The following is a 576,716-nucleotide window of genomic DNA, read 5'->3' as shown; positions in this document are numbered from 1 at the left end:
CACTGGGTAGCAGTGTCGATGCGTGTAATTTCAGCTGGCTGTCTATGGTCTCCATAATTCTCTTTTAATCCTAATTCAGTGTGATGTAACTCCTCTCTGTTCTATTCAACCATGACCACTCCAAATGCCTCCTTGCAGCACCACACACTGCTGAGCTGTGAACACCAGCGTCGAAAAGTGGCAAATAACTGAAAAGGGTCACATGTTGAATTGTGGAGTACCAAGCAGTCTGCAAGTGGAGCCCACTAACCAATCAAATTCTAGACCTAACATAACCAAGTAGCCAACCAGCTACGAGGACTCATCCTCACACTGACCCTGACTGACCAGCCAACCAGCCACTAGTACGAGTCCTCCCACTATCGAATCCCCAAACCCTACCTCCAACACTTCCTAAGATGTCCTTTTAATTTTTAGTTCACTTTCGGGTTTGGTGTTCACAAAGTTCGCAGAGACTTGATGTAATTTTGCCAAAGTTGTGTGTTAATTCGATTATTTTAAAGATTGATGTTGAATTGGAGTGCTTTTGCCTGTGTTGTGGCCAGAGCCTTATATTAAACGAAGCCTTTTTTGTCTCAGAATTCGTGGAGTTTTTGTTTCTTCACTCCGCATCTCCCCACGAGTGTTTGTGTATCCTTGCGTTGGTGTGTTAACGTGCACGTGTGTTTGTGTGCACACGTGCGTGTGTGCGTTGGCGTTTGTGTGTGCACGTGTAGCCGTGTATTGGTGCAAAATCGTTGTTTCCAGTATTGTCGGAATGTGGGTAACGAAATACAAACAAGTTCAGATTTCATAATCGAGGTTTTTGGGTTAGATCGCGTAAATATATAAATGTGTCGTTAAAACCCGCCACCACCCGACACAGCCAACTAGTAAGGGTTGTCACGTAAACAGAACATGCCAATTCGTTGCTATTACAGCATACCGGTGTGTTGGCTCCCCAACACACCTGTATGTTGTTGGCTCTCCAACACACCGGTGTGCTGTACTAGTGACAAATTGGCATGTTCTGTTTACGTGACAGCCCTTACTAGTTGGCTGTGTCGGGTGGTGGCGGGTTTTAATGACACATTTATCTATTTACACGATCTAACCCAAAAACCACTATTATGGATGATATTGGTCACGAAAGCCGACGTGTTAAGTTCAGATTTGCTGCACTGAACAGCCTCCCCAACTGTGTCCGCAGACAACTCTGGCCTCTAATACCAGGCAATGCAACAGCATTGGACTAATCTAGATTTGAAGCTTTCGTGACTGCAGGAATCCATACTCTTTGGTTCTTTCCATGTAGATAACATGACAGTCTCCTCTGCTAATTCAATGTTGACCAAATGTAAAGTTAACTTGATCGCTAAATTCAACCTCCTGTCAAAAAAAGGCCAGAGCCACACGTTAAAAAGTTAGATGTTAACAAGATTGTCATCAATCAGAGTAACATCCCAATTTCCAACAGCTTAAAATCAGTACTAGCTAAAGGGTTGAATTTCGCAGTCACCCCTCAACATATCCCAGTGGATGATATAATCGCCCAGGTCGACGTAGCCCTCAAAAGCTTGGAACACATCCCGACAGACGTTGCGAGATCGGAAATTGCCACCATCCTTAAAAATGCTAAGAAACCCATTAGTAACATTAGCAAAGACGAGCGCTCTGAACTGGCCAAATAAAAAAAGAGAGATGCCATAGTCATCCTCTCGGCCGACAAGGGCAATGCTACTGTCATCATGGATAAAACCACATACAACAATAAAATGCGGGACCTTATTAATGATGGCAGTTACACCAAAATCAACAAAGATCCTACTAACTGCCTGGCTACAAAAAACAACAATATCATTACCAGTTGGACTTCTCTAATCGAACCATTCAAACGGCTCTCCCTAAAACCTTCTGCTACGAGACCACCCAGATTATATGGTCTTCCTAAAATCCATAAAGAAGGTACTCCACTTCGGCTCATCGTTTACACTATCAACTCACCTACCTACAAACTGGCCCGTTTTCTGTCAGATAACTTGCTTCCATTCACGGGAAAGATTGCAAGACTAGCTCAGCAGCACATAACTCAGCACACTTGGTCTCTCTACTCAAGGGTATTTCACTGTCCCCAGTTGATTTGCTCGTCAGCTTTGATGTAGTTTCTCTGCTCACCAAGGTTCCTGTACCTTTTTCTTCTTTGGTTCTTTCGGTAAAGTCACGTAGAATGAGAATAAAATAATAAATTGATAAAATAAAATAACACAATAAAATTCTCACGACGTTTCGGCCACAACACAAGCGGCCTTCATCAGGTGAAGGGACGAGACTGTCTGGAGGACAGCGCTGAGCGAACACAGCCAAGCTCAGACCGCGAGCTTTAAGCTGTGTGAGAAGAAACAGAGCGCCTTAACAAAGGAATTAGCATAGAATTTAGCATTGAAACAGCTGAGTTATTAGCTTGTGACTGGTCACAGAAATGGCTATGTTAAAGTCAAAGCCTACACATCCACAGAGGCACCTAGTACAAATCAAACAGGAGAATTTAGCATTGAAATAACTGAGGGATTAGCTTGTGACTGGTCATAGAAATAGTTATGTTAAAGTCAAAGCCTACATATCCACAGAGGCACCTAGTACAAATCAAACAGGAGAATTTAGCATTGAAATAGCTGAGTGATTAGCTTGTGACTGGTCACCGAAATGGCTATGTTAAAGTCAAAGCCTACACATCTACAGAGGTGCCTAGTACAAATCAAACAGGAGAATTTAGCATTGAAATACATGAGTGATTAGCTTGTGACTGGTCACAGAAATGGCTATGTTAAAGTCAAAGCCTACACATCTACAGAGGCACCTAGTACATGGACGCCAAAGGGGCTGCAACAACTCGACTATCATATAGTAAACCGATGTGAAAAAACCTAAGTCTAAATTACATCAATATAATAAATGTACTCAATATATTCTTCAATAAGCTGAGCTATTAACAGTAACTGAGTATACACTACACTATATAATGAATACTATATAGCAGTGGTTCTTAACCTGGGTTCGATCGAACCCCAGGGGTTCGGTGAGTCGATCTCAGGGGTTCGGCAGAGCCCCCGCCACGGAGGTCCGGACACACTTGAATTATTGTGTAAATTTGTGATGACACACACGGCCCGCTTGGCCATCACTGGCTGCAGATGATCATGCTACACTGCTTGGCCAATCAGCGCTGCGGGGAATTTAGTGTGTACTCAGTAGTCAACGTGTGACTGTTGTTGTCGTACGTCGTGTGATTTCTTTAATATTTTATCCATACTAACTATGTCGGGCAAAAGAAGAAAGTGGTCGGACGAATATGTACAACATGGATTCTCATGTATCACGGAACGTGATGGGAGTGAGCGTCCTATCTGCATGATTTGCAACGCCAAGTTGAGCAACTCTAGTCTTGCACCGGCAAAACTAAAGGAACACTTCTTGAAGCTGCATGGAGACGGGGAATACAAGAACACAACACTTGCTGAATTCAGGGTGAAGAGAGCCAGATTCGATGAAAGGGCCACTCTGCCTGCTCTTGGATTTGTACCTGTTAACAAACCGATCCTAACAGCATCGTACGAAGTTGCTTACCTGATCGCAAAGCAGGGCAAGCCACACACCATTGGTGAAACACTTGTGAAACCAGCTGCATTAAAGATGGCGAATCTGATACTCGGAACAGCGGCCGAAGGTAAATTATCCCAAATTCCCCTTTCAAATGACACCGTCAGTGACAGAATAGAAGACATGAGTAAAGACATCTTGGCTCATGTAGTCGCGGATCTGATTTCAAGCCCGGCAAAATTCAGCCTTCAACTCGACGAAACCACAGACGTTTCTGATCTAAGCCAACTTGCTGTTTTTGTATGCTATGTGAAAGACGACATGATAAAAGAAGAGTTTTTATTTTGTAAGCCTCTTACAACAACAACGAAGGCAGCCGATGTGAAGAAGCTTGTGGATGACTTCTTCAGAGACAACAATCTTTCATGGGATATGGTTTCTGCAGTTTGTACGGACGGAGCTCCAGTCATGCTGGGAAGAAAGTCTGGTTTTGGTGCGCTAGTAAAGGCCGATGCACCACACATCATTGTGACGCATTGTATTCTGCACAGGCATGCGTTGGCAACAAAAACCTTACCTCCAAAAATGACAGAAGTATTAAAAACTGTGGTGGAATGTGTGAACTATGTGCGAAAAAGTGCTCTGAGGCACCGCATCTTCAGTGAGCTGTGTAAAGAAATGGGCTCTGAATTTGAGGTACTTCTGCTCCATTCTAATATTCGGTGGTTATCCCGGGGACAGGTGCTGAATCGTGTTTTTGCCATGCGTGTGGAATTAGCCCTGTTTTTGCAAGAGCACCAACACTGCCATGCAGATTGCTTCAAAAATCCTGAGTTCATTCTCATTTTAGCGTACATGGCTGATATATTCGCAGCTCTCAATCATCTCAATCAGCAGATGCAGGGTGGTGGAGTCAATATCATGGAAGCGGAAGAACACCTCAAGGCTTTTCAAAAAAAGCTACCGTTATGGAAACGACGAACAGAGAACAATAACTTCGCAAACTTCCCGCTTCTGGACGACTGTGCAAGTAAGATCGAAGATGTGTCTGGAATCGGAGATATTTCTGTATCCACGGAACTGAAGCAAACAATTGCCACGCACTTAGATGAGCTTGCAAAGTCTCTCGACGGATATTTCCCTACAAGAGAGTCATATCCAGCATGGGTGAGACAGCCGTTCACGTTTGCTGTTGAAACAGCAGATGTCAATGATGAATTCCTCGACGAAATCATTGAAATTCAGCAGAGCCAGGTTCAACAGCAACTCTTCAGAACAACAACGCTCTCAACGTTTTGGTGTCGATAAATGAACAAGTATCCAGTTATTGCTAAGAAAGCCCTGGATTTTTTTATACCATTTGTTACAACATATCTTTGTGAGCAATCCTTTTCGAGGATGCTGGACATAAAAACGAAGAAAAGGAACAGATCTTCTTTGGTTCTTTCGGTAAAGTCACGTAGAATGAGAATAAAATAATAAATTGATAAAATAAAATAACACAATAATATTCTCACGACGTTTCGGCCACAACACAAGCGGCCTTCATCAGGTGAAGGGAGCGAGACTGTCTGGTAGGACAGCGCTGGAGTGAGAGAGCCACGTTCAGATCACGGCTTTTTAAGCTGTGTGAGAGGAACAAAGAGCCTTGACGAAGGAATTAGCATAAAATTTTGCATTGAAATGGCTGAATGATTAGCTTGTGACTGGTCACAGAAATAGCTATGTTAAAAGTTAAAGCATACACATCCGCAGAGGCACCCATTGTTAAAAGGAATTAGCATAGAATTTAGCATTGAAATAGCTAAATTAAGGCATACACATCCGCAGAGGCACAATTTAGCTATTTCAATGCTAAATTCTATGCTAATTCCTTTTAACAATGGGTGCCTCTGCGGATGTGTATGCTTTAACTTTTAACATAGCTATTTCTGTGACCAGTCACAAGCTAATCATTCAGCCATTTCAATGCAAAATTTTATGCTAATTCCTTCGTCAAGGCTCTTTGTTCCTCTCACACAGCTTAAAAAGCCGTGATCTGAACGTGGCTCTCTCACTCCAGCGCTGTCCTACCAGACAGTCTCGCTCCCTTCACCTGATGAAGGCCGCTTGTGTTGTGGCCGAAACGTCGTGAGAATATTATTGTGTTATTTTATTTTATCAATTTATTATTTTATTCTCATTCTACGTGACTTTACCGAAAGAACCAAAGAAGATGAATCATTGCAGTCACGAAAGCTTTAAATCGAAAAGGAACAGACTTTGCTGTGAAAATGACATGAGAGTGGCACTTGCCAAGGTGAAGCCACGCATATCTGAACTGATCTCTCAAAGGCAACAGCAGAAGTCACATTGGTTTCCAGGTATGTAATTTGTTGTGAGTTTATGCATTGTGTTGGTTTTATTCTTTGAACAAGGTAATGTTCATGCACGGCTCATTTTGTGTACCAGTAAAAAACATATCTATGTCTTGAATTTGAAAAAAATCACATTTTATTTTTCACTAAAGAGGGGTTCGGTGAATGCGCATATGAAACTGGTGGGGTTCGGTACCTCCAACAAGGTTAAGAACCACTGCTATATAGTAAACCAATAACAAACTAAAATATAAACTACCTCAATGTTATCAATAAACTCTATATATTCTCCAATCAGCTAAGCTACCAACAATAAGTCGTTATATATCACAATGCTATATGGCGAAAAAATGGGTGGATTCTGACCCCCAACTTTAGCACCATGGATAGCTACGAGCCCCGTTCAGAAGGACGAGTTTATCCATGGTCGGAACAGAGGAGGGGGAGAGAGACAGCTGCGAGGGGCTGTTATACTCCATGTTGTAAACCATACCATTAACCGTGGTGTGAGAGGTATTAAGAGTCAATGCCAGCGAAAGAGCTGCGGTCTGAAGGTCATCGTAAAATACAATTAATTAAGAACCAAAATGGTTTAAAACATCTTTAAAATGGTTACTCAGCCAGAATCCATCTTCTCGGTTGAAATTGTCTCTGTGCTTGTATATGTGAATGGCCTCATGAACGAATCTCTCATGGTAGCCGGTTGGTTTGCAAAGAACCTCCGTCTTGGAGAAGTCAATGTCATGTGAGCCCACTGAATTATAACAGTGATCTGCCACGGCAGAGGAGTTCGTTCTACCGTGTTTCAAGTCTGCTTTATGTTCGCGGATGCGGTCCGAGATATGTCGTTTGGTTTCTCCAATGTAGCTACTACCACAGAGGCACTTCAGTTTGTAAACGCCCGGGTACTCTATGTCTGGAACAGCATCTTTTACAGATGGAACCAGATCACGGATTTTATGTACTGTGTTGAATTGGACCTGGATCTTGTGTTTATTCAGGATTTTGGAGATCTTTTTAGTGACCCCTGCAATGTAGGGTAAGGTGATGATTTTGAGTGGCTCCACAAGAGGATCCTTCTTCATGACTGGAGTGATGGCTTTGCGGATTGTGTAGTCGGAGTAACCATTAGCCCTGAGAGCCTGGTGTACGTGCTTGAGTTCACTGGTAATGTGTTCCTGGTCGGAAATGCATTGGGCTCTATGGTATAGAGTCTTGATGAGGGAGTTCTTCTGGGATGGATGGTGGTGGGAATCCGGTTTCAAGTAAGCATCTGTATGGGTAGCTTTCCTGTAGACAGAGTGGCTCATTGAACCATCATGTCTCCTTTTAATTAAGACATCCAAAAAGGGTAGTTTGCCATATTTTTCGATGGCAAACTACCTTTTCTGATGTCTACAAACAAAATGAAGGTACCCCCATGGGTGCCCCCTTATCACCAGTGATAGCGAATATTTTCATGGAAAATTTGAAACAGATGCTATCCAGTCATCCACCCTACGTCCTTCCTTGTGGAAGAGATATGTAGATAACACTTTCGTCATTTGGCCACATGGCCTGCCAGCTTTGAAACAATTTCTCAACCACATCAATTCCATACACCCATCCATCAAATTCACCATGGAAGTGGAGAAGGATGGTTAGCTACTTTTCCTGGATGTTTTTTTTTTTAGAAGAGATCTGACGGCTCGTTGGGATGCTCTGTCTACAGGAAATCCACCCACCACCATCTGGCACAAAAGAATTACCTTAAAAAAACACTACACCATCGGGCCCACTGCATATCTGACCAACACCACCTAGCCAGTGAACTAGAACACGTACACTAGGCCCTCAAGATGAATGGGTATTCGGACCGCATTATTCGGAAAGCTGTTTCTCCAACCATGGAGAAACAACCCCCTGAGAAGCCAATCAAAACCATAATGTTACCATAAATAGCATGTGTTACCAAAAATATTTCCAAAATCTTAAACAAACACAAGATCCAGGTCCGATTCAATGCAGTGCGCAAAATCCGTGATCTAATCCCATCTGTGAAGGATGTCATCCCTGACATGCAGTACCATGGAGTTTACAAACTTAGTTGTATCTGTGGCAGCAGTTACATCGGGGAAATGAAACGACATGTCTCGGACCGTGTCCGCGAACACAAGGTAGATCTGAAACACGGCAGAACCAATACCTCGGCCATAGCTGACCATTGTTATAACGCTGTGGGCTCGCATGATATAGTTTTTTCCGAGACCAAGATACTCTGCAAACCTTCAGGCTACTATCAAAGGTTTGTTCATGAAGCCATGCAGATATATAAACATATACATAACTTCAACCGAGAAGATGGATACACATTGAGCAATCATTGGAAGAATGTTATTAACCAGGTAAAACCCTAACTGCTTTGTAGTGGTGGTCTTCTTTCATACCTGCCGGGTCTATTTTTCCGAGTTAACTTCCCCCCCGCATCCCCAGCTCTCTCGGCCTCCCACTTCCAGCCCCGCCCACTTCCCACCCTCCCTCCCAGCCTCACTTACCTCTCCTAGCGTCCACGCAGCGTGTGTCCTCCCCCTACCCCACACCCCCACCCCCTCCTCCCTCTCCCCCCTTGCCCCTCCCCCCTTTCTTACCTATATAACCTCTTACCATGGCATCTCTCTCTCCCACTTCAGCAAAACACCTTTTTTCTTGCTGTGGTTTTCCCACCTGATGATGATTGCTTGTGTTGCAATCGAAACGTCGTGATTTTTTTTATTTTATACCTACGTGACTTTACCGAAATAATCAAAGAGTAAGCATTGGACTAATAGGCTACAAATACTCCTGACTAAACTTCAGAATCAGAATGTTTATAGACACTGGAGACTTAGAATGTCTTAACCGGTCAAGGGCTTTCAAAGCTTAAATGCTGCTGGACACATTGGTGATGAAACAGACTCTATATCGCCATATACATAAAAGGCAAAGTTGTGATTATGTGTGTCTGTTCAAAATGTTTAGCGTACTTCCCATCATGAAACAAACTTGAAATTTGCCATGTGGGTACCTTCCAGACTGTACACCATGCAAAAAATATAAAAATACACTTTTATATTTTTTTGGGGGGGGGGAGCTCAATAATGCATATTTTTTTGCACGCCAAGTGGGCTGTGATGTCAAATATGTCATGTGACCTGCGCATGTGGAAGCGTAACGCATTGTAGTGTAGTGGTTAGCGCTACGCTGCGCTACGAACCCGGTGATCCGAGTTAGATTCCCGCTCACGGCCACCACCGGTGATTATTATTTTTACCGGTCCTGGGCCTCCCCTAGGTCGACTCAGCCTCAGCCTCAAATCCGTAACTGGTGTGGTGTGTGAACATCGCCATTGGAGAGACAAAGGCGGCCAGGCGTGGTGAATCCAAGTCCCGGACGAAGCCGGGTAGTTAAGCTAGTATTGTATATATGATCTGATTATTCGTATATGATTATGCATACTGTACACAGTTATTAGGATAAAGCAGTGGCGCTGTTGGTATCACACTGCTCTAAACCCAGCAACCTGAGTTTGAGTCCCAGCCATGGCTAAAATCAGTGGCGAGCGATATCTGGACCGGTTCTGGACCCACCATTTAATTAACCTGTACTGATAGACGGTATGTATTATGGATGGTATAGATATCATTACATAAGCCAGCGGACTTAATACAAACACCTTAATCAATCAAATTAATTAGAGAATTATACATATATTACGGTGATGCAATCGGAGGATTAACCTGCCCCCCATCTTCATTCCACACTTACTAGCGCGATGCATTCTGGTTAGACAACTCATGTGACCGACAAGGCGCCTTCATCCAGCAGTGGATTGACATAGGAGCTGTAAAGTATTGTAAGGGATGTCAGGGGAAGGATTCCCACTTAAAGGAGGGGGGGTGGGACAGTGACAGGGGAAGGGGAAGGAACAAGCGAGGAGATATAAGAGAGAGAACGGGCGGGAAGATGGGGATCTTGGCGGGAACGAGATTGAGACGGCTGGGGATAGGTGTGGCCTGGAGAAAGGAATAAAAGATGAGCCCCTTGCAACCTTGTGTCGACTCTCCTTTACATCTGGTGGCAGCGGTGGGATCGACAATGGCTACAAGGAAGAACCTCCATGGAAGAGAACCAACAGAAGAGAAGGCAGGAGCCGGGGATCCTCCACATCCAGGGCAACAAGGGGGCCTGCTACCAGGAGCAGCAGCAGGGGGCCGGACCCCATGGAGGACCCCATGGAGGACCCCATGGAGGACCCCATGGAGGACCGCATGGCCCGCGTGGAGAGGGCACTCCAGGAGCTACAGCGGCGGCTCTCTATGGGGGGTCCGCCGGCACTGGGACCCCCTCTCCCACCCATACTATGAGAGGAGGCGCCAAGGGACCCGGAGTCTGACCGGCCAGCCAGGCATGAGCCGCAACCAGCCTCGTCACGCCAGCCGCCGCCGTTCCTGCCAAAGCCGCCAGGGCTAAACACCCAATGGGGGGAGCAGGTGGCAGGATGGGTGCGCCGGCTGGGGCCCGTTGAGAAATTCGTGGCCGAGGGAGGTGATTGGGAGGCGTTTGTCCGCCGATTCGAGGCTGCCTTCCACGCTCTCGAGTGGTCGGACGAAGAGGCGCCACGAGCGTTGCCATCCTTTCTAGATGACGATGCACTCACCTCTTACACCTCCCTTCCCATGCACAGCAAGACCATGCTACGGGCAGCCTATGAGGCTTTGGGGGAGATCTACTGCCCAGCTGAGGGCGCCTTTAGACGGTTCCAGGACCGCCAGCGGGGGGCTAGAGAGTCCCCTTTAGCCTACAGGGGTGCGCTACTCATGTTGACGAAGAGGGCTTTCCCTCGCCTGGCTGACGAAGAGCTCGAGAATCTCGTGGTTGAGCACCTCATCGCCTACACTTGCCGAGCTGGTGTTATAATGCCGGTGGTGATGCCGGAGGAACGTACCTCGCTGTGGGCCGCCCGGATCCTCCAAGTCCATGAACAGGTCATGGTCTGGGCGCTACCCTTGGGCCAGGTGGCTGGCGCGGCGGGGGGGAGCAGCCGGGCCGTTACCGCGGTGCTACCGGGACCAGCGACGCCAACCGCCAAACCTGCACCGTCGCCGCAGGCTGCCTATGTGGCAGCTAAGAACAGACCTCCAGCATCTGAGCCGGAGCCATTGCTGCGGCAGGTCTACATGGCGATCCGGGGGCTGGCGGAGCAGAGAGACCAGGGGCGTGACCAGCCGCCGCGCCGTTAGCAGCTGCCTCTACAACACTGCGCCGAGCCACCCCGACGAAACGCCCCATGGGTCTGCCACCATTGTGGTCGAGAGGGGCATGTGGCGAGGGGGTGCCGCACAGAGCCGGAGGCAGCCAACTCCACCTGGAACCCGACGGGGCCGAACACCAACAGGAACTAGGCGAGTGACACAGTCCCGCCCGGCCTACCTGCCAGGCCGGAAATCCACACTCCCGATACCGATGGTGTCGGGCCCCAGGCTCCACCATCGGGAGAAAGGGAAGGAGATCGCGCCAGGGCCGGGGACCGCGCCGGGGCCGGGGATCGCGCAGGGCCGAGGACCATGCCGGGGCCGGGGACCCTGCCGGGGATCGCGCCGAGGCTGGGGACCCGGCCGGGGACCGCGTCGGGGCCGGGGATTGCGCCGGGGCTGGGGACCATGCCGGGGCCGGGGACCACGCCGGGGCCGGGGACCGTGCCGGGGCCAGGGATCGCGATGGGGCCTGCGATCGAGTCACGGCCGGGAGTGGCATCGCGGTCGGAAGTGGTGTCGCGGCCGGGAGTGACGTCGCGGCCGCGGGTGATGTCACTATTTACCTGCAACGCTGGCGAGTCGCCAGGGGCAATGGCCACGGGACTGAGGCAGCACACGAAATCGCCGGTGCGCCGTGGAACAGTTCCGCGCACCGCCTCACCCTCACAATGCGGCGGAGCGGGACAGGACTGGGGGGGGGGGGGGCACACCCCCGCGACAAAGGAAAGGGAGGGGAGAAGGGATGGGCTCACGGGAAGGGCCACCCCCCAATCCCCACCCCCCACTACAATGGGGGGGCTGCCCCACACCACAAGGGGGGCCCATCCCATGTCACAAAGGGGGGGCACTTCGCACCACATGGGGAGCACAGCCCGCACCCCAGGGGGAAGCCCACACCACGTAACAAGGGCGCATTCACCCGACTGCGACACACTCCAAAGGGGGGAACCCCATCTTCGGCCCGTTCACATCCAGTCCCCGTCATCTCGCCATGCACCGCAGGATAGTGAGCTGCCGCCTGGTCAGTGGCCGGACTCAGCCACACAATGGAGGAAGCTGGCAAGGCGGGTGGTAGCGGTCGCGTCGGGAACCTCGGTTCTGGTTGGGTGCAATCGCGGGAGTGTGGGCACGCATCTTGGTTGATACGGAGGCGTCGGCCACAATCATCTTGAGCACCATGCACGAGATCCTGCCGGATGAAAACCGGCCTTTAGTCCCTGTCAAGACGACATTCATTACAGCAAATGGAGGGAGCATGGGCTTCCTGGGCCAGGTGAAGCGCCGATACAGATTGGACAGCTTTCGGAAGCAGGACCCATCCTTGTCTCTGCAATGCTGCCTGTACCCTGCCTGTTGGGGACGGGCTTTCTGAGGTGAATGCCTATGAAAATCGATCTGGCCAGTGGGCGGGTGGAAGTCCAGGGAACTCATCTCCATTCCTAAAGGCGGAGGGGGCCGGCCGGGGGGTACACTACTTGCAGGCTCTGGTCAGTGAGTCTGACTCCATTCCCCCGGCAGTCCAGATGCTGATTCCGCTGCGATATCGGTCCTCCCTCGTGACAGCCCGGCCGGACTCAACCATCCTGGTGTCTCCGGCGTCAGCCACCACGGATCACCATGCACTGGTGGGGGCCGAAACTATTGTCCAGGGGAACCAGCATCTGTTCATTCAGGTGCTGAAGACCTTGAACAGAGCAGCGACGGTGCAGGCAGGAACGGTTCTAGCCCACATTAGTCCCTTGTCACTAGGAGCCCCCGGGACGGAGCCAGAGCTTGTGGGAAGCATCAGCCAGTCAGAGGACAGAGGGGCGACTCGTGGATGGACCAGCTGGCGGGGCCTGAGCCGGATTTGCCGCCCGACCAGAAGCGCCAGCTGCACTCATTAGTACAGGAGTTCTCGAACGTGTTCAGCCGGGGACCGTTCCACCTAGGATGCACACAAATGTTGCAGCACCACATCAACACGGGAGACGCTGCACCCCTGCGCCAAAACACATATAGAATGAGCCCAATGGAAAAAGGGCACATTCAACAGGCGGTGCAGGAGATGCTGCGGGCCGACATAATTTCCCCATCCTCGAGTCCCTGGGGGGCACCGGTGGTCCTAGTCAAGAAGTCAGACGGATCACTGAGATACTGCGTGGACTTCCGCCGCCTCAATTCCGTCACGTTTGCCAACGCATATTCCCTACCACGTATCGACGACTCACTTGATGCACTGGCAGGAGCAAAGATTTTCAGTACGCTGGATTTATTGTCCGGTTTCTGGCAGGTCCCACTAGACGCGGACTCCCGGCCTAAAACAGCGTTCCGGACACCACAGGCCTTGTTCGAGTTCAACTACGTGCCTATGGGCCTCCAGACTGCACCGGCGACGTTCCAACACTTAATGGAGTTGGCCTCAGCAGGCCTCCAATGGGAAACGTGCTTAATTTACCTGTACGACGTCATTGTCTTCAGCCGATCATTCGATGAACACATTGGCCGATTATGTCAGGTATTCCTGCGGTTCCGAAACGCGAGCTTGAAGCTCAAGCCGTTGAAGTGCCACCTTATGCAGTTGTCGGTACGCTACTTGGGCCACGTCGTCAGTGAGTCTGGAATGGCTACAGACCCGGAAAAGATGGCCTATGTGAGGACCTGGGCTGTCCCCATGACAGTTCCAGAGGTACGCAGGTTTGTGGGCTTCATGTCCTACTACCCACAGGTTCGTACCCAACTTCGCAACCATTGCGAAGCCCTTGCACGTGTTGACGGTGAAGAACTAGAGGTTTTATTGGGGCCCTCTGGAGGAGGAGAGATTCCAGCAGCTGCGCTCGCGTCTGACAGATGCACCACCATTGGCCTTTCCGGATTTTGGCCTCCCCTTTATCCTGGACACGGACGCCAGCGATATGGGCATCAGCAGCGTCTTGTCACAAATCCAGCAGGGTCGGGAGGTGGTTATTGCCTACAGTAGTCGTGTGCTTTCATCAGCGGAGCAGCGCTACTGCGTCACACGTAGGGAACTATTGGCATTGGTCCATTCGTGCAGAAATTTCGACCCTATCTGTATGGTCGCAAATTTACGGTCTGCACTGACCACGCGGCCTTGCAGTATTCGCTCCACATCGACCAGCCTTCAGGCCAGCTGGCCAGGTGGATAGAGCACCTGCAAAAGTACAGGTACCAAGTGGTGCATCGCAAGGGTACCAGACATGCCAACGCGGACGCATTGTCCCGGATGGTGCCCCAGGGCCCTTGTGCATGCACCACAGGCGCGGCACACTGCAAAGAGGCGAGGCCGGAGGGAACGGTCATCGCTCCCGTACACATGGCAGAGGGCACACAGGGTGAGGTCCAGCTGACCGACCACAACCTGGGCCTAACCTTGGACAATTGGAGACGTCTCCAGCTAGAGGAGGCCCCCATGCGAGCGCTACGTGCCTCAGCAGAGGCAGGGGGGAGGAGTACATCATATGGGAGGACCTCCTCATGCGATGGAACCCGGCAGGACGCCAGCGATGCCTGGTGGTTCCGGAGTCGCTGCATCGACAATTGGTCATGGACGTGCACTGCCACCAGCTGCTACACCTGGCGGGACGGAAGACACTGTCCACATTACAGGGTCAGTACTTCTGGGCATGACCGCTGACGTGCACCGATGGGTCGCTACCTGCGTCGAATGCGCGCGGCAAAAGCCACTACCCCGGGTAATCCGGGTGCCCCTGCAGCCCATCATGGTGACCAGGGTCAACGAATTGGTTGCGTTGGACATCCTGGGACCACTGCCAATCACGCCACGGGGAAATAAATAACTGTTGGTTGGAGTCGAGTGCTGCACAAGGTGGCCGATGGCGTGGGCCCTCCCGGACCAAACGGCACAGACCATTGCCGATGCCTTCGTGGGGGGCTATGTTCTTGATAGGGTGTACCGGAGCGGTTATTCACGGATCAAGGCAAGAATTTCTCTTCCCAGCTATTGAAGGACGTCTGCTCTATCCTGGGCACTAAAACGGTCCAAACATCTCCGTATCATCTACATTTAAGAGTGTGCTCCTAATCTCAGCTCGTTACCTGTATAAAAGACACCTGGGAGCCATAAATCTTTCTGATTGAGAGGGGGTGAAATACTTATTTCCCTCATTAAAATGCAAATCAATTTATAACATTTTTGACATGCGTTTTTATGGATTTTCTTGTTGTTATTATGTCTCTCACTGTTCAAATAAAACCTACCATTAAAATTATAGACTGATCATTATTTGTCAGTGGGCAAACGTACAAAATCAGCAGGGGATCAAATACTTTTTTCCCTCACTGTATGCACAATTAGTCGTTGCACTCTGCACGCGCTTGATGGTTGTTAAACACGTCCCACGTTGCAACACATAACGTGTTTGTGTAGGATTTTATTCTTTTTGCGTTGAACGTGGTCCAATAGTTTATATGAATGAATTTTGCCAATAACATCTAGTAATCAAGCAGCATTTGTTTAACATGACTGTCTGACTGATGATGAATTTCGGAAGGTCGAAAGTGGTCCAAAGTTTGCTTGCTTCAACAAATGTTACTTAAACATATTGGTTTGGAAAGCTAATGGGCTGATAGACTAACATATACATTTATACGTGGAGACAACGGAATTCTGTGTACTGTTTTATAATGAACTGCTCTACCATTTTTCTCAAACTCTCAGCATCTTCCTCACTCCCTCCCCCGTGCATATCCATTTCGCACAGAGCGGGTCCCATGTGGATTCACTATCGCTCACAAGATCTGTGGGTGATGTGTGTGGTCTGTGTTTGTGTGGAGATCAGTGGTGCAGTGATTACCGTAGTTAGTGCACTGCGCTACGAACACGGCTCCCCGAGTTCGATTCCCTCTCACGTCCAAAATGTATTACGAATGTGTAGCCTTTCTATAGGTCGACTCAATATCACCATTGGGGAGACAAAGTCAACCGGGTGTGGTTCTGGCCACCGACCCTCGTGTGCTGTATCGGTTTTCATAGGTGGTCACTAACGGAACTTGCCCTAACAGTGCTCTATGGGGGGTAATTGTGTGATTGTGTGTATATGCGCGTGGCATGTGTGACCGTGTGTGTATAAGCGTGTGTGCATTTGTAAGGATTCGTGTCAGTGTGCTCAACCTGGTAGTGGGGCCCTGTGGCTGTATCCGTGTGCGTGCAGTGCACCTGTGTTTACCGTTGCGTGTTGGCTCACCATGCTATCACCACAGACGCATCATGTATTCCTCTACATCTCAGATATCAGAGAGATCAACTTCCACCCTCGGCAGAGGGAGCGGTGCTGACCCCTCAACCTCTAGTGACCTTCATCATGAAGCCGTGTCCACATCTGAACCATGGGTTGCTCGACCAAATCACTCTCCCACAACTTAATCACCTGCAATGTATTTTTCCACATCTGAGAGAATAGTTGCGCACGAGTAAATAATAAAAGCGCATTCAGCATCGGAACAACCCATAACAGTAGAAATACGTCGCTACAAATCACGATGCCACCTGCTCTCCAAACCGGTTGCGCAATTGCACACAACTTGGTTGCAGAGGCGTCCACGCAATGAGCCAAGCGGATTCGTTGTAGGCAACCAAGATGCGACATTGATCGCTTGCGCGTGGACCCAGTTTAAGAGGCGCATGGTCGTTGCACTCACGCCAGCACTCCATATATAAACAAACCGTGCGTGCAAGTTGCAATCGCGGCGGGTAACCACTTAATTTGTATTTCAACCGCGACCATCAATAAACGGCATGGCAAGGGCGCCTCGCGCTATTGGTGATGGTGGAGAAGAGGGGGAGGGGCGAGGGACTGGGGTATGCGAAACCTTGACTCAAGGAATGTAATGCAAAAGGCCACTTGGACGCCCCCCACCCTAACGTGTTTGGCTGTAAAAGCATCCGGCCATAGAACTACTGGGCACTGAACAATAATTGTAATATATTGTTAAAAGGGCGCCGCGGAAGCACTGATAAGGGGCGGCCAGGAGTGCCTCGTGGTGTGGCTGTTCCTATACAATAGGCTACGTGCGCTTTGTGTACCCACTTTTGTCTCTCCCGTTTTATTTTGCTTTAATGCTTTTGCTTACACATGCTGCCCCCGTCGCAGTTATATTGTTATATTCCAATTGTATTGCCGTAAGGTTTTCATTGGCACGAGACGAAGGAGATTCCATTCTCAGTTCTGGCAGCGGGAGGAGTAACCTCACCCCCGTGCGTTCGAGAGCAACGACGTCACAGAGCTACTTGTGAGACACCTTTAATTGCCTCTTTTCCACACAGGCAAATAGCTGCACAATCCCACATTCCGTGCTGTAGCGTTGAGCATCCTAAGATAATCATATTGACTCGTTTTCGTCATCGGAGAGCGGATATGCTGAATCAAGTGAAAATGCCTTTTATTGTGCTGTCATTGGTGATGGCCTGGGGTCATTTTGCGTAGCGAGGTTGGCATGGGCCCCTGGAGTAATGTATGAAATGGGGCCTCCTGTCCAATGTCCTCCGAGTCTTCGTAGCTCGGCACCTGGGCCCTTCTGGCCCACAGGCCCGAGTACAGTTGCACCCACTGAAAACTCTATGGCGACGCCACTGTCGATACGCTTGAGAATCTGGGTTAATTTCGGGCGGCTGGAACTTGGCTTAAAACCCATTCTCATCGGTACCGGCTCAGTGACTCTAACACGATATTGGTCCCTAGAGCCATGCACCCGACCACAATATCAGTCGCATTTTATGAGCCGACATTGCCCACCTGGACACCATATATGTTCCTACTATACAATCTAGGCTCATACACCTTACGGCGAGATCAACGGCTGGTTTATCATGATTCCTACAATATCACGAACATCACGATTCCAGTAGGCTGCAGGCTATAACGTCATATCTACGGTCACAGAATAATGGTAAAGTTATTTTTAAGGTACGTGTCTGATGAGAATTCGCTATTTGTTTGTGTCTATTTGCGCACGTGCAAAAGAAAACACTTGAAGCCCGAATCCAATGTTGCACAGGCAATCCTGCAAGCAAAATCACAATTCATAGCCCTTCGTCAGTCTACTTCTGGATGAGCGGCTCTTCGTGCACTGTCAGTCAGAGGCATTTTTACCACACCACCACGCTGATCAATGCAGTTTGGTTTAAAGGGTGGTGGTGGAGGAAGGATAGTAGGATAGTTTCAGATATCGCTCACCGCTGATGTTAGCCGTGGACGGGTTCAGAGCTCAGTGTGTGAACCACTGTGCCACCACCGTGTCTCCTGCCCATTAGAACATTTACGAAATGCTCGTTCTACATTTGTAGCGTCGGAAATACATAGCACATACTGCCCGGTATATACTTACCTGTAGTTGCAGACAAGGGCCCATAGGGGGTGCCACCCTGAGCTGGGGAGAGACAGAGGGAGCCGGACCGTTGAGGAGCCAGGTTCTTCACCCCCAACCCCAGGTGAGGGGTTTGGGGGTTCTTCCAAAGCCCCCCTGGAAGGTTCCAGAAAGGGGGTAGTACCGGGGGCGGAGAGTCCCCGAGAGGTGTATAAAAGACGGACCTCAGGACGGCTCGGGGGAGTGCTCTGAAGACGAAGACCGAAGACCAGCTAGGCTAGGACCCTGGGTCCCTGGGACCCAACGTCCTTGTAAGGGCCGGGGCCGAGTAGTGGTCAGGACCTGCACCTTGGCTGGGTCGGGTCAGAGTAGCCTCCCTAGCTAGGACCCTGGGATCTCGAGCCCGACGTCCTTGTAAGGGCCGGGCCGAGCACGGACCAGTAGTCGGGACCGGTACATTGGCTGGGTCGGGTCAGTTGAGCCTCCCCTAGGGCACAGTTAGCCCGAGGGCTGAGAACCGGTAGTCCCAGTGTGAGGGCACATGAGCCCGGAGGCTATACCTCCCTAGATAGTGGGAGTTAAGGGAGTTCTTGTTTAGAATTATAATAAATGTCTCCAGTCTCCGTGGAACCCACTACATTTGGTGACAGAAGTAAAAATGGAGACAAGAAGAAGATTACGTACCCAGAGCCCTGACGGCCTCGACGATGCGGCCGCGGTTCCCGCGACCGTGGCTGCCGATGGCTAGACGCTGCCGGGTGAGCAGCTGCCTATTCCGCCGCACATCGCCTCACCGCCATCGCGCCGCTCACTGCAGGAGGCACACCTTCGCCTCGCCTAGCTGCTCAGCACCGCCGCCTCCATCCTCGGCGACATCCATTGCGGGGAGGTGGCACCAGACGTGGAGGGTGCGGCGCGGGATCCAACTGCCACCGCCACCATCGCACCTCCAACTCCCGCCAACATTTTTTTAAATCCCGCCGCCGCGGATGCCGCTTCTGTCGGCGCCGCGGTGCACCACGGGGCAAGCATCACATCCGGGCCGGACGGTGGCCAATCCGCTGTCGCCCCATCATCTTCGGAGCCACAGCCGTCCAAGGGCGCCATCTTGGCTGCCACATCATCAGCTGCGGGGCCCATGGAGCTGACGGGCGGCCGGCTGCAGCCTGTTCAACAGCACCTGCCCCGCTCCAAGTCTTCTCGGACGCCGGGGGCGACTGGGCGGCCTTCCAGCGCCGCTTCAACTCCCACCGAAAGATGACCGGCTGGTCGGAGGCGGAGGCATTCCGCACCCTCCCAGCCACGCTGGACGATGACGCCCTCGCCACATTCATCACCATCCCGCCGGCTGACCGCTCTTCGTTGCAGGGTTCCTTCCGACACATGCAAGCAATTTATGGACCGCCATCTGACTCCCGCCTCCGTTTCGACATCTGGAGGAGGGCCAACTCGGAGTCTGCATTGGCGTTTCGCAGCGCGCTGCTGGCTTTGGCGAGGGCTGCCGACCCCCGGATGGACCAGGAGGCCATCGATTCGCTGGTGCTGCAGAAGCTCCTGAGCTTGGCTCGGGAGCTTCGCATTGTTATGCCGGCGGCCGACGATGATGACTTCTCTTCCCTGCTCAGCAGCACGGTGCATCTACGCACACCTCTTGCTGCAGCGGGAGCCCTCCGTTGCCGCCTGCACTAGCCCGGCCGACACCTGAAGCTCCAAGGAAGAGCAACCTTCTGACCGGGCCTTCGCTTCATCCTCGGCAATGGGATGGAGGGCCAATGACTCCCGCCCTCGGCGGGACACACGCCAGCAGGAACGGACGGCTCCACACTCCGCTGGGTCGTCCGTCACCTGCTACAATCGCCACTTGGCTAATGAGTGACTGCGAGGCCTCCGTGTGTCCGGCCATAAATGGAGTGAGGGTGACAGGGCTTGGCTCCATTGCCCCCAAGTATCGTTGGCAACATCGCCAAAATTGCTCAAGCCCTGGAGGAGCCCGGTGGACATTGTGCGCGTCGTACGGCCTCAATGTGTGAAAGTGCAACATGGCAAGCAGTGCTGGTACGTGCACCCGTCGCGTCTCAAACCTTTCTTTCCTCCTCAAACTTCACTCACTCCACGCAGGGGCCGAGAGCGTGACGTGTCCGATGAGCCGAGTCGTACTGTCGCCGAGCCTAATCTTCAGTCCAGCCGTGCTGTTGCTCCTTCAGGTGCCTCGGGAGTAGCGCCTCGGTGGCGCACTGCACGGGACCCTACGGACTCGTCCCGCTCTTCTGCCACGCCGCTGCAGGACTGTTGTCCTCCGCCCCCCACTGCCCCGCGGCCTCATCTTTCCCCCACTGCTTATGATGGTCCATCGACCAGGACTCGCTCTAAATCTAAAACTTTTTCGTGAACAGCACCACTCTCGTCCGGTCTCCGCAGCTTGTTACCACTTTCGGCCGGTTCGGGGGGGGTGCGTCATTTGGTTGGGGGGGGGGGGTGCGCCGGGTTGTGGTTGTTTTTGTTGTTGTTGTTGCTCGTGTATATAGTGTAAATTTGTACAAGGGGTTGGGTTATTTATCCTGGGGTGCTGTTTTTTCCCTGTTGTTCTTGTTAGTATTTATCGGTGAGGCACACAGACTCATTTTCATCCTCGCCGGTTTTTATTGTTCTTTGGCAGCCAAAACGGCTGTATGCTACAAGGGGGGGGGGGGGGGGGTGATGTAGCGTCGGAAATACATAGCACATACTGCCCAGTGTATACTTACCTGTAGTTGCGGGCACGGGCCCATAGGGGGTGCCACCCTGAGCTGGGGAGAGACAGAGGGAGCCGGACCGTTGAGGGGCTGGGTTCTTCCCCCCCGACCCCAGGTGAGGGGTTTGGGGGTTCTTCCCAAGCCCCCCTGGAAGGTTCCAGAAAGGGGGCGGTACCGGGGGCGGAGAGTCCCCGAGAGGTGTATAAAAGACGGACCTCAGGACGGCTCGGGGGAGTGCTCTGAAAACGAAAACCAAAGACCAGCTAGGCTAGGACCCTGGGACCCAATGTCCTTGTAAGGGCCGGGGCCGAGTGTGGACCAGTGGTTAGGACCCGCACCTTGGCTGGGTCGGGTCAGAGTAGCCTCCCTAGCTAGGACCCTGGGATCTCGAGCCCAATGTCCTTGTAAGGGCCGAGCCGAGCACGGACCAGTGGTCGGGACCCATACCTTGGCTGGATCGGGTCAGTTGAGCCTCCCCTAGGGCACAGTTAGCCGGAGGGCTGAGAGCTGGTAGTCCCAGTGTGAGGGCACGGTAGCCCGGAGGCTATACCTCCCTAGATAGTGGGAGTTAAGGGAGTTCTTGTTTCGAATTATAATAAACCGTGTTGCCTCTAAAAGACAACGTCTCAGTCTCCGTGGAACCCACTACACAATTACCAGTCCTGCGTGGCAGGCATGTACACGGTAGGTAATTGAAGGGTGTGCGTTTGCCTGACGTGTTATTATACAACCTACACTTAGAAATGATCTGTTCTCGTCACGCACCTGCTGCTCAGAATTTGAAAGCCAGCTCTGAAGTAGTGCGCAGCTTCGGCCCAACCCACAATTTATCTTTGTTCTGATCCGTTCCCACACACACACATGCTTTTATAATGGTGCCTTTAGTTGGGTGTGTATATGTACACACGTACTCACTGCTTTGGTGTGGTAAGTCTGTTTTTCGTATAAATTTGACTAATTGTAGGATTACATGCGTATATCGACGATGCATGCCACCACTGTCCATCATTGCTCCAGTCCACTGCTGGATAAAAAAAGGGGGAAACCTATTCTCATGTTGGTACTGGCAAAGGAGGTCCCATGATGTAATTGGACATCTGTTTGGCATTTAGTACCTTGCATCGTGTGCGTCCCGAATTCAATTCCCGATCACAACTAACATCAGTTACGAGTGATGGCTGAACCGGTTTGTGCTTCCTCTAGCTTGACTCAGCCTTAAGGGATTACCTGGTTCGGTGTGTAAATGTCAGCTGAAGCCGGGAGCGATGCTGTCCACACCACCACCTCGTGCACCGTGAGGGCCTTTTTAGATGCTCGCAAACAGCACTTGCCCCAGTGGCCTGTGAAACGTTATAAGGGGGAATCTTGATTGTGTACGTGCCTGTGTGAATTTGTGTCTTAGTCACAAACATACGCGCTTTGAACCCGGCGCCAGAGTTGTATACCAGATCGCGGCCAACATCGGCGACGAAAGCGTATCTGGACCTCCCTTAGATTAACTCAGCCTTAAAGTACATCGTACTTTAAGTATCTTCAGTATTGGTGCGGTGTGTAAACATAAGCACTGGGGAAACAAAGGCGGCAGGGCGTGGTGTTGGCCCATCCACCCCCGCGTGTGCCGTGCCCATTCAGTCCATTTAAGGTTACAGGGGGAAGGATCTTTGCATTAGTAAATACTGTACATGTGAGAGCGTGACTGTGGGTACGTGTGTCGGTGTGTGTGTGTATATAAACTCGGCCACGTGAGTTTCATCTCGCATACTCGTCCGTCCACTCCTCCACGGCCCAGGCGTATTACTGTTACAACCCGGCGCGGATCTCTTCATCTTATTAACACGGGGCCCTTGCTACGTGTGTGTGTGTGGGTTTCTTTTCTAACAAGGTACCCGAACCCGTGCAAGACGTGCTGATATGTGCGACGGAGGGAGGGCTGTCAAGATGCAAGAGGAGCTCATGAGCGTGACGATCATTCTGAGAATGTGTGGCGTAGTCCCCGATGTCACTACACATGCGCTACATTGTTTACCGCGGTACATAATGCATATTAAACGAACTCACATTCCCTTGCGTGTGATATCTGTTTTCTATGTTTGCATACCCGCGATCTGTGGTCGTGGTGCGAGGCGCAGTCGGGAAAGCAGCCCGTTGCGGGGGAAGAGGAGGTGGTGGTGGGGGGAGAGGCGGTGATTGATTCATCTGTGAAGTCGCGGTCTTTTACGCGCGATCTGTGCAGCAGCGCTCTGAGCGCAATGCGATTCACGCGTTGTACCTGGGGGTCACACCTCGCCACCAACATTCCTGCAGCACGTGGAGGTTATTCTTCAATTGATCGTGCAGCACATATGTGTCGGGGGAGGGGGAGGGGGAGCCGAGGGGTCTGCGTGGCCTTGTTTTACTTTGCAGCGTACACGTTGATGCAAATTCGTATCGACGATAGCGTCTCAACTATATTTCTGGAGGGTTCTGCATTGAACACGTTTGGCAAACGGTGTATTGATTTGTGTTTATGTTTGCGTGCATGACGTGTGTGTGTGTGTGTGCGAGAACCCAACCACACCACCGCATTCACTATTAAAATTATAATGGCAGTGGTGTTCTTCTCATAATTAGAATCATGACCGCCGGCAGTGTATAGTAACAATGCAGTCAACAATGATAGTGATAATAACGAAAGGATAATTTGTGGAGCAGTAGCGCACCGAGTCATCACTGCGCTATGAAACAGGACCTGTCTTGGTCCATACATATCCTTCACAAACCCGTATTGACCAGTGCGTCAAACCTACCACCTTGACCGACACGGCTTGGGGAGGGAGGCCTCCATCAGTGAGTTCAAACGCGGATGACAAGGTGGTTATATTATTATAATAACGCAATGTATTTTAAGCCCATGGAAATCCTTAGTGAGTCAATAATTCAGCTTTCTCAGCAGGGTGCTACGTTGGGATGTTTATCCAAAACCCGATAATTAATGTTTTGTATGCAGCAACACGACTTACAATGCGTCTTTGTAATCCGACGTAAAGGATAGGCGAGGATTATTCAAATTTCAAACGAGGGTCGCGTGAAAGAAGATTAAACTCATGAGGCTATTTACCGCTAAATGGAGAATATGCACATTTGACCGAGATCGCACGTGAAAGGCAGCGAAGAGTATTGTTGAGACAACGAGATAGAGTGCTGTGTTTAGGGGTTGAATCAGGGAGGCTCATTGCGCGGACATCACAAAGGGCAGCACAAGCGTCCTCTGTGTTGTTGGGGAGAGCGGTGGCGCAGCGGTTGGCGCACTGCGCTACGAGCCCGTCCGCCTGAACTCGAATCGCGTCCACGGAACACGTCAGTGACAAGTAGGCAGTACAGCAATTTGCGTCGTTTCGCAAATACGTCGTCGCGTTATTAGTACCACGACCTGCTTTGCGTCGCCTCATCCCCACACTTGCGTCGCTGGCAGCGTCGTCCGTCCTCTCTCGTAAACCGTCGCCTCAAACGTCCCCTGTAAACTCCTTTACTTTACGTCGTTTCCATTTTCGTCGTCGCACCTTGCAGGAATGTATCCCCGACGTAAAACCGGTGGTAGTGATGTCTCTGCAATTGCCAACGGGCAGCCTTAAATACGATCACGACGAGGTTGTGGTAAGGTAAAGACGCGGCCAGGCGTGGTTCCGGGCCACACCACCCTTCTCGTGGCCCGTGCCGACCTTAATAGGCTCTCGCTAACAGCATTGTACTCCTCCTCACAACAGCCTCTCCGAGGGAGTGTTTGTGCGCGTTCGTGTATGTGCGTTGACGTTTGTAAGAGAGAAAAGTGAAAGATTACCCGATAATCGTGCAAACTATTGAGGGCTTCTTTCGAACCGTACGTAGCCAACCGTGACAAATCGGAGATGTTGGGGAAGGACAACAAAGTAAACACCTATTAAAGCCGACACGGCCGTCTTTGTTTCCTCACATTCTGGTAGTTACACGACGCACCGGGCACTCGTCTGAAGGGAGGCACATGTACGGTTTAGATTATAATAGACGCAATTGATGTTAGCCGATCGAAGTCGGGAGGCCGGGTACGTAGCGCAGTGCGCTAAACCACGACTCCGCCGCTTCCCGCACGTTGTCTTCGTAAGAGAGACAGGGGGTGGTTCCACTCAGTGTGAAGTCCCCCGCTGGCGGGCAGCTCTCTCTCTCTCTCACAAACACAAGGGGGAGATGAGATGGGTTAGGGTTCAGTGCTCGTGTCAGAGCTACCGAGCTGACCTCTCTGCGTGACGTCCTCAGCTCAAGGCCCCGGGGTGAACAAGCCAAGCGTGAGATCCTGGGTTCACGCTCTCTCTCCCCCAATACCCCCCGCGGGGGGAGACGTGGGCACAGGAGGAAAATATAAAGCTGGCAAAGCCAGGCGTCGAGAGGATCCCCCGCTGTTACGCTACTGCTTGTTGGTGCTTTTCCAGCTCTTGCTGCGCGCGCGCCTCTCACGAGTAATTAATCTTGTGTCCATACTCTTTGGTTCTATTGGGTAAAGTCACGTAGGTAAAAAAATAAAACAACAAAAATCACGACGTTTCGGTCACAACACAAGCGGCCTTCATCAGGTGAAGGGATCAGGTTGTCTCGAGGACAGCGCTGGAGTGAAACACAGCCACGCTCAGCGCTGTCCTCGAGACAGCCTGATCCCTTCACCTGATGGAGGCCGCTTGTGTTGTGGCCGAAACGTCGTGATTTTTGTTGTTTTATTTTTTTACCTACGTGACTTTACCGAATATAACCAAAGAGTATGGATCCTTGCAGTCACGAAAGCTTTAAATCTAGAATCATCTTGTGTCGCCATCTCCAGGATGTATCCCACATCAGTCTGCGTCTTTGGTCGTGCTGGCGGGGCATTTGATTGTCTTTACCCTCGCAGTACCTATAAGAGGTGGTCGGTCGGATTACGGGGGGGGTAATTAATGCTGTGTTCGGAGACACCGAGCCGGCAATTCTGTGTTCGACTCGGGGTTCTATCAACCTGTGATTACACCGGGTTCTCAACTGTAGTGAGTTGATTATCTCAAGCTGGTCACTAATAACTACTGTACGAGAATATCACTCTGAACATTGAGGAGATTGTTTCCACTTTATTCGTTCTTTTTTTTTTACCAATTCCGAGATTGAAAAATGTTCCATTTGGTTGATATGCGACGACTGAAATGTACGCTGAGTGTGGATGAAGAGGCCTGTTGTAGTTGCTTCGTAAGTTCTTGTGAGTCGTCATCTTCCGATACTCTTCTCTGGCAAACATCGTGGTGCACTGCTAGATGGAAGATTTTCCAAATGTAAATATCATCTTCCTATTCAATAACACCGGGAGGGCAATGGTAATGTAGTAGTGGGGGGGGGGGTGGTAAGTCAGACAAAATAAAAGTAAAAAATGGACAGGAATAGAAGTTTAATTTTCCACACGCGTCGCAGGGCTGCACATACAGCCAGCATCGTGCGAATGCGCGCACGTGTCCATAGCCATCGTCTTGGTTGAGGGCCACATCCACCAGGGCTCACAAATAACTGCTGTTGTAAAGAATTCCAGCTAGGGCGCGGGTTGAGAGGCTCTCAGTGCAATAGGCGACTCTTCATTGCAAAGTACACCCGCCCGCTCCCTGCTACGATTGACGTGGCCGCATTCTCGGCGGCGACCGCCACACACCACCTGCCGTGGAGACCCGTCACAGCAGAGCGTCTGACAATCTCAGTGCAGCACCACTCCGTGCCGTGCACGCGCTTCCTTCCGAGAGAGAGCGAGCGAGCTACCTCCCGCCCACATTGTCGCTGCGCAGAGACAAGAATGATCAATGCGGTCACTGATGCCCAGGGGTCACCCAGACCCTCCAGGAGGTGCCACGTCGCCTGCGGACCCAGGCGACGTGAGCTCCATTTAGGGCAAGGGTTCACAACCTTTTGGACCCCGAAAAACAAAGGCAGCTGGTGCTGGATTCTTATCAGTAAATAAAAAAACACGTAACACTTATTTTAAAGCAACATTTGCATTACCCCTCACCCCCACTCCTATAAACATTACATAATTAGGGTAAACGTTTTCAATTAATGCTTGCTCTACGTTATCTCCTACGGCATGCAGACTCCTCTCAAGCAGTGGTTCTTAACCTGGGGTGCACGCACCCCCTGGGGATGTGAGATGTCCTTTCTGCAAATCATCGAAGTACAAATTAAGCACGGGCACGTACGTAAAACTACTTTGTTTCATCAAAGTTATGTATTTAACAGTATACAGTGCATTATTTTACTATTGAGAACCAAACGTTTGCAAGGCATGAATTAAAGGTTGAGAAATACTGCTGTATAGTACTGTAATTGTTCAAAAGTCCCTTGATTGAAAAGCGTTGGTTTGGACGAGCTTCACGATGTTAATTTCTCGTTGATGAAAGGCACGGATCTACCAACTGTGGCAATTGGACGAGGGAATGCGAGGGTTTGAGAAGCATGGAGCACTGCATTGCTGCCTGCAAAACATTTGCCTTCAGCCCCGCCAATTGTGACGTGGGGACGGTCCTAGCGTCTCTCGTAAGCAGTGCTTAACTGGACGCGATATAATTTACACGGTAGGGGGTCGCACCTTCACCGACACATGCAGTACTCCCCTGTGAATGTTATGAATGTATTGTCAGAGATGAAATTTGGCCAAATTGCGTGCAAACCCACATGTAATGTGATGGGACTGTGTATGTTCGTGCGCAGTCAGTGATCAGGCTGAGACCATTCGTCCTCCGAAAAATATTTTTTATAAAAAAAGCAACAATGCGTTGTTGGGAAGCATCGCGACCAGAGTTTCCTGAATGCGTAATCCAGCCTGGAGTGATCGCTCACAACTTTATTGGTGTAGAGGACACTTGGCAACAGCTGTCGTCTCTGGCAGCCTGGATCGCAGACGTGGTTGTGAGAGTGATACATCAGCTGCGATGATGATGATCACACTCGCGGCGACGTCACCAGTAAGGGTTCCCGTGATTGTCATGTTCAATGTTTCCGCTTATCCGGTCAGCAGCAGTAGAACACTACTATAAATACGAGTTATGAACCATTCGTTGTTAAATGTCTCCTGCGCATATTTGTACACTTACAGCGCATTTGTCAACCCACTGCTGAGTGAGTCGTGGGAGTTATTTGACTATAAGCTCACTGCGCTGATCAATGCGGGTTATTGAAGACAGTGAGCATATCAATGAGAGGTATAGTACAACACTGTCCACTGCTGTTGGCTCTAGCGGGATCAACATAACGAGAAACAAGCCAATATATGCGCAGGACGAAGCGAATGCTTTTTAAACACTGAATTTGATAACGAAAAACAACGTGACTATGCACCCAAGGAAAGTTTTAAATTAGTGCATATTTCCAGCAGTGGACTACAGATAACAACCCAGGGACTCTGACAAAAAAAAACCCTGAAAAACGTACATTTTTTAAAATAAATTACAAACAAGTCTGGAAATATGCACGATTGAAATTACACTATAAGTGATAGAAAGAGAAACAACCCAGTTCAGGGGAAAAAAAATTGTAACTGGGATGGCCATGTTTGCTAACCATTGCACTACCGATTCCCCAACGTTCTCTCTCTGAATATAAATAATTTCGAAATATTACTGCCAAGACTCTAAATCGTAGATGGAGGAAGCGTGTGATTCATGTCTAAGATGCATTGAATTTCATTCAACCCATGAAGAATAATAATACTAATCATGACAAAAAGCAAACCACTCCGTAGATGTAGGATATCGCACGCGGCTTTGGTTACTGATTTATGTGCTCGCTAAAATATGTATTGAGCTTTTCCTGAAAAATGTGGCATAAAGGAAACGAGATGTAATGCAGCGCAATTCGATACTGACAATAAAAAGCCCTCCCACGCAGGTGTGATTTGAATTCTCAGCAGGCTTTGGCGTTTTTTAAAATGAAATAAGTCGTTCGATTTCAGGCACGCAAAGTCCACTGGACTCGTGTATGAGCCGTGCCATATAAAATATAAAGTGCTGTTCCAAAGCAGCATTAATGAGGGCCGGTATGGCACAGGAGGAGGTGTGTGGGTAGCACCAGGCCCGTCCGCCTTTGTCTCCCGAAGTCACAGGGAGCAGCACCCAGGACCCTGCGGACCGCCGTGGTCGTGGAGGAGTGACGCGTTGCTCATGCTCGTGTGAAGTGCACGGATAGTCTGTGGCGGAATGCTTGAGCAGACCGAGAGAGCCACGGCAGAAGGACTACGACGCCATGGCGGAGTTGACGGTGGTGAAGGAGGGCTTGGCTCTACAAGCGTGCTGCAAGCATGTGACTCGGGCGATGAGAAATCAGGCGCACAGGCCGACAAGACGGAACTGCAGGCCACGCTCCGCTCGCTGTCTCCCAAGCTCGAGGATATGAGCACGTGCAACGACCCGATCGGCAAGCACGGGGCCGCCCTCCAGCGCTCGCTCAACGACGACCTGGAAACCCTGAAGCTGCCGCCCGAGTGCAGCGAGAAGCTAAAGGCCGTCAATGAGCGCGCCACCCTCTTCTGCTTCACCTCCAATGCTATGATCAATAGTGATCTCTTGCTCTGATGTCACATTCAGGGCGGTGCTCATCTCCAAAAACTCAAGCACACGGGCGAGAAGCCGTGCATGTGTGACGAGTGCGGCGAGACGTTTCTCGCGCTCGGCCTACAAGTATTTTTTTTCGCTTCTGTGTTAAACGTGTGTGTACCCTTGATATTTTAAATATGGCAGTTCTCCTGCTGTGTATCCTACTGCTGTCCCTCCCGGCCATATCTAGTGCCACACTTAACTCTACCACCAGGAACCCTCGTTACTTGTCATCCATACTTGTTGCTCAATTTGCCACTAGACCTGCTAATGAAACAGCTTATAGACACTTCTACACTCCATAATTGCATCCTTTTATACCCTATCTCTGTCCCATTACTTCACCAGCACTCCTTCCAAACTTAATTCTGCTCTTAAAAATATTGCCATCTGCGATAATAACCTTAGGGATCACTCCTTCATATTTGGGGTGAGATCATTAGCCAGACCCAAAGCCCCCCTAAATTGGTTGATAAGCACTCCATGAGACACTTCAGCATACAGGCATTTACTAATGATGTGCTTCACTCAGATATTGACAAGGTCTGTGATATCCCCAACCTGACTACGGCTTGGAAAACCTTCAGGTACACGTTTCTCCAAATTCTTAACAAACATGCTCCATTGGTTATATTTAAAATTAAAGGCAACCGCCCGCCATGGTTTGATCCTTTGATTACATTTTCTTTCGCGTTAAAAATGCTATTTAAAAATACACTAAACGCTCAGGTAAATTCTTCACTGTGCGATGTCCCCCCCACCCCAATGCGTGCAGTTACTACTATACAGTCGAATAGGCCGTAGATATTACTGCAGAGCGGCCGGGGAGATCGTGGCTGGGGGGGGGGGGGGGGTCAGGGGTAGCAGCCCAGCCCCAGCCTGCCAAGGTGCCACCTCGGCCGGCTGGAGAATCTAGGCGAGGCCGGAGGCTCTGTACGGGTTTCCATCTAAAAATCTAAACGTCACAAAAGAAAGTTTATATAAATCTTAGAGGATGCTACGTTACGTGCTAGCTAGTTTTACTTCAGTTAGCTAACTGGCCCTCCAATTACGCCACGCAAAAATCCTAACGTAGGCGGCTAGGCCTACGTTAGGAGAATACGCCCAACATGTCAAACTCGAAATCTGATTGGTGAAAGAATATGACAATCAACAACATCGTCCCCATTTGCTCCAAAAGCAGAGGGGATTCATTCGACATTCTGAAGGCCTCAGGGTAGATTTTTCACCCGGAGAGGCGTAGACAGCACAGGTGGAAAATCTGATTGGATAAAAGCTCTAATTTATGAGCTGTACTGGAAGCAGCTCAACCGAGGGAGAGAGTAGCAATGAAATGACGTTAATAGACTGATGGGACGAACTTTGTAAAATACATATTTCATTAATGAAAATGTATATTAAATTATACAAATATAATTTTATGATTCTGACAATCTCTAGGCTAGCAGAGAAGACCTTGCTGGCCCTGACGGCCCACCTCTGAACAAACCACGTGTACTGATGAATTGCGTGTATACAGCCCGTGTATTCAACCCTCCAAGACCCCGGACATACTGTCTATCATGAGAGTTGCTTGATCATACTTCAGCACGCTGGTCAGCGCGGGTTTGTGAAAGCGATGAGGGAACTTGTACGGATATCGCTCGCCACCAACGATGCTCTCTCAGCAAAAAAAATGGCACGCACTCTGGCATGTGCTTCATTGCACACTCATTGTGCAAGTGGCATCAACATTCAATTCGTCACACAGGTCGAAGCGGGTGCAGAGCTATGAGTCTCACATGGGTGTAGAGAAGGTCAAGGCGCAGCCCTGCAATTGCTTGTTCATACCAGACTTATAATATGTATACTGGAGGAAACCGATAACAGAAGGGCCTCAGCGAGAGGAAGCACTGGACAATCCCAAAATATAATATTTTGGCCTACCCTACCATGCTAGCTACAGTAGATGTCTTGGAAGAGTTGGGGGGAAGGGGGAGCTACCCTACACTTTACCCCACTACACGCGACCTGCCAATTGAATAACTGGTGCACTAGCTCTATGTATTATTACCGCGGGAGATTTAATAAACGTGCCCATTGTTTTCACTGCCGTGCAGTGAGAGCGAATCGAACCGGCGGCCCTTCGAATTGCAAGTCCAGCGTGCTAACCATTGCACCCAACGGCTGCATCGTATTGAGAAGGGTGTTTCCGAATCACCGATGTGGGGGCAATCATGTCGGAGCGTGACATCACTAAAAGCTGGGCCAGCAGCCCAGCAAGCTCGGCATAGCTGACGACTGCAAAAATAAATTAGCCACTGTTGGCAGTTTCTGTTGTTTTTCTTCTCCAACTTCGCCGGTGAACAGTATACTCAAGTGCGGGAGTGGCTTCAGCCGTACCCAGGCTCATGTAAGGTCTGGCTGCAACCCTCCACCCGTCCCCTTCACTCTTATCCATTCTCCCGGCATGTCTTTGTCCCATTTGTATCAAATACTATTATAGCTCAATTCATTCATAGATGAACGACTTTTATATATATAAACGGATTTGGAGCCCATGTGTCTGGGTGAGGCAGCAGCGGAGTCGTCAGCGTACCACGCTACGAATCCCGGCAAACCTGAGTTTGATTCCCGACCAATTCTACCTAACATAAACGTGGAGTGCCGAAATGTTAACTATCTCGCCCGGTATGCAGGAGGGCGTGGGTTCGATCCCGATCCTGACACCTGCTGTATATTTGGAGTGTGCATGTTCTTCCCGTGGTCACGTGGATTTTTCTCTGGGTCCACCGGTTTTCCCCTCTACATTTAGAAACATGCATTTAGAGTATTTGTCTGCATCATTAGACCTCCTTTGCCAGTACCAAAATGTAATAATGTTTTTTTTACCCTATGTTTCAGGGTTTTTTACCCTAGGTATATATAGGTTTCAGTTTGGTTGCCATAAAAAAGGGTAAAAACCCTTATTATTATTATTATAGTATCTGTCTGCTTAATACATTTCCACACGATAAGCCATTTCGTTGAGCTATAATTTGTCATCGCCAGGTCGCTTCTGAAAAAGAGCTATATAGCTCGGTGCGCCTTACCTGGTAAAATAAAACAACATCATTTAGTTTAGAGTGATACCTGAAGTGCTCCAGGGCCTTGGCCAACCTTCACCAACTTGCACTGGGCCAGCGCGATGAAGCGTCGTCAAACAACCCCCGCAGTAGCGCGCTGCGTGGCGCTTTGGATTGACAAAGGGTATGTGGGGAACCGACTCTCTCCAATGTTGTGTTCGTACAAATTTACCAGAATGTAAACACAGGCGCCTCTGCAGACAATGGATGCAAATTGGTTAATCAGAATGGAATGTCTGAGTCGGCTCTTCGCACGCTGGTGTAACGCGAGATAGGAATCCCTGGGTACATCGCAAATGCCGCATGGATAAAGGCTGAGAAGATTGGTAAACATTAGGAACCGGCTAGGAGACAAAGGGCAATTTAAATGGATTAAACATGTGAAGGAGAGGTTTATGTTGTCAATAAAATAGTTAAATAATTATGTATTACCTGCCCTTTATGGAATTACACTCTCTCTTGAGCATGGCTCGATGAAAAGCAACCTATGCGTCTATGTCCAAATCAGTTTGCCAGGACATGACTTCAGTTAATGTGTGGTAGATTGATTCAGTACATCCGTTGAATTTCGAGATTTCGCAGTGGTTCACTGCTTTGTGGTCGATCGTCTGGTCTGTGTTTCCACAATTGCATGCTGGGCTTTTAATTTCTATTTTTTAAGGCAGTGGGCGGCTCCTCCTTGTAAAATGTGCGGATTCATCTTCACGTTCCGCGTTGTTTTCGAGGAAGAGTAATTCCAACGCGATCTCCAGTAAATTACCCATAGACAGAGGGGCACGTGGATTTGAGAGACCGAGGGGCATGTGGATCCGAGAGAGAAGACATGCACATGGATCCGAGAGACAGAGGTACACGTGGATCCGCAAAAGAAGACATGCACATGGATCCGAGAGACAGAGGGGCACGTGGATCCGAGAGAGAGACAGAAGTGCACGTGGATCCGAGAGGAAATGCAGGTTAGAGACATCATGTTGACTGTTAAGAAAAGTAAACACTTCGTTGGCTTTGTGTTCTGAAGTAGGGCCATTGCCCGAAACGTCCCTTACATAATATTTTAAGGCAGTGTTATTGACGAACGTGTTGAGTTATTCGTAAAGAAAAGTAAGCAGCCTTAGGTAGGATATATTGTTCGCAAGAATAATGGCCAATGGACGAGACTGGTGATGGAGTGGCACCCAAAGGAGGGAGCACGCCGAAAAGCTCATTCGAGGGCATGGAATGATGTGGTCAGCCCGTTTGCAGGAGCTGAATAGATTGTTGCATCGCGTGGCTACTACTACAATCCGCACCGTGCATCCCAATATGCGTGTGTCTTTCGGCTAGTTGCCTGCACTTCCCACTCGAGCGGTTCATAGTTCATAGTTCATTTATTTGGTATAGCCCTGTGAGCCATTCGGCTCTTGAATCGGGTGCAACCGCAACAAACAAAAAACATGAACAAGAAAACGTCTTTAAGTGATTATGTGACTGTGCAAACAGAAAATACAGGAAAAAAATATCAAAATATTCCTGAAATAGCACCGTACACCAACGCTGTGCGCAAAAATCCCAGTGGGATGCAAGTCAAAATAACAACAACAACAACAACAACCACAAGACAACTTAGATTAAGGCCATCAGTCAACTCCGTACTACAATAAACAAAAACATGTCCAAAACAAAAAAAACTTTTCGAAATCACCAAAATAAAAGCCTTAAATCCAATGTAACAGTGATCATAGGGACTGTGACCGAATTTTTTACAATAAACTACATAAATTAATTATAACACCAAAATCTAGAGCCATATTTTAGGCCACTGAATAGCAGTGGCAGCTAGGGTAAATGCAACGTTAAATAATAACAACAACACAGACGCATAACGAGCAGCACACGACGGCGTTCCGTGACATATCACGATGTCCACTGACGACCGGAGTCGAACGGTGTTTGCCCGCGTGCATTCCGTGGCCTAAGCGTAATCACGCAGTCTCGAATAATTGGGTTCGGTGTGAATGTGCGTCACGATACGGGCTGAGATACAGAAGCAGTTACGCTTGTCTTTATTAACTCGGAAGCATGGCTGAGTGTAGACACATTTTCACGAAGGTCCTCCTGACATCGGGATGTTAGGCCGATTTCATGAATACAATGAGTGCCATTGCCAAGAGGCTCTCGCAGTGTCAGAAGTTACAGAATGCACCTAAATACATATATACAGTATTCTTTCCAGCTGAAATATATTTATTATTCTCTCGTACTAAATGAGTGCCGGTTAACATTTTTACAGTGATTGTTAGATGTCGTTTTCATGCCGTTTTGAAGTGGAAGCCCTCGCCTGGCCGCGGCTGATTGAAATGTATTCGCGGGCTGTGTTTGTCCTACGGGACCTGTGTAGGTTACCCCCCCACACTCCACGGTTTTTTATACGTTTTACATTCGCCACCTACCCCCAGGAAATTCCGTTGCAGAGCGCACAAACAGCGCGGGCAGGAACTGCCCACTGCAGCAGCGTGGGGTAAATTGCCCCTTATTTATTTGCACAGTGTCCGGGGTCCTTATCGCACTAATTGTCGTGTTTTTGAGCAGCTCAAACATGCTCGGTATTGTGGTCTGGAGGAACGGAAGCACGCGGCTTATGCGCGCTGCCCCTGTCTACGGGAAGGGAAATTCTATTTATTGTTGGAGTGTTTTTTGTTCATTCTTTGTCAGCGAAGTTGAGCAGTTGGTGGCAGTGTTAGTGCCTTTAAAAAAATGTTTTATCACATGCGGCTCACGCACGCCACTAGTTGTTTTGCACGATATTCTTTGCGCGCTACGTAGCGAGCATGTGACGTTGGGTTACGGCAGTGGGCCGCTCCGAACCTGCCGAGCTCAGTCCAATCCTCTGGTTCAGCAGTGGTAACGAGGCAACTGGACCACGCCAGGGCCTTTTTTCCCATGCACAAATACTCTGTCAATCTACCCATCCCCCCCCTCCCCCCGCCAAAATTCATCCACACATCTCTCTATGCACTCTTATTGAGCCCTCTGCAACCCATTCAGGATCCTTCCTATCTTTTAGCACCCCCCCCCCCCCCGACAAAAAAATCCCAATCTCCGCCCTCTCCCTTTCCCTACTCTCCGCGGGACCCCACAATCCATACACGCACTCTCCCCCTTCTCCGAACTTTCCTCGCCCCCCCCCTCCCCCTTCAAAACCCCACTACCCACCCACACGCCCTCCTCACTCCAATCCAATCCAAAACCTATCCCAACAACACATTCATGCACCCTCCTCACCTCCCCCCCGATCACACTCCCCTCCTTTGGCCCCCCACAAAACACCAAAGCCCCCCCCCCCCGCCCCCCCCTTTTCTCCTTCCTCCCACCCCCCTCTAACCCCGCAGTCGCAAGACGCCGCAATTCTCCACCTGCCCAATAGGCGGAGGGCTCGTAACTGCGTGCCTCGCACACGGCGGCAGCAGCAGCAGCTGTTTGCCTTCTTTATTCAGCGTCATCCCGGCTGGCGAATCCGAGCCAGCGTGATGTTTAACACCCCAGTCGTCCTCCTTTCACTGTGTTGGCACGCTGTGTGTATACAATTCTTATATACATAAAAGTCATAAATTGTCTGTTTGTGGGTTTGTTTTGTGGGTTTGTCTGTGTTCGCGCGCTTGCAAACGATTTGCCTCTCCAACGGTGGGGTCTACGTAAAAATAAAATAGGCAGGTACCACGCCGTAAGTCCCGCGGTGAGCAAGCGCTATTCCTTTTTCACATCCGTCAACTTAAAATTAGTTTAATTAGCGATTTAGTGCCACTTTTGTGCGCTTCCCTTTTATTTGTTTATTTATGACACGTGCACGACCATACCAACTCACGCGCCTTTGGTGGGGGGGGGGGGGGGGGACGGCCCATGCCAAGTCGCACGCCTTCGGTGGGAGTGAGTTGGACATTTTATTTCGCGTTAAAAATGCTATAAAAATACACTAAACCTTTATAAACAGCCTTCCTCAGCAAATCTACCCCTCTCTTTTTCACCTGAAGACGATTGCTTGTGTTGCGATCGAAACGTCATAATTTTGATTTTATTATTTTTTTCTATCTACGTGGCTTTACCGAAAGACCCAAAGAATATGAATTCCTGCAGTCACGAAAGCTTTAATTCAGGACACATTTCTGTTTCGTTAAAGTGAGCAGAGATGCCTCGTACTTGTGTGAACAAAGCAGATAACTTCTGCTATGTTTGTGGTGAAGTGACTTTTGCATCACATAAGCGCAGTATAAACACAATATTGGAGTTCCAAACAAGATATGGGCCCCACACATATGCTGCAACACTTATACAACAAATCTTCGCCAGTGTTTGAACAGGAAAAGGAAATCTATGCCTTTTGCAGTGCCAGTGATTTAGGGTTAGGGTTTAGGGTTGGGTTAGAGTTAGGTTTAGGGTTAGGGTTAGTTGGGAAAAGTTTCTCAAAGAAGAAAAAGTGGACTGTGCATTATCCAAAATTCCATCAGCTATACACCCAGTACCCCACGGAGAAGGACTGCCGGTTCCTGATGCACCAGACTCATTCTCACCTGAGTCAGACGAGGAAGAGGAAGAAACTTCTGGTCCTGAACCATGAAGGTTACATGACCCAGATTTTATCACATCCTCCTCATCGGAACCACACCTCATAACACAAGGTGAACTGAAAGACCTTGTCAGGGATTTTGAAATTCCCAAGAGTAAGACAGAGCTGTTGGGCTCCAGACTGCAGCAGTGGAATCTCCTGGCAGGTGATGTTAGGGTTTCCATGTTCCGTGACCGTCAAAAGGATCTTGTTCCATTCTTTTTCATGGAAGGTGATCTTTTAACCTGTAACAGCATCGATGGTGTGATGGCAGTCCTCAACATTATTCACGATCCAGATGAGTGGAGGCTGTTCATTGATTCATCGAAGATGAGTCTTAAAGCTGTTTTGCTGCATAATGGAAATGTTTAGCCATCAATTCCAGTTGGTCATGCAGTCCATATGAAGGAAACCTATGACAACATGAAACAGCTTTTGAGGTGCATAAACTATGACCAACATCAGTGGCACCTTTGTGGCGATTTGAAGTTTGTTGCTCTCTTGCTTGGTCTGCAGACTGGATACACAAAGTACTGCTGCTGTTTTATCTGCGAATGGGATAGTCATGCGAGAGATTCCCACTACATCAAGATAGATTGGCCACTCCGACAATCATTGGAGCCTGTGAGGAAAAGTGTTCAGCATCTACCACTTGTTGAATCAAGGACGATTTTGTTACCACCCTTACACATCAAGCTGGATCTAATGAAGAACTTTGTCAAAGCCATGGACACAACACAAGCAGCTTTCAAGTACCTCCGTGCAAAACTTCGAAGGTTAAAATAAAATAAAAAAGGTGTCTTTGTTGGTCCTCAGATTCGTCAACTTCTTCGAGATTATGCATTTGACAGTGCACTGCATGGCAAGGAAAATACGGCATGGAAAGCCTTCCAGCTAGTGGCAACACATTTCTCGGAAACAACAAGGCAGACGACTACAGGGAGTTGGTGGAAAACCTCCTCAAGGCATACAAAAGCTTAACACGTAGGCTTTTGGAACCAATATTATTCATAATAAACGTTTTGGGTTAGATCACGTTATTTATAAATGTGTCGTAACCCTCCACCACCCGACACGGCCAATCAGTAAAAAAATGTGTCACGTTGACAAAAGACAAATAGTTCACTACTTTAGCCCACCGGTGTGTTGAAGAGTGAATCCACAACATTTACAATTTTTGAGTACGATGTTTCGCTGGTAATTACATCCAACATCATCGGGCAATGTTCCAGAATAGTGAAGCCCTCACTTGCTCCCGGTCTTAAATAGAGCAGCAGGGTGACATCATTTTACCCATTCTAATCCAAAAACATTTATTATGAAGCATACAAAGGCCTTGGTTGGGACATGTCACTAAAGATACATTTTTTGCACTATCCCTAGGTATTTTCCCACCGAACTGCGGAGCAGTGAGCGACGAGCTTGGCAAGCGATTTCACCAGGACATTGCAACAATGGAGAAACGCTATCAGGGCAAATGGAGCCCATCAATGCTTGCAGACTATTGCTGGACAGTGACAAGTGATGCTCCATTTAATACATATGTTGTGACATCGCGGGTGTCACTGTGTATGGTGCCGGCTCTAGCGATGCACGGCATGCGATGTAATTACATTGCGCACATCCTGTACATGTGGGTATAGTACTAGCCCTAGAGGGGTTCGGTGAGCGCTGATCGAGAACGATAAATGGCACCACGCTCGGCGTGCAGTGGGGGGGGGGGGGGGGGGGGTGTGATGGTGCCGGCCATGAATGGGGTTAATGTAGGCCATGGCACTCTGGTTGACTCTGGAAGGCACGTGTCAGGTAAGATCTACACAGGGGCAAAGGGTGGGGGGCTAGGGGTGGTCACGTGTCGGATGAGTTTCTACTCGAGGATTCGAGAAGGTGGTCGTAGCCAAGGGTTTGGCCAGCCACGTCCCGTGAGGATATAAACCGGATCCCTAGAGGGACCGGGGTTCAGCATTGCTGTTGCCATCCTGAAGATCTATGTTCTATGTCCGAGAAGAGTCACCAACACGTGGACCTGGACCCAAGCTGGGGTCCTGTCCATTGTAGCTACTCCCAGTGTGATTAGTGTAGTTAGCCTGGTGGTCCCCCACAATAGGTTGCTATCTGGTAAAGGGGCTGTTACTCCTTTTTGTTGGTGTTAAAAAATGTATGGCCTCCAAAGAGTACGTCTGCGACTCAGTTGAATCCACTACAACTGGTGTCGGAAGTAGCCAAACGCTATTTTACTGAGCTAGCCATTTATACTATGTCTACGCGCCGTGGACTACCTACCAGGATGTCGGACGAGGAAGATGAAAATCTCATCCCGCAAACAGCCCCGGGGATGGCAACCCCGGAGGATGCAGGCAAAGCGATGCCAGCGGAGCAGAGCACCGACCGGGCATGTGACAGCTCACTGCTGGCGGGGAGGGAGCTCCAGGCTGCACATGACCGCCTCGCAGAGCTCCTCCAAGCCGCGGCGTCCTTCCTCGCGGAGCTCCACCCCGTGGGGCCAGCGGTGGAAAAGGGAGCAACGGAGCCGCGCAGGGACGAAGTTCCCGCCGCCATTTCCTGCCAAGCGGGAACCTCTGTGGTGCAGCCCACGCTTGCAGCCATCATCTTCTCAGAAGAGCAGAGCGTGGGGCCCACCAAATCCGAAGCTGCGTCGAAATCGCCGGTGGATGTTCCATCTCTCTGACGACTTCCCTTTGTGAAATAATTTACAGCCGCCAGAGGCGACTGGGTGGCCTTTAACCGGCGGTTCTTGACGAACGCCGACTTGGCGGGATGGACAGAATCTGAGGCACTGAGAGCACTGCCTGCCGCCCTTGATGATGACGCCCTGGCGGCGTTTCTCATCATCCCGCCATCGGAGAGGGCCACGCTGACTCAAGCCTTCGACCAAATGGCGGCAATTTACGAGTAGCCGTCGAACGTGCGCCACAAGTTCGCTACGTGAAAAAGATAGGAAATCGAGATGTCCCTCGCCTTCCGTAGCGCACTTTTGGCGCTAGCGAAGGCTACCTTTCCAAGGATGGAACACGATGGAGTCGACTCGTTGGTCCTCGAGAGACTGCTGGCTTTGGCTAAGGACCTCAACATCGTTCTGCCAGCTGTAGACGACAATCTTTTCTCCATCAAGGTTTCCAGATGCATTCAGGCTCAAGAGCTCTTGCAACGGCACAAGGGGTTGGCGGCGTGTGCCGCACCCCATGAGGGGCCGGATACACCTGAAGACATGGAGCCCATCCCAGCCTGCGCATTGACCCAGAGTGGAGGCGGGCGAGGGGACGGCATGGTGTGACGGGCGGACGACGAGCAACAGTGGAAGAAATCTCTTTGCCCCAGGAGCAGCCCCGTCGTGTACTACAGCTGTGGCCTGCCGGGGCACGTCTCGTCGGGCTGCCGCGTACCACGATGATGCCTCTCCGGACCACCGTCATCATCCGTCCGACCGTCCTTCGCTCCACTGCACCCTACGGCGAGTCGTGACACATCCCACACTCGGCCCCTGAATCCACCTCACCCATCTAGTGCGTTCGGGTTCGAGCGTCGGTGTGGGAGGATTTTGATTTTGATCGGGCCAGCCGGCCGCTCTGACCGGGTCAGTGAACGGAGCTGGCCCATCGAGTGGTGGCTGCGACCGCAGGTTCGTCCCCTGTCATTGGATCAATAGAAGGGGTAGAAATTAGGATGCTCGTTGACCCTGGTGCATCAGCGACCATCATTTCATACTTGATTTATAATATCTTGCCCCATAAATGTCGTTCCTCATGCCCTGTCGAAGCTCGGTGCTTCACCGCAAATTGCGGCTCATTGGGCATTATTGGGAGAATAACAGCGGAGGTGTGCATTGCGGATGTTAAATTGATGGGACAGGTTCTTGTTTCAACGTCCCTTGCTATTCCTTGCTTGCTCGGGACTGATTTTCTGGGGAGGATGCCCCTGAAAATTTTGATTCACCGTCCAGCCATTGAATGACAGTCTTGCCTTCTCCCACCCACTTATGCATAGCTAACTCTACCGTCCAAGCGCTTGCGCGTAGGACGGTTAAGATTCCCCCTGGTGCGCAAATGTTGGTCTCGCTATGATTGCGAAAGCCGCAAGACCAGGAGGCGATGGCAGGAGGAATCCTCTTGGGGCCTTCTAATAAAGCCAGTCATGGATTGACATTAGTAGGGGCCCAGATGTTGGTATCAAATGATCAGGAACCCTTCATTCACATTCTTAATGCAGGGTTAGACAGGTCGGTCATCCAGGAAGGTACCGTGCTAGCTCATGGGTCGCTAGAGCTTCAGGAGGGAAGCATTGTTGGCAATGTGGGTGCCGTGTCGAATACGCGGCCGCACCAGAATCCTGATGAGGGGTGGATGGATAAGCTTTGTTCCGAGAATGCGGAATTGACCGAGGTCCAGAGGAGCAAGCTGCGGGCGCTTTCGCGTGAATTTTCGGATGTTCTTAGCAAAGGGAAATTTGATATCAGCCACACTACACTTTTGAGTCATCACATTGATACGGGTGACTCCACTCCCATCTGACAGAATCCCTACCGGCTGAGTCTTACAGGAAAAAGAACACGTTCAGCTGGCGGTTGACAAAATGTTAGCCGCGGACTTTATTTCACCATCCACCAGCCCATGGGGAGCCCCAATTGTACTTGTTAAAAAGCATGATGGTAGCTTGCGCTTTTGTGTTGACTTCCGTAAGCTTAATATGGTATCTGTCGCTGATGTGTACCCTCTACCTCGAATGGATGACTCACTGGATGCTCGAGCAGGAGCGTGGTTCTTTTCCACTCATGATCTCCTATCCGGGTTGTGGCAGTTGCCGCTAGACAAGGCCTCTAAGCCCAAAGCAGCCTTTCGTACAACACAAGGCTTGTTCGAATTCAATCCGCTTCTGCTACAGTACGCGCTGCGTGTTGATCAGCCATCTGGCCAACTTTCATGCTGGTTGGAGATCCTCCAGGACTACTCCCTTAAGGTTACTTATCGCAAAGATTCCCGTCACACGAACGCTGACACCCTGTCACGATTACCAACGAGCAGCGGGTGTGCTTGCTTTTTGGGCTCCGGGCACTGTAAGCCGCCAAACGAGCCCTCGCCCCCTCCCCTTGCGGCGTTGGCCGAGGTTGTAACATCTGAGGTGGCCAAGGGTCCGGTGGCGCGTGACGCCGTCGTTGGGTTGGACCACAAGGAATGGGGGCACCTCCAGGTTGAGGAAGCTTCCCTGCTTAAATTGCGACGCCATGTAGGATAGACTGATGGGGGCGAGGATCGACGGGGTGTCGCCTCTGTCATTCTTAGAGGTAGATTGTTCATGCACTGGGATGGAAAATTGCATCGTTATAACATTGTTGTGCCCACTGCCCTGTGGGGTAAGGTCATTTTGGTGGTACACGAGCGCCTGTTGCACCTGGGTGTGCATAAGACGCTGGCCACACTTAAGTTGGACTTGTTCTGGTCGGGCATGGCTGAGGATGTCGCTAATTTGATGAAGGGGTGTATGCAGTGCGCCGACGAAACCCTGTTGTCCACCATAGACAATCGATTCAGGTTTCCCGCGTAATTGAACTAGTTGTTCTGAACATCCTTGGTCCATTTTCCACTACCCCTCGTGGGAATAAGTACTTGCTAGTGGGAGTCTTGATTTCTTCACGATGGCCTATGGCCTGGCCGCTTCCCAACCAGTCAGCCGTGACTCTCACTGAGGTATTCCTCAATGGCTATGTAATGGACAAGGGTGCTCCCAAACGTCTTCAAACCGATCAGGGCAAACATTTTTGTTCAAAATTGTTGCGAGAGGTGTGCGATTTGTTGAGAACAAAGAAAGTACGCATGTCACCGTGCCACCTGCAGACGGAGGGCATGGTTGAGCGGCTGCACAGGACTCTGACCCCCATGTTAAGCCATCAGGTCAGCGAGTCCCAACTCGACTGGAATTTACATATTCCCGGAGTCCTAACTGCATATAGGATGGCCCCTCACGCATCCACTGGCTACTCAACGTTTTTATTAATGTAAGGAAGAGAACACGACCCCCTGATTGATGTTCAGTTACAAGCCGTGCCCAACAAGGCTGAATCAAAATTTCTGACTTCGTGTGCTTCACCCTTCAAAAGCTTTCCGAAGCGCGGGAAGCTTCCAGAGTAAATTCCGATTCGCGCCAATAGGTCAATGAGCGGCTGAGGGGTTTCCGTACTTCTGCATATGAGTGGGTGCCTGGGGACAGAGCCTGGTTCCACTGTCCACAGGTACCGATGGGTACGTCGCCCAAATTGTTCAAACCCTGGAGGGGGCCGGTTGATGTGATTCGGGTCGTTCGACCACAGTGTGTCCAGATCCACTTGGGACGGCGGAGTTGGTTTGTCCATCTCTCACACCTCAAGCCTTTCATCGCTCCGCGAACGATGAAAGACTTGAGGTTAATGTCTACATTAACCACATATACAGTGAGGGAAAATAGTATTTGATCCCCTGCTGATTTTGTACGTTTGCCCACTGACAAAGAAATGATCAGTCTATAATTTTAATGGTAGGTTTATTTGAACAGTGAGAGACAGAATAACAACGAGAAAATCCAGAAAAACGCATGTCAAAAATGTTATAAATTGATTTGCATTTTAATGAGGGAAATAAGTATTTGACCCCCTCTCAATCAGAAAGATTTCTGGCTCCCAGGTGTCTTTTATACAGGTAACGAGCTGAGATTAGGAGCACACTCTTAAAAAAGGAGTGCTCCTAATCTCAGCTTGTTACCTGTATAAAAGACACCTGTCCACAGAAGCATTCAATCAATCAGATTCCAATCTGTCCACCATGGCCAAGACCAAAGAGCTCTCCAAGGATGTCAGGGACAAGACTGTAGACCTACACAAGGCTGGAATGGGCTACAAGACCATTGCCAAGCAGCTTGGTGAGAAGGTGACAACAGTTGGTGCGATTATTCGCAAATGGAAGAAACACAAAAGAACTGTCAATCTCCCTCGGCCTGGGGCTCCATGCAAGATCTCACCTCGTGGAGTTGCAATGATCATGAGAACGGTGAGAAATTAGCCCAGAACTACACGGGAGGATCTTGTCAATGATCTCAAGGCAGCTGGGACCATAGTCACCAAGAAAACAATTGGTAACACACTACGCCGTGAAGGACTGAAATCCTGCAGCGCCCGCAAGGTCCCCCTGCTCAAGAAAGCACATATACATGCCCGTCTGAAGTTTGCCAATGAACATATGAATGATTCAGAGGACAAATGGGTGAACGTGTTGTGGTCAGATGAGACCAAAATGGAGCTCTTTGGCATCAACTCAACTCGGCGTGTTTGGAGGAGGAGGAATCCTGCCTATGACCCCACGAACACCATCCCCACCGTCAAACATGGAGGTGGAAACATTATGCTTTGGGGGTGTTTTTCTGCTAAGGGGACAGGACAACTTCACCGCATCAAAGGGATGATGGACGGGGCCATGTACCATCAAATCTTGAGTGAGAACCTCCTTTCCTCAGCCAGGGCATTGAAAATGGGTCGTGGATGGGTATTCCAGCATGACAATGACCCAAAACACACGGCCAAGGCAACAAAGGAGTGGCTCAAGAAGAAGCACATTAAGGTCCTGGAGTGGCCTAGCCAGTCTCCAGACCTTAATCCCATAGAAAATCTGTGGAGGGAGCTGAAGGTTCGAGTTGCCAAACGTCAGTCTCGAAACCTTCATGACTTGGAGAAGATCTGCAAAGAGGAGTTGAACAAAATCCCTCCTGAGATGTGTGCAAACCTGGTGGCCAACTTCAAGACACGTCTGACCTCTGTGATTGCCAACAAGGGTTTTGCCACCAAGTACTAACTCATGTTTTGCAGAGGGGTCAAATACTGATTTCCCTCATTAAAATGCAAATAAATTTATAACATTTTTGACATGCGTTTTTCTGGATTTTTTTGTTGTTATTCTGTCTCTCACTGTTCAAATAAACCTACCATTAAAATTATAGACTGATCATTTCTTTGTCAATGGGCAAACGTACAAAATCAGCAGGGGATCAAATGCTTTTTTTCCCTCACTGTACTTGTGCTGAAAATACAAACTTTCCTTGCAAAAGGTTTCAATTTGGTTTTTTAACATCATGTGCCAGTGAGACATTCAGCCCGTTGATTGTGTGTAGCCTAGAGGTAAGTGGGAGGGGCTAGAGATGGTATTTGCATGTAAATGTAAGATCGGAGGGCACCCTGAGGCTGTGGAGGTGGCCATTGTATTGTGGACATTTTTTTTATTCAATTGATTTTTAACTTAGAAATGGCTCAATAATTTATGTTTGGCTTGAGGGGCCAATTCCCATTAATTGCTCAACTACAGCAATGTTGTATTGCAAAGTCTTTTGAGGTGAGTTAAAGAGGCTGATGGTGCGCTTCACTATTTCCCCAAAAGCCTCTAGTGCTGAGGAAAAGTTAGTGAGCCCCTCCGGATTTTCACATTTTACATATTTGAAACCTAAATTGTTATTAGATCTCAATCTAAGTCGTAACAATAGCAAAAGATAACCTGATTAAACAAATTACACAAAAACATGATACTCTTTCAACATTTACAGTGCCGAGAAAAAGTTTGTGAACCCCAATGATAAGTATGGAAATTCCATAGTTTTACAATGATAGCCTTCTTGGATCAAAACAGGTATTTTCTTAAAAATCCAAGAGGGTTTATAGCAACCAATTCCATGTATTTTGAAACAAACTTACGTATTAATTAAACAGACAATGAGTAATTCAGGTTCAGGGTATGTGAAAAAGTAAATTAATCCCTGGTTCCCTTAGCTCAATTAAGGGAATCAGAATCAGGTTTTATAATAATTCGGTAGAACTTCAGGGGTGAGTTTGAGAGTCCCCATAAACTTTGTGAGTTTGGTCTTTGCCATACAGGTGCCTGGAAACAAGTCATGCCACAATCAAAAGAGATATCTGAGGACCTCAGAAAAATAGTTTTTGATGTTCTCTCCGGAAAGAATTACAAAACCATTTCTAAGGATTTGGGGCTCTTGGGTTTTTAAGAAAATACCTGTTTTGATTCAAGAAGGCTATCATTGTAAAACTATTAAATGTCCATAATTGTCATTGGGGTTCACAAACCTTTTCTCAGCACTTGATACGATATACACATGCTCAGCATTTCAATGTGCACTCTTTTGACAGAACACATTGTTGGAAACAGCCATGGAGAACAGAGGAGCAGGAGGACCAACGGAGCCGACGGGGACAGCAATAACGAAGACTGCCACAAAGCCCAGCATGGAGAGTGATCTGCAGGCGACTTTGGAAAAGATGGCAGCGGCCATCTGGGGGTTCAACGGTCCAAGGCACCAACTACAGCAGCAGTAGCGACCGCGGCAGAACCATGGAGGAAACTGGGACCACGTGGTGTTATACTGCTACCGCTGTGGGAGGCCAGGCCACATCATGAGAGGATGCCGAGGGGAAGTCGACCCGAGACAACGAAGCCAGCTTGGGACAACATTGCAGTACTTCCCATGAAAGACCCAGGCCAGTCGCGATGTCCCATACACCCAGCCAGATCACATATACACCTCATTTCCAAGACCTTCATCACCATCATCACCAGCACACAACTCGATCTCGGTGACCCGGAGTGACACAACAGGGGAAATTGGGCCAACATCTAGGGATAAGTGGAAAAAGATAGCGAGACGGGTTGTAGCAGCAGCCAAGGGAACATTGATTTTGGCGGGCGCGATAGAGTGAAATCCCATGAGGTTGTTGGTGGACACGGGAGCATCAGTAACCATCATTTCTGCACTCGTAGTTGATATGTTAACCGTGAAAAAACATCTACTTGGACTGGTTGACAATAGATTTGTGGTGTCATATGGTGGTAGTCTAGGTATTGTGGGAAAAGTTAACACAAAAATTCGTATAGGGGAAATGAGTTTTTCGGGTCCCGTTTTGATCTCCTCTTCCCTAGCAGTACCATGTCTACTGGGTGCTGATTATTTAAGTTGGCTACCCATTAAGATAATGATGGACCAGGGTTGTGTTGAGACGCCATCAGGGAAAAGAATATATTTTTTGCGGCCTGATGAGGAGACAGGAAAGGCCACCAGAGTACACACCCTGGTGGGAGAGTCGATGACGATTCCGCCGCTTGCACAGGTGTTAATTCCCTTGCGATATCGATCGCCATTAATTACCTCACGTGCGGACGCAGTTGCACCATTGGCACCAATAATCAGTGGACATTCGCGAGCAGTGGCGGACACTATTTTAAGATGGAACCAGCAGCTATCTCTGCAAGTTTTAAATACATCAGAGTGAGCAATTACATTGCGAGAAGGTACGGAAATTCCGCAGATTTCCCCAGCGAGTGAGATTCATGAAGATGCAGTAGCAGTGGGGATACAGGAAGAGAACAATGGGATAGGGTCTCACTGGGCAGAGGAAATCATTCAACGGAACCCTGAATTAACTCATGGTCAAAGAGACCACCTTAAAAGTCTCTTTCTAGAATTTGAAGACGTTTACAGTAAGGGCCCATATGATTTGGGTTGGACGGATATGATGCACCACCATATTGAAATGGGGAATGCTCAACCAGTTAGACAATTAATATAGAGTGGGACCAGCAGAAAAAGAGCAGATCCATAGAGCTACAGATGATATGTTGAGAGCAGACAATTTCTCCATCAACCAGCCCCTAGGGAGCACCAGTAGTACTAGTGTAGTGACGTATATTGGGTCACTATGGCGCACAGCGCCAGTTACTTATGGGGAGGATAAATGGAGTGTAAGTAGCCCTCTCTGCCAGCAGGGTGTGCTGTGCCAGGGTAAATGGTCCCTAAGGAGCATGGTTCTAGCGGGGGGCAGAGAGAGAGCATGTGAGGACGTAGCAGCCTGATTGGCTGGCAAGGGCACGTGACAGGAGACACCTGTACCCTTTGAGCAGGGCGATCAGGCCTGGTTACTCTGTCCCCAGGTCCAGGGTTTGCACATCAGCCAAACTACACCGTCCTTGGCAAGGCCCAGTGGAAATTATCAAAATCCTCTGCCCGCAAAGTGCTCGCATCTAAATTGGACGCCGGCGATGGGTGGTTTATCCGAGTCGCCTTAAACCATATAGAGAACCACTGACACAAGAGGTCGTTCAGGCTCAAAAAGGCCAGGTCCGTGGACGTCGTGATGAATGCCAGGGAGGGGAGCATCCTCCTCGTGGAAATGCTGCCTCCACACTCTCTTCCCCTCTTCTCAGGAACGACCGGAATGAAGATGGCCACAATGAGGGGTGCCAATGGAGTCATTGAAAGAGGCGCCGAGAAGGAGTGTCACCGGGTCGAATGTGCTGCTCGACCACACATACATATTGATGGATTTTTGTAAATGTATGGCGAATGATGTGGCTTGCTTGCATAAGAATGTGTGGTGCCACAGCCTCGAGGCCACTCTGCAGGCGCTGCGACTCCCCCTCCTGACCCCGACACTGAATACATACACCTCACGCGCACATAGTGTCCTGACGTTAGGTCACCTAAGTCGGGTTTTAATCCGAGGGTTCCTCTGAGGAATGTTCGATGGTCTCTCCGATGCCAGGAGATTGGCTCGACGCAGAAGGACAGTTTTACATCGCAGCACCCCTGAATTGGTTATTATCGTAACAATGTAAACCCTCCCAGGTTAGCTGCGATGAATTAACATTCGGTGGGGTAAAGAAAATGAGGGGCGACTTAAGCCCCTGGGGAGCTTGCGATTGTCCACGTGCAATCACGTGACCCGGGCTTCGGGGTAGGATATAGAGAGGGCTCTCGGGGTGGAAAGGTGGAACTCATCTTCGAGGGTGCCCGGGACAAGTTGTGAGCCTCGTCTCTCCTCAACTGACAGCATCCGTGAGACGCCGACGGTTGTAGTTACGATCTACGTAGAGAGCACTGAGTAGGTTGATTCGGTCAGCAGAGTTAGAGCATAGCCCCACCGCTTTACACTGCCGAGTGACACCAGTGAGATTGTTGGTTTTTATAGGCCTCTGTTTATCATTAAATAAAAGTATTACCACGGATTATATGTGGCATGGTGTTTGCAATTTCCCTGTGGAGCGACCGCATGTACGTGCTGAGTCCTTTGTGGCAGTGGGTGACCACGCAGAGAGGGTAAATGCATGGTGGTGATCACGAGGTAGCTACCACGTGTGCGCGAGTTAGTTAATTGTGTGGGTGGTTGAGCGCCGGGCGGAAATTTTGCATTGGCGGCCATTTTGCATCGGTTGCCGCGCAGACTTGCTAAGTCGCCGTACGAGTGACCACGTGCTCGGCCACCATTTTGCGCAGGTGGCAGCACGTTTCGCAGGCTTTTGCTAGCAGCAGCTGCTGTGTGTGCGCGTGTGTGTGTTTTTAACTCCGCGCCAGCAATACAGCATGTCCCTAAGGGACGGCGCTAACAAAATGGGCGCAGTTACTCAGTCGGCGGGTGCCAGGCAAGAGCACCCCAACGCAATGGAGGAGGGGAAAGAATGTGCCGACGTTGCACCCCACCTTTCCCGTGAGGGCGACAGGGTGAACGTCGGGCCCCACAAATGTACACCCTTAATAGGGTAGCCCACATAAGAGTTTAGTTATGATACGTTACCATTAAGTTGGATTTTAACGCCTTCCCCCCCCCCCCCCCCTTGAATTAAGGGCCTATGTTATGAGTTAAGCCAGAGGTTAAATGTTATGTACTCCATGCCCTCAGAGTTGAATCCCTTGTACAATCCCATTGTTGCCCACATACAGTCCCCTATTATAAAATATCAGTTGTAGCCGGGACGGCTATTTTTATTACGGGGTGGGGGGGGGGGTGTCGGGTACTGTACATGCGTGGAAACAGGTGCAGGGTACTCTACGAGGGAAGGTTCGAGAAGGGAAGTAGATGACAGTAGAGTCTGCTGGAAGAATGGACTGGGGGAAAGTACTGGAAGTTACCAGGGCGTGGCTGAGCGGGAATATAAGGGGGAGCGAGGCCCGCGATCAGGGTGCTGGCTCGGGGACTGAAGGACGACTGCAGGTGGACGATATCGGGGTCGACTGTTGGAGATCAACATCGTGGAAACCATTGGGCCAAATGTTCGAGATCTACATGGTGGAAACGATCAAGAAAGACTGTCCGAGATTTACATGGTGGAAACCATCAAGAAGGATTGTTCGAGATTAATCTAGTCGAAACCACCAGGGCTGCAGATAGTCATAGCCTTGTGAAACGTGTTAATCATACTCTCGCCTTGTAAATACATTATATAAATTATCTATAAAATGGAACCTGTGAAGGAGCTTCTTTACAGTTGTATGCGCTTCGTTATCGAATCTTTTCTCACTAATCCATTCATCTATTCCAAGGACACGTGTTTACCTCGGTATAAACATCGTGGTTCTTGTAACTTGTTGTCAAGACACGGGCAGAGGCCCCGTCCTTTGTGAACAATGATTTGCACTCATGCATGCAGTCACTCGTATTATCAAACATCGACCCATAGCAAATCGATTTCTTCTGCTGTAAGGAATTATTTAGAAGAAGTCGTTTGAATGTTTTCAAATTTTATTTTGTTGTTATAGTTGACGAACAAGCATGAAATGAAAAGTAGATAAAGTTGCTTTCCCATTTTATATTCTGAAAAAAACTGGTAAGCCAAACCTTTTAAGGAGTAAATTATATCATGATGCTGCGGCCCTCGTTCACAGGTGTGCTATTATCTAGACATAATCCTATCAGTGAGCTCCTCTGACAGGCGAGGCTGCGTTGGCTGGGTTAAGTAGCCCACGTGCCCAGCCACCGCATGCCCAAGCAGGTTCTTTTTGGCCAGATATTGGGAGCTAAACGGGCGTGGCATGGGCCAGAGAAGAAATGGACTGATGTAGTACGGAAGGATGTAGAGGTGATCGAACTAGCCGATGACTGGTACCAGCGGTGTAAAGATTGGTCTCTGTGGAGGAGGCTCGTAAAGGATGCTATTGGGCAGTTGGAGGCAGTCGCCCTACATCAACAACAGAGGGCAGAGGAGCGCTGGGCAGCAAAAATGCAGCAAGTTGGTACAGTCAACCCATGGCACCTGGGTTTTGTCGCGTGACCTCATTCCAACGAACCTTCGACGCTTCACGTCGCCTCAAGGTGCACCTAGCCTGGAACACTGATCTTTAAAGGTATCTTGAGATATTTTGATTCTGCTACTGATGCTCCTGCTGTTATGGAGTGACTCATGCAGCCAGCTATGGCTTCGGGGTTTGGTCGTACATGTTATGTATATCGTTTGTTGTTGGATTTGAATCACAGTTCCTATGATCACTGTTACATCGTTTTTGTGTCTTTATTTTGGTGATTTTGAGGACGGTTTGGTCTGGCCATGTTTGTTTGTTGTCGTACAGAGTTGGCCTGATAACTTTAATCTACATTGTCTTATGGTTGTTATTGTTTGACTTGCATACCACTGGGATTGTTGCACACAGCGTTGAAATGCGGTGTTTTTTCTGGAAGACGTTGCTGTTTTTCCCAGGATTTTTTTTATGTTGCGTATAGTCACTTTAATATGTTTCTTGTTCATGTTTTTGTTTTGTTGCGGTTGCACCCGAGTCAAGAGCCGCATGGTTCACAGGGTTATACCTAATAAATGAAAAGAAATGAAAACTGAAAAAAACACAGCGTGGTGACGTCACCACCACTTAGTGGTGAACAGCGGTGGTTATTGTGAAGAAAGGCTATTGCCCGAAACGTTGACAAATGTGTTTTTTTCTCTTTTAAAACAGTGTTGGTGACGAGTGTTGCATTTCAGGAAGAGCAACCTCCGTTGTTGTCAGTGGATTAGACTGCACAAAAACGCGTGGACGGTGGTGGCACGCAGTCCAGTGCACACTCTGCGCTTATCGCGCTGATATATATCAGCAGCAAAAGGGAACAATAATAAAAATGTATGGGGTTTCTTATTACTAAAGGGCCTTCTTGAAAGTGTAATTTGTGGTCAATCTCGGTCAAGAACTGCACCGACAAAATATTCAAAGACGTTGCATCGCTATTGGTGAACTGTGCGGTGAGTTGCATTGATGTTGGAGAGTGAGTTTGTAAACCCATGTTTGCGGACTCATGAGCGTTATACTTGTCCCCTAGCATTCGTGGTGAGTATTCTCCAGTTACTCCGGTTTCTTATGAATAAAATATGATAGACGACGTTTCGGACAATGGTCCTATGAATGGCATCGCCCGGAACTTCACCTATCATATACGTTGTTTCTTCCTTTCACGGAAGCGTTATTGACGAGTGTGAGTTTTGTTTGTTGTTATTCGTTTTGAATCTGTAACACAGTCGGGGCACCTGGATTTTCTGTTTGCACAGTCACGTAGTCTCTTTAAGATGTGTTTCTTGTTCATTTTGTTTGTTTGTTGCGGTTGCACCCGATTCAAGAGCCGAACGGCTCACAGGACTATACCAAAATAAATGTGACTATGAAATGGGGAGGTGGTTATGTTGCGTGGCATGGGTCCACGTTGCCCACGCGCGAACGGGCCATGGCAATCCACGACTCTGGTGCACAACGAGCGCCAACGATTAGAACACACATCGTCTCCTGCTATACTCTACTGTAGTGAACGTTTGCATCCTGGTTTTGTTGGGGGGGAGGGGGGGGGGTGAGGAAGCTGTGTATGTGTGTGTTTCTTTCTGTAGTGGCATCTAAAGTAGACATGTGCTTCCGGACGCTTCATTTTTCCGTTACAAAATAAAAAATATTAGAACGGAAATGCCAGCAGTTTTGGCGAGGCTGCGTGGCACTGACTTTTCGTGTGTGTGTGTGTTCATTCGCGCGTGTGTGTGTTGCGGGGGCGAAGCTGTTCATGCGTTGTTCCCCGAACCCGGCGACCCGAGTTCGATTCCCGATTATCTGAACCGTTCCTGGGCCTTCCCTAAGGTCGACTCAGCCTCAAATGACTACCTGGTGCTGTGTGTAAGCATCACCACTCGGGAGACAAAGGCGGCCGTGCGTGGTGTTGGCTAACCACCCCCTCGTGTACTGTTCTGGCCTTCATAGGTGCTCGCTAACAGGAATTTCCCCAACAGTCTGTTAAGGATATACGGGGATCTTTGAGGCAGACGGGCGTGGTGCTGACCACACCATCCTCCCAAGTGCGCCTGAATAGGTACTCGCAAAACAGCACTTGCCCTACAAAGTCTGAATGGCAATATGAGAGACACGTTGGCCTTTTCGTGGCTGTCTGTGTGTATCTGCGTGCGTATATTTGTCTCTGTTGGGTGTGTTTGTATGTACTCAATGTGTTTGGGTTGAGTGTTGGCATGTATATGAACCCACGTGTGTGTATCTGAAGTGTTGTGCGGTCTGTGTATCGTGATGTGTTTGTATGTGTAGTGACAGCGCGAACTGTTGTACAGCAGCTGCAACTGCAGGCAGACACGAGCAGCGGGTGTGGCGGCAGGGCAGAGGAACTGGAGCAAGGGCCACGGTAGACCTCGTGGGGGAGACCCCTGGAACCCTCTGGTAGGTTCGAGAAGGGAGGGAGGCGCGGCTGTCCAGGTCGACGCCGTCGGTGCAACGCGGACGGGGTCGTGTCTGGGCCGGGTCGTACGGCAGCGTGGTCGTAGGAGAGGGGGCCAGAGTTGGTGGCGTGAACTCAATAAAAGTGAAGGACGGTGCCTCCTGCGACTACCTCGTCTCCGGCTGAGTGTGTGCGCGACGCACTCCACCCACACACACACGCCTCGAGAGGAAGCAAAAAGAGACCTATGACACTACATTTGTATGAGAGTCAGGGACGTGTGCGGGCAGGGGAGGCACAGCCTCACCTGTCATACTCCATTGAAATAGCTGTTACGAAAAGTAACAAAAATAATAGACTAAAAATGAAGATTTTTCCACTGAGGGGTCGTCCATAAATGACGTCACGCGATTTTGGCCGATTTTTGACCCCCCCTCCCCCCTCGTCACACTGTGTCACAAAAAGTCAGACCCCCCTCAAATATGACATCACAAAGCTCTGCCCCCCCCTAAACCATATTTACATTTTGAAAATAAAACATGCTTCAAATCGCTTTAAACTATTGTCATTGTGTGTATTTAATGTGGCGCTGCACTCTGATGTTGTAGGAGAAAAGGTTTATTAAAAAGGAGGCGTTGGAAAGCTGAAATTTAGCATAAAATTCATTTGAAAATATTCAACGTCTAACTAAAACTGCAGATGTTCAGAATATATTGAAATTCTCTTATAATTATAAAATATTAAAAGTAATTATAACTATAACAAAATACTTGAAACTTTATAGTAGAACGAAGCAAAATGGAGAGTACAATTATAACAGTCACATATTCATTCCACATAATGAAAAGCCCTGGTAGAATCATTAGAATCAAAATGTTTAATAACAATCATTCAAAAAATGTTCAAAATGTATGCTTCTCCATTCTCTCATGAAGAAGCAAAATGCTCCTTCATAGAATAAATAAAAGGTGACCTTAGCAAATTTAAATAATCAAATAGTTAATAATGAAAATTTACCAAAATTAGTGTTATAACAATTATATTTAATTAAAATGTATTTAAAGTTGCATTTTGATGTGACGTCACATTTCTCAAACCCCCCCTCCCCCCCTCGTCACACATCGTCACAAATGTGTGACCCCCCTCCCCACCCTCGGTGCGTGACGTCATTTATGGACGGCCCCTGTTATAAATGTTATTTCTGTACGATTCCAATCATTTTTATAGTCAAAATCGCCAAATTTGCGGAGCTCCGCTGCAAATACAGGGAGAGACGAGAGGTGAGGCAGCGACGAGCTCAGCCTCCCCTCTGATTGCGCAACCCCTCAGTAACTGGATGGAGCGCGGGCAATAAGCGCGTGCCTGTTACTATCTCAGTGTGTGTCACCAATGTAATGTTTGTAGACCCCTTCATTTCATGTCCTCGCCTTCCATACTCCAGGTAACTTATTTCACGTATTATGTGTATAAAGATATTTAGGCTCGCTGGTCTCGTCATGAAACTGCAATGAAAAAGCACCAGGGGAGGCAGCTATCACATCTGTCTCCCTGAGAGGGGCGTGTCAGACGCCCCCTTCCGTATGGACACGCCCCCTTCCGTGAGGACACGCCCCCTCAGTGAGTAAATCTGGCTCTGACACTAGCCAGTGCCTCCCCAGCTATTCACCTCACCGCACGTGACTATAACACACATAGTACTTGTGTGTACTATATGTGTTCTAGTTTGGGTGAGTGTAGTTGTATACACGCGTTCACATGTCGGTCATCTCAAGTCAACCCTGCCAGCGAGCCTTCCGACACTTCACGTGGTTTCGATGTGCACATAGCCTGGCACACGCGCTATCGCGTTTTGATATTTATGTGTCTGTGCTTTGTATGCGTGTCTGTATATTTGTGTTTGTATCCGTGTATAGGAACCTCTCCTGTGCCTCCCCTAGGTCGACTCGGCCGTAATTGAGCACCTGGTGCGGTGTGTAAACATCAGCACTGGGGAGACAAAGGCGACCGGGCGTGATGCTTGCCACCAAACGCACTCGTGTGCCGTTGGCCTCCGTTAGGTGCTCGTTAACAACACTTGCACCAACAGTCCGTTACGGCTATATGGGGGAATATTTTTTTTATTTTCTTAACACTGAAGAGAGAGAGAGACCGCGAGGGTCTCGACAATACATTCGGCCGAACATCCAACATGAGAGTGCTGAGATCTCGGCGAAGCTCTGCTGGGTGTATGAATGACCTCGCAGTTGTGTGCGGGGCGGCTCTGGGTTTACGTTCGGTCGGGAGAACCGCATGGGTGGCCAGCGCCCTCTGTTGGATTCAAAGCGCGGAGCAGGTACAATGTGCGACGTATTCTTGGTTCTTTCGGTAAAGTCACGTAGAAGGGAAACAATAAAATAATAAAAATATAAAACAATAAAATTCTCACGACGTTTCGACTGCAACACAAGCAATCATCATCAGGTGTGAAAACCACAGCAAGAAAATTTGAAAAAAGTGGCGGTTATTTTTAACGTTAGCACCACGGAGAGCGATTTGACAGTTTGTTCAGATGGACAAGTCCATCTATGTTCGGAAAAGAGGAGGGGGGAGACAAAAAAATAATGGATGCGGTCTGAAAGCCACCGTAAGCGTGATCAATTAAGACCCGAAATGGTTTATCAAATCCTTCCAATGATTGCTAAGCCAGAATCCATCTTCTCGTGTTGAAATTGTCTCTGTGTTTGTATATGTGGATAGCCTCATGAACGAATCTCTCATGGTAGCCAGATGGCTTGCAAAGAACCTCTGTCTTGGAGAAGTCAATGTCATGTGAGCCTACTGAATTATAACAGTGATCTGCCACGGCCGAGGTGTTGGTCCTACCGTGTTTTAGGTCTGCTTTGTGTTCACGAATGCGGTCCGAGTGTGACGTCTTACGCTGGTATGGCAGCAAGTCAAGCGATGAGTTTTTCAGCGTTTCTTGTACGTATGTTGATCTGCGTATATTGATACACAGAGGGCGAGTTGAGAGCGCCAGCAGAATTCCTCAAAAAACAAAAGCAGATCATACCCTTCCTCATCCTGTTGAGCGTTTAAACTCTGATTAGACTTCCACAGACTCCATCTTCCCCCTTTAAACAATGCTACGCTACAATGCTGCATTGCAGCGCCTCTGTGCACTGTGACTTCGCAACGTGCACCTTAATTATCTTACTGGAGGATGGTGGTAGATGTCTCACCGATGCATCGATTCATCGTTTAGCACCAATTATCTTACAACTCATGAAACATGCACCAAATCACGTACTTCAAAATAAATCCTATTATATTATTGCCCTGTATTTCATGGGTTTGTGACCCTTGCAGCCACTTGAGGCATATCAACCACTGATTTAAAAAAATCTATAATTTTTTACTTGAATTGTGACAATCCCATACGAATCGCGCAGTAGGCAAATGACTACACATGCCTATTAAGACTGCTGCTTCATGAAAACACTTCGAGTCTAACAAATAAGCAGAATAATTGAAAAAAAAACATTTATTGATGGTTTTGAATGTACAGAACAGTTTTGCAATACATGAAAATAACTGAAGAGGGTGGACGCTTCAATAGCACTGGGTTTTGCGAGTGACAACGCACGAGACTGATTAGGAATCTCGATAACACATCGGCTCAGATATTTTAGCTCAACATTTCATCAAGGTATTCATATTCTTCATCAAGGGACCTCACATGTTCCAGTTGTCACCTGTGCTTTTTAAGAGGCCTCTTAAAAAAACATTTCCTGACCTTATGGCTGCACTGACGTGGTTACTTATGGCTGTCACCTTCCCATGAATATCACACCACAGGGGGTTGCTTGGAATTCTCCCGAGACGTTATTGATTCGCGACTGATACTGCTAAATCATGAATACCCCATTACCAACAACTTCACAGCCGTTTTTAATTTCGAAATCCAATCAATTACAGCTTCACAATTTTTTGTTGTTCAAACTCAAGTATCGTGCTCAGCAGCTATCTTTATGTAGATGTCACAATGACTCCCACTGCCAGGGCTTCATTTCTCACCCGACATTTCCCGGATCGCTGCCATAGACTGGCTTTGATATAGGGATTATTGGCGTAAGGCACTACCACGAGGGTACAAGGTACGCCTATCCATAATAATTCTATGTTACTGTTGTACCCTGTATTCCTATAAACAGGTTTATTACAAAAAAACGGAGGACAAAATAAGGCAAGATGGATGAGGCACGCCAAGATAATTCCTGGAACAGCGTTGTGGGCAGTTCCGGCTGAAATTGAGCAGGGCCTTACCACCAGCACACTCAGTGAATGCAATTGGACTAAAGACGACAATCGTTAGCGACTTATGGCTTATCTTCAGAGTTATTACAGTTTTACCCCCAATGTAAAGCCTAGGTTGCTAGTTCTCAATCTGCACGCCGATTACTACGGGATGGCTCAGCAAGACTTGTTTCAGGTTCGGACACTCGCGACAATCGTGAGCAGACACGTTGTCACATGTCTATCGGCGATACAATCCAAAGAGTGTAACGTGAATACAAATTTGTATCGGCTGCCAACATGGGAGTGTGTCTTGCTTTAAGCACTCATATTTATACAGACTGTGTGCATGTGTGCGTAGATATATACAGTACATGTGTGCATAATTTGTATATACATTTTTTTACACAAAGCGCGATTTAGGGGTGCGATACGTGTGATATAAAGGTACGTGCAGACCACGTACCCCAACAGTGCAAACAACAGAAACTATCGAACAAACGAGGTGCAGGTCTTTTTTAATGAATGGAATTGCATTTATATCGCGATCTATCGTGTAAGGAGAGGTTTCAGCTAAACGCATTTTTAGTGACATATCGCTCTGTGATGATGACTGAAAGCTGCTAAGCACTGAAATTAAGCGGCCTTACATATAAAATACAGATGAAAGTGATACTATGCTGCTGGAGCAAATAAAAGAAAACGATACGATTATGAAAATGGAATACAGTATTAAAGAAACAAACACAAAACGACATAACGTAGAACATTTACACAAAATCTTTGGATGGTGGAGATGGGCGCATTGTACCCTTCAACCTGCGAGCGTTGAGCTAGCTACACTACGCACACCTCTTGAATACGCAGGAACCATAACTGCACCAGGCCCTGAGACTGTACCTCGAAGCACCCTGGGTCTGAATGTATGAATGTATGTATGTGCACCTCCCACGTGTAACTGTTGCGCATGATCAGGAACTTGACATTAAATGTCATGGTAATTGTGATAATCACGATCATCATCATAAAATTAAATCGTAATTGCGATGATAATAATCGTCAATCATCACATCATTGCTATTTTGTAATACTTTTAAAATCGCACCTCTTTAAGATGGTGGCATCAACACGCATTGTTTCAATTAATCACTCGAGCGTTCACAAACAATGCATGAACCAACAGTAAGAGACAATGGCACTGGTGATTGCTGGCCGATGCAGTCAAAAGTGCTGAAAAAGTGTGTCGTTAATGTGTGAATTTCTCAATAAATTGAGCATTTCAAGAATTTCCCTACATGAGTTGCGATTAAGTTTCACGATACGGAGAGCCCAGTGCGTTTGGACATAGCCATCGGTGAAAAATAACTTCATAGTTCATCGGATTCCTCCAGTCTAGAGATGATGGTTCTGTATGTCAGCATGACACAAGGCGTTGTTCGCACAAGCTGTTCTCATTACTCTAAATCATCTCACATTGCTTGGTCTCACCGGTGAGCCATTCCTCAACCTTGATTAGGATCCATTTAAAGAACCGAGAATGCCAGATGCCTCCAAAAGGGACTAAGTGATAGTGGGGTGTAGCATATATTTTCCAGAAGTTGAGATTTTGTTTTTTACATCCAACTTAACACTTGCGTAACAACGTACGTTCATTAATACTGTGTTGGTAGCCGTGAATTGAAATATCCTATACGGTGCAGGGCCAGAAACAATCGTCTCAACATGTGGGAGGCTTTTGTCACGCAGTGAGCACAGGCAGAATTGCTGCTGCTGCTGCAGGTATAGTGGCTGTTTATGACAGGAGGTGTGGGTTGCCCCTGCAAGGAGGGAGGGAGAGGAGATGAGAGAGAGGGAGCGAGGGCGAGAGAAGGTCGTAGCAGAGTCCATCTCCTGCCTCCCCACCCATGCAGACCGCATTCACTGGATTCCGCCATACTTGGGGTTGACCACTGTGGTGACCGCGCTCTTGTAGATTGGGTTCTCTCCCTGTTGAGGGCACACGCGCGTGCACACACACACACGTGCACACACACACACGTGCACACACACACACACGCGCGCACAGGAATTTGTGTCAGGCGTATGTGTGCGATCACAAGGCATGTAACAATTCATCGATTAAGATCGACTCTTTTACTCATACGCACACACAATTGTGCATGTAAGAATGCGTTGGTGATTTATGCAGATGTTGCTTTTAGGATAATGTAATGAATGAGACAAAGAATAAATAATCATCCCATTGAATCACTTCCATGAATCGTAACCAATGAACAAGTCCCAATGCCATCAACATCTCTATCGGGATCACACTGGCACTTTTTCTTCCACTTGATTTTTTTTACTGTTTCCACACAGCATCTTGAGACGTGGTCACATTTGGACGCTATGTAAACCCTAATCGTGATTTTAAGGCTATGAAACAGTGTGAGAGCTGCTGCTGCTTTAACATGTATGTCATCGCGCATCATCATTCCAGACACTTCCTCCAGATTTCATCACCACATCCAGGATGTGGGGTGGCGGCAACCTCTCGCTATCCGCTTTGGCTACTCGTCCCGTGCAACCACTCTCATCTATCGACGGCCCGGGCAGTACTGAGTGAGGAATGAAGCGCTGGTACCGTGTCCCACTTGGCGGTGAGCTTCTCCTTCTCGAACTTGGCGAACTCGCGCCGGTCGTGGATGGATGTCAGCAGCTTCCAGATGAGCAGCAGCGCGAGGCCAATGAGAACAATTCCAGCCACAACGCCCGCGATGATCGCCAGCACATTGGGCTCCGCGGGGCACTCTGAACAGAGGCAGAGCGCGGGTAGAGGTCAAATGGTAAAACACTTTGACGCTCATCCGCGCTGTTGACATCGCTGCAGTCGAACCAATGTTAAATAGTTACTGCAGCACTTCTGAAAGTGACACCTGAAAGTTCGTTCTTCACTATAAAAGCTTAAAACGTATGTGGGACAAAACCGTGGCCGTATGGGCACGGAACGCATCAAGAGTGGTTTGATGTGGGTTCTATAATGTTATGCCACTCCTTAAAGAGCTGTAGGCAACACAGCCCTCCCGAGAGAATCATCCTGCGAGAAGGCCGAGGTGATTTACATGACTTCTCTCTGCTCTGGAATTAAACGAAAATGTTTGAACATTTACTGTACGGGAGAATTCCTTCAACTCCTAAAATCGCATTAAATCCATGCATGAGAGGGCGGTAATCTGCGTTCAATTTATATCATTGTCCCTTCTCGCTCGTGCCCATCCCAGCGGTGAGGAGCGTGCAACAGTCACGACCCCCTGCACCCCCCCCCAACTCACCTCTCTTCTCCTGCACCTCGACGGACGCGTTGCTGCCAGAGCCAGTGAACGTGAAGAAGAACCAACAGTCGTCATCATCCTTCTGCTTGCAGTGCACGATCTGCTGCACGGCGCCCGGTTGCGTCAGCTCGGGCACAACGCGCACCTGCAAACGTACGCACACGCACGCAACAAGGGCACGCACGCGCACACACGCACAAGCACAAGAGACAAATATTTACCATGCAGCTATAGACACCTGGGGCAAGTGCTGCGCTAGCGAGCACCGACTAAGGCCATACAAAAGGGGGTGGGGCGTGGAGAGACCCACGCTCGTCTGTGTTTGTCTTCCCCGTGATGGTGCTTAAACAGCGCAGGGACCAGTTGTGTTATTATTCGTCACTGATGTTAGCCGTGGATGAGTATAAAATCCCAGGTCAAATTGTGTATTTCTCCTTAACCCAGAGCAAAAGTTTTTTTGCCTCTGTCTATATAAAATAGGAACCCTTTTGAGAGCAAAAATACGGATTCCAGTGGATCACGTGAGGGTATGCATCCTGTGTTGGGAGTTGTTGAGAAAGCGCTTTTCCGAGCGTCACCTTCAGGCCGCACTCTTCGCACGTTTCCTTGCGAGGCCCATTAGCAAATGCGGCGCACTGCACGCAGTCTCTGCACACGCGGGGTTGCACAGGGGTAGGGGTGGGGGGGGGGGTACAATGGGGGGGGGGGCTGTCATTCACCAGCGGTAGTGGTGCTCACCTACTGGGGGGCACTCAGCAAAAAAATATTTTTGGGGACCCCAGTTTAAATTCATGTAATCCTCGTGATATGAGAGAAGAGATAAAGACAATGGATATACATGAAGTTAGATGGGTGAATAGATATGTTGACAAGATAGATATATATACATATATGTGTTTGTATATATAGCCTGGCACGAGCACCGTGGTGACGTCACCGCCACTTAGTGGCGAATGGCGGCTGCTGTTGTATAAATTAAAAAGCGAACTGGAACCTAAACATCTTGATTTGAAGCTTTCGTGACTGCAGGAATCCATACTCTTTGGTTCTTTCAGTAAAGTCACGGAGGTAGACAAAATAATGGATCACGATGTTTCGATCGCAACACATTATTTATTTATTTCCCCTACCTACGTAACTTTACCTAAAGGACAAAAGAGTGTGTAACATAACAGTGATACATCTACAACACCGTGATACATCAACTTCAACTGGGGCCAGGTGTGGGAGTAATGACGTGTTCGCCGCGCGTGTGACACGTCGGTCGGTACACAATTCAAGCGGTATGACCGCGTCACGTGCACGCGGCTCGACCCGTTCATCAAACGCAACATCAGCGGCTCTGCCCAACAACAACCTAGCACAGGGGTGAGCAAATTTTTTGACTCGCGGGCCACAATGGGTTCTTAAAATTTGACAGAGGGGCCGGGCCAGGAACAGATGGATGGAGTGTTTGTGTGAACTAATATAAATGACGTGTTAAAAATCATTACATGAAAGGATTTGGCCCTTAACAGGTAGCAAAGCATTTATTTGCAAGGCAATTTAACAAATTGCACGAACATGAACAATACAAAACATGTCGTAACTCCCGGTCAAAGTGCGCCATCTAATGGGAAAATGGGGGCATTACAGGAGAAAGGTAAAATTTAATTTAATAATAATCATAATATTTGGACAAGTTCGGCGGGCCGGATTAAAAAGCCCAACGGGCCGTGTACGGCCCCGGGGACCGTACTTTAGCCACGTCTGACCTAGCACCACCTGAGTCTTGGTTGTGCCAGTAGGGAATACAAAACGAGGTATCCTCACTTGTGCTCCTCGCACGCCTCCGGGCAGGTGGGGCACAGCTCACAGGTTGCGCCCTGGTAGCGTGGCTCTGAGCACCGGCACTTGCCGCACTCGCACGTGCCGCGCCCGTTGCAGATCTGACCTCCGCGGCCCTCGCAGCCGTGCGTGCCGAGCGCGCAGTCGCACGCGTTCCCCGTGAAGTTGGGGAAGCACACGCAGTGGCCGCAGTCACACACACCATTACCTGCCGCCCCACAATCACGCACAACCGCCGCACAACAATATTAAGTGCGTCACGCAATGGATTGGGGTTGATATAAAAAAATAAAAAAATATATCGTGGCCATCCGAACATTCACTCTGCCTCTCGTGGGGAGGCCTTTTTCTGGCAATCGTTTGACAAAATGGGGGGGATTTCTTTGATTTATTGTTAAATCGGTAAATAAGCAGGTGACCATCTGCTTCATCCCAAAAGTATTTAAAATATTTATATTTTTATTGCCCGATGATGCTGGAAGTATTTACCAGCGAAACGTCGTACTCAAACTGTAAATGTGGATTAACTCTTCAACACACCGGTGGGCTGAAGTAGTGAATTATTTGTCTTTGTCAACGTGACACTTTTTTTGCTGATTGGCCGTGTCGGGTGGTGGAGGGTTACGACACATTTATAAATAAACGCGATCTAACCCAAGAACCTTTATTATGAATCTTCTTGACCGATGTTCTCCAGCAGCATTTGCCTAAGTAAGCAAACATTGCTCCAGTTTAAAATGTTCGACCTGTCCCCAGTCCCATGCTCACTACCTTCCTTTATTCCACTGCCTATGACCGACCGCCTCTCAATACAAAATACATTTGCTCAGTTTCCCTACAGCCTTGAAATTACGTCGCATTTACACGAATTGTAACATCACAGCGAGACCAAATGCTGAGGCTCAAAAATTTGCATCCTTTGTACCGCTTCCTCCTATTCCGTGGAGCACGACAAAGCGGGTCACGGATGGCCACGCGCGCCGATACAAACGCACACGTCGTGAGCAAAGCACGCCTGCGTCGCGCGGGCCTCACCGCCGCAGATCTTCCCGGCGGCCCGGTCACAGGAGAAGTCGTCGCACTCGCACAGGGTGCCGAAGACGTGCTCGTTGGCGTTGTCGCGCTTGTGGCACACACACTCGCCGCACACGCAGTCACCGCGCCCGCTGCACACCACCGTCGACGAATTGTCGCGCTTGCACGTCGCCTGAATGTCCTCCGAGTTCACCTCGTCCTTGCTGCACTCGCACAGCCGCCCGATGCGACCCTCGTTGCACCTGCGGACCACGAGGGGTGGACGAGTTGTGAACTTGGTCGCGTCGAGTAGGCCATCGCGGTCAATGTCACTGATGCCACCGCAGCTGATCGCCATTGCTTCCTTCCTTTGGCTCGAAGCGGTTGTTGTAAGGTTACCACCCGAACTTCAAGGATTGCTCTAACGTTCTCGTCACCAACCACATCTGGAATGAAGTCTTCGCCTCATTGTGTAGTTGATACGTTCCTCAAGAAATACTCAAAAATATTATCGTCACAACCATCTAGATTTACTTATACCCCTTGGTCGTCACTCCAATGCCTGTCTTGGTAGTGTTCCCCCCTCCATCCTGAATACTTGCCTGCCTTCCACAACCTCATCTTCCTCATTACATCTACTACACTGTGATAACGTGTCTTGTATTATGAATCTGCAAGATTACATAAGGTTCAGAACACTGTCCACATATACCTGTATTGAAAGGCCCAATGCTTATTTTCTAGTGGCTTTGTTAAAGTCCAACTCTCTGTCTCTTATTTTAAGTCATTACTCCTGCAGTTGAGCTCTGCTTTTCCAAAATGGCATACGTACTAAACTCCCATTGGACAATAATAATTCATCACAATCACAATATTTAGGCAACGCAATACAACGACATTTGTCGTTATACATTATATAAAGGCTAAGAGGATAATTACTCGTCCCGCCCTTTAACTACGCAATCACTGCTGGTGGAAAACTCCTCCACTAGAGGGAGCACTAGAGAGTTCTAGAGAGTTCTTGGGCAGTGTTTCTCAAAACGTGGTCCCCGGAACCACCGGTGGTGCGTAACGGTCCTCCAGGTGGTCCGCCGGGCTGTGATGCAAATACAGGTTGATCCGGAAATAATGACAACGTTAACGTTCATACATTTTGTTTCAGACATTAATTAATATTTTATTTATGATATAATTTTTTTAAAAAAGTTTGGTAAACTACCCTCTGATCTCTAAATGCCCCCTCCTCCCCACCTCAAAAACTTTTTAGCTGCATTTAAGAATAATGTTTTTTTTATGTTCCGGTAATATGAATAATTTTGTATGACTGGTATTGAGAGAGAGAGAAGTGAATGTGTTTTGCCAGTAGCGGTTGGGGGGTTGTGTGGTCCTTGGAAATGTTTGCATCAACTGAGTGGTCTGCATGCCGAACAAGTTTTAGAAACACTGCTGGAGGGAACATTTCTAGGACAGTGCTCCCGGTCTTCGTGGACATGCGGCCTCACTGTCGATCCTCAACAAATTTTGCGGGACCGAGTCGTCAAAAAAAAACATTTCGTGAAAAACACTGGACATCTGAAACAGTGCCGTGGGCCACTTCCCACGTTGGACATGCAGTGTTCCATAGACGACAGGTTAGATACGTTCAATAGATTTTTTTTATTTTGGCAGGAAGGGCCCAATGAGCTGCTAGGCTCTATTTCGCGAGTGTCCTGCTAAGGTATAGATGTTATACAAGACAGATGCTCGTGACACAAGTGTAGTTACGTAGACTGCGATACACAACAGCGAGGATCGGTACATGCGCTGCACACATTACAGGAATAGGGAACTGGTGGAAAATGCGAAAAAAATATGACTACATTATTTTACGAACAAAAACGAAGGAACCAAAAACATTTCACGTAAATCACTGCTCTAGGGAGGGTGTTTTGGCCTCCCCTTCCACGCGAGCCAGAAGTCTTGGAAAAGAGTTGGGGGTGTGAGGCGCGCATTACCCCATCACCACGACCCCACCCATCGCGCAAACCTGCGCACTCGTGCATGCGCAGCCTCACCGGCAAGCGCCGCACTCAAGTCGCCCGTTGCCCTGGCTGCACTCGGGGCTGTCGGCCGTTCCGAGCGAGTGGCACGCGCACTCGCACACGAATTGCAGCGTCACCTCCACCTTCTCGTTAAAGCCGAGCGGGCGGATGGTGAGGCGCGCATCCTCGCCCTCGTTCGGGCACCGCGTCGCCATCACGCTGATGCTGAACGTCACCTGGTGGTCGGGAGGAGGGACACGGGGTCGGGAAGAAGGGCAAGGGATGGAGAGAGGTATGGAATCAGCAGGGGAGGGGTGGGAGGGAGGTGAAGGGAAGATAGAGACGTTATAAACAAGGCACGGAATGATGCGTCGATTCACTTATGGCAAATTATTCTTGATACAAGCATCGAACGATGCTAATTAAAAAAAAATCATTTAGAATCGTGTTGGGCTCATGGGGCTAGGAGCACTGAACAAAACCAGGAAGTAAACATGAGACGAGAATTATCTTTATATTCTTGGGTCTTTCGGTAAAGTCACGTAGATAGGTTCAAAGAAAATAACAAATAAAACTACGACGTTTCAATCACAACACGAGCGTTTAAAATGGGCGTAGCCCAAGGGTCATTAACGAAGTGGGCGGGGCTAGTGATGTTAATGTGAGAGATTAGCATGTAAATGTAAGATCATAGAGCAGCCTCCACGACGAGGGTACGGAAGTAGCTATGTTAATGTAAGAGATTAGCAGATTGTATGGATTACCAAAAATCCATAAAGAAGGGACACGTTTTCGTCCTATTTTCTCCACCATTGACTCACCCACCTACGAACTGGTCCGATTTCTGTCTGAGACCTTATAACCATTCACTGGTAAGACCACCTCAGCTGTACTTAACACAGCTCACTTGGTATTGTTAATTAAGGACATCTCACTAGCTCCAGGTGATATGCTCGTTAGTTTCGATGTGGTATCTTTGTTTACCAAAGTTCCTGTGCCTGATACCATTGCAATCATTGAAAATTTGGTCCAACAAGGACTGAATGCTGATGTACCTGGCCTGGTGAGACACTGCCTCACCAACACTTACTTCACCTGGAATGGAACATTCTACAAACAAGTTGGAGGTACCCCAATGGGTTCTTCCTTATCTCCAGTTGTAGTCAATGATTTCATGGAAAAATTTGGGATAGATGCCATCCAGGCATCCATTCTACGTCTGTCCTTGTGGAAGAGATACGTAGATGACACGTTTGTCATCTGGCCACATGGCCGACCAGCTCTGAACCAATTCCTCAACCACATCAATTCCATACACCCAGCCATCAGACTCACCATGGAGGTGGAAAAGGATGGCAAGCTACCATTCTTGGATGTTTTAATCAAAAGGAGACCAGATGGCTCAATGGGACACTGTCTACAGGAAAGTCACCCATACGGATGCATATGTAAAACCTGGCTCCCACCACCATCCTGCCCAGAAGAATGCCCTCATCAAAACACCATAGTACTCGATGTATTTCCGACCATCATCTAGCCAGTGAACTGAAACACGTACACCAAGCTCTCAAGATGAATGGATATTCAGATTACACAATCCGTAAAGCTATCACCCCAACCGTTGGGAAAGAACCATCTGAGGACCAATCAAAACCATCACCTTGCTATACATAGCAGGGGTCACCAAAAATATCTCCAAAATCATGAGCAAACACAAGATCCAGGTTCGATTTAAAACAGTACATAAAATTCGTGATCTGATCCCATTTGTGAAGGATATGATTCCTGACATGCAATACCCTGGTGTCTGTGGCAGTAGTTACATTGGGGAAACTAAGCGACATGTCTCGGACCATGTTCATGAACATAGGGCAGATCTGAAAAACGGCAGGACCATACCTCGGCCGTGGCTGATCATTGTTTTAATGCGGTAGGCTCACACTAATTGATTTCTCTAAGACGAAGGTACTTTGCAAACCCACTGGCTATCAACAAAGATTCGTTCATGATGCCATCCACATATACAGACACAGACACAACTTCAATCGAGAAGATGGGAATAAACTGAGCAATCATTGGAATGACCTTATCAACCCATTTAAGTCATAACTGGCTGTGATGTTCCCATCCTACCACTTTCCGATGTTAGTTATTTTTGGCTCTCTGATCTTACATTAACAGGTTAAATTTCCCACACTAACACAGCCACCTTGCTCTACGAGCTCGAGGTTGCTGCTCTGCGATTGTCCATTAACATTCTAATCTCTCACATTAACATGCTCATCTCTCACATTAACATGCTAATCTCTCACATTAACATGCTCATCTCTCACATTAACATGCTCATCTCTCACATTAACATGCTAATCTCTCACATTAACATGCTAATCTCTCACATTAACATGCTAATCTCTCACATTAACATGCTAATCTCTCACATTAACATGCTAATCTCTCACATTAACATGCTAATCTCTCACATTAACATGCTAATCTCTCACATTAACATGCTAATCTCTCACATTAACATGCTAATCTCTCACATTAACATGCTAATCTCTCACATTAACATGCTAATCTCTCACATTAACATGCTCATCTCTCACATTAACATGCTAATCTCTCACATTAACATGCTCATCTCTCACATTAACATGCTCATCTCTCACATTAACATGCTAATCTCTCACATTAACATGCTAATCTCTCACATTAACATGCTCATCTCTCACATTAACATGCTCATCTCTCACATTAACATGCTAATCTCTCACATTAACATGCTAATCTCTCACATTAACATGCTAATCTCTCACATTAACATGCTAATCTCTCACATTAACATGCTAATCTCTCACATTAACATGCTCATCTCTCACATTAACATGCTAATCTCTCACATTAACATGCTAATCTCTCACATTAACATGCTCATCTCTCACATTAACATGCTAATCTCTCACATTAACATGCTAATCTCTCACATTACCATGCTATTCTCTCACATTAACATGCTAATCTCTCACATTAACATGTTAATCTCTCACATTAACATGCTAATCTCTCACAGTAACATGCTAATCTCTCACATTAACATGCTAATCTCTCACATTAACATGCTAATCTCTCACATTAACATGCTAATCTCTCACAGTAACATGCTAATCTCTCACAGTAACATGCTAATCTCTCACAGTAACATAGCCACCTCCACGCACACGTGGAGGCCGCCCTCTAATCTTACATTAACATGCTAATCTCTCACATTAACATGCTAATCTCTCACATTAACATGCTAATCTCTCACATTAACATAGCCACATCCACGCACACGTGGAGGCCGCCCTCTAATCTTACATTAACATGCTCATCTCTCACAGTAACATGCTAATCTCTCACAGTAACATAGCCACCTCCGTGCCCTCGTCGTGGAGGTCGCCCTCCGATCTTACATTTACATGCTAATTTCTCATATTAACATCACTAGCCCCGCCCACTTCGTTTATGGGCTACACCCATTTAAACCTTTAAAACAGTCTGCCTCAGCAGCTGTCCCCCTCTTTATTCTTCCTGATGACGAACACTTGTGTTGCGATCGAAACGTCGTGAGTTTTTTGTTATTTTTTGTTATTTTCTTTGAACCGCTTTACGTGACTTTACCGAAAGACCCAAGAATATGAATTCCTGCAGTCACAAAAGCTTTAAATCAAGATTTAATCGATTCTTTAATGAACTAAAATAATACTCAAATTGTGCAATTGGTCCCGTATAATGAAATGAATACATTCTCTTTCGAAATCCTTGCAGAGCAGTGCATCACCTCATGTTAGGGAACGGCCTCTTAAAGATGATGTCACAGATCTACTTGAGGTCCCTGCAATTGAGTCTGACTCACACGAGGTGGTGCTGCACCTCTTGGTAGAGGCGCTCATATCACGTGGCAATCAGATTGCAACGAGTTTAGCTGTTAGAGCTGGAATAGGCCAAATTGGGACTGAGACCACCAAACTCGCTGGTGAGCAAGGTCACTCTAAAGAATGCGCCCGCTATCCTGGTCTCTTGAGTTCTCACCTGGTTTCACAAGTAATCTTGGCACTTGAACCCAGTTCAATCACAGGTTGCTGAAGCCCAAGGTTCAACGCTCTGACATTGCCAGCTATAACGGGCGCTCTCCAGTAGCACCCGCCTCCCCCCCCCCCGCCCGCCCCGACCGTTAGAATGAAGCGGTGAGCTCACTCTCGTTTCGTTCCGAGAATGAAAATGGAGCGACTCTGCAGCGAGACGCCCGCTGGCCCGCCCGCCCGCCCGCCCGCCCGCCCGCCCGCCCGCCCTGACCTCGTCGCCGATCTGGATGTTGGAGCAGGCGCGGCCACCGTCGCCCGTGCGTGTCTCGCCGTGCTTGCAGTGCGCCGTGTAGGCCACGTGCACTCCCTCCGGCACCTTCGTGTTCTCCAGGATCACCTCCGACGACAGCGCCTGTTCTCGCGCACGCGTCACCGCACGCGTCACCGCTGTCAGCCTGTGCACGTCTTTTTTTCGATTGTTCTCGTCATAGCCTTGGTTTCGTAGACGACGACGACCTGTGGAACTGCAGTCGAGTCTGAGTTGTTGAGATTCATATTAGTAATTCCCTTAGTCTAGCCGACTCAAGCATTAAAAAGATTGTCCACTTTCAGTTATTAAATGTTGGTGTGAGGTGCGTCCAATATTTTCCCAAGATATAAATGCTTTTTTGGTTGATTGACTCGCCCCATCATTCCTCTCGGGTTGATAAAATCACTACTATTTTGTGGGGAAATCGTCAACAGTGGTTTTCCTATGAAGAGACTCGCCCCAACCACAGGTATGTGGAATTAAAATTTCCACCACTGGCTCATGACTGTAAGCACAAGAACAGCATGGCTCCAATGCTCATTTGAGCAGGAAATTCATTAGGCTATTTTAAATATTATAAGGTTAGCCAATCAGCGCATTCAGTCATTGTTTTCAGTGTGCAGCTATCGCTATCAATGTTACCAAATGATCTTGGTCTGTATCTCCATTCACATTTTTTTATTTTCATCTCATTACAGTCAGTCAGGCTTGGGTAATTGGTGGATAGTCATCATCATCGTCAAACTTTATAATTTTGGAGCATTCATTGCCGTCGACTAATATAAAATATAAAAAAAAACATTGCTATTTTTACAACCAATTTCGCACATGCGCACACACAAGTGTGCATGTCCACTGACACATACATACATGCACAGATGCGCACATGTACACGCACACACACTCGCACAAGCATGCACACATGCGTACACGCCAATACACATGTATTTCCCACAGCTTAGCAAACAACGTGTTGGTTCTTACATTAACACGAACGTGTGTGTGTGTTTGAGTGAGTGACCACACACGGATGGTGCGGCAGTTCGTACATTGTAGGCGTCGATGATGAGCTGGATCACATTGGACGAGTTGGAAGAGAGCACGCCTACCGCTGACTTGGGGATCAACTCACTCAGGCTCTGCTCAGTGACACAGACAAAAGATCACATGACTCATGGAGCCAAACGTCGTGTGACTCAGCGCAAATGTCACAGACTCACAGTCTCCACATACCCGAACACTGCCTTAAAAGTATACATGGTACCAGTGATGTGTTGCATAATAACAAAAACCTGAAGTGTAGGGTAAGGGAAATATGTATTCTATACTTTGTTCAAACAAAATGGTGTTTTTTTCTAAATGGTATTTTAATCTTTCCTCCAAATGTTTCCTCATTTTTTTGCTCCTGGGATAATGAGGTGAAGATGGCATTCATATATCTCAGAACTGTGCAACCCTCTATGTAAAACAACATTCCATAGCTGGAATGTATTCAAATTAAGTGTAATACCCAATATATATTGTAACCGGGCTGTGGGTACCAACTCATGAAACTTGGTCTAATAGCAGGCGGCTATATGGATACAACCTAGAATATTTGGAGTGCCAGTTCAACCCTTTGACCTCTGAGCCACCTCGCCTAAGTGTGTGGATGTCTGAGCATAATGTGGGTTGTTGTGGAGGAGTAAGCTGTGTGTGTGTGTATGCGCGCGGAGATGCGGTGTGTGCGATCGCTTGCCCTGTAGACGTCGTGGAACTCATTGTTGACGGCAAAGATCGGTTGGATGTTTTTGTCCCCCAGCTTCTGCACCAGCTGCGCAACGGATGGGTAATCCTAAACGGAAAGGGAGGGAATGCAGACAGGGGTAGCCGAGGAGGCAAGGAGAAAAATGATTCGATTTACCGATAAAAATCGATTATTGTGTTCAAAATACACGAGTCAAATCGTGCTCGTGAGATTAGATTGATAAATCATTGTCCTTGTTGCGAATGTTGTTAATGATTTTGTAAAGCACATTGAGATGCTCGAAAGCAACAAGTGGTTAATATCCTATCATATAGGATTTATTGATCCATCTTTACCAGACCTGGGGTCAATTATTATTCCCAAACAGAGCAGCATGTGAGCTCAAATATCAATAACGTTGTGGTTAAATTTTGATTGAAAGCTTTCGTGACTGCAGGGATTCATATTCTTGGTTCTTTCGGTAAAGTCACGTAGAAGGAAAACTATATTTTTTATTATTTGATTGTTTCCCTTCTACGTGACTTTACTGAAAGAACCAAGAATAACGTTGTGGTTGTAATTAATTATAATTGATACGATTACATTTGTATTTGACCGTAGGTGAGGTTAGCCCACCATGATCGGGTATTAGTATTGGAGATTGTGGGGCTGATGAAAGCACGTGACTTGCATTTATATTATGGACAATGCTTGGTCTACAGAGCGCGTAACTTTGGGGAGTCATGTGACCTCTGCGTGTGGTAACCTGTTTAGAAGTTGACAAAATTCCTCGCTACGGGGTGCAGTGACCAAATCCAGCTTGAGAAACTTCTCTCTGTTATAACAGGAAATTGTGCACAAACTAAAGTCGGACATGATTACCTGCAGCAATATATCCATGATTGCCCAAATCGATCTTAGCCTGAAATGGTTTCAGGCAGTGGGAAGCATAATGGCAGGGCTTAGCTTCTCAATTATATTTTCCAGGTCTCTGGTAAAATGCAGCAGGCACGTAACTAGCGGCCATACTGGATGCGGTGTGCCAGGTGCTGGAATCAAACCGTGGATAATAGTGTCCGAGTGCAAACGACTTACGTAGACATCGCTCTTCGTGTAGCCGCCCTCCCTGTCCAGGTGGCAGTGCCCGTCATTGGGTATGACGATGCCACCCAGTTTCCCGTCGCCCGCAAAGTGGAACCCGGCATCCGTGGAGAACACGAGCAGGCGCGTCACGTTGCGCCAGCGGATGTTGTCCTGCCAGGTGAGCAGAGATGTAACGTGGCAAAACGATAAGGGGTGCAAAGCGAGTGACAGATTGCGACGCAATGGGTAGATTCGCGCAACGCACAATGCAAGATGTCGTGCACAACGCAGAATGGGACCCCATAGTGTGGAACTCTCTGCCCCTCTTCAACTTCTGTTACCTTGCTGATCTCGTCAAGGAGCATAAACAATCATGCAAACTCTGGTCATCTTCGCAGCGAACAAAGATGGTCACTGCAACGCGCTTTAAGATGTACTTCTGCAGCCACCTGGAATGCTCTTCCTTTATATATTAGGAAGCCACTGGAGCTATGCACTTTCCAATCAATATTAACAACTAATTTCTTTAGAACTGCTTTTTGTGTTTAATTTGTCATCCTTTCCCCCACCCCTCCGATTAGCACGGTTGGCTACGTACGATGCAAAATAAGTTTATATACGTGAAGACTCAAGGCCCTTCTTTTTTCTCCTGCCCATGACCGGCTGCTGTCCCCCTCCGTATATCTTATGAATAACCGTGGAAACGTACCTCGCACGCGGCGACCTGCATCATGGCGTCCAGACCACCCTCGGGAGAGTCGAGGTTCCCCGAGATCTTCTGGAGGCTCACGAGCTCGTTGAACAGGCTGCCATTGCTCGTGAGCGGCAGCACGTTGCGGTAGCTGAAGGGGCTGGTGCAAACCTCCTCGCGGGTGCCGCACGGATTGCGCAGCTTGGCGGGCGTTGTGCTGATGAAGGGCATCACCGTCTTGTCCACGAAGGAACCGAACCCTGGGGAGACAGTGACGAGCGCCAGCGGCGATTGGCCGTGCGTGCAGAAGCTCGGATGTTTCGTGAATGGTGCCGGGCTCGAGGCGGCCCTGTGGCTCAGGGGGCCGGACCACTTAAGCTGACACGACTGACAAACCCTGGTGATCGAATCTGGGGGTTTCAGGTGCCTGTCATTAGACGGGGGTTCAAATGTGTGGCAGGTTGTGATGGTCTAAGTAAAAAATAACCATTGTATTAAACTCTGCCCTTTTTCACTTATTCCAGTTTTGAGAATTAAATGTTGCTTTAACTGACAAAGAGCAATCATCCATAATAGAGGGTTTTGGGTTAGATTAATAGAGGGTTTTGGGTTTCGGTTAAGATGGCGATCTTACCCAAACCCTCTATTGTGGATAATATTGGTAGCAAAAGCCTACATGTGAAAAAGCAATCACTTATTGACAGAAATATTTTAAAAATGTGTAAAGGCCCAGTTTAAAGAGGAATATTGAAGTTATTTAAAAAATTGTTGTGACATCGTTATCCAGGGCCACTGTTTCAAACAGGGCGGTGCACTGCTTGTTGCAAGACAAATGTCTTCATCGTGAAGATATTTTAATGTTGATGAGTGTTGTACCAAATATATTTCCATTTGATATTAATGACGGTCGTATATTGAAGTGCATGTCATTGTGTCTTAGTGACACTTTGGAGCCTCCAATGTGAAATTAATCCTATATCCCGATGATTACTTAAATAAATTATTAACATTACACAATATAAAAAAATTACTGCAACAGCACGAATCACAACAATTGGTATGCAACAGGGGTTGAACAATTCACCACCGTGATTTGATAAATTGTCACAATTTAGGGTCACGATTCAACTCAAGGCTTGATACATTTTCATGCACATTGCGGTGAACGGTTGTGCCTGTACAGGAGTGATGTGAACTAAAAACATAAAATATGTACATCTGGGAAAGGAATAAAAACATTGATTCCTTGTCATGCGAGTCAATGCAAGTATTGCGAGCTTAAATATTTGATATTAATGAATGGGTCGATGCATTCGTTAATCCCCAATATGCAAAGGCTACTTGCTTGGTGTGGTATGCACGTTCATGATACATTTTTGGTAGCGTTTCAGGAATTTATTGCATTTATTACATCATTTAATTAAAAAAATGTATCTCTAAATTTTTGCGTAATTTTGATTTAAAGCTTTCGTGACTGCAGTAATTCATATTCTTAGTTCTTTCGGTAAAGTCACGTTGAAGGGAAACAACAAAACAATAAAATATATATTGTTTTGTTGTTTCCCTTCAACGTGACTTTACCGAAAGAACTAAGAAAATGTTGCGTAATTGTTTGTCTTTCTCTTCTGATTGAAACAAATGACAGGCTTCATCTCACAGTTATTTTAGCTTGAAGGCATTTCATGAATTAAATAACCTGCAGCTGTGCGATTCGAAGCGGAAAAGAGAAACCTGACACCTCTTATTAAGAAATACACAACAATTACCGCTGCTGACAGACGATTAGGGGAGGAGGAACGTGAGATTCTGGCAACTGCTCAATCGTGTACCTTATGGCTTTTGGAAGACGCCCTTTGCTCCTGATCCCGTGCATGTCTGACGAGCTTGCAACTCACTTCTTGTTATTGGACCAGTGGAGGTGATAAAATTTGATTTTTTTTATTGCAGTCGCTGACCACAGGTCCAAAAAAGCCACAATTCATTGGGGCAAGCAGCTACATTAAAAAAAGAGTATTTTTCAACAACATCAAAGTCAATGGCCCCAGCGTATGCAATGTCCCTACGGAGATCTCATGCTCCGAACGGCCAGATCTTGAGCAGATATCGCTGGTCAGAGTATTTTCTGACAATCTCAACTGGCCCTCCAGATAGGGAGTGGTCCCTTCGGGACGTCTATAGCAGGAGGCAATGGTACGTCTAGCTGTAGGCAACAATAGCTCGGTCGAGTGTAGAGAGCACTCTCTGGGAACGTCAAGCAGACATCCACACACAGGGCTTAGCCCCATACAGGACGTCTGTTATACCAGAAGGGCGATCGCGCTCTCCCTGGCTGGTATCAAAGACAAGACACCTTGTGCTTCACACCCTCCCCCTCTATACGTGGTTGTGTGAAACATCCTACTCGTGCCATTGTGCTGCGGAGATTTGAAAAGCGCATGCCATGAACGTGGACGCAAGGACCGGTGGTTACATTCGCCCCGTCCTGCCTGGCCTCCTCCCTAATTACAGGAAGCCATCATAATTTGATTTATTTACGGCTCGTTTTGTCCACAGAGGCATTGCTGTTATGTGAGATGCGACATGACCGTTGTTGCGGGGGGGTGGCGGCCTTGATTTCGCATCACTTCAGTGGGAAACCGTAACCTGCTGCAGACTAACGGTCTTGAAACTAAAACATCGTTCATGTTGTTCCCAGCACGCTTATTAATCGTGGCGTGGCTGCGTGCGTAACAGGCACTGTTTACAGTCCCTCCCCTCTAGGATATCGCCTGCGGGGAGATGGGGGGGGGGTGATTAATTTAAACTCTTAATACATCAAATTCAGATACATTCACGAATAGTAATGTGCAAGTGTGGCACTGCTCAATGTTTCATATATATTTTTCGGTGCTACAAATCCGGCAACCCGAGTTCGATTTCCCCCTCACGACCAATAACAGCGCCGAAGAACTGAACTGGTCCTGCGCCTCCCCTAGGTCGACTCAGCCTTAAACGTTGAGTACCCGCTGCTGTGTGTAACATCAGCAACGGGGAGACAAAGGCGGCCAGATGGGATTCTGGCCACCCACTGCCTCCTAGGCTGTACCATCTATGTACCATCTTTAAGAAGCTTACTAACGGCACAAGTCTATAAGGGGGAGTGGGGAATCTTTGTAAGGGAGGTCGGAGGGTGGGCTCCGTGCTCACCGATGCGGAAGTCGCTGGTCACGTCCTTCATCCTGCGCTGCAGCTCCGTGCCGAGCTTCTTCACGTTCTCTAGGTCGTCCTTCATGGAGTAGGACAGGTCCATCAGGTAGTAGAGGTCTATGGGGTAGTCCTCTGCGCGACGGAACGTCACGTTGAACACCTGCGGCTCACCTGCACGCGGTTAGGCAACGTCATTCGTCAAGAGAAAGTCGACGCATGTTCGCGTGCGTCTTAGACCACCCACCGGACTTGAGAATGTTTTGGAACAGCAGCTTATGAAGAAGGCTACAATGCGATATACTGTGATGTTTCATTTATAAAGCAATAGAGCCGTGTTTGGTTCAGTGCACTATGAACCCTGCGGAAGCGGACCTGAGATCAATTCCCATCTACGGCTAACATTAGTGGGAAGTCATGTACCTGAACCTGTAGTGCCTCCCAACCCACCTAAACCAACCAACACCATCTGGATTGTTGATTATGCTGCCTCTGCCCGCCCCCTCTTCGCACAGCTTCACAAGGCTGCATTGATAACGGTGGTGAAGTATGGTCAAACAATCTCCAATCCAGCATTGGATTGTCAAATGTGTGTTATTATTAGTCATAGCTATTAAAGTATCTCAATACAATGTGAGAAAATAAAAAAAAACATTTGGAGCATGAGGTCATGGGGAACGAAACAGGTTTGTTTTATGGTGGAGGGGGCAGTTAGGGGGAACGGTGGACTGGGTGGAGGATGAATTTACTGCAGAGACACTTGTGTACCTGGATGCTCTGTATCGATGCGGTCAATCATTGGCAAGCAGAGCAATGCTGCAATTATTTTAGAAGCGCGCATTAACGAGAGGAAGTACCTCAGTCTGATTATACTTGATTGTATTATTGTTTCATTAATAAAAACATCCTTTTGATAGCAAATTATACAATAGCATTGATGGCAATGGCCCCAATTCAAAGCATGGAGATGATGTACGTGGAAAATACAAGTTTAGTTTAGTATTTTGCATTCCCTATCTCCTTTCATTCTCCTTGGAAATTCCCTCCTTGAAACGTTCTTTGTTCTGAAGTGCCGATGTTCGTATCGTGAGAATTAAAAAAATATTGCTTTAATCGATTAATCAAAGAATGCATTTTTATTTAAAGCTGTCGTGACTGCATGGATTCCTATTCTTGGTTCTACGTGACTTTACCGAAAGAACCAAGAATATAAATAATGCATTGTTACATGCTTAGTAAGCATGGGGAGCCCAGTGAGGATGGGGAGGACAACTAGCCCGATCTTGTACTTGACTGGAGACTGGATTGGGAGCCAGTGAAGGGATCTGAAGGCTGCTGTGTTGAGGTCTAATTTACTGGTGCGGATAGCGGTCCAGGTAATGTATTTTGCTCTGAGTAATTTACCCTCCGACTTTGTCAACGTGCATGTGAAAATTTCCTTCAGGGGGCAAAATGCAACATGAGCATAAAATCACGAGTAGTAAATTCAAACACTGCACAATCTGTGACGTTAAATTGAGCCTTGAATTTAACTACAGTACACTTAACTCCCGTACAAACGCTTAAAAACCCCGAGAAAGCTTCTCGATGAGAATATTACAAAACTTTATATGTTCACATTAATTTTTTCGAAAATAATTCCAAAAGAAGCAAACTCTGCTCCGCACCGTGGTTTGGTGTGCGCGTTCACGACCGCCCCCTCCTGGGCCCTGAGCGTCACGTGACCGCTGCTGCACCAAGCTCGCAGAAGTCACTCATCGGTTTTGTCGTGTGGCCTCGAGCCATGCAGCGGTGTTGATGCACTAATTCATCGCCATTGCAGCACGTTGACATGCATAATGACAATAGATCCTGCATGCGGTGATGACAGGGAGGTCAAACGACAGTACGAATGCACTAATACCCCTCCCACCGCATGCAGGCTTTATTTTCATCACACATGTTTTGGCACGCAGCGTCATTTATGTGCCGTGAAGACGAGCCGTCGCCCGAAACTTCGCCTATCATATAAGTGTATTTTTCCTTTCATGGAAGTGCAATTGACGAATTCGTTTTCGTTAATTGTGCTTGTGAGCCACTGTAACGCTTCCTCGCTAAATTATCTGCACCTAGGCTGGCAGCACTTTCAACAGACCAAACCCTGACAGGCTTCTTCTCAGTCAGCCGAGGTCATGGGTCGGCAACCTGCGGCTCCAGAGCCGCATGGGTCTCTAAGGACTGCTTTGTGACATTAAGTATTAAGGACCGTCTTGTTTTCACACACATTAACGGCTCTTGAAACATTTGTTTTACCGAATTCGAAAAAAATGTTTCTTCCTATTAGTTTGGTTTACCGTCCCCTGGCCTAGTTCTACCAAAACTGTGAAGTGCATAGAGCGATGACGAGGCCGAGTAGTGTGGCTAGGTGGGTGTGGTGTGTGGGAGGGAGGGGGTCAGACGTCTCACCCACACCGAGAGCGCGTGCGAGGGCGTGGGTGGCGGCGAGTGTGGCTGCAGTGCGCAGGGATACGCACCCGACCGCAGGCGCAGCGTGAGTCTCTGCGGGGCGACCTGCGTGATGTGGTCGGGCGATAGCTTTTGCCCACGCTCGCTGAGCGGGCGGTCGAGCAGCAGGGCCTGGCTGCCCCGGGGATTCTCCGTGCGCTCCGCGCCACAGCCCCGCTCGCGCAGGTTCTCCACGTAGTCGCAGCGTGCAGAGTTGGGCTCCCCGACCTCGGTGAAGTTCTGAGCGGTGGGTGGTGGGATGGGAGGTGGGCATGACGTGTGAGGACATGGCTTGTGAGTTCGTGGGGTTGCTCGGTCAGCAGGGTTTTGGGTCGGAATGTTAACTACCTCGCCTGGTATGCAGGAGGTCATGGGTTCGATCGCAACCCTGTTGATGCCTATATATTTGAAGTTTGCATGTTGTCTCCTTGGATTTCTCGCCGGGTCCTCTGGTGTTTCCCTCCACATTGAGAATCAATATGCGTTTAAGAGCATTTGGCTGCTTTAAATTTCCACATGATAAGCCACTTATTTGAGCGATCATTTATGGCCCTGTCTCTTCTGAAAAAGAGCTATATAGCTCAGTGGGCCTTATCTGGTAATATAAAAAATTGTTTCGTTTCATAGTTTAGCGAATGCCAGTGGTATAGCATGGTTAATGGCCCCGAGTGCAAGGAGTGAAATTGGGAGGCCCCCTGCCCAATTGCCCTCCTTTGTAGCCTGGTGCCTGGGCCCCTTTGACCCATGGACCCCGGGTAGAGTTGCACCGCCTGTACACTCGATGCCTACGCCACTACTTAAGGTGCAGGAGGAACAAATGTAGGTGGGTCGGTATGCGTATTTCGAGTATTTCTATGTGTATCTGTGCATGTAGGTATATATGTCTGTGTATGTACGTCTGCGTGTGTTTATGTGTCTTATGTGTGTATGTGCGTGCGTGTGTATGTATGCACGTAGGTGTGTGTGGTAGTACAGTGGTAAGCGCTCTCTGCGACCAATCTGGTGACACGAGTTCGATTCCTGCTCACGGCCAACATGAGTGACAATTATCTGAACCGGTCCTGGGCCTCCCTTAGGTCGACTCAGCCTCAAATGAGTACCTGGTGCAGTGTGTAAACATCAGCAAATGGGGAGACAAAGGCGGCCAGACAGGATTCTGGCCACCCACTCCATCGTGTGCTGTGCCGGCGTTCATAGGCGTTCGTGACCAGCACTTGCCCCTACAGTATGTTAAGGCTATACGGGGGATCTTTGTCCTTGTCTGTAAGTCTTCTATGTCTAGACGAGAATGTATTTATGCGTCTGTGTGCGTGATGAGCCTCTACTTAACAGATTTTGTGCACCAGCTGCAGCGGCTCCCTGTCTGGATGCATTCACCGCATGACTTCGCGTTGGCCAAAAGACACTCATTTCGCAATTCTGAAACAACATATGCATACATACATACATGAACGCACACACACACACATAAGCACAGGATACAGAGCGACATTCTTAAATTACCCTTAGAATCTATAATGGAATGTGCCGTTCCGAGCACCTATTTCATGTGCGACACTGCACATCAGGGGTGATGGGGCCAACGTAACACCTGGCCACCTTCGCCTCCCCAGTGCTATGTGTTACCCACAACCAGCACACAGGGTACTAGTTTTAGGCTGAGTACACCGAGCGTGATGGCCAGTTGGGGAGAAGTTGGGTAAAAAAAAAACACTGAAGGCAGACATGGCGTGGCCTTCATCCAGCAGTGTATTGACAAAGGGCTATGAGTTTAACATTGCTTTAATAGTCTGAGCCTAGACTAAATATTTCACTTGTCGGCACCACCTAGGGTGGTTTAAATGTCGTGGTTCCGATTTCTTTGTGGTCAATAACAGTTATTAATGTGATAACATATGCATTGTGTGGGCTATCAAGTAATTCACTCTTATTAACCACGTAAATACGCTTTGCTACCTTAGGTGGTACCAATCTTTGATTTGGCCCATAGACTATAACCCCAAGTGAGCCCCACCAAGCTTCAGGTAACAATTTCCAACATTGTGCATAGCCCAGAACCTAGGTGGTGCGTTTAGTTTGCGATGTAGACATTTGAACACTACAACCAGTGTGTGCCTGTATTGCAACACACACACACATAGCACAAGCAGCACACGTGTGCCCATGTGCACAGGCTATAGAGGAGCTGCTATGTGCGCTATAATGGTGCGAGTTATTGCACGACAGCCCTATGTCAATCCACTGCTGATTGAATGCCACCTCATGCTTGTTGGTCATGGGGTTCGTTTGACCATTCTTCACCACGCCGGTCAGTGTTGCAGATTGGTGAAACGGGGCGAGAGGCCAGGTCCGGTTCAGATATCGCTCACAACTTGTGGCAGACAACCGTGTGAGATGAGCTTGTGTACGCTCTTGCTAACTCGATGGTATAATCCTTATATAAGCTGATGGGAGAGAAAAACAATGCAGACACGAAGGTAGAAACTCAATGTGTTAATCATCGCACTGCCTCATCGAATCTCTACTCCGTAATCTTGACAATTCATTAAATCGCCAGGACAAGGTTTCATACAAACCTTACCCACTTCTCACTTGAAGGCCAGGTGGCTGGTAGGATGCGTAATAATAAATAATAATAATAAGACAAAAGGTGTATTGTATTTCATGTAGAGGTACAGATATGTATTACGATGCAATGCCCGGTCCAGAAATACGAAAGGAGACATCACAGCGGCGAGACACTCCGCTGCTCCTCAAGCGGTGACCTCACTTGACCACCTGAACGTGACACTGTAGTCGTCGCTCTGCCATCTACATCAGCCGTACGACAAGATGAAGAGAGATGTGAAGGATGCGCAATACGTCTCATTTATTTGGGCACTTCTTCCGCACTTGGCGCCTTAACTCAATCTTCAGGGGCCCTTTGGGATTCTATTTGAATGGCAGCGCGTGCCTTGCAAAATTAACGTTGGATGGGGGCAACGCAAGTCACGGGCTTCGTGACCTCTCTCTCGCCCAAGCCGCCCCAGCAAACTCCCTCTGGGAAAGAGGGGGTGAGGGAGAACCAGCCCAGAATGTTGTAACGCACTCCTCGTGAAAAACGCTTGTGAAACGCAGGAAGTCATCGGCTCTCTCCAAATCTCCCTATGCCCCCCACCACCACCACCGCTTAACCCAACAACAGCGCACCCTTCATTACGAGTCCCCCCCCCCAAACTCCCTCGGGTTAAATCGTAGTCCATGGGCCCAGAGCACAAATTGGTACCACCTAAGGTAGCGTAACACTCCAACATTAAATATGTATATGGCTGATAATAGAGATGTTTACAGATGGTATATACGACGTAAATGCCGAGCTACGATTCGGCTTGTAACTTGTAATTAAACATCAGCCGTGATCGATCCACCGGCTCCTCAAGTCGCCTTCCCCTCTCCCATTCTCCTGACGGGCACGTGACCACATTGCGCATCAGAAGCACTGTTGCTCGATGAATCGATCATTGAGTTCAGCACACTTGCATTGACTCACACAGGCGTGTGCCGGTGCTGCGTCAGCGTTTTTCGATTCATAAACTGTTGATAAGTAACTAACTTAATGCCGATTATCAATCCACTGCTGGATAAAGGCTTTCCCATGCTGCGTTGGGAAGGAGGAGGGGGAGGGGTGGTATTGGTGGTGGGCCATACTTCACCACGTTGGTCAAGGCAGGTTGGTGAAGGCGGGAAATCAACGGTTGTCCCGTGACATTCTTCATTGCAAGGCCCGCGGGCCACTGGCAGCCCCTGATAGCCTTTAATGCGGCCCCTAACAATGCACAAATGTGATTAACACCCCCCAATTGTGCTGTCACAAACCCAATGGTTTCAAATGTGTGGGGGTCCTCAACACTGACGTCTTACCGGGGAAAGCGGCTTCCCTCTGAAAACGAGTGAAGAACACGTGCATTGCCTGAACTGCTGCGTCAATCCTGCTTGTTAAATACTTAATGTGATATCCTTTGGGTCTTTCGGTAAAGTCACGTAGATAGGGTCAAAGAAAATAACAACAAAAAACGCCGACGTTTCGATCGCAACACAAGCGTTCGTCTTCCTGATGACGAACGGAAATCAACGGTTGTCCGAGATCACGGTGACATGTTGATGACGAACGCTTGTGTTGCGATCGAAACGTCGTAGCTTTTTGTTATTTTTTTGTTATTTCCTTTGAACCTATCTACGTGACTTTACCGAAAGACCCAAAGAATATTAATTCCTGCAGTCGCGAAAGCTTTAAGTCAAGATTTAATTGATGTGATGTAATTGACGTCGTGTATTTGCGTGTGCCCATTCCTGCCACTAGAGGCCGCTACATTCACCACTGTTATAAAATATATAAATGCTTGAATCGAAACGAAGCCCTTAATCGCAAAGGACGGGGCTTTGTGGGGTTATTTTCTATTTCCAAGACGTGCAACTTGCCGAGTTTATTTTTTCACAGATGACCACAAGGCTGGCGCATGACGGCCGAGTCTTGCGAAAGTGTCATAGGATCCGTTATATTCGCAGCATTTACATTGATTGCCACATAACTACAAGGGAGGTTAGATTGTGTTCAGTCTGGTGAATCCACCATTTGCGGTGGCAAATACATGGCAGCATAGCAATGGTTTCTTGAATACGCCTTTGCTGGGCTTTGGGTACTATCCTCTTGTATGCTTGTGTTTTTTTATCCACGTACCCCCGTTTCCTCCCAACACAAAGTAAAACGTGTATAATGTCATTGGCCAAACATTGCAACGTGAGCATTTCCTCTAGAAACAGCCTTGAGTTTCAGAATTTTCTCCAAAAAAATAAATGAAGTACATCATCATCATCATTCGAAATCTATGAAGAGCTGACGGGTGGAGTGGTGGCACTGCGATTTGCACAATGCTGTATTAACCCGGCCACGTCAATTCGATTCTTGGCCACAAGTAGCACCGTAGACTTAGGCTTATCTGGGCAGATAACGGGCCTTGTTTATCATTACTGTTCAATCGGACACCCATAAAAAACGCATCGTCATGCTGATTAATTCTGAGAGGGCACAGGATGGGTGCACGTGGAAGCCTCGTGAAATTCCTGTGAAACGTCTGCCCACGCTCATGAACGAGATATCTCAAACACCACCGCCGCTCGTTTGTAAACACAGCGCCAATGGCCAGAAACCATTTATAGTGAGCACAGCAGCATGGCTTTTATCTGGTAATGAAATCAGGATATCTTTTAATCATTACAATGACAACATGGAATGTTTGTACAATTCATGAAAATAAGGAAAAGCAATCATTTGAAACCTTTTGCCTTCCTCTCCCCTCTCACTCTACTCCCCTCCAAGCACTCTCTGCTCCTGCAACTGTGGTTGTTTGTTGAAACCCCCAGTCAACTGCTGCTCCATTGCCTCAAACTCCCACCAGCTCTCCATGCTGTCGACTCCCATGCCATGTTCAAGTGCAGGCTCAAGACCTTCCGTTTTACCTCTGCCTTTGGCTCACGACCTTTATCTTTCTATAAAATAATCATGCCCACTGTTCCGCCCAGTGTCCTCATATTATGGAATGGTAGGCTTAAATAATTTAACAGCAGAAGTTAATGCCAATTCTCATGTTTTTATGTGATCATTTTGCCAAACAGTCTTGTTATTGTTTCGGTGAGTTCATCTACAGGGCGGTAAGTCCCTATACTCCTATCTCGCACCGATTTAATTGTAATCGCATAGGCATTACTACTATAATGAACCAAGGATGTCTGTGTGTAACGCGCGTGACGTCACTCCACATGCCCCACCCCCCATCATGAATATTCATGAGCGGGTGAATTTTTACACTCACGCAGGTCGAGCGGAAATAATTTTTTTCGTAAATTCGCTTGAACTTTGACGTTTATTTATTGAAAGTGAATCTAATAAATAATTATACGCAGCAACAAAGTGGATTTGGTGTCTTTATTTATTTCTTCAGCACTTGAGACAAAAGGTAAGTCTAATTTATGTTTCTACATTATGGTAAAAGAGACATTTCTCGGTCATTTTCCAGATATTGTATCGAATTCCAATTTATTTCAACCCCAGCGACCGAAAGCAGAAGAGAATAAAGTATCAGAACAGTCAATTTGAACAAATTGAAGGTCAGTTATATACAGTGCAACCCCAGCGACCGAAAGCAGAAGAGAATAAAGTATCAGAACAGTCAATTTGAACAAATTGAAGGTCAGTTATATACAGTGCTACAGTGACATTAAGTGAGGTGTTTTATGACGTAGTTTTGTGCAAGAATCACTGCCATTAAATTGACACAAGATACAATTACACTCTGCTCAATCTTTTCGTTAATATTACAGCTTCCGTCCTAGGACGGGCAAACAAGCTAGAATAGGTACAGTATAAGGACTTCCACCCCACCATATACGCGTGTGTGTGTGTGGAACTCGTACCTGGCTGACCCAGAGACAGCGTCAGAGTCAATGTCACCAGCAGCGCCACGCAGACACACCGACTCCACGCCATGCCTGCCACAAACACAAAGATTCCCAGTGTAACCTTGAACGCACTATATTCTTGGTTCTTTCGGTAAAGTCACGTAGAAGGGAAACAAAAAAATAATTAAAAAATATAAAACAATATTTTAATGAATCCCCGCAGTCACGAAAGCTTTAAAATGAAAACTTGAAACACACTGTTGGGGCCATTGCTGTTAGCGAGCACCTATTGCGGCCGCCACGTCCAACCAAGGTGGTCAAAGTGGCAGGACCCACGCCCGGCTGACACCCCGTCTCCCCAGTGCTGATGTTTGCGCATCCACCGCACCAGGTGCTCGTTTTAGGCTGAGTCAACCTAGAGGTATCTCAGACCAGGTTTTGTTGGCCATGACCTGGAGTCGAACGCTGACATCGCGTATACAAACACACGCAGAATAGACAGCACAGCGACGATGGATGGGCTCGTACACCGCATTTATTTGTACTGTGCATCCAGGCCAACGGCTGACAGCAAACAATAATTTTGCAAATAAGCATCGTCTGCAAGCACCGCACGTCCCAGACTCTGAGGAATCATTGACTGTGCATCAAATTTATTTGCAGCTGGCATTGGGTCAAGGGTAGACGGAGGCAGAGAACATTCCATTTTAAACATTTGTGCTGCATGCCTGTCTCGGCCTCATCTCTGGTTGTGTTCTTTCGGACTGTTTGCATCACCCTCATCCGCTTCCATTCTCTCCGTTGCTCTATAAATCATCCATGTCCTTAATGACGGCGTTGTGCGTACCGTATGTTAAAATATATTGCTTCTCACCCTAAGTATGTGTCAGTAGTGGTACAGTCCACAATCTGTGTTTGGTACAGCCCAGGGTGACGGTTGCTTCCTGGAGCAGTCCCCCAACCCTTGCCCCCCCCCCACGCACCCCCCCAAGGCTCTCTGGAGATGCATTCCACGGGGCTGCTGCTGCTGTTGCAGCTGGGAAGTTGACTAGACTCATCACCAAATACAAAGGGTGGTAAGAAGCATAATTATACTCTTTGGTTTTTTTCGGTAAAGTCACGTAGGTAAAATAAAATAAATGATAACTTTTTTATTTTATTTATTGTTTACCTACGTAACTTTACCGAAAAAACCAAAGAGTATGAATCCTTGCAGTCACGAAAGCTTCAAATCAAGCATAATTATATTTATTTTTTTGTATAAAGTCATTCCTGTTAGCCAGGAAAAGCCAATGAAGTGGAACTCGCATTAGGGTTACCCTATTGCAGATTTTAAGAATTAACATCAACCAGAAGGGAGTGCTCCTACCAATAACATCTGGTAAACCAGTAGAAACTGTTTATTAGCGCGTCTTACTCTGCCCAGAAGGGCAAAACTGGTCCAGGATTTGCGTGTGTGAACAAAGAGTGCTAGTTAATACAATTCTAGAACATCAGGAGGCCCGAATAACTAAAATATGCATTTTATGTTTATATGGAGGTAGAGAATAGAAGGTTATTAATTTACTATAAATACTAAATAAATAAATATTTCGTTGCTGTTGTAGGCCTGGGTTGTAAGGTTACCAGGAGATTACAGGGCAGCAATGGATTGTTGAATTCAGTGCAGCCACGAGTGTCACTCCGTCGTGCAAGTTTTCCCCAAGTACTGCAGCTACACCAACTTGTACACAATCTGTACTGTATTTATGTTTTGTGTCGTGCAATACTACTGCTGTAAAGAGAGAATGCCTGGGAAATATAACGGTAATTCCCTCTGTACAAGAAAACCTCAATGACTCTAGACTCTCTTCATCAGGGTCCTGTATTGGGATGTTTGGCCAATTCCATTAATGAGTGTTGGCATCACGTGATAGGAAACCAGTAAAGCTAAAAAAAACCCTCGCATATGAGGGGATGATACTCAAAACTCCAGACGGATGGATTCAACAATCCATTGCTATGATGCCATCTCGTAGTGTCCTCGCAGCCAAAGCCTATAACAGCAAGTGACATTGTGACCCAGCATAATTTGACCACATAAGCTCTGTGCTTATTTTCATGTCCGTCACCTGATGTGTTGAAAGCAAACTGTGGGTCTTGTCTAATGAATCTGCCTCTATTTTGTCAATATACTTATTTGGTTATGTTACATTATATTGCAGCTAACAAAACGTATTCACAAAATTCACTACACATTGCAACTGCCTAGAAACAAACGTCTATCCAATGCGTGCATTGAAGTTAAGCAGATGGGTGACTTACCATGGCATACCAGATATTGTAAGCCTATGGCTCATGACTGTGAGGTGTCATCTTCTTTGGTTCTTTCGGTAAAGTCATGTAGAATGAGAATAAAATAATAAATTGATAAAATAAAATAACACAATAATATTCTCACGACGTTTCGGCCACAACACAAGTGGCCTTCATCAGGTGAAGGGACAAGACTGTCTGGAGGACAGACTGTCTGGAGACAGTCTCGTCCCTTCACCTGATGAAGGCCGCTTGTGTTGTGGCCGAAACGTCGTGAGAATATTATTGTGTTATTTTATTTTATCAATTTATTATTTTATTCTCATTCTACGTGACTTTACCGAAAGAACCAAATAAGATTAATCCTTGCAGTCACGAAAGCTTTAAATGTGAGGTGTCAGTTGATGGCAGTTCAGTAGAGGGTGTGATCCGAAGATGGATTTAGTCCACTCACTGGATTAAGTCTGCGGATTGAATCTATCTGTGTGAAGTTATGAGTGTCATCTCTTGGTATGCTTTGGGTTTCCTCTGGGCCTTCCGATTTTCTCCCACATTAAGTCAAACACTCAATGCACGGTAATGGACAAACATCCCAATGCAGAACCCTCCAGATAAAGGGTCTTAAGAGTCAGGGAAGCTTTCCTGAGTAAGTCATTGCCATTCTTATTATTAGGATTGACGAGGTCGCAGAGGAGCGAAACATGCTAATGCAAGACAGGAAAAACCCTTTACACCAGTAAATGTCTTGCATACATTTTCTGAACTATAAAAAAATGTTGGCTATTCTGTTGCATCTAGAGCAGGGCTGTGTGATATGCCATCCCACAAAGGGTATTCGTGAGGCATGCCATGCTTCATACCTTCAGCAATTTAACAAAATCAGACAACACTTTTTGCAATATCACTCTGCCTTAAACAAGAAAAAAGTATATTATAAGCAATAATAGGCACTGTTTTTGGGCAATGGCCCTTCTTCACAGCACATAGGCCAGAGAGGTGGAGTGATTTGATGAGTTGTCACAATTCGTGATCGTGATTCATTTTAGTAATATTTATTTGTATCCCTCATTTGCATTTCATATTTATGTCTTGTGTGTATAAGTGCTGTTCTCCCCTTTAGTCTACATCTAACATTTACATATCAACAACACATAATTTGCATACATTTTCTCATTTTATACAGCATTTATGAGCATAAGAATATATTTAACCGCATAATTGATATATCGTTACGTGTCTGGTATCAATCCTATCCTGCTCTCGAATATCACAAATCATAGCAAACAAATGTAATTATCTCCGACCATCCATAAGTACGGGGAGGTTTTAAGTTTGTTTTCTCTCTCTCTCTCTGTGTCCTTGTGTTGTAGTATTTCCTGCAGTCACGAAAGCTCCAAATCTCTCATTGATATGCTAATTTCTCTACCCCCCCCCCCCCTCTCTATTTAAGGCATCGACACAGAGTCGTTGTTTCTCTGTGTGCCTATGTGTGTATCTCTCTGTGTCTCTGTGTTATCTATCTCTGCTTATGTGTCTCTCTATGTGTCTCCGGGTCTGTATTTTGTCTCTCTCTCAAATTTAGCAATCTTTGGAAGAACGTAATCAACCAGGTAGGGTGTTGACTGTTATGTTAGCCGACTCTGTGTTGTATTGTATTATATTTCTAAGTTTACTAGGTTTGTTTTCTCTTTCATTCGTACCTGATGATGAATGTTTGTGTTGCAATCGAAACGTCGTATGCTATTATTTAATTTGTTTTCTTTCTACGTGACTTTACCAAAAGAACCAAAGAGTATTATGTCAAATTGGGATTTTCACTAAAGGTGGCTGAATCCCAACTCTAAGACTGCAACATTTCAAATGATGAGGCAATGCCACTAAATGAGCCATCAATTCCAAACAGATGAGCAAGAGATCACTTCTGTCAGGGGTCAAGATGTCATATGACCCTAACCGTGCACAACATGGATTGTGAGTCAATTTAGCAGCTCCCATGAGCAGGAATGTTTATGGACCTCTTATCTGCAATAGGGGCTGTTCTGTCGCTTGCCTGCATTCACCACCGCCATCCCTACTACCGTCCACTCTACAGAAATTACTAACGGGGCATGGGACGCTTTGGCTGGGAGCTTTGACGCATGCCTGTAATATCACGATATCATCACACGACATTTACAAACTAAGTTATCCCTTTATCGAGGTACTTGTACAATTGAGCGTTACTGTGTGGATGCTTGGGGGAACTTGAGTTTTCAGTCATGTTCTTCGAGTACTAAAAAAAATGGTTCAGATTTTTTCTTCCTGTGTTTAACCAGCGGTGAAGACATCTCGTGTGCAGGTGAGAGGTAAACGGTCACATCACTGTACCTTGAGAAGCAGTGATGAATTTGTGAGGCCTTTATTCAGCAGTTGATTGATCACAGCTCGTGACAATAACGCCTCAAACGTGTCAATATCCACAAAAGAAAGTGTGTTGAAGGCACTTGCAGTGTAGAAGTCAGTCTACCCACCCGTGCTATTTATACAAAAATAACCTGTGTTCGAAGGAGCTGCACCTTACAAAATATAATCTTTATCCTTTGAGCCGGGAGATGAAATTCGAGAAGGTATAATCTTCTCAAAATAAACGCGGTGCGTTCAAAACCCTCTGCGATTTTAACGGGTAGTAATTGCACGCAGAGGTCCATCCAGACAAAGGAATGTTTGTTTTGAGTTATAACTGCACGACACATGGTCACATGACGCGCACATGGTATTGCATATTCCTTCAACATGTGTTTTTCCATCATGGATTAAAGGAGGTGGACCAGAGTGAGGAGGCTTTGGCTCAATCGGCGGTGGGGATGGAGAGTGAGAAGATGGGAGGGGAGGTTTGGCAACCGTTTGAGAAAGGGCAGTCAGCTCAAAGCAACAGAAAGCAGATGGGGCCTGTTTCTTCCAACAATAGTAATAAAATATATATTGAAAGAGGCAGCATGTGACCTGCGGGAGCATAGTGCTCCTTCACTGTCGCTTAAAGCAACTTGAGCTATTTCCAGTAGAATTCCAGGAAATTTTACAGATTAATCTCACGTACTGTATGTGTCTGTGATGTTCAACATAAACTTTATTGTGGACTGACAAAGGGCGGATTTACAAAACACCCTAACTGTTGGGGTGATAATTCTAAGAAAATTGTAGAAACTGTTGAGCTGCAGAAATGGTGCAGTGGTTAGCATACTGCGCTGTGATCCCAGCGCCATGAGGTTGAATCCTGGCCACGGCTAGCATCAGTGGCGAGTAATATCTGAACCAGTCCTGGGCTCGCACTTCGCTTTACCAAACCACACTGACTATCGTGGTGAAATATGGTCAAACAACGGACACGACCAACGTGGCATCATCGGGAGGTCTTTATATAGCAAATAATGAATTGACAAAGGGCTGAAAATGATAACCATACGAGAAACTAGCTTACGTTGTGTTCCTCACCCCAGATAAAAGATTAAACATTTTAGCCCATTAGCTGATTGGACATCCGGACTTCGACAATAGGTAAATATCTGACGAGTTTCCGTTCACTGCAAGGGCGGAATAATCAAGAGATTATCATGGCTGATGCCGTTCATGCCACCACACCTCACCTTCCTTCCTCTCTTCCAATATTAGTACATCTATTTAAAACATCCTTTGTGCAGTGATGAGGGCAGTGCTGGCACAGTGGTTAGCATATAGTTTGATTCCTAGCACGGTTAACATCAGTGGCGAGTGATATCTGAACAGGTCCCGGACTCCCCACTTTACCAACCGCAGCAGCCAGTGTGGTAAAGTATAGTCAAGCAATCTTCATAACTGGCACTTGTGTTATCTAGCTGCCGATTAACAAAGGGCTTTATATTGCTATTATTTAATCAGGCAATTTACCATTGACATTCAAATGCATTTTTTAAAACGAGAGACAAAATGATGTATTAACTTCATGACTCAGATATTGTCATGGCACTTATAACTCTGAGTGTTCCTGCAAATAGTATCTGGGTTTGGCTTCCTGATGACTATTCTTAGGGTTGCAAAATGTCTTGTGTCCTCCATGTGGCTGACTAGCTATTGAAATAAATAAATCCCAAAATTGCATGCTAATTGTGCTATCGACGCCAAGTTATGAGACGAAGAATCCAATTGGAATTCTCGCAGAGCTGCACAACCTTAATTGTTAAGAGAATGGCTCGAAGAAGCGGATATCACAGTGCCACCTCTTGAGTTTATTTCAAGTGACCTCTGGTATACACAGTAGGAGGCAGCACTTTCCCACGCACTCTGCCACAGAGTGTAATCGTCACGTGACAGTCAAACTGATACTTTTCATGCTTAGAGCTGACATGTACCCAAATGAAAGACAAAAGCAGATTTACTCTAATTAATTTTTCACGACACCTGCGAATCCAGTTCAATCACAGGCGTCTTCTTGGATTTGTACCCAGCATCTCAGCGGCACTAACTCAGGTCCTTTGAGCCACCCAGCCACCTCTTACTTAATTACTTTCTTGAAGGCATATTGGCCAAAAAGAAATTAACCTTACATACGAATACAGTATGACAATTGTAAACTCTATAGAAACAGCATTAATGTAATCAGTCATTATAGTAAAATAATTTTTACAAATCGGTCATGGGTAATTGAGGAAATTGGCCATCTGGTCTATCATACTGGTGCCACGATGGAACACAGTTGGTCTACTCTCGTGAACGATGATTTCACAGGCTGACTTTGGGATTGCGTAGCTGCTTTCGCTTCCAATGGGTAAATCGACTGAACGACTCCATCTCAGCTGAGACACGTAAATAGTATATGCACTATAGTCTAGTCAGTGGCATATAAAGCATATAAAGCGTGCCTGGCATGGCCTCCAGCGCAAGGAATTAATTAGGACCCTCCGTCTAATTTTCCCCTCCTCTCGGTAGCCCGGAATCTGGGCTTTTCTGGCCCGTGTGTCCCAGCGCAATTGCACCGCCTGCATACTCCACAGCTGGCCAACAACACAGCTGTACAACCCAACACAGATTGGTGAAGCGTTGCCATGGTTTTGATTCCAGTAAAGTCCCGGTGGGGATGGTGAACAAAGGGATGGCTAACTAAATAAAGCAGGAACAGACAATGCTCACATAAAGACAAAGATCCTCCGCACAGCCTTGAACATACTGTTGGCACAATTACTGTTAGCGACCACCTATGAAGGCCGGAAGAGCACACATAGGGGTGGGTGACCAACATCGCCCGATCACCGTTGTCTCTCCCAGTGCTGATGTTTACACACCGCTACAGGTACTCACTTTTAAGTCGACCTAGGTCCAGATATTCGGAAATGATGTTAGCTGTGAGCGGGAATTGAACTCAAGAAACCGGGTTCGTAGCGCAGTGTGCTAACCACTGCACCACGGATACCACAGACACATGCTCACACGCACAAGAGCTTACACAACTACACAAAACAATCATAACATAGGCACGAATGTGAATAATACCATAAAAATGTATGAGTCGTAGTCCAGGATTGTTCAAACTGACAAAATGTTAAAAAAAACCACTTTTGTTAAATAGGTTCCACACATGTTATGTTGATCCTTCGCATTAACACATTCTGCTGATGACAGGTCCAGAACAATAGAAATTGACTACAGCACAAAGTGAAAGATGTTATCAACATTGAGACGATGGGGTGGAGGGATATCACTATTGGTGGATGATTTCCATCTTTGTAAGTAACTCTGAACACTCCACGTAGTTATCTGTGAGTGGACGCGAATAGGAGGAATTTAGCACTTCTGGAAATAATAACAGGAAGTGGCATTATAGGAAGAGTTTGCAGCTACTACTCAGTCACTCCTTTTATCCGCGAAGGGCTTTGGATAAAAGGGAGCATTTATTAGCAGGAGTTTCTCGGCAAGACAATCGCAAGAGGAGCGGATGAGAGGAGTTTCACTGTAAAGTAGAAAATATTTCATACCCGACCGTCACACATTCACCATGACCAATAAGCCACCCGCCGGGCAATACATGGTGAAAGCGTGATTTTCTATTGAAGTGAACCGATCGGACTCTTTTCTCTTACAGGAAAATATTGCTCATACATTCATGTAAACTGCTTCTAAAGTACAGCAGAGCCCCCCAATCGCCCGTCTGTGTTTTTGTGTTTTGTCCAGGGACCTATTTTGTAGTCGTCTATAGATGTTTACATTTTCGACCTTTTCCAATCTTCTCACACAGCCTTGTGGCTCAGTCCCCGACGAGTCGGTATACTGGAGATCGGTGAATAAGAGCTCCATCGCTCATCGAGTTCCTCCAGTCTTAATAGAGATTATGATAAACAGTATATACATACATACAGACACGTGATCTTGTACTGTGCACAACGTCGTGCTAAAATGAAGTGTACGAACTAAAAGCTTCATTCGCAGCGCGTCAGAGGCGCGTGCGCGCGCGTGAGTTTCGGCGTTTGGTACGGAGGGGCGCCACTGCGAACCGGACCAGATGGCTTGCATCAGCGAGGAATGCCGACTGGGGGGGGGCGCTGGGGTAAAGATGGGGGCGTGAGTGTTGTATGTTGATTCTAACAGACCCCCCCTCACCGCCCCTCCTTGTGCCCCCACACTCCCACACTCATCCCCACCCCCATGCTGCGGCACCAGTCTCGCATGCATTGCACACCCCCACCCCCCAACAAAATCCCTCCAGGGCTAAACTCGTCAGCTTTCTCAAAACCCTCACACCACAAAGGCACCGATATTCTTTTAAACTCTGCACATTCGTTATTTAGGACTGCTTTATGGTCCTTCTTCACAGCAGAGAGACTGACTGACTTTATGAGTTTGAAATCACACTTCATGCCGTGGGGCTCTGAGAAAACTCGAATGCGTGTCTTTGGTCTTCTGCTCCCACCAATACGAGCTTATTTTCAGAAAGGGGTCAACGATCTGAGCAGCGCATATGGGGCATGCAGAGGCATTTTCCCACAGGAAAGTATCATAGCTCAGGTCCCCAACGCCAATGGCACTTGTTATCTTCGTGGGTTCTCACTCGGTGGAACAAAAATATGTCATTATGGTTGGTATTAAAAACGTGATGCATTAGGGTATTTAATAGGCATGCAGAGATTCACTCCCATTTGCTATAAATTATTTCTTAATATTCGGCTTCATTATTTCATTTACGAAACTATGATTTTTCGCCTTGCTTGAAGTGTTTTAGTTTTTACTGCCTTTCGTTTACTTTTGAAGATTTAAGCTAATAGTTGTGTCCATTCCATTATCACATATGAGATATACTCATGCTTATTGCAGAGCTAATCGATGTATAGTTACGTTCCAATTTTCAGACTCATGCAAAAACCCATTCTTTCCGAGCTTTTTCCGATCTTACATTTACATGCAGTCCTCGATGTGAAGGCGCGCTACAAGCTTACATTGACATGCTAATCACATTTACACAGTACATTTACATGCAAATTTATCCGATATTACATTTACATGCAGTCCTCGATGTGAAGGCGCGTTACGAGCTTACATTGACATTCTAATCACATTTACACAGTACATTTACATGCAAATTTATCCGATCTTACATTTACATGAAGTCCTCGATGTGAAGGCGCGTTACGAGCTTACATTGACATGCTAATCACATTTACACAGTACATTTACATGCAAATTTATCCGATCTTACATTTACATGCAGTCCTCGATGTGAATGCGTGTTACAGGTTTACATTGACATGCTAATCACATTTACACAGTACATTTACATGCAAGTTTATCCGATCTTACATTTACATGCAGTCCTCGATGTGAAGGCGCGCTACAAGCTTACATTGACATTCTAATCACATTTACACAGTACATTTACATGCAAATTTATCCGATCTTACATTTACATGCAGTCCTCGATGTGAATGCGTGTTACAGGCTTACATTGACATGCTAATCACGTTTACACAGTACATTTACATGCAAGTTTATCCGATCTTACATTTACATGCAGTCCTCGATGTGAAGGCGCGCTACAAGCTTACATTGACATGCTAATCACGTTTACACAGTACATTTACATGCAAATTTATCCGATCTGGCATTTACATGCAGTCCTCGATGTGAAGGCGCGCTGCGAGCTAACATTGACATTCTAATCACGTTTACACAGTACATTTACATGCACATTTCTACATTTACATGCAGTCCTCGATGTGACGGCATGCTGCGAGCCAATCTCACTTTAACATCACTAGCCCCCCCCCCCGCTTCGTTTATGACTCTGGGGCTACGCCCATCTCTAACCTTTTAAAGCAGCCTGCAGCATCAGCAGCTTCCCTCCTCTTTCTTCCGCCTGATGACGATTGCTTGCGTTGCGATCGAAACGTTGTGATCTATTATTTTTTCTATTGACGTGACTTTACCGAAAGAACCAAACAGTATGGATTCCTGCAGTCACGAAAGCTTCAAATCAAGATTAAAAACCCATTCGTTGATAACACTGCCTTAAGTATATAAATAATTTGGGACGTTTCGGTCGATGGACCTTCGTCATAGCACATGCATGGGGAATAGTGCAAGTGGTCGAAATGCTAAACTTTTCTTTGCAACTGGAGGGGAAAAAACTCACTGTTGCTACTTTTAATAAAGGTGGCATTCATTGTATAAATGTACTTAAGCAGCAACACAAAACAACTATATATTACGCTGTAATATTGGAACAGTATTAGAGCTTTTGTCATATTTTTTTTATCAATTCCATTCCATTTGTCCTCTAGGTGTCATGCCATGACAAAAATAAATGGTCATTCAGAATTTTCAGCTCGAAGTGCTGTGTCAAAGAACAGTCCGAGAAGTGGTCATATTCTACTGAAGTGACATCAACAAGCATCTATACCTATTCAGTGACTGTAATTGTCACTGTATGGTGCCGGGCTTGCGAAGTCACGGCCGGTAACGATGTCATTAGGGGCAGCCCGGGTTATGGGCTGCAGTACCAACCCTAGCGGTGGTTGGGTGAGCGCTGGTTAGCGCGGAGGCACCGCGAGCAGCGTGCGGTGCCGGCTCCCAGTGAAGGAGCGAGAGCGAGCGTCAGCCAGCCAGGGTTACCCTGGGGCATGACCTGTTGTCACGTGACCGGACGATGCTGGACGGTCACGTGGTTCCGAGGGGCTCTCGGGAACATTTGAGAAGGAGCTCGAGAAGCCTGGAAGGTGGGCGGGCTGAGGACGGAGCCAGCCCCAGCCTGGGAGCATATAACGAGAGCTCTGTGAGGAGCTCGGGGTTTTTCAAGTGTTGGTGTTCGAAGATCCACGTCGGAGAGAAGAAGCCTCTAGCCACGCGGTCTGGGACCCAGCTTGTGGTTCGGACCGGGGTAGCGAACCATGTCTAGCTCTGCCGTAGCGTGGTTAGATCGGCATTCGAGACCCGAGCATAGGTTGTGTTATGTCACGTACTGTTATGTGGATAAATAGTGTTGCTCCCAAGATAACGTCTGCGACTCAGTTGGACTCACTAAACCTACACTAAGGCCCCCATTTTAATCCCTGCACACATTGTCACTTGTCAAAGGGAATGTTTTAGCTCTCGGAGCTGTAATTATCCGAATTAGGCGATTCACCCGTTATTGGTGGTCTGGCTGAAACCATCATCTTGCTACACTTGAGAAACCGGTTAAATCACGGAGGTCTGCCCAGATTTGAATTCAGAATCTCAGCGGTGCTGGATCAGTGCTCTGGCCCCTCAGCCACCTGACAACCTCTCAATGTATGTACGTTGAACGTCTTTCGCACCAACCGTAGCTAACCGTAATAATCGGAGGTGTGGGGAAGGGCAACAGACTGAACACAAAAGAGCAGTTGAATCAATGAAACAACGCGTTGTTAGATACGCTAGACCAGGGGGCCCAGCCACACGTTGGAATTTGGGGATATCCGATGAGTGAAGGTTCCTGGTGGTTATTGGCTACTTTATAAGATACAGGTAGGATCCGCATAGATCTCCCCTAATTTCATCACGGATAACAATCGTTATATTACATCCACGCAACACCTGGCTGAGGACTATGTACGAGAACTAGATCATCCACACATTTGTCAATTACACTGCCTTAATGGGAAACATATAATTGGCGACGCTTCAGATAATGACCCTTCTTCATCACACATATACACTACTGAACATACTGTTTGTGCACGACTGCGCATTTTAAGGTTGCATTATCAGCATAATCGGCATTGTATGTCACCTCTGGCGAAAAGAGAAAAACGCGGACTAAAAAAAAAAATACCACGATTTTTGTCCAATATTCTGTTGTGGATGTCTCTCAGCCATACCCAGACACCCACAACACCCACGGAACCCTCCGCGGCTGTGGTCCTGCTCTGGACGCTAACGGCGTTCGCCTCGTGCGGAGCTTAGCGAGGGATACATTGAGGCTTTTGTGTCACTCTAACGGCCGCGACGTTCACGCCCGGCGTTCTAATGTCGTGGCTTGGATTAAGAGGCTCCTTGTGCTCCACGTTTGCTCGTGCGGGCTGCGCTCGTTTCAATTCCGTTTAGGCGTCGATCATTTCCAAACAACATTATTAGCAATCTTCCTTGCCAGTACAACACAAACACATTTTTTAAAAACTGACCATTTGTCAATTATGGTCCAATCACCGTCAGACCTCACAAGGAAACTAAGCAGGTTTGAGCGTCGACAGAGATTGGATGGGTGACTGTCACACATCATAACAAGTAGTTTGCCTATGTCGAGGGAAGCAGAGGGTAGTGCAGCAAAAATATTTTTTGCATTGTACTTCTACATTCACCACATTCACCAAACGTGCAATGACCAGTGTGAAGTATGGTCAATTGACACACACAGCCTGCATGGTAAGGAGAGGCCTTCATCAATGAAAGGGGTGTACATGTGTATATCAATTATAATCTCTAAACACTCAACAATGGGCCGAAATGTCTTAATATATCGAAGACTGCAGAGTCTGGACAATTGAATCATTTGGCGGGACCCCGGGGTCCCGCAAAAATCAGGGTAATTATTATTATTGTTGTTCAGTCCGCCCACTCGTGATCCCGACAGCAACGCGCCGCCCGCCCAGACTCGCGCCAACAAGCGCCAGCAGCAGCAGGCGGCGATCGACTCGATGGGCGCCACCCCACCGGCCAAACGCGAGCCCCGGGGGGCGTCCGCCGCAGTTGCCCTCCGGTCAGCCGTCGATCCTCAGCTTCTTTGCCAAGGCGAGCCCGCCCCCCCAGGCAGTGAATTTAACGTGTTTATGTAATTTTTCAACTTTTTACGAAACTTAGTGCCCCGAGTAGCTATCGACAAGGGCAATCGATTGACACTAGTTTTGTTGTCGGTAAGGCAAGACTCGTGTCGCTACGCGGTTTTTCCCACCCCGGGGCAGTGATGGGACCCCGGGGTCCCGCCAATTGCTTCAATTGTTGGTGTTAACTCACCGTCTGGCTACCTTCCAGTTTGTCTCGTCGTTCTTCCGCAATTGTGAGATGCAGTTTGAATGAACAACACGATATAAAACTATTCATATTTTTATTATTATTGAAATGTATACATAACGTACAAATATTTTGGGCGCTGGTCCTTTATCCTGACAATAATCCTAACTACAGCCGAGAACTGACACAAGAAAGGGCACGGCTAAAACCAGTGACGATTATCTGAACCGGTCCTGGGCCTTCCCTAGGTCGACTCAGCCTCAAATGAGTACCTGGTGCAGTGTGTAAAAAAATCGGCACTGAGGAGACAAAGACGGTCGGGCGTGGTGTTGGCCAACCACCCCCTCATTATACCATGCCGGCCTTCATAGGTGCTCGCTAACAGCACTTGCCCCAACAGTCTGTCAAGGCTATAGGGGGATCTTTATATGTCTCTTTTTATTGATTTAGCACAAACTGCTGTCTAAAAAATGAAGCATAATGGATGTCACCTTGATGCAGTCCCTCTATATTCTTCTGTTAGAGGATAAAGGTGCAGCCCTGCAATTACTTGCTCACACCACTGCTGGTGGAAGGGCCACCACTGGAGGGTGCTCTAGAGAGCCCCTCTCAGGGGTATTTAGCTTACGCGTCTAGGTTTCTGTTGGAGGAGGTGGGACTTCCCACACTTTACCCTTCCACGCGCCTAAAGGTAGTGCACCCATGCATACTGCTAGATGGACAGGGACGGGGGGTTAATAAACTTGCCGACCATTTCAACTGCCACGCTGGGAGATTAAATCTAACCGGTGAGCTATGATGCCATTACACCGTGGCAGCTTACTATCCTGTTAGAAGGCAGGGTAAACGATGAAATCGGTGGATTTTTTTAAATCTAAAATAAAGTGAGGCTTTCATTTCTCGTCCACAGTCATGCCTGACACTCACGCAATGTCTGGCATCTCTACACGGATCTTTATGACGGCCCTAGCCATAACCGCAACATCAATAAACCACTAATCCCAAACACGACCCTAATATGAAGATAATCTTTAGCGCTCATTTGACCCAAACCCGATTATAACACTAATTCTAACAATGATCCGAACCACAGACCTAGCACTTGAATGAAATCTATGAATACATTCTGAATATCAGAAAGTAAGAGAGGTCAGAAACTGAAAAAGCCACACGTTGCAATGGGGATGAGGGGCAAAGAGTGTTTGGCTATGTACCTTGCGAAATAAGTTCAACATAGAGTACATACATATGAAGCACACTCGCCACTAACCTTCATCCAAACCTAAACATCACCCTAATCAACCAGCCACTCGTACGAGCCCTCCAACTGACCCTAACGCTAACCAACCAGCCACTCGTACGAGCCCTCCCACTGAACCTAACCCTAACCAACTTTCCACTCGTACGAGCCCTCCCACTGACCCTAAAGCTAACCAACTATCCACTCGTACGAGCCCTCCCACTGACCCTAACCAACCACCCACTCGTACGATCCCTCCTACTGACCCTACCACTAACCAACCATTCACTCGTACGAGCCCTCCCACTGAACCTAACCCTAACCAACCAGTCACTCGTACGAGCCCTCTCACTGACCCTAACGATAACTAACCAGTCACTAATACGAGTCCTCTCACTAACCCTAACGGTAACCAACTATCCACTTGTACTAGTCCTCCGACTGACCCTAACAGTAACCAACCATTCACGCGTAGGAGCCCTCCCACTGACCGTAACGCTAACCAACTATCCACTCGTACGAGCTCTCCCACTCACCCTAAACAACCATCCACTTGTACGAGCGCTCCAATTGACCCTAATGCTAACCAGTCACTCGTACGAGCCCTCCCACTGAGCCTAACGCTAACCAACCATATACTTGTACAAGCCATCCTACTGACCCTAACGCTAACCAACCAGTCACTCGTACTAGTCCTCCCACTAACCCTAACCAACCATCCACTCGTACGATCCCTCCAACTGACCCTAATACTAACCAACCATCCACTTGTACGATCCCTCCCACTGACCCTAACCCTAACCAACCAGTCAGTCATACGAGCCCTCCCACTGATACGAACCAACTATCCACTCGTACGAGCGCTCCCACTCTTCCTAGAACAGTTCGCTCAGCCTCCTTTTCACTTTGTTTTTTTTTTAGTTTTCATCCATGTAGATGTTTACAACATCTGACACTTCCAAATGTCACCGGCTCATCCTGCTCCTAACTGGTGATGATGATAATGATGGTGAAGATGATGATGTCGCAAATCTCCATTTTAGCATGGTAAAGGATGAAAATACATCCAAAGTAAATCTAATACATTGTTGAGGTTGTCTGTCAGTGGTTCATGTTTCACTGGGGCAACAGATGGTAATTCATGTTTCATAAATAATCCTTTGTTTCTAATGCCTCGTGGCAAACACACACGGAGAAGAAGGAGAAGAAAACACGGAGATAACAGAAGACCGGTAACCCCAAGAGATGTTGTGTTTGGTGGCTGCGAGGCTTATGTAAGGTCGTGTGATCAGAGCTCATGCTGTGGTTGAAAGGACAAAGCGTGGAAGGGGGGGGGGGTATGGAGGATGGTGAGCCTGGTGTTGTTTGTAAGGGGTAGAAGGGGGGGGGTGGTTTGAATGAAGGGGGTGGGTGGGGGGAGAGGCAAGGTGTGTGCCTGCACCTGTCATACAAAGTGGCCATGCCGACTCGCGTAGACGTGCTGCCTTTTATCTGCATGTGCGACGCACGTGTATTCCCGTGTGAACATGTAGGAACTCATCATTATCTCATCGGTCGTCTGTTTTGAATTCATTCTTGGTTGCGTAAATACTTATCCTTCTCCTGCTCACGGCCCTGTACAAAGACTACGGCTATATTGAGTCTCACAATCACATCTGCTTGATATGTGTGTACCCCAGTTTAATATCGACAGTCAAGGAAGTGGTTGCAGCCACGTTAGACTGCAGTGACACGACCCACGACCGTGGCTCTAAACACAGCACCGACCTTGTGGCCAAATCTGGGGAATTTCCACAGTTCTAAATGCAAAAGAGACGCTATTCCTATGTCACTGATCATAACTTGAGACCTATTAATGTTGCAACTCGATCTTGTTGCGATGAAAAAAAGTCTGGTCAAGGTTTTTCCCAGTTGTGCTTTCTTTAGCAGTGACATTTACATTATATACATAGCTCGCCATTTTATATAACTTGCCAATTGTAGATACCACATCTTGTAGAGGGTGATCTCTTTTCTCACTTCGCTGATTTTAAACATTCCTCATACCATGTTGTCCATACAATTCTAAGAGTAATTCTATACCGTCCAGGCAAACAACTGCAGCATTAATAAATTAATATCTTTTGTCAATCCACTGCTGGATAAAAGCCTTGCTCCATGTTTGTATATATGTTGAACTTCATTCGCACCGTACGTATCCAACTGTGCTCATCGGAGGTGCGACTTTGCTCATCTGGGTTGTTTCGCCACACTGCGCCACGCTGGTTCACTCGCAGTGGTGATACAAGGGGGGCCAGGACGGTTCAGATATCACTCGCCACTGACGTTCCCTATGGCCTGAAATCAAACTCAGGCGGCCAGACTCTTAGCTCAGTACGCAAACTAATGCGCCACCATTCCACCGCTGGCAACTTTAGCAGGCTAAGTGCATCCATTGAGATTGGCGTGTGGCAGCAAACGCGTTTATTTCTTGTGTCGGGTTCCTGTGCCTTATTGTTAGTCGATCTGGGTGGTGACGGTTTCGACAGGAGCGGGGACACTAGTGCCAAGGCACATACAGTGAAGTCATTTGGTGCGTCGAGCACCAAAACTGAAAAGCACTCAGAGAGTAGAGGCTTGGCGAAGCAACAGAACTAGGGTTACGGTCACTAGGGGCTGGTTGGCTACGTTGTTAGTGTCCGAGTCGGTACTAGTGGCTAGTTAGTTAGATTTATGGTCAATGGGAGGGCGAGTACTCATCTACGGTTGGTTACTGAGATAGGGTCAATGGGAGGAACAGAAATACCGTATTTTCCTGTATATAACCCGCGGGGTATACCACTTTTTACAAACAAAACAAGACGTTGCGGGGTATATGGAGGTGCGGGCTATCCAAAAAATATTTTACACGTGTGACATGTCATAACTCGTTTATTTTTTTTAATGGTAGGACTATCCACTATGCCACACTTACCTTTGACTAAAGCACTGTTGAATAAAACACTCACACTAAAATTGCACATGTAATCACATTTTAAATTATTCGAATTGTTTGTACAATGAAACGACAATGTTTGAAGTGGGCGCACTTTGTTTACCGGCGGCGGGAGAGCTGGGGGGAGGGAGAGGTGGGGGGGGGCGACGGCGTTACCGTAGTGTCGCTATTATCTGCGCAGTGCGCACTCTACCAGTGCTAAAACTGTACTTATCTACCAGTTATGTGTTACTTATTTATTGGATATTTACTTTTGTAGTTTTTTACTGTTTTAAGTTCACTCGTTTCCGGTTAGTTTGTTTTCTTTGTGCACGTTATGATTTTAATGTTAACAATTGATTGTGGAATGTATTACAAATGTAAACTTCGTATTCATATGATGGAAATAAGCTGCTGTAACGACGTTAAAGATATGAATGCATGCGGGGTATATGGAGGTGCGGGCTATCTGAAATTTGTTTTACACAAAACGCTATTTTTGCGGGGTATATGCGTCTGCGGGTTATATGCGTATGCGGGCTATATGCGGGGAAATACGGTAGTAGTTATTTGGCAAGTTGGTTAAGGATGAAGGTATTTGTCTCTCCTCTTCATTGAAAGGTAGGGCTTTGTCAGTTTTTTGGTTGTTTTTTGTTTGCTATTTACATCGGGTTCATTGCTGTCTGCTTCACAATGATCTGATCAATCGTTTATAATGCCTGATCATAAACTGGCTCATGCACAGATCCGACCCTGCCTGTAGTTGACATAATGGAATATAACAGCCGTCAAGAACGACCATCATAAAAGCAAATCCCGTTACACAGCACAACTCCCAGCTGTTGGAGCTATTAACGCGCCCTTCAATACGCCAAAATCACAATAATTCCACTTCCGTTGCATTTTAGTTTAATAACGTTTTAATAATGTTCAGGCAATTGTCTTTATACTGCTGGATTAAGGACTCCGTAAAACTGTGTCGATAATGTTTTGTTTTACCATACTTCACCAGGCTGGTCAGTGCCGGATAGTAAAGCAAGCGGTTTGAATATCACTCGCCATTGACGTCAAGTCGTAGCCGGGACCCACGTCGAAGCTGCGTTCATCGCGCAGTGCGAGAGCAATGGCTCCCTCGCTCTCCCCCGCTCTTCCCCAACCATTATTTAACTATTTGCTGAGAAGGATAATTACCGTGGTGCTCATGGCTGATGATAAGCATCGTTACACCACTAGTCCTTACACCCCGCTCATTGTCGTTATCATCATCGTCGCTTCCAAACGTATTCAATAAATGAGTATCTTTTCTTTGCACGTTTAGGAAGAGACGAGTTTGAGCTTAGACATCTGGATTTCGGTTATGGAATAGCGGTGAGCGGTGGGGCATTGTTCACACATTGCGTTATATACCCAGTTGGCCTGGAATCGATTTCTGGCCTCGGCCAACAACAATGGAGAGTGATATATTGAACCGGTCCTGTTGCTCCACGACCCAATCAAACCTGAACCATCTCCCATTGACCAGTGTGGTGAAGTATGGTCAAACAACCCCAAAGACCGGCACGGATAAGGTATGCCTTCATCCACCAGTAGATTGACAAAGGGCTCTAAATTGAGTGAATTATGGTTATAGAGTATCAAACTTTTGCGAATGAAAACGAAACTGGGTCTTCAACAACTGTTAATATATTTGACAGCTGACAGTTGCCGCTCGGAAATTACCTAACTGATGAAGACGTCAAGCCTCTAACTAACTCCGTGACAGTGGATGGAACTTTGCTTCCTGCCATGCTATACTCCCAAGCCTTTATCATAAAAAAGCCTTGAACAATCCACTGCTGGCTTAAAACCTCTCCACGCCGTGTCGGTCACAAAGGTTGTCTGACCATACTTCACCGCGTTGGTGAAGATGGAACCCATGACGGTCTCATATATCACTCGCATCTGATGCGAGCCAGCCTCGAGTCGCCAGGTTCACGGAGAAGTACGTGAATCACTGCGTCACCGCTTCGCCTATCGCCCGAGCAGATCGTCGATGATAACGATGATCGCGCCAATTATATATGTATTAATGAAAGTCGCATTGGTGTGTTTAATCAAATCCCCTTTTAACGAGAGTTCAGCGTGTAAGAGGAAACTGGAGTACCCGGAGAAGACCCACCAGAAAGTGGGTTCGTGAACCCACTTGCTGTACTGCAATCTCTCCCGGCCACCGCCTCGCAGGCCGGGGATGCGGAGGGCTTGGAAGGCTCACGCATCTCAACGTGATCCACCAACCCTCGCCTCAAAAGCGCTGGCAAATACGTGCGCATCAAATTCAATGGTCATCCGCGTAGCCTTCCAGGCCATTGGGTCAAGTGCTATAATGTATCGGACACCACGCTCACAGGCATCGCGCTCACGCCAGCCTGAATAATGCGCAAGGCGCGCAAATTCATCTTTCGACTCGCGCACAAACAACCTCGGCGGCCCGTCGAGCACATTGCGCTGACCGATCGGGCCCGTCGACTCACTCACCGGTCGCCTCGCGAATCTCTCATCCACCGCTGCGCGTCGTCGCTTCTCCTCTTTACGTCTCCACGGCTCGGTCGCAGCACCCGCAAAGTTATGCCTTCATTTCTTCTCGGCTTCGCGCAAAAAAAAAAAAACCCCGCTAGCTCGCTCGCTCGCTCGCTCTCTCTCGATCTGAGCGCCGATCTCGCTGCGAAAGCGGAGGGGGGTGGTTGGGGGGGTGTCTGCGGTGTGACGTCACTATGGGTGTGAATCTGTGTGGTGGGGTTTTCAGGGTTGTGTTTTTTTTTTAATGGGGAGCGGTACTGCTGTGCTGAGCGCGTGCGCTCACGACCAATAACAGTGACGGCCAATATTTGCACCGGTTCTGGGCATCCCCTAGGTCGGCTCGGTCTCGTGTAAACAGCACTGGGGAGACAAAGGCGGTCGCTAACAGCTCCTGCACCAACAGTCTGTGAAAGGCTATGAGGGGGGCCTTTTAGTTTTTGTTTGTGTGGCGTGGGTTTCATGGGGGTTTTATGGGCAGTAGTAGTTTAGTGGTTTGTGAGCCCGGCGGGTCGAGCTTGATTTCCACTCACGGATAACATCAGTGGCCAATATCGGAACCGGTTCCAGGTCTCCCCGAGGTCGACTCTGCCTTAAATGAGTATCCGGTGCGGTGTGTAAGCACCGGTACTGGGAAGACAAAAGTGGCGAGGCACTGTGCTGGCCACGCCATCCCCTGGTGCGTCGCAACGTTTTCATAATTCGTCGCAATCGGCACTTTCCCCAAAAGCCTGTATTTCTATATTGAGGATCTTTGGTTTTGTCTTGAGATGGGGGTTGGGAGGGAGGTAGGCGGTAGGGAGAATGTGCCCCCCTCCATCCGCATCCCTTTCATCCCTGGAGAGGCGATGGATTGGCACGATTTGAAGACACGGTTCGAGTCAAGAGTGGACTGGACCAAATCACACTGCAAGCGTCCGGGCTCGACTGATCTTGGAATGACCTAAACAGGGGTGAGGTTGGTTGGTGCTTGGATCGGTGATCACCAGGGAGTGCCAGGGTGTTGTAGGCGTGCGACTGCGAGGTGTGGCCAGGTGATGGCAGCACAGCGACCCGCTCATTCCACGTGCTCCGATGGACACAATTTATTTGTGCTTTGTATTAAATCTATCTGTGCAAAGCTGTGAGCTTTGCCCTCTCGTATGCGTGATCGGTGTTTTTTTCCCTGAGCACTGTATGTACTCCGGTTTCCTTCCACGCGAAACCAAAAGCGCATTAACTCAACCGGCTTAACATCCCCATGTAGCAGGACCCTTCTTAAAAAATAATATTAAAATTCAGTGAGGCTTTCCTAGGTAAAAATACATCTTTACTGCACTAGGTATATCATTATTATTATTATTATTGATTTCGTCTCGTTTGTATCGCCTGTCTCTTCTATTCCGTCTTACTCCGTTACATCAGAAAGTTCGCAGGATAGGGGGCGTACATAAATGACGTCACGCGATTTTGGACGATTTTTGACCCCCCCCCCTCGTCACACGGCGTCACAAAAAGTCAGACCCCCCCCCCTCAAATATGACGTCACAAAGCTCTGCACCCCCCCCCCCCCCAAATAAAATCAAATATGCTTCAAATCTATATTTGAAGCTTTCGTGACTGCAGGGATCCATACTCTTTGGTTCTTTCGGTAAAGTCACGTGGGTAGAAAATAAATTGAATCACGACGTGTCGGGCGCAACACAAGCGTCCGTCATCAGGTGGGACAACCACAGCAAAAAAAATTGCTGAGGTGGGCAAAAGGGGTGCTTGTATCAAGAGGCTATATAGGTAAGAGAGGGGGGGGCGGAGCCAGGGAGGAGAGATAGAGAGGGTGGGGGTGTGGGGTAGGGGGAATGGGGTGGTGCAAGCACGACAATGCCGGGGCTGGGAAGTAAGCGGGGCTGGGAGTAGGAGGCTGATTTAATTTATTTTACTTTATACCTACGTGACTTTACCGAAAGAACCAAAGAAAATGAAGGTACCCCCATGGGTTCCCCCTTATCACCAGTGATAGCTAATGTTTTCAAGGAGAAATTTGAAACAGATGCCATTCAGACATCCACCCTACGTTCTTCCTTGTGGAAGAGATGTAGATTACACTTTCGTCATTTGGCCACATGGCCTGCTAGCATTGAACCAATTTCTCAACCACATTTATTCCATACACCCATCCATCAAATTCACCATGGAAGTGGAGAAGGATGGTAAGCTACTATTCCTGGATGTTTTGTTTGAGAAGAGACATGATGGCTCGTTGGGATACTCTGTCTACAGGAAAGCCACCCACACAGATTCCTATCTGAAACCTGATTCCCACCACCATCCGGCACAGAAGAATTCCCTCATCAAAACACTACACCATAGGGCCCACTGCATTTCTGACCAACACCACCTAGCCAGTGAACTGGAACACGTACACCAGGCCCTTAAGATAAATGGATATTCGGACCGCATTATCCGCAAAGCTGTTTCTCCAACCATGGAGAAACAACGCCCTGAGACGCCGATCTAAACCATCACGTTACCATACATAGCAGGCGTTACCAAAAAGATTTCCAAAATCTTAAACCAGACATGGGCAAAGTATGGCCCCCGGGCCATGTACGGCCCGTTGGGCTTTTTAATCCGGCCCGCCGAACTTGTCCAAATATTATTAAATAAAATTTTACCTTTCTCCTGTAATGCCCCCATTTCCCCATTAGATGGCGCACTTTGACCGGGAGTTACGACATGTTTTTGTATTGTTCATGTTCGTGCAATTTGTTAAATTGCCTTGCAAATAAATGCTTTGCTACCTGTTAAGGGCCAAATCCTTTCATGTAATGATTTTTACATGTCATTTATATTAGTTCACACAAACACTCCATCCATCTGTTCCTGGCCCGGCCTGTCTGTCAAATTTTAGAACCCATTCTGGCCCGCGAGTCAAAAAATTTGCCCACCCCTGTCTTAAACAAACACAAGATCCAAATCAGATTCAGTACAATACACAAAATCCATGATCTAATCCCATCTGTGAAGGATGTCATTCCTGACATGTAATATCCTGGAGTCTACAAACTAAGTTGTACCTGTGGTGATTGTTACATTGGGGAAACGAAACGACACGTCTCGGACCGTGTTCGCGAGCACAAGTCAGATCTGAAACACTGCAGGACTAATACCTCTGCCGTGGCTGACCATTGCTATAACGCTGTGGGCTCTCATGATATTGTTTTTTTCTGAGACCAAGGTACTCTGCAAACCTTCGGGCTACTATCAAAGGTTTGTTCATGAAGCCATCCAGATATATGAACATCGACATAACTTCAACCGAGAAGATGGATACAAATTGAGCAATCATTGGAAGGATTTTTCGATTTAAAGCTTTCGTGACTGCAGGGATTCATCTTCTTGGTTCTTTCGGTAAAGTCACGTAGAATGGAAATAAAATAATACAAATAAAACATGATAAAATAAAATTCTCACGACGTTCCTTCAGGTGAAGGAACAGTGCTTCAAATATTTGAAGCGCTGTCGTTTCCATTCTACGTGACTTTACCGAAAGAACCAAGAACATTGGAAGGATGTTATTAACCAGGTAAAACCTGAAATGCTTTATGATGTTGCCTTCATATCCACATCTCCAGTTTATCTTCAACCTCCCACTCCCAGCCCCGTCCACGTCCACCCCCCCCCCCCCGACATTTTGTCGTTGCTCGCCCTTTAACCCCTTCTAGCTGCTCTTCACTCGGCAGCGCTCCACTCCCCCTACCCCCCCCCCCTCTCTGTCTCTCCTCCCTGGCTCCTCCCCCCTCTCTTACCTATATAGCCTCTTGATACAAGCACCCCTTTTGCCCACTTCAGCAATTGTTTCTTGCTGTGGTTGTCCCACCTGATGACAGACGCTTGTGTTGCGCCCGAAACGTCGTGATTTAATTGATTTTGTTTTATTTAATACCTAACGTGACTTTACCTAAATAACCAAAGAGTATACTTCAAATCGCTTTAAACTATTGTCATTGTAGTGCGTATTTAATGTGCCGCTGCACTCTGATGTTGTAGGAGAAAACATTGATTAAAAAGTACATTTAACTAAGTAGAACGTGTTGTCTATATTTATTTAAAGTTGCGCATTTTGATGTGACGTCACATTTCTCAACCCCCCCCCTCGTCACACATCGTCACAAATGTCTGACCCCCCCCCGCGCCCCTAGGTGCGTGACGTCATTTATGGACGGCCCCATATTTGCGTCAATTGTTAATGTCGGCATCTCCGATTAGCACAGTTGGCTACATATGGTGCGAAAGACGTTCAACATACATATAATATCTGATATCTTATAGACGCACAATTCGATGTATCCATCGTGAAGTGATGAATCGATTAATCACTGCATGCCTCGTACACAAATTTTGCGGAGTGTCTTCATCATCAGGCATGTTCAATCCATTGCTGGATAAATGACTCTTCACAACATCACTATCCCTCACAGTCCTGCAATGACACAATCCATTTATCCTGCACGTGAACTGGTCTCAGAGGTTGTCTTCTCGGGCGTTGCCCTCCTTTGACTGCCGTTCTGTAGCCAGTCTCGTTCCTCTATTATCATCCCATCCAGCGATGTTCTATCCCTTACTTTAATATGATGTATAGTATCTGATTCGCATTCATGAATTGATACATGTATTCAAATGTACATAGTCGACCCTATGCATATACTGTATCTGTAAAATAACATTTTAAAACCAACATTTTTCTAATGTGGGCCTCAAAAATATAACGGTCCCGAGGTTGATTGGTTTCACTCACAGGGCAGGCTGAGCGTAACGCTCTCCACTGCTTCATGCCTCGTGCTAAACACATGCACGCATGCAGGCCCCATCACGGATTAACAAAGCAAGTCGTCGTCCGCAGAGAGAAGGCTGGCAAAGCCCTCTCCCAGTTATTTGTACACACTGTATATAAAGCGCGTGTTGTGATGGAAGAGGAGGGGTGTGTAGGAATGCGCTGGATGTTGACAGGGGGTGAGATGTATGTGGGTGTGGGGGGAGAATTGGGTCGGTAAGGGGGATTTCGTTTAGGGGAGGGAATCAATGGGGTAGGTGGTAGGGAGGGGGATGGATGGGGTTGCTTGAGTGGGGGTGGGGGGTTAGGATGAATGCCTTGAGGATGGAGAGGGAAAGGCTGCACGTGGCACATGGAAGCAATCACCCCGGCGCTAGCCAGGGAGAATAATCACCCTCCCCCCTGCACACTCCGCTGGCTGTGCGTTATAAACCTGGCGCTGTGTTCGCCACAGCCTCTTAGCTTAATGAAGTGAGTGAGGTCACTCGCCCTGCGACCTGCGCTGACATCAACGATGTTTAATCAAATGGTCGAACAGACCGACTCCCAATAGCGGGCATTGCAAGAGGAATAGCCGCATATGTTACAGTGCTATGTTTTGCTTGTGTTATGGTTATATATACAGTGGTTGAATTCAGCCGGAACAGTTTGGAACTCTGTTCTGGGATTTATTTTGGCACCTAGCCACATCCTTCTCCACTCATGTTGTCATGATAGTATTATTGGCATACGAGGTATTACGCATCCGTATATCTTGCAATTTAGTGGCAGTGCCTCATGCCGATAATTCATCCATGCTTCCAAGCCAGCCCGAGCAGTGTTCTGGAAATGATCGAGTAAGAAATCAAGCTCCGGTTGTATCGAACATATAGTTATGGTTGTGGATATGAGTTGTACGTGCGCATTCCTTTTTGTCTCTCCACTTCTGAGTGAACGCTTTCCAATGCCGTGCGGATCCCTGAGCAGAGTTGAGTGTGTTTCGGTACTGGGATGGAAGACGACCATTGACTTGCCATGCTTTGTACGTTTGGAGCTGCGAGGTGTGGCCAGGAGATGGCAGTGCTGAGTTTCATTCCCTCGTGTTGTGTGGTTGGTGTTCTCCAGATACTCCAGTTTCCTCCACCACGAATTGGCCAAGCATGCCATTGCTTGACCCTCTTGAGATTCAGGCTAGCCTGAATATTTGCCATCATTATTTAATATTACCCAATGCGGTAATAGAATGATCCAATTCAGGACCCTCCTAAAAGTGGGTCTTGAGGCTCAATGAGACTTTCCTGGGTAAATCATTGGGATTATTCTGAAAGGATGACGGTTCGGGTTATTATCATGGTTTAAGAGAGGAAACACGTCTGAGAGAACAACTAGCGAGGAGATGGACTGACGAGATCAATTCATGCACTTGGAGATGGACTCGTTAGGGTGAATGAGGTGGCAAGGTGGCGCAGTGATAAGTCTCGTACCGTACCTCAGATGCACCTCCAAATAGCACGGTTGGCTGCGTACGATGCGAAAGAAGTTCAACAAACATACAACATACAAGAAGCACCTGGCTTCGATTCCCGATTCGGGTGCCTTTCTGTGTGATTTGTTTTATATCTATGGGGGTTTTTTTCTCATAGCAAAAAAAACACGTACAATGTGACTAATGTTGGCCAAACATTCCAATGCTGAAAATGTTCCTGGAAATTATTTATTTGGGATTACACATCAAGTGTATTTTATTTGTTGCACGGATGATCCCGTATAGCCGGTTTCCTGCCTATTTTACAAGGGAGATCCGTGGTTCGCGAGCACAGCGACAACAAAACAAAGACAACGTAAATATTGCAGAGAAGGAATGTTGCACAACTAACAAACTTGGGTTGACCCTCATGAAAAGAGAATGAGAGCGCTAAGTTACTCACTGCTTTTCGTTTACGGGGGTTCACAGTGCCCCCTTGCCGCGGGCCTTGGGAACGCAACAGCGACAGGACATTGAACAATTACATAAAAAACATTTTTTAAAATTAAAATCTGGCTTTGCAATTGCTGACACTAAGCGAGTATAATATTCATATAGCTACTTATTCGAATATCTATCGTTACACAGTGGAGACATGTTTTTCTAATCGGCCAGGTGGCGCATTGGCAGAGTGATCGCTTAGTAATTTGAAGGTTGCGAGTTCTAAATGATCAGAATGAGAATTATAATATTTATTCATCCTGGAAGAATCCGATGAGCTAGTTGGGGGTTGACTCATAGAGAATTTGTGAAGTCAACGTCGATTGTCCTATGGATGAACCCCCTTTCATAGAAATGTATAATTCCAACCCCGTGAGGCTCAAAACCATAAATAAATAGGTTGTTGAGCCTCGCATGATCATTCGAGCGAAACATCATTTTGACCTATGCAGAAAAACCGGACTTTTGAAGGAGAGCCTTTGCGTTAATGGGAGGGTGGTGTCTGAAATTCTGTATATAATAAACATTACGTGAGTATTAAAGTGGAATCCCATTTACACGTAATCAATTATATTGAAGACAGATAATAACAATGATAATAACAATATGATAACAGTGTCACGAACGTACATTTTTGAACGGTGCCAGATCGGAGGTTATTTGCCTTCAGATTCAGGAGTGGTTTTGCAGGCAGCGCCAGAGAATATTTTCGCTTCAATATGCCAGATATTAGGTCGATGCCAGATTAGGGTTTTTTTTTGCCTCCAGATTCGGTGGGGTTAGTGGGGCAATGCCGAATGAGGTTTTTAGTCCCGTGTTGCCTGAGCGAGCGGTACTGGCGGTTTTCCTGTGACTCACCTCCGAGTCCTCTTTGGTTTGTTTAATGAAGGAATAGTAATGATAATCAATGTAATGTGGTTGTCATCGTCATCACACCCATCACCACCACCCCCATCATCAATACAGTACCATTACTATAATAATCACCATCGTTATTACCACACCACCGTTACAACCAGCATCGTAATAATCATCAGTGTTTGTCGGGAACGTGTTGATTTGTATTATTTGCGTTTGCTTACCGCTGCCGATGCAGTTTCAATAGATTAGTTATGTTTTGAAACTCATGGGTATCATTATGACAGCTAACATCACTCCCCAACGCCCCCACTTCCCACATGGACACCATCACCCACCCGGCACCCCTCTAAATGGACATCACCCCCTGACCCCCCCCCCCCTCCACATGGGCATCACCCCCCGACCCCCCCCCTACATGGGCATCACCCCCCCCAACATGAGCATCACCCCCCCCCCTCCCACATGAGCATCACCCCCCGACCCCCCCCCTACATGGGCATCACCCCCCCCCAACATGAGCATCACCCCCCCCCCTCCCACATGAGCATCACCCCCCGACACACCCCCCCTACATGGGCATCACCCCCCGACCCCCCCCCCCCTACATGGGCATCACCCCCCCCCCACATGAGCATCACCCCCCCCTCCCACATGAGCATCACCCCCCGACACACCCCCCCCCCCCACATGGGCATCACCCCCCCCCCCACATGGGCATCACCCCCCCACATGGGCACCACCCCCCCCCCCCCCCCCACATGGGCATCACCCCCCCACATGGGCATCACCCTCCCCCCACATGGGCATCACCCCCCCACATGGGCACCACCCCCCCCCCCCCCACATGGGCATCACCCCCCCACATGGGCATCACCCTCCCCCCACATGGGCATCACCCCCCCCCCACATGGGCATCACCCCCCCCCCACATGGGCATCACCCCCCCCCACATGGGCACCACCCCCCCCCCCACATGGGCACCACCCCCCCCCCCCACATGGGCACCACCCCCCCCCCCCTCCCACATGAGCATCACCCCCCGACACACCCCCCCACATGGGCATCACCCCCCCCCCACATGAGCATCACCCCCCCCCCCCACATGGGCATCACCCCCCCCCCACATGGGCACCACCCCCCGCCCCCCCACATGGGCATCACCCCCCCCCCACATGGGCACCACCCCCCCCGCCCCCCCACATGGGCATCACCCCCCCCCCACATGGGCATCACCCCCCCCCCCCCACATGGGCATCACCCCCTGACCCCCCCACATGGGCATCACCCCCACCCACATGGGCACCACCCCCCCCGCCCCCCCACATGGGCATCACCCCCCCCCACATGGGCATCACCCCCCCCCCCACATGGGCATCACCCCCTGACCCCCCCACATGGGCATCACCCCCCACCCACATGGGCACCCCCCCCCCCACGCCTATTTCTGGTGACGTGCCTCCCATGATGCTACGCGCGGCTTTGTGTCTCTGAGAGCCGAGGTCCGCACCGTGAGTCTCGCGTCCGCGGCCTACGCTGCCCCCTCTCCTCGGTCAATTCAAGGGCTCCCCAGCGCCGGGTGTCTCACCAGAGCGCGAAGGGCGATAGATCTCGGAGAGAAGGAGCAAGGGGATCGAGGCAGGGAGGCGAAGGGAATGATCGACGGTTTCGGCCGCTACATGCGGCCCGGCCGAGGCGAGGCCTGGTCGCGGAGGCTTCTGCGTTGGGTCGTGGTTTGGAAACTTTGTCGAATTTGCGGTTTTTTTTTCCCCCGCGGTAATTGTTTACGGTTGCTCTAATTTTACCGCCGGCGTCGCCTCGCGAGTGGTGGTCATTGCCTCCGTACTATTTGTCGAGATCTCGGGGTTGTTGAGAGGATTTGTCAGTGCGTGAGATGTTGCGTATATGCGACGCGAGGTTGGCGAGGCGTGGCGTAAAACTCGGGATGGGAAATGTGCGAGGAAGACGATCTGACAGAGCTTGTGGTCCGTCATTATTGCAGTTATAGCAGGCAATACCGTTGTCTGAGATTCAAATTACATTGGTATCGCAATTCAATCGTACGGTTACAGTTGCAATTATCTATTGAAACTGCGTCGTATAAATTGTGCTGATTCAGTGGGTTTTTTTTAAGGTTACATTCGGGAAAGTTGGCAGTGGCATTCGGCGGACATTTTCCACAGATGGATATCGCAAATGCGTGAGATTTTTGTCGGCTTAAGCGTGAGATGGCGTGAAATTGGTCTCCGCTTGTATAACGCGTGGGTGGTGGTGGTTGGTAGTGCCGCTGCGCTGGTGCCACGCCTTGCGTAGAAAGCCGCGTTCACGTGGTGGCTATTGAAGCCTTCCTGGAGTAACTTTATACATAAACGTTTCTGTTATATAAATGAATATTACGCATCCTTAAATAGAATACACTAAAAACCCTAGCGGACATTATTTTGGTAGTACTGCGTTGGTACTGGTGCCATAAGCACAAATTCAACTTTTTCAATAACATAGCCCTAAAGTAACAATTGGCGAGATTTCGGGAAATGGCCCTTCATCGCACCGCCGTAGGAATGTGGAATTTTCACCATCCGATTGTTAACAGGAAAATTGCAATTAACAATGATATTGCAGTTTTATTTACGCATGCACGTATGATTCCACTGACCAAATCAACCGGATTACATCCTATTTCAGAACCTAGTAGTATTATTTGTTGGATAGTACTTACAGGCTGCTGTTGACAACAGAGGGCAGTGTAGCAAATTGTGTTCTGTGATTCAGTAAACCGATGCTGATGTTTAACTACCTTCAACCCACTTCCAGCATGGTTTTAAAATGACCCCTCATGACTAACTGGATATGCAGGCCCTCTACCAGCAGTGAACTGAGAAAAAGGGCTGCATATGTAAACATAGAGTAATTACACGAATGTATTCCAAAATCCATGTTAATATGCAATAAGCATTAACAAATTCAAATTTCTTGGAATTGGCTGAGCGGAATATCTATTCCCAGAGTGGAGTCAACATTACAATGCTGTATTGTTGAGCTACTATAGTGTGATAAGTATATGTAGCTTTGCAGACAGTGTGTTACAGAATTGCATGACAAATGTTACGCAACATTTAATAACGTGCCTCTGCTGGTGGTAACATGCACATGTATACCCTGTTTGTCAATCTGCCGCTGTATGATAGTATTCCCAAGCCATAGTAGTGGGGGTTATTTAACCATATTTCATCCTGCCATCACTATCCCTCGGTGCATGGATGTAAATTACAACAATGGGATTTGCTGCACTGACCTGCAGCGCACAACATCGTAAGCTCAGCATCCTATAAAATCTGATGATATCGGGCAAATTTTTTCGCGATTGGGTAATAGGCTAAAGCAACATGCACGTTACGTTATGAATATGCATTTGGTGTGCATTTTCTCCATGTTGAACCGCAGCTGAATGCTGTTATGACCTCGCTATGTCCTGCAATTGTGTGCACGTGAGGGCTGGGAATATGAATACCCATGAAAAGTTGGTTTGAGCACACCACTTTTTTTTAACAAGTGATGTATAACTGTCTAATGCATATACCCTCTCACCTCTGGCTTCCGTGCCTAGATACATGTATCACGAAGCTGGGGACAATTTAAGACCAGCTACCATTTCCTTGATGTGGACATTTCTTGTAAAATATTGTGCTACAGGTTGTCTCATGAGTTTTATATAGAGTTAGGACCAGTAAAGTAATCCATTCTTCATTTACAAATGTTCTGAAAGTGTTGTGTTTGTCTCTTGCAGAAAAGTTTTATGAATAATTCAAAGCAGCAGAAGCCGACGCTTACAGGCCAGCGGTTTAAGACCCGCAAGCGGGGTATGCACATTTGCTTATTTTTATTTGAAAAGCTCCACCACATCCATCGCATCTCACCAGTGGCAACGTGTAACAACTTTTAATAGTGTTAAGAACCTGTATTCAGAAAAAATACAGTAATCTATGATGCACTTGTAATGCTATGCAATGAACATGCAGCATCCAATCGTAAGAACACGTTTACAAGTTAATTTTAAATGGTAAAGTAAAAAAAATTGAAGATTCTGGTATTGCCTCCACACACACATCCATACACCTACATAATCACACTTAGACAGCATACTCGTTTATGCATCCGCACACGCACATAGAAAACGCACCCCTATCCACACGCACACAATACACCAATATACAAATCGATAAAAAGAAAAGTATTGTATTACACAAGCTAGTTGCTTGGATTAAAATTAGAGCACTTGGCCATTGGGGTTGTTTGACTATACTTCACGATGGATAATGCAGATTTATAAACGTTGACTCAAGACTGGTTTCGATTTCGCTTTCCATTAACGTTCGGAGTTGTTTGACCATACTTCACATTGCTTCGTGCGGGTTGAAGGGAGAGCACCCAGGAAATCACTTGCCACTGATGTTATACTTGACTGCGAATCGAAATTAAATTGCTGGATTCATAGCACAGTTCTGTGGCTTGTGCGCCATTGCTCTACAAAAGGGCCCCCCTACATGATGTTGCATTTTGGCCGCAGATGAAAAGGAGAAGTTTGAGCCATCTGTATTCCGTGATGCCATCGTGGTTGGTCTGGAGGAGACCGCGGGTGACCTGGAGGCCGTGTCCCGCTTCCTTGACGTGCAGGGCTCTAAGCTCGACTACCGTCGCTATGCCGACACCCTGTTTGACGTGATGGTGGCCGGTGGCATGCTGGGTGAGACGTTCCACCACACACACATCTTGAAAAATAATCTTTAAGGACCTCTCTCTAACTTGGATAGAAATGAAAAAAAAAACAATTGCTTGAGTGGTTTCTCTTATTCTGGGTCTTTCGGTAAAGTCACGTAGAAGGGAAACAATAAAATAATAAAATTGTTTCCCTTCTACGTGACTTTACCGAAAGAACCAAGAATATGAATCCCTGCAGTCATGAAAGCTTTAAATCAAAAAATTGTTTATCTCTCTTATAAATGCCCGGCATTCCGTTTGTCCTTCAACTAAAGTATAAGAGCCTTTCAGAAGGCCTGAATTAAAAAGCTAGAGAAAGTGGACCCCCCACCACCCCAAATGTGGGGGTAAAAATTTGATCCAACAAGTTTCCAAAAATTGTCGACCCCCCTCAAAAAAATGTTTCATCCCACCCCCCCCCCCCCAAATATAATTCAATTTTATAGACATATATGCCTACATAAAGTGGAAGTCCGTAGTATCTGCACACATTGGCGGGGAGGGAATGAGAGGACATCAGTGGAGGCGACGTACGAAGTGCCGAGAAGCCCTTCGCAGGAGTGGGAATAAGGCAGCCATAGGCCGCCGAAAATCTCGTGTATTAAATACAATTTGTCCTCAAATTCAGTGGATGGGCACACCGCGACCTCCATATAACGGTGGCTTTTGAGGATTCCAAAACATTGTGGGAAATAGAAAATGTTTAAAAATTTATTTTTCAAAACCTCAATGACCTAACAGCATAAAAAATTATGAATTGTGGTCGGCTGCATCTCCACACTGCAAGACGTAATTTGTCAGCAAGTCCCAGTTTACTTCTGTACAATAACTACTGAGGCATTGGATTGAGCATTTCAGAAATGGGTTGTAATATTGTAATATTTCTACCTTTTTAACATTTTTCCAAAATAAAGAGCAATCTAAAATATATCAACTGTTAATGGTCTAAATTGGTCTTTAGGGAAATAAAGGGGTTTTGTTAGGAAAACATATACCAGGCCACCTGACCCATTAATTAGCCCGGTATGTTAACACAGTGCAGCATTTTCCAACCCACTCTGCCATATAAGTAATATTGTGCGACAATAAAACCGATATTTTTAAAGCAAGTATTCAGCCAGAGTAGGTGCTAACCAAATTTAACTGAATGCTTTTATTTGTGCACTTATTAATTGGTGATTGGACTAATACCATCACCTTACTACATGTGGAAACTCAGTTTAGCACAACTAAAATTCAAACCCAGGCTCTCAGCTTTGATAGCTCGGCACTGATTTGAGCCACCGCAGTCTTGATAGACATCCTTTAACGTCGTACCATAGCATGGTGTGCTATCTCCACCATGTGCAGCACCGGGAGGAACTTTGGTGGACGATGGTGACAAGACCAAGGTGACCCGGACGACCGTTTGTGTGTTTGGTGCCAAGGAGGACATGGAGGCCATGCGCAACTTTGCTCAGGTGCCGGTCTCATCATCGCCGCTAGCGCCATATGGGACGGGTCTGCGACACAAAGATGGGGTCTGAAACGTCTTAGGTTCCAGGCGCATTTAGACATGCTTGTACACCTTCGGTCTTTTGTAAATTTTCTGCTACTGGATGAGGACCTGCCCACTCCATTGGTTATTTTACAACAGTATATTTACATTTAATGTGGTGGTGCTATTTGACCAATCCATTCAGTGAATGTGTATTTTATTTGCAATATAATCGTTATCACCCATAATCTACTGCTGAATGAGGCCCTACACTAATCCTTAATCTCCATCTAACAATGCAACAGTCTGTATAGCTTCTGGAAACGAGTTGATTTCATCTGCATGATGGATGACCTCTCGGCCATGTTTCCTTATCTGGCTGCCACTCCATCTTTAGGCTTCACCTACCATCAGTCATAACTTCTTGTGATGTGCCCTGCCCAAGCCCATGTTACTTTTCCCAGCAGTCAATGTGAACAATTTGGAGGGATAGGTCGTCTAAAATATAACCACATCTCAAGATGCTAAAGAACATTGGGGGACGTCAAATGCTAGGAAATGTGTTGAGTGCCTGAAAGTTTCCATAAATATTCCCCATATATCTGTAACAGAAGTAATTTTAGTGAGCACCTGTGAAGACCCTGAATAACACGCGATTGCAGAAGTAGCCAGCACAACAGTGGGTCGCCATTGAAAAAGAGCTTCTTGGTTCACTGACTTATGCGATTAGTGTTGTGACTTCATACTCGGAACTATACCTTCTGAGAATGTGTTGATAAACTATTTTGCAGGTCTTTGGGAAGCTCGTGAGAAGATACAAATACTTGGAGAAGTATTTGGAGGAGGAGTTTAAGAAGGTATTCTCTTCCTATTCTCCATAATGAACTATACAGTATCTTGCATAACTTTGTTCAACATATATAGAGTTTGAATACTGTGTTTTTTACCTTTCATGTTCCAGCCCAGCTTTTATAAACGTTGTAGGAATTTGAAGTGTTGTGCATTGTATGTGTAGCACAATTAATTGTTCGCAACACAAGCGGATTTTATCTCTCCGCCTGATGAAGACCACTTGTATTGCGATCGAAACGTCGTGGGTTTTTTGCTTTTATTTTAGATTTTTTTGTTTTCTATTTATGTGACTTTACCGAAAGAACCAAGAATATGAATTCCTGTAGTCATGAAAGTTTCAAGTCTAAAGCTTCTGTACTTATTTTTGGTAAACAAAACAAATGTCCACAAATATACTGTGATCATTAATTACTAGCACGAACTGCTTCACCAATAGGACATTTTGGACATAAAAGCACAAGCTGCTATTTCCACTAACATGTTTTCACACACCCTGTTAACACAAACACTTAAGCTCACGAATTAACAACAGCTAGGGGTGACTTATAATCTCGCTGCGTCAGCCTTGAGCCGAAATATAAATGCCGCATGCGTCACCAATCCGGGGGCTTGTGATCTGCCTTGCACAGCTGCTGATGTTCCTGAAAGGCTACTCTGAGTCGGAGCAGAACAAGCTTGCCATGTTCACAGGCATCTTGCTGGCCAGCAGCATGCTGCCTGCCACCGTACTCTCTAGCCTCTTCAATGACACCATCGTCAAGGAAGGTACGACCGCTCGCTCAAAATGTTCACACGTGAATGCCGGTCATCGTCTCAAACCAAAGCGTCGTCATGCCCATTCTCTTCTTCATACTTTTACAGGGATGATTTTTTTTTCTTTTGTTAAAATAATCTGCCATTCTCTGGACTCATGCCTGTCATGTTTTTGATCCAAGGGTCATAGCCATTGCTTCATCTCCATGGTGGTCGTCCTCCAATATTTTTTCCTTTGGGTTCCATTGCATAATTAGAAATAAAATACTTCATGCATTTGGACACGTACGTCCCTGTTGTCAGTCTACTGCTGGATAAGAGCCATCTCCACACCGTTTGATGCATGAGGGTTATTGACATTGGTCACTGCGAGTTGGTAAAGGTAGGGAGCATATACTCAGGTGCATAGTGCAACATTATTATTTTTATTGCCGGCAATGTAGCCCCACAGTAACTTATAACACCTGTGTTTATGCATTGTGGTCATCTATTTAAGCACACAAGGTGCAACCCTGTTTTATTCGAGATTGAGCTTGTTCTAAGTGATGATTTTCATAGGCAATACCTGTCACTCATCTGGAAATGGGCAGCCGGGGCTGGTGTCTCACAGAGTAATGGTGTGCAATGCCTTGGTGTCTCGCAGGCCTCTCGGCCGCATTTGCTGTGAAGCTCTTCAAGGCATGGCTGTCGGAGAAGGACATCAGCTTCGTGACATTTGCACTCAAGAAAGCCAGTATGGACAAGAGGCTGCTGGTAAGGGCTGAGCAGAGTCAAGGTCGCCTCAAACATAATACTACACATTGTAAAGAACACACCCATTCTGCAGTGCAGTTCTATCATCGTCTGAAAGGGTTGCTTATATTACATTGTTTCATGCATTTATGGTGTCTGCTAAACTCAGCATCCACATATACATTACATATCCCTTTTGTCATGCTTCCACTGGGTGAGGGGTCCCAATGGTTATTTGACTATACCTCCCATACTGGTCATTGTGTGTTGGTAAAGGTGGGGAGTGTAAAGGTACAACTGGGTTTTTCTGCACTGCCTTCTGCTGGCCCACCACGTTGCCCTACAGCCTATACCAACCTGTCATGCGTGGTGGTCACCCATTGAGCATGATTCAGGCTCAACTTTGCTTGGCTTCTGAGATCTGAGGATTGGGTGTATTTAAATTATTTGTAAAGAATACAACCTTGATTATGTTTTGTTTTAAAAAGAAAAAACCTCTGCATTGTTTTGTCAGTAACTCAAAGGGTGCTCTTTCATTGTCTCAGATTACAAGTAGCTCCCATCCAAACCTCAAGGCAATGTTTGCCTTTTGTAACTTTTTTAATGTACGTTTAATGTAATTGTGATTTCATGGTGATGGCTCAACATGTCCCTGTGAGGACAGTCACACATACCAGGCTGATATCCCCCCTCTTCTACTGCTGCCCTTGACGATTCGCTGAAATCTCACAATTTTGAAGTCATGACTTGATATACAAATTTATGTTTTGTCTTTTTACCTTCTTGTTTGTATTGTTACTTGTTTTTCTTATCTCGTTTGTATGGTTGTATTTGCTCCTTGAGCCTGATTTTACCTTTTGTTTTTCGTATATGATTTACATAACTGGTAACTAATTGGTTGGTGGGGTGTATCTTGAGCATAGGAATTTAGTTAATCCTTAATTGATGCGTTGTTACTTCGTCAACGGATTTGGTTGCCAACCTCTTGGCATTGTGTTTTTGTCACCATTTCTCCAACCCTACTCTAGCAGCTTTCATATTAAAACTACCCCCCACCCCCAAAATAAATTAATTTAACTAAAGATCAATCGGTTGTGTAAGAATATTTTGGGCACCCCCTCGCAGAGCCATGATATGTCTGAATCTGGTCTGGTGTTTAAATGTTTATTCCCCTCAAACGTAAGTGTCCCCAAAGGCTACTGAGTGCTCACTCATGAAACTCCATTTTTTATACCCCCTCACTTTAACAGTTATGCAGAGTTGGTATTGGGGCCACTTCTTCCCTCACTCCATGTTTCCCTTTCCCCGTTCATGTGGTTTTTTCTTCATTTGGTAATATTTTTTTTATTAAATACACATTGTCAGAATTAAGACAGTGCAAGTCTGTTCTCTACAGCTATGCAGCACAACCATTGTTGTATGGAAGTCGTTTGTCGGAAAATGCTTCCAGTGCGCTGTATTCTTTACTCTAAATAGCCGTATTGTATTTGATGTAAATAAATGCCATTTTCAAAATAAATCTCCCTCGTTTTGCGCTTCCCTTGGCCGGCTTCGCCGCTCTCTCTCGCACACACAGGAGCTCTTCCCGCCAAACAAGCAGAGCGTGGAGCACTTTTCATCGTATTTCACTGCCAACGACCTCAAGGAGGTGGCCGGCTTTCTGCGAGCGCAGCAGTCGCTGGGCACGCGCAAGGAGCTGCAGAAGGAGCTGCAGGAGAAACTGGAGCTCGGGGAGCCCGTTAAGGAGGTGAGACGGAAATGAAGCGGCAAAAGTTGGGGCGCATTTTCTTCCATAACGTACACCACCTTCATAAAGTCTCGATAAACACAAGGTACCGCACCTCCGATTAGCACGCTGGCTACTTAAAGTGCGAAATAAGTTCAACATGCAGGTACAATAAATTAAATAACTTTACAAATTTACTGCTTCTGTAATTCGATACTCCCCACTGCGTGAGGGTCAGTTCTTCAGTACCCACCTTCCCACAAACATTTTGACAAGTGTCCAATTACTTTAAGAAGGAATGACAACAGATGACACATTCAAGTCTGTTTAGCCTCAGTTATATATAACTGAGATATTTTATGTGTTTTGTCTTATCCGGGCTAGAACCCCTCATGCCACTCCTCACTGTATCCTGTAAAATAAAATAAAAGTTGCAATGTAGTTCAGTCTAGGTGCATAACCAATAGTAATAGATACCAACTTATTTTGTATGACTGGGTTCCTTGTTTTGTAAGTTTGTGAATTAGCATTACCTGCGTTGCACAGTGAGGGGTCCCTGGCTCTTTTAACATCTGTTTCCATTTTGGATTTTGCAGAGCTGAACATGACTAAATTATTTTCACTTATTCCAGGGCAGTTCAGAGCCACATGCATTGGTGCAGAGACTTTTTGGCAGTTATCAAAGCTTGCCGCACTTTGATCTTCAATCGGTGGGGTGGTTATATGCAGCTGCCTTTTACCAAATAACCCTTAACTTCTTTCCATGTCACCACTTCACAGAATATAAGCAGGGTTGAGCGTGGGTGGGTGGGTGACTGCCATGCGTAAAACACGTTATTATAGGCTACATGGTTTCATTGTGGGCAGCAATATTCAGTGTGGAGTGAGTCCAACTGAGTCATAGACGTTGACTTGGGAGCAACACGTTTTTATTGAACTCTTAGCACAACATACTCCAGGCTATTAACACAACATACTCCAGGCTATTAACACAACATACTCCAGGCTATTAACACAACACACTCCAGGCTATTAACACAACATACTCCAGGCTATTAACACAACATACTCCAGGCGATTAACACAACACACTCTCGGGTGGTGACCACCCAACTAACCACGCTACGGTGGAACTAGACACGGTTACACGATCCCGGTCCGGACCACAAGCTGGGTCCCTGACCGCATGGCTGGAGGATTCTTTAAGCTTGACGTGGATCACCTGCCTCTCCAACAGTAAGAACCCCGAGCCCCTAACAGGGGGCCCCCCTTATATCGGGCCGGGCTGGGGCTGGCTCCGCCTCTCGCCCCGCCCACCTCCTCGATCTCTCTCGCCCTTGCCCGAAGGCTCTCGAGAGTTCTTCTCGGACCATGTGACTACCCATTGGCCCCCTCCACCGGTGGCCCCCCCCTCCAGTATCATCCAGTCACATTTCCCCAGGTCAGCCAGAGTATCATGCCCCCAACGTAACCCCAGCTGGCTGACACTCTCTCGCTCTCTCAACGGGAGCCCGCACTGCACACTGTGCATGGCCACCGCGCTTAACCAGCGCTCACCCAAGCCCCCACTAGGGCTGGTACTACACCCCGTGTCCCCGGGGTGTACACACAACAGTATACATCCCGCCGTGGCCTCACAAGCCCGGCACCACACAGTGACATTCCCACTCACTACAAGTGCAGTAAAATAAGTTATACTGTATACAGTGAGGGAAAAAAGTATTTGATCCCCTGCTGATTTTGTACGTTTGCCCACTGACAAAGAAATGATCAGTCTATAATTTTAATGGTAGGTTTATTTGAACAGCGAGAGACAGAATAACAATAAAAAAAATCCAGAAAAACGCATGTCAAAAATGTTATAAATAGGTTTATTTGAACAGAGACAGAATAACAATAAAAAATCCAGAAAAACGCATGTCAAAAATGTTATAAATTGATTTGCATTTTAATGAGGGAAATAAGTATTTGACCTCTCAATCAGAAAGATTTCTGGCTCCCAGGTGTCTTTTATACAGGTAACGAGCAGAGATTAGGAGCACACTCTTAAAGGGAGTGCTCCTAATCTCAGCTTGTTACCTGTATAAAAGACACCTGTCCACAGACGCAATCAATCAGATTCCAAACTCTCCACCATGGCCAAGACTAAAGAGCTCTCCAAGGATGTCAGGGACAAAATTGTAGACCTACACAAGGCTGGAATGGGCTACAAGACCGTTGCCAAACAGCTTGGTGAGAAGGTGACAACAGTTGGTGCGATTATTCGCAAATGGAAGAAACACAAAAGAACTGTCAATTTCCCTCGGCCTGGGGCTCCATGCAAGATCTCACCTCGTGGAGTTGCAATGATCATGAGAACAGTGAGGAATCAACCCAGAACTACACGGGAGGATCTTGTCAATGATCTCAAGGCAGCTGGGACCATAGTCACCAAGAAAACAATTGGTAACACACTAAGCCGTGAAGGACTGAAATCCTGCAGCGCCCGCAAGGTCCCCCTGCTCAAGAAAGCACATATACATGCCCGTCTGAAGTTTGCCAATGAACATCTGAATGATTCAGAGGACAACTGGGTGAAAGTGTTGTGGTCAGATGAGACCAAAATGGAGCTCTTTGGCATCAACTCAACTCGCCGTGTTTGGAGAAGGAATGCTGCCTATGACCCCAAGAACACTATCCCCACCGTCAAACATGGAGGTGGAAACATGCTTTGGGGGTGTTTTTCTGTTAAGGGGACAGGACAACTTCACCGCATCAAAGGGATGATGGACGGGGCCATGTACCGTCAAATCTCGAGTGAGAACCTCCTTCCCTCAGCCAGGGCATTGAAAATGGGTCGTGGATGGGTATTCCAGCATGACAATGACCCCAAAACACACGGCCAAGGCAACAAAGGAGCGGCTCACGAAGAAGCACATTAAGGTCCTGGAGTGGCCTAGCCAGTCTCCAGACCTTAATCCCATAGAAAATCTGTGGAGGGAGCTGAAGGTTCGAGTTGCCAAACATCAGCCTCGAAACCTTAATGACTTGGAGAAGATCTGCAAAGAGGAGTGGGACACAATCCCTCCTGAGATTTGTGCAAACCTGGTGGCCAACTTCAAGAAATGTCTAACGTCTGTGATTGCCAACAAGGGTTTTGCCACCAAGTACTAAGTCATGTTTTGCAGAAGGGTCAGATACTTATTTCCCTCATCAAAATGCAAATCAATTCATAACATTTTTGACATGCGTTTTTCTGGATTGTTTTGTTGTTATTCTGTGTCTCACTGTTCAAATAAACCTACCGTTAAAATTATAGACTGATAATTTCTTTGTCAGTGGGCAAACGTACAAAATCAACAGGGGATCAAATACTTTTTTCCCTCACTATCTCTACGCTTGCGTTTATGCACCCCGCCTTTTCCAATCCACACTGACCAGCGTGGTGAGGTGTAATATGGTCAAAACACTCTCGACTTGAACGGCGTAGATGGGCCCTCATCCAGCAGTGGATTTTAAAGGGCTATACTTGTGTAGTGAGTTCAACTGAGTCGCAGACGTACTCCTTGGAGGCAACACATTTATTGATACCAACACAAAGGGGGGTAACTGCCCCTTCACCAGATAACAATCTATGGTGGTGGACCACCAGGCTAACTACACTAATTACACTGGGAGTAGCTACAACGGACAGGACCCCGGCTTGGGTCCAGGTCTATGTGTTGGTGACTCTTCTCGGATGTAGAACGTAGATCTTCAGGCTAACACAGCAACGCTGAACCCCGGTCCCTCTGGGGACCCGGTTTATATGCTCCCTGGTAGTGGCTGGCTTTGCCCTTGGCCACGACCACCTTCTCGAATCCTCTAGCAGGATCTCGCCCCGACACTTGGGGCCCCTGTGTAGATCTTACGCATCCACCACTGCCACAAGATGAAGAGGGGTCGGAGAATGGTTAAAGCACTTTATTTCTCCAACGCACAGCAACACTCGTTCCAAAACCAACCCCGAACACACGTCCCCCAGCCCCTTTTAACCCCTCCATCTCCGCCCTCGCTCCCAATACACATTCACATCGAGCACGCCTGGTCCGGGTGACGTCACTGCCCTTTAACCCCGACCCCTGTCCAGCGAATCCCCGCACGTGTGATTGGTGCGTGTTATAGTGAGAGCGGAGATGTCGTGTCTGCGTGGTGCGTGTGCGTGAGGGTGGCTCGCAGATCCCTTACATCACCCCCCCCCCCCCCCCCTTGAGACCAAGCCGTCCTCGACGCAACAAATGTATGCCTCGGCCGTTTAAAGCCAACTCCGGCTAGGCGCATGTAATTTAAATGACAACAAAAAAAGTGCAATAGGCAAAAGTAACACCACACAATTCCCCCTCCGTCTCCTTGTTAACGAGCGCCGCCTCTGTCGCCGACTTCCCCCACGATCTGATCCCTCGACCGAACACAACAGAGTTGCAGGGATGTCCGTGTACACAGCTGCGACGAGGCGGCGTGAGCGGGTAAAGGGGCCCCGTCCTGTGGCCAAGTCCTCTGCTGCGGCTGTATCTGCAGCCACGGACGGCGACGGGTCCGGTGCTGGCGTTCGGGTCACCTGTAGTCCTGCAGGATGGACAGTGTCTGCATTGTCAGTCGATCACGTAGTAGGCCGTGAGTGTGACAATCTCTTCCCACCCGGCCGAACTGACGACGAAGGTGGTGAAGGTGACGATGCTCGTAGGGGCAGCTCGGCCGCGACAGCGTTTTAGCCTCAAGGGTGAACGTACCACCTACGCTTTCCCATCTGAATGCGAACACACTGAGGTCGCAATACCTCAGTGTGACTGGGCCCCGCCAGGGCCGGTGCAGCTTCGCTGACGTCCGCAACGGTACCTGCGGGCAGTGCAGCCAAGCCAGGTCACCCACTGCAAAGGGATCCGCGACCGGCGGCTTAGCCCGCAAGCGCTCGTTCGTAGCTTGCGCCGACGCGGATGCTGCCGAAGGCCGCCTTGCGAGCCTCGCGCAAATGCTTGAGCGAGTGGTGGAATGCTTTAACCAAAATCTACAGCGCGCGGATCCGTCGCCGCAAGCGCGCTTAACGGGGGCTGCCAGTCTAGACAAAGCATCGGCGTTCGTATGCCTGACTCCTTTCCGTTGCACCGCTCGATATGTGTACTCTTGCAGCCGCTTCAACCATCGGGCCATCTGACCGGTCGCTTGGTCAATGCGGAGCGCGTACTGCAATGCCGCATGATCCGTCCGAACAGTGAATTCGCGGCCGTACAGGTAGGGCCGAAACTGCTGCACAAAGTGGACAGCGGCAAGCAGATCGCGGAGCGTGACGCAATACCGCTGCTTGGCCTGCGACAAGACGCTACTTCCGTAGGCAATGACAACCTCTCTCCCCTCCTGAATCTGGGAGAGAACGGCTCCGATGCCCACGTCGCTCGCATCCGTGTCCAGCAGGAAGGGGCGGCGCTTCTGTCAACTGCTGGCGCAGTGTCAAGAACGCGTCGGTCTCTAGCTGGCCCCAATGAAACGACGGTCCCTTCGCCGTGAGCGCATGCAAGGGCTTAGCGATGGTTGCAAAGTTCTCGACGAAACGGCGGTAATAGGAAACAAACCCCACGAATCTGCGGACTTCAGGCACGGACATGGGTGTTGGCCAATGACGGACGCACGCCGTTTTGTCAGGATCTGTCCTGACCCCCGACGCATTTACGACATGCCCCAGGTATTTAACGGAGGAGCGAACCAAATCGCATTTGGAGGGTTTTAATTTGAGCTTTCGTCACGGACTTTCGAAAACACCTGTCGCAACCGGGTGAAGTGCTCCTCGAATGTGCGAGCGAACACGATCACATCATCGAGATAGATGAGGCACAACTCCTACTGCAATCTCGCAAGCACCAGCTCCATCAATCGCTGGAAAGTGGCGGGAGCCGTCTGTAAACCCATCGGCAAACATTTGAATTGAAAGAGATCTTGAGGCCTTCTGAAAGCCATTTTCGGTCTGGATTCGGCATCTAGTGGTAGCTGCCAGAATCCTGCCAAAAGGTCTAGTGTGGAGAAATTTTTGCTCCTGCGAGGGCATCTAATAAGTCGTCTAAGCGCGGGAGCGGGTCGGCGTCCGCCAAGATAACTTTATTCAGCCGCCTAAAGTCTACGCAAAAACGCAAGGATCCATCCGATTTCTTCACCAACACAACCGGCGTCCCCCACGGACTCGTCGATGGGGATATGATGTCTGACTCCATCATCTCCTGCACTGCCTGCCGCACATGCTCATTCTCCCTAGGACCCATCCTATAGGAGTTCTGCCGAATGGGTGGCGCATCGCCTGTATCCATGTGGTGCTCCATCGGCGTCGTGCGACCAACATTGTAGGGACCCTGACTGAACACGTCTGCAAAGTCACTCAACAAAGTCCTGAGCTCCCCTGCTTTCCTTGCCGACAGATCTGTGTTCTGTGCCAGGAGCGCGTCTATCCATGGTGTATCCTCTGCGCCGACCGACGGGCCGTCCAATTGCACATTGTTGACGGTGTGCGAGTCAAGGTTCGAATGCATGGAACTGACATTTGCGAACAAGGTCCCTTCCTGAATTGTAACGGGGGTGTCGGCCGTGTTGAGGGCCTGCATGAACAGAGGCTGATTCCTGCGCACGAGCGTGTCCGCTGCTGCTGAGCAATGGCGACCCACCACCGACGATACTGCGGAGACGATGAGCGGTGCATCCGACCGGGAAGTGACGAGCAGGGTGCGATATCGGAGCGGCACCAAGGCCTGCGCACCAGGCGGGATCGAGACCGTAGTCCTGACCAGCGCCTGAACTTGCGGAAGCTGCTTCGGTTCCCCGTCTGGATGCAAGAAATACAAGCGCTGAGTGGCACCACGCTCAGCGTGGTGCCACTCAGCTGAGCGTGGTGCCACTCAGCTGAGCGTGGTGCCACTCAGCGCTCTCTAACATCACTCGCCGAGCCCCTCAAGGACTGGTACTACACCCACATATACGGGGTGTCCGCGATGTAATTACATCGCACGCCGTGCCTCGCTAGAGCCGGCATTACTCAGTGACATTTGCGGTGTCACTCCACTTGTACAGTTAAACCATGTTGCCTGTGTTTTAATAAGTCATGACATGCAATGTATGGTATAAAATATTCATGTTAAACTTCCTTCACACCGTACATAGCCAACCGCGCTGATCGAATGATGGTGTTGCTTGTCGAGGATGAGATCGGTTCGTCTGCACGTGCTGTGAATGGTGCATTGTTGCATTGCGGGAGGGTGAGGAGGGATGGATGATGGCTTGAAGTTCTGCATGGCTCGTGATGATGATTCCGGTGGTGCTGATGTGCAATGTTGGCGTGCGCATCTCCACAGATCGCCTTGTACGTCAAGGAGGAGATGCGCAAGAATGACATCCCGGAGCAAACGGCCATCAGCCTGGTGTGGACCTGCGTGATGAACTCTGTGGAGTGGAACAAGAAGGAGGAGCTGGTGGCTGAGCAGGCTGTGAAACACCTCAAGGTAGAACCGCATCCTCATAGAGTACCATAATAGTAACAATACAAATTTGGTGCATTCATTATTTGCGCCAATATTAAACCGCAAGGATATCACAAAGGCGCTATGTTTCACAGACATGTATAGGCTGCCAGTAGGGGGGGCAATGTTGCTTTGTGGTTTAAACCTATCAAGTATTTGATATAATTTTTTTAAATTCTGACCATGATGCCTACACATGTCGAGCTAATGCTTTTCAAATAACGTGACGTGATTTGTTTCAACCACTGTCGAGCAGATGGCACGTATGTATGGTTAATTCACCTGTAGTATATATCAACCAGATTGGCTACTGGGCTCTCACCGTGAACGTCTGCTACAAACGACAGGAACTACCGCCCGGCCATGTTATGTGAAAATTGATTTCTCTTTGCTGCAGTCACAAGTAGGGGAGACTCCTTAATTCAGCATCTGTGGAGGAGATGGGCGCACCTCCCATGCGTTGTTGTTCTTATGGTCTTACGTGCAGTCTCCTGTCATCCAGATAAGAAGCCAGGTAATTCCTTTGTTGGATAATACTCTCAGGTCTCGGACCCACAACGCCGACCCATGCTTTTGTATTTTTTGCTGGTCCCGCTTGCAGCAATTCACACCGCTGTTTGCAGCCTTCACCAGCCAGGGCCAGTCCGAGATCACTCTGCTCCTGAAGGTGCAAGAGTACTGCTACGACAACATCCACTTCATGAAGACTTTCCAGAAGATCGTCATCCTTTTTTACAAATGTGAATGGCGATGACGCTTGCTGCCACACATGCACATGTACAGCCCTTTTGGCAATTTACTGCTAGATGAGGGGCTCCCCCATGTCAAGTGCTTTGTGGGTGTTATGATCATTCTTCACCATGCTGCTCATTGGGGGGGTTGGTGAAGCTGTGGTGCATAGATACAGGCGCACAGTAAAATGTAACAATGAATGTACTGCCCTCTGCTGCCCATATCTCTTGGCATGCTTTTAACATGATTTGAATGAAGAGGGCATAATTTAATTGCTTTCACAGTTTCCTTTTTCACGACTCATTACATTGTATTTTCTACCTTATGATATGACGGACAGGTTGAAAATGAACGTTCTTTGGTAACAAATGGGATCTGCATCATTTTCCTAACTTATTTTTTTTATCATCCATTGTACTCTATGGTCTTTCTTTGCCACTGATGCTTTAACTCACTGCTGCCATGACCCTCCTCTACCGCAGCGGACGTGCTGAGTGAGGATGCTGTGCTCAAGTGGTATCGGGATGCACATCTGGCCAAGGGGAAGAGCGTCTTCCTGGACCAGATGAAGAAGTTTGTGGAGTGGCTGCAGCATGCTGAGGAAGGTGAGGCAGGAGAAAATAAAAACAAGTCTTTATTTAACCAGGAATAATTAAAGCCTCCCGAGGGTACATATTTGTTGTTCATGGTAAACATGGGTGGGAATATAGAAAAAAAAACAGGTTTCCCTCGCTTTATACCGTAGATTCGTCCCAAAAAAAACGGCGCACAAAACAAATCTGCACTAGGCAGCTGCCTGCCGAGTAGCGGATACAGGACAATATTGTCCCACATCCGACCACATAGCTGCATATGGGGGAATTAAAACCCCACATTGCGAATTTTGGATAAAAATTGTGTATCCTCCATATATATGAAATTGCAAAACCGAACCCACTTAAAGTGAGAGAAACCTGTACAAGCAGCAAGGCAAAAAGTTAATTTAACAAATTCTGCACCTGTACGGCCCTTTGTCAATTTACTGCTGGTTGAGGGCCTTCCTAAGCCATGGAGGTTGAAGACAGCATAGACGTAACGTAGATTTACAGTTGAATAATGAATTTTGCTGTCTGCTGCCAGATGTGTATCCCTGACAGCCTGTCATACCTGTTGTGCATGGTGGACACCCATCCAAGAGTTATGCAGCCGCAACTCTGTATAACTTCCGAGATCTGATGCGATTGGATGCATTGCGGATTATTCTGTAGTAGGAGTCTGAAATTCGTTGTGACGATAAAAATGGAAAAATAATCCAAAAACTACCAAAGATGTAAATCAACTCAAATAAACGGACTTCACATCAACACAAACAGGCAAACTTTCTTATTTTACTACATTGCAAAATACAATGTGGTTTCTACGAATGTCGCAGCAAATTAGCGTGTCGAGCGTGCCAAGACTCGTGCAACCGAATCGACAGTGATATATCCTGGTTACCATTGGGCTCTGGTGTAGGAAATGAAAGGGGGGGGGAACCCCCTGTTCATTTCCCTATTGTAACCTAGCCCCTGTGTCCCTCTGATCTGTGGGCCCCGGTACAGTTGTACCGCATACGCACTAGACAGCTACATCAATCCCACATCCCAAGCAATGTATTACGCTTACCTTCGCCACTTCTTATGAACGTGTTCTGTTTATGCAATCGATCATCTCCACAGCGCATATGCAGAATTCTATCGCAAACATTTCCCCCCTTGCCTTTGGATTTGTGTTTACTGTGTGTAATCTTGCTGTACATTTTTTTTATCTTTTATTTCCAGAATCTGACTCTGGTGAGGAGGAGGACTGATGTCAAAAGGCTATGGCTTGCCAGCCCAACTGCTCATGCCGTATGGATGTTTTGTGCGCATGTTTTGTCTTAATGTTTGCGTGTCCTCTGCGTCTGTGTCTGCGTGTACGAACGTGCACCGCCCCACTGGTGACCGGTTCTCATTGCTGTGCACTCGCATCAGGTTGTAGCCGGGTGCAAGATGAAAGCGAAGTGGGTGGGGGGTGAGGGCACGACAAAACAGAGTGGCGACACCCGCAACCACCCCCACCCCTCCCCATGAGCCGCAAAGCGCAGCGTGTCGCTAGCTCGCGCTCGCTGTCCCCTCTCGGCCCCGCGCACACGACACAGATTTCCACCTACGTCTCGAGCTGACCTCTATCCACAGCTGAGCACGTGAAACGAGTTGCACACCCGTTCAAAATGTACTGTAGTGCCGTTTATATGTTTAACAAAATGAGGCAGGTGTTTTTAAAGTTTGCAAATAAAGATGCCTGAAAAAAAATCCTGTGTCAGGTTCTGTTTGTCGAATCTTGCCAAATATAATTATTTTACAAATAAGTTTTGTAGCTTGGTGCTGCAATACACCTTGTGCCTCAAGATAAGCTACCACTCACGGTGGGAGGGGTATAGTACCTTTCATTGAACTGCTGCAGGGCATTAGAATGGTTTATATAAGATGTTATTCAAGTTATTGAGGCAATTTAGCAAGCACCGAAATGCAAATCCTTATACTCTACATTTAATAACTGCACAGTGGCGTAAACTTCTGAAGGAATTGGGAGGAACAAATGTGTAGTGGGTCCAACTGAGTCGCAGACGTTCCTTTTAGAGGGAACACTTTTATTTGTAACACCGTAACACAAAGGGGCAACCTCACTTTTACCAGACTACAGCGAGTTACTGCTACGAAGAGTCAATCCCTCACTCGGGTCTCCGACTACGTGGTTGCCTCGTAAGACGGGGAGCTTCAGCTTGAGCGTAGAGCTTCCCGCTTGTAGGTGTTGAGATTCCAGCTTGTAGAATGCAGCGACCCCGGTCCCTCTCAGGGACCCGCCTTGTATCCCTCTCCGGTCGGGCACGCTCCGCCCTCGGCCCCGCCCGCCTTCTTGAACATTCTCATTCCCTCTCGATCCTCAAGAGCTCGCTCTGAACATCCAATCACCCACTAATCCCACCTGGGGCCCCCTGTGTGGACATTCAGGATCACGTGTCTACGGGGTCAACCAGAGTGCCACGGCCTGGGGCAACCCTGCACCTGGGCTGATGCCCACTCCCCCTCGGGGAAGCCCCCACCACACGTTGTGCGTGTTACATCTCATGATGTGAGAGCATCAAATTACAACTTTCTATGAAGATGGCGTATGATCTTGTTACTTCTTGACAAACGAACTACCGTCGAGTAAAGCCGATTTAAGGGAAAAATGTATCTCCTGAAAGTGCACAACTTTAGACATGGATCAAATAAATGTTCTGAACTTGTTAGCTGTGAAGGCTTCTCACATAGACCTTGTATAGGTCTGGCAGTTATACAGTATGTGGCCTGTGTTTTTTGTTGTCTGTGTATCTGGTTGAGCCAGTGGTTGGCTAATCCATGCATGAAAAGTCTCGTATCTAGATTATGGACCTGTTGACTACAATCTCCCAAGTGTAATTTTCAGTGCTTTGGCAATTGACTGTTGTTGCCATATCGGCCTTGGGGATTATTTAATCATACTGCACCCACCACCCTGGTCAATTTTGGTTAGTGAATGCAGATTGAGGTCGGGTTCGGTTGAGATATTCCTCCCCACGTATTAGTCATGGTCTGGAATTCTTGGATTATATTTGACTGGTACACATTGCAGTCACGCTAGTACTGTATAAATGCGCGCTGGTTGCAGATAATTTTGTGATGAACGCCCGTAACAGCATATAGTGCCTTTACCAAGGCGCGATATAAATATACCAAGGTGCTTGGCAGGAATTATAAAATTGTACATAGCATGGCCATTTGAAATGAAGAATTTGGTTATTGCAAGTGGTGGTGATGATGCAGTAGAACAAGAGGAACTGGTGAGGGGTTGGTATAGACCTGGTCTGGCCATTTGAAATGAAGAATTGGGTTATTGCAAGTGGTGGTGATGATGCAGTAGAACAAGAGGAACTGGTGAGGGGTTGGGATAGACCTGGTCGTAGCTTGGGGGGCGAGACGAAGCTGGGTGACTGAAAAGTAATCAGTTATTGTATTGGGAAGACAAAGGGGCTGGAGCCGGGAGGGAGACTGTGCCACCGCCATCGTAGTACCCCGCCCCGCGCACGACGTCCGCAACATCTGTGCAGTGCCAAGAGTGGAGTCGCGGCCGGGTCCGCAATGAGGAGGAAAGCGCAGCCTCGACCCGGTTTTGCTTGCCACGGACGCGAAGCTTCCCTCCGAGTGAATGGGACGGCAAAACCTGTGTGATGTTCATGAATAGGAAGTTTTAACGAGATTCGTTCATATGAAGGCCAAACGATGCATGCATTGCATCGTTTTGTCAATTGATGTTTTCATTTAGGCAAGTGACATGGTCATGTCACATTTTGACTATTGGTGCACGCAAAGCTGAACGACCAAAATTTTGAAAGAAAGCGAGATTATTAAAATGCTGCTAATAATGGAATTGTAAATAAAGCCTGAATGCAGACATTGCTTGGGTCTTTAATTCAGAAGACGCCTCACTATTCCTGGCATCAGTAAACAAATTATGTCCCTGTGCTCCAAAACTTTCTGCATTTTCAGATTGTAATGTGATTGAGGATGATTGAGAGAATTTCCTTTGCAGTGTAGTTGGCTATTTTTTGTGTAGTAGCGACTAGCATGCTTAGAGTGTAGTTTTGCAAGTTAAACACTTATTTTGCACCGTCTGTAGCCAACCATGCTAATCGGAGGGGTGGAAATCTCGTGAAAGGTGGGTGCTCATTGTTGCTTGCACTCCTGAGCCAATAGTGGGAATTCCAGTTCTGTGGCAGGGGCCAGTGCAGCACAACCATTGCTAACAAAGTGATACACATTTTTTTTCAAGCTTTGGGAAATGACGGAGTTCGGCTTCAGCTGCGAATGCCCAACATGATTGCAAGGTTGAGACGAATAACTGATGCCTGGCCAGTTTAAATGCGGATACCGACACTCTTTGGTTTTTATTCGGTAAAGCCACGTCGGTAAAAAATAAAATAAAAATGACTAAATTAAATCGCGACGTTTCGGGCGCAACACAAGCGTCCGTCATCAGGTGGGGACAAACACAGCGAAGACACAGCGAAGACAGTTGCTGAGATATCTCACGCTGTGTTTGTCCCCACCTGATGACGGACGCTTGTGTTGCACCCGAAACGTCGCGATTTCATTAGGTCATATTTATTTTATTTTTTTACCTACGTGACTTTACCGAATAAAACCAAAGAGTATGGATTCTTGCAGTCACGAAAACCTCCAATCTAGAATGCGGATACCTGTTGAATCCTCTTGCGTAAGGTTGAACAGATCAGTTTATAAGTCTTAACGCCAGCGCATCATTTACATTACGATTATTACCAATTTTTCAGCATTGGTTATTTAGCCAGGACATGGTTTCAATGTATAAGTGGTGGATTGATTCAATGCTTTCATTGAATATTCGGAGTTAACAGTGGTTCACTGCTGTGTGATCGATGGTCTGGTAAGGTGTTAATGAAATCACATGTCGGACTCTGAATTTCTCTGGTGGAGAAAGTGAGTGGATCTGCCATGAGACATAAGTGGCTAGAGCTTTCACCCGGTTCACATTGTAAGTCATCCGATGTGGTTTTGGGTTGCACCGCTTGTTCGACATTATATCCGACGTTTGTTCAGGAACGCATCGGAGAGCGGTCCAGCACAACCGTGAAAACCTCCACCGTGTTTTATACACCAACACGAACTGATGTCATTGGATCGGCCGAATAGCAATGGCTGTTGAATAATGCCAAAAGGAGTCGACGTTTGAACAAGGTTTATTGTGTGTGTAAACGCAAACACCAATATGGCATGAACTTGCTTATGGCGGCACTTATACAGCGAATGTAGTCCACGGCTTCACGAGTGATGGGCAGAACTGAGCAAACAACAGCAGTTTGATAATTCATAAAACCGAGGGAATGTGCATCCACGTGAGGCCGTGTTGGGAGTTTTGCAGGGATGGGGAACCCGTTTCTTATGGAGGGTTGAACAGCACTTTCAAATACCTTTGTCAATCCACACATTTAATACACAACGCGGCAACGTCTGAATTGACTTAAGTGATACAACAATTAAATACGCAGTGTCGTCGGTTGGAAAATAGGTTTTTCTCTTTGATTAATGCGGTTTACTAGCCAGTGTGAAGCGGTAGGCTATGTGTGGCCGCGTGCCCGATGAAATGTTGCGGGTCGTATCCGGCCCAACCCCTGGAAGAGTGTGGGGCTCGATTCTGAAGATGACATTTTCTGATGCCATGGCAGTCACAGTGGATGGATGCGTGCACATTGGATGGATGTGTGCGCAGCTGCCGTCTTCAAAACTCCGTGTGCAGCAAAACCTTTGCCTTCTTCATGTTGGCCACCACTGCCGCAAACACAAGAATTAAAGTCGTTAGTTGTGCCGAACGGTGTGACAAGGATGAACAGGCTGGTCTGGATATGTATGCTGAATGGAGATTAATCTCTATAAACATACAGCTGTCGCGTGTAGAAAACTTATTCAGGCTCAGCTTAATTTCAGCCAACCTATTTGGTGATATTGACGAATGTGTCCAGTTTGTTTGTTAATATTAGCCAGGTGTCTCCAGGTCTGTGACCCAGAACATTTCCACCCCCGGCACACTACATCTAATATACTTTTTGCTATGGCTCTGGCAATTATTCACGTGTCTATTTCAGTCTACCAGTGACCACGGATATATTCGGTGAGAAATGCAACTGTGGGAGCCTGACACAGTTGCACTAAGCAGCACACTCCATTGCTATGCCACTGACCCAACCTTAACACGAGCCCTAACCCAGGCACTCACGTAAGTTCAGGTCTTCTGGCTGGTACGTGTACAGCTTGTCCGAGTACTTTCCGGCGATGTCAGCTCTCACAGTCAGGGAAGGATCTGTAAAGTTATTTTTTTTAAATAAGCAACGACAATAATTACAAGACGAAAAAAACCCCTGCCCAGTATAGCCTAAGACCCTACGTAGGCTGTTGAGGGCAAATGCTGTTAAAGAGCACCTCTTTAGGTCGTGAAGAAACCGGTCTCTACTCACAGAAAACCCACGTGTACAGATGGAAAATAATCCACTTGCTGTACTGCCTTTTATAGATATATATATACCCTGGCAAGCCAGGAGCTAGCGACCTCGACGCTCACGGGTGAGACTTTTCACGAATTCGTGATCCACCAAACCTCCAAAGGGCTATATTGCAGACGCACATCGCCACCAGCGCCCCACAGCTGACAGCACGAGACTCTGCGTCTTAAAACAAGAGTGAAACGAGAGTGTGAATGGGGAATGGCGTGGTGTTTGCTAACTCTGTGTACGCTCCCGTTATGTCTATGACGGTGGTTCACTTACCCACGAACATGATCCTTGGGACGTAGTAGCCATCAGGAGCCAGATGTTTGTCGTGGGTCTCGAACTGAGAGACGATTGTGGGAACAAACATCATTAGGTACACAGCTATTCACGGCCACGCAACGTGTGCAATGCATTTCTATATATTATTGTTTAACAATTATTATAGGCTTTACCCTTTCTTTGCGTTCTCTCGGCCTAAAGGCATTTTGGCGTTCTCTGGTCTAACACTGGTGAGACAAGGCGATAAAGAAGGCTGCCTCTTGTGTAGGCCAATCATTTTCAAAGACTACATATATTATCAGAGCATGTTTGTTTGCATGTTTTGTCACAAGTATGTGTGGTTAATGCATACTTCATGCGTTGATGAGACCCAAAAGGTAGACGTGAATCCAAATACCTATACTGACGTCGCTCGCCACTGATGTTAGCTGTGACTCAGAATCGAACTCAATCACAATATGTGATTAGAACAACGTTCGTCATGCAGTGTGCTTACAACTGTGCCACCGCTCCTTCAAACACATAAAGTACACACGTGCACATGCATGTACTCTATACACACACGTGCACATGCACGTACTCTATACACACACGTGCACATGCATGTATACACACACGTGCACATGCATGTATACACACACGTGCACATGCATGTATACACACACGTGCACATGCATGTATACACACGTGCACATGCATGTATACACACGTGCACATGCATGTATACACACACGTGCACATGCATGTATACACACACGTGCAGATATACTTGCGTACCACCAGGTTAAGAATGATGAAATCTTGATCTGCCATCTTTTGAGCCTCGGCATTCTCAGCAAAAGCTTTCTTGAGTCCTTTCGTGACAAGCATAAAATAGTACAAATATTATCTATATATTATACATATATCACCTATATATAATGCATATGTCATCTGTATCTCATACATATATCATCTATATATCATCTATATATAATACATATATCATATGTCGCAAGATAAATTACACTCTCCGTGGGATATGTGAGCTAGGGCGCAATATAATTTAGCGTCGACTTACGACCCATAGCTTAAAGAGAGGATCCATGCCTGTTACACCTGGCAGTTCACCAGCATTGATTCAGACAAGCCTGACTCTCCTGATGAGAAACGGTGTGTCAAAATCGGCGCAAATTTGGCTTGTACTTGAATTAGTGCTGCTGAAATGATGCACTCCCAAAGGGCCATGGGGCCTATTCTTTGCGTGTATTTTTTTTTTAGATAAAAAAGAAGACATTTGCCTGCTGGTTTATTTTGTTGTTTTAGCAATGGAGGGCTTGTTTTAATTACGCCAATGAAGCCAACGTCAATTGAGCTAAACAAAACAAGCACTTGCAGTGCAACTGGTACTGCCCAAATATCCAAATGCTGTAAAAAAAGATTACCTGCAAAAAGCTTAGTTCGGATTACACACAGCAGCAACATAGTTTGCTACTGCGAAAACTTGGCAGGGTCTTCCTGAAAAAAATATTCTTGAGACTCGGTGAGGATTTCATATATAAATAAGCATCATACGATTATGAACTTAACTCCCAAGCCTCTTTTGGTGTTTGTGAGATTGCCCGAAGGATGGAAAACACGTAGAGGTTGTGCCTCGCTTCCTCACCTTGGCTGTAGGGACACTCTTCCAGGTGGTGAATGACCATCAGTGGCTTCCCCCTGCACAAACACACGCGTTATAGACACACTCTCTCCGCTACCGCACACACACACACACACAATGATACACACCACCATCAATGGGGATATAGAGGCGGCCGGGTATTTCCCTTGGTACACGGACTTGTGCCCTGTGGCACACTTAATAGGTGCTCGCTAACAGCACGTGTCCCAACAGCCTATGTAGGCTATACACGAGACCTTCAGTCTTGTGTGTATATGCGGTTTGGGGAAGCGGTGGCATAATGCAACCCAGTCAGCTGAGCTCGAGCCCGGCAACGGGGATTATCTGAAGTCGTGCTGGACCCCCTCTCGGTTGACTCAGCTTTAAATTAGTACCTGGTGCGATGTGTAAACATCAGGACCGATGAGAGAGATGATGGGTCACACCACTCCCAGGTGTACCATGCTAGCTTTAATAACAGGTGCACGCTAACAGCACTTGTCCGAAAAGTCTATGCGGACATACGGATATATTTGTCTCTGAATGCATCAAAGTGTATGTGTGTGTGTATGCGGGTGGAAGTAGTGCAGGATCTCAGTGCTGTGTGACCCATTGCTTCTTACTCTTTCTTGGCTCTGTAGAGCCCTTCGCTGTAGGTCTGCACCCATTCCGCCTCATCCGCCCAGCCTGCACACAGCACGCGCACAGCACAGCGTGAGAACGCGGCGAGGTCAGCTCCAGGCTCCGCGTTGAGGGTACAAACTCCACCCCATGCTTTCCATTCTCGGGTGATAACGCGTGCAGGTGGATTCGTCGAGTCACTGGAATGCACTGGCAGTGGTTTCATTGCCAGCGCTTTTTCACCTCGAGACCTCGAGACCCACGCAGTGATGCATAGACTCGCATATTGACCCATACACTCACAAAGAGCCCGATAGACGCACATTGAGAGACCTGTAGATTCACACAGAGACCGATAGACTTACATAGAGACCCAATGAACATGATAATTAGGTGCAAGGGTGAACCACTTGCAAGGACTTGCCAGGTGTCGAAGGAGGAACGTTGCGAGGTGTGGCCAGAAGATGGCAGTGCTGATGGTCACCCCGTCGTATGAGTCAAAAAGTAATGGAAAATAGATGTGGCATGATATAAGTGAGGCACTTTCACGGTGGCTTGGAAAGATGCCTCATGTGACGCAATGTATTCGCCCTGAAGGGTCAGGGTAAGTTGGTTATTAAAATGTAATCGATGTGTGGCACGCCAGTACTTAATTATTCTCTATTGATTCGTACCCGGCACGCCCATGTAGCCGCAAATTCACGGTCAGGGAAAAGTCTCGTGTAACAATAAGCAATTACAATTCGGGGTTTACTCCTTTAATAATGAAATACATTATTAAGTACATGTGGGATTTCATGACATTCAGATCACGTCGCTGTGTATGTGTGACATCTGAAGAGCAAAGCCAGTCAATGGGATGGCAGTCAAGGGAGGGTTGCATACGGAGGGACGACCCAAGCGGACGTGGATTGGTTTTGTGTGGGACACGCGTGAGATGGACTGCTTACATTCGTGTGCGCATTGAAATAGCATCACGAGGAGATCGTAAGGATGATGTTGGTGATGATGACGGTTGTTGGTGGTGGTCGTAATGGTTGTGATGTTATGGTGATGAAAAAGTGATTATAGTGATCACCGTGATGCTGGTAATGATGACAATAGAGGTGGTGGTGGTGCCTAATAATTTAGGCAACAGAATTTCGATTGGCATCATCACGACCATCATCAACAGTAAAAATAATTGCAGCAGGTATTGGTGTAGCTATCAAGTGTGCAGGCGGTGCAACTGCACCGGGGCACACGGGACGGAGGGGCATTTCATTCCGTGTACCAGGGAGCACGTCGACCACGCTATACGCCACTGCCAGCAGATGTTCACAGTGGGCTTTGCATAATAAAAATCGCGATCAATTAAAAGTCACAGCTTGCTTAGGGAACAAGCAAGAACACGCGCGAGCTGGAGCGATCGAGACCAAGAACAACGCGAGAAGCAATAAAGGCGAGGCGAAACAACGCGAGAAATGTTACAAATGAGGCACTCTTTCGCGACAATGCATAGAATCTGATGGGATGTAATCGTTACAACGCCCGCGAGCGACGCTCGTATGAATCAACTCTCCCGCAACGCGCCTCGTCATATCTCAGAAGCTAAGCAGGTTTAGCCTGCCAAGTCCCTGGATATGCGACTTGCCATACATAGCACACTTCATATCCTGCGAGGGTACGTAGTGTGCAGTCGAGGGCAGTGCAACTAAATACATCGCCGTTTCGGACTTATATGTTTCCACGTTAATGGTGAAGCACAGTCAAATAAACCACACGTCCCCACGTGGCGTGGCCCTCGTCCAGCAGTGGATTGACAAAACGGCTGTACAAGTATCCGTAACTGCGTCATGTGACCCCCGTCCGCCCGTCCGTCAGGTGTCCATCCCGAACCCCCCCTCCCCCCGCTCCTCCCCAGGTACCTCTGGACAGGGTCTGGGGCATCTTCTTCGACTTCCTGCGCGACTGAGTTGTCGCGTCCTTGTTGGCCACGACGGCGGCCACGCAGACGCAGACGATGATGAGAACCGAGAGCTTCATCACGACGGAGGATGGACGAGGTCTCGCCAGAGGAAGACGGTGGCGTTGTTGGAATGCGGAGATGTGCAGTGCTCACATCGTGGCCCCGCTTTTAAGGACGTCTTGGCTCGGGCACGCCCGGCTGTCGCACCCTTTTTTTGCGCGTGAGTGTTGCCGCCCATAACCCGAAGGTGTTTGGTGAAATGTTGCTGGCAAACCGCGCAGCGTTGAGAGCGTGAGGGCCCGTGGGGAATGTTCTCAGCGACAGTCGACCAACGTGTCTAGTCGTCGTCATCACTACTATCAGTCATCCACCCACCCATCATGATGATGATCACGATCGCCATCATCACCAGCACCACTACCACCACGCTCATTACAATCTACATCAATTAATCTACCCATCTTCATGATCATCCCTGATCGATCGTCACGATCACCATCATCGCCAACACCGACGCCATCACTATCTCCATCCATATAATCATGTTGAGGATAATAATTTAACATTTATCGTACATTCGTCATCATCATCATCACGGCCGTTAACGTGCAATGCATAATTTAATGTAGAATCATCAAGAGCGCGTTTTCAGATTAGTGTGCAGGCGGCGCAGCGGCATCGGGGCCCACGTGCTGGAGAGGTCCACGTGCTGGAGGGGCCCACGTGCCGGAGGGGCCCAGGCGCCGGGCGATGAAGAGGGAGGGAGGAAGGCAAACGGGGTCCCATTTCATTGCTGGCACCAGGTCCCGTGCCAACCACGCTGCGCCACCATTGGTGACCGTGATTGAATCAGCGATGCGTGTTAGAAGTGAAACTAGCATTGCATTTTAATTCAATAATAGCAATTACTGTACAACAGAGACAGAGAGATCATGTGCCCCGCCACCACCACCACGGCCGGTGGTGGCACACGCTTATAATCCAGCACCGTGGAGGCGAGAGTCAGTGGATCACACAAATAACGTGAGAACTCCCCCTTCCCATAAGCGTCGCGGAGGTGCCATACACTGTGCTCGCCAGGAGGAGTCAGTACAGCTAGATGTGGACTCCGACCTGTTCCGTTTGTGTGAGATCGAATGTTTCCCTCTCGCACGCGTGCGTTTTTCCGAGTGCTCCGGTTTTCTCCCACATGTAAATACTCATGAATTGGCCGATAACACCTTGATATATAGAGCACTTCAGAGCGTGGGCAATGGCTGGTGCCAGCTCACCACGTGGCTGCCTGCTTTCTTACATGTGGCTTCACGTATCTCTTTAATAGTGCATACTGTGCGCGTTATAAATAAAGAAGTTGAGTGTATTATATATAATGTAGCCAATAAAGTCAGGTCCTACGCGTGAAAACCATCATCATCATCATGAAAGTCCGTGCCCAAGGATGATGACCGTTCTTGCATCGGGAGTCGGTAATCCTTCGGTATGTTATAAAGGTGGTGGAGAGATATAACACACATCGTGTACGTGCAAGGGATGCATGTGCAAGGTATTTATTCAAGGGGTTGGGGACTTGCGCAGGGTCCTCACCCACACACTCTCTCGGCTCGCTCACCAGAGTCCAGCGACATGGAATGAACCCAGGACCGCTGGTGGTGGGCTCGTTGCAGGTGATTTTGTCTTCTCCTGGACGGGTTGTTTTCCGTGGCGAGAAAAAACAAACAAACAGCGCTTGTACTCTCCCATCACCATGAAAACCACAATGGTATTAGATTTATAATAAAATCGTAAATTTTGATTTAAAGCTTTCGTGACTGCAGTGATTCGTATTCTTGGTTCTTTCGGTGTGTGAAAACACCTGATGATGACTGTTTGTGTTACAGTCGAAACGTCGTGAGAATTTAATTGTTTTATATATTTTATTATTTTACTGTTTCCCTTCAACGTGACTTTACCGAAAGAACCAATAATAAGAAAATCGTCGTTTATTCTCAAAGGATTGACCACAACACACAATTGTGTTGTTCCAGCTTAGTCAATTCGTGACGCACACGGTCACCCTGACTTCAAATACCGCTCTTGTGTTGTCTTTTCCACATTTGTATCCCGATTTGTGCTATCCGTGTCACGTTATTGGATGAAACCGCATTCAGAACTCTCGCAGAGCAGTGTTAAAGAACCGCCCGCGTGAGCGGATATCACGGAGCGGCCTCTGAGGCCCCCACCTCAAGTGACATCTGGTCAACAGCATAGTGAGGGCATCACTTTCGCAACCCAAACCATGCTAAAGAGAGCAATGTTGTGCAGTAATTGATGACCGTCCTGATACCATCAACTCAATTCTTTCACACACAAAACAATACGCTTGAGAAGCCACTGTCCAGACTCAACCTCTGCATAGTTTGCGAAATCTGATGAGATCGGACGTGTTCTGGGGTAATTTGGCCATCGGCTGTATAATGTGAAGCTGTTTTACTGACGACGCGAGTGCGAGATCGCAAACGAGGAATGCGGGCGCCAGACCGCGCGCTCCTGTCACGAAGCGCTAAGGAGACTCGTCGCTCCGCGATTGGAAGAGGCAGCTTCTGAAACCGGTTCTCACGAGCCCTCGGGGACAGAAGCTCGCTAACTGGTGAGCCCACGTGGAGCTTGCTCACTGGTTCATGCTCCACGACCGCTCGCATCACGAATCGCCTGCGGTGTTTTGGGGCTTTTTATTAAAAATTTTCTATTGTTATTGGTCTTATTCGCTTGACGTGTACAATGCGCGTGTGCTTGTGTGTAATTTGTGGGTGAGCAGTGGTGAAGTGGTTTGCGCACTTGCACAACGAACCCGGCGATCCGAGTTCAATAGTACAATTCCCGCTCACGACCAGTTACAGTGGCGGATATTTGAAGCGGTAATAGGGCCTCTCATAGGTCGACTCAGATTTTAAACGAGAACCTGGTGTGGTGTATAAACATAAGCACTCTGGAGACAAACGCGACCGTGCCGGCCTTCAACAGGTGCTCGACAGCAGCACTTGCCCCAACAGTCTGTTAAATGCTATACGGGAGATATTTGTATTTTTTCTTTATACGTCCGCATGTGTGTACATTATTTATGCAATACATGTGCGCGTACGTATATGTAGAGTATGTGTGTGCGCAATGCATGTGAGCACGAATGCGTGCGTGTGTCTGCCGACACGTGTACGTAGCGTGTTCAATGGAGCATGCGTGTTACTATAATAAAAACACATTTAGATATCAATAATTCACATATCTTTGCTAATCTGCCGTGTGATGAAGGCCTCCTCGTGCCTTATCTTGTCATGGCGTGTGCTTGACCGTACTTCACCACGCTGGTCAGTGCGGGTTGGTGAAGGCGGTGCCCGCAACCGATTCAGACATCACTCGCGAGAGGGGGGGGGGACTGCCTCGGAAGGCGAGGGCGTCACTCCATCAGGCGTCTCCCTCCACATCAGGGGCGCGCCTTGCACATTCCCAGCTCAAAGCGTTCACCGCGTGTCAATCGAGCTGCGGTTTAGATCAACATCAGAATATTTATTTAGACAAGTCAGAATGTTACAACTACAAACAGTATAAAACACGATAAGAGTGCAAAGTAGGTTAAGCTAAGCAAATGATCACTTCAAAAATAGACTTTTGTCGTACCAGGTATTAGCTTCTACTTCAGAAGCGACCTGGCCATAAATGATAGCTCAACGTAGTGGGTTATATGGAAATTTATAGGAGCAAAATAATCCAAGCGCATGGATAAATCGACACACTGAATTTCCCAGATGTATAGATTTCTTCCCTTTCCTGCTCATCTCGCTGATTCCAACTGCGTTGCGTACAAAGGAACGCCTTTCAAATCCATCGACAGTGGCGACGTCATGTTAAGTATGTGGTTACCCGGCAATGATCACACGATCGCCACATGTAAGAACCCAGTTTAATCAGAGCCGCCTGAAACCTGGTCTCAAACCCATGGTCACAACGTTTCCGGCACACCATCGGCCGTCGAGGTATAGCGTGTAGAGTGGTCGGCATGTGCCCTGGTGTCAATAATTTAATGGGGCCCTCCATACTCTTCGTAGCCTGACGCCTGGGCTTCTCCGGCCCATGGTGCAGTTCAGGGGCGGAGCCAGGATTTCAGGCCGCGGTGACATTCAACAAATTTTAATTTCAAGAATGATTAGAGAGTCAGGCTGTTGAACTAGACGCCATCGGTTGGCGACACACTCTGACAATGCAGTTGCACGGAGTCCGCCAGACCGAGTGTCGTACACTTATACGCAGAATGTCACCCCTGTCACCCCCTCCTGGCTCCGCCCCTGGTGCAATTGCACCGCCTGTACACTCGGTAGGCACGTCATTGGTGTTGGCGCGCCTTGAGCCACTAGACAACATCGGCCTTTTCCTCCTTTGTTTTGTTGCTGTAACTTCGCAACTCTCGCCGCAACGAGGTGTGGTCCAGCACCACAATGCGCTGTGCAAAACAACGCATCAAAGTGTTACGTGGCACACTGCGATGAGTTCTTAGCAATTACCTTTGCCATACCTGCAGGCGACGTCTCTTTGCTCAGTGTGGGAAAGGACAACATCCACTGCATTACTGAGCCTTCCATTGTAGTACCAGCACCGTATGTCAACATTGGGCTAGAAAATGCAATACCTGGGGGTTGGGCGGTGGCGCAGAGGCGCAGAGGCGAGCGCACTGGACTACTAAAATCGGACAACTGAGTTCGATTCCCGGCTACAGTCTAACATCAGTGGACGAGTGATATCGAAATCTGGTACAGGATGCCCAAGCAACCCCCGTGGCCAACAACGGAGTGGGGAGGTACTCATCTGGCAGAGAATTGACAAAGGTCTGCGAATTATTATATTTATTACTTACAAATTGTTGTCATTGTGTGAATAGCTAATATACATGATAGTGATGTTTTGGAAGGGCTACCAAGTTCTCGTTTGGCACAGCTACTCTTTAGTCCTTGCTAATGCAGGTGGATTCATTCAGAGACTCGGATGCGTTGACAGTTGCTTCTCACAGTCCCAGAGACTCACAAAGAGACGTACAGGCGTACAGAGGCTTACAGACTCACATCGAGACCCACACGCTCAAATACAGGCTCATAGACTGACATCGAGTTCCACTGGGAAACTCGAGCGCTCTGGGAGTGGCTTCATCATCAGCGCTTTCTCTGACAGTCGGGCGCACGCATCCCGACGCAGTAGCCCAGGAGAACCGGTCTGGAGGGAGCCCAGAACTGGCGCAGCAGCAACGTCATCACCACCCCATGATCGCTTTGTGTTCAAATGATCATTGAGTCCACCTGCGCGCGGGATCACCTACTGGTGAGGCCTGCGCGCGGGATCACCTACTGGTGAGGCGCGCAGGTGGACTGGCTATTGTTATCGGCAAAGTTCCAGCTCTTAAACACCGTGGCGCGGAGGTTACTTCTTCAACGTTTTGTCCGCTAATGGTAAATACATAATGCCGCTAGGTGGCAGCACTGCAATATCCACACCAGCAGCGCAGGACTCCGGCGAGGCCCTCTCGAGTTCCTGTGTGGATGAGCACGGGCTCAGCCATATCATCGGCATCACCACCATCACCGTCTCACCCATCAATCCCAATCATCACCATTACCGCCGCCTCATCTATTCATCCCAATCAGCACCACCGTCAGCAGCACTATCATTACACTGTCTAACAAAAACAATTGTCCCTGGGTAGTGTTATTTCCTAATTGCTTATGCCTCAAAAGTAGAGAAAATCGCTATTATTCCCCACAAACTTTGTGGGGAAATTTTTTTTAATTTGGTCAATTTGGACCCTGACGCCAGCACACAATGGCCTACTGTAACGAATGACGTCAGCGCATCTTAAGACGCCCACTGGGAAGCAGACGGCGTGTATTGTTATGGTAATTATACGGCGCAGTAAAAATCAGGGCGGCCGCTGAAGTCATACCGCGTTACCGCTGGGCCACGTCACCGCCCTCAGCGATCTAACGATTCGCAATTCAACGAATTGTCACGATTCTGGGTGGCGATTCCACTGAGGAATCCATCTGTAGTGGCATCGGTGGAAGCCACTGCGTGAGGCATAAGCCGTCCTGCGTGAGGCACGATGCGCGCCGCTCACACCGGCCACGTGCAGCGCCAGCCTCTGGCGGATAGGGGGCGAGATCGCCAGGGATGACGCAGGGGTTTACCGGGGGCCATGGCACTCCAGGTGAACCCGGAAGCCTGGTTTTCAGTTTCATTTATTTGGTATAGCCCTGTGAGCCATTCGGCTCTTGAATCAGGTGCAACCGCAACAAACAAAAAACACGAACAAGAAAACATCTTAAAGTGACTATGACTGTGCAAACAGAAAATCCAGGAAAAAACAGCAAAATATTCCTGAAAAGCACCGTACACCAACGCTGTGTGCAAAAATCCCAGTGGGATGCAAGTCAAACAACAACAACAACCACAAGACAACTTAGATTAAGGCCATCAGTCTAACTCCGTACTACAACAAACAGACTTGGCCAGTCAGACAGCCTACCAACTGATCTGAGTAGCGTCGCCGATAACACTATACTATATACCACTATACTATATAACACAATGTTTGTTCCTGGGTACGAAGTGCTATTTATTAATTGCTTATGCCTCAAAAGTACAGAAAATGGCTACCAATCCCCACAAACTTTGCTTTTGTGACCAGGACTTTATGTGGACAAAAGACACAAATGCACACCACGTTTTCTCATTGAAAATAGGTAAATTTCAAAATATCACTGTCCTGGTTACAAAATCAAAGTTTGTGGGGAACAACAGCCACCCTCCGTACCTTTGAGGCATAAGCAATCACGAAATAACACTCACTACCCAGGAACAAATTATTATGTTTTGCTACACAGTGCAATGAACGGACTAAATATTAAATGTGTTAACCCCGATGGTGCTCGTTAATAAAGAAGTGCCTCCAACTCTCCAAGTCTTAATTTCTCCGAGTTAGTCACTACACATACCTAAACGAGTGTTTCTAAAACGTGGAGGGAAAATCCCGGAGAAAAATAAACGCGACCACAAAAAAGGAGAGAGCGAGAGACCACGCCAACTGTAAATATATAACAGCAGGCATTGTCAGAGTTTTCAGTTTTTAGTTTCAGTTTATTTATTTTGGTATAGCCCTGTGAGCCGTTCGGCTCTTGAATCGGGTGCAACCACAACAAACAAAAAAACCAAAAACATGAACAAGAAAACATCTTAAAGTGACTGTGTGACTGTGCAAACAGAAAATCCATGAAAAAAAAACCGGCAAAATATTCCTGAAAAATGCACCGCACACCAACGCTGCCGGCCAAAGGGCCCCAAGGAGGGGGCTGGGGGGACCACGGGACAAGGTCCCTCTCGATGGCTCGAGAAGGGAGGCGTGGCCAGGGGCAGAGGAAGCCCCGGGACTGGCAATATGAGCCGGACCCCTGAACGTGTGCGGCAGCTGTTATAAGGCTGAAGACAGAAGCCGTCACCCGGAGAAGACCTGCCCGACTACAGGACCCGGACCCGAGCCAGGGTCCGGTCCGAAATAGCCACCCCGTGTGAGCTCGGGTGAGCTAGCCCGGAGGAGATACCTCCCTAGGGTAGCTGGTGAAGGGGCAGTTATACCCCTTCGTGTTTTAGGGCTTATTGTAATAAACGTGTTGCCTCCAAGAAGTCTGTCTCCCTCGTGTGAACCACTACACATATATTATGTGTGTAGTGTTTTACCGTTTCGTTTTGCTACACGTGTCGTGAGCGACTTCCGAGACGCGACGTGTAGAGGGCTCCTTGTTTATTTCTCACACTTTACAGGCGCAATCACTGAGCGACATATATATTGGGATACGCATGGCTGACCCACTCATACAGCCCCATCGCCAGCGTCTAACTATGTAGCTGGCTGACTAATACAGCGACGACGACGATGGGAGCCGTACAGCGGATCGGCCATGCGGCCGGGCGATGGAGAAGAGATGACAGTGAAGACAGCGACGGCAGCCAAGACCCGGACCCCCACGACAGCCCCGAACCTCCGGTCACGTCCCCCTTATATACTCCTAGGCGTGGCCAAGCCCAGCCTCCGGCCACGCCCCCTTCTAGAACCTTCGAGCAGGTTCCTGGAGCTTCCCAAGTGATCCCCGCCTCTGACCTTTAACCCAGTTACGCCCCCCCCCCCTTATGGTTGGCTATTATATACGCACCCATACCCGTAATTACCATCTTGGTCAACAGATGGCACCCTATTCTTGGTTCTTTCGGTAAAGTCACGTAGAAGGGAAACAATAAAATAATAAAAATATAAAATTTTCTTGCTGTGGTTTTCACACCTGATGATGATGATTGCTTGTGTTTCAGTCAAAACGTCAAGAATATGAATCCCTGCAGTCACAAAAGCTTTAAATCGAAATGGCACCCTGTCACTACACATGTAAAAAAAAACCCTCTTTGCTATCTCTATAATCAAGCTCCTCGTCAGCCTTCACTCATTGTGAGGTCGCTCGCTCTCCTCTGCTGCCCGAATTGTCTGGAACTAATGTCCCCCTCAGTCATCCGTGCTGTTGACTCCCCGCTCACGTTCAAGACGAGACTCAAGACGTTCCTTTTATTCCTTTGCCAATGACTGACTGCTTTTTTTACGCTGTGGATATACCCCCTGTCTTTGTACAGCGTCTCGAAATGCAGCCGCATTTAGATGCTATACGCGGTGGCAAGATGTTAACTACCTGGTATACAGGTCGTGGGTTCGAACCCGACTCTGATGCTTGTATTTTTGAAGTTTGCATGTCTCTCTCCCCATGGTCGCGTGGATTTTTCTCCGGATCCTCTGGGTTTTATCCCTTCACATTTAGAAACATGCGCTTCGAGTATTTGGCTGCTATAGATTTCCATATGGTAAGCCACATCGTTGAGCTATCATTTGTGGCCAGATCGCTTCTGAAAAAGAGCTATATAGCTCAGTGGGCCTTACCTGGTCAAATAATTTTTTTATACTTTTAATTTAGTTTCAATACAGATGAGAGCCGTGTGCCACCAAGCCCACATTTATCGTGCACGTGTACCGCCCTTTAAACAATGCACTGCTGGACCGGAGCACCCCCACGCCGTACAGGGCGTTATTTGACCATACTTCACGACGAGGCTCAGGAAATAGAGACGTGGGAGCACAATACAGTTCAACAATGTGTTTTGTTTTATGCGATGCTTCTCACAGCGTAGCTAAGTATCCACCGTTAATAACAACGCCAGTTTTATCCATGGTGGTCAACCATGCAAGCACTATCCAGGCTCAGACCTGCTTAGCTTCTGAGATCTAATGAGATCGGGCGAATTCCGGGTGATGTGGCCAAATGCTGTACAGTATAGGTAACGGCGCAGCCCTGCAATGACTTGCCCACGCCATTTCCAGTTGAAGAGGCCTACTCTAGTAGAAGATCTAGAAATAACATTTTACCTACTCTCCCACGCCGACCAGACGTATTGCCATGCTTTTACCCCACCACCACGAGACCTGCCGATGGGCTAACTGTGGCGTATTACCTACTAAAATCACCCAGAAATGTCTGTCCGTCCCGCGCGTGACGTCACTCCACATGAGGCCCACCCCCCGCGTGACGCCACCCTAGATGAGGCCCACCCCCCCCCCCCCAGCATTAATATTCATGAGTAGGTGGATTTTTACACGAACGCTGAGGAAGGTCGAGCTGAATTTAATAATTTATTCCGCAAATTCGCTTCAAATATGACGTTTCTTTACAGAAAGTGACGGTAAAAAAAATAATCTACGCATCCGTGCGTGACGTCACTGCAAAAGACCCCCCCCCCCTTAATTCATATTCATGACTACGTATACATTTACACTGACGCACAAGAAGGTCGCGCACTCCACATGCCGCACCCCTCCACAATAACCACGAGGGGGTGACGTCACTCCATATGGGGCAACCCCCCCTCATTAATAATCATGAGCTGAACAATTTTCTATTGAATATTTCAGATTTACTGCAATATACACCCGTCCTTGGACGGGCAAAAAAAGCTAGTCCCTTAATACTACTGAATAGTCTCTGTAGTCATTATCATGAACCATGACCAATCCACTGAAGAGTGAATCCACAACACACCGGTGGGCTAAAGTAGTGAACTATTTGTCTTTTGTCAACGTGACACTTTTTTGCTGATTGGCCGTGTCGGGTGGTGGAGGGTGACGACACATTTATCAATAACGCGATCTAACCCAAAAACCTTTATTGTGAATATTGGTCGCGAAAGCCCACGTGTTAAACCAGCAGTGTGATGGCTGAACACAGCAGTGTGGACGAGACCCAACAGTCTGGTAAAGTTCCAGGGTAAGAGTAAACCACGGTTAGTAGGGAACGATAGAAGAGTGATAAGGAGGCGACTGACCGCCGATGAGTACGTGACTGGAAAGTGAATTAGCGAATGGGTGCCTTCAAAAAACGTTCCTCGAGCGGCACTCATCTGAGGGGTCAATTGGGTTGGTGGACTTACACACCCGTCATTGTCGTTGTTAATACGTGAAGACACGTACCGGAAGCCTGCTTATATTGTATTGATTGATTGACGCCTCCGCGGGGATAAGGACAAATTGGCCTCGAAGAACGGGGCAAGTGGAGGTCTGACTCGCCCCAACCCCCCCACCTTAGTTTGAGGCCCAGACTTCGGGGGAGAATCACGGGTGAGGGAGAGGAAGGTGGGAGGTGAGTTGGTGGGTTGAGGAGGTTGATGGCAGGAGCGCCTGATTATATCTCTGCCTCGTCGTTCCTGCCAGCCCTGCCAGGGTAAACAATGGGATTCGGTCGCTCCTTGTCTCACACGGCTGCCAAAGGCAATAGAAGCTGTCAGACAGCGAGAGGGGTGGGGGGGGCTCTCTCGCACATCGGGCCGCGTCTGCTCGCTCTGCCACTCGGCGCTTTGAAGGCGGCACTTCACGTGGTTGGTTGATGAAGGGCGGCAGGAAGTTTTGGACATTTCTTCCGTCGGCTAAAAAGCTTTCGCGCGTGGCTTATCGTTTCCTTAAATTAAATAAAAAAAAATCTGTCCCCCGATAGTCTGTGGTACGCTATTAAAACTCTATTAATAAAGGCCGTTTTGAGATATATAGGCGAGACTCAATGGAACGGAACGCACTGTTTACTTGCGAGGGATAACATCTGCAACGATTCATACAGAGTGACGGCGGTGGCCTCGAGTATTTGCACGTGGTGGGGCGCTCTGCGTAACAACAATAAGGTAAAGGTGCAACCCTGCAATGTTCTGTTCGCGACACTGCTGGCGAAGGGAGCTCCACGAGAAGAATCTTCGAGAGAAGCCCACCGGTGGGGATGTTGGCCTGCGCTTCCAGCGTGCCCAAAACGTCTTGGACGAAAGAGGTGATAAAAGCCCACACGTTTATCCCATTCCCACGTGACCTACCGACCGGAGAACTGTGGCGTTCCCGATGAGGCTGTTGCCGAACAACTACCATAGCCGCGTGGTGGCGTTAATTAAGCAGTGAATTGCTCAGAACCAGGGTGGGGGTGGGGGGATACATTGGGCTCAGAGCGGATGTTTACGCCAGGGCTGGGTTGTAAATTTAGGGCCCTTTACAAACCCACTGCTGGATGCATTTCTGCCCACCGAGAGCAAGGCGAGATCAGACCCGTTCAACTTTCACTCGCGACTGAAGATTATCCTTGGCCGGGAAGCGAACTCAATGTCGCCGGTTTCTGAGTGCAGTACACGAGCTACTATAATTTAGAACACGAATGGTACGTACATTTAGTTCGTGACACGTTAAAATAAAGGCAAACAATGCATGTATGTATGCTGAACTTCTTTAGCACCGTATGTAGCCAACCGTGCTAATCGTAGGTGTGGGGGAAGGACATAAGAGCGCAAAATTATCACACAAAAGACAAAAACCCAACACACATGAAACAAAGCACAGACATTCCAAATTCTTAACAGCACACGAACATGTACGCAGTTTGAACCGGATTGTGGAATGAAATAGCATTTACCCCAAAACGTTAAATAAACAATTGCGTTGTTAACGATAAATAATGCAGCTCGGCAATGTCTCTCTCACGCCACAGCTGGGAGAAGTAACTCGAGGGAGCTCCCGAGGGGCCCTCGAGAGAGCGGCATTACAACGCGGGGCAGCAGAACGTGACAATGAACACACAACACGACACGCGACTCACAACCCACCCCACTCCCGTGCACACAGCCACCCCCCACCACCACCACCACGCGCATTAAAGCCACAAAACATGACAATAAATATCCTGACTTAAAGCTTTCGTGACTGCAGGAATTCATATTATTTCGGTCTTGCGGTAAAGCCACGTAGATAGAAAAATGATAAGAAATAATAACCATATCACGACGTTTCGATCGCAACACAAGCAATCGTCATCAGGTGACAAATATAGCATGGAGAGCGGCTGAGGCAGGAAAAAATATCTATTTGTAAATTGTATGTGATATTTTTCCTGCTTGTGTTGCGATCGAAACGTGATATTGTTATTATTTTGTATTATTTTTCTTCTATCTACTGTATGTGGCTTTACCGAAAAACCCAAAGAAAATAAATATCCTGCCGTGCAATGACCCTCAACTGTAGAAGAAGCGAGCAGCTCACAATCGGAGAGGTGTGAGTTCAAATGCTGGTTGGGGGTTTACTCGGCGACATAATTCCTCCTGTGGTCGATACAATTAAGTACCACTTCGTGAGGAAGTCAAGAGTGGTTGTCCTATGGCTAGACTCCCCTCCCCCCCCCTCCAGCCATCGGAATATGCATTTCCAACACCGGCTCATGGCCGTAATCGGAACAAAAGCAGGGCCCCCGATGCTCAATGAGCAGGAAATCACACTGACTCTTGCCTGTATTATGTTGAACTTCTTTCGCACCGTACGTAGCCAACCGTGCAAATCCCACGAGAACGTGAAGTAACCCGACTTCTATCGGCAGAAAGTGACAAAAAAAACACCTCTCTCAAACGGGCAATTCACAAAAAATAACACCCCCCACGCCCCGATGAATGTGTAAACACGAACTTTTAAACATTCATGAATTGCAATGGCATCGAATTGCATTACCCTTAGAACGTTAAATAATCGCTTTATAACGCAATTTGTCTGGACGCGCACTCGTGTAAACAGCGCGGTTCTGCCGTGGCCGAGTGCCAACAGAACGCGCCGATAAGGGGCATTCCGAGGATAAGTATGGGCGATGATGGTTTCCTGTGTGCGTGCATGGCGCGCGTGCATGGCGCGCGTGTACGGCGTTGTGTGTGAGAGTGTGAGCGAGTGAGCCAGCGGTGGCTCAGTGGTTAGCGGATTGTGCTTACGAACCCGGCTGCTCGAGTTCGATTTCCGGCCTAGAGGCTAACATGTGTGATGATTATCTTGATCGGGCTTTGTGTGCTTCCCCTTAGGTCTACTTAGCTTTAAATTAGTAACCTGTTGCGGTGGTTGCCACATCACCCCCCTCCTGATGCACCGTTCAAGGCTCGCGAACAGGACTTGCCTTAACATCCCCGTGTAGGCTACACAGGTAATGCGTGTACGAGAGCTGAGCTCTCTAAAGATATTTTTCCCCAATTACATTTCCTTAAATAATTATCAAATAGAGCAAGTCAAGATCTATAAGTATCTTGGGGTCATCCTGGATTCAAAACTGAATTTTGAAGATTACATTGATTATATTGGTAAAAAGACAAAAATAAAAATTGGTTTTCTGTATCGACACAAGCACTGCTTCCCCCCTATGTTCCGTTTGGAATTGATATAAGCTACCATACTGCCTCTACTTGATAACTGTGACATCGTGTATAAATCAGCCCCAAGTACTGTACTGAAGAAGCTTGATTCCATCTATCACTCGGCCTTAAAATTTGCATTGAACTGCCCATATAGGACTCACCACTGTGATCTCTACATTGGGTCAAACTTAACATCTCTTAATGTTCGACGGCTTGTGCACCAGATCTTATTTATTCACGATGTACTTACAAAAAATTCCGCAGACTACCTACTGGATCTCCTCTCTGTTTTAAAGAACAAATTTGACCTCAGGTCTTCGCTCATTTACCAGCTTCACATTCCCTATTGCCGTACAAAAACTGGAGGAAGAGCTTTTGCTATTGATGCCCCCAGGGTCTGGAATGCTATTGCCAATAAACTGCAACTTGAATCACTACCTATGAGATCTTCACTCAAAACTGCTCTAGAGGAGTTGTACAACCCTAGCTGCCACTGCTATTCAGTGGCCTAAATTATGGCCCTAGATTTTGGTGTTATAATTTATTTATGTAGTTTATTGTTAAAAATTCGGTCACAGTCCCTATGATCACTGTTACATTGCATTTATGGCTTTTATTTTGGTGATTTCGAAAAGTTTTTTTGTTTTGGCCATGTTTTTGTTTATTGTAGTACGGAGTTAGACTGATGGCCTTAATCTTAGTTGTCTTGTGGTTGTTGTTGTTGTTGTTTGACTTGCATCCCACTGGGATTTTTGCACACAGCGTTGGTGTACGGTGCTTTTTCAGGAAAATTTTGATGTTTTTTCCTGGATTTTCTGTTTGCACAGTCACATAGTCACTTTAAGATGTTTTCTTGTTCATGTTTTTTATTGTTGCGGTTGCACCCGATTCAAGAGCCGAATGGCTGACAGGGCTATACCAAATAAATGGAACTGAACTGAACTGTATCGGACTCTACACCACGATGGTGAGGACGACGAGAATGGTGAGGTTTGTGAGATGCGGTTCATGAGGGCGACGTAGATACTAAAATAAGCGACCTGGCCATCACAAACGATAGCGGAGGAATCGGAGAAAAAAAATACGGGGGTAGAGACCTGCAAATTTCAAATATACAGGCGTCAGGGTCGGGATCGAACCCACGACCTATATACACTAGGCGAGGTAGTTAACATCTCGCCACCGCGGCGCCCAAGATAATACGGGTGACGAGGCCGATGAGAATGGTGAGAATGCCCAGCCGTGGTAGCAGCAGCCTACACAACACCTGTCACACACGGCACGGCGAGAAGGGACGACGGCCGACGGTCAATAATAGTTACGGAGTGTCAGCCAAGGAATGGAACGTGTAAAATAGGACGTGCACCGGGGAGATGGAGCGATGAAATCAGCTCGTGTGCAGGTGCTAGGGTAGATTACTGCTTCGCTGCGAACGTGAGAGGTCGCTGGAAACTTTGTGAAGGCCGTCATCCAGCAGTGGATTAATCATGTCCGATGATGAAGATGATAGTGGTGATGAAAACAATATAGGCATTATATAAGCCAGCTCAAGCAAAGTTCAACTTCGGCATTAACGCTCTCTCTGCGCGATGATGAACGTGGAAGGTAAATGTCAGCCTTGCACGGACACTTGAGTAACACCAGCGTTTGCTGTATACTATTATATGTCGCCTTTTCTCTGCTAGAAACGGCTATTTGTCTTCATAATGCCCTTTTTGGCCTAACCTCACTGCAATAAATCATTAAAATCAATGGCAGCTGCTGTTTGGAGTTTTCCTGTGTGATTTTGTATGTGTGTAAAGTCTGACATGGGTCCAAAATATTGCCAGTCGCGTGGTCTACGAATCATAAACACCACCACCACAAAGAGATAACAAACACGTGGCTACTCGCACCGTTCCAGCTGCGCGGGCCGACCAGGGTGGCATTGTGGAACGATTAATCGATACATTTATACAATACAATTAAAATATGAAATTTCGTCGCGTCTAAACTAAAAACGCAGCTCAATACTCTACACTGAAACTTGGCGTTTGTTTCTATGAACGTTGAGATAATCAGTCACAGGCAGAGGAACATAGGAACAGGGGCAGGCGGTTGATCGTACGAATAGCTAGGTAAAGGGAGTCCCGGGCCATGTCATCAACAGAAGAGAATGAGCGCCTTCCCACTGAATGAGTAGCTTCGAGCGAAAGCGTTGTTGGCGGATAAAGTGGAAATCGCGTGGAGGAGAGTGGATTTGAGACAAGAGGATGATGGAGGTAGGAGAGCAGGTGGCGGAGACTAGAGTCAGTTGAGAGGTAGGAGAGTGCGTGGAGGGGAGTAGAGTGATGGGAGAGGTAGGAGAGTGATTGGAGGGGAGTAGAGTGAGGGGAGAGGTAGGAGAGTGATTGGAGGGGAGTAGAGTGAGATGAGAGCGGAGAGGTAGGAGAGTGCGTGGAGGGGGGTAGAGTGAGATGAGAGGGGAGAGGTATGAGAGTGCGTGGAGGGGGTAGAGTGAGATGAGAAGATGGGAGAGGCAGGCAGGGGCGAGTTAGCCGAGCATGTTCACGATGGTGTTGAGTTCCATCGTCAAAGTTGATCCGGGATCGGGTCTGGAGCCAGTGGAGGAATTAAAGCAGTGGGGCGACGTGGTTTCACTTACGGATGTGGGTGAGGAGGACTGGCAGAATATAAATCGATTATTTCACTGACCTCACGTGAATCTCATCGTCCGCCCGTAAGACGTGAGTAGACTACTCAAGCCCACGATTCGTGCGCCGGAGTACGCACGTGAGAGTAGACGATGTTCATGACAAGTACAGTATATGCACAATAGTACATTAAGGCTAATGGGACGAAGGCAAGTTTACAAACCCGACAGTTTAAACCGGGAGCCAATACAAACCAAAAGACTAAAGCGTCACATGAAAGATCGAATTGCGACCCAGAATAATGGAAATAGATCGAATCGCTTGGAGTTTTGAATGATCGTATGCCTAGTTAAGTTACGTAACAATAAATCGATGTCTTTTAATTAACTGATTTAAATCGTTGATTTTGCTCGTGTTGCGTACATACAGGAATGGAGTTGTGCATCCAATTATAAATTGATTTTTTACGCAGATTTACATTTTGACGAACATATCAATAAATAACGTGCCAAAACACTTTTATGTAATTAAATTACCTTTCAGAAGTATAATTTCAATGTTCACGATTATTTTGAACTGGCCTTTTGGCCGTCCAAGGACGGGTGTATTGCAGTAAATCTGAAACTTGCAAGCGAAAATCAGACCGCGACGTGATATATTCATTGCATCAATTCGTGTGCAATTTGTAAGGGCGCGGTGACACAGACTTATTTAATTTAAAGGTTATAATCCCTTGTTCACCATGACGTCCTATTTGCTTTGATGTCCCAACAGCGTCACGGAGATCACGTGACGTGAGGGTTCTGCCTTTGTAGTGAGGGTTGTGAGTTGACGCCGAGGAGGGGGGAGGAGGCGCCTCGCCCCCCCATGTGGAGTGACGTCACCCGCTGATTATTATGAATGGTGGGGGGGGGGGTGAAAATTTGGAAGACGTCACCTCGTTATGATTATTAATAAGGGGGGCTGTTCGATGTGCAGTGACGTCACCTGCTCATGATTATTAATGGGGGGGGGGGTGCTACATGTGGAGTGACGTCACCTGCTCATGATTATTAATGAGGGGGGGGTTCTCCATGCGGAGTGATTTATTAATGAGGGGCGGGTCCATGTGGAGGACGTAACCTGTTCATGATTATTAATGAGGGGGGCTGGTCCACGTGGAGTAACATCACGCGCGTTACACAATGACATTATTGGGTAAATATAGTAGTAAATATATGTTAGTGTGATACCGTCATAGTTTTGAATGGCACGCGGAACGGTTACCACACTGGACATGTCATGCAGAGGTCGCTGGTTCGTCTCCCGGCCTCTGTCCGCCCAACAGTATAAATGGTTAAAGGGCCGTCCATAAATGACGTCACGCGATTTTGGCGTCACAAAAAGTCAGACCCCCCTCAAATATGACGTCACAAAGCTCTGCCCCCCCCCCAAAAAAAACATTTCCATTTTGAAAATAAAACATGCTTCAAATCGCTTTAAACTATTGTCATTGTAGTGTGTATTTAATGTGGCGCTGCACTTTGATGTTGTAGGAGAAAACGTTTATTAAAAAGGAGGCGTTGGAAAGCTGAAATTTAGCATAAAATTCACTTGAAAATATTCAACGTCTAACTAAAACTGCAGATGTTCAGAATATTATATTGAAATTCTCTTGTAATTATAACATATTAAAAGTTATTATATAGTAGAACGAAGCAAAATGGAGAGTACAATTATAACAATCACATATTCATTTCACTGATTGAAAAGCCCTGGTAGAATCATTAGAATAAAAATGTTTAATAACAATCATTAAAAAAATTCTAAATTTATGTTTCTACATTCTCCCATGGAGAAGCAAAATGCTCCTTCATGGAATAAAAAAAGGTGACCCAAGTAAATTTAAATAATCAAATAGTTAATAATGAAATTAATCAAAATGGTGTTGTTATAACAATTATATTTAATTAATATTTATTTAAAGTTGCGCATTTTTACGTGACGTCACATTTCTCAAACCCCCCCCCCTCCCCCCCTCGTCACACATCGTCACAATGTCTGACCCCCCCCCCCTCGGTGCGTGACGTCATTTATGGACGACCCCTAACACCAGAGGCGATCGGCGGGTGGAGCGCGGTTGGGTAAAGTGTGGGTACCTCTAATGGAGTGGAAGACCAGGCAAAAATAACTTTCATCGGGTCTCCCCTTAGAGCTCTTTCTAGCGGAGGACCTTCCGCCAGGATTGGCGTCAGAAAGAAATTGGAAGGCTGCACTTTACTGATGCCTTTTATACTAAATCTGTTTTTTGTTGAGTTTCTTGTCTCTCCCCGCACTTCCGATTAGCACGGTTGGCTACGTACAGTGGGAAATAAGTTCAAAATACAAACATAAGTTTAATGGTGTCTTTATTCACATCCCAGCGTTCCCTATGTCGAGATCATCTCGTATCAAATAAGGGCACGATCTCACCTCATTAGAAATAACGTTTATTTGGACATCGATGAAAAGTTACAGCCGCTCAGGAAAAAGGGGCAATTGATAAAATTAAAGGGGCATACAGTCAACGTGAATGCATTCCGTTCAGTCAGAAAAAAAACACATTATCTCACGTAGCCTTTTATAGGTGTGCGCGTTTTACGAAACATAAACTCAAGGCTGGGTAAGGGCCACTGGTGATTATTTTTTGGCCGCATAAAAACGCGTTGAAAGGGCTGACTGTGCGAGGCACACGAGGCACACAAATAGAAAACACTAATTGCCGTGAAACTTTCCGAGCATGCGGTGGGGCATGGCACGACGATCGGTGTTCTGGCGCGTGCCCGCGGGCATTACATCAGTCTGCCTGACCATTGCCATGCCCTTTCCCCGTGTGCCGCAAGAAAAAATATAAAGGCATAACGCCTTGGCATGCTCGCGAGGCCTATTGAAAGCCTGATTTCTGCACTGACCAAGCGCTCAACGTCACCAGGACCCGCACATACTGAGCCCTCTACCCATTTCACAGCACTGTGATGTAATGTCAGAGCCGGCGGCACTTTTACATTCCACGCAGCGTGCGTGTGTTTGCAGTTTTCTCAACAATTCTAGGTAAAGGGGCCCACCTGCTGTGCAGGCACGATGTGTGTGTGAGAGAGAGACTGGAGTAAATAAAGTGCACGTGTCGTGTGTGTGTGTGGGTGTGTTTTTAAGTTGGTACGGGGGCTCCGGATAAATGAGTTGAGAACAACTCGTTCTACGGGATGATGCTTCTCAGATGGACGGATTGATGGAGCGATTAGACGTCATTTACCCAATGCAGGTGAGAACACATCGTGAACAAATTTTAGGATTTCAATGAAGCACCTACGTCACACGATGTAGCATCTACGTCATACAAAATCAATTACACAAAACAGCGTCTAAAAAAAACAGTATATACGCGAATGCAGGAACAGAAGAAATGAGATGGAACAACAACAGGCAAATAAATCACATTAAAAATGCATTTAGAAATATAATGGTTGTACGGCAATGTACACATATGTGAACTGGGGCTCACGCCTCGACCTGAGGTGGTCGGATTAGGAGCGCAGCGCGCTCGCCACTGCGTCACATGCAGATCGCACGAAGCACGCGCAGTGCTGCCCCATGGCTAACGGTGACGCCTGTAGAAGTTGAATAATGAACACTGCCCTGGCCATCGTGAACTCATCCAAACATCCTACATCTAGAACTGAGAGATAGGAGTGTCAGTAATATCCGTGTTGCTCGATGCGTCACAGTCAGACCTTAAGAGAGAGACTCGATGAGAAGCATCTGGCCTTTGAATGCAGCTGCATGAACTCGTCTTGTTCAGAACACATGGGTCTGAAAATGTCAGTTCTGAAACGTCTGATTCCACGCGTGTACCGTGAACTTAAGTGTTGAGTGCCATCCCCTCGTGTTGCGCGGTAGGTTTTTTTTCCAGATACTCAAGTTTCCTCCCACACGATGCCAAACACTCAGTATTAATCGAATTGACCAAACATCCCATTGCACGATTCTCTCTCATCCGAGCACTTATCCAGCCTCAGTGTTAATTAGCTTCCGAGCTGTGAGGAGATCGGGTGCGTTCCTCGTAATTTGGACATAGGCCCAAAAAGCTATCACGCCCTCTAAAATAAGGACGTGCATTTACATTTTATCGATATATCATTCTCAGCCATGGTCCTCCCACAGCTGGATGAAGGCCTCCCCAACTCGTCGCCATATCTCACGATCCTGCGATGTAACAATTCACCTCACACCTGCAAACGAGCCGACTTAATTTGCCCCCTTTCATCGCTAGACGGCCTCTGGGTGGCGTTTCCTCCCTCGACTGTCACTCTCATTATTCTCGATCCCTGATAACGACGCGTCTTCCCCAAGCCCCCTTTGCGCTTCTTAACAGTCAGGGTGATTCCAGATTTGAAGTTTTCGTGACTGCAAGGATCCATACTCTTTGGTTCTTTCGGTAAAGTCACGTAGGAATAAAAAATAAAATAAAATTTAACATAAATGAAAACAACTAAATTAAATCACGACGTTTCGGCGCAACACAAGCGTCTATCTTCATTCAGGTGGAGACAAAACAGCGAAAAAAACAATAGCTGACGTTTTGTCCCCACCTGAATACGGACGCTTGTGTTGCGCCTGAAACGTCGTGATTTAATTTTATTGTTTTCATTTTTTGTTTTATTTAATTTAATTTTTTATTTGCTTTTTTTTACCTACGTGACTTTACCGAAGAACCATAGAGTATAGTCAGGGTGATGTCTTTGACCTAAACTTGCTTTCTCATGCACGCGTTCCTCTTTCTCTATCAAAGCAAATCCAAGTACCCATCTCTCCGTGCTTCTTTGTGCATATTCTTGGTTATTTCGGTAAAGTCACGTAGATAGAAAAAGAGTATTAAAAAAAATTTGTATTCATAAAATAATAAAATGAATTAATTTTAATTTATTTGCTATTTTTATTTTCTATCTACGTGACTTCACCGAAAGGACCAAGAATATGAATTCCTGCAGTCACGAAAGTTTTAAGTACAAATTTAACTTCTTTGCGCACTTTTCAGATTAAAAAACAAAAACAAATATTTGTCATTGTCCACGTTTTCCATTCATGTGCCATAGCAGATAGCCACGCATTCCCCTCTCGTTTGTCTTCAGACACACGTTGTTGAGGTGTTGCTCTTGATGATCCAATCTACTCACGCTCACCTCTTTATTTCATCCTATAGATCCAGGTTCGTTTTCAAAAGCGGCTTTCGGTATTCATATCCTGCTGCACTTTCCCGCTGTGTCTCCCCAGCCAGATAGCTACAATGGTTTAACGAACTTGTCGCACCTGACCTCTATTTTGCTTATACTTATCCTGATCCGGACTTTGCGGTCTTCTTTAATGAAGTGATTTTTTTTGCAGTGAACTCCATAAACGCATGTTTTCCGATAGGGTTAGGCTTTGATCATGAAAATATAAATTTTGATAATGTAAGGCCCTTTTGGAGGAGACCACGTGTGTGATAACATTTCTAAGTTCATAGCTCATGAACATTACTTGTGATTTGTATTTTAATATGTTGCCAAGAACACAACTCAGTTTTGCTCTCCCTGGTGCTACCAGTGAGTGACGGTTTATCGATTCATCGAGTAATATCGATTCTCAACCTCGCGATGCAAGCGTAGCATGAGGCGTTTCAGAACTGAGCTTTTTTGGCCTTATGTGCGCTGAACAAGACTCGTCCATGCAGCTGCAATTCAAAGGCCAGATGCTTATCATCGAGTCGCTCTGTTGAAGACCGGCTCTCGCTGTGTGACGCATAGAGAAACACGGATATTACCAACACTCACAGTCCTAGATTTGGGATGTGTGAGTGAGTTCGCAATGACCAGGGCCTTGTTTATTATCTTACAACCACGGTGTCACCGTCAGACATGGGACAGCAGTGCTCGTGATTTGTGCGGCGGTCTGTAGCGCAGCAGTGAGTGCATTGCGCCACAAAATCCAGCGGACTTTAGATCGATTGCCGGGTTACCGCTTACATCAGTGGCGAGCAATAAATAATGTACGGGTTCTGGCCGTCCCGGATGTCGACTGAGCCTTGACTTGGCAGGACGTGTAAAACGGCGCTGGAGAGACAACGTGGTTGGCCGTAATTCTGACCCCCCCCCCCCAACCCTCCTCTTGGCGTCCTCGTGCGTTGTACGGGTTTTAATAGGTGCTCGCTAACAGCACTTGGACCCCAATGGCCAGTTAAAAGCTGTACGGGATCGCTGAATTTGTCTTGCCTGTGTGTGTGTGTGTGTCCGTAGGCCGGCAGGGTCTCACAGCTGTATTTGCTGGCACGCGACACAGGAAATTCCATTAGCATGGCAATTACGCGTATTTTTAGGAGCGCGTCGTACGTCTTGTGTGTAATGTTTGCGCGGATTTATTTTCTGTTGTTTAGAACTTCGCATTGAACTGAATTTATTTATATCGTATTGGGATGCTGCCCTGGTGTAGTTCTGAGCACAGTTGGCATGTAACCTAGACGCCGCCGGTTCGATCTCCTGGCACGGCAGTTTTAGCAAAGGGGGTAAGTCTATTAAGGTCCTGCTGCCTCTGTCCACCCGGCAGTCTAAATGGGTTACGCCACCGTTAGTCGATTGGCAAGATGCGGTAAGCGGTTTTAAAGTTTTAGGCACTTCCGCCTCTTCCGAGACGTTGGACCAGCGTGGAAGAGTAGGCATAAGCATAAATAACTCCCAGAGCGGCTCTCTAGAACTGCCTCTCGTGGGGGCCTTTCCACTCGCACTGGCGTGAGCGAGAAATTGCAAGGCGGCGCCCTTACCTTATTTAAATTGTGGGGAAGGGAAATGTGTTAATCAGCTGGCGTACCACTCATGCTGTGATCGCCTGTAGGTTACTGAGACCCCTGCTGAGTGAGAGAGGTGACCGGATGGGTCAGAGGTCAGAGCACTGATGGATGATGCTGGGTTCGAATTCAGGATTTCAACTGACCATCATCATTTTTGCCAAGACTGATAAAATTAATATGGCGTTGTGGGAAGTGAATATTGGTTGTCCTATATGATTGGACTAACCTCGCCATGGGAGTGTTATTCCCACCAGAAGCTCAGGATTGCAAATGCTCTTTCCAGTAGCTGTCATCTCCTTTCGTATGGCGTTCGAAAAAGCAGCAGGCCCAAATGACATTCCATGACATCCAGGCTATACTAGTGGGGGTCCGCCTGTTCCACCAGAACGCGCGTGTGTTGTATTGGGGCAGTCGTCAGATACACTGAGGGCGGTTTGCACCTCGATGCATTCGCACGTTGGCGAGTCCTTGATCTTCCATTTATGGAGGTGTCCACACCTTCTTCCAAGGGTCATTGTGCGGACACGATTGAGAGCGATCCCCACTGTCGTTGAGGGCAGGGAGAATCTTGGACGGCTGCTTTGTCGGGTCTTCAGTCAGGTTCCTGTTTGGGATGCCGCTGTGTCCCCCACACCTCCTGCCATTTGATGGCGGGGTCCGTTTCGACCGACAGAAGAGGCACGTGCTTTGAGCAATCAGACAGTTTCACCTTTTAATTGAGTCGCCTGAAAAACTTCTCGTAATTTTTTAGTGCATCATCATCGTTGTAATCCTCATAATCCTTAAGGCTCAGTGATAAAAAAAATTCTGATAAATAGAGTGCGTCATTTTTTTTATTGGAGTGGAGCGGTGGCGTGCCGTGGTTGGCGGATTGTGCTATGGACATGCCGATCTGAGTGTGTACCTGTGAATCTCTTTGCGGAATTGTATATTTGTGTGGATTCGTAAGTCTGCAAATGCGTGTGTGAATATGCATGTATGTGTATGCCTATGTACGTTTTAGGGGAGCGATAGTGTAGCGGTTAGCGCGCTGCGCTATGAACCTAGCAACCCGGGTTCGATGCCCGCTCACGGCCAACACCAGTGACGATTATCTGAACCGGTCCCGGGCCTCCCCTAGGTCGACTCAGCCTCAAATGAGTACCTGGTGCGGTGTGTAAACATTGCCACTAGGGAGACAAAGGCGGTCGGGCGTGGTGCTGGCCACCCACCCCCTCGTGTACCGTTCCGGCCTTCATAGGTGCTCGCTAACAGCACTTGCCCCTACAGTCTGTTAAGGCTATATGGGGGATCTTTATGTACGTTTTAATGTGTATGTTAAAATATATACAAGTCAGTGTGCATATCTGTGTAAGTATATACAAATAATTACGACCACTGCGTTAAAAACGTCCATACTTCACCACGCAGGTCATTGTGGGTTCGTGAAGGGATGAGGAAGGGTTCACAAATCACTGATGTTATGATGTGGTTGTAAATGGAACTCATGCCACCAAGTTCACAGAGTGTGGTACACCAACCACTGTGCCACAGCTCCTTCAGCGCTAAGTACACAGCTATCAAACTTCCCTCACAATACAAAACAACAAAGATCTCCCGTATAATCAATATATTTTCTAAATAAAATGTTATATATATTTTACATATACATTTTTTATTATCTTTTATTTTATTTTTATTTCTTGTTTTATTTATTTAAATTTATGAATGATGTACTGACTGGTGAGCACTTAAAATGTCGTTGTACTGGTGACAATGACAATAAAGGATATATCTATCTATGTATAGCCTGTAACAGACTGTTGGGGCAAGTGCTGTTAGCCAAGTACCTATTTAAGCCGGAACGGCACAGGAGGGGTGGCGTGGGAAACACCACGTCTGGCCGCCTTTGTTTACCCAGAATGCTGATGTTTACACAGCACACTAGGCACTCATTTGAAGTTGTCAACCTCGGGGAGGCCCAGGACCGGTTCAGATAATCGATACTGATGCACAGCTGTCAACCCATACGGTGTAGCCCGTATTCTTGTACAGGGAAATTGAGTTTTCAGGTCCATACGGGCGTAGAGCCGTTTGCGATGGGACTTTGTAGGACGAACGATGAGATCTATAAGGGACACGGGGTGACCAATAAAGGTCTGAATTGGTGTGTGTAATAAGGTAGCAACTGATAAGGGGTTGGCAGATATGCAGATCAATTCAACACGTAGGCTTTCGCGACCAATATCGATAATATAGGGTTTTTTTTTACATTAAGGTATGCTGATGTCGGTTACCAGGGGGAATGGCACCTATTCTGCCCCGCGGCAGATATGGGGGTTTGTTTACACAGAAACTTCCTGATATGATGGTGCTGAGTTTAGTCACGTGACCAGGAAGTGACGAGTTAACGGTCTCTAATTTCACGAGGCCAGGCAGGGGTGTGAGCCATTACACAGAGTACGAAATGGAGGCACAATTAGCGTCTCAGCGTCTCAGTGAAGACAGGTGCATCTGTTCATTGCAGAACTTTAATAAGCATTGTCTGTAAGTTCGTATATGGTCTTACAATACTGGGGATGCTGTTATAATGTTGGCATTTCTGTTGTTATGCTGTAAATGCCTTTATAATGCCGTTAAATTGTTATCATGAATATGGGGACGAGTTAACAGTGAAGCCTACCACTTGCATTATTGTGAATGTTATTTGTAGTTGGATAAGTCGAGCCAGACTTGTGCCCATGAAACTTAAATGCATTCTTGAGAGCAAGAATGAAGAAGTATCTCATCCACAGATCGTTGTTATATGCAGCACTGTACATTTAGGCTGCAGTATGCTGATTACATAAAGTGACCTTATTTAGCACAGTAGCTTATTCTCTTGTATAGCTGTTCAGTGCTAATGTAGGTGCCTGGTCCATCCAGGATCTATTGTTGAGATTCATGTTATCTAAGACAATGTTATGATGCTGTAGTGTTCATTCATTGTATCAATATTGCAAGTATTAACAGATGCCGTATTTTGTGCTGTGTTTTTCCATCAGTTTCACCTCGTTTCATTCATTAAATACGTTGGAGTCGGATGTTCACCCTGGCTCTGAAGGTTTATTGAATGCGAGGTTAACTACTCGGATAGTGGTGCAACGCAGCGCACAGCGAGGCGGAGACAGAACTCCAGTCTCTGGATGTGTAGCGCAGTGCGCTATAACCACTGCAACACCACACACACACACAGAGGATCCCTCGGGATCCGCTAATCGTAAAACTCACAGCTGCTCCTCAACTTGTTGTCCACATTCCATGTAACCCATTCCAGAAGCTGTCATCTGTTAAGGATGTAAGAAAACCAAAAACATCGTAAGAAATTCTCGTTGAGGCGCATTCAAAAAAAACATTCTATGAACTTTGCAGCTCGTGTACGTTTATGCTGTTCAGGCGTACGTTTGTCCTTCGTGAGAAGTGCAGACCGATATATTTATAATAACCCTCTTGTGTTTTCATTTAAGGTAACTTAAATAGTGTAATCTGAAAGCGATTGCTCCGCAGATTCCGGAGGGGCGAGTGTTAGAAGATTTACTTGGCGAGCGACACGTAAAGGCTTCGACATTAAACGTCGCTTTCTCTAGGACATCTCCCTATCATGTCAATGGAGTATCTGTAAATGGATCACATTGCATATTTTTTTTGGGAGGGAAAACAAATAAGTTTACAGTCTACTGTATTGAGCTTTACAAATTAAGAGAGGCCAGTATGGGCCATGCCGTGTACAGATTTGACAGATTGTACAACTCTAGCCCCGTCATCGTAAACAGGAGTTTACGTATAACAGTGTAATGCCCTTTGTCCATCCAATGCTGCATGGATTAAAGGCCGATCGAGGGTCGTCTGACCATAACCTTCTCTCGCGCTGGTCGGTGCGGGTTTGTGAAAGTGGGCACAGGTTCAGAGGTCAACTCGCCACTGATGATAGCCGTGGCCGGAGAATGAAACTCGGCCAAGCGGGGCTCGCAGTGACCGAGCGCTCCTGCACGCACGCGCTCCCTCCACCACACTCTCACTGCAGAACAACGTGCGCTCACACACACACACGACAAGATGAAGATAACTCGTATTATACCCCCGTAACAGACTGTTGGGGCAAAGTGCTTGTTGGTGAGCACCAATGAAGGCCCGTCCAGGCTGGCCAACTCCGCGCCCGGCCGCCTTTGTCTCCCCAGCCGCTAGCCGTCCACACAGCCACGCACCGAACGACACAGGCTGTCTGTTTAACCTTTCGCACCGTGCGTGGCCAAAGCGCGCCTGTCGTGCATGTCGGAGCAGAGGAGATGGGAGGGGGTCGTGAGAGGCCCCACTCATTGCAGAACGATCGTCGTCAGCCATGATCAATCTACTGCTGGATGAAGCCTCCCCAACGCGGTCAAGTTGTCGACGACACCTGCAACGGTGCTGAGAGATTTTAACCCAGCGCCACCTGCACACGAGCTGATTTTATCTGCTCCGTCTCCCTCGTTGTACGGTCGTCTCGGACGCAGTTACATTCCTTGGCTGCCACTCCCGTTATTGTTCTTGACCATAGTCCATAATCCCCCAAAAGTCACAACCTGTACTACTTGTCTTAATCGTTTGGACGATGTTGTTGTCGGATAACATCTGGTAACTCAGCAGCTAGGATTTATCACGCCTGACTCTGCTGATGAGACCCATCGTGTTGAAACTGCCCGAGACGTTGCTTGCTTAAAGACACGCTGCTTGGTAATGTTGGTCTGGAAATGAATGTTGGTGGCTTTTAAAACATATTTCTTATTTATACGTGCAGAGACAGAACGAAGTGCAGCTTGCGTGTCTCCCCAGTGCTGATGCCCTGTCCTTGAACTGAGTGACAGTTCTCTCCCCTGTTTGGTCCTCCCGTCTATCGTTGCTTTAGTCTCTTGCCTTTCAGTCAGACTCAACAAAGTGCTGAGTGGAAGGGTTTTGTTTTTGACGCTTTTCCAACCAATGTTGAAAGTGTTTATGCATTAGCTCTGTTCGTCCGTCCGTCCGATAACTCTAATAAACATTCAATAACTGTACCAGTCAAACGATAGCTTTACGTTGTGTTGCCATTAGGGGGGTTTTCCCTCGTGACAATCGGCTCAATTTATCAAAGGTCTGCCAAAAACATTGAAGCACAAAGCGACGCTAAAAAGCCCACCCCCCCCCCCCCCCCCCCGCCTTGGTTCCAGTCCTGCCGACCAAGTCTCGCCCTCTCGGGCAGAGGCGCAATCTGAGCCCCGTCGTCTCATCGCGGCCTCCGGTTGGTTGAGGGAGCGGACACCTTGACCACAACGGTCACCAATTCGCATTGACCATGCACAAGAGACAGATATTGTTGCCTGCTTCGGGGTTACGTTGTCAGCAGTAGAAACAAATCCATTTTGATACTCTGCTCTGTCCAAACGTCTATACTCCCCGTATCTTTCTTTGACCAGCGTGGTGAAGTATGTTCAAACAACCCCCATGATGTGGGATGGCCTCCCTCATCCGGTAGTTAATTTACACTGGGGGGAGGGGGGGTTGTACAAGTGCATGTACACTTGCTTGTAAATGTCACTGCGGTAGTTATGACGGAGTAACAATTTGCCAGAGTTTACATATACCCGTGCCTGTGGGAGGCAGTGCCTTGTGGTGGTGGTGGTGGTTGGAGCTTTATTGGGAACAACAGATGTGGATTTTTTGACGTCCTGTGGGAGAGGGGCGGGAGGGTGGGAGCGTGGTGGGAGTGGGAGAGAGTTGAAGGAAAATGAGCGGATACAATCCCCTGATCAATTCATCCTGATCAACTCACTAGGGTACACTTGGGATTCGTGCAATTCTTATAGCACGAGGCTGTCATGGAGATGCTGTTTTATTATTGCATATGATGTCAATATGTTCTAGAGCTAAATGCCAATGTCGAGGTCTGGATAGCCACGAGAGGGCTTCGGAATAGAGTTTGTGTAGTTTTGCTATTCCTGCTCCTTTGAAGATGTACAGATAACAATGGTTTACTGTATTGTCCATAGTTTGGTTTGTATGGCACAGTTGCACTTTGGATTGTCTTTAAATTTCCACTCATGAAGGAGATGTGGGCGATGGCCTGTTAATGTTCAGATGCGTTTATTGGTTCCATCAGTATCTCCGAGGAATATCAAAGCCAGGAGGTGTGATATTTGTGTCTTGAATTAGGTGTTTATTTTGGACGTCCAACGAAGGAGCTATGGTCTACAGACGATTATAGTCTGGGTAGTTTCATAGTAGGGGTACAAGGTTTTTTTTACCAACTCAAGTCATTTTTTTTATTTTGAAATTTGGGACGTGACGCCGACACAAATGGCCTTCTCGTTTTTTGAGGAACGTCGCGGGATATTTTTTTGCTTTTATTGTATTGAAAGAATGCGCGAGCCCGTTACAGCCCGTTGCATATCTTGTTCAATCCGGCGACACCCTTCGCATGAAACAATCCCAACGCGGCTGAGCCATCTGATAATGTAGAAGGGGGGGGGGGGGCGGCATCATGTGGGGACATCACGACGGGGAAAGGATGAACACGTCGCGGGATCTTTTAACGTCCACTGTGAAGTAGTCTGCGCACGTCTATGGTTAATACTCCCACAACATTAACCAGGGCGTCCACCGGGTTCGAACAGTGAACCTCCACAACGAGCTGCAAGCGCGCTACCATATAACCCCCTCCTGATTATGATGATTAGGGTGTGAAGCGATGCATTGATTTGTCGAATTGCATCGATTATTCTGGATCGTAGTAGATCGCATGCGATTGTGTGTGTGTAATGATAAATGCCATTCTGTTTATGCAATTTTAATTTATATTTTGGCACACTGCTTAGCACACTCCTCTATGATCGCGGCGACTCGAGTTTGATTACCAGCCACCACTCACAGAAGTGGTGAGTGACATTTCAATCGGTTCTTAGCCTCCCAACCTTCAACCTGCATTGATCAGCATGGTAAAGTATAGTTCAACAACCTCCATAAACGAGACGGCGTGGCGTTCATTCAGCAGTAGATTGACAGAGGGCTTTAAATTATTGTTTATACGCAGTGACCAGGTTGTGCAAGAACATTTTTCATCATTGATGGGTTTTAAAATGTAACATGTTTATTTTTTTTATTTTTTTTATTGTATCCCGATCATACAGATGAAGTACCCTTTCATATCTCTGACAGCGCCGTGCAACCCCTTGGTGGTAGGAAACGGCCTACGGAAGTGCATTTCACAGAGATACGTCTGAGATCTCTTCAAGTGATCTCTGGTCCACAGAGTAGAGAGCGGTACTTTCCCACCCACTGCCATTGAGAGTAATATTCGTCGCACGACAGTCAATCCGATATTTATTTCTCAGAGCTGCAATGTAGCCAAATGAAGTGCAAAATCTAATTTAATGCCATGATATTTTGTTGTGTGTGCAAATATTTGTGACCAGGCTGAGACCATCAAAACATTACACTTCAGAACAAGTTTTAGTGAATACATTATTTGCTACCTATGTGTTATAAAGAAGGGCCATTGCCCATAACATCGCAAATTCTATAATTTTTAAGGCCACAATGTTATTGACAACTGTGTTGCCTTTTAGTGAATAGAATATAACGTTAAGTTACTTTGAGTTATACGAGTCACCAATTATAATTTCGCCTAACCATCCCGAAAAATGTGAAACGTAAACACTTTATTTCTTTGCGAGGTTTAATTCGGTCAATATTAAACATTACATATTGATACGCACATTTATGTTAAAGTAATGTTTTGGGTTTTCGGCAACAATATATATTTGTTATAGACTTATTTTTTTAAACCTGGAGTAATTGTAGATTTGCTTTTTCCACAACGAGTTTCCGAGACGACCTAATCAAGTTGTTCCGCACCCTGTGCGATGAATTCAGCCGTTGACCAGACTTGGATTTAAATTGGGCATCTAGACCCAAGGGGAGTGCAATGCCTCGCTTTGATGTTTACCCTCGCAACAGTGGAGTTACCCACATTCGCCTTATATATAAAAGAAAATCTAAAACATGAAAAAGATGGTATCGTGTCGACTTGGATTCAACGCTGAAAAGTCTCGGCTCTTTTGATCGTAATTTAATTAGGGCGGATTGCTCGGAAGGTTGGCCTGCGGTGGTGGTGGTTTTGGTGGATGCGGCAAAGGAATTCCTTCCAAAATGTCAGGCTCTGAATTTTTCGAAAAATATTGTTCTTGGAAGTGAAGCGTGGAATTCCTGAAAATATTATTGCAGGGCTTCGGAGTGTGACTGACCTAAACCGCGTTCGTCGGGGAATCAAGGAGTGGGGGCTGAACCGTGCGGCCCTGCTTTGTTAGGCGAGGAAGTGATAAATATAGATGGCATTTGAACAAGCCGACTTGGGTTTTTTTCATATTACAGATGAATCGTTATTACAATGTAACGCTACACACTGTACCTCTGGACCGTGCCCTACCCGAGTGTAGCTGTACAATAGCAACAGTTCCGTGTGTGTGTTAGTTTGGGGAGCTTTCGTGCAGTAGTTAATGCACGGCACTACGTTCCAGGCGACCCGAGTTCGATTTTTGCTCATAGCACACATTGGTGACGAACATTTTAACCGATTCAGGCACCCCCCACTCCCGAGATCTATCCAGCCTTTAATGAATACATGGTGCGGTGTGTAAACATCACCATTGGGGTGACAAAGGTGGTCGGCTGTGGTATTGGCCACTCATCCCCTTGTGTGCCGTGCCGTAGTTCATGGGCGCTCGCGAACAGCACATGCCTCAACTGTTTGTTAAGGCTAATCGGGGGGTCTTTCTCTTTGTTTGAGACCCACTATAGTCTGAGGAGTGTACCGTAAGCAGCTATTGCACTGGTTTTCTCCCACATAATGGATGTTGCCAAACATCCAAATGCAGGATCCTATTGCAAAAAAAGTATTGAGACTCAGCAGAACTTTCCTGGGAAAATAATTTGCATTGTTTTTCTTACAAACGGTACATTTGTGCATCGACAAGAATATGTTCCACATCGCTCAGTGAAGTGGTAATTATAAACCTTGCTGCTACCAAGAGACAATCGACATTAATGTTTTCCATTCGACAACTGTGCAATGGAAGAGACTCGTACTGGCTATGTACATGATTAATAACAGACTATAGGCTATAATTTAACGTATCATGATGTAGTGACTGTGATTGCGACTGTGTGATGCCGGGCTTACGAAGCCACGGCGGATAATGTGTTGTCATTATGGGCAGCCCGGGTTACGGGGCGGAGTACCACCAGCCCTAGGGGGGCTTGGGTGAGCGCTGGTCAGCGCGGAGGCACTGCGAGCAGTGTGCGGTGCGGGCTCCTGGTGAGGGAGCGAGATGGAGCGTCAGCCAGCCAGGGTTACGTTGGTGCATGATAGGCTGGTTGACCTGCTGACACGTGACCGGATGATATTGGAGGGGGGCCACCGGTGGATGGGGGCCGCTGGGCGGTCACGTGGTCTAAAAGAGCTCTCGGGGAGCCTTCGGGAAAGAGCTCGAGAGTTCTGGAAGGTGGGCGGGGCGAGGGGCGGAGCCAGCCCCAGCCCAGGGAGATATAACGGGGGGCCCGTGAGGAGCTCGGGGTTATTCAAGTGTTGGTGCGAAGAAGGTCCACGTCGGGTTGAAGAAGCCTCTAGCCACGCGGTCCGGGACCCAGCTTGTGGTCCGGGCCGGGATAGCGAACCGTGTCTAGTTCTGCCGTAGCGTGGTTAGATGGGCATTCGAGACCCGAGTGTAAATGGTGTGATGTTATGTTAAAGTTGCGTAATAGTGTTGCTCCCAAGACAACGTCTGCGACTCAGTTGGACTCACTACAATATTAACGATTATATGCCGCTCACTAACTGCACCTGAGGACGATTGCTTGTGTCGGATCGAAACGACTTGATCTATTATTATTTTTCTACGTAACTTGACCGAAAGAACCAAAGAGTATGATTATATGAGACGCACACCCTGTCGTAAAATGACGCTTAATACTGTATAATTGTTTCATTAGCAATGAATAATTCATATACAGCAAAAGGACAATGATATGCAAGAGCCCAAACATTGTGCAGTTGTTCCCCGTGTAATCGGCCCAGCACTGTTGCAAAAACGTGTAGGCTATTTTCTGCGCAGTTTCAATTAACAATTGCAATTTAGCATTAATAAATAATGTACACATTTAAAGCCCCTTTATGTCAATCCAACCGTAGAATAAAGACCTCCCAACGCCGTCTCGGTCATGGGGTTTGTGTGACCATACAGTACTTGGCCATGCCTGTCAGCGAGGGTTGTTGAACGGGAGGCCCAGGACCGGTTCAGATTTCACATGTCACTCACCACTGATGTTAACCATGGCCCAGAATGAAATTCAGGTCGCTGGGTTTATATATTTAGCGCAGTAAGCTAACCACTGCACCACCACTCCACTAGCCTTTTAATAAAACTAGGGTTTTATAATTGTGAGAATGTATTTTATGTGGCCTGGAAAAGTCTCGTTATAGTCTCAGTTGAGTTGTAAAACTGAACCGGAAACAAGTGATGTGGAGAAGAGAGCAATTATACTGGTGTGAGCGTGGATCGACTCACCCTTAGAGGAGTACCTGATTCACTGTATAAAATAAAAGACCATTGGGGCTACAAAGGCGGTCAGGTGTAGTTCTGGCGAGGGAGCACCACCCTCTCGTGCGCCGCCCCAGCCTTAATATGCCGCTCATTAACGGTACTCGCCATAGCCGCCTGTGTTGTTAGATTTGCTTTGTCATCATCATTATCATCAGCCATGGTGAATCCACTGCTGGATGAAAGCCTCACCAAGCCGTTGCTATCTCTCAGAAAACCCGCGATGTAACAATCCACCCAGAACCTGCACGCGAGCTGATTTAATCGCTCCATCTTCTCGGTGGAAGTACCTCTCGGACACTTTACATTTCTTGGCTGCCACTCCGTCAACGTTTCTACTGCATAGGGAAAAAAAAGAATCGTCTTTAATTTCTCCCATGCACTGATATCTATGTTGATGTAGCCACGCAAGGAAACATTGGCTTGTTCTTGTTTCACCCTTCCACATCCCAACAAAAACACTCCCTCGTCCAGAAAGCCGTCATCGTATCAGTCTCTCTAGCTTGATAATTGTCTGGCATCGCCAACCCCCCGCGGAGACTTGAACCCGTCACTGCTGCTGGTCCCCGCTGGTTTGTCATCTTATCTGCTTAAGGCCGTGGGCGTTATCATTCAGACGAGACATCTGCTGGCTCGCATGTCTGAGCAGATGCAGATGTTAAACATGTTTTTTGTGTAATATAGTTCCAATTGAATCGACAGCCCCTTTGTCAATCCACTGCTGGATGGAGGCCCTTCCCCACGGTGTGTCGGTCGCGGTTCAGGTTGAAGGCAGGGAGCATAGACGTGGGGGTATAGAAGTACAGAGCTACAATGTAATTTCTAAACTGTCTTGACTTAATGTTCGTGACTGCAGTAATTATTTGGGTCTTTCGGTAAAGTCACGTAGATTAGTTCAAATTAATACAGATAATCAATATAAAATAAACAAAAAAACTACGACGTTTCGATCACAACACAAGCGATCGATGACGATCGCTTGTGTTGTGATCGAAACGTCGTGGGGTTTTTTGTGTTTATTATTTTTATTAATTTGTAACTATCTACGTGACTTTACCGAAAGACCCAAAGAATATTCTTAACTGTCCTCCGATTCCCACCATCTAGCTTCAGCCTGCGATACCAGTTACGCATGGTGGGTCGCCCATCCAAGCACTATCCAGGCTCACCCCTGCTTAGTTTCCGAGATCTGATGAGAATGGACGCATTCCGGATTATTTGGTCAAGGGCTTTTCAACGTGATTATCTCTAAAGTGCAGAAACTTGCGTTACGCTGAGACTTACATTTTAAAATAAGCATAACCCGTCGGCTGTGACGACGCACACCCATAATCCGGCCACTGACAATTGTGGTTGGTAGATCATACAGGGACGATATTTCAGCACCTGCATACAATGTTCACTCCTAGGCACGTGATCATACTGAAATATCAGGCAGTGAATATGTGTGAGTGTGCATAAAACTACGGCGTATCTTTTTCACGGTTTTTATGCTCGATCTGTTTTGCTCGTTCACACAGGAATGCCTTACTGTGGCTCTAGACTCTTTTTCAGGAGGGTCCTGTGCCAGTTTTTGTCGAAGGCGACAAAGTTGCTGTCATGACAATTGTGTAATTTGCAGGTTACCTGTCAGCATCGGGATGTTTGGCCAATACCAGTTACATTGGGGTTTTCTTTAGCTATGGGAGGAAGCCGGAGGAACCACATGCAGAATCAGATGGGAACATACGAACTCCACACAGAAAGGCGTCCGAGTCTGGGATCAAACCCAGGTGTGTTTTGATGTGAGGCGCAGGTCTTTCCACTGCACCACCCTGTTGCACGTATTGCTCTCGGGATGTGTTTTCGGATTGTACCGCGTGCTGTTCGGCACAATGACCGCCTATTCAGTGTTCTGAAAGAAGCTCGCAGGCACGTGGAGCGGAACGTCGAACATCCATAACGACCGGTGCAAACCGACACACTGCGGAGAGAGTGAGACACTTTTCTCAAAACGTTTGTTGAGCAACTATCAGAGCTGCAGGCACAGCTGTGTGTGTGTGGTCCCGTGCCTTCCTAGATCGACTAAGCCTTAAATACAGTATCTGGTGCGGTGTGTAAACATTAGCACTGGAGAGACAAAGGCAGCCGGGCGTGATGTTGGCCACATTACCACTTGGCGCGCCGTCCCAGCCTTCATAAGTGCTCGCTAACAGCACTTACCCCCAACAGTCTGATAAAGGCTACAGGGGAGATATTTGCCTTTGTATTTGTTCCCACGGTTAATGTTGATAATAGGATGTTCTCTCTTTCATGCATTTAGAGGGGGGGGGGGGGAGTACTACACACGTCATGATTATACTCCCACGTCTTGCGGACTGTTTAACAGTTAGACTGAACATGCTTAAACTCAGATATAATAAAGGCAATGTTTTTCCTCCTTCTCGCGACATCGATAAAAGTCTGGACGTTTATTATTTTTTTAACTTTCTGTTGACCACCCGCCCCCCAATCTCATGTTTTAAAAAGCCCCCAAAATGACAAAACAGTCTGCCTTTGAATGGGAAAGCTGTTCGGGATATGGGAGGTTGGGGGGGGGGGTTGGAGGTTGCGGCTTGAAATGTGATTTGGAAGTTTTGTTCCCATAAGATCACGAATCCAGGCGATACAGCCTTTCTTCCACTCGGCTCGCAGCTGGCTCCACTCTTCGCAGCTTGTTTACTTCTTCTTTGCTCATATCGTGAATGGCAGACAGAAATGACATGAAAACTCACATGCGCTCTCTCTCACACACACACACCCATAAAGACGCAGTTCCACAATTGCTCACGCACGCCACTGCTGGCGGGAGGGCCTCCACTGACTGCAGTGGAGTTTAGCGAAGGCCCTCTAGATGGTGTTTGGCCTACTCTTCCACGTTGGTCAGACCTCTTCGAGGTATGAGTACTCACGATAACCCACCATACGCGACCTGCCGATCGATTTAACGCGTGGTTGTGCCCATTTATACTGTTACGTGGACAGAAGGGAGGGAGGAGTGCATAGGTGACTTTTAGGGCAATGGCCCTTCTGCATAGCACATGACAGGTAACACGCACTGCCAGAATCTGGACAAAAGTACTGTAATAGAATAGCATGTGCACCTTCCTTACTCTAGACTGTAGGTGGCACAGTTGTCTGTCATTCCACGAGTCCAGATATTTCGCTTGGCAGTACTGTAAAGGAGAGCCGACACAAGGTTGCATGGGGGTTCGTCTTTTATTCCTTTTCTCCCATCCACACCTGTCCCCAGCCGTCTCAATCTCGTTCTCGCCAAGCTTTTCCCTTCCCGCCCGTTCGCTTCCCTTATATCTCCTCGCTTGCTCCTCCCCCTTCTTCTGTCACCCCCCCCCCCCCCCTCCTATTGGTGGGAATCCTTCTCCTGACACCCCTACAGTACCTTAACTTTAGCGTTTCCTACTTCCTATGTGGCCAGTAACGGTGAATTATGGGATAATCGTTTAAAATGAATTACCGTTATCCAGTCATTCGTATGAGCCATATAAGTACACCGGCACTACCACACTGACAGTTTTGCTACCCGAGTCGGTACCAATCTCTGCTGTGGCCCAGGGGCTATAGAACCTAGCCATGACCAGTGTTCACACGTTCTCTTCCTATAGAAAACGTATTCCTGCCCGAGCCCCGCCGTCTCGGGCAGTTAAGCTCACGGCGAGAAACGGTCGCCCCTATATCCCACGCGGTGCGTTGTAGGTCGTGCTACACGGGCAGGCATCCGGCTCCAACCCTCTCTCTGCAGGGAATTCTTCTCGACTCCGGAACCATAACCACAACGCCTGCACGTGGGCTCGACGTGATAGACTTGGACGCACGGCCCCGCCACCCCTTCCCCCCCTCCTGTGCTTCATGCGTTCACACCCGTGGGAGAATTGCGGACTCATTCCAATTAGCCCCGTACTCGAAAACGTCAATGAACAAGACCCAGAGAAGCAAGCGAGCACTTACTGCGGCATTGACATTTCCTAGACCCTCATCAGTCACCTCTGGATAGTGGTGGCGTTCGGCATAAGCAGCAAACTAAGCAACAGCTTCGAGCCCCTAGCAGTACAAGAGGTCCCCCCGGATTCAGAAAAATGCAGGGATGCTCCAAATTTCAACTCGAATTCAGATCGTAGGTAAAGGTGCAGCCCTGCAATGTCTTGCCCACGCCACTACTGGCGGAAGGGCCTCCATTAGAGGGAGCTCTGGAGAGCGCCTACTCTTCCACGTTGGCCAGATGCCTTAGAATGTGGGAGGACCTACACTTTACCCCACCGTACGAGCTTCCCCCTCCCACTTTCCCGCTCCACAGGCCAGGCAGTTTACAAGACACACATAAAGGCCCCCTTGTAGAGGTATCCAGAGGGAATGTTGATTTTATAGCCCGTACGCCTGTGCTGAAATACTTTAGTTTTTATTTTATTATTATAGAGAATTATATAGCGCGTGGGCTGAAATCCGGTCAATGCACCGTGACTAAAGATGGTTTTTCAAACGCATTAAACTCAATTCATAAAATTAAACTTTGAGAAACGAAGTCCTCCTAACAAATCACAATACACTGCTAACGGCTTTTAGAGGAGCTCACCTCGTTTTGCAGAGTTTATTGCTTTTCCTGAGATAAAAAGACAAACATCTCTCTTGCAGCCCAATAGACTGTTGTGCCCACTATTATTTACACACCACACTTGATACTCATTTGAAATTGAGTCGACCTAGGGAAGGCCCAGGACTGGTTCAGATCATCGCAACTGGTGTTGGCCGTGCGCGGGAATCGAACTCGGGTCACCAGGCTCGTAGCGCAGCATGCTAACTATACTACCAATCCCCAACTACACACCGACCTACACAATGGCATGCTATTAATAAATATAAGTAACTCACCCTAGTGGACTCAAAATTGTCCATACATTTATTTAAATATGTTGACTGTGTAGTGGATTTTCTTCCACACTTGTTTGTGGAATTGGCCAAATAATCCATTGCAAGAAAATTCTGAAATAGGATTGCGACTCAATGAGGCTTCTCTGGGTACATCTGCAATAAACGACTTCCACGACAGATTGAGACTTGCGTCCTTTCTTTATTTAGTGATGACTGCTCGGCTCCGCACTCCCTTCTGTATGGTCACCCTCTCTCTCTCATCGCATGCACGCGCTCACTGCTCCTCCGTTCCTGCGCGGCTTCCCTCGCTCTCGCTTTCCCGTGCACCGCTGGTTGACGGCGCGCCGGGAGTCGGGAGAGCTTCGGCCCTCGAGGCTGCCACGTGGCCGGTGGCGTGACGAGATGGTGGAGATGCAGTCCGGACCCAGGCTTCCACACCGACCCCGAGACCTCCCCTTGCCTCTCCTTATATCTCCCTCGGCGGAGCGAAGCCCCGCCTCTAACCACGCCCCCCTCAGAACCTTCCCGATGGTTCCCGCATGTACCCATGAGCTCCGCCCATGAACTTTGGCCCAGATGGAACCCGTAGCCTTGATTGGCTATGACCGTCGGTGTGCTCTCTCATTACATCACCTCCCCCCCCCCCCCCCCGGGATAAAAAAAACTAGCCATCCCGGCTAGGAAGAGGATTAACCCAGATAATCGGAGAGCAGTACCGCAGAACCTGACGAGAATAAGAACAACAATAACAGAATCATAAAATTGAACGCAACGAGCACAACACGAAATAACCAGCGTGAACAGGAAGGATTAACGGAATCGGCTGGACTTGGAATGGGTCCGCGATGCCGGACCGTCTCCAGCATCGACGTGTGGCCTCGCTGGCTCCGACGCAGCGAGAGGTGAAAGTGCCAATGGTGCATCGGCGGATGCAGCCGACATAGGGCTGGCTCGAGCGGAGTCGTCAGCAGCAGCCTGGGCGGCTGTGAGTGGCAAAACAGAGTCCTTCGGGGGATCAACTAGCAACTGGGTTGGCGCGTCAGACGCATCAGACCCCGGCAAGCCAATCTTTGGAGATGACGAACCGACGCGCATAGGAAAGAATGGTTTCAAGCGGGACATGTGGACGAACCAACGACGGGATCCCGCCCGGATGCGCACACACTGAGGATGCCGAATTTCAACCAACTCCACAGGCCCCTGCCACGGCCTATGCAATTTGGGAGAGGTGCCCACAGGCACCTGAGGGCAATGAAGCTAGGCCCGATCACCCACAGACCATGGCATACCGCGGCCACACCTTCATGCACAACGCTCTTTACGAGCTTGAGTTTTGGCCATGCTAATTCGCGCCGCCTCCCACGCCTCAGTAATGCGGCGTATAGAGTCCCAGACGTGGTCGGCAAGGGACAGTTTGGGGCCCTTCATGAGTGCCCCCAACTGCGCACCAATAGGCGGCACATTCTCCCGTCCATACATGAGAAAAAACGGCGAGTATCCGGTGGAAGCGTGTGGGGCCATCCAATAGGCGGCGAGCACGCCGGGCATATGCAAGTCCCAATCGTTTCTCACTGACAGTGTGGCAGAGCATGGCGGTAAAGGTACGATTTAGTCGCTCAACCATCCCATCAGTCTGCGGATGGTAGGGTGACATCCTGATCTTTTTAGTGCCCAACGCGTAACAAACATCGCGCATTAATTTTGACGAGAAATTCCGACCTTGATCTGTGAGCAATTGTTCCGGGGCACCTTTGTCCATAACATAACCATTCAAAAACGCCTCGGTGATGGAGGACACCGATTGATCCGGCAATAGCCACGCCATTGGCCGTCGGGAAAAAATATTCAACCCCCACAAAAGGATTTTATTGCCCCGGGGGGTGGGTGGAAATAGGCCCAGGATATCAAGGGCCACAAGCTCGTTAATTTGTGTAACCGAAATAGACCACAAGGGCGGAATATATTTTTGCCGCGGCGGTTTCCGTCGAGCGCAATCGGGGCAGCCACGGGTGGCGTTAGCGATTTCGGCCATCATGCCAGACCAAAAGTAATCCGTTTGCATTGCGAGCAAGGTTTTCTGCACGCCCAGGTGCAACAACTTCTCGGCGTGCAACACCCGAACCAATTCATGCCAGAGTGCAACGGGGACCACAACACGCCATCGGCTAACCAAATCCTCCCTCCACATCAAAAGGCCGTCCTGGAACGCCACTCGTCCTGCGTCGTCCGACGCAGCGGAGTCGGGCGAGCGATCATGACGCCGCCGCAAGGAAACCAAGGAGTCATCCAGGAGTTGCTCGCGCACCCATACCAAGCGCGGAAGGTGCAAGACGCCGTCAGCCGTCCCCGGACTGGCATGCGCCACGGGATCAACCACCGCGGACATGACAGGTGAGGAAGCGGCGGGACCAGTGTGCATCGATTGGTGCCCAACGAACATGAGCAAGGGGACCTGTGTGACAATCTGGAGAATGCGTCTGCATTACTGTGCATTACTGTGCCGAGAGCCCTTATGGTAAAAGACGTCAAAGGAGTACTCCTGTAAGGTCTCAAGCCAGCGAGACAGCTGGCCAGATGATTGCTCAGGGTCCACGGAACCCGGAGTCGGCAGGTCCTGGGCAACTGAGTCGTTGTCGTCAGAAGACGCCACAGGTGAGTTCTTCTTCTTGAGATGTTTGGACATCTTCGCACTCTGTAGTGTTGTCTTGTCTCAAAAAGAACATCTTCTGACTCCAGTTGTAATAAACAACTTCCACGACAGATTGAGACTTCTTCTTTGGTTCTTTCGGTAAAGTCACGTAGAATGAGAATAATAATAAAGTTGAGGGCGCTTTGTTCCTCTCACACAGCTTAAAGGCCGTGATCTGAACGTGGCTCTTTCACTCCAGCGCTGTCCTACCAGACAGTCTCGTCCCTTCACCTGATGAAGGCCGCTTGTGTTGTGGCCGAAACGTCGTGAGAATATTATTGTGTTATTTGATTTTATCAATTTATTATTTTATTTTCATTCTACGTGACTTTACCGAAAGAACCAAAGAAGATGAATCATTGCAGTCACGAAAGCTTTAAATCGAAAGATTGAGACTTGCGTCTTTTCTTTATTTAGTGATGACTGTTCGGCTCCGCACACCCTTCTGTATGGTCACCCTCTCTCTCTTGTCGCATGCACGCGCTCACTGCTCCTCCGTTCCTGCGCGGCTTCCCTCGCTCTCGCTTTCCTGCGCGCCGCTGGTTGACAGCGCGCCAGGAGTCGGGAGAGCTTTGGCCCTCGAGGCTGCCACGTGACTGGTGGCGTGATGAGATGGAGATGCAGTCCGGATCCAGGCTCTCACACCGACCCCGAGACCTCCCCTTGCCTCTCCTTATATCCCCCTCGGCGGAGCGAAGCCCCGCCTCTAACCACACCCCCCTCAGAACCTTCCCGATGGTTCCCGCATGTACCCATGAGCTCCGCCCATGAACTTTGGCCCAGATGGAACCCGTAGCCTTGATTGGCTATGACCGATGCGGCAGTGCCTATGCAGCCCTCCGTCGCCCATCGGTGTGCTCTCTCATTACACATCTATATTGCTGTGCACTGCACTCTGAACCTGGCGACCTGAATTTGATTCCCAGTCACGGCTAATAGCAGTGGAGAGTGATTTCTGAACCGGTCCTTTGCATTCCCGCTTGACCAACCCATACCGGCCAGGGTGGTGAAGTATGGTAAAACATTCATGAGTGACTTAGCAAGGGGAAGGGCTTCATCAAGCGGGGGATTCACAATGGGACGTAAATATATATTTTTCAAATGTGGCATATTTTTTTATAATCCGCAGTATTATTGCTTATACCGCCAACAGTTAATTCTGCTATAAACTGCACTTGACAGTGGCAGTTGAAACGGCTACGTTATTTAAACTTCCACCACCACCTGTGACATTTTGCAATAACAATGAGTGAGCTCCCCCAAAAGCCGTTAGCAGTGTCTTGTGATTGTTCGGAGGACTTGGTTTCTCAAAGTAAAATTTTGTCCACTCAGCCCAATCCCGATTTTGTGCCGTCTTCATCCCAGTCTCCAGCGCTTCGGCATCCCTAAGTCTCCTTCCCACCCCGTGCTCCAGAACTTTTCAAGCAGCACTCTTCTCGAGACCTCTTATATTTGTTTTGGCACAAACCGAGCACATCTGCAGAACTCGTGCCAAGTCAAACGCTGCGAGGAAATACGACATTCACACGCATGCACGGTGCACACATGTGCACGAGTGATTGCATGTTGGCACATATGCCAACATCGCTGGCACACATGTCCCATTATCACTGGCTATGATGCTTGGCCACAGAGCTTGCACAAGTGTGCCCACATCCCTGGCACACGCGTTACACTATTGCCATGCATGTGCCAACAGCACTCGTACAGGTGTGCCAAGATTGCTGGCAAATGTGTGCCCACATAGCTGGCACGTTCCTGGAACAAGTGTGGCCACAGCGCTGGCACACAAAATACATGCTCAGCCACATATTTTGTGCCAGTTATGAGCACACTTACTGGCACGTGTGATGCACGCTTTGAGGTGAGGGTTGGTGGATCACATGGTTCACAGCCCTGTGAAACTCCCCAACCCGATGCGTTGCAAAGTGGCCGAATATGGCGGAACAGCAAGTGGATTAAATCAATGTGTGGAGTTTTGTTTTTCCCCTACTATGCATGGTAGATTCTATCCTCCCACGATAAGCCACTTATTAATGCACAAAACTCTGCAAATATGGACTCAATACACCTGCTGTACTAAAACCTCGGACCCCAGGTTTCGGAATTTAATGGATCTATGTAATCCACCAGCTTCCACACGCCTGAATCCTTCAATTCTCAAATCTTCATTGCTTATGTTGTCTATCCTAATTATGTACAACATCCCGTACCAGTATTGTCTTTGTTAGCCCCCATTGTCATTAATATTGCCCATCTCTCATTCGACGCCCTATGCCTAGCTTGATGACCTGCCCAAGTCTATTTCAGTTTCTTTCCCATTGTAAATGGCACGTGTTATCTCCGTTTTAACTCTCCAATCTTCATTTCTAATTAAAAATTCCGCTGGAGCCCACGTGGAGAAAACGCAGTGGACACAAGCACATGCCAGAGTTGCTCATCGCACCGTTATGAACGAATCAAAATCTGCTGACGGGGGAATCGGATAATTTGCGTGTTCCGAGCCATTCATTCACCAGGGATTTTACTACACCCAGAAAAAACATCACAGCACAGATTGTTTTTGCAGCCCTTTGTCAATACCACCGCTGAAGGACTCCGCACGCCATCGCACTCGAGAGTTGTTTGACTAGTGTGGGTTGGTGAAATTGGGGGTGCTCAAGAGCAGTTCACAAGTTACTCGCCACCGACGTCAGTTGTGAATGGGAATCGGATTCAGGACGTCAGATTCATATCTCAGTGTGTGAACCACCGCTGACGCACCCACCCAAGCCTTGAGAGTATAACTGATGATATACAGGCTGTTCAAATCTCTCTTACTCAAGGTCGTTAGTGCGAGAAGTTGTAGAGATGTTTGACAGTGTTATTGCACTTCGACGTGTGTGTCAGTGTTTTGTGGGGGGTGGTTGGGTGTGTGCAACAATTGAAAAACAAAATGCATTAATTTCACACCTCAAGAGAGACTTGGTGCATTCATCGTGGGCTAGAAGAATCGCTATTAATCAACAAAACTCATGCATCGGCAACACGATAACAACTATGCCCACATCAAGAGCGAGTCGTGCATTTTAAGTGACCGGACGTGACCACAACTTGATACATGTCAGGTCACCTTTACCATGCAAACCGTTCGTAAAAGTATCATTAAAGGAGACGTGTTTTAAAAATCTTTTTTACAGAGCACGTTGTTGATGTCTGCGGAGCATCTGGGTGGTCTCAGATCCTCCTGGGGTCCTGCAGGCAACGCAAACGTGGGGCTTTTTTCTCCCTTCTCCAATATTCGCACAGAGCCATTCGGTGCGAAGAGAAGTCCTTAGACATTCATTGGCTTTGGCAAAGAAAAACAATTGGCGGACGATACCAGACAGTTCACATACCAGGATTCGGAGAAAACAAATGTATGAAGAGATTCTGTAAAAATGGTATCTAGACTCTGTGGCAGACTTCAATCTTGGAAGTAAAGCAGGATTTGAGCCTGGTAAGCACTTGGGACTTGAGATGTCTTCAAACATTCATTCGCTTGAGCAAAGAAGACAACTGCCGATGATGCCAGACAGTTCAACATACCAGGGGTTGTTGTAAAATTATAAGATTGTATAAAATGGTTATCCGTAAAGTGTCATTTAAATTATGTGAACTTGTCCCATCTTGGAAGCTAGACAGTTTGAGCCTGGATTGTGTTTGGATGGGTGACCACCACCCAGGTTCTGTAGCCATGGGGCTGCGAGGTGTAACCTGGAGATGGCAGTGCTGAGTGTCATTTCCCACTGTGTGTGGTGCTGGGGCTTATCTGGATTCTCCAGTTTCCTTCCAAATGAAATCAAACACTCATTAATAACTCGCCAATAATCCCAATGAAAGACCCTCCTGAAAACAATTATTGAGACTCGATGAGGATGTCCGGGATGAATGGCATCATGATGTCCTAATTCTGAAGTCCCCACCTTCGTGTATGGATATTGAAACTACATAATTAGAGCTATGATATTTGGATTTCCATATTTGGGTTTCCGAATTGAAGGACAAACATGCTCATCTGCATTAACTTTTTAAAAATGACTGTCAAATTGTTTGACCACCCTAAAGAAAAAATATTCCTGCAGTCACGAAAGCACCTAATCAAGTTCGAACCACCTTTATGGGAAGGTATGAAGTCTGTGTCTTTGTGTTTTTCTGCTGGTGTATCTGCCTTTGTGTCTTGACTTGGTGTTTGTATCGCTGTGTTGTCTGCCTGTGTTTGTGCCTTGTGTCTCCGAGTGGGCGCTGCGACAGCCTCCACAGCCCCCTGTGTGACAACTCTTGTCCTCTACCCGCACCGTCCTTTGATATGTGCTCTCTTCATGCTAATTTTTTGTCCCATTGTCTCTGAGCCCCAGCCCCACCGTCTCTGTCGTCACAGAGATGCCGCTTTACTTCTTCACTGTGTGCCTGTCTCTCCCCATATGTCTCTTTACGGTCTGTGTTCCATCACTCTCTTAAATTTCACACTTAACTTACAATTTAGCAATCTTTGAAATAGCGTAATCTACCAGACCATGCGCTGTGTTTTAACTGACCGTCTGTGTTGCTTTATATAGTTTCCAAATTTTACTAAACCCTGTTTGATTTAGTGTGCTCCGTCTCTCTCTGTGTCCCCTGGTGTGTGTGTTAATTCCCTCTACTTAAGGTCTGTATATATATCTGCGGTTATGTGTTTCCTCTCTCTCTTAAATTTAGCTCTTCTGTACCTGATGATGATTGCTTGTGTTGCAATCGAAACGTCGTATGCTATTATATAATTTTATTTTTTATTATTTCTACGTGACTTTACCGAAAAAACCAAAGAGAAAAATTATTTGTTGCAACTTTAAATGATATATCACGATCAATGTAATAAAAGGTAAAATTTGTTACATGTGATGTACATCAAAACAACACTATAAAGTGCACAGAAATTATTCAAGCTGCAATCGGTTTACACTTTTAAATATTATATTTCAAGTTCATCATGATATAATGGACCAGTGCTGTTATTATGGTGCAGAGATGTGGGCACCGAGGATGGAATAAGAAAGATGAGGGCTTGAAAGGGCAGAGGTGAAGATGCTGAGATTGAAGTTGGGAATACCTCAAGAAAAATGAGGAATGAAGACGTTAGAGTCTTAGCAGGGGTTATAAATATTCTGAAGGTGAAGTAGGCAAGATGTAAATGGTTTGGAAATGTGTTGAGAAGAGACAGAGAAGATACAAAGAAGATGCAATTAGTTACGATCGGTGCAGGGCAGAAGGAGCAGAGGGAGACCTAGGGTGATGTGGAAGGATGCGGGCAGAAAGAGATGTGAAAATAGTGGATGTGACTAGGATGTACAGAAGCATACGAAGAACGAAAATCAGAGCAGTAGAGCCCCTCTCATGACAAAATGCTGTAAATAATACCTCCTGCATATGTCTGTTTCTTCACATCAAACATTTAATTATTTGTTTACACAAACTATTGGCCACATGGCCTTCTGGAAGTATATCTTATGCGTAGCATTGCTTCAATGTAAGAAAACTTTGGACAAATGTTTACGTTCACTTTCTCATCATCAGCAGTCAGCCTGCCTTGAAATAATACATGTCATATCGGTGGTAGAAAAGTGTACGATGTGATTGCCAAAGGCCAACAGGCTTGCATGCTAATTACGCTTGAGGGCCTTCCCGCTCCCAGAAGCGATGCCCACGGCAAGCGGCACGGCCAGCATCGCGATGATAGGCGCCAGCGTGCCCTTCGCAAAGCACAGCAGGTAGAAGATGGCCGGCGAGGCGCTCGGTAGCCGGACCCACTCGGCCGCGTGCAAGACGCCCAGCGAGGCCGCGGCGCAGGCGAGACGGCTGCGGTGCGAGCCGGGGGCGGGGGCGGCGCCGGGCCACGCCGCCAGGCCCAGGCCCAGGCACGTGCCCGAGTCACGCATGAGAGAGGCGAGCGGCGTGGTGTCGAGCCGCACCCACTCGCGCCGCATGCACCACCGCTCCGCCAGCTGCACCGACCTGCGCAGGCGTGCCACACGTGTTGGATTAACGGCTACCGCATGCGTCACCGTTGTCACGGTCTCCAAGTGCTTGTAACATCAGTGATTAGCCGCGTACTGAGTTTCTCTCCCATTCCTCCAACTCTACCTATATTGAGTGCACTAGCAGTTGGTGTAAAAACTAAGGTCATGCTTAAAATATTTGCATTTCTTTTCATTCGTGTGCTAAGCTTCTAAAGTTTTAATACAAAAAAAATACCAAAAATCACATTTTGCTATTTGAAATTAAGCTCCAAATTTGTTATAAAATGTCTTGCAAATTAGTCATAAGAGTTTGGGGTTAAAAATTTATTTGACTTTCCATTGCATCATATAATAAGGTTTTAAGAGCATTTTACATGGTAGCATGCTACGCTTCCACAACGATTATAAATGAGACCCAAGCTAATGCTTCAGGAGTCATGTGGGATTGTGTGGAAGCATGGTGCCTGTACGGGGGATATGTGCAATGTGAATAGTGAATCTGCGAGTATTCACCAGTTGATGTTGAATCCCAGGAACTGCATTCCGTAGAACATGGCGAAGGCGATGCCTAAAAGGCTGAGAGACCAAGCTACGTAGGGAAGTAGCCGCTGTGTTTTGGGCAAATATCTACCGAGGACCTGACCCAGAAATAGTCCTGCATACACACAAAGACAAAGATCATCTGTGTAGCCTGAACGCCTGTTGGGGAAAGGACTGTTAGCAAACACCAACCAAGGCCAGAACAGCGTACTACTGGGTGGTGTGGTGTCGCCAGCTCAAAGAAGACACACACAAACTACCAATACCTGTACATTGGCCAGGCTTAACTTAATGGCAGTATGCCAAGTATTATTTTATTTAAACATAAATCAACTTTGATGTGCTGCATAAAAATATATATTATTAATGCAACTTCAGCATTTGATTATTCACATCGGTAAAAAACAATTCAGCTTTAGAAAAACACTGCATCGAACATGTGTGGTCGATAACCTTAACGTGAACCACGTGGACATCTATCCATCACTAATTTATCTGGAGTCAACATGTCTTACGTCGACTGCCCACAAAACTTGGACTATGTTGCCGTGCATCAAATGTTTGGCACCAACTTTCGATGCTGACATTTTCTTATAATCTACTCTATGCAGAAAGCTCTTTTTAAACCTTTAGCATGTAAACTGGCCACCCCTTCTCTATATCTCTCCGTCGTGTATTACCTGCGAGCGTTCCGCCCAGCACCTGGTGCGGGAAGTGAGCGAGGATGTAGATGCGGGACACCCCAACAGCGGACAGCAATGCCAGCAGTGTCCCGTATGACACGGCCCAGGCCACCCACCTGGCGAACAACACGCGGCACCAATCGCTAAGCTTGGTACGTAGCGACGATGTAACGGCTCGTCGATTCAAATACTTACGCACATGAGATACATGCATTTAATTGAGTGAGAATATTTTTTTTATTCCTATATGCGAGTCACATGACCCCTGCAGCCAAGAAAGGTGGGGCATTCATTGAAACGTTAAAAAATGAATCAATTCTGGAATTGAATCGTGATCCCAAATTGTGACAATTGGGATAGTTACGTTAATCTACTTAATCCCCTATGGAGCATAAGGCCGCAATGAGTTCCCTCCACTTCTTCCTGTCCTTGGCAACATGTTGAGCAGTCGATAGCTGCCAGCTCGTCCTTCACAGTCTTGTGTCAGGTGGTCTTGGGTCTAGATTGAATCTCTTCATTTCACGGAGGACTTGGGCTGTCTTTGATGTCTCATACATAGTGCGGACGTTCCATGTACCAAGTCTTATCTTGGCTTTAGCACCCAGTAGACTCTCCTTCACACTCCTGACTTCCAACAGGCTTTCATCAGGAGTGGTCATACTGCCTGTCGGTAGGCTTGAGCCTACTTTGGCCCGAGTGTTATCTCTCTTGATTATTTTGGTTTCCACAACAAACCTTTTTTTCCAGGGTAGTTATATGGGTGCTACACCCAACCCCTAACCTGGAGGGCCGGTATGCTGTCGAGACCGGTCCGGTATGGTTAAACCTGCCAGGAGCCAGAAATCCCCACTGGCATAGCTCTCAGGGTCTTTGAATCACACAAGCCTCACCGCTACAACAAGGTCACATCAAGACGGCGAGGGACAATTTGGGATGGTTACTTGCTACTGCTGGTGCGGTGACTGAACATCTACATATTTTAATGTGCCACACAAAGTGGTTGTCTTGTGGAGAGATTGGCCCACATCATATAACTTTGGTATTCCTGAATGCCTCTGGCAAAGATGAGCACAGCTCAAGGTTCATCTGAGCAGTGGGACACTTGACTATGGTGTAGGGCCTTGATATGGATGTGCTATAGAATGGATGCGCAGTCCGATGGTTGACGTTTGACAGCACTCGCTTGCAACTCATTGAACACTTCCCCTTAGTGTATGAGTGCGCTCGTAGATGGTGCAGCTTCATTGTGCAATGCACATCAGAATTTAGTCATCACCATTAACAACATTTATTTCATAAATCAATGGCCTTATCCTGTCATTGTCATCCATCACGGTGATGTCACAATCCATCCCATCCTCCACATTAACTGATCTCATCGTTCCATCTCTTGGGGAGGTGGGTCATCTACTTGTCCATGTTCCTACCCTCGGCTGACAATCCGTCACCAGTCCCATCTATCGGCCACCATCCCGACTATGTGTGTGTGTTGGCCGTGTGTGTGTTGACCAAGGGTGCAAAATATTGTGCGTGTCTCTTGGCCATATATATAAAAAAAAAATGTGGGTCTCCAGACACCCAAGACACTCACAATGGCTACATCCCTGCCATGGCATCTTCGATTAGTAAGGTTTACTACGTACGGTGCGAAAGAAGTTTAACATACATACATATGACACCCCAAGAGCCTTCATATTCATTACCTCCTTCGCACGACCGTCAGACCTGGCTTCCTTACTTGTTGGCAATGGAGCGAAGGCGGGCAGACGTCCACGAAGCCAGCACCACCCACGCTGCGGCCGACACCATGGCATGGCCTGACGGGCTGCCTGTAATAAGCAGCACCACACACCGCAGCAGCACAAACAACACAAATGCGTTCACGCAACACGTTAACCCCCTACGTCTTGGGTGGGGAACCATTTCTTTGCTGAGGGTTGATGAAGACTTTCAAATACCTTTGACAGCAGTTACACTTTGAAACACGTTTCAGTCTGTCACTGCAGTGACAAAAGTGACTGATTGCATTAGAATTAGAAACAGTGTTGCCAGATTATGCTTCATCACACTAGTCATAGAGCAGTACACTAATCAATGCACCATAGCTTGGTTTTACTTCATCAATTCAGCGAGGTGTGTTGAGTCGGTCAAAAAAGTCAAGTTTTGTCTGTGAGCCCCTGACCAGGAAGTGGTGCCCATGGCAAGTTTAGGGAAAGTCTGACCGATTGCAGACCAAGCTCTGGCTCCAATGGTGGAACAAGGGGGCTTTTAAAAAAATTCTCAAAAATTTTATTTAATGGTTTCTGTGCAGCATCATGAGTTTCAGTTGCATTAAAAATGCTACTTAAATATGCATTGCTGTTGTTGTTGCCGACTTGTGTGGTACTCATGTTATTGATTCCTGACCAGAATTTAAACTCAACATTCCAACTGTAAGTTTACTGTTTTTCCAATAGAATCACCGACTGGATGAATGTTAGTCTGTACATGAATATTAATTCATAAGCTCAAAATTTGTACATCTAATTGGTGTATCTACGAATGTTTTCGATGCTTTTATGTTGGAGACAATGGGTTCACGTCACACCTATATAAAAATATATATACATTCTTGAATGAACTGTGATCCTGAATGGCAACGATTATCAAATCCTTGGGAGGGCAGGAGGGGGGAAGACCCGGGTGCAGGGGTTCGTGAGATCAGTGCATGCGCAGGAGCAAGATGGATTGTTGCATCAGTAGACCGTGGGAGATGGTGATGGCTTGGGAAGGCCTTCATCCAGCTTTGGAGTAATCATGACTGTTGATACATATTTTTAAGAAAGTTTCATTGACCAGCAAACAATTACTACGCAAATTGATGAACCATCGGGCAAGTAGGATCACCTGGTCCAGTTTCACAGGTGTTGGGGAACTGTTCCAGCTGCAAGATGCCGGTGGAGTTAAAACCAGACTCGAGCACCCACCAGTAGGGCCGCTCACCAAACAGCAGCCTGCAGATGAACACAGCCACAGGAAAATACATTGCATTTGTACTTCATAATTTATAATTTCTCCTAGCCAGGTCAAATTAAACGTATCGAGATGAATCGCTGACTTGAAGATGTATTTTTTTTAAGTTAACAGTTAAGTTAACATGACATAATTATGATACGAGCAGGTATGAAGTGTTTGGAATGGCAATTAGTCTCATTGAAAGTGGAAAGCACCTCAATAAAAGTGAAAAGGCCACACTAAGCAATGAAGGTAAAGTGCACATTGTTTGGGTAAATATTACATTAGCCAACCAGACCGTCGCCAATGGTGGCTGGTTGCTCAAATATTTGGGAGGTCAGTGCGGGTGGGGAGGGGGCTAGAGGATACTACTCCTGCTAAATCGGTTGTGCAGTTGTGTGCCAACAAGTAGTCAGGGGAAGTATTGTGCATCACTACTTCACGATCAAAAACATCACCACTATTATCATAACCAGCCCAGAGTCCTTCAACTGAACAAACTAGCCAACCAGATCATAGGACTAGCCATAATTATTTTAGTTTTCATTGAAGTTTCTTTGCAAAATTGAGATATGTTTTTAATATACCTAGGGGTTTTTCTGTTCAAATCAATACGAACATGTGTAAAACTTTGTATCTTCACATTTTAGATTCCTTTGAAAACTATTAAAATTAAAAAAAATAAAATTATATTTTACCAGGTAAGGCCCACTGAGCTATATAGCTCTTTTTCAGAAGCGACCTGGCCACAAATGATTGCTCAAAAAAGTGGCTTATCATGTGGAACAACTTATAGCAGCCAAATACTCTAAATGCATGTTTATAAATGTGGAGTGAAAAACCGAAGGACCCAGAGAAAAATCCACACGACCACAGGGAGAACATGCAAACTAAAAAAATACAGGCGTTGGGGTCGGGATTGAGCCTACAACCTCCAATATACCAGGCGAGGTAGTTAACGTCTAGCCACCATGGTGCCAAAAACAATGGTGCCCATTTAAATCATAAATGGGCCACATTTGTTTAAATGAGGTTTTATTTTGGCCCTCTAATAAATTTTCCCAAAATATGCTTAACTTATTCCACCATATTCTTAGTTTTTTTCGGTAAAGTCACGTTGAAGAGAAACAACAAAATAACAAAATATATATAAAACAATTAAAAATTCTCACGACGTTTCTCTTCAACGTGACTTTACCGAAAAAACTAAGAATATGAATTACTGCAGTCACGAAAGCTTTAAATCAAAATTTATTCCACCATATTTATTTTTTTGTTGTAAACCCAAGACATCAGTTCAGAGCAAATAGTTTGTCAAAATATTTTTTTAAAAAAACCCAGGACTGTCGTCCTCATGAGCCAGGGAAGGGGGTGGGGGCCTAATTATGCACCAGCCTTGACCAAGTTGGGGGGGAATTTGTTTGGGGAAGGGGGGCCTTGTCAAATATCACAATATTCACTACACGCTTCTTAGCCTTGAACAGTCTGAGCGGAAGCCTTGCGGATTTTCAGTGGTCCTACGTTTTAGAAAATCTATTAAACAGATGACGTGATGCTGTTGTTCAATCATTGGCACAAGCCCCATAATGACAATGATCCCTATGGGGTCACGCCTTCAAGGTTTGTCCATTTGTGAAACATTGTGAAATGGTCTTGACGTATTCTCCAGGCCAGACACGAATCTGGAGTTTAACTATCTGGCTCCGTGCAGAGCTCTAAACTCCACTAAGCCATTGCGAGCGGTGACTCGAGATGTACTGACGGACAGCGTGAGCACAGACGGAGAGCGATTACAGGTTAGTGCTGCTGCTGCTGCCACTGCGGTCTGCTTTTCAGAATCAATGTGAGCTCTCTGGGTTCGATGCACCTGACCAAGCCCAGACACCTGAATGATGCAAGTCAGTGCGCGCTTGGCGCGAGCCTCGCTTGAGTCTCACTCATTGAGCGTGAGATTGGCGAGGAGGCTCTCCGTGAGTTTCAACGCATCGAGCGTCGCGAGTTTCCTGCGAGGCCCTCACGCATTAGGGGCGTGAGAGGCTTGCCAGGATTTGAGCTCCGGTACACTTGGGGCAATATTCCCCCACCCCTCCTCCTCACCATTTGAGCACCAGGTTGAGCCACTCTGCCATCAGAGCCACCCAGAGCACGGCGCGGCCCAGGCCTGGGCAGAGGCCGTGGGCAAGCGGCATCAGCAGCAGGTGCGCAGTTCGCGGGTCCCCGAGGTCGCTCGCAAGCAGCAGGAGGCGCGCCAGGGGCCCGGCCTCCCCAGCGGCTCCCGTCGGGCCCCGCACGGCCGCCTGGAGCCTCGCCGCCACCTCCACGCCGTGCGCGTATACTGCCGCCTCCATGGGTGCACTCTGGGGGTGAGTGATGGGAGGTGGCGGGGGTTTCAAGAGGGGTTCGATGATTTGGGTTAATCGGTAAGGTGGGTGGGTGGGTAGGTGAGCGAGTTCTGCTGTAAGCAATGTCAGTCGAGCGAGTCGGTCGGTGAGCGAGTCAAGCTGATGTCCACCGCATGGCGGGCATTAAAAGGCCCTGGTACTGCCGCTGATGGCGGTGAAGTCGGGGCCGCCGCGGGCGTTCATTGAGTTGGCACCGGCACATGATGGCCTTCACGAGGGGCCCGACGTGGTGCACGCGAGTGGCGGGGTGGGTGCCGGGTGGGTGCCCGCCCGGCCCGCCCGCCACCTTCCGTCGGGAGCTTTTGGCGTCGCTCTCCGCGGTCGCCGTGCGATTGGGTGGTGGGTTGCCGACGCCACGTTGGGTAGGGAAGTGAAGCTCCTCCCCCCCCACCTCCCCCAACCCCCCCACCTCCCCCAACCCCCCCACCTCCCCCAACCCCCCCACCTCCCCCAACCCCCCCACCTCCCCCAACCCCCCCACCTCCCCCCCAACCTCCTCCCCCACCTCCCCCACCTCCCCCAACCTCCCCCCACCTCCCCCCCCACCTCCCCCAACCCCCCCCACCTCCCCCAACCCCCCCCCCACCTCCCCCAACCCCCCCCACCTCCCCCAACCCCCCCCCACCTCCCCCCCCCCACCTTCCCCCAACCCCCCCCACCTCCCCCAACCCCCCCCCCCCACCTCCCCCAACCCCCCCCCACCTCCCCCCAACCTCCCCCCCACCTCCCCCAACCCCCCCCACCTCCCCCAACCCCCCCCACCTCCCCCAACCCCCCCACCTCCCCCACCTCCCCCAACTCCCCCCCACCTCCCCCAACCCCCCACCTCCCCCCAACCCCCCCCCCCCCCACCTCCCCCCACCTCCCCCACCCCCCCAACCTCCCCCAACCCCCCCACCTCCCCCAACCCCCCCACCTCCCCACCCTCCCCCACCTCCCCCCCCCACCTCCCCCCCAACCTCCCCCACCTCCCCCCCCCACCTCCCCCAACCCCCCCCCCCCCACCTCCCCCAACCCCCCCCCCCCACCTCCCCCAACCCCCCCCCCCACCTCCCCCCCCACCTCCCCCACCTTCCCCCACCTCCCCCAACCCCCCCCACCTCCCCCAACCCCCCCCCACCTCCCCCAACCCCCCCCACCTCCCCCCAACCTCCCCCAACCCCCCCCACCTCCCCCAACCCCCCCACCTCCCCCAACCTCCCCACCTCCCCCAACTCCCCCCCACCTCCCCCAACCCCCCCAACCCCCCACCTCCCCCCCCACCTCCCCCCACCTCCCCCACCCCCCCCCAACCTCCCCCAACCCCCCACCTCCCACCCCACCTCCCCCCACCCAACCCCAACCTCCCCCAACCCCCCACCCCCCCAACCTCCCCCAACCCCCCACCTCCCACCCCACCTCCCCCACCCAACCCCAACCTCCCCCAACCCCCCACCCCCCCAACCTCCCCCAACCCCCCACCTCCCCCAACCCCCCACCTCCCCCCAACCTCCCCCACCTCCCCCAACCCCCCCCCCCACCTCCCCCAACCTTTGTCGGGTGTTTTTGTTGTGCAGTGTGGTCCAGATGTCTCGTGACCTCCATTAAATTCTCTGAAACTTTTTTTTTAAAGTAACGTCGTTTATTTATAGCTGAAATAAATTCGCAAAGGGACAAAAAGTTTAGGGGTTAGGGGCCGTCCATAAATGACGTCACGCACCTGGGGGGGGGTGGGGGGGGGGTCAGACATTTGTGACGATGTGTGACGAGGGGGGGGGTTGAGAAATGTGACGTCACATCAAAATGCGCAACTTTAAATAAATATAGACAACACGTTCTACGTAATTAAATAGACTTTTTAATAAATGTTTTTATTCCTACAACATCATAGTGCAGCGCCACATTACAATGACAATAGTTTAAAGCGATTTGAAGCATGTTTTATTTGGGGGGGGGGGGGGCAGAGCTTTGTGACGTCATATTTAAGGGGGGGGGGTCTGACTTTTTGCGACGCCGTGTGACAAGGGGGGGGGGGTCAAAAATCGTCAAAAATCACGTGACGTCATTTATGGACGGCCCCTTGATTAAAACGAAATTTGGGCGGGGGCCACAAGACATCTGGAGCACCCAGTACACGGACGCCATGTTGGGCAAGGAGGTTGCGTGCGAGTTCAATTGAGCGACTTGAGCTCCATCTTTCGTAGGTAAAGTGTGGACACCTTTGCGTTGGGGAGGGTTGAAGCGTTGCATGTGGAGGCCGGTGACGAGTGGGGCGCCCGCTTGAACCGGATTCTGGGCCTCCCCTAGGTCGACTCAGCCTCAAATGACTACCTGGTGTGGTGTTTAATCATCTCCACTGGGGGAGACAAAGGCGGTCGGGCGTGGTTGTTGACCGTCCACACCCCCTCGTCTGCCGTGCCGGCCTTCATAGGTGCTCGCTAACAGCACCAACAGTCTGTTAAGGCCACGTTTCGTTGTCTTTGCCGCGGTGGGGAGATGTTATTTCTCTCGCCTGGTATGCAGGAGGTAGGTCGTGGTGGGTTCGATCCTGACCCCAGCGCCTGCTCTATATTTGGAGTTTGCGTGTTTCTCTCCGTCATCGCGTGGATTTTTGACCGGGTTCCTCTGGTTTTTTTTTTCCCCACCACATCTAGAAACGCGCGGTTATAGAGCATCTGGCTGCTGGACATTTGCACATTGGAAGCCGCTTCGTTGAGCTATCATTTGTGACCAGGTCTGTATAGCTCAGTGGGCCTGACTTGGTCAAATTGAAAGTTGTAAGCTTTAATCTTGGTTGGGGTGGACGTCATGGATGTAGGGAGGCGCGGTTTGTCCATTAGGGGCGCTGGGGCATTGCCCCACCAAACAACTGGAGATGAGAAATATTTTTCTAATACATTTTTTTTTAAAAATAAGTAGCTTTGTTGTGTTTACATTTTTTTATATATACACAGTGATTCTTTCAATGTGACTTGCCGAATGAAGATCATAATTGAAGTTCATATTAGAAACCGCTGCAACTAATTTGCGTCGTGGGGACGTCTCGGGGCGGCTGTGAAGGCGTCCGAGTGAGAGATATCCCTCCTTCATTCATTGCGATCAGCTTCGTAATTTAGCCACGCTGTTTGAGACCCATTCAGGACGGTGAAAAAGGCGCCCGTGGCTGTAATGAGACGATGTCACAACGCGAGGTTGCGCTGTGCAATTACAGCAGCTCACGGCTTTTGGCAGTGTCAAGAGGGGTTGTGTTTCGTGGACTTGAGGGTCATGGGGACAGCATTTGAGTGCTCAGTTGTATCGTTTCGTATTGTTTATAAATGCCTGCTGTTGGTAGATAAGATATCACTTTCACGCGAAGTCCAATAACACGACGAGGCTTTTCTCAATTAGTACACCGTGTTTTCAGAGGTCACTCAGAACAGCCCCACGTAGTGAAAATGTCACGAGCCGCCACTGCATGTGGATGTCACTCTGGGCGGTGTGTTGAGTAGTAAACTTAGTCTAGAGTCTAGATTCCAGGGGTTGGTAACCTGCGGATCCAGAGCCGCACGTGGCTCGCAAGGGCCGCTTCGTGGCTCCAGAGCCGATAATTGCAAAGTAACACGAGGAAAACCCCTCCGAATTATTTTCGATAAACGGTGAACGTCTAAAAGCCCAACAGTGATTCGTCATGCAGCATTACAAACTATTGTGCGTGTGCTGTTCCTAAAATAGTGATTACAAAAAAAATATGGTTTGACATAGCCGTCTTGTATTCACATGCACTGTGGCTCTCGAAATATTTAGGGGTGTTTTTTTTACCAATTCAAAGAAAATAGCCCTTCTTGTTATTTTGGTTGCTGGCTCTTGCACTCTAGAGCATCGATACAGTCGCACAAACTCACAAATACAAAATTTATTCCACCACAGCCTAGGATACAACATTTGCACATTCTTATACCGACTATACTTTTGTAATGCGTTTACAACGTAGTGAGTAAAGATAAACTTCTGATTCAAATGGAGCAATTAATGTGAGGTGTCACGTTGATTATTAAATTCCAGAACATTTCGTAAAAAATAACATGAAGCCAATTCAGGCATTTTCGAAACGCAACTTTTTTCAATTAAAACTTGAGGGGTTGGTGGATCATGCTGAGCAGGGACGTGCGGTCAGGAGAGGCAAAGCCTCACCTGTCATACTCCAATGAAAATAGCTGTTACGAAAAAAAAGGAATGAAATAAATATTTAGATTTTTCCACTGATCTGTGTTATAAATGTCATTTCTGTACGATTCCAATCATTTTTATAGTCAAAATCGCCAAATTTGCGGAGCTCCGCTGCAAATACAGGAAGAGACAAGAGGTGAGGCAGCGACGCGCTCAGCCTCCCCTCTGATTGCGCAACCCCTCAGTAACTGGATGGAGCGCGGGCAATAAGCGCGTGCCTGTTGCTATCTCAGTATGTCACCAATGTAATGTTTGTAGACCCCTTCATTTCATGTCCTCGCCTTCCATAGTCCAGGTAACTTATTTCACGTCTGTGTATAAAGATATTTAGGCTCGCTGGTCTCGTCATGAAACTGCAATGAAAAAGCACCAGGGGAGGCAGCGATCACATCTGCCTCAGTGATGCCACGCCCCCTCAGTAAGGCCACGCCCCCTCCGTGAGGCCACGCCCCCCCTCTCCTCAGTGTGTGACTGGCTCGACCACTAGCCAGTACCTCCCCAGCCATTGACCTCACCGCACGTCACTGATGTCGAGATGGATCCATGCTTTGCGTGGGACACTCACATTTAAGATCAGCAACGTGCCTGTGGTACAACAAGGAGGTTGCTGACTTCTATGTGTGGAGTTTTAGTGATCTTCCCTAAAAAATTGTCATACTCGCAGCCTGTATGTCCTTTGGACATGACCGTCCGTCCGTCCCTCCCTCGAGCTAGCCGGCTAGCCAGCGAGCAAAACTTTTTTTCTGATATACTGTAGTATGACATAAACAATCAAATGAACCAGTTATGTAAAGTAAGACCCACTTGAAAACCAGGCTTGAGGTTCCACTGGGTAAATGTAGCAGTGGATTGTGTCAATTCAATGTTGGACGAGGGCCTCATCATGCCGTCCGGGTCTTCGGTTACTTTGACATACTTCACCACGTTGGTCAGGGCGGGTTTGGTGAAAGCAGGGAGCGTGTAGATATTGGCGCAAGGGTACAATATAACCATTGTAGCCGTGAGGAAACGTATTATATAGTATTATCATCATCACTAGAGGGCAGCCCGTCTTACGAACGAGGTGGATCTTCATGCAATTCTAACCACCCTAACCACCTTCACGTGCAAACGTCCACAGCAAACCATCAATGTAGCACAGTACTTTATACTGGAGCAGCGAGTGTTTTTTTTTTAAACGGCCCATATAAGGGAATGTATTTACGTTAAGCGAAATGCAAACACGAAAAAAAATGTAGAAGGGGCAAACCTTTGACGCAGTAACGCCATCCATCGCTCACGAGCTGACCGAAGAAATGAATTTATTCCTCAATGTTTTCTTTACAGCACGGAGCACACACACACAGCCATAACATACTTTCGTGGTAAGTGCTGTTTGCGAGCGACTATGAGGCTTTAGTGTGGCCAACACCAATGCCCGGCCGCCTTTGTTTCCCCATTTGTTGATGTTTACACTCCACACCAGGCAGTCGTCTAGGAACTGAATCGTCACATGTGTTGGTCGTGAAACGGGAAACGAACTCGGGTTACCGAGTTCAGAGCGCGGCGTACTACCCGCTGCACTCTAGATTTGAAGTGTTTCGTGACTGCAGGGATCCATACTCTTTGGTTCTTTCGGTAAAGTCACGTAGGTAGAAATTTATTTTATACCTACGTGACTTTTCTTTCGGTAAAGAGTATCCGCTGTACTATCACTCTCCACCTACACATGCATATACAGATATCTGGGCGAGCATACACGCGAGTGCACACAATTCACAAATACATAAACGTGCACACACACACTAGCGCACACGCATTCATACGCGTGCACACACACGCATATACATGTTTATAAAGCGTACGACAAAAATCACCCGCGAAGCCTCTGTCGTTTGACCATACTTCACGCTGAGCAGTGAGGTGTGGCGAAGGTGATGCGTAGGGCCGATCCGGACGTCATTCGCGACTGATATCAACCGTGACTGGGAATGGAACGGAGATCTCCTGGTTCACAGTGCAGTGCGCTAAGCGCTGGACTATTCTTCTGGGTTATTTCGGTAAAGTCACGTAGAATGGGAATAAAATAATACAAATAATCATTATTTCGGTAAAGTCACGTAGAATGGGAATAAAATAATACAAATAATGATTATTATTACTAAAAATGATAATAAATATTATTTGTATTATTTTATTCCCATTCTACGTGACTTTACCGAAAGAACCCAGAAGATGAATCCCTGCAGTCACGAAATCTTTAAATCGCTGGGCTATTAATTCAGAAAACTGGGTTCATAGCGCAGTGTGCTAACCGCTGCGCCGCCTCTCCCCCTCGTTTCTCAATTCCGTCATAAATGAATAGTTGGCACACAAAAAAACACGGGCTTATAAATTACTCTTAAGTAACTGGGGTCTCAACGGCCAAGAGCCCAATGCATTGGCGAAATGAATGCAAGCGCATTGTAATGTGTTCCATGTCTGGCCTGTTGGACAGCATACATGCTTATTTAGACCCACCCATACGCACGACGTACTCAGCCATGATCAATCCACTGCTGAATGAAGGCCTCCCCAAGCCGTGACCATCTGTCACAGTCCGCTATGTAAAAAAACATCCACCCGCCACCCGGACACCTCGACAGCAAGCGCTGCATTGTGACGCATTTCCTGGGGTGTCGCGACCGATATACCATCGTGATTGATTTAATAAGCAAGCGAGCCTCTGCTTATGAGACGCTGGACGTCGAAATCGGTCCAGATTAAACCAACGCTGCTGGAAAAAAGACGCATTCCCAAAAGATCGCGTGATTATGTAAACACGCAGTACTGTACTTGCGTATTTGTACGTGGAGAGACAATTCGGGAAGGATGCGTTACCGCATTTGTTTTGCGGCATCGCGAGTTAGCGTGTCACTGAAATAATTGCACTGACATTTGTGGCAATTAACCCGCGCGGAAATGTTTAATTAGAATGTGTTCCTTCGCTCCCCCCCCCCTCGTCTTTCCGCCCAACTACCCTAACCCTTTTCACCCTCTCACAGCCCTCTCTCTCTCCTTACTTATATCGAGACGTTGACAAAAGCCGTCTTTGTGTAGACTGTTTAAAGTAGTATTATTTCGGAGCGGTCGTACATTTGTACGTTTGTGTTATGAATGAACCCGAGTCTGTCTCGACCCAGGCCCGTACAGTTAATATTTGTGTTAGCGCTGAGAAAGAAAAAAACATAATGCGTACATTTGCAAGCCGCGGCCGTTCTGATTTTGGAAACCAGACTGTGGCACTTGCGAGTGTGTGTACTCAGTAACGCGCTGGCCTTGTGTGCACACGTGTGTGTGTGTTTATGTGGGAATTCGGTAGTGTCCTGGTTAGCGCGCTGCGCTACAAACCCTTGCGACTCGAGCTAGATTCCTGCTCACATCCACCAACAGCGGTGACGATTAATCCGAAGCGGTCCTGGGTCTCCCCTAGGTCGACTCGGCCTCAAACGAGTACCCGGTGCGGTGGGTAAATATCACCACTTAGGAGACAAAGGCGGCCGTGCGTGGTGCTGACCACCCAACCCCTCATGTACCGTGCGAGCCTGAAAAGTCCGTAGAGGCTATACGGGGGATCATTGTCTTTGTGGGTATGTATGTTGAGAAGCAGTGGCGTATTAAAATAGAGCACTGCACTACGAACCCTGCCTCCCTAGTTCGATTCCCAGCCACACCGAAGATCAGTGGCGCGTGATATTTGAACAGCTATAAAATTAGTTACATAAGTACGGTTTGTAAACGGCAGTTGGGAGAAAAAAGGCGACCAGGCATGATGCAGAATGTGTGATGTGTGACATATACCATCTTTATTGATTCCTTTACCAAACACATGCACTTTTAACATTTTGGGTCTACCGAGCCATTTTTTTGTTACCTGAAATGCCGTACTGAACCTACTGACCCTGTGAAATACAAGGCCCTGGTGCTTTTCGGTCTTCTCCCGCTATACATCTCTTTTAGCGTCGTACTGTTCCAAAAATGACAACAAAATTAGTTATCGAGAATATGATGTCATCTTTAAAGAAAATTCTGATACAAATGTTCGAAGGCCTGAATTAAAACAAGTACAAATTCCAAACCTCTTACCCTCAAATTCTCGGGTGCCCCAACATATACATTTTTAAATGCCCTTTTATATCGTTTTAGATAAACACTCGGCTATATTGTATTTGTGACATAATTCAGCTTTCTTACCCTTCTAGAAGATCATTAGAACTTGGATCACTCACCGCATCATCACTCACCCACTTAGGACCGTCGTACATACAGCACTTGCGGCAACAACCTGTAAACCGGTGTACAAATGAGCGGCGTTCTCCATGCACCTGTGCATTGTACACAGCACGAGAGGCAATGAACGGGACGCATTGTGCTAATGAAGGCACTGGGGTTTTTTTTCCCCCCACCTTAAAAAGGGACCTTTGCATTAAATCTTGCAGGACCTGTATTTTGGTTTATAATTGCGGCACTGGTTTGTGTTCCTGAGTAAATATCGCGCGCGTGGGACCGCGTGAATGGTGAGGCGTGCAGCGTGGAGGTCCGCACGCACACGGCAATTTCTAGTAATTGCTTCGGTTCATTGCACGCTACTCGTAACTGTTTACCCGTGGCAGCACACCGCGGGAGTGGGAATAGAGTCACGAATATGATGGATGTGAAAATAAAAAAAGGGAAGAGGAAAAAGAAGAGAAACGGGATGGAAGAGGAATGCACGCACGAGCAGCATCTGTTTCCAGATGGGGCGGGTAAAGGGGATGGATTCAGAGTGTGGGAGAGCCCAAGACAATACGGTTCCAGATATCACCCGCCACTCATGTTAGCCGTGACCGGCATCCTGGGAATTGAACTCGGGTCGTCGAATTTGTAGTGCAGTGTACTAACGACTGCGGCACTACTCGCAAATACGGTGTACGAATGTTAAAACGTCGATGTTTGCACGCATTATTTGATGCATGGATCATGAGCCTTAAAAATCGGCATTAGTCGATTAAAAATAGATGCATTGTCACATCCCTAATAGCAGGGTCGCAGCTACACTGTGGGGCTTTGGAGTGCCCTCCTATGGCGAATGGTTCATATTAGATTCGCGAAGTTCTCCCGACACTTCGTTATGGATAAAAATCAGTTCTACTGCTGCACTATAGTAATAGGAAATCCTCGCAACTACCCGGTACTGACTCAGTACTGAGCCGACTAGTCGCGCGGTGTACTGTGTATTTATATGAGACTTATCTAGTCTCTTGAATTCTTACCTGGTTAAACAAAATACATGTTGACTTCACCTTAAATATTCCAAACATCATCATTATAATCAACATCACTTCGTTGGAAGGGAGAAACCGCGCACTCAAATATGCCATTATATTCGTAGCAAATATTGTGGATGTCTCTTAGCCGCGTCGAAACATGTTGGGAGTGTTTGCACACCCACCACCCCATTAGTGGCTGCTGCTCCTCTGCCCACGACGGCGCTCACGATATTCGTGCAGCTAGGGGTCGTGGGCGCATATGGGGCTGGGGTGGGGATGTGTGCAGGGTTGGGTTGGTGGATGAGGAGGAGGAAACATTTCTCCACTCGTCAGCCAATAGAATCGCGGAGCTAATAAACGCGGGCGTGGCGTGCGCACATGGCAAAGAGTCGCCGAGCGCAAAGTTGCTCAAAGTTCGGAGAGGTAGGAGGGAGGGAGCCATCGAATTCGTTTTTCCAAGGAGACTTTCTGCAGCAGGGTGGAACATTATTGGCACGTCTGGGACAGCAGTGGAACCGAATCCAAGGCGTACAAAGAGACACGCAGGAACACAAGTAGAGAGGCGCATAGAACAAGGGCAGAGAAAGGCGCAAAGAAAGAGAACACCTCTTATGAAGACACTTATAAAATACATATATACGTAGAACATATCGATTATAAAAAAAATTACGCTTAACAATTCGCGCTCAAGCACGCATAAAGACAGAAACATTTAATAAAATACACATAGAAAGACATAGAACAACATAAAAGGGAAAACCCGTATAAATACACAAATATAATCACTTAGACACAGAGAGAAACAGAAACAAATATTAGCACAAAGACGCTTATAAAGACAATATCACTGACAAAGACAATAGAAACAACTCTTAGAAAGGCACAGAAAAATCTCACGTTAAGCCTCAGAAAGTCGCACATAGAAAATACACGCGGATTAGAAACTCGCGTAGCAAGAAGAGGCGGAAAAAAAAACGGAAGCGGGCCGCTCTAACGGGACTCGATTTTCCAAACTCTGCCACTCGCGTCTAGCTCGCCTCGCTCCATCGTCATCCTCGCTCCAAGTCCAGAGTGGGTTCGCTCTCCTTCAGCCAGAGTCACCGGGATCCGGTCAAGCGAGGTCGAGGCCGCAACGGGGAGGTGGGGGGTCATTGATATCGAAGTCGGCAGGGGGTGAAGGATTGAACTCGGCGGGTGGAGAGTCGGGGGACTCTTGGAACCATGGAGTCTCCCGTGAACGGCTCTCCGCTCACTCCCTTCTCATGCAGTGAAGATGACTCCCCTGGGCGTCCCGCGCCCAAGAGAAGCTCCCGCAAGAAACGCCCTGCGCAGGGCGGAGGAAGAGCAGCGACATCGTCAGTATCAGCGACATCGTCAGCAGAGGCAGCAGCAAGAGGACTGGCAACATCTCCTGTGTGCAGAGGAGACGGCAGCGGCAAGCGGAGGCAACGATGCGGGGACGCGGTGGTGCCGGGGGATTGTGGGGCAGCGGACGGCAGCGCGGGCAGCGCGGGCAGTGTTTGCTCCTTGTCGGGGGAAGAGGTCCAGCAGCAGCGCTTCGTGGCGAACGTGCGCGAGCGGCAGCGCACGCAGTCTCTGAACGAGGCGTTCGCGTCCCTGCGCCAAATCATCCCGACACTGCCCTCGGACAAACTGAGCAAAATCCAGACGCTCAAACTCGCCACGCGCTACATCGACTTCCTCTACCAGGTTCTGCAGAGCGACGGCGATGGTGGTGGCGGTGGCGATGTCGGAGTCCTTGGTGGTGGGGGAGGCGAGGGGGACTGCGGCGAGGGCCCCCATGCAGGGGTTCAGTGCGGCAGCAGCTACGCGGCACAGGAGCGGCTCAGCTACGCGTTCTCGGTGTGGCGCATGGAGGGGGCCTGGTCAATGTCGGCCTCGCACTGAGGTGAGAGTTGAGGGTGCAGGCTGTGCAACTGCACAGTGGCCCATGGGTGGCCAGAAGGGTCCAGGCGCCAAGCTCTGAGGAGATGACACCGGGGAATTGGGTAGGATGCGCCATTTAATTCCCTTGCACCAGGGCCCATAGCAACCATGCTACGATCACTGGAGGTGAGAGTGCAGGCGTGGGGGGTTGTGGGTGAAGAGGGGAGAAAGAGGAGGAGGGGGTGGGGACGAGGTGGGGGGAGGGTGGTGGTGGTGATGATGAAGTGGTGGATGTGGAGGAGTTGATGGAAATGACGAAGGGTAACTGGTGTTGCCTAAGGAGGGATGAATGGAGATGATGGAAGTGACGAGGGGTGAGTGGAGATGAGAAAGGGTGGACGAAAGTTATGGTGATGACCAGGGGGTGACATTGACTGATGGTAAGGACAAATGGTGGATGGAGGTGATGGAGATTATGTAAGCGACGATGTAGTGGATGGTGATGAGAAGGTGGATGAAGATTATAGAGATGATGATGATGGATATAGCTGAGGGGATGGAGAGTGATGTGACAGAAAGATAGCGGTGATTTATCTCAATCGGTACTTGTCTCAATAATCTACCCATTCTCTTTGTCAAGACACTGTCTCTGGTGTGGACCAATCAGTTTCAAAGACAATGCATATACTGTCAGAGCATGTTTTTTGTTTGTATTTTCACCACAAGTATCTGTGGTTAATGCAGACATGATTCCTCGCAAAAGGTTCTAGTTTGGTGTTTTAACATCTTAATACCTGTTTTGTTGCCAGAAACACCTATTCTTTTATTTTGACACTGGCAAAGGACGTCCCGCAATGACACTGTATAACTTGTAGTTACCGTGGCAAGTAACATTCTGCCGTAGCGATACCTCTTTGGTCTCTCCTATATATATAGTGTGCGATAATTTTATACGCACCAATAGATCACTTACCGACCCGCACAAAAGAGCTCCGGATTAAATGTGTGTTCAGGAAATGTGTTGAATAATATAAGTTGTTGTATATGGTTCCCAGGGGTGTTGTGGTGGTGCAGTGGTTAGCACACTGCGATATGCATTCTGCCAACTGCGAGTCGGTTTCGCAGCCACGGCTGACAGCAGTGGCGAGTTATCGGTGTGAAGCGGTCCCCCCACCCTCCTCTTCATCAACCCGCACTGACCAGCGCGGTGAAGTATGGCGAAACAACCCCATTATCGATCGACATGGCGTGTATAAGTAATCAATCATTCACGAGTTGATTGTCTAACGTGTTGGTCACTGGGGTTTCTGTGACCATACTTCACCACATTGGTCAATGCGTTTTAGCAAAAGAAGGCCCACGAATAGTGCAGATAGCACTCTGTACTGGCGTTAAATGTGGCCGGGAATTGAACACAGGTCGCTAGGTTCAGGGCGCAGCGTGCCCACTAATCACTGCCGTTTACATACGCGTCTAAATGCGACCACATTTAAATAGGCTGCGACACTTATTCCGGCGTTTGTAGTCTGCAACAGGGCTCTGTGTGTACAGGACTGCAGGTACAGGAGTAGCAACCATCAGTAGGCCGATTACTTGATTGTGGATATGGTAAATGCGTAAGCGTTAAACACGAGTTGATGCGATTTCAAATTCAAGGCTGGCCCTGCCCAAAGAGTAAAATTTATCTGGGACATGATTTTTGAAGGCCCCACTTTAAACATTTCAGTTTTCGAATTATGGACTCGACTCTAATTATACCAAATATAAATATAATTGCCCTGCGAAAACATATTTAACATTTACATCTCGAACTTAGCTACAGTCGTGAAGTACATATTACCAAAAATCACATTTATTGTTATTCCAATCAAATCAGACGAGCAATTCCGATCTAAATAGGTGCTCGCTAAAAGTGGCATAACTACATTTTTAGCTCAGGCGGTGCGGCAATCGGTCAGGTGAGGCCCCAATATTTGATTTGACTCGCAAGGTCACACAGAGGCTATATATCGCGGCTCCTCTTGCCTAATAAGATCATTACGTTCACGGTCTAGAATATTTCACGCTGGTGGGGAGCTCCGTATTTTGCAAAATACTTTTTTTTTATTCTTTTAACTATTGAAAACATATCTCATGGTGGTTGTCAAGGGGGCCCCAACTCGTAGCTTTGGCCACCAGATCAGGGGGACAAGGCACCCCCTGTCCCCACGCTAGTTACGCTACTTTCCCACAGTCTCTGAAGGCTACACGTGGGGATCTCGTTGTGTATGCATAGTTTAATGGTTCCACGAGGAGCGCCATTGGCTCGAGATGTGTTTGTAGAGCTGTGCTGTGAACTCCACAATTACAACGCAAGAAGTGAAACGAGGTCTTGCTGGTGGAGCGCGAGAGGTGGGATTAGAGGTAGGGGTGGGGGTTAAGATTTGTGATTGTGGCTAGTTTGATCATTGGTGAGGTTTAGGGTCGGCGTCAGGGCCGGTACTCGATACAGATTGGCTGCTTTGTTAGGCATAGGGTTTTCGTCAATAGTCATGGTGTCTGGTTGGCTAGTTGGTTACGGTTGTGGCTGCGTTTGCTCAGTTAGTTGGTTATGCCAAGGGTCAGTAGGCATGTCTAGCAATAGTGGCGGTTTGGTTCGGGTTAGGATCACTGGCAGAGCTACTACTAGTCCCTGGTTGGCTAGTTGTTTAGGGATAGGGCTGGGGTCAGTAGTAGATTTAGTACAAGTAACTAGTTGGCTCGTTGGTTATGGTCAATGTGGGAGATTAACTCTAGTGTTTGGCTAGCTAGTTAAGGGTTAGGGTCAGTGTGATACGTAACATTCGCGTCTGATTTGGTAATTTGTTAGGGTTAAGGTCGTGTCTTTTGGGGTAATACTCGTTGCGTATTGGCTCTTTGGTTATGCTTATGCCGGTCAATGGCACGGCTAGTGCTAGAGGGTTATTGTCTCGTAGGTAGTTATGCCTCGGGCTTAGCGAGAGTGTTATATAGGACTGGTAACCGACTGACTCCTGGTCGGGGGTTGGGGTCGTGTGTATGTCACGGGCGTCCGGCTGGCCGGCGCGCTCCGTGCCGCTAACCGCCGTGACCACTGCTCCACTCCACTCCGCATCGCGTTTCCAGTTTGGTTTGGCCGCATTCGCGCTGTTGACTGCCACGAGACGAGCGCGTCGCACGACCTGGCCACGCCGAGCGACGATGATGTTACGCGACCCCGCCAAACACTCACTCGCTCGCTGCTTTCGCAACTCAGCCGGCAACATTCGTGGCGTGCCACGGCCAATTACCCCAGCCAAACACGCGTATGCACAATCCGCCTCCTCGCCTGTAGGGTTTACAAGCTTAAATTGAATTAAATATTAATAATGAAAGTCCCATTAGCACGCCGAGGATATCGTGGCCAATATTATTTCAGACACGCCGGGTGTCGCGTTACGATGGTAGTGGTCGTGGTGGTGGTCGTGGTTGTGTCACGTGGTGGTGTCGTGTGTTGGTGGTGGTGGCGCGTGGTTCTGGTAGTGGCGTCTCGTGATGGTGTCGCATGGTTCTGATCTGGTTGTCGCGTGTTGGTTTCGCGTGGTTCTCGTGGTGGTGTCACGTGGTTCTGATCTGGATATTGCTTGGTGGTGTCGCGTGGTTCTGGTATTGGTGTCGCTTGGTGGTGTCGCGTGGTGGTGTCGCGTGGTTTCTGGTCTTGGTGTCGCTGGGTCGTGTCGCGTGGTGGTGTCACGTGGTTCTGGTATTGGTGTCACTTGGTGGTGTCGCGTGGTTTCTGGTCTTGGTGTCGCTGGGTCGTGTCGCATGGTTCTAGTGGTGATATCGCGTGGTGGTGGTGGTGTCGCGTAGTTCTGGTGATGGTGGTGGTGTCGCGTGCTGTTGTTGGGTGCGGGTGTCGCCACTGCTTTGAGTTATGGCCAGTCCCCTAGTAACCCATTCCCCCGCCCCCCTGCCTCTCTGGATTTGTTCAAAGGTCACGTAGACAAATTTTAATTTCCATCAGATGTTATTAACAAAAAACATCCCGATGTCTCGCCTTCATCACCAACGACGATATACGTCGCCAGATTCTCTGGGATACGTTTCGGCCGTGGATCTCACATGATAGGATCTTATATGTTGACGACCCTAGTGGCAATTCCACATGATGATAGATACGGAGTGATTGAGTATTTTAATAGAACCACGGTTGATGTTTTTGGGACTTTGCGCAAAGTAACGCCGTTCATGTTGTGGACCATAGCGGCATGATGATGATAATGATGATGAATGGGATGGATGTTTGAATTGATATATTGTACGATATAAAATAGGCTTCAGATGTTGCTATTAAATTAATACTGAAAGCTGCTGCGCAGGTTTCCGCCCTGGACATCAAAGGTATTTCCCATAATGATTGGAATGCAGGTGCTGCAGTAGATACACGCACGAGATCACCGAATACGTCTAACTCAATACAAGAAACCCTCTCTCCACGAGGGTTGCGTTCTTGAAAACGCTCGCGAATACAAAAAACCTTAATTCCAATGGAAAAAATTGGGTGACGTTCCTGGTACAAGTGAACATGAAAGGGGGGGGGGGGTAAATGTTTAATAACAATTTAAGACAATAATAATACATTATTCAGAACAATGTATTTGGTTAAATTACGTTTGATAATGATGATTTTACGACGACGGGGGTGGTGGTGATCGTGAAGAATTCGGGAGGATGACTCCTTGGGAGATGTAGCTGTTTGATAACCACGCTGCACAGTTATCATTTTAGCACTCTGGGGAGCGCTAGCCACAACACTTTCCCTGATTGCATTCGCGTTCTTTTTAATTGACCTCGCAATCGACTCATTTATACATTTTGGTATTCACGAGTTGACTGTAAGTACGTATAACGTAAAATTGCACAATAGCGAGTTCAGAGTCGGATTACTGTCAGACTGAGGACTATGCGGGCAGCCTAGTTACAAATATACAATTCTGCGCTCACGTCGCCAGTGTCGGTGTTCTGGCACGTATACTCGCGAATTCTGGAATCCAGCGGGTCGCGAACATGCGAAACTCGCGAATCCAGAACTGTACTATCTACATCAAGCGGAACGAGTTTACAAAATCATCAGACCCGTGAAGTGTCTTAATTAGCATCTGAACGAAGACTGGTGGACGTGGAAGGTAGCGCGAAGAACGGAATGTTAGGAAACCCTGGTGGGAAGTGTTCTCGTGAACCCCACCGGAGTTGATTCCTCCACCCGTGTTGCAGACTCGCTGCTGCGCTCAACCACCAACCACCCTGCAGGGCAAACACTGCACTTGCTGCTTCTTCCCTCGCACTGCTCGTCTTTGAAATGCACCCCCATCGCCTCTCTCTTTTCCCAAACTCGTATAACCGTGTTAAGTAACAAAAAAATACGCGTTCACTCGTAATGATTACAACTGTGACAGTGCTTTGCGTTACTGGCCGCTTCAACGTTTTGACGCACGGTCTGACACTAATCCGCGTGTCGCCGTCCTCCCTTGCAGATGACCCCGAGTCCCAGTTTGGCTGTCTACCCCGCGCCGGGCAGCAGTGGGTTCATGCCCTGGACCTAGCGCCGAGAGGAGGAACCGCTCACGACATCCACGCTGCAGGCCACGGGGTCTTGACTTAGAGTGAACGAATCGTGCTGCCCGGAGCGTTTCAACTATACCACGTTGTCAACGGATGGACGTCCTCTGTGCTTATTATTACACGAACGTCCTCTGAAAGTTGACACACAGCTGCCAGAGGCTGTCACAAGGTGCAAAGATTGTCATACAATCAGGATTCCCACAAGACTGCAATGTATCATCAAATGCGTACATACAACCACACGCTCATCCATTGTATGTACATCGAGTCGTAGATTAATATCGATTCTTAATCTCACGGTTCGCTCGTGGATTTTTTTTCCTCTCACTTGTACTGTACGTAATGACTCTTTGGTTCTTTCGGCAAAGTCTTTACCGAAAGAACCAAAGAGTAATTCCTGCAGTCACGATGGCTTCAACTCAAGTTTGTACGCAATGAGTTCACGCGACTAACCCAGCCACTAGGGGTCGCCATATTAGCCACGATTTTTAAAAAAATCTACATTTTTATTCTTGAATTGGCTCCATTCTTGATTCGAGTCGTGAACCGGATTTTCGCAAATTGCTGCAATCTCGTTTCACACCGCATATATTGTGCCAGATATATACCCAGCCAGGTACAGTGGCAGAGCGAGTGACTCACGATCAGAAGGTTGAGAGTTCAAGTTCTGCTTTGGGAACGACTCAACCAATCATCCCTTCAATGTTGCTAAAAGAGGCACCGCTTTGTGGGGATTGTGCTATGGAGAGAATCGCACTCCGCCATAGGAACGTGGAATTTCCACCACTCGCTCAGGGTTGTAAGCAGGAGATGAGCACTGCCTCGATGCTCATTTGAGCAGGAAATCAGTTTGATGAGATGTATCACGATTCATCTGCGATGTTATGAAATTGGTAATTCAAGTCAGTCGATTCACATTTACATCGTTTATATTGTTGCTCATCCGTAATGTCTCATTTGTAATTGTTTGTCCTGCTTCGTTGGTACTGCGTGTCGACCTAGATTCTACCGTCTCCTTTGTGTTTCGTTGTCTGTTGTCTTTTGTCTTTTTCATTGTGTGGTTTTTCTGTGCTGTCTTTCTGTGCTGTCTTACTTGTACTCTCCAACTATTGTACTTACCCGTTCGGGTTTTAGTGCATTCCGTGAGCATCCACGTTACATTCACGGGGACTCGATGCACGAAATCGTGAGTTTAATCATCGAAGAATCGTTACTCATTGCGCGTTTATATTTGTTGGTTTTCCAATTGCTCGCACATTGATCGTGTAAGAAGCATTGACAGTGTTAACGTATTTATATGCAGAATAATACACGCCGCTGCTCCCAAATTAATTTATTGTAGGTAACCCGTAAAGGCTTGTTATAAATTGCACCACTCTACAGTATTATATATATGTGTGCGCTGTAATGCTAATTGCGTATCTACTGCAATTGAATTTCGTTTAAGACGTCTACAGGTCCGGTCTTGTAACTAGCGGTGGCCAAAGCTCAGGGCCCTAAGTAGGCGCAGGGCCCCACGGATTCATGAACCAATAGGGGTGGAACAAATATCAGCTCGAATCTCAAATCCGATTAAAAAATATATGAAAAGCTCATTAACATCAAAAAGACAATTAATCTCTCTCATCTTGCATCTCACAACAGCGATTACTTTTTTATTGAATTTTTCTTATCTCACTACATCTCTGTTTTGTCTATATATATTTCTCCTGTCATCTCACTAGGAATGTATACTGTACCGTACATTAAAACTAAACTAAAAACGAAACTATTTTTATATTACAAGGTAAGGCCCACTGAGCGATGTGAAGCTCTTTATCTGAAGCCACCTGGCCACAACTGATAGTTCAACGAAGTGGCGTATCATCATGTGGAAATGTATAGCAGCCAGATACCCTAAAAGCATGTTTCTAAATGTGGAGGGAAAACCCGGAGGACCTGGAGAAAAATCGACGCGATCGCGTGGAGAGAGAGCGACGTGCAAACTCTAAATATACAGGCGTCAGGGTCGGGATCAAACCCACAACCTCCAGCATACCAGGCGAAGAAGATATCATTTCGCCACCGCGACGCCCATTAAAAGGAGGGTAAGGTAATCAGTGGGCTAGCACCACCACTGCTGTTGACATCCAACACCAGCAGCGAATAGGGGTGCAAACAGTTTGGGGGCAGAACACACTTAACCCTCACCCACTCCGCCAACCGGCAACGGGTATCGTACGAGACATTGCAGAGATCTTGAGCAACTGGCCAAGCTGCCCCTTGCACTGCATACACCCCCTACCGTTGATCAACTAACCCACCAAGCTCTCTCACGAATTCTAACCAGTGGTGGTGACCAGTGGTGGTGACAGTGGCGAGCAGGTGTCCCTTTCCGAGGCGGGCGCTGCCAAATATCGGCAGCCAAATTAATTAGGAAGGAAGCGAGCAGTGGCGGCTGGTGGATCACATCTTTCTCGGTGGGCCCGTGCCGGCGGCGCAGCTGCGGGGGGTGGGGCTGAAGGGGACACCTCGTTGCCCCCTCACACCAACATGCCTCGCTGCGGCTCTGATCCTAACCCGCTGACCCGACCTTCGCCCCCCAACCGGGATCGGTTCTCAACTTTTGTTCTGTTTTCAGTGTTGCTGATCACAGCGCGCAGGGCGAATGAGGAATGTTTGCGGCCCCTAGGGTTCGCCAGCAGGGGGAGACGTGGCTGGTGATTACACTATGTGACACGATTTTTGTCCCTGGGTAGTTATTTTTTTAATTGCTTATGCCTGAAAAGTTTTTTTTTTTTAAATGGCTATTATTCCCCACAACATTTGCTTTTGTGACCAGGGCTTTATGTGAAGGAATGACACAAATGCACACCACGTTTTCTCATTGAAACTAGGTAAATTTCAAAATATCACTGTCCTGGTCACAAAAGCAAAGTTTGTGGGGAATAATAGCCATTTGATGTACTTTTGAGGCATAAGCAATTAGGAAATAAACACTTACTACCCAGGGACAAAAATCATGTTTTTTGTTACACTGCGTTATCGTTGAGTCTCTTTGCTCCTTTTCTCTCGCTGGGTTTCTGTCGTCTCTGGTGCCTTCGTGTCCGTCTCTCTGGTCGCGCTCTCTCTAAAACGGTCTGCACCCCTCACACTCATTTCTTTAGAACTGCCTTATGTGTGTCGTTTTGTTGTCCTTCCCCCGCACTTCCGATTTGCACGGTTGGCTACGTACGGTGCGAAAGAAATTCAACATACATACAGCACGGTTGGCTACGTACGGTGCGAAAGAAGTTCAACATACATACAGCACGGTTGGCTACGTACGGTGCGAAAGAAGTTCAACATACATAGAGCACGGTTGGCTACGTACGGTGCGAAAGAAGTTCAACACACAGCACGGTTGGCTACGTACGGTGCGAAAGAAGTTCAACATGCGTGGCCGGCACCCTTCACAGCTTTGCGTCCTGGGCGGCCGTCCCGGTCGTCTACGTCACACTAAGGCCGAGCCTGGACGTACAGTTACTGTCAATGCAATATTGTTCGATTATTAATAATTACTATACAAATATATAATTGCTCTGTTATGGACGAAACTCTGTGTCCGTGTTTGTGTGTGTGTTCAATTATTATGCGCGTTGATGTGTGCAAATATAATTCAAGCAAACTGTGAAATTAAGTGATGACGAGACCCTTGGGGTCAGGTGGGCGGGTTGTGCAACAATTGCGGGATCTGGCAGAAGGAAGGATGCGATGGCGGGTGTAGCGTTATCTTCGGCATTTGCCTTAATGACCTCTTTGATTTATGGTCATCAACTACGTTTGCTTTTCTGAGCCCACTGCGTGAACTTCGTGGCCAGGGATAAAATGAGAGATGTCCTGAAAGAACTTGAGAATCCTCATATATATATTCGGATAGCCCTGCGATAATTTCTGAGGAACAATTTTCAAATACACATTTAAAAGTGAATAACGTATGACCTCCCCACAGGTGACCACAAAATGAGTACAGAGTAAAGCTTTATTTACTTTTTCATGCACTTGGTAACAGCAAGAGCACTGAGCTGGCACCGCTGAGTTGCCGGGTTCGAATCCTCGTGTGGGCATGAGGCCATTTGAACGAATCCGAGCAGAGGTAGATCTCTAATGCCCATTGTCCGTGGGCCGTTCTCTAACGCGGGTGCTTGCATTGCTCTGAGACAGATCGGGGTGGTTATTTGTCTCGCGGCACAGGACACCGACATCAATTTCTGCATTTATGAAAAAAAAAACATTTGGGGGAAATATGAGAGAAGATGATCGTAACTGGACGGGTTGAGTTCGCTACTTGTCTCTGGTGGCGAGATGTTAACTACCTCGCCTGGTATACACGAGGCCGTGGGTTCGATCCCGACCTGGCGCCTGCTGTGTATTTTGAGTTTGCGTGTCTCTCTCCCCGTCGCCGCGTGGATTTTTTTCCGGGTCTTTCCGGGTTTTTTTTCCCTCCAAATTTAGAAACACGCTTTGAAGTATTTGGCTGCTATACATTTCCACATGATAAGCCACTTAATTGGGCTATAATTGGTGGTCAGGACGCTTCTGAAAAATATCTATGTAGCTCAGTGGGTCTCAGCTGGTAAAATAAAAATAGTTTTGAGTTTAAATTTAGATTTAAAGCTTTCGTGACTGCAATAATTCATATTCTTAGTTCTTTCGGTAAAGTCACGTTGAAGGGAAACAACAAAATAATAAAATATATATATAAAACAATAAAAATTCTCACGACGTTTCGACCATAACACAAACGGGCGTCTTCAGGTGTGTTGGTTTCCCTTCAACGTGACTTTACCGAAAGAACTAAGAATATAGTTTTGAGTTTAGTTTAGTCGTGCTATGTGTTCACGAACAGAAATTCGGCCTAAACGCGTTATTAGTGCAGTGCAACAGTGCTTTCTGGTGATGGCTTTTTTACTTGGCTTAATTAATGATTACCACTATTTGCAAAACAAATCCTTATTAGGTATTTACCTTTAACGCACAACAGCAAATGTAGTCACGCCCACAAAATAACAAAGACCCTCCCCCCCATGTAGCCAGAATATGTGACGCGTTGCAAGCGAGCTGACGGTCACACACTGCATCAGGTAACCTGTTAAAAGGCTGAACTGAACCAGGGGATGCCCACATCATGTTCCGATAACTCACGAAAGGTAAGTAGCGTACTGTGTCCACCCCCCCCCGCCCCACCCCCACCACAACACACACGTACAAAATCATTTTCCGGTCCTCAGCCCCAGACAGCTCCGGTTGAAATGAAGCCCCGTGTACACGCAGGAGTGACTTTGTTCAAGCAGCGGCCGACGGCGGCGCCCTGTTCGCGCAGTGTGCTTTGATTTGGTTTAATTGGCGGCTCGGGGTTTCCTGTCTCGGCCCCGTAATGAGCGAGGCTGTTTGACCTTAAGAGGGGTAATTTGAGAGTTCCCCGCGTGTGGATTTGCGTGTAATGACTCTCAGGGCTCTGCCGAACGCGGCGTTTGACTCCTTCAAAGCGAGACCAGGCGAGGCGGGCAGAGAACACACTAACCTCAGCCTTGCATACATTGGTGGTTCACGAGAGCGAGAAGGGTGCTGCCACAGTGGTGTAACGGTCAGCGCACTGGACTTGCAGTCAAGAGGTCGCTGGTTTGATTCCATCTTCTGGCGCGGCAAGTGAAAAACAATGGGCAACTTTCTTAAATCCTCTTTCCACCGAGAAGCAGAATTGGGAACACCGCGGTTAGTCGATTGGCAGATCGCCGTGTGGTGGAATCAGGTGTCGGTGGGTACCCCCACCTCTTTCAAGACGTATTGGCCAGCGAAGAAGGGTAAGTCAAAACAAATACCATAGAGAGGGGCTGGCTAGAGTTATCTATGGAGATGGCTCTTCTGCCAGCAGTGGCGTGAGCAATACATTGCAAAAATGCGACGTTACCTTTTCACAAGAACATGAAGTTTTTATTTTTACGCAGACGAATACTTCATAGAACTTTGTCAAGACACTGATATTAATAAGTGAGTCTCGAAGCAATTTTGGTCAGAGTGGTTGTTTGATCATACTTCACCACGCGGGATGGCCAGTGCGGGTTGGTGGAGGAGTTGAGGGGGAGGACTGGTTCGAATATCACTCGTCCCTGATGATAGCCGTGGTCGGGAAGGCCGGGTTCGTAGTGCAGGGCGCTACGAACGATCGACGCACAAAGAGCCGATGACTGGCTTTCACGTTATTCGTTTTGGTCGAATATAACACTGAATATATAAATCGCGTGTGTCTGTGTGTGCGCACGTGCGTTAGTGGGGAATGGCGGTACAGTGGGTAGCTGCCCTACAAATTTGGCGACCCGAGTTCGATTCTAGCTGACGGTGAACACAGAGTGACGAATCACGCGTAGCCGATACAACATCCGCAGTTTCCACGTAACGAGACGCACGTGCAATTACAAGCAACGAGCTCCTTACCCAGACGATTAATTCATCCGCCTTGCATTTGTTCCTTAATCACCCATCACTGTTCTCCGTGCAGCTGTGGATAGCAGACGTCTTATGGAGAAGGGATATTAATTATACGGAGTACTACAAACCATTAGGCTAAATAAGTATAAGGTTCCCAGCGGCAGACTGTGCAGATGTGAGCATTGGTTGCCATACAATACTGATGAGTCCTAATAGGACGAAACCGCTCAAAAGTTGTCTATATCTGTCTTACTGCTGCCTCTCATTGGGTCAAATTTGCTTAAATTATTTTCTTTGGTGACCTAAGACGACAAGAGGACCGCATATGCAGCTCTTCGGGATCTGCCGATGGGTTTTGCATAATGCACAAATGCTGAGTGCATTTTCTACACATTTCTCTGTGTTGTTTCAAACGTAAAATAAGTGGGCGTAGGCCGGACACGTCGCTAGAAGGAATGAACGCCACGTTATACGTTGATCAAATCGTAAACATTTCAGCGGAGCGGGTGAAGGGCATTATGAGTGCAGATCAAAGTGCAGTGTTGGCATTATGAAGCATGTAGCTCTCCGATGTAATTCCTGGTTGTACTGCGTGTTGTTCGGCATGATATCCGACGTTTCGCTCCACATGCTGGGGACTTGTTAAGGAACTGAATTACCAGCACGAGATGCGAAACGTTGGACATCACGCCGATCAAGACGAGCTAAAATAAAAAAATAAAACGCACCGTCGGAGAGCTACATAGCAAAACTGCGAAAACGTACGCAGGAGTATTATCAATCATACTCACTCATTACGATCCGAAACCCCTTCACCCCACTTCACTCTATTAGCTCGCGCGCTCTCCTGGCCTTCACCCCCCCCCCCCCCCATGTCTGAGTCAAACCCCTCCACTTGTACCCACGCACCCCCTTCCCACACGCCTTCTTTTGGCAATTGTTTGTACAACGCAATTCACACAGCGCTAATGCAGCTGTGAGAGATTTAAACTAAATAGACAAGGTCCATTCCAACATGAATACAAAAAAATACAACGGAACGTCTTAGTTCATCGGCCAATGCAATTTCAAGACCAATGTTTTCACCATTAGCAGAAGTTAAGCCGCTTAAAGAAATCATTATGAAAACGTTCCGTATAGAAGGTTCCTAGGGTGACGGAAACATTAACAGCTATATTAATCACGATATATCTGCTGCTAACGGACCAACACGTGTTAATATTTATGCGGGGAAACAAACTTGAGCAAGATGGAACAAGAGCTCAAACGCACGGAAAGACGCGTGCTTTGAGTAAACTCGAGCAAGATGGAACAAGAGCTCAAACGCACGGAAAGATGCGTGCTTTGAGTCAAACTGAGACACAGAAAGAGCAACACATGGGTTCGAGAACAAACACAGCTTAAAGACATAATTTCCACTGCTCAGATAAGTTGGCTTGGGCAGGACACATTCCAATAAAGCTCCACTATCGGTGGACTACACAGGCAGTGGCGACAGAACGTAAACTTGAGATATATTTATACGTTATACCTTGCACCAGGGTTAGTGCCACGCTACGCGCCGCTCCACCAGGGTGAAGGCGGTGCGGTTGCCCTGCGGCCCAACACGTGGAAAGGAGGAAGAGGGGAGAAAGAGACCAGGGGGGCCCATTTAATTGTTTTGCATCACGGTCCATGCCAACCACGCTATGGCACTGACCTGAGTAATGCCCCCCCCAAACCCCCTCGATCCCCAACCCCGCCTTTCCCGAATGGACACCGTTTGATGTATTCGCAGATCAAAAGGTTAAAGAGCCAGATTGTCAGCTTGACGAATTCTCATTTTCGTCAGATGTTTTGGCGAAAGCGTCCCGATGTTTCTCCCATCATGAAAATTCGCCAGAGTTCAGAGGGATATCTGACCCAATCGTGGGCGCCTCCTCCTTCACCAAACCGCACAAACTAGCGTGCTCAAACAACCACCACGCCGTCGGGCGGCCTTTATCCAGCAGTGGATTATCAAAACATTGTGCATTATTACGACGACGACTACTACACGCAGAGGCAGAGAGGGGCTGTGCACGTGGGGCGATGCCGTGGACACGGGTTCGCTGGAGTAGGCGCTTGCGGCGCGCGCTCTGCGTCTGCGCCGGGGAATGCCTCCCGTACATCAAACGGCCGCGCTGATTACGGGGAGATTGAAACCAGATTTCTCCGACGGGAAAAGCCACCCCGCGCCTTCTGTTCCTCATTAGAGCCAAGCCTGCCGTGCCAGAGGACCAAGGCAGCGGAACAACAGCACCTCCAAGACTCCTCCATCTTCCCTCCATCTCTACCGCCCAACAACCACTTAAGCTCACCCAACCGACGTCGTCTCCTATCCACAACCACCACCCTCTCGTCCGCCCAACTTGAGACCCCATAACAACCAATGCTCTCGCCCAACCAACAACGGCACCTCCAAGACTCCTCCATCCTCTTTTGAAACTAACCCCCTCACTCAAGCGACCCCCCCTCCCCACGCCACACAACGACCATCCGTACCCAACTAACGTCACACCACCAACCTACAACCACCATCCTCTCACACAACCTCGCACCACCTCCACCACCACCCCTGCCCCTACCAATCTCACACCCCTCTCAACCACCGCCCTCACACGACTTCCTGTCGTTCCCGCAGCCCACGCAAGCGCTGCGCGACGTGCCCATAACTCTCCCCCCGGGGCTCTCATCGCCGGCTCGGGCTCTCGTTCAGACGGAGCCAAAGGAGCGTAAGTTACGTTCGCGAGGCAGCATCTTCGCACGTGATCGCATCAAAGCACCATGTCGGGAACGCCAGCCTGCCTCGTATGCGCCCAATAGCTGATGTAGTTAAAGCGACTGGCCTATCGCTCTTCGCGTTTTGGTTTACGTGATTTTGCGTTGACAGTGGTGCATAAAGCACAACGTACAGACGCTCAAAACATGCGTCATGCCATTGCGATGCAAAAGGGCCATTGCCCAAAACTTTGTGCATGATATGAAGTTCTGCTCAAATGATAATTTCCGGTTTACAGCACCGAGCCAGTAGGGGTAAACTCCACGTTCATATGGTGGGGGTGGGTCTATCCATAGGACACCCACTGTTGGCTTCCACACAAAGTGGTACGTAGTTTAATGACCCCAGAAGAACGACGGGCTGAGTCGTCCCCCAACCACGATTTGAATTTTAAACCTTCCAATTGCGAGCCGCACTCACTCTACCCCTGGATCACCTCGTGGCCGCTCTCTTAACGGCAGTGTAATTATTGACGCATGTGTTGCATTCCACCTTTCCATGAGCTTTTTCGTGGCATTCATAATCCCTCGCCACTAGGAGGTGAGGACACTTCTTGGTTCATTGCCTTGAAATACTTCGCAGATTTCCCCCTGGTGGATATTTGGGTAGAGGTCTGTGGCTGCACGTGTAAAACATTAACATTCAACACTGAACCAAACCAGGCGTGGCAGGTGTCTTAAAACACCGTCTTAACACATCTCCCGGGGAAGTACCACCGCCACGTACTGCGTTCTGAAGGGGATCCGTCCAATTTTTATACCTCGATGGGATTTTCGGTCAGCTTTAATCCAGTTGTTTTTCTGCTCCGGCTGTAGTCAGTGTGTGTCCTCTGGTGGTAGCTCTACCTGTCTTGAGGGTACTCCAGGATAATGAATTCCGCTGGCTAGCCGCCTGATAGTACAGACGCCCAAACCCGTTGATGGAGGCTACCTTGTTAGCAGGGGTTATTATTTGGGGTCATCTGTGGTGCCGGTTCTTGCAATTCCTCCCCCCCCCCATCTTCTTTTCCCCTAAGTTCTTAGAGCCTTGCTCATTTCAAGAAACATGTCAAATATTGTCTACTGCAACTTTATTCGTGCTGTTTATTACTGACGGCTTGGCGTGTCAAGCCTTTGGGCCTGTGCCTCTGAAACTGTGATATAGACCAAAGAAACAGACACAGTTTATCAAGATTCCCCGTATCGCCTTTACGATTGTAGAGACAAGCGCAGTTGGCGAGCGCCGGAGAGTCCGTTCACTGATGAGATGGAGCGATTTAGTTTATGTGCAAGGTGCTAGGTGGATTACCACATGGTAAGACGGTAGGAGGTGGCAGCAGCGGCAGCTTGGGATGCCTTCGTCTAGCAGTGGATTGACCATGGCTGCTGCTACTCATGATGATTTAATTAAACCTGCGGCTGTCCTGTGCATCACTCTATGTGTGTGCCTTTCAGAGCAACGTCAACGGTAGAAATGGTCCTCATAATGTGCTCATAATGAAGCTCCTAACTTACCCAAACACGAAGCAGCTGGGCGGTGATTAATAACTTTATAAATTCAACACCGTAATCACTTCCAGAGTGGGGACGGACAAAAAAAAAAGTGTGCGTACATTTGTCTAATGTTTGGCGCCTAATAGTTTTACCCTGACGACGCTGCCAAATTTAATAACCATTTTACAAGGAGCACATGGATGTAATGACATTTTCAACTACCCCTTTTTTTTGCTTCCAACTTTCGTCCCGAAAGTTATTCCAAGTGACGCGAATTTTGGGTGGAAAAAAAACACGCGCAAAATAGTAGTAATAATAATGATGATGCTGCTGCTGCTGCTGGGTGTTCTCTCGCAGCGAACGGGCACGCAGCAAGCATGGGGCGCGCGACACTCGCACGGCGCGTTAGGCAATGAGCGACTGTAAATGGATGCACGTGTACCGAGAGGGCGATTAAGTGAGTTTGGCTCGAGGTGAGAGGCGGGTTTTGTTGGCGAGCAAAGGATCCTGACATTTCGCTTCAACTGCAAAATGCAATAGATTTATTTATATTGAGCAGCATTCATGACGCGTGTTTTAATACAGAAGGCGAAGAAAGTCCACCCACCTCCACCGCCAGCTTGTAGACCGTAGGGACAAGAGGTCTTAGCGAGCGCCTATTGAGACCGGCGGATTGACGAGATCTAACAGATGAGTAAATAATGTTGACTTAAAGCTGTCGTGACTGCAGGAATTCATATTCTTTGGGTCTTTCGGTAAAGTCACGTAGATAGGTTCAAAGACAATAACAGAATCTACGAGTTTTTTTGTTATTTTCTTTACCGAAAGATCCAAAGAATATGAATTCCTGCAGTCACGAAAGCTTTAAGTCAACAAAAAGGACACATAGGGATCATATCACGATTTTGAATCATACGATTCACAGATGGTGAATCGTGATATAGCAAGTCAACGTTATTTTTAGCCCTGATCCAGTGATGGAAATTCCACTTTCCTACGGCGGGGGAGAATCTTTTCATAGTAAAACCACTGTTGACCCCGAAGGGATCATGGACTAAGTCAACCCCCAACCAAGGTTTGAATTCACAAACCTTGTGATTACGAGCCACTCGCTATACCGCCGAGTCTCCTGGCAGGGACGCTCCAGTAACTATATGTGCAGGTAGTCAACAGAATCATCGGTTTGTCCGGTGACCGACTCCTCCTGCATACGAATCTTGGCCACTGCACCTGACCTCAAGCTTTTTTTAGCTCGGTAACGGGCGAGTGGTCACGTCACATTCATACGATTGGTAGCAGATACAAGGACGAATTAGGATGTTAGCCCTTGTAGCAATAGAGTAATCCTACCGCTAGATGAGGGCATCATCACGCCGTACGGGACGTGGGGGTTAGTTAACTATTTCACCACGCCGGTCAATTCGGGTTGGTGAAAGCAGGAAGTATACACACGGGGACATAGAAGTAGGATACAACAATATATTTTGATGCAGCGCCCCTTAGCTGCCCACCATGTGGCACCGTCCCGCAGCTGCTGGACAACTGTGAAAAAGAGCTTTATAGCGCATCGGATTAATCCAGTTTAAATAAAGATTACAATTCTGCTGCCTATGACAGCGTAGCATGCATTGTGGTTACCCATCGAAAGCGTTTTCCAGGCTCAAATCTGCTTAGTTTCAGAGATCTGGCGAAATCGGGCGAATAGTTTGGTGACTTGCTATCACCACCATACTGCTGTTGATTTATATAAACGCACTTCTAATTTCACGTCTAACTCGAGAACCAGAAGAGGTGGCAGGATGAGCAAGGCGACAAACATCGCCAAAGGTAAAACTCGTTGCAGGCTGTCTCTCTTTCGTTTCGCGTTCACCGCTGCTCACCGACAAACGCACTACGATCACTGCGAGTTGAACACTGCGTTCCAAGTCACCTCGAAAGCGATTTAACGCGAGGAGTGAAGAAGGGAAGGCGCGGGAGGAGACGGGTAACCACACACGCACACAAAATACAAAGATCTTAACAGACTGTTGGGGAAATTGTTGTTAGCGAGCACCTATGAAGACTGGCATGGCAAAAGAGGGGGTGGGTGGCCAGCACCACGCCCGGTCGCCTTTGTCTCCCCAGTGGCGATGTTAACACACCACACCATATTCTTAGCTCTTTCGGTAAAGTCACGTTGAAGGGAAACAATAAAATAATAAAATATATATAAAACAATAAAAAATTCTCACGACGTTTCGACCATAACACAAACGGTCGTCATCAGGTGTGCCGGTTTGCATAAATTTATTTATTTTGAAACGGTGTATTTATTTATTTTAAAAAACGTTAGCGCCACGCGCAGCGATTTGGCAGTTTATTTAGAAGGACTAGTCCATCTATGTTCTGAAAAGAGGAGGGGGGAGACGAAAAATTAATGTATGTTCAGAACATAGATGGACTAGTCCTAAATAAACTGCCAAATCGCTGCGCGTGGCGCTGACGTTTTTTTTAAATAAATACACCGTTTAAAAATAAATAAATGTATGCAAACCGACACACCTGATGACGACCGTTTGTGTTATGGTCGAAACGTCGTGAGACTTTTAATTGTTTTATATATATTTTATTATTGTATTGTTTCCCTTCAACGTGACTTTACCGAAAGAGCTAAGAATATGAATTACTGCAGTCACGAAAGCTTTAAATCAAAACACCACACCATGTACTCGTTTGAGGCTGAGTCGACCTAGGGGAGGACAGGGACCGGTTCAGATAATCGTCACTGGTGTTGGTCGTGAGCGGGAATCGAACCCGAATACCGGATTCATAGCGCAGCACGCTCACCCCCACACTACCGCTCCCCCATTAGTGAGCAGACACACACACACTCTCGCCCGGGCCCCTTGTCGGCTTAACCAAACTCTGCGTCAGCACCCACGCATTCATCGGCATCGCTTCCCCGTATAGCTTTACAGGCTGTCGAGGCAAGTGCTGTTCGCGAGCACCCATTCTTGTCTGCAGGGCACATACTCCGTGTGTATAGACAAGTGCCACGCCAGACCGCAGCTTTCTCCCCAGTGTTAGTTTTATACGCTAATTTATGGCTAAATGCACTTAGATGGACGGAGCGGGCGACCAGAACCAGTTCAGAGATATCACCGCGCAACGATCGACGTATCAAAGGACACATCGGCTAACAAACAAAACCTCAACATCCATATTTCTGGCCAAATTATTTCCGCCAAACGCCAGCAGAAATATAAATACCTCTCCACCGAAAGCTAACGTATTTTTTTAGACCTGATTGTCTCAATGGGGCTTCTTATCTGGTTTAATAAAGGCGACTGACCGCGTGCTCGGATAATTGCGAGCAGAACGCGGGCTGGTAATGCAATCTCACCGACTGAGCTGCGAGAGACCCGTGGGTGGGGGCTGGGGGGGGGGAACACAAGCGACCCCTTGACGCTCGCAATGAACTTAACGTCCGGCGGGTGCCAATGCCCCAATACGTGAATTCGGAGGTGCACGCGCGCGCGGTCGAATCGGAACAAAGCGCAGCTGTTCTTGCGCCAAGTGGAGAACGGGGAGAAAGGGGGGAGGGGAGGGGGTAGCCGGGGAAGGGGGAGGGGGTCTATAAGGCTGGTCGCGGTAGTGACCACCCCCGTGTCAGCTTTAGTTTTCGCGCGCTAATTGTGGATGAATTGTAAGCGCCTGGAACAGCGACAGCGAATAACGCGTCGAGGGTACACGAGCTGCGAGGCGGAGTTGCGCATTGCATAGGCGACTTTTGAGTGGCCCGGTAGTCTAGTAGCCTATACATACAACCGCATTTGCCTCTCCACATGATAAATGGCTTTGTGGGAGTGCGTCTTTTCAGTCAGCATTTTTGTTCACAAGCAAACTCGGGACCGAGTTCGGCATTCAGCGTATCGTCGGCAGTCAGGTTTACGCCAACAACTGCTTGCGAACTGCCCAGCAAGGACCCTTTTCCGTTAAATGTGGGTTCTAGTTGTACGGAAACCTATATACGTAATACGTTTCTCAATAGTATCCCCTCTGATTACGATTACAGTGGCGCATTGGAGGTGTTCGATTCCCGCTGCAGGCGCGCGATTTAATAATCTCGTGGGAAATTACGCAAAGCGCGGCGCCTGCTGTAAAGTAAACACCACGGATTGCTGGAATCACTTTCTTCCCTGCGCCCAAATGCAGTAACTGTGCTTTCGCCCGATTTCGTCGGATCTCGCAAAGCTAAGCGGGATTTGAGCCCGAGTGGTACTGGAATGGGAGACTCCCTGAGAATTATTGTGTACGATTGAATTGCGAGATGCCAAATTTAAGGAAGTACAGCAATAGATAATTGCATATGTATGTGCGTATGGGCATTTCTCCAAGTACCACAGTTTTCTCTCATATGCCAATACATTCATTGGCAGCATGGGCCAAACACCCCAATACAGGACCCGCCTGAAAAAAAGTATTGAGAGTCGTTTAGGGTAAACAACAATGTTATAGGTTACTCTAGAGGGTAATTCTTAAATGCGTCGTAAGTTAAAATATCGATTTAAAAAATGTGGTCATAATTAGATTTTGAACAATGGTTTTGCCGATGTAGGCGAACCAGTCTTCTTGTATATTAGATAATGAATCTCAGTCGATTCTCATGTGGTTAAAATTACGACACATTAATCTATATTGAGGCATTATGAAGCCATGAATGCACGCGCTGTGTTGTCTTAACGCGTGCTGTGGCATCAGCCACCATGCACGGCTGTGATTTTAAGTATATACCTATATTAATTAAAGGGACCTCCTATTATTAGGGCCCCCCTATTATTATTATTATTTGGGGATCCCTTGATTTAAAATTCCCCTGTAAACCTGTTGGGTTCATGGGGACCTTCGTGAACCAATGTGCTGCCTCTGTGGTTCATCAACCCCCCCCCCCACCCCATACACATTTTAATCATGATAATAATAGTTTTTGGATAGATGTTGACCATACTTCACCAGCCGTGACTCCGAATCGAATTCAAGGCGCGAGGTACAATAGCCTTAACAGACTGTTGGGGCCAGTGCTGTTAGCGAGCACCTATGGAGGCTGGAACGGCACACGAGGGGGTGGGTGGCCAGCAACCACGCCCGGCCGCCTTTGTCTCCCTTGTGGCGATGTTTACGCACCGCACCAGGTACGCATTTGAAGATATGCACGACCTTGGGGAGTCCCAGGACTGATTCAGATAATTGTCACTAGTATTGGCCGTGAGCGGAAATCGAACTCGGGTCGCCAGGTTCAGAATTTGCTTGCTTAAGCGAACGCCTTCTTGAAAATATCGGTCTGATAAACCAATAGGCTGGAGGGCTAAACAAAATAAAACACATTTGTGTTCATGCGTAGAGGGACAGAACGCTGTGCTGCTGCTTATGCGTATATGCCTTTACCCACGACGATCCACATCCAGGCATAATGCGTTGGTTTTTGTGTACGGTGCACATACACGCGGATGGTACAGGCGGGAAGACGTGAGGCCTCGTGTGTGGGAGGAGACGCGTACTCTGGGCCATGTGCCTGGCAGGGCGGCGCTCGCTTCGTGGCCGTGTCACGCGTTATCTTCACGCTCCTCTGCGTGGAAGCGCTTTAATGTTTAAGTCTCCTCCAGATGGCCCGCGTCCTCTGGGCAACATCGCTCGACTCAGAGGAGAAGGAAAAACACCCCTGGAAAGTTTACGTCGGGGTCAAAAGTGCCCCCATCAATCCGAGGCGAGGTTCTTATCGCACGAGGAGGCCGCGTTCACCGCTCTCGGTGTTTTCCTTGGTGATTTAAAAGGGGGGGGGGGGTGGGTGAACCATACAGTCAGTCGCCTTGTATTCACAAAACGGGCTGACGCAGCAGCCCTGTGGAACCGCTCTCTGGGGAGCTGTTGCTCCTTCACCGCTGCTGACATTTGCAAAACGCTCGCTCGGGTCGTCGTCTCGTTGTGTGGGCGCTGCGTTATTAATCACGACCGGACATCGCCTGGGCCCCAAATCTAATTATCACAAAATAATTCTTTCATTTACGCTTCGCCTATAGCGTCACGAGACGTCTCACGGCGCAGGACGACTGGTTTATGAAGCCTAAGGGGCCGTAATTGGCTGTGCCGCACAAGGTGAACGCATCACCGGCCTGCCAGTAGGGGAGCGGAAAGGTCCTTCATGGTTCGGCCAATTAAGAATGTTTATCGTATTTATTTTGGCAAATTGAGGCTATGACGCCGGCACACAATCAGGGAGACAGAGAGAGAGAAAGCACGTGGCGCGACCAGGGATTGGTCGCTCTGTATTGGCATTGTATTCTACTCACTCGTACTCCCCACGTGTAACGCTTGCGAGTGAGTCAATGATTACATCGCCTCGCCACGGAAATTTCAGTGTTCGGTCCGTTGCTGGATAGAGGTATCCTCACCATGGACGGAGTTTACGGGGGGCACGGGAAGCTACACCCCCCTCTCCCACCCCGCAAACTTGACACCTTTATTAATTAACTTTCAGTATTTTACAAATAACATTTAAAATAAAAATATATATGCACCGGAGATTCCTAACGTGAGAGACAAGGCGAACTCCCCCCCCCCCCTCCCAAATGTAGAAATCAAACTCCGCCTATGATCCTCACGCTTTTTTAGTCAGGGGAGTCGTTTGACCATACTTCACCACGCTGGTGTGTGCTGGTTTATTGATGGGGGGGTGGGCCCAAGACCGGTGAAGATATCACTCGCAATTGCTCTGAGCCGTGGCCTGGGAATAGATATCTAAAGGAGGCCGGGTTCGTAGCGAAATGTGCGAACCACATCGCCACCTGCTGAACATTACCGACAACTACAAAAAAAAAATTTTTGTTTAAACCACGACTGCGATCTCTCGTCCACGCGCCTCTCACCCACCACCCCCAAACGTTGAAGACTGGCACCCGCCCCCTTATCCCCCCCACACGACCCAAGCTCACCGGTCCCTGCACCAGCTGTACGAGATACCACTGGACACTGTCGTCCTTAGGGTTTAATGTGCGAAATGAGAGAATGTCTGACCAAGACGAATTGTGTCTCAGTGGGAAGAGGCTCTGCTGCACGTCGCTTCCAGTTTAATTTATGAGGTATAGCCCTGTGAGCCATGCGGCTCTTGACTCGGGTGCAACCGCAACAAACAAAAACATGAACAAAGAAACATCTTCAAGCGAAGTAGCTCTTTGGTTGCTCGTACAAGTTTGTGTGTCTGTGCATTTTCGTTTCGTTATCTGTTCGGGCAGAATTATCATTTAATCTGCTGCGTAACGATTTGTGGAAGCTAAACCAAACTAAATATCTTCTTTGGTTCTTTCGGTAAAGTCACGTAGAATGAGAATAAAATTAAAAAAGAAATCTCACGACGTTTCGGCCACAACACAAGCGGCCTTGTGTTGTGGCCGAAACGTCGTGTTGTGGCCGAAACGTCGTGAGAATTTTATTTTTTATTTTATTATTTTATTCTCATTCTACGTGACTTTACCGAAAGATCCAAAGAAGATTAATCCTTGCAGTCACGAAAGCTTTAACTCGAAATTAAACTAAATCTTTTTAATTAGCTTTTGATTTTACCAGATAAGGCCCATTGAGCTATATAACTCTTTTTCTGAAACGAACTGCCTGCAAATGATAGCTGAACGAAGTGGCTTATCACGTGGAAATTTATAGCAGCCAAACACTCGACTTGGTCTGTCGCTCCACACGAAGCTTCGGGTATTCTCGGTCACAAACATGCTCTTCCTTCTATTTGCTTGCGTAACGTGGATCCCTCTAATTTGAACATTTGCCCGGTTAGCCTACGATCCATCCTGGGTTTAACCAGGCTGGATTGTGTGAGGAGCTCACAAATTATATTAAGATCTGGGCACATTCCCATCAGTGAGCTCGTCCGGCGGGCAATGCTGCGTTGACTGGATCAGGTAACCCGCAAGCCCAGTGAGCTTTTGTTTGGCCGAAGAGGGGGAAAAACGGGCGCGGCACAGGCTGGAAAAGAGATGGACTGATGCGATACAGAAGGATGTGGAGCTAAGTGGACCTGCCGAAGAATGGTACGAGCGGTGTCAAGATCGGCCTCTATGGAGGAGGCTCTTGAAGGACGTTGCTATTGGGCAGTTGAAGGCAGTCGCCCTCCAACAACACTAGAGGGCAGCGGAGCAATGCTCACAACAACGAGCGTAGCGCCGGGCGGATAAAATACAGCAAGTTGCCAGTCCTCTCAGTCAGTCAAACCATAGCACCTGGGTCTGTTCCGGACCTCCTGTCAGCGAACCTTCGACACTTCACGTGGCATCGCAGTGCACCTAGCCTGGCACAAACGTCATTGTGACCACACGGTGGTCACAGCTCTATCGTCAATCCACTGCTGACCACACACCGCACGCGCATGTAGTTCACCGGGCTGTTTCTCTCTAGTGATCCCCTCTCACCCATCACTCTGTCGCTGTCTATCGGCTGTTTACGAGTGCAGTGGATTCCACGGAGAGACACACTTGGAACTTGGAGGCAACACGTTTATTGCCACACCCCGACAGGGTAACTGCATAAACGTACGGGATAACATAGGTGGTGACAACCACATGTAACTAAGACCACAATGGGGTAACTACACTACAACGAGGTAACTACATAACCGGGTCAGTCAGTAACGTACTGCCTGACCCACGAGCCGAGCGTAACAATCGAAGAGCGACGACCGTAGAGACATAGCACGGCTGGTTGATTCCAGACAACAGCCCGGATCGGCTCTCGAGACCTCCTTTATATGCGCCTGAGCATGGCCTGGCTCCGCCCACGGCCACGCCCCCTTATGGATCCTACCGGAAAGTTCGAGGCTGCATGTCACGTGTCCTGCTCGCCCCCCTTGGGCCCCCCCTCGCTACCCTGTCCTGGTCACGTGCCCTCTCGGGTTCACCCAGAGTATCATGTTTTGGCGTGCCCCCTCTCTCTGCCCGTTACCAGAAGCATGTCCCCTAGGGGCCCCTTTCATGGCATATACACCCTGGTGACAGAGAGAGGCTCTAACACACCTAGTTCCTCTCTATTCTCAATAGCTGGCGCTAAGCACCATAGTGACTCAATCTACGTCACTACACGAGTACTAGTTCGTTTGGTTGATTACTGCACACGAATCAAATCTGTAAATGACGAAATTATATTCTAGATTTGAAGCTTTCGTGACTGCAAGGATCCATACTCTTTGGTTCTATTCGGTAAAGTCACGTAAAGTCACGTAGGTAAAAAATAAAACAACGAAATTATAATAACAGAAAAGTAGTGCACGCCGGCAAAGGAGTGCAGGCCGATACAACTCATGGATTACCTGTTCCCTGTTCATATTTTCTCGCTCCCCACGTTCCCACAGCCATTGTGTGCTATGATTCGTTTACAAAGGTAATCCCTTGCGTCTCGTCGTCTCGCCTCGCTTGTCATCTTCAGCACCGACAAGTCGCGCCTCCCAATGCTTTCCAATCAAAACAATCAACAACACGTGGTAATCCAGAAGGACCCGTTTAACAAGCTTGATCCGTCTGGTGAGACCCAAAAGTTGGAAACCAGTCCAGAATTTGCTTTTTAAAACAAATGCTGCTTGATAATATCAGTTTGGAAAGCTGAATAGGCTGATCTCCTTTAAATGCATTTTATCCCCTGCTGATTTTGTACGTTTGCCCACTGACAAAGAAATGATCAGTCTATAATTTTAAATGGTAGGTTTATTTGAACAGTGAGAGACAGAATAACAACAACAAAAATCCAGAACAACGCATGTCAAAAATGTTATAAATTGATTTGCATTTTAATGAGGGAAATAAGTATTTGACCCCCTCTCAAACAGAAAGATTTCTGGCTCCCAGGTGTCTTTTATACAGGTAACGAGCTGAGATTAGGAGCATACTCTTAAAGGGAGTGCTCCTAATCTCAGCTTGTTACCTGTATAAAAGACAGGTTGGAATGGGCTACAAGACCATTGCCAAGCAGCTTGGTGAGAAGGTGACAACAGTTGGTGCGATTATTCGCAAATGGAAGAAACACAAAACAACTGTCAATCTCCTCGGCCTGGGGCTCCATGCAAGATCTCACCTCGTGGAGTTGCAATGATCATGAGAACGGTGAGGAATCAGCCCAGAACTACACGGGAGGATCTTGTCAATGATCTCAAGGCAGCTGGGACCATAGTCACCAAGAAAACAATTGGTAACACACAACGCCGTGAAGAACTGAAATCCTGCAGCGCCCGCAAGGTCTTCCTGCTCAAGAAAGCACATACATGCCCGTCTGAAGTTTGCCAATGAACATCTGAATGATTCAAAGGACAAATTGGTGAAAGTGTTGTGGTCAGATGATACCAAAATGGAGCTCTTTGGCATCAACTTAACTCGCCGTGTTTGGAGGAGGAGGAATGCTGCCTATGACCCCAAGAACACCATCCTCACCGTCAAACATGGAGGTGGATACATTATGCTTTGGGGGTGTTTTTCTTCTAAGAGGACAGGACAACTTCACCGCATCAAAGGGACGATGGACGGGGCCATGTACCGTCAAATCTTGGGTGAGAACCTCCTTCCCTCGGCCAGGGCATTGAAAATGGGTCGTGGATGGGTATTTCAGCATGACAATGACCCAAAACACACGGCCAAGGCAACAAAGGAGTGGCTCAAGAAGAAGCACATTAAGGTCCTGGAGTGGCCTAGCCAATCTCCAGACCTTAATCCCATAGAAAATCTGTGGAGGGAGCTGAAGGTTCGAGTTGCCAAACGTCAGCCTTGAAACCTTAATGACTTGGAGAAGACCTGCAAAGAGGAGTGGGACAAAATCCCTCCTGAGATGTGTGCAAACCTGGTGGCCAACTACAAGAAACGTCTGACCTCTGTGATTGCGAACTAGGGTTTTGGCACGAAGTACTAAGTCATGTTTTGCAGAGGGGTCAAATACTTATTTCCCTCATTAAAATGCAAATCAATTTATAACATTTTTGACATGCGTTTTTCTGGATTTTGTTGTTGTTTTTCTGTCTCTCACTGTTCAATAAACCTACCATTAAAATTATAGACTGATCATTTCTTTATCAGTGGGCAAACGTACAAAATAAGCAGGGGATCAAATACTTTTTTCCCTCACTGCATACAGGATGTGGACAGACAGAATGGAGTTCTGCTTATGCAGTGTTTACATTTGCCACCATGATTAGTCATTTGTCAATCCACTGCTTGATGAATACTTCAACGTGCCGTGTCGGATCGTGTGGGTTTGTTGTGCCCATACGTCACTACACCGGCCAATGCGGGTCAGTGAGTGATCTAAAACAACAATACCGTAGAATACATGGAACATTAATTGTTTGCCATATCAGCTGCTGGATGAATGCCTAATCAAATCGCTGCCATCTTTTATAAACCATCCAGCGATATATCGATAACTTAATACAAAAAAATGCCATCATTACCAAACCTCTGTAAGACCTTTGATGAAGGGGATTTTCACCAAGCATCACCACGCTGGTCTGTGCCAGTTAGTGGAGCCAGATATCACTCACCACTCATGTCATGAGTGATATCTGTGGTCGCGTTGATTTTTTTTCCTGGTCCTCTGGCTTTTCCCTCCACATTTAGAAACATGCGTTTTGGCGGTTTGGCTGCTTTAAAATTCCACGTGATAAGCCACTTCGTTGAGCTGTCATTTGTGGCCAGGTCGCTTCTGAAAAAGAGCTATATAGCTCAGTGGGCCTTACCTTGTAAAATAAAATAAAAAGTTTATTTTATCCGTTGCGACCTTAGAAAAAATATATGAAATCCATAGTTGGCATATGCATCGTTCGTTCGTTTCTCAGTCCGCTTTTCCTGGTGAAGGTCGCGGCATTGGCATGTTGAATAGGGTGGTCCAGATCTCCCTTTCCCTGGCGACAGACTCGAGCTCTTCCTGGTGAATTCCCAGGCGTTCCCAGGCCAGCCGGGCGACGTAGTCCCGCCAGCGCGTCCTGGGCTGGCCCAGGGGTCTGCGCCCAGTGGGAGGTGCCCGGTAGAGTTCCAGGGGGAGTCTCTCGGGGGGCATCCTTACCAGGTGCCCGAGCCACCTCAACTGGCTCCTCTCGATCTGGAGGAGCAGCGGCTCAACTCCGAGGCTCTCCCGGATTACCGAGCCCCTCACTCAATCACGGAGAGTGAGCCTGACAACCCTGCGGTGAAACCTCATTTTAGCCCCTTGTACCCACAAAGCGCATGGACCATAGGTGAGAGTAGGAATGTAGATCGACCTGTAAACCGAGAGCTTTGTTCGAGAACTCAGCTCCCGCTTCACTACCACGGAACAATACAGTGCCCGCAACACTGCGGACGCCGCACAGATCCGCCGCCCGATCTCCCGCTCCCACTTACCATCACTCGCGAAAGAGGCCTCAAGGTACTTAAACTCCTCCACTATGGGCAGCTGTTCCCCCCTCACCTGGAGAGAACAATCCACAGTCTCCCAGAAGTGAACCATGACCTCAGATTTGGAGGTGCTGATCCTCATCCCAGCCGCTTCACACTTGGCATCAAACCCATTCAAGTGCATGCTGGAGATCACAGATTGACGAGGGAAAGAGGACAACGTCATCTGCAAAATGCAGCGACGCCACCTCCATGCCCCTGTACTGGATACTCTCCATACCTCGGCTGCGCCTTGATATCCTGTCCATGAAAATCACAAACAGGAGTGGAGACAAGACACACCCTTAGCGGGGTCCAACACCCCCAATCAACGACTTTGATTTAACCCCAAAATACGGACACAGCTTTCACTCCGGGAATAGGGGGACTGGATAGCACACAAAAGCAGCACCGGTACATCGTACTCCCGCAGGACCTCCGACAATACATTGCGGGGAACATGGTCATATTCTTTCTCGAAGTCGACAGAGCAGAGGTATACTGGAAAAAAACATACTCCCATGACCCCTCAAATATTTGTGAGACGGCCATGACGCAATCCACAGTGTTCCTCCTGAATCATAATAGCGACCACCCAACACCCCTCTCACTACTCCAAAGACAAAGATACCGCGTATAGCCTTCACAGACTGTAGGGGCAAGTGCTGTTAGACTCCACAACCACCAAGACCCCCACCTCCCTGAACGCGCCCTGCGTCTGCAGCACCCACTCAAAAGTTTTCGTTTCGCTTTCTGCTGGTTGCAATGCGGGCGAGGTGACGTCGGCGATGTGATTTGTATTCGTTTGTGTGACTTCCCCACGTGGTACGCACACATTATCCCAGCATACATGACAAACCCTCGTCACAAACAAAAAGACAAATCCCGTTCGGGACCTACCCTCCAGCCGCCCCTCCCCACAGACAGCCGCATGGACCATACAACGCTGAGTCGGGTGGTGGTGGGTTTCACGACACATTTATATTTACGCGATCTAACCCAAAAACCTCTATTATGGACCAGACTACGTTGTTAGTTAGTTCCCTCTGCTGATCGTGGATGCCAATTCATAACTCTTCAGAAAACAATTGCATAGCTTCTGTCGCATTTGTGCTTATAATGTATTATCATGCCAACGCAGAATCACAGACTTGTTCTGTTTCAATATGCAAATATTGCGATTGGGAAATGACGGCCAACCCAACAGATCGCACGGCTGAAGCCGTGGCGCTATGAGTTAGAAGCTCTGAACTGTGAACCCGGGCCACCCGAGTTCGATTTCAGGCCACAGCTAACGTTAGTGGCGAGTAATATCTGCAGAGATGATGGTGCTCCCCTGCTCATTAACCCTCTTAACGACCAGCGTGAAGCATGCTTAAACAACCCCCCCTTCCTCCATCTGCATGGGTCGATCGACGCGGCATGGAGTCAGACTTCATTAATCACTGTTTTAATTTAAAAAGGTAAATACTGTACCCTAGCTTTGCTCTGTCGAATTACAATGATGTTGAGAATTATCCACGTAAACTCAGGAGCTGTTAGCGTTCTGCAACACGGAATTACTTCTCTGTCGCAGCCTCGACTGGTGTCTTGTTATTTGATCCAAGCATTGCATTGACAGAAACGTCTTGATTTTACATTATGCGCTATGCATGCACCGTACGTATGGCAATTTCCAGAAACGTCACACGTATTATATATTTTCCTAGACCATAGTGTTGAAAGCCACTGAGTGATTGTGCAAAAGGCGCCGCGTCTCGGTCGAGGGCGATGTTTCGTTTCTTCACGCGGGTCTGCGCGCTGGGAGGTGCAGGACAGGACCGGTTCTGACATCACTCGCCACCGATTCACGACGTGTATTTGTTACAATAGCTCTTCTTTTCAAAACAAAGTATTTGTTGAGCGACTCTGTTGACAGTGGTGGATATAATCACAAGCACACTTTTTTTCCTTTCCTGAAAGCTATTTTTGAACGAATCAGTAACTTTTCTGTAAGTACAGTACCAACATAGTGCATAATTTCAGATATATTCATTCAACACAAGCAAAACTTTTGATCGTTTCGACATAGAGTTTCTCATCAGCACCAGACTTTATTGAATCGACGCGATGTAAAATGTGGGTTTTATGTGGCTAGACGGGGAAGTGAAGGAGACATATCGCCCCGTATGTAAGTTACTTATATTCTCGACAACGACGGTATATCATGAGAGCCCACAGCATTGTAGCAGTGATCAGCAACTGCGGAAGAGCCAGTTCTACCATGTTTCAAATCCGCCTTGTGCTCGTGAATGCGGTCCGATATTGTTTTTTTCCGTGCCCAAGATACTCTGCAAACCATGAGGCTCCTATCAAAGGTGTGTTCATGAAGCCAGCCAGATATAAAAACACAGACATAACTTCACCCGAGAGGATGGATTCCAATTGAGCAATCATTGGAAGGATGTTATTAACCAGGTAAACTCTTAATTGCTTTTAAGGCTTGCTTCTGTGGTGGAGTACGAAGGTGCGTTGTGGAAACGGCGTGATTACATGATCACACAGACGGTACGGGTTATCTTGGGTCAGCCTGTAGTGAAGGCAAATACAGTGCAGGTTATGTTGGGGCAATTAGGCTGGGGTAGCCGTGGACGGCTGTGATTGGTTGGTGCTGTTGCCGGGGCTGGAGAGGCGTCTGGAAGTCTGGCGAGAAACAGGTGCGCCGGTCATGCGGAGCGCCATTGGGACGCGGGTTAATTAATTGGGGGTGTAATGAGAGCGAGTATAAGAGCGGGAGTCGGAGTCAACAGAGGGGAGTTGAGTTAAAACAGTTGAGCTTGGAGATGGGTTGAAGTTGGAGAGCTTAGGGGAGCTGGAGTGAAGAGTTGGAGTTGGGAGCTGGACGAGGCAAGACGTGGAGTTTGGAGGAGAGTTTGGAGACAGAGTGGGCGACAGAGTTTGGAGACAGAATTGGAAACAGAATGTGGAGACAGAGTTGGAGACGGAGTTTGGAAACAGAGCGTAGAGTGAAGCTGAAGAAGAGAAATAGCCAGTAGTGGAGAGAGCATAGCGATGGCGGAGCTGAAGACGCTGTGTGTGAAGTCGCTGTGTGCGAAGACGCTGTATGCGGAGTTGCTGAGTGCAGAGTTGCTGAGTGCAGAGTTGCTGAGTGCAGAGTTGCTGAGTGCGGAGTCGCTGAGTGCGGTGCAAGCGAAGTAATCGTGGGGAGTGGAGAGACAAAGGTGGCGAGCGAGTCGAGTGAAGCACGGCGAGCGAGCCGTGGCGACCTGGATATTGTGGAATGTGGAGGACATGCTGAGAGTTGTAAATAAAGCGGTGTTCGAAGAAAGACAGAAGTTGTCTGAGTGAAATCGAACGCTACATTTGGTGTCAGAGTGACTATGAACCACGCCGACATGTGGAAGACATCGGCCAAGAGAAGGGATGTGCTGACGGACTCGTCCGACGACGGCAACGAGGTGAACATGATTGCCGCATCGGGGCAAGTGGGTGCCACTCCCCCGGCGGGCTGAACGGGCTAAGCCAGCCCGCTGCCATTCCCGCGCCGCCGGGAAACGCCGACGAAGGAGCCGCACATCCCGCGGCGCTGCAGACGGGGCAGCAGGACGCACGTCACGCCGCTGCTGCGACGCCATCGAGAGGGAGAGCGCCGGAGCTGGAGGAGAAAGAATGCCGCCGCCGCTAATGCGGGTGCCAGGGCGGGAAAATTGTGCGCATTGTGCGCGCGTGACCGCCATCGTGGCGGCCGGTCGGCACGCGGTTCCCGCCGAAACGCCGTTCCCGCCATTCTCAACGCCTGTGGAGGAAGATGTTCAGCCGTCTAGGTGGCATCCTGTCGCAAGAGGATGCCTGGCTCACCACCCAAGCTTCGAGTTCCTCACAGCCTCTCAGGCGAGTCATGACACAACGCACCTGGCCCTAAACACACACCTCACCCATCTTGCGTGCGCCGGGTTGTTGTTTTTGCGTGTGGGTTTTTGTTGACCGCTGGGCTGCTGAACGGGGTTTCTGACTGTGTGAATGTAGGATGAACGCAATGTCTGTGCTCGTGTGTGTGGTTACGGCATCGGGAGTGTTATCTCATGGGGCTGTTAATGGTTAATTCGTGTGTGTGTCGCGTGTTCCCTTTAAATATCCCGTGGGTTGCCGTGTTAATGATTCGCGATTGTTATTGTATATGAAGTATGGAGCTTCGCTTGCGATTAGTTACGTGTGACCGTGAGAAACTTTGATCGTTATTGTTGCCAAGGTATAGACTGTATATGCTGAGTGTACTGTATTACCTCATTGGGCGATTCGTGGGATTGTGTATAGTTGTTTTGCTCTCCACTCAGTTGGTACAGCTGTGTGCTGCAATGCGAGTATCTGACATAATGGGTACTGATGCGGGATGTGAAGTGTATTGTGGTGACCGTTGGGTATTTGAGACCGTCGCAAATTGTGAGTGCTTTTTCGACATTTGAGATGGTGACATGCTGCCATTGATTTGGTATGGTGATGTAGTGGAGTAGGAAGGTGCGTAGTACAAACAGCATGATTACATGATCACACAGACAGTACGGGTTATCTTGGGTCAGCCTGTAGTGAAGGCAAATACAGTGCAGGTTATGTTGGGGCAATTAAGCTGGGGTAGCCGTGAACGGCTGTGATTGGTTGGTGCTGTTGCCGGGGCTGGAGAGGCGTCTGGAAGTCTGGCGAGAAACAGGTGCACCGGTCACGCGGAGCGCCATTGGGACGCGGGTTAATTAATTGGGGGTGTAATGAGAGCGGGTATAAGAGCGGGAGTCGGAATCAACAGAGGGGAGTTGAGTTAAAACAGTTGAGCTTGGAGATGGGTTGAAGTTGGAGAGCTTAGGGGAGCTGGAGTGAAGAGTTGGAGTTGGGAGCTGGACGAGGCAAGACGTGGAGTTTGGAGGAGAGTTTGGAGACAGAGTGGGCGACAGAGTTTGGAGACAGAATTGGAAACAGAGTGTGGAGACAGAGTTGGAGACGGAGTTTGGAAACAGAGCGTAGAGTGAAGCTGAAGAAGAGAAATAGCCAGTAGTGGAGAGAGCATAGCGATGGCGGAGCTGAAGACGCTGTGTGCGGCGAAGTCGCTGTGTGCGAAGACGCTGTATGCGGAGTTGCTGAGTGTGGAGTTGCTGAGTGCGGAGTCGCTGAGTGCGGAGCAAGCAAAGTAATCGTGGGGGAGTGGAGAGACAAAGGTGGCGAGCGAGTCGAGTGAAGCACGGCGAGCGAGCCGTGGCGACCTGGATATTGTGGTATGTGGAGGACATGCTGAGAGTTGTAAATAAAGCGATGTTCGAAGAAAGACAGAAGTTGTCCGAGTGAAATCGAACACTACACTTCCATACCCACATTCCCAGTTTCTGCAGCACGCTACTCCCCCCCCCCCCAGGTCCGCTCATTGCCCAACTTGAGCATTGTGTTCTCACCAGCCATGTCTCAACAGGAGCTTCACCCCCCCCCCTACTCCACACCCCCCGCCCCCTGCATTTCTCCTCCCTGGCTCCTCCCCCCCTCTTACCTTATATAATCGCGTGTCACAAACAGCTCTCTTTGCCCACTACAGTAATTTTGTTTGCTGTTTTTGCCCCACCTGATGACGGAAGCTTGTGTTACTTCCGAATCGTCGTGATTTAATTTGATTATTTCTATTTTTTTATTTTATTTTATTTTTTAACCTACGTGACTCTACCGAAAGAGCCAAAGAGTATGACTCCTTACAATCACGAAAACTTCAAATCTAGAATGATCGACAGTAATGATTGTGTTAATTGAAAAGGCGTGAGGAGCCTTCAAATTTACAAAGGGCTGTAAGTCGCAGTGCATATTATAATAATGATAATTTGTATCCCTTTTTAAATCTATTGCTGGATGAAGGCCTCCCTGAGCCGTGTCAATAGTGGTGTGTTGCTTGACCCTACTTCACCACGCTGGTCAGCGCGGGTTGGTGAAGAGTGCGCCCAACACCTGTTAAAATATCACCTACTACTGATGTTAGCCGTGTTCGGGAATCGAACTCAAGTTGCCTGTTTTATTGAAAAGTGCGCCGGCCATAACGTCACCGCACCACACCCACAGTCATTTTATATATCTCTATATATGAAGAAATAAAACTTGGAAAGAACATTTTCCATATTAAAAGTTCATTACTAGAAAAAAAAGTCCATCTGCAGCCCTAATTTAAATCTTGGCGATAGCTTTCAATGAATGCAGACGCCAAAATTGGATGTGGAAACTCTGATCCGGCATTATTCATGGGCAGTGGCCACGCGAACTGAGTCACTCATGAAAAATGTAAAACAAAAACTGAAACGTGTGCGACGTAGCACGGAGAGAGAAGTGAATACTTTAAAATCACACCGTAAGGCCGAAAGAGAGGCGCGTGAATGAGAAAACACACGCAGGTTTGAAATACTGTAATAATTACTTATCTATCTATTGAGAAAAGCCACCCTGAGTTGTAAGACTTTTTGTCAGGGGGGTGCTGCATTGGATTTATATTTTAATGTTTTCAGCTACTTGCTGATACAAGTGGGAGGAAACCGGAGCACCCGGAGAAAACTGATGCGCGCGACATGCCCATGAGTCAACTTGCCTTTTATTATTCTCCTGGCGAGCCATGGCAAGGTACCTTGACACTCGCGGGAAGGAAGTGTCACAACATTTGTGCAATCTACCAACCTCCGCTGCCTCCACAGGGCTCGATTATATTCGTGCGTAGACCCCACCGCCCGGATTAATTTCCTGCGAACTGTTTGAGAAAAGTAAGTGAACTTAGGCAAAACCACGTCGCAAAAAGGAATTGATGGCAGAGCGTCAAGAATAATAACGACTGAGTGGCAGCCAATGAATAGAACGCGTTCAAGTTGTGTGTACACAGGAATTTCCTGTTTGGATGTTGAGTTTGGTCACGTGATCAGGAAGTTACAATTTGACATTCTCTGAGCCATGCGGCAGGGTATCAGCCATTACACAGAGTACAAGATGGTGGCACAAATAGCATCCCAGTGAAGACAGGTGCAACTGTTCATTGTGGGACTTTAAGAAGCATTGTCTGTTAGTTCGTTTATGTCCTTATAATACTGGGAATGCTGTTATCAGTTTAAAATGGCCGTTATAATGCTGTAAATGTCTTTATAATGCTGTTAAATTGTTATGATAAATATGAGGCCTAATTAACAACGAAGCCTGCCACTTGCCTTATTGTGAATGTTACTTGTTATTGAATAAGTCGAGTCAGACTTGTACCCATGTAACTTTATTGCAATCTTGAGAGCAAGGATGACGAAATATTTCATCCACAGTTCAGTGTTGTGTAGTGCTGTACATTAGGCTCTAGTATGGTGATTACAGGATGTGCCCTTACTTAACACAGTAGCTTATTCTCTTGTATAGCTATTCAGTGCTAATGTAGGTGCCTGGTCCATCCAGGATCTATTGTTGAGTTTCATGTTATCTAAGACAATGTTATGATGCTGTAGTGTTAATTCATTATATTGATATTTCCATGTATTAACAGATGCTGTATTTGTGCTGTGTTTTTCCATCAGTTTTACCTCGTTTCATTAATTAAATACGTTGGAGTCGGATGTTCACCCTGGCTCTGAAGGTTTGCTGAATGCGAGGTTATCTACTCAGTGGTGCAACGCAGCGCACAGCGTGGCCGAGAAAAAAGTTGGACGTCAACCGAGGAGGTGGAGCGATGAAATACGCTTATGTACAAGATTGTTACATGTTGTGTGGAATGGTTTTGTCGTGGTTATCGCGCTGCGCTATGAACCCGGTAACCCAAGTTCGATTCCCGTTCACGGCCAACACCAGTGACGATTATCTGAACCGGTGCTGGGCCTCCCCTAGGTCGACGCAGCCTCAAATGAGTCCCTCGTGCGGTGTGAAAGCATCGCCACTGGCCGCTCACCCCCTCATGTGACGTGCCGGCATTCATAGGTGCTCGCTAACATCACTTTTCCCAACAATCTGTTAAGGCTACACGGGGAATCTTTGTCTTCGGGGTGTTTTTTTAACCGCAAGGTTGTGAGAGGGAGGCGGCCACTTGGGGAGGCCTTCATCCAACAGTGGAATGATCACGACTGTTATTTACGTAGTTTACTGTAAAAATTCGGTCACAGTCCTTGTGATCACTGTTACGTTGCAATTATGGCTTTATTTTTTGGTGATTTAGAAAACGTTTTTTGGTTTGGACATGTTTGCTTTGTTGTAGTACGGAGTTAGACTGACGGCCTTAATCTAAGTTTTTGTGGTTGTTGTTGTTGTTTGACTTGCATACCACTGGGATTTTTTGCACACAGCGTTGGTGTACGGTGCTTTTTTCAGGAATATTTTGCTGTTTTTTTTTCCCCCATGGATTTTCTGTTTGCACAGTCACATTGTCACTTTAAGATGTTTTTCTTGTTCGTGTTTTTGTTTTTTTGTTTGTTGTGGTTGCACCCGATTCAAGAGCCGAATGGCTCACAGGGCTATACCAAAATAAACTGAACTGATGGACGATTAGGAGTGGCCACGCGAAAGAGCCCAGACCTCGAATCAGTGACGGACAGGGGAGGGGGGCACGCAGAGCCGCCCTGCGAGCGACTACCCCCGCGACTGCCCCGCCCGAGCTACCCCGCAGCTCAGACTCGTCATGACCATCGCGCCGCGCACGCTCGCTCAAGCCTTCGCGGCTCTGCTCGTGATTTGCGTTGTCACCAGCGTCTTCTACCTGGCGCTGCCAAGGTCAGTCCACGCGCCTCCGAGTCGACCGTCATGCTAAAGCCCTCCGTGCAAATCTGCGTCGCACGGTTATATTTATCGGTCAAGGTGTGCAGAGTTTCACGGCCGTCTGCTGACACTTTAACGCGCCGGTTAATCGCAGACTGGAACGTTGCGGGGATGCAACAAGCGACCCAGTCGGCAGCGTCGCACTCGGCTCGTCCTATAACTGCATTCAGGGGCCGATAGGTTAAAATAGTAGCTGGCCGATGGATGGACTGGCTCCAGCCACAGAAATGTGGAATTTCCACCACCCGCTGTAAACAGGGGGAGAGCATCGCCCGACACTAATTTGAGTGTGAAGCACGGTTTTTTTCCTTTATAAACATAACATAATTAAATCGCGTATATTTAGCCACATGTATTAATGTGTATGCAATAGGAGAAATATGCATTGGCGTAGTAACAAAACATTGGATTCAATGATCCACTCTGACGATGTGGCCTCTTGACATGCACCAGCGATATTCATGTAACTAAGAACAGTAATAACTCGGCTTAGTCGAATACATATTGTCTTGTTATTATTCGTACACGTGTAAGAATGAACTGTCGTCTATAACAAACAAACACAAAGTTTCTCTGCAGGGGCCGACTACAGGGGGTTGTGGTTACAGGAGCGCGCCCCTGAATGTAACAGGCGTGAGATATTGATAGGATCCGTCGCTTATTTTGCCTAAGCACTCTTACGCCGCGTCCTCTAGATGCGTCGAGTCGACCACGTAAAAGAGGACGCGTTCAACGCTGCTATTATTATTCTGTTATTTTTGGAAGGCCGATCGATTATGCCAAAGAACGTTTCAACAAGCATACATCGCTTATTGGAATAGAACAGAAACGTGATCGTGACACTTTAATGAATTATTGACACAATTTGCCGTTGTTTGGCGGTGTGATGCTACATAACAGCGTGGCGTGAATGCGCGCCTTTTAGAGCAAGTACGGTAGACAAGAATGAAGTGCAAAAATATTTGACCCGCACAAGCCTTTTGAGTGAACGCGCCAAATATGCAGAATTCTCAACAACAAGGCGGCCTGTGTCAGCATCCCCACCTGCAGCCCATCCCTGCTCAGGCTTGCAAGGGGGCAAGCACATCGATCAGAAATGAATTGGGACATTATTTGTGTTCATTCGGCGATGTCGCGTTTGGCAGTGGTGCATCGGCACAAATATATGACACGAAAGAAGAAAAAACTTACGTTTGCCAATGACGCTGCCCCAATGAGCAAAAATATATTCATACATAGTAGGCGATGTTTCGGGCAATCGCCCTTAGTTGTGGAGAGAAGGAGCCATTGAGAAACGACCATTGCCATAAATGTCGCCCATATATGTGTACTGTATATATATACTGTATATCCATAAGAGGTTTTTTTGGGGGGTTAGATCGCGTAAATATAAATGTGTCGTTAACCCCGCCACCACCCGACACAGCCAATTAGTAAAGTTGGTCACGTAAACAAAACATTCCAATTCGTTCCTAGTACAGCACACCGGTGTGTTGGAGAGTAAACCCACACCATTTACAATTCGAGTACGACGTTTCGCCAGTAATTACAACTAGCGTCATCAGGCGACAGCCATATTTGGCTGTTTATCCGTTTAGATCAGCCTTATTGACGAGAGCATTGGGATTTTAGTCAGTATTTTCTGATCATCAATCATCATCTTAATTATTACCGCTATGTTGCTATTTGGGGTTTGCGTGATGATTGTGTGCGCATGTGTTTTTTACACTGATAACTGCAAATATGGGCTACCGGAATCATGCCATGACATGTGTAATCACTAACAATTGCGTTAAACTGCCCCCCCCCCCCCCCCCAAGGCACTCGTGCGTTATTAAACCGGATTTTCAAGTGTAGGCAAGTTAAGTTTCAGCCCCAACCGCCACTGGCTGAGTTGCCACGTATTTTGAAGAAGTGACACATTTTTTTCAATATTTTTTTGTTTGTCTCCGTGAAAGAAAGTGCTTTATTTAATTATATATTACGAACGTTTGAAGAGGGTCAGGGTTAGATCGCGTAACATATATAAATGTCGTTAAACCCGCCACCACCGGACACAGCCAATTAGCAAGATTTGTCACGTAAATGTGGCACATTAGGAATGGACCACTATTTTAATAAGTCCTTATGTGCTGTGCAGTACGTCAATGCACGTGTGTACACCAGCATGTGATGACTGAGTTGGGCCTGTGGGGGGCTGGGAGGGTTCATGATTAACCGGACGTGTACACCAGTCACGTGGTTAATGGCGACTCGGTGAAGATTGCTGAGACACCACGTGCTGTTGCATTTTACAGATTAACCACAATAAAAGTGTTTGCCCTCGATTTGGAGCACCTGCCCAACGTCCTTCATTTCGAGTGTGCAACATAAACAAAACGTGCCAATTTGTTACTCGTTCAGCACACTGGTGTGTTGGAGAGTAAACCCACAACATTCTCCAGCGCATGGGTGTGCTGCACTAGTAACGAATTGGCATGTTTTGTTTAGGTGACAACCCTTGGCTGTGTCCGAAGGTGGCGGGTTTAATGACATTTATGTTTACGTGCTCTAACCCCCTCCAACCGCCCCCCCCCCCTCTATTTCACTTCTATATTTACATCTTGACTTAAAGATTTCGTGACTGCAGGAATTCATATTCTTTGGGTCTTTCGGTAAAGTCACAGAGATGAACCATCTACGTGACTTCACCGAAAGAATACTATATTTACCCAAGAATGTCAGTGTGTAACGTGCGTGACGTCACTCCACGTCGACCATTCCCCCTCAATAATCATGAACAGATTACGTCCTCCACATGGACCCCCCCCCCCAAGAATAATAATTAGCAGCTGACGTCACTCCACATGGGGGGGGGGGGGGGCGAGGCGCCTCCTCTCCCCTCCTCGGCATCAACTTACAACCCTCGCTACAAAAGCAGAACCCTCACGTCACGCGATCTCCGTAACGCTATTGAGACATAGAAGTAAATAGGACGTCATGATGAACAAGGGATTAAAACTTTCAAATGAAATAGGTCTGTGTCACCGCACCCTTACAAATTGCACACGAATGGATGCAATGAATATCACGTCGCAGTCTGATTTTCGCTTGCAAGTTTCAGATTTACTGCAATACACCCATCCTTTGATGGGCAAAAGGCTAGTTATGGATATTGATCGTGAAAACCAACCTTTGAAGAGCGATCCCATCTCATCGAGCAGTTGAACAGTACCAGCCTCAAAGGATTCCAATCGACGCTGTCTCCGGTCCTCATCCCACGGTGATCCTGTTGCTGCTGCTGGATCGGTCAGCGCGGTTTCACGTGGGACGCTCCAGCCCTAAGCATGTCAAACCGGTTTTCAGTGGCAGATATTCGGGATCCAACCTTGAGTCCGAGTAAGTTTTGTAACATACTTAAAACTGCGGTTTTTTTGTCTTTCAAAAAACTTACTCTGTCGTGACCAGTGCACATTCCTGATGGACTGAACTCTTAAGAGTACGCAATAACAAGTGTTCTGACTAGCTATAGGTGTAACATTGATAGGTGAGGCCCATCTTCATTCGGAGCAGTTCTACAAGGCAGGGTCCTGTACTGTCAGTTCACTCACCGTTCTACAATGCAGGGTCCTGTACTGTCAGCTCACTCAGTTCTACAATGCAGGGTCCTGTACTGTCAGCTCACTCACAGTTCTACAATGCAGGGTTCTGTACTGTCAGCTCACTCACGGCATCACATCAAGCGTCATTTTTAATTGTCTTGTCCCGTTAGCAGAAAAACACCCCCAAAGCATAATGTTTCCACCTCCATGTTTGACGGTGGGGGTAGTGTTCTTGGGGTCATAGGCAGCATTCCTCCTCCAAACACGGCGAGTTGAGTTGATGCCAAAGAGCTCCATTTTGGTCTCATCTGACCACAACACTTTCACCCAGTTGTCCTCTGAATCATTCAGATGTTCATTGGCAAACTTCAGATGGGCAAGTGTATGTGCTTTCTTGAGCAGGGGGATCTTGCAGGCGCTGCAGGATTTCAGTCCACGGCGTAGCGTGTTACCAATTGTTTTCTTGGTGACTATGGTCCCAGCTGCCTTGAGATCATTGACAAGATCCTCCCGTGTAGTTCTGGGCTGATTCCTCACAGTTCTCATGATCACTGCAATTCCACGAGGTGAGATGGCAATGGTCTTGTAGCCTATTCCAGCCTTGTGTAGGTCTACAATCTTGTCCCTGACATCCTTGGAGAGCTCTTTGGTCTTGGCCATGGTGGAGAGTTTGGAATCTGATTGATTGATTGCTTCTATGGACAGGTGTCTTTTATACAGGTAACAAGCTGAGATTAGGAGCACTCCCTTTAAGAGTGTGCTTCTACTATCAGCTCGTTACCTGTATAAAAGACACCTGGGAGCCAGAAATCTTTCTGATTGAGAGGGGGTCAAATACTTATTTCCCTCATTTAAATGCAAATCAATTTATAGCATTTTTGACATGCGTTTTCTGGATTTTCTTGTTATTCTGTCTCACTGTTCAAATAAACCTACCATTGGGCAAATGTACAAGATCAGCAGGGGATCAAATACTTTTTTCCCTCACTGTATGCCTCCACACCCTCCCTACGGACAAGAGAGTGCATAGTATCTGCACACAATTGGTGGTGGGGCGAGGAGAGGATATCAGTGGGGGCGACGGGCGAGGTGCGAATCGGCGGCCATAGGCCTCAACAATTCTAGTCTGAACAATAAGCTCACAGCTAGGTGGACTTTACCTGGTTAAATAATAAATAGTTCATATTTATGTAACATTTTTATTTCGTGATTATTTTGCTTACCTTTCCTATACTTTGCACTACTGTCGTGTTTTTGTATTGTTTGTTGTTGTTACGTTCTGACCTGCCCCGACTGGACATCTGTGAAAAATGTCTTTATAGCTCATCAGATTCCTCCGGTATAAATAAAATAAATATTCTGAAAATATTCTGAATATTTTGGACACTAAGGGTGGGTCGGGAATCACGCAGTTGGGTCAAGGAAGAGAATGAAAATACGTCCGTTAGTCATGAGGTATCTGCATGCGCGTCATGTTTACAAGATTTCAGGGGGCCATAACGCATTTACCAGTAACTTAAGAACATATTACCAGATGCTTCAATTAATGTGACGTGCGTTCCACCCACCAAGCCCACATCTTGTAAAAATAACAACCCTACAAAAAGCGTGTACTCTCAGGGTGCAGCGATACATTGCGATACACTCAGAAAACCAACACTCTCAGATGTACTAATTACTGGGTGCATGCAGCACGCTCATATCGCACATGTTACCCAAGAGCAAAATGAACACGTGGCAATGGCTCAGCCAAGTTAGAAATGCACGAACACTGCACTGGCTCTGCTCAGCTCTGTGACTCTACACGCGATCCCGAACTTTTGGCCAAATCTGGAGAATTTCCACAGCTGTTCTGCGTGCTGTAAAGCCACTGTTCTTATGTGTCTTGTAACTTCCCTCTGGCTCGAAAAAATCCGACTCCGTTCTCTACCACTTCCCTTTGGTTCGACGTTCTAATCCAGGAGTGGCCTCCGAGCGCGATGATTACATCTCGTCATCGCTCCTGCTGTCGTTCTGGCATCGCATACAAAATAGCCGTTTCCTTTATCTGTTATAGACCGAGACAAAACGGGCACAAAAGTGTAAAGAAACACTTAAAAGGCTAAAACATTCCGGTAATAAACTTATAATGTTTACGACACCTCCGATGACCACGGTTGGCTACGTACGATGCAAAAGAAGTTCAATATACATACTATGTGGGTGCTTTAAAAATAAGTAAAGCTATACTTTAATTGTAGTTTGTTACGTGATTTTTCGTTAAGCATCATACACGTGAAGACAAGTGATGTGTGGTGAGTTCAATGGCTGGGGAGGCACTGCCTAGTGTCAGAGCCAGATTCACACACTGAGGGGGGGCGTGGCCTTACTGAGGGGGGCGTGGCCTCAATGATGGGGGCGTGTTAGACACGTCCCCCTCGGTGAGGCGGATGTGATAGCTGCCTCCCCTGGTGCTTTTTCATTGCAGTTTCATGACGAGACCAGCGAGCCTAAATATCTTTATACACATACGTGAAATAAGTTACCTGGAGTATGGAAGGCGAAGACATGAAATGGAGGGGTCTACAAACATTACATTTGTGACATACTGAGATAGTAACAGGCACGCGCTTATTTCCCGCGCTCCATCCAGTTACTGAGGGGTTGCGCAATCAGAGGGGAGGCTGAGCTCGTCGCTGCCTCACCTCTCGTCTCTTCCTGTATTTGCAGCGGAGTTCCGCAAATTTGGCGATTTTTACTATAAAAAGTATTGGAATCGTACAGAAATGACATTTATAACACAGATCAGTGAAAAATCTTAATATTAATTCTATTTGATTTTTCTTTTTTTTTTACTTTTCATAACAGCTATTTTCATTGAAGTATGACAGGTGAGGCTCTGCCTCCCCTGCCTCCCCTGACCGCACGTCCCTAGTGAAGACAGCACACATGTTACGATGGTGTTCAAGGTTAAAAGATACGTGCATTGTTCCATAGCTCATGTTACAGGGTGAGCTTGAAGCCATGGCTGTCAAGAGCCAAATAACGAAAAACAAACTCAAGCAGACCCGCTTCCATGTTCTATATAGAGTCACTTGTTAGTGAATAGTTATGTAACCTTCTCATCCTCTGGGTCCATGTTCTATTTTATTTGAATCTGTTGATCGGGGTTTACGTAACTTTTAATTTCAACAAGTACGTGACTGATTGTACCGAATGCTATTTTAAATGTCTTCTATGATACAATGTTTAGATTTGAGACATTACCTGGCTGTCTGGTTTTGGGGCCCATGTTGCTTAATTCTGAGTCCTGTTTGAAAATCTACAAATTTGGAAAAGTGAGGTCTTTGATAAAATCCATAGACAACGATCTTTGTTAATTATGTATTTTATTAATTAACCAGACGTTAAACGTTATGGAGCTTTTCATTCTATATAACCTGGCTCTATTCACAGATATCAAATCTTTCGGCTGACAAGGTAAACAACTTGGAATGTCAGAATCGAAAGTGCAAATGAAGTGTTGTGGATGTAATCAGGATGCCATGATGAGATGGTGGTTGAGATGGGTGAGACCCGTGTGCAGGATAACAAAGGGCCGCTTACTGAGAGGCATTGGAGTGAAGTGGTGCACTGGCAGTGATGGCAGTAGTGATGATGATGACCATGATGATGCGACTGTGAGGACCTTGCAGGTCGAATGTCAAATTTACCACAGAGGCAGAATCCAGCAGAAGGAATCAATGTTGAGGTGTGGTGGCACCAATGGCATTGTCCATGTTGACCTCTTGACTCGAACTGGCTCTACAAAACCATGTCCTTGTTTACGTTTCAATATTTTACCCAAAGCAGAGCCATGCATAATCTGTTTTCCTTTCTCTTCCTTGTTGTGTTTGTGAAAACACTAGTGCACAGCTGAGTGTTCCAGGCCTCCCGGTGCCATGGTTCACAGACATCGAAGCCAAAAGGAGCCAGTGGAGAGATGCGAGGAACTGGGTGTTTAAAGTCCCGGACGCAGCACCAAGCCCACAGCAGGCAGCTCGGCCGATGCGCACTGATGTCGTCTTCCTGAAGACTCACAAAACGGCGAGCAGCACCTTCCAGAACATACTGTTCCGCTTCGGCGAGAAGCACAACCTGACGTTCGCCTTCCCCATCAGGACGTACCAATTCGTCTACCCGGGCCCGTTCATGGCCTCATACGTGGCTCCTCTGCCACCGATCGTCGCTGCCGCCGGCGGGCACTTCCACATCCTGTGTAGCCACATGCGCTTCAACATGGCCGAGGTGGCACGCGTGATGAGTCCCAACGCCACTTACCTGTCCATCGTGCGCCGTCCCGAGAGCGCCTTCGAGTCCGTGTTCCAATACTACCAGAGCGTCGTGCCTGCTTTCATCGCAGCGAAAAAAGAAAGTAAAGGCAATGACCCATTGAGGACTTTCCTAGAGAAGCCTGAAAAGTTTTACAATTCGCCAAAGAAGCCCCCCGCTTTTGTCAAGAACCCAATGGCATTTGACTTCGGGTTGGATTCCAACGCTGCCGTTTCAAGTGATAGTTTCCGTGCTGGCTTAGCACGGCTGAACACCAAGTTCGACCTGGTCATGATCACCGAGCGTTTTGACGAGTCCGTGATCTTGGCCAAGGAGTTGCTGGGCTGGGAGATGGAGGATGTGGTCTCCCTGTCTTTAAACAGGCGCGCCAAGACCCACGGCAATAACTCGGTCGAGCAATACGAACCGCACCTGTACGAGATGATCCGGCGCTGGAACGCGCTGGACGTGGCTTTGTACGAACACTTCTCGCATCGCTTCCAGCGCCAGGTGGAGGCGTTTGGAGTGGAGCGAATGCGACGCGAGGTGGACGCCCTGCGCAGGGAGGTGAGCGCCCGCAGAGAGGAGTGCGTGGCGAGCGAGATGGGCGCGCGAAAGATTAAGCAAAGGGAGATCAGGCCATTTGTGTTCGGCGCAGTGGATATCCTGGGCTACAACATGAGGAGCGGCCTGGACCCACGAACACGCGAGCGGTGTCTCCGGATGCTGCTGCCGGAGCTCAAGTACCACTCGCGGCTCTTCCAGCGGCAGTACGGCACCACAGTGGAGAAATACCAAAAGAAGATAATTCGCGTTAGAGGGAAGCACAGGAACGCTTTGAAAATCTAAGTTTACAACGATTGACATCAATCCATGTGCATTGTATATTTCATGGCTCTTCGTTGCTGCACTGCCCATTGTAATGTGCACAGGTTGATTACTTTCAAATATCAGAATCCAAGCACCTGAGCACAACGAAGGAATCAAAAACATTTTGACAGAAGGGGTCCGAGATGTGGTGTCGATGATCTTTACCTCTCGAGAGTGATTCAAATCTCACCAGCAGGTGCGTCTGTGGCCATTTTTTCTTGGGGGGGTGGGTGTGGGTGAACTCTCACACAAAATTACATCATTAAAATCTGGCCAGTTATTACCAGCCAATGCTATCAACAGGGGCAATTCTGAGAAATGTGCTGTTTGTAGGTTTATTCGGGAGCGAGAAAATCGAGGTCGGCACCACCAATAGATGAATCGGTTGGCGGTGACCCAGGTCACCATCGTGACCCGGGGGTGCCAAAACCTCCATAACTCCGAAACCAGAAGGCCTATGAAGACGGGAGATGTCACTGAGCCCGATACGCACGCCAAATATGGAAATAAAAAACACACGCAACACCCATAAAAAAGGGGGGCTGCTGGGGATTTGTGCGTAGCAACAGCTGTTTATTGCTTGTTTTGAAAGTACATCAGGATGCTGGTCTGGTCATTCCCCGGCACGTTCTGCTTCTTACGGGGGCGGCCACCCTCCTTGTCTTTGTGAGCGAGACCACTTGGAGGCAATGGCGCACCAGGCGCTCGCTTGATACGGCCGGCGGTCACGGTCGTGCTGGCGGGATCGGCATCGTCGTCATCATCGCTCCCAGCGTCGCCCTCCGGCAGGACAGGGTGGCAGTACCAGCGATGCTCCCAGAAAAAAACCTTAAACTATGCCTGGCCCACCAATATTTTGCGGTGACCCGGGCTACCGCCAATCGATTCAGATGCACACGCGCCCTGACAATTGCTCTATGCTTGTGGTACAAAGCTCTGCTAGTTTGAGCTGTCGGGAAGTCGCACCAGGATGACATGCTTCATGGGAGATGCGTGTGTGTGCCCAGTGCACACAGTCACCCTGATCAGAGCAACCTGATTCCTGCTCACCCTGCGTCCTGCCATGTAGCTCCAGGAACACTGTTGCAGCACAATCCTATTTCAGCTACACCATCTCCACAACAAATCACGTGCAGTTTTGTCTCTGACATGATCACGGCGCTGGGAAATGTATTGGGTCTGCCCCCCCCGTTTACGATTGGCTGGCGAAATTAAAGGACCTACGGCAAACTGATACGTTTTTCTGTGCTACGAGGATGAGAATCGCGTGGTTGACAGCAGGTGAAAATCACAGCCGTAACATCTTGTGTCACTTTGGGAGATGACATGCGGCCACCCTGATTATTACTGTGGTGTAATAACCATCGCACAATGGACATTCAAGACCCCCTGCTGTAATTTGCAAGAGTAGGTCATTGTGTGCCAGCATCAGGATCACAAATTTGCCAAAATTCAAAAGTTACCCGCAAAATTACTGAATTGGGATTGCACACAGTAACCATTGCCCCCCCCTACTGACATACTAATGCCCCACTTATCTCTTGCAAATTATACTATGATGGTCTCTTAACGTCTCACCTGGTTGAACAAAATAAACGTATTTTAGATGTCTGAGCAATTATGTGAATGGTGCTTGTAGGGCAGTGGTTCTTAACCTGGGATGCATGCACCCCCTGGGGGTGCAAGATATCCTTTGTGGGGGTGCTAAACATGTCAGATTTTTTTAGAAAGTAAATAATCGAAACAAATTAAGCACGGGCCCGTAAGTAGAACTACTTTGTAGCTGTATTTATGAACATATTTTTTTTACGATTGAGAACCAAAGGGGTGGAAGGCTGCAGTAAAGGTTAAGAACCCACTGTCCTAGAGTAAGTTTTGTATCAAGCTGCCTTTTTTGCATGGCTAAAATTTTTCACGGCACTTTAGTTGCAATGATAGAAGTTAATTTGACGTGTTCTGATTGCTATTATTAAAATAATAATATGCCCTTTTTCAATACACTGCCTCCCCATGCTCAGTTGCTCTGTTGGTCATTGTTTGACCATACTTCGCCATGCTAGTCGTAATTTGTGCACAAGTTATATGCAAGAGAATTCGTTTATAGTAATGTAATCTCATCAATGCAGCTTCACATTCGTGTCAGACAGCTCACTGGCCTCAATATGGAAAATACTCCAAAAATCCATCGGCAGAGATTGTAGCAATTTCCAAATGTTATGTAAATTATCTCATTGCCTAATTAGTTCTGTACATAGGCCCCAGGATAAGACAAATATGACATATTTGAAAAAAAATTCCTTTAATCTGACGCTGATACCATGCCGTCGGCATGCACTGAGTCTATATATGCTAAGGCAAAGGAGGCCCAGGTGAAGTTCAGAGGGAAAATTGTGATTTAATGAGGTGCCATGGGAAAAAACGCGATCACACACAGTGCATTATTGGGAGAAGACGAATGAGGTGAATGATTCGAGTGAATTATGAAGGTCATTACGCCGCAAACAGTATGATTTTAAAAGATCAAAAGTGGTGTGTAAAGTGTTGCAATAAAAGCGGAATGGGTAATGTTAAACCATTTGAGCAAACGGTTTTGTAGAACATGTACAGCCCTTTTTGTTGTCAATTCATTGCTGGTCATAGGGGTTATTTGACCATACCTCACCACGCTAGTCCATGCGGATTATCGACGTTTGCGGGGAGCATACACGTGGGAACAGTATAACAAAAATATTGCGCTAAAAACGTTTGTGGGACACCCATCAATCGATAGTAAACAGCCACTGGTGTGCGCGTCTGTGCAATGGAAACCTCTCCGAAGGCAAACACGGCGACACAATCTGCTCGCGATACGGCCTCGGGTACGCGGTGCCCGGAGCCACGTCGTCCGCGCGAGCGATTGCCCCCATCGTGAGGGCCTCTTCCAGCTGGCACTCGCTTCCAGCCCCCCCCCCCCCCCCAATGTGAGCTGTTAACAAGAGCTCGCCAGTGTCCGCCAGGGTAAACAACGTGGCGCGACACTGAGGGCGGGCACTGTTTGCTCGACTTGGGCGACCTTCACCGTGTGCACCGTCTATAGTCAAGGGCAGTTCGGCAAACGTCGATGCTAGCGCACACGCGCGCGTGATATATATACCGAGCCGTCATGTGTGTAACACCGCATCAATTCATTGTATAGAATTGGTTCTTACCAGTGTTTAATTCCAGCGGAATGTCGTTCTATCTGAAGGAGAGTGTGGTACTAGGAGAGTGTGGTTATTACATGGAGACTAAACCCAAAAAAGAGACACTGTATACAGCTCTTGCATCGAAATCTACCTATGCCGTGCGTTTCTGGCTGTCTTCACGTTGCAGGTTTCACTTTGTATTTTGAAAAGGTTACGGGAGCGACGCCGCAGTAACCTCACTCGATTACTGCTGACCATAAATATATATTTTATTTTGAGTGGGGACAGTCACAGAGGCGGAATTTGCTCTGCAGAAAACTGCTTTTCCAGATCTCTGTAATCTGCAGGGGCCACAGAACCATGATGGCCGCATGACGGTCCACCAGCTCACCAAGTCAAATCAAGTTTGTTTTCTTTGACCATAAGGTGAGAACTCAAGAGACCATGGATAGTCTAATTTCCATGCAAGAGCGACAAATGGAAGGGGGGGGGGGGGTGTTTACCAAAATCACAGCGATGAAGCAAATACACGCTCACGCGAATACAAATGCGTCGTCTCATGAGAGATAGAAAACGTTGCACAACCATAAAGCAGCGTTGAATATCGAATTTCCCGTAGGGCGAGTCGGCTGACGGAGCGACGGACATTACAAGCCACGTGGTTTTTCCCCCACGAGCGCACCCCCCCCCCCAACACCGCACACGCCTGCCAGGTTACATTTTGCGCACCAAGACCCAACAAATGTACTGCACTCCGGTGCGCAAATAATTAAAGCATATTGACGGTACCGTAATGTGTACATTAAAGACGTTTTTTTTTGCATTTGCTTGGCTTTAAATATGCCTTTGTTTATTTAAACGCAGAACGTATTTAAATAATATGACATTCTTGCGTATGGTGCCAATGTATTCAGGAGCTTATTGTCAATGTCTACTATAGCCGCGACGAGACGGCTTCAGGAGAGACTTCGTGTAGTTTTGCTATTCCTCTTCTGTTTAAGGAGCGCACACTACAGCGGTTTTACTATATGGTTCATACCTTAGGTTGCATGGCCCCAATCGTAGTGGCTTGTCTTTAATTGTCCAGTTGTCCATGTTGATTGCGCACGGCGTATTGTCACAACAGTGGAAATGAATAATAAAATAATAGGGGTTTTCCCCTTTTTTTCTGGCGACAAAACTGAAACCTTTTGCAAGGAAGCATATTTACATTAACCACAATACATGCAGTCAGAGTGCAAACAAAAAAACAACACTCTGATACTCTTTGGTTCTTTCGGTAAAGTCACGTAGGTAGAAAAATAATATATAACGACGTTTTGATCCTGCAGTCACGAAAGCTTCAAATCAACACTGATAATGTATGCATTGTCCTTGAAACTGATTGGTCCACACCAGAGACAGCTTTCCTTAGAGCCGGTGTTCGACCAGATGACGCCAAAAGGCGCACAGTTCAAAGACAACGCTCTATCAGAGTAATGAGGGCTCGGGGTAAGCATCTACATCATGAGGCCTCCTTTGCCAGTACCAAAATATAAGAATAGGGTTTTCCCCCTTTTTTTCTGGCGACAAAACTGAAACCTTTTGCAAGGAAGCATGTTTACATTAACCACAATACTTGCAATCAGAATGCAAACAAAAAACAACACTGATAATTTAGGGGTAAAACTAAAGAAAAACGTATTACATTTTGGTACTGGCAAAGGAGGCCTCATGAAGTGAATAATAAAATTGTTGCTACGTGAACGCTTTTATTTTAATGTTATATAATTTTGCACAATTAAATTAGGATTAATGTAGCCATGCAAGTCCGAGATGTAATTTTATGTAGCTGTCACCATCGTCGTCAGCATCAGCCATGGTCAATTAAAAATATGCATTGTCTTTGAAACAGATTGGTCCACACCAGAGACAGCTTTCTTTCGAGCCAAAGACAATGCCACAGATATCAGTGTTTTTTGTTTGCGTTCTGACCACAAGTATTGTGGTTAAAGCAGACATGATTCCTTGTAAAAGGTTTCAGTTTGGTGTTTTAACATCTTAACACCTGTTTTGTTGCCAGAAAAAAGGGGAAAACCTATTCTCATATTTTGGTACTGGCAAATGAGGTCCCATGATGTAGTTATGCGATTGGTTGTTGATATATGTTGATTCCTGCTCGCTTGTTGCAAGTTCAAAAGCAAAAGTTTAAACACGAGCAATATCGGCTTCCATCACGAAGATGCTGACATTCCTATTGCAGCCATTTCACCCATTTGTAAATTTTACCATAAATCGTAAAGTTTCCATGATATTGCAGTGACATCGGTTGATACATTCGTGCCATTACGTAATGTGACCACTTGCTTACTTTTCTAAGCCTGCCATCTAGCGGCAACATTCTGAGAAGAATAGCACACGAGACGATCAGAAGATCTGTAACATTCCATTGGTTCGGTCATTCGAATACATTCTTCCAATAATTATGCTAAACACTCGGTCTACCTCAAACGCTATGAAGAAGGGCTATTGCCCGAAAGGACTTTTATATATTTATGTTAAGGCAGTGTTAGATCATGTATGTACGCATGTCGAACTTCTTCGCACCGTACCATGACGGCCTCTAGACTCCCAACACACGCAAAGCTTTCACCCAGTTACTAGCGCGGAACATTCAACTCATCCACCGCGTCCACTGCATAATGTAATGTACCTTCGCAAGAACAGATTCATACAGCTTGTCAATCATCTAGGAGTCGTAAGCATATATCAATCAACCATGTTGGACCAGTTTTACATGACAAACACGTGAGCCTCTCCAGGCATTAGACTTGTTTCGAGGTTTGCAGCAACTAAATTTCCAATACAGTCCGGGTATTCCTCGATTGACAAACGGTTTTAACGAACTTTAGCATTAACGCAATTGGCAAATTGCGGACAGTTTTCGATGAACGAAATCGAATTTCCGCGTGAATAAAATTGAACGCGGCAAACGCCATGAGATCAAACAAGAAGCACCGGGGAGGCTACGTCATCCATCCAACCCGCAACAGCGTCACGGTGTCCCTGCAGTGTCACAGGCACGCATCCACATCGCCTTTCCAGTCATTCACACATCCAGATCGTTTGGTGAGTTCCCTGAAAAGGTTAATTAATTTAGTTTTGAATTCATTATTCAATAGCTTTAATGTTTATATTCATTATATTTGTTGTGTTGTGAACAGTGATCGAGGTGTATATTTTTAAGTTAGGATTTGAGTTGGAATGACTGTCCGAAACACATCCATAATTTTTCGTATTAAATTGATGGGAAAAGTCATTCCGATTCAGAACTTTTGTTATGCGCGTGTTTTAAAAGAAATTGAGGGATACATGTGCTGTTGTCATCACCAACAGATATCCTGATTGCAGCCAATTTACAAACGTTTAATAATTTGTACAATTTCAACCAAATTAAATCCATACAGTGCCATTCATTGTTACACGACGATACGACAATAAACACGAATAACTATTGGCTCATTTTCTTAGTCTGCCTGCCATCTCGTGGCAAAATCCGGAGAAGACGTGCACGAGACTACATGAGGGCATTAAACATGGGAAGACGTCATGTCCTTGGTTGGATTCAACAACATTTCGCCACTAAGTGGCGGTGACGTTACCATGACGGCGCTTATGCCATGCTAGGTGGACTTTGAGGCCACGTAAAGTGTCGACTGCCTGCTGGCAGGAAGCCACGGGACAGACCCAGTCACCATGGGTTGACTGAGATGACTGGGCAGATGTACCATCGATGCTCCTCACTGTGGCAACTTTCTGTGTTTAGCCGCCCGACGCTCTGCTCATTGTTGATGGGGGACGACTGCATCTAACTCCTCAGTAGGGTAATTCACGAACCTCTTCCACAGAGGCCGATCTTGTCACCGCTAGTACCTGTAAGTCCAATCAGCTCCACATCCTTCCGTACCACATCAGTCCATATCTTCTCTCGCCTGTGCCAGGCCCGTTTCGCCCGCTCTATCCAGCCAAATACAAGCTGCTTGAGCACGCTGTGACTGGGCATGCGGGCTCCATGAAATCAATACCCAACGCGACATGCATAGTATCATGAGTTTACAATCTACGATGTACGGTATGAAATGTTTCTACTCTTACACTGTGGCCAGCAGAGCCAACGAGCTTGTGCAAACGAGAGAGCACAAAGAGACACGAATTCCAAAGTAAAATGTAGGACATGCAAATAAGCAATTCTTAAGCAGAACAAATAATTTGGTGATACAGCGGTGGCAATGGAACTCATTACAAATAACAAACAAAACACAGTTCGTCAATAAAAGTGTCTTAAAAGGAGAACAGTAAAGAATCATTGACGTTTCAGGCAATGGCTCTTCGTCATAGCACATGAGAAGAAAAAAATGCGCATGAATGTAAGATGTAATATATTATCAATACTTGACGCTCAACAAATCTTACCCCTAAAATAGAATCACGCCCAGCAGGTAATATTTACGACAAGGGGTGTGGCTCAGCCGATCATTTTTCCGACTCTAGGGGCCTTGACCCCAAACGCGAGATGGACACTGGACGTTCGATCGCGTTTGCCTTCGTGGCGCTGGTGGTGGTTTCTGCAATTGGCTGCTTGTTGCTCATCACGTTCTCAAGGTCAGTTCGCCATTGTTGTGCGGGGGGGGGGGGGTATCAACAGTGGTGCTTATATCTTTACTCTTTGGTTCTTTCGCTAAAGTGACGTAGGTAAAAATAAAATTAAACAAAAATGAAAACAACTAAATTAAATCACGACGTTTCGGGCACAACACAAGCGTCCGTCAAAGAGTACGGATCTTTGCAGTCACGAAAACTTCAAATCTGCTTATATCTTGTTGAAGTTAACATCGTCGTCATTCGTCTGGGTTGAGAGTCTGGATGTTGGTGATTTACATTTAGACGTTAAATTATATTAAGCTTCGTGTAGCCTGTCTCAGAGGTACCCCTAGTTGCTCGCTAAATCGGAAGGCAGTGGGGGATCAACAGTGATTGTGCTATGTAGAGATTTGTCCCCGGGATAGGAATGTGGATTTTGCGCCACGTGGCTCAGAGTTAAAAGCCGGAGCTGAGCACAAGTGCCTCAATGCGAATTCAATGATGTGATCAGTTTGAATTGTTCAAGTTCTGCTGTCACAGCAGGATAAATAAATGTTGAACACATCTTATTTGACACTAGCGAACGAATTTGGGGCCTCAAGCAGCACTTACCTTGGCACCTTATCGATGCATTCACAAAGTATGAGATATATAAGTTATAAGAGATAGCGTAGAGATGACGGAATTTAAATGTATTCGGTTGAGACAGGCAAAATTCTGCGTACCAAGAAATAATTTGAATGTACCAGACGTTTAAATGCGTGTTTTTTATGAAAATGAGGCTTTAGAAGGGGGAGGTTAGGTTCGGGAAACATGGGAGAGAGCTCAAGAGAGGGACGAAGAACCACGTCTAAAAAACGAATCTCGAGGTGGGAGGGGGGGTTAGGGGAGGTCGGGTTGGGGGGGACATCCACCGGCATCCATGAGGGACGAGGGGCCATTTAATAACGAGTGCCAGGGCATTGATAAGAGGTTGGGTTCTGTATAGGGGGCCCTCTCGTGGCTGGCGGAACTCGACGCGGGCATTTGGCTGCTGGGCATATATCCGCACGCGCGACGGTAATGACAGTAATTACAATTCATATGGCGTCTACACGCATCCACTTTTCAAGACCAGACAGGTCCTGGGAGTGCCGCCGTGTGTCCGAAGGTACCGTTATCTGGATAAATGTATTCATAGGCAGATAGGAGATACAGAGTGATGAGAGATAAATATGTGTTGATGCCAGATAGAAGATATATCACAGAAATGCAATGCATATATACATTGGAACGGACTGGGAATCATGTATTTAAGTTAGAAGAGAATGCTACGTTGTTCGTCCAAAAGGTAGAGAAAATGTAGGTGTTTTTAGAAGGGAAATATATATTTAAAAAACGAGAAGTATAGTGTTTTCAGAATAGATAATAATATATATTTTTTACATATAGAACATATAGAATAGGATAGATATTCAAATGAGATGAGTGATGAATATTTTATGACAGGTAAAATATAGTTGGAGCTCCCTTTCACTGCTTGGGGCCATACATAATTGCACCATCTGCGAATTATAATTATTGCGACCGCTTACAATAAGCCAACATTTTTTGGCAGTTGGCCTTCTTCTCTCCTCAAATAGTCAAACTGTTCTATTCCCCGTGTCTCCAACTTTCATCAGCGAAAATCAATCCTTCTTGGACGTATCCATGCTGGTGAAGATCTTCCGGAAGGAGAAATACATTCATCCCGAGGTGCTTCACACGGACATTGTCTTCCTGAAGACTCACAAAACGGCGAGCAGCACCTTCCAGAACATCCTGTTTCGCTTCGGCGAGAAGCACAACCTGACGTTCGCCTTCCCCTACATGACGTACCAATTCATCTACCCGCACGATTTCATGGCCTCGTTCGTGGCTCCTCTGCCACTGCGTGCTGCCGGTGGTCGCTTCCACATCCTGTCCAGCCATATGCGCTTTCAGAAGGATGAGGTGGCGCGTGTGATGAGTCCCATGGCCATGTACCTGTCCATTGTGCGCCGCCCAGAAAATAATTTTGAGTCCGTGTTCTATTACTATGAGAGCGTAGTATCTGCTTTTGATGCGGCAGGAAAACATAGTTATGGCAGGGACCACCTAAAGACTTTTCTTGAAAACGCTGAGACATTTTATAAATTGGAAAAGATGCCCACGGCTTTCGTCAGAAACCCCATGGCATTTGATTTTGGGCTGACTCCCAACATAAGTGTGTCGAGTGATGAATTTGCCACTGGCTTAGCAGAACTAGATGCCAAATTCGACCTGGTCATGATCACCGAGCGCTTTGACGAGTCCATGATCTTGGCCAAGGAGATGCTGGGCTGGGAGATGGAGGATGTGGTCTATCTATCCACCAACAAGCGTGCCAAGACTCATACAAATAAGTCGTTCAAGCGAAAAAACCAACATCTGACCGAGATGATCCGGCGCTGGAACGCGCTGGACGTGGCTTTGTATGAACACTTCGCACGTCGCTTTCAGCGCCAGGTGGAGGCGTTCGGAGTGGGGCGAATGCAACGCGAGGTGGACGCCCTGCGCAGGAAGGTGAGCGCCCGCAGAGAGGAGTGCGTGGCAAACGAGGTGGAGGCAGGAATGGTCAACCAGAGCGAGATTATGCCATTTATTCCGGGGTCTGTGGTTGTCCTTGGCTACAACATGAGGAGCGGCCTGAACCTTCGCACACGCGAGCGGTGTCTGCGGATGCTGCTGCCGGAGCTCAAGTACCACACGCGGCTCTTTCAGCGGCAGTACGGCTCCACGGTGGAGGAATACAACGTGGGAGCAAAATTATCCACAACAAATGAAACACGTTGACTTGGCGATTTGCTCTATTTTTTGGTGATGGAGATATGGTGTGTTGTTTAGCAAAAAAATGTCATGTATACACTCACTGATATGAAAATGAGTATACTGTAAATAAAGTACTGTATAGGGTAAAAAATATTCCACACCTATAAATATAAACCCATGGGTAACACAGCTTAGGTCGATTTTATGAACACTTTCTCATTAAGGTTGAAAGCATCAAAGCACTAGCTCTGTCAGTCTGCCTATATTTTTGGGGGTGGGGGGTCACAACTCTCATAAAGATGACCTTATGTCAATAAGGTATTTTAAAATATATATCAACTAAGGATTTACCCTTAAGACAACTGGGAAGATATATCAAAGGGTTGTCCAAAACAAAGCGAAATAAACCATTATTTGGTGGTGGTGGCACACACCTGTGATCCAGCACTGTGGAGGCAGCTAGAGTCATAATGACTTGGTGTGCCTGGATATTAAAACAAGTATCACGTATGATGCCATCTCATTACGTGTGACGTAATCTCATTCGTAATTTACTTTCCAAAACTCTTTAAACCTCGCTCAGATCATGGAAGGTTGTTGTGTGTTCACTTTCCAACACACCGGTGTGCTGAACTGGTAATGAATTGGCACGTTTTGTTTCCGTGACAGACCTTACTCATTGCTGTGTCGCGTGGTGGCGGATTTAATGACGCATTTATATTTACGCGATCTAACACAAAGAAAAACTCTATCACGGATCATGGAAGGTGTTAACGCTTATCTATTACATTGCTGGTGCTGTTTGTTGCTGGCTATCTTGATGTTTTGGGCCTTTCTTAGGCCGCCACATACCTGCAAATCCCACTCCTTTGGGCTAAACAGCAGGGCAGCGAGCCCACAGCACCGCTTATGGGGAGTGTTGAACAATGCCCCCCCCCCCGCCACCAGCAGAGGCTTGAGGTGGATCTCCGTCACTGACTGCCACCAGCTGTCGCCAGCACGCCGACTCTCCCGCCGGAACGGGAAGATGTGGGAGCCCCGCACATGGCCAGCATGACCCTCCACAGCCCGTTGTGGGACACGGGGTCCTCGTGGAAAGCCGGGCAACACTCACAAATAGCACAGCACGGTTAGCGGATCGGCAAGTCGCACGTGGCGGAATAACGACGACTGGGTACTCTCACCCCTTCCAACACGTCTGGTCAGTGTGGAAGAGTAGACCGGACACCCTCTAGAGATGCCTTTATTGGAGCCCATTCTGCCAGCAGTGGTGTGGGAAAGCAATTTAATGGGTGTATACCTTGACCCTTCATAGCGATACACGATGTCCATTTTATGAAGGATGTTGCCGATTAATGCAAACGGTCGGAGATATGGGCAAAGATGGCGAACCCTACACTTGAAGTTGAACACGGAGGCTTTCGCGAACTCGTCACCACCCGACACAGCAAATTAGTAAGGTTTGCCAGGGGTAAAAAACGTGCCAATTAGTTACTACTTCAGCACACCGGTGTGTTGGAGAGTAAACCCACAACACTTAGTTTAGATCGATATCATTTTCTCACATTTTTCTCACCGAGTTTTTGTACGGTGATTTAATTTTAATACAAAACAAGATAAGTTCAAACTATTAATGGTATTCAATTGCAGTTAATTCCTCAAGATAAACCTGCCATTAGTCTTTTAATCATTGTAACTATGCGTACTATAGTTATCATGATGCACCTGCTGTCAGTTAAACATTAATTGCATTTTACGATGACCTTCAGACCGCAGCTCTTTCGCCAGCATTGACTCTTAATACCTCTCACACCACGGTTAATGGTATGGTTTACAACATGGAGTATAACAGCGCCTCGCAGCTGTCTCTCTCCCCCTCCTCTGTTCCGACCATGGACGAACTCGTCCGTCTGAACGGGGCCCGTAGCTATCCGTGGTGCTAAAGTTGAGGGTAAGAATCCACCCATTTTTTCGCCATATAGCATTGTGATATATAACGACTTATTGTTGGTAGCTTAGCTGATTGGAGAATATATAGAGTTTATTGATAACGTTGAGGTAATTCATATTTTATTTTTTTATTGGTTCACTATATAGTATTCATTAAATATTGTAGTGTATACCCGGTTACTGTGAATAGCTCAGATGTGTAGGCTTTGACTTCAACATAGCCAATTCTGTGACCAGTCACAAGCTAATCACTCAGTTATTTCAATGCTAAATTCTCCTAGTTATTTCAATGCTAAATTCTCCTGTTTGATTTGTACTAGGTGCCTCTGTGAATGTGTATGCTCTGACTTTAACATAGCTATTTCTGTGACCAGTCACAAGCTAATCACTCAGCTATTTCAATGCTAAATTCTATGCTAATTCCTTTGTCAAGGGGTGCCTCTGCAGATGTGTATGTTTTAACTTTAACATAGCCATTTCTGTGACCAGTCACAAGCTAATCACTCAGCTATTTCAATGCTAAATTCTATGCTAATTCCTTTGTCGAGGCGCTTTGTTTCTTCTCACACAGCTTAAAGGTCGCGATCTGAGCGTGGCTTTTTCGCTCCAGCGCTGTCCTCCAGACAGTCTCGTCCCTTCACCTGATGAAGGCCGCTTGTGTTGTGGCCGAAACGTCGTGAGAATTTTATTGTGTTATTTTATTTTATCAATTTATTATTTTATTCTCATTCTACGTGACTTTACCGAAAGAACCAAAGAAGATGAATCCTTGCAGTCACGAAAGCTTTAAATCGAAAGTTAAACATTGATTAATCAATTAAGTAATACAATTAATAAAGACAATGATGACATCCTACCACCAATCATGCTGTCAGTTACCCTGAAAAATATGTACAAAGTACACATTTCATGGGGATAAAAGCTTTCTTGTAACTTCCATTGTGAATTGTAAATATTATTATTTTGTCTTGAAAATGTTATATTTCGGGGAAAAAAGCTAGCAACGATGTGGCGTTCTATTTTTTTTCTTTTTAAACGGACGAAATAATTATTGTAGATCTTATATCGCAAGCCAACTTGAACCCAGGCAGGTGTCTCGAGGGTTGTCAAGCCCCAGCCTGCTTGCGAGTTGTTGGATCAAACAGTTTGAAACGCAACGCCCACCGCACACTCTCCGGATCTCCCCCATCACAAGACAGCTTCTCTAAAAAGGTTGTATCGCAACTGCCTCTGGCTACGGTAGAAAATAGCCTCTTTAACAAACTCTTAAAGTTCAGCTTTTATCGCTTTTATCAGTCCAGTTGAATCTCTCGTTCGTGCGTTTGTTCCAGATATGTTGCACTGTTTAAAGTGTATGTTGATGAAAATAAAACAATGGCTTTCTAAAATAAGTTTATCATTTATGTTTTTTGGATCTCTCATCGCCGATATCTGGCCTCAGGTTTTCTTGTCAGCTTCCATTTCCTGCCTCTCACATAGGGAATGGAAAAATAAAATACAAAGTAAAACTTGAATACACCGGTTGGTCCGTCCGATAGCATTAGGGGCTAGGAAATGTTAACTACCTCGCCTAGTATACAAGGAGGTCGTGGATTCGATCCCGACCATGACTCCTGTATATTTGGACTTAGAATTTTATCCTCGTCGTCACGTGGATTTTTCTCCTGGTCCTTCGGTTTTGCCCTCCTTATTTAGAAACGTGCCTTTAGAGTATTTGGCTGCGATACATTTCCACATGATAAGCCACTTGTACGGTGATTTAATTTTAATACAAAAAAGGTAAGTTCAAACTATTAATGGTATTCAATTGCAGTTAATTCCTCAAGATAAACCTGCCATTAGTCTTCTAATCATTGTAACTATGCGTACTATAGTTATCATGATGCACCTGCTGTCAGTTAAACATTGATTAATCCATTAAATAATACAATTAATGAAGACAATGATGACATCCTACCACCAATCATGCTGCCAGTTACCCTGAAAAATATGTACAAAGTACACATTTCATGGGGATAAAAGTTTTGTTGTAACTTCAATTGTGAATTGTGAATATTGTTATTTTGTCTTGAAAATTTTATATTTCGGGGAAAAAAAAGCTAGCAACGATGTGGCGTTGTATTTTTTTCTTTTTAAACGGACGAAATAATTATTGTAGATCTTATATCGCAAGCCAACTTGAACCCAGGCAGGTGTCTCGAGGGTTGTCAAGCCCCAGCCTGCTTGCGAGTTGTTGGATCAAACAGTTTGAAACGCAACGCCCACCGCGCACTCTCCGGATCTCCCCCATCACAAGACAGCTTCTCTAAAAAGGTTGTATCGCAACTGCCTCTGGCTACGGTAGAAAATAGCCTCTATTAACAAACTCTTAAAGTTCAGCTTTTATCGCTTTTATCAGTCCAGTTGAATCTCTCGTTCGTGCGTTTGTTCCAGATATGTTGCACTGTTTAAAGTGTATGTTGATGAAAATAAAACAATGACTTTCTAAAATAAGTTTTTCATTTATGTTTTTTGGATCTCTCATCGCCGATATCTGGCCTCAGGTTTTCTTGTCAGCTTCCATTTCCTGCCTCTCACATAGGGAATGGAAAAATAAAATACAAAGTAAAATCTGAATACACCGGTTGGTCCGTCCGATAGCATTAGGGGCTAGGAAATGTTAACTACCTCGCCTAGTATACAAGGAGGGTCGTGGATTCGATCCCGACCATGACGCCTGTATATTTGGACTTAGAATTGTATCCTCGTCGTCACGTGGATTTTTCTCCTGGTCCTTCGGGTTTGCCCTCCTCATTTAGAAACGTGCCTTTAGAGTATTTGGGTGCGATACATTTCCACATGATAAGCCACTTGTACGGTGATTTAATTTTAATACAAAACAAGGTAAGTTCAAACTATTAATGGTATTCAATTGCAGTTAATTCCTCAAGATAAACCTGCCATTAGTCTTCTAATCATTGTAACTATGCGTACTATAGTTATCATGATGCACCTGCTGTCAGTTAAACATTGATTAATCAATTAAGTAATACAATTAATGAAGACAATGATGACATCCTACCACCAATCATGCTGCCAGTTACCCTGAAAAATATGTACAAAGTACACATTTCATGGGGATAAAAGTTTTCTTGTAACTTCCATTGTGAATTGTGAATATTGTTATTTTGTCTTGAAAATTTTATATTTCAGGGAAAAAAAAGCTAGCAACGATGTGGCATTGTATTTTTTTCTTTTTAAACGGATGAAATAATTATTGTAGATCTTATATCGCAAGCCAACTTGAACCCAGGCAGGTGTCTCGAGGGTTGTCAAGCCCCAGCCTGCTTGCGAGTTGTTGGATCAAACAGTTTGAAACGCAACGCCCACCGCGCACTCTCCGGATCTCCCCCATCACAAGACAGCTTCTCTAAAAAGGTTGTATCGCAACTGCCTCTGGCTACGGTAGAAAATAGCCTCTATTAACAAACTGTTAAAGTTCAGCTTTTATCGCTTTTATCAGTCCAGTTGAATATCTCGTTCGTGCGTTTGTTCCAGATATGTTACACTGTTTAAAGTGTATGTTGATGAAAATAAAACAATGGCTTTCTAAAATAAGTTTATCATTTATGTTTTTTGGATATCTCATTGCCGATATCTGGCCTCAGGTTTTCTTGTCAGCTTCCATTTCCTGCCTCTCACATAGGGAATGGAAAAATAAAATACAAAGTAAAACTTGAATACACTGGTTGGTCCCTCCGATAGCATTAGGGGCTAGGAAATGTTAACTACCTCGCCTAGTATACAAGGAGGTGGTGGATTCGATCCCGACCATGACGCCTGTATATTTGGACTTAGAATTTTATCCTCGTCGTCACGTGGATTTTTCTCCTGGTCCTTCGGGTTTCCCCTCCTCATTTAGAAACGTGCCTTTAGAGTATTTGGCTGCGATACATTTCCACATGATAAGCCACTTTATTGTGGTATCATTTGTGGACAGGTCACGTCTGACAAAGAGCTATACAACTCAGTGGGCCTTACCTGCTAAAATAAAAAAATTAAATAGTTTAGTTTAGAACAGCTGGTGTGTTCCTCTTGACGTTTTCTTTTTCGATATTGTGTATTTACAAAAAATAGAGATGAAATATCGGAAGTATCTTAGCTTTTTTGCTGTGGAAAAGAACCGCTTTCTTCAGCCCTTTCCAAACGGCGTTGACAGAACGGTTGGCTACGTACGGTGCGAAATAATTTCAACATACATACAGTTGCATTTACTGTCGGTATGCTTAAAGGTAATTTTCTGTAAATTACACGTAGGTTTGATGTTGGATAAGTGTTGACCCTAAAACAGAAACCTTGTGCCTGAGTATTTTTTCGATTATATTTTTGAATTATATCCTTGAAATCGGAATCAGAAGTTTATGTCCCGAGTAAAGCCCATTGAGCTAAAAAGTTATTTTTGGAGGGCGACTCGACTTGCAGACAACCTGTCTGGGGTACAGCGGTGGTGTGGTGATTAGCGTGCTGTGCCATGAATCCATCTACCCGAGTTTGATTTCCGACCACAGCTAAAATCAGGGGGCAAACTCTATCGAACTGGTCAATACTCACCCCAATCATCAACTAGCATTGACCAGCGTGGTGTAGTATGATCATAAACCCACCATGAACGACATGGCATGGGGAGGCCTTAATCCATTGCTGGATTGAGAAGGGTGGCATGGGATAGATCAAAGGCCAAGTCTAAAATTCCTGTGTTTGATCCTTTGTTTTGTGTCCAGCAGTTCATTACAAATGTGCATCGAGCAAAATACGATGTGCAATGTAACTATCAATAGTCATGCTGTCCCTGCTAAATACGTATTGGGATGGTGTTAACCGTCATCATTGGTGGCTCAAAACACGGTAGGACCAACACCTCGGCCGTGGCAGATCATTGTTATAATTCAGTAGGCTCACATGACATTGACTTTTCCAAGACAGAGGTTCTTTGTAAGCCATCTGGCTACCATGAGAGATTCGTTCATGAGGCTATCCACATATACAAGCACAGAGACAATTTCAACCGAGAAGATGGATTCTGGCTTAGCAATCATTGGAAAGATTTGATAAACCATTTCAGGTCTTAATTGATTGTTCACGCTTACAGTGGCTTTCAGACAGCATACATTAATTTTTCGTCTCCCCCCTCCTCTTTTCAGAACATAGATGGACTAGTCCTTCTAAATAAACTGACAAATCGCTGCGCGTGGCGCTGACGGTTTTTATAAATAAATAAATACACCGTTTTAAAATAAATACATTTATGCAAACCGACACACCTGATGACGACCGTTTGTGTTATGGTCGAAACGTCGTGAGATTTTTTTTATTGTTTTATATATATTTTATTATTTTATTGTTTCCCTTCAACGTGACTTTACCGAAAGAGCTAAGTATATGAATTACTGCAGTCACAAAAGCTTTAAATCAAAATTTACAATGCCATATAGTATAAGAGCATGTTTTGTTTGCAAGTTCACCACAAGTACATGTGGTTAATGCAAACATGATTCCTTTGGTGTTTGAACATTTTAACACTTGTTTTATTGCCAAAAAGGGTAAAGCCTATTCTCAGTTTTCATATGTATGTTGTATTAATGTACCTGTGTGTTGAACTTCTTTCGCACCGTACATAACCAACCGTGCTAATCCAAGGTGCGGGGGAAGGACAACAAACTAAACACAAAAAGCACTTCTAAATAAATACGTTTCCAACTGAACGTGTGTACTTTCTCATAACAACTTCTATGTTTTTATCCATATATTGACCGCCAGCTAATTTGAATGAAATGTTCCCCCCCCCCCCCCACCAATCTACATTTTTGAGGAGATTAATGAAATGCAATTTATATGTTGAGCATTCGAGTGTTTGTTAAGTTTTTCAACTGCAACACGAACTTTGCTCACTGTATAGTAATCCGAAGATGCGGCCTTCACTGGCCTTGACACTGGCCTCAACTTTAAAGGCTCCAAACCTTGGCCTCAGCTTGGCTTTGCGGGTCACGGCCTTGAATCCAAGACTGCATAATTTCTAAGTGTTTTAATTTTGTACCGTGCATTCAATTTTGTTTATATTAACTGAAATTTCAATCACCGGATTTCTGAATGCTGATTTTTTTGTTTTTTAATGTAATTTAGTACAAATTCTCTAGGGGGTTATGTAATATATTGTATGATGTTATATCCCATTACACTTATTTAAAATGTGATGAGTGAATGAGCAACGTTTGGGAAATGCTATATTGGAGTAAAAATTATTCGCATGTAAGCATATGAACGGGCCTTACAATTTCTGCCTTAATATGGCACGAAGCGGTGTATCCAAAGGACGCCTGCTGACCATCGACTTTCCACAAAGTGCGCTAATTTTATCGACCATAGTGGCATGATGGGTTGAAGCGACTCCCAATAGGGATATCAACTCACGAATTTTTCACTGGAAGTCCAGTGTTCTTCCCACGGTGTCACTCAGTCGGATGGCACATTACGTACGCCCACATGAACATTTCAAAGACAATGTGAATGTTATTGCCATTGACATTTCTTTTATTAAAAACAGGTTTGTCTGCAGTGACGTATTTTTATTTTTGAGGAAATAATTGAATAAATGTCACAGAGGTCAGGGTTTTATTCTTACTCTAAATGTGCAACAGGTCACAACACATATTTCACAACAAATATTTGAGGTGTGTGCATTTCCTTCTGCTGTATTCGATAAAAATTGAACACAAATAATACTTATCTTACCTGCAACGTGGCCAGTCAATAACTAGTAACACGTGTAGTGACGTGAAGGGTGTCACTATGGTGTTAGCGCCAGGTACTGTCATAAGAGTGCTACTGTGCGTCTGGAACCTCTCTCTGGGGCCAGAGTGAGCGCGGCATGCTCCTGGTGACGGCCTGAGAAGAGGGCAAGTCAGGACATGGTAGTTTGAGTAAACCCGAGAGTGCACGTGACCGGGACAGGGTAGTGAGGGGGGCCCGAGGGGGGCTTGAGGAACACGTGATGCTCGGTCGAGGTCCTTCGGGAAAGGTCTCGAAGGGGGCGTGGCTGAAGGCGGAGCAAGGCCACGCCCAGGAGCATGAAGGGGGCAGTCCCGTGAGCGTTCTTGGCTCGTCTGTGGAATCAAGCCTGGGTCCCGCATCTCGTCGGTCTTCGGTTGTCGTCATGCTCGGCGTCGTGGGTCAGGCAGGCGTCGCTGGCCTGACTCGGTTATCTAGTTACCCCGTTAAAGTGGATGAAGTGTACGTTCATGTAGTTAGTCTGTTGAGTCGTTAAATAAATGTGGTGCCTCCAACTTCCAGTGTATGCCTCCATAGAACAACACTACAAAAGTATAGCGTAGTTTAGCAAGTTTATCCATAGCTGAAGTGGTCACAGTGTTGCTATATGTGTATTTTTTTATTTGCATTCATCCATGCTCTCACAACCAAAAACGTTAACAAATTGCATGTATACACTAGTATCGAGATATAATGGCTACACTGAGGTTATATTATTGTAGTGTTGTATAAGGACGAATAAACTTCTTTATGAGGCACACTGTTTATTGTCTTTCTCCTCTGACACGGCCCCTAACACTCAAGGTGGTATACGGTCCCCTTACCCGTTACCCTCAGGAGGTACAGCCTCCTGTCTTGGCGGGACTTACTCTCAGGTCTTCCGCTATCCTAGAGTCCTCCGGCTGGAACCTAGGGGAGGCTATCTGGCCCACCGCTGGCCCGGCGGGTCTTAACCACTGGTGACGCCGAGCCTTAGCTCTCAGAAGGGCTGGGAGGCCGGGTCCAGAGTCCTGTCTATCTTCAGCCCGGGCTTCGGTCTTCGTGTAGGGAGAGAACTCCCCGCGCTCTCCGCGCTCACCCTTCTTATACCCGTTTGTGGCCAGGTCTAACCAATCCCACACTCCCGCGTGGAACTGTCTGATTGGTTCTTACCAAACTGTGGCTACGATCCACTTCACCTCGTCTGACCCCAACCGTTATTCACACAAGAGGTAACGCTGCACTGCCCCTTTGATACCTAGTGGCAATGCAGGTTACCGAACAGCGAGTAGTCATCACCTCTACATCATCATAGTTCATAGCCTCTTGTCATTCCACAGCTAGATGTAGACCTTCCCACTTTTTTTCGGTCTAAGAGTTATTTGGACACAATACATTTAATTAGAAAAACATATAATCGATGTATGTCGTGAATAGTTGATTTCCACACACAGTTGGTGCATGTAGTTAAAATAAACTATTCGAATCCATGACTCGATGCATCATTATACGTGCCCTAAAAAAAAATCTAGTTTTGACATCACATTAAAAAAGACACTGAAGAGGCACCGAAAAATTAAAAAGTTTATTTTTTTATCACACATTCAAACTCGAGTCTGGCAGCCCTTGGCGTGTGCCTCAGACCATGTGTGTGCACAATATGACCGATGTGTGGTTTTGGATTTTGCATCCCCCGTTTATAAAATTGCATTTGTGTGGCCTCGCTCGCTGTGCGAGACAATGTAAGACGGCACGTACTGTAGTCCATCCGCCTGGACCACGTACACGATTTCACTTGGCGGTACCACCTCAAGGTGGCATAACTTTAGTGGTTCCAATTTGTTAATGTGGCCAACAACTGCGAATTATGTGATAATAATTTGAAATTAGTGGGTTATCATGTTATTCACTTTTATTGGCCCGTAGAAATAAATCGATACTACTAAGCTTAGGTGGTACCACTTTCTGCTCTGGTCCATGGAAAAATGGTGAAGCCCCGTGATTCGGGTACAAACGTCTAAATGGACAAGTCATATTCACTTAACCCGAGCATCCACAATGATCACGCAGGGATTATCACCAGAACTCGTAAATAACTACCGTGCCATCCTTTGGAGTTAGGGGTTAAAATGTGGCATGGGGATAGACAGATGAAAATGTTTTGAACAGAGGCAGGGAGTCGATTGCACAGATGGCTGGCGGAACGGGGCGTCCCAAGTTGTAGGGACAGCAGAGGCGAATGAGCGACCTCACCCACTCAGCGAAAGTTGAACGGGGGCTTCACGATGCCAGCACGTGCTGTTGCACACCCACTGCTATAGCTGCGAAGATTGGGCTCCCGGTCAGGCGCATGTATTCGGATTCGTAGAAGACTTGAACAAGAGGCCCGAATCTGAATCTGCGTTCCAAAAATGTAGGTGATGCTGCTGCTGCTTTTGGCAATGGTGACGCACAAGCACAATTAACAACAAACAATTCAACATATTTGTCAATAACATTCCCTTAAAAAAGGAAATGCATATGTAATGGACGAAGTTTCTGGCAATAACCCTTATTCATAGCACGTAAATGGAATATGGATTAATATTCATCCCATTCCCAACATAATGAATGCTGTGCATTGACTATTGTATTAATGTATTCACACTGCGTTATAAGAAAAGACCGGACACGACATGACGATTATGTGTGCGTGCGCACTCTTGTCAGATGGCCACTTGCGTCGACAAGACTGTTCTCCGTCTTTCATTATTGAACTTTAATTTGTATTGCAGTATTATTCCTTCCGGGCAAAATGCACAGTACCCACTTGCCCAGCGCCAACCCCGTCATTGAACAATGATCAAAAATGATGAGCATGCCCAAAAAGTACGTTGACATAATCATCCGATTACCCGTGTGAAATATGCGCACGGAAAGAGGACAGGACTTGAAGGGCGAATATTTGCTGCTGTTGCACTTACTCCATTAGAATGTTTCTCGAGAAACGTCCTCAGAAGGCAATGCGATTCAGTGTTTCGTTTTTACAATAGCGTCATCAATTCATGCAAATGTTCACTTCGCAATCGCCGAGGAACCTTCTATTAGCGCGATTGGCTACGTACGGTGCGAAAGAAGTTCAACGTCCGTGCGCGTGAACGAGAAGGCGGCCCAGGCGGTGAGCCGGCGTCTACGTGCGCAAGCTCTTCCGTCACTACAATTTTACGTGAATACACCAAATTTATCAGGGTTAGTGATGGATTAACCATTAGCAACGTTCCTTCCGGACATATCCTGTCACGATTTTGTAAGCTCAACGCTTCGGCTTGGCTCTTTTAGTAATCCGCTCGGGCTGCCGGTTCGCCGTGTCCAGGAAAGATTTACGTGCACCCGTCCGAAGACACCTCTTTCGTTTTCTGTAAAATTACAAAAAGATAAACCCTGAACAAATCGAATAAGAAACTCAACAGACAGCTTACGGACAACACAATGCCAAGATCTGTACGTATTTTTTTGTGAGGGGGGGGGTAAATATTACCAACGACAGGCTTGTTTAATACCAATTAAGTAAAAAACACGCTGTGGACCAGCGCGATGAGCGTGCATGTTTGAGAACGCGCTGGTACTGAGAGTTTACCACACCTGAGCGACCAGTTGAGGTACAATTTATCGTCCACACGTGGGCATCTCTGCAATCAGTTGAGAAGAAACCAGTTGATTTCGGTGGAGACGGAACCTTTATATAAATTGATCTGCATCAGAGCTTCGTAGTCGCGTGTTCATCACATGCTGACCGTTTGATAACTATGGTTGTCACAATCCTGAATTCGCCAATGTACTTAAATTCCTGCTGTAAACAGACGGATAATTCACAATAATTGTATTCATTACACTGTGTAAAAATATTTTTTGTTCCTGGGTAGTACGTGATATTTCCTAATTGCTTATGCCTGACAAGTACAGGAAATTGCTATTCTTCTCCACAAACTTTGCTTTTGTGACCAGGACATTGATATTTTAAAATGTACCTATTTTCCAAAACATTCCAGATAGATTCAGTGTTGAGTAAACTTGGAGTAACATCTAGAATTTTCTAGAACTTTCCAGTAATATAAATAGTGGTATAAATACAGGGGCCTGAATCCCACCAGTTCAGTTTAGTTCCAGCTGTCTAAGTGGATACATATCTGCATTTTTATGAGATGGCATCAAGAGGCTGCAAGCATCCGGCAGACGCATTTTGCTATGTCGGCGGCCAATTTATCTAGAGAAGAGCGAAAAAGTACTCTGTGGAAGCATCTGCTAAGATGTGTGAGGCCTACAACAAGGTATATTTCGGCATGCCTGTCGGGGATCAAGACAAACCCTGGGCACCTCATTTCACCTGTGAGCAATGCAAAACAACTCTGAATGGTAAGATGGACAATTGTTACTTGGAATTTTATGTTATAAAATTTGTTGACATTTAATTTAAAAAAAGCTTTTAATTTTCAAACGTTTTACAATTTTCAATGTTATTGAAAAATTATATCATAAATGAAAAATGTTGCAAGAATCTCTTACACATTAGTCATGGGTGAAATAAATGTATTTTTGTAGGATGGTACAGAGGAGAAAAGAGAGCCATGAAGTTCGCTATCCCAAGAATTTGGCGGGAACCCACTGACCACTGAAGCAACTGCTACTTCTGCATGGTGGACCCCTCCAAACGTCGGACTGGCAAGAACGCACCCGCTATCACGTATCCGGACCTTCCTTCATCCATCGCCCCGGTGCCACACTGCCATGAGCTCCCCATACCCACTCCTCCGGAAAGGGGATCCGTCTTTAGAAGAGAGCAGCAAGTCAGAGAGCGAGGAAGCTGTAGATTCCACCAGTATATACTGGACTTTGAACGCCGCTACCAAGGACAGTATAATGAGAACATGATGGGAGACTACATTTGGGGGCTGATTGGTGAAAGTGATTTACAGTATAATCGTAAATCTCGAAAAACTACTGACTTCTAAATCTTTTGTAGTAATTTTTGCATTACTTTAGTATAAATACATGTTCATTTTGATTCATATGTTGTTGTTTTCTGACTTTACGTGAACGAAAATACACAAATTTGCCCTTTTCTCTTTGAAAATAAGTAAATTTCAAAATATAACTGTCCTGGCTACAAAAGCAAAGTTTGTGGGGATTAATAGCCTATTTCTATACTTTTTAGGCATAAGCAATTACGAAATAACACTTACTACCCAGGAACAAAAATTGCGTTACATAGTGTTATCAGAGAATGCGTTCCGAACGCTTGTCAAGACCATCGGTCATATATACATCAAGATGGATTCTGGCTTAGCAATCATTGGAAGGATTTGATAACCATTTCAGGTATTAATTGATTGATCACGCTTAAGGTGGTTTTCAGACCGCATCCATTATTTTTCGTCTCCCCCCTCCTCTTTTCCGAACATAGATGGACTCGTCCATCTGAACAAACTGTCAAATCGCTATCCGTGATGCTAACGTTAAAAAACCGCCACTTTTTCAAAATTTTCTTGTTGTGGTTTTCACACCTGATGATGATTGCTTGTGTTGCAGTCGAAACGTCGTGAGAATTTTCTTGTTTTAAATTTTTATTTTTAATTTTTTTATTGTTTCCCTTCTATGTGACTTTTACCGAAAGAACCAAGAATATGTATACATCAGTTTATTAAAACAACTGATAGCATCGAGAGAGCCAGTCACTAAAATGATCAGAAAGCGACACCCACCTTGCACAACATTCTTATCCGAGACGTCATGGGACAGCTGTGTCACCGATCTAGCACCGAGGCATCGAATAAACTGCGGTGTCTTTTCCTTGCCAAGGCCTTCGTTTTCAACTCTGAACGAATACTCATGTGTACATCGCTATTTTGGCTGACGTTTGGATACTACCTCACTGTAGTAGACGTCGCGAGAGCTGAAATAGCTACCATTCTTAAGAATGCTAAGAAACCCGTTAGCAACATCAGCAAAGATGAACGCTTTGAACTCGCGAAATTAAAAGAGAGACATGATATAGTCATCCTCTCAGCCGACAAGGGCAATGCTACTGTAATTATGGATAAAAACTCATGCAACAATAAAATTCAGGACGTACTCAATGATGGTAGTTACTCAAAAATAAAAAAATACCCTACTAATAGCCTAACTATAAAAACCAACAAGATCATCACAAGTTCGACCTCCCTAATCGAACCAACTAAACGTCCCTCCCTAAAACCTTCTGCTGCAAGACCACCTAGATTCTATGGTCTTCCAAAGATTCATAAGGAAGCCACTCCACTACGACCCATCGTATCCATGATCAACTCCCCTATCTATAAGCTGGCACGTTTTCTGTCGGATACCTTGCTACCTTTCACTGGAAAGACCTCCTCAGCAGTACTTAACTCGGCCCAATTGGTTTCTATGGTCAAGGACATTGTACTGTCCCCTGACGATATCCTTGTCAGCTTCGATGTGGTCTCCTTGTTCACCAAGGTCCCGGTACCTGATACCATTGATATAATTGAAAATTTGGTACAACATGGACTAAACCCCGAGGTACCTACTCTGGTCAGGCACTGCCTCACCAACACCTACTTTACTTGGAATTGTTCCTTCTACAAGCAAAATGAGGGCACTCCCATGGGTTCCCCTTTGTCACCAGTGATAGCCAATGTTTTCATGGAGAAATTTGAATCGGGCGCCATCCAGACTTCCACCCTCAAACCTTCCCTGTGGAAGAGATATGTGGATGACACTTTCGTCATTTGGCCACATGGCCTCCCAGCTCTGAACCTTTTCCTACACCACATCAATTCCAGACATCCCGCCATCGAATTCACCATGGAAGTGGAGAAGGATGGCAGGCTACCATTCTTGGATGTTCTGTTTGAGAGGAGACCTGATGGCTCGTTGGGGCATTCTGTCCGGTTCAATACAGTACACAAAATTCGTGATCTGATCCCATCCGTGAAGGATTTCATTCCTAACTTACAGCACCCCGGGGTTTACAAATTGAGTTGTACCTGCGGTGATTGCTATATCGGGGAGACGAAGCGACATGTCTCTGACCGAATTCGAGAGCACAAATCAGATTTGAAACACGGCAGAACGAATTCTTCTGCCGTAGCTGATCACTGTTACAACGCTGTGGGTGATCACGATATACTTTTCTCCGATACCAAGGTTCTTTGCAAACCCACGGGTTTTTATCAGAGATTTGTTCACGAGGCAATTCAGATCTACAAACACAGACACAATTTCAACCGAGAAGATGGTTTCAAATTCAGAAACCATTGGAAAGATGTTCTAAATCGAACCAAACATTAAACTAATTTTTCAATGGTACAGTATATTTTTCAAGTAGTGGTACCCCAAACTTTCGCAGCTTAAAATCCCCTTTTCACACCACCAGCATGTGGACGCTGCCGTGCACCCTCGCCAGCCTGCACAGGTCGACCCCCTCCCTACCTTTCATCATGCTAAGTCCGCCTATTTAAATGCAAATTGTTATGCTAATTTCTTTGTCAAGGTACCTTAATTACTCTCACACAGCTTAAAGGACGCGGTCTGAGCTTGGCTGTGTTTCACTCTAGCGCTGTCCTCGAGACAGTCTGGTCCCTTCACCTGATGAAGGCCGCTTGTGTTGTGGCCGAAACGTGATTTTTGTTGTTTTATTTTTTTACCTACGTGACTTTACCGAATAGAACCAAAGAGTATGGATCCTTGCAGTCACGAAAGCTTCAAATCTAGAATGTGCTTGATGTAGTTCATCGTAAAGCAGTCAGGGTGGTTGATGGACCAGCACGCACTGATTCTCTTCAGTCACTGGCTCAAGGCCTCTACTTATCCCTCTTCTACCGCTACTACCATGGCTACTGTTGCCGTGAACCTTACATTGATTCCTTCAACCATGTTGAGGACTAAAACCAGTAACCGTTTCGTCTCATCCACACTGCTGTGTTGAACCGCCACATTGAAGTTAAGTGATGACGTCACCCTGCTGCTCTATATAAAACCGGGAGCAAGCGAGGGCTTTACCATTCTGGCGAATTGCCCGATGATGCTGGAAGTATTTACCAGCGAAACGTCGTACTCAAACTGTAAATGTGGATTCACTCTTCAACACACCGGTGGGCTAAAGTAGTGAATTATTTGTCTTTTGTCAACGTGACACTTTTTTTTTTGCTGATTGGCCGTGTCGGGTGGTGGAGGGTTACGACACATTTATAAATAAACGCGATCTAACCCAAAAACCGTTATTATGAACCTTAACTTACTTCCCTCGACTTTGTAATTCCCTACCATTGTCTTTGTATCCCGATTTTTAAAAAAAAGTGTAATTCTTAGCTATTGTAAAACATTGACAGGGCTTTTTATTACCGGCCGCTTGACATGTGTTTGCCATTGTGACCGGGGTTGGCAACTGTGTTTAAACGAAATCGCGCGAGTCTTGTTGCGTAACTGGTCGTCTTTATGCGGTGTCACGGAAATGGTGCTCCCTTTAAAGATAATTTGCCCAGGTGGCACTCCCCTGTGAATGGAGGCTCCCTTACATAGACTGGCGAGCCAGCTTATATATATATGTTTTTTTTTAGAATTCTGTCCGACAGCCCCGTTGACCACTGAGACTTTACTCTCCCGCACGAGACGCTTCCATTCAGACAGGCAGGGAGGGTTGGGGGATAACTGGGTTTAAGGTAGGGGTGATAATCTTTAGAGACACTGCCCCTCCGTAGTCGTTCCCCACGCGCGGCGGCTCGGACCCCCCACCCCCATAGCCACTGTTCACGCCCGGCAGACTCGGCTCGTCATGGCCATGCTGCGTGGAGTCGCGTCCGCCTTCCTGTGGCTCGTGCTGCTGGCGAGCGCAGTGAGCATCCTCTGCTACCTCGTCTGCACAAGGTCAGTTAGCCACCACAGTAGTTTTTATTTTATTTTTACGCTAACAGGTTATATCTAGGTAAAGTTGAAGGTTGCGGTACGTTCTCGTTGAGCGGGACATTGATGTACGGCGTCGGGGTGACACAGATAGGTGCGCTCAAAGTTTGAGAGAATTATGCTCCGGTTTGTTTTGCCCTTGCTAGATTATTGAAGGTAGCCAGAGTATAGCATCGAATGCTTTATTGGTGCTTATACAAAACATATCACGTTTAACAACAACGTTTACGTTCAAATAAAAAAAATATACACTAATGTAAGGGATCGCGTTGGTATTAGTAAAGAGGGAAACAAGATCATTAGTTAATAACACCAATGTATCACAACATACAATAATGGAATGGGAATATAATAGACCAACGTTGTAGCATATGGCACTCGCCATCCACACTAATTGTCACCTTGTTGTTAACTTACTTCCTGTGTCTTTAAATTTAATAGCGAAATTCAACTCGACGTGGGCCACTCAACGCAGGTGAATATCTTCCATAAGGAGTACGAGGAGCAACACACCCGTTCCAAGGTGCTTCACGGGGACGTTGTCTTCCTGAAGACTCACAAGACGGCGAGCAGCACCTTCCAGAACATCCTGTTCCGCTTCGGCGAGAAGAACAACTTGACGTTCGCCTTCCCGATACAGGGACATCAGTTTTACTATCCGCAGGATTTCATGGCCTCATACGTGGCTATGCCACCGCGCGCCGTCGGTGGCCGCTTTCACATGCTGTGCAGCCACATGCGCTTCCACATGGCCGAAGTTGCGCGCGTGATGAGTGACAACGCCACTTTCCTATCCATCGTGCGCAGCCCAGACACACACTTCGAGTCCGTGTTCCATTACTATGAGAACAATGACCCTGCGTTTATAGCAGCAAAAAACCACAGCGACCGCGTTAATAAAGGCCCCTTCAGGACTTTTCTCGAAAGCGCCGAGACGTTTTATAAACGGAACAGAAAGCGCGGTCCCTTCGGCAGAAACCCCATGGCGTTTGATTTTGGGCTCAACCCCAACGCTGACGTGTCGAGTCGTGAATTCCGCTCCGGCTTAGCGCAACTGGATGTCGCGTTCGACCTGGTCATGATCACCGAGCGCTTTGACGAGTCCGTGATCTTGGCCAAAGAGATTCTGGGCTGGGCGATGGAGGATGTGGTCTACCTATCCAACAACAAGCGTGCCAAGATTCACAACGATAAGCCACTCGAGCGAGAGGACACGCGTCTGACCGAGATGATCCGGCGCTGGAACGCGCTGGACGTGGCTTTGTACGAACACTTCTCGCGTCGCTTTCAGCGCCAGGTGGAGGCGTTCGGAGTGGGGCGAATGCGACGCGAGGTGGACGCCCTGCGCAGGGAGGTGAGCGCCCGCAGAGAGGAGTGCGTGGCGAGCGAGGTGGGGGTGCACGAGATCAAGGAGATGGAGATGATGCCGTACGCGCCGGAGTCGGTGGACATCCTGGGCTTCAACATGAAGAGCGGCCTAGAGCCGCGGACGCGAGAACGGTGTCTCCGGCTGCTGCTGCCAGAGCCTCATTACCATGCGCGGCTCTTCCGGACTCAGCGCCGCTCCTGGATGGAGAAACTACGTTATGGGCGCATTATAAATGCAGGCAGTGTTGCTATGTTATCCAGGTCGCCTACTTTCGCTCTCTCGAGTATTCATGATTGAAATGCTAATCGGCATTTTACTACATTGCACATTCATGTTGATGGATGAGCGTTAATGGGACAAATAAGATTAAATTTTACTTTGGCCAATTCCATTAATCCATGTCTTTCATATGGGAGAAATAAAATAAAAAGTATTGTGCCTCGTTAGCTTAATGGAAAGTTTGTATCAACATCGTTGCAATACATCAATGAAATTCACAAATGAAATTGCTTGAAGAACATGTGGGCTTCAGCAGGGACGCAACGCTCGAAAGGACGATATTCGGCGGCCAAAAGTTGTTACGAAGTGGCAGCTAAGGGGAGGAACGCGTGCGGGAGGAAGTCCACCGAGATGGAGCTTTGCAATCGGCTCGTGTGCAAGTGCTCGGCGGATTGACACATTGCGTGCGTGCGGGAGTTGTCAGCGGCCTGGGAAGACCCTCGTCCAGTAGTGGATTGAACCTTGGATTATGATGATTACGAATTAACAGCGGTCTCTTGGTTGTCTTAAGGTCGTTAGCAACGATCTTAGCGTTGTTTGATGATGCAGCGTGGGTGTCTCAGCGTGAGGTCGGAGTCACCAATTTGGCCCCTAACTTGTTCATCCCATGCAGATCGCGATTCGATCATTTGTCACGATTCCGAGTCGCGACTTTCTTCACGATTCATATGTTTCTGTAGCGCATCTGTAACCAGCCGCCTGAGTCACATGAACCATGTATGTATGTTGAACTTCTTTCGCACCGTACGTAGGCAACCGTGCTCATACGAAGTTCGGGGGAAGGACAACGAACTAACGATGTGCTGTGTGTAAATCGAAAACACACACACGGTGCAACGCGCCGCGAAATAATTGTAAAATTCTATTCGCTCACCGACATCGTTCACGTGAATGGTCGTGAGCCGAAGGTCACTTCCACGCCGCGTCGGTTATTGGAGTAGTTTTGACCATACTTCACCACGCTGGTTAGTGCAGGTTGTAGTCAAGGTTACGGTAGGGGACAGGACCGCTATTGATGTTGTTAGCCGTGGCCAGCAAACTCACCTCAATTGGGCGGATTCGGGGTGCAGCGCGCCGATATTGACACTATACAGCAATACACGTGTGTATGAGTTGTACGTCGTGAATACACAGCTCTATACAATTAGGGATATTTGTCCGCACGTAACATAACATTGCTGAATACCCAACACATAGGGGCATTCTATTTTTGTGAACTCTTTCACTATGTTCTTGAAAAAAAAACGTGACTCAAAAGCCAAACGTTCATGTACTGGCATTGGTATGCTTGCAGAGTGCGTGCAGGTATTCTATTGTATTCAAGCGAGTGTGAGGAACAAGGTATCCATAATAGAGATTTTTTGGGTTAGATCGCGTAAATATAAATGTGCCGTTAAACCCGCCACCACCAACCTTACTAATGAACACAGTTAACACAAGTTCATTAGTAAGGTTGGTCACGTAAACAAAACACGCCAATTCGTTACGAGTACAGCACACCGGTGTGTTGGAGAATAAACCAATAACATTTACAATTCGAGTACGACGTATCGCCAGTAATTACAACAAACATCATCAGGCGACAGCCAGATTTGTGGAGAAATCCTCCTGTTTCGTTCTTAAAAAGAAGGAACAAGGTATACCAAAGCAAGGAATGCGAAACGAACTTTGAGAACACAGGCGACTTGCAAGTATGCGGCCAGTCTCGATCAACTCGTGTCGATCGAGACTGCGATAACCTGACACGTGCTCAGTGTGGAGGTGTCGCCTAAACGCCACCTACCCTGGGTCAGTGCCACTTGGGGAGGAAGTGGTCGTGGGCGCAGTTGGGGAGAGTGGAGGGGTGGGGTGGCCAGGACCGGCTCGAATATCACTCGCCACTGATGTCAGCAGTTGCTCTTCGTATCTTATTGTTATTTATATAGCACCTTAAGCGTGGCGCTGATGCAAAGAATTCACGATTTGTACAGCAGAATAGTGTGATGGGATGAGTTGATGATAAGGATGGTAGTAATGTACACAAATATGATGATGCGCGGAATAATGAGTGGTTAATGTTATTCGGAATCATAATGAGATGTTCATTTCTCGAGAAAATCTCACTGAGGTGAGAAGCTCTTTTTCAAGGGGGACTCGGCCTAAAGACAACATTAAGCATTCCGCAATCACAGAATAGAATGAAATGACATTCTCCACTTAAACTTTTGTGATTTCAAGAGGGTCAGATTAAACGAGAACAGAGGTGTGGCAGAATGGAGATGGCCAAGAGACGAATCGTTCATTCCCGAACATGACGACGGGGGTCGATGTCCGGTAGCCAGGCTGACGACTCTCGTTGTGTCGCCTGACTGCGCATTGCTCAGAACGAGCGAGACGCACCTAACATTGAACACCTCGTAAAGGTGGCGCACATTACATACGCATATAATTTTGAAATAGTTCACGTTGCCATGCGAAAGAAGAAGGCTGATGTAAGCGGTTGCAAATAATTCAAACTATGGGCACTAGTAAGACTGTTGTTGTTGTCGTTTTTTCCTTTTAAGGCAGTTATTGACGAATGTGTTGAAATGTGTATGATTATTCCCGTATTATTCCAGTATTATTATAAACTATAAACTATTTTTATTTTACCAGGTAAGGCCCACTGAGCTATTTCTTTTTCATAAGCGACCTGGAAACAAATGATAGCTCAACGAAGTGGAATATCATGTGGACATTTATAGCAGCCAAATACTCTGCACGCATGTTTCTAAATGTGGAGGGAAACCCGAAAGACCTGGGGAGAACATGTAAACTCCAAATATACAGGCGTCAGGGTCGGGATTGAACCCACGACCTCCTGTATACCAGGCGAAGGAGTTAACATCTCGCCACCGTGTGCTTGTGCACACCACTATCAACGGCAAAAGCATAACCAAGTCATTTGTTGAAGGTCATTTGGTTCATCGGACAATGCGCTATCCACTGCGCCACCACTTCCCTCCATGGCAGGTTAAAGACATGATGACAATATTCAATATCATGAGCAATTGTAATCAATCAAAAACCGTGTATTAACTTAGTAATAATTGCGAACAGCAATGTACATGTTTGTTTGAAAAACAAACGCACGTGTAAAATATATATAATCGTCAGGCAGCACGATTATGCATCGATTAATCTACGAATATAGAGTCTTAACATCACATTGAATGCATCGAATCCCGCTTGCTGGAACGCACACACGTGTATATAATTAGAATTTGACAATTCATTGCAGCATGACGGCCTCCCCATTGCCGTGTCGCTCATGGAGGTTTGTTTGACCATACGTCACCACGCTGGTCGGTGCAGGTTGAAGATTGGTGAACAGGAAAGTTGTTGTGGTCAGAAAGCGAACTCAGTTGGCCGGATTTATGGCGCAGTGTGCGAACAGCCCCAAGTACCCCTGATCGATACACGCCAGCGACGGCTCCTTCAGATCTGCTGTATCAGTCACGCTCCGAGAGTGGAAGGGAAATAGCTGTCAATGTTTAATGTTTGGCTGCACAGAATGCATCAAATGGAAACTTCTGGGCACACGCGAACATATGAACATGGACAAACGCAATGCCCTTTCTCGAAGCCGAGGTTCATGGAATGTAATACCTTGATCTATCTCTGATGTTGGGTATGTGCCCTGTGCTGGAGTATTGGGTAAATGTTTACTTGAATATGCAACTTGTAGGCGCGACAGCAGGGTTTATTATAAACTACTAATAATACATTATTTACAACTCTGTCAATCCACTGCGGGATAAAGCCCTCCCCATACCGTATCGATCTTTGGGTTATGATAATCTATAATTCACCAAGCTGATCAGTGCAGATTGACGGAGGGTGGCGACGCTCAGCACTGCCATCTCCTGGTTCAAACATCGCAGCCCCACGCCTACAAGCCCTGGTGGTGGTCGCCCAAGCAAGTACTGTACGAACCATGCTCAATGTTGTTTATCTGCTGAGATCTGACAGGATTGGGTTCATTTTGGGTTGTTTCCTTAGAGGCAAACATACATCAGAGAGAAATAAAATTATCTAAGAGGAGATGTCCACCCTCTGAACTTTTGAGAAGTTCAACATTCCGAGCGTTTGAAAATGCATCCCAAAGATGACAGACAATTCATTAATGTGCTTGGTTACCTGACAAAACATCTTCTTGGAGATTGGTCTCATCATCGTCATTATGATACTGTACAACATATTTGGTGATACTGCGTTGACATACTCACAAGCTAAAGTCAGAACCTCAAAACGTTCGTCAATAACACTGTCGCCTTAAAAGGAAAAATATAATAGATGACGTTTCGGGCAATGGTCCTTCTTCATAGCACATAATAGTAGCCAGTTAAACCTTTTTTGTCGAACTAGGACCCATGAGAACGGGTATTTGTCTAAAAACATCGAGCAGTTCACCAGCATGGGTTCAAACGAGCCTGACTCTGCAGATTGAGACACTGAAGATCGAACCAGGGTCCAGAGTTTGTACACTTGTCATGGATCAACACAACACCTTTAACAGCACAGTGTGCGAACAACTACGCCACTGCTGCCCACTTACATAGACCACCACTGATTGATGAACAGGAACGTCCGTCTGCTCCTCGACAGAACTATTTGCGACGACGTTACGCGAATGCGTCTCGCTCTCAAAGTAAACAAAAAAATCAATGTTATACCGGGAAAGGCCCAGTGAGCTATGTAGTTTTTTTCAGAAGCGACCTGGCCACAAATGATTGCTCAACGAAGTGGCTTATCATGTATAAATGTACAGCAGCGAAATACTCTCAGTCAGTGTTCTTTACTGATTTTCAGAGGGGGGCCACTTTCGCCAATAAGGCATCAGTGTGAGGGCCGCTACACATTTCAAACCATTGGGGTTGACTTCTTTCGCACCGTACGTAGCCAATCATGATAGTGCCAATCGAAGGAGCATGATGTGGTCTTTCCACATGTGTTCGTTGTGGAGGGCCGCACTAAAGGCCACCAGGGCCCGCCAGTGGCCCGCGGGCCTTACAATGAAGAACACTGCTCGAAATCGTCCATAGACTTCGCTTCGCAGTACGTAAACGACGGTTCGGTTGCCTTCTTGCGAAGAGTTGCAGTGCGGAAGCCCCGCGTTTCACACGGACGAGGTGTTTCTTTGTCCGAGGGTGCGCACCTCCTTGTCCGCATGTGCAGCAGCAGGTGCAACGCAGAACATGCTGCATGCGTTATCCGGATTACAAGACGCCCCAGGGAGTAGAAGACGTACCCCAAGTCTGTGTGTGTGCCCTGCGTCGATGTTGTATTGTTGGAACACGTACGGTCGCGCAAATACATCTACCGGATTATAAGACGCACCCCCCCCCACCTCCAACCTTTGCTTATACTTTACAGTATAACAGGGTGGGTCAGGGCGGGAAGTGCGTCTTATAATCTGGAGAATAATGAACACGCAGGGCATGTGATGGTTGTGCCCTTTCTCCCGCACGATGTGATGGACCACGACGATTCGGGGTCGCGATCAGACTCAATGATCGATAAATTATGTGTTGTCTCGTTTTGTAATCATCTGTGGTTTTCATCGTTTCCACGTGTGTTCATTCCGTGAGCCTGTAAGCGTGTCGTGTGCATGTCATCTGCATACGCCGAAAAACACTGTAATCGAGTCCCCAGGAGCATATTCAGTCGTGAACACGAGAAACGATTGTGATCGACGCATCGTTCCGTACCCAGTCGTAGTAGCAGTGTCCTGTATCACAAGGGTGTGGGGGGGGGTCACAGCAGTGTGACTTTTTGATTTAAAGCTTTCGTGACTGCAGTGATTCATATTCTTGGTTCTATCGGTAAAGTCACGTTGAAGGGAAACAATAAAATAATAAAATATACGTAAAAAATAAAATTCTCACGACGTTTCGACTGCAACACAAGCAGTCATCATCAGGTGTGAAAACCAACGGCAAGAACATTTGAAAGAAGTGGCGGTTTGCATTTATTTATTTTTAAACGTTAGCACCACGAATAGCGATTTGACAATTTGTTTAGATGGACGAGTCCATCTATGTTCGGAAAAGAGGAGGGGGGAGACGAAAAATTAATGTATGCTGTCTGAAAGCCACCGTAAGCGTGAACAATCAATTAAGACCCGAAATGGTTTATCAAATCCTTCCAATGATTGCTAAGCCAGAATCCTTCTTCTCGGTTTAAATTGTCTCTGTGTTTGTATATGTGGATAGCCTCATGAACGAATCTCTCATGGTAGCCAGATGGCTTGCAAAGAACCTCTGTCTTGGAGAAGTCAATGTCATGTGAGCCTACTGAATTATAACAGTGATCTGTTGGTCCTACCGTGTTTAAGGTCTGCTTTGTGTTCACGAATGCGGTCCGAGACATGGCGTTTGGTTTCTCCAATGTAACTACTACCACAGAGGCAACTTAGTTTGTAGACGCCAGGGTACTGTATGTCCGGAATCACATCTTTTACAGACGGAACCAGATCACGGATTTTATGTAATGTGTTGAAACGGACCTGGATCTTGTGTTTATTCAAGATTTTGGAGATCTTTTTTTTGTGATCCCCGCAATGTAGGGTAAAGTGATGGTTTTGAAAGGCTCCTCAAGAGGGTCCTTCTTCATGGTTTGAGTGATAGCTTTGCGGATTGTATAGTCGGAGTAACCATTAGCCTTAAGAGCTTGGTGTACGTGCTTGAGTTCACTGCCTATGTGTTCCTGGTCGGATATGCATTGGGCTCTATGGTGCAGAGTCTTGATGAGAGAATTATTCTGTGATGGATGGTGGTGGGAATCCGGTTTCAGATAAGCATCCGCATGGGTAGCTTTCCTGTAGACAGAGTGGTTCATTGAACCATCAGGTCTCTTTTTTATTAGGACATCCAAAAAAGGTAGCTTGCCATATTTTTCGACTTCCATGGTAAATCTGATGGCTGGGTGTATGGAATTGATGTGGTCGAAGAATTGGTCTAGAGCAGGCCGGCCATGTGGCCAGATGACAAAAGTGTCATCCCCGTACCTCTTCCATAAGGTTGGGCGCAGAGTGGCAGTCTGGATGGCGTCAGTCTCAAATTTCTCCATGAAAATGTTGGCTATAACCGGAGATAGGGGGGAGCCCATTGGGGTGCCCTCACTTTGTTTGTAGAAAGTTCCATTCCAAGTAAAGTATGTATTGGTTAAGCAGTGTAACTCTTTGTTTAACGCTTCAAATATTAATTGGTCTATATTGATTCCTGCAGTTCGCAACGCAGTACCGGAATCACGTGTGTAAGAATCGACGTTGTTTCATTGACATTGGTTCAAGTGTACGTGTTGGACATCGTGGGGAGCGGTAGTGTAGCGGTTAGCGCGCTGCGCTACGAACCTGGCGACCCGAGTTCGATTCCACCTCACGGCCAAAACCAGCGACGATTATCTAAACCGGTCCTGGGCTTCCCCTAGGTCGACTCAACCTCAAATGTGTACCTGCGTTAAAAAACATCGTCACTAGGGAGACAAAGGCGGCCGAGCGTGGTGTTGGCCACCCACCCCCTCGTGTGCCGTGCCGGCCTTCATAGGTGCTCGTGAACAGCACTTGTCCCAACAGTATGTGGAGGAGCTTTGTCTTTATGAGCAGTATGGAGCCTGGATAGCGCTGCGTGCAAAATGCATCATTGTACTGCACTATGATACCATGTCTATGTTCCCTGCCAGTTATTATTCCCCACGACTGCACGGATTGACGAAAGGGGCACATACGTTGTGCGTGGGTTTCTAGCCACTAGATGCCGCTGTACGCACCACAATTTAAGGTATCTTTTATTTAACCGAATCGTGAGGGTAAGTGTTGTGTCACTGATGATGACACTGCACCTCGCCAATAAAACGACCAACATCACTGGCTGCTTTGTGTAAACGGGCGTCTCGTGCGCGCTGCCTCCGCTCCACGTGGCTCCGGGGAGCCTTGGGGTCATTTAATGTGCTGCGATTGAAGACGCACGTACGCAAAGGGCACGATGATCTTCAGGTGTCACACGAACGTATAAAAAAACACATTCGGAGCAACGCCGATCCAGAATTAGAAGCGTCCACTTCATGAATGTGGCGAGTTTGCGACGTTAGCTAACTCAAGTCGTAAAATACTAGACAGGCAATCTGTCTCATTAGTACATTTGTCTCTCCGCAAAACAAAACAAACTAAATGTGCTTTACATAAACTATTACATTCTTTAAAATGTTTACCAGTTAAGGTCCACTGAGCTATATAGCTCTTTCTCAGAGGCGACCTAAGCGCATATTTCTAAATGTGGAGGGAAAACCCAGAGGACCCGGAGAAAAATCCACGCGACCACGGAGAGAAATGCGAACTCCAAATATGAAGGCGTCAGGATCGGGATCGAACTCACGATCTCCTGTATACTAGGCGAGGTATAACTACCCACCGGCCTCACGGCCTTCTGGGAGTGGACTAATTACAGCTTACCGTACATCGCATACTTAACTAGCGCCATGGATGGGCCGCACTTGCAGGCAACGACAGGCAGCTCTGAAGCAGTTGGGGGGGCTGTGAGGGATTCCACGATCCCTCGCAAACACTCCCAAAGGCTGGGGGGGCTGCGGCTGCACTGACCTGCAACGGCAGACATGCGGACCTCAGTGGGGGACTCTGGGGTCACCCACGTCCCTCGCTGAGGTCCGCACCTCGGCTGAGAAACGGATATAAGGCGAACCTCTGGAGAGGTCCAGGGAGTCTGTTGAATGATAGAGGTCCAGGGAGTTTAGAAACCGAAGCAGTTGGAGACGAAAGCAGTTGGAAACGGGAGCAGTTGGAAACGGGAGCAGTTGAAGATAACCAGTTGAAGAAAGAAGACGCTGCTAGAGTAGGACTCTGAACCCCTAGCTTCGCCGTCTTTTTAAGGGCCGAAGCTCTGTGAGGTCAGTGTTGGACCTGTACCTTGGCTGGGTCAGGTCAGGTAGTCTCACATAGTTATATTATAGCCGGAGGACCTGGAGCGTAGTCGGGTTAGGCACGCTACACAGGAGGCGTAGAGTATACCAAGTGGAAAAGGTCCTCAAGATCAACTGTATGAAGAATTGATGTATCGTAGTTAGGGTACGTGTGGATAATAAAGACGTGCCCCCCCCCCTACGAAGTGTCTCCGGAGCGACACTACACTGACAAGCGAAACTCCGGACCCGGTTCGACAGTGTCTAATCAGGGACCAGGCTTGCTTGAATCAATGCTGGTGAACTACCAGATGTAATCGGCAAGGGTTATTTCTCTCTCTTCGATATGGATCCTATTTGGACGCAAAAGTGTGCAATACATAACACAAAATAATACATTACAAAAAAATAAAATACCAAGGTTGATTCACTACACGTACAATATAGTGCATGCCTGGGTGGAGTGGTGGCACAGTGGTTACGCACTGCGCTGTGAACATGTGCATCGGAGTTCAAATGCAGATTGATATCTGAACCTGTTCTTGGGCTCCCCCTCCCTTGACCATGCCGCACTGACCAGCGTGGTGACTTATGGTTAAACAGCTTACTAATCATAACAATGAACTGATTACTAATATATTAAAGAAAGACAATACCTCCCTCCGCCTCTGATCTCTGCACCTGATTGGGTTAAATGATGACGTTACCCTGCTGCTCTATTGAAGACCGGGAGCAGGTGGAGGGCTTCACTATTCTGGAAAATCGCCCGATGATACTGGATGTAATTACCAGCGAAACGTCGTACTCAAAAATTGTAAATGTTGTGGATTCATTCTTCAACACACCGGTGCGCTAAAGTAGTGAACTATTTGTCTTTTGTCATCGTGACACATTTTTTACTGATTGACCGTGTCGGGTGGTGGAGGGTTGCAACATTTATAATTAATGCGATCTAACCCAAAAACCTTTATTATAAACAGCTCCTATTGCCGCCACGGCATAAGGTCTTCATCCAGCAGTATATCAAGAGGTCTGTAGGTTAATACGCTTAAGTAGCTACTGTGTGCAAGTAAAAATGGCAGTGGAGTTACCAGACCTTTGAAATGTGTTGTCTGTTGAAGGACAACACTTGGTCGTTGATAGGTGCACATTTTCATGTCATTCATTTCCTCACGAATGCATTAAAAATGAACTCTGGCAGCGTTCAGTGCACCATGTTGGATCAGAGAACTGCCAATAAAGATGTTTAAGAAATTCTTAAATAGCCCACGTCTTGCGTACTTTGGGCACCATTTACATGCCCCGCAAAGATTATCTTGCATACCAATCACAGCTTCGGATGCGTTCCGTTCCTTGGCTGCCACTCCGTAAATATTCTTGAACATCAGCTTGCAATTGTTACTCTTGGTGATGCCGATTAATCGAAGTGTTGTTTCAAACTTGGCGTGATGTCGCTAACCTTCGTGTGCCTGATGACCGCCACCTACACCACATGGCATGCACGCGTACGCGCTTGTGTTTTCGGCGCTGCAAGGTTGGGGTGGGGATGGGGCACAGAGGGTCCGATAATGCACTTCAGAGGTTACGCCAGGACTATGTTCCGATCGGCCGGGGCTAATCCACTTTTATCCCCTTCTTCTTAAGGGATCCTTGATCCGTGCCTCAACAGATGCGGTCGCGTCCTGGTAATGTTCCAGGTAAACCCATGTTGTTGTATCATGTTTTGTTTTTAATGTCCACTCTGTTGGCATCGTCCCCGTATATCGTTTGCAATTCGTCTCGTTTTGTCTTGCGTGTTTGTCAAGGGACATGTTCGTGTAATGTCCTGTGCGAGCAAAATCTATTGTGGTGTCGCTAAAATCACGCATCATTAAACAGATTATAGGGCAAAAACTTATTATACCCCTGTAAGTAAATAAGTTGATTGGCTGTCACGGTATTTTTCGTTGCAGCACCACCACGCCCATAATCGTGAGACAGAAGCCTCTTCTTAAAACTTCAAAACCCCTGCGGTTTTAATTTTGTTCAAAGATCACCCCCTCACCCCACTAAAAATGTCGAAACAAAAACGTTGATGCTTTTTTCGATGTTCAATGTTCTCCACGGCTTTTTATTGATTAAATTAACTAAAGGAAAGAATAATGTAATTATTCAATACACCTGATGATGATTGCTTGTGTTGCAGTCGAAACGTCGTGACAATTGTATTGTTTTATGTTTTTATTATTTTATTGTTTCCCTTCTACGTGACGTTACCGAAAAAAACCAAGAATATGAATCCCTGCAGTCACGAAAGCTTTAAATCAAAATATTATTCAACACAATGTTAATCCGAGGATAATGAATAAAAGAGCTATCAAATAAAAAGCACAACACTAGATTCGAAGCTTTCGTGACTGCAGGAATTACTCTTTGGTTCTTTCGGTAAAGTCACGTAGCAATTAAATTAAATAATAATAGAATACGACGTTTCGATTGCAACACAAGCAACCATCATCAGGTACAAATTAATGAGAAAACATAGTAAACATGGAAATATAATGCAAAACAACACAGAGTCGGCCAACACAGTCAATACCCCACTTGGTTGATTACATTCTTCCAAAGATTGCTAAATTTGAGAGACAGAACATAGACACGGAGACACACAGACAGACACACAAGCAGAGAGACTCACACAGAGACAGACACACACATAGACACACAGAAAGACCTCGTCTCTGTGTCGAGGCCTTAACTAGAGGGGAAGTTGTGGAATTCCTGCCCATGGCGGATGGACGAGCTGGACAGCTGTTGCATTGCATTACACTTCCTAATTTTACTAAATTTGCTTTCTCGTTTGTTTCACACTTATCTTCTAATTTAGCAATCTTTGGAAGAACGTAATCAACCAGGCTATGCGTTAACTGTGTGCTAACCGACTGTGTTGCATTGCATTACACTTCCTAATTTTACTAAATTTGCTTTCTACCGTGCTTGTTTATAAGTAGAAGTCCAGTGTCCAGCACGTCCGTCCGATATGGGCAGCAATTCTACAACTTCTCCATCTGCTCTCTACAGTGAGGGAAACAAGTATTTGATCCCCTGCTGATTTTGTACGCTTGCCCACTGACAAAGAAATGATACGTCTATAATTTTAATGGTAGGTTTATTTGAACAGAGACAGAATAACAACAAAAAATCCAGAAAAACATGTCAAAAATGTTATAAATTGATTTGCATTTTAATGAGGGAAATAAGTATTTGACCCCCTCTCAATCAGAAAGATTTCTGGCTCCCAGGTGTCTTTAATACAGGTAACGAGCTGAGATTAGCACACTCTTAAAGGGAGTGCTCCTAATCTCTGCTTGTTACCTGTTTAAAAACACCTGTCCACAGAAGCAATCAATCAATCAGATTCCAAACTCTCCACCATGGCCAAGACCAAAGAGCTCTCCAAAGATGTCAGGGACAAGATTGTAGACCTACACAAGGCTGGAATAGGCTACAAGACCATTGCCAAGCAGCTTGGTGAGAAGGTGACAACAGTTGGTGCGATTATTCGCAAATGGAAGAAACACAAAAGAACTGTCAATCTCCCTCGGCCTGGGGCTCCATGCAAGATCTCACCTCGTGGATTTGCAATGATCATGAGAACGGTGAGGAATCACCCCAGAACTACACGGGAGGATCTTGTCAATGATCTCAAGGTAGCTGGGACCATAGTCACCAAGAAAACAATTGGTAACACACTACGCCGTGAAGGACTGAAATCCTGCAGCGCCCGCAAGGTCCCCCTGCTCAAGAAAGCACATATACATGCCCGTCTGAAGTTTGCCAATGAACATCTGAATGATTCAGAGGACAACTGGGTGAAAGTGTTGTGGTCAGATGAGACCAAAATGGAGCTATTTGGCATCAATTCAACTTGCCGTGTTTGGAGAAAGAGGCATGCTGCCTATGACCCCAAGAACACCATCCCCACCGTCAAACATGGAGGTGGAAACATTATGCTTTGGGGGTGTTTTTCTGCTAAGGGGACAGGACAACTTCACTGCATCAAAGGGACGATGGACGGGGCCATGTACCGTCAAATCTTGGGTGCGAACCTCCTTCCCTCAGCCAGGGCATTGAAAATGGGCTGTGGATGGGTATTCCAGCATGACAATGACCCAAAACACACGGCCAAGGCAACAAAGGAGTGGCTCAAGAAGAAGCACATTAAGGTCCTGGAGTGGCCTAGCCAGTCTCCAGACCTTAATCCCATAGAAAATCTGTGGAGAGAGCTGAAGGTTCGAGTTGCCAAACGTCAGCCTCGAAACCTTAATGACTTGGAGAAGATCTGCAAAGAGGAGTGGGACAAAATCCCTCCTGAGAAGTGTGCAAACCTGGTGGCCAACTACAAGAAACGTCTGACCTCTGTGATTGCCAACACGGGTTTTGCCACCAAGTACTAAGTCATGTTTTGCAGAGGGGCCAAATACTTATTTCCCTCATTAAAATGCAAATCAATTTATAACATTTTTGACATGCGGTTTTCTGGATTTTGTTGTTATTCTGTCTCTCACTGTTCAAATAAACCTACCGTTAAAATTATAGACTGATAATTTCTTTGTCAGTGGGCAAACGTACAAAATCATCAGGGGATCAAATACTTTTTTCCCTATTTAAGGCCTCGACACAGAGACGTTGTCTTTCTGTGTGCCTGTCTCTGTTTGTCTGCGAGTCTCTCTCTGCTTGTCCGTCTGTGTGTCTCCGTGTCTATGATTCGTCTCTCTCTCAAATTTAGCAATCTTTGGAAGAATGTAATCAACCAGGTTGGGTGTTGACTGTTGTGTTGGCCGACTCTGTGTTCTATTGCATTATATTTCCAAGTTTACTGTTTGTTTTCTCATTAATTTGTACCTGATGATGGTTGCTTGTGTTGCAATCGAAACGTCGTATTCTATTACTTAATTTTTACGTGACTTTACCGAAAGAACCAGGGAGTAAGCACAACACTGTTGAAGCCGGGTCAACTCAACCACATTGTCTAAATACAGCATCTTAACATGCCTACTGGTTTATCCAACATGAATGCTATGCTGCAGAACCCCGATTATGGTTATTTAAATTTTTCTTTATAAATCATGACCCATGCATCTTCAGTGGTCATATTGAGACTAGCCTCTACCTCAGTACCACTTTGTAGGGTTAACATCGGTTGGCCTATGGAGAGATTCGTACTCGCTATAGTAATGGTCACTGCGACAGTGCCATAAAGGGATGACAACTGCCCCATGCTCCTAGGAGACCGTTTGAAATCAACATCTGTTTGGACAAGTAAATATTTCTGATGAGAAAATATGAACTTCGAGTCACAAGACGATTATTCTTGAACATTTATTACACGTTTGCAATGTGTTTCATAAAAAAAAAGTTCAAATAACAGTACTATCCCCCTGATGCAAAGTACACATTAAGGTAAAGCCAATAGAAACCTGCTCGTGCAACACCCCGTAAACAAAGCAACTTCTCATCCGATATTCTCTTATCCAGTTGGCTGGTTTTATGTGAAACTTATGTTTCAAAACTACATTTTGACATTTCGACTGGCTCTGCCTAATATATACAGGCATGAAAAATGCATTCACGTGATCAACAGCGAACCGGGGGAAGCACACATTACAAACATCTCTACCGGACCGACCGATTATGTATTTATTCTGGGCAAAGGACTACCAGGTGAAAAACCACCAAGGGGATGTGTAACAGCGATGCCTGCCTAGGCGATCGAAGCCAGGTAATCCTTCACTTCTGGGGGGGTCAGGCGACGGAAGCCGTTTTCATTGCAGATGCCGATCTCGATGTTATCTTCCGTCATCTGTCCCTCGAAGCTCTCCTAAATGCACAAGCAGACAAGTATTAACACAGTATCTGCTGTACTGCCCTATCACCAAATCACTCGGAATGGACCAGATCTCATCAGAGCTCAGCACATCAGCAGGGTTGAGCATGGAGAGTGCTTCCATGAGCAACCACCATGTATAAAGCAGGTGTTATAGGCTGTGGGGCTAAGTTGTGGGCAGTGCAGTGAAATCTATTGTTTGTACAGTACGTCCATGCATCCCGCTTTTACAATTTTGACAAACACTACCTTACAACTGAAAAATCTCGAGAAAGTCTGGCAACAGTCTTTCAATTTCAGCAACGTGACGAACATTCTAACTTCATATTACAACAATAGTTATGAGGCAGTGACGATTAACGTGCATTTCTTAAGGGAAGTTTAGAAATGAATGTTTCAGACCTTCAGTGTCAGGATGGCAGTGTGGACAGCATCTTCCAGCTCAAGGTCTTCATTGTACCTGCAGAGGTCAGTGTTCGAGTTCATGAGGGCATTTCTGTGCATCAGTGTGTGTGATTTATCACATATAAGCTCTGAATCTCAATTACAACTAATATTTGACAATTATGACGTACAAATTCCTTGCACAAGCCAAAGAGTGAATAACTCAACCACTGCTTACCTTTTCTCTAGGAATGTCTTTCCATTGACGTAGTTCTTTCCCATTGCAGTTGCTTTCCATGCAAAATATGCTCCCTATGCAAAGAAAAGGAACACACCACCAGTCATATTCTTTAGACAAACTCATCCTCAATGTATCCAATGGTTCGATTTTGGGATGCTCACGCAACCAAAAGGTATGCAAATGTTGTCTTAGGGCGCCCCCCATCGCTTCAATGGAAACATTGACCTTAATGGCTGCAATCAGATCACCCGGAATGCACTCACCTAATTATGTCTGATCTAGAAAACTAAGCAGGTTCGAGTATGGCTTGTACTTGGATAGTAAACCCTATTCAAATACCAAATAGGTGGTACAAAAATATACTTTTTACTCTTTCGGGAATATTGAATGTCACCTCCGAATGTTGAATGTATGTTCTCTGGGTATTATTTACTCCCACGTGCGAAATATTCCTAAATTAAATTGACAAAACATTTCAATGTTTGAGATTATATGAAAATCTTACTCAGCATTATTGCCCACAGGATGTTTTATTGTGCAAAATAAAGTAACTCACGGAAGGGTCAGCTTGGAAGAGATAGGGTTTGCCCTCGTCCCAGCCAGCGATCAGCAGGGACACCCCAAATGGACGGACACCACTGAAAAAAAACCCCACAATTCTCATTTTATTGCAAAGATACAACAGATGCAACGATTGAGTATTTTTACAGGCATTTGTCAATCTGCTGGTGAAGGTGGTTGTCTGACTCTACTTTGCCATGCTAGTCAGTGCAAGTTGGTAAAGGGAGGGCCCAAGGCCAGTTCTGATATCACTTGCGACTAAATGTTATCCATGGTTGGGAATTGAACTCAAGACAACCGGGTTCATATTGCAGTGCATGAACTACTACGCCACCGCTCCATCCTAGCAATGAAGTTTAACGCGAATTAATATAAACATAACTGTCCATACTCTGGTTCTTTCGGCAAAGTCACGTAGGTATAAACTGTCCAGTGTATAGAAACATTACATGCAAAATAATAAAACGTAAAAATCTAATACAATTATGTCTAATTTGTCATCAATTATACGTCCTCATGAACCGCACCTAGCTTCTAGAACCCCTGGCAACAGGGACCTCACCCAGACTGCGTGTACTCCTGCATCAGGGAGGCGACTCGCTGCACCAGCTGGGCGGTGGGAATCTGCTCCTGGTACGTCAGGTAATAATTCTGCGCCTGTTTTCGTGCCTTCCGGATCAGCACCCTAACAGCACGCAGAGAAGCCTTGAGTACTTTGCACTCACACAAAATCTCAGACATAAGCCTCAAACAGGTAACATTGTTAGCATTGAAACGGTTGTATATAAAAAAACATGCACAACATTAAATGCATGTTTTGTTAAGAACTTCCCACAGCAAGAAAATTACAATTCATCAATGTGTCACTGAACAATGGACATCTTTAAAATAGCTTAAAGAAAACTGTAAATGCTTGGCAGGTAACAGAGCTTTAAATAATTGAATACAATTTTATGTTATTTTAATGATACATCGATAACATTGTACATGAAAATCTATCTGTATATTTTATAATAATTTCACATTAACATTTTGGACACTTAATTCTACAAGCACAACGAATAGAAAAAAATTTTGACTCAAACAGCATCCCTGTCATGCGTTTAAGAATAGATGTATCTATTAGCAAAAATACACTAGTTATTGCATTTACGTTCATAAAATGAACAATGTAAAATGAAAAAATGTAGAAAAACTACAAACCAGATCATAAAAAATTCAATCGAATCGCGACCCCAAATTCTGAAAATCAAAAATAACTGGCAGGGTGAAATGTTGCATGTCCAGTTAGTACACAACCAGGCTCAGTTGTCACATCTCCTAACCAATAGGGTGTCCCACCTGCAGTCGGGCCCCATGCCGCTGTACACCATGCCAATGTTCTTGGTGATAGGCTCCACCTTGTGAACGCTCTGCTCATCATACAGGATGGACTTTTGTTTTTTCTCCGTGGCCAGAACCACGCCATTTAATGCTGCAAAAATATAACCAGAGGGAAATTAAAATAGCAGTCTTCTTAAATGCAAACACACATAATACAAACATGCTGTATATTTAAGACATGCAAAAAAATTGAGCCTTTAGAAAATTCACTGTTGGACTAAGGCCTCCCGATGCTGCCCTGGTCATGGGGGATATTTGGCCATACTTTTTACGATGCTAGTGTGGATTGGCAAAGAGGATGCCCAGGACTGGTTTAGACGTTACTCATCAGTGGCGGACAGGCATGGCTAGAAATACAACAGCCCTTATGCTAATCACTGTGCCGCCGAATTAATTAAATTTCGACTTAAAGCTTTCATTACTGCAGGGATTCATATTCTTGGTTCTTTCGGTAAAGTGACGTGACGTTACCGAAAGAACCAAGAATATAATTCAATAAAGTTATATTTATTCGGGGTGAATACTGTGGTAACAATATCTCTATATATATAAAAAAGGGAAATTTGTGATTATGTGTCTGTTCAAAATGTTTAGCGTACTTCCCGACATGCAACAAACTTGAAATTTGCCATGTGGGTAGTTTCCAGAATGTACACCATGCAAAAAGTATAAAATATACTTTTGTATTTTTTTGGGGGGGGGGCGCAATAATGGATATATTTTGCACGGCAAGTGAGCTGTGACGTCACATCTGTGATGTCACCCGCATGCTGAAGTGTTACACTGTGCCTGCTCATGTCGCGCATCCCCACTCCCCAACCTCGGCGAGTAAAGTGCCATACAAATGTGTTGCAGGTCTAAGGCGTTCTTCGCGCACCATTGCTTTATTATTTCAGTCGTTTACTGCCGTACGCACCCTGAACGTTGTGTGTCTGCAGTAAGCGCGTGTATGTGTACCTATGGACGCGCGCACGCGTGTGTGTGTGGGGGGAACGGTAGTGTCGTGGTTAGCGCGCTGTCTGTGTGTGTGTGGGGGGAACAGTAGCGTTGTGGTTAGCGCGCTGCGCTACGAACCCAGCGACCCGAGTTCGATTCCCGCTCACGGCCACCACGGTGGCGATTATTTGGACTGGTGCTGGGCCTCCCCTAGGTCGACTTAGCCTCAAACGCGTAATTGGTGTGGTGTGTGAACATCGCCACTGGGGAGACAAAGGCGGCCGGGCGTGGTGAATCCAAGTCCCGGGCGAAGCCGGGTAAGTAGTTTGTAATATAATAGCTAGTTCTAATGCTAGCTCTCAGGCACACTAAGATTGCAAGTTTCAAGTATATGTCTAGAGGCGCACACACAACACTTTTCAATGATAAACCCTGCACAGTTTAACAAAATACGCTGCAACAAATCTGTCCAACAACCGACTGAGGCAACTGCAAATCATACAGCTTAATAACCACGCATTCCACACTGCCTTGACACGCGGGTTTGTTTTGAGTGCAGCAACATAATTTTGTATACCTTTGATTCCAACAGACGGAGCTCCAGCTGCGACAGCAGCGAGGGCATACTCGATCTGTACGAGTTTGCCCGATGGGCTGTGGGGGACATGGAGAGAACAGGTTGGAACGTATACAGTATTTCTGTAACCAAGCAGGATCATTAGCTTTTTTTATATATAAGCCATGAGATTCCCACTGCTGCAAGAGAACATTCCCCGATGTCTTGCCACCTCCATCCAGTGTACACGTAAAGCACATACATGCATGCATATCCCTTTTGTCAAATCCACGTCTGAATGAGGGCCTCTCCACGCCGTGCGGACAGCTGGACTTATTGGAACATTTTTCTACATGCTCTCAAGTGTGGTTTAAGGCAGCGAGCATAGATGCCGGAGCATATTATTGTACGATGGATTGTGTTGTACTGCCCTCTGCCGACTATATGTTTCCGTAGCCCTGTTGGTGACCCATTCAAATCCTCTCCTCTCCACGCTCAACCCCCAGCTTCGCTTTCGAGATGTGGCATTGAGTGCAGGCCAATCCAGTGTGCTCCTCTAAATCCTGTCCCATATCATTTCCTACCTCTCGATTTCCCTCAATCAGCCTCCATTCCGTAGTATTTTGTTCACTTTATGTAATGTCCTGACTAGATGTCCTGCCCAACACCATTTAATCACTACTTACTCCAAGCTGAAAACCATAGGCGAGCAGTCTTAACCCTTCACGTCAATGCTATAAAAGGGGTTAACGCTGCTGTCAAACAATGGTCCGGAAGGCTGATAGACCGATGGCCTACAATTTTAGTTTAAGTGGCGATAGATTCACGTCCATATACAACGCCATTAACCTTTGACCGTATCGTCTTAAGAGTCAAATGTGCTTTGAAACGTCACGTAATTGCTAGCAGGGTGCGTAAGACCGCCTTGTAGGAGACGGGATGCATCGATGTTTAAAAATCAGCCATCAGTGTACATTAACATCGCAGGCCCCCACAAGAGATAGCGCCGGCCTCGGCGAAGCCTTCACCCGGCAGTGGATAGATCGTAGCGGACGACGACGAGACCACGGCCTGGCTCCACGAGCCTCAAAGCTCTCCCCCATCTAACAGGGGCGCCCACACACGGGGGGTTGAACCCTAAGAATCCTATCCGACGTGAGTCGGCAAAACGATTTGCCTAGGCCGCAGCGATAAAAACACAATCGCCGCCGAAGCGGAGGCCCATGGCTAGCTGCTCCGCAACTGTACAAGAGGTGGTCGTGGTCGCCTCCTCCTCCTTCTGCCTTCTCGCCTCTTTCTCTCCACACCCGCGTCCACCTCCTCACCTGAACGTGGTGAGGGAGAAACTGTACGTCGTCATCTTAACCCCTTGCTGCCGCCGACGACGCGCGTCGTGCCTTTTTTTTGTTGCGCTCGCAAAAGCGGAGGAGCGCGCTGATTGGACGGGGGTGCTGCACGAGGCGGGGTTCCTTGTCGCTGGCCCGCGGCGCGATTGGTCGGATGCTTGTAGTTAACGCGCCCACCCCCCACCCGTGTCGACCAACGGGCGAACGTTTTAGAACTGTTGCGACCCGCGGCGGCCATCTTACGTAGGGGGGGGGGAAATCATTTTCAATGTTAACCGTTTGCAGGGTTTTTCACGTTGTACGGGGTATTTTCAAACGTCAACCCAACATATAGAGGGAAGTATAAACACGAAAGCAAATCGACGAAATGTTTATATAATGTAAACAGTCAATAATACTGGTTAAAACTTGATTTGAAGCTTTCGAGACTGCAGGAATTACTCTTTGGTTCTTTGACTTTACCGAAAGAACCAAAGAGTAATATTGATTAAGTTATACATTAATAAACCTGCTGCACTCAACGTTATCCCCGTCAGAAGCGACGCAAGGGCCTCCCTAGGAAAGATGGCCGCCTTCAAGTGCTGCAACGGTGGCGTCACGCGCCGCCGCATCACGTGCCCAGGGTAGACCAATCAGGAGCGTGCGGCGTGCAGGAGCTCGCACGTGGAGGAGGTGGGAGAAGTCGCTGCGATCTCCCAGCTCCTGGGTTGGCGATGGCGGGGTTCCTGCAGCGGGTCGCCTCGTCCCTCCTCTGCGTGGAAGCAAGGCTCCTGCAGATGCTCGGGCTTCACCACCCACCCGGTGCGGCGAGCTCGCCTGCTGTCCTCTCACTCTTGTTGTTTGCAGGAGTGCTTCAGCGGGCGCGTGTTTGATCGGTACCGCTGTCGTTATCGATCATCATCGTTGTTGTCAGTCGTGGTCAGAAGTCCAAGTGATGTCTCGCTCAAATTAATATCGAGGCGGTGTTCATCCTGTTTTCAGCCCAGTGCCAGTGGTGGATATTCCAGGTTCACTGTGGAGGAGGCAAGTTTTATCGATAGGACAACCACTATTGACTTCCCCTCAAAGTGGTACTGCACTGTTTTGCCCGAGTCAACCCCCAACCAGGATTCGAAGTTTTGAACTCGCGTAACACGATTTTAGAGCCACTCGCTCTACCGCTGAGCCACCAGGCCAGGAATATTCGACTAATATTAAAGCGCGCTGCAATGCTTAACTCGAGATCAATATGCAGCTGTCACCCACCAGCGCTACTACCAATATCACCGCCATAATCATCACCACTTATGCGATTACTACCACCATTATTACAACCAGTCAATATCAGTCAGCACACACGAGAGTGATCGGAATCATCATCTAACATTAACCCTGATACCGGCTTGTCCTTATTGGCTCTGCCGGGCGGCAGCCTCCTCGCTCGGTAGGGCTTCTATCACCACGGCTAAGGCCTGCGTGACCTTGGCTCGAGTATTAGCTACTTCTCTGCACAGGGACCTTTATTTAAAAGCAGGTTAATTGCCTTTTTGGGGAAGGAGACCACTGTAAAACACTCATTGACATCTCTGTATATTGGGAGTGGTATTGTTTGCACACATTGTGAGTGCAGTATATATTGCTCACGAGTTCGGAGCGAATGCATGTACATTGTATGGTGTTGGCGACGTTATTGGTGGTGCACATGTACAGCCCTTGTCAATCCATTGCTGGATCAGAGTATCCTCACGCCTTGCGGGTCGTGGGAGTTATTTGAACGTACTTTTATCACGTTGTTCAGTGCAGGATGGTGAAAACAGGAATCTAGACGTGACAGCGTAAAATCACAGTACAGTACAATAATTGATGTTGCAAGAATGCCCTCTGCTGCCCACAACGTAGCCTCGCAGTAGCCTGCAATGAATGTATTGTGCGTGGTGGTCACAAAACTAGCTAAAACTTCAACATACTGTGTGGGTGTGTATTGAAATAATAACTTTTGTTCATCTCTCCAGGTACGGATAAAATATGGTACAAATTCATCAACCTATGTCTTCCGAGCAAACATCGAACAGCATTTGTTTAAACAAACTCTGGACCCGTTTCAACATTCTAGATTTCATAATAGTACACACACTGGACAGGAAGTACAAGATCAATTGGCTCGGATAATGGGCATGCATAATGTACGTTGACTCATTAATCTCCCCCCCCCCCCCCACTTTTCGCAAGAAGAGCGTACAAATATTGTCATCACATCTACGCCTCAATAAGAGGAACGAAACAGTTAGACTTCTCCACAAATCTGGCTGTCGCCTGATGAAGCTAGTTGTAATTACTGGCGAAACGTCGTACTCAGATTGTAAATGTTGTGGCTTGGCTCTCCAACACACCGGTGTGCTGTACAAGTGACGAATTGGTATGTTCTGTTTACGTGACAACCCTTATTCATTGGCTGTGTTGGATGGTGGTGGGTTTAACGACATTTACGGGATCTAACACAAAAAAACTGTATTATGGATGATATTGGTCCGCGAAAGCCTACGTGTTAAACATTCTAGATTTCATTACCATTCAGCCTTGATAAACACTGCTGGGTTGTCAGATGTTATTGGTAATGGCACGCCACCTTCAGGATGAGGCCCTGTTCATCAAAAAAGTCGTACTGTATTGTATTACGCATTATATAAACTCTTAAGACATATGGATCGTCAGCCATAGCCCATCATCAACTTGATGCATGTCATCGTAATTCCTTTAGGTCTTGGACAGCAACAATCCATCTTGCTCTTCCACCCAAATCGATTTAATTACTCCATGTCCACGGTGTCACTACAATAGGCACTTGCAGTGACTGAATTGGGCTAAAATTAGAAGCAGTTGTCTGGTTGAAAATAATCCCCTTGAGTACCTTGTTAGTAGACCTAAGATGTTTTCAGCGATTAATAAGTATAATTTGTGGGCCATTTTTATAAAGTGGTAGACCGAATGTGGCTGCGAGCCACGTGATGTGAAGCTGCAGGCCACGTCCAGCCTGTGGGATATATATTCGCCACCCCTGGTATATTCAAACACAACAAAGGTCATTATGTTTGTATGAACATTAAGGATTAATTGGTTGATGGTGCCGACCATTGTGTAACCTCACCCTGTGGGCCCTCAGCTCCGGTGCTCGTGTTTCCCGCGCTGTCCGGCCTGGAGCAAGACTCGGAACCAGCGATCTCGTTCCTCGATGACCCCTTCCTGTGGATGGCAGCGCCCAAGAACCGCCGCACCATCGAGCGCAACCGCGATCGGCGCCGCAACCCTCAGAAGATGATCAAGTTCAGGGTGAGCTTGCGTGATGTGCAGATAAGCCCAAAGTACCGCAGTTGTGACACGAATGTGAAAAGTTAAATTCTAATGTGAAATTGAAGGGCTGTGTGTTGTCTTGCTGTGGTCTGGGACCGTTGTTGCCTTCCCCAAGTTTGCATTTATTATTGAAAAATCAGTAGGAATTGATATTTTATAAATTTGTACTTGTATACTCTATTTTACGTATTTATTTTAGTGATTTGCTTCCTTTTCCTATACTTTGCACTCCAATCGTGTTTTGTATTGTTTGTTATTTATCTTTCTGACCTGCCCCTACTGAACATCTGTGAAAAAGAGCTTCATAGATCATCGGATTTCTCCAGGTTAAATAAAAATTCTGAAATAAGCGTATTTTAATACTCATTTCCGAATTTGGGGCGTGATCGCAATATATTTTTCATATATTGGCGTTTCCTCTCAGTCATTTCTTTCCACAGAAACCACTTTCCGGTGACATCCATGACCATCCGTGTGTCTGTGTCCCATCCCACAGACCAACGTGGACATGTGCCCCGAGTGCGGGAATCTGAAGCTGAAGCACGTGCTCTGCGGATTCTGCTACGATCGCGTGATGGATGAGACACGTAAAATCCGTGCGCTCATGGCAGCACAGGAGGGTGGGCCACTCCGTGCACCTGCCATGGAGACGGTGGTGGTGTACGAGGGCGAGAACACCTCGGAGACTGACGCTGGGAAGCGAATCCTGGAAACCAAGCGCAAGCGTCCTAATTGGTTTACAATGCACTGAGCGGGCAACACAAGGGTGGATAGATGGTCATAGCTCAAGGCAGGCGTTTTGAATTTTTTTAAAAATTCTTTATTCTGCAATGGGCGGCAGGAGTGTTGGGTCGGATGGGAATCAGTGGAGGAGTGTGGTTGGCGTGGGCCCTAGTGCAATTATGTCCCTGTCCAAGTTTCACCGTCAAAGCCCATCACCCCTTGAGCAGTTGTACCACCTCCATACTTGACTGCTATGCCAGTTGTGGTAACTACTGCCCTTTAAAGAAACCATCTCACCAGTTGGGACTTGTATCTGCCACAAAATAACAGCTGGTGATTTGCAGTTTGGGTGTGATAGATGCCGGGACATAAATTCATGCCAAATCTGCAATTGTCTTGTGTGAGACTGTAAGAGGATGTGATGTTTTTTATACCGATGCTTTAAAGTTGGTGATATGTATAAATATTATACAGTAAACTAAACAAATATCCACACAGTTTTGTTGACAAATTACTTGGATTATTTTATTACACTGTCAAAATACTTTTCATTCCATCGTATACATTACATAGACAACTGTTGTTACAAACATTAATTTGGTTACTATTCTAAAGCTTCTTGGTAGATCATTTTTACAGCATTGTCAAAGCCTGTCAGCTATGATCATGATGAGCTTCCCCAAAAATGCCATATCTGGAAATGTAATTATACCACCCCAAATTGATACAGATTTAATATGCCAAGTGACTGGTGTGGTAAGTTGGCCATAAAACCTCCATAATTGAATAAAACTAAAGTGCTTATACAACTCAAAGCCATTGATAAAATGATAATTACCTGAGGTAGTATTATATTACTGCACACTAAATGATCAACATAAAGAAACAGCCACGGACGTTAAGTTTGTATCCCAAAAATCTGCGCTTAATGGAGTATAATCACTAATGCCCTGATTTTGCAGTGTCTATGTTGTCGAACACCAATGGTTTGCATCTATACTCGGAGTCTAAAGTGGGTTTCTCAAACATGATTCTTGACACCACAGCATGTATGTTCAATTTTACCAATTTATCATTGGTACAAATTAACTGGTTACAAGCTGCACACCTAATGATTGTGAAAAACATCCGTTTATATTAAGAGATTACATTCATTCCAACTAATGGCATGATTGAAAATAATTATAAATATGCACAAATTAACCAATTCTTCCACGTGCGATTGAATGCATTTGTCATGGAATTAAATTGAGGGTGAATAATTAAATGCTGAATGGAATTTGCAGTTTAGTGGGTCAAAGTGTGAACATGGTTAGATAGACAAATGGAGGTTTGCTCTAATCTGAGCTGGTAGTGGTCAGGTTGGTGCAGCATGCACCACAACAGCATTGAGCTGAACTTGAGTTTGAGATCATCGCTTGAACAGCAGGAGCAGACAAGTTTGTGAGCAGAGCCTCCAAGGAAGGAAGTCTTTATTGTTGGCATTGGTGACTGCTCAAAATTCAAGTGTGACACTTGTACCATATTCAGCTGTGTTCAGTCAGAAAGTGCTCCGTAGAGGCAATGTGGGAAACCTAAAACGGCTCAAAGCATCACATGGAGTTTCCATGGGCATAAATACATCGTAGACAATTCATACACACCCTCCTTGCTCCCCCTCCCCCAGAGAGTTTATCGACACAATTTGGGGTCGTGGTCACCTTTACATTTTTATGCCTCGTGTTGATCAAAATGAAGCATTAGTTGAAATGTGACTGACAGCTTATAAAAAATTATCACGCACAATTCTATGTGTGCATCTTGAGGGTAACCATCGATTTCACCGTCACATGCTGGACCAATAGTGTACTAATGCCAATTCGCATGCCAGTGCTGGGGTGGCACAATCGCACGACGGCAAACGGCAAAGTATGGTTAAACGAGGCGAGAGTGGTCAGAGTTCGACGCAAAGGACACCCAGGAGGTGCGGGATGGTGTTGAGCAGCAGCATCCACAGAGTGGCGGTCAAGCCCGGTGAAAAGCTGGGACACGCATCTGTGGCAAAGGAGAGCAACGCAATGGTGTGATCAGCAACAACCTCTTACTAATGGAACGCATACATCCTGTTGTCAAATCCACTTTTGAATGATTACCTCACGCCAAGTGGTTTGCGGGAAGCATAGACGTAGAGTAAAGCAATAGATTTTGCAGCACTGCCCCCTTTGCTGCCCACCAAGTAAATGAAAATTTAAGTGCTGCAATTTGCCACAGTGCTCCGTAACAGACTTCCATCATGCACCTGTCTCCAGCTGGCGTGTGGTGCCGGGCCTTGGCTCCATGTCAGGCGGGCAGGCTGGGCACACCTCGGAGCATGGCGGGCACCGCAGGCTGCCCACATGCAGCCACTGCCCAGCACGAACTGCCACGCGGATGGCCTGGCCAGCGTGGCTGCACGGAAAGTCCATGCCACCAATCCATACGGTGACGCCCCCCTTCGGTGAGCATGTCACCTGCGGGAGATCCGAATGGATTGCTCGACAGTGCGTTTCTTGGGTTGCATGTTCAGATACTGGATATGCAGTTCCTGAAGAAGCTCCCAGCATATGGAGCGAAATGTCGGACATCTCGCCGAATAACTCGGGGTATAACCCAACAACACATCGGAGAGCTAGACAGCACAATTACGAAAACCTACGCGGTATATTAATCCATTCGAGGTCTTCTGACACGAGGCCCAAAGCACAATTGAGATCAAATCGGGGAAAAAATGTTTAAGTAGTGTGAAGCAATTGGAGGATCAGTGGTGATGGCATGTATCGGAAGTATAGGAGAGCAGGCTGCGTGCTACACAAGGCTGCGTGCTAGCCGTGTCGTACGCGGTAGCAGCCACTGCCCCAGTCCGGGATCGCGCGCTTGTGACCACAGCGTTGCATGTGGAACGTGGAGCCCTGCTCGATGCACGCAGATTCCTGGCCGTACGTCTCCAGGCCGTAGTTCACCCTTTCGTCTGTGGGAACACAAATGCGAGAACGAGCGCGATGATGCAAACGGTGACTGCTGGCAAGACTTTGGTTGCACGAGTTGCAGCTGTATGCACATATTCCATTCCTAATATTCTCTCCAGCAGTGACTCGATGCCTTAATTAAATAGTGCTCGGTAAAGTCACGTAGGTAAAATAAAAATAAAAGAAAACAATTAAATCACGACGTTTCGGAGGCAACACAAGCTTCCGTCTTCAGGTGGAACAGTCACAGCAAGATCGCTGCATCAAGTGGGGAGGCTCTGAGAGCCTCGAACTTAAATACAGGTTGGGGGGGGGGGGGGAGGAGCCAAGTAAGGGACATTGATGGGGTGCGGGGCTAAGTTAATCCGTCTTTTGTTATGTTGAGGGTGCGGTGGATCCGGTGGGCCACTGCACGGGGGCTCTCAGAGCCTCCCCACTTGATGCAGCGATCTTGCTGTGACTGTTCCATCTGAAGACGGAAGCTTTTGTTGCCTCCGAAACGTCGTGATTTAATTGTTTTCTTTTATTTTTATTTTACCTACGTGACTTTACCGAATAAAAAACAAAGAGTATGAATCCTTGCAGTCACGAAAACTTCAAATCTAGATTTAAATAGTGCCCATTTGTTTTTATATCAAACTAGTCCACAGCCAGTCCTACGTACGAGGTGACTTGACACTCATGCGGTGACTCATCTGACCCACGCCAGAGGGTCACCACCTGCCTGATGCTCACCACTGACTAGCCATCAACAAGCCTAACCCTCTCCAGTTTTATACATAATAACAGGCCGACAACACGTAGTAGAGCTACACAAGAGGGGATTGGTTGCGGCTGTGCCGTGCTCACCGGGCTGGTTGCGCGGGTTTTGGCACGCTGAACCCCGGCTGAAGGCGCCGCCTTCGTGCCAGCTGAACTCCTGGCTGAAGGGGCAGTAATCGGCGATCTCCACGAGGCCCCCGTACAGCTGCATGTCCGCGGAGCTCACCCCCGGCAGAAAGTCCAAATACTGGCACGGGATGTCCAATGTAACAACATATTTGCGAATTAAAACTAGGATATCATTTACCACGTGAAAACGGAGTTGCGCAGGACATCTAAGAGATTGGATGACCGATAGGCAACAACTGTAAGAGTGTGTTTACAATTATCTTCATATCAAATTGAAAAGATAATTAATAGCGTAATCAAATCCTTCAATAATCAGATAACCCCTCTTCTAGTTGTGCCAGCTCAGCATTCTGACTTATGAGCCAGCTGGCTCACAAGTCAGACTCGTATAGCAAGCAGTTGCTTATCTCTTACTTTACCAGGGAAAGCCACACCGAATCCGAAGACACCTTTTCATGGGGGTCCTGCATTCTAATGTTTGGCCAACACCAATGAAAATGTGAGTTTTTAGCTATGGGAGGAAACTGGAGATGTCAGAGCAAACCCATTCAGAACATCGGGATAACATACAAACTTCACGCGGAAAAGCGCCCCGGTCACGAATCAAACCCATATTTTTTATTGCTGCGAGGCACACGTATTACTGCTGAACCACCCTGCCACCCACATCTTTACTCTCTCTGGAGTGAAGCCACTTACCGGACACAAAACAAACGACAGGGAGCGTTGTAAGCGAGACCACCTGGTAGTGTGTGGGCAGCGGGTTGGTGTAGCGCTGCAGGTTGCATAACACGAGGGCTGAGCGTCCGGCCCCGCAGCCCAGGCGCAGCGGGTGGCCGCGCACCTCCTTACAGAACGGAGCCACGTTCAAGCCACTACAAAACAAAAAGTTAAGCATCCGCAGTTTATTTGATGAAAAACCGAGCAGCTGGAATACATTTGCATTCTGATTGCTCCTTGAAGCCATTCCCTGCGAATTAAATTATTAACCATGAAAATGCCACTGCTTTTAACCTTTCTACCTCCCCTGTTTTTTATATTTATGACTGATATTTGGTTTAGTTGTGCGATTTAATTTACAATTAGTACACATATTGTCCAATTCTACCCTGGTTCTTGTGGGGTTTTTTTCAGAGTTACGTTGCTTATGTTTTCGCTCTACCTGTATGATCTTTTAAATTAAGCTTGCAATTTAACCCAGGGCATCCTTGCAAATATAACCCACATCTTACGTTGTCTTAATTGTTTTTCTTTCATTTCCTGGTGAAATAATTTTTTTTTATAATTCCTCCAATTCCAGCCAATGCCCTTTTCTGAGTTTCGATTTTGTTGCCTTTTATCTCCATTATAATCATACTGCGCTATCGGCATCATGACACAAGGCGAAGACACTGTGATTTGGAACTCTCACAAAAAGCACATCACCCCTATGTTAGAGAATGGCCTCTAGAAGATGACGTCAGAGAAGTAGTTCTGAGACCCGTACGGTTACCTCATCCACTTAGTTGTCTGCTCGTGAGGTAGGTGCTCACTACGAACCAATTCACTCTTTTAGTCCTCAGTTGGAATATATCCTGTGAAGACTAAATTAACGTTTGTGTGCAGTCATTGGCAAACGGGCTCATTACACTTGAGAATACTGTTTAAATCACAGATGGCGAAAATCAAAATACCAGAATCTCAGGGGTTGCCTGCTTCAACACTGCATTGTCCCTCCGAGTCTTCCAACTACCTCCCAGTTTTGATTTCTCATGCATATATATACACACACACCCCCGTAACTCAAAACTGCAAAACGAGGTGGCGGCAACATTTGATACGACGAGCACCTCGTTGGAGGGGCGATGGCTCATGACACCTGCCTTCTGCTTACAATTCCAAACCATAGTTTCAATGGAGGTGTCGGCAGTTATGTGAAACTAAGTCGCACCTGTCACTGCGATGGTCCATCCAGGCCTTGCAGCTCTGCATGGCAAACACGCAGCCCAGGCCCCTCCCCCAGCCCAGGGCTTCCGCGTGGCTGTAGTTGGCGTGATACCACCTGCTCACGCCAGCAGGAGCAGCAGAATGAGGAGACCGATGCATCGCATAAAACCAAGCAGTCAACCATCAACACTGTAGCGCTGGCCCAGGTGATGAGTCTACATTCCCTTACGTTGCTGTGTTCGACACAACAGCAGGCGGAGGAGCAGCACAACATTGAGCAGAGCACTCGGTGGCTTAAACACCACAATATGGCAGTGGCGCATCTGTCAGTCGTCTCAGTCTGGTAACCCATAACACCGGGGCCCATCCCCGAACCTCATTTCAGCGGAGTCATTGTCATTTTACATGGCCTCAAAGTGCACCTAGCCTGGCAAAAGCATCGTGGCATTGCCACCGCCACTGAGGGATGACTGTTGGCCGTTGTTGTTATTTGACGGTCGAGGTGGGGGAAGTTGGGCAGGACCTCACCCAGTGTCCTCCATGAGCGCCAGCGTGAAGCGCGAGAATATGCGGCGCTGTGTGTGCGAGCCCGTCATTGCTTCATTCTGCAGACACGGCGCACACATGCACACAAAGATCCCTCATATAGCCTTAACAGACTGTTGGGGCAAGTGCTGTTAGTGAGCACCTATGAAGGCCAGAACGGTACACGAGGGGGTGGGTGGCCAGCAACCACCCCCGGTCGCCTTTGTCTCCCTAGTGGTGACTCATTTGAGGCTGAGTCGACCTAAGGGAGGTCCCGGACCAGTTCAGATAATCATCACTGGTGTTGGCCGTGAGCGGGAATCAAACTCGGGTTGCCGGGTTTGTAGCGCAGCGCTAACCGCGACAATACCTCTCCCCACATTCTGCAGATACAACAACAACAACAACAACCGCCATTCGCCACTAAGTGGCGGTGACGTCACCACGACGCTTGTGCCAGGCTATGTGCACCCTGAGGCCACGTGAAGTGTCGAACGCCCGCTGGCAGGAGGTCACGGGGCAGACCCAGGTGCCACGGGTCGACTGACTGAGATGACTGGCTGATGCACCACCTGTGCCCCCTACTGTGCCAACCTGCTGTGCTTTAGCCACCCGGCGCTCCGCTCGCTGTTGTGAGCGTCGCTCCTCCGCCCTCCGTTGTTGTTGGAGGGCGACTGCCTCCAACTGCCCAGTAGCATCCTTCACGAGCCTCCTCCACAGAGGCCGATCTTGACACCGCTGGTACCAGTCATCGGCAAGTCCACTCAGCTCCACGTCCTCCTGTACCACATCACTCCATCTCTTCTCTAGCCCGTGCCGCGCCCGCTTAGCCCCCTCAATCCGGCCAAACAAAAGCTGTTTCGGCATGCGGTGGCTGGGCATGCGGGCTACATGACCCAGCCATCGCAGCCTTGCCTGCCGGAGGAGCTCACCGATGGGACCCTGCCCAGATCTTTCAAGGATTTGTGAGCTCCTCACACAATCCAGTCTGGTTAAACCCAGGATGGATCGTAGGCAGGCCAGCCTAAATGTTTCTAACCGGCGAAGATGTTCCATTAGGGGGGTCCACGTTTCGCAAGCGTAGAGAAGGGAGGGAATGACCGTGGCCGAGAAGACCTGAAGCTTAGTGCGGAGCGACAGACCAGGTAGCTTCCACACAGCGTTACGCAACCGATGAAAAGATATTGCCGCTCGACTGATTCGGAGTGAGACCTCTGCTGTTAAACTGGTGCCAGTCATAAGCACACTGCCCAGGTATGGGAAACTCTCCACTCTCTCCACAACTGCCCCATCACCGATTGGGAGTTGTGGGGGTGGAGTGTCCGATGGTACAAAATACCCAGGCAGGTGCTTGGTTTTGGTGGGACTGATGGTAAGGCCCCACCTCTTAGTGGCACGCTCCAGTCTCAGCAGCAGCGTCTCCAACTCCTCCTCTGACTGAGCAGCTATTACCAAGTCATCAGCATACATAACGTGGTTGAGCAATAGGGAGCCATCCCTTGACCGCACCCGGGCATCGATTAGCCTCCCATTATATCTGTACCATATGGAGATTCCCCCGGTACAGCTATTGAAGGCTTCACGAACTACGTGGTCAAAATAGATGTTAAATAATGTAGGAGCCAGAGGACATCCCTGTCGCACCCCAAGGTGTACAGGGAATGGCTCTGACTCCCGGCCACGTAGTTTTACCCGGGCCCGCTCACCATCATGAAGGTCCTTAATGATCGTGAGCAGAGGGTCAGGTACTCCAAAAGCACGAAGAACGACCCAGAGCCCAGGCCTACTGATGGTATCATAGGCCTTGACCAGGTCAATAAAGCAGAGATGTAGGTCTTGTTGGAATTCCCTACACCTCTGCTGTAGCAGACGGACAGAAAATATGGCATCTGTGCAGGACCGCCCTTTCCTGAAACCGCATTGGGGCTCCGCAAGCCTCTCCTCAGCGTGCCTGGCAAGGCGATGCTGAATAATCCTTGCCAGGACCTTTCCCGGCACACTGAGGAGTGAGATGCCCCTGTAGTTGTTACAGTCTGTGCGGTCCCCCTTCTTAAAAAGGGGGACCACCAGGGCATCCTTCCAATCCTGCGGAACCCGTCCAGTGGTCCAGACTGTTGTTATGATGTCATATAAGGCAGTCTGTGCACAAACGCCACCCTCCCTCAGCATTTCGCTTGGAAGATCATCTCTGCCCGCAAGATACAGCACACGTATGCACACACACACAAACACACGAGCAGACACACGTGTGCACACGAGCAGACAAACGTGCACATACGCACACAGATCAAATTCTGACCAATAACGTTCACCGGTGGCTTAAGGATTTTCATAACCGAATCAGTACGCTCAAACTGCATTGAGCTCTTCATCATTGTAAATGTGACAGTCTTGTCGGGTGGTGGAGGGTTTATGACAATTTTGGCATCACACTAGCGCGTGGCCTGACCCAAAAACAAATCATCATTATATTGCCTTTGAAAATACACTGCATTTCATCATACCCAAGCTCAGTCGCAAAAAAAGAATTTCCCTCAAAGGGCAAATAAAGTAAGCACGAATATAAGAATGTGTTGTGCTTTGATATTTAATACAAATGTGGGATGCTGCCATGGAGTAATGGTTAGCACCCAAAGGTCACTGGGCAGGTTTCCCAGCATGGCAGTTGAACCAGTGGTGCACGTTTCTTAACCCCCCCCCCCCCCGAAACTGTCCACCCAGCAGTATTAATGGGTATGTTGCATCTTAGAACTAACCACACGGAGACGTCTGCTGGAGGCAACGCGTTTATTGTAACAACTCTTAACACTCTGTTAAACACTACTCTGACACGAAGGGGTATGGCCCCTTCCACCCGCTAGCCTAAGGGAGAGGACAGTCTCCCTTCTAGCGTGTCATACACACGCAGGGCTACGCGACACGCTGGTCCCTTGCGACGGCGGCTAGGGGAAGACTGGACCGACCGACCCACCCCGAGGTACGGGACTCGCCCTGGTCCGCTGCAACCCCGGCTCTAGCGAGAGCCTCGGGGAGGGTCCCAGGGTGTCCGAGCTACCTCGGCTCCGCTACAACCCGGCTCTAACGAGAGCCTCGGTTGAGGGTCCCCGGGTGCTGGTCCAGTCTTCAGGTCTTCAGATGTCTTCAAGCTTCGGTTGGCGAACACTGCCCGGCCCGTTTAGAGGGCCGGCCTTTTATCTCCAGGTAGGGGTCACTCCTCCCCTCATGACCCCCCGCTCCAGAACCTTTTGGAAGGTCTTAAGAGGGTTTTGATTCTTAAGGGGTCTTAGGAAGTGGTGGGGGCACCCATCCCCCTCAGTCCCCAGCCCCTGGGGGGTCTGGGGTGTCAACCTCCGGTCACGGAGGGGCGGGGGTTTGACCTTAGGTCAACCCCTACCCACCTTGCTCTCTCTCGGCTGCCCCCTGTCGGCCCGTGAGCGGGGTGGCAAGTCAGCTTCCTACAGCGCCTTATTATGGCACAACAGATTCACTACAGGTAGTCGATTGGCAGGTCGCATATGGTGGGATAAAGTGTGGGTAATCCAACCTCTTCCAAGAAGTCTGACCAGCATGGAAGAGTAGGTCAAATACCCTCCTAGAGGGGGCTCTCCAGAGCTCTCCAGAGCCCCCTCTAATGGAGGCCGTTCCGCCAGCAGTGACATGAGCAAGCCATTGCAGGGCTGCACCTTTAATTGAACTTTTTTTTTTTTATCCTGTTGTGGAGGGTTTAAAGTAGAAATCCTTCAGTGAGTCTGCATGAACGTGCGCCACTCACCTCCAGGAGCCGCTTCTCCCAGTGGTTGAGCTCAGTGCCAGATCCCCCCTGGTTCTCCAGCTCCAGACCCTCGAGACGCGAGCAGCCAAAGTGCTCGCGTGCCTCCTCCTGCACCGCCAGGGACAGCGACAATTATCCTCCTCATTTACTCATGAAAGAGTTCCCGGCCACAGCTAACATTGGTGGAGAGTGATATCTGGACCGGATCGAGGCCTCTCCACCCGGACCGACCCGCACCAACCTGCGTGACGGCGTGGGTAGGCCCTTCCTCTAGCAGAGGATTGATAAAGGGCTGAAAAATATTTATCCAGGATACAATCTACGATTATTGAAACTACCGGTGCAGTCCGCACCGGTAATCGCAGGCAGTCTCAAACTATTCACAGGCTAGATCCTGCTTAGCTTTGGAGATCTGATAAGATTAGGCGCATTTAGGGTGATTTGGTTGTAGGCAGTTTCTAAGCGCCATCTTCTGTGTACCGATGTGTACCAATGACTCCCAAGGCCCTAAACCACAGCAAACCCCACTCACTTCCGTATAGGTGTACAATTTATTTTAGCCGCATTCACATCCTGTTGACTTAGATTTGCACACAAATAACTCAACACTAATTACATTTTCTATTTGCCATGCTTAAAATGTCAGTGGTACGAGTGGATTTTTCCATGTCGGAAAAAACAGGTGTAATGAGACAGTGGAGCGACTCCTCACCACCACGCGAGGAGTCACGAGGAGGGTGACGAGGTGGGAGAGCTCCCCTCCTCGCACGGCCCAGCGGCGAGAGACACGCCGTGCCACGCGCTCGCTCCACTGGTACAACCCCGTCCTGCGCCAGCAGTACATGGCACACACAACCACCTACCTACCCGCCCTGAGTCACGCCGCACTGCGCACCGCCATCATCATCTCCAACATCAGCCACGATGAATCCCCTGCCGGACCCTAATGGTTAATGCCAGGCAATGCAGATAATCATCATTATCCAACAAGATCAATACACTGCTGAACACGAAATACTTCATTATCATCATCAGCAGAAGCCATGATCAATTACTGATGGATGAAGGCACCCCTAAGCTATTGCCATCTCTTACAGTCCGGCGAGGTGATGTGGCAATCCACCTGGTCCTTGCACAAGAGACAATTGATCGATTTCACTGCTCCGTCTCTGTGGTGGACACGTTATCGGGGGCGTTCTCTCCCTGGGCTGTGCTGTTAACTAGCCTTTTATGAAGGACATCTGCCTGGCCGCTTTTGTCTTCCCAGTACGAATGGTGAACACAGCACACCAATTATTCCTGTTAGGGCCGATTTGAACGATGGCAGACACAGCCAAGGTAATTCAGATGCCACTTAAGACACTGGTGTTGCATGCAACGGTCAGGAATAAACAGGATCGTAGCACACTGCGCAAAGCACGACACCACCGTTACCCAGCCACAGTCTAAACACGAAAATAAAAACAAAATTTACAAAATAATCTACAACCGTTTTGTTCTCCTTTCGCTCGCCAACCAATCTCCAAGCAATTTAGTGCTAACTACAGCAGCACTTTTAAAGAATGCAGTATTTCCTTATTTAAAGCTTTGCATATTGTAGCCAAGTCATTTTAAAAACACAATTTGTTTATGATCCTTTCCAAAATAGCCATGCTGACAAAGAGCTGTAAAGTATTACTATCTAATGAATACACATCGCAGATCCGTTGTAAAACCACCTCCATGACTGTTGCGTAAGGAAAGTAGCGAGTGCTAAGAAGTTCTGATCGTGATTCAACAGCCATCATGATTGTTAAGAATTGGACACCGATCCCCTCACAGATCTGTGCCCTGTTTACTTGCGGAGTGAAATTTCCATGATGCGGGATTGGTCGTGGTGTCCCGTGGCACTCACGTATCGTTGAACGGCGGGAGGCCATTTCCGTAACGCGGGGTCAAGGGTTGGCCGTCATCGTCCCGGTAAAACGCGAACAGCCCAGCTGAAAAGCCCTGCTCACCACACCAGCAGAAGCAAGAGATTTTTCTTAAACAAAAACACAATACATTTACGTACAGCCCTTTGCCAATCCACTGGTGGATGAAGGCCTCCTCACGCCTTGTCGGTCGTGGGGGTTGTTTGACCATGCTTCACCACATGGATAGTGCACGAACTACATCAATAAAATAAATATATATTTACTATTAAGAGTAGGCCATTTTGTCAAATTTTAAAACGTAAATTCCTTGTTCGAAGTTACATGTTCCTTGCAAGAGAGATCCGTATAAAACAGTACAAATGTAAATAATAAATCACCATAATTTCAATGTAAGGATTTATTTCCTTTCCTCTGAAAATAAGTGGCATCTACTACAGAACACAGTAACAAAAAAACTGTTAAACTGAACAACACTGATGAAAAACATAATCCTGTTGACTCCTTAAAAACGTACACTAGCAATTAAGGGTGGAATAAAATAAATGCTTTTTAATCAAACTCTTTAATAAGCCACCAGGCGGTATGGCCAGCATGCAAGAATAAAGATGTTCTGCTCAGCGGGAAAGGAATTACTGTTTGAGTGAAAAATTTAATTCGCAGCATGAACAGTAAGATTTGGTTAAAACTTTCGCACAGACTGCTTACAGGGCAGTTGCTATAACTGCTGATCCCTTCAGACCAGAAATGTGCTCCCCATAGAATCATGCAAAGAATGTGTCATGCGGCGAGTTGTGTCACCAAATGTGTGGTGCCCTATTCGCCGGATTATAATTGTAATCTTCATCATGAAGAAAATTCCAGACGTTTGGAAATTGAGGTACTGTTAGCCTCTTCGAGAAGTAGGTCTCACACCACAAGAAACCTGGAATGAACACATCATGCGCTGATGTATGTTGCTGTTGTATGTTCCTTAAACCACCGAATTTTAGGACTACGACAGTTTTTTGCCACCTATACTTAAATGCTATTTAAAAAGGACCATTGGCTTATTATACTTCCATTTGCTCGTTACAACAAGTCAGGTGTGAGAGTGTATGCGAAGGTAGTGCATGGTAGTCATTTATCGACGGGTGCCATCTCCTAAGGCTCCTCCCTATTAAAGCCCCCAAGAGAGCCCCCTTTCTAAATCTTGACAGTAACGGTTGATCCGATGCAACCAGGAAGCTTGCAACTAAACCCCCGGCTTCCTCCTCCACACACGAGCCCAGAGAATCTGGTGGGGCAGGGTCGACCACAGCCAAGTGAGAAGACGTATACCCCCAAAGTTCCATAGGCAATGGAGGCAGATTTATCTTCACCCTGGGTCGCACAAAGTTTTTGTTTTATTGAGATTGAGCCCAAGTGAGCTCGGTAAGTGTGGGCTCACCCAGGTGAACATTGAAGACGCGCGCGCTTTGAGGGCGCGTATCATGTCTCACCAGGGCATGGATGACCTCGTGCTTGACAGTGGATAGCATGTCAGGCTGCTCACCCGCGTCCAAAGACACCTTGTCCGGACAAAGGTTAGCATAGCCGGCAATCGGCCTGCAAGGTGGAGACAATGACATACTTCTCATGAATCACGTAGTGGCCAAGAACGCCAAGGGATCAACACAGTCCAGCTATTTCCTACACTGCTCCTGAACAGGGTGGAGTGGCGGCGCAGAGATTCGTACACTGCGCGATGAACCCAGTTCTCAGAGCTTGATTCCTGGTCACGGTTAACATCAGTGGCGAGTTACATCTGAATCGCTCAGGGACCGAGTGTGCAGGTTTCCCCTGTGTGGTATCCCACAGTGCAGGTCCATCGAGATAAATTTGGTGATCAAGGAGATAGATAATGTTGGCTGGTGGTCTCCATCCATTTCCATGTGTAATTTATGGGGCACCCCCCCCCCCTTAGCTTGGAGCTCCGATACAGATGTACCCCTTTCCCCACCTCTCGTCAGGCCTGCCCATGGGTGCGAAACCTGTCGAGCTGAGCCTCCAACTGGCAGTATGCCGCGTAGGCCACGACACCCTCCTGCTGGCATCGGTCCGTGCCTAGTGCCGATACGTACAGCACGTAGTCAGCGTCGGGCTCGCCCGGCCCGCCCGCGGGGCCTATGGACCCACAGTTCCGGCCCCCCTCATCGCACACGCGGCATTGCTGGGGGGGGGACATCACAAACACAGTACGCACAGTGTGCACGGAGCACGCACACACACGTGTGTGCGAGTGAGTCAAGTTGATCTAGGGAAGGCCCAAAATAAATCTTACAATTAGATTGTATCTAGTGTCGTTGCTGAGGAACCACAGAAAAGCTGGAAGGCTGGCAGGTGGTGAGCCGGCACGAGCAATTGCGAGTGCCAGCACCAGGAGAAAATCCACGCAAGCAAGAAGCCAACACTATCCCATACAGAAACGACAGATATTTGTCCACACTTTGCTGTACGACATTCTCCTTGAGAGCCAGGGTACGGATATCCATAGAAAGAGAGTTTCACATAGTGTGTGTGATCCACCAACCCTCGTCTCCACAGTGCTGGATTACAGCCGTGCGCCTTGACTGCCCGGCTAGGTTCATATTCCAACGTTACAAATAGATTCTGTAGAATGGATGCAAATTGCATGCAATTTATATATTAATGCTGGCGATGGATTGGAAACGGGGAGCGATATCCCTCGCCACTGACGTTAGTTGTGGCCAGCTACCAAACTCAGATCGCTACGTCCAACGCTCAAGCACATTAACCGCATAGAATTATTCACACACTCCTTCAGCGCGCGGGGAATTTCAGCACGGCTCAAGGCTGGCGCTAGCAGGGGGTGCGACAGAGAGGCTGGGTGAGTGGAGGGAGGTACCTGCAGGTGCTCATCGGGCACCGTGACGGGGCCGCACCGTGTCGTCTCAGCGCACGCGCTCTGGCAGTAGCGGTGGGGGTCCCGGTGCTTCATGAAGTAGTGATTGGTGGCGCAGTATCTGCATGGCGGACAGAGGCGTGGTCCATTACAAGAATGCCCGCTCGATACGGTGCAGCGCTGCACGAGCAGTGGCCGTGCGTTCACAAGTGAAGTCAAGTCTATAGTTATGAATGATTAAAAAAACGCAACATTTTTAGAATTTGCGCCCCAAAAATGATGGCCGGAAAATGAATTCGTTTTACCTCATATGGCAGGATCAGCCTAAAGATAAAATCTGCTCTAAGTCTCATGCCAAGCTCTCAAATATATACAATCCTCATCATCAGTGATCATTTGCCTCCCTCAGAGTATGATGCTCCAGCCGACATAAAGTAGGCGAATCGCACTCCTGATTACTCATACACTGTTACGGTACCTGTTAAGGAGGATTTTGGCTCCTGGGCTCCGAACAAACAAGGCACTTTGGATGTAATCCACTGCCTCAGGGAAAAGCCGCATCTGTCGACAGAGAAGTGTGTTCATTGTGCACGGAGTTTCGAGTTTTAAAAAAACTATTCTGTCAATGCTGCGATAAAAACACAGAATCAGTACGTACCTTTATGAAGTCTCGTTTTTCATTTGGAAGACTGGACAATCGGGGAAATAAAGTAAGGTTATTCACAGCCTTTAGCCCAGTTCACACAATCAGCAAATTAGCAGCATTTATGACCGTTACTCAAGAAGCAAACACAGCTCACACTGCACGCTACCAAGTTTACGATTCAAACAGATTTTCATCTGCAGTTGTCCAAAAACAAGAAAAACATGTCAAACACAACAGTGGGTGACCAAGCATGTGGATGAGGATTTGCAGATGTAGTGTAATAGCACCGGCTGGTGTCCAGCAGCGGCAACTGTGGTGGACAGAGTACACACGCCGGCGAGAGTGTGCACGGTGTGTTGGCAGGGCAGAGGAACTGGGGCAAGGGTCACGGAGGACCCCGCCTGGAAGCCCATGGAACCTGCTAGTGGGTGCGAGAATGGACGCGCGGCCGGGACGGAGTCAGGCCGCGCTGGTAGCATAAAAGGAGCTGAGAGCGGGAGCTCGAGGCTACCGGTTCTGGGATTGGATTCGTCTCGTCGCCGTCATCATCGCTGCCGTCTTTGCTCGATATTGCGCTACCTGATAGTTGTTGGCAGTCTTAGTCAGCGCCGTCAGTATTAGACGGCTAGTGTTGTGTATAGGCTAGGCTAAGCGACTGTAGAGAGTGTGCAGGCGAGACCCTGAATGTTATAAATAAAAGGTGCGCCTGCTACAAACCTCGTCTCCGAATCACTGACACTACACGTATTAATTCACTTAAATCACACGGCATCTCAAAGCAACTTAAGGAACATGTAGGAAATATTAAAATAAATATCAGGGCAAAACTTGGGAAAGAGATGGAGGGGAAGAAAAAGGTCACGTTCGTCTTGGCCACCAGCCATCATCCCTTTTAGTGATGTGTCCCAACCAAGCCCACTTAAATGTTCTTAACAGTCAATAGGATGTCTCTAACTTACATAAACGAGCCGATCCCATTGGCAGAATAGCTGCTGGGGCAATACCTGTGATACCCATAGCTATATTGCATTAGTGATTACAAGCCAATGCGTGTTTTGGCATCTACAGCATGGTACTTTTAATCTATAGCATGAACAGACACTCAAATCTCATCGGTGTATGTCTTACTACTGTACATAAACTGTAAATATCCGACACGGCAACTATTCCCGGTGAAGACCGACAGCGACGAGTGCTCTAAAACGAACTTTCGGAATCGTGCCACAGGTCTCATTTGACGGGGCTAACGTCTGCTCGGCTGGCAGTGCTTGCCTGTCCACGCTAGAGTCGTAGATGAGACGGACTCGCAGACGCTGGGGCCCGGTCGGCTCGGGGCTGCGACGAGACAGCTCGCGCTGCCGCCCAGGCAGGGTCACCCCCCACAGCAGCTACCGCATGGGACCAGGAGATGACCGCACGCACGCACACATACATACACAAAAATCCGTCTTACAAAGAGGCAGACTTTCTAACTCTTCATTCATTTGTTTTTGCATTTCCAAAATTTGCTCCACGACAGCGCATAATGTACATATGAACGTATTGGCAGTACACCGGTTCACGGTATAAAAAAAAGGAAATTTTCCCCCCAAATTTTTTTATTTTCCCGTGATTCGCAACCCCGGTCAGAAAATCTTGCGGGGTGCCTCAAAATCAGTTCTCGTGATATCAAAGCAGTCTGAAGACGAATGTTATGAGCAGCTGAACACGAAGCTTCACAGTCTGTTACCATGTAACATCCAGGCCTGATGGCAATTGGCTCCGTGTTCCAAAGGAAGATTTGACTCGTGCCCTAGATTTGGTCGGACAGTTCCTCGATTCATTTCCGGAATCATTTCTTGGTGGACCGTGGCGTCAACAGATTATGACTCGGGTCACGTGTTTGAATGAGAAAGCAGCTGCTGAATCTAAGGAAGCTTCTGATGGAGAGTCTGCAGCTCACTCAAGGGCAAAAGCGACATCGTTAGACTGTTTGATGAGGACCGGTGTGTTATGCTGCACCGGCGCATCGCCAACACGTCCATCTACAACCCTTCAGTCATTCCGCTGCTCAGTGCTGGTTGGTGATGGAGCGGAGAATGTTTGAGCATATTAGAGGATATAGCAATGGAGTTTTCTGCATTGCCTAACATGTAGAACAGCAAGTCCAATGACAACCTGTTTGCGCATCATGGCTGCGCTGCTCAGTGCTGGTTGGTGATGGAGCGGAGAATGTTTGAGCATATTAGAGGATATAGCAATGGAGTTGTCTGCATTGCCTAACATGTAGAACAGCAAGTCCAATGACAACCTGTTTGCGCATCATGGCTGCGCATCCAAGCACTGTTCAGGCTCAATCGTTTTTGGATTAATGGAGGCTCCCTGGGCACGACAGGAAGATATGCCTTGGGTTGGAGTGACATGACAAGCATGCACACATCTTCAATTAGCAAAATGCTCCAATGAGTGCTTTTTATCAAGGTAAAAAAAAGTATGTTTATATATACACGCTCTAAATGTAAAAAAAAAATGTCATTGAAGATACATTTAATGACCATTATTACGGTTATTATTAGGAAATAATAACAATACAGTAATGTACAGCTCTTTGTCAAGCCACTGCTGAATGAAGGCTTCACCATGCCGCCGTTGGTAACGGTGGTTGTTTGACCATACTTCCCCACGTTGGTCAGTCGGGTTGGTTCACGCATAAATCGCCACCGATTGCGCCTGTAAAAATGTCAGTTTGTCCCTTACAACGACGTAGCTGTCAACCCATGCGGTTAACTCGTATTTAACTCGTATTCTTGTACAGGGAAATTGGGTTCTCGGGTCCATGCGGCGCACAGCCGTTTCAATACGGGCAAACTTTTTTTTGTCTGTTTGTTTGTGTTTCTCCCTTGTGATGGGACTTTGTAGGATGAACGTTGATATTTAGAAGGGCACGGGGTGACCAATAATGTCTGAATTGGTCTGTAATAAGGTAGGCGCTGATAAAGGGTTGACAGGCTGCAACGAATTTTGATTTAAAGCTTTCGTGACTGCAGTAATTCATATTCTTATTATTTTGTTGTTTCCCTTCAACGTGACTTTACCGAAAGAACTAAGAATAGGCTGCAACGACTTCATTCGTTCCCCACAATTGCACATAGATTTAAATTCGTCTTGCAAAACGACTCAACTCTCGACTCAACAACAGCAGAGGAATGAGAATATCGTTTAGAGTTCTAGGGCACCCCGTTTGATTACGATGGTGATTGTTTCGTCACGTTTTTTTTAAAATTACCAAGTTGTATTTTGACTCATCATCATCATCAGCACCATAGAGAGGTCCTCTGCTTCCATCCGGTCAGAAAATGAGGCAACTCGACTGCGTCAAGAGGCAAATGAACGAATCAAGGTCTGTCACGGACTCACAGACGGCCAAATTAGATGTATTACCATTTTGATTAATTTGTTTTATTATCGCGTAGCACAATCTTACTGACTTCCCCAGGCGGTGGGATGGGTTACTTGGCCATACTTCACCACGTTGTTTTCAGTGCGGTCACTTCTAAATGCGTACACAAAACGATGACCGTCCATCACATACGGTAGACACGTACACCTATTATATTATTAATCCGCACCACCTTAATAGGTGCTCGCTAACAACTTGCCCCAGGCAGTACGCGGTCCTGTACACGCATCCTAGGCGATGCTGCCCCCTCGTCCTGCACGTGCCGCAATGAAACTGCACTCGCCAACCGGCACTGCAGACCGGCGTGGTGAAGTATAGTCAAATAACCCCCCCCCAAACACACACACACCACTGCCTGCAACGGCGTAAAAGGTTGGGGATGCTCTCATCCAGCAGCGGCTGTAACACACACACACAAAGATCCCTCCCTCCGTTATAGCCGTGACAGACTGCAGGGGGCAAGTGCTGTTAGCGAGCACCACCTATGAAGGCCGGCACGGCGCACGAACGAGGGGGTTGGGGTGGCCAGCACCACGCCCGGCCGCCTTTGTCTCCCGAGTGGCGATGTTTACACAGCGCGCCACGTACCGATTTTGAGGCCGTGTCGACCTAGGCCGTTGCCCAGGACCGGTTGTAACACGTACGCATCGCGGGCACTGCTGTTATCACGGACTGCATTGTGTACGTAAAGAGTCAACCGGGCTGGCTGGCTGGCGGCGGGGTGGCAAGCCCTACCTGGTCCCGGCCCGGCACGGCGTGCCTGCACACGTGGCAGCTGCCCGGGCGGATGAAGACGATGGGCAGCAGGTGCAGGACGAGGTAGAGGAGGTGCGTGGGGATGACAGCCATAGGAGGAGGTGGTGGAGGTGCCGTGGAGGTGGGGGGGGGAGCGAGCCAGCGAGCAGCAAGGCTCTGGCGGGGGGGGAAACTCCTTCCTCGAGCATTTAAAGCAGCAAATTAAATAAATTACATCCGTTCCGCCCGCCAGCGCTTGACGCGTTACGGCGGCTCGGAGGCGCCGGAGTTGCTTACAATTGTAGCAAACGAAACGCCGCAGTTGAGCCGTCGGCACGTGAAGGTTGGTCGCCGCGGTGGCTTGGCGCCCTGCGCTCCGAATCTCATGTCGGGCACCTGGAGCGACGACTCCAGCGCCATGGGTGACATCAAAAGTGGGCGAGCGATATGCGAACCGGTCCTGAGCCACCCTCGCCTGCAGGTTGGCTCAGCCTCAAATGAGTATCTGGTGCGGTGTGTAAAGCACCCGCGCGCCGGAGAGGCAAAGGCGACCGGGCGTGGCGTTGTCGGCTCTAATAGGAGCTCGCTAACAGCGTGGGGAGGGCATCGATTGCGTGTGAAGAATTGGTGTCGTTTCGTTTATGTAGGTGGACAAAGCGATTTCCCGTCCACCTCTCAGCGTGGAATACAGTGACGGCTCTGGGAATCCTAAGTCCAGCAGTGGATAAATCGCAGCTGACAACGTGCACCGAAGAGCGAGCATATCCCACGCTCTGACATTCGCAAATCCCACGCCACCTGCTGGCTACTTAGTACGCATTACCCAGTCAACCAGCGCTGTCCTCGAGACAGCCTGATGCCTTCACCTGACGAAGGCCGCTTGTGTTGTGGCCGAAACGTCGTGATTTTTTGTTGTTTTATTTTTTTACCTACGTGACTTTACCGAATAGAACCAAAGAGTACGGGCTGATATAATTGAATTATAAACGTTGTGCAAGTCTCAATCCGCTGCTCGTTGGATTTCTAAACAAACAAAAAATATATGTATCATTGCAAATGAAACCAACGCGTGTGCTCATTGAATGTTTCATCTAGGATTGGGTGGAGGATGGAATAGGACAGAGGTGTTGCCTCCGGGAGACGACACAACGCGTGAATGCAATGCCAGTTGGATTTGTATGCAATGTGAATTTATGTGGCGTAGAAAATGCGACCACATCTCCAGCTGTACAGAAACGTCGCGTGTGTGTGTGTTATAGAACGTAGTCAGATGCAGGCAGCCTTAGAGGAAGGAGGGGAAGGTCTTAAGCATGAAATTGGACAGAGGCACGGATGAACAGCACGGGGAGCTGGGGGAAGGGAAGTTACATATCCCACCGATTCTAAGGACAGCTATCAATTAAAACGAAACTATGAACATAGGAATTTAAGTTGTCACAGCCGATTATATCGTTGATTGTTTTAACCCACGGGCCCTTCTGTTGGAAATATTTAACGCATGATGACAAACGCGGTGCAGTGGTTAACAAACGTTATTATTAACCTGGCCTCCGGATTCCGATTTCTGGTCACGGCTAACGTCAGTGGAATCTGAACCCGGGTTGGCCCCCAATCCCCCCTTCAACCCGCATTGACCAGTGTGGTAAAGTATGGTCAAACGACCCCCACAACCGACATCGGGGGGGGGAGGGTAAGCCTCATCCAGCTGCCAGGAGTGTACAGTGTTTACGGAGGCGTGTAAATTATACTCATACTAGCTTTACTACCCGGCTTCGCCCGGGACTGTCTTGGATTAATGCACGGGCGACACGGAGGGGTTTGGGGGGGGGGTGCGTGACGTCAGCAGGCACACTGCGTGACGCATCACCATGCGCGGGTCACATGACAGCTGTGACGTCACAGCTCACTTGCCGTGCAAAATATATACAAAAGTGTATTTTTATAATTTTTGCATGGCGTACAGTCTGGAAAGTACCCACGTGGCAAATTTCAGATGAGCGCACAACTTTATCTGTGATGAACGCTGCACTTTTCGTCGTTTTCATGCAGGGGGCGCTGCGCCTCCATCGCATGAACGACGGAGTGGCATGGACAGACGTTCCATCACGTTGGCGTCGATCTGCAGACGGCGGTCTTCTCGCACGGCCAGCAGCCCCGTGTCGCCTGATCTCGATCACGCAATCACAAACAGGTGAAAGTCCGCATCGAACCGAACCCGCCCCCCCCCTCCCCAAGCAAGGCCATCTTACTTAACGACGAGAGAACATTCACACGAAGTGTCCTTTTCAATGAAGTCTTCCAGATGTAAAATGATGTAAGCTTTTAATGAAGAAATAAAATGATCTAACCCAAAACACAATACAATTCGAAGATGTTTCATTTTAAATCTTAAAAACGGAGCATCGGGTGCTTGCGTGAATGCGTCGTCCGTGTGCAATTTGTTTTCGTGACATTCCTGGCCGAAGGGCGTAAATGGTTGTGACGGACGCCACTTGATATGAGTGGTCCCACCTGATGACGGTTGCTTGTGTTGCGATCGAAACGTCGTGACCTATTATGTTTCTACCTACGTGACTTTACCCTGCAGTAAAACGAAAGATTCAAATCAAGATCCATCGTGTAGTTTTTTTCTCGTCATTTTTTTTGTAAATCGTCTTGGGACACGATTGCGTTTCGAGGTTTCGAAATTATATACAGAGTATTTGTTGTTCTAAGGGGCCGTCCATAAATGACGTCACGCACCTAGAGGGGGGGGGAGGGGGGTCAGACATTTGTGACGATGTGTGACGAGGGGGGGGGAGGCGGGGTTTGAGAAATGTTACGTCACATCAAAATGCGCAACTTTAAATAAATACTCTTTGGTTCTTTCGGTAAAGTCACGTAGGTATAAAATAAATCACGATGTTTCGGGAGCAACACAAGCGTCCATCATCAGGTGGGAAAGCATGGTCTGCTGCAGCCTCAGCATTAGACCATTATTTTTTTAGTATAGATTTTAGTATAGATAATATGTTAAAATTAAGAACCGGAAATCAAACTACGTCACACTTTTAAAGAGAATAATACTTCGTCAGGAAGTGCAAATCAAATTGTAATGCAGTCGTTATATTAAAAACGCTTGATAGTTTCGAATAAGAATTTTTAAAACGTAAGTACAATTATTCCTGTCATATCAATCAACTGAATTTTAAATCACACATTTCCTTATTAAATATTAATTTTTAATATCAGTATAAAATTTGTATACTATTGTTACGATAACATTTATGATAATATATAGAGAAAAGTTTTTGGGTACAAAGATATCAAACAGCCATTTTTTGAGCATGGAGGGATAATGAATCATGGAGTATCTACTAATTATAAAGTAATTCGGCAAGCGTTCAATAGCCAACGCGTTCTTCATTGTTCATTATTCCTCCATGAAATTGTAGTTCTTTGTCCCTAGACAATGACGTCATGCTTTTCGCCATTGTCCTACTATGAACCATGAGTGACTGAATTTAACCATTTAGGATCTTTAATTTAACTACGGAGTTGCCTTGTGGAAATGAAAACAAATTTAAACTGCTCACGATTCAGCATATCGTGTGCACGATTTAGTATTTTATGCGCAAAAAAGTAGTTTTTTATTCCATGAAGGAGCATTTTGCTTCTCCATGGGAGGATGGAGAAGCATACATTTTGTATTTTTTTAATGATTGTTATTAAACATTTTGATTCTAATGATTCTACCAGGGCTTGTCATTATGTGGAATGAATGTGATTGTTGTAATTGTACTCTCCATTTTGCTTCGTTCTACTACAAAGTTTCAAGTATTTTTTATAGTTATAATTACTTTTAACATTTTATAAGAGAATTTTAGTATATTCTGAACATCTGCAGTTTTAGTTAGACGATTAATATTTTCAAGTTATTTTCATGCTAAATTCCAGCTTTCCGGCGCCTTTTTAATACATGTTTTCTCCTACAACATCAGAGTGCAGCGCCACATTAAATACGCACTACAATGACAATAGTTTAAAGTGATTTGAAGCATATTCTTGGTTCTTTCGGTAAAGTTATGTAGAAGGGAAACAATAAAATAATAAAAATATAAAGCAATAAAATTCTCACGACGTTTCGACTGCAACACAAGAAATAAAAAAAGTGTCGGTTATTTAAAAATAACTGCCACAACAAGAAAATTTCTAATTTTCTTTCTAATTTCTTGTTGTGGTTTTCACACCTGATGATTGCTTGTGTTGCAGTCGAAAGGTCATGATAATTTTATTGTTTTATATTTTTATTATTTTATTGTTTCCCTTCTACGTGACTTTACCGAAAGAACCAAGAATATGAATCCCTGCAGTCACGAAAGCTTTAAATCAAAATTTGATTTGAAGCATTTTTATTTTCAAAATGGAAATATGGTTTTAGGTGGGGGGAGAGCTTTGTGACGTCATATTTGAGGGGGGGTTTGACTTGTTGTGACGCCGTGTGACGAGGGGGGGAGGGGTCAAAAATAGGCCAAAATCGCGTGACGTTATTTATGGAAAGCCCCTAAATACTGTACAAGATCTGGCACATTCGGAGCGATTCGGCCTCAAAACATTGAGGTCGGTATTTCCATTGGAAGGTAGGGGGCGTCCGAAGACAGCATTCGCGTCCTCGCCTGATTAGTGTCGCACGTGTGGACGGGGGCGGGGGACGCTCCTTCAATAAACATCTCACACGACGCGGTGCCACGCTGCTGCTGCATTCCTGGCACCAGCTATCCACCTCGCGAATTGAACAATCAACACATTTCCCACCCGCCCCCCACACACACACACATACGTGTTCGCTAATTTGTAAACACGCAACAAGGGACCGTTTTGTTGTCTTGTGTTTTTTTATTATTTTATGCCCTGGTTGATGTACTGTAATTCTCTTTTCTGTTGTAATCTTTGAAAAGTCTTACTCAAATGTCAATACGGTTTTCAGACTTGCTGTGATTATCTTTGAGAGGGCTGTGTACACTTGCCTGGCACCTTCATTGGATGCCACTTTTGTATAGCTTTGTTTAAATCGGACAAACATGATATGCCTCGAGTTCCCTGGCTGGGTGCTGGCTGGGCTCCTCTCCACCCAACAATAGCTCTTATTGGCTGCGGGCCGTTGCCACTGAAACTAACTGGGTAACTGGCTACACGAGATATTTCCGTGTAACAAACGCACATTGTATGAGATTGAAACGGCGGAAGAAGTTCGGAAGACATCTAATAGATACCGACACTGAAGAAGTGAGAATAACGAATACAGAAGACTTACGGTACTTGGTTAATTAAACAATTCTCAAACTCTTCAACTAGTGCTCCAATGAAAGTTATTATTTCACTAGTATATTCTTTAAATCTCTGATAAAAAAATTTTAAAAAAAGATCACAATAATTTTATGACATTAAATAATAGATTACTTTTGGTGTTCCGAGTACAACTGTCTCATTTTCCATTGCAGAGCAACGGGTGATCTACTCAGTTTTTAAAATGTACGCTTAGAGCAACTCAGGACTTGGGCTGACCCTGCCCTATCGGTACAACACAATCAACTTCTGGTCCATGTTTTTGTGGGGGGAAATTGTTGTTAATTGTTGTGTTTCTAAGCACAGACTCGACAAACTGTGTGCTAAATTTCAGGTTTCTATCCCTTTTAGAGCATCATTAGAATGGACATCAGTCAGTGCCTAAACATTTTGCATTGAGGGCCAGGCACATATACGATAAAAGTTATCAACAGGTGTGTTACGGATTAATTGCTTATGTGGCAGATGCTATATTGGACAGACGGTACGTAACAGCGTAAGATTAAAATAACACCAAGAAACATTAAATCCTCTCAAACACAACTGTCGGCAGTTGCAGAACATGCTTGCCAACAAGGACACTAAATTGATTTTGATAACGTTGAAGTGTTGTGTAAAAATAAATATTACAGGCATACCTTACACTTTTGTCTGGTTAGGGACCAGAACATGGACGAATGTCAAAAATGAACGAATGTCAAAGCAGAGCCTTTATTTAGCCTTGCTCATTAAGTTTGATTATGTAAAGCTTTTATTGCAAATTGAGAATCTTATGGGTTATTTTAGCTTTACTATCACCACACTTAGGACCCATTATGAATGTGCAATGAGATAGTGACATCTACTGGTTGGAAAAGGGAAGCACAGGTACAGGCACCACTATAAACATCCAATCCCCAAAGGGGCCAAAGGTGAAGGGCGGGGCCGGCCGAGAAACTCCAAGAACCGGCTAGAAAGTTCCACGAGAGGGTGTGGCCGGAGGCAGAGCCTAGCTGTGCCTGCGGCTATATAAGCGGAGGCAGAGAAGGACTCGGGGTCGGGGTGTGGAGTCTTGGGTCCGGACTGCGTCGCTGCTCGCCGTCATCTCTCTCCGTCGTTCGGCCACGTGGAGGATCTCCTGCGGAGCTCCACCGCCCTCCCCGGCGTGCCGTCTGCCAGCGGCAAGACCGGGAGCGGACGGGCGGAACCCGCCGTGTGATCAACCATGTGTGTAGTCTTTAGAACGTAATATCTAAGTGTGTACTTGGAGATGAAGCCGATAACGTTGGCCTGTGCTGTGCCTGTACGTGGAATAAAGAAGAGTACCCTCTACACGGCGTTTCGTGGAAGTCGCTCAATACAAATGTATTAAAGCACAAAAATAAGTATTTGACAGTAATCACAAAAATAAGCACAGTATGAATACTGTTCACATCATTAGACCTCCTTTGCCAGTACCAAAATGTAATAATAGGGTTTTCCCCCTTTTTTCTGGCAACAAAACTGAAACCTTTTTACAAGGATTCATGTCTGCATTAACCACAATACCTGCAGTCAAGATGCAAACAAAAAAACATACTATGATAATATATGATGCATTGTCCTTGAAACTGATTGGTCCACACCAAGGGACGGATTTCTTTTGAGCCTCGACCCAATTGGTGCTCGACCAGATGACGCCAAAAGGCGTCCCAATTGGTCGAGCACCAATTGGGTCGAGGCTCAAAAGAAAGCCGTCCTTTGGTGTGGACCAATCAGTTTCAAGGAGACTGCATAGCTTATCAAAGTATTTTTTTGTTTGCATTTTGACTGCAGGTATTGTGGTTAATGCAGACATGAATCATTGTAAAAAGGTTTCAGTTTTGTTGCCAGAAAAAAGGGGAAAACCCCTATTATTACTGTTCACGTGTTTTATAATCACGAAAATTAACAAAGAGCACTGTAGTATCCTGATTTAAAGCTTTCGTGACTGCAGGAATTCATATTCTTGGTTCTTTTGGTAAAGTCACGTAGAAGGGAATCAATAAAATAATAAAAATATAAAACAATAAAATTATCACGATGTTTCGACTGCAAAACAAGCAATCATCATCAGGTGTGAAAACCACAACAAGAAAATTTGAAAAAAGTGGCGAATTTTATTGTTTTATATTTTTATTTTATTGTTTCCCTTCTACGTGACTTTACCGAAAGAACCAAGAATATACTGTAGTATCTGCTATCACAAAAATAACTATGACTTGTTTAAAGTATAATCACAGAAATAAGTACAGTAGTAATAATATATGAATAAACACAAATATAAGAGATGCTCACTGAACGACTTATATTTAAAGACTGAACGAAAAAGATGGCACGTGGCACGAACGTCGTGGAAGGTTGGATGAAATTTATGAAAGAAAGCATGCGGACGAAATTTTAAATGTGGTTATAATTGGAAACGGCCGAAAGAGTGAAGCGACGAAATTCAAATGGACAAAAGTCAAGGTATCGCTGTACTGGCCAAGACTTATTCTAGAATCCATTGAAATTAATAAATACAAATCATTTTAACCACTCTGACAGCTACAGGCTGTGCAGCCTGGAAGCGTATTATTAAGTAATACACATTACAATTATAATTCGTTATAGAGAAAACACATACTAATTAACTAATTGATAACCTATTATATAATTAAAATAACCCCCTCCTCCGCCTCTTAACTCTGCACCTGATTGGGTTCAGTGATGACGTTGTCTTACTCTATTTAAGACTGGAAACAGGTGGATGGCTTCACTATTTTGGCAAATCGCCAGATGATCCTGGATGTAATTACCAGCGAAACGTCGTACTCAAATTGTAAATGTTGTGGATTTACTCTCCAACACACCGGTGGGCTGAAGCAGTAACTATTTGGCGTTTTGTTTATCTGACAAATTCATTACTAATTGGCTGTGTCGGGTGGTGGAGGGTTTTGACACATTTATACTTACACCATCTAACCCAAAACCTTTATTGTGAATAATATTGGTCGCAAAAGCCTACGTGTTAAACTGATGATATGAAGACACATATAGAGGTAGGAGCTAGATATAGATATGCAGGAACGACATATGGGAGACAGATTATTCAAAAGAAGCATGAGAGAAATTAGATTTACTTCGCAGAGATATGTAAGACAGAAGAACGAGCAAGATTTAATAAGAATACATAGCTAGATATACGGATCAAACCGCCGTGCTGCCGTCTTCACTCTTTAACATTCAGACAATGATAGGCAAGGAACGATCTCACCAAGATGTAAGTAATTCATGTTTTTTTTTTACTCCAAGGGCGCACCACACAGACGGCCACCCACCGTATCATGTCACTATAGCACCTACAAGACGGCTCGTCTAATGCATGATTTCACACGGTCATGTAACTGTGTAACAATTTTTTTTGTTCCTGGGTAGTGTTATTTCCTAACTAGGTTGTTGGGGGGCACCTGCGGCTGTGGTTGTTCAGGGGTGCCTATGGCCTGCGGCGGCCCCCAACAGACTGGTCAAGTAAATCCTTACGATCCACTCGCACAGCGTGCGGTGGGCCTTCATCCAGCAGTGGATTTAAGCACCAAAAAAAACTACGGTTCTAATGTAATGAGAACCGTGTGTATATGTCCGTACGTAATAGATGTGTGTGCAGTGCACGTGTGTTTTACCGTCAAAAATATTATTGAAAAGTATTATTGTAGAGTACTGTAAACAGAACGCGAATGGCTTTGCTGTACTTGAGGACTTTCAATATGTCGAATGAGAGCGGCTTTACGCGGCTTTCACTTAACACATTCCTGCGGAGGGAGCTGGTAGGAACGTTGGGTTGCTCGGTCAATGGCCAGGGTCAACGACGTCACCACGTGGTGGATTCCGCAAATATGCCTGACTGTGAGGGCGGGCACAAGCCGGCGTGAAAGCGCCGTTGGCTTCCCCACAAAGCGGTAGCTATTTTATCGACCCAGGAGGAATGGTGTGGTTTTTTTTTTCAAAACAGGAACCGCACCTTGTATAGCAGCAGCTCCCAAGGTCGGTAGTTGATACAGCACACGTGTGTGTACAGTGCCCTGTGCGGAAATGTGTACAGTGTTCAACTAAATGTTTCATTTCGATTTAAAGCTTTCGTGACTGCAAGGATTCATCTTCTTTGGTTCTTTCGGTAAAGTCACGTAGAATGAGAATAAAATAATAAATTAATAAAATTAAATAACACAATTAAATTCTCACGACGTTTCGGCCACAACACAAGTGGCCTTCATCAGGTGAAGGGACGAGACTGTCTGGAGGACAGCGCTGGAGCGAACACAGCCAAGCTTAAATTCTCACGACGTTTCGGCCACAACACAAGTGGCCTTCATCAGGTGAAGGGACGAGACTGTCTGGAGGACAGCGCTGGAGCGAACACAGCCAAGCTCAGACCGCGACCTTTAAGCTGTGTGAGAAAAAACAGAGCGCCTTGACAAAGGAATTAGCATAAAAATTAGCTTTTAATTGGCGGACTTAGCATGATGAACGGTGTAGAGGGGGTGAACATGTGCAGACCGGCGAGGGGGGGAGGGGGAGTTTACATATTGATGGTGTGAAAAGGGAATTTAAACTGCTGCGAAAGTTTGGGATACCACGACTTGAAAAAATATACTGTACCATTGAAAATTAGTTTAATGTTTGGTTCGGATAATTTAGCATTGAAATAGCTGGGTGATTAGCTTGTGACTGGTCACAGAAATGGCTATGTTAAAGTCAAAGCCTACACATCCACAGAGGCACCTAGTACAAATCAAGCAGGAGAATTTTGCATTGAAATAACTGAGTGATTAGCTTGTAACTGGTCATAGAAATAGCTATGTTAAAGTCAAAGCCTACACGTCCACAGAGGCACATAGTACAAATCAAACAGGAGAATTTAGCATTGAAATAGCTGAGTGATTAGCTTGTGACTGGTCACAGAAATGGCTATGTTAAAGTCAAAGCCTACACATCCACAGAGGCACCTAGTACAAATCAAACATGATAATTTAGCATTGAAATAACTGAGGGATTAGCTTGTGACTGGTCATAGAAATAGCTATGTTAAAGTCAAAGCCTACACATCCACAGAGGCACATAGTACAAATCAAACAGGAGAATTTAGCATTGAAATAGCTGAGTGATTAGCTTGTGACTGGTCACAGAAATGGCTATGTTAAAGTCAAAGCCTACACATCCACAGAGGCACCTAGTACAAATCAAACAGGAGAATTTAGCATTGAAATAACTGAGGGATTAGTTTGTGACTGGTCATTTTTTAATTGTGTTATTTTATTTATTATTTTATTATTTTATTCCCATTCTACGTGACTTTACCGAAAGAACCAAAGAAGATAAATGTTTTATTTTGACCGGGCAGGGCCCACTGAGCTGTATACGATTCCAAAGTGACCATGCCTCGAATGATCGCTCGTTTCACAAGAACATGATTGGAGACTACATTTGGGGGCTGATTCGTGAAAGTGATTTACAGTATAGTCGTAAATCTCGAAAAACTACTCACTTCTAAATCTTTTGTAGTCATTTTTATATTACTTTAGTATAAATACATGTTACATTTGTATTCATATGTTGTTTTTTTCTAACTTTATATGAACGAAAAGACACAAATTGGCCTGTTTTCTCATTGAAAATAGGTTCATTTCAAAATATCACTGTCCTGGTCACAGAAGCAAAGTTTGTGGGGAATAATAGCCATTTTCTATACTTTTTAGGCATAAGCAATTATGAAATTACACTTTCTTCCCAGGAACAAAAATTGTGTTACATCGTGTTTTCAAAGTCGCAACGGGCCTCTTCAATTCCACGTTTGAGTGACGCCACCGGTAAGCTGAAATTAGTTGACGGGCCAGAGTTCGCCCGCGGGCTATCGTTTGGACAGCTCTGGGCTCTATGCATCTGCTGTTGGAACAAGCGCATTTTACAAACCCTATTATATATCATTATAAACAACCACCAGTTGTCACGCCTACCCTTTCCCTCGGGTTAGTTGACTTTTGAAAAATGTTAACGAAGCACCAGCTGCATGCAATTGAGTCGATTTTGAACACATGAAGGGTGCCAGCGATGATCATCCGTTCTGGGGATGGGTGGTCAAGATAGGTTAAGTAAAATGTACCTGTTTAACGAGGTAGTGAGATCTCAAGGATAAAGTCTCATTTGCAAAAGCGACCTGGGTTACCAAAAATAACTAAATCAAAACAAATAAAAGTACAGCACTGCAGCGAATAGAAAACAGCAAAAAATAGCCGTGTCACGTAAATTAAAACTATTGTACAAACATATTGTTCATGGCCAGAAACCGAACTCAGATATCATAAGTGCTGATAATCTTACCTGCATGTGGGTGTAAGTGTTGTTAGCAAGTACATAGACCCTCATAAGGCCGGAACGGCTCACGAAATGCTGGTGTGCCCGAATCATGCCCGACCACCTTTGTCTTACCAATGATAATGTTTACACCACCGCGTTAGTTACTCGTTTTTGAATGAGTCGACCTAGAGGTGGCCCCGAATGACGTCATATTTTCCTCGTCACTGATGTTGACCATGGCCGAGTGTTTAGTACACCTCTGTAAATCCATTGCTTGATGGTTTCCCACTGCCGTGTCGATCACGGGTATTGTTTGGACAAAGTTCAGCACCTTGGTCAGTGTGGGTTGGTGGGATCAGGCACTCTTCAAATATCACTCGCCACTGATGTTAGTCATGACCGGAAATACAACTCTGATCGCTGCATGGGTTCATAACGCAATGTGCTCACAAATGTGTCACCAGTCGACCCACACAAGTACACAAATACAGAGATTCCCGGGAGAGGAGCCAAAAATCCATAATAGAGTTTTTTTTGGGGTTAGATCGCGTAAATATTTAAATGTGTCATTATAACCCACCACCACCCGACACTGCCGACTAGTAAGGGTTGTCACGTAAACAGAACATGCCAATTCGTCACTAGTACAGCACACTGGTGTGTTGGAGAGCCAAGCCACAACATTTACAATCTGCGTACGACGTTTCGCCAGTAATTACAACTAGCTTCATCAGGCGACAGCCAGATTTGTGGAGAAGTCCACCTGTTTCGTTCCTCATATAGAGGTGGGGGGGGGGGGGGGATTAATGAGTCAATGTACATTATGCATGCGTATTATGCGGGCCCTTTGATCTTGTCCTATTCTTATCAAGACGCTCATTCATTGAGCTAAGAAAGTGTCAGATGATGACAGTCTGAGAAGTGAAATTCAACATTTTAAAGCGCTGCAAATGAACGATTACAATGATGCACAAATCAACAGGGCATTGAATTCCGAAACCAAATCAAATAACACGAGCGTTGAAACTGCCCAAGTAATTAAAACGATCAAAATACCGTACATTGCGGGAGTAACTGATATTCTAGCCAGATGTTTGGAAAAACAAAACATCTGAGTCAGATTTGGCACGGTACATAAAATACAGAAATTAATATTTGGTACAAAAGATGTATTACCAAAGCTATCAACAGAAGGTGTGTACAGGATTAACTGCATGTGTGGCAAATGTTATGTTGGGCAAATAGGACGAATGATCAGCACGAGACTAAAAGAACATCAGAGAAATATGAAATTATCACAAATACAGCTGTCAGCAATAGCAGTCCACGCGTGCCAACAAGGACACTCAATTGATTTTGATAATGTTGAAATTCTGTGCAAAACTAGCTACTACTGGCCAAGACTAATTAGAGAATCTATCGAAATTGAAAGAAATAAATATAATTTTAACCGTTCAGATAGCTACCGCCTTAGTGCTGCGTGGAAGCGAATCATCAAATAATAAATTGCTTAAATGCATGCCTATGAAGGGTACGGCTATTTTAATACATACAATGGACAGGAAGGACAAGATCAAAGGGCTCGCATAATGCGCATGCATAATGAACGTTGACTCATTATCCTCCCCCCCCCCCCCCACTTTGCGCAAGAGCGCAGAAGTGTGGTCACCACATCTACGCCTCTATATAATTAGCATCTTTGCCCGTCCTAGGACGGAAGATGTAATATTTGCGAAAAAAATTAGCAGAGTAATATTGTATATTGTGTAAATGTAATAGCAGTGAATCTTGCACGTAAGTATGTCATCAAACACCTAACTGCATTTCACTGTAGCACTTATTGTTGGCAGTGATTCTTGCACAAAACTATGTTATGAAACGCCTCACTTCATGTCACTGTAGCACTGTATATAACTGACCTTCAATTTGTTCAAATTCACGGCTCTGATGCTTTATTCTCTTCTGCTTTCAGTCGCTGTGTTTGAAAAAAAATGGAAATCGATACAATTTCTGCAAAATCACCGAGAAATGTCTCCATAAAGAAGGAGCAACTTACATTATAAAATGTCCTTTGCGCCTAAACAAATTCAATTACTTTATGTGCAGTGCTCTGAGATTTACTTATGGTGTGCTGTAGCTCAGCGGAGTAACAAACAATTTAAATAGGAGGCAATGGTGGAAAAACAGCAGAGAAATGTTTGCTTTAGCATAATTTACAAGCGTAAAGTTGACCTTGCTTTTGTTTGACGGGACGAAGAAAGAAATGACGGCAGAAAATGCAGTGTGATGTGGCGTGGAATTAAATGTCTGGTTAGCTCCTTGCGGAATGACGCCAGTCGTTAACGACTATTAATTAGCTTAATGTAATGGGGGGGGGGGGATATGCATGTAACTGTAGCATTGTATTAATGTGAGTTAATGTAGCGCAAAAGGAAGCCATAAAACACTTTGCCAGCATTAGACTGCAGCACTGCAGTGATTGGCAGTGATTGTTGCACGCAACAATGTGATAAAACACAGCTGACGCAATGCCGCTGTGCCACGATTAAAGGGACACTCAAAAACTTTAGGTGCAGTGCTCTGAGACGTAGTCGTGTTCCGTTTTAGCTCGCCGGAGTTGCAAACAATTATAATTCGAGTCAATGGCCGCAAAGCAGCTGAAAAATGTAGATTTTAGCATAATTTTTTACTTAAGCATAATTTGGAAGCGTAAAGTTGACCTACTTTTTGTTAGACGTGGCGAAGAAGGAAATTAAGCCAGGAAATGCAGTGCGATGTGACGTTACATTAATGTGATATAAAGATGGGTGAATTGGCGTTACAAAAGCAGCAATAGTCGCTACAACTTCCTCAGCTTGAGTAATGAAGCGCAGCGACGCGTGAATATTGATGAGTGGAGGGGCCGCGTGTGGAGTGACGTGACCCGCGGGAGACCACACACACGGACGTGGTTTGGCACGTCACTAAAGGTGACGCGAAGATTACTTTATAACGGTGGCAAAGCGCAAAGCAATCTAAGTTTCCTCTCCACCTTTTCTGCTCGTGGAGTGACGTCGGCCGTTCATGAATATTAATGAGGAGGGGTGGGGGTGACGGCACCTGCTAATGAATATTAATGAGGAGGGCTGCTCTACGTGAGAGTGACGTAACGAGCGTTAAGGACATTCCTGGGTGATTGTAGTAGATTTGAACGAAACAGGTGGACTTCTACACAAATCTGGCTGCCGCCTGATGGAGCTAGTTGTAATTACTGGCGAAACGTCGTACTCAAATTGTAAATGTTGTGGCTTGGGGGACCGTCCATAAATGACGTCACGCACCTAGGGGGGGTCAGACATTTGTGACGATGTGTGACGAGGGGGGGGGGGGTTGAGAAATATGACGTTACATCAAAATGCGCAACTTTAAATAGATATAGACAACACGTTCTACTTAATTAGATATACTTTTTAATAAATGTTTTCTCCTACAACATCAGAATGCAGCGCCACATTAAATACGCACTACAATGACAATAGTTTAAAGCGATTTGAAGAATGTTTTTCAAAATGGAAATATGGTTTGGGGGGGGGGCAGAGCTTTGTGACGTCATATTTGAGGGGGGGGTCTGACTTTTTGTGACGCCGCGTGACGAAGGGGTGGGGGTCAAAAATCGTCCAAAATCGTGTGACGTCATTTATGGACGGCCCCTTGGCTCTCCAACACACCGGTGTGCTGTACTAGTGACGAATTGGCCACGTTCTGTTCAAGTGACAACCCTTACTAGTTGGCTGCGTCGGGTGGTGACGGGTTTTAACGACACATTTATATATTTACGCGATTTAACCTAAAAAAAAACCTCTTACGGATGATATTGGTCGCGAAAGCTCACATGTTAAAAGGAGCCAAACAGACTGCTTGAGTGATCACCAATGAAGGCCTGCACGGCACACGAGGGGTGGTGTGCCCAGGATCGCGCCCGCTCGGCCGCTGTTGTCTCCTCGAGGTTGCCTGTTTTGAACCCAGCAAGCTAAAGCGTAAAAACCCGAGTTCGATTCCCGCTCATGCTAAAATCCAGTTGCGAATATCTTTAACCGGTTCCGATTCTACCCGAGGTTGACTGACCCGCCCATACTGCACATCTGTGAAAAAAGAGCACCATAGCTCATCGGATTCCTCCAGTCTCAATAAAGATTCTGAAGCGAGCACCTGCATCAGTATTGAGGAAACAAAGGCGGCCGGGCGTCCACGCCCTTGCTCCTACAGTGTGTATGGCTACAGGACAAGGAGGGGGTGGGCTTATTCATTCTAGATTTGAAGCGTTCGTGACTGCAAGGATTCATACTCTTTGGTTTTATTCGGTAAAGTCACGTAGATAAAATAAAACAAAATAAAAGAAAACAATTAACGTCGTGATTTAATTATTTTATTTTGTTTTATTTTATCTACGTGACTTTACCGAATAAAACCAAAGAGTAGGAGGGGGTGGGGGTCTTTGGCATGGTCTCGTACACAAATACAAACACGCACGCACGCGTGCACTCGCGCGCACCCAAGTCACGCACGGCGAGGCGAGATGATGTAACGCGTGGGGCGTTCACGGCCCCCACGCCAGGTGTTGTCCAGTTGACTCAGGGAGGTGAAGAACACGAGGGGTTCGTACGGCGTCTTAAATTACCTCCTGATTGTTCGCTCGCCAGGTGTGCGCGCGGCGGGGAAGCCCTCGCATTGTTACATTGCTCGGCCGGCTTATAAAATAAATAATAAAATTTCAGCAGATATCAGCCCCCCCCCCATCCCCCTGTGTATTTAACGCGGTATCAATTACACACAGGACCGCGTGTCAAACACACCAGACGTGCGACCGGTTCAAATTTAGTTGTTTTAAATCAATTATTCATTTTAGCTGTTATTATTGAATTTTAGTGTGGTGTATATCTCGTCTGAATGTGTTGTTCATTATGGGGGGGGGGGGCGGGTGTGACGATATATCAAGAAAAGTAAGTGGGCTTTGTCAGGGCACGCCGCGAGAAAGAAGGGTCGAGACTAACGACGGACTGGCAGCCAATCAAGGCAGTGAACTTGCCTGAGTGCACGCCAGCCACCACAGAGGTTAAGCCATGAAACGACGTGGATTGTTGTGACATCGCAGTACCTTGACAGACGGCGACTGTTTGTCGAATCCTTCATCCACCAGTGGAATTATCATGAAGTTAGTCTGCTAAATTCGCGCACTGTAACAAAAAAATGATTATTAGGGATAATGCGTTGAATATGGAGTGTGTGGGTAAATTGTTGCCCCCTTCCTGGTTATAATTACACGCGTTCCATCAACAGCACCTAGACCACTTATGGTACTGAAATGCCATCGTTATCAACATCAGCCATGACCAGTCCGCTGCTAGATGAAGGGCCCTCCTCCGTTCCGTCGCCATCCCACATGCAGATACAATAATCCATCTCGCACCCGCACGCGAGCCGACTTCAACCCGCCATCCACGCTCGATACATTTTCATAATGATCGTTACGTGTATTTATTTCCAGAATCGCGCAAAAGCGCCCGCGTTCGACGCTTTTGGTGGACACGCGCTGCCGCTGGCAATTGAAACGTAAACGGCGCTGAGAACTGGCGTGGTGACTTTCACCGCTGCCTTTGTTTCCAGAAAAGCCTCCTCGTCTCTATTTGCCTCACAGTCAATACAAGAGGAGGTAAGGGCGCCGCCCTGCAATTTCATTCTCACGCCGCCACTGCCGTCGGAAGGACCGCCACTCGAGGGGGTTCTAAAGAACCCTCTGGAAGTTATTCCGGCCTATTGCACCACGCTGGCGAGACGTCTCGGAAGAGGTGGGAGTACCCACGCTTGACCCCACCACACGCGACCTGTTGTCGATCGATTGTGGTGTGCCAATATAAGACTGGTGAGGGGACCGAAGCAGCAATGTTAGATGAAACTAATTCGGTGTGCGGGCTTGAGCAACACATGTCGCAAGAAGGGACGATGGCCGATGGTCAAAAATCACAACTGAGTAGACGCCACAAAATGAAACGCGTCCGAGAGGATCGTGAGAGACGACTTTAGTCGGAGAGCCTGTCCTCCAACAGGGCACTGACCATGGCGGATAATGGCGATGGTAATTTGCAGCTTGCTGGCTATTTACGCACGCGTGCAACGCGTTCAGATTCGTGTTTTGTGCGGTTTCGTTAGTTCTTTGCCCTCGTATTTCAATTGCACCGATGTACAGAATCTTCACTGGGGGAATAGATTATCGACGGGGATTCGCGTTACGGTGATGGAAATGCCGTATCGCTAGAGCTTTCTCTCTCTCTGCATCTATTCGGGGGGGGGGGGGTGTCCCTGCGCTAATTTGCACCCTCGCATCACTGCCGACGAATTGAAGAGCATCGCGTAAATCCTGGACGGTGGGGGGAGTAGAGGATGTGCAGGTGGAGGTGATGACATCTCCATACCCCTCTGCTTCCACCCATCCAATCGTTTCCCCCTCCCCCTTCCTACGAGCTTGAAACTATACCACCCGTCCGACCACCAATGGTGTGGGGAGGCGAGGGGAAGAGATAAAGGAGGAGCAGGCGAGTAAGAACGGGTGAAAGGGAGGGAGAGAAAACTACTACGAGTACAGCAGCTGGCCGACAAGCACACAGACAAACCAACCCACCTCATGCACGCACCACGGCGAAAACGCGAGACCGCGCTTACCACCATCGACAAAGCAACAATAGCAAACAAAGATAACACAGTGCCACAGTACAGACCGGAGAACACAGTCCAACGGGAACGTTGTTTACTGTCCATATCATCTCCTGCAAGTGGGCGCGTTCCGCGAAGTTGTACACGGGCGGTCTATTCCACTGCAGCTGCAGACGCGTTTTGGCCGCTCGCGCGTGCACGCGAACGCCCGCCCGCGCGCGCGCGCGCGCCCCGATGTCCGTCCGCAACGGAGTCCGCGCGCGCGATCCGCGGGCCCCGCGCGCGTGCCCGTAGGAGCGACGGCCGCGCGGTGGCCCCGAGCGAAACAGAGCCATGCGGCGTGGCTCCGTGAGCGCAGCGCCCGGACCTCTCCACACCGGGTCCCCACTATTTGATGGACGCAGCCGTAACAGCGGAGCAAAATGCCTGTGATGAAGGGACTGCTCGCTCCGCAGAACACCTTTCTGGATACCATCGCCACCCGCTTTGATGGGACACGTAAGTTTTGTTTTCGCGACAGTCTTGTGCAACGTGCCCCCCCACCCCACCTCTCTGCCGGGCCACGCCGGAGACGCTCGCGTGCGTGTGTGCATGCGTGTGCCAGCATGTGTCACAGCGTGCGCTATTGTGCGTTCGTCACAGTGGTTGGAGTACTGCCTAGGATTGATGCATAATATAGCGGTGGTACTGGTAACTAAACCTGTTTTGGTGTGCTCCGAAATCGCATCGGCCTTAAATGATGACCTGTTGCGGCGTGAGTGATACACTTGGAGAAACCAAAGATACCTCGCGTCCTGTTGGCCGCACCACTCCGCTCGTGAGCCCTGCTGATGTTAACAGTTGATCGCTAACAACATTTTCCACAGCAGTATATACGGCTATATTATGTTGGAGATATTTGTATTGTGTGCGTGTCACCTTCGGTTGATCACTGTGTTACGATTCCCGCCACTTGGGTTCGATTCCCGGTCATGCCCAACAACAGTAGCAGCGTTATCTGAACCTGTTCCCTAGGTAGACTCACCCTAAATGAATAAATGTTATGGAATGTGGACAGCAGCAATGTGGGTAACAGCACTCGCGCCTACGGTGCACAAGGATAAATGGGAAATATTGTGTGTATGTGAATTTGAGTATTACCCGCCGTGACCATAACTGCGTGCGTAGCGCTGAGATAAGCAATCCACAACAACGCCTATGCTGTGCTACCCTTTTCTGCATGCACCGACTTAATAATAGTAGCGGTCCAATTGAGAATATGTTAATCGATTGATTTCAAGGATCGCAACACGTGTTTTTGATTTCTGCACATAGTATGCAAATGATGGCATGATGTTACTATTAATAATCATGGAACGAACAGGAATGCACAAACGACACAGAGCCAACGGGACGGTTCAAAAGGAGACACAAATAAACTGCTGTGTTATTGAATTAAATCGTGGCCCAGAATCGTGCCAAACGTATGCAGTCGCCGGGGAGGAAAGGTGAATGGTAAATTGAGTTAATTTCCTTAGTGTGTGTCTTTCAAATAACAACACGAGACTTACCGAAAGAACCAATAATATGAATCCCTGCAGTCACGAAAGCTTTAAATCAAAATTTTATACGAGACAGGTTTCGTTCTCCCTGATCGTGTCATGGGTGTAATTGTGATGATGTCTGTGCGTAATTAATTTTAACTGGATATGTGCGGCTTGTGGCGGACCCGCAATCTATGTGCAGAAATGCAATTTCGTTTTGTGACAGATTCTGCAATAATCTCCCGAAGCAGCCGGTAAAAGATAAAACCTCATTCACAACAAAGAGAGGGAAAAACAGCTGCTGCATGAGCCGATTGTTATGCACAATAACAATTAATTTCCTTTTCTGATGGTAGTAATCAGGAATGAATGGCGTCTTGAATTACACATTACTTTTTAATGAAGTTTAATGCCCGTGTAATTAGGGAGTTTAAGTGAGCTCAGCACCTTAACGCAACGCTTACCGAACTCTTATTTTTAAGCTCGGGTTTAAAAACGAAGACTGCACCCATTTGTGCGTATATATGTGTAGTACTATATATTAACACATGCGGGGTGGTAGAAGCCCCTTTCACTGCATGGATATTCAACCGAATTGCCCTGGGCTTGGCGAGTGAGCAAGCTATAGGCGTGGATTAGTGCTTCATTCAGCACCAAGGACAGCGACCGCCTGCGTGGCACCAGATGCTGCTGCTATCTTCGATGGGAATCGTTGCTTAGCCGAGGCCATGCAAACGTTTGGCGTGGCAACACGTGCATTTAATTTTCTGTTGAGATCATGGGCGTAAAAAAATATCATGATAGAGGCATCAAATCGTGCCCGTAAATTGCATCATTTCAGATTTTCTGTACGGTTCATTGGTATGTCAAAGTTACTGACAATTATATTTTTAAATCGAATAGTTATCACGAGAACGGAAAATGTGTTGAATCGTGGTGGTGATGGTGAATTTGTAATATACTTGAATCAAATGGTTATGTACCAGACACACACACATGCGCATAGGCGAGATCCCACTGAAAGTAATGTTTAATGTGGGACCTGTGGGTGCAAAGTTGCAAACAATACTGCAATATTAGAATGAATAACGTATTTGAGAATTTTTCATGCAGTGCTTATTCATTAGTAATGTGTATTTTGAGAAGACATTCACGTCAGTTTCATACATACTGTATGGTATTCATTTTAGAGTTGCAGGGTGCGATTCACATAAAGGGCGGATGTCTGTTGACGCTTGAAGCGGCGTTATTCCCTGTAGCTCCGCCAAGTTATAGTGAGTTAAATTCCTCATTGGGATTCAACTCAGTCTATTATCTATCCCGACTCAATAAAAAAGGCATCGCCTTGTGGGGATTCAACAGCGATCGTCTCATGGAGAGACTGGTCGCCCCCCCCCCGCCCCCGCCATGGAAATGTGGAATTTCCTTCACTGGGTTATGGTGCTCAACGGAGATGAACGACAATGCCATAACCGAGGCGCATGATCGGGAATCGAACGGGTGTTCTGGTAGCTGTGGAGCAACGTGTTCTCTGTGTAGGATGTTCCTACACACCTACACAGGTTCGTCACACTACATATGCCAAGTGGAGCCAATTAAAGTAAACAGTAGAAAGTGTAATCTTTAATTATCTCATCTCATTCCACCTGGTGTGGCTGGCATGGAAAATCTACGATGAATAATCCCTCGTATTCGCTCGCAATTTAAAGTATCCTCGTAAACGTGATATACAAATTCAAACTGTATTTTGTACTTAGTTATTTGCATATGCAAATATGTTTCTTTAATTTATTGAGCTTCTGTTTCACATGACAGTGATGTTATTTGAGAAAGTCCATTCGGATGAGAACGCTTTTAGTCATCTACACTACGTCAATAGTGGGCTGAATATGGCTGATATATTGTACACCTATCTCGATGTGAGCTGCTGTTTGTGTGTATTTAGAGCCTTGTGAGTCCTTGGTAAACATGGGAACATAGAAGGCGATTCGACGCTGCCTACAATCAAATCACCCTGAAAGCGCCCAAGTCTGTCAAGTCCTAAGACTTGCTCAACGGAGATGAACTGAGACTTGACAGACAAGCTAATCCTGGTTAATACTTTTACTACCACGGCTTGCTCGGCGTTTTATGAATACGAGTTATGAGACTGAGTGAGCTTGGCGGGCATCCGCTCGCATTAGAGAGTCATTGGTATCATTGCGTTTTGGCAATCACCAGAGGTGCATCTTTCACATCGAGCACCCAGAGCAAATTAATTTTGAATTTGCACTTTTTTAATATATATTAAACCCATGCAGATGAATATGTTTTTGCAAACAACACCACATTGGATCATCCGTCGTTCGTCGGTCAGCAGAATGCCTTTAGTCGCAAATCACATCTCGCGTGTGATTTAACCTACGCAAATGCGTTCTCTAATCCTTATTACGACAGCGGCACTTCAAGCAATACCATCTCAAACAACAACAATTTCCCACAATACAGGCTTACTGTACAATTGCACGAACCTCATTACCATATTGGCTTTGTGCGTGTGTTTTAAGCGTTTAATGTGAAGGCGTGCCAATCCGTGGGAGGTTTACTTGCCTGATGCTGATTAATCTGTGTGCCGTGAAATGCCAGCTGTCATTTAAACAGGAGAACATTTTGGTTTGCTCTCTATTCGCAAACAAAAACATGAATACACCTTTCCCGCACAAGCAAGGTCACGCGTAATGTACGGTCAATGCAAATTATTCGTTTGTTTCCCCCACTTCTATACTCTACTTTGTTATGCAGCTATTTGCATTTTGCACGGCGCCGTTGCAAACGAGCCTCTGCAGCCAAGCACGGCGGGCTCACGTGCGAGAACGTGTGTGAGTGTGCACGGGCTCGTGTACTCGTGTGTGCGTGTGGGGAGCGGTAGTGTAGCCCTTAGCGCGCTGCGCTTCGAACCTGGCGACCAGAGACGATTATCTGGACCGGTCTTCGGCCTCCCCTAGGTCCACTCAGCCTCGAAATGAGTACCCGGTACGGAGTGTAAAAATCAACATTGGAGAGACAAAGGCGGCCTGGGGTGGTGTTAGCCACCCCCCCCCCCCCCTCTTGCGCAGTACCGTACTTAGCCGAGGACTTGCGCGAACAATCGGTTAAAATGCTACACGGGGTATCTCTGTATTTGTGTGTGCGTGATAGAGCGAGAGCAGGGGCTCTTATGCGCTTGCGTGTGTGTGTGCAGAACCTGTCAGCTCAATTCCCCGTAAATTTCTCCTGGAAAACGCGCCGGCCCTTGTCGAAGCAGCCTCATCAGCGCTGCTGAGACGCGTCACGCTGCGCCGCGTGTAAAGTTGAATCGTCGCCCTCGGCCGTGTTCCCCCCCCAAACAAAAAAAATGAGCGCCCCTGCTACCTCTGTCGCTCTTGCAATGATATCTGCGCCGTGCAGAGTTCGTTAACGGATCGAGATACTTGTGAAAAACATCCTGGGTTCTCCACCCCCCAGCGTTGCTGCCACTTGATGCGTGGGTCAGGGAGCCGTAATTTCATTTCTACGTGACTGCCATAATGCGGCTTGATACACTGTGGGTAACCTTAAAGTTGTGATCAAGATCGTGTTGTTGTTGTTGTTGCATTTAACGCGACTTTGCAGTATAGCATGCGTTTTCCCATTGTAGTCCACACGCCACACATGTAGTGGCTAAATATCCCATTGATAGAGAGGGCGGGGAGGGGGGGCTACGTATTCATCGAGACATTTAGTTTTACATTTTTCTAAGCGGTGCTTCCAGCTTTCTCAATGGGATTCATCTGAATCAATTATCCAGCCCGACTCAATACAATACGTGAAATCCTTTCCAAGAAATTCTTCACAATCCTGAACACGTTGCTCGACTGATTTATTGCGCAACCAAGAACCAATACATATATAGAGTGTCCTAGTCCATCTTGTAAAAAATCTACTTGTAAAAACACTACATTGTTTTAAATTATAAATTCCCGAATACATTTCGTTAAGTATGGACGATAAATTCGTGGAGAGCTTTGGCAGATGTTGAGAACGGCACTATTTTAAGATCCGGCAATTGGGCCATATTGCAATGGTTCTGTACGAAAAGGAAAATATTGGCATAAATGCATACAATCCGCAATGTTGCGAGCGGCGTGTACAGTATTGCCACGATTATAACACACATTTCTTCTCCTGTATATTAAAGCAAAAGTGGGGTGCGTCTGGTAATCTGGTAGATGTGTGTGTGGCCGTGACCATATTTGTGTAACTTTATTGACACCGGACAGAGCGTTGGGGTGCGTCTTACTTTTTGGAGAGTTGCATAATCTGAATAATTTTTTAACGCAACTTTTAACGCGTAGACAACATTTGTTTATCCACTGCCTCACCACTCCGGCGGATGAATGAGGAATTTAAAAGTTTATGAATAGGTATGCAGCAATTTACCCCCCAAGCTCCACCGTCACTCCAGCATTTCAATGGTTGTCATGATTTGGGGCCACAGTTCCTTTTGATAATTATACTAAAAAAACCTTCAATAATCGAAGTTTTTTGTGATAGTTGAACCTTTTAAATTAGATTTGTAATGTCTCTTGCTTGTTCCATCCTGTTTGTACTCTTTGGCACGTCTTGTCTTGTTTGTTCCGTATGGTTTGTGACAGTATTCTCGAGATATACGTATTAGCAGATTAAACAATCAATTAATATGTGTACAATTTGATGCATGGTATCATTAGTGTAAGAATCACTTTTAATCAATTAACCGTTGAACATAGTTATCCGTGTCGCGATGACACTGGCAATCGGTCCTACGTTACCTGCTGCCCGAGCCACATTTAGACCCTGTAATTCCTATTAGAGTATTTGCACCCACTTCCATACTGTGTTGGTACCAATGAATAATACGTAAATTGTCCAGCCATATTAATTACAATTAAATAATCCATTGTCCTTTATAGCATTGCCCCTATTTACAACGGTCTCCGTGAATTTTGCGTATTTATTTTTTTATTCCCCAGAACGAATGTTACTTTACGGGTTGGAGTGTTTAACAGCTTTTGGTAATTTTAGCGCTGACACGAACACACTGTAGGATCTGTGGTGTCTAAATTTGTCTTGCGACAGCAGGCCTAGTACGCCCTGTGAATGTCATTGATGCAATTATGTGCCCTCCACGCAAACTCGATACTTCAGACCATAAAACTCCACGGCAATTCTAATTTTGGCCAATGGTCGCCGGCAATCGCCACTGGCAATTATTTGCTGCACCGTTTTATATCTGGAAAAAATAACCCATTATGTTATCCAAATTCGGACAATTTGACCGCTGCTCCACTAGAGAGCAACTGCATGGGAAATTCCAATCACAACGCAGAGGTCACATGCCTGTCCGAGGTTGTGTGCTCTGGAGACCACCCGTTTTCCATCAAACACACATTTTAAAAAAAGTCATTTTTCCATTGGATTCACGTAACTGTCACTCGTTTTCATGAGCATACCAAGTTGCGTTGGTTCCTCTTAGTAAATGCTTGGCAATGATATTCTTGGTGACAACTGTCGTAAATTTGTCCAAGGATGTCATGACCTTTGAACATTGAGGAGGATGTGGATGGTAATCTGATCTGTTGTACCACGTTGGCCAAACGTTCTGGAAAAGGTGCGAGTACCCACACTTTAACCCACCACGATCGACGAATTGTGGTGGGCCAATTTACACTGCTGGGTGGACAGAGGTGTGGGGGGGTGGGGGTGAAGAAACGTGCACCATCATGTCAACCGCCACACTCGGAAATCAAATTGGCGACCTGGATTACAAGTCCAGTGTGCTGCCAACCATTACCATAATTGATAGCATACGATCCAGAATAAAAAAAAAAATCACTAGGAAGGAACGCCATTTGGCTGTTCAAACAGCATCTAAATCACATACATGTAATTTAATAATCATCTTATAATGGTAACGTATCACTGCATGTTTTGTCATCCGCCCGGGAGATTTATAATGACTGGGCGCTCTCGCTCGTGTGGGTTGCGTCAGCCTCCGTCGTGACGAGACCTGCCACTTTGTCGTTGCCTGATAAGCTAATTTGACTCGAGTAATTGTCAGCCACGGCGCGAGCACCCTGCCCCCTAAACCCTCGCACTCCCGCCCTCCTCCCCACTTCACGTCCGCGTAGTGGTCCTTACTTTCCACGACCGCCCCCCCCCCCCCCCTCCACACAGGCGACAAATCGTTCATTCATTCGTTCGTTTCTCAGTCCGCTTGTCCTGGTGAAGGTCACGGTGGCAGCATGTTGAGTAGGGCGGTCGAGACCTCCCTTTCCCTGGCGACAGACTCTAGCTCTTCTTGGGCAATTCCCAGGCATTCCCAGGCCAGCCGAGCGACGTAGTCCCGCCAGCGTATCCTGAGCTGACCCCGGAGTCTTCACTCAGTGGGACATGCCCGGTAGAGTTCCAGGGGGAGTCTCTCGGGGGGGGGGGGGCATCTTTACCAGGTGCCCGAACCACCTCAACTGGCTCCTCTCGATCTGGAGGAGCAGCGGCTCAACTCCGAGGCTCTCCCGGATTACCAAGCTCCTCACTCGATCACGGAAATCGAGCCCGGCAACCCTGCGGAGAAACCTCATTTCGGCCCCTTGTACCTGCGATCTCATCCTTTCGGCAATTAGCAAAAGCTCATGACCATAGGTGAGGGTGGGAATGTAGATCGACCTGTAAACCGAGAGCTTTGTTCGAGAACTCAGCTCCCGCTTCACTACCACGGAACGGTACAGTGCCCGCTACACTGCGGACGCCGCACCTCCTGCTCCACTTACCATCACTCGCGAAAAAGACCCCAAGGTACTTAAACTCCTCCACTTAGGGCAGCTGATCCCCCCTCATCTGGAGAGAACAATCCACCGTCTCCCAGGAGTGAACCATGACCTCAGATTTGTGAGTGATCCTCATCGCAGCCGCTACACACTCCGCATCAATCCGTCCAAGTGCATGGTGGAGATTACAGACTGATGAGGCAAAGAGGACAACATCATTTGCAAAAAGCAGCGACGTCACCTCCATGCCCCGGTACTGGTTACTCTCCATACATCGGCTGCGCCTTGATGTCATGTCCATGACGATCACAAACAGGAGTGGAGACAAGACGCACCCTTGGCAGAGTCCAACACCAATAGTGAACGACTTTTATTTATGGTGGGCCCACAGGACGGGCGACAGATCTTGTATAGTTAAAATAAACCATTTTTATTTTACTAGGTAAGGCCCAGTGAGCTATATAGCATTTTTTTTTAAATAAACGACCTGGATATCAAAAAATTAGCTGAAAGAAGTGGCTTATCAAATGTGGAGGGGGAAAAACGGAGGAGCCGGGGACAAATCCACGCAACCACGGGGAGAATATGCAAACTCCAAACATACAGGGGTCAGGGTCGGGATCTCTCTTGCCTGCATACCAAGACGAGGGAGGTACCATCTCGCTCCCATGGCGCGCTCAGAAAACGTGTACGTGACAGATTTAGAGCCGGTCGCAGTGTTGAAGCAGTTTCCTGTGCAGAGACGGAACCGCCGGGTGGGGTGGTCTCCGGGATTGTGGGAGGAAGCGAGCAGCTCTCGAGAGCCTTGGAAAAGCTGCTCAGGGGAGCCGTGTTACGTTTTGCCACGGCAAGGGGCGTTGTGTGCATTTGTGGGGTGGGTGCATGCTTGAAAAAGGAACCGTGCATGCTCAGGAAAAAAATATACGCGTTTTACGTTGTGCTGCCTCTGTAACAGAATGCGATGTTTGCAGCGTGCATGCATGGGTCCGTGTTTTGTATGCGAGATTCGGATGTTGAATTTCACATCGCATCTTATTAACATGTATTATTTTAGGTGGCCAGGTGGATCAGGGTCAGCGCACCTGAGTCGGTACCGATGGGATCCTGGGATACAATTTTGGTTTTAGTCGCCAGCTATTTGACCAGGTTCTCAAGTGCCGAAAAGTTATTGGTCTCAGTCCTGTCACCAATGACTTTACAATAAAACTGCTATATTAAGATTATTGCCTCGCTTAATTTTTGGATAAAATCTTGTCTGAATGTGCATAAGAGATCACTTAAAAGGATCTCAGAAGTAGTTTTATTATATTTCGTTATGCGGGCCATTCTCTAGCACAATCGTCGGTTTTGCGAAGCGATCCATTTACAGATACCTCCCTGGTTTCTAATGACCCCCTTGCTTTCTTGTCAGTGGGTGATTGAATATTTACAAAATTTATCATGGTATGTTCAAATATATAAATATATTACGATTGGAGAAATACATGTTGACGGCTTTGAAATCAAATGTTGTTTTCTCTATATTTTTTCCTTATTGTTTTAGTTGGGCATCTCAATTTTGTAGCGTTGTTAAATTTGTGCTTAATTCATAACTGGTAACCAAATCAAAATGAGCGCTAAACAGTGGTTGCCAATTTTATGCACGCACAAAATGACTTGCGCAATAAAAAAAACAAAGTAATTTGTCATGGGCATAGGCGCTGTAATATATTTATTTTTTGGTGATGCTGATAATGAAATTGTTGAATTATAATGAAGAAAATGACAATTCATTTCTAAATTAAGTTAAAACATTGAAATGTACTTTGTATTCCAATCCGCTTTTGAGTACTTGAAAGAAGAAATCGTCCATTAAAATCTGTGTGCGCGTGTGTGCGTTTGTCGAGGAATTACACTAAAGGCATCGCACTGAGCTCTGAACCTGGTGACCCGAGTTTGATTCTCAGCTCCAGCTAATATCTGAAGTGATTCTTGGTCTCCCCTAGATTGAATCAGCCTTCAATAAGTGTCCGGGGCGGCATATAAAACATCAGCACAGGGATGCCAAATGCGACCGAAATGTTGTCCATAAACATCCGGCACACCTCCAATGTACATTGTGCCAGCTTCAATGGGGTGATCGCTAACAGCAATTGTTCCAACATTCTCGGTTAAACATTTTTATTCTAATGATTCTACCAGGGCTTTTCATTCTGTGGAATGAATATGTGATTGTTATAATTGTACTCTACATTTTGCTTCGTTCTACTATAAAGTTTCAAGTATTTTTTTATATAGTTATAATTTCTTTTAAAAAATTATAATTATAAGATAATTTCAATATAATATTGTGAACATCTGCAGTTTTAGTTAGACGTTGTTTATTTTCAAGTGAATTTTATGCTAAATTTCAGCTTTCCAACGCCTCCTTTTGAATACGTGTTTTCTCCTACAACATCAGAGTGCAGCGCCACATTAAATACGCACTACAATGACAATAGTTTAAAGTGATTTGAAGCATGTTTTATTTTCAAAATGGAAATATGGGTTGGGGGGGGGGGGCAAAGCTTTGTGACGTCATATTTGAGGGGGGTCTGACTTTTTGTGACGCCGTGTGACGAGGTGGGGTGGGGGGGGTCAAAAATCGGCCAACATCGCGTGACGTCATTTATGGACGGTCCCTTAGCGCACTTCATAATGAACCCAGCGACCTCAGTTCATCTATGAGCCACAGCCAACGTCCGTGGTGAGTAATATCTGAACCAGTCCTGGGCCTCTCCTAGGTCGACTCAGCCTTAAATGAGTACGTCGCACGGTGTGTGTAAACATCGGTACGAGAGAGACGATGGCGACCGGGCCTGGTGCTGGCCACAACATGTCCTCGTGCACGATCCCCGCCTTAATAGGTACTCGCTAACAGCACTACGAACCCGACGACCCGAGTTCGATTCCTGCTTAAGGCCAACACCAGTGACGATAATCTGAACCCGTCATGGGCGTCGCCTAGGTCGACTCAGCCTCAAATGAGTACCCAGTGCGATGTGTAAACGTCACTGGGAAGACAAAAGGGGCTGGGCATGGTGCTGGTCACCCACCACCGCGTGCTGGCCTTCATAGGTGCTCACGAACAGCACTTGCCCCAAGTCTGTTCCAGGCTATGCGGAGGATATTTGTCTGTCCACGCGCGTCTTTGTGGTCCTGATGCCATAGCAACCTCTGAGGTCATTCAGGGCTGTCGGGAGGCAGGAGGCTAAATTGGAACCGTGTGGAACCACAACCCAGTCTTTGTGCAGCACCTTTCTTGCTTGCGTGAGACCTTTCAGCCCTCCCTGCATGGTGCCTTAAGGTCACCTGGCTTATAATCGGTGCATTGTTGCACATGTTTTTGTTTGCTTACAAACACCCAACCAAATGCCGCAGAGGTTAGAGCACGTGACTCATTAGTTGCCCTATGGATAGGCTCACCCCAGCCATAAAAATGTGGCGTTTACACCACTGGCTTAGGACTATATATAGAACATATAAGCAATGGCTCCACGCTTGTTTTAGTGGAAATCGATCTCAACTTTTTTTCATTATCTCTAAATATTATCATCATAAGCCATGATCTATACACTGTTGGATGAATGCCTCCCTATGCCGTCACCATCTTTTTTGACCTCGCAATGTAACGATTCGACTGGTGTAAAATATGCACGAACCAACATCTAAATTCATAGAGTGAATATCTTTACTTCGGAACAATGTAGGAAAAATCTGAAAGCCAGCCTACGTTACACATTTTTTATAATGTGTGCCTTATAGACTTACATTAAAAAAATGAATTTTACAATTACGAAAAATTATTCTTACAGCGACAAGAATCTAAAACAAACGAAATTTTTTTTTTCAAAAGATCAATACGAACCGGCTTTATGTGTGCGTGTTTTTTTTTGTGTGTGACCGTGATCGCCGCGTGTTTACGCTTGATTCAACACCCCTCCCCTCCCCGTATCTTACGCAGGCTGCGGGCCGTGCAGATAAAGAGGCACAATGCGTGCAGCGCCAACATGAGCGCGCTCCGTGGTGCGCGCGGCGCATGAAAAGGCGCTGTGTTTTCGTTGTCACTCGAGCTTTTTTCTGGCTTTGATCCCCGACGTTGTATAACGGCGTACGTTCGCGGCAACGCACTCCTGACCGAACAGAATTCCCTCACACATTCAAGCGTGAGGAGCAGGTGCCCGTATAGATGCGTGGGGGGGTGGATTTTTGTTAGCCGTTTCGCCTTAACGTGGCTGTAAGTTGTAACATCACATGGCGATACGGTATGTGAGCAACACACGTCAATAACCGCAAAGCTCACGGAAAATTGGTTCGCGTGCTGTCACTTCTTACAGTCCTTCTTTTTTCAGTTTATTTACACCGCGGTAAATTGAAGGATTTTCGCGTGAAATGGCACAGCGTTCGCTAGCCTTGACCACGGGAAACTCTTGGAATGTTGACGTGAGCCGCGACACACACAGTAGGGTGGGGATATAGCGTGTAAGCAGGGAAATATAAAATATATCATGGTAACTGCTTGCCGAGACTCACTGTACAATTAATCTGAGTGTCACATTGTACAAATACATCGCACCTTGAATTTACATATACGTGCTTATTAAAAGTGACTCGTTATGTTTTTTTGTTATTCATTCGTGGATTTCTTTTTCCATAGTGAGAGCTGTTTTAAACCATCTCTGCATGTGCTGTCTACTGAGATAATGCGATGGTTTCGCGTGACTCTCAACATATACATATTTCCAGGCGAGGTGTCTGGTTGCCTCAGGGGTCATGGCACTGAGCAAGCACCGCTGATGATCTGGGTTTAAATTGATCAAAGCAGGTTATCATTGTCGTGAGTTGATGGTCTCAACCGGTCAACATGACTGCACACAAATCCACAACTGTAATCAGGCTTGGTTCAGCTCTAAAATATGACACATTTGTGTCGATTGACATGCAACTAATAGTGCATTAACGATTTGCCCCTAGTGTGAACATAGGGATCTATGGAAGTGACTCAGCAGTAGTTTTTTGACGTCATCTTCCGATCAGCTCGTGGCATCGGGGCATCGTGTGGAGTCACCTTCACCGAGCAGCGGCTAGTTCGTGGCTGACGATGATGATGATAATAATGATGTTTATGGTGATCCTGTCTCCTAAGCCAGCATGCCATTCAGCCACGTGTGGAATACGAAATGCGTATTTGTAAATGTATCGGCATTATTTACGTATGCAAGCATCTCATCTTTCTGCCGAAATAACTTTCCTGCAACGCGCGTAGCACTGAAGGCCCTCCTGCTTCGTCATATTCTGTGTTTTGTTTCACAAAGTGGAGTGATTCTTGAGTTAGAGCCGCGCTCAAATTAAATAACTGTGTTGTATCAGAGGTAGTTCTGTGGTATCTGAAATAGCTCTCTGATATTTGCTTCCTAGAGCTGTTATCTAACATGAAGAGTTGCACTGGTCTGCGGAAATCCCGAATGTGTTCTTCCTATCATGGCATTATGCCGATTATACAATCGGGATAAAACTGGGGAGTAGGGGATTGAGTGGGACACGTAAACATTACAGAGCTGAACTGTAATCGCACCCACAACACATGAAACAGAGTTCTCTAAATTATAGCCACTGCATCACGCTCCAGCTTCCAGTGGTGTCTGATTGAAAGCCAGATCAGTTTTTATAACACAGGGATGTAGTCGGGTGGATGGTATAGCACAGTTCCTAATTGAAGGGTTTGTCACGTGAAATCTCGGCTTGGATTAACAACGCAGCGTGCATTATCCAGATACAAGCTGTAGAATTGCATTTGCCGCACTGGTGCATTTTAAGCAGGTGATGCAGCTGGCCCCACTGCACTCTGTGTGATGATGGCATTTACCCCTCCAGGGGGAGGGAATTCCCTGGGTCGATGTCCAACATCCATGAGCATTCGGTGATGTGAAACAGGAATTCCTTCAGCGGCCAATCGATTGCTCTCCCTCCCATATACCGTGCGTTGTGTTATTCACCAAGAATCAATCCCCCCTCCCCACTTTCCCCTGCGCCTGCTCGGCATGATCATTGATGCGAGCTTTTTGTGATATCAGCTCATCGCATCGTTACGTGATCACGTCGTGAGGCTTGTCCGTTGTGCGGTATCCAACATGCAGAGACGTATTTTGTTCGACTTCGATGTGTTGCGGTGATTATCGGGTGATTTGTGGACATGGAAGAAGGAAGAGGGCGAGCAGTCAAGTAAGGTGGACGGGGGGCGGGGGCAGAGGGGAGAGAGAAATGGGAAAAGCAAACAATGAGGATAGGGGTCAAGTGACAAGCACACCAATCACTAAGTTATTCGACGATTGCGTGGAACGGTGGTTGGCACACTGTGATCCAAACCCAGTGATCTGCACGATTCCCAGCGACTGATAGCAGCGAGTGATATATAGACTGGCCATGGGCATCTTGCCTTTCACCAATGGATGCAATGTGATTCATCCAGCGGTGGATTGACAAAGGACTGTATTCAACAATAGTGGTCATTTATCTCGGTAAATTTCTCATTGTTTTGCTCTCAGTATTGTTGGTTTGGCTTCGTCATTAATCTGCAGCGTCGAATAAAGCGGTATGTCGTGATAATCTCCGCTTTAATACAACTACAGACTCCGTCATGAATGTTTGCCCTGAATAGGCGGTACTCACTTTTGTGCAAATGGGCCATTTGACTTTCAAAGTGGCAATGCGAGAAGAAATGCTGGACACCTCTGTCCTCACAGCAGCGGGTGGTGGCAATTAAAATACGAGCGCTCCTTTTCAGAATAATTTCCAGAGCTGTGTCTGAGCTGAGCGACGAATTAGACGGCAGCTTTGACGCTCGTTGTCACGATTGAGCGCAGCATCCAATCCAGTGCCACACTTCACTGGTTTACTTCAGTGAGCTCGGGAGTCATAGGAAAAGCTAGAGCGCCTTCCGTGTAACTCTCGAATGCAGCTTGTATTCTCCAGCGCGGTTTGGCCATGCCACAGCTTGCTGCTCTTATATTTTCAAAGTGAGACAGTGCATGCGAGCATGAGTGCGCGGGGAGTAGTGGCCTAATGCTAAGCAACACTGCTGTCCAGACCCGGTGACCCGAGTTCAATCCGCCCTCATGGCCAACGTCAGTGACGAATATCTGAACTGGTTCTGGGTCTCCCTTAGGTCGACTCAGATTGAAAGGAGTACTTGTGTCACGTTGTCCTTTATCATTGGTGCTCGCTAAAAGCACGTGTCCTAATAGTCCGATACGGCTATAACGAGGGTCTTTGTCTTTGTATGCCGTTATGGGGTGCGGTGGTGGTGGTGCAGTAGTTGGTGCACTGCAGTATGAAAGAGACAGTTAAATTCCTGGTCATGGCTAACATCTTTGGCAGGTGATATCTGAACTGGTTCTGGGTCTCACTCCTTTAGGTCGACTCGGCCTTACTATATTTAATAATACATTGTGTAACATCAGCACTGTAGAGACAAAGGCGATTCTCAGTTAATAGTGGCCATAATACCCTCTCGTGTACTATTCCAGCCTTAATAGGTGGTCGCTAATAGGTGCTCACTTGCCCTGGCGGCTTATGAGGCTATGCAGAGGATATTCGTCTTCGCGTGAAAGAGCAGGCAGTGTCAATAAAACCTTATTCCGAATCCATGAGGAATCAACCCAGGGATTACAAATCGCTTACAGCAGTTTAAGCAACTACAGCAATCCCTCACCAACCACAGGGTTTATGTTCCTGCAAAATCCCACATTAGGCATTTTGGCGGTTGGGGAGGGATTCCTATATATGCACTTTGCAGTGGCGAATCGTGGTATGGGCACGAGTGAAAGGAATGAATGTCCGGGCCCCCCCCACCACCCCCGGGGCTCCCCCCCCCCCCACCACCCCCGGGACCCCCCACTGTCCAATTTCCCCCACCGTTCTTCATAGTCCAGCACCTGGGCCCCTCCCGTCCACAGGCCCTGTGGTGCAGTAGCACCGCCTGCACACGCCAAAGCTACTGCACTGGCACTTTTTTTAACAATGTTTTTTTTCAGGAAAGGGCAGACTAAGCATCCTAAACATGGCACAGAGTGCGAACAGCAACATGCAACCCTTGCATTCCTTAATATTGCATTATCGGCATGGAAGTGAAATGCTGCATACGATTAACCAAGTGGTGTTGTTATGGGACAGTACTAATCTCATAAATCAGAAGGGTGCGAGTTCAAATGTTGGTCAATTATTATTGTAGCCTATCAACATTACCGTAAATTATAGTTAAGCCTGGTTAGTACATACTTGGGTTGGAGAATGTCTGGGAATACCAGATGTTGTAGGCTTGGACTGCACGGTGGCAAGGGAGATGGCAGTGGGAGTTAAAATTTTTGTTCAGAGCTTTGAATGTGTTTGTAACGGTGCGTCCTTTTGCGACACGAGCTTTGGAGGTTTTTGGTCTATAACCGAAACCACAACTAGGTACTCGCACCACTGGTTGAGTTCATGGTGGGGCCCCTGTTACACACGATGTCCCCAAAGACCGTGTGCGGCGTATAACAAGGATCACTGCCAGTATACTGCAAAATAATAGCGTTAACTTTGAATCACATTTTTTTTTAGTTGTTACCATTAAACAATTTAACAAGTTTGCTACTTCTCCGGGGGGGGGGAGTGAAAATAATCGCCAGCAATTATAGCAAACCAAAATCACCCTCATAACAGCAATAACAAACACCGCAATCGTACAACAATCCGACAATACCGGTTTCAGGGATTTCTTCAAATAGAAAGGCTGCCGGTAGAAAGTTGCTGAGCAACCATCCAGGGAACGTATTAAGTGTTCCCCAGGTTCTGGAACAGATTAAATAAAACGTTCCAAGGACGACTTCACAGCCCTTCTTCCCCGCGAGTGTCCCAGCTGCCAGCGCCCCGCAGTCTTCAGCATTCGCGGAGGGATATTTTCACGGCAGCTGCGTGTGATTGTCTGTGATGATCCACTCCTGGCTCCAAGACGAGAGGGTTGCTGGGATGACACACCCACACGGCGGACTCTCTTGCCGTGGTCTCAAGTCTGCAGTGCAGCCGAGTCGTCGATCAAGACGAGGAGCGGAACGGACCCCAGACCCCGGTAGTCTCCACAGCGGGCTCCTTTACTGAGTCACGCCTGGAAGTTTGTGTCTGAAGGTTAAGTGGATGAGTGCATGGCGGATGCTGTATTTTTAAAGTACCTACTAGGTTACCGGGCTGCAGACGTCAATCAAATTTAATTAAAGTCCGCATTTGTGACGAACTGGCCTCGTAAGAGTGCGTGATAATACATGCTCAGACTTAAAGTTATCATCAACAAAATCAAAGTAATGTCGTACTTAAATCAGCATTGTGGTCCTGAATCAGTGGTGGACATTCTCCTTTTTGCATCCCTGGTCAGGGGTGGAAATTCCGCATTCCTATTACGGAGGCGAGTCTATCCATAGCACAACCACCTTTTACTTCCCCACAAAGTGCAACTGATTTTATCGACCAAAGAAGGTTGATAGGCTGTCAACTTTGAACCAGGATTTGAACTCGCGAAGGCACAAAATTAGAACCAATACGACTTTTTAAGTAAAATGTCTTCATCACAACACCACGATAAACAGAACATTTCAAGCGGAACTCATTCACCACTTGTTTAATTTGTGCAGCCCACTATACTTGTCAATCAACCGTTAATCTTTTTAAGGACTTTTATTCAGATTAGAGCTGGGGAAGAAATAGCAGAAGGCTGGGGGTTAATTCTGTGAAGAGTGCAGAGTAAATGGAGGGGGGGGGACAATTTAATAAAGAAAGGATGTGTATGTACTGGTAGGAACCTCCTGGTTACACCAGCCCACAGGGGATTATTGTGTCCGTCCGTCCGTCGTGCATCCAAAAATGGGAGGGGTGGGGCTGGGTGGGGAGGGGCTGGGGTTAATTCTGTGAAGAGTGTAGAGTAAAGGGAGGGGGGGGGGGCAATTTAATAAAGAAAGGATCTGTATGTACTGGTAGGAACCTCCTGGTTACACCAGCCCACAGGGGATTATTGTGTCCGTCCGTCCGTCGTGCATCCAAAAATGGGAGGGGTGGGGCTGGGTGGGGAGGGGCTGGTCACCCGTGGTGCCCTTATAAAACTCAACGTTTAACCTACCCACGCCGGCTTGTGCCCACCCTCACAGTCGGGCATATTTGCGGAATACACCACGCCGCCGTTGACCCTGGCCATTGACCGAGCAACCCAACGTTCCTACCAGCTCCCTCCGCAGGAATGTGTTATATATCTAATCTGAAAATGCCGCGGATAAGAAAGAGTTGAAAGATAAGGTAACTAGATTTTCCTGACCATTTATTTTCTCTCAATTGTAATCAGTGCCAATCTCCTTAACTCGTCTGCTAAAAAACTGGGTTACAATCGATACGACTGAGATTTGGCTGGGTTTTGTGGTGAAGTTCGCGGTTCCCAGTTGTGTGGCTTTGCGGGGTGAAATCCCAACTTTTATTTATACAGCTTCTTTAATAATTTGCCGAGAAATGTAGCACCACTGTTACCAGAGACGCGCTCCCCGCTGCCTCGGGGACTCACGAAAGAGATGCGTGCTTGCCAGCACTCAACCTGAAGTGCATGAAGCCATCTCGACCGTGTTCAGAACACGAACCGCATTTGCGGTGAGAAGCAAGACGATGCCTCCACACTCATCCAATCCAGCGTCGTCTGCTGGAGAAGAGCCGTGCACAGCTGATGATTTAAGCACCGTTACTGACCACCAGTGGGAACAGGTGGGATGGGGGGGTCTGTGTCCCCTACAAATTGGTCCTCATTGATCTGACTCAGTTGGTCTGATGGTAACGAAATGAATGGATCCATCTGTAAGATTCAACCGTCGGTGAATTTTCTGAATTCCCCCCCCCCCAAAAAACAGTATAGTAATGCAAACAACAAATTATATGAAGCGGTATTTATTACAGGAACTCCTCTACTTAAGAACGAGGTAGGTTCCAGAGGTCTGTTCGTAGGTCCAACTTTACTCATGATGATTCCAAAAATGTTGTACGGCATGTACACTAAACACGAGGAATGGTTTAAAAGTTGTATAATATGTAGATGTAGATGTCACTGGTTCTTCATGTTCTGCAGATGTAGATGCCACCGACATCTGTTGCACGGCGGTTGAACTTACGCCTTACAACTGGACATACGGAGAGGTTTTTTCATAACTCTAAAAGTATTATGTTCGTAAGTAGAGGAGTCCCTGTATTTGCAAAGAGTTCAAGCGTTTTAACCCTGTCATGCAACTTGACTGCAATTACTTATATGTGCTATGGAATTATATGAAGCATTTTCACGTATAAACAATCACTGATTGGCTGAAACATATTGATATGTGCCTCTGCGTTTGCGGATTGCGCAGCGTTGTTTTATGTAGATGCATAAACGATACTGCTACGTAAGAGCTCAAAATTGTGAGATTATTAGTGAATACATTGAGGGGGTTTCTTTGACACGGTGAATTCCTGCTCAAGTGAGCATGGAAGCAGTATTCCTCTCCTGTTTACAGTCCTGAGCCAGTGTAGGAATGTACACATTCCTATTGCAGGAGAGTCTTTCCATAGTAAAACTGTAGTGTGGTCAAATAGGCGGTCCGCACTGTTGGCCGAGGGCAACCGAGGGCAGGCAGGTGCGCGTGTGCAACGTGAGGTTGCACAAGCAAACCTCCACCTCTTTAAGGGAAGAATCGGGTGCAGACGGGGTCGGCCCGGGGTTGCACGCTGACACCGGAGGTGTTGCCAGGGAGACGTGCGATAAGGGGTGATTGATGGCCTGACACGCGCCAGCCTGCTTGGCCTTAAAGAGACACAAGGGAGGAGCTGGATAAATTGGAGGAGGATATAAGGAGGTGCGTGAGAGCGGAGCGGGAGTTCGGGTTGCTGGGACCAAGGTGAAGACATCTCGTCGCTGCCGCTCAAGCCAGGGACGGACCTCAACCCTCACGAGTCACCGGGCGGGTGATGCTTGATCCCCCCGCCCGGATTGGACGAGTGAGTGAGTCTGAGGGAACGTAGGCTAGGGCAGCGGCGCAGAGTGAGCGCAGCTGTGTGCAAGCCTCTGTGTGAGCGCCGCTGTGTGCAAGCCTCTGTGTGAGCGCCGCTGTGTGCAAGCCTCTGTGTGAGTGCCGCTGTGTGCAAGCCTCTGTGTGAGCGCCGCTGTGTACAAGCCTCTGTGTGAGCGCCGCTGTGTGCAAGCCTCTGTGTGAGCGCCGCTGTGTGCAAGCCTCTGTGTGAGCGAATCTGTGTGCAAGCCTCTGTGTGAGCAAAGCTGTGTGCGAGCCTCTGTGTGAGCGAAGCTGTGTGCACGCCTCTGTGTGAGCGCAGCTGTGTGCAAGCCTCTGTGTGAGCGAAGCTCTGTGCGAGCCTCTGTGTGAGCGAAGCTCTGTGCGAGCCTCTGTGTGAGCGAAGCTCTGTGCGAGCCTCTGTGTGAGCGCAGCTGTGTGCGAGCCTCTGTGGGAACGAAGCTCTGTGCAAGCCTCTGTGTGAGTGAAGCTGTGTGAGCGCAGCTGTGTGCAAGCCTCTGTGTGAGCGCAGCTGTGTGCAAGCCTCTGTGTGAGCGCTGCTGTGTGCAAGCCTCTGTGTGAGCGCAGCTGTGTGCAAGCCTCTGTGTGAGCGCTGCTGTGTGCAAGCCTCTGTGTGAGCGCCGCTGGGTGCGAGCCTCTGTGTGAGCGCTGCTGTGTGCGAGCCTCTGTGTGAGCGCTGCTGTGTGCGAGCCTCTGTGTGAGCGCTGCTGTGTGCAAGCCTCTGTGTGAGCGCTGCTGGGTGTGAGCCTCTGTGTGAGCGCTGCTGTGTGCGAGCCTCTGTGTGAGCGCTGCTGTGTGCAAGCCTCTGTGTGAGCGCTGCTGGGTGTGAGCCTCTGTGTGAGCAACGCTGTGTGCAAGCCTCTGTGTGAGCGAAGCTCTGTGCAAGCCTCTGTGTGATCGCAGCTGTGTGCAAGCTCTGGGTGCGGAGCTGTGAGTGTGGAGCTGCTGAGAGGAAGAGCTGCCGTAGGCAAGTTAGCAAGGTGTAAAGTAGATTGGGGAATTTCGAGTTAAAGCTTTCGTGACTGCAGAGATTCATCTTCTTGGTTCTTTCGGTAAAGTCACGTAGAAGGGAAATAATAAAATAATAAAAATATAACATAAAATAAATTTTAACATAGCCACTTCCGTGACAAGTTACATGCTAATTCCTCACATTAACATCATGATAATCTCCCAGTTACATGCTAATTTCTCACCTTAACATCCTACTAATCTCTTAGTACCTTTCAGTGTAATGTTTAATATAATTTATTTGGTAATATATAGCATCGTAATTGTATAGTGAATATACAGCAGTGTGGTATACAGTAGGGTTGGTAAAATAATACATAGTGTAATATTACAAGTCTAATATGATTATAATCTAAGGTATAGGGTAGTGTATAGTAACGCAGTGTATAATTCAATGTTGGGGTCTGTCTATGGCAGTTTATAATACATTGTAATAATTTTTGCGACATAGAAGTTTAATGTATAATTACTTATTGTTAGTAGCTCAGCTTAGTGGAGAAAATATTGAGTACGTTGATTATATTGATGCAGTTTATATTTAGTTCTTTCACATCGGTTTATTGTATGATAGTTGGGTATTTGCAGTTCTTTAGCGTCAATATACTAAATGCCTCTGTTGATATGAAAACTATGACTTTAACATAGCTACTTCCGTGACCAGTTACATGCTAATTCCTCACATTAACCTCCTGATAATCTCCCAGTTACATGCTAATTTCTGACTTTAACGTCCTGCTAATCTCTCACATTAACATAGCTACTTCAATGCTAAATTATTCTGTTGATATGTAAACTGCTTTGTCAAGGAGCTCTGCTCCTCCCACCCAGCTTAAAATACGCTGCCAAGCTTAGCAGTGTTCATTGGAGCGCTGTCTTTCCGACAGTTCTGTTTCTTCACCTGAGGATGGCTGCTTGTGTTGTGGCCGAAACGTCGTGAGAATTTTATTTTATGTTTTCTTTTATTGTTTTATTATTTCCCTTTTACGTGACTTTACCGAAAGAACCAAGAAGATAGATAGGGGAAGTTCGTTAACAAAAGTGACCGTATAGACAGAGACAGGAGTGCCTACAACTGGTGCAGGAATAGGATAATAAAGTATGAGCAGGTGACCTGTAACAACGTGTCCGACTGAGTGATTTTACAAGACACTACACAACCACTGTTGATTTCCACACAAAGTGGTACTCAGTGTATTGACCTCGGAGGAATGATGGGCTGAGTCAACCCCCAAACAGGATAAACAATCACACGTTAGAGGGTTACGATATTGGTATAGCATCCTTTTACCAAACTATACTCCATCGATATCACTTATATCTTTGGTAAAGACAGCCTGGAACCCGTATTATGTTGCACTTGGGAATCTTGGATGGTGCAGCATGTCGGAACCTATTACTGCCGTTGTGAACGATGTTATAGAGTTGTTAATGTCACACGTTAGCAATGAAGAATTCTGATGACCAGAAAAAATATAATTGCACTTTATTTAAATCTTGACTCTTTATGTAGTAATTGTTCATGTATAATAGATGCATTGTAATAGGCTGTAACGCTAACAACATAACACATTTAATGAATACATAACGAATCTACTTCTCTTTCTGGTGATTTTTTGTCGTTCTACAGAAAGGATTTTCTCAGTACAATCTGACCAGTTTCTGCTATTGGTGTCGTGTCGTGAGACAAAGTGTCCCCTCAGAACTCTCCTAGGGCAGTGCGTATCTTCCCGCGTGTTTGAGAATGGGCCCCAGCAGGAGATATCGCAGAATTGCTTCTGAGATCTATTTTATTGGCCTGTAATATAAAATTACAAGATAAAAAAACGTTACCCTTTTTTACACACGCCCTGCAGAAAAACAAAGCGTGTCGCATCGTAGTCAGACTCATGTTATTGTGGAAATTGACCAAATTGACTGAAAATCCAAATTTAACATGGCGTGTATTTTTGGGCAGTTGTTCGTGACCATCAACTCACTAAACTTGAGGATCCACTTTACTCACAGGTGACTGAAGCCTCGGATTTGAATCCAGGATCTCTCAACTCGGTAGTCTGGTCCCTGAGCCACCGACCCACCTCTAAATTATAGTTATACGATATTGTAAATAATAATTGTAATAGTAATGTAGAATATCGATATACAATTAATGAGTGCTGAGTCAGACCTGGCCCTCCCTTCCCTCCACCAACCCCCGTAGAGAGGACGTCATCCAGCAGTGGATTGACAAAGAGTTGCACGGAAGATACCGTACTTAAAATAGCTTTAAATTTATGCATAAGTTTCATATAATACATAAATAAATAGAAGTGCTTTGACGTAACGCAGCATCGTTCTACAAACAAATCGCTGGATATAAAAATCACAAAAACATCCGTGGAGATTTGATTTTCCGTAAGTGATAATTATATTCTTCTCATATATTTAAATAAAATACTTTTCTCCAGCAAAACGAATGACAGTTGTCGCAATGGTCACACACACATTTTACTCTGTCAAGGGCAATGCAGCAAGGCTGCGAGTTAAAATCCTTATTTTGGTTTAACTCAGCCCATCACCCATCCAGGATCACTTGAAATACCACTTATTGGGCAATTCAACAGTGGTTGTCTTGTGGATAGTCTACACTGTTCTTGATGCATTATAATAATGACCATGTACATGTCCAGGCCATTTATAAATCCACTGCTAGATGGTGGCTCCCCCTCCCCCCCGGCTGATAGGATCACATCAAATTCAGATCACCGGGTTCATAGCACGGTAGACGAACCATTGCCCAACCGTTCAATGCTACGCTGTAGTGTATAAGAACGTGCGATTCATAGTATTTAATGGAGCTTTCAACACGTTTGCTGATGGCGGTTTATTCTCATCTGGAATGGAGAGGCGCTATCGCCTGCTTCTCTGAGCAGTCTGATTTACCATGGCTACACCAAAAGTGCTTATTCATGGAAACAGCAAATCCTGTGAAATAATAAATGACTTCGGAGTTGGAAACATATAAAACGTGCAATGCTCAAATCGAGAGTAAAATATCGCCGGGCGTAGGGTTCATTATTCATCCAGCAATCAGAAAGCTGTGACTCTGTATCCCCTGATATAGCTGTGTTAATTCCCCCTACTTAAGGTCTGTATATATATCTGCGGTTGTGTTTCCTCTACCCGATGATGATTGCTTGTGTTGCGATCGAAACGTATGCTATTATATATATAAAAAAAATATTTCTACGTGACTTTACCGAAAAAACCAAAGAGTAATTCCTGCAGTCACGAAAGCGCCCAATCAAGTTCACTTACAGATGCTTGATGTATTTACTGCACGTTTCATCTCAAGCCGCGCAATGATGAGATGACGTCACAGAGCGCATGATCTGTGATGTTGCGAGTGCATGCCCGTACCCAGTGCGTGTACCTTGGCATACGGGGAGAATCCTTTTAGCGCTGGCTGTGTCATAGTTTTGGGTGAGGGGAGGGGACCCTTTGATCGTTTTGCACAGATTTCTAAAGGAAGCGAACAAAGTTATAAACAGGAACGCAATTTTACGCTAAAGATTCGTTCGTGATACCGAGGAGCGTTATTATGCCCATTGATTCCAACGCTATCCACTATCCAGTACTGTAGTTGGAAAGTACTACAAAGAAAGGTTTTAGAAAATAATTTGAAGCCTCCTTAGATGTACCATTATGCTTCCTGACCGTCTGATCTAGGAAGCTGATTTTAATGGAAATGTGAGCATGGAGATGAGTCTTGCTGAACAGGTTGAGAATCATAGTGCCCCGACATTGAGTGTTTTTTAAATGTACTGCATTTGAGCAGCTCTTATGTAACAAACCCGATGACAATGCAGCCAACCTCTGCAGATCTCAGCAGCGAAGCAGGTTTGAGCCTGGTTCGTATTTGGATGGGTGACTACCACCAGGGCTTATCAGGTGTGGTAGTCACGTATCTGCAAGGTGTGGTCAGGAGATGGCAGTGCTGAGTGTCTCTCTCTCCTATGTGTCTAGGCGTTTTTTGTTTCCTCCCACACAGCTTAAAGGACGCGACCTGGGCTTGGCTGTCTTCACTGCAACGCTGTCCTCTGGACAGTCCGGTCCCTTCACCTGATGAAGGCCACTTGTGTTGTGGCCGAAACGTCGTGATTTTTGTTGTTTTATTTTTTACCTACGTGACTTTACCGAATAGAACCAAAGAGTATGGATCCTTGCAGTCACGAAAGCTTCAAATCCATAATTTTCTCAGGATTCTCCGGTATCCTCTCGCATTAATATAAACGCTCATAATGAAAATGGCCAAACATCAAAATAATGTAGCAGTATCGTACTGAAAACAAAATCGGTTTTAATTAGGCAAAATAATTCGCGTGATTGTTAGTATTTTGAGAATGGGATGCTAAACATATCACCATCAGGGATTGTCAATCCACTGCTGGATGAAGGCCTTCCCAAGCCGTCGCCATCCCTCATGGTCCTGTGATGCATCACCGCAGATCAACAACACCCCCCTCTCATCGTGCCACGACGCCTCCTTTCGTTGGATGTCGTATTTTTTATTTTCCTAATCTGCAACCCGCGTAATCCGTACACGAGTAACCAATAGCGAACTATAGTTCGCAGTACTGTCGCTTTGTATCAAGGCGTGAGTTTATATGGAAGCTCTACAGCGCTACGTTATGGCGACACAAACCTGCAGCACTCACGGGAAGCGTGTGTCGGAGGACCGAGTTGACCTATGGTGGTGGCGGTGGTATTGGTGGTATGTTTCCATGTGGCACGGTGTTTTCCACTCATTCGTTAGTGCGATACGTGCTACTCAAGCCTCTCCTGCCGCGGAGTTGTTGTATTTGCAGGAACCTTACAGAGATTATCACGTAGGACTACAAATAACAAGACAGCCGGGATGGCAGCAAGCGTCCTTGACAAGAGCAGGTTGTATGTGGTGGTTGATGGGCTGAGTCAACGGCCCCAACCAGGATTACGGATTTGAACTCGCAACCTTCCGGACCGCGTGCCGCTCGCGACTATTCACGAGGCCGGCCAGTTGCTCTACCCACCCCTTAAATTGAGGATTACTTATTCACAGCCCCGCAAAAATGTTACAAATTTGGCACACACCAAATTCCCTTGCGTGTGCGGAGGTTTAATAGAGAGACGTTGCTGCTAAACTCATCGTGCTTCTCCTTCCCCTGTGTCCAGGCAAGCAATTTCCTTGCAATCACATACACGGATGGGTTTTTTATTATCTCCGTCTGTATTATTATTAGCGTAGTGCGCTGGTCTTTTATATACGTATATACAGTATCACGGTTCGTTCCGACCTTGCAGCCTGGAGGACTTTGCATTGAGAACCAAATAGAGGTCTTGCTTTGAAATGCAAATGATTTTTTAATTAGATTACTATCATGCAAAATTACTCATTCATTTGAATTGGCGAAAAATCCTCATGCAGGAGGACCTTCTTGAAACAGTCTTGTGCTTAAGAGAGGCTGTCCTGGATTGAGCAAAGAACGTAGAGACTGTGAATTATACGCTTTGGTTCTATTCGGTAAAGTCACGTAGGTAAAAAAAAAAAATTACCTAAAATAAAAATATATTTTTTTACCTACGTGACTTTACCGAATAGAACCAAAGAGTATGGATCCTTGCAGTCACGAAAGCTTCAAATCTAGAATAGACTGTGAATTCTTTATCGATTCTTGGATGCCAAAGTGTACCACTCATTGGAGTATGCAGAGGTTAAAATTTATTCAGAGAGAGACATGGGAGTGAAGAGCTAGATATGAAACCAAATTTTTTTAAACCACGATACAAAAAGCGAAGCGAATTTGCATCTAGGCTCAAATATGAATCCTGGCGGCGCTCAGCTCCGTTGGCAGCCATGAGCCAGTGGTAGAAATTCCGCATTCCTATGGTGGAGGCAATTCTCTCGATAGTACATCGACTCTTGACGACCCCACGAAGTGGTCATCGATCCCGGAGGGATTAATGGGCCGAATCAACCCCCAGCAAAGAGTCGAACTCGCAAACCTCCCAATCCAGAGCGGCTCACTCGGCCACTGAGGCACGTTGCCGGATACATGGGAACAACGTGCGCGCGTTAACTTTGGGCACGTGGAGCGAACACACACAAAACTGTGCAAACCAGACGTGATAAACGAAACGAAATAAATGAGACACTGCACCGAGATGGTAAAAACACGATAAAACTCATGGCGAACCCGAATCTAATTGTGATCTCCAAATCGTGATAATTTATGGCATTGCTTTGGGTGGGGCGGTTAAACGCGAAACACCTCAAATGAATAGCGCATTGCCGCTGTCCTGCGAGGACGGGGGCTGTTGAGTCACATGACACGGCCCCCTAATGGACCACTTATGCAGCCCAGAATCATTCGCCACTCACCTGCACACACCACTGCGCCAACGGTACCCCACTGTTTACTCGCAGTCTATAAACGAACTCTGCTGCATCTGTTTCCTTAGATGATGGGGCAAGATTGTCGTGGAAGCGTTTGCTCAAGGTGACATTGTCCGCACAGGGAACATCGCTTGTAGAACGTAAATAAATTGACGTCTTTATAGAGATTACAGATTTACATTGATATGAAATTCCTGCTCTTATTTATGGCCGACAATTTCCAGGACCATAAATATATATAAACACCCAGGTCTGTCATTCTGTGACTGTCATTGTGTGATTAACGCGGCACGGATTGGTTGAAGTGCGTCACATGACCGCGAGCAAGCAGCCAACCAGAGGTGCGCCCCTCACAAACATGTACGCCCCCCAGGTGATTTTGCGCCGTAATAAGGCGCTGTGGGCAACTGATCTGCCACCACGCTCACGACCCCTTAAGATAAGATCCTTCCACCCCCCCCCCCGCCCCCCCGTGACCGGAGGTTGACACCCCAGAGCCCCCAGGGGTAGGGGCTGAGGGGGAGGGGGACCACACCACCACTTCCTAAGACCCCTTAAGATAACACCTTGCAAATAATCCTAACAGTTATTTCAGTGATTAATACGTCATAGCTCTTAGAAGTGAATGTAAATATCACAACTAAAGTTTAAATACATTTTCATTCATTCACATTAAAGTTACATCAAGGGATAGTCAAAAAAGGTATGTAGAGTGAAAGTTTTAAGTGAAAGCCGCGTAAAGCCGCTCTTATTCGACTCATTGAAAGTCCTCAAGTACAGCAAAGCCGTTCGCGTTCTTTTTACAGTACTCTACAATACTTTTCAATAATACTTTTGACGGTAAAACACACGTGCACTACACATACATCTATTACGTACGGACATATACACACGGTTTGAATTACATTAGTACTGTAGTTTTTTTTTGGTGCTTAAATCCACTGCTGGATGAAGGCCCACCGCACGCTGTGCGAGTGGATCGTAAGGATTTACTTGACCAGTGGTTGTTCGGAAATGTCTTGCTCGCACCACTGCCGACGGAAGGACCTCGGCTAGAGATAGCTCTGGAAAGCCCCTCGAGAGGATGTTTTTGCCTTGCTGCTGTTGTTCCAAGCTGGCCGAACCTCTCACCACGCTCGACTAACTGTAGGGGTCAGGAGATACTTTTTTTAAGATGATGTGGTGTGGCATGTTTGTCTTCCTTCTCAATATTTTTCTGAGCTAAAATGCTCACGAACATTTAAAAGTGAACTTTTATTTGACGACGGCCTGCTTAGTTAATAACAATAGTATTTTACAACCCTATTATAATCCACTGCCGGATGAAAGCCTCCCCAGGCCGTGTCAATCATGGCGGATATTTGAACATACTTCTCCACAATGGTTCGTACAGCTCGGGGAAGGGGTGGGTATCCAGTACTGATCAAATAGCACTCGCCACGTTCATGTGAGACGTGGCCGGGACTCGAACCCGGGATACCAGGTTCAGAGCCCGGTGCGCGAAAAGCTGTGGTAGGCGCAGCATCTTCGCCAATTTACCAGACGCACACATGGTGAAATTGTGTTGGGATGAATGTCACCACGTGTAAAAAAAAGGGATATCGATGGACGAGAATCTATATCGCGTGCCACGGTTGTTTTGCACGCTTCAATTTGGAGTCCTTTAAACATAAAAAAAATGCCGCTGTCTCTGATGGGCTATTTCATTCAGTACCAAGTGAGGTCAAGTGCGCACGACAATGTTTTTCCTGTGAAAGCAATAACCTGTCTTCGAGTCATACGCTGGGGATTTAAAACCGCCCACGATGCCCATGATGATGAGCCAGGTTCCGCGGGGGTCGCACGTCCAGCGAACATTGGGCTGCTCCCGTGGGGGTCACGTAACACGCGTCGAGCAACCCTGACGCATGCCGCCTTTAATTGGTACAGAGGCACCGTGCCACTTGGAGAACAGTCAGCCGATCTGTCGAGAGGGAAAGCGAGCTTGGTTATCAAGTTTCAAGTTTTCAAGTTTCATTTATTAGGTATAGCCCTGTGAGCCATGTGGCTCTTAAGTCGGGTGCAACCGCAACAAACAAAATATGAATCTACATTGCAGAAAACGATTACACCACAACCAGACCAAAATAAAGCTACAAAAACAATGTAACAACAGTAATCATAGGAACTGTGATTTTAAATTTAACAATAAACGATATACATAACACGTACGACAATACCTGCAGCCATAGCTGGCAGCGCTACACTCCCAGTGTATGATGTGTGAGTGAGTCAGCAGCAGCGTGAGTGAGTGTATGATGTGCGAGTCAGCGTATGATGTGCGAGTCAGTGTATGATGATTGAGTTAGTATTAGGTTGAGTCAGTGTATGATGTGCGAGTGAGCCAGCACACGATGAGTGAACCTGTGTATGATGAGTGAATGGGTCAGTGGTTGTGCGAGTGTATGATGTGTGAGCGAGTAAGCGCATGATGAGCGAGTCAGTGCATAATGTGTGAGTGAATCAGTGCATGGTGTGAGTGAGTCAGTGTATGATGTGTGAGTGAGTCAGTGTATGATGTGTGAGTGAGTCAGTGTATGATGTGTGAGTGAGTCAGTGTATGATGTGTGAGTGAGTCAGTGTATGATGTGTGAGCGAGTCAGTGTATGATGTGTGAGTCAGTGTATGATGTGTGAGTGAATCAGTGCATGGTGTGAGTCAGTGTATGATGTGTGAGTGAGTCAGTGTATGATGTGTGAGTGAGTCAGTGTATGATGTGTGAGTCAGTGTATGATGTGTGAGTCAGTGTATGATGTGTGAGTGAGTCAGTGTATGATGCATGAAAGTGAGTGTCGGCTCCCTCTGCTCGCGCCGTCGCCCCCCCCCCCCCCGGCTCCGTTGCCCCCCCCGCCGGCTCCGTCGGCCCCCCCCAGTGGCTGCCTTCGATGTCACGAGGCAACACGGCTCGGAGACAGAGGTTTTGTGAGACCTGCCCTGACCAGTATGGTGAAGTACGTTCAAATAACCCCCGTGACCCCTGCGACCCTGGCAGCGTAGAGGGCCCCACGCACAGCAGTGGATGGACAAAATGGACGTGCATGCGCACGTTACTTTGTAACGTGTCACTCCCCCAAGCATCATGCCGTCGGTGGCGGCGGTGGTGAATTAGCGAATCAGTGGGAGACCTCGCTCAATTCTCTGCCATCTTCAGCCTAGAGCCTGTGGGTTGCAGCCGAGTTAGCAGTAAGAACAGCTGCCGCAGCGGCAGCAGCAGCAATAGCCTGTGCTGCTAACTTGGCTGGCTGGCTGGCCGCCTTGCCGGACCGTTGTGTGTGCCACGCTGCTGGTCTGCTTCACCTACGGCTGCCAGGAAGAATTTATGCTCGTCATGCGCGCCGGCTCATTTGGAGTGGGAAGAGTGAAGCAAATCTCATGGTCCGCCCCTCACAAGTCATGCTTTCATCTATATATAAAAGGGAAATTTGTGAATGTGTGTGTCTGTTCAAAATGTTTAGAGTACTTCCCGACACGCAACAAACTTGAAATTTGCCATGTGGATACTTTCCAGACTGTAATAATGCGTATATATTTTGCACGGCTATTGAGCTGTGACGTCACATCTGTGATGTCACCCGCGCATGTGGAAGCGTCACGCAGTGTGCCTGCTGACGTCACGCATCCCCCCCAACCCTCCGTGGGTAAAGTGAAATACAAATGTGTTGCAGGTCTAAGGCGTTCTTCACGCAGAATTGGTTTATTATTTCAGTCGTTTACTGCCGTACGCACCCTGAAAGTTGTGTCTGCAGCAAGCGCGTGTATGTGTACCTATGGACGCGCGTGCCCGTGTGTGTGTGGGGGGAGCGGTAGTGTAGTGGTTAGCGCGCTGTCTGTGTGTGTGTCTGTGTCTGTGTGTGGGGGGGGAGCGGTGGTGTAGTGGTTAGCGTGCTGTCTGTATGTTTGTGTGTGTGGGGAGTGGTAGTGTAGTGGTTAGCGCGCTGTCTGTGTGTGTGTGGGGAGTGGTGATGTAGTGGTTAGCGTGCTGTCTGTGTGTGTGTCTGTGTGTGTGTGTGGGGAGCGGTAGTGTAGTGGTTAGCGCGCTGTCTGTGTGTGTGTGGGGAGTGGTGATGTAGTGGTTAGCGTGCTGTCTGTGTGTGTGTCTGTGTGTGTGTGTGTGGGGAGCGGTAGTGTAGTGGTTAGCGCTACGCTGCGCTACGAACCCGGCAACCCGAGTTCGATTCCCGCTCACGGCCACCACCGATGACGATTATTTGAACCGGTCATGGGCCTCCCCTAGGTCGACTCAGCCTCAAACGAGTAACTGGTGTGGTGTGTGAACATCGCCACTGGGGGGACAAAGGCCGTGGTTTCGTAAATCATCTTGTTTTATATTTTAATAATTGTCACAATCTGGCATCGTAATTTGAATCAAGAATCAGTATTTAGGATTTTCAACTGCGGTTGATAGCGGCTGTGCATTTGTTCCGTCGGTTTGTCCCGAATGGGAAGGGTTACAATGCCGTTCTTAAAGATGATGCAATATGAACCAAACTTGTTTAAAGTTGTTTTCTTATTTGGGACTTTGACCATTTCGTATGATACTCCCATATCGCCTTACTTTCCTTCAAGTACCACGGGGGGGGGGGGGGGGAAATATTCTCTATTTTGGTTTAACACGTAGGCTTTCGCGACCAATATCATCCATAATAGAGGGTTTTTTTATTTGATCGCGTAAATATATAAATGTGTCGTTAAAGCCCGCCACCACCCGACACAGCCAACTAGTAAGGGTTGTCACGTAAATATGACATGCCAATTCGTCACGAGTACAGCACACCGGTGTGTTGGAGAGCCAAGCCACAACATTTACAATCTGAGTACGACGTTTCGACAGTAATTACAACTAGCTTCATCAGACTACAGCCAGATTTGTGGAGAAGTCTTACTGTTTCGTTCCTTATATAGAGGCGTAGATGTGTTGACCACGCTTCTGCGCTCTTGATGAGTTACTTTATCTGCGTGCGGAATTACCTTTGAATCTCTGCATCTTTTGAGGCACGGCAGTGAAGAGAACAGCTTAATTGCTGAATTCGGAGTTTCTCCAGTTTTCTGGTTTGGAGAAAAGTATCCTTCCCATAGAGGTTAGTCAGTTTAACACGTAGGCTTTCGCGACCAATATCATCCATAATAGAGGTTTTTGGGTTAGATCGCGTAAATAAATAAATGTGTCGTTAAAACCCGCCACCACCCGACACAGCCAACTAGTAAGGGTTGTCACATAAACAGAACGTGGCCAATTCGTCACTAGTACAGCACACCGGTGTGTTGGAGAGCCACGCCACAACATGTTCTGTTGACAACCCTTACGAGTTAGCTGTGTCGGGTGGTGGCGGGTTTTCACGACACATTTATTTATTTACGCGATCTAATCCCCCCCCAAAAAAACCTTTATTCTCTATTTTGTTGACTATATATTACGTACTCTCTCTTGTTTGGTGATGACACGTTCCATTTCAAAATATTAATTTATATCACGTTTAATATAAGCATGTATGGTACTTGATGTATACGTGTTTTGTAGTTTACGTTACTTTCTGTTCTATTTGTTTTTGCAAGCCGGGACTCCCTTGAAGGACAGATGTGTGGTCTCAATGAGCTCTTACCTGCCTATGAATGAAGATGTCAGTCCTTACGTCTGCCTGGCCATGCAACCCAACTGCAACTTTCATGAGGAAGTCGTGGACCTCAGCGAGGCTTTTCCTATACAAAGAGTTCTCACTTAAAATTATAATTACTAAGTAAAGCGATTAAAAGGTGAGGATCTCGACGCTTCGCAGAGCGAGCAAGTAAATAATAATATGCAGAGCATTTAAACAAAATCTTGATTTGAAGCTTTTGTGAGTGCAGGAATCCATACGCTTTGGTTCTTTCGGTAAAGTCACGTAGGCATTTAAAAAAAAATCACAAATCAAACCGCACACTGAGCAGTGGCTATACAGGCAAAAACCGTACCATTATTACGACTTACTGGGTTGCTATAGGCATGCCGCTTTGGCTTTTTAAAATGCGATTCCGTTTCTGCAGGAGAAAATATAGGTGATTCATCTGTTTACGAAGAAATGCTCCATCAAACGCTTAACATTAGCGACCGGTGCGTGCATGCAGTGGAGGATGTAATGCCGTTCGTAAAGAAACTCAGTGTCACGTAATAACGGAGACTTGCATTTACGGCGGCTGACTGCTACAATTTCCAGGCCATTGGCCTTTAATGCGACATCCACAATCCCTGTTAAAAATTGTCCAAAGGTAAAAGAGCAATCGTGAAACACTAAAATGCGTCTCATAAAACCAGTGGCTGCAAAAAATATGGAGGAAAATTGTAAGAAATAAAAAAATGCAATATTTTCACTCGGTACCAAATATGCATCTAACAATGCATCGAATCATCAATTTAACACAATTCTCATGCTCATGACACATCAGTCAAATAGTTTTTTCTCCACTTTATGCAATGTGCATGAAAATGATAAGACATCAAGAACAATAGATTTAACAAAACCGTACAATTGAGACAAACAACACATAAAACAAAAAAATCGAGATAAAAAAAGTATTTTTTTCTAATTGTGACTGAATCGATCGAGGAAATCCGTCATATCACTGGATGGGTAATCGTTAAATACCTTATGATTTGACCAGGACAATGTGGGTATGTAGCAGTAAACCCACAGCGAGGCACCACCACCGCCCCTTTCCTGGCCACAACCAACTCCGCGCGCCGCGCGCATTTTCTCCGCATCGGTGGCCACCGGGGCCACCTGTCTGCGCATGCCACCTCGCCTCGTGCACCTTTAAAGCTTTCTGTGAATTGCCTAACTTAATAACAAAGCATTATACTAACACATCTTCCCCTGCGTCTCTTCCCCTCCCCAACCCGCTTCATGCTCTGCTCGTCCCTGCCACCATCTGCACCCCCTCCCGAAATCCTCAACTCCCACGCGTCCGCCTCGCCCGGCCGTCGTCGCTGCGTGCAGACAGTAACTTCGTGCTGGGCAACGCGCAGGTGCCGCAGGGCTACCCCATCGTCTACTGCTCCGACGGCTTCTGCGAGCTCACGGGTTTCTGCCGCACGGAGGTGATGCAGCGCAGCTGCGTCTGCTCCTTCCTGCACGGCGCCGACACGCCGGCCGCGCTGGCGCACCAGCTGGAGCGCGCGCTCGACGCGCAGGAGGAGCTCAAGACCGAGATTGTCTTCTACAAGAAGAGTGGTGCGTTGGCGCGCCCTGGGTGTAGTAGTAGTAGTAGTTGCGCGGTGTGGCGTGGGGGTACATCGGCGCGGTGTGCGTGTAGTGGTGTGGCGTGAGCGGAGCGGCGCGGTTGTGGTGTGCCAAAGCGTGGCATGGAATCGCGAGCTGTGAACGCCGACAAATGTAAAGTGAATGGATAAACGAGTGGCAAAGCGCCGGAGGTGGCGATCGGGTTAAAGGTAGGGTGTGATTCGATGGTCGGGTAGCGTTGGCTAGTTTGTTAGGATTAGGATAATTTATTATGACTAGTGCCATAGATTCACCTAAATCTGATGCTCAGACTTGTCGAGTGAAATCTGGACAGGACCTCATGTATACTCATATATGTGCAGTGGAACAGAAAATTCGATGACACTTGATACTTAAAACCTCAAGAGCTTCACATTGGCTATTACAAGCTGATTTTTTGTTTATCTTCAATTAAAAGTTAATCCGTAATTATTTAACATGGAGACATTAAACTAATTTACGTATGTATGTTCAACTTATTTCGCACCGTATGGAGCCAATCGTTCTTATCGGAGGTGCGAGGAAAGGACAACAAACTAAACACAAAAAGCAGTTCTAAAGAAATGAGTTTACAAACTAGATTTAAAAGTGCTTATCTCCAGTGGCTTCCTACTATCGAAAGCAAGAGCTTTCCAGACGGCTTTAGAAGTGCATCTGAAAGCGCGTGATGCAGTGACCGACTTTGTTTGATGGCTCGCCAAAAGCCGCTGCGAGGATGACCGGAATTTGCGTGATGGTTTATGCTCCTTGACGCGATCAGCAATGTATTGTGGTTCACTTTTGGTCAACACAGTGCATGCGTTAGAAAGACAAATTATAGCAGCCAAGTAAGTTGGTACCTCTTTACAGGAGCAAGTGAAACATCACGCGGTAAGTCAAATGAAGAGTGCATTTCTGAATGTAATTAATCCTTGCCACATGCACAGCTGAGTTAAATAGAACAAAGAGGAAATAATTATTTAGGAATACTTTTTTTTGTACTTAGGGTGTCATCGTCAGCCATGATCAATGCACTGCTGGGTGAAGGCCAAGTAACAAACGACAGGGCACCTACACTGGAGAAGATTTGGCTCAAAGGGTGGTGGGGGATATGAATATTCATGACAACTCGTTGGGGCACGGCAACCTTTTATTTAGCAAGGGAAAGTTTCTACTCAACCACGGAGATTGGAGTCATCATCCTCAGTCTCATATTTCACCATCGCCACGATGGGCTTAGATAGACACAACGAGGTGAGGTAGTGGAGGGGTAGGAATGGAATGGACAAACATATACACCACTAAGCATACAATCCAACACCTTCTACACACCTATCTACAGATAAACACGTGCTGTAGCATTTTCCCAACATTCTGGTGGTGGGCAGCGGTGGACAAATTTGGCCCCTCGATTAAAATCCCCGTCAGCAGCAACCCCCTCGCGGCCCTGAATATTATCACCTGAATATAAAGCAGGGGGGTAAGAGTGGTGGCACCGTGATTAACGCACTTCACCATCAACCAGTTCATGAGGCTATCCACATATACAAGCATAGAGACAATTTCAACCGAGAAGATGGATTCTGGCTTAGCAATCATTGGAAAGATTTGATTAACCATTTCAGGTCTTAATTGATTGTTCATGCTTACAGTGGCTTTCAGACAGCATACATTAATTTTTCGTCTCCCCCCTCCTCTTTTCAGAACATAGATGGACTAGTCCTTCTAAATAAACTGCCAAATCGCTGCGCGTGGCGCTGACGTTTTTTTAATAAATAAATACACCGTTTAAAAATAAATAAATTAATGCAAACCGACACACCTGATGACGACCGTTTGTGTTATGGTCGAAACGTCGTGAGAATTTTTATTGTTTTATATATTTTATTGTTTCCCTTCAACATGACTTTACCGAAAGAGCTAAGAATACAGTTGAATGGAGTTTGATTCCCAGTCATCCCTCCTTCAACAACCCTCACTGACGAGAACAGTGAAGTATGGTCATACAAGGTCCTTGACCGATATGGCGTGGGGGAGGTTTTCATCTATCCAGAAGTTGATTGACAAACTGGCACTAAATTATGATTATGATACCTGTCACTTGTTGGATCCTTGGTTTACTGCAGAGGCACAATTTAGGATTTTGGTGTAAAACCCAGGCCCTCTGTGATGATGATTGTAGAGGCCTTCAAGCCCTCAGAGCTATCCCAGCATTTCATTTCTTTGTGTCAGATCACTTTGAATTCTTTCAGGGAACACTTCACTGAAGTGCACTCTTAAAAGGCCCCAAATTAGCAGCAGGGACATACTAAAGTGTTTTTGGGGCACCCATTGGGAAACTCGTGACAATGCGTTTGGGAGCACCAGTCTATTTATGTATTTATTTGTAAAAATCCCACGTTTCAACTGCCGCAAGTTAGACTTGCAGTCATCATCAGTCTGGGATCCCCCCTTCATTCCGGTGGGCTTATATGGGCACACTTGGACAAGGTGGCGGTTGGGTGGGAAGGGGGTAGTCACTTGCATGCATATCCCATTAAAACATCGAACATTTAACATTCGATTTACCTCTCAACAGATGCAAAAGGGGATTAGCACGTTTTACAAAGTGATGTTTCCAGCTCAATCTACAATTAGACACATTCTGTACACGTCTACAGATTGCTTTGCTGACTGCAGCAAGGGGACTGTTTGCCATCACAATCTGAATGCCTCATCTTCAATGTTGGGTTACATAAACTCAGGACCCATCGAGAATTGGGGAAGAGGTATGGGTTTGAGACTTACATAATACCAAGAATTTACAACCCTTTGCCAATCTATTGCTGGATTAAGAAATCCTTATGCTGTTTGAGGCATGTAAGTTGTGTGACCACGCTTCACTATGCTGGTCAGTAAGGGTTGGTGCAGAAAGGGAGACGCCCAGGACCGGTTCAGATATCACTCGCCACTGATGTGAGCCGTGGCCAGGTTCGTAGCAGAGTGCGCTAACCCCTGCACCACCAGTGCTCCCTGGAGAGTTACGCATACAGCTCAAGTTAGAATTGTTTGTATAGGGGAATTCTGCTGTATAGTATGTGGAATGCGGTGAATGCACTTGCGGGGTTGAGCAACATTCTGTGCATTACTGAACAAAGGTCTTCATCATGGATATTAGTTATCGCAGGCCGGCGGGTAGGCCCTTAAACGATTGCAGCTACTTCATTCGGTCCTTTTGTGCATGCACTCGCATATCTGCACAGTGCACCAAGTTAACCTTCAGGGACGATAACAAAGACCTATTGATGGCAAAACGCATGTAGGACATCCAGGAATAGAAGCACATGTGTTGTTTATTGAACTCATTAACATATGAATTGCACTCGGTGTGTAGTAAAGTATCGAGTCAACGATTGAAATCAATTACAGTATTACGCTCATGATGCACGTGTCAAATTTCGAAATCGTGCACGTGTGATAATTTAGGTATTTATGCATTTGATTATATATGCAAATGGAATGCTAATGTGATAATTAGGATATTAGCAAGAACAGGATTGAAAAAAGAGGAACAATATAAAGGAGGCATAAACATTTGATTACATTATGACAATTCAACAAATCGTTGAGAGAGGGGCAGCGGGAGGGTAGTATACATATTTTTCGGGTAGACTGACATTTACAAATCTTGGCAAAACTTTGCAAGCCTGTTGATTGAAAATACCTCATTAAGCCTATAAAATTGCTTTTGTGGTACTGTAACGCCATGAAGTGTACTTACCTGCACTAGCGGACATATGTCAGTAGGGGGTGTGGGCCACCGAGGTTCCCCAGACCCCAAGATGGGGGCTGAGGGAATATTCTAGGATCTTCTGGAACACTCTGGAAGGGAGGCGTGGTCAGGGGCGGAGAGACCCTAGGAGGGGTATAAAAGCCGGACCCCTGAACGGGTACGGCAGTCATCCTCAAGCAGAAGACAGAAGACTGGGCTTAGAATAGGACCCTGGAACCCTCAGACCCGCTGTCCTTCAAAGGGCTGGGACTGAGGTGGGACAGTGGTCGGACCCTGGGTACCTCCAGACCCGACGTCCTTGTAAGGGCAGGGACTGAGTGGGCCAGTGGCCAGGACCCGAGGACCTTGGCTGGGTCGGGTCAGGATAGCCTCCCCTCGGGCCCCTAGCCAGAGGGCTGAGTGTAGAGTGGGCCCTAGTGTTAGGAGACACGATAGTCCGGAGGCCATACCTCCCAGGTAGCAGGTGTAAGGGGCCGTTGCCCTTCATAGTAGGGACCTTGCATTGAGTTATTATTTGTTAAATAAACTGTTGCCTCAAGTCCCGGCTCTCCCTCGTCTTCGGGCTCACTACAGTACCATTAACTTCGCCATCTCTGCGGTAATGAGTACAGATCGTGTTGTTTTGAGCCAAGTTCTCGTTGCCTTGTATTCGATACCACGTTTTGAATTTTACTTTAATTACTGGATTCACTGAAGGCCTCCACGTATCATATCACACACGAGGGTTTTCTTTTACCATATTTCACAATGCCGGTCAATGCAGTTGGCCGATCGAGGAAGGCTCAGAACTGGCTCAGCCAGGCGGTGGTGGCGAACCCCTGCAATCCAGGTAGTGCGGGTGCAAGGGTTGGTGGATCAAACAGAGGTTGTGAAACTCCCTTCCCGTGGGTGTCGAGGTGTCATATCCTGGCTTGTCAGGAGAAGGCGGTATACCATATGTGTACCCCACCTGTTCCATCTGTATGGGATAGAGTGTTGCCCCTTGCATGCGTGGGTTTTCTCCAGGGAAGTTAGCACTGGCTCACCATGTGGCTGATTTTCCCGCTTGTCTGTGGCTCCTGTTTGCGCCTCTGAGTCCTTCACCGTCTCCGAGAGCGAGCGAATACTGTGCGCATTATAAGTCGACATTATTATTATAATTATTGTTTGGAAATGACTCCCCACTTATGTCAGCCGTGACCTGAAATTGAACTCGGGTCACCAGGTCTATATCACAGTGTGCGAACCACTGAGTCACCGCTCCGCCCCTATTCTGTCCCATGTGGAGAGAAAGTCCATCTCTGCGTCTGCCTCCCTGCGACCTCGGAGCACTGCCCAGCCTAGGAAGCGCTGACATGGATGCTTGTGGTCGGTCGCCGCCAGCCAGCGTACCCTTCCCTTCCCACTCTAGTCGCCTCCCCTGGCCACGAGATGAGTTTACATTTTATCTGTGCATGTAAATGTGCCGACACTCACGAAACATTGCTCGACGCACAATTGACCCATGGGTTTAATTAGTACACGCTGCTGCGTGCGGCAGTTGTATAAAGTAAAAGCCGAGAGCAGAGCAAGTCTTTTTTCAGCACCATCCTTTCCGTAACTACGCACCGAAACCTCCCACGGTGATGCTGCAGACAAAAAGCAGCGAGAATTTTCAAAGCAGGCATAAAATATTCCAGTGCGGTGGGGAACAAAAAAGGCACATGCGAGGGAGATGGATTTAGATGCCTTAATAGCAATGCATCGCATGCCATAATTCATACGAATAGTAATTAGTAGTATTTGTTTAGAGAAAATAGAAAGCTTTCTCTTGGTATTTAAAGTCAAATGTCTTAAATTACCTGCTTCAGAAGAGATGCATCCTGCAATCCACTCAACCGACATTGTGTAGAGCATTTACACTCGCTAGTACTGTGTAGTATTGCATACACGCGTTTGTATTGCAAACGGAAAGATCTGTGCAATTGTATAAATATTGTATGCTTTTACAGAATGGCCAAAAAGCTATATATTATTGTCTAAGGAATTGGAAATTGCTCCAGATCTAAATATAGGCATGCACTCTATGTAATCGTGTGCACACACGAATATGTAAGTATTATTCTGACAAGTACACACATCTATTGTCTCCTTTATTTAAACAGGAGATTAAATACACCCATTGAGACACACGGAGCAACGGTGCCTCTTTTGCAAAGGGTGACCTAGACGAATACATTTTAAGTACCGTAAACTTTATTACTAAATAACATTGAAGATTTAGCAAATCTAGACTAAATAACATAATTCAATTAGCAACTCTGGTCGGTGGGTTCATAGGCCCCAGCACATTATTAGCAGCACGGCTTTACACGGAATTTCGCAGGGTTTTTTTCAACGTGGCTATTCCAAGCGCACATTGCTTGCACGTGCATCAGATATACATTGACACCCGCGGCGGACATTCCCACCAAAGCGTCCACAGTTTTGTCACAACGATATCGACAGGTTTACACGGTCTACAAATTGGCTGGTGGCTCCACTATGCCGGCGATCATTAGAAGCCGAGCAAGTGAGCTGACCAGTGGGGCAGCAGGCGGCGGGAAGGACCGTGGGAGTTTACGTGGCTGCCCCTGTCGATAGCACCGTTTTCCAGATGTCAAGTGGGTCCGGCAGCTCTCGACGCACCGTCAGACAGGCAGCCTCTGTGGGTATTTGTGACATGCCAATAACCAAGTACTGTATGTTGTTGTATTTTATATATAGATGTGTGTGTGTGCGTGTATACGCTCGTGGTCACGAATAATATCAGTGGCAGCCAACGGAGGGAATCAGCCCAAGCGGATATATATACCACATAGCTGGAGCAATGAAATTGGCTAACGTGCAGGTGCTAGATCAGAGGTCGGCAACATAAATAACAAGAATAGACTTTTTTTCAAATCCTGTAAAAAAACCTTAATATTTCAAGAGCCGCAATGCAAGTGAATATGAGACGGTGGTCCTTAATAAATAACTGTCACGAAGCAGCCCTTCAAAAAGCCGCATGCGGATGTCTTCATCCAGCAGTGAATTGACCATAGGTGTAATCGCACTGGAAACCCACGGGCTAATGGGGCCCAGGCACTGGGCTCCGAGGAAGGGGAAAGTTGGATTGGGATCCTCATTAAATTTGTTGCAGCAGAGCTCAATGTCGACCACGCTGCGGAACTGCACAATCTGTGAGTTGTGTCCGTGTGGCCTTTGAGAGGCCCCTCTGCGGCGGTGGGGCGTCGTTTCCTCTGCCTTCTACACAATGCTGAACACACAAACACACACACTGCACACCGATGCACTCAGACGTGAATTAATTGGATTAACACGAGTGTGCACACAATAATCATGCTTAAATTGATGAATTAACGTACTTGGTAACCAAGAGCAATTTGAGAGGGCCCGTCTATTTTAATGCTATCAAAGTCCCCAGGAAACCTTCGCTTGGCAGGAGGTCACTCATTTTACCCTGCTCCCACCACAGTCTGGAACTCTCTTTACCCCCCCCCCCCCAGGCGTCGGCTCCCTTTTCCCAGTTTTAAATCCGGGCTCAAGACCTTCCCTTTGTTTTGTTTGCCCATGACTGACTGCCTGGGTCATTGAAATAAATACGCCCAATGTTTCAGTGCAGCGTATCGCGGCATAATCGCATTTAGATCCCATGTAAACTCACATTGTCTTGTTTTTTTACGAGAGATCTGAGCCAAGTAAAGTAATACAGTAAACAAGCGCCAAAAGGTTAAAAACAAGAGGGTATTGTACCTGCATAATTTATCATTAAGTTGTAATACTGATTCAACATTAACATTGAAATCGAATGTAATATCTCAGCGAATGTATTTTAAAACAAGTTTAAAAATCAGCAATAATATACTGAACCTATGATTAAATTTCCCACAATGTGTCCGATCTCGTCAGATATCTGAAGCTCAGCTGGTCTGAGCCTGGATACGGCCTGGATAAGGCCTGAATGGGGTAACTGCCATGCAGCCGACTTGTCATAGGTGGCTGCGGGGCTGTGCTATGTAGTGGTCAGCAGAGGGAAGTAGGGATAAATACGTACATTGTACCGTACTTAAATGTTGCCATGCCCCATGCCTTCATCAACCCGGACTGGCGGGCGTTGTGAAGTATGGTCAAATAACCTTCGTCAAGACCTTCTTCATGCTTGGATTGCTAAAACGGCTGTGCTCGTTACCCTGGATAAAGTGTGGTTCAAAAGCACACGCATTAATTTATCTTTACAAATCAACAAGTACATTTTCACACATACAATGCCAGAAGGGATCGTTTTAAAATGTTCAAGAGACGCAATATTATTTCAAATGCAAGGAATTACTGATTCCACATGGCAACGGCTTAGGGAGGCCTTCATCTAGCAGTGGATTGATCATGGCTGATGCTGATCGATCCATTTCACGATGCACATTAAGGTAGATAGAACAGGAAACATGGACATGCTTACAAATTCATGACTTCAGCAAATAATAAAATACTAAATTCGCACATTTATGTTTTAGAGTTTCATTTGTTGGCTGTGATAGTATCATTAAAATAAGCGGTTGTATGCTTTCGGTATTTGTTTTGTATTACATTTTCAAGTATTTCATGAAATTAGGTATTCGTAAAAAATCCTATTTTACACATGCAAGCCGCAATGATAGTAATATCATTACTACAGGTCTCATGTTCCATTCGAATTGAACAAAAATGCAAATGTTGGCTGATAATTCTGCATGTGAATTTTAAGTATAATTCATGGTGTTTGTGTGTGTGCTCTTCAAAGTGTAAAATAACCTCAAATTTATCTTCTTAGCATGTCACCTCTTAATACAATCAATCCCCTGCCAATTCATTTTATGAACAACAGCGGGAAGTACCCGGCGTTGCCCGGGTCTTAAAAATATTTAAAAATTACTCTTAAAAATCTAACAGCAGTGCGTACTGACTGTGGTGGTACCTGCTATGATAACAGCAGTGCATACTGTGGTGGTACCTGCTATGATTACAGCAGTGCATACCGACTGTGGTGGTACCTGCAATGATTACAGCAGTGCATACTGACTGTGGTGGTACCTGCTATGATTACAGCAGTGCATACTGACTGTGGTGGTACCTGCTATGATTACAGCAGTGCATACCGACTGTGGTGGTACCTGCTATAACTACAGTAGTACATACTGACTCTAAAGCAGTATTTATCGACTCTATAGCACAAAGTACTCAGAGTGGCGTGGTGAGGCCTAGTCCCGTGCAGAGCCTCCGGCCTCGCCTAGATTGTCCAGCCGGCCGAGGTGGCACCTTGGCATGATGGGGCTGGGCTGCTACCCCTGACCCCCCCCCCCCCAGCCACAATCTCCCCGGCAGCTCTGCAGTAATATCTACGGCCTACAGTGGTAGCATCTAGCGACTGTATAGTAATAATAACTGCACGCATCAGGGTGGGGGGGACATCACACAGTGAAGAATTAACGTCAGCGTTTAGTGTATTTTCATAGCATTTTTAACGCGAAAGAAAATGTCCCTCTCACTCCCACCGAAGGTGTGTGACTTGGCATGGGCTGTCCCCCCCACCAAAGGCGCGTGAGTTGGTATGGTCGTATACGTACTCTTTGGTTCTATTCGGTAAAGTCACGTAGGTAAAAAATAAAACAACAAAAATCACGACGTTTCGGCCACAACACAAGCGGCCTTCATCAGGTGAAGGGACCAGACTGTCTCGAAGACTGCGCTGGAGTGAAAGACTGCGCTGGAGTCGTATACGTGTCGTAAATAAATAAATGATTAGTGCACAAAAATCACACTAAATCGCTAATTAAACAAATTTAAAGTTTACGGATGTGAAAAAGGAATAGCGCTTGCTCACCGCAGGGCTTACGGCTTGGTACCTGGCTATTTTATTTTTTAACGTAAACCCCACCGTTTGAGAGGCAAATCTTTCGCAAGTGCGCGAACACATACAAACCCACAAACAAACCCACAAACAGGCAATTTTTGACTTTTATATATATATAGATGAACTTAAGCAGCAGCTGTACACTTCCCCATACTGTCAGCTGTGTATCTGTTCCATGCATTGCCAAATTAACGTGCTCCAAAATGACAAGGTTGGTTGGCAAGCGAAACTGTGTGCATATCTGCATTATCTTCATCCCTTATATTTCTAAATATAGCCTTTTGTGTGCGGATTTCCAGAGAAAACACTAGCTCGAAATTGTTTGTGTCTTGGCCCGTATTTGCGAAGTAACGCGAACCAATTGTATAACATCGCCGGTGTGCTGATACGTGATCTTCAAGCGCCCAAAGAATGGCGCATCTGCCCATTTGTTGGTTTTTAAAGTAACCCGACTCCTTTTATTTCCACAACCGGGCGGCCCTGGTGTGTGTCGCTGACTTATTGATAGTCCTCTCGTGGCACTGTTTAATTCATGCCCGCTGTTTTTTTTCCACGTGGTCCCCACGTGTCCCCCAAGTCCCTTTCACCCAGGAGCTGTCGGCAAAATCGCAGGGCTTAGCGCCGTAAGCTCCTCGTTTTTTTCACGGAGGCGTCCACGAACCCGACTGCGGGGGAGGTGTGGAGGGGAGACGTGGGCTGAATTGCTGGTGTTTGTTAGCAATCCATCTCATTGTTGGTGAACCGGATGAGTCGGCATTACATTTGTATATATATATCATCTGCACGGCGGTTAGCGTACATCGTGGTGGTTTGTTAGCTCACTGTGCCACGAAACCGGCATCCCGAGTTCGATTACTCCCCACGGCGAACGTTAGTCTTCATTATTTGAACCATTTCAGGGCCTCCCCTATAGGCTGACTCAGCCATCAATTAGTACCTGGTGCATTGTGTAAAAAACATAAGCATTGAAGAGACAAAGTTAGTCGAGCGTGGTTCTGGCCCACAACATCTCCTTGTGTGTCGTGCTGGCCTTCATAGGTGCAGTCAAATAATATTGCCTCTTCAGTGTTCATGTGCGAGGCAAAATGTGGTCGCTTTTGTGCTGCCCAAATCAGTCTCCTGAGCCACATGAATATAGTGTACATTGATGTGATAACTCACCTGCTCCCAGGCACTCATCGTCGATTTGGCACGGCAGCCAAAACGTATCTGGAAATAAGTAAATATCACGTATGTAAACTCCAACAAAGTCACTTGCAATTTGTTTCGCAGAACGTTGATTCGCAATAACGTTGGTTAATTCATCCAGGATGTTGATTGCTGCAAATAAGGAGCAGTCGTAGAAGATTTGCTGCCAGTGCTGGTGTAACGCCTTTCAGTTTATTTTTTATTATTTTCCCAGTCCATTTATTTATTTATTTCGGTATATCCCTGTGAGCCATTCGGCTCTTGAATCGGGTGCAACCATAACAAACAAAAACACGAACAAGAAAAAAATCTTAAAGTGACTGTGACTGTGCAAACATAAAATCCATGAAAAAAATAGCAAAATATTCCTGAAAAAAGCACCGTACACCAACGCTGTGTGCAAAAAATCCCAGTGGGATGCAAGTCAAACAACAACAACCACAAGAAAACTTAGATTAAGGCCATCAGTCTAACTCCGTACTACAACAAAACATGTCCAAACCAAATAACTTTTCGAAATGACCAAAAAATAAAGCCATAATTGCAACGTAACAGTGATCACAGGGACTGTGACCGAATTTTTACAATAGACTACATAAATAACATGTAACACCAAATCCTAGAGCCATAGCTGGCTGGATGAGTTATTCCACAACAACAGAAGCATCAGTCGGAGTATCAAATTTTTCAATGCACCTATAAGATCAGCACACTAAATCAAAATACAGACAATACTTTGCAGCGTCATCCGGAGCGAAACATTTTATTTTATTTTACGCCAATGAATAGCAGTGGCAGCTAGGGGTGTACAACTCCTCTAGAGCAGTTTTGAGAGAATATCTCATTGGTAGCGATTCAAGTTGCAGTTTATTGGCAATAGCATTCCAGACCCTGGGGGCATCAATAGCAAAGGCCCTTCCTCCAGTTTTTGTACGGCAATAGGGACTGTGAAGCTGGTAAATGAGCGAAGACCTGAGGTCAAATTTGTTCTTTGAAACAGAGAGGAGATCCAGCAGGTAGTCTGCGGATTTTTTTGTAAGTACATCGTGAATAAATAAGATCTGGTGCACAAGTCGTCGGAACATTAAGAGATGTTAAGTTTGACCCAATGTAGAGATCACAGTGGTGAGTCCTATATGGGCAGTTCAATGTAAATCTTAAGGCCGAGTGATAGATGGAATCAAACTTCTTCAGTACAGTGCTTGGGGCTGATTTATACACGTAGTCAAGTAGAGGCAGTATGGTAGCTTTTATCAGTTCCAAACGGAACATTGGGGGGAAGCAGTGCTTGTGTCGATACAGAAAACCAATTTATTTTTTTGTCTTTTTACCAATATAATCAATGTGATCTTCAAAATTAAGTTTTGAATCCAGGATGATCCCAAGATACTTATAGATCTTGACTTGCTCTATTTGATAATTATTTAAGGAATGTAATTGGGGAAAAATAACTTCCTGCTTTAGTCCTGGTAAGAAGCATAGCACCTTGGTTTTGGAGGTATTCAGGACTAGTTTAAGAGCAACTAGCTGACGTAGTTTGTTGAAATCATCCTGTAGCTTAGCAATCACGTCATCTGGAGAGTGGCCAGCAGTAATCAGTATCGTGTCATCTGAAAAAAGATTTAACCTGGAATGATCCAGATCAGTGCCCAAGTCATTGACATAAAGAGAGAACAAAAAGGAGCCGAGGATGGAACCCTGTGGAACCCCTTTTGTTATCTTAACACTGTTTTGGCAGTGAACAAGCTCTCAACACACGTGAAGCGAAACGTCAGACATCATGGAAAAATACGCATTGGAGGGAGATCCATTGAGCAAAAACCTGCACAGTGGTAGCTCGTAATCCTCCCCTCTGCTGGGAAGAAACTTAAAACTTCCCGAGTAGGAACAGCAGTCTAGGGAAGAAACTGAGGCAGACAATATAAGCTATATTCTTTGGGTCTTTCGGTAAAGTCATGTAGATAGGTTCAAAGAAAATAACAAAAACTACGACATTTCGATCACAACACAAGCGGTCGTCATCAGGAAAAGGGGGGTTAGCCTCTAAAGGCAAACTGTTTATAAAGGTTTGAAATGGGCGTAGCCCAAGTGTCAGCAGCATGGGCGGGGCAGCTAATGTTAATGTAAGTGATGGTACTCGTAGAGGGCAACAACGGCGCTGGTTACACTTGGGCTTTAGAGGCTAACTCCCCTTTTCCTGATGATGACCGCTTGTGTTGCGATCGAAACGTCATCGATTTTGTTATTTTCTTTGAACCTATCTACGTGACTTTACCGAAAGACCCAAAGAATATGAATTCCTGCAGTCACCAAAGCTTTAAGTCAAGATATATAAGCTGCTAAACCGACACTGACAGAATACTTAAACACGAGAAAATAAAGAATCTTGTTTTCTAAAACAGCATGAAAATTGATAAAGAGTTGTGAGCCACCAGGAGAGATGCACGCTTGCACACACGCGCACCGGTGTCACGGTAAACAAACACCCTCCACACTGGCACGCATGCAACATGCCCTCCTGAGATCCTGCCGTGACCACAGTCCTTGGACATGCTCCAAGGGCTTCCGTGATCGTTTTTCATCGTCCGGTGCCATTCAAAATATTCATGACATTACATTGTTATTTCTCATTTCTTTTGACTGGTTATTGCGCTTTGCTTGCATTACTTCCCACTCTTATTAAAGATGACCTCAACTGCACTTCACGCAACCTTACAATATTTAAACAAAGACTTTTGGAGGAAGTGCTGTTAGCGAGCACCTATCAAGGCTAGCACGGCACATGAGGGGGTGGATGGCCAGCACCACGCCGGGCCCCCCTTGGATCTCCCAGGTGGAGACAAAGCAGGTACACATTTGAGGTTGAGTCGATCTAGGGGAGGCCCAGGGCCGGTTAGAATATTTGCTACTGGTGTTGGCTGTGAGCAGGAATCGAGCTCGGGTCACTGGGTTTTTAGTGCAGAGCGCTAACCGCTGCGATACCGCTCATACATTGTCAGTTACACAATAATTTATTACATAAATGCACGGCGATGATTATGGTCATTATTGTCTTTCCATCAATTTCTGTCCAGAAAACATTTTGCGAGTCAGTAATTTAATGAGGAATTATTATTTATTTGAAACTTTAATGATTGTATTTTGCTTATTGCTTAATAAATATCGGGATATTATATGTGAAAAAAATCAAACAAGCAATGACAATCATGATATAACAATATTTTGCGAAACGGACGAATTTGAATATCAAGCACCTGATATCGTACGATATATCGTGATTTTCCCGCTGATAATCCCACTCTTCCTCTCCCTTGATTCTATCCCGCCTCCGACAATGTCATTACCCCCCACCACCACGACCCCCCACTGAATACCACTTGCAACAGGAGTGCCATTTTGGTGCCTGCTGGACATCGTCCCAATCAAGAACGAGAAGCGAGAGGTGGTGCTGTACCTGGCCTCCTTCAAGGACATCTCCGAGAGCAAGCGTGGCTCTGTGCAGGATGGAGCCCCAAAGGAACCCGGTAATGAGCCACCAGCCCCGCGAGCGAGTGAGCTATTGGCGTCCTCGGGCCTCCCAGGCATCCCAATGTCAATCGTAAACCAAAGCAAAGCGAGCGTCGCCGCTGTTTTACTCCATCTCGTTCGATCAGTGACGTTCGGAATCAAGAACGGAGCACCTGAAAAGTGTTCCTCCACATTTCCATGATTGCTGGGAAGTTAGAACTGACCAATTTGGCATGGCCTGTTTTTTTTTTTACAAAGTAGCATTACCCCGGACCAAAGCCAGCAACGATTGGACTCGGGTGGCTCACTTTTAGTGGGCCGCATAACTCTCTTTTTCCTCAGGGAGCTGCATTATTTTTTTTATCTGAGCCACTCTCGAAACCGTTGCGATGTCACAGGATCCACACGCAAAAAATAGCCGCCTCTTCAGCACCGTGTTTGTCATATAACAAAAAAAATCCGAGCACACCTTGGGTCCACTCTCCCATTATCATGGAAACGCAGCATTCGTAACCAAGAGCCCACTATTCATATTCTCACTCATGTGCTTGAGCACAGGATCAGCTGTGGTGTACATTAGCATCGACACGGTGCATTAGCGCGGCGAGCCGCGGAGTTCCCCCAAGCTTAACCTGGGGCTCATGACAGTGCCAGCTCAGTGGCCCGACAAGGCACATTTGCCTACCGAGCTGCCCAGTAACCGACTGAGCACACAGGGATGCGCAGCGACTATGCTCGAGTATCTGTGCATGTGTGTAATGATGAATATATATGTATCCACACTCCCACACACAAAGAGCCACATAAACTACTCGCACAGCCCTCCCTCCCTCTGAGCACCGTGGAGGCAGGGTTGGTCATGTGACGGCACCCGTCCGGGCTCCGTGCGTTTGAAGCCATTGCGGCGCACACGTAGACATGTGTACGCACGCAGCCAGCAAACATCATCAACAACATCCGTCATGCGGTATATGATGATGGGTTGTTTCATAACGGGTTCAAAACAGTGTTTCCGCAGAGGGCTCCAATGCGGCCGCCACTGCTGTAGGCACGTACACGTACAGCCCTTGTATTGATCCACTGCTGGTCGAGAGCCTCCTCAAGCATTCTTCAGTCAGTGGGGGGGGGGGGGTTGGTGAAGGTGGAGAGCATAGATAAGGGAGCATAGCAATACAGTACAATGCTGTAGTGGATTTTACTGCGATACCCTATGTTGCACACAATGTAGTCCTGCAGCAGCAACCTTCAACAGCCAGACTGAAGCCTGATTAGCTTCCAAGATCTGATGATATCCTCGGATTACTTTGGGCCCTAGGCTTAATGTGGGAGAGTGTTTAAACTACGTTGCAAATGTTTGCTTTGCATTTACGGTAGGCATCATTAGGTATTAAGTAATCAAATATAAATAGTTTTCAACCCTTTGTCAATCCACTGCTGTAGGAACGGCCTTCCCAACCAATGTCGATAATAGGTTCATTTGACCATACTTCGTCACAATGGTCAGTGTAAATGTATGGTTGAGATATCAATCGCATTTGATTTTAGCCATGGCCAGGAATCGAACTTCAGGGCGGGGGTTCATAGCACGGTGCAATAACCAGTGTACCCGCTCCACACTCTTAACATGTCTCCGTGAGTCAACAGAGAAGTGTGCTTGTGTGTGTCCTGCACAGTTGATCCTGATGGCGGTGACCCGGGGTACCAAATAATAAAAAATGGCTGAGGCAATTAAATACTTTATTTCTGGGACACTATTTTTTCCAGGGGTGTACTTAACTCCGCGACTGGGGTACCAATCAATCCGAAATCAGTGCTACTCCCCGATGTCGAAACGCCAAACAGCATAAAAAATCCGTTATCGAAAAATGCAACTTTGAATAGTGCATCGTGTACAGCTCGTCGAGATGAGTCGATTGCCGCATCGCCGACCATCAACAGACTAAAAATAACTGCATCATGGGCATTATGCGAGAGCCGGGGTATTATGATACCCCGAGGTACCGCCATAAGGTTCAGTTACTGAGCCACAATCGTTGGTGCACATACACTGACCGTGTATGGTCATGAATATTTTATCGGAGTGGAACACTTTGTGTTCAACACTTGTAAATCGTCCATAATAGAAGTTTACGCAATCTAACCCAAAAAAAACCTCTTATGGATGATATTGGTCGCAAATGCCTACGTGTTAAACTGACTTGTAAATCGGATACACAAACAAAAACTTTGATGTATTGTGAGATCAATAATTGATCATAATGCATGGCTGCAATGCTATGTAATACGTGTGTGACACTGCACAGTCAAAAATTATGAAGAATCAATGTTAAGCCTCTTTTATTCGTATATAATGCGTACGAATTGAAAAACATTGATTCGTACGTGTTGCAGAGAATGGGCCATGCCGCCCCTGCAACCACTAGGGCTGCTGCGACCTTTTGGCCCAATGTATTCTTTAATTGATTTGTGGCACTGAATTGTGACTATTCAACTTCAACCAGAAGGCAAACACAACCCATTATTTGCCTCATCGCAACCATTCCTTGAACTGCAAATGGTTTCTCCTAGAATTATTACCCCAGCAGGAACATGCAGACATGCTCGCGGAACAACAACCTTGCCAGCCAGGAGAAAGAGGAGTAAATAAATACTTAATGCAGACACATTTGTTGCTGGTTTTAGCTGGCTGATTTTTCGACACTCATCCTGAATAGAGAAAACATAGCAGAGCCGTTGCTTAACCAGTGGCTGTTCATGGCTACCGGTTGAGGAGGCAAAAACGTTTGCCCCTGGTTTTCCAGTCTGAGGCGATAACATATTGATAATTGGAATGTCAGAGGCAACGTGATGATGATGCTGGGTCTCTCTGTGAGTCTATGGGTCTCTGTGTGAGTCTATGGGTCACTGTATGAGGCTATGGGTCTCTATTTCAGAGAGCACCGATTATGAAGACGCTTCCAGTGCATCCCGGCGATGAGTTATCACCCGAGATTGGGGCACTTTGTTGCCTTCTCAACCTGGAACCACAATCTTCTGCTTTTGCGTAAAGTCAGAAAAGTTTACAAAAGGTGGCCTACGATTGTTGGACACGGTCTTTGTCCAAACCACGATGTGCCACACATTCTTTGTCTGACGCGACTTGGATCATGTCGGAGAAGATGATTGTTATCCCAAGTGCTGCGATTGGCCGCTTAAATGACTCATGCTTAAACACTTCTACTTGTTCCATTATTCATATACACAGTCTGCCACGACCTGTAAGTTTTCAGAATCGGGGTCAGATGTGCATTTGTGACTTAATAAAGGTTTTTTTTTACATCTGCCCTTTTATTTTTTTTTATAAAATACATCTCCTCCAACGCATTGTATATGCACGTAGCATGTCGAAACGCTGTAGAGAAAACCTATGTTCTGCTCTGTTTATGAATAGATCTAATTAAGCACTTGTCTTAAGTACATTTAGTCATAATTTACCCTTAGAGGAAACTGTTCGCCTTGTGAAGAAACATATTAGAAATTGATGACGCATTTCAAAGTACATATAATTAAGGGTTAATGTTAAATGTTTTTTTTACTTGTGGTCAGTTTTATTTTGCAAGCTTAGAATTTTTGGATCGAAATCATGTGAACACGACCGCAATGTGCAGAGTTCATGAGATTGGAAACAAAAAGCCAGAGAGGGGATTCTTAAAATGCAACCAGCTATCCAACGTCGTGCGAGGAAAATGAATCATTACACATACACTCAGTTTCTCCACGTATTAAAATATACAATACTGTATAGATATTTATATATCGATATCTATAGTCACTATATCATATATAGACTAAAATATATAGGAAAACATAGTTGAAATATATGTATTTCATTCATTACCCAGAGTCTTCGACTGCAGCTCATAACTTTGTTGGAATGGATTTGAGTTTATAATATCCAACAATTCTATTTCATTCCTAAGTTTCCAGTGCTTTTTTATCTATTGCTGGAAGAAGGCCTCCCCATACCTTGTCAGTTATTGGTGGGTTGTTTATCCATACTTCACCACGCTGGTAAGTGTGGGTTGGTAAAGAGGGGTTCCACAACTCGATACTCAAATTAGCCATGGTCAAAAATCGAACTCTGTTCGCTGGGTTCACAGCATAGTGCTCTATCCAAATGCACCACAATTCCACCTCATTTCACTGAAGAAGCTTCTGGAAGTGAGGCCTGAATACTTTCACCACCTTCATTTTACGTTTTGTTTTTATAATTTTTGTCTTCTGGCGTCATATCGTTGAGACGAAGGAATGTTTCTCGAAACCCTCACGGAGTGGTGCATCATCACCCGGCGTGTTAGAGAACGGCCTGCAGAAGGAGACGTCCCAAAACGACTTGTGAGATCTCTTCGGCTTGTTTTGTTTTTGACTGCAGAGGGGAGGCAGCGGCAGAAGGGCCAAACGGGATCCAGCTTCCGCGTGAACCGCCGGCGGAGCCGCGCCGTTCTCTACCACCTGTCGGGGCACCTGCAGCGGCACGACAACCCCAAAATCAAGATCAAGAACGTGAGTGGCACTCTGCACTCACCCTGCTCACATCTACGTGGCCGCACACGCACCACAGCAATAGTCCACTGCAGCGGCTCGGGGCTTAGTGCGAGTCAAATTAAACGCCGTGCCAGGGAAAGCAGGCCAGGAACGCGATTGAAAGCGATACTTTAAATTGGCTGTGCGGGGCTTCCGCGATGGGAAAATAATGACAAATCGTAATAATTTGTTTAACAAAATGTGCCTGTGCAATTGCCACTCATTTGCAAAATAAACATGCAATTAAATTGCTGAGAACATTTACAAGGCTGCTTGGAAGATTGTTTTTTGTTTGTTACCAAATGTGTCTTGAAGAATATTTACTTATATAACACCAGATTGTGTGTTGTTTTCATACTTCTCAGAATTTGTGAGTCACCACATCTTCAAATGTGATTTCCAATTATCTCACAATCTCTTACTCTCTCTCTCCTTTTGTTGGAAAAGAGATATTTCCCAAATCAGCTTTCTATATATGTGTGTATCACTGCCAAGAAGACAACATTATTCCCGGTGGCGAACTATTTGGAGAGATTGGCCATGTGCCAGGATATATAAATAGTCGTTTAAGCACATTGCCCAATTATCAGACCTTTTATCAGCACACGGCCCGTGTGCTCTGTACCAAAGATTAAATTTTGTTTTAGCTCAGAGGCAAGCCTCGTGTTTTTCACACATTGACTATAAGCAAATTCAACTACCGTAGTTATATTTCTATTCACACTGCAGTGATACATTTGTGTAGCTATATCATTCTTGAACATAACAAATAGCCAACAATTTGTGTCTATCCCCTTGTAATTGCGAATGAAATGTGTTTTTTTTTGGTATTTTTTGTCTAAAATATTAACACATTTTTTAAGCGTTGTCTTGAACTTCTGCGATGTGGTTATAAGACAATGAGCGAAAAAAAGACGAGTTTGTATGCCCACGTGCATACAAGTGCACTTTGCAAACATTGCATAATAGATTCAAACAAAACCGCAAGAGCATCATCTCCCTACGATGCACAGCGATGGTGCACGGTTTATTGCCAATCTATCATCTTTCCCCCGTAGTTTTGTTTTGACACTCAACATTTATTGGTGAAAGTCATTTAAATTAATTAGGTTTTTTTAGGGCCATGGTTTATTTTAATGTTGTGATTTCACAGATATCCCGGGATAACAGAGAGCCTGACCGCCACTCACAATCGTGATGCATTGGCGCTGCAGTGGCTGCATGGTCAAAAGCAAGCGTGATGTGCATGAACTGCCATCTCGTCCTCTCGTTCGATTGTATTGCAATTTTATTTTAAATCAGTGTGTGTCAATGTATGGAAGATAGCTTCTGTCTAGCATCATCCAGACATGAATGCTCACGAAGACTAGACTCCCCTGCAATATTGCCCCGTTCTTAATTTGGTGTAGCCCATGTCTCCTGGCATATTGAAATGTGCGATCAGCTATAGTCGCTGGCTTTCGTAACGTCCAATCACAGCTCATGATATTTCTGTAATCGTATTAAAGTGATTGAGGGAATGGTCTGACTTAGAAAGATGAGCTATGTTCGTTCAACAGGCCCACTGCTGGTTTAATCAACAGCAGAGCACACTTCCACTGACATACATGAACCTAACAAATATTAATATCCAAACTACGATTGAACAGGAATGAATAATCGTCAGTCCTCTGCTGGATGAAGGCATGCCTTTGGAGCCTCGGTTATGCATTGACCATGCTCAATGTGGGTTGGTGAAAAACTTGTTCCAATATGACTCGCCGTTGATATTAACAATGGCGGGAATCAAACTCCGCTTGCTGGGCTTTGAGCACAGTACATCGATTACCGTGCCATTGCGCCCACGCAAAAAGTGTTATGAAAATACTACGTATATGGTGACACCTCAAAGCACTGGTAGAACCCTTAACTTGCAATATGAAGGCTGTGGAAAGTTACGATTTCAAATCCACGTCAACCCATCCTTCTTTTGGATAAAATATAAACAATTCTTTGGGAAATCAAAAGCGTATGTCCAATGTAGAGACCAGGCTCCCTTCATAGGAATGTGAAATTTACCCCACTTGCTTAACACTACCAAAGTAAAATAGCACTGCCCAACTATTTTGAGCAGGGAGAAAACGTGACCTTCAGAGTATTTTGTAGTAGACAGTGGGTTTTTTGCAAACTAAAATTTCGACAGCCTATGGCCGCTTTATTCTAGCTCCTGCCTAAAAAAAAGCTGGACTCCATTTTTTATTTTGTGGCGGGGAGGGAGGGTTACATTTTATTTCGGGGGGTCGACAACTTTTGGAAACTTGTTGGTTCTACTTTTTACCCCCACATCTGGCCCACTTTCTACAACATTTTGATTCTGAAAGGCTCTTGTAATTTAGTTATCGGGCAAACGGACGGACAAATGAACAAACTGAACACTGGGCTTTTATAATAGATGATCTCCGATTTTCTTTGTATTGTTCGCAACTTCTAGGTAGCAAATTTCTTTCACTGTTTGTTTTTCAAGTACATTTTTACTTTGCTCAATTTGAAGTCACCTACTCTACTGTATTCTTGCATGAGTGGCAAGAACACTGTTAGAACACTTTTTTCTGAGGCTCTGATTCACAGGGTTGTGATTTAGTGGGAGCGATAGGAGGTGGAGGGTAGGGGAGGGCTCATCTCACACAGTGGTAAAAAAGTGTTCATACTTCAACTGCTTCAAATTTATTGCATTTTTAAATTAACAGAGTTGTGAAAATATTTTGTCAACTGTAAAGTCGAAGTTCAAGCGGTTTTCAGCTAAATTAAACCTGGGATGGCATTCACCTCCTGTTTATAACTCTGAGCCAGTGGTGGTAATTCCACATTCCTGTGATGTGGGGGCACATATTTCCATATAACAGCCACTGTTTATTTCTATGAAAATAAAACTGGTTTTATTAGCTCTGGTGAAAGGAAGGGCCAGGTCAATTCCCAGACCGGGATTTGAACGTGCCGTCACCATCCATTTGTGATTCGCAAACTCCACTCTGTCCCATTCAGCCCATTCCAGCTCTTGCAATACAAATATTCTCTTCTGTCTGCCTCTGGCTGGAAGAAGGATAATTTCCTGAGTTATTATCTAATTCTTTGTTTTTTTGTTATAAGGCCGTGGTAATGATGAGAGTACTGTGATGACATCAGGGTGTACTTGTACAACACATTTTATATATAGCAACAGAGAAGGAAAAAATGCACTTTCAAAATATTGCTTTTTGCATGTATTCATGTAAAAAAATGGTTCTCTGTGGGTTTTTACTGGTTATTTAAAAAAGATTTGAGACTAAATGTACTTCGAAATATGCAAAACAATGCAAGCATTTTCAGTATAACCGTCTCAACCTGGAGGACGGTGTGTGGTTAAGGTTTCCACTTCTGAGGTGCAAACAACAAAACGAGGACATGTCATGGGAACAACATCTCACAATACCGGAAGAGGGACGACCTACGCACAACAACACTGCTTTGAGTGGTGTAGTATTTTGCCACTGACAAGAACAACGAGTTTTAATGTCCAAGGAACAGTTTTAGTTACAGATTTCCCAGGACAGCTACCACCTTTAAAAAAGAGAATAGTCCTGAGAAAACCAGGACACTGATGGCACAATTGATTACATAAAGTTTACAAGATTACATGCAATGTGTGCTTGTATTACGCTTGTTCTGCTGTAAGTAGGGGGTGCTGGGATTGATCGTGGCTGGACAAGGGCATGCTGTGCCCCGGCGCATGCAAGTACCTCCGCTTGCATGGCTTCTCGGCTGCTGTGATGTCCCAACCACAAACACTTTATAACCACCGGTGGAAATCTGTGTAGGCAATGATGCTGAATTGAAATTGTTGATAGTATGCGTGTTAAAGTGACAATAATTTCCTGCTCAAATGAGCATTGAATTGGTGCTAATCTTCTGTTTACATCCCTGAGCCAGTGGTAGAAATTTCCAAATCCTATGGCAAGGGTGCATTTATCCATAAGACAAGTATTGACCTCCTCACAAAGTGGTACTCATTGTATCGAACCCACAGAGATGATAGGCTCAGTCAACCCCCAATCAGGATTTGACCTCACAACCTTTCGTTTACTAGCCGCTCGCTCGACCGCTTAGTCACCTGGCTGGTACACGTGTAGGTTGCAAGAACCGTTCAATTCTCAATTTCTGTGCACTTTCATGTTAACACATGACTGATGCTAACAGTTATTGTAACAATAAGTTAAACCCTTTGTTATTCCACTGCTGGATGAAGGCCTACCAACACAGTGTCAAGTACGGGTTGGTGAAGGCGTGGCTCAGCACCAGTTTAAATATCAGTCGCTACTGTTGTTGGTCGTGGCCAGTAATCGAACTTAAGACATCGGATGCATCACACAAAAAACTACTCTGCCACTGCTCCACCCATTTTGTATGTAATACTGAATGTGGTTGTATTATTATTATTTATATAAACGAAATGAAAGTAAATAAAACATGTAAGTCAGAATAACCCAAAGCACTTAGCCAAATGGAAGACTTGAAAACATCTCCAAGAAACGCTCCCTTATTATTGAGGGCACACAGAAGGGTGTTATGACCCAATCGCTCTGAGTGCTTCCGATCTAATCAGATCTCCGAAGCTAAGCTGGATGGAGCCTGGTTCGGGCATGTATGGGTAATCACCATGCATAACTGGTTTCTATTGGCTGCGGCCCTACGTTGTGGGCAGTGCAACAAAATCCATTGTACTGCACTTCTACGCTCGTACATCCATACATATGTAATGACATAGTGACATCTACTAGTTGGAAAAGGGAAGCACGGGTACAGGCACCACTATAAACATTATCCAATCCCAAAGGGAGAGGTATCTGGGCCAAAGGTAAAGGGCGGGGCTGGCCGAGATACTCCGGGAACCGGCTAGAAGGTTCCACGAGAGGGCGTGGCCGGAGGCGGAGCCTAGCCGCGCCTGCGGCAATATAAGCAGAGGCAGAGAAAGACTCGGGGTTGGGGTGTGGAGTCTTGAGTCCGGACTGCGTTGCTGCTCGCCGTCATCTCTCTCCGTCAATCGGCCACGTGGCAAATCTCCTGAGAAGTCCCACCACCCTCGCCGGCGTGTCGTCAACCAGCGGCGAGGCTGGGAGTGGGCGGACAGAACCACGCTGTGGAATCGACCACGTGTAGCCTGTAGGGATGCTAATATCTCCATGTGTACTCGGAGAAGGAAGAGGATAAGGTTGGCCTGTAGTGTGCCCGAATGTGAATAAAGAAGAGAGTACTCTCTACACGACGTGTCGCGGAAGTCGCTCATTACACATACATTCTTCATAAATCCACACTGACCAGCATGTCCAAATACGGTCAAATAGGACCCACGACCTGCTTGACCGGGTAAGGCCCTCATCCAGCAGTGGAATTCGAAAAAGGGCAGTACGTGTACACGTGTGTACACATGCAGATGCTCACCAAATGGTTCATTCAAACCCGCTGCATAGCTGTGTGTGTTGCATGCTCGCCTGTCTCAATCTGCCTGCATTTCCCTTTCCTGCCCTCCCCCACCTGCATTGCCCCCTCAATGCTCCCAATCCTTCTTCATTCGCTCCTTCCCTGCTGCCCTCGCTTCCCCCCGCAACCCTGTCCCCCAACCCCCAACCATCTTGCACGGCATTGGCATGATGCTCCCCAGGAAGAGACTGCAGGGCGAGGCACGTGCTGGGCCGTCTGTTCACAGCCCTTCGTAAGTACTAACCATGGATGTGCTAAACCCCCCTGACCGCTGGCTGCCATGTCGCCGCCCCCCCCACCACTGCGCCGGCTTTCCGCGAATGCTATAAATGCTCTTAGCTAACACTTGTCCATTGAATGCGTTCCATTCGCTAGGCGTGTAATGGCGCTCATGAAACACCCGTCGAGTCGTGCACGTGAAGAGACCATTCATTCACTAACGATTCGTGGGGAAATTCAAGGTGCAAAACAATGTGCTAATGTTATACACACCTAAACTAATGTAATAAGCCCAGTTCAATGGAGTCAACAACTCTTACAAATAGAAGCAAACGCAAGTGAGAAACAATACTCGCACGGCACGCATGGATGGTGCAGGCATTGAATGGTATGGGTGTGAGAATAGGACATTAACTCTTTTTGGAAAATTAATATGGGAGGGATATGCCTCGATTTAAAGCTTTCGTGACTGCAAGGATTCATCTTCTTTGGTTCTTTCGGTAAAGTCACGTAGAATTAGAATAAAAATAATAAATTAATATAATAAAATAACACAATAAAATTATCGCGACGTTTCGGCCACAACACAAGTGGACAGCGCTCCAGCGCTGTCCTCGAGACAGTCTCGTCCCTTCACCTAATGAAAGCTATTTGTGTTGTGGCCGAAACGTCGTGAGAATTTTGTGTTATTTTATTTTATTAATTTATTATTTTATTCTCATTCTACGTGACTTTACCTAAAGAACCAAAGAAGAGGGATATGTCTGTTGTATATTTATGCTAATACAGCAGCAGACTAAAACATATACAAATGAGAGAGAGAGAAAACAGGACGCAAGATAATTTCTTCTTGACGTGAATCATTGAAATCTTGACTGCTACTGTGTCCACCACGTGTGATCACGATTCTTTTTCCCCATTGTCGCTCTGTGTTTGCGTTTTGCCTCCTCTTGTTTTGTTTCCCACACCTTTCTAATTGTCCCTGTTAATGTATTATTGGTGTCAGTGATCAGGGAGGGAAAATGAGAATTTCTAAAAATCTGAAATGAATAAAAACGTGGACAAATAGTTAACGACAAGTTAGCTGTATTTGTATCCAATGTACGAACATGTTTGCAGGATCTGTATAATTCAGGTTTGTCAGTAAATCCTGACTATATTTTACGGTACATTTAAAAAGCTACAGCGTCAACCATTTTAGGGAAGATTAAGCATGCTTCACGTAACAATAACTGGCATCTAAAGCAGAGATAAATATTTTAAGACAACCACCACCCCCTGGAGATGTGCACGGTAACGATGCCTTTTTAATGCAGTGGCGTGGCTAAATGAAACTGCCCAGGGGCAGGTTTATCCTAGGTGCAACAAAACGATGTTGAGGTTAGGGCATCAGGTAGACTTTCACGTAACCTAGTGGATCGGTCAGATGGCATTGTGGCTGTTAGGAGGCACGTAACAGCACGTCAACCCACTGATTCATAAACAGAATCCTACGCTCACGACGCATACATCGAATGCCACGTGTAGAAATGATATATTTACATTTTTTTACATACGCAAGTAATATCCTCATGTTTAATTTAGGCAAACGAACAAGCAGTACAAATGAGACCAATAACACAAGACAAACAAGACCAACATGAATAAATAAAAATCCATCATTGTAACAAAATCACAACTCCGTGTCTAAAAAAAAAGAATCGAATCAGCTGGGTGGTTGGATGGAGTGAATCGTTGCACGACTGGGCAACTGTGCTTTGGCTGCCGAACCTCAGCTCTCACCTCTGCCAAAAAACAAGTACGGCAGAGGGACAGGTGCCGCACTCACTTTGGCCTGCACCTAAAGACTTTGCCGTCGACATTGTCCGATCGCCGACGGCCCCCGCTCTCTCCTTTCCCAGAACGTGTTTGGCGAGAAGGCAGCGCTGCCCGAGTACAAGGTGGCGGCAGCGCAGCGCTCGCGCTTCATCCTGCTGCACTACGGCACATTCAAGGCCGGCTGGGACTGGCTCATCCTTCTTGCCACCTTCTACGTGGCCGTCACGGTGCCCTACAACGTTTGCTTCGCCGGCTCGGACGAGCAGCCCGCCGCGTCGCGCAGCACCACCGTCAGCGACATCGCCGGCGAGATCCTCTTCATCATCGGTCAGTGACCCAAGAGATGTCCCGAACTGAGACGGGCAACATAAATCCAAATGTCGTGCCGCAGGAGATATATAGTGGATTGTGCAGACATCATCACACGCAGGGGCGGAGCCAGGGGGGGTGACAGGGGTGACTTTCTGCGTATAAGTGTACGACACTCGGTCTGGCGGACTCCGTGCAACTGCATTTTCAGAGTGTGTCGCCAACCAATGGCGTCTAGTTCAACAGCCTGACTCTCTAATCATTCTTGAAATTAAAATTTGTTGAATGTCACCCCGGCCTGAAATCCTGGCTCCGCCCCTGATCACATGAATGAGACACCTAACCTGAAGAGCTAAAAGATGATACCAGTCGATGATATTCATATCAAGGGAACTACTGGTCTACCTATATGATTCTTGTTATTCACGAATGTGTTGAATTTTGTATGGGGGTTTCAGTGTTATTCGAGTTGTGAAGTGCTTCCATACACTCCAGCTCAAATACTCGAAAAGGATCAATTCAAACATTGTAAGCCAGTAAAGATGTTGCCATGACATTTTTTTGCTTGTGTAGTGACATCACGGATGTCACTGTGTGGTGCCGGCCCTGGAGGGGCACGGCGTGCGATGTACTCATATCGCGGACATCACGCATGTAGCGACATCGTGAATGTCACTGAGTAATGCCGGCACTAGCGAGGCACGGCGTGCGATGCATTGCCATTGCGGACACCCTGTAAGTGGGTGTAGTACCAGCCCTAGAGGGGGCTCGGTGAGCGCTGAGTTAGCGCAGTGGCATCACGCATGGCGTGCAGTGCTGACTCCTACAGGAGGGAGTGTGAGAATGTGAGAATGTCAGCCATGGGAGGCCCGGCCACAAGGACTCGTTCTAAAACTCTTCGGGTTTCGTGATCCCTACGCACACACACTCCCACTCCCTCAGTTGGTTGTCGCACTTGGTAAGCCGTATTGGTTATTTGCTGAACCTAACCCTTATTGTGCTTGCGGGTGTTGTTACACGGTGAGGGTGGGAGATGTTGGCGATGAAGGGGATTCCGAGCGTTCACGGTTGACTGCACTGTTTTTTCTCTCGTGTTCTTCTGTACTCACACCCGTTTCCGCGTTTTGACAACCGGGATGGCTGAGTGCTATGGAGGGGGGGGGTGATATAGTGACATCGCGGATGTCACTGTGGGGGGCTGGCTCTAGAGAGGCACGGCGTGCGATGTGTTCACATCGCGGACATCACGTATGAAGCATCATCGTGAATGTCGCCGTGTAATGCCGGCTCTAGCGAGGCACGGCGTGCGATGCATTGTCATTGCGGACACCCCGTAAGTGGGTTTAATACCAGCCCTAGAGGGGGCTCGGTGTCAGCCATGGGATGAGGTTACCCTAGGCCATGGCACTCTGGTTGACCCTGGAAGGCACGTGACATGTAAGATCTACCCAGGGGCCCCAGGTGGGGGCTAGAGGGTGGTCACGTGTCAGGGTGAGATCCTACGGGAAGGGTCGAGAAACGACAAGAGATTTCTCGAAGGTGGTCGTGGCCAAGGGCGGGACCAGCCACGACCCGGGAGCATATAAACCGGGTCCACACAGGGACCGGGGTTCAGCGTTGCTCTCGTCATCTGAAGATCTACGATCTACATTCTACGTCCAAGAAGAAGTCACCAACACGTGGATGAGGACCCCAGCTAGGGTCCTGTCCGTTGTAGCTACTCACAGTAACTAGCATAGTTAGCCTGGTGGTCCACCATAGGTTATCTGGTAAAGGGGCAGTAACCCCTTTTGTGTCGATGTGTTGGTGTTAATAGATATGTGTTGCCTCCAAGAAGTACGTCTGCGACCCAGTTGAATCCGCTACAACTGGTGTCGGAAGTGGCCAAACGCTATATTACTTAGCTAGCTGTAGACTATGTCTACGCGCCGCAGACTACTTAACAGGACATTAGATGATGAAGATAAATATGTCATCCCGCAAATAGCCCCAGAGGAGGGAGGTGAAAAGCATTGCCAGCGGAGCAGAGCACCGACGAGGCACACGACTGCTCCACGCCGACGGGAAGGTTGCTCCAGGTTGCACTCGGCCGCCTGGCAGAGCTCCTCCATGCCGCGGCATCCATCCTTGCGGAGCTTCACATTGCGGAACCAGCGGTGGAAGCGGGAGCAACGGAGCCACGTGGCAACGAAGTTCCCGCCGCCATCTCCCACCAAGCGGAAACCTCCATGGCGCAGCTCGCGCTGGCAGCCGCCATCTTCTCGGAAGAGCGGAGCACGGGACCGGCCAAATTCGAAATCCTCGGTGGACGTTCCATCTCTCCGGCGATGACTTCCCTTCGTGAAAGAATTTACAGCCGCTGGAGACAACTGGGTGGTTTTCTTGTGGCGGTTCCTGACGAACGCCGACTTGGCGGGGTGGACGGAGGCGGAGGCGCTAAGAGCGCTACCCGCCGCCCTTGATGACGACACACTGGCAGCGTTCATTATCATCCTGCCGTCGGAGAGGGCCACGTTGACTCAAGCCTTCGAACAAATGGCGGCTATTTACGAGCCGCCGTCCAACGTACGCCACATGTTTGCTATGCGAAAGAGGGGTTGATGGCATATTCTGCGTCCCGCGAGGGGCCAGATACACCTGAAGACATGGAGTCCACTTCAGCCTGTGCATTGGCTCAGAGTGGAGGCGGGCGCGGGGACGGCATGGTGCGGCGGGCCGATGACCAACGACGGTGGAAGACATCTCCTCGTCCCTGGAGCAGCCCCGTCGTGTGCTGCAGCTGCGGCCTGCCAGGACACGTCTCGTAGGGGCTGCCATGTACCACGACGACATCTCCACGAACCACCGCCGTCACCTGCCCGATCGTCCTTTGCTCCACTGCACCCTAAGGCGAGTCGCGACACATTCTACACACGGACCCTGAATCCACCTTACCCATCTCGCGCATTCGGGTTTTGTTCTGGTCGCGCGTCAGGGCGGGAGGATTTTTATGTTGATCGGGCCGGCCGGATGCTTCATCCGGGTCAGTGGTTAGAGCTGGCCCATTGAGTGGTGGCCGCGACCGCAGGTTCATCCGCTGTTATTGGACGAATAGGTAGGGATGGAAATTGGGATGCTCGTTGACACCGGTGTAACCATCATTTCAGAATTGATCTATAATATATTACCCCCTAAATGTCGTTCCTTATGCCCTGTCGAAGTTCTGTGCTTCGCCACAAATGGTGGCTCATTGGGCATTACTGGGAAAATAACAGCGGAAGTGTGCATTGCGGATGTTAAATTGACAGGTTCTTGTTTCGACGTCCCTTGCTATTACTTGCTTGCTTGGGACTGACTTTTTGAGACGAATGCCCCTGAAAATTTTGATTGACCAGGGGTGCTTGGAATTACCATCCGGCCATCGAATGTCATTTTTGCCTTCTCCCACCCGCTTATACACGGCTCATGCTACCTTGCAAGCCCTTATGTGTAGGACGGTGAGGATTCCCCCCAGCGCACAAATGTTGGTTCCCCTACGATTGCGGAAGCTGCTAGACTGGGGGTCGTGGTTTGACGTTGATGGGGGTGCAGACGTTGGTATCCAACGACCAGGAGCCTTTCATTCAGTTCCTTAATGCAGGGTTAGACATGTCGGTCATCCAGGAAGGTATCGTGCTAGCTCATGCGTCTCCAGCACTTCCTGAGGGAAGCATTGTGGGCAATGTGGGTGCCACATCGAATACGTGGCCGCAGCAGAAACCTGATGAGGGGTGGATGGAGAAGCTTTGTTCCGAGAATGCAGATTTATCCGACGTCCAGAGGGGGAAGCTGCAGGCGCTTTTGTGGAAAATTTTCAGATGTTTTTAGTAAAGAGAAATTTGATATTGGACGCACTACGCTTTTGAATCATCACATTGATATGGGCGATGCCACTGCCATTCGGCAGAATCCCTACCGGCTAAGCCTTGCGGAAAAAGAACACGTTCGGCTGGCGGTTGACGAAATGTTAGCCGCGGACATTATTTCACCGTCCACCAGCCTATGGGGAGCACCAATTGTACTTGTTAAAAAGCACGATGGTAGCTTGCACTTTTGTGTTGACTTCAATAAGCTTAATAAGGTCTGTGTCGCTGATGCGTACCCTTTACCTAGAATGGATGACTCACTGGATGCTCTAGCCGGAGCGCAGTTCTTTTCTGCTCTTGATCTCCTATCTGGGTTCTGGCAGTTGCCACTAGACGAAGCCTCTACGCCCAATACAGCCTTTCGTAAACCTAAAGGCTTGTGTGAATTCAATCGGCTTCCGATGGGTCTTCATTCCGCGCTGGCCACGTTCCAGCGATTAATGGAACTGGTCCTGGCTGGTCTCCAGTGGGACTTGTGCTTGATATACCTCAACAATGTCATCGTTTTCAGCCGTACATTTGATGAACACTTGGAATGGCTACGCGCTGTCTTTCTCAAAATGTGTGCGGCCATCCTGAAATTTAAACCGCAGAAATATCACTTCCTCCAGAAATCGGTTCGGTATCTTGGCCACATAGTAAGTGAATCGGGTATTGCGACTGACCCGGACAAAAACCGCGCGTGTTCGAAATTGGTACGCAGTTTCATAGGATTTGCGTCCTATTACTGCCGTTTTGTCCCCAGGTTTGCTACCATCGCTAAGCCTCTGCACGCCTTGATGGCTAAGGGTTATGAATTCCATTGGGGGGAGGAAAAGGAGGCCGCATTTGTTGCACTCCGGGATGGCTTGGTGAATGCCCCTCCCCTCCGCTACCCCGATTTTTATCGTTGCCGTTTGTCCTTGATACGGACACAAGTAACACCGGAATTGGAGCTGTTTTGTCCCAAGTTGTCAATGGTGTCGAGAACGTTGTCGCATACGGCAGCAGGGTGCTGTCTCCGGCCGACCAACGGTATTGTGTCACATGCCGGGAAGTCTTGGCCATTGTGGTTTTTGTGCAACAGTATTGTCCCTATTTGTATGGTAGACACTTTGAAGTGTGCTCTGACCATGCAGCGCTATAGTACGCGCTGCGTGTTGACCAGCTGTTTGGCCAAATTTCACGCTGGTTGGAGGTCCTCCAAGATTACTCCTTTAAGGTTACCTATCGCAAAGGCTTCCATCACACGAACGCTGACGCCCTGTCGCGATTACCAATGAGCGGCAGGTGCGCCTGCTTTTTGGGCTCCGGTTGCTGTAAGCCGGTCGCCGAGCCCTCATCCCCTCCTCTCGCGGCGTCGGCCGACGTGGTAACATCTGAGTTGGCTGAGGGTCCGGCGGCGGGTGATGCTGTCATTGGGTTGGACCACGCAGAATGGGGGCGCCTCCAGGTGAAGGACCCTTCCCTGCTTAAATTTAGATACCATGTCAGAGAGCCTGAGGGGGGGTGAGGATCGATGGCGTGTCGCCTCTGTCATTCTTAGAGACGGATTGCTAATGTATTGGGACGGAGGGTTGCGCCAATACAACATCGTTGTGCCCACTGCCCTGCAGGGCAAGGTCATTTGGGCAGTACACGAGCGCTTGTTGCACCTAGGTTTGCATAAGACGCTGGCCACACTTACGTTGGAATTCTTCTGGCCTGGCATAGCTGAGGATGTCGCTAATTTGTTGAAAGGGTGTGTGCAGTGCGCGCTGCGGAAGCCGCCGGCAAAACCCAGTGGTTCACCATTACAATCGATTCAGGTTTCCTGCGTGAACGAATTAGTTGCGCTGGACATCCTTGGTCCATTTCCCATTACCCCTCGTGGGAATAAGTACTTGCTGGTGGGAGTCAAGTATTTTTCACGATTGCCTGTGGCCTGCCCGCTCCCCAACCAGTCAGCGGCGATGATTACTGAAGCATTCCTCAATGGCTATGTAATGGACAAGGGTGCTCCCGAACGTCTTCTGACTGATCAGGGCAAAAATTAATCTTCAAAGATGTTGCGGGAGGTGTGCAATTTGTTGGGAACAAAGATAGTACGCACGTCACTGTACCACCCGCAGACGGATGTCATGGTTGAACGCCTACACAGGACTCTGACATCCATGTTGAGCCACTAGGTCAGCGAGTCCAAACTCGACTGGGACTCACACATTCCCGGAGTCCTATCTGCATATAGGATGGCCCCTCACGCGTCCACCGGCTACTCACCGTTTTTTTACGTATGGGAAAGAACACGACCCCCCGATTGATATTCAGTTACAAGCCGCACCTGACAAAGCTAAATCCAAAATTTCTGACTGTGCATTTCATCCTTCAAAAGCTTTCCGAAGCGTAGGAAGCCTCTAGGGTAAATTCTGTTTAGCGCCAATTGGCCAATGAGCGGATGAGGGGTTCCCGTGTTTCTACACATGAGTGGGTGCCTGGGCACAGAGCCTGGTTGCACTGTCCACAGGTACCGGTGGGTACATCACCCAAATTGTTCAAACCTTGGAGAGGGCCGGTTGATGTGATTCGGGTTGTTCGACCACAGTGTGTCCAGATCCACTTAGGGCGGCGGAGTTGGTTTGTGCATCCCTCGTGCCTCAAACCTTTCATTGCGCCACGCGAGTTTATTCCATCTTCACACCACAGGGGCTGAGTGTCAGATGTGTCCGGACGAGCTGGGGTGTGTGCCCACTGAGGGTGGTCCTCAGCGGAGTCGTGTGATCCTGTCCCCAGGTGCCGCGCACCTGATGTCCCCAGCACCGCCGCCTGCGCCGTCTCCACTGGATTCGGAAGAGGAGAACCCGTTGACCCGGCCTACTGCTCTTCATGAGGAGCCGGGCTCGATGGGACAATTGTATATTCCTGCCGGGACCTCCAGGGAGAGTGAGTCCACCTCCCCTGGAGGCCCGGCCACGAGGACTCATTCTAAAACTCTTCGGGTTTCGTGATCTCCACACACACACTCCCACTCCCTCAGTTGGTTGTTGCACTTGGTAAGCTGTATTGGTTATTTGCTGAACCTAACCCTTATTGTGCTTGCGGGTGTTGTTACACGGTGAGGGTGGGAGATGTTGGCGATGAAGGGGATTCCGAGCGTTCATGATTGACTGCACTGTTTTTTTTTTATCACGTGTTGTTCTGTACTCACACCTGTTTCCCCGTTGTTAATGTACATTTGTAGGTAGTGTAAATATTGTATAGGTGGGTTTTTATTATTTAATTGGTAATTGTCATTGTCACTTGTTGAGGCACACATCGCGTTTTAATCACTTTTTACTCACTTTTATCACCTTACACACTTAGTTCGTTTTAAAGAGGAGTTGACAGCCGGGACAGCTGAGTGTTATGGGGGGGGGGGGGGGGGGGTGATGTAGTGACATAACGGATGTCACTGTGTGGTGCCGGCCCTAGAGAGGCACGGCGTGCGATGTATTCACATCGCAGACAACACGTATGTAGCAACATCGTGAATGTCACTGTGTAATGCTGGCTCTAGCGAGGCACGGCATGCGATGCAGGTGGGTGTAGTACCAGCCCTAGAGGGGGCTCAGTGTCAGCCATGGGATGAGGTTACCCTAGGCCATGGCACTCTGGTTGACCCTGGAAGGCACGTGACAAATAAGATCTACACAGGGGCCTCAGGTGGGGGCTAGGGGGTGGTCACCTGTCAGGGTAAGATACTACGGGAAGGGTCGAGATACGACAAGAAGTTTCTCGAAGGTGGTCGTGGCCAAGGGCGGGGCCAGCCACGACCCAGCAGCATATAAACCGGGGTCCACACAGGGACCGGGGTTCAGCGTTGCTGTCATCATCTGAAGATCTACGATCTACGTTCTAGTTCCAAGAAGAAGCCACCAACACCTGGATGAGGACCCAATCCAGGGTCCTGTCCATTGTAGCTACTCCCAGTAACTAGCGTAGTTAGGCTGGTGGTCCACCACCATAGGTTATCTGATAAAGGGGCAGTGACCCCTTTACACCACCGCACTTGACCTGCCAATAGATCAACGGTGTGTTGCACCCTTTTACACTCCAAGGTAGACAGAGGCAGTGGATTTAAAAATCTGGACCGTTGTTTCAATTGCCACGCCAGGAAATGATATGGCAATCCTGTGGAGTGAAAGTCCGTTGTGCTTAACCATTACACCACGGGCTGCATTTCCACAGTATAATACAATGGGAAAATATATATAAACAATTACGTTTGAAAAGAGCACTTCAATATAATTTCCTGATCTTACGAATGTGACCTAATTGTGAACAAGACCTTTATTTCAGGCAGCGTTGACTCTTAACGTACATCTTTCTCCCCCAGAGAGAGCTTCAACAAGAATGTTCCCAAGAAAGTTGTGACGCACACTCCGGTACTGGGCTTTCACAACCCGAGGCTACACACGAGGACACTTGTCCCCAGGCAGGCTTATGTGGATGTGACAGTAACGGAATGAACCACTGCACGTGAATGTTGCCTGAAAAAACATGAGCAGGACATGAGCATTCGAAGGGGCTCTCTTATGTAGCACATATAAATATTATTATAACTTAATAAACGTACAGCTCTCCGACTTGTTTTTGGGTCATACCGCCTATTCACCACAGCGTTTTGCACCATGTGCTGATGGCTTCTGAATTCGGCTCCTCAAGAAGCCCCCAACACGCCGAGCAAAACGTCGGATATCCCGTCGAACAACACGCGAGTATGGAGGCACACAGTATTTCTGCACAGCACAACCGCGAAAACCTGTAAGCGTAGTGTTTGTCGCAATTTGCGTTCTACAGCGCACCTTGAGATCTATGCTGACACACAAAGATGTTGTTTTGGTACTGTTGCTATACGTCTCCCCACCTGTGTGTATTGAAGGAATATATTTATTGATAACCTAGAAAAGGCCATCCCCCCCCCCGCACCAAAGTCACGGTTTTATTTCTCCGAGGTCAAAAGTGATCGTTTTTATACCGTGGAAGGTCCTTTGCTTCTTCTGATCAGAATGATCCCTCGCCCAACTGTACGATGAAAACAAATCACGTTGGTGCTGTGACTGACAAACTCACTCGCAGAAAGAAGAGTGAAGTTTTATCATATTCTAGAAAAATATCACGGGCATGTTGCCATTGCTTTGCTGCTGTGAGTTCATTTCTCCAAGACTTGCTGACATCGCGACATGGTGTGTTTGGCGGTCTGGTATTGGTCTGTATATTGAGAGTTTAATTCAATTCTATAGGTGGCTTCCAGCTATAATCATCACACACAAAAACCTTCATCGCTATTTTAAAAACCGCAGTCAGCTGCAAAACGTAGGCATAATCAACAAATTGTTAATGGTCACTGTGTTCGATGTAGCCTATGTTTTTTTGGAAGTGCTTTTCCAAGTAATGGCATTATTTGTGCATAAAATGCTGATATAGCCGGAGGATAGAACACAATCAGCTGAGCTGGACATCGTGTAATTTTCTTTGAACAAAATTCCACCTTTGACTTCATGCCGGCTTTTGCACTGCGGCATTAATAGGTGCGTTTATTACGCAGTGTGTTTTCCAGAGTTTTCCTGAGAGAGTTGTTTCGAGGTGGTAGGCATAAGCTTCCCGATTAGAAAATGTTTCGGTGGATAACAGAAAAGCCCTTTTCGCAACCAGCATTTGGTGTGCGCACTTGCAGTGACAATCTGAAACGTAGGCACTGTTCATCTGAATTTATTAACCCACAATTAGAGGCTCACACACACCAGCGCAGATTGCCTGTGGGTTATGTTTAATTGTAATCTTTAATTGGCTCTGCAACGTCTATGATATATTAACCAGTAATAATAGACCTCCGTTCGTCTCTCCTCATACAACAGTAAGTGTTTTAATGCGCCGGCTGGTTGTTAAATTGTAATTCTGTTTTATTGTTGTTTAAATTTAGGTTTTTAATAAATAAAAAGATTATTTTTTAAATGCTGGGTAGAGTCGGTACTGCTCAGATATTCATGACCCTTTGAATGAACATAAACACCTAAAATGTATTTAATTCTTCAGTCACACCAAAAGTATCCAAATAGTGTTCATGCCAGTAAAGTGAGAATTATATCTGGGTGTCATTCACAGCGACGCATTGAGCGTTGCTTCGGAGGACGTTGACCATCATGTGTGATCCTGAGAATCAGAGGGGAACAAAGTGGCACATTTGGCTATTCGGATGTTAATAAGGATATGTCTGCTGGATGCACACAGACAGCACTGGCGTATATCCAAGCTAGCCAAAGCCTTTTTTACAATTGAGTGCGATAGTTGCTGACCTTTAGCCAAGCCTACAGTGTATCTCTCTGACATTTTTTGAGAAAACACGGAATACGATGACACGTAAACCTGAGCGCTGTGTGACTGTGTTGATGGTTTTGGTGATCCACTGAGAAAATGCATCAAGCTGTGACTTTGAAGGGAGTCAATCCCATCTTGACGATTGTATAATAACTCATACGTGTACATTTATCTTGATTTGAAGCTTTCGTTGCTGCAGGAATCCATACTCTTTGGTTCTTTCGGTAAAGTCACGTAGGAATAAAAAAATCACGACGTTTCAGGCACAACACAAGCGTCCGTCATCAGGTGGGAAAGCATGGTCTGCTGCTGAGGCAGACTGTTTTAAAAGGTTTGATATGGGTGTAGCCCAAGGGTCATAAAGAAGTGGCCGGGGCTAGTGATGTTAATGTGAGAAATTAGCATGCAACTGTAGAAAATAAGGAAAAAGGCCTCCTCGATGAGGGCACGGAAGTGGCTATGTTAATGTGAGAGATTAGCATGTGAATTTTGTTTCTCACATTAACATCATGCTAATCTCCCACATTTACATAGCCACTTCCGTACCCTCGTCGAGGAGGCCGCTTTCCTTCTTTTCTACACTTACATGTACATTTATGTTGCACACATAATTCAACAAAACGTCTCGGTGCTAATTTTTTTATAACCCAGAATGCATTGTGGAGCGCATTCAGAGAGAATGAACAATTAACTGAGGACCTCCGTTCATTTTCTCCACAAAAAATTATGATACCTTTGAATCTATCTACCTATCGGTCCTATCGACATATGTGTAAGGGATCTGCGAGCCACCCTGTGATGTGAGCGGTAGAGAACTGCCCTCCTCATGGCTAACAGATGCCATGTTTATTGTAGAGAAAAAGGGCCAGATTTGTACCTTGACAACATTGAGAAACGTATGCAGGCCGCTCGACAGTGTTAACGGCATTGGCCAGGCATCCCGATGCAGGACCCTCCTAAAGAGCGTTGCAACTCAGTGAAGGTTTCCGACATAAATACAAGACATTATTGTCATTACATTTACGGCGGTCTTGGAAGCAGGATTGGTGGATCGTACGCATGTTTATTTGGCGCAGTTACAATCCCAATGGCTGTGAGATGGCCACGAGATGGGAGTACAGCAGAACGGTTCCGCGTCCGTTTTGTGCGTGGGCATTTCTCGTTTTCTTCGATGGAATTGAGCGAAGATTCCAATGCAGGGAACCCTGCTAAAAAAATATCTTGGAAATCGATCATGCTTTCCTGGATAAATGCACAACGTTGTTAAAGCCATCTGTATGTCGAAATTTAATTTGCCAAATGCACCCGTACCTGCTTTGTTAGCCTTCAATAACTGCCCTGAGGTATATACACACTCGGATGTGTGACAATTATACAACTCTGACATATACTCATTTGTTGAGCAAACTTTTTGGAAATGATTTTTGTTTTGATATTTACCTTGAGCCCAGCTTTGTAGCCATCTTTATTCATCACTACTTTGATAATTTCCTATAGCTCATTTCACTGGATGGATTGTTGGCTAGAGCGGGGAGGCGGATGCCTATGTCCAGCAGTGGATTGATTATGGATAATCATGGATGATGATGATGATGACTGAAACACATGCATTAATAACACAGAGATGTGCTGTAATACTTAGAACATGGAGCATGTTGGTTGCGTAATAGCTAGAAAAGACACACCAGCTGCTTTAGAAATGATCCCGTGATTTATGGTCATGGCAAGGTTGGGACTGGCAATGGGATGACTGCGGCAGGGTTTTATAACATTTATGATAGAGAAGTTAAAGGTAAAGGTGCAGCCCTACAACTGCTTGCTCATACCTGCCTGGTGAAGTGCGGTCAAACAACCCCCACGACCTGCACAGTGTGGGGAGACCCTCATCCAGTGGTGGATTGAAGAAAAAGGGCTGCATATATGCCCCGTGCATTACATCGCATTCGGGCACGGTGATGCAAACCGACCACGTCCGATTTGATCGCAGCTCGCCAATATGTCTTATAAGCCTGAGCATGGTTAGGTTGCTAAAATGCCAATTGAGTGAGAGCTAAGCAATGGCATTCGTGCCACGGCTATATTTTCTGTTGCAGGGTTTGAACATGTATATATTTGGCAAATAAATTATCCCACCACTTTTTTGATGGCCATGTTTTCAACTTCAGCAAAAGTTAATAATTTTCACGACTTTTTCAATGTTGCGCGTGCCAACGACTGTATAGGCTTGGGCGGCTTAAATGTAACATTTAAGAATAATATTCTTATTTCGAGTGACAGTGACAATCACCAGTGTATTCTTAAATGTTACATTTTAAATACTGCACGATTTTTTTTACCTGAATTCTAAAAAAAACCTGTTTCTACAAGCCATGTGCATGAAAACTTCTCGTGCTAGGTTTATGCACCAAAGCTGGGCAAAATTTGCATGTGGAGTCAGAATGGTATGAGAACCGATCTGCAGTCTGTCATCAAGGCTGTACAGAATGTCAGGAAGGGCATTACTGGTGATTGTCACTGTCACTCGAAATATATTAATTGGTGCGAGTCAACGGAGACATTCTATTTTGTCCACAACTCTTTTTGACCACCTTGACACACGAACGTTTCAAACATAATTCTCACATGTGTAATTTGATTTCTATTTGCTTCATTGCTGTACTTTGTTTTCTTTGTTTTGTTTTTATCATTTTGATAACCCAGGTCACTCTTGCAAATGCAACGCATCCTGGTCTCTTGAGTTCTCACCTAGTTACAAAAATGTAATTGAAACTTGACATCTAAAACAATGGGAGGTTTCGAATTGAATTGCCACTGCTGCTGTGATTGGAATGTAATTTATCAGGTGTGCAATGAGTCATTGAATCATTCACCGATTAAAATCGATTCCTGCAACTCACAATACATGCTTGGAATCGACGTTATTCAAAACGAGTTGGCCATGCGTGACTGGCATCATTGGACACAATTGTTTGCAAATTACTTAATTGGAAAAAAATCTTACACAGCAACAATGTCCGATAGCTGGCAGACGAATGCCAATTGGCAGGCCGGTGCTGCATTTTATTTATGTTACAAAAGGAAATCACCCACTGGGTCCATTTGGCGAAATTACAGCAGGGAGTTTGGAATTATTGAGATGAGATGTGACATAAGGCACTTTGGGTTGCTGACACATTTAAGCAAACACCATATTAAATAAAATAGTTAAAATATTTATTTTACTGTTTCTGCAAATCATATACAAATAAATATATGCTCAAGTTACATCTAGCCTAACAGAAAATATTTACAAATGAGACAGAAATTTAAGACACGGTAAAAAATTGTCAAAAGAGAATAAATTATTGTATTAAATAGTAACCCTGAATTATTGTTACATGCCTGACATACGTAGATTTCTATTTAAATATAAGTGCTGCTGCATTTTACTGTAAATTTATAATTTTCATAAAGGTTTTGTTTTGGATTCTCAGTGCGGCGCTGGGTAGAGGGACATGTGGTTGAACTGCGTTGCATTGCTTATGTTCGGAAGGGTGCACACATCGCAGGGAATCTCCTGCCGACTGCCACCCAGAGTTATTGGGGCGTTGACATGTGTTTGGCAAAATAGTGAATGCACGCATGCACTGACTTCGCACATGGGAAAATAGCAGGAGCATATTACTAATTTACCGGCGTCATATTTACGAATAGTGCATAAATTATTGGATTAATATCACTCTTTGTGCTCACGATACATGTATCAAAACGCGTGTGTGAGATTCATCGTTCCTCAGTCTGTAAATTGTTATTTGCATGTAACGGATAAACGTGAGAATGAGGAATGATAAGAGCAAAACAGTAAAAACAGCACAAAAAATATATATCATTGAATGGCTGCCCTGAATTGGCAGCTAAGGAGGGTGCACAGGGAGGTGAATAATGTTTTTAACATTTTTGAAGTTGGCACTTTGACACTCGGCACACCCACGTGTAATGTCAACACAGCAGACTGCGGCTGCTGTTGGTTAGATATGGTCTCCTGGGCACAGAAAGAAGTGTAGAAGTGTACGTCAGCACTCCCACCTCACACTGCAATTATGACTTCTGCCGAGGCTACTGGTTTATTTGCCTCTCAGCAAAAACTGTGGCCGTGGAGAAGGGGGAGGGGTTGGCTGGTGGGGGGCGGGGGAGGTGGTACCTTGTTGGTTCCTTGTGGCTGTAGCCGGCTCCAGTGACATGTAGGGACCAGGTTAACAAGTTAGGGAGCTCTTACCAATTTGCAATGTGTCATGTAGTTGCTGAAGCTGCAACCCTTACCGTGTAGATTACATACATCCAGGCGAAGAGTTTGGTTGCAGGTCCCCCGATTGGGATGATGAATACCCTGAGCTGTCTGATATGAATTTGTATGAGTCAACGGCAACCAACTTCGGCGGCTCAACAGAAGAGCGAACTACTTGTATTCAGAAGTTTGCGAGTTCAAGTCCAAGTTGGGGCTTGACTTGGCTCATCATCCCTCCTGGGGAGGGATGATGAGATGAGGACCATATTGTGGGCAAAGTCAAGAGTGGCTGTCCTATGGATAGACTCGCCCCAACTGTAGGACTGAGGAATTTCCACCACTGGTTCAGGGCTGTAAAAGGATGAGCACCACCAAAATTTTCATTTGAGCAGGGCATCAAAATGACCTGTGGAGCAAAGCATTTGGTATCATGCCCAACAAAATGTAGTACAACCTAAAAACATTAACAAAAAATATCACAGCACTGTGAGAGATAGTGACGGCTTGAGGAGGCATTCATCAGGCAGTGGATTGAACATGCTTCTGATGATGATCACGATGAACAAAGACGGTCACTGCATCGCATGCTTTCTTCTCATATTAGGAAGCCACTGGAGCCATGCACTTTTAAATTATCTATATTGAAAACGAATTTCTTTCGAACTGCTTTTTGTGTTTAGTTTGTCCTTCCCCCGCACCTCCAATGAGCACGGTTGGCTACGTACAGTGCGAAAGAAGATCACACATACATACATGACGATAATTTAGGAAAAACATTAATTCAAAGTAAGTTATGACACACACGAGCACGATAATGATGCAACCAACATCTCTTATTCGCTCATGTGTGTCCGTGGTGCAGGGAGGGCTGCGTGTAGAATCAGGTGGTGGATAGGCAATCATTAAGATTGATACATTAAAAAACACCAATCCAGTGGGAATTGATTTGCATAATAAGAGTCTAGCGAGCAGGAGGACTTGTGTGATACTCCCACTCGTTTGCCGAGAAAATTGCATAAATTAGTGCTGGGGTTAAAAGCAGGATTTTATTGGCGAAGGAAAGGGCTTTTTTCGGATTGGATTAATATCCAGATGCGTAGAATGGAATGCTTTTTGGAAAGCTGAACTTGTTGATAAAAAAACAACATACAACTGTGGCTCAATAATAACTTTTAATGAATGCCTACTGCCTCCTATGCCATATGGATCGGACACATGGAAATAGGCGTGGAGTTACGCATAGCTTGCAATGAGAGACAATGAGTACATGGATTAGAGAACGTACGCAGGTTAACGATATAATTTTGACTGTTAAAGCTAAATAGGAGTTTGGTAGGGCACGTCGTCACAACAGATAAAGGGTGGAAATAAGAAATGGAGTGGCAGCCAAGGGAGGGAATTCGTCTGAGAGGATGACGACAACATACAGTAGATGGAGTGATGGGATCAGCGCTTTTACTCGGTGGCTTGTATCACAGGACCGTGATTCAATGGCGACGGCTAGGGGAAGGCACATATGTAGCAGTGGATTAATCATGGCTTACCCGTGGTGATGGTGAAGGACCAAACTTTTAAACCAGCACTACAGGGTAGCGGCTGTGTGAATCGGAGTCAGTTTCTGTTGGAACTCTTTGCTCTCTTTTATGGATCACATTTTATCGTGAGAGTCAGCTGGAGTTTAGCTCGGGGCCGTTTCTGCTGCTGCTTTCACGAGCGTTCTTGTGTTTCCTTTGAGTCCACGTCCACAGAAGAAAAGAACAGGATTTACTCGTGCAGGACAGACATGTGCATGCCCCTGGGCATTTAGTGCAGAGAAAGGGCAAAATACAGGATTTATCATTATACCACCATAGCTTTGTTGCAAAATGTTTGTTTGTTATCCTGGTTAAAAGTGAGAAAAAATTATACAAGTGTAATGACATGGTGCCATCTGCTGACCAGGAGGGGTAATCATGAGTATGGGTGTGTTATATAATAACCACCTAGAAAGGGGGCGTAACTGGGTTAAAGATAAAAGGCGGAGTCAGTCGGGAAGCTCTGGGAACCTGCTCTAAGGTTCTAGAAGGAGGCGTGGCCGGAGGCGGGGCCTGGCCACGCCGGGAAGTATATAAGGGGTATGTGACCAAAGGTTCGGGGCTGTTGTGAGGTCTCGGGTCTTGGCTGCTGTCGCTGTCTTCGCCATCATCTCTCTCTTCATCGTCTGGCCACATGGCCGATCCTTTGGGACAGCTCCGATTGTCGTCATTGCTATATTAGTCAGCCAGCTATATAGTTAGATGCCGACAATGGGGCTGTGTAGATGGGTCAGCTATGCGTAGCCCTGTATATATATCGCCCAGTGATTTGCCTGAAGTCTGAGAAATAAATAAGAAGCCCTCTACACGTTGTGTCTCAGAAGTCGCTCACTACACAAGGATAAAATACACTAAAAGAATCTGCAGAAATGTTTGTTTTACTACTTGCAAGGTTTTTGTTGAGAGTGCATAACCTCATACAGGACTCTACCATCGAAGATTCCGGTTTCAACTTTCCACGCCCAATGGTCAATTATCAACCGAATCAGGACCGGGCATGACCAATGCGGCCACCTAATGCACAAATGGCCCATCAAATATCTGGCGGCCTGCGAGTGCGGCCACCAATCCCAAACCATCAAACACACCGTAAACACTCTGCTGTTGGCTTGACTCCTTTAAAGGAGGAATGGACGAGATCCATTCTGCTTCTTAACAGACATCAATTCCATACACCCATCCATCAAATTCCCCATGGAAGTGGAGAAGGATGGTAAGCTACCATTCCTGGATGTTTTGTTTGAGAAGAGGCCTGACGGCTCTTTGGGACACTCTGTCTACAGGAAACCCACCCACACAGATTCCTATCTAAAACCTGATTCCCACCACCATCTGGCCCAGAAGAACTCCCTCATCAAAACACTACACCATAGGGCCCACTGCATTTCTGACCAACACCACATAGCCAGTGAGCTGGAACATGTACACCAAGCTCTCAAGATGAATGGTGACTTGGACCGCATTATTTGCAAAGCTGTTTCTCCAACCATGGAGAAACAATCTACTGAGAAGCCAACCAAAACCATCACTTTACCATACATAGCAGGTGTTACCAAAAATATTTCCAAAACCTTAAACACAAGATCCAGGTCCGATTCAATACAGTACACAAAATTTGTGATCTAATCCCATCTGTGAAGGAGGTAATTCCTGACATGCAATACCCTGGAGTTTACAAACTGAGTTGTACCTGCGGTAGCAGTTACATTGTGGAAACCAAACGACATGTCTCGGACCGTGTTCGCGAACACAAGGCAGATCTGAAACATGGCAGAACCAATACCTCTGCTGTGGCTGACCATTGTTATAACACTGTGGGCTCGCATGATATTGTTTTTTCCGAGACCAAGGTACTCTGCAAACCTTCGGGCAACTATCAAAGGTTTGTTCATGGAGCCATCCAGATATATAAACATAGACATAACTTCAATCGAGAAGATGGATACAAATTAAGTAATCATTGGAAGGATGGTATTAACCAGGTAAAGCCTTAAATGGTTGTGGTTGTTTCCATCCTACCTACCGTTTACTAGTAGATTTTTCTGAGTTACTTTCCCCCCGTGTCCCACACTTAGCTTCCTACTTCTAGCCCCGCCCACTTCCCCCCCCCCAGCCACACTTCTTATCATCCTAGCTCTCACGCAGCCCCCCTGCCCCATACCCCCTCCTCTCTCTCCCCCCTTGCCTCCCCCCTTTCTTACCTATATAACCTCTTGCCACGGCAGCTCTCTCGCCTACTTCAGCATTTTTATATTGCTGTGGTTCCACCTGATGAAGATTGCTTGTGTTGCGATCGAAACGTCGTGATTTATTTTATTTAATTTCTACCTACGTGACTTTACCGAAAGAACCAAAGAGTATAGTAATTGAGTGGATGACAAATCTAAAATTACATTTTTAATCTGCTGCTATTAATCCATATGAAAGAAGACCTGGTGAATGGACAAAAAGCCTTGAATGGAATCTAACCATTGGTTGCTTCTGATTGCTCGCTAGAGACCCCCATTGGTGGATGGCTTCATTACAATATATTTCAAATACTCATTACACTGATGTGTTATCTTCTTATATATAGTCTCCGCGCGCACGCTTGCGAGGGGTTTGGCTCTCGAACGGTGGGCTTTATATCCCAAAAAATTTGCCAGGCACCACGCCCTAAGCCCCGCGGTGGGAATAGGCTATTCCGTTTTCTCATCCGTAAACTTTAAAATAGTTTAATTAACACATTTGTGGCATTTTTATTTTAATTATTTACTTATTGCGCGACATCGACCGTACCAACTGACGACAATTGCCTGCGGGGGGCGGACCCTGCCAAGTGATGCGCGTTCGGTCGATCTCACGGGGGACATTTCATTTTACGTGTTTAACATGCAATAAATATACACATAACGCTGCGCATTTTTCTTCACAGTCTCATGTCCTCTTCGCCCCCCCCCCCCAACATGATGCGTGCAGTTACTGCTATAACGTCCTTAGATATTAATATTATGAAAGCGCTTACATAGCATTATTATAGCTCGGGCGGGGGGATGGTGGGAGGGTAGCGGCCCAGCCCGCAGCCTGGCAATGTGTCACCTCCTCCGGCTGGCCAATCTAGGCGAGGCCGCAGGCTCTGCACGGGACTAGGCGTCACCACGCCAATGTAAAGTGCAATTTTATTGAATCTTTCGCTAACAACTCAGGTTTATTGTTTACTATTATTAAACAAATAAGTTTACAAATATTACAAACATGTTTGTGTGCAGATAACAACTCTGCTTCATTTATTATTAAACTAATAAGTTGCCTAATATTACAATTATACTGTTTGTGTGCAGAAAACGATATTTTAATTATTAGGTTGCTAAATATTTTCTTTTTTTGCTGCGTTTTTATGACGCTGCGACGGTGTACTGCCAGTCTGTGCTGTGGACTGCCGCCTGCTGATTCATTCACGTCAGTGCACTGGCACTCTTATCTACACTCTTAATTTTGCTTTTACCCATTATGGGTGTATGCCAGTCTATGATCTGTTGCCTGCTTCTTTACCTCACTCAGTGTACTGCCAGCCTTTCATGTCGACTGTATCCTGCTTTTTCAGCTGCTGCCCGTATTGCCAGCTTTTAATGTCCACTGTAGCAATGCTTATGTCATTGAGTCAAGAGCCGAATGGCTCACAGGGCTATACCAAAATAAACTGAACTGAACTGAGTCGGCGTACTGGCAGTCTATCTACACTGTAGCCTGCTTCTCAACTTACCTGTACGTACTGCTGCTATTTTATGTACGCTTTTTTCAGCTTATTTCTTCTATGCATTTCTATTGTTTCGATTGCTCACGTCCCGCTATTTACTGATACGTAGTACTGCGATGCTGATAGCTGTGCCATCATCGGAAATTGCTGTGCACGTCCATGTGTGTGTGTGAGTCGATGTGTGTTTCAGTCTATATGTGTGTACGTGTAGGTCCATGCGTATGTGTGTAAGTCCATGTGTATCAGTGTGTGCATGGCTCCATGTCAGTGTGTAAGTCAATGTGCGTTTGTGTGTCTATGTGTGTCAGTCAATGTGTGTACATCCATGTGTATGTGTGTGTCAGTCCATATGTGTGTGTAAGTCTATACATGTGCGTGCCACTCGATGTGTGTGTGTGTAAGTCAATGTGTGTGTGTGAGTTGATATGTGTGTGTGTCAGTCCATGTGCGTGTGTGTGTTAGTCGCTGTGTGTGCATGGCTCCATGGTAGCCAGTGTAAGTCAATTGCTTTGCGTGCCTGTAGGTTCATGTGTGCGTGTTAGTCCATGTGTGTGCTTTATTGACCTGCTCAAGGCCTATGACACCATCAGTAGGCCTGGGCTCTGGGTTGCTCTCCGTGCTTTCGGAGTCCTTGACCCTCTGCTCACGATCCTTAAGGACCTTCATGATGGTGAGCGGCCGCACGTCAAACTACGTGCCTGTGAGTCAGAGCCATTCCCTGTAAACCTTGGGGTACGAGAGGGATGTCCTCTGCCTCCCACATTCTTTTACATATATTTGGACCACGTAGTTCGTTAAGCCTTCATTGCCTGTACCAGAAGAATTCCCATCTGGTACAGATACAATGGGAGGCTGATCGATGCCCGGGTGCAGTCAAGGGATGGCTCCCTATTGCTCAACCAAGTTATGTATGCCGATTATCTGGTAATTAATGCTTACTCAGAAGAGGAGTTGGACGCGCTGCTGCTGAACATGGAGCTTGCCATTAAGAGGTGGGGCCTTACCATCAGCCCCACCAAAACTAAGCACCTGCCTGGGTATTTTGTACAATCCACCCCCACAACTCATAATTGGTGATGGCCCAGTTGTGGAGAGAGTGCAGAGTTTCCCATACCTGCCCAGTGTGCTCATGACCGGCTCCGGTTTAACACCAGAGGTCTCACTCTGAATCAATTGAGCGGCATTATCTTTTCATCGGCTGTGTAACACTGTGTGGAAGCTACCTGGTCTCTCGCTCCGCACTAAGCTTCAGGTCTTCTCGCCCATGGTCATTCCCTCCCTTCTCTACGCTTGCGAAACTTGGAACCCCCCTAATGCAACATCTTCGCCGGTTACAATCATTTAGGCTGGCCTGCCTACGATCCATCCTGGGTTTAACCAGGCTGGATTGTGTGATGAGCTCACAAATCCTTGAAAGATCTGGACAAAATCCCATTCGTGACCTCCTACGGCAGGCAAAGCTGCGTTGGCTGGGCCATGTAGCCCGCATGCCCAGCCACCGCATGCCTAAACACCTTTTGTTCCGCCGGGTCGAGGGGGCTAAATGGGCGCGGCACAGGCTAGAGAAGAGATGGAGTGATGTGGTACAGGACGATGTGGAGCTGAGTGGACTTGTCGATGACTGCTACCAGCGGTGTCAAGATCGGCCTCTGTGAAGGAGCTTCGTGAACGACACTACTGGGCAGTTGGAGGCAGTCGCTCTCCAACAACAAAGGAGGGCGGAGGAGCGATGCTCAGAACAACGAGCGGAGCACCGGGTGGCTAAAGCACAGCAAGTTAGCACAGTAGGGGGCACAGGTAGTGCATCAGCCAGGGTCTGCCCTGTGACCTCCTGCCAGCGGGCGTTCGACACTTCACGTGGCCTCAAGGTGCACATAGCCTGCCACAAGCGTCGTGGTGACGTCAACGCCACTTAGTGGCGAATGACGGTTGTTGTTGTTGAGTCTATGTGTGTGTCAGTCGATGTGTGTGTAAGTCTATGTGTGTGTGAGTCGATTTGTGTGTGTAACTACATGTGTGTCTCCAAAGTCGATGTCTGTGTGTGTGAGTCCATATGTGTTTGTGTGCGTGTAAGTCAATGGGTTTCTATGTGTGTGGGTCGATGTCTGTGTGTAAGTCGATATGTGTGTCTGTCTTTTTCGCCCGGGCAACGCCGGGTACTTACCGCTAGTTGAAAGATAATTTGTCCATCGTTCCACTTTCCATTTTACAACCAAAAGTATTACGGGGACGAGCTCCTTTGGACTCGGTGGCCAACCTCTGGTGGTGAGGCGGTGCTATAAGCACCACAGAAGTGTGCAAGTTCATACGGGTTTGCCACTTAAATGATCTTACTTTTGCAAATTGTGTTTAAACTTTATTTTTTACATATACTGTACTGCTACTAAGCTCAATTGAAACCTTCTACTGGATAAGGTCAGTGTAAGTTTGCACAGCCTTTTTACTTGTTCCACACAGCAGCAGCACTAAGAGGGCATTTGGAGCAAAGCGGATTAAGATTCCTGGTAGACATCATATTTTGGAAGTCTCGTATATGGATGGTCACGTGTTGGTACAACTGTGTCTCTGCATGTGCCTCATGTCTCACCCTCCCCTCCCCAAATCCCTGTCACGACTCCTGGCCATCAACTACCTCGACCCCCACACCGCTTCGCCTGCTCCCCTCAAACCACCCCCTTCTCGTCCGCAGACATCATGCTCAACTTCCGAACCACTTACGTGAGCCGCTCGGGCCAGGTGGTGTACGACGGGCGCTCCGTCTGCCTCCATTACGTCAGCACGTGGTTCTTCGTGGACCTCATCGCCGCACTGCCCTTTGACCTCCTCTACGCATTAAACATCTCTGTGGTAGGTGACAAGGGGACCCTAGCGTGTGTGATGGGGGGAGGGGCCAGGGCGGTGGAATGTCGAGGTAATTGATGGCCGGGTGTGGTTGTGTAATTTAACGATCCTAGTCTTGTCAAAGCTCGTAAGGTAAGTTAGGTTGAGCTTGATTTGTACCATGGTCAGTTACCACCATTGGCTCCTGGTTAGACAGGCAATGAGTTCCGTGTCAGGTTTTCCAGCCAAGAAATCAACACAGCCTCCCAGAAGAACACCCACTGCTACATTAACCATTTCCTTAACTTTCCTGTTGTACTCTATCTATATCCTACTCTTCCTACGTGAGGTCAGCAACACTCGTACATCAATTATCAAAGTCGTTCAAAAGAAGTCAACTGATAATTAATGATATAATATAATTTACATAACAAAAATATTATTAATAATGTGAATATTTGCATTAATAATGGATATAAGCAACATTAATAACGTGAATACATGCTTACCTAAGCCACAGACCAGCTGAAGTGCATGGAGCAATGATGGCATGGGGCCATGTTTCATGGAGGTTGGCTTCCAAGCAACTGATTGGCTGGTGCAGTGAGAGCAATGATGTCATCCCTAGCAACCACTGCCACATAGCGTAGCGATCTCACGAAGACTCCAATATTTCATTTGAATGTTGCTTCCTTCATTCTCATGGCACTTCGGATTTTACTAAAATTGCAGCCTGCCAAATGTATGCAACATTTTACTAGCATCTTATGGACTCAGACCCTACGACTGGATGGTTAAGAAGCAGATTAGAGCGGGCTAGACCTTGCTTGACACTTGGACAGTACGATTGCATCTCCCTCAAATACTTTATCAATCCTCAGAAGTGGACGTAGTGAGTTTAGAGCTCAGAGCCTATACTAGTACTGCTCTACCCAACAACACCACTTACTCTCACGCGAGCAACCATTGCCCATGGCAATAGCCGCGGCCTTTAACTTGTTACATCAGCAACACAGGTGTCATTGGGTGCATCCTCGCAACTATGATGCTAGGATGCACCTCGTAATCAATTCTTAATCTTTTGGAGTAAGAGCACCACTCACTCTGCTGCAAGAAACCGAGCAAAAAAAAACACCTTTACCCATGTGGTATATGAATCACCCACCCACAATGCATTTATTTGTCATCAGACAGACATTCGGAAACATCAGTTGTTGTACTGAATTGTGTTCGAACGTCTATGCCTCCTGTCTTTTATATACTTGCACTGACCAACGTGGTGAAGTATGGTCGAATAAGCCCCATGACCTGCATGGCATGGAAAAGCCCTGATGCAGGAGTGGATTGGCAAAAGGGCTGTACATGTACAATGAGAAGGCAAATCTTCACTTTTACAAATTGTGAAAGAAAATAAAAATTCTGCCCGTCATTTTACCATCTCTCTTGCATGAGTTAGAAAAATGTTAATGTAAAAGCTGGAATATAATTGGGAAAGTGCCCGGATGGATGTGAATTCACGGTCACTTTAAAATAGAAAAGGACAGAAAGAGAAACCCAGAATAGTTAACTCGATCCCATCCTGGACAGTGTTACATTTTTGGAATAAACAGGAAAGTTTGGAGAGAACATGCGGCAAGAGTGAAAGTGAAATAATGGACAAATGCAGCGATGGAGTTGTAGCCGGGGAGAACGTACACAACGTACACTCGACGTTTGATGGCGGCTTCACAATTACCAAATGCAATTGCACAAACCCACACATGATGCTGGTTGCCATGGGCGCTGGTGCAAGGCATGAAATGGGGCGCCCATGTCCACATTCCCCCCCCCCCCCTCCATAGCCCGGTGCCTGGCCTGCCCAGGCCGTGGGCCCAATTGCAGTTGCACCGCCTGTGCGCTCGACAGCCACGCCACTGGACACTGTAGAGAAAAGCCGGTGATGATGAATGCACAGCGCTGCTTTTAATAACCAGGAGCCTGCATGGACTATGATGTTGGTTTATGCAGTTTTACCAAGGTCATTGCAAAGCCTCAGTGTTTTTAAAAATGATTTGTGGTTGTGTCATTTTCATCAGTTAATTTTGAGCTATTATTTAAAATGCACAGACTGGATGTGCTTAACCTGATCATTCCTCAATGTTATGCTTAAGGTTATTTTAGAGGTAAAAAATACTTTTGGTCTGAGCTGCTTTTCGTGTCCTCAGCAAAATCCACCAGATATTAGCACAGGAAATCTTCTATAATGTACATGCACAGCAGCCCTTTGTTGATGGTGACAGCCACTCCACACCATGTAAATTGTGGGGGTTATTAGACCACTCGGACCCCAGCCTCGGTGGTGCCAGGTCAGCACTGCGACGCTGGAGTTACCTCAGCTGATCAAGGCACCCGTATCAGTATCCCACTCATGTCATTTATGATGGAGCCTTCTCACTTCGTGCGTAGCATAGAGGTTATTAGACCATACTTCACCACACTGGTCAGTGCAAGTTTTGCGAAGGCGGGCAGCGTAGATGTAGATAGGACCTCGTTCCAGCAGTGCTTTGATAAAAAAGGGCTGCACATACACAATTTTCAGTTGGAAAAACAGGCATATCATCGCAAGTTAATGGTGATTTACCTGTTTTTCCACCAAAGGATTGGAAAAGCTTACTTTTCCATTAACGAATTACTTAAGGCTTTACTTCTATCATAAGCCAAATACTGTATTACATTATCATGAATGTGTTTATTAGCTTGTTCCTCAAAGCTGTACTTTGTATATATGATATGTATTTACAACACAAGTAACCGATAGTAGTTTTAGTGAGCATTTTCAGAGATTTATGGCTACATACTCTTTGGTTCTTTCGGTAAAGTCACGTAGGTATAAAAAATAAAATAAATTTAATCATGACGTTTCGGGCGCAACACAAGCGTCCGTCATCAAGTGGGACAACCACAGCAAGAAACAATTGCTGAAGTGGGCAAAAGGGCTGCTGTAACAAGAGGCAATATAGGTAAGAGAGGGGGGAGGAGCCATCGAGGAAAGATAGAGCGGGGGGTGTGGGGTAGGGGATTCGGAAACGCGCAAGGGAATGCTGGGGGGGGGGAGGGGAAGTGGGCGGGGCTGGGAGTGGGAGGATGAAGAAACTGGAGATGCGGATATTAAGGCAAACCATGAGGCCAGTAAGGTTTTACCTGGTGAATAACATCCTTCCAATGATTGCTTAATTTGTATCCATCTTCTCAGTTGAAGCTATGGCTATGTTTATATATCTGGATGGCTTCATGACCAAACCTTTGATAGTAGCCCAAAGGTTTGCAGAGCACCTTGGTCTCGGAAAAAAACAATATCATGAGAGCCATCAGCATTATAGCAATGGTCAGCCACGGCAGAGGTATTAGTCCTGCCGTGTTTCAGATCTGACTTGTGCTCGCGAACACGGTCCGAGACATGTTGTTCCGTCTCCCCAATGTAACACCCACCACATGTGCAACTTAGTTTGTAGACTCCAGGATATTGCATGTCAGGAATGACATCCTTCACAGATGGGATTAGATCACAATTTTTGTGTACTGTACTGAATCGGACCTGGATCTTGTGTTTGTTTAAGATTTTTGGAAATCTTTTTGGTAACGCCTGCTATGTATGGTAACATGATGGTTTTGATAGGTGTCTCAGGTGGTTGTTTCTCCCTGGTTGGAGACACAGCTTTGCGAATAATACGGTACGAGTACCCATTCATCTTGAGGGCCTGGTGTATGTGTTCCAGTTCACTGGCTAGGTGGTGTTGGTCAGAAATGCAGTGGGCCCTATGGTGTAGTGTTTTGATGAGGGAATTCTTCTGTGCCGGATGGTGGTGGGAATCAGGTTTCAGATAGGAATCTGTGTGGGTGGATTTTCTGTCGACAGAGTGTCCCAACGAGCCATCAGGTCTCTTCTCAAACATAACATCCAGGAAAGGTAGCTTACCATCCTTCTCCACTTCCATGGTGAATTTGATGGATGGGTGTATGGAATTAATGTGGTTGTGAAATTGGTTCAATGCTGGCAGTGGTGAGGCCTAGTCCCGTGCAGAACCTCTGGCCTCGCCTAGATTGTCCAGCTGGCCGAGGTGGCACCTTGGCAGGCTGGGGCTAGGCTGCTACCCCTGACACCCCCCCCCCAACCACGATCTCCCTGGCCACTCTGCAGTAATATCTACTGCCTATAGTGGTAGCATCTAGCGACTGTATAGTAGTAATAACTGTACGCATCGGGGTGGGGGGGACATCACAAGTGAAGAATTAACGTCAGCGTTTCGTGTATTTTCATAGCATTTTTAACCCGAAAGAAAATGGCCCCCTCACTCCCACCGAAGGCGTGCGACTTGGCATGGGCCATCCCCCCCACCAAAGGCGCGTGAGTTGGTATGGTCGCGCACGCGTCCTAAATAAATAAATAAATGGGAAGCGCACACAAAATCGGACTAAATCTCTGATTAAACTAATTTAAAATTGACAGATTTAAAAAAGGAACAGCGCGTGCTCACCGTAGGGCTTACGGCGTGGTACCTGGCTATTTTTTTAATGTAAACCCCACCGTTGGAGAGGCAAATCGTTCGCAAGCGAGCAAACACACACAAACAGATTTTTTTTTACTTTTTTTGAAATATAGACTAGCTTTACTACCCGGCTTTGCCCGGGACTTGGATTCACTACGCCCGTCTGCCTTTGTCTCCCCAATGGCGATGTTCACACAGCGCTCCAGTTACTCAATTGAGGCTGAGTCGACCTAGGGGAGGCCCAGGACAGGTTCAAATAATCATCACCGGTGGTGGCCGTGAGCAGGAATCGAACTCGGGTCGCCGGGTTCGTAGCGCAGCGCGCTAACCACTACGCTACCGCTCCCCACACACACACACAGACACAAACACAGACAGCGCGCTAACCACTACACTACCGCTCCCCCCACACACACACGGGCACGCGCGTCCATAGGTACACATACACGCGCTTGCTGCAGACACACAACTTTCAGCGTGCGTACGGCAGTAAACGACTGAAATAATAAAGCAATGGTGCGCGAAGAACGCCTTAGACCTGCAACACATTTGTATTTCACTTTACCCGCGGAGGGTTGGGGGGGAATGCGTGACGTCAGCAGGCACACTGCGTGACGCTTCCGCACACGGGTCACATGACAGATGTGACGTCACAGCTCACTTGCCGTGCAAAATATATGCATTATTGCGCCCCCCCCCCTCCCAAAAATACAAAAGTCTATTTTTATAATTTTTGCATGGTGTACAGTCTGGAAAGTACCCACATGGCAAATTTCAAGTTTGTTGCATGTCGGGAAGTACGCCATATATAATATCCCTTTTATATATAAGTGCAAAAGCTTGTTTCATGTCAATGCACACAAGTCATGTAGACAGACCCAGTACACGTAGCACATGTCGACAATGGTTGTCAAATAAAGTTTTTAAAAAGACAAAGGATATTTTTTTATAATTCCGGCGCAGTGTATTATTTTGCGAAAAAAACGTTTTTCCAAAAATCTACTCGAACCGCAAATGCGTAAACATCTTTGACACCATATTACATCTCAACCATGATGTTTTCCAATAGGAGTCATTAGTTACCTTAACAGGCAGCGCACAGGGCATACTTTCATCTTTTTCATTGCCACAGTGCGTTAGAAAAACGCAAGAAACATCGGTCGCAATAAACTGCCGTTAAATTAATCTCCCAATTTAAGTTAAAATTGCAGTCATTTCGCCAGTGGCTTGAATCTGCGTAAATGAAGAATCGTTAATGCGAGGCAGGCAGCGCGCATCGCCCGTGAAGCTGCGTGGCGGGCGGGCTGCGGGCGGGCGGGCGGGCGCGATGAGCGAACGAGTTGCCTGCCGTGCATGGCCTCCCCCTCCACTGCCCAATCTGGAGACACCGGCGCAAGGCGGCAGTCTTGGCGGCAGTGGTGATTTGTCACGGCGAATAATCACAAAATCACAAGGCACTCACTTGGGGATTCATGATTCAGCGTATGTACTGGGAGATTTACTTTTTTTTGTGAGAGAGTATAATCTCTTTTCGCTCACCACCTGCTCCCTAATTAATGTTGAGAGAGTGCATTCACTCAGTCGACGCAAGCGCTTACATTGTTAAGACACTAACTTGTGTACTAATTGTATTATCACGACAGTTATTTTTTTTGCTTCGCACATACTTCATAAACAATTTGAGACTGAAGGTAGCAACCAAGTTTGAGCATTTTCCTTATGCCCTGTTGATTTTCCATGACAGATAATAATAATAGTGGGGTGGAGCGATGGCATAGTGGTTAGAGCACTGTGCTTTGCATTCGCTGACCGGAGTAAAATTTCTGGCCACGGCTAACATCAGTGGTGAGTGAGAACGTAACCATTTTGGGCACCACTCAATTTCCAAATCCACACTGACGAGTGTGCTGAAATATGGTCAAACAACGCTCATGAGTGACACTGGAAAGTATTGTAGCGAAATTTATAATAACATAAAAAATAGTTTGTTTGATCATTTTCAGGAGGGCCCTGCTATGGCATTTTCAGCTACTTATATTTAGGATAATTACAGGAGTCTCGCAGCTTTGATGATACAATGCCCACTCTTTTGACAGGGCCTCTTAGTTTGAGTCAGTTGCAAGCATGCACCATACTGCAAAGGTCCTACTCACCCACTGAAATAACTAATAAAGAATTTATATTTATGGCCAAACCCCTAGCCATTTCTGCTTGTAGCATCAATGAACATCTCTCCATTTGTCTGGTTATGTTAATCAGGGTGGAAATGTAGCAGTGACGCTTCCCAGTAGCTGCGTTGTTTACGGTCAGTTGGGAATGATGTTAGACACTGAAAATGTTGCAAAGAAAATGGTGGTCGACTGATGGAAGAAAATGTGATGTCAACATGTGACACATGTGACACACGTTGACTCAGAGGAAATGTATAAACCTCACAATATAACTCAGACTTATACAACATACAAATGTAATTGCACCTTAAAACTCTATACAAAATAGCAGTCACATTTATTATATTTTGATACTGGCAAAGGAGATCTAATGAAGTGTACTACTGTATATGTTTTATAGATCTACTACAGTGAGGAAAAAAGTATTTGATCCCCTGCTGATTTTGTACGTTTGCCCACTGACAAAGAAATGATCAGTCTATAATTTTAATGGTAGGTTTATTTGAACAGTGAGAGACAGAATAACAACAAAAAATAGAGAAAAACGCATGTCAAAAACGTTATAAATTGATTTGAATTTTAATGAGGGAAATAAGTATTTGACCCCTTTGCAAATCATGACTTAGTACTTGGTGGAAAACCCTTGTTGGCAATCACAGAGGTCAGACGTTTCTTGTAGTTGGCCACCAGGTTTGCACACATCTCAGGAGGGATGTTGTCCCACTCCTCTTTGCAGATCTTCTCCAAGTCATTAAGGTTTCGAGGCTGACGTTTGGCAACTCGAACCTTCAGCTCCCTCCACAGATTTTCTATGGGATTAAGGTCTGGAGACTGGCTAGGCCACTCCAGGACCTTAATGTGCTTCTTCTTGAGCCACTCCTTTGTTGCCTTGGCCGTGTGTTTTGGGTTATTGTCATGCTGGAATACCCATCCACGACCCATTTTCAATTCCCTGGCTGAGGGAAAGAGGTTCTCACCCAAGATTTGACGGTACATGGCCCCGTCCATCGTACAAAATCAGCAGGGGATTAAATACTTTTTCCCTCACTGTAGCTTATATACCTGGCGTTGCCCGCGCCCAAAAAATATTTCAAAACTACTCTTAAAAATTTAACAGCAGTACGTACTGACTGTGGTACCTGCTATGATTACAGCAGTGCATACCGACTGTGGTGGTACCTACTATGATTACAGCAGTGCATACTGACTGTGGTGGTACCTGCTATGATTACAGCAGTGCATACCGACTGTGGTGGTACCTGCTATCATTACAGTAGTACATGTTGACTCTATAGCAGTATTTATCGACTCTATAGCACAAGTACTCACCTGACAAAGTGGCGTGGTGAGGCCTAGTCCTGTGCAGAGCCTTCGGCCTCGCCTAGATTGTCCAGCCGGCCAAGGTGGCACTTTGGCAGGCTGGGGCTGGGCGCTACCCCCCCCCCCCCCATTCCCCAGCCACGATCCGGCCGCTCTGCAGTAATATCTACGGCCGAAAGTGGTAACATCGAGCGACTGTATATATTAGTAACTGCACGCAATGGGGTGGGGGGGACATCACGCAAAAAAATCAGCAGACTACCTGCTGGATCTCCTCACTGTTTCGAAGAACAAATGTGACCTAAGGTTTACACTCATTTACCAGCTTCACATTCCTTATTGCCGTACAAATACTGGAGGAAGGGCCTTTTCTATCGATGCCTCCAAGGTCTCGAATGCTATCGCCAATAAACTACAACTTGGATCACTACCTGTGAGATCTTCACTAAAAACTGCTCTAGAGGAGTTGTACACCCTTAGCTGCCACTGTTATTCAGTGGCCTGAAATCAAATGTATCATTCCAGATGACCGCTGCAAAGTATGATCTTAAGTTTTGATTATAGTGTGCTGATCTTTAAAGGTGTATTGAATTTTTTTTATGCTGCTACTCATACTCCTGCTGTTATGGAGTGACTCATGCAGCCAGCTATGGCTGAAAAGTTTGGTCGTACATGTTATGTATATCATTTATTGTTAAATTTGAATCACAGTTTCTATGATCACTGTTACATAGTTTTTATAACTTTATTTTGGTGATTTTGAAAACGTTTTGGTTTAGCCATGTTTGTTTGTTGTAGTACAGAGCTAGCCTGATAACTTTAATCTACATTGTCTTATGGTTCTTATTGTTTGACTTGCATCCCACTGGGATTTTTGCACACAGCGTTAAAATACGGTGTTTTTTCTGGAAGACTTTGCTGTTTTTTCCAGTATTTTTCTGTTGCGTGTAGTCACTTTAAGATGTTTCCTGTTCATGTTTTTGTTTTGTTGCGGTCGCACCCGAGTCAAGAGCCGCATGGCTCACAGGGTTATATCTAATAAATGAAACTGAAACTGAAAACAGTGAAGATTTAAGCTCAGCGTTTAGTATATTTTTTAAGCATTTTTAACGCGAAAGGAAATGTCCCCCTCACTCCCACCGAAGGCGTGCGACTTGGCATGGGCCATCCCCCCCCCCCCACCAAAGGCGCGTAAGTTGGTATGGTCGTGCACGCGTCATAAATAAATAAAGAGGATAGCGCAAAAATCGCACTCATTCGCTAATTAAACGCATTAAAAGTTGACGGATGTGAAAAAGCAATAGCGCTTGCTCACGGCAGTGCTTACGGCGTGGGACCTGGCTATTTTTATTTAACGTCAACCCCACCGTTAGAGAGCCAAATCCTTCGCAAGCGCACGGACACACAAAGCCACAAACCGACAGACAATTTTTTACTTTTATATATACTAGCGGTAAGTACCCGGCGTTGCCGGGCGAAAAAGACAGACACACACATCGACTTACATACAGACATCGACCCACACACGTAGAAACACATAGACTTACACGCACACACACACATATGGACTCACACAGACATCGACTTTAGACACACACACATGGAGTTACACACACACATCGACCTACACACACAGACATTGACCCACACACACAGAGACATTGACTTATACACACACACATATGGACTCACACACACATACATCGACTTTAGATACACACACATGGAGTTACACACACAAATCGACGTACACACATACAGCGACTCACACACACACACATACGTAGACTCTCACACACATCGACCTAAGCACACATATGGACTTACATACACACATATCGACTAAGAGACACACACATGGACTTACACACACACATGGACCCACGCACACACATCGACTTACACACACACAAAAAGATCCCCATATAGCCTGTAACAGACTGTAGGGGCAAGTGCTGTTAGCGAGCACCTATGAAGGCCGGAACGATACACGAGGGGGTGGGTGGCCAGCACCACGCCCGACCGCCTTTGTCTCCCTAGTGGCGATATTTACACACCGCACCAGGTACTCATTTGAGGCTGAGTCGACCTAGGGAAGGCCCGGGATCGGTTCAGATAATCGTCACTGCTGTTGGCCGTGAGCAGGAATCGAACCCGGCTCGCCAGGTTCATAGCGCAGCGCGCTAACCGCTACACTACCGCTCCCCACTACACACACACACACACGGACTCACACACACAGACATGGATTTTAGATACACACACATGGAGTTACACACACATATCGACTCTCACACACACATGGACTTACACACACACATATGGACTTACACACACATACATATGAACTAACACACACACATATGGACACACACAGTCACTTACTCACATGGAGCCATGCACACACATCGACTAACACACACACACATCGACTAACACACACACACATCGACTAACACACACAGCGACTGACACACACGTGGACTGATACGCACACTTGGACTTACACACACATCGACTGACACACAAACATCGACTTACACAGCAATCCCCGATGATGCCACAGCTAGAGCAATTTTCTCTCTCTGACGAGCCTTAGCGAGGAGCAGTTTGAAAACAAAAGTCTTCCCAGTACTGGCAGGTGCATCAAGGACAAAAAAGGACTCGATTTGTAGTCTCAATGTCTTCCAAGATTTTCATATAGGCTTCTATTTGTGCATCTATGAGCTTTGGTTAATTATCCTAAATCAATTTAAGAAGCTGTAAAGCATAATAGTATATTTAATGTAGGATCTCTTGAGCAAGGGCATGCAGGTTGTCCCTGTAGGGTGTTGGTAGTCCCATAGACGTGAGGTCTTTTCCACCAATGGAGTGCAGTTTGTCCTGAAGGAGGATGAGGGCCGGTTTGAAGATGACATCAGAAAAGTTGATGTCGAGGTTTGTATTTTCTCATTGAGCTCCGTGGAGGATGTCCTCACTAATGCCCTCTTTATATTTTTGCCAGAGTCCCATGGGGTTAGATGGTCTGCAAACTTAATGATTTATGCAGAAGAGCAATGTCAGTTGGAAAGGGGACTGAGCAACATAAGCTTCTGTCATAGCATTATGAAGATGGTGATCATGCACAATAATTGCACGAAGATTGCAAGCTTCCCTGTATGTTTGACAGACAACTCCGTCCACTGTTTAGAGGTCTGGGAAAGATTTGTGCCCTTTGGCAACATAGAGAAGCATTGGGAGAAAGTAGCACTGCTAATTGTTGGGATTAACTGTGTAGACTCGTCCTGAGGCATCAGATTCACCGTCAGCTGCACGTCGCTTCCATTTTTTTAACAGTCCATGTATCGTCGGAGGAACTTAATGGTAGAGCAGGTTGGCAGCAAATGGGTCACTTGGGCACAAAACAAAGAACGCCATAAGGGTGGCATCTTGTGAAGCCAGGGCCTATTGTTGGGCATTTCCTTTGGTGACGTAGATGCGTTGACCATTTTGGAGGTGAAGTGCCAAATGCACGACTGTGGGGGAACGGTCATGGATGGAGAAACCAAGAATTCAGCAAATGGCATCGTTGTTGCTGATGTATGTTCCTTGGAAAAAAAGTTTGAGCTCATGCACACTTTGCCCCTCTGTTTTGTAAGGCAAAAACAGCCATGTGAGACCCTTTGTTGATGTATTGGCAAACATTTTAATGGCTTTTTGTAGAATTGCAGAATTTCACATTAAAGTGTGCCTGGAAGATCTTGCACAGAAGAGGGCAGTAGGGAACGATCCACCGGTTGTCAACCTTAATTAGCGAGTTAGTGGCAGGTCTGAGCGTTGTTTGAAATCCACCATGCTTAGTATTTCTGTGACGATATAGAGGATAGCCATCATGGGCCGACTGAGTGTCAGTAGTTCCGTGGATACCTCTTGGTACACCTGTGGCCTTGCATACATGGCGCATTTGGATAGAACTGGCCACATGGGCCATGGACCATTTGGTTGCAGACCACATAGAAAAAGGGCAGGGTCTTGATGGGGTGAGGTAGCTCAGCACTGATAAATGTGTCAATGTTACTTGCATGAATTGTTTCCCTCATCCATAGTGAAATGTGAGCATGAGGAAGACGACGTTTTTGTCACCCAATGGTGTGCAAGTTACTGCTTGTCTATCCAAAGACGCCGCCTTCGTTGGTCGTAATAAGCATCATGAGGTCATAAACTTTGAGTTTTAAGACCCTCGCTAAGATGTCATGTCTGTCTGGTGGCTTTTCGTTTGGATAAAGGTAAATCTGTATCTCCTTTCATTTGGGATTGCAAGTGAAGGTGATGATGAGATGGGGCATGGCATATTGGCGGATGTACGTCATGGCATCCTGAGTCTTCTCATGCATGTATCTTGGTGGAGCTTTGAAGGATGAAGGCAAAATAACTAATCAGCCCACATTGTGACCGTTTGCATCTCCTTCGGGCATTGATGGCGTCCCAGAGATGAGCATACTGTTCACACGCAGGCGGTTTTGATTCAGTTGAATGCAAAGAAGGCGCTCACTCTCAATGTTGGCATACTCATCGACAATATACTGGTGAAAGAGGTTGGTGCACCATAATATGTGGTTTCCTCCTCTGTCCATAATCACGAAGGAATATAAGTTGTTTTAGAGGATGTCCTGCAGCTTTGTAATTGGAGGAATCTTGACGTGGTACCCATCTTGGCCTTGCGACAGGAAAATGTGTTATTGTAGGGGATCGTATGCTCTGTTAGTGTCAGGAAATCGTGCGATGGTGTATTCTTGGTATGGAAGAACAATGTCTCTCTCACAATGTTTCTCACCCACCGTAAGAAAGTCAACAATATTTGAGGCATTGAACCTCCCTGCATGCCTCCCCGCTTTGGTGTAAAGTAAAGGTGCAGTACGGCAAAATTTAAATGGATGATTTTCCCACGAATGTAACAAAACGATCGACTAAATGCAATGGGCTGTAGCTAAGAATGTCCAACGTATTTAGCAGTATAACATATTAATCAGCATTGCAGTATGTGAGCAATCGAAACAATAGAAATGCATTGAAGAAATAAGCTGAAATTAGTGTACATTAAAGAGCAGCAGTACGCACAGGTAAGTTGAGAAGCAGGCTACAGTCTAGATTATAGACTGCCAGTACGCCGACTCAATGACATAAGCATTGCTACAGTCGACATAAAAAGCTGGCAATACGGGCAGCAGCTGAAAAGCAGAATACAGTCGACATGAAAGGCTGGCAGTACATTGAGTGAGGTAAAGAAGCAGGCAACAGATTATAGACTGGCATACACTCATAATGACCAAAAGCAAAATTAGCAGTGTTGTTAATAGAGTGGCAGTGCACTGACGCTAATTAATCAGCAGACAGCAGGCCACAGCATAGACTGGCAGTACACCATCGCAGCGTCATAAAAACACACCTACAAAATTAAATATTTATCAACCTAATAATGAAATATTAGTTTTCTGCACACAAACATTATTATTGTAATATTTGTCAACTTATTAGTTTCATAATAGTAAACAATGAACCCGAGGTCTTAGCGAAAGATTCAATAAAATTGTACTTTACATTGCCGTGGTGAGGCCTAGTCCCGTGCAGAGCCCGCGGCCTCACCTAGATTGCCCAGCCAGAGGAGGTGACACATTGCCAGGCTGGGGGCTGGGCCGCTCTCCCCACCCGCGCTACAATAATGCTATGTAAGCGCTATAATATTAATATCTATGGACTTCATATCAGTAACTGCACGCATTGGGGTGGGGGGGGGGAGAAGAGGACATAAGACTGCGTTGTGTGTATATTTTTTAAGCACTGTTAACGCAAAATTAAAAATTTTAGCGATCGTGTGTGCATTGCTAGGGGCAACTCCTGTCAGCGTTTCGCGCATGCGCAATTGCGTGCTTTGTACCGCAGCGGGCGGCATAGCTATATAAATATATTAAGAGAAATTGCAAAAACGCTATTTTAACCAATTTAAAGGTGACGGACGGGAAAATGGAATAGTGCTTGCCCACCGTGGGGCTTACGGCGTGGTAACTGCCAATTTTTTTACGTAAACCCCACCGTTTGAGAGACAAATACCTCGCAAGCGCGCATGCGCAGACAGACGGACAGACCGACGGACAGACAAAAAATTACTGTTATAGGTTAGATAGATATCCTGCTATTTAAAAGAATAAAGAAATGTGTACATATAATATTTAATGTTACATCCATTACTTTTTCGATAATGTCAAGTACAAAAGTTTCTTGGCAAGATACAAAAGTATATTGACAATTCTATTTCATTCAGAATTCACAAGCAGTACGGCTGTGATCTGCTGCTTCCATCCTCCACGTTCCTCTCTGTTCAATGAGCAGCAAAGTGAACAGAAAGGAAAGAGTGATCGGCGGGATATCCCGTACTCTACTTGTGGTCAGTTCGCTATCAGATTGGGATGAAGTACTCGGGATTTGGTTGGATAGTTAGAGCTAGGGTTAGTGGAAGCACAACTAGTAGTGGCAAATGTCTTAGCATCATTGGGAAGACGAGTATTTGTGGCCTTGTGTGCTAGGGTTAAGGTCAGCGTGAGGGCTTCCACTAGCATAATTTGTTGGCTGGTTGTTTTTGGTTGGAGTTAACAAGAAGCCCAGTACTAGTGGCTGTAGGGCTAGTTGGTCAGGGATAGTGGAAGGGTTGGCTTCGTTTGGCTCATACATTCTACCCTCAAATCATTTACCTCACCTTCCCATTGATGCAAACTCATCGCCTTTCCAGTTTTTGGCCACACATTGCTGACTTTCTTCATCAGACACTCTCCTTGTTGTTGTCTCCTTGCTGCCGTCCTGTTGCTAGGCCTCGGTGGTGCACCTGTTGAAGACAGTGCGGCTGCTGCGCCTGTTGCGGTTGCTGCAGAAGCTGGACCGCTACTCTCAGTACAGCGCCGTGGTGCTCACCATGCTCATGTCTATGTTTGCGCTACTCGCTCACTGGATGGCCTGCATCTGGTTCGTCATCGGCTGCCAGGAGATGAAGGCTCCCCACCCCGTCAACTGGGACATCGGTGGGTGGTTGATTACCTATAGATGGGACTATACTTTTGGCTGGTGTGAATATCAGGAAATGAATAGCTTTATATTTTGGTGTTGGAATATAGAGCTAATGAAAGTGGACTGGATTCAAAATTATGAACTAAAGAGGCAAACGAGAGGTTTAGTACTTTTGAAACATTTTAACTTGATTTTGAAAATCAACATCCAATATTCCTCAAGAAGAAAGTTTATGATCAGTATGTCATGCCTGCTCTGACACATGGATCACAAATGTGGACATTGGCGATGAAAATAAAACAAAAACTGTAAGTGCACAAGGAAGCATGGAGAGATGCATACTTATACGTGCATTGAGATCCATAATTAGGAACACATGCATTACAGAACATAGTCAGGTTAACCACATCAGTGTAAAGCTGCTTAAAGTAAGTGAGATGATGACTGATGGATGCCACATCTTAGCCCGCAAGCCTATAACACCTGTTACACACGTTGGTCACCCATCCAAGTATGATCCAGGCTCAAATCTGCATAGGTTCCGAGATCTTACGAAATTGGGTAAAATCCAGGTGATTTGATGATCGATCAGGTATGTGTATCTTTATATTTTCACCTCACATTTGGTGAGTGACGAGTGTTTTGTTGAGTGGTGCATTCAACTTTTTGTTGTGCACTGTAGCAAACTCCTGACACTCCATGCAGCAAGCCACATCCTTAGACAAACAACACTCGCTGCACAATAACCAGGGCAGCCACCACTGTGCCCTGCATGTAAAGTGGCACATTTAAAGGCAGGAAACTCCATGCATGTGGAGTTGTGTTCGTATTGTAAAGACCAGGAAAGGCACCGGGCAGAGATGATCTCCCAAACGAAATGCTAAGGGAGGGTGGCGTTTGTGCACAGACTGCCCTACATGACATCATAGCAACAGTCTGGACCACTGGACGAGTTCCGCAGGATTTAAGAAGGGGGACCACACAGACTGTACCAACTACAGGGGCATCTCACAGTGTGCCGGGAAAGGTCCTGCCAAGGATTATTCAACATCGCCTTGCTAGGCATGCTGAGGAGAGGCTTGCGGAGCCCCAATGCGGTTTCAGGAAAAGGCGGTCCTGCATAGATGCCATATTTTCTGTCCGTCTGCTACAGCAGAGGTGTAGAGAATTCCAACAAGACCTACATCTCTGCTTTATTGACCTGGTCAAGGCCTATGATACCATCAGTGGGCCTGGGCTCTGGGTTGTTCTTCGTGCTTTCGGAGTTCCTGACCCTCTGCTCACGATCATTAAAGACCTTCATGATGGTGAGCGGGCCCGGGTAAAACTACATGGCCGGGAGTCAGAGCCATTCCCTTTACACCTTGGGGTGCGACAGGGATGTCCTCTGGCTCCCACATGATTTAACATCTATTTTCACCACGTAGTTCATGAAGCCTTCAATAACTGTACCGGGGAAATTTTCATTTGGTACAGATATAATGGTAGGCTGATCGATGCCCGGATGCGGTCAAGGGATGGTTCCCTATTGGTCAACGACGTTATGTATGGTGATGATTTGGTAATTGCTGCTCATTCAGAGGAGGAGTTAGAGACGCTTCTGCTGAAACTGGAGTGTGCCACTAAGAGGTTGTGCCTTACCATCAGCCCCACCAAAACTAGCACCTGCCTGGGTATTTTGTACCATAGCACACTCCACCCCCACAACTCCCAATCGGTGATTGGGCAGTTGTGGAGAGAGTGGAGAGTTTCCCATACCTGGGCAGTGTGCTCATGACCGGCTCCAGTTTGGCAGCGGAGGTCTCACTCCGAATCAGTCGAGTGGCAATATCTTTTCATCGGTTGCGTAACGCTGTGTGGAAGCTACCTGGTCTGTTGCTCCGCACGAAGCTTCAGGTCTTCTCGACCACAGTCATTCCCTCCCTTCTCTACGATTGCGAAACGTGGACCCCCCTAATGGAGCATCTTTGCCGGTAAGAAACATTTAGGCTGGCCTGCCTACGATCCATCCTGGGTTTAACCAGGCTGGATTGTGTGAGAAGCTCACAAATCCTTGAAAGATCTGGGCAAAAGTTCCATCGGTGAGCTCCTCCGGCAGGCAAGGCTGCGTTGGCTGGGTCATTTGGCCCGCATGCCCAGCCACTGCATGCCTAAACAGCTTTTGTTTGGCCGGATCGAGGGGGCTAAACGGGCACAGCACGGGCTAGAGAAGAGATGGAGTGATGTGGTACAGAAGGACGTGGAGCTGAGTGGACTTGCCGATGACTGGTACCAGCGGTGTCAAGATCGGCCTCAGTGGAGGAGGCTCGTGAAGGACACTATTGGGAAGTTGGAGACAGTTGCCCTCCAACAACAATGGAGGGCGGAGGAGCAACGCTCACAACAACGAGCGGAGCGCCGGGTGGCTAAAGCACAGCAAGTTGGCACAGTAGGGGGCACAGGTGGTCATCTCAGTCATCTCAGGCAGTCAACCCGTGAAACCTGGGTCTGCCCTGTGACCTCCTGCTAGCGGGCGTTCGACATTTCACGTGGCCTCAAGGTGCACATGGCCTGGCACAAGCGTCGTGGTGGCATCAACGCCACTTCGTGGCGAATGGCGGTTTTTGTTGTTGTATTGTAACGATGGACTTTATAGGAAGAGCTGTAAAGTGGGCAGCCCCTTGCCAGATTTGGCAGCACGACAGTGAACTGACTGGAGCCCTTGGGCGACGGTGACAAGAAGTGTCAGGGTCGGTCTCAAGGGGATGTGCCAATTTTCTCATAATTGGGTCTGCCGGCTACTTGGCACCAGAAGTGTGCCGGTGGTTTTGTCACATCAGTGAGAAACGAGGGCTGCTGAAACGGGTCCGACGAGCTGTTTTCGCTAATAAAATAGTTGTCTTGAGCATGAATACAAAGACACTTTGCAATAGCCTCAGAAGAAAATTGGAAATAACCAGGCAGGCTCATGCTATGCATGTCATTTTGCGTGATATAATTTTGCACTTGAGAAAAGTACGCACTTTAATTTTCCCTGCGATCAAAAAAATCTAAAATAATTATTTTCAGTGCTTTCTCAATCCGCTGCTGGATAAAGGCTTTCCAACACTACGGGCATTTATTGGAATGTAATAGTTTACCTGGATAATGCCTCGAGTTGGAACGTGTTGGTTAACAGCGTGGTCAGGGTGTCCAGTGACACACATATTTCACCACACTGCTCTGATGTTACCTGTGGCCAGGATTCGAACTCAGATCATTGGGTTCGTAGCACAGCGCATCAACCACTGTGCTGCCACTCCACCCTGTAGAGTGGAATCATTAAAAATGTGCTGAACATATTATTTCGTGCCTCACTTAGACTATCTACTTTAATATGTAATTACATTTCTTCTGTGATCATCTCACTTTTCACTATTACGGAAAAATGTTGTATGCAGGGTGATCAATGAATCAAAGGAGAAACGTGCATACGTAGAAGGATCAGATGCAGGAGAGAGGGCAGTCAGAAGCAAAGGGTAGAGTGTGGTTGTAAAGCATTGTCCCATTAGCCTAATGAACCAATTGAAATTCAATGACATGCTTTTCTCTAACATAATTAGCATTGGTGAAATACAGTGAAAGATTGTTTAAAACAAATAATCGGAATTGTACTTTACTCCGCTGTTTTTACGTACACCACATTTTGGTGGAGGGGTTGCTTTGCGACTATTTTCCTCTGACCAAACCACCTTGGATGTCCCCAATCTCCTCATATCTCAGAGGTTGAGCAGGATTTGGCCTTTTGATCACTAGGATGGGAAATTACCAGCAATAGATGCTCATATCTATCTGTACAGAGCTGTAAGTGCAACACCTTTGCAGGCATGGTGAGTTTTCTCCGGTTGATTTGGTTTCCTACTTAGTCAAGCCCAACACTCATTCATGGAATTGGCCAATGGTCATAATACTTGACCCTCCTGAAAAGGAATCTTAAGACTCACTGACGGTGATATTATGATTGCTAGTTTTGTATTTATAATAATTATCATTAATGAGTGGTGCATTGCTGTACAGAAGCTGATGCTTGTCAAGACAGATCAACGCTAGGTAACGGATGGTCATGAACCCCAAGAGCCTACGATTATAGCGTTGTTGCTTCATCGTGCTCTCAGCCAATTGCTTCCCCTCCACCCTAAAGAATGCCAATTGTTTCTGCATGCCATTTGGCATGCCCCACCAACCAGACAATTCCACTAGAAATGCATCTGTCCCCTCGAGGGAGTGTAAAAAAAACAGAAATGGTCTCCTGCTATAATGTTCCGATATTCGCCGCGGTTTATAATCATGGAGTGATTTCCAGGAGTCAGTAGGTGGGTAGAAAATGCCGCAAGGCTGCCGGACGGAATGGCAGTCACCATTGTGAGCGTGACCATGGCAGATGGATGGCTGTGCCCCTGCTGTGCAGGTGGATTATTTTCACCAGAAGCTATTCGTGTGGTGCTTAAACCCGACACATGCACACCACTTTCGAAGTCTGCCTTCAGTTTAATTTATGCGACACACAGATAGATAAATACATTCCCTTTTCCGTGATATTGGAATTAGTTGTGAGCATCTGTCTTTTGTTATGTAACGGTATAGCATGTTCTATTTGCCACACTGTGATACTGTATATAGTATCATTCAAATAAACAAGCCAGGCAAGTTACTATCATCACCATCAGCCGTGATCAATGGCTGATGATGATGATGAAGGTCTCCCCAAGCCATCGCCATTGCTGAAACTAAATAATATTCATGCCACCATCCTGCACAGGTCTATCAAACCAATGTTTGCCACGAGTGATTTTTTATGGAAATTAAATCCTCGATCAGTTCAATCTCCTTACCAATGTTTGGCCATTATACATGTGCTCTTGGGCAGTGTCATGTTACACAAGAGAGTCATCCATGAACACAGTGGGGAGGGCTCAAATCAAATTTAGTAAAGTTTAAAAAATCTAATTATTAAGTGCTGCCTTGGCAGGACTATGGGTGATGAAATAATATGTGTAAGCTGTACATATAATTTGTCATCACCATCGGCTGTTGCCTCTCCACTGCCAGATAAATATTTTTCTTTGTTGTTTCCATCCATCGTGGTCCCGCGATTCCACAATACATCTCATTTGTGCTCAAGGGCCAATATCATTGCTCCATTTCCACGGTGATCATCCTCTCCGTTGCGTCCCCACCTTTGACTATTATTCCATCACCAGTCTTATCCAGTGGCCGTCGCCCTTCTAGCAACGCGTGTTGTCGAAGCCCACTTACTTTTCCCAGTTGTCACTACGATGTCTGTAATTTTATGAACATGCTTCTTTTCTCTATGCTTCTCTTTGCACTATCATGGTTTGTTCCGTTTAATGTATCAGTGTCCACATGCTTCTGATCTTTCTGTCATAGCTGTCAGTGTGCAGTGATTGAAAGTGTTCTTCAGACACATTGGGTATATAGTGCTGCTTTTCATGGCTCCTTTTGATTATTCAGCCTTAGATAATCGTGCGAGGTGTACATATTCCAGATGTTTTTTGTTGTTGTTGTAATCCTCCAAACAATTGTTTTGCTTCGCTCATACATTTTATTATACATGACTTTTGTTTCATTCGTGTTCATCGTGAGTAAAATTTTGATCATTTATTTGTGCAGTTCCTCAATGCAACCTTTTGTTTTTTTTATTGAATATTATATTTCGTGCCATGAGTAAGAATCATTCAGCCTTAACCTGATTTACAAGAAGGACCAATGCTGTAAATAATGTTCATCGTTTGGTGTTAAGCCATGAGTAAACCTAAGTCGGCTAATCATACTCTTTGTTTTTTTCGGTAAAGTCACGTAGGTAAAATAAAATAAAACAACTAAATTAAATCACGACGTTTCAGAGGCAACACAAGCTTCCGTCTTCCGATGAGCTGTGACTTCTTATCTCGTTGTCTGTTAAAAGCTCTAACAGACAGGTGGAAATCTTCCCCGTAGAGGTAATTAATTCTAGATTTGAAGCTTTCGTGACTGCAAAGATTCATACTCTTTGTTTTTTTCGGTAAAGTCACGTAGGTAAAATTTACCTACGTGACTTTACCGAAAGCTTCAAATCTAGAATCGGCTAATCATGTTTTGACATTTATGTTTACGCATTTATATCTCCAGTATAATTTTCACAAAGTGTCTTCTAATTCTGCTTGTAATTAGCCAAACTGAGAGCGTATCTCCTTGTCCGACTCTTACTCTAATTTGTGTTTTTCAGTTGTGCTGGCGTCGTCTCAATTAGATTATATATATTAATAATTTAAATTAGTTTTTTCGATGTTTTTCTACTCATGCCCTTGACGGGTGCAACAGAGCAAAGAGGGCTCCACAAACAGAAGTGCATGATAATTTTTCTCAAATGTACTGAGTGGCTCTTGCTTATGATGTATGTTGAACTTCTATCGTACGTAATTAACCGTGCTTATCGGAGGCGCAGGGAAGGACAATAAACTAAACAGGGAACTCGACAACGTGTGTTGATGAGACTCAGGCAGTCATAACCGGTGTAGAGTTTGCCTGCTTAAACAAACATTGCTCTAGAAAGTTCATAGGCTGGTGGATGAAAAACATTACTTTCTTTTTTATTTCAAGAGGTGAAACGGACCATTTTATATGTAGTTATCGATGTATTTATGGAAAGAGTGGTTCCTGTTTAAGTTTGTGCAGGGCAATGCCACACAACAGTAAAGCAGCTGTCTGTAATTTCCACTCCTGATACTGACTTTCCAACAGCGGTTGTCGTATGGAGAGACTTGCTTGCGCAATAGGAATCTTGAATTTCCACCACTGGGTCAGGACCGTAAACAGGAGATGAGCACAAACTCAATGCTCGCTTGAGCATAAAATCACTTTTATGCTGACTTTACAAACATTTCCATTATTTTTAAGTGCACTGGGACGTCCAAAAGAACGAATGAGTGATTTAAATTGCACTTTTGGAGTTAGCACATGGACACACTATCGTCAATGTAACTGGCATCATGAAATTGTAAATGTAGTGTCCTTTATCCATTTCTTTTTTAAGCAAAATAATAATAAAATGCAGCTTGGCATTGATTTTATTAATTGTTATGATAACTCTTTATCCACAACATCTATGGGATAAGTCTATTTTCATGGCAGTTCATGCCTCTAGCAATCCTGCCACATCATCGTAGATGGCTTAACAAGGAAATGTTCTCCAATGGTACAAAAATCTGGTCGATTTAAAAGACCTTCATCATTGTGGCGATAGTAATTATTTCATAATCAACGTCCACAGAAAATAAACAACGTATTATGGGTTTGTGTTTTTTTGTGTGCGCGTGTGTGTGGGTGCAGCAGCGCCGTGGTTAGTGCGCTGCGCTATCAACCCAGCGACCCGAGTTCGATTCCCACTTACGCCCAATATCAATGGCGGATATCTGAATCGGTCATGGGCCTCCACATAGGTCGACTCAGCCTCAAATAAATACCTGGTGCAGTGTGTAAACATTGCCACTGGAGAAACAAAGGTGGCCGAGCGTGGTTCTGGCCACACCGCCCTCTCGTGTGCCATGGCGGCCTTCATAGGTTCTCGCTAACAGCACTTTCCCCAACAGTCTGTTAGGGCTATGTGGGGAATCTTTGTCTTGTGCATTATCCAGGGTGTCCATAAAGGTACAAATAATATAAAAGTTTAGCCTCATATTACATTGTTTATGCAATTTGCATCTCACAATTACCGAGGAACCACGGACAAGCTGGAGAGGCAGCCAGTCAGGTGAGCCGGCGCCAGCAATTAACCAAACTCTGTAGTCCAGTCCTTTGTCTATTAAGATGTTTTCAGCCGATTAATGAGTGTTGATACATGAAGGTACTTTATCTTTCATTTTAAAGGATTAATAGTTGTAAAGGATGAAGTGTTTGCTAAAAAAAAGTAAGAAGCTTGAGTGATCCTCGACAGCAGACAACAGAAGTATTCAAAATGATCACAGCCCAGTATGCATCTCTTGGATGTGCATACATCACATACTGTGCCATGCACGCTCATATGAACTGTACGCATACGAGAAAATAATCATGACGATGCCACAATCTCTTTATTAGGTCTCGAAAGCTAAACGGAGTAGAGCCTGGTTACCCAGGTTAGTACCTGAGACTGCCTGGAAGTGCGAAATGTTTAGCCTTGAGCTACAAGGTGGCCTGGAGATGACAGTATAGCGATTGATTTTTTTTTACAATCTATTTGTGCAGAGCTTTCAGTCACACCCCCCCCTCCCCGTTACTTTATTACGTAGGCTGTTGCGGTCATTATTATTCATGATAATGTAATTTGGGTTAGATCACATACGTAACATGTAAATGTGTCGTAAAACCACCTCCACCTGACAGCCAATTAGTAAGGTTTAGTCAATGAGCAAAACGTTCCAATTGGTTACTAAATTTTTATTTAAAGCTTTCGTGACTGCTACTACTTTAGCACACCGGTTGTGTGTGTTGGATAACATTTTGCTGGGGTGGCGAGATGTTATCTCCCTTTCCTGGTATACAGGAGGTTGTGGGTTCGATCCATGGTCACATGGATTTTCTTTGGATCCTCCGCTTTTCCCCTCCATATTTATAAACATGCATTTAGAGTATTTGGCTGCTATACATTTCCGAATCATAAGCCACTTCGTTCAGCAATCATTCGTGGCCAGGTCGCTTCTGAAAAAGAGCTATACAGCTCAGGGGGCATTACCTGGTAACATACAAAAAATATTTGAGCAGTTGAAGCCCACAGCATTTAAAATTAGAGTACGACCAGAATCATCAGGCGATTTCCAGAATTGTTATACTTTCGGGCTCCCCGGTTTCCTCGCACATGAAGCCGAATGCTCGTTAGGGTGAGACTCGATAAGGCTTTCCTGGGTAATAAAGGGCATTATTACAATAACACATTAATTATCGATACTCATTTAGTATATATATACAAAATCTAATTAGTGACGACAGGAAAACCAAGTTTGTATATTACAATGTTTATTGACCATTTTTAAACAATAGAGTAGTACAATTATAATAAATAGGAGACATTTGTTGTGTGGGTCTGTGTGCATGCGTAAACACTCGTGCACATGTAATTTATGGAATAGATTACTGCAGTCCCGAATTAGATGGCTTGGTATGTGTCTGTCTACTGTTTGTTGAACTCTTTTCTGTTTGTGTAGTATTCATGTTTTAAACATGAAGACAATGCAGCAGCAATAAAATATGAAGATGATAAGCTTTCAACAATATAAAAAAATATTTTAAGCTTCTGACAAAGATACAATTAATAAATCATATTAGTATGTTTACGTGTGTAATGGAGCTCTCAGAGACACCGTCTTGTTCAGTTATGTATATTTATTATGAATAACGTCCGCCGACTCACTGATAGCTTAACGATTAACCGCGGGTGACTATATACACTTGGGTAACTTAGGTAACTCTATTCTGAGACAACATAACTCTAGCCTTCCAAGACTAGAAGGTGCCCACTCCAGGATGATGAAGACGACCCGCTCCAAGGTGACGACGGCGACGGAAGTGCCCCCACAACAGCAGCCCAGAGCCCCGGTTCACCCGGCCACGCCCCTTTTCCCGAACCCTCTCTCACCCGCACCTGGCCCTGTCTGTCTCTGCCCTTATTACAATTTACGACCGTTAGGTCACGTGCTTCACCTCACGTGACCCTGTCAAGGCTTGTCGCATCAATCATTAGCGACCACTTAGGTCCCACATTAACCTAACCTGACCCTGTCTGTTAATTAGTAACCAGGGCCACGGGGAGCCGTACTATCCCTACATCACCCCGTACTGTCCTTACATGTGCATGTAACAGTGGCAGTGGTTGTTAGTGCACTGCGCTATGAACCCTATGCATTTGATTCATAGCCACGGCTATCAGTTCATAGAACTGCTTTTTTCAACGGTTTTACTTAACTTGACTCCTGTGTTTGTCGTCGTCAAATCTTGTAATGAAAATGTAGTCTACTTCCTGTTGTCCAATCAATTCCAAATTTTGCACAGTACTCAGATCCGGTGACAATGCATGTCTGTATCAAAATCGCCATCAATTAATCAATTAAATCGCTACTTTAAAGCAATTGACATTTTGTATGGACGCCTTAACATTTATATCTATACTGTATTTGTGTATTCAAAAACGCCGCGGTCCCTAAAATCTCGTATCGCCTCGCCCAAGAAGCAGATGCCACGTGTCTCAGGCGAGCCTGCTCCGTGTAAACGAGTTACGGGCACCCTCACTCCACACAAACAAAAGTTGTACATTGAATATTCATTTAGAAAATAACCAATTCAATCAAGTCATCGTTGATGTGGGAGCAGGTGCCGCATCATTGACGTACTTCTCGACAGTGAGTTCAACGAAGTTGTGAATAAAAGCGTTGTTTTAAAAAAAAGTTTGTAAGGAGTTTATTATAACTGCTTTTTATGTTCAGTTTGTTCTTCCCCCCGTACCTCCGATTAGCACGGTTGGATACGTATTGTGCAAAAGAAGTTCAACATGCATACATATCAATCACCAGTGGCAAGTGATATGGGGTATAAACATCATGACAGCCTGGCATAGTGCTTGTCACGTAGGGTTGCCACCTTTCCAACAGACCAAACCTAGACATTTTTCAATTTGCGTCAGGTCTATCATAACCGTGCAGAATACTGTAATAAAGTTCAATACAATACTTGTATTCTTTGGGTCTTTCTGTAAAGTCACGTAGATAGGTTAAAAGAAAATAACATGATGACCACTTGTGTTGCGATCGAAACGTCGTAGTCTTTTGTTATTTTCTTTGAACCAATCTACGTGACTTTACCGAAAGACCCAAAGAATATTAATTCCTGCAGTCACGAAAGCTTTAAGTCAAGATTTTTACAATATCTGTACCAGATCTCGGTATAAATAAATTCCTGCCACCCGAACACAAGACGCCAATTCCCAGACTGTCCAGGTCCACGGACAGGTGCAGGCCTGGCTCCAGTTCCTCGTGGATGGGGTGGCCTGTGGAGCCATTATATAGGCCACCAAAACAGTCATATATCCAGTACCACTAAGCAGAGTGAACTTTGGTGCTGCCAAGGGGACATTTCGTGGTGCAGGGCTCAGCCGCACAACCCTCCCTATTCGCCGTGCTTGGAGGGGTGGCAGCCATAGGACCTCACCACTGCCTCATTTCCCATTGAATAAGTGCTTCATCCTAACAGCCAGCGCTTGCCCCAATAGTCTACATAGTCTACAAACAGGGTACCCGTGTGCTTGTGTGTGCGTTGTGGCAGGCTGGCTGCACCAGCTACGCAAGCGGCTGGAGGCGTCCGGCTCGGCCAACAGCAGCGTGTCACACTGCGGCCCTCCCCTGCGCAGTGCCTACATCACCTCTCTCTACTTCACGCTCAGCAGCATCACCAGCGTCGGCTTCGGCAACGTCTCGGCCAACACGGACTCAGAAAAGATCTTCTCCATCTGCGCCATGCTCATTGGAGGTGGGTCCTTTAGTTTCGCAGCTGGTGACTAAGATTCTTCGACTTTTGGTATGTTTCATGAGTCAGGTGGTTTTTTCGCTGCTCGGGGGAGGAAGATGTGTTGCGATGGCGGTTGCGCAATGATGATGCCATGTGGAAGAAAAAGAGATGCTGCAGTGGACGTGTTGGGTTTTGCCGCCTCTTTGCCCACCTTCCCCTCCATCTGAATCGTCACCCATGTAATTGCATTTAGCCACTATATACATTTAAATTTATCTTGTTTTCCCCCTGCTTGCTACTTGCGAGGAAAGCACACACCTTCATTGTTAGTCTGTTGATTTTCACGTTGTCGATGGCTTGTGTAGAGTGTGGCATGCTGCTCCTTCATCTGCCCATCTCATGAATGTTCTTGATTTGTTTCATGTTGCATTCATTGTAATCGCTTATTGTGTTCAGCTTGCAAAATCAAATTAAGGTTTACATCATTTAATGCATATGCTCTGTCTGTAACAAGAGCCCATGATAACTCTTTTAAAGATCTTCCAATATAGACAACATTTTTATATAAAGGTGTGTTTCTATTAAAGACCATATGATACAGGGTAAGTCTGTGATCCATAATATAAGCTTTTTGATTTAGATCGCGTAAATTTACGTGATATTGATCGCGAAAGCCTACGTGTCGCATTAAAAGCTGTATATGAGCTACATTTAACCTCCATGGAAATAACGAGTTTTGCAACTAAAACCGATATTTTCAGGAGCACCCAACCCCTAAATGATCCTAGTATTTCGAGGACACACCGGACCTCCGTTGTGTGTCCTCTTCTACCTACCCTAACCTGTCCACTGCAAAAAACCCGGCGCCGCTGAAAACAAAATTCGCCCACACACAGCGCTGATGCACGCCGTGGTGTTTGGGAACGTGACGGCCATCATCCAGCGGATGTACTCGCGCCGCTCGCTATACCTCACGCGCACCAAGGACCTCAAGGAGTTTATCCGCATCCACCGCCTGCCCCAGCCACTCAAGCAGCGCATGCTCGAGTACTTCCAGACAACGTGGTCCGTCAACAATGGCATTGACACCAACGAGGTGGGCAAACCCTCCGCCGGACACTGCACACAGAAAACCAGGTAGGCCCAAGGGGACACATGCCGTGGTTCTAGAGTTGTCACTGGTTCTGGTTTTTCGACGATCATCCTTTGTGATTCTTTACAGAACATTAAAAGTCCCACTTGCTGTCAGTTGTGCGATAATACTGGGCTCAAAACAATGCACAGTCATGTAGTTCTTTCCTCTTCAGGTATCGTAAGATATTAATTTCCCCCATGATATATCCTGGGTTTTTTTCTGCCTCACATGTGTAAACGCAACGTGGTTCATGGTTTACATAGGCAAGACCCTTAGGTTTTGTCATTGTACGTGACATGAGCAGGTGACCAATTAATTAGAGGATAATAGAACAGCATAAGGTGATCATTTGAGTAATAGTGACCAAATCCTCCCAGAATAGCGCTGACATTGCCAGATCACGGAAGCGAAGCATAGCCAAGTCTGGATAGTTCTTGGATTGGCGATCATTGTGCATAAGATAGGTATCGTCGGCTGCTGTGCTACGTTCTCAACTGAGAGCCGTGCAGAAAAATATATTGTTGTACTGTACTGTGCTCCGACATCTATGCCATCTGCCTTCACCAACCTGTATATACCAGCATGGTGTAATATGCTCAAATAACCCACACGGTGTGAAATGGCCTTCATCTAGCAGTGGATTGATGTAAGGATTGCACAGATACAATGTTTAATACAGCAGGGCTGGTGCTGAGCTTTCACTAGACCTGTTTGCGCAGTAGACAGTGTGGATTTCCATTCTGGAAAACCTGGAGTAGAGCGCACCACTGCCCACCGGATCTATAGCAATGGCACGTCGTTGGTCATGACAATGCAGGACAGAACATAGGTCTGATCATTTTGCTTCCACTCAGCGTCCTTCACTAACGAACCACTTCGGGAGCTGGACTATAGAACATTTGTCACTGTAGCAGCTCCTAGCAGCCATTAGAAACATAACAATGGCATCAATTCATCGAAATTATGTAGCCAAAAGAGGGAGCACGCTTGACCGTACGACTACCACGGAGATGGAGCAATGAAATAATCTCATGTGTAGAACCTAAAAGTGATCGATTCATCACAAGAGCTTTATAGATGGCGACGGCTTGGAGAGGGCTTCATCTAGCAGTGGATAGATCACAGCTGACAATAAACCTGATTGGCATACAAAGCTGTACTCGAGCGGTTTGTGCTTTCTTATTTTAGTTCTCGTGCAATAATTGAGCAGCGAGAAAATAATCTGCTCGTGTTAGAGTGAATTACTACCCATACATCGATCGATAACAATCTTCATCATATTTAAAGTGTCACTGCAAATACATTTCCAGCACAAGAGCAGCACAAATAATGAGCTCTTCCATCCCCCATTGAGGTGCCACAAGGCATGTGTTTTAACAAAGCTCCGGATGGATGGCTATTTTTACACTTATTTTCTTTAAAAATATATATTTCCCTTACTATATAAGCAACGCTTTAAGTTTCAACACGGTAGAGAGGTATATAGACAGTTATGGTCAATGGTAATTTTTAAAAGTGCACATTTCCAGTGGGTCAAAAAAAACCCTACGTTACATAATTCGAAACAACATCAAAGGTGGTTATGAGAATATGTGCAGTAAAATTAGGACATGTGAAGAGGAGTCGGAGAATGGTTTAAGCCCTTCTTTATTTCTCCAATGCACAGCAACACTCGTTCCAAGACCAACCCCGAACACACGTCTCACAGCCCCTTTAAACGCCTCTATCTCTACTCTCGGTCCCAATACACATCCGCGTCGGGCACGCCTGGTCACTGCCCTTTAACCCCTGACCCCATCCAGTGCATTCCCGCGCGTGTGATTGGTGCCTGTTATCGTGAGAGCGGAGATGTCGTGTCTGCGTGGTGCGTGTGCGTGAGGGTGGCTCGCAGATCCCTTACATCACCCACCCCCCCCTTCCTTGAGATCAAGCCGTCCTCGGCTCAACAAATGTATGCCTCGGCCGTTTAAAGCCAACTGCGGCTGGGTACATGCAATCCAAACAATAACAAAAAAAGTGCAATAAGCAAAAGTAACACAACACAATTCCCCCTCTGTCTCCTTATTAACAAGAGTGCCGCCTCTGTCGCCGACTTCCCCCACGATCCAATCCCTCGACCGAATACAATAGAGTTGCAGGGATGTTCGTGTACACAGCTGCGACGAGGTGGCGTGAGCGTGAGCGGGTTAAGGAGCCCCGTCCTGTGGCCAAGTCCTCTGCTGCGGCTGCGTTTTCAGCCACGGATGGCGACGGGTCCGGTGCTGGCGTTCCGGTCACCTGTAGTCCTGCAGGATGGACAGTGTCTGCATTGTCAGTCGATCGCGTAGTAGGCCGTGAGTGTGACAACCTCTTCCCACCCGGCCGAACTGACGACGAAGGTGGTGAAGGTGACGATGCTCGTAGGGGCAGCTCGGCCGCGACAGCGTTTTAGCCTCAAGGGTGAACGTACCACCTACGCTTTCCCATCTGAATGCGAACCCACTGAGGTCGCAATACCTGCAGCACTGTGACCGGGCCCTGCCAGGGCCGGTGCAGCTTCGCTGACGTCCGCAATGGTACCTGCGGGCAGTGCAGCCAAGCCAGGTCACCCACTGCAAAGGGATCCGCGACCAGAGGCTTAGCCCGCAAACACTCGTTCGTAGCTTGCTCCGAACGGAACGTGGCTGGCCAATCTCCTGCACGCGATGGGACAGGGCGCAACTGTGCCTCAATTGGAGGGCTCGGCTCGCGTCCATACATCAAGAAAAATGGTGAATATCCCATTGATGCATGCGGCGCCGAACGATAGGCTGTCAAAACCCCAGGGATGTGCAAATCCCAGTTTGTCTGCTGGTCATTAACCAAGTGACACAGCATCCCCGAGAGGGTGCGGTTAAAGCATTCCACCATCCTGTCTGTTTGTGGGTGGTAAGGGGACGTCCGCACCTTTTTGACACCCAGCATATCACACACCTCCTGCAACAGTATGGAAGAAAAGTTTCTGCCCTGGTCCGTCAGCAGCCGCTCCGGAGGCTCCCTTGTCAGCAAGATAGCCATTTACAAAGGCGTCCGCTATTGACGCCACCATCTGGTTGGGCAACGGGCAGGCAAAGGGCCATCATGTAAAGTACTCCATCCCCACCAGTAGGTATCTACACCCTCGAGGGGTGGCGGGGAAGGGGCCCAAGATATCGAGGCTCACGAGCTCGTTTACCCGGGAAACTTTAATGGACTGCAGGGGAGTGGTTTGCACGACCGGCGGGGACTTCTTGCGCGCACAGTCCGTGCACACCGCTACCCGACGGCGGATATCGGCGGACATGCCTGGCAAAAAATAGCGAAGGCGTAGCGCAGCCTCGGTCTTATGGCTACCTAGATGGAGCAACTGTCGGATGTGAACATCGGAGCATAGCTGACTCCGCAGGGAAGAGGGCACCACCAGAACTTTACGATTCACGGTCGTGTCCCAGCGCATCAACAAACCCTCCCAGATGAGGAAAAACAGATGAGGAAAAACTGACGTGAGGAGATCGTCAGCGTGTGCCGTCTCCGCCAGCCGGCGAAACGGTGCCAAAGACATGTCTGCCTGCTGCCGGTTCCTCCATTCCTGCAGGGTGAGCCCTAACTTGGCAGAAACCGGTGCCACGATCTCGGGTTGTGCCGCGGCCGGCGGTCTACAGCGCGCGCATCCGTCGCAGCAAGCGCACTTAACGGGGGCTGCCAGTCTGGACAAAGCATCGGCGTTCGCATGCCTGATTCCTTTCCGATGGACCGCTCGATATGTGTACTCCTGCAGCCGCTCCAACCATCGGGCCATCTGACCGGTCACTTGGTAAATGTGGAGCGAGTACTGCAATGCCGCATGATCTGTCCGAACAGTGAATTCGCGGCCGTACAGGTAGGGCCGAAACTGCTGCACAAAGTGGACGATGGCAAGCAGCTTGCGGCGCGTGATGCAATACCGCTGTTCGGCCTGCGACAAGACGCGACTTCCGTAGGCAATGACAATCTCTCTCCCCTCTTGAATCTGGGAGAGAATGGCCCCGATGCCCATATCGCTCGCGTCCGTGTCCAGCAGGAAGGGAATCCAAAAATCGGGGTATGCCAGGGGCGGCGCTTCTGTCAACCGCTGGCGCAGTGTCAAGGATGCGTCGGTCTCTGGCTGGCCCCAATGAAACGACTGTCCCTTCGCTGTGAGTGCATGCAAGGGCTTAGCGATGGTTGCAAAGTTCACGATGAAACGGCGGTAATAGGAAACAAACCCCACTAATCTGTGGACTTCAGGCACGGACGTGGGTGTTGGCCAATGACAGACGCACGCCATTTTGTCGGGATCTGTCACAACCCCCGACGCATGAACGAAATGACACTTGGAGGGTTTTAACTTGAGCTGGGCGTCCCGGATTTTCGAAAACACCTGTCGCAACCGGGTTAAGTGCTCCTCGAATGTGTGAGCGAACATGATCACATCATGGAGATAGATGAGGCACAACTCCTACTGCAATCCCACAAGCACCAGCTCCATCAATCGCTGGAAAGTGGCGGGAGCCGTCTGTAAACCCATCGGCAAACAGTTGAATTGAAAGAGACCTTGAGGCCTTCTGAAAGCCATTTTCGGTCTGGATTCGGCAAAAGGTCTAGTGTGAAGAAAATGTTTGCTCCTGCGAGGGCATCTAATGAGTCGTCTATGCGCGGGAGCGGGTAGCCGTCCGCCAAGGTAACTTTGTTCAGCCGCCTGAAGTCTACGCAAAAACCGGCGCAAGACAACGCTGTCCCTCCGGTAATAAGTCAAAGATACGCAGGGATATGATGCTGGCCGTCGCACCCGTGTCGACCAACATGCGGACGCTAACCCCTGCCACCGAGCCTACCAACACGGACATCCCCCCCTTGGCCGCCACCACCCTTCTGGCCAACCGACGCCACTTATTAACCGTGTCCGGCCACGGTCCCGGACCGTCAGCAGGAATCCTAGCTGCCGCCCCCGAGGAATGAGATGCGTGATGGAGTGAACATGGCATGTATGATTCTGGCCAGGTGTTCGAGGTGTCAGCACTCGCCTGAGTCGGAATGGCCGTGGACCGAGGCTGACGATTCCGGCTGATCGTCCCCGGTGCACTCGTCCTGCTGCAGCATCCGCGGGCGATGTGTCCCTCCCGCCCGCAGTGATGGCAGAAGACGTCGTTGGTGAACCAAGGATGATCTCCTGGCTCGCGAGGTGCCCAGCGCCGGGGTCGGCGCTCCACTTCCCGCTGGATCCTCGGGTACTGCCGCAGGGCCGCCACCGTCTCTCCCTCGTCCTCCTTTGCCGGCGGCGCGTGTCTGGTTGGAGGCCGTTGCCGCCCCTTGACGTGACCGCGATCCCACGAGACATGTGCCACACCTCGCGCGGGTCCCGCCATCTCCTCGTAAGCGCAGAGATGGCATGCGACCCATAGTGAGGTGTGGTCTTCCTCCTCCACCACCGGCAGAATCACTCCCGCCTTCTGTGCCATGGTAAGGAGCCGCTCCACTACCAGCAAGTCCAGGGCCGGCTCGTTGAGCCGCGGGAATGCGACTTCTGCCAGCGTCAACAGTTCTGTCCTGAAGACCAGGAGCGATTCGGATGCTTCACGCTGGCAGTTTTTAAACCTCTGGCACGCCCCGGACGGAGGGTCAAACACGTCCGCCATCTCCTTGTAGACACCCTGCAGGGATGCTCTTTTAGCAGGCGGAATCCAGTCAAATACTGCCAGCATGGGGTCGTCCAACACAGTGGGCAGCATCGTCAGGGCTTGCTCCTCCGTCCACCTCATTGCCCGGGCGGTCATCTCAAACCGGCGGACGAAAGAGCGCCATTCTCCCGATCTGGACACGAACTTCTGTATCGCACTCAGCTGGCGGTTACATCCTGGTCCTCCCTTTGCAGGCTGCCTTGGCTGAGGTTCCGGCTGATACCTCGCCCCCAGTTGCCGCTGCTGTCGGAGGATCTCGGGAGGACAGACCAGAGTGTTCCGGCTGAATCTTGCTCACGGTTGGCGCTGCTGTCGGAGGATCTCAGGAGAACAGACTCGAGTGTTCTCCCATGTCCCGCGCGGGACGCACGGTCAGCGGCGTCGCTGATGCTGCTCCATCCCCGGAGAGATGCTGTGGAGTGCCTGGTCGGGAAGGCTGACCGTGGCCCCCGTCTCCTCGCTGGGGAGGTTGTGCGGCTGAGGTTCCCCCAGCTCGTTCGACCTCAGGACCCAGCCGGCTAAGCAGCGCGGTGACTGCCTTCAGCAGCAGATCCATCCTCCGATCCCTCGAGGATGATCTGCGGCGGCGGCGCTGTGTCTGCACCGCTGGGTTGGTGGAGGAAGGTGGCTACACTGGACGAGCAGCTGCCACGGATCTCGTCGATGAGCCGGGAGACGAATCCGGACTCGTCGGTTCCGTTTCGGAGCAAATTTCGTCGTGGGCACCTAGAGCGTCTTCTTGCTGTGTCTCCCCCCTTGGGTTCTTATGTCGTTTGAGGCGAGACATCCCACCGCTGCCACCAGATGAAGAGGAGTCGGAGAATGGTTCAAGCACTTTTTTATTTCTCCGACGCACAGCAACACTCGTTCCAAGACCAACCCCGAACACACGTCCCACAGCCTCTTTTAACCCCTCCATCTCCGCCCTTGCTCCCAATACACATCCGCATCGGGCACGCCTGGTCCGGGTGACGTCACTGCCCTTTAACCCCTGACCCCCGTCCAGCGCATCCCGCGCATGTGATTGGTGCGTGTTATTGTGAGAGCGGAGATGTCGTGTCTACGTGGAGCGTGTGCGTGAGGGTGGCTCGCAGATCCCTTACACATATATAGCAGACAGGACGTCCTTGGGGCAAGCAAAAATAAAGGGCAGACACGGTACAATCCATGTACATTGTTATGCATATGCTTGCAGTGTGCCCTTTTATTATTGCCGTAAAAAAACTGACATTAAACAGCTCAAAATATAACATCAAAGGTGGTTGTAGCAATATACGCAGTGAAACCAGGACATGGGGTAAGTACACCCGCCACCGAGCAAGTTTGCACACGGATGATTGTTTTAGTTTCCGATTGCTCCGCGGGTCTCCGCAGGGGATCACCAAGGCACGCCACGTACTAAAAAGTGGTTGGTTATATAATGCTTTAACAATGTTGCTATTCTTGCAATTCCACGAATTATCAAAATTCCAGTTCCCGATTTTATTTGGCAATCGATTGTGAGGCATTTTTGTTGTTTAATTTTTATTGCGTCGTGGTGCATTGCAGCGCCTCTGGTGGCTGCAGATGCCGTGTGATTTAATTTCATAGAGAATACGTCAAAAAAATCGAAAATAATAAACTCTCACACGCACAATTTGTGACATATGTACACTTTTTTCAATCGATATCTTCATCATCAATTATCTATTCACTGCTGGATGAAGGTCCTACAATGTACAAAATTGCTTTAATCTTAAGAGTTCTGCTGCCTGTTATGATGCCCCCTCAATCCCCGGACATTTGGTTAATACTGCAGATGCATTAACCGTACAAAAACATTCGCCGCTTGCTTCAGAATGGGTATTAAAGATCCAGTGATTTTATTCGCAAGAGTAGGGTCTTTTGTGCCGGCTTCATGGTTAAAATTAGCAAAAATTGCCTGCAAATTTCTTAATTGGAATGACACATACCAATTTTCCCTCCTACTGTGAAACTACTGCAGACTATGTAAAACATTGTTCCTTCCTAACAGTGCTGTAAAAATGGGGTGAATGTCAAATGCACTCACGATTTTATTTGATCAGCTTTTGAAGGACTTCCCGGATGAGCTGCGGGCCGACGTGACGATGCACCTCAACAAGGAGATGCTACAGCTGCCGCTGTTTGAGGCGGCGAGCCGTGGGTGCCTGCGCTCGCTCTCGCTCAACGTGAAGACGACGTTCTGTGCGCCGGGCGAGTACCTCATCCGGCAGGGCGACGCGCTGCAGGCCTTCTGCTTTGTGCTGTCGGGCTCCATGGAGGTGCTCAAGGACGGCACAGTGCTTGCAATCTTGGGTGAGTGTCGGCGCACGCAGACGGGCGCACGAGCAAATATTCGCGTACAGAGCGATCACCTGAACAGCACCACAGACAGTGCTCACCCTAAAAATTATACGAATAACACTAACGAAGGAAGTACCATTCACAACAATCACCCAACTAGCACCATGGACAGTGCTCGTTTAACCCATCTCCGGCGTGCCACACTTACAACACTTTTCTTCAACACACCTCCAATTACGCTCAGAAATTTGTTTCTGCCTGTCCCAAGCCAAGATAAAAGGAGGAGGCTTGGTGTCTGGTGGCAACCGGCCATAAAACCCTAAAGCCAAAACATGGAAAGTCCTTGCAAACAAATGGCCCTCAGTCCCCCGCAGCCCTTAAGTGGGCAGAGGGTGCGAAGAATCTCGGGACTCAATGAGTGTAGACCCGGGCGGTGGTAGTATGTTGTCTGCGCATATCAAGATGGAGAAACAAAATGGGAAGAGCAGAAGGTTGTTCGAGAGGAAGATAAGGTTGGCCACATGGAATATTAGAACAATGACAAGAAAAGGTCAGGAATTAGTGGACTCCTTGAAAAGAAGGAAAGTCGACATCGCATGCATCTAGGAAACAAAATGGAAAAGCATCAAAGTGAAATAAATTGGCTATGGTTTTAAATTGTTATACAATGAAACCACACCAAGGCAAAATGGAGTTGGAGTTGTGCTGAGTGAGGAGATTAAGAAGAAGGTGGTGGAAGTCAGAAGAGTGAATGACAGACTGATCATAGTCAAACTAGTACTGGACAGTGGGGTTGTAAATGTGGTGTGTGCATATGCCCCGCAGATGGGCTACAGTGGGCAAGAGAAGGATTAATTTTGAGAGAGCTTAGACTAGGAGTATCAGAGCTTACCGGTAGATGAAGCAGTGGTGATGAGCACAGACTTAAATGAAAGAGTGGGAAGAGGTAAGGACGGATATGAAAGGAACCATGGAGGATACGGATATGGCAGTAGGAATGCGGGAGGAGAGGACATTCTTCGAATGGCCCAGGCAAATGATCTTGCAGTGATGAAAACCTGCTTCCAGAAGCAGGAGGGTGACCTACCAGAGTGGAGAGGTGAAGAGCCAGATAGATTTTATTTTGATGAGGAGGAAGCACCTGAAAGGAGTGAAGAACTGCAAAGTAATCCCTGGATAGTGTGTGACAACATCGACTACTTGTGGAAGATTGCATAGTGAAAGGAGTTAGGAAGAGGAAGGTGAGACAGCAACTATAGTAGGGTGAAGTGGTGGTGACTAAACAATGAGAAACAAAACTTCTACCATTGGCTGTGGCTAATATACAGCAGTCAGGTTCTTGTTTATTGTTTACAGTCTGCAGCTATAATAATTCAGCAGTAATTGTGGAAGTAAATTACTTACATGAGGAGCAGACACGATCCCCTCGCTTATTCTGGACACACGCATAGCAGCCAAATAGGAGGTAGAGATGAGGCATCTAACAGTTGACCCCCTCCCACCTTCCAGCAATTTGATTTAATTATCGCGATTCGGGGTTGTGATTTAAATAAAACAAATATTTACAAGTTTTTTGCACCTCGTGAGCATTGCTTCTCAGTTTATTTCTGCTGTTTTTACATTATTCTTCACCCCATTTACAATATCAGTAGCATCTATGATTTATTAACTGCTGGATGAATGCCTTTTCATGCCATAATCAAAGAACTTGCATATAATTTGTACACATTTTACATTTGTAGTGACATCAGGGATGTCACTGTATGATGCCAGCCCGGAAGGGTCGTGCCGTTCGATGTTCCTACATCGTGGACAGCACCGTGTGGGTGGCTGTGTGTAACACCAGCCCTAGCGTGGACATCACCGTGTGGGTGGCTGTGTGTAACACCAGCCCTAGCGTGGACAGCACCGTGTGGGTGGCTGTGTGTAGTACCAGCCCTAGCGGGGCTTGGTGAGCACTGGGATAGTGTGGGCACCACGCACAGCGTGTGGTGGGGGCTCCCCCGAGGGGGAGGGGGTGAGTGTCAGCCCAGGGGCAGGGTTGCCCCGGGCTATGGCACTCTGGTTGACCCCATAGACACGTGATCCGGAGAGTCCACACAGGGGGCCCCAGGTGGGGGGACTCGGGGGTGATCACGTGTCCGGAGAGAACTCTTGAGAAGGATCGAGAGGGAACGAGAATGTTTGGGAAGGCAGGCAGGGCCGAGGGTGGAGCAGCCCCGACCGGAGAGGGATATAAGGCGGGTCCCTGAGAGGGACCGGGGTCGCTGCATTCTACAAGCTGGAAGCTCAACATCTACAAGCGGGAAGCTCTACGTCTCAAGCTGAAGCTCTCCATCTTACGAGCCAACCACGTGGTCGGAGACCCGAGTGAGGGATCGAACCTTCATAGCAGTAACTCGCTGTAGTCTGGCAAAGGGGCAGTTACCCCTTTGTGTTATGGTGTTATGGTGTTACAAATAAATGTGTTGCCTCTAAAAGGAACAACGTCTGCGACTCAGTTGGACCCACTACACATTATCAATTATTGCATGTGCAATTCGATGCATGTATCGTGAGTGTAAAAATCAATGTTTAATAATGAGATCAATGTGTCGCTGCATGCCTACCAGAGAGAATTAGACCTATCAACTTGAATTTGGTCACAGCAGCAATGCAGATACTTGTCCAGGGATTAACAAACAGCATCATCTTCAGCACGGTGAAGCACAAATAGGCCACCATCAAAACATGTCAGTGGACAGTCGTTCACAATGTGTGACATCGTCTGTGGTGCTCCACAGCTGCAGGTTGGATCAGTAGCCTGACCCCATCGGACGAGGTTGACCGCGCAGCGACCTTGTCCCGTCCGGAATTGGTTCAGCCTTGTCCACTTTCGTCGTGGAAGGTCGAAGCCAGGGGGACAGAGAGACGGCTCGGAGATGGGGGAGCGGTTCACAACATCAGCTGTTGACCACTCAGCACTCCATGCCGAATTAGCTTTCATGTCCTCTGGCAGCGGATCCAACCAGACTGGGCATCTCGAAGACAGGCGTGCTGATGGGTGTGACAAGATATCTGTATGGATCGGTAAATTGTCATTGGCATGAACCTTTGCCAACAGCTTGGCTGTTGCTTCCTGTCGAGGTGTGGCGGTGGGATGTTGCTGAGTACTGTCAGCCATGGTAGTGGAGTTGGGCGTAGCATTCCAGTTATGGTACGCATCGACGTATTGAGTTGCACATCAACTAGCTTGGAGTGGGACGATCTGGACCAGACTGAAGCACAGTACTCCACTGTTGAATAACACAGAGCCAGCGCTGTTGTCTTGAGTGTCTGGGCACTTGCGCCCCAACTTGTACCAGCCAGTTTACTGAGTAGATTGTTCCGAGTGCTGAGTTTTGCTGCTGTTTTCTTCAGGTGTTCGTGGTACGTCAGCGATCTGTCCAAGGTCACGCTTAGGTAAACCGGATTCGGGTCATGCTTGATATGCTGACCCTTGAGGTAGATGTTGAGTTCCTGGTTTGCTTTCGCCTCATGCAGATGAAATACACTGGAGACTGTTTTGGTTGCGCTTGGTTGTCGTCAAAATCTACTGAGGTACTCCGCCATCATCTCCATGTCTTTTTTATTACTATCTCTACCTCGGTGACTTTGGGTTCCAAGGCAAATATCATCGGCATAGATGAATTTGCGTGACTGTGTCACTGGCAGATTGTTGATGTAGATGTTGAAGAGGCTTGGAGATAGCACTGAACCGTGTGGTAGTCCATTCGTTTGTCTTCTCCAAGAGCTGCATTTGTCTCCCATGTGCACTCAAAATGGTCTATCGTGGAGGAAAAGTTTGATAATTTCTACTACCCAGCGTAGCATCACTCTGGATAGCTTCAACAACAGGCCTGCATGCCAGACCGTGTTGTACGCTGCCATCAGGTCAAGGAAAACTGTTCCAGTTTTCAGGTTTTCCTGGTACCCATTCTCGATTAATGTTGTCAGAGCAAGTACTTGGTCACAGGTACTGCATCCTTGTCTGAAACCTACCTGCTCAACTGTGATAGTGTTCTTCAGTTCCGAACTGATTCGCTGCAGGATCAGGGGCTCCAGCAGCTTAAAACACACGGAGAGCAAGGGAATTGGGCAGTAGCTAGCCTCACTGTTTGGATCCTTGCCGGGCTTTGGGATGGCAATTACCTTTGCCTGGCGCCATGCTCGTGGCATCCTCTGCTTCTGTATGATCTGCGTGTAGAAAGTTATGAGCCTTTGGGCCTAGGTGCTTCAGGAACTTGGTCAAGATGTTGCCATATCCTGCGGCAGTGCCTGATTTTATGCTGCGCAACACCGTTTCAAGCTAAATATGAAAGGTCATCAGTCACCTGTTCACACAGACGCACACAATACCTATTCGCCAAAGTGGCAGCAATTTCCTCCAAGACGCACATTCACTCTTGAGTTACACAATACGCCAACATACGCTTCTACCCACGCGTTCATTGATAGCCACCAATTACCGTCATATTTCACCGACAGACAAAAATTGCCAGCTAGCAGAATGAGCCTCAGGTGATTTATACGCACGCGAAGGCACTGTTAACCCGGATCGCGATGGTGATGATGCACCCCAGGAACAGACCGAAAGCCAAGCCTGTCCATTAAGATAACGAAGCAACTATTAGGTTATAAAACACTAATTAGGATTATTATTGTCAGTGCCTATCATTATCCTATCAAGGGCTGTATGATGGCCAATAATTGGCAGCTGAGCTCTCTAGCATGTGATTTATGAGCTGTGCTCTGCCTGACTATCTGTTTTGTTTTCCGTTCTGATGACCTAACACAATAAACCATTCGGCTACCATGCCAGAGTCTATTCTGGTTACTGAGGGAAGCAGCAGCAATGTTCTCCATCGTCTGTGTGACATTGATTGCATTTCCTCACCTTCAAATTTAACATCGCTCACTAAATTTGGGATCCCTGGCCTTCTCAGTGTCCTTTGGTGTTGTCCGATAATTGATAATTTTATGTTTAAATACATATATTATATATTCATGACAGGCTGGCAGAATGGGATGAACACTTTACCAGTTACAGGTATTTAAATGTGTGGGCCATTGCACCAAGTTACCTTATACTGCTCCTTCAGCTTGAATGTGCCTCATCCTGAATCGTGCTTGGATGGGTTGCCATCAACACCTGCCAGTTTTGCAGATTTGGGCTGTGAGGTGTGGCCAGAAGATGGAAGTGCTGAGTTATACTCCCTCATGTGTGTGGTGGGTTTTCTCCAGGTTCTCCAATTTCCTACAATTCCAAGCCAAACGCTCGTTAATTATACCAGTCAAACATCAAAAGGATGCTGGCCCATGCTGAAAACAAATTACATTTGTCATCCAAGTCATTCAAATTAACATATATGCACCGACTAAAATTTTGCCCGTACAGATTGAAATGATGCAAAGCAGCATAGGTTGATTTTTCTATTCTTTTTTTGCGGCACGAATGAGAGTGGTGAATCAGTGGGCTTGCTCGGCCATTGCAGTGACCTCCCTGTACAGGCTTGAGAAGGAGGTGGGATAATTTACTAATATCAACAATGTTTATCCAAACTAGATTCGAAGCTTTCGTTACTGCAGGAATTACTCTTTGGTTATTTTGGTAAAGTCACGTCGAAAATATAATCAAATAATAATAGAATGCGACGTTTCGGTTGCAACATAAGCAACCATCATCAGGTAAGAATGAATGATAAAACACAGACACGGAAACAACACAGGCAGACAACATGCAGAGAGACACACACAAAGACACACCGAGCGAGACCGTTGCCGTGTCTGTGTTTTATCTAGGTGTGTGTCTCGTTCGGTATGTCTTTGTGTGTGTGTCTCTCTGCATGTTGTCTGCGTATGTTGTTTCCGTCTGTGTTTTATCATTCATTCTTACCTGATGATGGTTGCTTGTGTTGCAACCCGAAACGTCGTATTCTATTATTATTTGATTTTATTTTCTACGTGACTTTATCGAAAGAACCAAAGAGTAATGTTTATCCAAATAGCTTGAGTAATTTGTCATTTTACAAAGTGAAGTTTTTCTCTTTAATGGCCACGATTGGCATTGTGTGCTATTATTTAACTATTTGTGATGAGATGGAATCTGTCACGTGTATCTTTCTTACATTTTATACACGTTCCATATGCACTATGTCCTCATGTGTTTATGAAACAAAGTATAAAAGACGTGTAAATCGTTATCCCATTCACGAGTAGCGTAAGCCTTTTTTTGAAAGTTTGTTTACATTTAAATTAATCCTGTATTTTTTGTTCCAACATTGTATTTAAATAAGAATGTGAATAGTAAACCCAGTAAAGTAGGTATATCCCTCACCACCTCAGCAGGCACTACTGCTATACCTGTGCACAGGGGCACTACTTTACTTCACTCCACACCCCTGAATAAAAGCATTCCTCCCGACGTGGCACCTCCACAAACCACTGTCGTTTCCACAAATCGGCTTCACTGGTGCAGTTTATCTGCCCGTGCTCTGACTGGATTTAGTAGATTACTGACTCGGGGAGATTCAGGATGGCCGTTGATCGGCTTTGCTTAAAATCCATACACAGCTCTTGTTTGGGAGGAGGCATTCCTCCTGGCAAGAGTGAAGTAGTCACAACCGGGGAGGTGGCTTCTTGCTGGACCGATGTCCGACTCCCTGAAACCATACACGCCCTGCTTCCCACAACACGCCCAGTGATGCTCAACGGAACGGCAGTATCTTCCATGCGTATGTTTATCTTTTGTACACAATCCTATCCCGATTGTGCTCTTCGCCTCATGTAATTAAACTTAAAATCCATTCACATCTCTCACACAGCAGTGCAACCCTTGCTGTTAGAGGCCCACCAAGTGGATATTACAGAGCTACATCTGAAATCTCTTTAAGTGACCTCTCACCCACGCGGTAGAGGGCAGCACTCCGATCTGCTCTGCCACCAAGAGTTTTGTCTGTCACATGACCCGTCAAAATTACATATTTTAAGCCTCATAGTTTGGATTTTAGCCCAATTAAGTGTAGTCCCAGAGCCAGGTGTAATCTCCTGAATGATTTTATTTCAAAGTAGCACTGCTCTTCAGGTGAATATCAGCAACAGGAGTGTCCCCAAAAAAACCCCAATGTGATCTACTGGGATCGAGCACCCTTGGAATCTCGCGGCTGAGTTCTGCAACTGCTTTCTCATCTGGCTGGCTGTGTGACCTCTGTGCTACGCTATTGAAATCTCGTGGTTTGGATTCTCTAATGTTTTTCCGTCTCGCTAGCTGCATGAACTCTGGGCTGCGCTGGCTTCACGCTCCACCGAGCAAGCGCGCTGTCGCGTCTCCTCGCTCAGCGATGCCAGGGGAGGCACGTGCATGGCGGCGTCGCCGGCCGTTCGCGGCCATTCCAACAGTCTGCGCGCCTTGTGCTCTTGCCAATGCATTTCGTTCCCACTTCGGTTCTGTGGCTCTGTGCCAGCAGAGATATTTACACTCACTGCTCTGTAATCATTGATACGGAATCACGTATTTATTTATTGTGCCTTTTTGGTGGTTGTGAGCCACTCACTGATCCTAAACGTCACCCGAAGTATATATAGTGGTGAAATGTCCACGCGCTCTTGCCGCGTGCTTATGTTAACATAGACCAAACAAATGTAGTAAATAGACATTATTGCTAATTGAAATAGAAACAAACACTACATTTGTTTCATTTGAGTTTCATTTCATGGTCGTAGGCGGTGCATTCATCAGAAAGCAATTACGTCCTGACGCCAGAAACATTTAGCATATGCGGATAGTCCTATGGAGAGATTTACTCCCATCATGGAATGTGGAATTTCCACCACTGTCTCAGAGCTGTACACAGGAAATGAGTACAGCCTCAACGGTCATTTGAGCAGGAAATTACTTTGATTTTGACTACATGAAGGTAAGTGTGGATTTTTTTTATAATTCGCCAGCTCGCTAAGTTAAAATGATTATTGTGCACATCCTGCCCACTCTCACGTGTATGACCCATGCCTTGCGCGGTGCAGGCAGGGGATGCTTTCCTCTGCCTTCATTTATCGGCCAAAGTGATTTTCTCCTCAATAGAGCATTGATGTGTTGCTCATCCTGTTTACAGCCCTGATTCGGTGGTGGAAATTCTACCTTCCTAATTTTTTTCCCCACATTTTTAGTAAAGTTATATTCGCTCCATCATCCCAAATGTATAACTTTCATAGAATGTGAATTGTTAATCATTGACTCTCACACGTTCATGATTCAGTGCGTGTGTAGTGAGTCCAACTGAGTCGCAGACATTGTTCCTTTTAGAGGCAACAGATTTATTTGTAATACCGTAACACAAAGGGGTAACTGCCCCTTTACCAGATACAACCTTGGGTGGTGACCACTCAGCTAACTACACTATATAGTGGTGTCACTGCGACGAAGGATCGGACCCTCACTCGGGTCTCTGACCACGTGGTTCCTCGTAGGACGAAGAGCTTCCAGCTTGAGACGCAGAGCTTCCAGCTTGTAGAACGAAGAGACCGCGGTCCTTTTCAGGGACCCGCCTTATATCCCCCTACGGTCAGGGCCGCTCCGCCCTCGGCCCCGCCCACCTTTTCGAGCATTCTCGTTCCCTCTCAATCCTTCTCAAGAGCTCTCCCTGGACACGTGATCACCCACTAACGCCCGCTACCTGGGGCCCCCTGTGTGGCCACTCCGGATCACGTGTCTACGGGGTCAACCAGAGTGCCATGGCCCGGGGCAACCCTGCCCCTGGGCTGACGCTCACCCACTCCTCCTCGTGGGAGCCCCCAACACACGCTGTGCGTGGTGCCCACACTATCCCAGTGCTCACCAAGCCCCGCTAGGGCTGGTACTACACACAGCCACCCACACGGTGCTGTCCACGATGTAACATCGAACGGCACGGCCCTTCTGGGCCGGCACCGTACAGTGACATCCCCAATGTCACTACACGTGTATCATGAGCATAACAATCAATTTTAATTGATTAATCAGTTGCATCGTTAATGACCTCATGGGTTCTATTACTGGCCAAGCACAATATCAGTGGCAATTAGTTTCTAAACGTCCCACAGGTTAATTAAGTCAATAATGAGTACCTGGGGCAGTGTGGTCAACCACCGCACATTACACTAGTGACACAAGCTCTTTCCAAGTCATGATGGCTTTAATAGCAACTCGCCAACAACACTTCCCCATGGGATCTGTGGAAGATGTAATTTTTCACCAAATATTTTCTGGGCCACTAAGAGTGGAGTAGGCACACGACTGGTAGTCACAGCTGCAGTGAGCAGTACACTGCATGCGGTGTGCCGGGTCGCTGAAATATTTTCCTGTTTGCCGTCGTGAACAGACCCGGCTGGAACGCAAACCCCTGGGCCTCTTGTCTGTGCGTGCGCAGGCAAGGGCGACCTCATCGGCTGCGACGTGTCGGACCGGGGCGACGTGATCAAGAGCAACGCGGATGTGAAGGCGCTCACCTACTGCGACCTGCAGTGCATCAACCTGCGAGGGCTCTGCACCGTGCTCAAGCTCTACCCCGAGTACGCGTGCCGCTTCCGGCATGACATCACGCGCGAGCTCACCTACAACCTGCGCGAGGGCCACTCCGTACAGGTGCGCGCGCGCGCGCTCCGTGTGTGCCCTGCGTGCATGGACGCAGGGCACAAGTGCTGAAGGCAAGCACGCACTCATCACAAGCGTCCCAGGCATGCACACATGTTCGCACGCACGCACGCAAGTGTCCAATGACTCCTGCAGTTGGCACCTCGGATTAGTACGGTTGTCTATGTACAGTGCGAAAGAAGTTTTAACATGCATGCATGCATGCGTACATGACTGATGAGCCGTTAGGATTAGTTAGCCGTGCATTGTCACTCGGGCAAGCAAATTTGTGCAAAAGCACTATTGACGCGTGCAAAAAACTGCATAATATTAAACATATCAGCCTCATTCTGTTCTGTTTGTATATACCGAAACGGGCTTCGAATTGACAAGCAGTGACCTCACTTTGTGGCGACATAGTCCGTGGAGCATATTTATATCACGCGCTAAATAAACAGGATGGAAATGTATGTTCTGCTGCAAAATTTATTGCACAACTGCTTTAATTAAGACCATCGTGACACCAGAAATGTATGATGAAGAGATTGCCGCAGTCGCCACATTCATCATTCGCTCCTCACGAGCTTTGGTGCGATGAGGATTGTGGAGGAGGGGGTGAGGAACGGGGGAATGGTGAGCATGGGATTTGAGAGGGGAGGAGGGCCCACATAAGACTCTGAAGGGAGAAGCCCCAGAGGTCTAATTTCATCGGAGGATAAAACAAGCGCCGTGCAAACCCAAATTACCCACACGTCATGAGTGCTCGCTCCGAGGCACGTGATCGATCATAAACGGCCACAGTGGCTCGCCCCGCGACTCGCTGACGCCAGCAACAAACGCGGGTGCAGTGAGGCGCGTGGCTTCAGGGAGCCTTCACGCCTCCGTGGCCTCTTCCTCCTCCCAGGATCCTCGTCAGACGACCCACCCCGTCCGTGCTCTCTTCCTCCCCAGTTCTGCTGTCAATTGTATCAACGTGAGCAGTGACCTGCACGGTGTGATTCATTTGGAGCCAGGGGCCGGGGGAGTGAGCGGGAGATGGCTACGCGAGAACACGGCATTGGGATGTTCAACGTCGTGCTCACAGAAACGTTGCTTAGTCCTTGTAGAGACTGATTGTTTTGTAAAACACGAGGTACTTTCCACAGTGACGCAATGATACATTGAATAGGTGTTTTTTTTACTTAGAACATGTGTTTGCCTTTACTGAGCTTTATATTGTAATGATGCATTAGTTGGCATGTGACAATGCATTTATTTTTGTTAATTAAAATCGATTCCCAAACTTAAATGTGCATTAAATCGTAAAGAGTTTGATACATGTATTTGATAGTGCATGTATTTTACCTGTTTACCCAGAACTTGGTAAAACGAGTCGATGGAAGGGAATTCCAAAGTTGGGCAATACGAGGAATGAAGCAGAAAGTGAAGTGTTCTGACCTGCTATGTGATGGTTGAACTCTGACCTGCTATGTGATGGTTGAACTCTGACCTGCTATGTGATGGTTGAACTCTGACCTGCTATGTGGTGGTTGAAGTCAGTGTGGATGAGACAGCCAGTCTGGTAGTCCGGGTCCTCAACATGGGTGGAGGAATCAATGAGTGACGTTTATGGGAATAGTAGTAATAGGTAGTGGCCATTGAATAGTGACAGGGAGATGACCTACTGCTGGTGAGCGAGTGACTGGAGTTGCACCGCCTGGCACACTCGATGGTGACACCGATACCAGAACGGGGGGAACGAGGTGCTGGTGAGCATCGCTGCCTACAGGTGACTTTGTTGTGGATGTTTGTCTTAATTCCCATTCACTCTGCAGCATCCGTTACATGCTGTACACAGACTAATACAAGTTAAAATTCTGCTGTGCTGCAAAGATGCCGTCTGGCGGAGTGTCTTCCAAGGTCAGCAGGAATAATGAATTTGACAGAGAGACAAATGTGCCGTTGAAGTCCACAAAGAGAACTCCACATGTGTAATGAGCGTTATAAATAGTTTACAGGGACAGAATGTGTCGATGCGGTGACAGACAGACCAATGGCCATTGATCTCAGAAACTCGCTGCATGTGTTGTTGTGGAGCCTTAACAGTCATACAAATTTTTACTTGAGCGACATAAATAATTGTCACTTTCTGCAGGAGTACGTGTAAGATTGATAATGGCTGGATTTAATTTATTTTGGCTCAGAAGACCTCATACTGGCCAGGTCAAAGCCAAAATGACTGACTTTACGAGAGATGAGCCAGCATCACGAGCATCTTGAATTTGTATCAATGCAGTCACCCGTGATGTAACCGAGTTCCCAAGCGTATTGAGTTGATTGTGGCAGCATGGATACCGACAAATGCACAAAAACGTAACTGACTATGGAAATGTAGTTTCCATTTTTATTTGTCAATGACTAACACGCTGTGAGTCACGCCATGCAAAGTTTGAATAACGCTGTCTAAGGTTGGGTAGGAGATGCTTATCACAGAGGCCACTGTTAAATGTACAAATACATAAATAGATAACCACAAATACGTCTTCCCGCATAAATAAAACTGTCAGTCCCATCAGACTTGCACACTAATGTTTCATAACAGCAATGTTTAAGCAGGCAAAGTCTGGTTGTCATCAGCAGAGTCAGTCCCATTAAATCAATGCTATTATTTTGGCCGGTGATATAGGCAGGAGCCTTCAATGTTAGCTTTGAGTCCCGTCAGCATCCAATAACAGTCTAAAAGTTAATCGTGTGCCGTGGCGGAGCCAGTAAATAAGTAAACAGACAAATGTGTGTGTCTGTCTGCATAAAAAAAGAATTAGATTTGTGGTAATTTTCCTGAGCACTGCCTGACTCGTTGTGACACCCTTGCGGACTCGGGGAATTCTACGAGAACCTTTTTGTTTTTGCTTTTGGATAAAATCTCATTTGGGGCAAATGTGATATAACTGGTGTGAGCAGAAAAAAAAAACACTAAATATTATAATTGTGTTAGAAAATATTGCACAATATCCCTGCAAATGGTAGATACGCGAATATAATGTAAGTGCAGTAGAGGCGATCGAATGAAGTTCAGAGAGTGCAACGTAGATACGTCGCCCCTATTGCAACAGCTGGAGGAGGCCTTCAGCCAGTAATGGATTGCTTTATGGCGGAGTAGGAGTAGCCTAAGAAAGGAAATCAAGCAAGGAGAGCGCTGTGGGAAGAGACATAGAGTATGACTGTCACCGCACGGAGAAAACGGCATGCAACAAACGTGGCAGTTAATTACTGGGTGTCCATGAAATATTGTTCATTAGTAAATAACTATAATTAAACAGCAGTTTGAGCTAGGTCAATAAACCCCTAATTATGTGCATTTTTTTTATTTGTGTATATTAGTTTCTAAATTATTATTGATCTTAATAATTAAAAATAAGTTAAAGTGATTTTTCTTCTCAAATGGACGGTGCTGATCTGTTTACAGCCCTGACTGAGCCAGCGGTGGAAATTCCCCGATCCCATGGCAGGGGCGGGTTTATTCACAGAACAACCACTGCATGACTTCCTCCCAAAATGGTACTTATTTGATCAACTCCAAAGTAATGATGAGCAATATTACTGATTGTGAGCTGCTCACTCGACCGTTAAGCCACCTGGCTGGTCATATAATTTATTACGCAACATATTCATAATTTATATTATTTGGGTCTTTCGGTAAAGCCACGTAGATAGAAAAAAAATATTAATTGTTATTATTACAGACGGTATGAGTGCACACATCACCGAACAATTACTGAGGGCAATTAGGGAGACCTTGACCCATGGCTGATGATGATGATGAAGATATTTCAGTACCTTCATTCAACTGCACAGGTGCATGCAAGGAATAACACTGAAAGACAGGAAAGGGAACGCATTGAATCAGATAACCAATGAGAAGTTAGAGATATAATTTTGACTGTCCAAAAGATTAAATTGACTCATGTGTGGACACATTGCTGGAAGGGACGATGGCTGATGGACCAGGCTGGTGACAGAGGAGTCATCTCAAGTGCAGAAGCTGGATGCATCATTAGACCATGAGAAATGGCGATTACGTGGGGATGCCTTCGTCTAGCAGTGGATAGGTCATGGCTTTTGCTGCTGCTGATTTATAATGATGCATATACAGCTTATTTATAAATTAATGTGTTAGTTTCTATTCGGGGAATACCCTGATGTATAATTTTTGGTGTAATTCACCATGGACAATCGGTTGCCCTTTGCAGACATATTTTTATTCATCTCAGTCTAGCAGAGGTGTTTTTTAACACCTCCGCGAGTGGACAACTCGTCCGCTGAATGTAAAGAAAAACGGTTGTGAAATAATGCTGCTGCTAAAAATAGCAGCACACTGAATACAATCGCGACCCCTCTCTTGGCTTGAGTGTCTGAAAGGTGAATTTAAAATCGCTGTGACGAGAAGATTACTCTAACTCCGTGCTGTTATTATTATTAGAAAGGCACCTGCTGGTGAGACATTTAAAATACCGCAATGGGAAATGTTCCTTTACATGGTCAATGTCATATATACTCGGAGCGGTGGCACAGTGGTTAGCGCACTGTTTTATAAAACCCATTGACCAAAGTTCGATTCCCAGCCACAGCTAACATCAGTGGCGAGTGATATGCAAACCTGTCCCCCGCCCCCCCCATCCCCCTTTAACAACCAGCACTGACCAGTATGGTGAAGTATGGTCAAATAAACCCCTTGCCCCACACAAAGCAGGGAGGCCATTACCATACATGACTACATGGACTAGAGGGTCTCGGGCACAGGGCTATGGGGCCCATGGCAACCTTGCATCACGTGTGGGCTTCGTTATGCTTGTGCCGTTGCAATTGGTAAGGTGAAACCACCATCAAACGTAGTCTTTCATGTGCCCTGATATCACCACTCCACTCCTCCTCGGCTTTGGTCATCCTCCCGAATGTTCATTCTCCCCGGCAATAACTCCATCGCTGCATTTGTCCATTATTTAACTTTCGCTCTTACCGAATGTTCACTCCAAACGTCCCCTGTTTATTAAAAAAATGTAACACTGTCCAGGATGGGATCGAGTTAACTATTCTGGATTTCTCTTTCTGTCCCTTTGTGTTTTAAAGTGGCCGTGAATGCACGTACGTTCGGGCTGTTGGGCAAATAGGACGGAAGATTAGTGTTGGCGTGAAAGAACATCAGAGATGCAATAAATACTCAGACTCAGATGTCTGCCATGGCAGACCATATATGTCGGGGATAGGGCCACCAAGTTCACTTCGACAATGTGTAAGTGTTATGTACAACTAACTCTCAATGTGAAATGTGAATTAGGGAATCCAAAGAATTAGAGAAAAATATAAATAACTAACATCAAGCAGATAGCTATATATTAAGAACGGCTTGGAAACACAACATTCAAAAGTAGGCGTTTTATCCAGAATGAGCTGGTATTGAATAGCATTTCTAACACTGTATTTTAAGCTTCAGTTAACATAATTCTTTTCTGTTAAATGCTAGGATATTCATTGATTAATTATAATGAATAATGTTTTTCTGGTAATTATTTATCCACATGAATTATAATACGATTAGAATGAATACATGTGTAATGATAAATATCCAGTCCGATATGTCATTGATTGTTCCTGTGAAGTCAGGATTCCTATGTTAGGAAGCTGGGTCAGTTTACACTGACACAGTCACCTTTGACCTGGATTTTTACTCTGACTTTCTGGATATTCTGATGATGCTTGACATAGTCTCAAGCGTAATGTGATATCTAATTGATAAATTTGGTTTGGGAGGATTGTTTTTCAACCTACCAGTGGCCTGAAACAATACATAATTGGCGTGATAAATGCATTGTACACTGAACAGTTAAATTGTTTCGCTGTGTTGGTTGGTGGAGGGTGCCTAATAGCATTGATTATATCAGATGTTAATGTGTCCAAACCCAAAAAAATATATGTTTGAAAATAAACCAGAACTTGTCTGCAAAGTGTTCCATACTTGATATGCAAGTGGGCCTGACATATCATGTGGCATTTAGTGGAATTTAGACAAATTGAAAGCTCCCATGTTGTGGAACGTGACCTACAACGTCATGCGATGGCCGTATTCTCGGTAACATTTCTGTTGCTTTCATTACACAGATGGTGCATGTAGGCGTAGTAATTATTATAACGATCTCGGTCATGACGAAGCAATATATGCCCTTGGCTGTGGTTGTTCACATGACCTCCACTGCTGGCTCATTCCATAAACACACTGACAGCCAAAGGGCACGGAAATTAGTTCAATAACCGGCTCCGCTCGATGCTGTACCACGGTGGAAAGGTATGTGCTTCGATCGAAAACGATGCTTTCCCTGACATTTTCAACGTTCACATGTACGCCCAATTATTTTGAGTTTGCTTGTGTTAACGTCGAATAAATGAGATGTTGCTGAAATAAAGTAACATCTGGCATCGTTTTTGCCTCCCAGCTATTGGCTCAGACCGCTGACTTGGACCCCCGCCCCAGCTCATCGCGGGAATTATCACGGGCGTTTCCTCGCTAGCGAATGTATTATTTATGATTATTATCAAATTATCACGGGCGTTTCCTCACGAGCGAATGTATTATTTATGACAATTCCGCTTTGCTTCGCCAGAAAAGCCTCACTGAGTCTCGGGACTTTATCAGAAGAGTTTTTGCCACGTTTCCTATGGATATTCCAATTGAGTAATTTGGGGGTATTTCTTGTTTTTATTTGGACCATGCCACCGACACACCAGGGACGTGCGGTGAGGTCAATGGCTGGGGAAGCACTAGCTAGTGTCAGAGCCAGATTCACACACTGAGGGGGGCGTTGCCTCACGGAGGGGGGCGTGGTCTCAATGAGGGGGCGTGTCCTCACTGAGGGGGGCGTGTTAGACACGTCCCCCTCAGTGAGGCAGATGTGATAGCTGCCTCCCCTGGTGTTTTTTCATTGCAGTTTCATGACGAGACCCGCGAGCCTAAATATCTTCATACACATACGTGAAATAAGTTACCTGGAGTATGGAAGGCGAGGACATGAAATGAAGGGGTCTACAAACATTACATTGGTGACACACACTGAGATAGTAACAGGCACGCGCTTATTGCCCGCGCTCCATCCAGTTACTGAGGGGTTGCACAATCAGAGGAGAGGCTGAGCTCGTCGCTGCCTCACCTCTCGTCTCTCCCTGTATTTGCAGCTGAGCTCCTCAAATGTGGCGATTTTGACTATAAAAATGATTGGAATCGTACAGAAATTACAGTTATAACACACATCAGTGGAAAAATCTTAATATTTCTTTTATTTGATATTTTTTTTTACTTTTCGTAACATCTATTTCATTGGAGTATGTCAGCTGAGGCTCTGCCTCCCATGACCTCACGTCCCTGCGACACGCAACAGCCTATTCTTGCGAATGACGTGACCGGATCTTTCTAGTCCACTGTGAAGCAGTTGGTGTGTATTTTGACGGTGAATGCTCACCGCAGTGTTAATCAGGGCGGCTGCGACAAGCGGCGAACAAAGTACCGCTCGGCTACGCCGCCACCACTGCCCCCCGTGTTGTGACAGCACCCGGACGGGTATCCACACAGAGTGTTGAGACAGAGGTCCTAAATATGTCACCGTGACTTATAACGCTGTGCTTCTTATCTTTGTTTAGGACGAATACGTAGATTAAAACTGTGAAATAACAACTTACGTTAAATAGCTTTTTAACATCACCCTTTCTAAAAATAGTAAATTTCCCCCCCCCATTTTAAACGTTATATCTCTTGAGATCACTTTATTCAAATGAGTACAAATGAGTACAGTAAACCCTTAATATTAGCGGGGTTGTAATATTTGCGGCCGTAGCACGCTACTCTCCGACACGTACTGCGCGTTCGTTACTAACGCAGGGGAACGACGTGGGTCGTCAGAGACGCACGCGACTCCTCCGCCGCTGCCTCTCGTTCCGCTGCCTCTGTGATGCCGCAGCGCTCGTGACACGCGAGCGCTCTCCTCCACAATTTTGGGACATTCCGTATTGGGTAATATTCGTTCATTTATTTCTCCACCGGACGGTGCTCTGAATTTTAAAAAAAAATATATAAATACTTAATGGTGCAGCTGTGCCTGGTGAAAACACAATTTCGCGAGGGCTGATGGAAGAATCGGTGCTCCACTGTCGTTTTCTTTATCCGTCGTATATACTGGTTTACGATCAGCTGCGTGCACATCTGTTGCCTGATTTCCATGTCACTTTGTACACGGTGTGTTTGTGTATGCGTAAGGCTTTTCCGAAATATAAAACTGCCCTTAATTATGGGGGGCAACGGTGGGAGATGTCGGCATGAGCATTTCAGCAGGGAGCCATAACTTTCAGGCATCACATTTTTTTTTATAGTTTAAAGCTACTTCGGCAAATAAGGGCCATATAGTACAACCCTTGCAAGAGTTGACAGAAATGATTTACAAATGATTAGCACGCAAGCGGTAAAGATGCAGACGCAGGCGGGAGGCCGTGTCACGGGAAGCGCCGGCCTCGTCAGATGCGCGCAGCTCGCCGCGTGTCGGAGATGAAAATCGTTAAGGCCACCACCGGGTTCAGGCTGACGGCACATGGGGGGCCCTCATTTACGAACTGAATGCTCGCCGCCCTCCCTCGCTCGCTCGTTCGTTCGTTCCACCACAGCCTCCGCACGAGCGGCCAAATTGCCGAGCCATTGATTCCGAAGCTCCCAGTGCCTCTTACGGCTCTCTCAAACGAACCCCGAACACTGACACATGTTTTTTTTTCTCTTTTCCACCACCGAGTTGTTTAATAACGTTTCAGCAGCATGAAACGCATTAGCGAAATTTTAAAGGAAACGCTTTTCAGTGCATTTGACGAGCCACCGTTTAATAAAGGCGGTCTATCACCGATAATTATCTACTGTATATACAGTAAAACCTTGGATTGCGAGTAACTTGGTCTGCGAGTGTTTTGCAAGACGAGCAAATTTTTTTAATAAATATTAATTTGATAAACGAGCGAGGTCTTGCAATACGAGTAGTGTACGTATACGCTTTGTCTGCCGAGCGTCACGTGATCACAACTGATATACGAGTGCTTTGATGTACGAGTGCTTTGGATTACAAACACGTTTCCGGAACGAATTATGCTCCTCGCAATCCAAGGTTTTACCGCATATAAAAGGGAAATTTGTGAATATGTGGCTCTATATATAGATCAGTGCAACATGTTTAGCGTACTTCCCGACATGCAACAAACTTGAAATTTGCCATGTGGGTTCTTTACAGACTGTACACCATGCAAACATTATAAAAATAGACTTTTGTAATGCATATATTTTGCACGGCAAGTGAGCTGTGACGTCACATCTGTCATGTGACCCGTGTGCGGAAGCGTCACGCAGTGTGCCTGCTCATGTCCCCCCCCCAACCCTCCACGGGTAAAGTGCCGTACAAATGTGTTGCAGGTCTAAGGCGTTCTTCACGCAGCATTGCTTTATTATTTCAGTCGTTTACTGCCGTACGCACCCTGAAAGTTGTGTGGGTCTGCAGCAAGCGCGTGTGTGTGTACATATGGACGTGTCTGTGTGTGGGGGGGAGCGGTAGTGTAGTGGTTAGCGTGCTGTCTGTGTGTTTGTGTGGAGCTGTAGTGTAGTGGTTAGCGTGCTGTCTGTGTGTGTGTCTGTGTGTGTGTGGGGGGAGCGGTAGTGTAGTGGTTAGCGCGCTGTGTGTTTGTGTCTGTGTGTGTGTGGGGGGAGCGGTAGTGTAGTGGTTAGCGCGCTGTCTGTGTTTGTGTGTGTGTGGGGGGAGCGGTAGTGTAGTGGTTAGCGTGCTGTCTGTGTGTGTATGGGGGGGGAGCGGTAGTGTAGTGGTTAGCGCGCTGTCTGTGTGTGTGTCTGTGTGTGTGTGTGGGGGGAGCGGTAGTGTAGTGGTTAGCGTGCTGTCTGTGTGTGTGGGGGGAGCGGTAGTGTAGTGGTTAGCGTGCTGTCTGTGTGTGTATCTGTGTGGGGGGGGAGCGGTAGTGTAGTGGTTAGCGCGCTGCGCTACGAACCCGGCGACCCGAGTTCGATTCCCGCTCACGGCCACCAACGGTGACGATTATTTGAACTGGTCTTGGGCCTCCCCTAGGTTGACTCAGCCTCAAACGAGTAACTGGTGTGGTGTGTGAACATCGCCACTGGGGAGACAAAGGCGGCCGGGCGTGGTGAATCCAAGTCCCGGGCGAAGCAGGGTAGTAAAGCTAGTAATTAATAAAATACAAACTTTTGCACCCACGCGGAAATTTCCGCTTTGTATCTCGCTGGGTCAGTTGGAATTCTATCAGTCCTTGTTGCCTCGTGGAGCAGCCTTTGGGACGTGGGTGCAGTAGGAGGCTGAACCTGGGAGCACGTTCCTGCCCCTTTATACTCAATCCGCAATCAACGCAGCCATCCCATAATCCTCCACAATTCACCATTTCCTCCGCACCACAATCAGCTTGCACAGCTTATTCACGGCTGTTTCATTCAGGAGGCTTAAAGTCTGTTTTTAATCCACAATGAAGCACTTGCACCGACAGGGTATGTTTGAACAAAGCTTCCCAGTGTTTAAAAAAAGTGCGTAGCAATGCAAGGATGCTTAAAAAAGCATAACACTTATCTTGCTATCGTATCAATCTTTGCACGGGATTTATTTTTATACAAATCCCCCACAGTAATTATGGTACCGGCTTTAAGATGTTGTAGCATAACTGCATCAACTCGTTGTGAATGACGAGGGAGTTTCCATCAACGCCCAACAGTTTCAGGACTATTTAACGTAAATACTTATTTGCGGTATGAATGACAGTAGAAGTAATGAATGACCGTGTGTATATACTATATATAACTGGTCTCTTGAAAATGCCAGCTGACACTGAGTCTGGCTTTTCTGGGTAAATATAGGACTGTAAATATATTCGCGACATATAAAGAGGTAGCACAGGGCAAAACGATTGTGGTGCCGTAAAGGCAACTCAATTATAACACGCTTAATAGATAGATCTAATTAAGTTAAGTTAATGATTGGAATGATTACACAAAATTAATCATCTGCAACTGAATTTATCGCCCTCTGATTGGACGTAGATTAGGAGGGATGAGAGAGCTGGGGAAGTGAGAGAAGATGAATTCGTGTTGACGTAGCAGAGATTAATCATCCGTTGGTATAGGATGTGTATTTAACATCTAACCATTACACTTAATCAAAACAACTACACTTAATCGAAGGGTCATTCTGATGTTCATGATTAAGATAGCAAATTACAATATATAATCTCACGTATTGGATTTTAAATTGGATTATTTTTGCATTGAATTGCATATACTATATACAACTCCCCTCCAATGTGTGCAGTCGGGTTGCACCGCGTGTAGTTGTTTGACGTGATGTCCAACGTTTCTCTCCACGCGTTGGGAGCTTCTTCCGGAACTGAATAGAGGCGCTCCCTTTCCTTCCTTGATTCGAAAGCATTCTTCTCCCCGTTGCTGCAGATTTCGCTCGGTTCTAACATCGTCCCGCCGATTTTGTCGGACACGGAGCCAATCCTCGGACAACGTCACGCCGAACAACAGGCGGTTGGGATAGTTGTATTGGAGAGCTACACTACGACATACGGAGTCGTAAATAATGGTGCTTATTCAGTCTTTTGTAAAACAAATCTTCCCGAAGACGTTGAATTTGTTTCCCTACAGAAAGTCATACGAAAGGGGTTTATGTTGTAATATTTTATTTAAATTGGCTTGTCAATATGTTTTAATAGTATTTCATGTTGTTTTCAGAGTAATTTTTTTTTATTTTCGCATGGTATTTCCCCTGCCCCCCCACTGTAAAATGTTTTCAACCCAAAGTCTGTCTTTCAAAGCAAGCTTGCGTTGTCAATTACTTTCAACTTAATATAAAGGACATCTATCTTTAGCAGTCTATAAATATCTAATTTATTTTTATCTGCTCGGCAAATTGGGGAACAGTGACACAGTGATTAGCGCACTGTGCTATGAACCCGGAATCTTGAGGTTTATTCTGTACCACGAAAAACATTGGTGATGACAGATGTCTGAACCCATCATAAGCCTCCCACTTCAATTCTCACTGGCCAACCTGGTAAAATAAAAAAATGTTTTGGGGTTTTTTTGCAGACTCCTTTGTGTTCTCATGGTTTTCAGTCTCGTTTATACAATTGTGTTTACGCCATTAGCCGAATGTAACAAATAGCGTTTCGTTGCCACGTGAATGGCATCACGCCTATACAATTGATTCTGACATGCGCACAATCCGATGCATGTATCTTGAGCATATTCATTGGTTTTTCATTCTTATTATTTTATCAATGCATCATTAATTTAACTCCCATGATATCTATCGAGTGTTTAAATGTTTTTTGTTGGCAAGTGCGGCACCGGCAGGCAACTCCAGTGCTCCCAATTGCGTCCCGTCACGTCCCGTCGCATCACGGGAATCGCTCCTCCGCCAGGCACGTCCGAGTGCATTACCGCGCCTTCGTGCGCTCAGTGAGCGCCATGTCACATTCATGCGAAGGACGGTGACTTGCGTGAAGATGCCTTTTCACGGGCCATTTCACCCCCCAGCTTTCCTTGGGTAGGATGGCGGAAGTAGAGGGAAGTTGTAAGAAACTAAAACTGACGACGTACTGATATGTAAACTTTATTTTGAGAAATGACAAAATATGACAATGTACAGTATGTGTTTATAATATTAAAAATATATATATTCCGCGTGTTTATCCCGATTGTGCTATTAGTGTAACATCGTGAGTCAAATAATTCAATCAGAACTCTCGCAGAGCAGCCGAACCCTCCGTGCCAGAATGCGGCCCACGGAAACGGATGTCACAGAGATGCCTTCAAGTGACCGTTTATCCACACTCGGGGGACAGCACTTTCTCTCCTGCCCGGCTACGGAGGAATGCTCTTTGCGTACAACCAAACCTATGTTTTTTATTCTCAGCTAAAAATTGAGGGGGGGGGGATTTTTTTGAGAATAGCATACAACAATTAACTTGCGAGTGGCTGACGTGAGTGATGGTGAGAGACAGAGCCACAGCTGTCGTCATACTGAGGAGTGGTGTCTCCTGAAAGCTGCTGCTGCTGCTGCCCCAAGCCATCCCTTTGCGTCTCGAGCTCTGGAGCAGCTCGTTCCAGCCAACGTGTAGCATCACAGCTGACTGCCGAGTGGCTGGGACGCATGCCTGTTTAATGCACGAGCTCTATCCGTCTTTGTCTGTAATTGGGAGGCGGGGGGGGGCATGATAACCTTCGTAACGTTGATCCAATTTGAACCAAACTTGAGTGTAAAGTTGTGTTGCTATTATGGACTTACCCTAGGGAAAGATGGTCAAACTAATCAAATGCTGCCAGGACCCATTATAGCCACTCGCTATCTGAGCCCCATCGTCTCATTGTGACCTATGTCTGGTACAAGCGCTACTGCTTTTATTGGAAATTGAAATACTTTAGGGCACAAACATATGCTGGAAAGCTTTGCAGAATCCAAGCGTCTGCATGATTTTTCTTCTCTTTGGTGCCACTCTTCTTACATGACCACACCATAGGAGCGCTACGTTCCTCAATTATTTCGATAATTCACATTGCCCATGATGGAATATTATTAAATTACATGTAATTTTGAGAAAATCTGAAATTTGGATCACAGGGATGGTTTACGAATGTGGTTTAGGTCCACATGTAGGAATTACAGCTGACTAAAATAGAATGTGTCATTACATCTTAAGTATTCTGATGTAATGAGCATGGATATACAGTAGTTCATGCACCTTAGAGCACAGTATTCACCAAAGGCTTCAGTGGGCAGTTGTTTTAAGAGTTGACAGATGTTTTTATTAATTCGATATTTTTATTAATATAACTAGCTGTACTACCCGGCTTCGCCCGGGACTTTGATTCACCACACCCGGCCGCCTTTGTCTCCCTAGTGGCGATGTTCACACCACAACAGTTACTCGTTTGAGGCTGAGTCGACCTAGGGGAGGCCCAGGACCGGTTCAAATAATCGTCACTGGTGGTGGCCGTGAGCGGGAATCGAACTCGGGTCGCCGGGTTCGTAGCGCAGCGCGCTAACCACTACACTACCGCTCCAAAGACAAAGATCCCCCATATAGCTTTAACAGACTGTAGGGGCAAGTGCTGTTAGCGAGCACCTATGAAGGCTGGCACGGCACACGAGGGGGTGGGTGACAGCAGCACGCCCGGCCGCCTTTGTCTCCCCAGTGGCAATGTTCACACACCACAGCAGTTACTGGTTTGAGGCTGAGTCGACCTAGGGGAGGCCCAGGACCGGTTAAAATAATCGTCACCGGTGGTGGCCGTGAGCGGGAATCGAACTCGGGTCGCCGGGTTCGTAGCGCAGCGTAGCGCTAACCACTACACTACAATGCGTTACGCTTCCACATGCGCGGGTCACGTGACAGATTTGACGTCACCTCACTTGCCGTGCAAAAAATATATGCATTATTGAGCCCCCCCCCCCCCCCAAAAAAAAAAGTATTTTTATAATTTTTGCATGATGTACAGTCTGGAAAGTACCCACATGGCAAATTTCCAGTCTGTTGCATGTCGGGAAGTATGCTAAACATTTTGAACAGACACACATATTCACTACTTTTTCTTTTATATATATGGATATTAATCTGCGGGAACATCTCATCTGCAAGCGTATCCGGAATGTAACTGAAATTTGTGCACCCGCTGTTTTCACCGGCGGCACAGGCCAGCTGCGAGATCAACGGTGACATCCCCTCGCGGTTGCCCTCGATCCAGGAGGACAAGGAGGAAGAGGACGAGGAGGAGGAGGACGACGACGACGGTGGTGGCCCCAACGAGCACACTCCGCTGTCAGCCAACTCGAGCAGCAGTGGCTGCAGCATCCATGCGTCCTCCACACCGCGACCGTCCCCGCGCCCGTCAACACACGGCCTCTCACCCCGTGCGACCTCCCCTCCACACGGCGGCAGCGCTTTCATCCGCACGACGATGGCCACGATGGGCGTCACGCACCCTTTGGAGTTCCCCAGCCGCGGGGGCGGCCTGGGCATGATGCAACCCCACGACGGGAGGTTCCCCATGCGGAGCCGAGCGTTCGGCGTGAGTGCGCCGGAATGCGCTGGGTGGGCGGCGAGGCCGGGTGTCGAGGAGCCGGGGCACTGGGGCGGCCTGCGGCTGTCGGCGCAGGGTCTCGCTCATGCACAGCCGCTCAGCCCCAGGTGAGTCCGCGCAGGTGGAGCTCGGCAAAGCGCATCTCGGCCAACATCGCTGTCACTTTAGACGCCGTTCTGTCATTCCAAGCGGTGAACCCCAGAGAGTTTAAGCCCTGGTTAAAGGGGCAGACCTATGATCAAGTCGCCCAGAATACCCTGATGGTGCTTAGATAGGTGATGATGACCACAACAGGTTGGTATAGGTTTCAGGCCTAGATGGTGGGCAGCAGAGACAGTGCAGCAAAATCCATTCGTTTTTCTGTCCTGTACTTCAATGCTGCCTGCCTTCAGCAACCCGTACTAACCAGTGTGGTGAAGTATAATCAATTATTATACCTGACAAAGGGTACATCTGTAATTACATATGTAATGACCGAAATTAAGAGGCACTCACCCCAAGCCAATGTACAGCCAAACTGGATTTCAAAAAATAAGCCAAGGCCTCCTATTGGGCAGGAGGCAGAGTTTGAAAATATTGGAGGAAGGATTTAAACGGGAAAAAGCAGGAAACAGAAGTGTAACCTGGAGGCGATGGTTGGGAATCGTTGGAGAAGGCCAGGGGAATGGCTGCGGTACAAACAGTGAGGGAAAGTTCGAGAAAGGGGGCTCGAGAAGGACAAAAGGGGAGAGCACAAGGAGAGGGGACGTTCGAGGGAAGGGACGAGCTAAACACATTCCTGCGGAGGGACCTGGTAGGAACGTTGGGTTTCTCGGTCAATGACCAGGGTCAACGCCGGCACCACGTGGTGTATTCCGCAAATGTGCCTGACTGTGAGGGCGGGCACAAGCCGGCGTGAAGGGTGGGGACCGAGTGGGGACCTGGGATGGTGGAGAGAAAAAAAAGCTGTTCCTCAAAAAAAAGTGTACACAACACACACTGTGGTTAACATAGGTATATACACACACAGTGTGGTTAACATAGGTGTACACACACACACAGCGTGGTTAACATAGGTGTACACACACAAGCGCCGTTGGCTTCCCCACAAAGCGGTAGCTATTTTATCGACCCAGGAGGAATGGTGTGGGGTTTTTTTCAAAACAGGAACCGCACCTCGTATAGCAGCAGCTCCCAAGGTCGGTAGTTGATACAGCACACGTGTGTGTACAGTGCCCTGTGCGGAAATGTGTACAGTGCTCAACTAAATGTTTTATTTTGACCGGGCAGGGCCCACTGAGTGGTATACGATTCCGAAGTAACCTTGCCTCGAATGATGGCTCAACAAATTGGCGGCTTATAATGTAGAGATTGAGAGCAGCCGCACACTCCAAACGCATGTTGTTGATTCTCCACGTGGAGGGAAAAATGTCGTGAAGATGGCCGGACGTGATTGGTGGCCACCCCCTTGTGTGTGCCGTGGCCGCCTTCCCCACCCAGCCCCTCCCTCCCCACCCAACCCTTCCCCACCCTCCCCTCTCCACCCAGCCCCACCCCTCCCATTTTTGGATGCACGACGGACGGACGGACACAGTAATCCCCTGTGGGCTGGTGGAACCAGGAGGTTCCTACCAGTATAAAAAGGCTCCTAGTAGACAGTCATCGGTATATTTTTACATAAGTGTAGAATGGTAGGTATCAATCACCCAGCTGGTTGGCGAATTGCATGCATCCTCTTACTGTGGGCTCCACTCCGCCCCCACCACAGCATTGAGGCACAGAAGTCAGCACCTGGTGGCATGATCATCATAACTTTGACCTCTGTTTTGAAAACTGTACCCAATTGCTTCGATTTTTTCTTCCATTGTTTTTCAATAGCGTCCACTGCATTTCAATGGATTTTCTTTAATTATTATTTTTTAAAATACTCTATTCTGTGTTTCTGCACAGTTTCATATGTGTGTACAGCAACACTCTATTTTTCATACTCTTTGGTTCTTTCGGTAAAGTCACGTAGGTAGAAATAAAAGAAAATAAATCACGACGTTTCGATCGCAACACAAGCGACCGTCATCAGGTGGAACCGATACAGCAGGACAACTGATGATTTAGGAGAAAGCTCTGCTAACAACAAGAGCTTGTAAAGGGTTTTGGTGGGCTCAACCCCAGGGGTAAGTGGGCAGAGCTAGAGAAGGAAGAAAGGGGGAGGCAAGGAGGGAGAGAGAGGGGAGTTGGGCACAGGTAATAGATGAAAGGTAGAGAGAAGCTGGGTTAGTGATGCTAATGTGAAAACATTATCATGTCAATGATACAGGATCCTGCAGCGTTGGCTGCCGCGCTGTGAGAAGAAAGCGTGTAACGGGGTTATGATGGCTGAGCCAGTAAGACAAACAGCCCATGAAACAGCAAGAGCCATCGAAACATCAAAACATCTAGGCCAAGGGAGCAAAAGGAGGCCATGTCAGTGATACCCCAGCCCGTTTATGCAAGGGCATCCAACAGGGTAATACAACTCAGAGTCGGAGGGTAACAGTATAAATGGCAGGCAAGATGGAAGTATCACAGCGAACTCTGACCAACCTGGTTAATAATGTCCTTCCAATGGTTCCTTAGCTTATACCCATCTTCTCGGTTGAAATTATTTCCGTGTTTATAGATATGGATGGCTTCATGGACAAATCTTTGAAGGTAGCCCGACGGCTTGCAGAGCACCTTGGTCTCGGAAAAAACAATATCATGTGAGCCCACAGCGTTATAACAATGGTCAGCTATGGCAGAGGTATTGGTCCTGCTGTGTGTCAGATCTGCCTTGTGTTTGCGAACACGATCCGAGACATGTCGTTTCGTTTCCCCAATGTAGCTGCTACCGCAGGTACAACTCAGTTTGTAGACTCCAGGGTATTGCATGTCAGGAATGACCTGAGTAACCATTCATCTTGAGGGCTTGGTGTACGTGTTCCAGTTCACTGGCTAGGTGGTGTTGGTAGGAAATGCAGTGGGCCCTATGGATTAGTGTTTTGATGAGGGAATTCTTCTGGGCCAGATGGTGGTGGGAATCAGGCTTTAGATAGGAATCCGTGTGGGTGGCTTTCCTGTAGACAATGTCCCAAAGAGCCATCAGGTCTCTTTTCAATCAAAACGTCCAGGAATGGTAGCTTACCCTCGTTCTCCCTTTCCATGGTGAATTTGATGGATGGGTTATGGAATTTGTGGTTGAGAAATTCGTTCAGTGCTGGCAGGCCATGTGGCCAAATGACGAAAGTGTCATCTACGTATTTCTTCCACAAGGAAGGACGTAGGGTGGATGTCTGGATGGCATCTGTTTCAAATTTCTCCATGAAAACATTCGCTACCACTTGTGATAAGGGGGAACCCATGGGGGTACCTTCATTTTGTTTTTAGAAAGTGCCATTCCAGGTGAAGTAAGTGTTGGTAAGGCAGTGCCTCACCAAAGTTGGTACATCCGGATTCAGTCCATGTTGGACCAAGTCTTCAATTATTGCTAAGGTGTCAGGTACAGGAACCTTGGTGAACAGAGAGACTACATCAAAGCTGACAAGTATATCGTCTGGAGACAGTGAGATGCCCTTGATTAGAGAAACCAAATGGGCTAAATTAAGTACTGCTGAGGAAGTCTTGCCTGTGAATGGAAGCAAGGTCTCAGAAATAAATTTGGCTAGTTTGTATGTATGTAGGTGAGTTGATGATGGAAACAATGGGGCGAAGTGGAGTACCTTCTTTATGAATTTTTAGGAGACCATAGAGTTTGGGTGTTCTAGCAGCAGAAGGTTTTAGGGAGAGCTGCTTGTTTAGTTGGATTAGAGAAGTCGAATTAGTGATGATATTGTTGTTTTTTGTAGACAGGCGGTTGGTAGGATCTTTCTTGATTTTGGTGTAACTGCCATCATTAAGAAGGTCCTGAATATTGTTGTTGTATGTGGTTTTATCCATGATGACAGTGGCATTGCCCTTGTCGGCTGAGAGGATGACGATGTCATCCCTCTTTTTCAATTTGGCGAGTTCAGAGCGCTCATCCTTGCTGATGTTACTAATGGGTTTCTTAGCATTTTTAAGGCAGATCTGAAACACGGCAGGACCAATAACTCTGCCGTAGCTGACCATTGTTATAATGCTGTGGGCTCGCATGATATTGTTTTTTTCCGAGACCAAGGTTCTCTGCAAGCCGTCGGGCTACCTTCAAAGATTTGTCCATGAAGCCATCCAGATCTATAAACACAGAAATAATTTCAACCGGGAAGATGGATATAAGCTAAGCAACCATTGGAAGGACGTTATTAACCAGGTTGGTCAGAGTTCGCTGTGATACTTCCATCTTGCCTGCCATTTATACTATTACCTTCCGACTCTGAGTTGTATTACCCTGTTGGATGCCCTTGCAAGAGCAGGCTGGGGTATCACTGACATGGCCTCCTTTTGCTCCCTTGGCCTGGATGTTTCGATGTTTCTATGGCTCTTGCTGTTTCATGGGCTGTTTGTCTTACTGGCTCAGCCATCATAACCCCGTTACACGCTTTCATCTCACAACGCGGCAGCCAACGCTGCAGCATCCTGTACCATTGACATGCTAATTTTCTAAAATTAGCATCACTAACCCAGCTTCTCTCTACCTTCCATCTATTACCTGCGCCCAACTCCCCGCTCCCTCCCTCCTTGCCTCCCCCCTTTCTTCCTTCTCTAGCTCCGCCCACTTACCCCTGGGGTTGAGCCCACCAAAACCCTTTACAAGCTCTTGTTGTTAACAGAGCTTTCTCCTAAATCATCAGTTGTCCTGCTGTATCGGTTCCACCTGATGATGGTCGCTTGTGTTGCGATCGAAACGTCGTGATTTGTTTTATTTTATTTCTACCTACGTGACTTTACCGAGAGAACCAAAGAGTATGGATTCCTGCAGTCACGAAAGCTTCAAATCACTCTATTTTTCAATTGTTAATTACCGCTGTTTACCAATAACCTTGGTTTTCAATACCTTTCCACAGTGTATTTGTTGTGTTGACATGTGTAGTTCTATGAGGGCATGGAGATTGGTGGGTTAACTGCTTGGCGAGTCTGGTGATGAGTGAAAGGGACAATGGGTAGTACCTCGGCTGATTCACTCCTTTGCGTGTTCATCCTCGCGGGAACTTGCGCTCAGCCGAAGGTTGCCAGTCATAGACTGCTAAGCTCCTATTGTGCCCAGAGTAAAACAACCTTGTTACTTCCTATGAGTCTGTTCAATACCAGGGTTATTATGGGCATGCTGCACGCTGCTGCCAGCTACGACAAGTAAATCGGCAATGTGGATGCTTGACAAAGAAAATGGAATAAAAAGCTGAAGACTGCACACAAAATCATGGACAAGAGCATTCTCACCATTCCAGTGGCAGACAACAAAAAGCACATGCATTGGGGAACAAGCAGAAATCAGGGACATTGTATTGAATGTTAAGAAAATTAAGTGGGCAAATACAGGACACATTGCAAAACATTAATGATGGTCAGTGGATGAGACTGGAGATGGGATGGTATCCAAACGAGAAAATGCAGGATATGGATTCTGGAATGCCAACAGTGTGGGGAGGCCTTAATCCAGCAGTGGAGAAACAATGGCTGGTGAATACTGATGATGATGTGCATTGAATCTCTTACTCACCCAGTTGGCAGGTCTCTCACTGTCCTGCCTGTAGCCTTGACCTTCCTGATTCTCTCTCTCCATCATTCCCTGACACTCTCCCATGTAACTTCACCTTTAGTTCATTGTGTTATCCCAGTCAGTCTTAGGTCAGCCCTTCCTTTTTAAAGTGAAATGCGCAGTGAGCATAATTAACATGTATAATTTTGGAGTTGAAAAAACATTTTAGTTGGATTGTCAGGTATTCCAAATGAGTGGTGATTTTGGTTCAGCCACAAACTTATCAATTTAAAGATGCTGAGTTCACATCCTGGTTGGGGGGGGACATCACAGCCCATCATCTCCCTGATGATAAATACATCGAGTGCCTCTTGGTGGGCAGTTAACAGCAGTTATCCTTTGGAGAGATTGCCTCCCACCATGTGAACGTGGACTTTCCGTCACTGGTTCAGAACTTCCAGTGGGGTTTATTATTGCCTCCGATGATCATTTGCGCATTGAGACATTCGCTTTTCAATCGTGTCCATTATTGTCAATGCACTAATATGACTTGCTTGTCTCACTTTAGTGAGACATGTAGCCTGTAGGCAATACAGCACCTGGAATTTCCCGCAGCAAAGCTCAACCATGAGCAATGGATCAGACTTCAAGGTCAAGTTGAACCCAAGCTTTAGAGTGAAAACCACTTTATGCATCTTTGTCTGTAAAACACCAGGAGACCAATGTGAAAATAGTGCTGCCCAATGCATGCAAAATATATTTATGAATGTCTTACAATTATACTGAACAAGTTTAATTAATTTGAATGAAAATGTACATTCATTGTTACTTATTTATCATGCAGAGTAACAGTGTTCTTCATATACTTTACACTGTTTTTAATAAAATACCGCAAAAACATCCCAAATATGTTTTAAAGAATATTATTATTTAAAAAATTTTCATCTTCAAGTCTAAAAATGTTCAAGAAAATTTTAGTTGAATTTTATTGGGCATTCTTTTTTTAAGTCTTTGCGCTGACAAATGCATTTCTGCCGGGCAACAAATCTCGTGACATTTTTTTAAGCCAATTACATTTATATAATTTGTTTTAGTCCATGAGCATAATTTTAATCAAGGACGGCTTACAATAGCTAAACACAAAGCGTGTTGTACGTGGTGCATAATGTGTGTTTACAAGCAGCTTGCCGCTCGCTGTTGATAAACAATGTGTATAGATTAGCGATGTGAAAATCACAATTTTCTCGCATTATCGGAAACTGAATGGTATAAAAAAACTAGCATAAACACAGCTACCCGTTTGCCGCATCTATAAAATATTATCAAAAAATATGAAATTTGTATCTTTTAAACTGAGAAATTAAGGGAGCTGCTGCGTTTTAATGCATAGCACACTGGATTTGCAATCCAGAGGTTCGACTTCATCTCCCGGCGCAGTAACTGAGACAATGGGAGAAAGGTCTTAATCTCACTGCCTCTGTCCACACCACAGTTAGTCGATCGGCAGGTCACGTGTGATGGGAGGGAAAAGTCTGTGTACTCCCACCTCTTCCAAGACGTCTGGCCAGCATGGAAGAGCAGACAAAACACCCTGTTGGCCTCCCTCTAGTGGAGTTGGCTCTTCCACCAGCAGTGGCGTGAGCAAGCAATCGCAGGGCTGCATATTTACCTTTTATCAGTGACTTAGGCAGCCGCACAATTCCAATCTGGGCATTCGTTACTAAATTTCCACTGTAAATGTTTAATGGTTTCCTGACGTTCAGAACCGGTATTCGAGTCTGAAATCGATTACTGTTCTTTCATAACCATAGTACAGATATAACTGTTTGTGTATACATATTATCACACAACACATATTTATACTGTAAATATTTCATGTGTGATCATGCATCAGTTCATTGATAAACGCTGATTGTTAAGCTCACGCCATCTACGTCCAAACTAAAACTATTTTATTTTTATTTTTGCCAGGTAAGGCCCACATCAAATTACATGTGTTAATAATGTTTTGTTAAGAACATCTCTCAATCGGTATGATGGGTTTATGTGACCCCTGCAGCCACGAGTGGCTACTATATCCACCGCATTTTTAAAGAGAAGGGAAAAAACTCAAATCGATATTTGGAATCATGACAATTTAGCGCATTGTCGGGGGGTTAGTTCTTAAACTTCTAATATATCAGGTAGTACAGTGCACATTTCTGGGAAGTGTGAAAATGTAATTTTTAATTGACAGTAAAGATGTTTTAACTTTTGAAAGTTTAAAACAAATTCAATCATAACCGTCAAAAGTGCGTTTTTGTATTTTACTTCGCATTTTTACCGTTTCAGACAGACAATCACAAATGGTGAAAATAACCCGTTGCTATTGGTTTCAATGCCACGTGATTCACTCTCACGTTCTACTCGGCCACCCTTTAAAATTCTTTGAGTCAAGTCATTTGATGTGTTGCGCCATAACAAGGCGCTGTAAGCAGCTTTACCGGCCACCACGCTCACGGGCCGACAGGGGGCCACCGGCCAAATTTAATACCCTTTAAGATTTAAGACCTTTTAGAAGGTTCTGGAGAGGGGGTGCTTAAGGGAGGGGTGAGCCCCCGACCTGAGGATAAAAGCCGGCCCTCTGAACGGGTCCGGCAGTACTCACCAACTCAAACTGAAAGACATCTGAAGACCTGAAGACTGGGACAGCACCTGGGGATGCTCAACCGAGGCTCTCGTTAGAGCCGGTTGTCGCGGACCCGAGGTAGCGCAGGACACCCTGGGACCCTCCCTGAGGCTCTCGCTAAGCCAGGGTTGAAGCGTAGCTCAGCGTGTAGAGTAGCTCGGTAGCGTAGCTGGCGTGTAGCGTAGCCCGGCGTGTGTAGTAGTGTGTTAACAGAGTGTTCAGAGTTGTTATAATAAACGTGTTGCCTCCAGCAGACGTCTCCGTGTGGTTAGTTATAGGACACAACAGATGTATGAGTTGTCGGCAATAGCTGAAGGGGTCTGGACAAAACGATAAAATGACAACAAGTAAGTGATACGCGCCAACAGTCTTTCCTCGTATACCCATGGGGTTAGAGTTAGAGCAGCATGCACGATAGGCAAATGCAGATCGTATCGTTACTCATTCTGATAACTATTTAACATTTGTTTAAAGTTTATTTAATGTTCACCAAGTCGTGCCTTGCCCCTCTCCCCCTGAGTTGTTATTTGCCCACATTCAGACAAGCTCAATCCGCTGCTGCTCTGCTTAAAATAAATAAGCATCTCCACTTCTCTCCCCCGCGCAGGGTTGTTGATGGCACTGAGGACACAGGAAGCTCCCAGAGGGTCAGGGGGTCAGCCAGCTTCACGGATGTCGCCATCGTCGCCGCCACACCCGCGAGCGGTAATTAGCTCCAAATCTTTGGTTCTTTCGGTAAAGTCATGTAGGTATAAAATATAATAAATCACCATGTTTCGATTGCAACATAAGCAATCATCATCAGGTGGGAAAACCACAGCAAGAAAAAAGGTTTTTTGCTAAAAGTGGGAGAGAGAGATGCCGTGGTAAGAGGTTATATAGGTAAGAAAGGGGGAGAGGGAGGAGGGGGGTGGGGGTAGGGGGAGCGCTCCATGGACGCTAGGAGAGGGAAGTTAGGCTGGGGGGGGGAGTGGGCGGGGCTGGAAGTGGGAGGCCGAGAGAGCTGGGGATGCGGGGGGGAAGTTAACTTGGAAAAATAGACCCGGCAGGTATGAAAGAAGACAACCACTACAAAGCAGTTAGGGTTTTACCTGGTTAATAACATCCTTCCAATGATTGCTAAATTTGTATCCATCTTCTCGGTTGAAGTTATGTCTGTGTTTGTATATCTGGATGACTTCATGAACAAACCTTTGATAGGAGCCTGAAGGTTTGCAGAGTACCTTGGTCTCGGAAAAAACAATATCATGCGAGCCCACAGTGTTATAACAATGGTCAGCTATGGCCGAGGTATTGGTTCTGCCGTGTTTCAGATCTGCCTTGTGTTTGCGGACACAGTCCGACAAATGTCATTTAATTTCCCTGATGTAAGTGCTGCCACAGGTACAACTAAGTTTGTAAACTCCATGATACTGCATGTCAGGAATGACATCCTTCACAGATGGGATTAGATAACGGATTTTGTGTACTGTATTGAATTGGACCTGGATCTTGGGTTTGTTTAAGATTTTAGAAATCTTTTTGGTAACACCTGCTATGTATGTAATATGATGGTTTTGATTGGCTTCTCAGGAGGTTGTTTCTCCATGGTTGGAGAAACAGCTTTGCGAATAATGTGCTCCGAGTACCCATTCATCTTGAGCGCCTGGTGTACGTGTTACAGTTCACTGGCTAGGTGGTGTTGGTCGGAAATGCAGTGGGCCCTTTGATGTAGTGTTTTGATAAGGGAATTTTTCTGTGCCGGATGGTGGTGGGAATCAGATTTCAGATAGGAATCTGTGTGGGTGGATTTCCTGTAGACAGTGTCCCAACGAGCCGTCAGGTCTCTTCTCAAACAAAACAACCAGGAAAGGTAGCTATCATCCTTCTCCACTTCCATGGTGAATTCGATGGATGGGTGTATGGAATTGATGTGGTTGAGAAATTGGTTCAAAGCTGGCAGGCCATGTGGCCAAATGACGAAAGTGGCATCTAGATATCTCTTCCACAATGGCGGACGTAGGGTGGATGTCTGAATTGCATCTGTTCCAAATTTCTCCATGAAAACATTTGCTATCACTGGTGATAAGGGGGGACCCAAGGGGGTACCTTCATGTTGTTTGTAGAACGTACCATTACAGGTGAAGTAAGTGTTGGTAAGACAGCGCCTAACCAGATTAGGTACATCAGGATTCAGTCCATGTTGGACAAAGTCTTCAATTATTGCTAAGGTGTCAGGTACTGGACCTTGGTGAACAGAGAAATTACATAAAGCTTCGATTTAAAGCTTTCATGACTACAGGGATTCATCTTCTTGGTTCTTTCTGTAAAGTCAAGTAGAAGGGAAATAAATAAAATAATAAAAATAAAACACTAAAATAAAATTATCACGACGTTTCGGCCACAACACAAGCAGCCGTCCTCAGGTGAAGAAACAGAACTGTCGGAAAGACAGCGCTCCAATGAACACTGCTAAGCTTGGCAGCGTATTTTAAGCTGGGTGGGAGGAGCAGAGCACCTTGACAAAGGAGTTTACATATCAACAGAATAATTTAGCATTGAAATAGCTATGTTCTGAACCAAGAAGATACATCAAAGCTGACGAGAAAATAATCTGGGGACAGTGAAATGCCTTTGATAAGAGAGATCAAGTGAGCTGAGTTACGTATTGCTGAGGTAGTCTTGCCCGTGAATGCAAGCAAGGTGTCAGACAGAAAACGGGTCAGTTTGTAGGTAGGTTAGTTGATAGTGGAAACGATTGGCCGAATTGGAGTACCTTCTTTATGGATTTTAGGAAGACCATAGAATATGGGTGGTCTAGTAGCAGAAGGTTTTAGGCAGAGCCGTTTGAATGGTTCGATTAGAGAGGTCGAACGGGTAATGCTATTGTTGTTTTTTGTAGCCAGGCGTTTAGTAGGATCTTTGTTGATTTTGATGTAACTGCCATCATTAAGAAGGTCCCGGATTTTGTTGTTGTATGTGGTTTTATCCATGATGACAGTAGCATTGCCCTTGTCGGCCGAGAGGATGACTGTCATCTCTCTTTTTCAATTTGGCGAGTTCAGAGCGCTCGTCTTTGCTAATGCTACTAATGGGTTTCTTAGCATTTTTAAGGATGGTGGCAATTTCCGATCTCGCAACGTCTGTCGGGATGTGTCCCAAGCCTTTGAGGGCTACCTGGACCTGGGCGATTACCGTATTTTCCCGCATATAGCCCGCATACGCATATAACCCGCAGACGCATATACCCAGCAAAAATAGAGTTTTGTGTAAAAAATTCAGATTGCCCGCATCTCCTTATACCCCGCAGGCATTCATATGTTTAACGTCGTTACCGCAGCTTAATTTCATCATATTAATATGAAGTTTACACTTGTAATACATTCCACTATCAATTGTTAACATTTAAATAATAACGTGCACAAACAAAACAAACTAACCGGAAACGAGTGAACTTAAAACAGTAAATAACTACAAAAGTAAATATCCAATAAATAAGTAACACATAACTGGTAGATAAGTAAGTACAGTTTTTGCACTGGTAGATTGCGCACTGCGCAGACAATAGCGGCACTACGGTAACACCGTCGCCTCGCCCCCCCCCCCACCTCTCTCTCCCCCCAGCTCTTCCGTCACCACCGCAGACCTTGCTCTGCAACCACCCCCCAACCCCCAACCTCTCTTTCCCCCCAGCTCTCCCGTCGCCAAAAACAAAGTGCGCCCACTTCAAACATTGTCGTTAAATGTACAAACAATTAGAATCATTGAAAACGTGATAACATGTGCAATTTTAGTGTTAGTGGTTTATTCAACAGTGCTTTAGTCAAAGGTAAGTGTTGCATAGTGGATAGTCCTACCATGAAAAAATTTAACGAGTTATGACATGTCACACGTGTAAAATATTTTTGGGATAGCCTGCACCTCCATATACCCTGCAGGGTCTTGTTTTGTTTTTAAAAATTGGTATACCCCGTGGGTTATATGCGGGAAAATACGGTATATCATCCACTGGGATGTGTTTAGGGGTGACTGCGAAATTCAACCCTTTAGCTACTACCGAGTTTAGGCTGTCAGAAATTGGGATGTTACTCTGATTGATGACAATCTTGTTAACATCTAACTTTTTAACGTGTGGCTCTGGTTTCTTTTTTGACAGGTTGAATTTAGCGATCAAGTTAACTTTACATTTGGTTAACATTGAATTAGCAGAGGAGACTGTCATGTTATCTACATGGTCCCAATCAGAAGTGGACATTTTAGCTGTTAATTTTAAGTGTGATTGTAAGAGAGTCTTGTTTAAATGATCAAGTTCAAATCAGAGCAATCTTATTATCTCTGAGATTAGCGATAGGCTAGCTTTAAACAAGATCCGTTTAGCGTTAGGAGAAGTGACAACAGCAGATGTGAGTGTAAATGCGATCGGTATTACCTTGTTATCGCGGCATCTCTTGAGAAAGGTTAGCGACTCGATCAGGTGAGCCTTCTTGTCTCGCAGTCTGCTAAAAGCTCTAACAGATGTGTGAAAACCCTCCCCGTAGAGGCGGTTTAATCTAGATTTGAAGCTTTCGTGACTGCAGGAATCCATACTCTTTGGTTCTTTCATGAACGTGATCTAATCCCGTCTGTGAAGGATGTCATTCCTGACATGCAGTATCATGGAGTTTACAAACTTAGTTGTACCTGTGGCAACAGTTACATCGGGGAAATTAAATGACATGTCTCGGACCGTGTCTGCGAACACAAGGCAGATCTGAAACACGGCAGAACCAATACCTCGGCCGTAGCTGACCATTGTTATAACGCTGTGGGCTCGCATGATATTGTTTTTTCCGAGAGCAAGGTACTCTGCAAACCGTCAGGCTACTATCAAAGGTTTGTTCATGAAGCCATCCAGATATATGAACATAGACATAACTTCAACCGAGAAGATGGATACAAATTGAGCAATCATTGGAAGGATGTTATTAACCAGGTAAAACCCTAACTGCTTTGTAGTGGTGGTCTTCTTTCATACCTGCCGGGTACTGGTCTATTTTTCCGAGTTAACTTCCCCCCCCGCATCCCCAGCTCTCTCGGCCTCCCACTTCCAACCCCGCCCACTTCCCCCCACCCCAGCCTCACTTCCCTCTCCAAGCGTCCACGCAGCGCTCCCCCTACCCCACACCCCCACCTCCCTCCTCCCTCTCCCCCCTTGCCCCTCCCCCCTTTCTTACCTATATAACCTCTTACCACGGCATCTCTCTCTCCCACTTCAGCAAAAAACATTTTTTCTTGCTGTGATTTTCCCACCTGATGATGATTGCTTGTATTGCAATCGAAACGTCGTAATTTATTTTATTTTATACCTACGTGACTTTACCGAAGGAACCAAAGAGTATGGATTCCTGCAGTCACGAAAGCTTCAAATCAAGATTAGCTCCAAATCCTCTCTACTGCGCTCTCGGGTTGTTACCAAGCGTTGTTCGCCACAGTGTCCCAACATTTCGCTCCGCGTGCTGCGAGTTCAGTTCCTCAAGAAGCTCCCAGCATGTTGAGCAAAAACCGATAACAATCTAGATTATTAGAATTATTACACTTGTAAGATAAAGGTAACTGCAAAACTCTATTGTTGCCTTTTTAATTCACAAAAATAATACAAATGTATTGCAATATATAGCACTTTGATAGTAAACTGCTGGATCAGGGCCTCCCCTCGCTGTGTAGGTCAAGAGGTCAAGAGGGATGTTTGGCTGAACTTCATCACACTGGTCAGTGCTGGGAGGAAGCACAGAACTGGTTCAGATGACATAGTGAAACTTTCCTGGTTAAAGTGAAACTTTCCTGATTATAGTGAAACTTTCCTGGTTAAATAAGGGACATTATTTCGATGATTATAAATTCCTTGTGCCAGTCGTGAGGACCGTCGTAGTTATGAACAGTGTCCCATCAGTATGCTATCTTGCATTTGCAGAGTTTCATCTCGCTGCACAGCAACCTCATGCCAGGGGTTCATCGGATCTGGAGGAAAACCGGCAAAGCATAAACCGGCTCAACGAACAGGTAGAGTTATAGGGAGCCTATTGTGCCCCTCCCTCACTCCCCCACCACCACCCTCTCGCCAGATCTTGGCAGATTGGGACTCACCCCTGCCTAGCTCTGAGCTCTCAACTCACTCTTCTCTGCTCCGCACACTCTACTACCTCTCCCCTCTCATCTCAGTTCTCCAAGCACCCACAATGCCACCGTTTTACAACGGGTGGCACTGTGTGAGTGTGAAGATTGGGTGGTGAGGGTGGAGGTAAGCGAGGTACTGTAAGTGAAGGACTGTGAGGAATTGTGTTAGGGAATGGCAGTAGATCAGACAGGGAAAGGAGGACTTCCCTCATAATCTTGATACTTAGCTGGGAGCCAAGGCAAACGTTGGTTTTATCTGACTTAATCGGGTTTGTTCCAGCTGTCAATTAGAGTGATACGTTGCTTGCAGGATTACTTACAGAGCATGTGTTTTTTTTCTCATAAAAATAAAAACCCATGTATATTTCCATGTTTATGCGTTTGTGAAAGTGACATACTCATGCAAGACGCAAAGTATACATTATTTTGCGTGTAAGTATAAGAGGGGCGAAGTGGCAATACAATGCTTTGCACCCTGCGCCATGGACCCTGACACCCGAGTTTGGTGGTGATATTCGAACTGGTCCTGGATGCCCTCTGCAACAACCAGCACTGGCCAGCATGGGGACACGGTCAAACAACCCCCAATACCAACTCAGCACGGGGAGGCCTTCATGCAGCAGTGGATTGACAAAGAGCTATAAACATATACGTAAGTATATTTGTGTGAAAGATCTCTGCGCATTTGTGTGCGTATTGTGCGTTAATTCAATTCCAGATGGACAACATGTCGGGAGAGGTGTGCCGACTCAGCAGGGATATCAGGCAACTTTCGGAGATGCTCACGCCTATCCTGAGGTCAGGGCCTCAAGGCTGGACCGCGGGTGTTGTTGTTAGCTCGTTCAACAGTAACGGAGAAGACTCCACCGCGGGGCCAGAGCGTCACCGCCACGGACCCTCCTTCTCTCTCTTGGGCCACTGCGAGAGCGGAGAGGACAGATTTCTGTCCACTGGTTCAGAGTCCCAGCAGCAGCAACAGCAGGCATGCCTGCTGTCCAGCCGAGAGCGCGACAGACACGCCATTGAAGGGGTCAGCGTTTTCCCGGCTGATAGTGGCAATCCGGGCTCTCACACCGTGCCCGGAGAAAACCTGCCAAGAGGAACTGCCTTGGAATCTGACTGCCAGGAGACTCAGGGTCAAGAGGTAGGCGTCAGAGCATTTCTTCTCCAAAGCGACGAGTCGTCACTCAGACCCAAAGGGAAGCCGCCCCCTGACTCGTCAAAGTGGCCTCAAGATGCTCCCAGTGGATCCAGCGACAGACAAAGCCCTGAGAGTCGGGTGGGGGATGCAATTGCAAACACGGCCAATGCGGTGTCGATGCTGCACTCTGGTGACAGGGACACGTTCTCTATGTGCGTGCTGAAAGGGCCTATGGGACACCAGGTCATCGACGTCGTCGAATTCGCCGATGAGGAGGGAACGAACGTGTAGAGAAAGCTATGCCGACGGGACGTGAACGCACGACAGATATCCTGGCACTGCGAGAGATATGTGGGGCCTGGATTTTCTATCGGGCCAAGATTGCAAATATGTCATTTTGACCAAAGAATTTAACCTTTATTTTGCGAAGCTATCAATTCATGAAACACTGTAGAATCGGCACATTAACGAATGGAAGCAACTGTGCTGTGGGCAGCTGCTGCTTTGCCATGTACTTGTAAAAGTGCTGAACATGTAATGAATTATTTTAAATAACTTACTGTCCATTTTTTTTACCATGGCGACAAAACACTTACAACATGGTGCCGTCAATGGCAGCCCTATGACACGTCTATTCATGGGGTGCTGCTGAAACCATGATATGCTGGAACCTGCAACGTTTTTAAATTGCGTTGCAATTTATAAACATCTTCACGTGAATCCATTTGTACACTTAGTTGAAATAACAAACATCGGATGCAGGTTGGAGCTATTAAAAAAGAAATCAAATATTATTTCCATAATATCGATACACATCTATAAAATGTTTAATGGGAGGGAGGAGGGGTTTACAACCATGTTTGGAAAAGGGGTGGTCCAAATTTTTGGGAAGAAGATGACAGGTGCATCAACATCAAGCTATGCTTATGTCGACACATTCTTCAGTAATAATACACCAGAATAAGCACATTGATGCTGGGGTTTTGATTCTCCAGAAAGTACTTTCACCACAGAGATGGAGCGGTGAAATCAACAGATGTGCGGCAGCTCGATAGATTGTTGCATCTCAAGACCATGGGAGATGTTAACGGCTTGGGGAGGCTTTCATCCAGCAGTGGATAGATCATTGCCTACGATGATGATGATGATGAATCAAAGTTTGAACCTAATGTAACTGTGAATCTATGCATACTTTTATTATCTAATTCTCAAATCACTTTGTAGCCACCCCATGTAGTATACGAGTAAGATTGTTGCCCTGGCAGCAACAATACAAATTCCCCCTCTTCTTCGTTAAGTAAAACAAATGTATGGTCTTGTTTTCTGTTCTTTTTATCAATGCACAGATATATAATGCATTCTTTGTGTACATACTAGTGGCTTCTAAAGATTCTTTTTCACTCCACCCTGGAAAGTGGCCTTGTACTGAAAACAAAATCGGGTAGACCATCGTTTCTCAAACTCCCGACCTCACGAGCCCACCACACAGGTTGTTCTAAGATCACCTAATTTCCCTCCCTTCAAATACAAATTAAGTAGTACCACGCAACACATACCTGCTGATTGTAAAACACCTATGTGATGGAGAAATGTATTATAATTAAAATAGAGGTCTTGTGTGCTCGTGCATGCTAAGGTTGCGCGATATGGAAAATTTGCGACACATTGTACGATATAAGATCCACAATAATCGTATCGTCGATTTTGTTAACTTTTGTTACATCGTGGTTATCAGCGTCACAGATTGCAAAGTTCTGAGAGATTAGAAGATGTGGAGTAGGCTTATTTTGAGTTAACTGCAGTTGCATGATTTTAATTAAACATATTTTGTACTGGATGTACAGTAAAGCACAACAAAAATACAATAAAAATGCAAAACGCAATTCCAAAAATTCTGGAAAACTGATATCACTATAATCATCACTTTGCAAAAAATGTGTGTCGTGAAAACTATGCCACGGAATCCCTAGTATGTGCACCCCAAAAGTCACGTGGAGTGTGCTGTCACACGATGCTGCTGTTTAGAAATAATGAGGGGCGTGCAGCATCTACCGACTCATTGTGTATTGAATGGAGAAGAGCGGTTAACGTGGAAAGGTGGACCATGGAGCTTCGTGTGGAACTGGAGTTTGAGAACCCCTTGGTGTAGAATATGTATAATAAGCACAATTTTAGCAACAATATTTCCAACTTTGTGTTTCATATATAGTGAAATGCAAGATGTTTTGTACTGGCGTGACTACATAAGCATGAGCAAGCAACCAGTTGTGTGGATGGTATATGTGTATCAGTGTGCACGATTGTGTTCTCATTTACCAAATGACACCACTCAAAGTTATTTCGGTGCAAAATATATATGCTCATGCGGATCTTTGTTTATCAATATTCACTGTTAGGATCATTGAACATGATGACAATATCGAATCATCAAGTGCATCAGTTCATGGGAAGGCGTTGGGCATTGTGGGCGTGGGTGAAATTGATGGGCTCATATTACCAGACTAGGAGAGTAAATGCATATTCTAGTAGCCAGTTATTGCGCTGATAATACTGCACAAGCATGCCCAACGCATACTCGTATTAAAGCTTGCATGTCATTCTAGGACGCGTCACACGTAAATTAATCAATAAATGGGCCCGGCGTGTCTCTCCGATCATGTTTCACAACGTTACGCGTCCGGTTCTTCTCTGGGTGAGATGATTTCACTGCAATGCAACACAGTCACGTTCTCGGTTCGCTTTCCATCTACCGGTGTGAACGTCGTGCTCATTGATGAGAAGCAAACCCTAAATGTGCGTGTATAAATACAGTTATAGGTAAGTGTATCCTGCCTGCTATAATTCTGTTGTTGGAAAATAATGTATTTATATATTTTACTACTGAGGCTTTAGCTTGCGATGGATATGATAGAAAGGCCATGGTTTCTACACCAGCGATACTAATGTATAACCATATCCAGTATTTTTGCATGTTGGATTATGCTGTGTACTCATTTGTACGTGGGGTTTTTAGTCTGCGCTAGGAGCAGAGCTCATCTGAAAGCTCAATTTATAATGCCACGTGGATAATAAGCAATGCTCCTTATTTCTGCCTGCGCCACGTGTGAACTGAGCAGCTAATTGGCTTCATCATTAAACTCGAGTTCCAAATTATTTAGGTGGTTTGGGGGCAGGATTCAAAAACCCGAGCGATGGAGCTCTGCTTTGCTTCCATGCAGAGTCTGGATTCAGGCCCAGGATTACAGAAATGGCAGAGGTGAATAAATAAATGTCTAGCCAAGATTAAACATGTTCTACTTTTGTAACAAAGAAAATATCGCAATGTACACCAGCAGCGGACACTGTTGCTGCCTTAGCCTTCTCCAAACACTGGAATGCTCGTTTCTTCATGTTCCACATGCATCACAATAACAGTATCAATAAGACGATATGTTTCGTCGGAACCAACAAGGATAAAAATGTTGGCAAGTTCATTAATAATGTGTAATAGCATTACGATGAAGTCAAAGGTGTTGGATATAATTTCAGTAGTTAAACTAAAGAAATTGCTTATGACTCGTGATGGCCTACTTGGTGTGAATTAGAATAATTATATGTCTGACTTTTACAGATACAAGTTTTTGTTCAGCGTTTTAGTGATGAGTTATCACGTAAATTTTGACTTAAAACTTTCGAGACTGCAGGAATTAATATTCTTTGGTTCTTTTGGTTAAGTCATGTAGATAGAAAATAAAAACTAAAAACCCACGACGTTTGGGTCTGTCTCCAGGAAAGTAACCCATACTGAGGCCTACCTAAAACCTGATTCCCACCACAATCCATCCCAGAAGAATTCCCTCATCAAAACGCTACACCATAGAGCTCAATATTTCTCCGACCATGAACATCTATCCAGTGAACTCAAACACGTACACCAAGCTCTCAAGGCGAATGGATGTTCTGACTACACAATCCACAAAGCCATCACCCTAACCTTTAGGAAGGAGCCATCTGAAGATCCAATCAAAACCATCACCTTGCCATACATAGCAGGGGTAACCAAAAATATTTCCAAAATCATGAACAAACAAAAGATCCAGGTCCGATTTAACACAGTACATCAAATTCGTGATCTGATCCCATCTGTGAAAGACAAGATTCTTGACATGCAATATCCCGGCGTCTACAAACTAAGTTCACTGGCGGAGCCAGTGGGGGTGGGGTGGCACGTGCCCCCCCAATGATCCGATCGAAATTCCTCATTTCGATCGGAGCATTGGGGTTTATTAGTAATAAATCAGCATTTTGCGACCCCCACTGCCACTGTGTAGCATATTATTACGTGCCAGGGACTCTATGAGATGATAGGACAATAGTCTGAGTCCATAATGAGTCCATAATTGGCAATAAGTAACGGCAAAGCAGTGACTCGGAATTGTGCGCAGTTGCGTGTACAGTACACGACTTCCCTGAAGGCATCAGCACCTTCAGCGAGCGCGATGCTGATCACACACGGTTCGAATTCGACCCTCGTCATCGCCACACGCGCGTCAAATAAAAAGCAAGGGACAAGTCCTTACTTACTAACAACTCCAACCATTTTTCATTGCTGGAGGGACTGCCCCCCCTACCTGAAAATCCTGGCTCCGCCATTGACTAAGCTGTATCTGTGGCAGCAGTTACATTGGGGAAACTAAGCGACATGTCTCGAACCGTGTTCGTGAACATAAGGCAGATTTGAAACACGGTAGGACCAATACTTCCGCCGTGGCTGATCATTATTTAAATGTGGCTGGCTCACACGAAATTGATTTCACTAAGACGATGGTACTTTGCAAGCCTACTGGCTGTCAAAAAAGATTCGTTCATGAAGCCATCCATATATACAGACACAGACACAATTTCAACCGAGAGGACGGTGATAAACTCAGCAATCATTGGAAAGATGTAATCGACCACTCTGGGTCTTGACTTGATTTGTGTTTTCTTGTCAACCTCCACCGTCAGCAGTGTGGGTGTGTGGAGTGAGGTGCAATGCCCCCTATCTCTACCCCCCTCTCTCCCCCTATCTCTACCCCCTCTCTCCCCCCTCTCTCTCCCCCTATCTCTACCCCCTTTCTCTCCCCTTATCTCTACCCCCCTCTCTCTCTCCCCCTATCTCTACCCCCTCTCTCCCCTATCTCTCCCCCTCTCTCTCCCCCTATCTTTACCCCCTCTCTCTCCCCTTATCTCTACCCTCTCTCTCCCCCTATCTCTACCCCCCCTCTCTCGCCCCCCTATCTCTCCCCCTCTCTCTCCCCCTATCTTTACCCCCTCTCTCCCCCGTTGTATTCTCCTCCATTTACATTAGCTGCCCCGTCCATGCTGCTGACACACTTGGACTACGCCCATCTCTAAACCTTTATAAACAGTTTGCCTTTGGAGGCTAACCTTTTCCTGATGACGACCACTTGTGTTGCGATCGAAACGTCGTGGGTTTTTTGTTTTTATTTTCTATCTACGTGACTTTACCGAAAGAACCAAAGAATAAGTTATCACATACTCAGTTTTTCTATAAAAAAATTTTAACATGCTTTCCTGGAGTAACACCAACAATAAAATAGTTTTCACAAGTCATCATTCACATCCATTTCTGTATCTTCAGTATAATTCCCTCAATTGGCAAGTGTTAAGTTTTGTTGAACAAACACACAAAGTTTTGATTTAAAACTTTCGTGACTGCAGGGATTCATATTCTTGGTTCTTTCGATAAAGTCATGTAGAAGGGAAACAATTAAATAATCAAATATATATAGAAAACAATAAAATTATCATGACGTTTCGACTGCAACACAAGCAATCATCATCAGGTGTGAAAACCACAGCAAGAAAATATCATATTTTCTTGCCGTGTGTTTTGGGTCATTGTCATGCTTGAATACCCATCCACGACCCATTTTCAATGTCCTGGCTGAGGGAAAGAGGTTCTCACCCAAGATTTGACGGTACATGGCCCCGTCCATCGTCCCTTTGATGCGGTGAAGTTGTCGTGCCCCCTTAGCAGAAAAACACCCCCAAAGCATAATGTTTCCACCTCCATGTTTGACGGTGGAGATGGTGTTCTTAGGGTCATAGGCAGCATTCCTCCGCCAAACACGGCGAGTTGAGTTGATGCCAAAGAGCTCCATTTTGGTCTCATCTGACCACAACACTTTCACCCAGTTGTCCTCTGAATCATTCAGATGTTCATTGGTAAACTTCAGACGGGCATGTATATGTGCTTTCTTGAGCAGGGGGACCTTGCGGGCGCTGCAGGATTTCAGTCCTTCACGGCGTAGTGTGTTACCAATTGTTTTCTTGGTGACTATGGTCCCAGCTGCCTTGAGATCATTGACAAGATCCTCCCGTGTAGTTCTGGGCTGATTCCTCACCATTCTCAGGATCATTGCAACTCCACGAAGTGAGATATTCCATGGAGCCCCATGGAAGATCTCGCACCAACTGTTGTCACTTTCTCACCAAGCTGCTTGGCAATGGTTTTGTAGCCATTCCAGCCCTGTGTAGGTCTACAATCTTGTCCCTGACATCCTTGGAGAGCTCTTTGGTCTTGGCCATGGTGGAGAGTTTGGAATCTCATTGATTGATTGCTTCTGTGGACAGGTGTCTTTTATACAGGTAACAAGCTGAGATTAGGAGCACTCCCTTTAAGAGTGTGCTCCTAATCTCAGCTCGTTACCTGTATAAAAGACACCTGGGAGCCAGAAATCTTTCTGATTGAGAGGGGGTCAAATACTTATTTCCCTCATTAAAATGCAAATCAATTTATAACTTTTTGACATGCGTTTTTCTGGATTTTTTTGTTGCTATTGTCTCTCACTGTTCAAATAAACCTACCATTAAAATTATAGACTGATCATTTCTTTGTCAGTGGGCAAACGTACAAAATCAGCAGGGGATCAAATACTTTTTTTCCCTCACTGTACATCAAAAAAGAGGAATGGTTAGACTAATCGAATGCATTCTGCCACCTACAGCACCGAATGTCCTAAATGAAACCCAGTGTCAAAACCCACGGCTCCATCTCACGGTTGATTTGGTTTCTAACACAGGGCTTAATTCGTGATTTAATTATTTTATGCATTGGTAGTAGACTGGAGTAGACATGTGACCTACTATAGCACGAGGTATGGAAGATGTGGTGTGCTGGGAGAATAAATATGTATAGATAAATTACTTTACACTTTAAATTTACGTTACAATTTTATCATAACAATTGTTCTGTAACTCAATAAAGTAACTTACTGTGCCAACACCTTCGCTTGAAGAAAATAAGAATTATTGTTGGCTCCTACATATAGCTTAAACACGCTCTTTGCAAAGTGACAGTGATGTTTGCATTTGCTTTGTGGACACCTTATATGCCACGCACATTTGTTGTCCGAGAAGAAAGACATACACGAGTGTCGAGCCAAGTGTACACATTATTGCTTGGGGACTATGTTTGCGTGGGTTTTGGGGGGTTACAGAGATGGATGGCATATGAGCTGGATGGTGTGAAGATGGGAAAGAAAGTGGAACCCGGGATGAAGCCTCTTTTCTTCCCTTAGAACTTGCGTGATCCAGTCCTCCATGTGCCTCATCTTTCACCTCAACACCTGCTCTCTACCGTGGGCAAATGTGAAACTCAACACGAATTTAAAGTTGGCCTACCGTGAGCACGGCATAGGGATTACATAAATGCATGTCCAAACATGCATTTATGTAAAGAAATACTAGCTCCAGTATGGGGCTTTGTCCTAAAAATATTTCGGGGTTAAGTCGAAACAAAAAAATTCGCACCTGCCATTTGGCAAATCCAAAGTTGGTCTACCTGCTGTCAGCGGGGCCTATGTTACCTGATATGATTCTTGTGTTTCTTTTGATTATATCCTTATAATTGTGTATTTTTGTTTATGCAATGGTAGTTGATTTTATATGACTCTGACGACCATGGGCAATGATTCATCATGAATGCATCCTTTAATCGTGGCAATTGCCACAGTTTACGGAATCTGTATGCACTGATAGTGGGTAATGTAATTCCGCATTGCATAACTTATGGCATGCAAATTCGATTTCATTTAAAATGCATACGTAGATTTTGTTTGTTTTGTTTCTAAGTATACTGTATGCCAATTAATGCACAAATATAAGTGTCTTTGCCTTATCTGCCTGTATAATTATTTATTGAGCACTTCACTTTGTAACATGTGTGAGGTTGTGTAGAATGTGAATCGTACATGACCACAGAGACGGAGTGATGAAATCAGCTCGCGTGCAAGAGTGAAGTGGATTGTTCCATCGTGAGACCATGAGCAATGGTTTTGGGATGCCTTAATCCAGCAGCGGATTGACAGTGCTGAAAGTTATTACAGTACTTCCATTATTACACACTTTAAAGGAATACATTTGCAACAATGTTACGTGCAATTTGAGACAATGAAGTTATCATACTAACACAGTTTGATGAGTTCATCCCCGTTAATGTCATCCATCGACTAGGTCTTGTGTCGATGTAATTAATGGACCATGAGTGGGGCTTAATTTAGGTCTGCCCGACTCCAGCAACCCCAGAAGATATTTCTGCATCCAGCACAGCACATCTAGTATACCTCTCACTGTGGCTGTGGCCACTTGTCACGAGTAGTAGCCTCGTGAGAAATTAAGCCCCATGTAGCAGCACAGCAGGTGTTGGGGGATCACAGAGGTCATGGCGCACTCCTGTGAAAGCCTCATTCCAAGATTTCAATATTTAATGCATGGCTCCACCACCATCTCCTCCACCACGGTGCTCCACACGCGACCCGCATCACAGACGGCTGGGGGTCAGCTGGGGCCAATAGACCTTCCGTGGGTTCTCCGTATTCTTAAAACTGCAACGTGCGCACAAACTAATATCGTTATTTATTTAAACTTACTTGGGGTTAGTAAATCTTAATAATTTTCTTAAACACTTTTTCCCCCCCACAATGCTATCTCCATTGTCATATCGGTGTCACGCTACAAGACGGAGGACCCATTAAAACTCTCGCAGAGCAGCGCAGCACGATGTGGTAGAGAATTGCGTAATAGCAGATATCACAGAACCGCATCTGGCATCCCTTCGAGTGACCTCTTGTGTTATACTTGGGGGCAAAATTTTCTCACTTGTCCTGCTTACAGAGTGAAATGTTCGTCTCACGACAGTCACACTAATATTTTAATTCTCAGAGATGGCATTTAGTCAAAGTAAATTGCATATCCAAAAGTAAGAACTTTTTGTGAAGACACTGGCGACCGCTCTAAGTACATCAATGCACTACCCTCGAGAACCCAGTGTTAATCACAGGTGGCTGTCCGGATTGAAACCCAGGAGCTCAGTGCCCAGACCACTGAGCCACCCGGCCATCTTAAGTCGGCTTTTATATATATGTAGTGTGTCTGACGAGGCACACACTAAAGTCTGGAGGCACCACGATTTATTAAGAACACTTTAACAGGCTTACAAGTTAACCATACTCAGGGCTGTCCGGATTGAAACCCAGAAGCTCAGTGCCCAGACCACTGAGCCACCCGGCCATCTTAAGTCGGCTTTTATATATATGTAGTGTGTCTGACGAGGCACACACTAAAGTCTGGAGGCACCACGATTTATTAAGAACACTTTAACAGGCTTACAAGTTAACCATACTCAGGGCTGTCCGGATTGAAACCCAGAAGCTCAGTGCCCAGACCACTGAGCCACCCGGCCATCTTAAGTCGGCTTTTATATATATGTAGTGTGTCTGACGAGGCACACACTGAAGTCTGGAGGCACCACGATTTATTAACACTTTAACAGGCTTACAAGTTAACCATACTCAGGGCTATTCTAGACCCCAAAAAGGGATAGGGGGTCCCTGCCTCACTGAGTCCCTATGACCGACGTTCTCCGGCTCACCCCCCGACGTGACCACACACGGACAGCTCTCCCGCTAGACCAACCCGATCGCTCCGCCTCCGTCCCTCATATCCTCCTCGAGCGTGGCCTCGCTCCGCCTCTCACCACGACCCTTTCTCAGTCTCTCGCGACGGAACCGGAGCCAGCGTGACATGGCCCCCCGGGCCACCGTTTCCGGACCCCCTTTACCACTCTGTGTCAGCACGTCCACTCTCTCCGACGGGACCCCGCTTCTTGGGCCCGCTTCTCCGATGCATCCCCGTCGGCCCCCATCGAGAGGTAAGTGCGCATTCACTCACCCATTGTGGTTGGCTTATATGCCACGGAGACGCTATTTACGTCTCTACATATAATGGAGCTCATAGGTCACGTATTGCTATTTCCAGAAAAAAAATATTATCTGTCTGAAGACTCTATTCATGACTTTATAAAAATGAGTAATTATTAGGAGTAAAAATACAAAACTCCCAAATGATTCGCTATGAATCTCACTACAACGCTCACCAACACCAATGTTCACATCTGTGCAGGTGGAGGGGGTTGCCATATTAGCTATAAATAACATTTGAAAAATGTAACAAAATCTGCCAGTTATTTATTATACTCTTTAGTTCTTTTGGTAAAGTCACGTAGGTAGAAAAAATCATAGATCACGACGTTTCGATCGCCACACAAGCAATCGTCTTCAGGTGAGAGAGAGAGAGACAGGCTGCTGAAACAAGTCCTTATATATAGAGCCGTGAGGGGGGAGTTGCCACATCGGGCAAGAGGGCGGGGCTAGAGATTCTGCCTAAGCGAGTGGGAAATCCAAAGATGGGAACCAAGATGGGGGGGGGGGGTAGGATGACCTCCACGACGACGAGCTGAGGAGGCGGCCATTTTATTGTGCGAGATTAGCATGTCAATGTAAACGAACCAACGTAACGGTGGCTGTGCTAGTGCGACATCCAGCTAGTTAGAACACGAGGGAAACATACGAGGGACAACATCACATCGAGGGAAGGAGAGAGAGAACAACAACAACCGCCATTCGCCACTAAGTGGCGGTGACGTCACCACGACGCTTGTGCCAGGCCATGTGCACCTTGAGGCCACGTGAAGTGTCGAACGCCCGCTGGCAGGAGGTCACGGGGCAGACCCAAGTGCCACGGGTCGACTGACTGAGATGACTGGCTGATGCACTACCTGTGCCCCCTCCTGTGCCAACCTGCTGTGCTTTAGCCACCCGGCGCTCCGCTCGTTGTGAGCGTCGCTCCTCCGCCCTCCGTTGTTGTTGGAGGGCGACTGCCTCCAACTGCCCAGTAGCATCCTTCACGAGCCTCCTCCACAGAGGCCGATCTTAACACCGCTGGTACCAGTCATCGGCAAGTCCACTCAGCTCCACGTCCTCCTGTACCACATCACTCCATCTCTTCTCTAGCCCGTGCCGTGCCCGTTTAGCCCCCTCGATCCGGCCGAACAAAATCTGTATAGTCATGCGGTGGCTGGGCATGCGGGCTACATGACCCAGCCAACACAGCCTTGCCCGCCGGAGGAGCTCACCGATGGGACCTTGCCCAGATCTTTCAAGGATTTGTGAGCTCCTCACACAATCCAGCCTGGTTAAACCCAGGATGGATCGTAGGCAGGCTAGCATATATGTTTCTAACCGGCGAAGATGTTCCATTAGGGGGGTCCACGTTTCGCAAGCGTAGAGAAGGGAGGGAATGACCGTGGCCGAGAAGACCTGAAGCTTAGTGCGGAGCGACAGACCAGGTAGCTTCCACACAGCGTTACGCAACCGATGAAAAGATATTGCCGCTAGACTGATTCGGAGTGAGACCTCCGCTGTTAAGCTGGAGCCGGTCATAAGCACACTGCCCAGGTATGGGAAACTCTCCACTGTCTCCACAACTGCCCCATCACCGATTGGGAGTTGTGGGGGTGGAGTGTCCGATGGTACAAAATACCCAGGTAGGTGCTTAGTTTTGGTGGGGCTGATGGTAAGAGAAAGACACACCGAGAGGCACACAGAGAGAGAGAGACACACACAGAGACACACCCATACACAGAGAGAGAGACACGCACACAAAGTGACAAACAGACACACAAAGAGACACAGAGAGAGAGACACAGATAGAGAGACACAAACAGAGACACATAGAGAGACACAGCTAAGGAAACACAGGGAGACACACAGAGAGACACAGAAAGACACACCCATACACAGAGAGAGACACGCACACAAAGTGACAGAGAGAGACACACAAAGAGACACAGAGAGACACAGATAGAGAGACACAAACAGAGACACATAGAGAGACACACCTAGGGAAACACAGGGAGACACACATAGAGACACAGAAAGACACACCTATACACAGAGAGAGAGACACGCACACAAAGTGACAGACACACACAAAGAGACACAGAGAGAGAGACACAAACAGAGACACAAAGAGAGACACACCTAGGGAAACACAGGGAGACACACACAGAGAGGCACACAAAAAGATACACCCATACACAGAGAGAGACACGCACACAAAGTGACAAACAGAGAGAGAGACACACACAGAGAGACACACAGAGACACAAAGAGAGACACCTAGGGAAACACAGGGAGACACACACAGAGAGACACACAGAAAGACACACCCATACACAGAGAGAGACACACACACAAAGTAACAGAGAGAGAGAGACACACAAAGAGACACAAAGAGGGAGAGATACAGGGAGACACACAGAGAGAGACACACGCACAAAGAGACAGACACACAACATCACAGCCAGTTGTAGTCTGCTAAACACGAGAGCCACCGCCACATCGAGGGAAAGGGGGCAACATTGGCTTTGTTAGTGAGACATTTAGCCCGTTAATGTAAATGTCTTCACGTGAATCTGTTTATAAAATCAAAACAACCCTATCTCCAACTTATTACATAATTCATATTTCGTAATTCACATTGTTAATTACATGTATAGGGGTTTCAATTCTGTATTTGTTGTCGCAATATCGATAACCATACATACGAAAAAAATACGGGTTCCTGATGGTCGCACATTTAGGGATGTCCAGAAATAAACAATTTTCATATTTTAAATTGAGAAACGAAGCCAAATCAATAACGAGGCGACTTAAGGCGCCGTGCCGTTCGTGTGTTTGCGCGTGCCAATCGCTTCATTCATTATTAAAAAACGGTGATCCGTTTACCAACACTCTGCCACGAGTGAATCCAGTACGTGGCTTAACGATTGCTGCTCTTCTGTGCTTTGCACCTCTGTTACCTACCTGGCGTCGTAACCAGGGCTTGTGTGTGCATCACGCTGCGAGTCAAAATGCATTAGGCTCATTTAAATTCAATTGCTTTACAAGGACGAGTGCGCAGCGCATGATTATTTTGCAAAATGTCTTGTCAAAGACTCGTGCTCGCATTTCTGTTTACATCAGTGCATGCTACACACAGCTGCTTGCCAGGGTTTGTGAGGTTATATCGGGATCTTTCTCTTTTGTTGGCATGCAAGGGACACGTGTGCCTATTCTATTGTGTGACTGCGCGCGTGTGTGTCTGTGCCTTCATAGGTGCTTGCTAACAGCACTTGCCCCAACAGTATGTTAAGTCTATATGGGGGATCTTTGTCTGCGTCCCTTTGTGCGAGCTACGTTCAAGTATTTATAAATCCTATGTAAGTGTACCTGTGCCTCTTTGTTTTGCATGCTGCTGTATGTGTATGCCTATTTGTGTATGCTTGCATACGTTAGTATATGTGTACGCCCGTGTGTGCATGCATTCGTTAGCCTGTATGTACGGAGGATCTTTGTGCATGCTTGTGTAGGTCAGTCTGTATCCTTAGCTCTTTCGGTAAAGTCACGTTGAAGGGAAACAATAAAATAATAAAATAAATATAACACAATAAAAATTCTCACGACGTTTCGACCATAACACAAACGATCGTCATCATACTGATCATACTGATGACGACCGTTTGTATTATGGTCGAAACGTCGTGATAATTTTTATTGTTTTATATATATTTAATTACTTTATTGTTTCCCTTCAACGTGACTTTACCGAAAGAGCTAAGAATATGAATTACTGCAGTCACGAAAGCTTTAAATAAAAATTTTAGGTCAGTCTGCTTGCGTGAGCATAATTGTGCATGTATGTCTGCGTGTACATGCGTGTTGTATGTCTTTGTACAAGCCAGCGGTCGAGGTACCAGTATGCAGCCAATGTTCACTCAAAAACAGACAAAGACGCCTATACGCTCTGGTTCATTCGGTAAAGTCACGTAGGTGTGGAACAAAATAAATAAAAGAAATCACGACGTTTCGATTGCAACACAAGCAATCATCATCAGGTGGGAAAACCACAGCAAGGCATGTTTTTTTTTTTGCTGAAGTGGGAGAAAGATGCCGTGGTAAGAGGTTATATAGGTAAGAGAGGGTGCCGATGTTTTTACACATCGCACTCGGTACTCAATTGAGGCTGAGTCGACCTAGGGGAGGCCCAGGACCGGTGCAGATAACCGTCACTGGTGTTGGCCATGATCGGGAATCGAACGCGGATCGTCGGGCACGACCGCTTCCCACTGCGGTGTGTCGGCTGATGGCCAACACACACAGCCTCTCTCACACACTGCCGTTTCCCCTCTGCGGAATCATCATAGTATAGGAATAGGAAGCATTATGAAAAGTCAAGGTTACACATATTTGGTGTTTTTTTAATGAGTGTCAGCATGGTGCATCGTCATATGCCGGCATATCTCGACCACAGTGCGTCACTTGTCTGTGCATGCCCGGGCGTGCTGCTGGCCACCCATCACTTGCTCCAACAGTCTGCTATGGGGGGGGGATCTTTGTCTTTGTGTGTGCATGCATGTCTATGTGTCCGCACTTGGTCGTATGTGTGTGTGTGTGCGCACGCACGTTTCTCATCAGAGACGCAGGGGGGCCCATTAGAAGCTCAGACTCTCTGCTCGGTTGAGAAGCCGCGCGTCTCACGAGTTCATTTCTCACCGCTTGCTTTCTTTCTCCCAAACCTTTGCCTGCACGGTGACACAGCCATGCGTCAAACGGCTGTGATCTGTCACAACGAACCATCGCACAGCCGCTTTGGAGGTCTGCTTATGATCTGTCACCCACCAGTCGCATCCCTGCAAGGGAGGCTCGCTTACCCACGCACCCAACCACAATGGGACGTCTGTAGATGTAGATCAAGCTGTACCCTACAAAGCTGTATGTAATAAAGATGACCACAAGACTTTGTCCGCAATTTCCAGGGTTTATGAATTATTATATGTTCCATAAGCAATTGCATCCGAATGACTGGAATGCATTTTGACTTGCAGTCTCCTTTTATTTCGTGTGGCTGATGTAGATGCAGAGCAACAACTAAAATGTCACATTCAGATGGTCAGGTCAGATAACCGCGTCAGGAGCAGAGGAATGTATCGCTGTAGTGTCTCCTTTGTATCAGCGGATCGGGCATTGTATTGTAAAATGTGGTATGGTCTGTTCTGGATGATCACAGTCGGACACTGAAAAGTTTTAATTTTCCATTTGTCCATCAGGTATCCGCATCAGCCATGATTTGTACGGATGCGGTTTAGGGTGGACCATGAGCTTCGTGGAAGATCCAAACTAGGGATCTCGGTGTGTGTAGATTACACTGCACAACGAGGATGGTAGTGCATATATTCAGAATGTATGCATGTGTGCAAGCTAAGGGCATAACAATTCCTCGATTATTATGAATTTCAATCTTACAGTACATGCATCGATTTTTCCATGTTAGATCCCCCGTATTGCCTTTAACAGACTGTTGGGGCAAGTGCTGTTAGCGAACGCCTATCAAGGTCGGCACGGCATACGAGGGAGTGCGGGACCAACACGCCCAGCAGCCCTTTGCTCCCCGATGCACAGACACCACACACACTGCACTGTTGAGAACCAGGCCACCGTGGTGGGGAAAACAGTTTCGTGTGCAATGCTATAAATGGAACCACGCGTCACTGACCAAATTCACGGTGGCATTGAGGATAAAACATATCTCCAGCAGCCACCACGGGGATAGGGCTGGAACAATGCATTATTCAATATTGATCCGTTTAGCTCACAATGCATGCATATAATTGCGTCGGTAGGTATCTATGTTTGCAGGTTCGTAAGATTGGTGCGTGTTGTCGATAATGGGTTCGCGTGATCCCTGCAGCTGCCAGAGGCCGCTACGTTCATCACAATGCCTAAAAAACATGACCGATTCTTTCATTCTAATTAGTGACAATTCATTGAATGGCCACGGGATGAATCGGGACACCAAAAGGGTTCATTTCAACCGGGCCTCTCTGGGTCAACGTCCCGAGAAAAATATTTCCTAATTCGGCACACCAATTCCAGTATACGTCTCGCTCAGGCCGTGGCTACTAGTCCTGTGCCCATACCCTAGTGACACGGAAAATACATTCATCCCTCGTTATACAGAAATTCAATATACGGAATTTTGCTAAAACGTAACCTATGAATTGGGGAACGAATTTTCGATTAAGTTACCATGCCTCTCAACCCATACGGTTTACCCGTATTCTTGTGCAAGAAAATTGAGTTTTCAGGTCCATACAGATATGAGTTACATTAATTCGCTTTTATGGAATTTTGCATTTCAAAATTATACATGGGGGGGGTGGGGGAGAGATAAAAATCGAACAATACGCGTCCTGTCGTTTGTCCTCGGCGCTCCCTGTACTGTCCAAACCCGACTGGTTTTCCTTTGGCCCTTTGTGGTGATCACGCCTGGTACTGTGATGGACAGGATTTCACCCCTTTTCAACGTTGTTTCTTTATTAGATGTCTGGAAAGAGACCATTAAGTTTAAGTGATACCAGGAGTGAAAAGAAAGACCGCAAAGCAATTACGTCCTCACACGGCGATCACCACAGCTTATTGTAAGTACTGTGTATATTTATTTCGGGACTGAATAAGTATTTATTAATATATTATAAAAACTGCGATTTTTTCGATATAAAATAGGTAATTAAACTTAGTTTGCTGAATTTTTAAGGTTGATTTTATTACATCTTGGGGCAAGTCTTCTATAGGGACGCATCTCCAATTGTATAATAGTCAATTAAATAACAGGGTTGGATGTCCAGAATTTAATTTTTCAGATCATTTTTATGAACATATCTATTGCAAACTTTATTTATTCCATTTATCGAAGGATTGAAGCCCTTATTCAGTGAAAAATTAAGCCCTGGCTACACCCTCCATGAGACATTGCCTTAGGATCTTCGTCGGATTGAAGTTTCATGAACATTATAACTTAGAAGGTATCGTACATGTGTAGTGACTAACTCGGAGACGATAAGACTTGGAAGCACTTCTTTATCAACGAGTACCATCGGGATTAACACACTTAATATTTAGTCCGTCTATTATCGGCGATGCTACTCAGTCAAGACAGTTGGCAGGCTGTCTGACTAGCGGCGCCCCGAGATGGTAGAGGTGGAGACGAGAAGAACGGTTGAGACGATGAGAAGAATGGCGACGATGGATTTCAACAGCACGCCGGGGATCCCACTCCAACAACAGCCCCGAGGTCCCCCACAGGGGCCCCTCTTATATACTGTGAGCGTGGCCTCGCTCCACCCCTGGCCACGCCCCCTTTCTGGAACCTACCAGCGGGTTCCTGGTGGGCCCCTTCTGTGACCTTTCCCCTAGATCCCTCTCTCGTTTATATCCTGGCCTGCTGACGTCAGGACTGCCGTATGCCGCAGATTAGGGCTGAACGATTTGGGGAAAATATCTAATTGCGATTTTTCTGACAGATATTGCGATTTGATTCGTGATTCAAAATTTTTAAGTGAAGCTTCAGTTCAATATTCACTGTGTAATAGATTTAAAACATGATGGAGCATTACCACATGATACCATCAATATATGAACTGCTCTATACATTCTAATGCAAGGATGATAACTTAAAAGATGTGAATTGCTTCCAACATGTATTATTAAAATGGTTTTATTTATTTAAATATAACAATCAAACATAGAAGGATTGTTTACTTAAATAAATAGTTATAATAAAAAATAAAACAATTCGAATAAGGAAGCAATAGCACTTTTCAAATCGCTAAAAATCGCAGCCTTTGCGATTTACTAATCGCATTGTTTCAAATTGCGATTTCTATTTGAAATCGATTAATCGTTCAATCCTACCGCTGATCCCCTTTTCTGCCAGCAGCCATCGCTATGCCGACATTTCATGCAAATCTCTTGTTTCTTATGAAATCGTACAAATTGCTCACGAAATAGCATCATCAATGCCGACTCTACGAGACTAGGTCACGGATTGGTGGAGATGCAATTCATTAAATTGACTATCTTATAGGGCAATCGTGACAGATATCTTTGTCCCAAAGGACCCCAATGTTTTTATTAGGCAACGAGTGAAATCTTGAATGCACAAGACCTGTACTGCCATCGGGTGCATGAGAAGGTATCCACCGTTTCACAAATTCTCCTACCTATCCCTTCTCGTCTCACTCTCCTACCTCTCCCCTCTCATCTCACTCTCCTACCTCTCCCCTCGCGTCTCTACTGCCCTCACACAATCTCCTACCTCTCCCTTCTCATCTCACTCTCCTACCTCTCCCCTCTCGTCTCACTCTCCTACCTCTCGTCTCACTCTACTGCCTCTCCCTTCTCATCTCACTCTACTGCCCTCACACATTCTCCTACCTCTCTCGTCTCACTCTACTGCCCTCACACACTCTCCTCCCACCTCTCCCCTCTCGTCTCACTCTACTGCCCTCACACACTCTCCTACCTCTCCCCTCTCGTCTCACTCTCCTACCTCTCGTCTCACTCTACTGCCTCTCCCCTCTCGTCTCACTCTACTGCCTCTCCCTTCTCATCTCACTACTGCCCTCACACACTCTCCTACCTCTCTCATCTCACTCTACTGCCCTCACACACTCTCCTCCCACCTCTCCCCTCTCGTCTCACTCTACTGCCTCTCCCTTCTCATCTCACTCTACTGCCCTCACACACTCTCCTACCTCTCCCCTCTCATCTCACTCTACTGCCTCTCCCCTCTCATCTCACTCTCCTTCTACCTCTCCCCTCTCAGCTCGACCCCGCCGCTCCACTCACCCGCTTCGTGAAGCAGTACGCGACCCGCTCCATCATTCAACCCCTTCACTTGGTGCACAGGTACATGTCAGTCCACTGCTTGATGAGTGGCTTCCCCACGCCGTACGGACCGCGGGGGCTATTTGGAATACCTGACGCCAACTGGTTAGTAAAATCGGTGAACATACGTCCAGTATAACGATGGATTGTGCTGTACTGCCCTCTGCTGCCCACCAAGTATGCCAGTCGCTCTGTGATAAACGCCTATCCTACCTGGTGAGCTCTGCTCTCCAGGCTCAACGCCGCTTAGCTTCCGAAATCCATAACGTGGTCGGCTGAATTTCGCTGTAAATGACACATTTGCGGGTGATTTCTGAATAATCGATTGTTTTATTCTAATGTAAGAGTCGATTCGAATACATTAATAAGTGTTGTCAATTCAATAGCTACTCAGGAAATTATTCATATTCCAATTTGGTTACTTATTTATCATCAGACCCCATTGTATACAGTTCAGTCTCCAACTTATCCACCCAATATCTCTAGCCTCTCAATGTACATGCTATGAAGAGAAGAGCCATTGCCCGAAACATCGCCTATTATATATTTTCCTAATAAAGAATTAAAGCTTTCGTGACTGCATAAATTACTCATTGTTTTTTTCGGTAAAGTCACGTATGTAGTAAAAACAGGTCCCTGCAGGGTGGGCTGGTAGGAACATTGGAATTTTGCGCAATTTTATTTTTACACCCCAACAGCACGAGATTTCACTTCGTTAAAGTATTGAAAGGGGACGGACGGACGGACACATTCATCTATTGCAGGCTGGTACACTCAGTTTACAACTTCGTTCCTACCAGTATTATTATTAAAATAAATGAATCACAACATTATGTGCTATTTGTTTTTTTTACACCTGATGAAGATCGCTTGTGTTGCGGTCGAAACGTCGTGATTGATTGATTTGTGACTGATTTATTTTAATATAATTTTACTACATACGTGACTTTACCGAAAAAACCAATGAGTAATATATTTTCCTTTTAAGACCCCACCATTATTGATGGACGTATCGAGTTAATAATCGTTCAGCGATAGTCGTGTAATATTTTCAATGACTCTGTTACTCGTTCTCTGCAATATTTACACACCTGTCAACCCAAACGGTTTACCCGTATTCTTGTTCAGGGAAATGTAGTTTTTATATCCATATGGCGTACAGCCGTTTCAATACGGGTAACAAAAAATAAATGAATACATTGTCTATTTGTTTGTGTTTGTCCCCTTGTGATGGGACTTTGTAAGGATGAACGTTGAGATTTATAATGTCCAACAAGGTCTGTAATAAGGTAGGGCACTGACAAAGTGTTGACAGGTATGTATTTATGGTTTCTGTTTTGTTTTGTTGTCGCTGTGCGCACGCATCGCGTTACCTCCCCCTTGTAATAAAGCCGGAAGTCTGGCAAACGGGGTCATCATTACGGCAAACAAAAATTAACTCAAACTTGAGTTGCCTTTCGGGGGGGGAAGGTTATTCACCGATTGGCTGGTTGGATCCCACCCACTGCGTGCAGCGCAGCTGCCGACGCGTCCCAGCCAAGGAGGAAGTTGACCCCGCGGGATTTTGGACTTGGAACGCAGCGGGCCCCCCCCCTCCCCCGCAGACGATGGCGGAGCAGCGACTTCGCCTGTTCCTGGGCCATCTCCGGCCCGTATCCTTTTGCAGACACTGCCACGTACGCTGGCCAATGTTGTGACGACGAGCAGCCGCCTCACTGCCAGCAGCCCAGGAGACGCTGAACCAGTGGGCCCGACGTTCCAGCCTTGTTTACCGTGCTGGGTGGGGGGGTCTTAAGCCAGCGGGCATGGGGCGACTAGAGCAAAGGGCACGCCGGCCATGGCTTGCGCACTTCGTAGCCACGCGGTTCTCTTGGGCGATGGTGTGTGTGTGTGCCTACATTGGCTGAGTTAATCGGTGAAATTCAAAGCTCTGCGCGGTGGTTTGTTGTTGTTGAGACGCGCCGTGCTTTTTTTACGGAATGTTCATTGTGCAGTGACTGTTCTTGTGGCTAGTGGCGTAGTTGTCGAGTGTGCAGGCGGTGCTACTGCACCGGGACTCCCGGACCGGAGGGGCCTAGGGAATTGCACAAGCGACCAGGGAAGAGAGAGAGAGGGGGGGTGGGTGTTGAATTGGAGAGGGGGGGGGGCCGTTTCAACGCTTGCGCCAGGGCCCACTCCAAGCAAACTATGCCACTGACTTTTTTGGTTTGACAACACTGGTCGTGTTGCAACAGAGACGCCTGCCTTGTTCGTAACTGTTTTGTGTTCGTACGTTAAATGCACACGTTCTATAAGGTTGAAGCGTCATGTTAAGTGCACTTGTACGGCCAAAGTTGAGTCAGACGACGATTAAGAACGAAGTCCGAGCGGGTGGCGCTATGCTCGGACGACGAGACGAGACGTGGAAGTTGCGTTCGTGATGAATCCCGGTGGGTTGATTTTAGCCCAATCGTCGCATCGCGGTCTATAAAAAAAAATAAGTACCACTGGGAATTCATCCGTGGCCGTCAAGTCAGTTTGTATAGACCGCAGACATAGGACGATGGAATTACCCCACCTCTTGACTCGGAGATGAGCGCCACGCATTGCTACTTGGAGCATTGCAGTTCTGAACCGGCTGTAGTCCAACACGATACTGGTACTACAAGTAAAGCCACTTGCTATTGTACCTACAGCCGAGGAATGGAGGAACGCGTCTGAGAGGACGTCCACCGAGGGAAATGTAACGATGAAATCAGGTGCCGGGTGGATGTTTACATTGCGGAAGGCTGCGGTCTGCGGAGGGCTTAGTCAAGCAGTGGATTGATAGTGGCGGGTGGGCGGCAAGTGGCACATTAGCCCCCACGTCTGTTTTCAGCCAGCGCTTTGTACCGGCAAATGGTTTATAATTATTCAAGGAACGTGAATTGGCCTCATTTAATGTTTAAAGTTGAGACTTTTTAAAGAGTAACGCGCGTGGGGTTTTGCACACAGTGTGCATGCACGTGTGAGGAGCCGCGGACAGTGAGGTCACATCAGGGCGAACAGTGAGGTCACATCAGGGCGAACAGTGAGGTCACACCAGGGCGAACAGTGAGGTCACATCAGGGCGAACAGTGAGGTCACATCAGGGCGAACAGTGAGGTCACATCAGGGCGAACAGTGAGGTCACATCAGGGCGAACAGTGAGGTCACATCAGGGCGAACAGTGAGGTCACATCAGGGCGAACAGGTGCTGTGAGAGAGAAAGCAACGCAAGAGAGAGAGACGACCAATTAAGATGCATAGCAGTGCATCTTGGCGGCAAATGCAGGCGCGGAGTAGGCGCCTCGGAGTCTGCAGATTGAGGCGACGGGAGGACGCTAGCTTAATTAGGGCGTTTAATGAGGAGGAGGATGAATACGAACGGGTGAGGCAGGGAGAGGAGTTGGTGGGCGTGAAAAGAAGAGGGGAGACGAGAGAAGTCTGGGGCCCGCTCTCCACACTTCGTCCTCTCCAGCGGTGATGGCTAATCCCCCACTGGAGGGATGGGCGAGGTTGGAGAAGTGAGGGCAGACAAGCTAGCAGTAGAGAGGCTAGCGGAATCCCAAGTGTGAGTGCGCGAAGACTAGCAGTAGAGAGGCAAGCAGAGTACATAGCGGAAGGCTAGCAGTGGAGAAGCTAGCAGAGTATATAGCGGAAGGCTAGCAGTGGAGAAGCTAGCAGAGTACATAGCGGAAGGCTAGCAGTGGAGAAGCTAGCAGAGTGTACAGCGGAAGGCTAGCAGTGGAGAAGCTAGCAGAGTGTACAGTGGAAGGCTAGCAGTGGAGAAGCTAGCAGAGTGTACAGCGGAAGGCTAGCAGTAGAGAAGCTAGCAGAGTATACAGCGGAAGGCTAGCAGTGGAGAAGCTAGCAGAGTATACAGCGGAAGGCTAGCAGTGGAGAAGCTAGCAGAGTATATAGCGGAAGGCTAGCAGTGGAGAAGCTAGCAGAGTGTACAGCGGAAGGCTAGCAGTGGAGAAGCTAGCAGAGTGTATAGCGGAAGGCTAGCAGTGGAGAAGCTAGCAGAGTATATAGCGGAAGGCTAGCAGTGGAGAAGCTAGCAGAGTGTACAGCGGAAGGCTAGCAGTGGAGAAGCTAGCAGAGTATATAGCGGAAGGCTAGCAGTGGAGAAGCTAGCAGAGTGTACAGCGGAAGGCTAGCAGTGGAGAAGCTAGCAGAGTGTACAGCGGAAGGCTAGCAGTGGAGAAGCTAGCAGAGTGTACAGCGGAAGGCTAGCAGTGGAGAAGCTAGCAGAGTGTACGGTGGGAAGCTACTAGAGGGTGTAGTGATAGGCCAGCTGCGGAGAGAGCGAAGCAGGTGAACAGCGCAAGTGGGAGAGTTGTGACGGCGTTACGGGGTGTTGAACGCGAGGAGTTCTGTTCAATAAAAAGTGACAGGAGAAAAATAAGAAGTCCGCGTGAAATAAAAACACTACAAAGGAAATAAAGGTGCAGCCTTACAATTGCTCGCTCACGCCACCGCTACCAGAAAAGCCTCCACTATCTAGAGAGGGCTTAAACTGCCATGTTGGCCAGTCACAATGGAGTGCCCACACTTTACCCATTATAGTGCTGGATAAAAAGAGGGAGTATTTAAAATATTTAGCCCTTTAAGCTGCCACGCCGGGAGAACGAATAGAGCTAAGAGTATTTGACCTTAAAGGCCCCAGTGTGCTAACACCACAGCAGCATTGGATAATCAAAATATTGGATTTTATACTTGTGTACTGGTTATTCCAGTCACACACAAATAAGTGGGCAATAAGATGAGTGGCAAAAATCAAGTGGCCAATAATTATTATGCATTGGAGCAATGGCACAGTGGTTCAATCACCGTTGCTATCAGTCCATAACCTGAGTTTGATTCATGGCCACGGCTAGCATCAATGGCGAGTGATATCTGAATCTGTCCTGGGTTTGACCCCTTCATGGACCAGCTTTCTGAAGTGTGTTCAAACAAGCCCTATGACTGGGCATGAGTACTTCATCCAGCAGTGGATTGACAATGAGCTATACGTGAATGTGTGTATAATAATTAGCGTTATTATCTGTGGCAAGATAATCAGTCTTAGGTACTGCTATCCCTGAGCATAAACCCTAAACCCTTACCCTAAACCAGGGGTGGGGAACGTCCGGCCCGCGGGCCGTATAAGGCCCGCAAAATCATTTCGTCTCGCCCTGCCAAGGCAACCGCATGACTCGAAATTCAATAAATCTAGGCGCTTTTTTCATAGCAACATAAATTTAATTTTGTATGGCCCGCGAATGATGTTTAAATATCCAAATGCCCTTGGCAGAAAAAAGGTTCCCCACCCCTGCTTAAACCTTTACCTTAGTACACCATACCAAGAATTTGTGCTCCGTAAGATCCTGAAATAACCAACTTGATGTAATTTTTCATATATGGTTTAAAATGCAAAGCTTACAAAATACAGATGTATAACCATTCTATGTTGCTCGCAGCCTTTGTGTGGGTGTATTTATCAAAATAGTTTACTCTTGATTTGAAGCTTTCGTGCCTGCAAGAATCCATACTCTTTGGTTCTTTCGGTAAAGTCACGTAGGTAGAAAAAATATATCACGTTTCGATCGCAATACAAGCAACCGTCTTCAGGTGAAAAAGAGGGGGAATCTGCTGAGGCCTGCCTCAAAATTGTTTACGTTTAACATTGTTTACATTTGTTCATTTTCCTTAACACGGTCATCAGAGCCCAAATCCTGTTTCACAAGGTGCGGTGACATCCCAACACGGCCTTTCATCCAAGTTCAGGTTGGCATCTCTCACATATGGCTGGATGAATACCAACTTATAAATCTATGTCAAGAACATTGCCTTAAAAGTAATATATTTACATAATAAGTTATACTCTTTGGTTCTTTTGGTAAAGTCACATAGGTAGAAGTAAAATAAAAACAAATCACAACATTTCGATCGCAACACAAGCAATCTTCATCAAGTGGAACAACCACAGCAAGAAAATGCTGAAGTTACTGTTTAGGGCAATTGCCATTTTTTTATTAGAGGTGCCAAAGCCCAAATTTACATGGGCTCTGGCTGTGTGTAAGAATGATTTGTGAAAGTTGACATGGTGGATTTGTCATTTTCATAGATTTTCGTGGAATGGGCAAGTTGGCATTGACTTGGATAAACACCTAACATGTTGGGTTGTAATTTACATATTTGCAGAGGGCCTGTTGATTTTAGTGGGGCACACTATATTTTCAGAGCGAATGAAAAACACATCACCATAATGCTGTGCCTGAATTAATAGGCCTCCAAAAACTAAATCACACCCTTGATTTTAAATAAATCGTTATTGCTGCAAATGACCAAAATTACCTGGAATGTACCGAATCTCATCAGATCTCGGAAGACAGTTGAGCCTGGATAGTGTTTTGGATGGCTCACCATGCGCAAACAGGTTGTCACAGGCGTTTGGGTCTATCTGATGAGCAGCAGAAGACAGTGCAGCAAAATACATTGACCTACTGCATGTCTATGCTCCCGTATAAGATTCTAAAATTAAATTCCCTCACTGACTGGCATGGTGAATTTGGTCATCTAACCCCCATGATCCACATGCTGTGGAGATGTGCTGCACCAACAGTGGCTTGGCTTGACAAAGGGCGGTATATGTACACACATGATTATTGCTAAGATAATGCACACACTGAATTTTTTTTTCACAATGATTCTGGCAAGGTACACTTTGGACAATGGGATTCTGACACCAGAGCAGAGAGCCTTCTATGAAGACAATGGATTTATTGTCATCAAGGGGCTGGTGACAGATGAAGACCTGGAGAGATACAGGTTATTACAATTTTGTGAATATTCTTTTTAACATAAAACATGACTAAAACTTGCTAGACGTGATATTAAGCCACACTGAATGAAAGTATATCTAAAGTCACTTGTCATGCTATAAATTAGGCATTTAACATAAAATCGTGCATGTAAATATTGATGATTTGTGTTTCATATATTTTGTAGGTATGAAGATTATTTCATAGAATCGCATCACAAATCGTGACAATGCATCAACATTGGGGGTAAATGGCACATTTGTCCACCGGCCAAACCTTCAGAGGGGCCCACGAAAAAATATATACATTCCATTTATTATGAAGAAAAGTGGCACTGTTCATTCACGTTATGGATTTATTAATTGGAGTGCATCGTAGTAGACGGAGCGGTGAATTTTGTGTGTGTGTGTGTATGGTTGGGGCAATGAAGATAGGGTGGGTTTTTCTGCTCCCATGTGCCAGGGGAAAACATACCTAAATCTGGCCCTAGTTACATGGCTAATGTAAACGCATGTCAAGTTAAAACAATTTGCTGTAACCAGGACTTCTCGCTCACTATTTTCTGCAATGCTCATAGGCTGGTTTAGAGTATGGATTATTGGCATAACGTACTACCACGAAAGTATAAGGTATGCCTATCCATAATACTGTATTCATGTAATTTTGTAATCCTATGCACAAATTACAGTACCAAAGGCGAAATGTATGTGGAGTGTCAGAATGATTACCGTGCAGTGGTTCGGAATCTTCCGGCTGAAATTATAAACTGGTTGTAACGGTGTGCGTTGAAAGGGATCGTTTTGAGAGGATTTGCCGGCGGGAGGTCACCGTCCCAGCAATAACGATCATGCGAGACATCGCCATCGCCAAGTCCAAGGTCGCTCAAGATCATAGTTCCGTCACCAAGGTCCAGGACTTTCAAGAGGACCCCATCCTCTTTCAGTACTGCCAGCTTCCAGAGGTAGACTGACACCTTTTCATTTCCAAATGTTATTGTTCCACTGGGAAGGAAAAAAAACTAGCACAAATCTGTGTGGCTGCTTATAAAAACATCTTAGCAAAATATTCCCTTAATATGAGGTGGCCAGGTGGCTCAGAGGTCAGAGTACTGAGGTAGCATCCCTGAGATCCTGGGTTCTCATCCAAGCAACCACCTGGGAATAAATGGGGTTCTCAAGTTTAGTGGTGGTCTTAAAAACGAGCGTATGAAATTTGTATCTGCAATTAATTTGGCTCGATTCTGTAAAGTTGACTGTCATACAATGAACATTACTCTTATCACAAGGTGAGTGGGTATGTTCGCCCCATAGTCTGTTAGAGATCACTTTAAGGGATAAAAAGCAGTTTTGTGATATCTGGTTTTGTTCTCTAACACCTTTCCATAAAGTTAAGGAACAATCTAAAAATAAAATGTTCCCTCTGAGCTTTTATTGCATTTGAATCCATATTGTCTGACTAGTGAATCCAATAGCACATTTAAACAATGATAATGATATGATTTGTAAATGTAACGCAGATATAATATTCCATGCATGAAAAGCTTTCATACTTGAGAGATAACAACTTGAATTGTCTGATGTGTTTCCGGGTTTCATATTGCTCCATGTGCTGAGAGATTCTTCAATTACATCACTTCCTAAATAAGCACGTGGAGCAAAACGTCAGATCTGGATCGTATCAACTGAGCCTGAGCGCAAGGGGGGTTGGGCACGTGAGAATGACTAATAAATTAAAATGCTTTGCCTGTTTTAGCAGCATGTTAATTTGCATTCATGTTTTTGTCCCATGTAACATTCTGGAGATCCGGAGAGTGATGGAGAGACACTTGCAAATTATATATATGCATAGACTACCCGCCGCCACACTTGCCCCTGGTTGATTCCGGATCACAGGAACTGACCCATTTCCACCCCTGGTTAAAACCTGAAAACGCATCGGAGAGCTGTATAGCACAAACTCCAAAACCTATGCAGTAACAACCTGAGTCGTTTCACACCACCAGCCCCTGACATCCAATATCCATCTATGTGCAGATCCTGAAATATGTGGAGTCCTTCACAGGGCCGGACATCATGGCTGTTCACAGCATGCTCATCAACAAGCCGCCCGATCCTGGTATAAGGCTAAAATATGTTTTACCCGTCGTGATTAATTCCTTAATGTAACCATTTTCTGCAAATGCTATTTGGTGAACTGACATAATTTGGCGTCGCGATTTGATTAAAAAAACATTTTTTTATTGTGGTGAATGTAGCACCCCTAGTGGCTGCAGGGGTCACAGAAACAAATTACATATGTGATGGGTTCACTGAGAGACACACTAACTCAGGAGGCAACACGTTTATTCTATGGACCACAATGGAATAAATACATAAACGGGGTCAGGACAGTCGGCACACTGCCTGACTCACCCACTTTACCGAGCACGAAGACCGAAGACCCAGGGGAAGACGTAGCACTGAGGACTCCATTTCAGCAGACAGCCCCGACCCAGCGTCGTGTCCTCCCTTTTATGCCCCCCAGCGTGGCCTGGCTCCGTCCTCGGCCACGCCCCCTTCTGGAACCTACCAGAAGGGTCTGGGCCATACCCCACATGTCCCTTCTGTCACCTTTGGCCCACATCCTTACCCTGGCCTATCACGTGCCCTTGCCAGCCAACCAGGCTGCTACGCCCTCAGATGTCCCCTGTCTGCCAGCCACCAGAACTACGCCCCCTAGGGACCCGTTTCATGACTTTGCATGCCCTACTGGCAGAGAGGGCTACTCCACTCCCAGTTCCCCTCTATCAGTAACTGGCGCTAGGTGCCGTAGTGACCCATTCTATTTCACTACACATGCAATCCAAATACGTTTACATTTTGATTGGAGATTCAATGCAAATTGTTTACACATGTTATACTTGAGGTACTAGAGTAAACACAATTGCAAATGAGGCAAAAAATCATGACAAATACGATACACAAGATTCCCAAAAATGCGATAAGAAAAGATGATTCCTTCAAATTATATTAGCCTGAACTGTGAGAATGTATTGGTTCACTGGAGGAGGGTTATCATTACATGTGTACATGTACAACCATTTTGTCAAACCACTGCTGGGTTGTGGGGATTATTTGACCATACCTCACCAGGCTAGCAAGTGTACGTTGGTGAAACTAGGGCACATAGATGTTGGAGAATAGTACAGTACAACAATGGAATATTTTTTCTGCAACTCCTCTGCACTGACAACATAATCCCACAGCAGCCCTTCAACACCTGTTTTATGCTTGGTGCTCGTCCTTTCATGCACTATCCAGGCTCAACCCTATGTATCTTGTGAGATATGATGAGGTCAGATGTACTCTGGGTGGTTGGATCTTGTGGACAATTAGTTATTTCGGGTGATTTGATTCTTGGATGATGTCATAGAATAAGTACACACCGAGGGATAACATTGTCCACGCACAGCCTTGTTTGTTCGACCTTGAGGTTATCTCTATCTCCGCAGGCCAGAAGTCCTCGCGACATCCACTGCACCAGGATCTCCACTTCTTCCCGTTCCGGCCTGCAGAGCGCATCGTGTGCTCCTGGACCGCCATGCAGCACATCGACCGAGAGAACGGCACCCTGGTGGTCCTCCCCGGCACACACAAGGGAGACCTTAAGCCTCACGCGTACCCAAAGTGGGAGGTGGGATGTGCTTGTTGCGTCCTCAGTGGCCGGTTTGCTCGAGCAACTCAATTTCTCCAGGAAGCAATTGATTAATACAGGTTTATTTCGTTATTGCTAATGCATTGCAGTCAGCCATAATCTATCCGCTGCTGAATAAAAGTCAACACAATCCATTGCCATCCATTGTGGTCTTTCCATACGACAATCCATCTTGCCGCTGAACACGAGCCGATTTGATCACTCTGTCCCTCTTGGTGGACGTCCTCTCGGGTGCGTACCTTCCTTTGGCTACCACTTTGACCACCACTTTGGCCATCATCTCTTTGAGTGATGTGCCCTGCCCAAGCCCACTCTTGTTTAAAATAGTTAATACGATTTTTGTTTTTTCAAAAGTATATCATTAACACGTCAATACGATTTATTTAACCTGTGCGTGTGGTTTTTTTTTATCTGTTTCCTCTTTCTATCTCTCAGAGGAACTCCACCTCTGCTTCTTTGCACACTTTTAAGATTTTCTTTCATTTTCTTCATCAGTGGCCGTGTTTTAATATGCACTTGTTTTTTTCTTAATTATTAGTGAATATCCTTTATTAACCAAGCAAAGCTTCACTTATTATTAAGGCTCTCTACCAGGCAGGTAATAATGAAAACACCGCACGATTAGATTCAAGAGTTTATTGCCATACTACCATTTCTTGGCCACCTCGCAGCCAAAACCTAATGCGTAAAAATGTGGAGAAGCAAACGGGTAGTTCTCTTATTATTTCGGCCTCATTGTGAAATGTTGATGCCATTTTACTGTTTTGTAATGAAGTTCATCGGCCCTTCTACACAGAATACTGCTTGGTGTTGACAACCAATTTGCCAGCTACGCATGATATCAGTTTGCTTTCCTGACCTTAGCGAGTACAAATGGTACATATTGTGCCATACAAATGGTATCTTCTGCAAAGTTGCCTCCAAAAACCCTCAGGTTTTATTGAAACCATCCCCAGGCAAGTATAACACTCCACAGCACATTGCTATGTTATCACTACTCACTAGTAGAACTGAGAGATCACAAACAATTTATCAATTCCGATGACACAAACATTCATGTATTTGTTTTTGTGTGTGTACGTGTGTATGCACAGGGAGGTGTGAATAAGCTGTACCTTGGTTTGCGAGACTTTGATTCAACAGCCCCGCGCTTTCACCTGTCGATGGAAAAGGGTGACACCGTGTTCTTTCACCCTCTACTGATCCATGGCTCTGGCATGAATCGCACTAACGGTTTCCGCAAGGTTTGTGTGAGTTTGTGTATGCAATTAATCAGCTGGCAATAGTAATGTCCCAGTTCTGGCTGCAATATGATAAATATTTATTTTACATTTTTCAGCCCTTTGTCTATCCACTGCCTCTCCATTCCGTGTGGGTTGTGGGGGTTGTTTGACCAGACTTAGCATCACTGATCAGTGGAGGTTGGTAAAGAGGACGTGCCATGAGTTGGTTCAGATATCACTGATGTTAATTGTGGCCGGAAATCGAACTCAAACCAATAAAAGCTAATGAAAAAAAAATAGTAATTGATGCCATTCACTGAAGGTTATACTTGGACAAAACGTTACGTTTTTAGTCTTTTTGCACTTTTTATTTATTATGAATGTAGTTATAAAATGAATGTGTATAGGATGATAATTAGGCAAGTGTGCATGTGTAGCGACTGTGAATGTCACTGTGCGGTGCCGGGCTTGTGAGGCCATGGCGGATAATATGTTGTCGTTATGTGCAGCCCGGTTACTGGGCATAGTACCAGCCTTAGCGGGGCTTGGGTGAGCGCTGGTTAGCGCAGAGGCACCAAGTACAGTGTGTGCGGTGCGGGCTCCCGGTGAGGAAGCGAGAGAGAGTGTCAGCCAGCCAGGGTTACGTTGGGGCATGATACGCTGGTTGACCTGACGACACGTGATGGACAGGGGCCGCTGGGTGGTCACGTGGTATAAAGGAGCTCTCGGGAAGAGCTCGAGAGATCTAGAAGGTGGGCGGGGCGAGGGGCGGAGCCAGCCCCAGCCCGCGCCGATATAACGGGAGCTAGTGAGGGGCTCAGGGTTCTTCGGGTTGTTGGTGAAGAAGATGCGAGATATGAAGAAGTGAGACACCAAGTGAAGGTAGTAGCATTCGTAGAGGAGAGGTAGAGTGAGAATAGACTCAGATATTATTCCGGCTTGTGGCCAGAAGGTTGGAAGACGACATTGAGAAAAAAATTCAGACCATAAAAGTTGAGAGAAAGATAAGGAGGGAGAAACTGAAGAAGACATGGCGAGAAGTTGTCAACAAGGACTTGAGAGCGTGCGGTATTACTATAGAGGTGGTGATGGATCAGAGACAGGAGAGGGAGGACTTGGGAAGCAGACCCCACCGAGTGGGTCAAACGCTCAGAAGAAGCAGTTTTAGATGATATGGAAGTAAAGTAGTTTGAAAGCATTTTCTTGAAAGCCCATTGTGTATTTCACGGGGGATGTTTTCTTGGGGTAGACCACTTGTGCAGTGATTATCACACTATGCTATGAACCCGGCAACTTCAGTTTGATTCCTAACCATGGCTAACATCAGTGGTGAGTGAAACATTGCCTGGTCGTCTCGTTCCCCTTCACCAACCTGCACTGACCTGCGTGGTGAAGTCTGGTCAAACAATCCCCATGATTAACGCGGCATGAGGAGGCCTTCACCTGTCAGTGGATTGACAAAGTTCTGAATATAACATGAAATTGCATTTGCTAATGACTAATAGCCTGCATATACAGTTTTCATGGCATGGTGTCCTCTGCCTTCACAGTCCATCTCCTGCCACTTTGCAAGCAGCCAGTGTCATTACATTGATGTAAAGGGCACAAGTCAGGAGAACATAGAGGAGGAGCTCATTGACATGGCTCGGCGTGTCATGGGCAAAGATGTAAAGGTCTCCCTTCGAGTAAGTTTTCTTTTATACTTTTTATATCGCTATTACTCGTTTCAGATTAAATAAAATACAATGTGAATATATATATATTATCTAAATGTGTCCGGATCTTAAGATTATGTACTGAACAGGCATTATTATTGAGCATGGAATTGAACAGGGCCAGGAATTGACAGCATGGATGGCTGAGTGGAAGGCAGTTTCACAAGTTTGAGAAGGCAGTTCCAGACTATCAAGGGCGGTAGAGGTTAAGGAGAGATGGATTGCCTTTATAACCAGGTGAGATTCCAGAAATCAGTAGTTTCATATTAAAGAGAATCCTGGGTGATAGTAGTTGTTACTGCTACAGTGTACAACGATATCAGTCACCACAGTCGGTTATTATCAAACCTGCAATATCTTTTAACACCTAGGCTTTTGTGATCAATATGATTCATAATAAGTGTTTGTGTCAGAGTGCTTAAGTAAAATGTGTGTCGTAATCCCTCCACCACTTGGCACAGCCAATTAACAAAGTTGTCACGTGAGCAAATGTGGCAATTTATTACTGCTTCAGCACACTAGTGTATTGGAGAGCAGTCTCACGACGTTTATCAAGTGGGCATGACGTTTTGCTAATAACTACAACCAGCATCATCAGGCAGTTGCTAGAATTGTGCAAATGTCCTTCAGTCTTGGGACTTTAATAGGTGGTGTGATGTCATCAATGTGCACCCACAAGAGAGCAGAAAATAGCAATATCTCTTCAACTGAGGGGTACTAATGAAACCAAAAAGGATACAAATATCCATGTTTGTTAATCTGAGCTAGATATTTCACGTGTATGCTTATGCATTTTATTAATTAAATTTGTTACCACTGTAATCGTTTATCAGTTTGATAGCATGTTTAACCTTGGAAATATAACTACGTATGCACTGATTTTGCAGGACATATGGCACTTCAAGGCAAAGGTGGTGAAGGGAAAGAGACTGCAACTGTGATGCTGCCAACAGCCCCACAGCCCATCAAGACAGCCACGAGCATTGCATAGCTTTCTGGACATCATTGTTCGTAGGAATATCACGATTAACCCCCTTTAGCGATTCGATAACTTGTCACAATAAAACAATGCCATTATAGTGCAGGGTGTATGTGAACCAGTGAGTATAGCGAGTGGGAATGTGAAGAACTAGAACCCCAATGCCCCTTCGTGGCATATACAGAGGGCTTCAAAAAATGTTAACACTTCCCGAGAATTTGCAACAATGCCACAAGAAATGTGCCTCCGGGCTCTAGAGACCACCTGGACAAGGGTCCAGGCATGTGTTGGCAATGATGGTGAACATGTAGAGGCGCTGACTTTTTGAAACTATTAACATGCATTTGTTATCATGTGATAGTGCATTATCCATTCTTTTTGCCATTAAAAACGATAGTCCCATATAAGTGATACAATTTTTTGAAGCACCCTGTATTAGGGGACACATGCTGTAACAGTTACAGCACTTAACCTTGTACATGGACGTTTGACAGTGAAGTTTATCGAGGGGGCTTCTAGATTTTAAGCTTTCGTGATTGCAAGAATTCATACTCTTTGGTTTTATTCGGTAAAATCACAATTAAAACACGACGTTTCGGAGGCAACACAAGCTTCCGTCTTCAGGCGGAAACAGTCACAGAAACAGTCACAGCACTTGGTGCAGCGATTTTTTGCTGTGACTGTTTCTACCTGAAGACGGAAGCTTGTGTTGCCTCCGAAACGTCGTGTTTTACTTGTTTCTTTTATTTTAATTTGTGTTTTACCTACGTGGCTTTACCGGATAAAACCAAAGAGTATCGAGGGAGCTGTACCACCGGTCCGTCGCACCCTCCCATCTTGGTGACCCCTCCCTCCGCCTCGAGTTCCCCCTATTATGAATGTTTGTTTTAACCACTGACTTGATGCAATCGTATGACATGCAAAAATCTAAAAGAATCGTTTATTACATAGTTTTATGTATGTATCAAGGAGGTTTGAATGTACTTTTAAAGTAATAATGCACAGCTACATGTGCATACAATGCATACCATACAAACGGCTAAAACCAACAAAAACACATTTAGGTTGGTAAGTTTTAATGAATGCAAGCAGCTATAAAAGTAATTAAAATAACATAAAATCCAATTTAATATACTTTATGCGGCTTTGCAGTGCATATTTTAGCCCATTGATAGCCATGCAGCATTGTGACTTTGTGATTTTAATCTAGGGTATTGTGAACACTTTCATATACAAATTTAACTCTGTGGATCAAAGCAGGTCTTTCACGCATATGACCTCGTGCTCGTATGGCAACTGCTGGACATTAACACACTTCACGGGACCTCGCACGCAAACATCACGAAGCAGTGGTGGTTCAGGGGGGGGGGGTGCGTTTTGAGCCCCCTTCCCCTTTTAAACATTGAAAATTGTTATTTTGATATTTTCCAGAGCAAATACATCAATTATATTTTATATTTGTTATTAATGTAGGGCCCTCGTTGAAAAGCGTAATATATCAGACCTATATTGCACGATATTTGTTGCTAACTTTATACTTTTAATTTCTGAAAAATACTTAAACTTAGTCAATATATTCTGAATTATCGGCAATATTTAAATACGGTATTAATGTTGTCGATAGGTGATGTAATAAATGTGAAATATATTTTTGAAAATCAAACCTATTACGAATCAAACAGCAACAAATGTCATACGATATCTCCCCCCATCCCCTTCTTGAGAAGTTTATAGATCAGCATCTGAAAGAAATACACCCACCTCACTTCCCTCCCCCGTTGCTACGACAATTTGCAAGTGAGATTTGCCAGCTGGCACCCCCTCTAGTGGCCTTTAATAAGAAACTCACGCATCGACCACCAATCTTTGAGGCCAGCAGGAAAAAAAATCACACTGACCTGTCGTGGAATGGCTGCATAGGATTGCTAAACTGGCTTATGAGGTATCGAACGAGCTTGGATGTTCTGTTCAACGCCAAAGCCTTTAACTCCGAATTGCTGTACAAAGTTGACCCCCCGGTATTGGCGGATGCGCTCAAGTAACTTGCTCACAGGCGGCCAGTCGCCTTATAACTTTTCTTTTGCAACTACCGTGGTTGCTGTTCCCATGAACTTTTCGCTCCTTGAATTCTCCACCAATACTGAGAACTCGCTCTGCTAAACTGTTTTGTCTCATCCACGCTGTTCAATCACAATCCTGCAGGTCCCGACACTTCTCTTACTGCTTCGTCCAACGCACTTCTATTTTTCCAAGTGTATTTGAAATTCAACAATGGCATTAACTCTCATGGTCGTATCTATTACACTGCCGGCAGCATTGCTGGCTGGACGTTTTTGAACAGTTCTTGGCTGCTGTGATTGAAATAAAAATGTGAAGTTGCAGTTATTTTACAATGTGAAATTTTATTCAAATAATCAAGAGAAAACGTAACATATAAAACACGAGGACGCGGATTTGCATGATACATTGTGCAATTCTTTCATTTGAAGTACAGATTATAAGACCAAAAAGCATTTATAGCAGGTCCAGTACGAACTCGCTACTCTGCTCGAATTTACAAAACGACACTCATTCACATGCAGCAACTTCCCTTACCAGACGTCGATTGGGTATAACGATTCCCCTACGCAATTCAGTTACTCGATACACGGGTGGATCACAAAATATCGGGAGTGGTTTTTGTGGATTTTAGGACAAATCGGAACAGACCCCGACACAAGCGCACAAATTTTCGTTGCGGCTGCTGGCAAATAAAAATTCCCCTAAACTTAAAAAAAAGGAAATTGTACTCCCAATAGATGGCACAAGGACGCAGTAAATTACAGGGTTCAATCCATCCAGGTAATTGTTGTTCACAGCTTGCTGGTGGGTGAATCGCGGAGCCCGTTGAGATTCACCAAGAATGGATCACACACAGTGTGGCTTCGTGTAATCGGCCCACCGCTCTTCCAAACAATGCTCTCTGCTGGCCATTACCTAGAATGGGTGGTGGTAGCTGCATCCAAGCGCCAAAACCACGGCTCCAAAAAGCCCCTCTTGGCTTTCCACGTCTGACGAGAGATCAGACGCGTTGTAGGCAGTGCAGATGCATGCCTGTCAACCCATACGGATTACCCGTATTCTTGTCCAGGGGAAATTGAGTTTTGAAGTCCACGGCGGCGTACAGCCGTTTCAGTACGGGCAAAAAGAGCTGCCTATGTGTTTTTGTTTCTCCCTTGTGATGAGACTTTGAGGGGTGAACGTCGATCTTTATTAGGGCACGTGCTGACCAATAAGGTCTGTTTTGGTGTGTAATAAGGTAGGGGCATTGATAAGGGGTTGACAGGTATGCAGATATTCTTTGGGTCTTTCGGTAAAGTCACGTAAATGGGTGACTTTACCGAAAGACCCAAAGAATATGAATTCCTGCAGTCACGAAAGCTTTTAAGTCAAGAGGTATGCAGATTATGCAGATTCATATCAGAAATTAATATCTGGTATAAAAGATGTATTACCGAATCTATCAACAGAAGGTGTGTACAGGATTAACTGCACGTGTGGTAAATGTTATGTTGGGTAAATAGGACGAATAATCACGAGACTAAAAGAACATCAGAGAAATATTAAATTATCACAAATACAGCTGTCAACAGTAGCAGAACACGCGTACCAACAAGGACACTCAATATATTTTGATAATGTTGAAGTGTTGTGCAAAACTAGCTCCTACTGGCCAAGACTAATTAGAGAATATATCGAAATTGAAAGAAATCGAAATAACTTTAACCGTTCGGATAGCTACCGCCTTAGTGCTGCGTGGAAGTGAATAATAAAATAATACATTATTAAAATGCATGCCTACAAAAGGCATTACCATTGGTAGGGCTATTTTAATCAACACAATAGACAGGAAGGACAAGTTCAAAGGGCTCGCATAATGCACATGCATAATGTACGTTGTCTCAGTAATACCCCCCCAACACATCTACGCCTCTATATAAGGAACTAAACAGTTAACTTCTCCACAAATCTGGCTGTCGCCTGATGAAGCTAGTTGTAATTACTGGCGAAACGTCGTACTCAGATTGTAAATGTTGTGGCTTGGCTCTCCAACGCACCGGTGTGCTGTGCTAGTGACGAATTGGCCACGTTCTGTTTACGTGACAACCCCCTTACTAAATATCCACGTGACAACCCTTACGAGCTGGCTGTGTCGGGTGGTGGCGGGTTTTAACGACACATTTACGCGATCTAACCCAAAAACCTCTCATTATGGAGGTATGCAGATGGCAGTACTGTACAGCATAATCTATCGTTGTCCTGTAGTTTCTCTCACGTGTGCCCCCACCCCCTCCCCACCAGACGCGCATTGACCAGCGTGGTGAAGTATGGTCAAATTAAGCCACATGGTGGGACAGTCTGGGGCAACGTCTTCAACACGCGCGATTCCATGACTGGCAACGTGTGTGCGTCGAGATCGATGTTACTGTTTAATGGAATTCGTTACATTTCATCATTCCCATCACCCACAAAACTGGACATATGTGAGAAAAAGTGCTTTATAGCTCATCGGATTCCTCCAATATAATTAAATATATTCTAAATTAAATCTATGTTCTCGCCATATATTATGATTCTGGTAATCGATTCACACGGCACGACTCGATTCGTGCATTGCTCGCGAGATGATGAATCGATGCCAAACTTCAATTCCATATTAATCGAGGAATCGATCCACGCGCACGCTGCGGCCGCGATGGTGATCTGCCGCTTCTTCCTGCAGGGCTTCTGCCGCTTCGGCGATCGCTGCTGGAACGAGCACCCGGCTTCGCCGCAGCACTCAGGTTGGGAAGGGTCGCGCGTGGTGAACGAGTGAGTGAGCGAGCGGGCGGGCGAACGAAGCCAGTGGCGGAGTTTTTTTCTGATTCGTTCATGGGGGGGCGGGCGTCGCCGCTTGGTTGACTTTTCGTGTGACCAATCGGGCGCGTCGGTTAGCGTCACGTGGGCCCTCGCGGACCAATCGCGTTGTCGGGGAGATGGCAAGATGGCGATCGCCATGTATTTCGGTGTAGCCCCGTGAGCCATTCGGCTCTTTAATCTTTAATCGGGTGCAACCGCAACAAACATAAAAACATTAAAACATTAAAAAACACATCTTAAAGTGATTATGTGACTGTGCAAACTGAAAGTCCACCCCAAACCCCGCCGCCGATGGCGGCGGCTTCGTTTGTAAAATAAAACTTTTTGGTGCCCGACAATGCCGCTGCTCTTTGGTTCTATTCGGTAAAGTCACGTAGGTAAAAAATAAAACATAAAAAATAAAATCACGACGTTTCCGAATAGAACCAAAGAGTGTGGATCCTTGGCAGTCACGAAAGCTTCAAATGTAGAATGCCCGCTGCTGGTTGATGTCATTGATAGTTTGGTTTAACCACTGGGGAAATCGCCTCACAAAGCTGGTTTGTAATCGCCCGCGAAACGTCGCGCACGTCAGTGTGGGTTTGGAGGAGTAAACCGATTGGAACCAAACGTTTTGTTTACGTGACTAAACCTTTACCGGTTGTGTCGGGTGGTGGGAGGGTTACGACACATTTCGACTCGCGCGATCTAACCCCCCAAAAAAAACCTTTTGTGAATAATTTAACGTTTCAGGTGACCACCCCCTCACCCCCCGAGCGTCCGCTGTGGCTGCAATTCAAGTTTTGATTTAAAGCTTTCGTGACTGCAGGGATTCATATTCTTGGTTCTTTCGGTAAAGTCACGTAGGAGGGGAAACAATAAAATAATACAAAAATAATTGTATTGTTTTAAACTTTTTTTTATTTTATTGTTTCCCTTCTACGTGACTTTACCGAAAGAACCAAGAATATGGAATTCAAGTGTTTATTTTCCTTTCCCTCCCACCCTCCCCTATGAAGTTAATTAAATTGTAAAGACACTTGCTCGACCTTTATCGCCACTGACATCACCAGCGCACATTGCAACTGAATAACTGGCAATTGTTATAATTGCTAACGTCTTGCATCTAACTGGCGCACTCTCTCATTACTTAACACCTCCTTAGTTACCCATCTGCCACTGCTATTCATTGGCATAAAATAAAATGTTTCGCTCCGGATGACGCTGCAAAGTATTATCTGTATTTTTGATTTAGCGTGCTGATCTTAAAGGTGCATTGAAAAATTTGATACTCCGACTGATGCTTCTGTTGTGGAGTAACTCATGCAGCCAGCTATGACTCTAGGTTATGGAGTTACATGTTATGTAGTTTATTGTAAAAAATTCGGTCACAGTCCCTGTGATCACTGTTACGTTGCAATTATGGCTTTTATTTTTTGGTGATTTGGAAAAGTTTGTTAGGGTTTGGACATGTTTTTGTTGTAGTACGGAGTAAGACTGATGGCCTTAATCTAAGTTTTCTTGTGGTGGTTGTTGTTTGACTTGCATCCCACTGGGATTTTTTGCACAGCGTTGGTGTACGATGCTTTTTTCAGGAATATTTTGTTTTTTGCATGGATTTTCTGTTTGCACAGTCGCATAGTCACTTTAAGATGTTTTCTTGTTCGTGTTTCTGTTTGTTTGTTGTGGTCGCACCCAATTCAAGAGCCGAATGACTCACAGGGCTATACCAAAATAAATAAACTAAAATCTGGAAGAAAAATAATACTGTACACTGGTTCTCTTGAACATAATTTGAAAAATAAAACGTTTAAACAAGGGACGTTGCCACTTTACGCACGGTCACAGCAAAAACATAACACGTGTAACGCCACAATAAACTGCCGAATCTACGCTCTCCTCAACACCTTACAATTGAACTGTGCCTATACTCTGGTTCTTTCGTTAAAGTCACGTAGGTAAGCAGATCATGCTTTCCCACTTGATGATGGACGCTTGTGTTGCGCCCGAAACGTGATTTATTTTATTTTATACCTACGTGATTTTACCGAAAGAACCAAAGAGTTAATTCCTGCCGTCTCGAAAGCTCCAAATCAATATTGAACTGTGCCTGTTGTATCTAAACCAACGTTCGTCGATTGTAGATACATTTTCACCGCCTCGTTGGAAGTCCGCATTGTTGTTGAGATACTGATTCCCGTATATAAATGGCATTTCACTACAATGTATTGGCACTTGTAATGTTTGTACAGCATACACACCATTACGTGTTTGCTATGTATGCCATTTGACGATCCAAGGATTTTTACAGGTGAAATGCTTTAATTCATACAATATAACTAATTGAACGGCAAACTTTGGCACCACTACAAAGTGTATTAGCCTATGAGCAAATCGCCCGTAATGCGTTAGATCTTGTCAAATCTATAAAGCTTAAATTTTGAACTTGGATAGGCGACAGGTTCAGCTATTGCTGGCCGTTGTGTGGACAGCAGAGGGCAGTGCAGCAATATCAATTTGCTGTTTTGTATTTATCTGCTCCCACGTTTTTGTTCCCAGCCTTCACCAACCAACCCACTAACAGGTGTTAACGATTGTCAAATAAAGTCCCACGACCTGCACGGCGAGGGGAAGCCCTCATCCAGGCTTGTACATTTACAAAGTGCAATAAAGTTTATATTTTAATGCTGTAAGAGACCAAATTCCATGTTGTAGTCCTGTGTTGTTCTTTATGCGTAAACATAATTCCCTTTGGTTCGTAATGTTATAAACGAGGTAAATTTCTTTGGAGTTTTCACAGAATTGGATACATGTTCAGTCTTTGTTCTTTGCCCAAACATGTGTTCCTTGTCTAATAATGTACCATCCGTGTCCCATGCATTATTTCAGGATATAGTAACCGAGGAGATGGGTTCCAAAACCCCCAGCAGCACCAGGGTCGAGGTGGTGGCCTTCTCCCGACCCCTAATTATAACAGAGGAGGCAGGAGCGACTACCACGGTGGCAGATATGGGGATGAGAGTGACGGCACAAGTTATGGGAGGAACCAAGTTGGTGGGTTTGGAGGTGGAGAAAGAGGTCGCAGCGGTAGGGGAGCCTACGAGGAAGACTTTGGAGGCCGAGGTGGGAGAGGTGCCGGCGGATTTCAGAGCCAACGAGGTGGTTGGCAGGGAAGCACTTGGAAAAGTGGTGGTTCATCAGGAGGAATACACACTGAAAACAAATTCTCTGCGCTGAGCAATGCCAACAGTGAAATGGACGAGGTGGACGAGATCGCTCAACTTGTGTATGTACTATACATACATACCTATTTAAAGCTGGATTGATTAATCGGCTATTTGTGCATTTCATCACTTGCCTAACTTTTTTTGGAATTTCATATTAAAACTAGCTTTGTAATTTGACATTATTTAGTCTTTTATTAAAGATTACATAAAATTTGCAATTTTGGAGGGGAAATTTTGCTAGAAAACTTTTGAATATTTTGTCAACATTTTTAAAGCTCAACGGGAAAAAACCCGTTTAATTGGCTACCATTTGAAATAGAACAGTATCACAAGCTTTTGGTTCTGTTACGTTTTGTGTGTTGTGTGAACAGCATCAACATAAAAAAAGACATGGAACATTGGGAGAGCTCAGGGCTATGGTACCTCTCGTGCTATGCGCCCACAAAAGAAAGAGCTTGCATAACAGGTCTGTTCATGATGGCACTTGAAGTATCGTATTTGAAAGTAGATTTAATAGTTTGAGGACTTTCAAATAATTTTACAAGAAAGTGATGTGGTATTAAGGCTGTAAATTTGTTTTATGCTGTTTCTGTTGAAGGTTTTATTGACCTGTCACCTGAAGAGATTCGCTTGGAGTACTACAAACGTCGAATGTCAAACTTACAGGAATATGTACGTAATGTAAATGTCATTGTGTTCATTCATGTTATTACTAAATTTTGTATAAATGCCAGTGTCGGGGCTAATATTTACGAAGTCATGTTTTGTATATTTTTAATACTCATGCAATTTTCACATTTTTGCCATGTAGTTGGATATGGTCTCACAGCTAAAGGAGAGGTGGCGGCAACGCAAGTCTGAGCTAGCCAACCCCAACTCCCGGGATATTCTGGTGCGTGTTTTGAGTTGCATATACAGCCTGTTTTCTTATATCTTCAGTGTACCCAAGTATTGTGTTTTTCTGATTAAATCGTCCTGGAATGCACCCAATCTCGATACATCTCAGAAAGCTAAGCAGGTTCGAGCCTGGACAGTGCTTGTATGGATAACCATGTCTAAAACACATTATAGGCTGTTGTAGTTATGTTGTGGGCAGCAGCACAATCCATTGTTACGTCACTATCTTCCCATGTATATTCTACCCACTTGCACCAACCTGCACTGTCCAGCGTGGTAATGTATGGTAAAATGACGCCCACAACCTGCATGGTGTTGGGAGCTCTCATCCAACAAGTTTGACAAAGTGATATACGGTGCATGTACCGTATTTGGATTTTCAGTTCAACTATAACCTGCCTTCACTTACATGACTGTATGATGCACTGTATAACACAGCTCTGTCAGTCTGCTGCTGGATGCGCTGTGTCAGTCATGAGGATTGTTTGACCATGCTTCCAACGCACTGGTCAATGTGGGTTTGTGAATAGTCAGCACCGTTTCAGATATTACTCGCCATTGAAGTTAGCCAGGGTTGGGAATCGAACCTAGGTTGTTAGATTCATAGTGCAGTACACAAACCACAAAGCAACCACTTCAATACCATGACGTATTGTACAATAACATGACTGGATTATGCAATATTTTTTACATAAAACAAGCTTTTCAAATGGATTTCGAGATATGCTGCATGTGTGTTGTCCTTCCGCACCGTACGTAGCCAACCGTGCTAATTGTAGTTGTTGTCAAGTTATGGTAGTGTCATGACAGGAAATGTAGCTTTGAGGTAAAGTGAGGATACATAGAATGGACATTTACAGCCATTTTTGCACAAGTGTTTCATGATACAAATTGAACTTTATCCTTTATAAAATCAGTTTACTTGTAACTTGACAACTTTTTGAGTTTATTAAATTTTGTTAAAGCACACAAGCTTCTTATTTAACTGACTTGTGATGTCATACAAATGATATGAAAAACGTTAGTTTTATTAAATTCTAATATGCGTCATGGACATCTCTTTTGATGCATGCTCTTTTCAGATTGCTGAATTAATTAAAAAACCCCAGGCATTGCCAGCATTTGGGATTTCTGCGCAGCCTTGCTTCAACCAACCAATGGGTAAGGAATTAAAGAGGACCACTTAATTATATATTTTTATCTTTAAGCATGTGTGTAAAGTTACCGTTTTACTTTTTGACTGAAGTTGCATATGGCAGTGACGTTAATATTTATTCGTGTATAATCAGACATTTTTGTTTTGTTACATAAAAATTGTAGTCTTTGGCATAATTTTTTTTCTGTTTTTATTTCATGCTTAAACTTTATATTTGTGCATTTGTAGGATTAGCATTGGGAGGGTTTTCACAGCCTGCATCTTCTCGGCCAACTTTCACAAACAATTCGCAGTCTTTAGGTGAGTTCGTGTTTTTCTGTATTTTTTCTAAATATTAATAATTGGAAAGCTACTTTCTAATTTCTGGTCAAATGTGTAACATCCTGTTGGCAACCGGGCACTCCATAACATTGGGATGGAATGGATCACCAAGTGGCCCAGAGAGCTGGTTACAAAAAAGGTTAAAATTATTTTAAAGTAATCTTCACATTTGATTTCGGTAATGTCTTTGGACTGAAACTGCTTAAAATATCTGCATGCCCACCAGCATTTGGGTGACTCGCCCCCAAAATAATCCAACCAAACCTGGATTAAATGTCAAAAAATATACTACTCATCATGTTGTTGACCGTGTGTAGGTTTTGGAGAAAGCGCCACAGACAGCGGGTTTGCCACTGGTGCAGCACCTGCGTTTGGGATGCCAGCAATCGCAGGATCAAGTCAAGGTTTTGAAGTTGCCCGATCCTCCACATCCGCAAGCAGCTTTAACTTTTCATTGCCCTCCAACACGCAGCCCTCAACCATGGTGGCCAGCCAACCAGCAATCCAGGCTGCGAATTTTAGCTTTTCACTGCCAGCTGCTGGAGCCAAAGGAGCAGGATTGTCAATGGCAACAACCCCTACCAGTTCTGTGGTCTTAAAAGTGGGGGAGCTGCACACACCCAATGAGGAGCTGACACAGAGAGAACTGCAGCAGTTCCAGGCAAAGAAGTTCACATTCACCAAGATCCCGCTCAAGCCGCCCACCCCAGGGCTTCTCCGGATTTCCATTTAAATTGAAGTCAGACTCCATGAGTACGGTAATTGCATTGGCATGGATATTTTTCCCCACTCTGCTGTGAATTTTACAAATGATAAATTGTAGCTTTAGTCATTGTACCAGAAGCGAGGAGTGTCCCCATAACTCATTGAATCTTGTGATAAAACTCATCTCCATTGTCAGTCAAAGCCAGTGATGGGTATTCTACAGCCATCTCAATATTTTTTTAATGATTCAGTTGATACGTAGGAAGGAAGATAGGCGAAGCCTATCCCTTTTGTAAATTGAGGGAAACCTGTTTATATATTTTTTTGTTCCAAGGTAGTATGGAACAATTGTTAAGGTTTCACAACCCAAGTTTTAATGTTTGACTTGTGGATTGACTGGGAGCGTGTGGGCTGTACATTTTGTCATGTTTGTGTTAAACATTTGTTGGAATTGTTGTACACTTAAGTTTATTATTGAATTCCTAACTTTAAAATCGTTAATATATGCCGAATTGTTTAAGCCGAGTCTTATTTTCTAATAAGCACTTGTTTAAAATCTGTTTAAATTCAGATTCTAATAGATGGCAACACAATTCAGTATCGAGGAAAGTTTGGTATAAGGATCTTAAGTTTTATATATATCAGAACCATTAAACATTTTGGAAAGTAGATGTTGCTTGTGCTGTCGGTAATGTGGCCTCGCGGTCGTGTGTTCGTTGATTGTTGCAGATGGTTCAGTCCGAATTCAGCAGCCTCCCCAATTAATAACGCTCATGTATTAACCATGAAAATGCACATCTGCCTCACTGAACATTAGGGATTCTATTATGTAATTTGCAAGAGAGCCATTGTGCTACGTCTGTCTAGATTTGAAAATGTACCTCCCAAGTTACTCAAAGATGGAGCAATTCTTGCCGACTGCACAAACTTGTCAGGTACATCCTGAAAGAACTGATACTGAGGCTTTCCTGAGTACATGTTAATTCTACTATCGCCATATTCTCTCATTCAAGAGGATTACTTGTGGTGCAAAACATAACCATCTATTTTACTTTACTTATAGAAATGTAATGCCAGAGGCCCATAGGACATACTTCCTGAATTAAATCATCCTCGGGCATGGGAGAAAAAGTACACATTCTTTACACGTGAATTTTTTGCTATTTCGTGATCCCTTTAGAGCAGTGGATAAGAGTACTGGAAACCCTGGAAAGAACACATTTCAAAGTGTAAATTTCAGCTTCATTTTTATTTTGGACAAAAAACAGTAACACCTAAGCAACATTTAAGAACGTCTTTCTGTATTTAAAAATCAATCAAAACCAATGTATACTACAGAATCTGTTTTACGCCAAATATTGAAATACTTTTTATTCAAAATGCCTACTGCTTTTTCCTCAAGGGCTTTGTGAACAAGCCCTACCAAATAACTGGAGAAAGTTTTGCACTAAGGAAAACAAACACATTTTAGTACTTTCTGTAGAGGATGAGAACCTCGGACCATTTACTTGCTTATTAAGTTAAATAAAGTGAATGTCAGAAAGGTCCACTGCCATTTTCTGCATTAAATACTAAATATTGTTCCAAAAAATATTTTAGAATAAGTACAGTTTTTAAAAGGTAAAGAATAACATACCAAAAGTAACTTGAATACAATATCCTGCAGATTTTTTCAAATGGTTGCTACACATAAAACATCTCCAATGCTCAACTGAATAAGTGTGCCTCAAAAGTTAACACAAACACATTCCTCATATAATACAGTCTATGACTACAGCAAGCCAGCTAAGAAAAGACACCGGCATAAATGTTTGCATCCCCTGCTTGCTGTTTTACGGTTTTGCCTTTAAAGTTGGCACATGATGTTCCAAATTGTGAAAGAAGTGATGGTTGAGGGCAGCCTTGGCCGAAACTCTCCTGGTTGGGTCATATTGCAGCATTTGCTGTCACAAAAACAGACAAGGTACATTGCAACAATATAAATGTCCAAAATTGAATGCGATTTTTTTTTAGATTGCATTTTCAGACAGAATTTCAACCAGTTAGCAGTTTAAACACATTATTTGCCTTACCATGAGTAGATCGTGCCCAGCGGCATCCAAGAGAGGCACCACCTTGGTGAGGTCCTGAGCACACCAGCGTGGAAAGGAGGGTTTGTAGTCGGGCAGCTGCGTGATGCCCTGCCACACGGTCTCATCCGGTGTGCCCAGTGTGCGGAAGATGCGGAACAGCTGATCGATCTCCGAGTCACCAGGGAACAGAGCCCGCCGCGTCAGCTGGGTTTGTCGAAAGAAGGAACAAATACACAAGCAATGCAACAGCATCGGCAATGCACTTACAGATTTTCCAAATAAGCAGTGCCATCTAATTTCCACCATAAGTGCAATCGAGGAAATGCGCTTTTTTTGTGAGTTGGCTCCACTGAGATTCCAGCTTTCAAATCTGGGTATCCACCCGTAATTTCGTTAAGTATAATCAACAGTCCAATGGCGTAGCCAGGATTTTCAGGTAGGGGGGGCAACCCCTCCAGCAATAACAAATGATAGTTGTTAGTAAGTAAGGACTTGTCCCTTGCTTTTTATTCGATGCGTGTACAGTACACGCACAATTATGAGTCATAACTGCTTTGCCGTTACTTATTGCCAATTATGGACTGTCCTATCTCAGGAGTCCCTGGCACGTAATAATATGCTACACTGCAAGTCTCACTCTGGTCATCAATAATTGCATGCAAAAAACCCTATTACATTAGTTTTTCACTTCATTTTGTTAAGTTCCAGCTGTGAGGATATATAGGTTTGACTGCAATGCAACTTTCTCTGTATGAGAATGTGGGAAAGACCAGTGCCACCAGGACAAGAGATCACTTGAAAGGATCTGATAAGTGGTTATATCTGCTTTCACAGGCCAACTTTTAAAAATATTTTTAAAACGATGCACTACACAAAAGTTCTGAATTAATACTTTGCTTCACATGACACTGATAATACAATTAGAATATATTTAATAAAACGACATTACGCAATAAGTGCAACCAATTGAGCACGCATTTTCTCGTTAGACCATCTGAACATGAATCTGCATCTTCTCCATTAGACTGTAATTTTCTCCAAATTACTTGAAAGTGACCATTTAAAATAATACCACAGCTTAGCTATGTACTGCAATGTGGGGTTTATTTGTCCATGTACAGGAGTGTCTTGCTTAAAATGCTCAACGAAAACTCGTTAAACGATCATTGTTTTCTCATAGACTCCCATGCATGTTAAAAGCTAAGTTACGTTTCAGCCCTAAAATGTTCTACTCTTGAACCTTTTTAATGTGATAAATACTAATTATAATTTTAAAATAAAGTAATAACACAAATGAAACACCACACGTGAAGAACCAGTGCTTGCAGGTGCCTGGAGTTTGCTATTTGAAGGGTATCTACCCTTCAATATTAGTGGGTGGAGGAAACAGCATGAGCCATGCAGGACCGCTGGTTTAATTATTACTCGCCACTGTTAGCCGTGGCTATGAATCGAACCAGGGATGCTGGGTTCACAGCCACGATGTGGGGATGCGAGCGTGACTTTCTGTCCAGTGTTGAGTCCAGTACCATCTCAGCAAAGATGCAGCCGAGGCTCCAGACGTCGACAGCGGTCGAGTAGTACTTGCATCCCAGCAAGATCTCTGGCGCGCGGTACCACAGTGTCACCACCTGCAGGCAGCAGAAGCAGCGGTATGAAGCCCATGCTCCATGCCGCTATTTTTGGTGCACCTTACTTTACTTACCTTACTTTTTGCACCACCCGGCCTGTGTGTCAGGTCGGGTGGTGTAATCATTACTAGAGTGCACAAATTTGCATATTAAAATGAAGGTCGACTCTGCCCGTAATATTTTTCGGGGTAGATAAATTAGTTACCAGTGTGGAAACGGCTGTCCTACAAAAAAACTCGTCACTTTCTTGGTAACCACTATGGTCGTTACTATGAATCGTGTGCCAGTATAGGGCAGTACAGCAAGCTGACCTAAGTATATGAATACTTATGTTTTATCCATCGTGCATAGAGGTTTATCCAGGCACTCCAATTTTGTCTAAAACAAAAACTTGATTCGAAGCTTTTGTGACTGCAGGAATTACTCTTTGGTTCTTTCGGTAAAGTCATGCAGAAAGAAATTAAATTAAATTATTGCAACACAAGCAACCATCATCAGGTACAAATTAATGAGGAAACAAAAACAGGTCCCTGCAGGGTGGGCTGGTAGGAACATTGGAATTTTGCGCAATTTTATAAGACATCAAGTCTCTGCGCTGTCTATTGCTGATTTTACACCCAACAGCACGAGATTTCACTTCGTTAAAGTATTGAAAGGGGACGGACGGACACATTAATCTATTGCAGGCTGGTACACTCAGTTTACAACTTCGTTCCTACCAGTAATAGTAAACCTGGAAATATAATGCAAGACAACACAGAGTCGGCCAACACAACCGTCAACACGTAATCAACCAGGTGGGATGTTGACTGCTGTGTTTGCCAACTGTGTTGTATTGCATTATATTTGCAGCAGTAGAACTGCTGAACCAGCGAGAGAGCTGTTACAGCAAGAAGTTATTTATGTGACGATGGGCAAGCAAGCGGGGTCTGAGCTGGAAAGGAATTCCATCCCCCGACGCAAGCACGTCAGTTGTGTTCATGGGGGAGAGTAGGAAAAGAGAGATTACCATGAAATTAGCTTCCGTCGCCGCATAAGAGTATCATCCCCGCATATACGCACAACAGCAGTGTTAATGGGAGATTAGCACTATATTGATGGGAGAGATTAGGCAGATTAGTAAGTTAATGTCAACTGCGGTGAGGCAAGCACGTCCACGCAAGAGAACCACCGCAACCGGTGGTCGCGCCAGTGAGACACGAAGCCCATCACACAGCCAGAACCATTGATACATCGAGGTTAAGGGAGCAGAGGTGGCCATGTTAGTGAGGCCCCGCACACACCTCAGCGTGGCAGGTCGCGCGGTTATGTTGCGTCAGACTTTGGGGGTCAGGGCTGCCATACTGCCAATTGGGAGCTCTGTCCACGTCAGTGGCGGAAGTTTGCCCACAGGGTCGTCACCGCGTCCGTGGGATCTTCAGTCATTGAGGGTTCCATTGAGGGGGTCGCATTTCGGATTCTTGTCGATACGGGAGCATCTGCGACGATAATTTGAGATCTCATTGATAATATCTTGCCAGAGAAATGTCGTTCCTTACGCCCCATTGATGTCCCGTGTTTTGCCGCTAATTGGGGGTCGCTTGGACTGATTCGGCCAAATTAGAGCCAAAATATGTATTGGTGATGTGAAATTGGCTGGACCGATCTTGGTCTCTTCATCCCTCACTGTTCCGTGCTTGTTGGGTACGGATTTTCTGGGCAAGATGCCCATCAAAAGCCTGATTGACCAGGGATGCATCGAATTGCCCTCGGGTCGGCGTATGGCATTCCTACCATCCCCCACGAGGTTGCGCACGGCATGCGCCACCGTTCAGGCGCTGGCGTCCCGAACGGTGCGCATCCCACCAGGTGCGCAGATGTTAGTTCCTCTCCGCCTTCGGAAACTCTCGATCTGGGTACGACAGTGGGCGGTGTTCTCATAGGGCCTTCGAATACCGCGGTTCGGGGTTTGGAATTGGTCGGTGAGCAGACGCTGCTATCTGGGGCTCGAGACCCGTTTATCCAGGTTTTGAATGCTGGGCTACGCACGACTGTTATACCGCAGGGCACCGTGCTCGCTCATGCAACGCCGGCACTCCAGGCCGATTCGACGGTAGGCCATGTCGGAACCATGCCTTGGTCACAACCGTGCTCCAGCCTCGATGAACAATGGCTGGATTCGCTGTTCATCGGTTGTCAATTGGTCAAATTCCCAGAGGGATAAATTATGCACTCTGCTACTGGAATTTTATGATGTTTTTAGTAAATCTAAATTTGACATTGGATGCACAAAATTGTTGAAATATCATATTGATACGGGTGATGCTGCGCCGATCCGCCAGAACCCGTTCTGTTTAAGCCCTGCTGAGAAAAAAATGTCAGGTTGGCTGTCAATGACATGTTAGCTGCCGACATCATCTCTCCATCCACCCGCCCGTGGGGAGCCTCCATCGTGCTCGTGAAGCACGATGGTAATTTGAGATTTTGTGTCAACTTTCGCAGGCAAACAAAATTTCAGTAGCCGACGCATACCCTCTCCCCCGAATGGACGAATCCCTTGATGCTTTGGTGAGGGCACATTACTTTTCAACCCCGGACCTCGTCTGGCTTCTGACAGCTGCCACTTGACGCGGATTCTAAACCGAAAACAGCCTTCCGCACGCCGCAGGGTCTGTTCGAGTTTAATAGATTGCCCATGGCTTTCCACTCGGCCGCAGCAACATTCCAGCGGTTGATGGAGCTGGTTCTTGCTGGGCTTCAGTGGGACTCATCCTTGATCTATTTAGACGTCATTGTCTTCAGCAGTACTTTTGATGAACACCTGCAACGGTTGAGGGCAGTTTTTGTTAAATAAAATGCGTGCGGCCAATCTTAAATTTATGCCACAAAAATGCCACCTCTTGCGTGAATCAGTGCGCTACCTTAGCCACATCGTCAGCCAGTTGGGTATTGCCATCGACCCCGAAAAAAACGATTGTGTCCGCTCATGGCCGACCCCGACGTCGGTGGGGGAGGTGAGGAGCTTTATCGGTTTTGCGTCCTATTACCGACGATTTGTCGCGGGGTTTGCTTCCATCGCTAAGCCCCTTCATGCGCTGACGGTCAATGGCGTCAAGTTCCACTGGGGCAAGGAGGAGGATGCATTTAATTCACTGCGCGATGGGTTGGTGAATGCCCCTTCGCTGAGCAACCCAAATTTCACGTTGCCCTTCATTCTTGACACGGATGCGAGCAACACCGGCATCGGGGGCGTTTTGTCGCAAATTGTTGACGGGGTCGAGCGAGTGATTGCATATGGCAGCCGGGTATTGTCTCCAGCGGAGCAACGGTATTGTGTGACACATCGCAAACTGTTATCAATCGTGAGAGTTGACCAGCCATCTGGTCAACGCTCACGCTGGCTGGAAATCTTGCAAGATTACGCATTCACGGTCAAATTTCGCAAGGACAACCAGCACTGTATTGCCGATGCTTTGTCGCGCCTGCCAATGTGCATACTTCCTGGGATCGGGTCGCAGTGAGCAGCTGGTTGACAATTTGCCCCAGCACCTCGCTGCTACGGCTGAAACAGGTTCTGGGGTGGGCCCTGAGGGTACACTCGCCCAGGATTTGTTGCTCGGCCTGACCCGGGACGATTGGGGTCGCCTCCAGATGGAGGATGCTTCGCTCCTTAAGTTTCGCCGTCGGGCTAGCAAGCCTGCGAAAGGGGATGACTGCGATGATCTCGCGTCTTTTGTTTTGCGTGATGGCCTCTTAATGGCATGGGATGACAGCCTGCGAAGATACACGATCGTTGTGCCCACCGTGCTGCGGGGTAAAGCCGTTTGGGCCGTGCACGAACGTCTCTTGCATTTAGGGGTGCACAAGACCTTGAACACACTCCAATTTCATTTTTATTGGGCCTGCATGGCCAAAGACGTGGCAGATTTGCTGCAGGGCTGCACTCATTGCGCGCGACGAAAGCCGCCTGCCCGACCAACTTGTCCTCCTCTCAGTCCATCCAGGTGATTCGTGTCAACGAGCTCGTTGCCTTGGATGTCCTCTGTCCCTTTCCAGCCACTCCCCGAGGTAATAAGTACCTGCTGGTTTGGGTAGAATATTTCACACGTTGGCCAATGGGGCTGCTCCCCAACCAGTCGGCAGCAGCCATCGTAGAGGCCTTTTTCCAGAGCTATGTTCTGGACAAGGGTGCTCCCGAACGGTTTCTGACCGACCAGGGAAGAAATTTCTCGTCCACCTTGCTGCGGGACGTTTGCGACATGCTGGGCACGCAGAAAATTCGAACCTCCCCATACCACCCACAGACTGATGGTATGGTTGAGCGATTGAACCGAACGCTCACCTCCATGCTTTGTCATCAGGTGAGCCAATCGCAGCTTGACTGGGATCTGCACATCCCTGGTGTCCTGACCGCTTACAGAATGGCGCCTCATTCGGCCACGGGCTACTCACCTTTTTACCTCATGTACGGCAGAGAGGTTGACCCACCTGTGGAGGTGCCGTTGCGTGTAGAACCTGCTTCACGAAAAACTAAATTGTCTGACCATGTGCGATTTAACCTCCAAAAGTTGTTCGAGGCCAGGGAGGCCACGCAGGAAAATTTGGTCGGGCGACAACGTGCCAACGAACGGATGCGCCGAGGGGGCGCAGGCCTCTTCTGTCCCACCTGTGAAACCCCCACTACCGTACGACGGCCCTGCGACATGGACCCGTTCAAGGGCCCCAAGATTTTCATGACCCTTCTCCAACCCTCACACGCACCACGACGCGCACCTACCTTCGTGCCTACCTTTGTGTTGGCCGGGCTGCCACGGTTGGTGGCCCTCCTTGCCTGTGACTTGCGTTCAGTCGTCATGTTGTTTTAATTGCGTGGGTCGTGGGTGCGGCGCCGCGATGGATTCGTGCGGATACCCTCTTTACGCGTGGTTGTCTAATTGTACATTTGTAAATAGTGTAATTTTTGTACAGGTGGGCTGGGGTATTTATGTTGGGTTGTTCTTGTTGTGTTTTTCTTGAGGCGCGCCTAATTGTTGTTTTTCACGGTTTCGGGGAATTGTTGCCAGTCGGGACGACTGGGTGCTACGGAGGTGGGGGGGTAATGTAGTGGCATCGTTGGCCACGATCGCCACTATTCATAGCCGGCAGTACTCGCTCAAGCCAGTAGAGAGTATAAGGGAGGCCGGACCAGCTCAAGAGTAATGTTGGGCAGTTGGCCCTAGGCAATCCCAGAGGGGAGCATCGGGACCAATGGTTGGGACCCCAGACCCCCGGAAGGGGGCTGGGGGATGAGGTCATTCTCCAGGGCCTTGGAGAAGGTTCTGGAAGGGAGGCATGGCCAGGGCCGGAGTGAGCCGGGACCCTGTATATAAGCCAGGTCCCTGAACGGTTCAGTTCAGTATCGTCCGGCTAAAGACTGAAGATCAACCTGGAGCCCTGAAGAGAGAAGAGCCCCGTGGGCAAAGCCGAACCCCTGGCTAGGGTGAGGCTTGAGCTGTAACAGTGAAGCGCTGAGCTTATAACCAGTGAAGACTCCAGAGAAGACTCAAGCCCCCGGCAGTGTAAGCATAGTGATTGCCCAAAAAAGGCGCGCTAGCTGGCTATGTAGGACATTGGATGAAAGGGGCCGTTACCCCTTTGTATTGTAGTTTGTTAAGTTGTAATAAATGTGTTGCCTCAAAGCAAGCTTCCGCCAGTGTATTACCCACTACACATTTAAACTTCATGAGCACAAAACATAACACTGTATAAAAATAGATTATTCACTATTTCAGAGCTTAGCTAATGTTTTTGCAATGCAGTTGGATCTGTTTATCATGCCTCAGTGAAGATCAGATTTTGGAACGTATTTGGGTCTAAAGCTGTACACTGAAGAGGTGGACCGCAGCCCCTCCCCCCTTACCTCGTGTGTGTACGTGCGGAGTGGCACTCCAAAGGCGCGCGCCAGCCCAAAGTCTGCCAGCTTGATGGCACCGTCGGCGTTGATGAGCAAGTTCTGTGGCTTGAGGTCACGGTGCAGGGTGCGCTGCGCATGGCAGAAGGCGATGCCCTGCAGCAGCTGGTGCATGTAGCTCTACCAACAACGGCGGCACGTCCGCAACAAAACAGGTCCCAAGCATAAAATTATTGAGAAATTATTACATGCATTTTGTGCAATGCCTTAATTTCAAGCATTTAACAACTATAGATAATTAACTGTGTTCCTGGGACTGTGAATACTTAAATGCGTGTTTTATATGTTTTTTAGCATCAGCATTGCCTCGAAATACAACTCACGACTTGAAGATAAGCATAAATTACCCCATACCTGCATCAAACTGGTTACCCAGTTAATCAGAAACATTTTCAGTAACTTGTTATGATAATCGACGTGCATGTGTTTTTTTGGACCCAGACACAAATATATTGGTTACTGGTTATATAAATAAAAAATGATTTGAGCAAAATTATATAAAAATGCTAGATTGGACCTCATTAAGATTCTGATCAAAAGTTATTTGGCTATTAGAGTAACACTCAGAAATGAAATAATGTCGACATGAATGCAATCAACTTGCATTCATTAAAGCATTTAGGATGCCTCTGGTGACTCCATAGATTCAAAAAAAAAATACTCGGATAATAGGATCTGCCAATAGTGGCCCCAAATCAACGTGGATAGGAGTTATTCTTTACTTGCTACAAGTTTTTACAAATAAATGAGTACTCCTCAAAGGGCATTATTCCAATATTTCCCTTCGTTTGCATTAATCCAACATTTACCTTCATTTACAAATACATTTTTATCGGATTATTTTGCAAATGTCAGCAAATGTAATAATTACTGGTAGGCATAGATAACTTGAAAAACATCTACTACAACCACCAACTACCCTCATGACACCAGGGATTTGGATACTGGAAACACCTCCATGGGAAAGAGTTCAGCTGGTCTTCTTTAAATTATATTTATAATAAAACCAAAAGAGAGATCTGTGTCCAGTACATCGGAGTAAAGTCAGTTACTTGGTGTCGTGATGTGTACATTTAGAAAGAGAGCAAACGAGGGAAGGAGAGTGCTGTGCATAAGAGGAAGCCTAGGGTAGTCTAAGTGGATAATGTGGATGCTGAAGGCATGGTGCAACTGTATGGAACCTAACAATTTAGTGCCACAATAGGAGAAATTTTACCTTGACCAGTGGCAGGGAAATCCCTAATGGGGGTGCATTGTCCATATACTTCTTGAGGTCCTGGTCAAGGAACTCAAACACCAAGTACAGCTTGGTCTCACTGTGAATAACATCCAGGAGCCTGTAAATGGATAGATACAATTCGGCCCCAACAGCAGGGTACAGCGATGCATTGATTAATATCGATTCTAAAGTTCAGTGTGTAATGGGTTCGTGTGTATGGCCCCCCACAGCCACTCGTGGCCACCACACTCACGACAATGTAAAGGATGATTTCTTGAATTGTGACAATTCATCGAATGGATGAGGTTGGCCATCGCTATATGCATAACAAGCAAGATTTTGTACAATTTCATATTGTACTAATCTCAAATTACCAGGTAATAAATAACTTGACCTAATTTATCAATCACAGATGTTGTGGAGTATTTGAAATAATACATACCGTATACATACGTTTGTTGTCAACCATTTGGTGAGGCACCACAGGGGCATCTTTGTGTATTTGCTGTATTGCTAAAGCTTTGTAGGCTGAAGCGATGCATTGCTGTTTGCCCATATTTGTGCACCCGTGACATTTAATGCCACTGTGAATTCAGCTCTCCATGGTTATATTTTTTAAAGACTACAAGAGATTGAGGGCAGCTAACATGTCAACACTCGAAAGCTGGGTGGGCCCATCCTTGTTTAATAACACTGCAAAGCCACTAATGCCACAATTGTACATGCATAATAGAACAGAAAAGCCTTTAAACATTACACACTTTTGTTGTTTGTGTGATGTGCCAATGCGAAATTACACTTAATTACACTATTGAATTGTCATGGTACAAGGTTGTTCAAAACAAAATACATATTTGGTCCTATTTCCAATTTATTTCAATTATTGCTATCCACGTCCTGTCATAAAACAAAAAAAATATTTGGGTGGCTGAGCCCAAATTAAATCCAGGATCTTGACGGTGCCACCTCAACAATCTGACCAAAGCAAACTAAACACGAGAGCTGCCGACACAGCATACACATCATAAAGCTGCTTCAGTTACCTTGTGCACAAAATAACCGGATTGATAAACATAACTTTGAAATAACTATGTTTCTGCAGGGAGCCGGATGGTCAATTTTAAGTCACCTGTTATTTTACAGCATCAGTTTTTGTCTTCCTCTCCAAAAGTGGAGGGGCAAGGGACAGTTGCCTCCAAACATTCCCATGAAGAGCAGGTTAATACGGCTTGGCCATGTTTACCATATAAATTGGCCAAAGATCACATATGGAGTATACATTGGCCACCTGGAAAAACGATAAGTGGAGGGCTGTGCATTAAATGACAGCGATCAATGACCAAAGAACTTCAGAAGCCGGGTATCACATAAGAGGCTAGATTGTGGCAACGTTTATGTGGTACACAAGTAGCCAATAAGGATGTAATCTTAATTTGAAGCTTTCGTGACTGCAGGAATCCATATGAATAAGGATGTACTTGACCGACTTCAAACCTCTGGGTTTAGTACACTCACATTGCCAACAACAGCACCATGTATGAACCAATCTGGACCCTGGACAGCTAACGGCTGTGGTCGCAGAGACGTGATACCTGACAATGTTGGGGTGGTTGAGCTCTCAGGATGTACTTGACTGACTTTTCAAACCTCTGGGTTTAGTACACTCACATTGCCAACAACAGCACCATGTATGAACAAAACTGGACCCTGGACAGCGAACGGCTGTGGTCGCAGAGACGTGATACCTGATCATGTTGGGGTGGTTGAGCTCTCTCAGGATGTACTTGACTGACTTTTCAAACCTCTGGGTTTAGTACACTCACATTGCCAACAACAGCACCATGTATGAACAAAACTGGACCCTGGACAGCGAACGGCTGTGGTCGCAGAGACGTGATACCTGACAATGTTGGGGTGGTTGAGCTCTCTCAGGATGTACTTGACTGACTTTTCAAACCTCTGGGTTTAGTACACTCACATTGCCAACAGCACCATGTATTAACAAAACTGGACCCTGGACAGCGAACGGCTGTGGTCGCAGAGACGTGATACCTGACAATGTTGGGGTGGTTGAGCTCTCTCAGGATGTACTTGACTGACTTTTCAAACCTCTGGGTTTAGTACACTCACATTGCCAACAACAGCACCATGTATGAACAAAACTGGACCCTGGACAGCGAACGGCTGTGGTCGCAGAGACGCGATACCTGACAATGTTGGGGTGGTTGAGCTCTCTCAGGATGTACTTGATCGACTTTTCAAACCTCTGGGTTTAGTACATTCACATTGCCAACAACAGCACCATGTATGAACAAAACTGGACCCTGGACAGCTAACGGCTGTGGTCGCAGAGACGTGATACCTGATAATGTTGGGGTGGTTGAGCTCTCTCAGGATGTACTTGATTGACTTTTCAAACCTCTGGGTTTAGTACATTCACATTTCCAACAACAGCACCATGTATGAACAAAACTGGACCCTGGACAGCTAACGGCTGTGGTCGCAGAGACGTGATACCTGATCATGTTGGGGTGGTTGAGCTCTCTCAGGATGTACTTGATCGACTTTTCAAACCTCTGGGTTTAGTACATTCACATTGCCAACAACAGCACCATGTATGAACAAAACTGGACCCTGGACAGCGAACGGCTGTGGTCGCAGAGACGCGATACCTGACAATGTTGGGGTGGTTGAGCTCTCTCAGCAGGGCGATCTCCCTGATGGCCGTGCTGGGAACTCCCTCCGTCTCCCTGCACGGGGATCACCCAACGATGCACCGTCACTTTTGCATATTAATCCTAGCTGGTCTCTTGAGTTCTCACCTGGTTTAAAAACAAAAAACTTGAAATGTTTTAAGTTACTGTTTTGCAATTCAAAAATCGGCACATGCGGCCTGTACTGTATGCATGTTGAACTTCTTGGGCACCGTACGTAGCCAACCGTGATAATCGTAGGTGCGGGGGGGGGGAAGGACAACAAACTAAAAAGTAAGTTGTTAAGACAGTGCAGTAGCCGTGGTTAGCACGTTTGCTTCGAGGGTCTAATGCAGTAACCGGGGTTATAAAGCAGTAGCTGCTTGTTACTCGGTGGCGGCACTGTATCGCCGATCGTTTGGCTAGAACCAAGACCGTCTTACGTGTCGAGACGAATCTTCTTCAGCGCCACCGTGTCTCCCGTCATCTTGTGGCGCGCCTTGTAGACCACCCCGTAGGTGCCCTCGCCTATCTTCTCCACCTTCTGGAACAGGTCCATGATGCCCTGCTCGGGTTTCCCGAGTCCTCCCGAAAGAGACTTCGCCATGATAATAATAAGTTTCCGTAGAGCAGGCGCGTACTCTCGTGTGTAAAAAAATATAAAAAAAACCTTTACAAAACAAAACAGCTTCAATACCGTCCGTGGCTTTCGCGGCCCCCTCCCGTGTCTGGGCAAGGCTGTGCTTTACGGAACGCGAAGTTAAACGCCGTGTTACTGCCGTTGTTCAGCGCATGACAGCGAGCGGCGAGGGGCGCCGCTGAACGCTCGCCAACGTCAGGTCTGACACTTTCCCGCGCTCTGCGCTTTCCCGCCAAATCCTAACGGGCGCGCTCTGCCGACGTCATCGCGACGACGTCGCCGGATTGGTTGGAGAGTTGAGGACGCGGTGGGTGGTGGTGGTGGTGGTGGAGGGGGGGGCGGAGCTTGTCACAGAGTTCATGGGGTCGCCGCGATAATACTATATCGCGATATATCGTGCCACATCGACATCCACGATAATCGTATCGTCAGTTCGTTTAAACTAAAAGTAAGCTCCTTTATTTTATTTTACCGGGTAAGGCCCACTGAGCTATATTGCGTTTTTTTATTTTCCCAGAAGCGACCCTGGCCACAAATGCCATCTCAACAAAGAGGCTAATCGTCGCCATGTGTAAATGTATAGCAGCCACAGACTCCTAAATACTTGATGTTGATTCTAAACGTGGATGGGGAAAACCCCCCCGGAGGACTCGTAGACAAATCCACGCGACTACGGGGAGAGAGACACCGCAAACTACTACAAATATACAGCAGGCGTCAGGGTCGGTGATCGAATCCCACTACCACCTGTGTACCAGGCGAGGTAGTCAACATCTCACCACCGTGGCGCCCACACTGTCGTGATTACTGTAATAAGTATTAAGTTGTAAAAGAAGTACAGTGCCTGCCACCCGTGTGAGTGAATGCTTTTGCAACAACGCTTTTACAGAGCGGAGCCGGATCCGAGGTTCTGCGTCAGCGCCACTCAAACAACAAGCAAACCTTCCTGGTTCTTTCGGTAAAGTCACTACACTACGTGACCTTACCGAAAGAACCATGAAGATGAATCCCTGCAGTCACGAGAGCTTTAAATCGAAACACGCAAACCTGTCAACCCCTTATCGGTGCCGACCTTATTACAAGCCAAATTCAGACCTTATTGGTTACCCCGTGCCCTTTATACATCTCAACGATCTCAAACATAACTCAGCCGTCCTGGGTTCAGCCCTATAGTCCATGGTCTAGGATATAAACGGGCACTGGCTAAGGTGCCACCAGGAGTTTGGTGGAACAATGTTTTTATTTCGTCAATATTGTATTTTAAGTGAAAGCAATTTATCATTGGAGAAAAATATGATAAATCTCTGCAGTAATTATATTAATTACTAGCTTTACTACCCGGGACTTGGATTCACCACGCCCGGCCGCCTTTGTCTCCCCAGTGGCGATGTTCACACCACACCAGACCAGTTACTCGTTTGAGGCTGAGTCGACCTAGGGGAGGCCCAGGAACGGTTCAAATAATCGTCACTAGTGGTGGCCGTGAGCAGGAATCAAACTCGGGTCGCCGGGATCGTAGTGCAGCGCGCTAACCACAACACTACCGCCCCCCCCCCACAACAACACTAACCGCCATTCGCCACTAAGTGGCGGTGACGTCACCACGACGCTTGTGCCAGGCCATGTGCACCTTGAGGCCACGTGAAGTGTCGAACGCCCGCTGGCAGGAGGTGACGGGGCAGACCCAGGTGCCACGGGTCGACTGACTGAGATGACTGGCTGATGCACCACCTGTGCCCCCTACTGTGCCAACCTGCTGTGCTTTAGCCACCCGGCGCTCCGCTCGTTGTTGTGAGCATCGCTCCTCCGCCCTCCGTTGTTGTTGGATGGCAACTGCCTCCAACTGCCCAGTAGCATCCTTCACGAGCCTCCTCCACAGAGGCCGATCTTGACACCGCTGGTACCAGTCATCGGCAAGTCCACTCAGCTCCACGTCCTCCTGTACCACATCACTCCATCTCTTCTCTAGCCCGTGCCGCACCCGTTTTGCCCCCTCGATCCAGCCGAACAAAAGCTGATTCGGCATGCGGCGGCTGGGCATGCGGGCTACATGACCCAGCCAACACAGCCTTGTCTGCCGGAGGAGCTCACCGATGGGACCTTGCCCAGATCTTTCAAGGATTTGTCAGCTCCTCACACAATCCAGCCTGGTTCAACCCAGGATGGATCGTAGGGGGGGTCCATGTTCCGCAAGCGTAGAGAAGGGAGGGAATGACCATGGCCGAGAGGACCTGAAGCTTAGTGCGGAGCGACAGACCAGGTAGCTTCCACACAGCGTTACGCAACCGATGAAAAGATATTTCCGCTCGACTGATTCGGAGTGAGACCTCTGCTGTTAAACTGGAGCCGGTCATAAGGACACTGCCCAGGTATGGGAAACTCTGCACTCTCTCCACAACTGCCCCATCCCCGATTGGGAGTTGTGGGGGTGGAGTGTCCGATGGTACAAAATACCCAGGCAGGTGCTTAGTTTTGGTGGGGCTGATGGTAAGGCCCCATCTCTTAGTGGCACGCTCCAGTCTCAGCAGCAGCGTCTCCAACTCCTCCTCTGAATGAGCAGCTATTACCAAATCATCGGCATACATAACGTGATTGAGCAATAGGGAGCCATCCCTTGACCGCACCCGGACATCGATCAGCTTCCCATTACATCTGTACCAAATGGAGATTCCCCCGGTACAGCTATTGAAGGCTTCACGAACTACGTGGTCAAAATGGATGTTAAATAATGTGGGAGCCAGAGGACATCCCTGTCGCACCCCGAGGTGTACAGGGAATGGCTCTGACTCCCGGCCACGCAGGTTTACTTGGGCCTGCTCACCATCATGAAGGTCCTTAATGATCGTGAGCAGAGGGTCAGGGACTCCAAAAGCACGAAGAACAACCCAGAGCCCAGGCCTACTGATGGTATTATAGGCCTTGACCAGGTCAATAAAGCAGAGATGTAGGTCTTGCTGGAATTCCCTACACCTCTGCTGTAGCAGACGGACAGAAAATATGGCATCTGTGCAGAACCGCCCTTTCCTGAAACCGCATTGGGACTCCGCAAGCCTCTCCTCAGCGTGCCTGGCAAGGCGATGTTGAAAAATCCTTGCCAGGACCTTTCCCGGGCACACTGAGGAGTGAGATATCCCTGTAGTTGTGACAGTCTGTGTGGTCCCTCTTCTTAAAGAGGGGGACCACCAGGGCATCCTTCCAATCCTGCGGAACCCATCCAGTGGTCCAGACTGTTGTTATGATGTCATATAGGGCAGTCTGTGCACAAACGCCACCCTCCCTCAGTATTTCGCTTGGGAGATCATATCTGCCCAGTGCCTGTCCTGGTCTCAGACTCCAGATCGCCTTCAGTACTTTCTCAACAGATGGCACCTCAGCCAGCCACTCACAGGGGGTAACTTCTTCCAATATTTGAGGCACCGCAGCCTCAGCAGAGTCATCCCCACTTTGTGCCACGATGTTTTCCTGGCTGAGGGATTTCCTCTCCCCCAGGACCTCACAGAAATGCTCACACACAGACACACACACAGACACAAACACACAGACAGCGCGCTAACCACTACACTACCGCTCCCCCCACACACACACACAAAAAACACACATACAGCACGCTAACCACTACACTACCGCTCCCCCCACACACACACGCAGGCACACAGACACAAACACACAGACAGCGCGCAAACCACTACACTGCCGCTCCCCCCACACACAGACAGCACGCTAACCACTACACTACCGCTCCCCCCACACACACAGACACACACACAGACACAAAAAACACACATACAGCACGCTAACCACTACACTACCGCTCCCCCCACACACACACGCAGGCACACAGACACAAACACACAGACAGCGCGCAAACCACTACACTGCCGCTCCCCCCACACACACAGACACACACACAGACAGCACGATAACCACTACACTACCGCTCCCCACACACAAAGATAAAGACAAATATCCCCCTATAGCCTTAACAGACTGTAGGGGCAAGTGTTGTTAGCGAGCACCTATGAAGGCCGGAACGGTATACGAGGGGGTGGGTGGCCAGCACCACGCCAGACCGCCTTTGTCTCCCTAGTGGCGATGTTTTTATCCACCGCACCAGGTACTCATTTGAGGCTGAGTCGACCTAGGGGAGGCCCAGTACCGGTTCAGATAATCGTCACCGGTGGTGTTGGCCGTGAGCGGGAATCGAACCCGGGTCGCCAGGTTCACAGACAGCACACTAACCACTACACTACCGCTCCCCCCCCACACAACAACACTAACCGCCATTCGTCACTAAGTGGCGGTGACGTCACCACGACGCTCGTGCCAGGCCATGTGCACCTTGAGGCCACGTAAAGTGTCGAACGCCCGCTGGCAGGTCACGGGGCAGACCCAGGTGCCACGGGTCGACTGACTGAGATGACTGGCTGATGCACCACCTGTGCCCCCTACTGTGCCAACCTGCTGTGCTTTAGCCACCCGGCGCTCCGCTCGTTGTTGTGAGCGTCGCTCCTCCGCCCTCCGTTGTTGTTGGAGGGCGACTGCCTCCAACTGCCCAGTAGCAGCGTCCTTCACGAGCCTCCTCCACAGAGGCCGATCTTGACACCGCTGGTACCAGTCATCGGCAAGTCCACTCAGCTCCACGTCCTCCTGTACCACATCACTCCATCTCTTCTCTAGCCCGTGCCGCGCCGGTTTTGCCCCCTCGATCCGGCCGAACAAAAGCTGTTTCGGCATGCGGTGGCTGGGCATGCGGGCTACATGACCCAGCCAACGCAGCCTTGCCTTCCAGAGGAGCTCACCGATGGGACCTTGCCCAGATCTTTCAATGATTTTTGAGCTCCTCACACAATCCAGCCTGGTTAAACCCAGGTTGGATCGTAGGCAGGCTATGCCTAAATGTTTCCAACCGGCGAAGATGCTCCATTAAGGGGGTCCACGTTTCGCAAGCGTAGAGAAGGGAGGGAATGACCGTGGCCAAGAAGACCTGAAGCCTAGTGCGGAGCGGCAGACCAGGTAGCTTCCACACAGCGTTACGCACCCGATGAAAAGATATTGCCGCTCGACTGATTCCGAGTGAGACCTTTGCTGTTAAACTCGAGCCGGTCACAAGCACACTGCCCAGGTATGGGAAACTCTCCACTCTCTCCACAACTGCCCCATCACCGATTGGGAGTTGTGGGGGTGGAGTGTCCAATGGTACAAAATACCCAGGCAGGTGCTTAGTTTTGGTGGGGCTGATGGTAAGGCCCCATCTCTTAGTGGCACGCTCCAGTCTCAGCAGCAGCGTCTCCAACTCCTCCTCTGAATGAGCAGCTATTACCAAATCATCAGCATACATAACGTGGTTGAGCAAAAGGGAGCCATCCCTTGACTGCACCCGGGCATCGATCAGCCTCCCATTATATCTGTACGAAATGGAGATTCCCCCGGTACAGCTATTGAAGGCTTCATGAACTACGTGGTCAAAATAGATGTTAAATAATGTGGGAGCCAGAGGACATCCCTGTCGCACCCCAAGGTGTACAGGGAATGGCTCTGACTCCCGGCCACGTAGTTTTACCCGGGCCCGCTCACCATCATGAAAGTCCTTAATGATCGTGACCAGAGGGTCAGGGACTCCAAAAGCACGAAGAACAACCCAGAGCCCAGGCTTCCTGACTTACAGTACCCCGGTGTTTACAAATTGAGTTGTACCTGCGGTGATTGCTATATCGGGGAGATGAAGCGACATGTCTCTGACCGAATTCGCGAGCACAAATTAGATTTGAAACACGACAGAACAAATTCTTCTGCCGTAGCTGATCACTGTTACAACGCTGTGGGTGATCACGATAGAATTTTCTCCGATACCAAGGTTCTTTGCAAACCCACGGGTTTTTATCAGAGATTTGTTCACGAGGCAATTCAGATCTACAAACATAGACACAATTTCAACCGAGAAGATGGTTTCAAATTAAGCAACCATTGGAAAGATGTTCTAAATAGAACCAAACATTAAACTATTTTTTTAATGGTACAGTATATTTTTCAAGTAGTGGTACCCCAAACTTTCGCAGCTTCTTAAAATCCCCTTTTCACACCACCAGCATGTGGATGCTGCCGTGCCCCCTCGCCAGCCTGCACAGGTCGACTCCCTCCCTACCTTTCATCATGCCTATTAAAATGCAAATTTTTATGCTAATTCCTTTGTCATGGCACCTTAATTACTCTCACACAGCTTATAGGTCGCGGTCTGAGCTTGGCTGTGTTTCACTCCAGCGCTGTCCTCGAGACAGTCTGGTCGCTTCACCTGATGAAGGCCGCTTGTGTTGTGGCCGAAACGTCGTGATTTTTGTTGTTTTATTTTTTACCTACGTGACTTTACCGAATAGAATCAAAGAGTATGGATCCTTGCAGTCACGAAAGCTTCAAATCTAGAATAATCCAGCAGATGTTTTTGCTTAGACCCGGCATGCATCCATGATCTTGTGTGGATGCGCCGATGCCGGAACAGCGTGTTAGTAATTACAAGCCCATGGGCTGCACAAAAATCTAGCAGCCTCCTACCGTTGTTATTGAGCTGATCTGGCCAATGCCCTCCAATCACTCCAGACCAGGTGCCAGCATCATGACCAACTCGGACATTGAAGTCACCCAACATGATGACTCTATCCCGAGGTGCCACTTTAGCCATCACCTGTGACACACACACACAGACACAAACACACAGACAGCACACTAACCACTACACTACCGCTCCCCCCACACACACACGTGCACGCGTCTATATGTACACATACACGCGCTTGCTGCAGACACACACAACTTTCAGGGTGCGTACGGCAGTAAACGACTGAAATAATAAAGCAATTCTGCGCGAAGAGCGCCTTAGACCTGCAACGCATTTGTATTTCACTTTACCCACGGAGGGTTGGGGGGGGTGAGTGACATGAGCAGGCACACTGTTACGCTTCCGCATGCGGGTAACGTCACAGATGTGACGTCACAGCTCACTTGCCGTGCAAAATATATGCATTATTGCGCCCCCCCCCCCGAAAAAAATATATAAAAGTATTTTTTATAATTTTGCATGGTGTACAGTCTGGAAAGTACCCACATGGCAAATTTCAAGTTTGTTGCATGTCGGTAAGTACGCTAAACATTTTGAACAGACACATATTCACAAATTTCCCTTTTATATATAGATTACAATTAATTTCCTGTCTCACTTGTACTGGTTTGCCCCGACTGGACATCTGTGAAAAAGAGCTTCATAGCTCATCAAATTTCTTCAGGATAAATAAAGATTCAGATTCCAAGTTTAATTAGTATTATCAAAAATAGAGGTGTTTTTGGGTTAGACCGCGTACATATAAATGTGTCGTTATACCCGCCACCACCCGACAGAGCCAATTAGTAAGGTGTGTCATAAAACATGTCATTTCTTTACTAGTACAGCACACTGGTGTGTTGGAGAGTAAACCCACAACATTAATAATTCAAGTACGACGTTTCGCCAGAAATTACACCTAACATCATCAGGCGACAGCCAGTTTTGTGGAGAATCCTCCTGTTTTGTTTTAAAATAGAAGGATACATGTGCTTATAATAATTACATTTAGATAGCGCTTTTCATCTAGGATCTCAAAGCGCTGTATATGACAGGAGCAGCAGACACTCAGCATAAAAATAACAAATACATTTGAAGAATCATTCATTAAATTAACTAAAAGTTTAATAAGCGGAAACATCACATGTGAGCCAATCATGTGTGAAGGCCAGAGAGGGTGGGGGGGGGGGTAATGTATGCATATAAATGACAATGGATATCCATTACCGGTTGTATTATTCTTAGGGTAATAATATACATTATGGATGCACATTATGCATGCACATTGTGCTTGTACATCCAGCCGTTTTTGTGTGCACGAAAATGGCAGTACCTTGTTGGCACGCCTGTTCTGCCACTGTCGACAGTTATATTTGGGAGTATTTAATATTCATGTGGTGTTCTTTTAGGCTCATGCTGAGCATTCGTCCTGTCTGACCAACATAGTATTGGCCGCAAGAGCAGTTATTCCGGTACACACCTGTTGATAGCTTCGGTAATACATCTTTAGTACCAGATAGTAGTTTCTGTATTTTATGTACCATGCCAAATCTCACTCGGATGTTTTGTTTTTCCAAAAATCTGGCTAGTTTATCAGCTACTCCCGCAGTACGTTATTTTAAGTTTTAATTGCTTGGTCAGTTTTAACGCTTTTGCTATTTATTTAGTTTTGGTATTCAGTGCCCTGGTGATTTGTGCATCATTGTAACTGTTCAACTGCAGCGCTTCTTTAACATGTTTAATTTCACTTCTCAGACTGTCACCATCTGACACTTTCTTAGCTCGATGTATGAGCATCTTGATGAGAAGATTTCTGTGCGGGGGGTATGATGTGACTGCATTCAGACAGGAGTCAGTGAGCAGTTTCTGTCGGTAAACGCTCTGTGTTATTTTACCATTCGGCCGCCCCAGAGCAGAATATCCATAAATCGGAGAGTTCTGTCAACTTACACTTCCATGGTGAACTGTATGGACGGGTTTTGCAAGTTGAGATGATTTAGAAATTCGTTAAGTGTGTCTTTGCACGTGGCCAGACCACCAATGTGTCATCCAGATATCTAAACAAATCGGAAGGTTTTAGTGTGCTTGAAGCTATTGCTTGAAAATCTTCCATGTACAAATTCGCAATCACAGGAGACAGATGAGAGCCCATTGCTGCTCCT

The 576,716-nt window shown here is 46.6% G+C and overlaps 15 protein-coding genes across 23 annotated transcripts; 9 read left to right on the top strand and 6 right to left on the bottom strand.

The window, feature by feature from the left end:
• Positions 1–57,538: 57,538 nt before the first annotated feature.
• LOC116947052 (integrin beta-1-like) lies at positions 57,539–107,108 on the bottom strand. Of its 2 annotated transcripts, none has more exons than XM_032962447.2 (17): positions 106,926–107,108; positions 86,473–86,547; positions 81,353–81,441; positions 80,052–80,262; positions 77,542–77,712; positions 74,374–74,615; positions 73,677–73,835; positions 72,594–72,689; positions 71,905–71,994; positions 70,817–70,957; positions 66,515–66,717; positions 64,482–64,723; positions 63,432–63,654; positions 62,198–62,267; positions 61,620–61,764; positions 60,932–61,098; positions 57,539–60,294 (listed from the first exon to the last, which is right to left on the bottom strand). In XM_032962447.2, exons 2-17 carry the CDS (start codon positions 86,543–86,545, stop codon positions 60,226–60,228), a joined length of 2,391 nt encoding a protein of 796 aa, XP_032818338.1. In that variant the 5' UTR covers positions 86,546–86,547; positions 106,926–107,108; the 3' UTR covers positions 57,539–60,225. The 2 variants fall into 2 exon arrangements, with proteins under 2 accessions (XP_032818338.1, XP_032818343.1); XM_032962452.2 differs by lacking the exon at positions 106,926–107,108 and adding an exon at positions 86,744–86,766.
• Positions 107,109–115,997: 8,889 nt separating this feature from the next.
• LOC116947065 (eIF5-mimic protein 1-like) lies at positions 115,998–135,422 on the top strand. Of its 2 annotated transcripts, none has more exons than XM_032962467.2 (12): positions 115,998–116,088; positions 118,365–118,437; positions 119,145–119,321; positions 120,686–120,795; positions 121,604–121,669; positions 122,294–122,429; positions 123,061–123,170; positions 124,726–124,896; positions 132,222–132,368; positions 132,988–133,126; positions 133,601–133,723; positions 134,918–135,422. In XM_032962467.2, the coding sequence occupies exons 2-12, from the start codon at positions 118,374–118,376 to the stop codon at positions 134,944–134,946; spliced, it is 1,272 nt and encodes a 423-aa protein (XP_032818358.1). In that variant the 5' UTR covers positions 115,998–116,088; positions 118,365–118,373; the 3' UTR covers positions 134,947–135,422. The 2 variants fall into 2 exon arrangements, with proteins under 2 accessions (XP_032818358.1, XP_075926188.1); XM_076070073.1 differs by having other exon boundaries at positions 116,061–116,079.
• Positions 135,423–138,899: 3,477 nt separating this feature from the next.
• LOC116947071 (anterior gradient protein 2 homolog) lies at positions 138,900–144,878 on the bottom strand. Its single transcript, XM_032962480.2, has 7 exons — positions 144,670–144,878; positions 142,765–142,828; positions 142,145–142,197; positions 141,277–141,353; positions 140,497–140,560; positions 139,950–140,033; positions 138,900–139,504 (listed from the first exon to the last, which is right to left on the bottom strand). Exons 1-7 carry the CDS (start codon positions 144,785–144,787, stop codon positions 139,455–139,457), a joined length of 510 nt encoding a protein of 169 aa, XP_032818371.1. The 5' UTR covers positions 144,788–144,878; the 3' UTR covers positions 138,900–139,454.
• A 46,260-nt stretch (positions 144,879–191,138) lies between these two features.
• LOC116947076 (glucose-6-phosphatase 3-like) lies at positions 191,139–199,147 on the bottom strand. The gene is made up of 6 exons (XM_032962493.2): positions 198,514–199,147; positions 196,309–196,415; positions 195,161–195,251; positions 193,420–193,538; positions 192,713–192,854; positions 191,139–192,194 (listed from the first exon to the last, which is right to left on the bottom strand). The coding sequence occupies exons 1-6, from the start codon at positions 198,762–198,764 to the stop codon at positions 191,843–191,845; spliced, it is 1,062 nt and encodes a 353-aa protein (XP_032818384.2). The 5' UTR covers positions 198,765–199,147; the 3' UTR covers positions 191,139–191,842.
• A 6,032-nt stretch (positions 199,148–205,179) lies between these two features.
• LOC116947084 (uncharacterized) lies at positions 205,180–219,333 on the top strand. Its single transcript, XM_032962505.2, has 2 exons — positions 205,180–210,182; positions 215,671–219,333. Exon 1 carries the CDS (start codon positions 209,495–209,497, stop codon positions 210,179–210,181), a length of 687 nt encoding a protein of 228 aa, XP_032818396.2. The 5' UTR covers positions 205,180–209,494; the 3' UTR covers position 210,182; positions 215,671–219,333.
• Positions 219,334–247,504: 28,171 nt separating this feature from the next.
• Positions 247,505–262,889, top strand: LOC116947092 (galactose-3-O-sulfotransferase 2-like). Its single transcript, XM_032962512.2, has 2 exons — positions 247,505–247,641; positions 255,155–262,889. The coding sequence occupies exons 1-2, from the start codon at positions 247,550–247,552 to the stop codon at positions 256,404–256,406; spliced, it is 1,344 nt and encodes a 447-aa protein (XP_032818403.2). The 5' UTR covers positions 247,505–247,549; the 3' UTR covers positions 256,407–262,889.
• Positions 262,890–265,135: 2,246 nt separating this feature from the next.
• LOC116950779 (galactosylceramide sulfotransferase-like) lies at positions 265,136–272,441 on the top strand. The gene has a single exon (XM_032968842.2). It carries the CDS (start codon positions 265,901–265,903, stop codon positions 267,041–267,043), a length of 1,143 nt encoding a protein of 380 aa, XP_032824733.2. The 5' UTR covers positions 265,136–265,900; the 3' UTR covers positions 267,044–272,441.
• A 12,120-nt stretch (positions 272,442–284,561) lies between these two features.
• LOC116944270 (galactose-3-O-sulfotransferase 2-like) lies at positions 284,562–290,249 on the top strand. The gene is made up of 2 exons (XM_076068591.1): positions 284,562–284,653; positions 285,110–290,249. Exons 1-2 carry the CDS (start codon positions 284,562–284,564, stop codon positions 286,353–286,355), a joined length of 1,338 nt encoding a protein of 445 aa, XP_075924706.1. The 3' UTR covers positions 286,356–290,249.
• A 10,369-nt stretch (positions 290,250–300,618) lies between these two features.
• PSMA2 (proteasome 20S subunit alpha 2) lies at positions 300,619–306,659 on the bottom strand. Its single transcript, XM_032962546.2, has 8 exons — positions 306,524–306,659; positions 305,220–305,296; positions 303,665–303,797; positions 302,886–303,008; positions 302,319–302,400; positions 301,760–301,833; positions 301,540–301,597; positions 300,619–301,131 (listed from the first exon to the last, which is right to left on the bottom strand). Exons 1-8 carry the CDS (start codon positions 306,556–306,558, stop codon positions 301,015–301,017), a joined length of 699 nt encoding a protein of 232 aa, XP_032818437.1. The 5' UTR covers positions 306,559–306,659; the 3' UTR covers positions 300,619–301,014.
• A 507-nt stretch (positions 306,660–307,166) lies between these two features.
• Positions 307,167–311,091, top strand: MRPL32 (mitochondrial ribosomal protein L32). Its single transcript, XM_032962559.2, has 3 exons — positions 307,167–307,345; positions 309,684–309,850; positions 310,368–311,091. Exons 1-3 carry the CDS (start codon positions 307,258–307,260, stop codon positions 310,620–310,622), a joined length of 510 nt encoding a protein of 169 aa, XP_032818450.2. The 5' UTR covers positions 307,167–307,257; the 3' UTR covers positions 310,623–311,091.
• Position 311,092: 1 nt separating this feature from the next.
• On the bottom strand, positions 311,093–330,645 carry LMLN (leishmanolysin like peptidase). The gene is made up of 17 exons (XM_032962521.2): positions 330,310–330,645; positions 327,408–327,523; positions 326,148–326,178; positions 325,968–326,050; positions 325,493–325,610; positions 324,618–324,796; positions 324,087–324,192; positions 322,587–322,681; positions 321,405–321,519; positions 320,693–320,800; positions 316,924–317,000; positions 316,400–316,510; positions 315,212–315,344; positions 314,428–314,587; positions 313,450–313,580; positions 312,873–313,083; positions 311,093–312,628 (listed from the first exon to the last, which is right to left on the bottom strand). Exons 1-17 carry the CDS (start codon positions 330,421–330,423, stop codon positions 312,528–312,530), a joined length of 1,989 nt encoding a protein of 662 aa, XP_032818412.2. The 5' UTR covers positions 330,424–330,645; the 3' UTR covers positions 311,093–312,527.
• Positions 330,597–517,254, top strand: LOC116947137 (voltage-gated delayed rectifier potassium channel KCNH8-like). Of its 6 annotated transcripts, none has more exons than XM_076070038.1 (17): positions 330,597–330,652; positions 332,359–332,500; positions 383,488–383,721; positions 397,982–398,119; positions 402,514–402,644; positions 408,340–408,390; positions 410,279–410,522; positions 432,964–433,121; positions 447,953–448,160; positions 459,454–459,657; positions 460,533–460,732; positions 468,531–468,780; positions 478,191–478,405; positions 493,155–493,648; positions 502,425–502,522; positions 507,747–507,835; positions 508,668–517,254. In XM_076070038.1, the coding sequence occupies exons 2-17, from the start codon at positions 332,380–332,382 to the stop codon at positions 509,379–509,381; spliced, it is 3,549 nt and encodes a 1,182-aa protein (XP_075926153.1). In that variant the 5' UTR covers positions 330,597–330,652; positions 332,359–332,379; the 3' UTR covers positions 509,382–517,254. The 6 variants fall into 6 exon arrangements, with proteins under 6 accessions (XP_075926153.1, XP_075926149.1, XP_075926143.1 ...); XM_076070034.1 differs by having other exon boundaries at positions 330,604–330,790; XM_076070028.1 differs by lacking the exon at positions 330,597–330,652 and having other exon boundaries at positions 331,029–332,500.
• Positions 517,255–529,595: 12,341 nt separating this feature from the next.
• On the top strand, positions 529,596–544,978 carry LOC116947152 (phytanoyl-CoA dioxygenase, peroxisomal-like). The gene is made up of 9 exons (XM_076070025.1): positions 529,596–529,833; positions 533,889–533,950; positions 534,884–534,994; positions 535,780–535,948; positions 537,021–537,102; positions 538,478–538,659; positions 539,775–539,924; positions 541,454–541,588; positions 542,506–544,978. The coding sequence occupies exons 1-9, from the start codon at positions 529,789–529,791 to the stop codon at positions 542,557–542,559; spliced, it is 990 nt and encodes a 329-aa protein (XP_075926140.1). The 5' UTR covers positions 529,596–529,788; the 3' UTR covers positions 542,560–544,978.
• A 2,287-nt stretch (positions 544,979–547,265) lies between these two features.
• Positions 547,266–554,450, top strand: NUP42 (nucleoporin 42). 2 transcript variants are annotated; one of them, XM_032962606.2, is made up of 8 exons: positions 547,266–547,420; positions 550,365–550,761; positions 551,074–551,168; positions 551,301–551,374; positions 551,514–551,594; positions 552,682–552,760; positions 552,984–553,055; positions 553,394–554,450. In XM_032962606.2, the coding sequence occupies exons 1-8, from the start codon at positions 547,273–547,275 to the stop codon at positions 553,807–553,809; spliced, it is 1,362 nt and encodes a 453-aa protein (XP_032818497.1). In that variant the 5' UTR covers positions 547,266–547,272; the 3' UTR covers positions 553,810–554,450. The 2 variants fall into 2 exon arrangements, with proteins under 2 accessions (XP_032818497.1, XP_075926136.1); XM_076070021.1 differs by lacking the exon at positions 547,266–547,420 and adding an exon at positions 549,450–549,786.
• Positions 554,451–555,011: 561 nt separating this feature from the next.
• LOC116947166 (cyclin-dependent kinase 2-like) lies at positions 555,012–568,227 on the bottom strand. The gene is made up of 7 exons (XM_032962619.2): positions 567,769–568,227; positions 567,305–567,382; positions 564,630–564,750; positions 563,363–563,533; positions 557,383–557,484; positions 555,854–556,057; positions 555,012–555,724 (listed from the first exon to the last, which is right to left on the bottom strand). Exons 1-7 carry the CDS (start codon positions 567,930–567,932, stop codon positions 555,614–555,616), a joined length of 951 nt encoding a protein of 316 aa, XP_032818510.1. The 5' UTR covers positions 567,933–568,227; the 3' UTR covers positions 555,012–555,613.
• Between the last annotated feature and the right edge of the window lie 8,489 nt (positions 568,228–576,716).

Source organism: Petromyzon marinus, chromosome 2, assembly GCF_048934315.1.
Source record: "Petromyzon marinus isolate PM22_M1 ecotype Great Lakes invasive population chromosome 2, UKy_Petmar_22M1.pri1.0, whole genome shotgun sequence".
NCBI classification, from domain to species: Eukaryota; Metazoa; Chordata; class Hyperoartia; order Petromyzontiformes; family Petromyzontidae; genus Petromyzon; species Petromyzon marinus.
Note: the sequence above shows the minus strand (reverse complement) of the source record. Positions and strands in the feature narration are given on the sequence as shown.

Coding starts and splice junctions, on each gene's coding strand:
- LOC116947052 (XM_032962447.2), bottom strand. CDS start 86,545: ATGGCGTGGAGTCGGTGTGTCTGCGTGGCGCTGCTGGTGACATTGACT. Junction 80,263..81,352: donor GCAGCTGGTGCACAAAATCT/GTTAAGTAGAGG, acceptor CCCACCGCTCAG/AACTTCACCGAGGTCGGGGA. Junction 61,765..62,197: donor GCGAAGAGTGCGGCCTGAAG/GTGACGCTCGGA, acceptor GTACGTTTGCAG/GTGCGCGTTGTGCCCGAGCT.
- LOC116947065 (XM_032962467.2), top strand. CDS start 118,374: ATGAATAATTCAAAGCAGCAGAAGCCGACGCTTACAGGCCAGCGGTTT. Junction 121,670..122,293: donor TGGAGGAGGAGTTTAAGAAG/GTATTCTCTTCC, acceptor TGCCTTGCACAG/CTGCTGATGTTCCTGAAAGG. Junction 133,127..133,600: donor CGTCATCCTTTTTTACAAAT/GTGAATGGCGAT, acceptor CCTCTACCGCAG/CGGACGTGCTGAGTGAGGAT.
- LOC116947071 (XM_032962480.2), bottom strand. CDS start 144,787: ATGAAGCTCTCGGTTCTCATCATCGTCTGCGTCTGCGTGGCCGCCGTC. Junction 142,198..142,764: donor CTCTACAGAGCCAAGAAAGA/GTAAGAAGCAAT, acceptor GTGTTTGTGCAG/GGGGAAGCCACTGATGGTCA. Junction 139,505..139,949: donor GCCAGAAGACCTGAACTTAC/GTGAGTGCCTGG, acceptor TGTTTGCGGCAG/TGGTGGCCAACATGAAGAAG.
- LOC116947076 (XM_032962493.2), bottom strand. CDS start 198,764: ATGGAGGCGGCAGTATACGCGCACGGCGTGGAGGTGGCGGCGAGGCTC. Junction 196,416..198,513: donor CTCAACCTGGTGCTCAAATG/GTGAGGAGGAGG, acceptor GTTCATCTGCAG/GCTGCTGTTTGGTGAGCGGC. Junction 193,539..195,160: donor CTTCGCTCCATTGCCAACAA/GTAAGGAAGCCA, acceptor GTTGTTCGCCAG/GTGGGTGGCCTGGGCCGTGT.
- LOC116947084 (XM_032962505.2), top strand. CDS start 209,495: ATGGAGTCTCCCGTGAACGGCTCTCCGCTCACTCCCTTCTCATGCAGT.
- LOC116947092 (XM_032962512.2), top strand. CDS start 247,550: ATGACCATCGCGCCGCGCACGCTCGCTCAAGCCTTCGCGGCTCTGCTC. Junction 247,642..255,154: donor TTCTACCTGGCGCTGCCAAG/GTCAGTCCACGC, acceptor TGAAAACACTAG/TGCACAGCTGAGTGTTCCAG.
- LOC116950779 (XM_032968842.2), top strand. CDS start 265,901: ATGCTGGTGAAGATCTTCCGGAAGGAGAAATACATTCATCCCGAGGTG.
- LOC116944270 (XM_076068591.1), top strand. CDS start 284,562: ATGGCCATGCTGCGTGGAGTCGCGTCCGCCTTCCTGTGGCTCGTGCTG. Junction 284,654..285,109: donor TGCTACCTCGTCTGCACAAG/GTCAGTTAGCCA, acceptor TTAACTTACTTC/CTGTGTCTTTAAATTTAATA.
- PSMA2 (XM_032962546.2), bottom strand. CDS start 306,558: ATGACGACGTACAGTTTCTCCCTCACCACGTTCAG. Junction 301,834..302,318: donor TCTTCCAAGCTGACCCTTCC/GTGAGTTACTTT, acceptor TTCTTTGCATAG/GGAGCATATTTTGCATGGAA. Junction 301,132..301,539: donor CTGCCATCCTGACACTGAAG/GTCTGAAACATT, acceptor TTGTGCATTTAG/GAGAGCTTCGAGGGACAGAT.
- MRPL32 (XM_032962559.2), top strand. CDS start 307,258: ATGGCGGGGTTCCTGCAGCGGGTCGCCTCGTCCCTCCTCTGCGTGGAA. Junction 307,346..309,683: donor CGGGCTTCACCACCCACCCG/GTGCGGCGAGCT, acceptor GTGGGCCCTCAG/CTCCGGTGCTCGTGTTTCCC. Junction 309,851..310,367: donor AGAAGATGATCAAGTTCAGG/GTGAGCTTGCGT, acceptor CCCATCCCACAG/ACCAACGTGGACATGTGCCC.
- LMLN (XM_032962521.2), bottom strand. CDS start 330,423: ATGGCTGTCATCCCCACGCACCTCCTCTACCTCGTCCTGCACCTGCTG. Junction 325,611..325,967: donor GCCAAAATCCTCCTTAACAG/GTACCGTAACAG, acceptor TCCGCCATGCAG/ATACTGCGCCACCAATCACT. Junction 324,193..324,617: donor TTGGAGGCTCAGCTCGACAG/GTTTCGCACCCA, acceptor TCCACCTTGCAG/GCCGATTGCCGGCTATGCTA.
- LOC116947137 (XM_076070028.1), top strand. CDS start 332,191: ATGACAGCTGTGACGTCACAGCTCACTTGCCGTGCAAAATATATACAA. Junction 383,722..397,981: donor TGTCTTCTACAAGAAGAGTG/GTGCGTTGGCGC, acceptor CACTTGCAACAG/GAGTGCCATTTTGGTGCCTG. Junction 502,523..507,746: donor CGCCGCCACACCCGCGAGCG/GTAATTAGCTCC, acceptor TTGCATTTGCAG/AGTTTCATCTCGCTGCACAG.
- LOC116947152 (XM_076070025.1), top strand. CDS start 529,789: ATGGCGGAGCAGCGACTTCGCCTGTTCCTGGGCCATCTCCGGCCC. Junction 533,951..534,883: donor GGCCTTTCATCCAAGTTCAG/GTTGGCATCTCT, acceptor GATTCTGGCAAG/GTACACTTTGGACAATGGGA. Junction 538,660..539,774: donor ACGCGTACCCAAAGTGGGAG/GTGGGATGTGCT, acceptor GTGTATGCACAG/GGAGGTGTGAATAAGCTGTA.
- NUP42 (XM_032962606.2), top strand. CDS start 547,273: ATGCCAAACTTCAATTCCATATTAATCGAGGAATCGATCCACGCGCAC. Junction 551,169..551,300: donor AGAAAGAGCTTGCATAACAG/GTCTGTTCATGA, acceptor TTTCTGTTGAAG/GTTTTATTGACCTGTCACCT. Junction 553,056..553,393: donor AAACAATTCGCAGTCTTTAG/GTGAGTTCGTGT, acceptor GACCGTGTGTAG/GTTTTGGAGAAAGCGCCACA.
- LOC116947166 (XM_032962619.2), bottom strand. CDS start 567,932: ATGGCGAAGTCTCTTTCGGGAGGACTCGGGAAACCCGAGCAGGGCATC. Junction 567,383..567,768: donor AAGAAGATTCGTCTCGACAC/GTAAGACGGTCT, acceptor ATCCCCGTGCAG/GGAGACGGAGGGAGTTCCCA. Junction 557,485..563,362: donor TCCGCACGTACACACACGAG/GTAAGGGGGGAG, acceptor TGCTGCCTGCAG/GTGGTGACACTGTGGTACCG.